At 46.5% G+C, this 416,861-nt stretch overlaps 5 protein-coding genes, 2 long non-coding RNA genes and 1 pseudogene across 41 annotated transcripts; 4 read left to right on the top strand and 4 right to left on the bottom strand.

Moving 5' to 3' along the window:
• Window positions 1–1,880: 1,880 nt before the first annotated feature.
• Window positions 1,881–295,629, bottom strand: LOC144308084 (uncharacterized). 22 transcript variants are annotated; one of them, XR_013374720.1, is made up of 7 exons: window positions 293,465–293,670; window positions 291,904–293,363; window positions 271,528–271,723; window positions 181,306–181,375; window positions 106,026–106,174; window positions 27,509–27,605; window positions 1,881–2,461 (listed from the first exon to the last, which is right to left on the bottom strand). It is a non-coding gene; the product is annotated as an uncharacterized LOC144308084 (long non-coding RNA). The 22 variants fall into 22 exon arrangements; XR_013374715.1 differs by lacking the exon at window positions 181,306–181,375 and adding an exon at window positions 220,259–220,447; XR_013374724.1 differs by lacking the exon at window positions 181,306–181,375 and having other exon boundaries at window positions 1,881–2,272.
• On the bottom strand, window positions 201,223–201,376 carry LOC144309326 (U2 spliceosomal RNA; annotated as a pseudogene).
• EOLA2 (endothelium and lymphocyte associated ASCH domain 2) lies at window positions 295,346–317,747 on the top strand. 4 transcript variants are annotated; one of them, XM_077888248.1, is made up of 4 exons: window positions 295,346–295,641; window positions 296,609–296,661; window positions 315,760–316,041; window positions 316,906–317,747. In XM_077888248.1, the coding sequence occupies exons 3-4, from the start codon at window positions 315,789–315,791 to the stop codon at window positions 317,127–317,129; spliced, it is 477 nt and encodes a 158-aa protein (XP_077744374.1). In that variant the 5' UTR covers window positions 295,346–295,641; window positions 296,609–296,661; window positions 315,760–315,788; the 3' UTR covers window positions 317,130–317,747. The 4 variants fall into 4 exon arrangements, with proteins under 4 accessions (XP_077744374.1, XP_077744372.1, XP_077744371.1 ...); XM_077888246.1 differs by lacking the exon at window positions 296,609–296,661 and having other exon boundaries at window positions 295,347–295,641; XM_077888245.1 differs by lacking the exon at window positions 296,609–296,661 and having other exon boundaries at window positions 295,350–295,483.
• Window positions 317,748–318,302: 555 nt separating this feature from the next.
• On the bottom strand, window positions 318,303–320,050 carry LOC144308081 (heat shock transcription factor, X-linked member 3-like). Its single transcript, XM_077888244.1, has 2 exons — window positions 319,463–320,050; window positions 318,303–319,011 (listed from the first exon to the last, which is right to left on the bottom strand). The coding sequence occupies exons 1-2, from the start codon at window positions 319,949–319,951 to the stop codon at window positions 318,421–318,423; spliced, it is 1,080 nt and encodes a 359-aa protein (XP_077744370.1). The 5' UTR covers window positions 319,952–320,050; the 3' UTR covers window positions 318,303–318,420.
• An 8,788-nt stretch (window positions 320,051–328,838) lies between these two features.
• LOC144308593 (melanoma-associated antigen 8-like) lies at window positions 328,839–339,216 on the top strand. Of its 11 annotated transcripts, none has more exons than XM_077889342.1 (4): window positions 328,839–329,019; window positions 334,840–335,116; window positions 336,641–336,851; window positions 337,657–339,216. In XM_077889342.1, the coding sequence occupies exon 4, from the start codon at window positions 337,669–337,671 to the stop codon at window positions 338,695–338,697; it is 1,029 nt and encodes a 342-aa protein (XP_077745468.1). In that variant the 5' UTR covers window positions 328,839–329,019; window positions 334,840–335,116; window positions 336,641–336,851; window positions 337,657–337,668; the 3' UTR covers window positions 338,698–339,216. The 11 variants fall into 11 exon arrangements, with proteins under 11 accessions (XP_077745468.1, XP_077745458.1, XP_077745459.1 ...); XM_077889332.1 differs by having other exon boundaries at window positions 328,841–329,019; window positions 337,609–339,216; XM_077889333.1 differs by having other exon boundaries at window positions 328,841–329,019; window positions 334,840–334,938; window positions 337,609–339,216.
• Window positions 339,217–362,083: 22,867 nt separating this feature from the next.
• On the bottom strand, window positions 362,084–364,481 carry LOC144308599 (uncharacterized). The gene is made up of 3 exons (XR_013375018.1): window positions 364,073–364,481; window positions 362,981–363,104; window positions 362,084–362,520 (listed from the first exon to the last, which is right to left on the bottom strand). It is a non-coding gene; the product is annotated as an uncharacterized LOC144308599 (long non-coding RNA).
• On the top strand, window positions 364,393–368,084 carry LOC144308595 (melanoma-associated antigen 8-like). Its single transcript, XM_077889343.1, has 2 exons — window positions 364,393–364,541; window positions 366,155–368,084. Exon 2 carries the CDS (start codon window positions 366,447–366,449, stop codon window positions 367,461–367,463), a length of 1,017 nt encoding a protein of 338 aa, XP_077745469.1. The 5' UTR covers window positions 364,393–364,541; window positions 366,155–366,446; the 3' UTR covers window positions 367,464–368,084.
• On the top strand, window positions 364,761–373,888 carry LOC144308596 (melanoma-associated antigen 8-like). Its single transcript, XM_077889344.1, has 3 exons — window positions 364,761–364,779; window positions 372,062–372,155; window positions 372,318–373,888. Exon 3 carries the CDS (start codon window positions 372,593–372,595, stop codon window positions 373,091–373,093), a length of 501 nt encoding a protein of 166 aa, XP_077745470.1. The 5' UTR covers window positions 364,761–364,779; window positions 372,062–372,155; window positions 372,318–372,592; the 3' UTR covers window positions 373,094–373,888.
• The last annotated feature ends 42,973 nt before the right edge of the window (window positions 373,889–416,861 follow it).

Here is a 416,861-nt window from a genome sequence, read left to right on the forward strand (position 1 = left end):
TCTTTGCTTCTGGCCTGCTGTGATCTGATCGGGTTCCCTTCCTGGAGGACAGGGTTGAGAACCCTCAGGGTCCCAGTGCCCCTGTGGAGTGCGTGGTGACACGTGGTGCTCAGTTGAGACAGCCTAATGAGCTGTTGTGACCAAGGCACCTGAGAGACCCAGCTTTGCTGCGATTAACAATAGAGGAAGCAGGGTGGTGTGGCCAGACTGGCCGGGTGTAACTGGGTTAGGGATGACCCTCCGTGGGGGGCAGGGCTCAGCCTTTAACCCATAAACAGTGGAAAGAAATGGAAGGGTTCTAGGTAGGGAAATAGCACAGGCAAATGTGGGGGTCAAGGCACCTTGCTCTCTGAATGCCAGTCTGGACCCAGGGGGACCAGAGAGGAGGCTAGAGTGGTGGGGCTGGCCTCAGGGGCTGTAGGGAAAATCCAGGCTCCAACCCCCACAAGAAACCCTGTGCCTATAAAGGCAAATGCCATCTCAAAGAAAGCAGTGATCATATTGCTTTATAACTGGTTTTCCCAGCTATTTACATACAACAGTCCCCCCACAAAACAGGTGTCAAAAATACAGCAAACTCTATTGTGCTGAAAAAAGTCATTTTGACAAGTCTAATTTACTGAGATTGAGTCATGAGAGCATAAACAAATCTCTCTTGTCAAAGTCCATATTGAAAGTGGGGAAAACGGATTGTAGACTTAAGTGCACTAATGCTTGGAAAGGTACTCTTATTTCCTTCGGAAATTTCTAGCACTGCTCACACATATGTTGTCTCTCAGCCTCCAAAGCTGTCCCCCAACAGAGCGCACAGTTTGGATGCTCAGAAATAAGAGTGGCCCCAGAGGTGGCCGCACTCTGGCTCCCAGCCATGAGGTTCCCACGTAAATCGGTTCCACAACCTCAACTAGTAACATGAGAAACCTGGGGGGACCTCGGGGACAACCAGCTAGAAGAGGACATGGATTCCCTAGACAGAATAAAGCTCTTGACTACGGTTGCTAGTTACTTACATTTTTTAAAGATCTTATTTATTTATTCATGAGAGACCCAGAGGGAGAGGCAGAGACATAGGCAGAGGGAGAAGCAGGCTCTCTGTGGGGAGCCCGATGTGGGATTTGATCCCAGAACCACAGGATCATTCCCTGAGCCCATGGCAGAAGCTCAACCACTGAGCCACCCCGGTGTCCCTCTCACATGTTTTAGAAATCTCTTTGGCAAGCTAAGCTAGAAGGAAAAAAGCAAAAGGCAATTCCAGTGTCCATGTCTCCTCTTGCCAAAAGAGGCTTGGCCACTCTGCTCCACCTTGGACTTCTGTAGCAGCCACTTCTCACCCCCTTCTGATGCCTGCAATGTGCTCCCACTCAAAGACGCTGGGTTGCTCCTCTTGGCTTTCCCCGTTGTGTCACAAGCCCACTTGTGGTTCTCCTCATTGTCCCTGGTGTCTGGGTATGTGTGGTGGGCCCCGAGTGTCCACCTCATGCCCCCATTTGGGTTGCTTTAGGTTCTACCCTAATGTCTCCACCTCTACTTGCCTGGGAATCTCACAGCACAAAGCACCCTAGGGGCTTCTAACTCTGCCTGGAAGCTGGTGGGCCCCCTCTTCCTCAGGAAAGGCTTGGTTGAGCTCTCACTTGGGTTAAAAGTTAGGAAAGCCCATGAGCCATCATCTTACCTCATCTCTCCATCCAGGCTTAGGTGAGAGGGGGTCCCCAAGGTAGCCACAGTCACCACTTATCTGTGGCAAATAAAGATCACCAAGTTGACATATAAAGCAACTTGAGGCCAAGCAGAAGAGGCAACAATTGCAGTCTTTTTTTTTAAGATTTTATTTATTTATTTATTTATTTATTTATTTATTTATTTATTTATTTATGAGAGACACAGAGAGAGGCAGAGACATAAGCAGGCTCCCTGTGGGGAGTCTGATGCGGGACTTGATCTCACGACCTGAGCTGAAGGCAGACGCTCAACCACTGAGCCACCCAGGCATCCCAACAGTTGCAGTCTTTTAAGTGATTTCCTTCCAAAGTGACTGAAAGTATTTGATATCTCATCAGTTCGTGAGGCTCCCGGCCTGGTCAGCTCGGTGTCCACGCCGCAGGGACATCAGGGGTGATGTGCACAGATGGGAGATGGGACAGGCACACTTTGAATTGTCACCAGGTACCACTGAACCACACACTGACCCAGCTGGGTCTTAGAGGGAACCACTTCTTTGCCGCAATCCCAGCTAAGGAAGCGGAAGATCCAGTCTCAGAAATCAATACGGCGTCTGTAAATGAACATTAGTCACTTTACCATCGGTTCCCATCCTGCGACTGATTAAAGTCAAGGGTGGCAAGGACGTGCTTTGCCCTGCTTGAGGAAATCTGCCTTGGTCCAGAGGCAGTGGAAGCCACCCAGGGCTGGCTGGATTCCTGCACCAACACACTCATCATGCCACAGTTGGAAGGATGAAGCCCTGTGGAAGTGCAAGTGCCGTGTGTCAGACACTTTTCAATTACAGCCCCTTGCTTAGTGACTTTGGACCACCAGCCACCCACTCCCCCACGGGCAGTGCAGGCCAGCAGGCCCCAGTACCCCAGATCCGTCATCTGGTGCCTCCTGCTCCCTGCTGAGAAATCAGATGTCAGCTTGCAGTCTCTTCACCCCCAATTCCACATCAGGTCGTGTCAAAGAAACATTCACAACACAAATCACATGAGCGGTGGGAAAGCCAGATTGCCCCAACAGCTGACAACGAGAGGAGAGGAGCACTTGATCCGAGGCAGGTCGTGCAGGGAGCACCGCGGACGCAGGCCTGAGAGAGGAAAGGAGGCTCCAGCCCTTAACCAAAGGCCTGGGTGCTGCTCAGGGTGGAAAGAGCATTTTCCCTCTACCCTTCCAGGCTTTTGGCTGAGACCCTCTGGCAATAAAAGGACAGATTAATAGGAGAAAACCCAACAGCAGCTTCAGAACCTGGATCCCTCCTGTAATCCGAGGGAGAGACCCAGGAAAACGGAGCCACTCTCTGAAGTGGCCCCGGCCACCACCTAGAATAGCATCTCCAGCTGAAGACAAAAGAAGGTGATGAGCACTGGGTGTTAGACTTTATGTTGGCAAATCGAACTTCAATAAAATATATTTTTAAATATATATAAAATATTATAAATATATAAAATATATATAAAATATATAATATATATTTTATTGAAGTTTGATTATATATATATATATATAATGGATGGGTGGGGGGAGCCAGTCCCAGGAGGTGATGGGGGAAAGCCTGGTAAACAAGGCGAAGGTTGTTATGCAGATAAACTGGAGGCCTTCTCCTCTCCATTCGTCGGAGTTTCTAGATATTAGAGCCTCCCCCACTTCCTCTGACGGGGAGGGACACCCTTACAAATGGAGATTTGCTTTATCCATGTAAATGTGTCTTGCAAAAGGGTGACTCTTGTCTTCGTTTTCCAAGCTTCTAGGACTATGTCTGCTGCTTCTTAAAAATAAGAGCTCAAAATAATCCCTCTGCCCAAGGGGCACAGCCTCTGCCCTACAACCCTACCTCCGAGACCCAAAGCCAGTTTGGCCTTCGCCACGGACCCGGGGGTGCCCACGGGTTTGGGCACGGTGGGTGGCTGCAAGTTTGTCGTGGGCAAGGGTGCCTGCGTGCGGGCTGGTGGGGAACACCCACCCTACTCTGCCCTCTTCTCTCTGGCATCATCACAAGCCGGATTGGCTTCGTTTCTTCTTATAGCACCAAGAACTTACCCAGAAGGAACTCAGCATTCTCCGGGAAGCAAAGGGCGACTGGGCTGGGTGGGACTAAGAAGATTCTGCGAGTCTGAAGCAGCTTGCTCAAGGGCCACCCCGCTGGGAGGAGGAGGACCCCGGATTTAGACCTGGGCTTTCTGCTTCCCAGAGATCCTGGCCTGCCCTGCCCTGCCCAGTGTGTGACCCCACATGACACGAGGCTCTCATCTGGATCTCACCCTGGACTTCCATGAATAAACTGCAGGTGGAGGGGGGTGGAGTGGAGGCAGGAGGCGGGGGTCACAGAGCCTCATTCTTCCCTGAGTCAGGAGAGGCCTGGCCGGGCTTGGTTTCTGGTCTCAGGGAGTGACTGTGAGGTTAATTGTATGGCCCGTCCCGCTGTGCTCCCCTCCTGGAGCCTTGCCAAGCTCTTTGCCCATTTGCAGGGCCCATCGGCACGTGTTCGAGTCCGGTTTGGGGTCTGCCTGGCCCCCTGTGCCATTTCCGTCAGGTCCTTTGTGTGCCCTCTGACTCAGGCACTGCTCTGGACTTGGCCAAGCAGGGCTCAAATCTCAGCCCCCCACTTCCCTGTTGGGGGGACGGCGGGCGGGGACCTGAGATGAGGGCTGGAAGCTCTCTGACCCTCCGTTCCCTCCTGTGGAAAGTGCCAGGGACACCTGCTGCCCAGCAGCGTGCGCGAGCAGCTGGTGGAGCCCTGCAGCTGGCCGGGGTGTCCTGAGCACTGGGGTATGTGGCTGGGGTGCCAGGCCCTTCAGCAGAACCAGCAAGAAGCACGGGGGGAGGTGAGAAGGCCAGAGAGCCGAGGCAGGCCGCAAATAGCACCTCCCCACCCCCCCACCCCCCCACCCCACCCCCGGAGTGCCCATGACCTTGTTGGAGTCTCACATCTTGATGTGGGAGGCCCACCCCTGTTGGCGATTTTGCCTGCTTTTGCCAGGTGTCGCCCAAGTGCCAGCTTGCCTTGCACCGGAGATCGGGTGAGAAGTGGACCAGACCTAGGCTCTTCCTTCAGGGCGCTTCCAAGCCAGGGGCTCCTGGGCTGGGGCAGCTGCATTACCTGGGAGCTCCCCACCTCAGATCTTTTTTTTTTTTTAATAAATTTATTTTTTATTGGTGTTCAATTTACCAAAATACAGAATAACACCCAGTGCTCATCCCGTCAAGTGTCCCCCTCAGTGCCCGTCACCCATTCACCCCCACCCCCCGCCCTCCTCCCTTTCCACCACCCCTAGTTCATTTCCCAGAGTTAGGAGTCTTTATGTTCTGTCTCCCTTTCTGATATTTCCCACACATTTATTCTCCCTTCCCTTGGATCTAATCTGTGTAGGACATCAAGCCCACGGCCCTCCTTTTTGGAAGGCAGATATCTGGGGACACTTAGCCATCAGCCACCGAACGCTGGCTCTTGCCAGCGTCGGGCTGGGCACCTGGCATGGGCTCCAGGATGCAAACCCTGGAAGGCACATGGGCTGTCCATCTCCAGGTGGCAAGCTCCTGGTGTGGAGGGAGGGTGCAGATACAAGGGAGGGCCCACCAGGGGTAGCCCCAGTGGAGTGCCAGCAAAGCAGGGGTAGGGTGGGGGGTAGGGAAGCACTGGGGGCTGCAGTAGGTGGGGGATCAAGGCATTCTGATCAAGGGTTACAGAGGTGGGAAGAGGTCACTGCCATAAGCCCCACTCAAATGCAAGCTGTTCCTTTCTGTTTTATGGACTCGGATTTTGAAACCAGTTTTTCCGTTTTCCACTACAGCCTGACCTTTCCCCCTCCCAGAATGCTTTGGGCTGCACTCCCTCCAGGGGCTTGGTAATGCCCACCACCTAGCTCACTGCCTTCTCTGGGGGCCTGGCCTGACTTAGCCCTGGGGTTCCCCTGAAACAGCCAGAGGAGGGCCTCAGGGAAGAGCCAGGTCAGCTCCCACAGCCTGGGGCTGCACCCTCAGATCACAGAGTACTTTCCGAGGCCCCAGGCTATACCCACAAGAAAGACTGAGACTCTTCTTTCCCTAAAGATCCCTGTGCTAGGAGAGAAGGAAAGGAGTGTCCACGAAAAGGTATCTCCTGCCCACACCTGTCCACACAGATGCCAGCAGGGAGGCCCTGGGCCCTGGCTTGCTTCCTGCCAGGCTGGTTGTGTGCTCTCTGAGCCGCATTCGGAGACCGGGTCAAGGGGGCAAGTGCCTGGGCCCTTCACACTCTCAGGCAAGAGGTCAGTGCAGAAAAAAAGCCACATTCCTCTCATTGTCATTTGCACCCCTCTGTCCCTACTGGGCCCCATCTCCTCTGTGACTTTGAAGTAATTTCCCTGGTCCAGTTAATGGCCTGCAGGTTTACAGCCCGGGGGCATTGGGCAGTCACAAGTAGTGAACGGGCTGGGGCGGGGTGGGGGGGGGTGGGGGGGTGGGGGGGGGTGGGGGGGGAGGCAGAGGAACACTGGGGCCCCTTGGGAGTGCCAGCAGGCAGTCGGTTCTAGCCCCCCCCCACAGCTCCTTTCTAAATGGGGTTTCTGAAGCTCCCAGACATCCAGCGACTTGCCCCACATCACCGAGATAGTAAGTTCTAACCAGAACTGTAACCTTAAAAGCCCCTGTTCCTGTGATAGAGCGTCTGCTTTCAGCTCAGGTCATGGTCCCAGGGGACCCAAGATTGAGTCCCACATCCCTGCAGGGAGCCTGCTTCTCCCTCTGCCTGTGTCTCTGCCTCTCTCTGTGTGTCTTTCATGAATAAAATAAAATCTTAAAAAAAAGGCACTGTTTGTTCCAATTTCTGTTGGATAACAAACCCTCTCATCAGACCCTTCCGCCCCCTCCTCTTCCTCCTCCTCCCCCTCTTCCTCATCCTTCATTCAGTTCAAGCCTTGCTTATTGAGGCCCCCTCCCACCCCCTGCCCCCTCTGGGCTGCACAGGCCAAGGGTGGGGGCTCAGCGTTAGACTAGAACCTGTTCCTTGCCACCTGCCTCTGCTAGAGCATCAGCCCCCTGATGACAGGGAGTTTTTCCAGTTTGAGCCATTTTCACTGCAGTAGCTAAAACTGTGCTGCTCAGCGGGGTAGCTACTTACTAGTCGTGTGTGGCCATTTAAATGTAAATTCATTAAAAAGAAATAAAGTTGAAAATTTAGCTCCTCTGTTGTACTAGCCACATGTCACATGCTCAAGAGCTGCATGATGGCTACTCTATGGGGCAGCTCAGACATCGGACATGTCCACCAACCACAGAAGTTTCTACTGGGCAGCACAGCTCAAGAATAGTGCCTGGTACATGGTGGGCACCTGTCTCTTCTGAATGTGGAATGAACAAAAGGACTTTGAAGGCTAGGACTCTGGTAAATAGTGAGGGGGTAAACAGCTTCCAAGAGCTACTGATTTCTGTTTGTGATCATGAACTAGAGTGATCAAGGAAAACTTGAAAAGGTATATGAAATGGTAAAGTTTTGGGTGAAGCTGAGTGAACACAGGCTGCAGAAAAGACTAAGAATGCTATCTTCTGGGAGCTTCAGAGTATATGTAGAATTGAAACGCGCTAGTACAAAGGCATACGTGTTGGAAGAAGGGAAGTAGAATTAAAGGATAAAGACGTTGCATTGCCCAGGAAGAGACTCAAGGTAAAAATTAACATTAGACTTTGCTAAGTCAAGGATGAGTGTTACTCTCTGGGGACCCCTGGAGTCTCCGAGAACCTTTCAGCCCATCTGAAGGAGGCAAACTATTTTCATAACACTAATATGAGAGTTAACTTTGCCACTCTCTTTTTCACACGTATACGGCAGAGGTTTCCAGAGGCTACGTGACATGTGACATCACAACTGATGGAATGCAGGGACAGATGTGAGAATCCAGCTGTCTTCTCTTAAGCTGGACATTAAAGAGGTTTAAGAAATTGTAAAACAGTCCCACGCTTCTTGTTACATTTTTTTGATTTAGAAGGATATAGTCATTTTTCATAAAACAAATGTGATTTGTGTTGACACGTAGTATGTATTAGGGTTCTCCAGACAAATAGAGCCAAGAACCAACAACACACACACACACACACACACACACACACACACACAGGTGTGTATGGAGGGAGGGAGGGAGAGTTATCACAAGGAATTGGCTCACATGATTATGAAGGCTGATCAAGCCCAAGATCTGTGGGATGAGTCGGCAAGCTGAAGGCATAGGTGTAGCTCCAGTCCGAGTCTGAAGGCTTGAGAAACAGAACATATAGTGGCAGCTCCAGTCCGAAGGCTAAAAAGCTCTACTCTTCAAGAGACACTGCAAGAAAACTAAAGACAAGTTACAAAATGGGAGAAAATATTGGCAAATCACTTATGTCTAAGACATATAAAGAAGTCTTACAAGTCCTTCTCTTTCTTCCTTCTCTTAGATTGTTTTTTATCACTCTATTCTCTCTCGCCTCCATCCTTGTCAATTGGTGGTTATAGTTATGTATTAGTACTAGTGGTTGCTGATGCTTTGGTACAAGTTTTAAGAAAGGAAAAAGCCTATCTTGTGATTGGAAGGCAATCTGGCAGGAAGAACTCTCTTACTTGGGGGAGGGTCAGACTTTTGGTCTAGTCAGGCCTTCAACTGTTTGGATGAGGCCCACCTACCTTAGGGTGGACAATCTGCTTGACTCAGTCTGTTGATTTAAATGTTCATCTCATCTGAGCACCTGGGTGGCTCAGTGGTTGAGAGTCTGCCTTTGGCTCAAGTCATGATTCCAGGGTCCTTGGATCGAGTCCCACATCAGGCTTCCTGGAGGGAGACTGCTTCTCCCTCTCCTGTGTCTTTGCTTCTTTCTGTGTGTCTCTCATGAATAAATAAATAGAATCTTTAAAAAATAAAGAAATACATGTTCATCTCATCCAAAATCATCATCCCAGAAACACCCAGAGTCATGTTTGACTAGATATCTGGGTATTCAAAGGCCTAGTCAAGTTGACACAGAAAATCAACCATCACAAATGGATTTATTATTTTGTCACATTTAAATGAACTGAATCATATTTTAGATTATTGTAGTTTTAACTTCTGACATACTGAATATCAATAGATATCATGTAAAGGGGATCCAGAGGTCAGAATATTTGAGAATCTCTGCTCTCGGATAATCACTATTACAGATGGTGGAGACCATGCCCCAACACTGACTTTTGGCTTCTTTCCTATCAATCTTACCTCTAGAGGCACAGCCTGATTCCCTGTGAGCCTGTGGCTCTGTCCTGTCACTTTTGATGGCAGGCAGGAGAAGTGTGGGGCAAAAAGCACGGACCCCTAGAAGCTACTCCCAAGGCACCCCAGCCCAAGAGAGCTCTCCTTGATGATGGATTCTATATCTATCTATCTATCTATCTATCTATCTATCTATCTATCTATCTATCTAATCTATCTCCACATACATATAAATACACACGTACAAAGAGAACCCAGAACCCACGGAGCATTCCAATCAGGCATATACACAGTCTGAAGGTTGATAAAACGTTTCCAAATGGAGATAGCGATGTAACCGTTTGCAGTGGTGCCATAGGGCCACAATTTTGCTAGCAACCTGGTAAATAACTGTTACTAAACATTCAAAGTGGCTGCTTCTCTCTGACCTTCTGGACAACATAAGGGGCTTTCAGAGTGTTGCTGGAGAAGGAAAGTGTGAGCCTTGCTGTAAACTTATAAATACTTGCTTATTTGGGCTTCGGCTTTCTTCTCCAGCACTGATATTTCCTTTAAAAACCCGAAAGAGTCCTTCTATGCTCCCAGGGCTGAGAGCTTTGCAAAGTGCTTCTCAAGCCCTTGTGGTCTGCCCTCTCAGCCCCCCGCCACCCCCCAACACCATGGAAGTTGGCTGGCCCTGTGGATGGGAAACAGGCCCCTGAGAAGGGCCTTGAACCCAGGGCTACTCTCTTTTCTTGGTCCCCACGGTACTTGTCCCCTAGCACTGAGCCTTAACGGACTTTGACTCACAGGTAAAGCCCACTTTAGAGAGACTGATGGTGGCTTTAACCACCCGGCCCCTGTCCACACTGAAGTGTCATCAACAGGCACGAGCTCAGCTTCCCCCTGCTTTTGCAGGGACCAGGGACCGCAGAGGAGACAAACCTGGGATCTGCAGCCGGTGGTAGGAAGCCCTGTGGAGGAAAGAGAGACAGATGCCCTAGCCTGGAGCCTCAAGAGCCAGGATTTTATGGGGGGTGCCGCAGGAGTCCCGGGGCTGCGGGATGGTCAAGCTCAGGGGCTGCGAGATGGTCATGCTCAGGAAATGGGGAGTCCCTATCCCCAGGAGACTCACAAAGCCCTTTGAGGGGAGGCTGGGGCTGGAGATCCGGGAAGCTTTGATCCCCACCCCCCCACCCTTCCCCAGTGCTTCCTAAAAAAAGGAAAGGTAGGAGGAAGTTGCAGGAATTTCCCCAAAGGCAGGCTCCAGGCCAAATCCAAAATCTCACTGATGCCAACTCATGGTGCTTCTTGTCTCTTTCCCTCTGTCTCTGTCTCTGTCTCTGTCTCTCTGTCTCTGTCAGTGTCTGTGTGTCTCTGAACTCTCACTGTCTGCACCCAGACCTGGGCTGACAGGCACGCCTCCCCAACCTGCTCCCTTCGCTGAGAAAGCAAGTGGTGCTGCCCCCGGCCGCATCTTGCCCAGACCCCAGGTAACCTCTACTCCCGATGAGCATGGACAGTTTAGCAGCCAGACTCTTTCTGGATTATGAGTGAGAAAACAAATAACAAATAAGCTACTAGCATGTGCCCGATTGAAATGTGTCCTTCGAAGGCTTAGCAACCACACGCCCGGCCGTCCGGACCCAGCAGGCCTTCCGCCCGCCGCAGCAGCCTGCGGAGAGACGGTTCTGGGGGAGACGGAGTGCCGGGGGCTTGGGACAGGTGGAGATGGATTAAGGGGGCTGAGGGGCAACACGGGAGGCCACCTGATACTTTGATGAGGGCTCAAAAGCCAAGCTTAGCTGGAGCTCAGGTAACAGCTCCCCAGCAAACCTTCCCTGACCACCTGCACCCCTCCTCGCACACAGACACTCGTTCGCAGTTCTGGATGGTTCTGTATGCCAGGATACGCACACGGACCCTTGGACCCGCACACACACTCGTGTGTACCCCAGCACCCCAATGACCTGGGCTTCCCTCTGCCAGTGTCCCTAGCCCACTGGCCCAGAAATCCCCAATCTTAGAGCACACCCCGTTCCCTCCTGAGAAGGCCGAGTCAGAGGTGATCCCGCTGCCTCTCTCTCATCCTTCCCTCCCTCCTGCAGGCCTGCCTGCCCAGAGCCCCTGCTCTCCCTCCACACCTCCTGCCCTGTGCTGACATGCCCGGTCCTCAGGGGAAGGGCAGTCCCAGACCATTGCTCCTAGGACCCGGGTCCCCTCTTCCACAGGCAGGCCTGGTTGGAGCAGGTGGCTTCCCACCCGCTGCTGCTGTCCTGCCCTTGGGTGCGCTCCAGGAGCTCTCTGCTGCAGTTGAGCCTTCATGGGTTATGGCTTGAATCGTGTATCCTCCACAAGATGTGGAAATCCGAGTCACCAGGACCTGTGAATGTGACCTGATTTGGACATAGGATCCTTATGGAGGTGATCAAGTTCAGATGATGTCATTAGCCTATGACTGGCGTCCCTATAAGGGGGGGACTTTGGACACAGAGATCCACAGAGAGAAAAGATTACATGAAGACGTGAGCAGAGCACCATCCACACACCAAGGGGTTCCTGGAGCTGCTCAAGGGCACGACAGAGGCCTGGCACCGAGACCCCCTCCCAGCACCCAAAAGGAACCAGCGCTGCTCACACCTTGATTTCGAACTTCTAGCTTGCAGAACTGGCAGGGCTGTTCCACCCCTGGTGAGCTGCCTTGAGGTGCTAGGCGAGCGCTGGCTCTGCAGTCTTGGGTCCTGTAGCCCTGTCCCTTGCTCAGGCTGGTGGGAAGTGTCCCTGAGGGCCCACCTGCCTCTCTGAGTCACCCATCTGGCCCCTCCCAGGAACCTTCTGATGTCCATAAATGCAATACAAGGCCTTCCACAGCCCATGCCATGGCTCCTCAGTCTCCAAATAAAGCACAACCCCTTCCATCTCCAAGGCCAGAGGGGCCTTCCCATCTCTACTGCCCCTACCCAATCCCCCACCCTAGGAAACTGGATGTTACCCTTCATACCCACCCTTCAGGCCCCATCCCACTGACGACTCAGCCAGCTCACTGCTTGTTGCTCTAAGTCCACTCTGGCCTAAGCTCCCCATTCCTGCCTGGATGACCATGCCAGCGTCCATCCTGGCCTCTTCACTTCCAGCTGGCATCCCCTCACCGTTCTCCATGGGGCCCCAGAGGGGTCCTTTACAAGCACACATCTGACTGCAGATTTCCTCTACTTGCCACATTTGGGTGGCATCTGATGGCTCTGAATCCCAAGGCCACAAGACCCTGTGTGACCAAAGCTGCTTCACCTTCTCCAGTGTTCTCTTCTGGCCTCCTGTCACTTGATGTCATTGATCCGGGAAAGCTCCCAGGCCCCCCTGGAATGGTGACATGGGTTCTGCGGGAGGAAGGGCTGCTGGTGTGATGAGTGGACTGGCAGCCCAAGGAAGCCCCTGGTCCCCCTGCTTTCTCAGAGGAGCAGTGAGAGGGCCCCCCTCAGCCAGCTGGCTGTGCCAGGGCATGAGCAAGGTTTCTAGGGATGAGGTAGGCAGGGAGCATGTATTATGCTAATTAGACTTGGCTTCTAGTTCACTCCTTCAGCCACAGATTTCTAGAAAGTGCAAGCACAGTGAGGGCTTGGCATTAACAGATGGCCCCAGGAAGCAAGAGTGTGAGTGTGTACATGTTCTCGAGCACATATGTGTTTGTTGTACGTGTGTGTGTCTAGATATGTGAGTGACTGCATATATGCACACACACCCTCCACACGCATACATGTGCTTGTTGTGTATGTGCATGTATATGTGTGGGTGCATGGGTGTATATGTATGTGCTTCTCTTTACCTGAGTGTATCAATATGTGTGTGTGAAGTGTGTATATATGCCACATGTGCATGTATATGTGTGTATGTATGTGTTCGTATCTGGGCATAGATGGACATTTACACATGGTGTGTATGCATGGCTACACATGTCCATGGGTGTGTGGATGTGTGTCTGAGTTGATCTGCACAGGTGTGTATGTATGTGTGTGTATGTGTTTAGGTGTATGTAGTATATGAATGTATGTGTGTGAGGGGTACAGATGTATACGGTTGTGTGGGTATGTGTCTATATTTGGGTGCATCTGCCTGGGTGTGAATGTGTGTGTGTGTGTGTGTGTGTGTGTAAGTTTATGTAAATGAATGCCTTGCAGGTATGTGGATGGGTATGGATGTGCAGATGTGTGTATTTGTACCTGGGTGTCATCTGCGTGATGTGTAGAGCAGGTGGCATCTGCATGTCTGAGTATGGATGTGTGTGTGATGTGGATGTGGATGGGTAGTTGATTGCGTGTCTGTATCAAATGTATCTTTTTTTTTTCAAATGTATCTTTATGGGTGTAGGTAGGGGATGCACAGTATGTATGTGTTCATCCATCTGCATGGGTGCTGAAGTTTGTATACACATGTGTGGGGGGCAGTGAACACATACAGGTCTGTAGATGTATGTCTGTGACTGAGCATATCTGTACAAGTATGAGTGTGGGGAGGGCGTCATGGGGTCAGGGGAGAATGGATATGCATGGGTGTATGGACACGTGTCCTATCCAGGTGGATGTGCACAGGTATGTGTATGTATGTTTGGGTGTGTGAAGGTGCATGCATTTCAGTGCATGTCTGTTGGGAGTGCAGTTGAGTGTGTGAATGTGTGTCCACATCGGGATTTATCTGCACAGGGGTGTGTGTGTGTGTTGGGAGTGCACATGGGTGTGTAGACATGCCTGTATCCAGGCATATCTGCAGAGGTGTAGAGATGAGGGCAGTCCATCTGTGTGTATGTGTGTGTTCGGGGGAGTGTCTGCCTGGGGGTGGGGTCTGGACAGTGTCTGCCTGGGCCCTTGCACCCACAGCCCTCTGGACAAGTCATTACTCATTCTTCTTCTCCCTCAGTTTTCCCAGCTGTAAAATGGGAACAGCAACAGCTCTTATCTCACAAGATGGCTCTGAGCATTGGCTTCCCCAACATCAGAGCTCTCCAGAGGGCCCCAAGTCAGCGGGTTCAAGGAGAGCCTCGTCTTTAGACTCAGATTAGTGACCACTTCAGTTTCTTCTAGCCTGCATGGAGCACTCTGTAGTCAAAGGCAGGGAGAGGCTGCAAGGCTGGACCCCCCCTTTACTGGGTAGCCAGGCCCCCTTTTGTTTCAGCCTGGTCTGCCGAGGACCCAGAGCTGGGTTCATCCCATCAGGACAGTGGCAGTTCCTCAGCCATCGACTTCTGTACTTAAGCATGTCATATGAGGCTGAGCAAAGAAACACCAAATTTAATAAAGCCCAGGAACTGGGAGAGCTCTCCAACCCAAATCAATCCTCGATGTGTTTTTAATTAAGTTATAGCCCTTTGTGATTAAAGAGTGTGAATTTCATTACTGTGACCATTTATCAAAGAGCGTACCTGCTGAACCTTTCCAATAGGCAGAGAAGAAGGCTTTTTATTTTCATCAACACCAAGTGCCCAGCTTGTATCTCGACTGACTCATCAGGGACAATTGTCTCCCCTCCCAAGCTAACACCCACTCAGTACCGACAAAACCATGCCTGCCCCCACCCTGCCCTCCACCATGTCGCCCACCAAAAGGCCAAGGCAGGTAAATAGATAACCTCTGATTTGGTTCAAGTATCTCTCCTAACACCCAGCCAGCCAAGCACTCCGACTGCCAGAGCTCAGCCCAGGCCTCAGGAGTCAGGGTGCATAGGGGAGGGAGCCCGAACAATCTCAACTGTTGACGCTGGCCTGCCTTGAACCATGGTGGGCTTCCAACATTGACCTGGACGCGGCTCATGGGGCTCCATGAATGAAGACTGAATGTTAACAGGCGAAAGGCCACTTTGGGGAACCTGTGCCTCTGCCAGTTGCTACACGTGTGTGCATATACATGTGCTCCTTATGTTTTCCAAGAGTGTTTTCTTTTTTTTAATAAATTTATTTTTTATTGGTGTTCAATTTGCCAACATATAGAATAACACCCAGTGCTCATCCCGTCAAGTGCCCACCTCAGTGCCTGCCACCCAGTCACCCCCACCTCCCGCCCACCTCCCCTTCCACCACCCCTAGTTCATTTCCCAGAGTTAGGAGTCTTCCATATTCTGTCTCCCTTTCTGATATTTCTCACTTATTTTTCCTCCTTTCTCCTTTATTCCCTTTCACTATTATCTATATTCCCCAAATGAATGAGACCATATAATGTTTGGAAGGTATTATGCTGAATGAAATAAGTCAATCGGAGAAGGCCAAGATTGTTTTCTTAAAGTACTATAAACAGAAAAGTGCCCATATCGTGTGTGTATTAAATACATTTTACAAGTAAGCACAGTTGTGGAACCAAGACCAGATTGCGAAGTGGAACACGGGTGCTCCTCCCAAGCCCCCGTGGTACCCCCTCATGATCACTAATCCCACTCCACCACCACCCCCCAGTGGTAACTGCTATGCGAATCCTACCAGCGTTTGCTTATTTTTGTACTTCACTTAAATGGAATCAGAAAGAACTTGCTTTTTTTGTGCCTGGTTTATTTGACTCAGCCTTATGTTTGTGAGATTTGTCCATGCATACCTCATGGATTACTTACCCATTCTGCACCTGATGAATATTTTGGTCATTCCCAGTTTGGGTGGTATGAACATTGTTTATGAACATTTGTGTCCATGTCTCCTGGTAAGCGCACATACGCATTACTGTTGGTGGAATTGGTGCACCGTGTATGTCCCCCTATAGCAGACATGGCTGTATCGCCATAGTGTTTTCCAAAGTGGTTCTATAATTTACATTTCCACCAGCAGAATATGAGTGGCCCGATTGGTCTACATATGTAGCCAGGATAACCCTTCAGAATTGTCCCAAATTGGGGCCAGGGGTGGAGTCTTGCAATTCATCACAACCAGTCATCTGATGCACACTTCTCCTGGGGAGATGAGGTGGCCTCAGGCCTGGTGGCTCTTTTCAGCTGAAAGCAATCACTGGGAGGGGGAACCTCATCTGAGCCGCCAACTGTCAACACTCTGATTGAGTGCTTCAGTCCTGAAGGGGAGTCTGGGAAGCACACTACAGAGTCTACTACTGGTATCCTACGGGAGCTGTAATTTGCATTTTCTGTTGGATCCAGAGGTTGCACATCCTTTGGTCATTTGGATTGGCTCTTTTGTGAAATGTTGATTCAGGTCCTTCGCCACATTTTCTATTGGGGTATCTGTGTTTTCTTATTACTTTGTAGGATCTCTTTATATATTTTAGAAAGTTGTTTGGATATATATTCTGGACATATAGCTCAGAGAACTCTCTAAAATGTATAATATAGGGGATCCCTGGGTGGATCAGTGGTTTAGCACCTGCCTTTGGGCTGGGGCGTGATCCTGGAGTCCCAAGATCGAGTCCCTCATCAGGCTCCCTGCATTGAGTCTGCTTCTCCCTCTGCCTGTGTCTCTGCCTCTCTCTCTCTCTCTCATTGATAAATAAAAAATGTATAATATATAAAGAATGCCTATAAATCAATATGAAAAAGATGGACACTTTTTTTAATTTTGCTTTATTTTTTAAAAAAGATTTTATTTATTTATTTAACAGAGAAGGAGAGAGAGCTAGAGAGCACAAGTGGCAGGGGGATGGGTGGGAGGGATGAACAGCAGAGGGAGTGGGAGAAGCATACTCCCCGCTAAGCAGGGAGCCTGACAATGCAGGGCTACTGATCCCAGCACCCTGGGATCAGGACCTGAGCCTAAGGCAGATGCCTAACCTACTGAGCCACCCAGGCACCCCAAGACAGACACTTAAATAGAAAAATTGGCAAAGAACCTAAATATATATATTGCAAATATCTTCTCACTGCTTTTCCACTCTAAATGTTTTGTTTTGAAACTCAAAGACAACCTACAGAATGGGAGAAGATATTTGCAAATGACATATCAGATAAAGGGCTAGTTTCCAAGATCTATAAAGAACTTATTAAACTCAACACCAAAGAAACAAACAATCCAATCATGAAATGGGCAAAAGACATGAAGAGAAATCTCACAGAGGAAGACATAGACATGGCCAACATGCATATGAGAAAATGCTCCGCATCACTTGCCATCAGGGAAATACAAATCAAAACCACAATGAGATACCACCTCACACCAGTGAGAATGGGGAAAATTAACAAGGCAGGAAACAACAAATGTTGGAGAGGATGCGGAGAAAAGGGAACCCTCATACACTGTTGGTGGGAATGTGAACTGGTGCAGCCACTCTGGAAAACTGTGTGGAGGTTCCTCAAACAGTTAAAAATAGACCTGCCCTACGACCCAGCAATTGCACTGTTGGGGATTTACCCCAAAGATACAAATGCAATGAAACGCCGGGACACCTGCACCCCGATGTTTATAGCAGCAATGGCCACGATAGCCAAACTGTGGAAGGAGCCTCGGTGTCCAACGAAAGATGAATGGATAAAGAAGATGTGGTTTATGTATACAATGGAATATTACTCAGCTATTAGAAATGACAAATACCCACCATTTGCTTCAACGTGGATGGAACTGGAGGGTATTATGCTGAGTGAAGTAAGTCAGTCAGAGAAGGAAAAACATTATATGTTCTCATTCATTTGGGGAATATAAATAATAGTGAAAGGGAATATAAGGGAAGGGAGAAGAAATGTGTGGGAAATATCAGAAAGGGAGACAGAACGTAAAGACTGCTAACTCTGGGAAACGAACTAGGGGTGGTAGAAGGGGAGGAGGGCGGGGGGTGGGAGTGAATGGGTGACGGGCACTGGGGGTTATTCTGTATGTTAGTAAATTGAACACCAATAAAAAATAAATTAAAAAAAATAAAAATAAATGTTTTGTTTTGATAAACAAAAGTTGATAATTTTAATGCAGTCTAATGTATTATATATTTAATATGGTTTGTGCATTCAGTGTCCCATGTGAGCTACTGTTTACACTTCACCTAGAATTGGTTTGGGTATGTAACATGAAGAACGAGTCACACTGTACTTTTTCCATATGACATTCAATTGGCCCATAATCATTTATTGAAGAGACGCTCTTCTTCGTAATCAACTAATGATCTATGTGTGGGTCTGTTTCTGGACTCCATTCTGTTCCATTTTCAAATTGACTTCTAACTGTCCTTGCATCAATGTCACATTGTCTTATTATTATAGAATTTTTGATGTCTAGCAATGTTAAAAAGAACTTTTAAGCGGGCTTGGATCTTTATTAGAATTGAGTCAAATCTATGAGGTAATGTGAGGAAAGTGTATATATTTACGATATTTGGTGTTCCAGCCCCTTACTAATAGCATATCCCTCCTTTTATTTAGATTTTCTTAATGTCTTTCAATGATGTTTTCTTATTTTCTGGGTAGAAGTTTCAGACATCTTTCATTTATTTCTAGGGTTTAGTCTTAGGTATTTGATGCTTTTTGATATTGTAAGTGGCATCTTTTCTCAATTTTTTAGAAGATTTTATTTATTTATTCATGAGAGACACAGAGAGAGAGAGGCAGAGACACAGGCAGAGGGAGAAGCAGGCTCCATGCGGGGAGCCCAACGTGGGACTCAATCCCAGGTCTCCATGATCAGGCCCTGGATTGAAGGCGGCGCTAAACTGCTGAGCCACCCAGGCTGCCTTCTTTTCTCATTTTATCTGCTATTTACTTGTTGCTGATATATGAAAATGTAACTGATTCCTATCAAGGAAAGTCCTATATATAGACTTTGTATCCTGCTATTTTACAAATTCTAATAGTTTATAGATTTTATTGGATTTATTATGTATGCAATCATGTAGCTTGTGAATAGATTTATTTATTTTCTATTAAACAAGATTGGACCCCTGGTACAATGTAGAATGGAAGTGAGGATAGTGGACAACCTTTTCTCATTCCCAATCTATGGGTAAAGATTCTAACATTTCACTGTTGATTATGATGGTTGCTATAGCATTTGTAGCTTCCTTTTATCTGACTAGAAAGTTCTCTTCTATTCCTCATTTGTGAAGAGATTTTTGTTTGTTCATTTGCTTGACCATGGACACCTGTGAATGTTGTCAAATGCTTTTTCTGGGTATATTTAAATAATTCTATGATTTTCTCCCTTTTTCCTGTTAATATGATTAATCAGATGGATTGATTTTCTAATATTAAGCCACCCTTGCATACCTAGAATAAAACTCAATTGGTTGTTGAATTAAAATATTTTTCGCTAGAAGCAGACACGGGGTTAAGTATTGGAGTACAAGGAGGTGATTCCTGAAAACATCATGAATATGAAGTGCTCCCTCTTTTCCTTTTTTTCTGTCTACACAAACACACACACATACACATACACACACACAAATGGGACAATAAATATATATGAATACGTATGCATGGACATATATATACACAAGTGTAATTTAAATGGGGATATATCTATATGTATATATTTATGTGTGTATATAAACACATATATAGATTCATATTATAGGTGTACATATATATATATTGGATTTGATGAGCTAACATTTTTTTCCTCTTCTTTTTTTTTTTCCTCTTCTTTTTTTTTAAGTAGGCCCCACGCCCAACATGGGGCTTGAAATCATGACCCTGAAACTAAGACTTACATGCTCTAGTGACTGAACCAGCCAGGTGCCTCTGGCTGGGTGCCACTGTAACCTTGGAGTCAAGGTCACAGTGATTTCATCAGGAAAGGGGGTGCTCCCCCTTTTCTATACTCTGCAAGAGCTTATGTAAAACTAGAGTTATTTCTTCCTTAAGTGCTTAGAAGGATACACAAGTGGGGGTTCTTTGCAGGATGGTTTTTAACTAATTTGCAACTTCATTGATAGATACTGGACTACTCAAATTTTCTGTTTCTTCTTCTGTCAGCTTTGGAAGTTGTCACTTTTTTGTTTTTTTGGGGGGGGTTTGAATATAAGCAAAAGAAACCTCTAAGCACAAGAGAGCACCTAACTTGAGACGTCATGTGAGACAAATGGCCCTTGAAGAGACACGGGCAGTTTCCCTGGCTGCTCCAGGGATGCAAAAGGTTAAATTCATTTATGAGAGGAATGAACTTGTCAAGCCAGAGCGTAAAATGATCTGGAGGCAAATGCTAATGCATTGACTCCGAAGCATTTCTATGTTATCAACAGCCCTCCGTGATTATGTAAATTGGAAATAAATGATTGGCATTCACAAATGTGCCTCAGAGCACATATGGATAATTAGCACAGCACCAAGGAAGCCAGTTGTAGAAGGCAATTGTGACAAATCCACAAAAATGATGGTTCTTGGTTAATAGTTAATGATACGTGTCGGGGAGAGGGTGAAGAGCAGAGTTGTGGGGCCCTCCTCCTCCAGAGCCTGCTCTCCTTCCTTCCTTGGCTAGCCCTCCCAGCAGTGCTGAGCCCTCTACCTGACCCACTGCCAGGACTGGGAAATTGGAGACTCCCCGAAAAGGATGCCGCAGAAGTCTATTGCAAAGCAAGATTCAACAGCTCCCTTCTCAGTTTGCAAATGGGTTGGAAGAGCACCAGCGAGCAATGTCAAGCTTGTTTGAAAGCCACTGTGTGTAACGAGTGCAGGGCTGGGGTTTCATTACTAACACCCGCCAACAGCACCCAAGTCACAGCCCCTCCCCTCTCACTTTCCAGTATCAATTCATAGAGAACGAATGTCAATTCCATAGCTCAGACAATCTGATGTCTGGAATAACACAAGGGCACCAGTGCTACTAAAATAAAAGAAATGGGGTTTGATTGAAGGGCCCATGGAGCATGAAGACAGCACTTTTTAATAGTCTGTGCACACGGGTTGCATCGCGGTGGCCTGGATGGTGATGAAAGAACAAGGGCGGTTAGGGGAACTACCTGGGTTTCAGGTACTCTGTGCAGGTGCAGGAGCAACTTGAAGATGGGAGGTAAGCTGGAACTGAAATCTCTTGTGGACAGGGTTGGGGAGCCGGCTGATGTCTGGGCACTCAACCTTTTCAAGAGTCTGCAAAGTTCAATGATGAGCCCTGACTAACTTTAATACTTTTTGTTGGCCTGGGGAGGCTCTCTTCTGCTTGGCCAGAGTCCCTGGTATAAGAGCAATTGAAGCCTCGATCCTGGTTCTACGAGGCCCCTGGCTCGTCGCATGGTCTAAGCGAGTTTCTCTCCTTACCTTAACTCTTCAAGGTGGTGTGTGAGGAGTAAAATCCTCTACCTTGTGGCTAGAGAGCTTAGACTCACTGGAGATTCAAATACCTGGAAACCTTGGTTTAGCTAGGCCTTTGCCGTCAAGCCAAGTTGCTGAAGCTTTTAAAAAAATGCCCTGGAAATCAAGGCTTGGGCACTCAAAAGACCTGGATTGAATCCTGTTTCTGTCAATAAGGCACCAGGAGGCCTTGGGTTATTTCCTGCTCCACATAGTGTCCCCGAATGTCCAATGAGAGTGTCACTTGATTTCAAGGAGAGCAGTTCTCAAACTTATTGGCCTCAGGGTCCCTTTACATTCCAACAATTATCAAGGACTTCACAGGACTCTTGGTTATGACGATTCTTTCTTTCTCTCTCTCGATATTTACAAATTTCAGAATTTAGACTGAGCAAACTTTAAATTATCTATTAACTCATTTTAAAACAACAATAATGTACCCATTGAATGTTAACATAAATATTATATTATCCAAAAAGGAAAATGACAACTGAGGAAAGTGACATCGTTTTACATTTTTGCAAATCTCTTCAATGTCATGCTCAACAGAAGACGGCTGCATTCTTGTATCTGCTCGTGCATCCAGGCTGCTGTGATATTCCCTGTGCTGCCTCTAGAAAAAGCTCACCGTGCAGTTGTTGAAGGCGAATAGAAAAGGCAGCTGCCCTTAGGGGTCCCTGCCCACAGTGTGTAAACTGCTGCTCTGGAATTAACTAAATCAGGTCCCAGACCAGGTGTCCTGGCATCCCTCAAGGTGTGTCTGGACACTGATGCTTAAACTTGCTTTGGGAGGGGGCTGCTTTCTCACCCCCAAATCCTGATGGAAGTGAGTCATTTTATTTCTAGCATCCTTACCTGCCTTGGGGGTCAGGCCACCAACATGAGACATGACTGTGTCTATCTACAGCTCAGGTTCCGTAACTGGTGCAGATGGGCCTTATATAGTTCACAAAGAAAAAACAAAGCAAAGACCAATGGAAACAGGCAAATAGGTACGCAAAATGTGCATTCGGATTCCTGTTAGAGAAACAGAGTGACCAATTCCTACATCAAGGTCATTTGGCATGGCACGTGGAGTGGGCTTTCTAAGCAGCGGGGCCGCCATGGAGTGCCTAAGGGTCTGCCGTGGAACTGTGTTCAGAAGGACACAGGAGAATAATCTAATAATGCCTGGCCAACATTGCTGTGTAGCCTCCTGCATTCAGAGAGAGGGTAGAGGTACCTCGAGTGCAGAGCCTGCAATCCCAAGATTTGAGTTTGGGCAAGGGGGCTTCTGCTGCCAGTTCCCCATATGTGTGTGTGTGTGTGTGTGTGTGTGAGAGAGAGAGAGAGAGAGAGAGAGAGAGAGAGAGAGACCTGGGTAAGTTAGTTCCCCCTGGCTCCATCCTCTCATCTATAAAATAGAAAGAGTGTCACCATCCTACCCTTCCTTGGGGCTTTCAGGCGTCCCAGCCACGCAGATGGCTGGAGAAGGCCCTGGGAAATCGTGGGATGCTCCTAAGACATCACAGCCCTTCGGGAAGAGGCTGCAGACTTGAACCAGGCAGGGCAGCACACCAAGTGGAAGCCACCTCCTTGGAAGCCAGGCTGCCTTGGGGAATAGCGGCCACATTCCCCCCACCGATCCTCCTCTTTGCCACCCACTCCCCAAGGGTCCCGTGTCCATGCTGGTACAATGAGCAGGTGGGAAGGCCAAGTTCAGAGTGGGTCTTTTTGTTCCCAGTTTTTCATAGGCTTAGCTGAAGCACCCAATCCCTCCCCACCACCACCACCAAGGTGGCGGTAGATATGACTTTCCTGGGTTTGGGTCAAGAGACAACTGTTTCCCTTGAAAAGCTTGCTGGTAATCTCCATGGCCTCCGCTAAGCTCTGGGAGCCAGCTGTGGCCACACACCCAGGGGTTTTTTACCAATGTCTCCATTCGGAGCCTTTGTCACCCCTCATCTACCTCCTATCAGCTGCAGGACAAACTGTGACCTTCCTCCACCCCCCCACCAGCAGCCTGGCCCCTGGGGCTGATGGTTGGGTCCCATCCACCAGAAACTGGCAGAGGCCCGGGATAGGACCAATGCCAAGGGGCACTTGTGCCTTGCTGCTGTGGCCGGGTCCCAAGGCAGCAAAGAGGGGACAAGCACGGACTGCTTTGAGTGCCACTCAGAGGACAAACAGGGCTTGGCACTCCTGATCCTATTTATATCCATGTGGATCTCCCTGGAACCACCCCACGGCACATTGGGAAGAGAAAGTTTGGACAACTGAGATGATCACTTGCCAGTGCCTGGGATCACAGCCAGAATGGTTGCCACCCACCCAAGGACCTTCCAGTCTGCACTGTCACTCGTTGGGACAGGGCAGAAGGAGTCAGTCGGCTGGGGGCCGAGTTCCACCTGGAGTGCACTCAAGGCAAACCTGGGGAGGCCGGGGATGGCCCAACTGAGTGGCCCTCAGCTTCATAGAAGAAGCAGCCCCCAGTTACAGGAGTCTTCACTAGAAGGTCTCTAAAGTGCCAACATCTGCCGTCTTCCCTGAACCAAGAGGTCCGCAAACAAGCCTGGGTCAGAGAGGCGAGCTGACTCAGTTGCCCAGAGACCCACACCTGGTGTGGCAGGCTGGCCTCCGCAAAGATCGGTGTCCTGGTCTCTGGAAGCCACGAATACTATACAGCAAAGGGGACCCTGTGGATATGACGAAGGATCCCGAGAAGGAGAGATCCCCCTGGACTCTCTGGGTGGGCCCTAAATGCCATCACAAGCATCCTCATGGGGAGGGGCAGAGAGGACAGGGAAAGAGCCTGTGATGCCAAAAGCGGAGACAGCGGGGACGCACATCCATGAAGCCACAAAGAGCGAGGAGACTGATTCTCTCCTGATGGGCTTCAGAGGCAAGCAGCCCAGCTGACACCTGGACTTTAGCCAAGTGGGACCAACTGTGGCCTTCCACCCTCCAGGACTGTCCGCGAGTAAATCTGCCTTGTGGGAAGCCACCAGGCAGGTGGTAATTTGTTACAGCAGCCGAGGGAAACCGATAGGGCTGCCTAGTGGCAAAGCTGGCAGAGGCCAGGGCTCCCCCCACAGATGGAGGCAGAGCCTCCCCAGGGCCTGCGTGGGTCAGGGGCGAAGGATGGTGGGACTTCAGGGGGAGACGATGGTGGTTCAGGAGCAGGAAGCTGCTGGAAGCCACCGGCTGGAAGTCCCTTGCTTGAGGCTCTGCGTGTGACTTGCCGATCCTTCAAGGAAGGGACTAGAAGCCTGGAGGCCGTGGCATGTCCTTTGGCCCGAGGGTTTGGGAGAGTCAGGCCCTTGCTGACCCAGACAGGACCAGTGACTTCTGGACTCCGGCACTGCCTTCTTCCCTGAACCCTGCCTGGGTGTCCCCACCAACCCAAGGCAGCTTCCGTCTGACTCCGGGCCCCGTGGCACTGAGGTGAGCACGGTCCAGGAGGGCAGCTAGGGACAGTGTTCTCACTCTGGTGGCCGTGGAAATGAGCCACTGCCCTCGGAGAGAGGAGACCTTTGGCAACTCTTGGAGGCTCTTCCTTCCTCTGTGGCCTAACAGAGGCACATCGGCAGATCGGGCTGGGAGGGAAGAGTCTTCCCTTCCACACTCTTCCCTAACTCACTCTTCCCTCCCTCCCTGAGGTCCTTCCCAGGAGCCACAGTAAGTGGCACGGGAAAGTGTCATGGGAGACACCCGGGTGGCACTTGGCGATGTGAAAATTAAAATCACCAGGAACTGACAGCATTCCTTCTCCACTCTCACCTCCCGGTCTCCCCTCCTCTGAGCTTCTTTCTCTGTTCTTGTTTTTCCTCCTTGGCCTTTTTTTCCTGGCCCATTTTTTAGCCCTCACATTCCTAGCTCCGACAACCCCCTGGTTGACACCTGGATTTCAGAACTTGCCAGAACAACTTTGACAGGTGTCTGCATCTTTAGAGTGTCTACGAACTGCTCAGTCTCAGCAATGGTGAGGGGGAGCAGGGACAAAGAAAGCACTGCTACCACCGCCACCCCCAGTAACCCCAGCATCTTTACTTTGTGAGTTCCAGAACCTGGGCAAGTTTGAAAAATCCATTTTTTTAGAGAGAGAGAGAGAGAGCGCACATGCACAAGCAGGGGGGTGTGGGCAGCGGTGGAAGGAGAGTCCTAAGCAGCGTCCTAAGCAGCCTCCATGTGCTGTGTGGAGCCCCCAGCGCGGGGCTCAGTCCCACGAACCTGACATCCTGACCTGAGCGGAAATCAAGAGCTGGAAGCTTCACCGACTGAGCCACCCAGGCGCCCCCCAAAATTAACTCTTATTCGAAAATTCTATTTCTAGTGGGCACTTCCAAGTCATTCTCTTAAGCCCCTACTACATTCTGATCTCCAGTCCATTCAAGCTCTGTGACACTCAAGCTTTGCATGTTGGGAATCTACTGTTTCCTGAATTTTACCCCGCAGGGCAAGGAGCTTTCTTCACAGAGCAGTGACTGGACTGGAAACATCTCGGAGCCCGCCAAGCTGATCGGTGAACCACCTCACCCACTGAGCTTTCAGACCGTCTTTTAGATTTCAGACCATCTGAGTGCTTAGATGGCGCGCAGGTAACTTTTAAGATGCCCTTTCTAGGAGGACACTGGCCACCACCCTCCCTCCATGTCTCCAGCGTCTGTAAACATCACAATTTCGAAACGACTTTCCAGATGCATTTCATGTTTCCCCGTCACTGTTAGTCTAGGCATGACCCAGGGCAATGTCCCTCTCCCACTTAGTAGGCCAAGGACATCCCCAGGGCCACCCCGCCAGCTCAGGGGTGGAGTTTCTGAAATGGAGAAGCTGCAAGTGCCCTCGTTCTACAGGGGTGGACACTAAGGCTTCAAAGAGGGAACATGCCCTGCCACTTGCAGGTGGCTCAGGGGCACAGAAATTCAGGTGTCCCATGCCCCACTCCTGCAGCCCCCCAGCCCCCTCCCTGCTCAGCCCCCTCCCCCCCACGCTTGGCCACTCTGTTCATCTGCTAAGCCAGGTGCCAGCCCGGGGAGGAACCACACTGTCTGTTTTGGAGAAACTGCCAGGGCCTGGCAAAGAAGGGGTGTGTGCATGCTGGCCAGTATGCTGGCCAGGGGGCTGGCGGGGCCCAGGCCGTGGGGCACATCTTGGACCCGGTAGGCTGGTCAGAAGTCATACAGAGGCGCGGGGTGGACACCACAGAGTGTGGAGCCAGCGGCCCAGTTGTGGGCAGAAACCCGGTACAGCAAATGGAATCTTCAAGCCCCCTGGGGCTCCGTCTACAGCAGCCCCTGGAGAACTCCTTTTCTGGAGCAAAGGGTCTCCTTGTAATGCAAATCACCAGCCCTTAATTGGTCTGCTTTGTAACTTGTGTGCCTTCAATTGCTTAAGGGGACCAGGTCCCTTTACCACTAATAGTACGTTTTTATGTTGTTTCCCACAAAGCTAGAAGGTGCCAACTTCAACTCGGACCTCGCTGCTGCTGCTGCTGCTGCTGCTGCTGCCACCGCTGCCTCCAGACCGGGAGGAGACCCGCTCGAGCCCCTGGGCAGACCCAGTCCCCGCCCGCCACCTCCCCTCCCCTGCCCAGGGCAGGTTTGTGCGGAGCACTTAATGGGGAAGCGGGGAGTGCAGGTGGCACTCGGTACCACCTGGAGCCGTCTCCGAGAGAGTGCCCGCATCCTCTGAGGCCTGCGAGGAATACCAATTGCATGGTTACCGGGCCCCCTCAGGAGCCCACAAGAGGAAATTAAAAGGCATACACACGCCTGGAATAAAGGGCCCTCTTCTTGCAGCTAATCACCGAAATTGGTCACTGGGTTGTCCCCTCCCCCCTCTGGTGAAAGACATGGTCTTTCTCATGTTCTGTTCCATCACTACTTCTCAGAAATGAGTTGAGGGGGCCAAGCTTCGCATGGGCTCCCCTCCCAGTGCCTTCCACCTCCAGCCCTCCCAGCAGGAGGGGCGGTGGTTAGCCCCATCCTAGGCCTGAGACAGATCAGTCCTGGCCCCTTGGCCACACAGGTGGGAGGAATGGCCCCGCATTTCAATGAATGCCTCCTGCAGGGCCCTTTGCAGGTCGCAAAACGCCTCCACATCCCGCTCTGTGCCGCTTCGCTTCGTACTGGCTCAGGCACACCTTGGCCCGCAGATCTCAGTAAAGTGGCCTGAAGTGACAGGGTAGTACTCCTCCGGGGTCTTTCGTCCTGGGGTCAGGGTGGGGACCCTCTGTGCTTTGGGGCCTGCTGCCTCTGGCTGGCATGTGCCTCTGGCCCCAATAGGACAATGAGAGAGTCCCCAAGGAGGAGTCTGGGCAGCCCCAAAGGCAGGAGCAGGAGCCCAAGACACCAGTGGCTCCCTGGAGGGGCCTTTCCTTCAGGGCCCCAGCAACACGCACTGGTACATGGCAGATGCCCTCTCAACACCTGCTGAAAACAGGGGAAGAGTCTCCCTCTCACCTGACTTCCAGGGCCGCTTTCCCGATGACTACTCGAGAGTCGAACAAGCTGTGGTCTTGCTTCCTGGCGTGGCTGTGGGCACTTGGCTCTGAGTGTCCTGTGGGGGACATGGCCTGTGACCTTGGGGTTGACAGGGAATCCTAATAGTCATACTATGGTGTGTAGAACGGTGGCCTCCAAAAGATACGCCTGCCTGGAACCTGTGAACATGAACTTATTTGAAAAAGGGTCTGTGTAGATGCAATGAAGTGAAGGATCTCCAGATGAGATGGTCTGGATTATCCAGGAGGCCCCTAAACCCAATGACAGGCGTTATAAGAGAGGGAAAGAAGGAGATTTAAAGCACACAGGGAAGAAGGGGCTGGAAAGCTGGGGGCAGAGATTGGGGGATGCAGCCACAAGCTAAGGGCCTTTGGGGGCCACCAGAAACCAAGAGGTGATGGGAAATTCTTCCTCGGAGCCTTCAGAGGGAGCAGGGCCCTGCAGACACCTTGATTTCTACTCCGGCCTCCAGAACTGGGAGAGAATCCATCCATGCATCCATCCACTCACTCATCCATCCATACATTTCTGCATAAATGAATACATTTCTGTTGTTTTGAGCCTCCAAGTTTGGGGTCATTTGTTAGGGCAGCCACAGGAAGCCAGTGTACGCTCCTCGGAGAGGCAGAGGGAAAGAGGAGGGAGAAGAAAGAACCGACCAGAAACCACCACCAGTCCCTAAGCTAACACTTCGGAGCATCAGCCGAGGGCAGAGGGGACCCTTCCATTGGCCCCGGGGTGCAGGGCCGGGGACCCTGGCGGGGGTGGGGGGGCCCAGGCTGTGGGACTGCACAGCCGCCTTAGGCCTGGAAGATCAGAGTGGCTCGGGGGCACTTGCTGGGCTGCTGATGGATTCAGGAAAGTGAAGAGGAATTTCCAACCCGGAGGAGATGGCCCAGAGGTGGCCCCGCGGAGATGCCCCCTGGCCAGCCCAGCCCAGCAACTCTGAGCCTCCGGGCTCCTCCCCAAACCCTGCGGAGCTGGCTCCCAGGAAAGCAGGCACCTCAGCACCCACTCCGTGCACTGGTGGATCCGGCCCTGCAGTTATCTTACCTGGCACCTTTTTTTCCCTCTCTCCTGGGGTGCATGTCTCAGCAATTGCCCGGAAACCTGGGCACTCCCAGATCTCTTTTCTCCCCACAGCCGGTCAACCACCAATCTTGTCAGCTCTCTGGCTAAATATTGTTCTTGCCCTGCCTGCTTCCCTGCCATGTGTCAGCTGCTCCAGCGGTCCAGGCCTCGGACCCCTCCCGGGGGTGGAGGATGAAACTGTTCCTGGCCCCGAGTCACCCCTGTGCACGTGAGCATGTCTCCTGTCATGACTCCCATGGGACGGAAAAGCCAAGCATGGCTAGGATGCAGAGTGGCATCACGCAGCTTGCGACCGGTTATGATAGCAGTTGGGAGGTGGAGGTGGGAGAGGGCGACAGTGTCTCCTGTGACTGGTAGATGAGGCCCTGGGCTAGCGGAGAGGCTGGTGGCACCTCAGGGCCCCGACCTTTGTGGGTGGGGGGTGCACCCCCAAGGGAATTTTCAGAGCCCGTGCCTTCTCACGCATAAATGCTGTGGCACTCGCCACTATCTGTGGCCACTTGGAATGTAGTTTTGCTGTCGCTTTATTTCTTCCTGAAAAACTCCAATCAGATTATTTGCATCTTAGCCGTCACAGCATCTTAAAATCCGGGACACAGACACACAATATTTTGGTGGTTCAGAGACTTGACTTTGGCTTTCTGTGCCGCGGGGGATGGGCTCTGCGATGTTCGTGTCTGTTCTGACCATTAGAACAGCCGATTATCTAAGCTTGCCATAGCCAAATACACCCACAGTTATTCTTCCAAAAAAAAAAATCCTTCTTATTGAAATCCTTGCAGGAAAAATGACTTTCTATTGCAACTGCAGAATTCTCTAGCCCCTAGCTCTTCACTGTGCTTCTATAATATCATGCTTGAGAGTGGGAAATTGGTAGCAGCTCTGCAGTCACATCAGAGCACAGTACGGGGGGGGGGGGGGGGGCCACATTATAGCCCCGGCCTCCTTTTATCATTATTATTTGCATGCCTCTTGCCTCACAAGACCAAGCTGTGAGTTTCTATTCTCGCCTCCCCCCTCGCACCCTGGATCCCTAGCCTGTAGTGTGCCTGGCACCCATAAAGGTTTTTGTATTGAGGGAGGGAATGAACGAGTTCATTGGGCACTGATGCTTAGAGCAGGGTAACGAGCAAGTAGAGGGCAGAGCCACGATGTGACCCCAGGGCTGATGTCGGAGTTCATGCTCTGTCCCCTCCCCACACTGTGGTGACAGTGAGATGGAGCCCTTGAGCTGATGCTCCCATGGGAGCAGGTGTGCAGAGGCTGGTGACAGGACCAGCAAGTCCCTGAGTGGGCGGGACACAAGGGGGCGGCTGATGACGGCTCCCTGGGGAGCTGTTCATCAGGAGAAGGAGGGCCTGTCAGGGGGGTTCTGGGCACAGAGTCTGGGGGTGCTGTTGAGTCAGGGTTTGGGTATGATGTCTAGCCAGGGCCTTGGAGTGGAGCTTACGTTCCAGCAGCCAGAGGAGCAGAGAGGAAGAGGATGGCTTTAGCTGAAACAAGGAGAAAGCAGGAGGGGAGCTTGGGGGAACTTCTGCACAGCCTTGGGCAGTCCGAGCAGTATCTACACTCGTCTCAGGTGTCAACAGATAGAACCCTAAGTCCCCGTGCCAAGACCACTTTGCCAAGACAAGGTGGGGGGTGCCTGAGAGATTCTGGACTGGGGGCATCCTGCAGAAAAGGGGCAGCAGGCGAGGCCAGGGCAGGAGTCAAGAGCTTTGGACTCCATCTGCTGTGCTTGATGACTCCGGACCCCTTCTATCCTACCTGGTTTTCCTACCTCTTCCCCTCCCTTGGAATTGGCTTACTTTCTTGCCGACTAAACAATGGAAGAAGCAACAAGATGCACCCATCCCCTTCAATTTTTTTCTGCAAAAATCCATTGCATATCTGACTGGGTGCGAGGTGTCAGGGACTGGAAGGCAAGGTCAGCCCCATCCCCCAGGGGTAGAGACTCCTAGTCAGGAGAACTGGCCACCCTGATATGGATCCTTGGACCCTTGGACCCTCAGGAAGGGACTAGGGCAGAGGGAATCCTTCTCAGCTCTGCAGGGCTAGGAAGGCTTCTAGAAAGTGCTGGGTTTGAGCTGAACCTGGACAGGTGGAACGAAAGCAAACAGGTGTGGAAAATATTTCAGGTGAGGAAGAAGTGAGCAGAGGTCTGGGGACAGAGGAGGCCGGGGTATGCTGGGGAAGAAGGGGACAGGTATGGGGTATGGATGTGCGTGAGGACGGGTGGGGGAGTGGGGAGAGGACAGCTAGAGAGGTAGGCTAGGTCCACCTGATGCTGAGGGCCAGACCGAGCAGCTCAGGAGTATCTCATGGGCACTAGGGAGCCATCAAAGGCTTATAAGGGCAAGAGGCAAGCTGGCCTTTGGGAAAACACCTGTGGTGGCTGAACGGAGGAATATATACATCCTTCATGAGACTCTTCTCTTCTCTTTTCTCTCTCTTTTGCTTTTCTTTATTTACTGACTTGACCAGGGAGGCTTTGTGGTTGGGAGAGAGAAATAAGCAACTCAGAGGAAATGCAGACTCCAATATCCACCACACTGGAATTCATGTGTCCCATGTGGCAGGAGGACCTGCTCAAGCGTGACAGCAGTAGCAGCCAGCTCTGGGGAGCACTGGCCTCCAAGATGCTGTGTGCTCCCAAGACCCCTATGTTCATACTGTTGCGAATTGAGCGGTGGCACCCAAAAGATATATCCACCTGGAACCTGTGAGTGTGATCCGAAAAAGGTCTTTGCAGATGTAATCAAGGTAAGGACTTCAAGTTGAGCTCATCCTGGATTATCTGAGTGGGTCCTAAATCCAATGACAAGTGTCCTAAGAAGAGGAGCAATGCAGAGAAGAAGGAGATGGCCTGTGAAGATGGGGGGGAGGGGGGTTTCTGGGGAGCAGAGGCTGGAGGGACACAGCCATGAACCAAGGCACCACCAGAAGCTTGAGAACGACGTGCAGAAGGATTCTCTCCTTAGCACCTTCGCAGGGAGCACGAACCTGCTGCCACCCGGATTCCAGCCCAGGGGTACTTTCTCAAAGATTGCGTATGGTTCTCATCTGCCTCCCCCGGTAGACTGTGCACTCACCGAGGGCAGGGGCCACGTCTCTCTTGTGGCTTGGGGCCTAGCATTGGACACAGCCTGGGCACATCCTGGGCACTCAGGAAACGTTGGCCGGGCAAATGAACGGGGGCATTACGGCCACGCGGTCACAGGGCCACGAGCACACGGAACACTGTCTGGCCAGGGCTGGACCCGCCTTGCATCTTTAGACGACGCCTGGCCCTTCTGTGTTCCTTGAGCGACAGATAATAAAAGCGTCGCTAGCTGTTACGTGGAGTCTGCAAAACGTTTTAATACTGGAGTTGAGGGAGGAATGGCAGACAAGGAAACGAGTCCCCGCCCTGGGATTCTTCCTTTCTACCCCAGCCTTTTCCAAGGCCACACTGGAAGACTCCCTTCAAGGCCAACGCGGCTTCTAAGCCACCTGGCTCCTGACCAGCCACGCGTGGTCCAAGGCAGAGCACCGGGCCGGCAGCAGTGACCCTGGCCGCCCCTCAGGAAATGTCCAAGGAGTCGCCAGTCCCTTGTGGCCGCTTCCTCAGCCTCAGCGCCCCAGTGACGAGGCTGGTGTAGCATCTGTTGGCTGCGAAGAGCCTGGGCACACAGCTGCTCCCGGGAGGCAGGCACCTTTGCACGCTGCTTGGCCATTGCTCCTTTGCAGGTAACTGGTTCCAGGAGGGATTCTGGAGACAGGCTTTCGAGGGCTGCTCTGAGCCTTACAGGGCCCCTGGGGCCAGCATGCAGGCTAAAGAGAAATGGTTTAGACAACTTGCTTTCAATAATCTGGCAAGTGACTCTCCTTTCTTTATTCATTAGGGATGTTTGCACCTAAATAGCCTCTTTGTTTCCTGGGGATTTGGGTCCCCAGCCAAAGCAGGCATGGGGAAGTGACAGGGCCAGGGCTCAGAAGGGAGGGGAGATGCTTCTGCAAAGCCCCAAGATGCGCAGATGCGCGGGGCTGGGCCCTAGAGCCTTCCTCTTCCGCCAGCGCCCTCTCTTACTTCCAAGGCACCTCCAAGAGCCTTAAGCTCTAGGCTGAGGTCCCAGAGGAGTTTCCTCGGGCCACCGAGGCCCAAAAGCAAGGATATGGAGTCGGGTGCTCTTAGATCACCTCCTGGCTTCTTGTCTGGCCAGCAGAGGGGCCTCAGAGATAGCCTGTCTGGACTCAGCAGCCTGCCAAGGAGGCCGGGATGCTCGGAAGAAAGGCAGCTCCCAGGGCAGGTGCAGGAGGCTCCGCGGGGGAGAAGGTGGGCCTCGGGCTTGCGGGAGCTGGTTCTGCTCCGCCCCGTGGCTTTTATGGCCTGTGGCCTGTGGCCTCTGACCCCCTCGCCTGGCCCCTGGGTCCTCACCCAACTTGTTGGGGCCCAAAGGACCTCTCTTCAGGCAAACACTCTGTGAAACGAAGGCCAAAAGAAAAAAAGTGCCTCTCCTGGGCGTCGTGTTAAGGGAACCCTCGTGGAACCTCACGTCTTTGGGGCCAGTAAAACTCCCTGACCGGACCTCTGCAGGGAATTTAGTTCATTTTCTTATTTCAGCCTAACTCTCTCACCACGGATTTGCCAACTTGTCTGATGAGACCACAAAAGAAAAAAAAAAAAGGGAGAAAAAGCTGCTCTACAGATTAGCTACATTTTCATTCAGTTTGTTTTATGAGCATGAAAGGTTGCAACATAAAGTATCTCGATTACCTGTATTAATGAGATGTTTTGGGTGGAAAGAAACACACCAGCAAATAAGCCACAGAGTATAATATAAAACTCAGCAGGCTTTGGTTTTCTGCCACCAAGCTATTCAAAAAAATAATAATAATTAAAACGCAAACAGTAAACTGATTCTATGCATAAATTAGAGCTATCACAGACAAATGTTTGCTTTTAGATTATGATGTATGTAGATTTTGCCTTAAACTCTGGGCTCCACGTGTTAATTGAGCTACTCAGGCGCGGTGGCTGGGCCCGGGTGGGGGCTTCCTCCCTTCCAGCGCCAGTGTACGCCCCGGGGTGGGCAGGACTCAGGGTGCCAGGAATGCAAGGTGCTTGGCAAACGAGACCATCAGAGCTGTCAGACCCCCCAGAAAACCACTCCCTGGGCCAGGAATTGAAATGCACATCGCTGGGTGCCATGAGCCAGACAAAAAGACCTCGTGGGAGGGGGCTGCCGGGTTTCAGGAGCTTCTCTCCTGTTAAGTTCTGAGATGCCCACGAACTAGTCTTGCTCTAGGAAGAACTCAGTTATGTCTACACACGTCCTTAAACTGTCTCCCGTTAGCAAGCCGCACAGACAGCAGCCAGTGCTCCCCAAACAACAAGTGGGTCACAGCAGATTGTTACAGTGCTTATGGATAAGCATCCCAAAACATCACCATTATAGCAGACCAAACACCGGGGCGTCTGAGACCCAAACAGCTCTGGGTGGAAAAGTCTTCGTATTACGCATTTTCTCAGCCTGCTTCAAAATCGAGGGTCCGAGGTGTGGCAGGGGCCCTGAGCCTGGGCTGTGCTGGAGGCAGGATTCTGACCCCTCAGTGGCCTCAGTGCCATCTGTCAGCCCCTCTGGGGAGGCAGTGGTAGGAGCAGGGCAGATTCAGCTGGCCCAGGGCACTTGGCACCTGCTCAGAGGCGGGGCGTGGGGCTGGCCGCAGACACTTGCAGGGATGGGGCGAGGGGAGAGGGGGCTTCGAGGCCTGGGAATGCCACCTTCTTACACGGAAGGAAGGAACCCTGGCCTTGACTTTGGCTCCAGCTTATTCTGCCCTTTGCTTATATCCATTGTCACTGTGAATGGCCAACCCCCTCCACCCCACCCCCCGCCAGCTGAGGGGGTGGGGGAGTGGTGCCACCCAGAGCCCCCAGCAGCTCCTCTCAGGGCACTCCACTCAGGGCCCCACTGTCCACAGCCTCCCACCCTGGCAGTCTTGGAGAGGTCTGTAACTACTGATTATTTCTTACTTTCAAGGCTGGACATATACCAACTCTTTGTATCCAGAGATTCATGGCTGTCCCTGGAGGGTTAAAATATAAATAGCAGTTTCCAAGCACACTAATAAATAGATGAAGCTGGTCAAACAATTTCTCAGATGGCCTCCCAGGCCCTCAGCAGACCCTCTGCCTGCCTCCATGGTTAATGTGCTCACCAGTTTCTCTGGGCACGCTCCCATTTTGCCGAGGCCAGAGAGAGCCCGGTGAAGTGGGCTAAAAATAATATGAACAAGAGGCAGAAAACAAGCAAAGGACACTGCCCAGGAACCGACCCTCAGCCCCAGGAGCCCATGCTGGGTGGGCTAGAGGAGCTCTGAACTAGCACTGCCCTGGGTGGGGAGAGGATGAGCTGGGGATGACACTCTATCAGCCCCACAGTGGGAGGGAGCGCTCTGTCCCGGGAGTGGTGACAGGCCTGGAGGGGTGGCTCAGGGGGACTGGCATGCCTGGAGCCTGGAGCCCTGAGCCTGCCGGTCCCTCAGAGCCCGGGGGAGGGATAGGCAGGGCCCTTCAGGTCAGCCAGGTCCCCTGGCCAAGCCGCTGACTGGTGGGGAGACCAGGCCCCCAGGGGGCAGGGGCTGTGGCCAAGGCGACAGGCAAGTCGGGGCCAGCCCGGGTCCCTGTGTCCTTGGCCAGGGCTCTCTACAGGGTCTCCCCAGGCACCTGTGGTCCTAGAGGACCCAGAAGCCCCATCCGAGACCCCCAGGAGCAACCGTCCAAGGCTGGGGCCGCTGGGAGATTCTCTCATCAGGGACTCGGTTGGCCTGGTCTGCTGACCCGGGGCACCTGCTGAAGATGGCATGTGTTGAGCACATGGCCCTCCAGAGCGCAGGACACGTCTCCGAAGTAGCTACCCCCATCCTGAGTTGGCCCTGGTGCTGGCTGAGGGGGCTTCTTCTAGTGGGTGCCCAGGAAAGCCGGGGTGCCCTCCCACCTCCCTTCTTTCCCTGCCCCTTGCCTCCCTCCCCCTTGCCCCTTTCCCTCCCAGGCTGTCGGGGGGGGGGTTTAGGGACAGGGCTTCAGCCCCCGGGCCCCATCCTTACCGAGCCCTCCCCTGGGCCTCCTCGGACGGCCAGCTGGTGCCACGGGGCAGAGGGCCGGCCCTGGAGAGTGAGACCTCCACAGGACAAGCCTGGGGATGAAGGCCCGGGGAAGGGGTGGGGGGCAGGGAGAGGCCAGCCCGGCACGGGGCCCTGGCCCTGGGTCCCACTTAGGGCAGGTAGCGAGGCCCCGCAGGACCCCAGCCCCAGGCCAGCGCGGGGGCCTGAAGGCCCAGATGGGGGCTGCGGGGCTCCACAGGGGTTTGCTTGAACCCCAAACCCCCTGAGGGACCTGGTGGCCGAGGCAACCAAGGAGGAGGTGGAGGGTGGGTGAGGGGTCTTCGCCCCTGGGCTCCCAGCAGGGCTCCCCACCCGCCTGTCCCTCAGCCCAGAGTTGCATGTCCAACAGTCTGCTGGACATGTCCACCTGGATATTCCTTAAACTTCTCCAACAGCCTATGACCAAACTTGAGCTTCCACACCTTTCCTCATACACATGCATGCACACACACACACACACACACACACACACAGATACGACTGAGGAAATGCCTGAAGGGAGTTCCTCGGTCTCTGGAGCCTTCCTAATTCCTCCCCTGGCCCGTCCTCCAGAACAACATATGGGCTCCTCGATCTTTGGTTCCATGGATAGATCTTACCCTGTTCCTTTGGGCCGGCCACACCTCTGCTTCCCATTAGGTGCCACAGGTAGCAGGTGCCAAGACTGAACTCCTCTCAGGGCTTGGCCTCCTCCATCCCCCATCCACGCACTCACCTCATATCCCCCTGTACTGATGGGAAGCCTTTACTTTCAACCTTAAACACATTGAGTGGCTTTGTTGGGCCTCCCCAGGATGGGTGTCTACCTTGGACCATGCAGTGCTCACATTTTTTAGGTACCGAACTTGAGTTAGACCACGGAAGTAAGCAACTAGAGCTTGTGTGAGGTGTGTACTGATTTTGTTTCTCATGACTAGTTCTGGAGATTTCCCAGTAAGTAGTTGTTTCACTGGTTGCAGCCCTTCTCTCTAAGCTGGTTTCTTTGTGCAGGCATAGCTTCCATGTCAGGAGTGACACATGTGCCTCTCACAGGCCCCAGCTGCACTGGCCCAGAGGGGACAGCCCAGCTGAGCCTTCTGGAATAGGGGCTTCCCTCTAAGCTGCCTGTGGGATCGACTTCCATGAGAACGGAGATGTCTTTATGACAACAGTGACCCTGTGTTCCACTGGACTACGGCTCTACCTTTCCTGTCTGATTTCTTGGAAGCTAGGTTTGGAAGGATCTGGATCTTTGATTTCCTCATGGCCTATGGGACCCATCCTCTTCATGATGTATAAAGAAATGATCAGAAACCAAACTGCAGCCCCTTGCCTGTGAAAAGGCTGCTGCTGTGCATTCCTAAAAGAGTTGCTGACATCTAGAAGCAAACAAGTCTTCTGAGAGACAATTAGGCTGATGCAGGCTCTCTGGATTTCCATTCCATTTCTTCTAACTGCCCCAGTGCCAGCTGAACTGCCAGCTCTGGAAGGTGAAATTGAACCCTAGGATTTCCCCAGATATCTGGAATGAAGTTTTCCCTTCTTTAATTAGAGTCCCAGAATGTCAAGCCTGCAGGGGCCCTTGGGGATCAGCTGGCCTGTCCCCATCACGGGCCTGACAGCCAGACTGGGAGGCCCAGCTTGGGGCCCACCCCTGCCTCCTCGCCTGCCAGGGCCCTTCCTATTATGGCTTCTGCTACTAGTTGTTTCTTCTGTGTTGGTCTTTGCTTGCACACACAGTAGGTGCTCGGTAGGTACTTGGGAGAGGGAATCAGAGCTCTTCTGCGGTCTCCCAGGCTGCAAGTCTTGGGCCCACTGGGCATGCAGCTTCTTCAGTAAGTGGATATCAACTTTCTTTCTCTAGACCCCAACACATGCAGGAGAGCACCCGGCACGTCCTCCTGCTGCTTCGGCCCCAGCCGTATTTGGCACCATTCTCCTGGTGTGCCACATTCCTTTCTCTGTGTAGGACCACTCTGTTCCCTGAGTATGGCAGGCCATTTCCAGCTCCTGGGCCATCGCTCCCGCTAACCCCTCAGGCCAAGGTGCCTGTCAGTTCTGCTTGTCTGCCAAGACCCTTTTCATTTTTCATGGCCCATCTCCGGGATTCCCTTTTCTGTGAAGCATTTCCAAAGAGACCTCCATCACATTTCTCCCTCCTTCCCCCACAATATACTCATTCATTCAACATAAATCTTAATGGGCACCCACCGAGTGGCAGGCAGTGGGCTATAGCAGTGAACAAGGCCAATAAAGGTCTCTTCTCTCATGGAGCTGACGCTCTAGTGGCCAAGAGAGGCAATAAAGGAAAGAAGAACATGAGGTAGATTTGTAGAGGTGGAATTAACTTCTCCTGAACACCCTGGCTCTTCTGACCTCCACATTGCCCTTATTTTCTTCTGCCCTGTGTTGTGGTTACTTTGTTTATTCTTCTGTCTCTCATTAGGAATCAGCTCTTTGACAGTAGTGGCCAAGGCCTGGTATGTTCTGCAGCCCTCTTGGCATCAGGCATACAGCAAGCACTCAAGAAACACTTGTGAAATGAGCAAGTAAATGAATGCGTGAGCAAGTGAATGGATGAGAGTATGTGTGTGTGTGTGTGTGTGTGTGAGTAAACGGATGAGTGAACAAGTAGATGAGTGAATGGATGAGTGAGTGAGAGGATGAATGAATGAATGTGTGAATGAATAGATGAGTGAGTGACTGGATGAATGAATGAATGAATGAATGGGTAAGTGAGTGGAGGAGTGAATGAGTGAATATGAATGAGTGAGAGGATGAATGAATGAGTGAATGTGTGAGTGAATATTAGTGAGTGATCAGATGAATGAATCAGTGAGTGAATGAATGGATAACTGTGTAGATGAGTGAGTGAGGGGATGAGTAAATATGTGTGTGGACGAATGGATGAGTGAGGGGACGAGTGAATGAATGACAGGGAGGGGTATCTAGGCTCAGGACACTTGCAGCTTTAGCTTTTCTGAAACAAGGCTTCTACCCTTGCAAGCTAGGTGGCTTGAGCGTAGGATTCCCAAGGCCCCGGAGAAGAGAATGCCTCTCAGGCCAGGGAAGAAAGGAGAAATTCAGGATAACAACTTCGTGTCCCGTGCCACGGTTTGGCTTCATTGGGCTGGGGACTCTGGCTGGCTTTCAGGGGAAGACATTTCCAGGGGCTTAGCCTTACTGATCCGGCCCCTCACACCAAAGACTTGCTCCCCCGGCACCTCTGATTTCACCACAAGTATCAGCAGTATTTAGGATGAGAGGCTTTTACATTGTCATATAGAAAAAGAAAAAGTAAACACCAATTCCTCCCATAACCCAATTCTTTGTTAAATATATGCTGGAATTAGTTGGTTCTTATATTGCCAAATCCCTTTTAATTACTTGCCAACGCTTTTCATATCATTGTTAACCAAGTGGCTTTTATCTTAAATCTTAATTTTATTTGATGTTTAGGGGATTAAGGGAATGGTTTTATGACCTAAAATGTGAATGGTCTCTTTCTAAAAATCTAATAGGTGGTGTAATTGAGTTGCAAACAGTATTTTAGTCTTCTTACAGTATATATAATCTGCTGTGGGACTTTATTTTCTCAAGAGACTTGATTTATCTGCTCTTTATACACATCCAGTCTCTGTAAATATGCTTTTGGCTTTTCAGTAACACTATGAGATCTGAAAGCATTGGCACATATCAGCAGGGGTAGGAGATGGCAAGGAAGGTTGCCATGCATTTAAACAGACTAGGCCAACAGAAAAAAAGAACATTTCAGGCATTTACCAAGTATTCAATATACCTTTTATTTTTTTTAAGATATTTTTTAATTTTTGACATTTTTAATTTAAATTCAATTTAATTAACAGGTAGTGTATTATTAGTTTCAGAGGTAGTTTAGTGATTCATCAGTTGCAGATAACACCCAGTGCTCATCACATCCCGTGCCTTCCTTAGTGCCCATCACTCAGTTACCCAGTTAGAGGTGGAATTAACTCCCACCCACCTCCCACCCACCTCCCCTCCAGCCACCCTCAGTTTGTTCCCTAGAGTTAAGAGTCTCTTATGGTTTGCCTCCCTCCTTGTAGGTAATCTCTACCCCCAACGTGGGACTGGAACTCAGAACCCCGAGATCTAGAGTCACAGGCTCTACCGACTGAGCCAGCCCAAGTGCCCCTCAATATTAGATATGTTTTGTAGTGTTCCATGAATTAGCCTAGGGCTAACTGAGTGGTTGTTGTCATTGTTGTTTAAATTAGTTTCTCCTTCGAACTAGGGGTGGTGGAAGGGGAGGAAGGCGGGGGGTGGGGGTGACTGGGTGACGGGCACTGAGGGGGGCACTTGACGGGGTGAGCACTGGGTGTTATTCTGTATGTTGGCAAATTGAACACCAATAAAAAATAAATTTATTATTAAAAAATTAGTTTCTCCTTTAGTTTTGGTCACTATTTTTATTGTTACTCTTCTTTTAACCTGGGTGACCTTTGCCATCGGGAAGGCAGTTGCTTACTTATCAAACGGTGTTTTAGGATGTCCTTATGTTCCAACTGAGTTCAGAATGCAAAGTGACTCGACCACCCAAGGGGGCCTGAATATGACTCAAAGTCTCCCTTCAACCTCCAAAGCCCAAAGCCACGAGTGACTGTGGTGAATTTGTCAGTGCTCAACAGTCTGGCTCAAGAGGTCTGTGCACAGTCAGGACCACTAGGGCTCTCTGGAAAACCAACTGAACTTTCAGGAGTGAAGAGCAGAAAACAACCCCCCACCCCCCGACTACCTTATGGGCCTCTTTCACAAACCAGAATCAGCTCTCAGTTTCTAGGCTAGAAAGCTTAGCATCATCTTCTCAATGCCTCTTGAACACATCCTTCCCTTTCTGTTTCCACTCCTCCATCTAGGCCCCTGTGATCTCAGTCTTGAACATTCCAATAACCCCCGTGTTCTTTTCTCAGTCTCATGCCCCCATGCTGAGACCTGACTTGACTCTCCATCCTCCTAAGAATCTCTTCTGCTCCCTGACGTGCTAAGGAACCCTTTGCCTCCTGTGCCAACTCCAGGCTTTTCCAATTGATTTTCTAGATCCTTACTAACGTGGCTACGCCCAACCTTTAGTCTTCGAATCCCTAATGAACGCAGCCTGGGTCCGTTGAGAAACATCTGTATTCTGTGGTTTTGGTACATAGACTGGTGGGATAGAAGAGTGAGCCAGAAGGCAGCCCCATGCACAGATAAAGTCTGATTTATGACAGAAGAGACAGTGCACAGGAGTGGGGAGGGAATTGTCTTCATGGTCAATTGTACAGAGACAACTGGGTGTCCATATGGATAAAAAATGAAATAGGGCCCCTACTTCCCATCACACACAAAAATCAAGACCAGGTGGATTGAGGACTTAAATGTGAAAGGCAAACCTGTAAAGCTTCCAGAAAATCATAAAGGAGAACATCTTCATGACCTAAGGGTAAGGAAAGATTTCTTAAACATGGTGTGAGAAACACGAAGCATAAGGGAATGGTGGACAAGCTAGACTACATGAAAATGAGAGGAGAAAAGTGAGAGTCATAGAAACAGAAATGGAGAGCACAAAAGTGGTTCCCAGGGGCTGGGGGTGGGGGAAAATGAAGAGAGGTTGGTAAAAGGGTACAAACTTCCAGTTTTAAGATGAATAAGGTCTGAGAATCTCATGTAAAACACGGTGACAGTAGTTGATAACACTGGATGGTATAACTGAATTTTGCCAGGTGAGGAGAAATCCAGTGTTTACATCCCCCCCCCCCAAAAAAATAGGTCAATATGTAAGGTGATGCATGTGTTACTTAACTCAGTTGTGGGAATCCTTTGACAACGTCTAAGTATGTCACATCAACACACTGTACACTTCAAATACATTACAACTTTATTTGTTAACTATACCTCAATAAAATTGGGAGGAAAAAGTATCCCCATTAGACTGGTCGTTCCATGGGCAGTGGAGCCAAGTGGAACTCTGGGTGCTAGCTTAGGGCACATCTCAGGGCAAAGACACCCAGGGGAATCATAGTTGATGAAATTAGGAAGACTCTCTCAAGAAGTGCTTCCCTTCATCTGCATGACAGGAGAGATCTGTTGACCCCAGAGCCACTGTGTCATCCAAAGCACAAGAGTTGTATCTGAAGGGGCAGCCATTCAAAGCTCAGGTTGGGGTGTGTGTAGTTCCCAAGACTTGGACACTACCTCTGGGAGCCCTGCCAGGAATATAGGTTGGCACTGGCTGGCCACAGGGCAGTTGCCCCCCACAATTCTGGTTACCTACCACTTTGGGCCTCCTGTGGGCATTTTTTGCTGGCCTTCATCTTTGTCGTCAACACCATTTACCACTCAATCCACTCTCCTTTTAGGGTGTTGTCTTCTAGCTTATTTTACTTTAAATTTTTTTCTACCTTTTAATTTTTTCTCCTTTTATTTTATTTATTTATTTTAAACTCTATGCAGGGCTTGAACTCATGACCCCAAGATCAAGAGTTGCATGCTCTACCAACTGAGCTAGCCAGGAACACCTCTGCCTTTATATTTTTAACTTGTTTTGACAAAGGGTAGGAAATGTTAGCATGAAGGAAGCAACTTTGAAGGGACTTTCTTGTCCAGGGAGGCAGGAGGCCCTTGGTGGAATGTCCATTTTGATGTCAGAGCACCCCTTGACCACTAAGTCATTCTGCTGGTCTGTATTTTGAGCTGCATACATTGGACAATTGTCTGCTAGTAGCCCAAGGAAATTGCTAGATAGTGCTAACACCTAATGACTACAGTCATCTAGCAAGGGTTTTATTAGGGGGCACATTAATGACATCTGGCCACAGCAATGAGGGGAAAGCAGTGAGTTAGAAGGCCAGCTCCAAAGGGGCTTCCTAGGCTTGCCCCTCACCTGAAACCTTGGGAGAGTGACCCCTGATAGGGTTATAGGAATCCTTGGACAGAAACCAGGCCCCAGGAACACCCTTCACTATGCAGTCATGACCTGTTCAGGCAAGGATTCCCCCAAGAACTCCCACCTCTTCTGAGGCCATGTAAGAAGCTGTCTGCAGCTGGTATTCTTCAGATAGTGGTGACAAGCACCTTAGGAGTCACTGTAAGTGCCTTACCTCCAACACACACACACACACACACACACACACACACACACAAGTGCTCCATGCAGTAGGAGCTGGCTGAGGAGAGGACCGCCTCCTACAGTCCCCCAGTTTCCTTACTCCATATGTCTGTCCAATTGCAACCTAGAAGGCTGACTTACTTACCTGGTATCCCACATGACCACACATCATGATCAGAAAGTAGAGAATGGAGACCTGAACTCAGATCCTATCTTTCGCGTAAGTGAGTGCCGCTGGCCTGTGCAACTACAGACATTCTGTTCTGGAACATATCTTGCTGTAATTTGAACTGAGGCCAAGTTTTAAAGAGATGAGCATGACAGCCGGTGGCAATGTGGAATGGGATGCAGAGGGCACAAGAGATGGGCTGTGCTAATAAGTATTGTTTCAGTAACATTGGTTTGTTATGGAAAGAAAGTTGCCATCATTTCTCTAGGAGACACTGTTTTAAGAAGGCCATTTTGTGAACTGCCTCACTCCCCTGTTGATGATCTCTTGTGAGGCCTCACTACCAGGGTCTGCAAGACACTCTTCTTATCAGGACAACCTTTATCTTCTGTAGCACAATATATGGAATGCTCATATTTGACCAATTAGTGGATACCACTCAACATAGTGTGCATCATTCTGGCAGGTTTTTCCCTTTCTAAATGAAGTTGTCAGAAGGTTATAAGAACAGCCAGGCCCATGGTTGGGGCATAAAGACTTAGAACTTTTATGTTCCCATCTGGAAAAGGATGAACAGTGTTGAGTGGGGGGATGTCCCTCCTGAGAACCTGGGATGGATTTCCATTCCAGTGGAGGGAAGGATGTGAGGAGGAAATCAGGACCACTTTCCTTGTGAGTGAGGGGCAGAGAGACATTCTTTCTATGGAGGGCTGAGATCAGGAAAGGGGATGAGTGGGTAGATTAACTCACAAAGCCCAAGACAGTTACCAAGAGGCTTAAAGTATTCAGAAATAGTCCCCAGATATGCAGAGGCAGAACATGGAGGCATTTCACAGGCCTGAGGCCTAGTGGGGTCACCAGGTGGTAGAAATAGGGTGGAGGAGTTAGCTGGCTGAGACTGTGAATCCCAGGAGCAAAGAGTTTGTCCAGAGCAGCATGAATTACAGCTCAGTAGAGAGACCTGTGGCCTCTGGGCCCAATGTACCTTGCATCTCGGAGCCAAGAGAACAAAATGTGCCCAAGATAGAGAGTCAGGGTTGTTCCACCTTTCCTGCTAGAACGCAAGTCTGCTGTGACATGAGGAGGTGTGAGCAGTTTGAGCAGCATCAGGATCAAACCCTTGGCATGGCCTCTGGCCGGGTACCAGTGTGGTTTCTCTACAGGACTCCCTGGGCAGCAGATATCAACAAATGGGAATGAATTCTGGAGAAAAAGAAGGTGGTGATAAGTAGACGTTTGTGAACACTTTAACAAAAGCTCTTTTGGGAATTTCCAGAAATACTCAAGGGTTGTATTAGTGAATTTAGGATACTGTAACAAATTTGCACAGACTAGGTGGCTTAAATAATAAATATTTCTCATAGTTCTAGAGATGGGAAATCCAAGATCAAGGTGTTGGCAGATTTGCTTCCTGTTGAGGGCCCTTTTCTTAGCTCGCAGATAGCTACCATCTTGCTGCGTCCTTACATGGTGAAGAGAGGGAAAGGGTTCTGGTCCCTCCCACTTCCTTTAAGGGTACTAGTTACATCACACAGCTCTACCCCCATGACCTCGTCTAAATCTAATTACTTCCCAACGGAGGCACCTCCAAATATCCTCATACTGGGAGGTAGGGCTTAAACATATGATTTTGGGGGACACAAATATTCAGTCCCTCACAGGGAGTGAGGCAGAAACCTAAGTGAACACGTAGGAGCAAGAACTGTGTGTCTGGCTTATTAACATTCTTGGGACCCTGTATCTATAGGCAGATGAGGCCCTGAACCCACAGATTACAAGGTGATGTGAAGTCCCTGAGGGGGGAAACATTAAGAGTGCAAGGCTGTCATTGCCCCCCCCCCCCCAAATCAGGCCCTGGAACAAACACACAGCCAGTCTCAGGATGTTGGAGTTTCCTAGATTTCTAGCTCCTGCTGTTTCTTGCACTACATAGTTAAAAACAATGGCTTTGTTTCATGCCAGTCAAATGGAACCAGTGCTTCAGTGCCCAGAACCCCTTCCTGGTACAGGTCTTGGTCAGTGGGGACCACATGTGAATCGAATGACTTTTGGAAAACATAAGTGAAGTAGAAGCCAGTGCTGTGGCAGCTTGCACACAGAGTCCTATCCGGTGGTTCCTCTTGTTGACAGGGGTGGGTCCTAATCCCATAGCTGTCTCAGCTCCTTCCAGCCTCCGTCCTATAGCAGGGTCAAGTGTGTGGCAGCTCTAGGTGAGGGGCACCAGTTTCCTTTGCCGGTCACCCATGGTACCCAGGCTGGATGTGGTCAGAGAGATAGAAGTACCTGTTTGCTCTTGTTTTTGCCCTTGCCCCATTTTCCCTCCTGATTTTGGCCTGGGTGACTCCAAACTCAATACCTGATGCTTAGAGCCCTCCACCAGCCCCCCTCCTGGGCAGCAGATCCCATCCTCTGGTAAACCAGTCATTCTATATCCCCTTGGCCATGCTGCTTTAACTCAATCAACCTTGACTGGTGTGGAGACATCCCAAAAGAAAGAGAGTTTAGAGGCCAGGAGAGTGGATGATGGGCAGGAAGAAACATACAAAAATACAGCATCCTCTAAACAGTAAAATTACTTTGCATTTGTGACTGCTACCCAAAAGTGAATATAGTCTTTTTGGTGACTTAAAAATTTTTTTTAAGTAATCCATACATCCAATGTGGGGCTTGAACTCAACCCTGAGATCAAGAGTTGCATGCTCCATTGAACCGAGCCAGTCAGGAGTGCTTGTTGACTTTTTTCTTCAGCTTTGTTGAGGTATAATTGGCAAATAATTGTTTATACTTAAGGTGCACAACTTGATGTTTTGATACATATATACATTGTAAAATGATTACTGATACTGTATTGTGTACTTGAAGGCACTCTAAAAAGTCCAACCCACAGTAAAAACAACTTTTGTTCCTCTAAGATGTGCTTAGGATTTTTTTTAGGATATCTTGAGCTTCCTTGGTAGCGTCAGATCTTAGAGTCCTAGGTGGCTATTGCCACACAGCCCAACAGCCAGCTTGGAACACATGGGCTCAGGTCAGGACACCATTTGTTGATTCTCATGCTTTTCTGTTCTTCTTCATTATAAGACCTTAACCATGTCATGTCCCAAATTTTGGGCCTCAATTTCCCCATGTGCACAATGGCTTATTTGGATACACTGATAACTTCAAACATTTTTACTTTAAAAATTTTTTTTTATCTTAAAGATTTCTTAAGTAATCTGTACACCATGTAAGGCTGGAATTCATGACCCTGAGATCAAGAGTTGCATGCTCTACCAACTGAGCCAGCCAGGCGCTCCTCAAGCATTTTTATAGTAAGAAATATATTTTGCATCAACACCCAATACAAATACACATACAAATCAGTATAAAGTGTAACAAAAGTTTCATGAATCAATACTTATCATTACTATTTAAGATTTATGTCCTTCTAAAATTCATATGTTGGGGGGCACCTGGGTGGCTCAGTCAGTTAAACATCTACCTTCAGCTTAGATCATGATCCCGAGTCCTGGGATTGAGCCCCACATCAGGCTCCCTGATTAGCGGGGAACCTGCTTCGCTCTCCACTCTGCCCTTCTCTCTGCTTGTGCTTGCTCTCTCTCTGCCCAATAAATAACTAAATCTTAAAAAAAATAAAATTCATACGTTGAAACCTAACTAACTCCCAAGGTGATCGTATCAAAAGGTGGGGCCTTTGGGAGGTGATTAGGTTATGAAGGTGGAGCCCTCATGAATGGGACTGGTGTCCTTATCAAAGAGACCCCTGGGAGTTCCCTGGCCTCTCTGTCATATGAGGACACAGCGAAAAGATGGCCGTCTATGAATCAGGAAGTGGACTCTACCAGACACCAAATCTGTTGGGGCTTTGATCTTAGACTTCACAGCCTCCAGAACTGGAAGGAGGAAATGTTTGTTGTTTAAGCCTCTCGGTCTACCATATTGTTTTTTTTTTCTACCATATTGTTACAGCAGTCCGAACAGATCAAGAAATTGGTGCTGAGAAGTGAGGTGCTGCTGTAACAAAGGTCTAAACATGTGAGAGCAGCTCTGGGTAGAGACTGGAGCCTCCATTGCTGTGAGTGGGCCTTTAAAGAGAGCTCAAAAAGGAAAGACGGGTGCTAGACAGAATGCCTCAGTCTTCTGGATGGAAAAGGTCACTCTGATGAGCTCTCACATGGAAATGAGGACATGTTATTGGCAATTAAAGGAGAGACAATCCTTGTGATACAGTGGCAAAGAACGTGGCTGAACTGTGTTCACGTTCTAGTGTTTTCTGGAACACCAAACTTGCAAGTAATGAAATCGGATATTAACTGAAGAGATTTCTAGCAATGTGTTGAAGGTGAGGCATGGCTCCTCCTGATGGTTTATAGTGGAATGTGAGAAGAGAGAAGTGACTTAAATATGTGATTGTTCAGCCAAAAGGAAGCAGAACCCAGAGTGGACTGAGAAAAATCTCAGTCTCCTTATACTGGGAAAAATGAGAACCCTAAGGGTATGGCCAAGCAACATTTTGGTATGGGGTTTAGCATGGATGTAATCAACAAAGGCCAGGCACAGAGGTGGGGTGACACCAGCAGAAACACTGCCAGCTGGGACTAAAGGGGACAGAGGAAGTGAGGTCAAAATGAAGGAAGAATGTTGGACTTCTTAGACCTCATAGGACTGGACCATAATACTATTCAGCTGCAAACACTCATTATTCTTCCCAAAGGCTCGAGGTGCCTGCACCAGGCCACAATTGCCACCCTCTAGGTCTCAAAGGACAGGGCGGCCACATGGAACCATGGGCTTGGGAGTCGGGAGAGCCTCAGAGCACCAACAGAGAGCCACCATTGGCTATCCCAAGGAGCTGGAGAGTACTGTCACCAGCCCAGTGGGCCTGAAAGAGCATCAAGCCAGAGGGGAACATTCTAGAGCCTTAAGATTTAATGTTGCCCTGTTGGTTTGACACTTACTGGGGACCCATTTACCCCTTCCTTCTTTCCTATTTCTTCCTTTCGGAAAGGGACCATCTATCCTATGCTTGTCCCACCACTGTAACTTGTTTGCTTTTGTGGGTTCACAGCTAGAGAGGAATCGGCCTCAGTATGAACCAGACCTTGAGTCTAGCTGATAGGTGATCTAGAGGAAGTGTAGATGAGCCTTTGGCCTCATACTTTGTAGCTGATGCCAGAACCAGTTAAAACTTCTGAGGGCTGTTGGGTGGGATGAGTGTATTTTGCATGTGAGAAGGACATGAATTTGGGGAGCCAGGGGCAGGATGCTTAGACTGAGTGTGCCCCCCATCCCCTGAATTCATATGTTGAAAAACTAACCCAGCCTTGGGGAGGCGATGAGGTCATGAGGGTAGAGCCCTCATGAACGGGATTGGTACCCTCATAAAAGACACCCAGAGAGCTGCCTCAACCTTTCTGCCATGTGAGGACACATCGAGAAGATGGCCATCTGCGAACCTTACCAGACACCAAATCCATGGGTGCCTTGATCTTAGAAGTCCCAGCTTCCAGAATTGTGAGACATAAATGTTTGTTGTTGAAGTCACCCAGTGTATAGTTCTTATCTGTTATAACAGCCCCAAAGGACAAAGACAACACACTTGAATCTTTTCTATTATTTTCTTTTCATTCTGTTTCATGTTTCCAAATATGCTGGTCGAGGCTTGCAAACTTGATTTTAAGACAACCACAGGTGGGTCACGAGTTGCAGCTTGAACAACGAACTCTAGAGGCTTCTAGTGCATTCAGCCAGCCCCCAAGCTCTAGGACACCTCGGTGGGTGGGGGTGGGGGGTGGTTTAGAGGCCCGTGCTGGTAACCTACCTCCAAGTGGCTTCCTCTGAGTGTAGATGCTTGGAGGGGGCTGTGTTTTCCCCTCCTCTGGAAAGGCAAAGATACTCACTCCCCGCTCCCCACCTCCACAGGAGGAAAGAGCCTGAGACCCTGAAGATAGGCCCCTGTGGCTGGTCCTATCTGCCACTGTACCTGGAGCTTCAGAGCCCAGGAAACCAAAACTACCCAGGGAGGGCACTGACAGTGCTCACTTTTGACCATTGCTCACAACTGCTGTGACAAGGCAGACACTGGCACCAATGGGGCATGAACTGGGCCAAGGGGCCCTGGGGACAGAGCATCACTCTGACCTAGTTAAAGGACCAGGCACTGGGTTGAGGGGTTCAAGGTACTTCTGGCTGAGAACCTGACTTGTGCCCTCCTGATTGGGGAGGCAGGCAGACAGTTACCGAGGATTCAAGTAATTAAATAAGCCAGTGAAGTCTGACCTCTCTATCAATGCAGCATGGGCAGCATGACAGCCAGTTGATGTGTCACCCTGGCCGGACCATGGTCCCCAGTTATTTCATCAAACGCCAATCTGAGTGTTGCTATGAAGGTATTTTGTAGTCGTGGGGAACATCTACAATCAGTTGACTTCAAGTAAAGAAGACTTCTAACCCTCGATAATGTGGGTGGGCCTCATACAATCCGTGAAAGGCCTTCTGAGGTTTCCAAAAGAAGAAATACTGCCTCCAGACCACATCATCAAGCCCTGACTGAGTTTCCAGCATGCTGGCCCACCCTATAGATTTAAGACTTGCCAGGTCTCACAATTTTGTGAACCAGCTTCTTAAAATCCATCCAACCATCCATCCACCCACTCACCTCTCCATCTATCTATGTGTATCTGTCTGTCTCATATCTTGGCTCTGCTTCTCTGGAAAACCTGACTGAGCACTGTGTGATGATTACTCTCTGGGCACTCTTGGAACACTGACCAACTACAGACTCACACAGCCTTATGGAGGTTTTGGCAACAACAGTTCTGATCAGAATTAGTGGTTAACATTTACCTGCACTGTTCCGATCATGCAGCCCTCTCTCCGGAAGCCCAGATGGAGCTGGAGAATGTGACAGATGAGGCTTGGGGACACAGTGAGGGGTTCTCCACCTGACGTCTCCCTGGCAGAAAAGGACCCTGAAATGGCAACAGGGGGCATCAGAAAGTTCAGGACTGGCCAGTGCCAACCAGCTCACCTACTTTTTCCAAACCTCAACCTCTCTGTGTGGAAAGCAGGGGAAAACCTGCCATCCTGGCCACCTGTAGGGTTGCTGGTAGGGATCGGATTTGGAAATTAGATGACCAGAGGGCAAGGTGCCTCCCTGCTGGGGCCCAGGGTTGCATGACATGTGCAGCCCCAGACACTCTCGCCTTTGCAGACCCCTTCTTCAATAATGGGATAAATAATAATTATAGTTTATGACTGTGTTGCTATAAAAAGGACTATGTCAATTCACATTACTGTATATTACCCCACATTAATCGTACATATTAAAATATTTCCTTCTAAAAGTTCATTGTCTCCCTTCTGATTTGAAAAGAAATTGAAATATTTTCATGAGTCTCTAAAGGCATCATGGCCCTAGCCCTTCCTATGCCTAATGGAGACGTATGCCCTGAGACCCCTGCCAGCCCCGGGAGGCACTTGGAGAGTGTCCAGGCCACGGAGGAGCAATCTTCTCTCCTGGAAGAGCTGAATCGGCACAAAGAATCGGGCAGACAGCTGCTTTTTGTCTTTGTCATTAAAAAAGTCTATTCAGTCCTGTGGAAAAAGATACAGTTCTACAATTTAGATGACCAGTTATATGGGAAAAAGCCAGGTCCCTAAGAAAAATCAGCAGTGCTTTTTTATGATTTAAAGTCATCATAATTGTCACTGACCCTATCAAGCACTTATTATAGGCTGCACATGGGGCTAAGTGTCAGACTTTCATCTTCACAAGAAACACATCTTAGGGACTGGAAGGTTGGGGCACCAGGCTGGTGGGGGGGGTCAGAGGCAGCAAAGAGTATAAAGCAGAAGGGACCAGTCGGGCCAAAGGGACTGGGAAGACACCCTTAGGGATTCTCATGTATTCTCATGATTTGCTCTTCTAGAATCACCTTCCATGACAGCTTAATAAACTTGGAACAATAGCACAGAACCCAGTGCAAAAGTTAATATTTTCATGAATACTTCAGGAAAAGAGTCTGTACTCGCCTCTGATTTTCCTCTCAGTGACTTCCGAGGCCAACAACAGAGGCCGTTAAATAATAACACGTTTTATATGTTTCCTGCTCTTGAACTGAAAAAGGACGATGCATCTGGGAGTTTGGGGGAAGTCTTCGCAAACGGGGTGAGCCAGGGCAGGACTTGGTTCCCTGAGAGAGAACAGCTTCCTGGCTCCAGGGTGGAGAGGCCCCAGAGGCTGGCCACTCAGTCTGGTGGGCCCAGGGTACGGAGAGAGCAGAAAAAAGGCAGGGCACGACACTATGTACAAGGACACTATGTACAAGGACACGGCAGCTCCAAGGGGCCAAGTCGAGATAAGGAGTCGGGCAGTGTGACTCCAGACTGTTCTGACTTGGTCACTTAGCTGGATGGCCATGAATGGGTTATTTCATCCCTCAGAGCTGCCTTTTCCTTGCACGGCACTGGTTGCACACCTACTGTGTACCAGAGGTCCCTACATACTCTTACTGAAACCCAGCAGCGAGGCAAAGCTTTGCCCCGGCCCCTGCATAGACGAGGAAGCAGGCTCTGAGAGCCTCCCAAGGGCCATTAGGTAGAGAGACGCAACATCCCAAGGGCTCAGAACTGGCAGGAAGCCTGCTGGTCCTCCAGTCCAGCCTTAGTCTGCTGCTCTGGACACTCCCCTTGCCCTCCCATCGATCCACCCCCACTTTTAGAAATTGCACTTAATTTGGGTGTGTGTGATGAAATCTGTCAATTAACATTTTTTTAAGATTTTATTTATTTATTCATGAGACACACACACACACAGAGAGAGATAGAGAGAGCAGAGATATAGGCAGAGGGAGAATCAGGCTCCTTGCAGGGAGCCAGATGTGGGACTCGATTCCAGGACTCCAGGATCATACCCTGAGCTGAAGGCAGATGCTGAACTACTGAGCCACCCAGGTGTCACTGTCAATTAACATTTTCAAGTGTACAATTCAGTAGCATTAATTGTATTAGGGACATTATGCAATGATCCCCAGTTATTCTGGAACATTTTCATCCCCCCACCCCCAAAAAACCCATATTGTCAACCAGTCACTCATTCTCACCCTTCCCCCAGCCACTGGCAACCAGTAATCTGTTTTCTGTCTATGGACTGGCTGATTCTGGACATTACAGGGGAATGGAATCATGCAGCATGTGGTTTGTGACTGGCTTCTTCAACTTAGCACCATGTTTTCACAGTTCATCCACGCAGCACTGTGGATCGGCACTTGATTCTCTTTTACGGCTGAGTAATATTCCATTATGGACGAACTGTGTTTTGTCTCTCCACTCACCAGGTGATGAACATTTGGGTTGTTTCCACTTTTTGGCAATTATGAATAATGCTATTGGGAGCATTCACTGCCCAAGCACCAGTTCTGGTGGGTACACGTACCCAGGAGTGGAAATGCCAGGTCACATGGTAAACTGCTGTTGCACTTTGTGAAGAACCACCCAAGTGTTTTCTGCAGAGGCTGCCCCATTTTCCATTCCCACCAGCAGGGCACAGGGCTTCCAACTTCTCCAAAGCCTCGCCCACACTTGTTCTTTTCTGGGTTTCTTTTGTTGGCTTTTAAATCTTAGCGCTGTGAGGTAGAATCTCATTGTGGTTTTGATTTGCATTTCTCCAATTGCTAGTGATGTTAAACATCCTTTCATATGTTTGTTGGCCCTTCCAATTTTTTTTAAATATATAATTATCCCATTTCCTAATAATCTTTTTTTCTAAGATTTTACTTATTTACTTGACAGAGAGAGAGAGAAAGCGAGCACAAGCAGAGGGAGGGGAAGAGGGAGAAGGAGAAGCATACCCCCACTGAGCAGAGGGCCTGATGTGGGACTTGATCCCCGGACCCTGGGATCATGACCTGAGCTGAAGGCAGATGCCCAGCCTATTGAGCCACCCCAGTGCCCCCTCATTGTTCTCAATACAGACTAAAACAAGCCTACCAGAGCCTCAATGGCCCTACCCCCTCCCCTCTCACAACCTCCCCATGGCCCAGTGTATGCCCCTCTGCTCACCCATTTTCACTCTGGGTGCCAGCCACACAGGCCTCTCTCTCCCACACGTGCCTTAGAGCCTATACACACGCGGTCCCCTCTGCCTGCAACTGCTCTCTTTCCCTGGTTCCTCATCCCCATGGGTTACCTCCTTACCCTCCATCTGCCCACCCTGCCCGCCAGCCTCGGCTGACCCCCGCCTGCATGCACAGAGCACTACTGTGCACTGCCCCTCACCACACCTCATCTGAGTGAAGAGGTCTCCTGCTCCTTGTATGGTTTCCTGGTGGCACATTTGCTGCTACGGCTCCAGCTCCTAGCCGAGGCCTGGACAAACACTACGTTTGGGTCCAAAGCAATGGACAGAAGGCTGAACTGAAGGATGGAAGGATGCATAGGTTTCCCGCCAAAGATGGGCACTCCTGCCCAAGGAGCACAGACAATTCCATCCTGGACTATTCGTGCCCTGAGCCCCCAGTACTAGGGCGGCAGCACCGTCGAGGCATCCCCAGTCATCTCCCATTGACATCTTTGGAGGTGCCCATCGTCAGCTGTGGTCTGTTATGACTCATGCCCTTGAGGCACATGTCTGTTGTCAGCAAGTGACTCATGGAAGTAGCTTTTTAGCCTTGGCAGCCGCTAGGCCTGATGACATCCGGGATAGAGTCCCACAGTGGGAGGCAAAAGCCAGAGTTCCAGTCCCAGTCTGTGATGACTCGCTGTGGGAGCTGGGGCCCTGGCCTCCCCAATCTGTAGCATACATCAGAACCACCTGTAGAGGCCTTTTACTTTATTTTTTTAAGATTTTATTTATTTATCCACGAGACACACACACACACACACACACACACACACACACACACAGAGGCAGAGACACAGGCAGAGGGAGAAGCAGGCTTCATGCAGGGAGCCCGACGGGGGACTCGATCCTGGGTCTCCAGGATCATGCCCTGGGTTGAAAGCAGGAGCTAAACTGCTGAGCCACCCAGGGATCCCCTAGAGCCCTATTCAAAAGGCAATTGGCTCTCCCCCCCTCCCTCCACCCAGAGATTCTGATTTAGTGGCTCTGGCAGAGGGCCCAGGAAATCTGCATTTTAATCAGCAGCCCGTGTCCCTGATGCTCCACCTGGCTTGGATACTCCACACGAGCTGCTTGAGGGCCCTCTCCACTGCCCCAGACTTCAGTTCTGGGATTCTAGACTGTGTTGCCCTCACAGCCTTTGCTGGGTGAGGTCCAAGAGCTTCCATAAAGGGAGGGCCAGCTCCCTTTCTATTTCCGGAACACCAACGCAGGGCCAGGCCCGGGCTAGTTGATTGCTGGCCTCCAGTCCATGACGTGATTAACATCACGTCTTCTAGGGTGGACGGATTTTGCCCCTCTAAGCCACAAACTCTCTGTGACAAGAGCTGGAATAGTGAGGTGCGAGCCAAGGGTGTTGGGCAGGCAGGGGGAAAGGTAAGCCCCCTCCTGACGGGCACCTCAGGAAAGCCAGAGGTAGGGGCAGGTACTGTCGGGCTTTGGGAAATACACTGGAAGCATACTGGGAAGGAGGTGGCAGCTTATGGCCACGTGTTGGGGAAGACAAGGACAGGAAGGACAGGGAAAACACCACGGAGGGAAAAGGAAGGTTCTAGATTATGAAGGGAGAGAAGTAGTCATGGCCATATCCTGGAGGACCTGAAATATCAGGGTGGTAGGGTGATAGGGGGTGGGGAGGGAGATAGTGGCAGGGGAGCTTAGGAGCCTGAGGATCCTGTTGTCCCTGGGGGGGTCATGACGGGCCCGGGAGCATAGGCTACTGGTAAAAGTCTCTTTGACAAATGGAGCTGGGGAAACTGGACAGCTACATGCCAAAGAATGAAATTGGCCCACTTTCTAACACCAGACACAAAAATAAACTGGAAATGGATTAAAGACCCAAATGTGAGATCTGAAACCATAAAAATCCTAAAAGAAAACATAAAGCATACGTAGTAATTTCTTGGACATTGGCCTTAATAACATTTTTCTGGAAATGTCTCCTAAGGCAAGAGAAACAAAAGCAAAAATAAACTCTTGGGACTATATCAAAATAAAACGCTTTTGCACAGTGAAGGAAATCATCAACAAAATGAAAAGGCAGAAGTTACTTGCAAATAATACATCCACTAAGAGGTTAATATTCAAAATATATAAAAGAACTTGTACTACTCATCATCGAAAAAACAAAAACCAAAAAACCAACAGATAATCTGATTAAAAAATGAGCAGAGGACCTGAAGAGACATTTTTCCAAAGAAGACATAATGGCCAACGAACACAAGAAAAGATGCTCAACATCACTTATCATCAGGGAAATGCCAATCAAAACCACAAGATACCACTTCACATTAGTCGAGGGTGGCTAGTATCAAAAAGCCAAGAAATACCAAGTATTGGCAAGGATGTAGAGAAAAGGGAACCCTTGTGCACTGTTGGTGGGAATGTAAATTAGTGCAGCCACTGTGGCAAATAGTATGGCGGTTCCTTAAAAAATTTAAGATAGATCTATGGTATGATCCAGTAATTTCACCACTGGGTATTTACACAAAGAAGAAAATGCCACTTCAAAATGATATCTATTTATTGACAATGGCCAAGATATGGCGGCGACCCAAGTGTCCACCCATAGATGAGTGGATAAGGAAGACATGGTATTTACATATAATGGAACATTACTCAGCCATAAAGAAGAATGAGATCTTGCCGTTGGCAACAACATGGATGGACCTAGAGGGTATAGTGCTAAGTGAAATAGAGAAAGATGAATTTCATATGATTTCACTTACATGTAGACAAAGCAAATCAGCAAATAAACAACAACAACAAAAAAACAGAAATAGACTCATAAATACAGAGAACAAACTGGTGGTCACCAGAGGGGTGGCAGTGGGGTTGGGGAATGGGCGAAATAGGTGAAGGGAATGAAGAGGCCAGCCTCCGGGTATAAGATAAAGAAGTCAGGGAGATGAAAAGCACAGTACAGGGCATATAGTCAACAATACTGTGATAACCTTGCCTGGTGACAGATGGGGACTACACTTATTGTGATGAGCACTGAGTAACGTATAGAATTGTTGAATCACTATGTTGTGCACTTGAACTAAAATAACATGTATGTCAGCTATACTTCAATAATAAGAATTTAAACTAAAAAATTAGCATCTATTTAAAAAAAACAGCTTTGGGAGCTCCAGACTGCAGCACTGAGGAGGGTCTGGGGATAGAAGCCGTCCCTGCCCTGAACTTGACTCTCTCCTTAGGTTGCCCCTCATTGACCGGTGTGCCCTAGAAGACATCCCCTCCCATTCAGGATGGTCTTAAGGACTTCAGGCCTGAGCTGGGGCTTCCAGCAAGCCTGCTTCCTGACCTGTTGGCTTTCTGTTTAGAGTAGGGAAGGGGCCTTTGCTAGGCTGTGTGCCCAGAAGAGGAACTAGCACAACCACAAGATGATTAGGAGTGGCAGGGCTCTGGATTCCCAGACCGTCTCTACCCCTTGCACTGCCTTGGGCAAGCCACCCACCCTCTCTAGTTCTCAGTCTGCTCCTCCATGAAATGAGAGTACAATTAGTACCCACCTTAGGATTTCACTGACTTGAAGCAAAAGGCTGCACAGAAAGCCTGGGCACTCTCCTGTTCTTCATGGCAGAAGAGAAACTCCCCTAGACCCACTAACTAACTAAGTCAGTGGCCAAAGCTGAAGCACTGAGCTTCAATCATGGCCCTGGGACAAAGAACTCCACCAAGATGAACCTCGAGGAAGGGCTGAAGAGAACACACCAGCAAGGCTGCCAGGGTGGTGGGAGGAGGAGAAGCAGCTTTCAGAGAGCCACTGTCAGCTGGTGCCAAAGGGCACCCAGAAGACCAGAAAGCACCAAAGAGAGCTTCATAATTTGAGACAGGAGACAGGTAAGAGACAGGAGAAGGGGACATGATGAAGCTGATAGTGGGGGGTGGGGAGTGGCATTTGCACAAATCTGGATTCCCTCTGATGAGTAACCTGCCCCTGCCTGGCCTTGGCCTGCTCTCAGGAGCCTTGAAGCTGCTAGACACTGCTCCTTCCTCTTGATGGAAGGTCAAACTGGGGGCTCAAACCCAAGGGTGTGGCCACTCTGGGTTAGAGGAAGTAGGGAAGGTAAAGAAGGGTATCCCCAGGGAGGAAGGCAGAGTTGGGCTAAATCCAACTCCAGGGATTTGGGGCCTCCAGGCCTGAGCTCCAACAGACATGTTGCCTCCACCTAGCTCACTTCATAGAGCGTGGATCTCTGGGAAGAGGCTGGAATGTCAGTCTAGGGGTAGCTGGGGGAGAGAGAGGGGTGGGGGAACAGCTGCCAGACTTGGGTCAAGGCTACCTCCCCTCCCCTCATAGGTAGACCACCACTCAGCAGCACATCCCGCCATTCTTGGTCTCTGATCTGTGACCCACGCTCAGGGCCACCAGCAGTTCCAGGCGTTCACCTGCAGGTCCACTGGACACTGCCCCCGCTCTGTGAATGCCTCCAAACTACATGTGAACCAAGTCACGTCCTATCAGGATCCTCCACTGCTGCCATGACCCTAGGAAGAATCTTGGTTCCAGCTTCCAAATCCAGCCTTGGGGCCCTTCCCCTACAGCAGGCCACTTCCCACAGGCCCTGTCTCCCAGACACAGGGGCCCCTGTTCTCCCTCCTATTCCTGCGGGGACACCCTCTTCTTGCTGAGTCCCAGAGTCTCCCTGGCTGTGCCCTCCAGCAGCTGTCCTTCTGCTCCTTCCCTGCTGTGTCACCCTCATCTCCTCTCCCAGGTCTGTCTTACAACCTGCTGGGCCCAAAGCCAACAGCTGCTTCCCTGGGCTGGTGCAGAGGAGCTGTGGATATGCCCGGTAATGTTTCGTGTCAAGCTGGCTAGGCCGTGGTGCCCCGTTGTTTGGTCAAATGCCAGTCTTGATGTTGCCGTGAAGGTGTTTTTCAGATGTGATTAACATTTAGATCAGTAGGCTCCGAGTAAAGCAGATGACCCTCCGTATGTGAGTGGACCTCATCCAATCAGTTGATGGCCTTGCGAGCAAAGACAGGTTCTCCAAAGAAAAGATGCTGAGCCCAGAGATCCTGCCTGAGAGTCCAGCCTTCAACTCAAGAGTGCGGGCCTGCCCTGCTGACTTGACACCTACCAGCCCCCATCATTGTGCAAGCTAACTTCCAAGAAATCAGTCTCCCACTGTGTGTGTGTGTGTGTGTGTGTGTGTGTCTCCCCTGACTCATACAGCAGACCAATGAGTGAAGTGTGTTGGCTGGGCAGGCATGTGGCAGCCACCACCATGCATGGGAAGTGTGAACACTCTGGGGGAACCCGCGCCTGTGTAGAATGGTCCCAGTCTGGCCCAGGGCCCTCCCCGCCTGACGTGGACTCAAACCTGTGGCTGGTGCAGGCCACATGTCCATGTTCTACAGAGGCCACTGGCCAGAGAGGAGGAGGGCTGGGTTCTAGCCCAGCTCACCCACCAGCTGGGTGACCTTGGGTAAGGTCCTTCCTCTCCCTAGGCCAAAGTGTCCCTATTCTCAGCAGCAGCAGTAGCGCCAGACAGCAGTAATTGTAAATGTTTTACAGTAGCAGATTGCTCTGTGCCAAAGAGAATCTTATACAGTAGATCGACTTTTAAAGCTGTCACGTAGGGCCTTTCTGGCTTCCGTGGAGGATAGGGAGCAGCAGAGAGCTCCTTCCACCTGCCCCTGAGTCCTGCCTGAAGCTTGGACCTTGACCCCCAGAGTGTTCATGCTCTGGCCTGCTCCAACATGTGTAGACTTTCCGGTGGAATCCATTTCCTTGGCCTGCTTCGCTCCATGTGCCTCTGGGCTGGTGGAGGAGAATCTCATTACCGCTCGTGACTCAAAAGTCTAAAAGCAGCAGACAATAGCTCCTTTCAGAGCTCCCTCTGAACCCCAGGGTCTCATTATGTGACGCTGATTTTTAGAGAATTGAGACAAGAGCAATCACATATAAGGCAGAAAAATGTGGCCTTGTGTCCCAAAGCAGTGGCAGCTGGAGCCCCTGTCCGAGTTTTCACACTCCAGCCCCGCTCTATGCTGAGTCCTCTGAGAAAGGTGGCCCTGGCTAAGGCAGGCCCATGCCACTGACGGGCCCAATCGAAAGGTCAGCAGCTTTATGAGACGCCTTCCTGCCCCCAGGACGGGTGTGGCCTGGAAGATTGGCCTTGTTCCTTTTACTAGCTGGCCTTTCAGCTCTCCTGGGGACTGGCACATAATAAGTCTCGAGTATCCCAAAAGGCCAAGGGCAGCTGACCTGGGAGTTCAGAAGGATGGCTGGCCTCCTTCTCCCTCCACCCCTGGGTAAAGGAAAGCACTTCCCAGAATGTGTCTGGACAATGGAACAGGAAAGGGGAAACAATCAAAGCAGGATTATTACCTGGGACTAGCTCAGGGTGGTACTATGCTGGGTATTATTCCTCTAACACAAGGAATAACCTCCCTCTATGTACTCTTGGGCCATTTCTGCCTCTACAGGAGCCTCTGAAGATTCAGGAATAAAAAGAAATTGAAGAGCTGCAAATAATGTAATCAGAATTTCAAAAGAGTGTGAAAAGAGGTGGTTAAGAGCCCACTTGGAAGGTCAAGGAAATCTTCTGTAGTTTTGCCTTCCCTGACCACCCTGGATACACCACCAAATGCCAGTGGTTTTTATTAGGGGTAGGCTCCAAAATGGAAGCCTGGGCACCCGTGTGATTGAACCAACAGGAATCGGAGGTGTGGTTTTCAAACCCCAGGGGGTACAAAGGCAGCCCGTCTCTTTGGCAGCTCTGGCTTGCCACCTGCTACGTGTTTCTTGACTCCCCCAGGCTCTCCTCCCCTCCACAGGAGACACCCAGGATATCGGCTGCCTATGGACACTATTGCTCCATTTGTGACTCTCATAGGCAGGGCCTGGTCCCACCTGCTGGGTACTTCCTGCCACACGCAGGGCAGCTGGTCTAGGGCAAAGAGGACACCAGTGGGAGCGGGCAAGTGTCCCTGGAGAGTATCTCTCTACTACCACTACCACTTAGGCTGGGACCATGGTAAAGCAAAACAGGAGAGTCAGGAGCTGGCAGGAGGTGTGAGCACTGGCTGCTGCCATCTATCACCAATGAGCTGGTGTGACACCTGGCCTGTCCCTTGTCTTACTGGGAACTGCCCTTGCCATTGCTAGTTTCCTGGGAGGTAGCCTGGGATCAGGGACTCTGCACCCTAATCAAACCTTCCTGGACTGCTGGAATTTCCTCTTGGACATTCACTTTGCTCTCAAAGGGCCAGGAGGGGCTCTTCCTTCTTTGGTCTCCTCCTCCTCAGCCCCTCTCTCTCCAGGTCAAGAGCACCACTCTGCCCAAAGTGTTCTGGCTTGTTGAGTGCTTACCCAGCATGCGCGATTGAACTCTGATCCTCACAACTGTCCTGGAGAAGGTGTATCATCCCATCAGAAGAGGAGGAAGCTGAGGCCAGAGAGAAGGACCAGAAGTGAAGACTGCACACAACCCCCCTTTGTCTGTGACAAAGCTTGTCACCCACCCCACCTCACCAGCCCAGGCCTGGCAGAGGATTTGAAGCCAAGCAGCCCCAGCTAGGACCAGTCCCAGGCCAGGCTGCTTTCCACTTCTGGGGACACTATATGGCTACATGGTGACTGCAATGCCTCCTTTTCAGACTTGCTGAGTCACCTCACAGCAACCACCAGGCCAGTGTCTTCATCTGCTTGGGCTGCCACGGTGTCTTAAACAACAGACGTTTATTTACCACAGTTTTGGGGACTGGAAGTCCAAGAGCAAGGTGCCAGAAGATTTGGTTCCTGGTGAGGGCCCACTTCCTGGTTTGTAATAGCCACCTTCTTGCCGGGCGCTCACATGGCCTTTCCTTGGTGCATGTGCAGGGGGAGAGTGGAAGCTGTGGGATCTCCTCTTATAAGGGCAGTAATCTCATCCTGGGGATCCCACCCTCGTGACTTCCAAATACCATCACATTGGGAGGTAGGGCTTCAAAGTATAAATGTGGGGGGACACAAATATCCAGGCCATATCAGCCAGGGAGAGTGGGGACAAAGGTAAGTTGCTACTCCTCTCCCCAGCACATTTCTGCTCCTCAGACAGGAATTACCCAAGGCCTCTGTCAGACAGAGGGAGATGGAGCAGCTCAGCCAGGAGGACCCTCTGAGAGCTCCACACCTGATGTGCCTTTCTGCGCCTGTTCTGGTGCTGGATAGGTTTGCTTCTATTAATCTAATTACTGTCGATTTACAGGCTTCCAATGCCGACCTCACCTTCCAAAGCGGTTAAGTACCAGCTGGGAGCTGGCAGTGAGAGGGCCTTACACAGGCTGGAGCCCGTCATGCTGCCTCAGCCTTGAGTGAAAGGCAAAGGGGCTCCACCCAAGCAAGGCACTGGTCAGCCAGTAGGAATTCCTTGGGTGCCAGCTGGCAGGGCCCGGACCCTTGGATGGTCCATAGGCTCAAGGTCTCAGGGGCAGCATGGCCCACTGTATGAGTTTCCCGGGGCTGCCGCAACAAGTTACCACAGACTGTGTGACTTCAAAGAACAGAAGTCTTGGCCTCACAGTTTTGCAGGCCAGAAGGCTGAAACCCAGGTGTTAGCATAGCTGTACTCTCTCCAAAGGCTCCAAAGGAGGGTCATGTGTCTCCGGTGTCTGGCAGTGGCCAGCTTCCTTGGTGTTCCTTGGTTTGTTGGCAGCATCACCCCAATCTCTCTTCACGTGGCCTTCTTTTCTGCTCTGTGTCTTCCTCTCCATCTGTCTTTTGTAAGGACACTTGTCATTGGATTTGGGCTCCACCAGGATAATCCAGGATGATCTCATCTTGAGAGCCTTAACTTGATTTTATCCAAAGACCCCCCCCCCTTTTTTTTTTCCAAATCAAGGTACATCCACAGGATCTGGAGGTTAGGGCTTGGACATATCTTTTCGGGGGCCACCATTCACCTCACTACATCCATCCTAAGCAATGGATCACAGGTCACCAACCTCTTAGAAGTCTGGCTATCAGAGCACAGATGCCATTGACAAGACCAAAAGCCACTTTCGCCTTTCAGAGTTGGAATAGCCTCACAGGAGGAAGCTGCCCTGCCTCACGGTCCCCCGGCAAATGAGGGACAGAGCAGGACTTGTCGCCCAGCCTCTAGGCTTTCCTGGCCTGGATATGCCTCCTGCACTCAGGGCTAGGTCAGGACCCCCAGCCCAGCTCATTTACACATCTGTAAGGGGAACAAGGCTTCAGGGTCCCTGAGCACACAGCATGAAAACGCTTTGGGGGCGGTGACTCTGTTCCTACATCTCAGCATGGCATTGGGAGGCCTTGCTTCCCACAGGCCTTAGGTTCCTCACCTGGAAAAGGAGAAGGCTAGAGTAAGGAACACAGGAGATTCTCCTGGCTCAGGTGCCCACAGCTGCCCAGGAAGCCATGGTGGCCCATTGCTCTCTGTACAGCTGTTGCCGGCCAGGAGAGGGGCAGTGCTGGAATGCAGGGTTGTCCTTGGCTGGCGTGCAGCTCGTGGGTCCCTAGGAATGGCACCCTTCCCAGTAAGCCAAGCCAGAGCAGAATGCCTCTGCAGGTCACAGCCTGGGGTAGAGACGGAACAAAGTTGCACTGCAGACACTGTGGAGGCCTGGGCCGGGCTGCCATTCCATGCTCTCCCCCCTCCTGAAACATTTCTGCTCTGTGGCTACCTAGTCCCTCTGGGTATGCCTTCACCAAAGGGAGCCTCAGCCTCAACCTCCCTCCATCCTAAAGCAGCCAATACCAGCATGACTCTGACTTCTTGAGGGGGTCTTCTTCCCTCTACTGCACCAGACCCTGCATATCAGCCTTTCTGTCACCCATCTCACTCCTCAAGGAACCTGCTAACCACAGCAGTAGATGCCCTCTCTCACACTGGGTACATGGTAGTTCTTCAGCCCCTTAGCCTTTCCTTCTTCAGATATACTCTAGTTTGACAGGGTCCTTCTGAGTGTGGGGCCCAGAACTAGCCAGAATGTCTGGTTGGTGTGTGGCCAAAGCAGAGCAGTGGGGAGGTGTACAGACCAGACACTGCCAAACACTTGGCATCTAGTATCTCAATGAATCCTCCTGCCAGCACTTTGAGGTAGTTTCTATTATTGTACTCACTGAAAAGATGAAACTAACCATCTGAGTTTCAGAGGTGTTAGGTAGCTTGCCCAAAGACACAGGGGTAAGTGGTAGTCAAAAGTCTAATCAGGCATTCTGGTTCCAGGGTCCATGCCTTATACACTAAACTGCAAAAGAGAGCAGCACACTCACCACCCTTGTTCTGAATACATTGCCTCTGTTGATGCAGCCCAAGGCCATCATTGCTTATCTGAGCCTGCCACGGTGGCACCAGTTGATACTGACCAGTTGACTATTCTCCTCACCCATCTCCATGTGTTGCCCTGTATGTTCTCTGGGCCCTGGTACAGGGTCCCTCAGTCTCCACTGCTCAGGTTGCTTCCTCCAACTGAGCCATGCTCCAGCCTGTGCAGGTGTCTCCTTCTCCTCTCCACGCCTCTGCCAGCCAATGTGATCAATGAGGAGAGAGAAGTGAGAGTACAAGAGGCAGGCCAAAGGCTGGTGCACAAAGCGGGAAGCTGGCAACTGGTAAATTGAGAGCAATTCCTGGAAATCAGGAAACAACTATTAAGGCCAAAGGCATCAAAATTAAATTGGCCTTTGAAAGAAAAAAGTGCATCTCCGCAGGCATCAACTGTGATTCTGCAAGGTTCTAAGATGAGCTCTAAATGAGATAACGTCTTCCAGTCCAGGTTGGGCTGGGCACATGGGGGCGGAATGTTGGGTGATCTTTGGGAGCCATTAGCACAATCTTGTTTGAATTGCAAGCCACTGAGGAAAGCTGGGAGGGGGCATCTGGGCCTGCAGTCTGACCTATGGCATAGCACAGGGCCACAGACTGTGTCATGTGAAAAACAGGAGGTAAGAGACATAGCACTTTTAGTAGAGCCTGGGGCCAAGGGGCTTTTTCCCTTTTGAGGATTCTTTCCGCTTTAGGAGCTGAGAATCCTGGGGTTGGAGTAGCCCAGAAGTAGGATGTATTCATGTAATAAGATCATTTTTTAAAAAAAGATTTATTGGGCAGCCCGGGTGGCTCAGTGGTTTAGCACTGCCTTCAGTCCAGGGCGTGATCTGGGAGACCCAGTCCCGTGTCGGGCTCCCTGCATGGAGCCTGCTTCTCCCTCTACCTGTGCCTCTGCCTTTCTCTCTCTCTCTGTGTGTATCTCATGAATAAATAAATAAATCTTTTAAAAAGAGAGAGAGAAAGAGAGAGAGCACAAGCAGTGAGAGGGGCAGAGGGAGAGGGAGAGAGAATCCTCAAGCAGACTCCTCACTGAGCACAGAGCCTGACTTGGGGTTGGATCCCAGGACCCTGAAGTCATGACCTGAGCTGAAATCAAGAGTTGGCTGCTTAACTGACTAAGCCACCCAGGCGCTCCTCCAACTCCAATAAGATCATCTTTAAGAAGCATGAACCAGTGGCAATACCAATGGTGACATTCCTTGGAGACTCACATCAGAATGTGCTCCATGAGCTTTGAGCATTCACAGCTACAGTCACATGGCATTTACATTCTTGGCACTGGAGTCCAGGTGAGCAAACATCCCCCACCCCAGTGATAAGCAAGGCTGTCCTGTGGGGAAATAGAGGAAAGACTCACTGCCTATCTTTGGGGAGCTCAGAAACAAGGATACACCTCTTTCTAATATAACATCCATCCTGAGAGTGGGATCAGGAAGTTCAGAGGAAAACATGATTGTTTTCACCTAAAAACCTTGGAAGGCGGGAACCTGGGTGGCTAAACAGTTTAGCGTCTGCTTTTGGCTCAGGGTGTGATCAAGTCCAACATTGGGCTCCCTGCATGGAGCCTGCTTCTCTCTCAGCCTGTGTCTCTGCCTCTGTGTGTGTGTGTATGTGTGTGTGTCATGAATAAGTAAATTAAATCTTTTAAAAAATGAAAAACAAAAAACAAAAAACCTTGGAAGGCTTCCCGGAAGAGGCAATAGTTGACCTGGACCTTGGAAGGTAAGTAGTATTTCAAGAGACAGAGACAGAGATGGTGATGAGGGTGTTTTTGGTGGAGGAGAAAGCATGGGTAAGGGCATGGAAGGACATGCTTGGAAAATGGTGAGGGGCTTATCTGGCTAAACCCTGTGTCCTGGGCTAACAGTGTAGACTGAGATCGGGCCTGATTCTGCAGATGATAGGAAGCCATCAAAAGTCCCGATTAAGAGAAGTAGCAGGAGCAGATGTATGCATAGCTTCAGGTAGCTGTTCTCAGAGTGAGATCGGTGGAGGATTGGAGAACCCTAAGACTCTTTAAAGGGATCTGCAAGGTCAAAACTATTTTCTTTTCTTTTTTTTTAAAGATTTTATTATTTATTTATTCATGAGAGACACACAGAGAGGAGCAGAGACACAGGCAGAGGGAGAAGCAGGCTCCATGCAGGGAACCCGATGTGAGATTCGATCCTGGGATTCCAGGATCATGCCTTGGGCCGAAGGCAGGCGCTAGACCGCTGAGCCACCCTGGTGTCCCAAATCTATTTTCATGATAACACTCAAACATTCTTTGACTTTTCCACTTAGTGGACATTGGCACTGGTAGCACAAAAGCAGTGGTGAATTATATTGTGATATATATATATATATATATATATATATATATATATATATATATATCTCCATTCATCTACTGATGGGCATCTATGAAGGTTGCTTCCATATCTTGGTTATAGTAAATAATGCTGCAATAAACATAGGGGTGCATATATCTTTTTGAATTAATGTTTTTGTTTTCTTTAGGTAAATACTCAGCAGTGAGATTACTGAGAACTTGCCACTTGTGACAAAGTGGATGGACCTAGAGGGTATTACGCCAAGTGAAGTAAGTCAGATAGGGAAAGACAAATACAGTATGATTTCACTTACACGTGGAAATCTAAAAAGCAAAACAAATGAACAAACAAATAAGAAAACACACCAAAAAACAGACTCTTAAATACAGAGAACAAACTGGTAGTTGCCAGAGGGCAGGTGGGTGGGGGTGGGTAAAATAGGTGAAGGGGATTAAGAGGTACAAACATCCAGTTATAAAATAGATATGACACGGACATGAAAGGTACAGCATAGGGCATATAATCAATAATACTGCAATTACTCTGTATGGTAACAGGTGGGGACTACATTTATTGTGATGAGCACTGAGTAATACATAGAATTGTTGAATCAATATGTTGTACACCTGAAACTCATATAACATTGCATGTTAATTATACTTAAAAAAACTGTGGTGGGTAAAACAGCAGATGCCTGAGCATGAATCAGGGCAGTGGCATCAAATTGTACTAGCTGTCATTGGACTCTTCACTGCCAAGTGCTTGTAGTTTAAAAAAAAAAAAATAAAAAGCCAGCTTCACTTAAGGATGTTGTCAGCTAAGCAGTAATAATTAGCTTAATTAAATTTTGACCCTTGAGTACCCATATTTTTAAAAATTCTGTGTGACAAAATGGGAAATGTGTTTAAAGCACTTCTGCTGGAAACCGAAGCACAACAGTTGACTCAAGGCAAAGCACTCATGTGATTTTTCTGAATTGTGAGCTGAATTGGCCGATTTTTTTTTTATAGAACATTATATTTACTTGAAAGAATGACTAACTGATGTTATTCAGATTTGGGTATTGGGCAGACATTTTCTTGTAAATGAACGGAGTGAGCTCCTCACTTCAAGGAAAACAACTGACAGTATTTTTTTTTTTTTGCCAATGACAAAATTTCAGCTTTAATGCCAAAACTAAAAATTTGAAATGCTTGTATCCAACACTGTGAGCTTGACAGTTTTCCAGGAGTTAAAGATTTTTTCCAGTGAAGTGGATGGTTATGGTAACAAATGTAAGTTTTTTTGGATGTTGGAGAGAAATGTGCCAACATATGGAAGTTCCGCATAAGTCCAGGACACCAATATTTTTCACGTGACCAAAGTCACTACCAAAGTAGGATGTCACCAACCCACAGCTGGATAAAAGATCCATTCAAAGTGTGAGAGACTCTTTTGGGGGCTCAATGGAGTCAAGTACAGGAATTTCATAATATGATTTCACATTCCACACTGTACTCAACCTATAAGAAACTACTGGTCGAGTTTTGGTGTCATATCAAAGATGAATGTCTGCAATCATATGAAAAGTCAGTTAAAATATTCTTCCCTTCTCTAGTTGCATATCTATGTGAGGCTGGATTTCCTTCACATACTTCAACCGTAAGAATATATCACAATGGAATTGAGTAGATGTGAGAATCTAGTTGTCTTCTCTCAAGCCAGATATTAGAGAAATTTGAAAAGAATGTAAAATAATGCAACTCTTTTCAATATGAGATTTTGTTTTGGAAAATACAGTTATTTTCACTAAAATATTTATAGTCACAGGAAATGAGTTTGTTATTTTAATAAATAAATAAATATTTTAATTATTTTGTTTCTAATACAGCTAGCACAAAGAGCTATAATCCACAAAAACAAAAGGTCCTCTACAAATTTTATTGTTGTTGTTGATTTACCTCATTGTATTCTGCTTTTCTTTTTTTATTTAAGTGAAATTCACATGACATAAAATTAACCATTTTATTTTTTTAACCATTTTAAATTTTACAATTCAGTGGCATTTAGTACATTCACAGTACTGTGCAACCATCATCCCTCTGTAGTTCCAGAACATTTTTTCACCCCAAAAGGAAACTCCATACCAACAGAGCAGTCACTCCCCTTTTCATTCTCCACCCAGCCCCTGGCAACCACTGATCTTGCATTCTATCTCTGTGGATTTATCCTCAATGAGTTTTAAGAGTACAAAAAGAGGGGTGCCTCAGTGGCTCAGTCAATTAAGTGTCCAACTCTAGGTTTTAGCTCAGGTGTTGATCTCCAGGTTGTGAGATCAAGCTCCGTGTTGGGCTCCATGCTGGGTGTGGAGCTTACTTAAAAAAAAAAAAAAAGAGTGCAAAAGGGAACCAAATTGTTTGAGAACCACTGACTCTGTAGTTCAAATCCCAGCTCTGCTTTTATTAGCTGTGACACCTTGTTGAAGCTGCTTAACTTACTGGAGTTGCATTTTCCCAAGGATGCCCAATAAATGGGAGTTCTTATCCATTTACTGTCTTTAGATATCTTGAGAAGAGGAGCCAGGTCCTGTTCACCTCATGGCCACTTGCTTACCAGCTGAGGGACCAGTGAATAACTTCACCTCTCTGAGCCTTGCTTTCTTTATCTGTAAAAAGGAGTTAACTGCAATATCCACTTCACAGGGTTGCTGTGAGAATCAGGGTAGGAGTGAACGCTCACCACATGCTTGGCACACAGGAGGCACTCAATGGCAGGCAGTCATTTGTGTCACAATGATAACAAGGACAAGGACAAGGATGCCGACACCTTACCTCTTAGCTCTCACGCCCTGTGTGTAGCTCAAAAGCCACCACAGCAGCTTGGCCCTTCCTCTGGGCTATTTGCATAGTGGGCCCATAATCCATGACAAAAGTCTGCCAAGTGCTTTAAAGGGTCTTCATCTTTGCTTAGCCACTCTCTGTGCCCAGGCTGCCTGGGCTTTAGATGAGCAAATAAGCTTACACTAAGCATTCCTGCTAGAGGCACAGTGTTGACTCCGACCCCAGAGAACACTTCAGTTCCCTAGTTCTGCACTCAGCTGGATTAAAGGCCACTTTGACAGCTGGCTGGTGAAAGTTTCCAAGGTACCTTGGAAAGGCCCTAGGGGCTCAAACTTGAGAGATGCTCTTATACCTACCTGGTAGTTCCCCATAGCCACTCTCCCAACCCATTCAGTTAATAAAGGAAAGAAGCCTGATCTGTTACTACAGTCCATTCTGATGTTACCAGGCTCCCTGAGGTCAATCTGTCTCCACTGCCAATGGGCATGTAGATCCAGGCCTGTCAGGCCTGCAGCTGTTGGCTCTGAGCCCCGCTGCTATAGGCTGACCCCCATGCAGTCAGAGATGCCACTGTTCAGCCACCCTTCACGCCCACATTGACATGGCTGTGAAATCGGAGTTCTTGTCAAAGTTATTTTGAGAGTGGTAAGTTGAGGAAGGCTGGCCCTCTCAGCCACGTGTACAAAAGGCAAGTAGAGTGGTGGAGTGGAGAGAGAACAGGACTGGAAATCAAGAGACTTGGATTCAATCCTGCTGAGGATTGGAGATCTGACCTCCCTGTGCCTCAGTCTCCCCATTTAAGGAATGAGAAGATTGCACAAACTATGGGTTCTTGGATTTTCGTCAGCAGTAGTCAGGGGAACAACAATATCTTTGAGGACATTCTACTTGATTCACTTTGCTCTTCTGGGCCAGGGATCTGAACAAAATAGGCAAGGGACAAGTCTACCCTAGGTGGGTGACATAAATCATCACATAACACAGAGAAAGCTGGCTGATGCCAAGGTTCACTCAAATGGGAAGAAAGTAACTTCATGCTCTGCACAGACAGAGCACCCATGGGGGCAGTGGGCTGAAGGCACATTGGTATGTGTGTGGATGGAGGATGGCAGTAAGTGAGGGTGAGGTAGGCAACCAGGAATACATCTGCCTTGGGCAGCTTACTGGGTGATCTTAGAGACCTCTGGAAACTCAGCCTGGGGATGATATGGATCATATCCCTGGCATAATGCATGCTCTGTGGGCAATGGGTCCTGAGTGTGTGTGATTTTCAGCACCCCAGTACTTCTGTTCTCCTCACTACCATTCTCCACAGATGTTGAAGCCATGTGCTATTAAGGGCACTGTGGTGATTTCTCAGTGAGTGCAGAGGCCAGGCCAGGACAAGGGAAGGATGCAGGTAGGGGTCAAGGTAGGAAGAAGAACATTAGGGGCACTGGGCTTGGAGTGGGGGAGGCAGCCCTTATATGCGCTCATGGGAGCATCAGGGCAAAACTCTAGAGAAATTTGGGACTGAGGTCCCAGATGTCCTATCTCAGTGGGGCAGAGGAATTCAAGACAGGACACAGTATGTGATTTTTCTTTCTACTTTCTCCTCGATACCACATTAACAATATGTTCATTCAGGACTCAGATTTATTCCAAAAAACCCAAACTGACTAATTTTCCCAAGGAATGTAGACTTTCCGTAATTTCCATCTACCACTCCCACCTCTCTGGGGAGGTAGAGAAAGATGGGAAAGAATATAGAAATTGTCTGAGATCTTGAAGTTGGCTACAAGAAAACCCTAGGCAACAAAGCAAACATGAGCAAAATCTCTCCCACAGTTGTCATATCAATATGAATTTATCTATTTTATATTCACTTATAAGGCTCAACATGGCAGTTCTCTCAGCTACCAGGCCCCAGGTGGCTAAGAGGTGGGGTGGTAAGTGAACACACGTATTTGAACACATGCCTGCCTTGATGTCTCCCTGGGACCTGATTCCTCCTACAGGGCCTGCTCAGATTTCGGGCCCATCCACTATGTGCCACCCTGGAGTACACAGTCCGATGGCCATCAGTGTTCATCCTGCACAAGCCATACTCTTGCAGGTAGGTAAAGGGCATGCATGCTTGGCCTCTTGCCCTGTGAGGAGGGCAACACATATATCAATATCCTCATTCAAAGAGTGAGGCCCAGAGAGGCTAAGTGATTGGTCACATCCAGCTGGCAGGAATAGAGCTAGGTCAAAATTCAGCTTTCTTAACTTTAAGCTCAGTCACCTTGCCATGCTGCCTGCTGCCTCCCAAGCTGGCAATGAATACTGTTTTAAGGGGTCATCCTAGAGTAAGGGCACAAGTTGGGGAATCTTTTTGCACAATTCCCTGTTTACTCAACATATGCAAACATGAATATGTGTTCAATGAATTCAAGTTAAGGTATCACTTTCAGAGGCAATTGAGAAAATGACTCTCAAAACTAGAGCAGAGGATGAGACCTCTAGGCTTATGAATTCAGGAGTCAAGGAGTCAGATCTTTAGGTCGAGTCCTGACAAAGTGTTAACTGTCCTCTGCTCCACAGTACCTTCCTTCAAGACCTTCTCCTTGCTCACATTGCTAGCTCAAGTAGAAATCAATCAAATAATTAATTTTATTTATTTCATTAATAAAAGGTAGATTAGTAGATGTAGAAAGAAGAGTTACAGCCACGAGAATACACTGCTTCACAACCTAAGTGGTAAGGAAAAGTAGTGTTATGGGCTGAAAAATGGTCCCCAATCTGGAACCTAAGTGTAACCTTATATGGAAAGAGCATCTTTGCAAATGTGATTAAGTTCAGGATCTTGAGATGGGAGATTATCCTAGATTATCTGGGTGGGACAAAATGCAATCACATGTATCGCTTTAAGAGGGAGGCAGAAAGAGAATGACACAGTCATACAGAGGAGAAGGCAATGTGACCATGGAGGCAGACACCTGTGTGAGGTAGCCCTAAGCCAAGGACTGCTGGAAGCTTTAGATTAGAAGCTGTGAGAGACAAAGAACAGATTCTCCCCTGGAGCCTCTGGAAGGACTGTAGCGCTGCTGACACCTTGATTTTGACCTGGAGATATGAATTTTGGACTTTTGGTCTCCAGAACTGTGATGGAATAAATCTGGGTTGTTTTAAACCACTCAGGTCATGACAATTTGTCACAGCAATTGTAGGAAATACAACTACAAAGCTCTACAAAGGGGCATTAAGGAAGACCTGGGTAAATGGAAAAACCTGCCTTGTTCCTAGATAGGAAAATCCAATATTGAAAATACACCAATTACCCATAAATTGATCTATAAATTCAATAAAATCTCAATAAAAATTCTAAAAGGATTTTCAGAACTGGATAAAACTATTCAAAAGGTCATCTAGAAGAATAAGCACATGGCAAGAATATTCAGAAAAAAGAGCCATGAGGACAAACTCTTCCTACCAGCTAGGGAAGCATATTATAAAGTTCCTGTACAGGGGAAAAACAGATCAATTGATTAGAGGAGAAAGTCCAAAAATACACCCACGTATATAAGCAAGTTTAGTATATGATATAGGTGCTATTTCAAATCAGTGTTGAAAGGATGGTGATAGCTATTTAGAAAAGTATAGAGTCACATGTCTACCTCACTCCTTACACTAAAATAAACTCCAGGTGTGTCAAAGACTTAAATGTTAAATATGAAGCCATAAAAGTACAAGAAGAACACATGGAGCTCTTCTCGTTATAGAAATTATCATCTTGGGTTAGGAAAGGTTTTTCTAAACATGACAGAAAACCTTGAAGTCATAGAGAAAAAGGTTATGAATTTGATTGTATATCAATGGAAACCTTCTACGTGGAATAGTGCCATAAACAAAATCATATATATATCAATGTGAGACAAATATTTGCAACAGATCTGACACAGGCTTTACAGCCCTCTCTACAATGAGCTCTTACAAATCCATAATGAAAAGAGCAAACATCCCAATAGAAAAATAGGCAAAGGCCCTGAGTAGACTGTTCCCCAACAGAATAAATATAGATGGCCAATAAATACGTGGAAAGATGCTATCAATCATAGTCAAAGCAATGCCAAGAAAGGATGTTGTTTTTCACCAAATTGCCAAAGATTTAAAAGATTGACTAAACTGGTGAAGGTCTTGCACTTCTGGTAAAGAGTGTAAAATAATATATTTTGTGAGCTGTTTGGCAATGTGTATTAACATGTACAATGTGCACAGCCTTTGACTCAGCAAGCCTGTTTTGAGGAGTTGACAAGTAGTGACATGGAAAGATATGCATGATGCAGAGTGGAGATAAAGTGCTTTATAGAATGGCTTATTTATGATGTGTAGACAGCAGCTTGGAGAATGTTCACCAAATGTTAACAATAGTTATCCTTGGGAAAAGAGATTTGGGTGTGATTTTAATTTTTCTTTGTACTTTCAGTATTGTTTGCAGTTTCAAAATGGGCATGTGTCATTTTTTTCTGCAAAAACACTACAGCTATTTTCAAAAAAAGAAATGCAGAAGATGAAACATTAACATAGATCCCTGTAACAAAAGCAGTCATTTGTTTACGAACCAACATGGAAGGAGAAGGTATAACACTGAGAATAGAAGCTTCTCTCACGTCCCCCACTTCCTCGCTGGGTTGTTTTGGCAACTGAAAGGATAGGGATGGAACATACCCTCTTAGAGTCCCTGCAAGAGTTAAAGGTGAAAATACATGGCAAATAGCAAGACTCAAGAGAAAATGGCCTTATCATCATCATTTACTCATGAAAACATAAGAACCCTTCTCACCGTGGCTGAACAATGGCCCCCCAATGCTGTCCATGTTCTAATCCTTAGAACCTGGAAAGATGTTACCTGACATGGCAAAAGGGACTTTGCAAATGTGATTGACTTGAGGATCTTGATATGGAGAAATCATCCTGGATTTTCTGGATTGGCCTTAAATGTAATCATGTGGTCCTCGTAAGAGGGATGCAGGAAGGTCGGCATCAGAGAAGGAGATATGATGAAAGAAGCAGAAGTGGAGTGATGTGGGGCCACGAGCCAAGGAATGTGGGCACCTCTAGGAGCTAGAAAAGGCAAAGAAATGGATTCTTCCCTAGAGCCTCCAGAAGGAACGCAATCCTGCCAAACCCTTTCTGCCTTCTGACCTCTAGAAATGTAAGATGATAAGTTTGTGTTGCTTTAAACCACTAAGTTTGTGGTCACTTGTTTCAGAAACTATAGGAAGCTAGTACACCGTTTAAAGTGAAAGAAGTCACTTTCCCTTGTCTCATGTACTTGTCTTAGGCTTCCTTCCACATGCCAAGCTCTTGAGGGAAGGGGCTGTTGGGTTCATCTTATACTCCCCAAAGCCCAGCAGAGAACCTGGTCCTGAGAGGAACTTTCCATCCATTCTCTTCATTCTGTGCTGGGGCCAATAACCCATACCAACTTTTCCCAGTTCTGTTCACACAGCCTCCTGATGGGCCTCCTGGACTCACTGCCTCCTTTTCAGCACCATCGTTCACACAGTCCCCAACGTGACTTAACATGCCAAGTCTGCCAAGGTCACCCTTCTGCTTTGAAATATCAATGACTCCCCATCACCTATAGGATGAAATCCAGAGCCATAATCTGTTCCATCCCCACCTACTTCGGTCCTCTGCAATTTGCTGCCACCTACTTTACTACCGTGGCCATCCCAAACTTTCTGCTCTTCCCCTCTGCTTGGTAAATTCTCACATCCTTTCTGTCTGGCATTCCCAGCCATCCTCCAAACGTCATCTCCTCTGGAAAAGCTTTCCCCAATCCCTTCCAGCAGAAACTGAGGGTCCCTACAACCCTCTCTTGGAGTATGTTTCCTGATTCTATCACAGGCAATGGTTCTGTGTCTTCCCCCATGTTACCATGAGCCACTGGTGGGAAAGGACCATGGTTGATCTCATTTCTGCATCCCCAGAACAGCAACTCGGCAAATGCCCTCTATTTGGCCAACTGCTAAATCAGTGTTGGTCAAGAGGGATTATTTAATTTTTTTATTTATTTATGAAAGTCACACACAGAGAGAGAGAGAGAGAGAGGCAGAGACATAGGCAGAGGGAGAAGCAGGCTCCATGCACCGGGAGCCCGATGTGGGATTCGATCCCGGGTCTCCAGGATTGCGCCCTGGGCCAAAGGCAGGCGCCAAACCGCTGTGCCACCCAGGGATCCCAAGAGGGATTATTTAGCACGTATGGATCCCTGACACATTTTAACTTCACTTGGCATCAGGAAACGTATCACATTCTTTTCCATTGCCTCTCCAGAACCAGGCTTTAGGGGCTCGTGGATTTATTTGACAGGATGCCCAGCTCCTGCATGATTCTGTTTATTGATCTTAGGCTACAATCATTACATCTGTTACCCAGCTTTGGACAAGTGCCTTTAATAGTCCTTCTCTTTCCTCTCAGATCTGTCAGCCACAGAAATGTTGTTCTTTCCTTCTCTTTGCTTAGTCCAGGCCATACTGATCATTTGCCCACTGCTTTGCAAGTCCCCAAATCTCCTATGTGATTCCATGGAGGGCTTCGGAAAAAGAGCTATAACACCAAGAAAGATGGCATGCCCAGCACCTAGCACAGTACCTGGCACACCGTGAGCACCTTTACACAAATGTCTATAGCAGCAATTCTCAAATGTAAGCATGCATCAGAATCATCCAAGGGTTTGTTACAACAGAAACTGCTGGGTGCCACCCCCAGAGATTCTGATTCAGTAAGTCTAGGGTTGGGGATGAGAATTTGCATTTCTAACAAGTTTCCAGGTAGATGGTCATGCTGCTGGTTTAGGTACCACATTTTGAGAACCACAGGTCTTTGGAAAGTGTGTAAATGAGTAAATGAAAGGGAACTTGTGAAATTAGTCACTATACCCTGGGGACTGTAGAACTCCTATTAGTGGGCAAGGAATGCACATGGATCCTTCAGGTGAGAGGTAGTTCACATGTTAGAGAATGGGATCTTGAGGAATGCACATGGGACAGGGAGCGTGGGGGGGATGCATAAAGAATGAAGGGCAGGCTAAGGGACAATATAAAGACACTGAGTGACTGTGTGTGAGTAAATTGGCATCCTATATCCAATGCATCTGGCGATGTTTCACCAACTCTTATAGATTAGCTACTTGGTTACCTGTTCCTTAATCAGCTCTAGCCACAAATTAAGGAGTCTGCAGAGCAAAAGAGGATCTAGGCAAGAAAAAGATAAATAAAGATAAATGCTAGTAAGAAGGTGACATACGGGGGCTGCTGGATTAGGTGAGCTAGATCTAGCATCTTAGAGATCTTTTAATGCAGGAAGAGCATAATAGATGCAGAAACTTGCATAATTTCTAATGGGTTCTTTTTCATATCTAGTCGTTCTTATTTCATTTATGCCTTGTTTGGTATATGGGGTTTTTTGTTTTTGTTGTTTTTTTTTAATGGGTGTTATTTCTTCATCTCTTTGAGCATCCTAAGCATATCTTTTATTGAGTCATTTTCAGGCTGTACTATTATTCTCATTTTGTCAGGAGCAAATTCATCTCCTGAGGGTTGGTTCATTTTTTATTTATTTTTTGTATATTATTTTATTAGAGTTCGATTTGCCAACATATAGTATAATACTCAGTGCTTATCCCGTCAAGTGCCCCCTCAGTGCCCGTCACCCAGTCACCCCAGCCCCCCACCCGCCTCTCCTTCGACTACCCCTTGTTCGTTTCCCAGAGTTAGGAGTCTCTCATTTTCTGTCACCATCTCTGATATTTCCCACTCATTTTTCTCTCCTTTCCCTTATAATCCCTTTCACTATTTTTTTTATATTCCCCGTATGAGTGAAACCATATAATGTTTGTCCTTCTCTGATTGACTTACTTCACTCAGCGTAATACCCTTCAGTTCCATCCACGTCAAAGCAAATGATGGGTATTCGTCATTTCTAATGGCTGAATAATGTTGTTTTTGTTTTTTTAGTTAACACTTATAGTATAGGTTTCCTCATGTGTTTTGAAATTTTGGCTTATCTCATGTAGTTGTGCATTTCCTTCTTTCTCTGTCCACATCGTTTCCTGCTTAGCAGTCTCGCTAATACCTCCATCTAGCACCCTAGGGCCCCAGTTGAGAATTGGGTCTTAAGTTTGTGGGTCAAGGCCTCCATGCTTCTGTGATTTGGGGAATGCCACCAGGTTTACATGCAGCTTGAACCAAGTCCTGTGTTTGTTTCATCCTACATCCTTAGGTTTGCAGCTGGATGTGAACCATAGCTCCAGTCAGAGGGTGGTTGTAACATTTATAAACCCTTCTATGAATGGGGAAGCACCACACCAAGATCTGATTTCAAGCAGTAAAACCCAGTCTCCTCATTACCCTGTAAGAGCAGAATATTTGATTGTCTCCATGTCTAGATCCAGACCTCAGCTGCCTGTGGCTTCATTCCCATCTAATAGATACGTTTATGTTCCATTTTTGGTCCATTGAGATATTTATTTTACTTTTTTAGTGCACCTGTGCCTTTTAAATTGTCTCTTTATAGTATATACTTGCCATGTTTTGGTGGAGGTGTCTCAAAGTTGTAAACTTAAAAGCCATCCTAACTAGTGGTCCAAATTGGTTTAACTCTCAGGAATCCTTTGCTAGTATTGTTTGGACTCAGCACTGATTTGCAAAAGGCTGTATTAGTTTCCTAGACACAATGTCACAAGCTGGGCAGCATAAAACAACAGAAATTTATTCTTTTACATTTCTGGAAACTAGAAATCTTAAATCAGGGCATCAGCAGGATCATGGTCTCTTTGAAGGCTGTAGAAGAGGATCATTCCTTGACTCTTCCTAGCTTTTGGTGGCTGCTGGCAATCCTATATCTGGGTGTCTGTTTTCTCTCTCTCTCTTTTTTAAAAAAGATTCTATTTATTTATTCATGAGAGAAAGAGAGAGAAAGAGGCAGAGACACAGGCAGAGGAAGAAACAGGCTCTCCACAGGAGCCCGATGTGGGACTCGATCCTGGATGCCGGGATCATGCCCTGAGTCAAAGGCAGATGCTCTACCGCTGAGCCACCTGGGTGTCCCTCTGTTTTCTCTTCTTAGAAGGGCACCAGTTATTGGAGTAGGGTCTACCCTAATCTAGTACGATCTCATCTTAACTGATTACATTTGCAAAGACCCTATTTCCAAATAAGACCACATTCACACATTTAGGCAGACATGAATTTTGAGAGGACACTATTGAATCCACTACATTAAGCTATTGGCCTAGTGGCCAGTCCTGCTCCTGACTGAGGCAAGAAGGTACTTAGTTTACCTCCCTATTCTCATATCTAGCTAAGGCAATTTTGACTTCCTCATTAAGTGCTATATTCAAATATTGGATTGAGGGACACCTGGGTGGCTCAGTGGTTGAGTGTCTTCCTTCGGCTCAGGTTGTGATACCAGGGTCTTGGGATCGAGTCCCGCAGCGGGCTCCCTGCAGGGAGCCTGCTTCTCCCTCTGCCTATGTCTCTGCCTCTCTCTGTGTGTCTCTCATGAATAAATAAATAAGATCTTTAAAAAAAACAAATATTGGATTGAATTAAGGAATGAGAAGTCATCACTCAACCTTGCTTCAGTCAGCATTGCAGTTCACTGTCCTCTTAACAGTGGATCAGTAGTAAATCCCCATGAAAGAAAGATGGCAAAGGATTTCTTCCCCTTGTACCCTAACACTCTCAAGTCTTGAGCAAAGTGCTCAGGTCCAAAAGGATAGGCCCAGCTCTTTCTAGAGGTAATCTGGAAATTCAGTTGGCAAAGGAAGTCCAGGAATATCTCATGTATCTAGCATCGTTATACTTTTCATTCCTGCAATAAACAATCCAAATGGCTAAACTTCTTGCATTTGAACCTGCTTTGCACTGTATTGCTGCTTCCATCCTCACTGTCAGTGGCCATTTCTAATGTCTGTCAGCCTCATCTCTAGTAGCTCTGGTCCTCTCTTTCTAATGTGCTGCTTCTATGTGCTATAGGCAGAAAGACTTGGCAGCAGAGCTTGTTAGACATGTGAGTGTAAGAGAGACAGACTGTGTGCAGAGCCTGCAGGGCTCTCTGGCAAAGAAAGGGCAGGAGACGTAGGATTATTTCAGCTCTTCAGAGGCCTTTCTGAGGTTGATAGCTTTGATTCTCTTAGGTGACCTTGGAATAACGGAAGTGTCACTGCATGATGTAGACCTTACTCTTTGCAATCTACAGGATTCACAGGTTTTAAGTTTGGACCTAGGCTCCTATTTGTGCCATTGGAGGTTTAGAAAGGGCAGAGTGGTGAGGCTGAGGTCAGCTCACAGCTTAGGCTCTTCCTACTTCCTGCCTTACCCAGTGGTTTCCTCTCAGTTACCTAGGGCAGAGCAAGGCTCCAGGTACTGGACCCCAAGCATCACAGCAAGAAAGTTCTAGGGGATACCACAGGCAGGACGGCAAGGGCCTTCGAACCAGTCAGACCTAGGTTCTAATCCCCACTCTGACCACTTATTAGCCTTATGACTTGGGAAAGTAACTTAATCTCTCTGGTCTTTTTTTTTTAAGATTTTATTTATTTATTCATGATAGACAGAGAGAGAGAGAGAGAGAGAGAGAGAGAGAGAGAGAAGCAGGCTCCATGCAGGGAATCTGACGTGGGACTTGATCCTGGGATTCCAGGATCACACCCTGGGCCAAAGGCAGGCGCTAAACCGCTGAGCCACCCAGGGATCCCCAATCTCTCTGGTCTTGATTTAAATATCTGCAAAATGAGAATAATAAATCTGTACCTTGCATGGATGCTTTTTGGATATAATTAAGACAAAGCGATAAAAGCATTTAGCATATTATAGACACTCAATGCTAGCCTAGTATTCATATTATTGGATGTCAGTCTTTTAAATAAAAACATTTTATTGTGATAAGAACACTTATAATGAGATCTATCTTCTCAACAAAGTTTTAAGTGTATAATGTATTATTGTTGACTACAGGTACAATGTTGTACAGTAGATTTCTAAAGCTTAATCGTCTTGCTTAACTGAAACTTTAAGCCCCTTGATCGGTAGCTCCCTATTTATTCCTCTCTTCAGTCCTGGCAATCACTATTCAATCCTTTGATTCTATGAATTTAACTATTTCAGATACTTCACATAATTGGAATCATGCAGTATTTTTTTTCTTTTTTTTTAAGATTTTATTTATTTATTCATGAGAGACACAGAGAAAGGCAGAGACATAGGCAAAGGGAGGAGAAGTAGGCTACATGCAGGGAGCCCGATGTGAGACTCGATCCCGCAACTCCGGGATCACACCTTGAGCAGAAGGCAGACGCTCAATCACTGAGCCACCCAGGCGTCCCAGTATTTGTTTTTTTTTTTTTTTTCTGTTACTGCTTTATTTCACTTTTAGCATAATGCCTTCAAGGTTCATCTATGTAGTTGCATATTGGAGAATTTCCTTCTTTTTAAAGGCTGAATAGTATTCTGCTGTATGCATATGCATTTTCATTATCCATTCGTCAGTGGACATTTAGGTTGTTCCCACCTCTTAGCGATTATGAATATTGCTGCAATGAACAAGGCAGTGCTAATATCTTCTTGAGATCTTGGTTTCAATTTTTTGGATAAATGCCCAGAAGTGGGATTGCTAAATCATATGATAGTTCTTTTTTAAATTTCTTGAGAAACCTATACTGTTTTCCATAGCAGCTGTACCATTTTGCATTCCCACCAACAGTGTGCAAGACTTCCAATTTCTCCACCTCCTTGCCAACATTCACTGTCTTTAGCTTTCTTGATAAAAGCCATCCTAACAGGTGCAAAGTGATATCTCATTGTGATTTTGATTTGCATTTTCATGATGATTAGTGATGTTGAGCATTTTTCATATACCTGTTGGCCATTTGTATGTCTTCCTTTGAAAAATGTCCTTTCAAGTCCTTAGCCCATTTTTAAATAGTTATTAGGGTGTTTGTTGTTGTCTGTTTTGTTTTATTTTGTTTTGCTATTGAGTTGTGGAGGTTTTTTACATATTTTGGAGACTAATCTCCTGTCAGAGGTACAGTTTGCAAATGCTTTCTTCTATTTTGTTGCTTGTCTTTTCACTCTGTTGATTGTTTCATCTGATGCACAGAAGCTTTCTTGTTTGATGTAGTCTCATTTGTTTATTTTTGGCATTGTTGCCTGTGCTTTTGGTGTCATATTCATGAAATCACTGTCAAGACCAATGAAGCTTTCCCCCTATGTTATCTTATAAAAGTTTTACAGTTTCAAGTTAAGTCTGTAACCCATTTTGAGTTGATTTTCGTGTATGTGTAATACCGGGGTCAGTTTCTTTTCTTTTTTTTTTTTAATTGGTGCTCAATTTGCCAACATATAGAATAACACCCAGTGTTCATCCCGTCAAGTGCCCACCTCAGTGCCCATCACCGAGTCACCCCCACCCCCTGCCCACCTCCCCTTCCACCACCCCTAGTTCATTTCCCAGAGTTAGGAGTCTTTCATGTTCTGTCTCCCTCTCTGATATTTCCCACTCATTTTTTCTCCTTTCCTCTTTATTCCATTTCACTAATTTTTATATTCCCCAAATGAATGAGACCATATAATGTTTGTCTTTCTCCGATTGACTCATTTCACTCAGCATAATACCCTCCAGTTCCATCCACGTTGAAGCAAATGGTGGGTATTTGTCGTTTCTAATGGCTGAGGAATATTTCATTGTATACATAAACCACATCTTCTTTATCCATTCATCTTTCGATGGACACCGAGGCTCCTTCCACAGTTTGGCTATTGTGGACATTGCTGCTAGAAACATCGGGGTGCAGGTGTCTTGGCGTTTCATTGCATCTGTATCTTTGGGGTAAATCCCCAGCAGTGCAATTGCTGGGTCATAGGGCAGGTCTATTTTTAACTCTTTAAGGAACCTGCACACAGTTTTCCAGAGTGGCTGCGCCAGTTCACATTCCCACCAACAGTGCAGGAGGGTTCCCCTTTCTCCAAATCCTCTCCAACATTTGTGGTTTCCTTCTTTGTTAATTTTCCCCATTCTCACTGGTGTGAGGTGGGATCTCATTGTGGTTTTGATTTGTCTTCCCTGATGGAAAGTGATGCGGGGCATTTTCTCATGTGCTTGTTGACCATGTCTATGCCTTCTTCTGTGATATTTCTGTTTATTTCTTTTTAAAAAAGTAATCTCAATGCCCAACAAGGGGTTTAAACTAACAACCCCAAGATTGAGTCACATGCTCTACCAACTGAGTCAGCCTGCTACCCCTAATTTTTTTCAATGCATTGTAGTTTTCAGTATACAAGTCTTTTACTTCCTTAGTTAAGTTTATTCCTAAGTATTTTATTATTTGTGATGCTATTGGAAATGGAATGTTTTACTAGTTTTCTTTTCAGATAGTTCAGTGTTGGTATATATAAATTCAACTAATTCTTGTATGTTGATTTTGTGTCCTGCAACTTTATTGAATTTGCTCATTAGTTTATAACAGTTTTTTTTATTTTATGGAGTCATCAGGGTTTTCTGTATATGAGATCAAACATCTGAGAATAAGGACACTTTTACTTCTTCCTTTCTATTTGGATGCCTTTTTGTTGTTGTTGCCTAATTAAATGGCTGGGACTTCCAGTACTACACTAAATAGAAATGGCAAGAGTGGACACCTTTGTCTTGTTCCTGGTCTTAGAGGAAATCTTTCCATTTTTCACCATTGAGTATGATGTTTTAGCTGTGGGTTTTTCATATATAGTCTTTATTATATTGAAGTACTTTTCTTCTATTCCAGTTTATTGAGAGCTTTTCTCATGAAAGGGGGTTGAATTTTCTCAAATGTTTTTCCTGCCTGTGTTGAGATGATCATGTGATTTTTATACTTTATTCTGCTACTGTGTTGTACTACAATATTTGATTTGCATATGTTGAACCATCCTTATATCCTAGGGATAAATCCCACTTGATCATGGTGTATGATCCTTTTAACGTGCTGCTGAATTTGAGTTGCTAGTATTTTGCTGAAGATTTTTGCATTTATATCCATCAGGCATATTGGCCTGTTATTTTCTTAAGATGTGTTTGTCTGGCTTTGGTATCATGATAATTATGCCTCATAAAATGGGTTTGGAAATGTTCTCACCTCTTCCATTTCTCAGAAGAGTTTAAGAAGAATTGGCATTAATTCTTCAAATATTTGGTAGAATCCACCAGTAAAACAATCTGCTCCTGACCTTGTCTTTGTTGGGAGGTTTTAAATTACCAGTTCAATCTCCATACTAGTTACAAATCTGTTCAGACTTTCTGTTTCTTCATGATAGAGTCTTGATAGGTTGTGTGTTTCTAGGAATTTATTCATTTCTTCCAGGTTATCCAGTTTGTTGACATTTAACTGTTCATAGTAGTTTCTTATGATCTTTTGTATTTCTGTGACATCAGTTGTAATATCTCTTCTTATATTTCTAATTGTTTTTATTTACTTCTTTCCTTTTTTCTTAGTCTGGCTAAGGGTTTGTTAATTTCATTTATCTTTTCAAAAAAACTCAACTCAGTTTTGTTGATGTTTGCTTTTTTTTCTATTTTCTATTTCATTGATTTCTGCTATAATCTGTATTATTTCATTCCTTACGCTAACTTTAGGCTTAGTTTGTTTTTCCTTTTATAGATCCTTGAGGTATAAAGTTGTTTACCTGATACCTTGCACTTTTTAAAATGTAAGCATTTATTGCTATGAACTTCTCTCTTAGTACTGCTTTTGTTGCATCCCATAAGTTTTGGTATATTGTGGTTCTGTTTTCATTTGCCTTGAGATATTTTCTAATTTACTTTTGACTTGTTTCTTTCACGCAATGCTTTTTCAGAAGCATACTGTTTAACTTCCACATATTTGTGAATTTTCCAGTTTTCTTTCTGCTATTGATTTCTAGTTTCATTCCATTGTGGTCAGAAGAGATATTTGGTATGACTTCACTCTTTTTAAATTTGTTAAGACTTGCTTTGTGATCTAACATGTGATCTATCCTAGAGAAAGGTCTGCATGTGTTTGAGAAAAATGTTTATTCTACTGCTTTTGGGTGAAATGTTCTGTATATATCTGTTAGGTCCATTTGATCTATAGCGTTGCTCAAAGTCTCTGTTAACTTATTTGTCTTCTATCTGGATGGTCTATTATTGAAGGTGAGGTACTGAAGTCTTTTACTATTATTGTATTGTTGTTTATTTCTCCCTTTAGTTATATCAATGTCTGCTATCCATATTTAGGTGCTTTGATGTGGGTACATATAATTTATAATTATATCTTCTTGGCAGTTAAATCCTTTTGTCACTATATAATATCCTTCTTTATCTCTTATAACAGATTTACTTTAAAGTCTATTTTGCCTTATGTAAGTATAGACACTCCTGCTCTCTTTTGGTTACCATTTGCATGGAATACCTTTTCCCATACCTTCACTTTCAGCCTATGTGTGTCTTTAAATATAAAGTGAGTTTCTCGTTGAATACATATAGTTGGGTCTTATTTTTCTTATCCATTTTAGCCACTCTATGTCTTTTTTTTCCACTCTGTCTTTTAATTGCAGTTTAATCCTCTTACATTTAATGTAATTATTGATAGGGAAGATTCATTGTTGCCATTCTGCTCATTGTTTTCTGTTAGTCTTGGAGTTCATCTATCCTTTCCTCTCTTGCTGTCTTCCTTTGTGCTTTATTGATTTTTTTGCATTGATAGGCTTTGATTCCTTTCTTTCTTTTTTTGTATAACATCTATAAGTATTTGTGTGTATGTGGTTACCTTGGAGCTTACATAAAATATCTTATAACAGTCTATTTTAAGTGATAACAAGTTCAATTCAATCATATACACTCTACACTTTAATTTCTCACAGTAACACTTTATGTTATTGTTGTCATAATTGAAATCTATTTATATTATGTATTTTAAACATATTTTAGTTATAACTATTTTTAATGCTTTTGTAGTAACCTTTATAATAAAATTAAAAGTGATTTATCTACCACTATTAGAATAATACAGTATTCTGTATCCATCTATATATTTAACGTTACCAATGAGTCTCATACATTCTTATGCTATTATGTTGTTGGTTAGCATCCTTTCATTTCAACTTGAAAAATTCTCTTTAGCATTTCTTGTAAGGCAGGTCTTGTGGTGATGAAGTTTCTCAGCTTTTGCTTATTTGAAAAAATCTTTATCTCTTTTTCATTTTTGAAAGACAGTTTTATGTGGGATAGTTTTGTGTTTCTTAGCAGCTTTTTCCTTCAGGGTTTTGCATAATCATTCCACTCTTTTTTGGGGGCTGCAAGGTTTCTGCTGAAAAATATGTTCATAGCCTAAGGAGTTTCCTTGTATATGACAAGTCACTTTTCTTTGCCTGCTTTCAAAATACTCTCTGTCTTTGCTTTTTGACAATTTGATTATAAAGTGTCTCAGTGTGGATGTTTTGGGGTTCATCTTATTTGTTGTCTTTTGGGCATTTTGTTTTTTTTTTTTAATTTTATTTATTTATGATAGTCACATAGAGAGAGAGAGAGAGAGAGAGAGGCAGAGACACAGGCAGAGGGAGAAGCAGGCTCCATGCACCGGGAGCCCGATGTGGGATTCGATCCCGGGTCTCCAGGATCGCGCCCTGGGCCAAAGGCAGGCGCCAAACCGCTGCGCCACCCAGGGATCCCTCTTTTGGGCATTTTGGATCTGGATGTCCATTTCCTTCTGCAGAACTTGGATATTTTCAGTTATCTTTAGAATGAACTTTCTCGTCCTTTTTCTCTTCTCTCTCTTCTTCTCTTCTCCTCTTCTTTCTCTTCTCTTCTCTTCTCTTCTCTTCTCTTCTCTTCTCTTCTCTTCTCTTCTCTTTCTCTTCTCTTTCCCTTCTGGAACTCCCATAATGTATATATTGCTCTTCTTTATGGTTTCTCATAAGTTCCTTAAGCTTTCATCGTTATTTTTCATTTTTAAAAATCTTATTGCTCCTCTGACTTAATTATTTTCAGTGACTTTTGCTTGAGTTTTCTGTTTCTTCTGCTTGATATAGTCTGCTGTTGAGCCCTGCTAGCAAAATTTTCAGTGCAGTTGTTTTGGGGCTCCATGATTTCATTTAGTACTTTTTTTTATATTTGTTGAAATTCTCACTCTGTTCATGTATTGTTTTCTTGACCTCAGTGCACAGCTTTATGATAATTATTTTGAATTCTTTAAGGTAAATCATATAACTCCATTAGGGTCAGCTTTATCATGTTCCTTTGTTTAAAACATCTTCGCTCAGGGCAGCCCAGGTGGCTCAGCGCTGCCTTTGGCCCAGGGCATGATCTGGAGACGTGGGATTGAGTCCCATGTGAGGCTCCCTGCATGGAGCCTGCTTCTCCCTCTGCCTGCGTCTCTGCCTCTCTCTCTCTTTCTCTCTCTCTCTCTCTCTGTCTCTCATGAGTAAATAATGAAAATCTTTTAAAAAAATAAAACATCTTTGCTCAATTCTTTATTTTCTTTCACTCTCTGTTGGTGTCTGCACAATAGACAAAGCAAGTACCTCTGCTAGTCTTCACAAACTGGCCTCATACAGAAGAAGACTCTCACCAATCAACCTGGCCAGAGATTCTGGGAACTTCTACTAACTTTTTCCTTCCCCAGGGAGAAGAAAACTATGTTTTTTAACACTCATTCTGCTGAGCCAGGGACTTTGGAACTATGGCATCTACCAGTCTAAACTATCTTCTCCATCTCCCCTAGATGGATAAACTGCACTGGACCTATCAGAGCTCCACATCTGGCAAGACAGAAGTAAGACTCCTAGAGAGTTTCTTTAGAAAATTTGGGGTACTGGATGCAGAAACCTACCTCCTCCTTCCCTTGGAAGAATCTGGATCTTAGGGAGTCTCTTCTTGATCACATGGCAACTGTGCTAGATGCAGGGACTTTGGTAAGAGGGTATCCCATGTCTTCCTACTGGCCTTAGTGAATGTGGTTTTATGTTCACCTAGGGATACAGGAGCTCTTCAGTTAGTTTTTGGATTTCTAACAAAAAAGAATTTATTCATAAATTGTGTTAAACTGGTGTGTTTGTGAGGAGAAGGAGAGCACAGGACTTCCTATTCCATCATCTTACTTACGATACTCTGGATGTTAGTCTTCTGTTCATCCATTTACTCAGCATCAGAAAATGCTTATAGTTTCCTGTCTTTCCCCATCTTTTTAGACACAGTAGCACAAGAGACAAACAGTCTTCTGTTCCTGCTGAGAGATTGCTAATAAGCACTAGTCCTCAGCTCCATGGGATGCAGAATGAGTCAGTCATACAGCTGCAAGCTTTAGGACAGTAGGCAGATGTGACCAGCTTTCCCTCACTTTGCCTCTGGACTCTTTTCTCCAAATACTAAGTTTCTTAGGGCTGTAGGCTAGCAATTCCAAATTGGCAGCTCATCCCTCCAGTGGGCCCAGGGAGCAAGAAACCTCCAAGTTCAACATCTCACAAGTACTGAGACGAAGTGGGCACAATTCTGTATTCTCCACCCTTTGAAAAACTTATTTAAGGTCTTCAGAAGCAGAAGGTAGGTCTTATTTGCTTTTCTTCCTTCTACCCACGTCTTCCTCCTACGTCTTTACCGCCTCAGTCAGGATCTGAGGAAACAGATGGATACGCAGCTACTGCTGCAGAAAGGCCAATGTGAGGGTTCCAATATTGGGTCCATATTGCTATTCAGAATCCAATAGCCATTTACAATAGCATTTTTGATGTTTTCAAAGTAATTTCCTGACTATTTTTTAAATCAAATACCCATTTTAGAGATGAGGAAACTAAGGCATAGAAAGAAGAGCATCCTCGAGTGAGTCAGCAGCTAAAGTGGGGCCAGGGCCCTTGTTTCTTGTCTCTTTGAGCTCTTTGCACACTATTTGGAATGAAAGAGTCAGAAGATGGGGACAAGTATTCCACCACCCCCTAAGTAGTCAACTTGATCTGCCTTGGAGACCCTAGGAACTTAGGACTTCATTCTAAGCAAAGGACTAGCCAGGATGCTGAAGGGGAAAGGCAATGTCTTCATCCTGGTTTTGTCACTCAAGCTCTAGACTCCTGGATAGCATATTTCCTGGGCCCAGCCCACTGCCATGTGTGAAAAGTGATCCTGGAGAGGAGGGTATCCAGGGGGTCAGGAGCAGAGCTAGGGTGAGAAACCAGACCCTTTCCTTCTCTGGGTCACTCACACGGCACTTATACCTTCTACCCTGCTTGGTTACCTTTCTGAGATTCACTTTCCCCATCTGTAAAGTAAATATAACACTTTCATCAATTGTCTTATAGAGACTGTTAGAAGGCTCAGAGGTGATAAGGATAAGTGAGTCATCTTTAATCTATGAAGCAGTATTTGCATCTGACTTTGCTACTCGATCCCATTCATGGAGCAGCTACTTACTGGGAGATAGGTGCCAAGTTAAGTACTGTATGTGAATCATCTCCAACTAGGCCTCAGATGACAAGTGACTTATCCAGTGACATTCAGCTCTTCAGTGGCAGAAATGAGATGAGAGCCTTTTCTCATCAGTCCCAGAGGCCTGAGACTGAGCTGGAGGTCATACTGCTGTGTACATAATGTTGTTAAATTTAACAAATAAAAAAAGGACTCCAGTTGAATTTGAATTTCAAATAAATCATAAACAAATTTTAATGTAAGTATATACATTGAGATATTTAGAACACAGTTATACCAAAAAATTATTTATCTAAAATTCAAATTTAACTGGGCATCGTATATTTTATTCAGCAACCATATGTGTATATGGAATTGGCATTGCAGGAGCAGCAGGTAGGCAGGCTGTCTGTATATTCATTTTGAAGCAAGGGAGTCAGTAGGCCATATGTCAGGGAGACAAGTGATCTTCCCACTAAAGCAAGTCTCTACTGCTGTTCTCAGCTTGGGGGCTACCATAAAACATATACAAACATGATACTTTGGCCTGATAAAAAACCCTCACCTAGAATTAGGGCCCTTCATTTTCCCTTCCTAATTGATGTTCCCAAGACCCTATTTTCCCTATTCATTAGGACACCTTTGGGGGGTATTTAAAAATATTTTATCGAGGATAAAAAGGATAATTTTAAAATAGGTAAAAGTTTAAATTTTAAGTTGGTAAATTGAACACCAATAAAAAATAAATTTAAAAAAAGTCCATCTAAAGATGAACTAGGAATTTTAAAAAGGGTTGTAACCTGTTTCTGGCCAAGATGAAGTAACAGGGATTGAATTTGCTCTCCTTCCTAAATAATCAACAGATAATATATTTTTGAAAAACCAGTATTTTTCAAGATGCTGGACATCAGGTAATGAAAGACAAAGATGGGAAACAAATGAAGTGAGTGCTACAATTGTCCCAGGTTATTGCCTAGAGAGAGAAATGCCTGGCTGTGGAGCAGGGAGGAAAAAATCCAGTAAAGAGCAGGGTGTTTTCTCGGAGGTGAGGAAACAGCTAGGAATCCAGGGAGGCCAATGAAGCTAAATTTCACCAGGAAGAATATTTGGTAGATCTCCAGAGATCTACCAAAGGTCTCCTTTGGGTATTCAGTAGAGTATTGATCAGTGCATGCATGTGAGGGGCTACCTGAGGCCTAGGAAAGAACCATCCAAAAAATTAGAATATACAGTGTCTGGCACTTACACAGCTCTGGGGATTATGCGTGCCTCCACCTGCCAATCTGGAAAATTCAATCACAGGGCATTGGGTAGAGAGCATACATGTGATTCTTTTATCAGTATTGGGAATTAGCCCTAGGCGATAACTGTTCCAGCCCTGCCTAACAAATTATAAAAGCAAATCAGAAAAGTTCAAACTATTTCCAAGTTACCTTAACTGTGTCCCAGATCAAAGTTCAAGAATATTTATAATAATACAAAAATATCCAGCACCTAATAAGGTAAAATTCATAATATTTGCCATCCAATAGAAAATTCCCTCGCTTACAAAAAAATTCAGGAAAATATGACTCATATTGAGGAGATAATTCAATCATTTAAAACCAATCCAGAATTGAAACAGATGTTAGAATGAGTAGACTAGAAATGTAAAACAATTACTATAACTGTATTCCATATGTCCAAAAAATTAAGTAAAGACATATGAGATATAAAAAAGGCCTATATTGAACTTCTAGAGATAAAAAGTACAATGTCTGAGATGAAAAATATACTAGATGAAAATAATGGAAGATTAGACATTGTAGGAAAAAAATTAGTGAACTTGAAGACATAGTAATAGAAACTGTCCAAGTGAAATACAAAGAGAAATAAGGATATAAATAAAGAACAGAGCATTACTGAGCTGTAGGACAACTTCAAAAGCTTAATATATGTGTAATTAGAGTCCCTGAAAAATAGTAAGGAGCAGAAAACATATTTGAAGAAATAAAGACGAAAAAAATGTCTAGATATAATGAATATTATAAACCCATAGATTCAAAAATTTCAGTGAACTCCAAACACAACAGACATGAAGAAACTATACCAAGGTATTTTATAATCAAATTGATCCAAACTAGTGGTAAAGACCAAAAAAATCTTAAAAGCAACAAGAGGAAAAAGTTACATTATGTATAGAGGAACAAAAATAAAGATTATAGCAGATATCTTGTGAGAAACAACACAAATAAGAAGGTGATGGATTAATATCTTTAAAGTACTGAATAAAACAAACAAAAAACTTGTTGACCTCACCTTTTGTACCCAGTGCAATTATATTTCAAAAATAAAAGTGAAGTAAATACTTTGTCAGACATACAAAAGCTACAAGAATTCATCAGCAGCAGACCTGCAATACAAGAAATATTAAAGGAAGTCCTTTGGACAGAAAAAAATGATACCAGATGGAAATATGGATCTACACAGAGGAATTAAGAGCACTGGAAATGGTAACTACATGGGTAAATATATTAGATTTTTCTTATTATTTAAATTTCTTTAAAAGATAATTAATAAAAATGATAACAATTGAGTGTGGAGTTTATAACATAAGTAAAAGTAAGTCATATGATAATAGCACAAAAGAGAAGAGAAATGGAGGTATACTGTTATGACATTTTTATAATATGTGAAGTGGTATAGTTTTACTTAATATTATTAATTAATAATATTATTTAAGGGAACATCATGATAAGTTAATAATGTACACTGAAAATATTGAATCAACCACTAAAATAATGAAACAAAGAGTGATCTCTTAAAAATGAACAAAGGAAATAAAATGGGATCTATGAAATGCTCCACTAATCCCAAAGAATTTTTTTTTTTAAAGAAAGTAAAGAGAAAACACAGAATATATGGCACAAATTAAAAGCAAATGACAAGAAAATAAACTTATATCTAATAATATCAATAACCATATGAAACATAAATAATCTAAAACCACAATAAAAAGGCAGAGATTATCATATTGGATTTAAAAACAAAACCCAACTGTATATTCCATATAAGAAATTCATTTTAAATATAAAGACAAACAGATTCAAAGTAAAAGGATGAAAAATACAATGCCAACACCAATAAAAAAATATCTGGAGTGGCCATGGCCATATTAGAATCAGACAAATTAAATTTCAGAATAAATTTTAGAAAAAAGAATGTTGGGGTGCCCAAATGGCTCAGTTGGTTAAGCGTCCAACTCTTTTTTTTAAAGGGTTTATTTATTTATTCATGAGAGACACACAGAGAGAGGCAGAGACATAGGTAGAGGGAGAAGCAGGCTCCCCTCAGGGAGCCCGATGCGAGACTCAATCCCCAGATCAGGGATCATGTCCTGAGCCAAAGGCAGATGCTCAACCAGTGAGCCACCGAGGTATCCCAAGCATCCAACTCTTGATTTCAGCACAGGTCTTGATTTCTGCATCATGAGTTCAAGCCCCACATTGGGCTCCATGTTGGGCATGGAGCCTACTTTTAAAAAAAATTAGAATAAAGGATGTCAACAAGGAATAAAGAAGTCATTCCATAATGATAAAAGGGTTAATTCACCAAGAATATATGAGCTTATGAACTTAACATGAGGCAAAAACTGACACAACACAAAGATTAGTAGAAATAACTAAAACAAGAGATTTCAATCCCCTCTCTCAATAATTGATAGAACAAGTATACATAAATTCATTAAAGATATAGAAGATCTAAAGAACATTATAAACAAACTCGATCTATTTGACACTTATAGAATAGTCCTCCCAACCACATTAGAGTATACATTCTTTTAAAATATGCAAGGAATATTTACCAAGATAGATAATATTTTGGGTCATAAAACAAGTTTCAGTAAAATTGAAAGAATTCAAGCTATACAAAGTCTGTTCTCTGATCATAATGAAATTAAGTTAGAAACCCATAACAGAAATATCTCTGAAAAATTCCCAGTTATTTGGAAAGTAAGTAAATAAGACAGTTCTAAATAATCTATACATAAAGGTGGAAATAAATAAATTAAGAAACATTTTTAACTGAATGAAAATGAAAACACATCTAAAAATTTGGTGAAAGTTGTTAAAATAGTACTTAAGGGAAATTTTATAATACTAAATGCTTACACTAGAAAAGAAAAAAATATCTCATATCATTCATCTCAGCTTCTACTTCAAGAAATTAGAAAAAGGAAGTGAATTAAATCCAAAGTAAGTGGAATAGTGGAAAAATAAAGATTAGAGTAGAAATCAATGAAATAGAAAACAAGAACAATAGAAAAAATCATTGTAAACAACACTGGTCCTTTCAAAAGATCAATAAAATTGATAAACCTCTAGCCATGGTGAACAGGGAAAAAAGAGATAAGGCACAAATTACTAATACTGGGAATTGAGAAGTGATGTCACTATGGATTCTACAGAGATTAAAAGGATAAGATAATATCATAACTTTATGACGATACATTTAGTGACTTGGATGAAATAGATCCATTCCTTGAAAGACACAAACTACCAAAGCTGACTCCTGAAGAAATACAATATCTCTATATCTATTAAAGAAATTGAATTTATAGTTAGAAACTTTCCTATACATAAAACTCCAGAAACAGATGGCTTCATGGGTGAATTCTATCAAATATGTAAGGATGAATTAAAAGAAAATATAAGGGGCATCCCGGGTGGCTCAGCCGTTTAGTGCTGCCTTTAGCCCAGGGTGTGATCCTGGAGACCCAGGATCGAGTCCCATGTCAGACTCCCTGCATGGAGCCTGCTTCTGCCTGTGTCTGTGCCTCTCTCTCCCTCTCCCTCTCTCTCTGTGTGTCTCCCATGAATAAATACATAAATCTTTAAAAAAATAAAAAGAAAAGAAGATATAAAAACCTCTCCTAGAGGATAGAAGAGAAGGAAATACTTTCCAACTCATTTTATGAGGCCAGCATTATTTTGATACCAAAGCCAGACAAAACATTGTAAGAAAATTACAGATCAATATTCATTATGAATATAAATGTAAAAATTCTGAGCAAAATTTTAGCAAATAAAATTCAACATTTATAAAATGGATAATACATTGCTGCCAAGTAGAATTTATCTCAGGAATTCAAGGTTGGTCTAATGTTTGAAAAACAATCCATTTAATTTGCCATATTAACAAATTAATAGAGAAAATCATATTATTGAAATGACGATCAAAAAGCATTTGATAATATCCAAGACCTACTGGTAATAATTCTCAACCAACTCTGAATAGATGGAACTTCCTCAATATGATGAAGGGCAACTATAAACAGTCTACAGCTAATATAAAACTTAATGGTAAAAATAAATAAATAAAAGCTTTCTTTCCAAAATTGGGAATACTGCAAGAATGTCCACTCTTGCCATTTCTATACAACATTATAGACATTATAGACATTACATTACATTACATTACATTACATTACATTACATTACATTACATTATTCTAGCTAGGGCAATAAAAAGGTGGGGGGAATGGAAAGAAGAAAGGAAGGAGGGGAAGAAGAGAGAAAGAAAGGAAGGAAAAAAGGAAGGTAGGAAGAAAAGGCAATTAAGAATGGAAAGGAAGAAGTAAAACTAGCTCTATTCACAACCAATGATTGTCTGTTCACAACTACTATAATTGTCTATGTGGCAAACCTGATGAAATGCACAAAAAATATCTAGTAAGTAAGTTTAGTAAGGTAACAGGATACAAGATTGATATACAAAAATCAGCTGTTTTCCTATTTACTACTGATGAACAATCAAAAATTAAAAATTCTTTTAAAAATAGCATCAAAGATATGAAATACTTAGGGATGAACCTGCGAAAAGGTGTGAGAGACCTGTACAGTAAAAACTATGAAACACTGCTAAAAGAAAATAAAAAAGACCTAAATAAACTGAGAGATTATACCATGTTCACAGGGCAGAAAATGAATTTCATATCGTTAAAATGTCAATGCTCCTCAAATTGATCTATGGATTCAATACAATACTAATCAAAATTCTAGGGAGTATTTGTGTAGAAATTAGCAAACTGATTCTAAAATTCATATGGAGGGATCCCTGGGTGGCGCAGCGGTTTGGCGCCTGCCTTTGGCCCAGGGCGCGATCCTGGAGACCCGGGATGGAATCCCACATCGGGCTCCCTGCATGGAGCCTGCTTCTCCCTCTGCCTATGTCTCTGCCTCTCTCTCTCTCTGTGTGACTATCATGAATAAATAAATAAAATCTTTAAAAAAATAATAAAATAAAATAAAATTCATATGGAAATGCAAAGAATCTAACAGAGTTAAAACAACTTGGAAAAAGAAGAACAGAGTTGGGGGCACCTGGGTGGCTCAATGGTGAGCATCTGCCTTTGGCTCAGGGCATAATCTTGAGGTCCTCGGATCTAGTCTCGCATCAGGCTCCTTGCAGGGAGCCTGCTTCTCCCTCTGTCTGTGTCTCTGCCTCTTTCTCTGTGTCTCTTATGAATAAATCAGTAAAGTCTTGAAGAAGAAGAAGAAGAAGAAGAAGAAGAAGAAGAAGAAGAAGAAGGAGAAGGAGAAGGAGAAGGAGAAGGAGAAGGAGAAGGAGAAGGAGAAGGAGAAGGAGAAGGAGAAGAAGAGGAGAGTTGGAGAACTTCCACTATTTGTTTTCAAGACTGATTATAAAGTTGCAGTATTCTAGACAGAGTGGTGTTGGTGTCAAGACAGACAAATACAAAAATGGAACAGAATAGAGAGTCTAGAAATAAGCCCACACATTTATGGAAAACTGATTTTTGACAAAGCTACAAAGGCAATTCAGTAGAAAAATGATAGTTCATATATATATATATATATATATATATACACATATATGTTCTGACTCTTCTTTCATTTTATTAAAATTACACATCAATATTTAAAAGCAAACTGATCACTTCAAAATCACTTCAAACAGCTGTGAGCTTCCAGGTGTGTTTCTGAGAACATCCATGTGTAAAAAAATAATAATAAAATAATAATAATAAATTCTGATCCATACTACATGATATATACATAAAAGTTAATTCAAAATGTATCACAAGCCTAAATGTAAAACCTAGAACTATAAAACTAGAAGAAAACATTGGAGAAGACCTTTGCAACCTTGGTTAGAAAAGATTTCCTGGATATCAAAAGCACAGTCTCAAAAAAAATTTGATAAATGAGACTTCATCAAATTTTAAAATGTCTGCTTTTTAAAAGGTACTGTTAGGAAAATGAAAAACAAGACCATGAGAAGACATTTGCAAATCATACCTCTTATAAAAGACTTGTAACTGGAATATATAAAGAAGTCATACAGCTCACTAATAAAAAGACAACACAAATTTTAAAAGGGCAACAGATTTGAATAGACACTTCTTCAAAGAGGGTATATGAAAAGATGCTCAACATCATTATCCATCAGGGAAATGCAAATCAAAGCCCCTCTAAGACACTAATTTATACACATTACAGTGGTTACAATCAAAATGATGGACAATAACAAGCCTTGGCAAGAATGTGGAGAAATCGGAACCCTCATACGTTGCTGATGGGAATGTAAAACGGTGCAGCCACTGTGGAACAGTCAGGCAGTTCCTCAAAAGGTTAAAATGGAGTTCCCATATGACCCAGTACTTCCTCTTCTAGATATAGACCCAAGAAAAATAAAAGCATGTTCACACAAAACTTGTGCATGAATGTTCGTAAGAGCCCAAAGATGGAAACAACCCAAAATTCCATCAACTGATGAATGAATAAACAAAATATGGTCTAGCCATGCATTGCAATATTATTCAGCCATCAAAATGAATGAAGTACTGGTAGGTCATACAACATGGATGAACCCTGAAAACATTACACTAGGTGGAAGAAGCCAGTCACAGAAGGCTATATATCGCATGAGTCCACTTAGATAAAATGTCCAGAATGGGCAAATCCACAGAAACAGAAAGTAGGTTAGTGGTTGCCAGGGGCTGGGAACATGGGGAATAGGAAGTGACTGCTTAATGAAAATATTGTAGAATTAGGGGCACCTGGGTGGCTCAGTCAGTTAAGTGGTTGACTCTCGCTCTCAGTTCAGGTCATGATCTCAGGATTGTGAGATCAAGCTCTGCATGGGGCTTTGGGCTCAGCATGGAGTAAGCTTGTCCCTCCCCTGGTGAACTCTCTCTCTCTCTCTCACTCTCTGTCTCTTAAATAAATAAATAAAATCATCAAAAAAAGAAAGAAAATATTGTGGAACTGGTGGTGACAGTTGCACAACTTTGTGAATACACTAAAATTGCTGAACTGTATACTTTTATTTATTTATTTTTTTTGAACTGTATACTTTTAAAGGGTGAATTTTACGGAATGTGAATTATATCTCACTAGAGCCATTATTTAAAAAAGAAAAAAAGTGAATCTGGGTTATCCTGGGTTATTTCCATTTTTGTTTAGCCTTTTGTTATCTTTGTTATTTTGTATTACATAGACTCTTTGGACAATAAGAGTGAGAGGGAAGAGGGACAGTGCCATCCCAATATTACTGTACAGAGTGACCTTGTGGAGCTGAAGTGCAGTGTTCTGTTATTTTTTAAAAATCTCTAAAAGAGACCTTTTATTAAAACAAGGAGCCTGAGGCAGACCTCATTGGAATGGGTTCAGAAAAGTCATGGTAAAATGTCTGAGCACTGTGGGAGATGCAAATGCATTGGCAATACATGGGTCCAGTTCCCACTACACCCACAGGACGGGGTTTTCAGCCATCTTCCCCCTGCTTTTGCTTAGCTTGACCATCATGCAGGGGAAATACCAGAGTCTATCAGAAAAGCTGAGAGCTTGTTAAGGACAGGGGTGGCCCACTTTTATAGTAGAGAGTGGGTATTGGACTTGGGTTAGAGTTCCAGTTCCGCCACTTTCTAGCTGGCTGACCTTGGGAAACTCACACAGCCTCACCAAGCCTCAGTTTTCTCTTCTGCAAAATAGGAGTAATAACATTAATAAGGCTGTCTGTGGATTGCCATAGAAGATGTATGTGATCTGTGAAAGTGCTTGACAATGCTTCTTTGGTTGCATTTGTATCTGTAGAGTCATTACTATGACGTCCCTCAAATAGCAAGTTGTAAAGCGTATAAACCACTCCTGTGCCTCCAAATCTCACACATGCCAGAACAGGATTTAAATACTGCCAGTTACTTCATTGACAACAGTAAGAACATGCGGAGCGCGCAGTGTATAACAGGGTCTTCTCACATTTTCTCACTTAATTCCTGCAACAACCCTATTAGGTAGGGCCTTTGGGCTTCCCATTTCATGGGTAAAGAAATTAAGAATCAAAGATACTTTTAATCTTTCATGCTTCAACATAGTGGCGAAAAGAGAAACTGGCAAGTGTTTGAATAAGAGGCAGAAGAGAGCAGTGATTAAGTGCACGGCCTGTCTGAATCTCAGCCCCACCACTCACAAAGCACTTGTCTTGGAGTCAGTTGTCTCATCTGTAAAAGGGGATGATTATAACACCTACCTCAGCTGGTGTCATAAGGATGAAATGAGTCAACATACATAAGACACAGAGGACAGTGTCCAGCACAGATGATTAGCTATGTAACTATTAGCACATAACTATTAGCTATGATTAGCTAATAGTTCATCACAAAATAATTTAATAATTCACAAAACATCAATTAAAATGTTAGGTTGATGATAATTGAGATAGCCTGTCTCATGGACTTCTGTGTTTGCAGTTGTATCACACTGGGATGTCTTTTGGATACTGGCATGTTTTATGACAACTTCCCAGGCCACCAAAGATGCCTTTGTCCTCCGAGTACAGGCCAGTCCCCCTTACCTAGGACAGACTGCCTTTATGCCCCCTCTCTGGAACCTGGGGCCCAGAGAGTGCAAAGAACCTGTATAATGTGACAGACCAAATGTATGACAAAGCTCAGACTGGAAACCAGGTCTCCATTCCTCTAAGTTCACTTAAAAGCCAGTGACCAGGTATAGGACTGGGAAGGACTTGAGGATTGTGAGAATACAGTGAGCAGCTTCTGAGAGCTGGTGAAGGCTGTCAAGACATTTTTCTAAGAGAGGTGTGTGATGTTCGCCTTGGTTCTTTGGCAATATGCTGACAGGGAAATCCCTGTGTGGTACTTCTGAGAACATTTTCAGACAGAGACAGAGGTACTAAATATCTAGTTGATAGAACAGAGGGGGCAAAAAAATGCCTTTCAGCACATGTTCATGGAGGTGTTAGGTGCTCAATCACTATTGCAATTGCCCAGGTGTGCCATGGCCTGCTAGGGTCCAGGGAACGTGAACAGAGTGCTGCTTGGGTCTGGGTAGTGGGAGTCCTAGGACCTACTTCCAAAAGGGCTGGGGCGCTGCCACTGCTCCTCAAGGGGTCTGGGCCAGGGAGGTGGGAAGCTGTTTGTTGGTTTCTCTCCCCAAGGAATTGTGCCTCAACACATAAGGCGCCCACCAGCCTGCATGCCTTCACTCCTTTCCCTCTTCGGGCCTTAGTTCCTCAGCTTGGACTTGGGTCCAATGTCCTGCGCCCTGCCTCCTCCTCAAGCTGGCTAGCTGGGCACCAGGGAGCCAGAAGGGAATGTTTTTGGGTCCTGAGCATAGGATGGGGATGATCACTGTAACTGGGAAGCTCCGAGCTCGCCATCTACTTGATCTGCCAGAAGGCTGGCATCTTTTTGGCATGACAGGGTGAGGATTCGCAGTGAGAGAATCACCAGTCCACACTGGTTAGGCTCCCTGGGCCTCTCTCCATATTCCCACACTCTGCCCTGCTCTAGGAAAGGACCAGGAGAAGAAAAGGGCCCAGTCTCAGAGCCAGAGCATTGGGGTTTCACGTCTAGTAGCACCAACTCACTGGGACCCTGAGCAAGTTTTAGCCTGCCCCTCCCAGGGGCTCAGAGGCCCATATACAGAGCAAGGGGGTGAATGAAGCGGCCTCAATGATCTAGAAAGTGAGACCAGGGAGGGATCTTTGCGGCCATGGAACCTGTCACTGACAGATGAGGAAACAGAGGCTCAGAGAGGTTGAGGGACCAACCAAAGTGACTCAGGGCACAGGAGTGGGACCTGGGCTCTGGGCTCTGTCTTGACTCCTATGGCAGGCTGCACTTTCCACTGGAAACCTCGTGTGCATGTGTGGCACTGCCTGTTATGATCTCTGTGAGGGTCCTGCCTTTGGAGTCAGTGGCCCCAGCTGGCCTGGAGAGAACCTCGGCTTAGATGGGGGCTACTCCTCAGGAACCACTCTCCAGGGTTGCCTTAAATCCATTCTGGAAGTAGGCAGGCTGGGCTCACCCACAGCCCTCCAGGCTTCATTCTCACCAGGGCTGGAGCCAATCAGGGAATCACAGAGGATTCTCTCCACCTCCTTTGTCATTGTATCAATACTCTTCAGCCAAGGCGCCCACTCACCACCTTCCCAGCTGGCTGGCTCTTCCTCTCAGCTCTCCCTCTCCCTCTCCCCTCTCTGGCTCCCGCTCACCCACTCTGGCTCCTCCTCAACTGCTTCTAGCCCCTCTTAGCAGCCCTGCTCCTCTCAGCTGCCCACCCGGCACTTTACCTCATTCTTGGCAAGCCTTCGAGTCTCTACAGATCCCAGCATCTCTGGCCTCGTCAGACAGAGCAGAGACATAGGCAGGCTGCGCTGGCGGCAGCCCAGACCTGAAGGGTGTGGAGGCCTTGGGACTTGGGACCCATTGTTGAGCTGAGCCCACAGCTGCCTCAGAAGATGTCACAGCAAAGAGAGCAGCCTGGCAGGGTGAGACCTAAGCTCCAGGGACCAGGCTACCTGAGGGACTTGGGGGGAAGCAGGCAGGCAGTAGATCAGAAACAGCCCAGATCCACAGGTGACCCCACCCCACAAGGCCATGTCTACACAGACTGAGCCTTTGTGCAGAGATGAAGGTTGCATGTACATAATAGGAGGCTCTGCTAGGAGATGCAGGCTGCATCCATGTGGAGCTGGGCCTTCTAAGGAGGTGTTAGTGGTGTCCATGCAGGAAGAGACCCCCCCCCCAAGAAAAGGAGCTTTATGTCCCCAGAGGACAAGACTCTGCAAAGAGTTGTAGACAGCATGTACATGGAGCCCAGCCCAGAAGGCATCTACACAGGGCTGAGATTTGCCCAAAGAGGCAGGCAGAATGAGCAGAAGTGCGTGCACCTTGGAGACACATACAGGCAGCGCCAACCCCGGGTACTTTGGCTCTTCCGGACAGTGCAAGCTGCCACTGCCTGGAGGCCGGCCCTGCAGAGAACTGATGGCTGGTCGTCGGGGCATGAGGCCGGTACCTGACAGTAGAGGCAGCATCACCTGCAAATGTGGCTCTGGGGTCCTCCCGGGGCTCTCCGTGGCACACAGCTTTGCATGGTGGTGCCTGGCTGGGTCACCACTCAGGGGAGCTGCACGCGGAGGTGCAGGCGTGTGCGTGCAAGGAGGCCCGGTGGGGAGGTTCACACAACACCCGCCCAAGATGAGCCTCAGCAGGCTGAGGCAGGCCAGGGCCAAGAGAAAGGTGGCTCAGTCACCAGGCACAAACTGTGTCTACAAGGGACTCGAGCTCCGTCTGCACAGGGCAAGACTCCACAAGAGGATGTCAGCCGTGTGGATGGCTGCTCTGCGAGTGGACAGACGTTGGGTCTACATAAACCAAAGTTCTGTGTGGGGAAGGGGTTAAGCGTGCACAGAACCCCAGGTGAGGCTGCATCCACCCAAGACAAGACTGTCTGCTTCGGATGATGTTGGATCTGTCCTAAATAGGGTGGTATCCACAGAGAATGAGTGGGGTTTCATCTGCAGAGAACCAGGCAGTGTCTACGCACAACCACCCAGCTTCCACCAAAAGAACGAGGGTTCTCAAGCAACTGCAACCTGTACCAGCACAGGCCAAGCCCCTGCCTGCATAAACACACCAAACTACCCTATGGCGATGCAGCCTTCATCAACAGTGTGCACGGTTCCGCTGCCCCCCGACCCGGATCAGCACTGAAAACCTCCGCGCAGTGAATTACAGCCAGTATACAGATGAGCCAGGGCTGCTGGTGGGCGTGCAGCCTGGGTCTACATGGAGCACGGCTCTAAGCCGGATCATGATGGAGCAACGCTTCGCTAGTACGCTCCAACCGTTCATTGAAAAAGTCAGGCTCTACCTGCCAGCGTCGCCTGCTGTCACGGCACCTGGATAAGCTCAGAAGTAGCCACTACAAGGGAAACCTGCTTGCATTGAACTCAACCAGGGGTCTGCGTGGAGACTCGCCCTATGTCCACACCAAGTAGAGCTCCTTGAGGAACTGCACCCCGGGGGAAGGAAGCAGAAAAAGCTGCTGCAAGGGGTCGCTGGCTGCATCCCCCTGCCCCAAGGAGTGCCCCTCTTCAGGGAAGCACAGCCCGGGTTGGCAGAGCAGAAGCTGCTGCGAGGGGGCTGCTGGCTGGTTCCACCCAAACCAGGGCTCCAGCTGGAGGCTTGGCCCATGTCTCTATGGAGCGCCCATCGACAAAAAGCTGAACGCGGGCTCACGGAGACCTCTTCCCAGGGGCACGGGCTGCATCTTAACAGAGCACAGGGTGCTGCTAAGAACCACAGCCTAGGTCAGTGCAGCCAACCAAGCCCCCGTGTGGGGCCACTGGCAGCGTCTCAGTAGAGCGGAGCTCCAAGTGCAAGCGCAGTAGCCGGGCCAACCTGTGGTCCCAGCCCCTTCTGTCCCTAACCACGAGCAGCTGGAAGTGCACTGCCCCCGTGCACAGCCTTGCACAGCGCTGGACCCAGCGCTCCCCGTCACTGGGTTTGCCGTGTTCCATTCTCCTCTTCCATTGCCTGTCCCCCTTGAGACCCCATTTTATTCCTGGCCCCTCTCTGAGTTTCATGCCTGTCCCCAAGGCCACTATGCAGTTCCTCTCTTCCGGGTTCCAGAAGCCTGGCACTCCCAGATTTGGACAGAGTACCATATATACACTAGGGTACAGAGCATACCCTCGGGCAAACCCTTCTGCAGGTCTTAATCTGTAAAAAGTCTTCCTAATCTGAAACACCACCAGCACCTGATTCTGTTTCTCTCTGGTTAGGAGATTCTGGATTCATAGCCAGATGAGAAGAGGCTGCGTGGGTCCAGAGACCCTGGGCAGCATTTGGACAAGAGTATTCCCAGCAGAGAGCCCCCCCATGGAGAAAGGCCCAGGGGTAGGAAAAGCATGGACTATTTTGAGGCAACAGCAAGCCACGTGTATTTTCTGGAATGTGCTTGGTTGCTGCTCCTGGGCTCCCTCGCGGTGCTGCCCAATAGAAATTTCTGCAGTGGTAGAAACGCTCCCTGTCTTCATTGTCCAATACAGTAGCCACGAATCACATGCAGCTGTCGAGCTACCGGAGGTACAGCTAGTGTGAGCGAGGACCTGAATTTTTAATTGTAATCAATCTCATTTCTTTTCTATTTTAAAGTTGTGGTAAAACACATGTGACATAAAATGTGCCATTTTAGCCATTTTTGCTGCACAATTCAACGATCTTAGCTGCATTCGCACTGTTGTGCACCTAGCAACCCATCTATGTCCAAAACTTTTTCATCGTCCCGCACAGAAACTCTGTGCTCAGCCTTTTTAAATTAAAATTAGTTAACATTTAAATGGCCACGTGTGGCTAGTAGCCACCACATTGGCCGAAACAAGTCTAGAAGCCAGTGACCACCAAATCAACATCCCCAGCCTAGACCTACCCTCTACCCTGAGCTCCAGTCCTGGACACCCAATCACCTAATGGGCACCCCCCTCTGAGTGCCTTACGAGCATCTCACAACTCTATGAACTTTCCACAGTCGAGCTCAGCATCTCCACCCCCACCGCCTAGTACGGTTCCCTCTGGGCTCCCTTTCTTACGAAACGGCACCCCCAACCACCCAACAGCCTGAGTCAGAAGCCCATGAGTCACCTCGGATATCTCCCATTTACTTTGCTTCCACAGCCAATTCTTTCTGAGCTCTGCAGATTCTGTTTCCTCAAAGTATCTCATCTGGGCTCCATCTTCTCCTCTCCGTTGCCATTTCTCAGGGCTGGCTCCCTCCTCCACACTGTCTGACCCTGACTCTGCTCCTCCCAGCCCTTCGCCGCCACACCCCTGCCCCACCCAGCTTCCCGAGCCCTGCTGCCAGAGGCTGGCTGGGCTCCCAGACCCTGCCTCCAGCACTAGAGGCTCCCCAGAGCAGCAGGGCCTCACTATTCAGAGGCTGCTGAGCACCACCCACCCCACCCCCTGTGTGCAGAGCCCAGAGGGATGCTCTCTGTGAAAACCAAGACTTTGGCAAGCTTGAGAAGATCAGGCTTCTGGGACAGACTCCTGGGCTAGCCGAGAGGTGGTGGGAGAAGGCTTTCACGGGGGACCCCCCCACACACAAATTGGGACTCAAAGCTTGGAGCTGGAGTTGCCACTGAATGGCTGTCTCGGTCTCTCATCCATAGGACCCAGATGATTATCTTCCATCCTTCACTGTGCTGTGAAGCTGAAATGCAGGGGAAGGGGTGTGCCATGTTGTCGCAGTGGAGGTGTGGGTCCCAGCTCACAGGAGTCACGAGTGGCGGGAAAGTGCTGCGGCTGCATCTTGGCAATTTTTTCTTTTTTTTTTTTTTGGCAATTTTTTCAAGAGGCTACAGACTTGTCAAGTGGAGTTCAGAAAGGGGCAAATGGCCTCCAGAAAAAAGGGCCAAATAAGGTCACCTACAGCTCCATTTCCAGAAATGCCTTGCCAAGTGTCAGGTGTTCCCTGGGGGATGTCGGCTTGGCTAATGGGCAAAGCCATCTACCCCTGCAGGGAGGGTTCTGTTTGTGGCCCTTTATCTCTCTGGATCCTGGAGAGTTGAAAGGGGAACTTTGTGCCTGCTGCCTGCGCACTGCCTGCTGGGCCCTAGGTGGTGGCGACTGAGGGGCTTCTTTCTCCCACAGTCTGGCTGGTGGTCCTAAAGTCATTAAAGTCATTTACTTAGAATGGAATAAAGAAATTCCACATTTGAGAAAGTGAGTCGTTAGCATTAAATGTCTAGCTGAACTTTCTGGTAGCAAAGACAGCTTTTTTCCTGTAGGTTCATTCTGCAGACAGCCAGCATAGAATTGCTTGTGCCACGTTTCATAAAAAACGCACATATTCCCCAAACCAGCTCCCCAGGGGGACTGCCCTCCGCTTTGGTGATTCTGCACAGGACATACAACAGGATTCCAGAGGGCGGTCGGGTCCTTCTTCCGAGAGATGGGGAAGTGGCCCAGGCTACAAGGACCTCTGTCTCAAAGATACTGTTTTCAACCCTGGGCTAAAGTGAGCAGTGGTCAAAAGCCATGCCTTTGGCTCAGGCTCCTGTTTTGCTCCTACTTCCCGAGACCACAGGCTGGGACTCTCCCCTAGAGAAGGCCTGGGGCCTGACAAAGTATTTCTGCACATGGACTTTTATGTGGCCGCACTGGGCCACTTCCACAGCAGGGGCAGGGGGCAGGGAACAGATGACTAATAAGTCCTAAATCTGAACTCCCACATTGGCTTGGCTGTAGGGCCTTAAACATCACTTGTCCTCCTTTCTGTCATGGCTGGGAAAACTGAGGCTTTAGCAGAAGCCATTTGCCGAGTGTCCCCGCACACTATGGTAGCCATCACATTTCGCACACTGAACAGGGCTCCTTTCCTTGAGAGCTGAAGAGTGCCGTCCCCAAGCCAGGATCTAATTCCCACACAAAAACCCACTTTCAACAGAACTTCATAATCTGTACAGTTTGAGCCTCTCTATTCTATAGGGGCAGTGATCCTGACCCCGCAGGGATGGGCATGCATGTGTGTACACACACACACACACACACACACACACACACATGCACACACACACACACATCTGTGCACACACTTTTAAGCAGAATGCCTAACCCTGAAATAAGCTCTGGGTCTTTCCACCCACCCACTCATTCCTTCTGAAGGGGTTATGAGGCCCACAGGGCTGTCCTGTGACTTTCCACAGAAATCTTCACAGACTTAAAACTAGACTGCTTGAGCATCTGGATGGAGAGTTCTCACTCTCCTTCTAAATGGAGGAAATCTGGGGTGCCTGGGTAGCTTAGCAGTTGAGTGTCTGCCTTTGGCTTGGCATGATCCTGGGGTCCTGGGATGGAGTCCCACGTCGGGCTCCCTGCTTCTCCCTCTGCCTGTGTCTCTGCCTCTCTCTGTGTGTCTCTCATGAATAAATAAATAAAATCTTTAAAAATAAATAAATAAATGGAGCCCCACGGTTGTGAAAAGAGGATGTGAGGGGACAGAAGGCCTGGCTCCTTTGTCAACAGTGACTCCGAGGCCTGGGCTCAGGGCTTGTGACCTGGCAGCTGGACTCTTTCTTACCTGACCAGTTAAAAGATCCTCCCGGGTGAGGGCATGGCCTAGGGAAACACAGCTGTAGTGACGGACCATCGGAGGTTTGGAGGCCACCAAACCCTGCCATCCCACTGCTCCTGTTCTACCAATGGGCCTACTGAGGCTGAGTCAGAGCAGTTTGACAGACATTTTCTGACTACCTCCAGAGGCTGACAGCCCTAACTGTGTGTTCCTTCTCCAATAGAAACATGAAATGGCCCCTTGCTGCCTTCCTGTCTAGTCAAGCCACAGCCCCTACCTGGAGCTTTCTGCTCCCCTCTAACTTAACTGCATGCATGCCTGAGTCCAAGCACGTGGGACTTGTTCCCAAGGTCACGTTGCTCTAGTTGCTCTGCCTTCATTGCACCCATGAAGCTGAGGGGAGTCAGCTCGCCAGATCCCAAGCTCATTTCAAAGACCAAAGGCCCTGCCTCACCCTTTGGAAAACAGGCACTTGGCACAGACTGGGAGTGCCACATCCAAAGGCCCCAGGAAACATCAGGTTGTTGGGCAAATGAGGCAGACTGTGTCCAGCCGGCAGAGGCCAGATTGTACCCCTCAGGACCACCAGCCTAGCAGGGATAAGAAAGTACTGGTGATATGATGCTCACCCTAAATGCACCTGCAGTCATGTTGCACGTTCTGGCGATCCACTTGCCTTGAGTGTTGGAAAAGATGGCGCTTGAGGCAGGGCTGGCAATTTCTTCTTCTTAATTGGCAGTTCTACTATAGTCAGTGGATTCTAATCACATATGTACATCTGGAAAGGTAAGGAAACATGAAGGAGAGAGGAGGCAAGAGAAAGAAACTCGTCATTCCCCTGGATGCCAGTCAAGGCAGAGCCTGTAACCTTGACTTCAAGGTATGACTGAAGAAGCCCCCAGTCACCTGCCTGACCGCCCACCTGTCCCAAGGCCCTGAGGCCTCCTCTGGATTGGCCCCTTCCCTGGTGGCCCCACTGCTTAGCTGGGGAAAAGTGTGCATGTTTGGCAGGGTGTGGAGGGGCAGAGAGTAGGCTTTGGATGGCCAAAGACCTTTCATGCAAAAGAAGAGGGAGTAGGTTTCCCCTGGGTGATGCTGAGGCCCCTTGCTGGGTGATGGATATTGGAACCAGAAAGGCCTGTTTCTCATCACACATCCAGAGAGGAGAATTTCTTTTCTTCTTTTTTATTTCAAAGATTTTATTTACTTATTTGAGAGAGAGAGACAGAGACAGAGATTGCGAGAGAGTGCATGAGCAGGGAGGAAAGGGAGAAGCAGACTTGCCGCTGAGTGGGAAGCCCAATTTGGGAACTTGATCCTGGAATCCCGGGATCATGACCTGAGCTGAAGGCAGATGCTTAACCAACTGAGCCCCCCAGGTGCCCCTAGCGAGGAGAATTTCTTGTCACGGGGGAGGGTTCAAGCAAAGCCTGGACCGCCATGTGTCAGGGAATGCCTGCCCCAGCTGGGAGGCTGAGAGCACGATGCTGCAGGACCACATTCCCTGGGATGCTGGGATCACTCAGCTCCCTGGGCCAGAGTCAGCCCTGTGGCCAATTGCCATCTTTTGGCTCTACAGCCCCCAGTATGAGGCTGGGTTTCCAGGGAGCTCTACAAGTCATCTTGCCCCGGGGCTTATCCTGAGGCCTACCAGGGCTCTCTGTGCAGGTATAGCTCTACCTGGTCCAGTCCAGGGACAGGGGTGGCAGGCTCTAGTCTAGGCCCCTAGGCAAGGTGGTCTGGGCCTACCTGCAACATGTAATAAGAACCAGGGCAGGCTCCAAAGGACTCCACAAGCTGGGGGAAGCCCTGGGGTTCCCAACAACGGTGGAAGCTCCGGACACCATGGCCTTGCAGGTGTCAGGCTGGTCCAGAGGGGATTTTCTAAACCTTGGCCCTCCACTCTTCTCTGTGTCTTGTCTTTCTAGCTGTGGCTCCCATCACTCTCTATACTGGGGGCTATTGACTGCATGGTGGGAACCTACTTCTTTTGCTTGCTTTCTCACCTTCTTTTCAGTTAACACATTTTGGCTTCAGTACTCTCTTCACAAAGAACTTCTGTCATTGGCAGCCACAAGACACATTGCTTCTTCTCTTGCCAGCCTGAACCATATATGAGATGCCTTGTTTCTCTGACATGTTCCTTCCTGGCCTTGACTTCATGTACAACTTGGGTAGGGCGGGTGATGCCTCTGCCCCCAAGATGTCAGAGACATTCCAGAAAAACCCCCAAAGACACACTTTCTTCATGGGTGACCCCATCAGAAACATTGAATGCATGAGAAGGAAAGGACACAATACTGCTCAAGATCCTTGCCAGGTTTGGGTGGTATGGAAATTATTTAGTGTCAGACACAGCCCATGTGAAGAGAGATGGGTGCTCATAGGGGTTAACCTTCTTCTGGGGGAGCCTCCCTGGGAGTCGTCTGCATTCAGCAGCCTCTCAGGCAGTTTGAGACTTGCTGACATAGCAATATCCATACAGTATCCATGGCCCCTGGATACCAGGGGCTCCCAAGCCTGCAGAATTGAGAGACCAGAGGGGTAAGGGAGTCTTTCCCACATGCGCCTTCACTGCTGTCATTATGCTGCCCTAGAGATACTCCTATGAGGGGAGCTCCAGGAGGTGGGCCCTGTCACCCCACCAAGCCTCAGCTCCAGACACACTAACCATGCTGTTCTCCACCCTCCCGGTCACATTTGACCCTCGCCAACCCCCACCACATCCTTCCCAAATGTAAGTACACAGGGCCTCTTCCTCTGGCAAAATCTCACTCCTTCCAGCCACTCTCCTAAGTCATCTTCCTCAAGCTGAGTGAGCCAGCCCTCCTTGGGGCCCCCTGTCCCGGGCACTCAGCATGATAGACCATCGATGGTGGGCTCCTCAAGGACAGAGCTCAAAGCCTTGGCCACCCCTTGCCCAGCTCCTGAGCCAGGGACTAAGGGACTGTTGAGGCCGGGCCACTGCAGAAGCCTAGTTCAGGAGCTCTCCTCAGGGCCACTTTCCTTCTTTAAAAATATATTTATATTTATAAATATTTATTTATTTATTTATTTATTTGTTTGTTTGTTTATTGTTCAATTTGCCAACATATAGCATAACACCCAGTGCTCATCCCGTCAAGTGCCCTCCCTCAGTGCCCGTCACCCAGTTACTCCAACCCCTGCCCGCCTCCCCTTCCACTACCCCTTGTTTGTTTCCTAGAGTTAGGAGCCTCTCATGGTTTGTCTCCCTCTCTAATTTTTCCCACTCAGTTATCCTCCTTTCCCTTATAATCCCTTTCACTATTTCTTATCTTCCATGTATGAGTGAGACCATATGATGATTGTCCTCCAATTGACTTACTTCACTCAGCATAATACCCTCCAGTTCCATCCACGTTGAAGCAAATGGTGGGTAGTTGTCCTTTCTGATGGCTGAGGAATATTCCATTGTATACACAGACCACAGCTTCTTTATCTTTCGATGGACACTGAGGCTCCTTCCACAGTTTGGCTATTGTGGACATTGCTGTGGACATTGCATTGGGGTTCAGGTGTCTCAGCATTTCACTGCATCTGTATCTTTGGGGTAAATCCCCAGCAGTGCAATTGCTGGGTCGTAGGGTAGCCCTATTTTTAACCCTTTGAGGAACCTCCACACTGTTTTTCAGAGTGGCTGTACCTTTTATGAGGCTAGCATTACTGATTCCAAAAGCAAAGACCCCACCAAAAAGGAGAATTATAGACCAATATCCTTGATGAACACGTATGCAAAAATTCTCAACAGGATACTAGGTAATGGGATCCAATAGTACTTTAAGAAGATTATTCACCTTGATCAAGTGGGATTTATACCCGGGATGCAAGGGTATTTTTTTAATGTTTAATCGAAGTTCAATTTGCCAACACAGGGCCACCTTCCGTTGGTTGCATTAATAGGTGAGGATACAGGAGTGAAATGAGACATATTTCTATGTATGGCATGACTAATTCAGGGGCTTTTTATTACTGATTACAAAAATAGCCAAAATGTGTGAAAGCCCCCTGGGGATGGATGACGTCATGGTGGCCTCTGTGGAGTCTGCTGAATTTGGGGGAGAAGTCACATTGTTACTAGCTATTTTGACTATGCAGAGCAGAGTCCTTGGTGAATGGGAGGCCTATATCTTTCTGCCCTTCCCAGGTCCCAGAGGCTTCAGGATCCACTGGCAAAGGGCGAGCACCCAGTTATCTGCCATCTACTCCAGTCCTGGGGCCTCTGAGAGCAGTAGGATGGCCTCTGCTTCCTAGGAGCCATGCCATGGCCATCGTCATCCTGACAGGGTTCCCCATCCATCTACTCTCAGGGCAGAAAGGAAGATGCTCTCCTCGGGGGCCCTGTGAGCAGCCTGGCACTCAAGCACCTTCCCATAATGCATCTCCTAGCCACCGTGGCTGCCACCGCAAAGGTGAAGCAGGTGAAGCCCATTTCAGAGAGCCTTGCCAAATGGCAGCTCCAGCTCCACCGCAGAATGGGTAGTCACATGGTGGGGTCCCTGCTCTAAAAGAAACTTGGTCATGATGGGGGGGGTGCGTGGGGCTGCTCTATCATCCTCCCTCAACAGAGGGCTTAAAATGCATGTGCTCTGCTACTTCCAGTAGACCTGGCCAGGTTGAACACATTCTCCCAGATAAATCAATCCCCGGCAGCCAGCCCCCAAGATGAAAGGAAGACACCAGACCAAACAATGTTTGTCTGTCACAAAGAGCAGCTCTTAACTGTCAGGCCCCGATACTCAAGGCTAATCTTTATTTTCTCTCAAATTCCTGTGCCAGCAAGTAATCTGAGTTCACCTTGACAAGCGACAGCACTTAAGAAACATTTTGGCAAAAAAGACAACAAAAGGACCCCATTGTGGTCCTCTTTTCCTTGAGGTGAATAGGTGCGGTCCCTTCAATGGCCTCTTGACTGAGTGTATCTCTGGTTCTCAGAGCTATGCGTAGTTTGCTTCACCCAACTTCTGTATAATCACTGCCATAAGCCAGCTCCTAAAAGAGCCTTCAAATAGTGCACCTAATTCTGTTAAGTGCTCCTCCGGTAAAGCTTTTTCCTTCCCAGTTCCACTGAAAGCTGAAAGTACACTCCAGGGTAAAACAAGAGAAGCAAGATAACCAGACCACTGGAGTGGGTGGCTGTGGGGTGCCGTCACTCACACACAGAAGCAGCACCTGAGAGAAAAGAGTAATGTGTGTGTGTGTGTGCATGTGTGTACGTGTGCATGTGCGCGCGCGCGCGCGCGCGTGTGTGTGTGTGTGTGTGTTGTGTGGCCTCATTCTCAGATTCAATCTCCTTGGACCCTTAGCTCCTTAGCTGGAATCAGTAGGACTTTGCCCAGTGTGGCTGGGGGCGCCTTGCTCATGACCTAGGAAAGGGGGAGTGTGCATGGGGTTGAGGGGAGTGGGGAGAAGATTGGGGGAGGCATTAGGCTCCCTGGAAACCCGGCCCTGGGTCCTGAGGAGGAGGCTGAGAACTCCAATTGCCTTGAGCTAAGCTGAATGGAGCAATGGGACAATATGGTCGCAGAAAAGTCCCCTGGATCTGTAGAACTGCAGCAGCTCCTGCTGGTGCCTTAGCTCACAGGATTTACTACACACTGCACACAGAAGGTGCGAGACGGCAGGAAGGCAAGGGAGGTTGACCAAGGCAGAGCCTGCATGCTTCTACCCCACGGCTTCCCAGAGCCTGGGCCTGCCCAGGCAGACCCCTAACTCCCACCAGGGTGTTCAAGCTCTGGCCTGGGCCCTGCAGAGCCTGGGCTAGGTGCTGGGGGAACATGTGAGGGTGGGAGGCCAGGAACGGGGGCGTCCAAGGACTCTGACCCAGCAGTGCGGGCAGGAAGGTGGGTATGGAGGGGGGACGGTGGTTCCAGAAGAAAGGTTGGAGGTGGACCTTAAGGAGTGGAAGAGGAACAGGTGAGAAGGAAGAGGGATTCGGGAGTCAGGTCTAAGCAAGGATTCCAGTCTGGTCATGTGTTAGTGGTGGGTGTGCAGATAACCTGTCTGTGCCTGGTACCTTATCCATAAAACAGACGTGTAACAACTACACCTATGTTGTCAGGCTGACATGGGCAACCAATTAAATGAAAAGTTATGTCAAAGGCACTTACTCCATACAAAGCAAAGCTCCATATAAGCATAAAAGAAGGGTTAGGCTGCCTCGGACCTGGGAAGAGAAGGGCAGGCCAGGCTAGGCCAGGGCAGAGAGAAGTAGAGGCTGCTGTTGGGCAGCATCTCAGGTAGGCCAGAGGGAGTAGCTTAGGGCCTGAGAAAAGAGGCCGGACACACAGGCTGCACACAGGCTGCACACAAGTCACAGAGGCCTCCGCAGGTGGCACCTGGCTTTGCACTGGGTCTCCAGGACACGGAGGGGCCAAACAGAGCTTTGCACAGGCAGCAACATGGTCTGAGCTGTGCTGGAGCAGTAGGGACAGTGGGAAATTGGGAAGAGGCTTGAATGGCTCAATCTGCCAGGCTGCTTAGGGAGAAGCCCTGGGAATCCATGGCCCTGCAAAACCCCCAGGGAAGCTGAGCCAAACGGAGCCCACTTTGGTGGCTGTGTGGTCAGCAGAGGGGGATGCTGGCACAGCCCAGCAGCTGCTGGCAGAGAAGTAACACCAGGGAGCTGCTGGCCCCCCTCTGCCCAGACCTCCTGTTCACGAAGCAAAGGACACCATGGCTCCCATTTCTACTGCAGGCCTTCCCTTGTGGAATTCAGGACACAGCAAAGTCTTTGCAAGCACCCCAAGCTGGAGGGGACTACAGGCATCTGGCTCTTGCACCGGCCCTGGGCCGCTCTACCAGGGACAAACTGAATGCCCTCCGTAGTGCTATCTCTCGCAGGGGCTCTTTAGGGAATCCCTCAAGGGAGGAGATAACTGCAAGGCAGGGATAAGTGGAGGCAGAGGCAGGGATCCCAGCAGACTGGGTTCCGGCACTGGAAAGAGGCACAGACGAACTGGCGGGAGCTCCATGTCAGGCCGTCAAGGGAACAAGAACTAAGTTCAAGGATTGGGTCCCAGACTTGGACTCTGGCTCCCTTCCTGCCCCATCTCCCATCAGAGGCCCTCTGCTACAGCTCAGCACCCAGACATCTGCCTGCTGTGTCCCACCTGCCCAGCTGCAGGCTGCTAGTCTGCCTCAGAGCTTCGTAACTGGGAGCTCCTGCTGACAACATGCCCAGGCCCATGTGCAAGTGACTCAAGGCTCCGAGAGCCCGGGCAGACCCGCAGGGAGCAGCCAGTAGGAGGGGCTGAAACGGCCTCAGTTTACATGGCCCAAAGGGCGGGGGGCCAGGACGCCTGGCAGTGCTGGAGACTCTAGAAGATACTGAGGATGAAACCAAAGGAACTTGAACTTCATCCGTTCCCTAAAAGGGGGCAACTTTTGAGAAACCAGCACTCCTCCCAGGCACACCCATTGGACGGCTAAAGACTGGTGCTTCTGGGTGAACTGTCTTCCTCTGCACACCCTGTGTCTGGGCGGAGGGTCTGCAGGCAAGCCTGCAGGAGCCGGGAGCCCCAGTAGGCTCGGCATGATGCCGAGATGGCACAAGCTCTGATTCTCCGGTAGTGACGCGTGCTTTTGTGGGTGGGGAAAGCCAAGACTTTTGGTAGGTCGCTGGGAAATGGGCCTCACACACATCTAGAACATTCTGGTTGGTGCCAGGCTATTTTGTGATTTTTGTCTCATAATCAAACCACGCAGCCAAAACCATAAGCAGCATGCCAACTTCTAACATGAGTATCACTTTACCCTGGTAATGAATATGATCACTTAAAAAGTACAATAAACAATACCTTTGTGTACCTGGGTTTTTTTTGTTTGTTTGTTTGTTTGCATATTCCACAAGACATACACAGACCAAGAGCTTGTCAGAGGGGGAGGAGACCTAAGGGAACTTAAGGCCAGCCTCTACACTTCCGGGATGGGGGAGCCAAGTCCTAGAATAAATGAAAATATAGGCACTTCCTCTGGATTTGGATCGTAGCTTATCATCTACAAAACCATCACACCATCTCTTGAGCTTTATTTGTGCTGTGCCAGGCAAGATATGCAGCGGATTAGAGCAGGTAATCAGGACTCAGACCCCATGAGTCAGAAACTTACTGTGTTTTTCATCTCTCTGGGCCTCAGTTACCTCTTCCGCTAAGTGGGAACAACAATAGAACCTCTCTTCAGGCGGTTGTGAGCATTCAATGAAATAATACAGAGAATGTGTTTAGCACAGTATCTGGCACACAATATGGACTTAAAAAGTGTTGGTGATTATTTTTTTGATCTTATCAGTACCCACAAGAGCCTCCTAAAGTAAGAAGAAAAAGATCATGAGCCCATTTGGCAGAGAATGTGTCAGGGGAGGACATAACTGCAAGGTCCCATGTCTCCGAGGCATAGGGATAGGTGGAGGCCCCCTCCTTCCAGAAAGTTGAGGCTTGGGGAGATACAGTGGTTTGCTTGATTTTACATAGCTTGTCAGTGGTAGAGCGGGGAATCAACCCCAGATCTTTACACTATACTCAGAGCCCTTTTTATCAGACTGGCCACATCCTGTGAAGACTCCTCCTACTAGCTCACCACCTTGTTTATAAATAAAGTCAAGGAGACACCTCTCTTTTTCCACTGCATTGCAGTAAGAAAAACAACATTAATATTTATACTTTTCTAAAGATCTGAAGTGGCTTCTAATGCAAACACAGATTAAAGAGAGTGCTGGAATCTAACTTTTGAGTGGCAAGTCAGCAGCATGCAGAGAAGGGAGAGGTCATTTCACTGAGCCCCTGGGTGAGACCACTGACACCAAAATCTGCTTGGCTCTGAGCTTCCTGGCAGCCACAGCACAGGAACGATGGGGCCAGATTCTGTTCAGCATTGTCAGTAGGAAAGTCTCTGGATCAAGAAGTGACCAGGGTGGTGCCTTGGTGGCTCAGTGGTTGAGCGGCTGCCTTCAGCTCAAGGCGTAATCCTGGGGTCCTGGGATCGAGTCCCATATTGGGCTCCCCACAGGGAGCCTGCTTCTCCCTCTGCCTGTGTCTCTGCCTCTCTTTGTGTGTCTCTCATGAATAAATAAATAAAATCTTAAAAAAATAAAAAAAGAAGTGAGCAGGGATGGCAGGGGGTGGCAAGACAGTGCTATGTCATTCCTAGGCCTGATCTACTGCTGGGTTGCACAAGCAGAGGAAGGGGAAGCCTGTACCTGCCCAAAGCTTCCGCCCTTGAGATGCCATGGTCATGCAGACCCAGGCCTGCCCTGGAGACACCCGTGCCGAGATCTCAGAGGCAGCTGGGTCACACCAGCTGTCCCCAGCTGAAATCCCTTTTAAGGGAGGCATGTGACAGGCCAGGCCCAGCAGGGCCGCAGAGGTCAAGGAGCTCCTTGGGAAGATGGTCAGGCCAGAGCAGCACAGAGAAGGGGGCTGTTGGCATCAGTGGGGAACAGAATGGAGTTAGTTCAAAGAGTAGCAGGAGCTTTGTCCCAGTCTGAGCAGGCAGGAGTGCAGGGTTCCATGGCTCGGCAGCTCTTCCTTCAGCTACCGGGTCCCTGGGGACCCAAGCATCATTTCACCCATGTCATCACTGCTGGGGGGGTGAGGGGACACATGGAAGAGCAGAGAGAGTGGAGGGGCCCCAATGGCTCAGAAAGCCGAGACTCAGGTGCCTTTCAAAGGCACTGCTTCATAGGGACACTCAGTGGTTGAGTAGGGAGCCTGCTTCTCCCTCTGCCTGTGTCTCTGCCTTTCTCTGTGTGTCTCTCGTGGATAAATAAATAAAATCTTTAAAATAAAATAAAATAAAATAAAATAAAATAAAATAAAATAAAATAAAATAAAATAAAATAAATAATAAAATAAAATAAAGCCACTGCTTCATTGAAACACACACATACTGTTCTGGGTTGACTCACGGCCCTCCCTAAACTCAGATGGTGACATTCTGGACTCTAGTACCTCTGAAGGTGACTGCATGTAGAAACAGGGTTGTTGCAGATATAATTAGCTAAGTTAAGATGAGGTCAGGCTGGAGTAAGGTGGACTTCCCATCCGATGTGATGTGTCCTTACATGAGGAGGAGAGAGACACACAGTGAGAATGTGGCGTGAACATGAAGGTAGAGACAGGGGTGGGGGTGGGGGTGGGGGTGGGGATGAAGTCAAGGAGCAGCAACGACTGCAAGGAAAGCACCAGAAGCTAGGAGAGAAGCAAGAAGCAGAATCTCCTGACAGCTCTCAGAGGTAGCCAGCCCTGCTGGCCCCAGATCTCAGACTCGGGCCTCGAGAAGCGGGAGACGGTACATCTCTGTGGTCGAAGCCCCTTAGTTCATGGTATTTTGTTACAGCAGGCCTAGAAAGCTAATACACACTTGCATGCACACACCCACGTGCACACACACATACACATGCACACACTCACACCCTCCCTATAGGTACAAATTCCCTTTTCCAGCCCTGCAACCCAACACGCCCCCCGAAGAAGCCAGGCACAGCAGGGGTTGAGCACGTGCAAAACATTAGCTGGGTTTAAATCAGCTTTCCATTAAAAAAAACAATCAACTTCCCAAAAACAGAGCTCCACCTCTCTACCAATGCTCTATAGTCTCAAAGGCGCCTTCACAATCACCATCCGCGGGTGGCGGGGACTGCTGTCTGCTTGCAGGGGAAGAGAGGACAACCCAGAGGAGAGGTGGGAGGCTGCACGACTGGGAAGCCAGGGGAGGAGGGCGCCTCCCCTCTGCCAGGCCCGCGCGTGAGGATTTCTGGGCTTGGGCTCGGGGGCCAGGCCTGGGCCAGGAGAGGGCAGGCCTCAGTGGGTAAAAAAAATCCACTTGACTTCTCAGCACTTCTCCCTGAGTGTCCTCTCAGCCAGCTTGATAGCATTCTGTCTACTTCAGTTCTGATGATCTTCACCACCTTGGCTAATTAGGACTCTGTCTTCCTTTCCATTGTTTTCGATTGTCTTCCTAATTCTATCCTGGGATAATCCTCTTTCTTACTGAGGCCACACTTGGCTGGAGTCAGAGCCCTTTAGTGTTCTTTCTCTCATTTTCCACTCGCCTAGCAAGCTCTGAGGAGGCAGGCAGGGCATGTGCTATTTCTCCATACCCCTGGGGCAAAGAAAGGGGAACGTGGTTTCCCATCAGAACTGGAGTAGTTTGGGCTCAAATTCCAGTCTTCATGTTCAGTATTGTTTTCATGACAATGAGTTTTGATTATTGAGCACCTACTGTGGGTCAGGCACTACCCTACCCGCCTGGTGGACATTCTCATTGATCCCTTCCATCTACCAGGTGAGGAGATAAGAGTGACATAAGAGAGGCCACCCAGGGTACCTGGTTGGTTCAGTGGTTGAGTGTCTGCCTTCGGCCCAGGGCATGATCCTGGGGTCCTGGGATCAAGTCCCACATCGGGCTCCCTACATGGAGCCTGCTTCTCCCTCTGCCTGTGTCTCTGCCTCTCTCTCTGTGTCTCTCATGAATGAATGAATGAATGAATGGGAGGCCACCCGCCCGAAGTCAGAAGGTGAGTACATGGCAAAGCCAGGATGCAACTGTAGGTTTGGCTCCTCTGTAGCCTGGCCGGACACAACCGCCTAATAATGCTATCTCCTCTGGGTCACCTCCAGAGATGAAGACTTGAACAAGTGGCCAGGTTGACAACTTGTTCCCAGCCCTACAGCAGATTCTTGTAAGGACTGGCCCCAAGTGCCCACTACCCAGCTGGGAGGCCAGTAATCCATGCGGGAAGTCCCCTGGCCCAGGGCCCAGCTCCTGAGGGTTACTTTCAGTCTCGGTCCCTCCTTGTTAACTCCTGGAACCCGATGGCCAGCTCTCTTGGGGCCTGGTGAGTGGCAAATACCTGGGAGTGCTCCAGTGACACCTTTCCTCTCGTCCACAGCTGGCCTGGGGCATAGCTGGCATAAACTATTTGCCCTGTGCAGGTGACAGGAACCCTCACAAGTGAGTCATCCTTAGAACTTTTCTGGGCTTGACCTGAAAGGGTCCAGAGAACCAGCAGTCATTCTGGCCTGGGACACCTCTCTCTGCTAAGAGGGGCTAACAGAGCTGGTAACTAGGGTTGGTTGGAGTGGGTGGGGGTTGCCCTCAGTGGCCCTACCTGCTAAAGTCGGTGGCATATCTCACCCACCTGTGATGTAAGAGCTCAGCCTTAGAGAATAGTCTAGGGGAAAGAGAGAAATCTTCCTAGAGAAAAAGAAACCATTTTCTCTAAGAATTGTAAGCTCTGGAGATTTGCAAGGGAACAGCACAGATGCTAAACTAACATGCTGGGGAAGAAGGCAGGTGCCAGGCTAAATAAAGAAATGTGAGTACATACACAGAGAACACGCTCCTTTATTTCCACAGGGAGGCACAAATGTATATTAATGAGGATTTTGAATGCCAAGAAATCAAATAACGACATAAACATCACAGTAAACACCAAAGCCCCAGAGTTGGCTGCCATCATTTACTATGCGAGGGGCAGAGGACTTCGACTGTCCCCTGCTCTGCACCCCACCCCTCCAAAGTTTCAACAAAGACAATTGCTCTGCTTGTGGGATTAGAACTTGAAGCTCCATAAGTAAGAGAAGCTCTTGATTTTGAGCCTTGATACTGTAGAGAAGCCCTAGGAAACCACTGCATGTGCTAAAAAGGCATAACAGCAAGGATGTGGGCTGGGATTCATGTTCTCGGCAAGGAGCTCTGTATTAAGTCTTGAGGCACATTGGCTTCCTACTCCCAAGGGGAGCACACACCTTTGGATGTGATAGGAAATGTGGCAGAGAAAAGGAACCTAGAAAGGCCAGCTTCCTCACATGATCCACACACACAAGAGAAGGGCTCCTTAGCACATGACTTGGGAGAGTGTGGGTGTGAGTGGCCAGATTGCCACAGATAGGTCAACTGCATCAATGCCATGCAATCCAATTTGGGCCTGTGGTGGATATCTATCTCCTTCTGGCTGCCCAGCATCCTAACTCCCTTTCCTGGGGACTTTGAGGAAGCTGAAAGTACCAGTTACTTTGCTAGCTTCCTTTTGAAGTGGGGGCACAATATATCAATTCGATATTTTTTAAGATTTTATTTATTTATTCATGGGAGACACACAAAGAGAGGCAGAGACACAGGCAGAGGGAGATGCAGGCTCCTGGCCGCAGGGAGCCTGATGCGGGACTCGATCACAGGACCCCAGGATCATGACCCGAGCCAAAGGCAGACACTCAACCACTGAGCCACCCAGGTGTCCCTATCAATTAGATTTTGAGTCAGTGTCAATGAAGACAAGCAGGGCCAGCAGAGAATCTGCCATGGCATCCCATTATCTGGAGCAACTATATCCGTGGTGCCATCATTGATGATGTTAGTGGACAAACTACAAAGTCTATCACTCAGTGTTGCCAATAGAGATGTTTTCACCAGGCTGGTTCTGTACCATGATTTTGTCTGTGGATTCGGCTATCTAGCCAACAAGCCTGACTCTCTAATCCTCCCAGCAATTCTGTGAGCTACCCAATATCCTTCCTATCAATTTCCTTATATAAAGGCCCCAAAGGTTGCATTCTTCTTTCTGATTCTGTGTCATTTCAGATCTTGCCCCCATAATCCTTATTATCTTATTAGACCTTTCATATTTTAGAAGAACTATTCTTTAATGTTTTAACTAGAAGTGTTAGCTCTCTTTAGTGGGAAGGCTCATCCCCTATTATCAAAAATGGAAGTCCCAACTTTTCAACTCTGATTTCTTCATCATGGACAGGCAGCCACGAGCCAGGGATTCACCTAGGCTCTAGTACAGCTCTTATCGATTTTTTTCATTGTCCATTTTATCATTGTAATGATAACTTTTTGAGTAAATGAACAGGGTCTAATTTATCTCTACACCTTCAGCACTGAGCACAGTGCCTGGCTCACAACAAATACTTAGGAAATACTGTGTGAATGAGTGGAATATTTAGGATGTGGTTCTTAGAAGACAGGAGATTTGTGGTGGACCCCAAAGGACGGTTGGGTTGTAGAGAAGATAAGGAAGGATATATTCCAGGTTCTCTACAAGGACTTATTGGTCCTTTATTATTCAGAGTTCTTAGTTGTAAGCAATAGAAACTAGCTCTAGATGATTTTCCGAAGAAAGAATTAGGTAACTGGAAAATAAGTTAGAAGAAAATAAAATATGCACAAAGAAGCAAATGAACAGAAAGGGACACAGAGGATGGAATGAGAAGATCTAACCTATGTGTAATTTGCATCCAGGGAGGAAACAGGAAAGGAAAGGGAAAATGGGAGCAGAAGAAATATTCAAAGAGCTAGTGGCTAAAGACATTCCAAAACTGATAAAAGGCATCAAACTGCAGATTCAAGAGGCTTACAAACCTCAACAAGGATAAATGCAGCCTGGGAAGAGGGAATGAAGTGCCACCTCTTTACTGCCATAAGGTACTTAAAAGTATCGGTTCCCTAGTCAATCTCTGTGCTTGTCATTGCTGGGCAGGGGTGGGAGTTCCAGCTCCCAACCAGGCTTCCACCAATCCCTACGTGGCTGGAAGGTGCTTTGTTACTGCTCTCCGTGTTTTCCACCAACACTACAGAGTAGGGTAGTGACCTTGTTACCACGGGGTGGTGATGAATGTCTTGAATCTCCACTAGACCTCCTGGGCCACAGCAGGCCCTTCGGGGGGCCTCATTACTTCCTCATGGGGCTGGAAGTTCAGGCTCCCCAGATGGTCTTCACTGACACTACAGTGGGATAAATTATGTTGCTACTGGCTAAAGTGAATGTAAATCCTAGCTCCCCACTCAGCCTTTTCTGAGCCTCATTAGAGACTGGAAAGGGTGGAAATCTAGGTTCCCCATTCAGTCTATGATGGTGTGGGTGTTGGTGGGGCCACAGCTTTTTCCTGTGATATTTGGCTAGAGTAGAATAGTCATGATCTAAAAGTTTTCTGTCTTGCTAGGCTGCCCCTAGGTTGGACTATTCTGAATTTTGCTTATGGGGTAGATACACCAATCTATATTTGTGTCAAAATTGATAGAACTATGTACAAAAATGTTAATTTATAAATAAAATGCTTAAAAATTAAGAGAAAAATTGAAGGACTTATGCCAACAGACTTAAAGGCTCACTATAAAGATGGAATAATTGTGTAAGTATGGTATTGTCGTAAGGGTAGCCAAACAGATCAATGGAAAAGCATAGAAAGTCCAGAAATAGCTTCAGACACATTGGACAATTGAGTTTCAACAAAGGAGCCAATGTAATTCAATAGGTGATGGCAGAGACTTTTTAAAAAATGGTGTGATTACAACTGAATATTCATATAGGGAAAAATGAACTTCAATCTTTATCATACACCATCTACAAAAATTTATATGAATGGACCATAAATCTAAATATAAAAGCAAAACTATAACAATTTTAAGGGAAAAACAGGAGAAATATTTGCAAGTTTGGAATAGGCTAACATTTTCTGTATAGGACACAAAAAGGATGAACCATATAAGAAAAAAATGATACACTGGGTTTCATCAAATTTTGCTCTGTAAGAGAATGAACAAGAAAATTAAATGATAAATTTGCAAACCATATATTTGAAAAAGGATTTATATCCAGAATCTATGAATTACACTTATAATTTAATAACAAGACAAGCAACCTAATTTAAAAGTGGGCAATTTAAATAGACACTGCACAAAAGAAGACATATGAATGCCAAACAAGCACATGAAAATATACTTTCCATCGTTTGTCATCAGGGAGATACAAATTAAAGCACAAAGAGATACCACTTCACACCTACTTGAATGGTAAAAATTGAAAATCTAGACAATAAAAATCATTAGCAAGGACGTAGAGTAACTGGATCTCTTAAACTTTCCATTGTGGGGATGCAAAATGGCATAATCACATGGAATACTCTGGCAGTTTCTTAAAAGTTTAAAATATACTAACCATATAGCCCAGCAACTCCATTACTAAGTATTAGCCAAGAGAAATGAAAATGTATGTTCACACAGATATTTGTACACAAACGTTCATAGCAGCTTCAATTCTAATAATTAAAAACTGGAAATAACCCAAATGTCATCAATAGTTCCAGGAAATAGAATACTACACAGCACTGGGGGGGGGGGGGGAAACCTTGTTGATTCATTGTTGATTCATGCAACAACATGAATGGGCTCAAAAAGTTGTAGTAAGCAAAAAAAAAAAAAGAAAGAATAAAGAAAGAAAGAAGAAAGAAAGAAAGAAAGAAAGAGAAAAAGAAAGAAAGAAAGAGAAAGAAAGAAAAGAAAGAAAGAAAGAAAGAGAAAGAAAGAAAGAAAGAAAGAAAGAAAGAAAGAAAGAAAGAAAGAAAGAAAGAAAGAAAGAAAGAAAGAAAGAAGAAAGAAAGAAAAGCAAGCGAGCTTGGGACAAAATACTCTAGGTAGAGTATTATTCCATTTATATGAAATTCTACAAAAGGCAAGACTTATTTATAGTGATGGAAAAGAGATCAGTACTTGCCTGGGGCTGGGGTGGAGGGGTTTGAGTGCAAAAGGGCATGAGGGAGCTTTTTGAGGTAATGGAAATGTACTATATCAATAACATGGATCAATCTTGCAAACAATAGAAGGAAGCCATATACAAAAGAATACATATTGCGTGATTTCATTTATATTTGTTTCAAAATAAAAGAAGCAAAGCTAAAGCACTGTGCTTAGGGGTCTGCATGTAAGTGGGGGTATGGTGCTTGGGAAGGACATGTGCGAGGTGTCTAGGGTGCCAGCAACATTATTGATCTGCATGGTGGTTACATGAGTGTTGGCTTTATGGCAATGCGTTCATCTGTAATGTTTTGGCTATGTACCTTTTTGTTTGTTTATTTATTTAAAGATTTTATTTATTTATTCATTAGAGACTCACAGAGACAGAGGCAGAGACACAGGCAGAGGGAGGAGCAGGCTCCATGCAGGAAGCTCGATGCGGGACTTGATCCCAGGACCCTGGGATCATGCTCTGAGCTGAAGGCATGCGCTAAGCCACTGAGCCACCCAGGTACTCCTGTTTATTTGTTATATTTACAACTAAAGACATTCAAATAAAAAGAAGAGCAAAAATAGTAACTGAAGGGCAAGCAGGGACTGGTATGAGGGAATGAGGCCAGAAGAGGTGAGAGCTGAACAGAGCAATGGCAAGGGCTGTGGGACTGGGCTTGTGAAGGATTTTTAGGGCAACACTTGAACTTGGTGAGGACAGGTGCATGCCAGGCTGGACAATGCATCTCCTTAAGCAGATGGACATACACTATACTTACCCAAGACTTGCAGATACACCAGTGGCATTAGGATATGTCATTACAACATGCCCACATCAGAACGTATTCTCCAGAGGCCACCTACTAAAAAGCATCAGCCTTGAAGGCAAGAGTACTGGGGTAAGGCACCAGCAATGTCACTTCTAGCTACATGTCCTTGGACAGGTCATTTCACCTCTCAGCATTAGTTTCCTTATACTGGCCCTGGCTGTGAGGAGCAATAAGAGACAGAATGGACCGATCTATCTGTCTATCTATCATCTATCTATCTATCTATCTATCTATCTATCTATCTATCTATCATCTATCTCCTTCTGCATCCCAACCCAGCCTTTAAAAAGGGCCAGTGCAGGGGATCTCTGGGTGGCTCAGCAGTTTAGCGCATGCCTTCGGCCCAGGTTGTGATCCTGGAGTCCCGGGATGGAGTCCCACATCGGGCTCCCTGCATGGAGCCTGCTTCTCCCTCTGCCTGTGTCTCTGCCTCTCTCTCTCTGTGTCTCTCATGAACAAATAAATAAAATCTTTAAAAAAAAAAAAAGGGTCAGGGGATCCCTGGGTGGCTCAGCGGTTTAGCGCCTGCCTTCGGACCAGGGCGCGATCCTGGAGTCCCGGGATCGGGTCCCGCACCGGGCTCCCTGCGTGGAGCCTGTTTCTCCCTCTGCCTGTGTCTCCGCCTCTCTCTCTCTCTGTACTCTCATGAATAAATAAAATCTTAAAAAAAAAAAAAGGGTCAGTGGACTGATGGTTTGAAATGGGAATACCAAAGGCCTCAACTTAAAGCAGCCGGTTGGTTTCTACCCCACCCCCCACCAATCTGCTCATCCCTGGGTTTACCTGCCCCTGGGTGTGAATTAGCATGGTGATGTGAGGGGCTACTGTCACCTCTTCCAAGCTGAATATCTGAAAAGGTGCCAATTATGAAGAGGGTAGCAGGGATGCGGGTGGTGGGGAGATATGAAAGCCAAATGCTTTGAACCTCTGCTAACTTCACTGCACACAGTTCACAGGTGTAATTACCCATGTGTCAGGCTTGGAGGTGGGACGAAGTGGCACAAGGGTGATATTTGCCAGGCCAAGCAAAACTTCCATACTAAGAGTGCTGCATGAGATGGGGGTCACCCCTGCTGCCTCTCCAAAATTGTTCTGTTCCAGATTCTGCTACCTCTGGACTAAAGGGGACCCTTCTGATGGCGGGGGTTGGGGAGCTCTCTGTCTATGGGAACCCTGACAATACCAAGGGGCATTTAAGCTTGGAACTTGGGACAAGCTTTTTTCTCCTGTTTGGGGAATTTTTGTTCATCTGAGAGAAAGGTTCTGGATTCATCCTTGTTCACTGATAGGCAGGAACCACTTGCAAATTAAAGACTTAAGATGATGGCTGGCTGGCAATATAGGAATGGCAACAATGGACCAGATGCCACAGCCTTATCCATTTCAAAGGTTCCTGAATAGGCAGCTGTATCATGGAAGGATCCAGGCTTCTTTTTAATAACATGTCATGGTCCTGCTCATGCATCAAGTGGCACCAGCACCTGTCTTCTTCTTGTCCCTGTTGCTCATATATATACAATTTTACTCTCAAGTAGATATAGAAATCCACTGCAAATAGAATTAGTTTTGGGAAGAAATTATGTGCTGATTCCTCTAACACACACACACACACACACACACACACACGCTATTCCATTTGGAAATGTGAAAACAATATAACAAAGATCAAGACATTTTTAAAATAGAAATCACCCAAATCCCATCGCTGTAACATGGCTCTTTATATTTGGGCATTTAAGCAGGAAGGTGTTTTAAGTTGCAAGATCGCAATGTAAATACACGGACACCTCTTCCTTTACAAAACCTTCTGTTCCATGTATTCCTCAGGCTGCTGCAGGTTTCAGAAAGAACATATTAAATGGCCTCATAATATGCAATGGAATGGATATGCCATAATTTAATTAACCACCCCTTATTGCTGGGCAATTCATTTGTTCTCAGTGTTATATTACTACAGCCAATCTCATAATGAACATCTCCATGCATGTATCTTCTCAATTCTTTTGAAATGCTTCCTGAGGAATAAAGTCTCAGGAGAGAGAATTATTGGGTTAAAGGGTAGGCATAACCCCAGGGCTCCTGCTTCAATTGACTGCGTTGTGCTGTCTCACTGTCTCCTGCAGGGGTGGGCTCCTGTCTGAAATGCGCATGCCCTCAGCACTAGCCAGCTTCTCCTTCAGCCCCCCAGAGCTGTCCCACGCACTCTTGGTGCCTTAGTTACTGCCTGTTGTGTGAGGATCAACTTCTATTTGCTCTCTGGGCGTCCTGCACCATGGTTTCAAAACAATGCAAACTTGTTTTGGGAAACAGCCCGAGCTGATGTGGAGTAGTCTCTGAGCTCCAACAGCTGAGAGTCCACAGTAATTATCTTTGGGAGATGCCACTCTTGGGAAGTAAGGAGCAGATGCACTTGTTTCTCTGAGGCTTCATGGCAGAGAACTTTCCCCCATACCCTTGACAAGTGAACCTAATGTTCTGACACACGCAGCCTTGTACTGACTACCAGGCTCCCCTCAGCACTCACTAGATGCCAGGTCCAGCGATGAACCAGACATGGTCCTTGCCTTCAAAGAGCCCACTACCTCTGGTAGAGTCAAATGGGTAAACAACTAACAGAGATGCTATGTGGTGTCATGGTCAAGAGCAGGCACTTTGCAAACCAGGCTGACTTGGGTCAAGTCCCAGCTTTGCTATCTCCCTGCTGCATGGCCTTGAGCAAGTTAACTTATAATATTTTTGCCTCGGTTTCACCATCTGCAAATTAGGGGTAATATTAATACTGACCCCTGTTGGATCATTATAAGGAGTTAATGAGCCAGTGCACGGAAAGCATGCAGCACCGTGACTGCCATGTAGTAGAGTGAGTGTTCAATACATCCCAACTCCTAGTAATGGCATTATAGAGTAGAAAGGTAGAAAGTGAAATATTTCCTAAAAGGGGCTCTGATAAAGTACATAAAACCCCAGTCTTCCTGCTTGGGGGATCAGGAATTGCTTTTTGCTTCCCTTTTCCCCTGATAGAGGCGCTGGAAGATGCCAGTAGGCAAGGGGATCCAGTCTCTCCCATCAGACCCAGGATAGGAAGAAGGTGTGTTGGTGAACTCCAGTGAGCAGCCTTGAGGGCCTGGGAAGGAGAGGGCATCAGTGAGTTGGTGCTCCCTAAAAAACCATTCACAGAAGCTTCCACTGTTTCTGCCTGTGTTATTTCTACCAGGAGGGGAAAGTAATGTGGCCCAGCTGACTAGTCTTTCCCAAGTGCTAAATTGATTTTCTTGATTAGAAAAACATAGCCCTGGGCCGAAGGCCTTGCCAGCAATCAGTACTAATGCAAGACCCAGCTGAGGAATATAGCAGGCCAGGCCTTACACCCAGTGCCACGAAGCCTTCTGCCTTGTCCAGGACATGGTCCAGAGATATAAAAGAACTTATTTAATGGCAGAACTACTTAGATCCAACATTTATAAGTGCCAGTGATGCCTTATATGCAATGAAAGGAACATGAGTGGGGCAGCTTCTCCTCCTGCCCCCCCTAGAGTCTAGAGTCCCTGAGGTAAACTTTCCCAAAGGAAAATCAATTGAGAATGGTCTTGAACTACCATGACCAGTAGCACAGACATATAGGTCACAGAAGTATCTATCACTACTGTGGTTAACATGCTCTCCCCATCAAAGCCTGGCACTCATTTCTTTCTGGGAAGAATCTGGATTCCTCTCATGGCTGGTAATTATTACCTGCATCTAAACTAGCTATATTTTCTATATAATTTACCCATTTCTTATTGAACCCCCTGTTTAATGCCCTTTGTCTGGGCACCTATCATGGCAGATGCAGACCTGAGACAAATGTCATCCTCTTCCCTCAGAAGTAACTTCAGCAAAATCACCATTTATTAGAGCAACGCAGTCCTTGGATAATCATCCACTTCAGTGTTACCCAAAGGATATTCCACAAATGTTGCTTCCAGAAGATTCTAATAATGCTCCAGCTCTAGAAGGGTGGTGTGGCGACAAAAGCTTGAGGAAAGCTGAGTAAAGGAAAGTTAGCAGGTTTTCTTGGTTGCCAGACTTCCCAGAGCCTGTGATATGCCAATGTGTATCATGGCTCTATAGGATGGGCTAGCAAATGCAACACTCCCCAAACACAGTGAACTGTAGACCCATGTGGAAAAAGCACTTCATGAGACTAGCAGTCTAGATACCTGTTGGGAAACACAGAACTATTTCAACCCCCTCATTTTTTTAGATGAAGAGACTGAGGCTCAGAGAAGGAAAGGGACTTTCCTGAGCTCACCTCTGGGAGTCTATGGCAGGGCCACACTAATTCAGCTTGTAGCACCTCCAAAAAGGCCATCTCTAAAGCCCTCAGTTTTTCAGCTTGGGGAGCCATTAGAGGGTTTTAAGCATGAGAGTGATGTGGCTGAATTAGCATTTTAGGTAAATCATTCCGGTTGATGTGTAGAGGAGGATCTAGGTGAGCCAGTGAAGGGACAATCAGAGTAATAGAGGTGGAAGACCTAAATTAGAGCAGTTATGGGAGTGGTTTTTTTTTGGGGGGGGAGATAGGTTCTAGAAATAATAAGGAGATAAACTGTCAGAATTTGGTGGCTGGTTAGGTGGGGAAAGGGAGACATTAAGGGTGACGCTGAGAAATGTGGCCTGGGTGACCAGGTAGATGTTGCTGCCACGTGCTGCAGAAAGAGCTAGTTGGATGGGGTTAGAGGGTGTTGAAGACTTCTATTCCAGTGGTTGTGAGATGTTCAGTGTAGATATCCAATAAGCATTTGGCTTCATGGGCAGAGGTGCAGGCTAGAGACCAAAATCAGGAAGATAACTGCATATAGATGGAAATTAAAGCACAAGAATGGAATAAATGGCCCAGAGATAACCTGTAGAGGGAATAAAAGTGATGGGCCAAGGAATCCAACTCTGGTATCCCAAGAGCTAACCACCTAAAACTTACCTTTCCTTTGAGGTTCCCCTCAAATAGCACCTACTTCAGTTAGACTCACCAATAAGAAAAAGAGAGAGAGGAATCAAAATAAATAAAATCAGAAATGAAAGAGAACTTGTAACTGATACAATAGAAATACAAAGGTTCATAATAAGAAACAACTACAAATATATGCCAACAAATTGGACAAATTAGGAAAAAAATGTGTGAATTTCAAGAAACACACAATCTTCTAAGACTAAATCATGATGAAATAGAAAATCTGAATAGGGGGTACTTGGGTGGCTCAGTTGGTTGAGTGTCCGACTCTTGATTTCAGCTCAGATCATGATCTCAGGGTTGTGGGATTGAGCCCTACATCAGGCTCCACACACAGCTGGGAGTCTGCTCAAGATTCTTTCTCTCCCACTCCCTCTGCTCTTCCCCACCACTCTCTCTCTCTCTCTCTCTCTCTCTCTCAAATAAATAAATACTTCTTTAAAAAAAAGGAAAGAAAATCTGAACAGACTGTTTCCTAGTAAGGAGGTTGAATCTGTAGTCAAAAACCTTCCAACAAACAAAAGCCCAGGACCAGATGGTTTCACTGGTGAATTCTACCAAACATTTAAATAAGATTTAATGCCTAACCTTTTCAAATTCTTCCAAAAAATTGAAGAGGAAGGAATGCTTCCAAACTCATTTATGAGGCCAGCATTACCCTGATACCAAAACCAGACAAGGACACTACAAAAAAAGAAAATTACAGGCAAATATCCTTGATGAACATAGATGCAAAAATCCTCAACAAAATCTTAGAAAACTGAATTCAACAATGCATTAAAAGGATCACACACTATAATTAAGTGGGATTTATTTCAGGGATACAAGGATGGTTCAACATCTGTGAATCAATTAACAGGACAAAGGACAAAGGAGCCAAGAACATACAATAATGAAAGGATTGTCTCTTCAATAAATGGTGCTGGGAAAGCTGGACAGCTACATGCAAAAAAATGAAACTAGACCACTATCTTACACCATACACAAAAATTAACTCAAAATGGGTTAAAGACTTGAATATAAGACCTGAAATTATAAAATTTCTAGAAGAAAACATAGGCAATAAGCTCCTTGACATTGGTCTTAGCAATATCTTTGTGGATCTGACTCCAAAGGCAAGGGAAACAAAAGCAAAAATAATCAAACAAGACTATAACAATCTAAAAAGCTTCTACACAGCAAAGGAAACCATCATCAAAATGAAAAAGCAACCTACAGAATGGAAGCAGATATTTGCAAATCATATCTGATAAGGGGCTAATATCCAAAATATATATAAAAAGCTCAGCTCATACAACTCCACAATAAAAAACAAAACAAAGAACCCAATTAAAAAATGGGTAGAAGATCTGGATAGACAACTTCCAAAGACATACAGATGGCCAAAATGCATATGAAAAGATGTTCAACATCACTTACCATCAGGAAATGCAAATCAAAACCTCACACCAGTCAAAATGGCTAAAATCAACAATACAAGAAACAATATAGGGACACCTCAGTGGCTCAGTGGTTAAGCGCATCTGCCTTCAGCTCAGGGTGCGGACCTGGAGTACTGGGATCAAGTCCTACATCGGGTTCCCTGCATGAAGCCTGGCTTTTCCCTCTGCCTATGTCTCCACCTCTCTCTTTCTGTGTCTCTCATGAATAAATAAATAAAATATTTTTTAAAAAAAGAAACAATAATGTGTTGGCAAGGATGTGGAGAAAAAGGAGTTCTGGTGCACTGTTGGTGAGAATGCAAACTGGTGCAGCCACTGTGGAAAGCAGTATGGAGGTTCCTCAAAAAGTTAAAAATAGAACTCTCATATGATCCAATCACAATACTGGGTATTTGCCCCAAAAATACAAAACACTAATTCAAAGGAATACATGCACCCTTTGTTTATAGCATTATTTACAATAGCCAAGATATGGAAGCAGCCCAAGTATCCATTGACTGATGAATAAAGAAGATGTGGTAAAATATTATTCAGCCATGAAAAAGAATGAAATCTTGCCATTTGTAGTGACATGGGTGGAACCAGAGAGTATAATAAGAAAAATAAGTCAGAGAAAGACAAATACTGTATTATTTCACTCATATGTGGAATTTAAGAAACAAGACAAATGAGCAAAGGGGAAAAGAGAGAAAGAAACCAAGAAACTGACTCTTAATTATAGAGAACAAACTGATAGTTATCAGAGGGGAGGGGGACAGGATGGGTTAAATAGGTGTTGGGATTAAGGAGAACACTTATCATGATAAGCACCAGGTGATATATGGAACTGTTGGAGCACTACACATCTGAAACTAATTTAACACTATGTAAACTAAATGGGATTTTTAAGAATGTAAAAAAGAAAAAAAGAAATAATTAGTGTTGGAGAGAATGTGGAGAAAAGGAAACCCTTGTATACTGTTGATGGAAAATGTAAATTGGTGCAGCCACTATGGGAAAAACAGTATGGAGAGTCCTCCAAAAACTAAGAATAGATCTATCATATGATCCAGCTCTTCCACTTCTGGATATTTACCCAAGGAATATGAAAACACTCATTTGAAGAGATATATGAACCCCTATGTTCACTGCTAAGATAAACAACCTAAGTGTCCATCAATGGATAAATGGATAAAGAGGATGTGGTGTGTGTGTGCTTTATTCTTTATGACTGAATACTAATATTATATATATATATATATATATATAATATATATATATATAATGGAATACTATTCAAAGTATATATATAAATACTAATATTATATATATATATATATTTATATATATTCAAAGAAGAAATCTTGCCATTTGTGCCAACATGGATGGACCTTGAGAGTATCATGTAAAGTAAAATAAGTCAGATGGAGAAAGACAAATACCATATGATTTCACTCCTACGTGGAATCTAAAATGAAACAAATGAACAAACCAAACAATACAAAAATAAATGCATAGATATGGAGAATGGACTGATGGTTACCAGAGGAGAAGGGAGTTGGGAGGTTGTCAAATGGGTAAAGGGGGTCAACTGTATGGTGATGGGTGGTAATTAGAGTTGTCATGGTGACCACTTTGTAGTGTATACAGATTTTGAATTATGCTGTACACTTGAAACTAACATAATGTTATATACCAATTTTACCTCAATACAAAAGTCTACATATAGAAAAAGAACCAGAAAAATGTGAGAAAAACTCATGAGAAAAGGCAATCAACTGAGCTGGCCCCAGATGTTGAGATTAGCAAAGGTTTTAAAGCAGCTATTATAGCTATGCTGAAGGTCATAAAAAGAAGTATGCTTATATTAAATGAGAAGACAGAAAATGTCAGAAGATAAATACTATAATGAAGAACAAAATGGAAATTTTAATTTTAGAACTGAAGCATATGATATCCAAAATAAAAATTTACAGTAGGTTTAACAACAGAATCGACATGACAGAAGAGTCAGAAAAAAATGAAGATAGATGAATAAAAGTTATGCATTCTGAAGAACAGAGAGAGAAAAAAATTTAAAGAAAAAAACAGAGCCAATGGGACATTGTGAAAGCATACAAAATATATATAGCTAGAGTCCTGGAAGGAAAGTAGAGGGGATGAACCAGAAAAAAAAAATTTATTTGAAAAAAAAAAGAATGGAAGTAAATTTCCCAAATTTTATGAAGGACATAAAATCACAGATTCAAGAATCCCAGTAAACCCCAAGCAAGATGAACACAAAGAAAATCATACCTACCACATTACAGCCAAACTGCTAAAAATCAAAGGTCAAGATAAATTCTGAAAGCAGCTAGAGGGAAATGACATTCAGAAGTACCACAACTCAATACACATAAAATATAATAAAGTCTTGGGATGCCTGGGTAGTGCAGTGGTTGAGCGTCTGCCTTTGGCTCAGGGCATGATCCCGGGGTCTGGGATCGAGTCCCACATCAGGCTCCTTGTGGGTAGCCTGCTTCTCCCTCTGCCTGTGTCTCTGTCAATCTCTCTCTCTCTCTCTCTCTCTCCCTCTCTCTCTCTCTGTCTCTCATGAATAAATAAATAAATAAATAAATAAATAAATAAATAAATAAATAAATAAAATCTCTTTTAAAAAATAAAGTCTCAAAGACAGGGAGCAAGATCTTCACAGCAATGAAAGAACACAACCAAGAATTCTATATGCAGCAAAAGTCAAGAATTAAGATGAAATAAAGGCTAAGGCTTTTATTTTAGATAAAAGATAACAAACAGAACTAATCACCAGCAAATCTGCATTACAAGAAATGCTGAAAGACATTCTTCAGGCTGAAGGGAAATTATACCAGATGACAACTGGATTAATAGAAGAAATGAAGAGCATTGGAAATCGTAAACGTAAAAAAATGATTTTCCCTCTTAATTTCTTTAAAACACATATGATTGTTTAAAGCAAGAATTGTAACATTGTATTATGGAGTGTATAATGTCAGTAAGAGGTAATATATATGACAATTATAAAAATTGCAAGAGGGTAGACATATACAGCAGCGAGTTTTCCATATTTGACATCATGTGGTACAATATTATCTAAGTACATTTTGAAAACTTATGAAGGTAAAGAGGTATAGCTAAAGTAAATAAATAAATAAAAGTCTATAATATATCCAAATAATCCAAGAGAAGGCAGAAAAGGAAGAACACGGCAGCAAACAGAAGGGGGGAAATAGAAAACAAATAGTAAAAAAAAAACCCTTAATCTAAACTTATTAATAATTCTGTTTAATGCTGTTATGAGCTCAGTTGGGTCCCAGCCACCTCCAGACTCATATGATGAAATCCTAACCCCTGTACCTCAAAAATGTGACTGTATTTGGTGAAAGGGCCTTTGAAGAGATCCTTAATTTAAAATGAGGGTGGGAAGGTAAGCTCTAATCCAATCTAACTGTTGACCTTTGAGGAGTGGAAATTTGGACACTCAGAAATACCAGGGACGTGTGCACAAAGAGGAAAGACCCTGTGAGGAGGCAGCAATATGATGACCATATATAAGCCAAGGAGAGAGTCCTCAGGAGAAACCAAAACTGCCAACATCTTGGTCTTGGACTTCCGGACTTCAGAACAGTGAAGAAATAAATTTCTGTTGTTTAAGCCACCCAATCTCTGATATTTTGTTATGACAGCCCAGGCACACTAGTAACAAGGGCTAACGGTCTAAACACTTGAATTAAAAGGCAGATATGTACAGTTGAATGTCAGAATGGATTAAAAGAGCAAGACACTACTTTATGCTTGCTGGGAAAGATGTATTTTAACTATAAAGATAGAGACAGACTGGAAGTAAATAGGTGGAAAAGGACATATACTCTGAAAACAGTAAGTTTAAGAAGGTTGCAATGGCTATATTAGTATCAAATAAAATAGCCTTCGAGTCATCAGAGATGAGGAGAGACATTTCATAATAAAGAGAGGATTAATTTATCAGGAAGACATGACATTCATAAATGTCTATGTGCCTAATAACAGAATTTCAAAATAAGCATGGTGAAAATTGGCAGAATTAAAGAGACAAACTATAGCTGGAAATTTTAACAAACTGTACTCAGCAGAAGATAAAATAGCTAAACAAAACTTAGTAAAGCCAAATAATGTTATCAACCACCTTAACATAAATAATATTTCCCCAAAAGAAGAATGCACATTTTTTTCAAGTATATATGGTACATTCAGCAAGATAGATTGTATGCTGAGCCATAAGCCATGTCTAAATAAATCTTACAGAAATGAAATCATACAGTGGATGGATTTTCTTAGACCACAATGTAATTAAATAAGAAGTCAATAACAATAAGATAGCCAAAGAACCACAAAATATTTGGAAATTAAGCAACACATAGCTAAATAACATAAGGGTCAAAGAAGAAATCATAAAGGAAATTAAAAGATATTTTGAAGTGCATGACAAAATAGAATATATTAAAATTTGTGGGAAGCAGGTAAAGCAGTATTTAAAGAAAAGGTATAATCGTAAATGTTTATACTAGAGAAGGAAAATGGTTGGGGTACTTGGATGGTTAAGTAGATTAAGCAAGCCTCTGACTCTTGGTTTCAGCTCAGTCATGATCTAGAGGTCCTGAGATCCAGCCCCACATCAGGTTCCATGCTCAGCACAGAGTCTGCTTCAGATTCTCTCTCCCACTCCCTCCCCCTCTGTCCCTCTCCCCACTCACTCATGTGCACATGTGTGTTCTCTCTCTCTCTCAAAATAAATAAATAAAATCTTTTTTAAAAAAGAAAAGAAAAATGGTTTAAAATTAATGACCAAGTTTCCACATTAAGAAGATAGAAAAAGGTGGGCAAAGTAAACCCCAAATAAGTATAAGTTAAAAAATAATAAAGAGAAGATAAGGGTCAATGAAAGAGAATAATAAAACAATGGAGAAAATTAGCAAAGCAAAAAGAACAACAAAAATTTAAAATGCCCTGGCTAGATTAATCATGAAAATAAAGACAGCACAAATTAGCAGTACCAAGAATAAAAGAGGGGATTATCACTACAGATCCTATAGCATTAAAAGGACAATAATGAAATACTATGGACATTTTTTGTATATTTTTTTATTGGTGTTCGATTTGCCAACATATAGTATAACGCCCAGTGCTCATCCTGTCAAATGACATTTTTATGCAATCAAAATTGACAACTTGGATAAAACAAACAAATATTTTGAAGATAACCTACTGAAATGCACACGAAGCAGAAATTACACATTTCATATCTATTAAAGAAATTGAATTTGTCATCAAACACATTCCCACGAAGAAAACTCCAGGGTCAAGTGGTTTCACTGGTGTATTCTAGCAGACATTTAGGAAAGAAATAACAATCTAACACAAATATTTTCAGAAAAGAGAGGAGGAGAGGACTTGTCTTGACTTGTTTGATGAGGCCAGCATAACCCTAATACCTATGTTTCCTTCTAAAAGCTTTGTGGTTTTAGCTTGTATGTTTAGTTCTGTGAAACATCTCAAATTAAATTTTTGTGTGTGATATAGGTATAAGTTGGGAATATCTTCATGACTTATAGGTAAGCAAAGATTTCTTAGCTCACAGAAGTAATAACCATACTATCTATTTTTTACATCAAAATTAAATACTTCTGCTCATCAAATGACATCATTAAGATCTGTACAGTTGAATTCCAAACAATGTATGTAGATACTCTAACCCAAAGGAGAGAGAAAATAACTCCGCACTTCTTAAGTGTGGGCTAATCATAGTGACTTCCTTCCAAAGAGGACAGTATGGAAACAGGGAAAGAAAGAACAACTTTATAGTGGAGAAACCTAGCAAACACTACCTGATCCAGGGATCAAGGTCAACATCGATAGTAATAAGTCATGTTGACAAAACAAAACAAAACGTGAGACAAATCCCAATAGGGGTCATCCTACAAAATACCTGACCAGTACTTCTTAAAACTATTGAGAATAAGAAAAGCAAGAAACTGTCATATCCAAGAGGAGTCTAAAGAGACAGGATAATTAAATGTCATATGATTCATAACAGAAAAAGGACATTAGGAAAAGGACAAAAGGAAATATTAATGAAGTATAGATTTTAGTTAATAATAATGTATCAATCTAGGTGTATTAATTGGCACAAATGTACCAACTAATGTAAGGTATTAATAGAGGAAACTGGGTAAGAGGATATAAGAATTCTCTACACTATCTTCTCAATTTTTCTATAAATCTAAAACTGTCTCTAAATAATAAAGTCTTTTTTTACAAAAAAAGACATCATTAAGAAAATGTAGAAATGAATCATTGATTAGGAGAAGTACTTGCAAAATATATAACTGACAAAAGACTGGTATCCAGGATATTTAAAAGAACAACTCCTAAAAGTCAGTAGTAAAAAGACAACTCAATAAAAATAGACACAATATTTATACAGATACTTCATTAAAGAAGTGACCAATAGGCCTGAGAAAAGATGTTCATCATCATTAGTCACTAGGGAAATGCAAATCTAAACCACAACAAGATATCATTACACCCACTTGAATGGCTATAATTAAAAAGAATAAAAACACCAAACGTGGCAAGGATATGGAGCAAGTAGAATTCTTAAACATTGTTGATGCGAATATTAAATAGTGCAACCATTTTGGAAAATGGTCTAGTCCACAGTTTCTTATAAACCTAAACATACATCTACCCTATGATCAGGCAATTACATGCGTAGGTATTCACCAAAGAGAAATGAAAATATATGACCACAAAAAGTTTTATGAGAGAATATTCACAAACAGCTTCATCCGCAAAAGCCAAGACCTATTAACAGCCCAGGTGTCCATCAGTAGGAGAATGGACAAATTGCAGTAAAGTCATACAATGGAAAAAAAAAACAACAACAACTCTGCAATAAAAAAATAAATAACTGACACAGCAACATGGCTGAATTTCAAAATCATGTTGAAGGAAAGAAGATATTTTAAGAAGTACATACTATATGAATCCATTTATATGAAATTCTAGGACAGGCCAATCTAATCTAGCCACTGATGGGAAAGAATCAGAGCATTGGTTGTCTATGGAAAGTGGGAGCAGGGATCAACTGGGAAAGAGCACGAGGGAACTTGCCAGAATGATGGTGATGTTCTAATTCTTGATAGAGGGTTGGTTACACGGTTGTATGTATTTTTCTAAACTTGTCAGATGAAACACTTCTGATTTATGCATTTCATTATATGCAAATTTCATCTCAGAATAGCAAAAAGAATTCTAAACACTTATTAATGGTATTCACACGGAATATGACTTTGAAATGCATCAACAATAAGATGGATTGATAGACTAATAGAATAAAATGTTTGTAGAATCTAGGAGGTATAGATGAGTGCTGACTGCAAAAGTCTTTCAGCTTTTCTGTATGTTGGTAAATTTTCATGACACATTTTTCAAAAATAAAAGCCAACCCACAGTTTGGAAGAACATATCGAAGGAATGAAGGAGTAGCATCCCAGAATATGTGAAGGCAATGAGAAAAAGATCAATGAGAAAAAGGCGAATGACTCACTATATATATATAAAAAAAAGGTAGCAAAGCAGTTTAACAGGAATATTACAATAGAGGATGCTCAAATGACCAATAAACACATGAAAGATGCTATGGTGGGTGCTGTGATGTCCCAGCAGACTTCATGAGTGACTCCCGCGACTCTGTGGGGGCTGCTAGCAGACAGGCCTCTGTTTTAAGTCCAGTATGGGGTTCTCAGCCCCATTCAAATGCTGCGAAGGGTTCCAGAGAAGTGCTTCAAAAACCACTCCCTCACCTCCCCACCAACCAAGCGCAGGTCCTTGGATAAGTCACTTAAACTCCCTACAGCTCTGCTTCCTCATCTGGAAAACAGCGAGTATCCTTCCTGCCTCCCTAAAGTGGTGGGAGGGTAAACACCACATTGAAAGCTCTATTTGCCCTGGAGAGTGCTATCTATACTGAAGTCAGGCTCAGTCAAGAACAGCAAATGGCAGAACAGGGACACCAGCCCAGGACCCTGCCATCCTCCCCAGCGCCGTTGTCTTCAGAGCAGAGCTCAGATGGAATGCCAGCTACTTAGAGAAGCTGTTGTGATGATCAAACCTAAAGTAGATCACTCTGCTTTCTTACTGATGGAGATTATATCATCAACAAAAACTGTCACCAGCTCCTCACAACCCCCGGTAATCACTGTGAGGGACAACAAGTGAAAAGTTGTAGCTAATGAGGGAACTATAACTCAGACAGTTTTATTGATGGGTGATTCTAGAATGGTTCAATATGCACATATGCAAGTGACTTGATATACACAAAGCTCCTGACCATATGAAGGCACCTCTATTACCCTACCAGTTAGGGTATGAGCTCCTCATATTGGGCAATTCTGTTGTGACCAGGGTTGGGAGAGTCCACTCCAGGAACAGCCCACTGTGCTTATGACACTCTTTAACCCTGAGAGTAACAACAATCAGCACAGCCGCATTGGTGCCATCTCTGAGTGTGGGACATGGTGCCATGATCACACTGACCCAACACTTCATCTCTGGCCTAGTCCAGGACTGTGCAGGGTTATGTACATGTACTGTGTAGGAAGCAATCCTCAAAAAATATCCCTGAGAGAAGGTCTTACCATTCTCACTCAATGAGCGAGGAAATGGAAGCTTGGGGAAGGTGAAGGGAGTTGTTCAAGGTCACAGAGTCAGCCAGTGGTAGAGCCAGGACTTGCATTTGCATGCCCTTCATGGTTCTTTCTCGAGAGTATGAGCCAGGGCTCCTTCTACCCTGTGCAGCATACATGAACACATTCTAGGGAAGGCCAAACAACACGAACTTGGTCTCAGAGCTTATGACGAAAAGGGCCCAACTCATCAACCCATCTCATCAACCCATCTTTAGGTAAACTCGATACACAGTGTTCTCCTGCTCTTTCCAGGGCCGCCAGCAGGAAGCATGGAAAAGAAGCCTGTCGAAGCCTTCCTTAGGACCATGCACATGTCTAGCAGTTTGATTAGCTATTTGTGGAGCCTGTTCTAGTCTGAACAGAGAGCAGCAGGAAGCATTTACTCATTAACAGGATCTCCACTCAGGAGTGATCGCCTAATGCCAGCCAGCCCAGTCCAAGGAAAGCTATTCTGAAGCCAGGAAGGCCACCTGCCTGGGACAATGGCCTGGGAGCTGGTGCCCCGACATGCTGGGTCTGAAGCAGAATATCAGATGAATCTTTCTTTTGTTACAAACCCCATTCCCACTCCACACAAGCTGAAGCCACAAAGACCCTCAAATTGATCAGAGCTTTTGAGAATGGCTAGTGCATGGCACAGACGAAAGGTCCAACAGAGGACTCTCCCAGCGAAGTAAAGGAGGGAGAGCCAGTGGGCAAAGTTTAACTCCTTTACCTTCTTCCTCTGCCTTCCTGATTCCCACTTCTCCCTGTTGCTCTCCAAGCTAGTGGAATCTTCTCCTGAGGGACCAGGCAACAGTCCGTACTGGGGATTGGCACACGCAGGGGAAGTCCATATTACCCAGAAGCCTGGCACCAGCTTCGAGGTGGGCAGAGGCCGATGGTTTTTGGAGGCAAGGGCTGACAATGACAAGCTTCTCATGGGGAACTGCCCTCAGGACAGTTAACTTCCATGGTGGCTCAAGAACGTTAGGATAGTCCCAGGTCCCTGACGGAGGCAGGGAGAGAGATCCTAGAATTAAAGATGTCACAACTAGGGAGAAGCCCCTGGAGATGGTCTAGTTTTTGGCTAGATAGAGGCCTGCAGCTCAGTCACAGAAAGAGATAGTCAAAAGTCACCCAACAGAGTTAGGAGTCTCTCATGGTTTGTCTCTCTAATTTTTCACCACTCAGTTGCCCTCCTTTCCCTAATAATCCCTCTCACTATTTTTTAAATGCCACATATGAGTGAAACCATATGATGATTGTCCTTCTCCGACTGATTTACTTCACTCAGCATAATACCCTCCAGTTCCATCCACATCAAAGCAAATGGTGGGTATTTGTCCTTACTGATGGCTGAGGAATATTCATTCCATTGTATACATAGACCACATCTTCTTTATCCATTCATCTGTTGATGGACACCAAGGCTCCTTCCACAGTTTGGCTATTGTGGACATTGCTGCTATGAACCTTGGGGTGCAGGTGTCCCAGTGTTTCACTACATCAGTATCTTTAGGGTAAAGGGTTGCAGAAGTGGAGAAGGGTGAGGGGATGGGGTGACTGGGTGATGGGTGCTAAGGAGGGCACTTGATGGGATGAGCACTGGGTGTTATACTATATGTTAGCAAACTGAATTTAAATAAACATTTTTTTTAAGTCACCCAAGAATCTAGGGACCGAGCCTGACTCAGACCTCACGCCTCTTGATCTTGGGTAATCCTACACCCTGTCCAGTCCTCTGACCTTCTTCAATCTGGCCAAGCTGACTCCAGCAATGCCAGAGCTGACAAGAGCCCCAATGAGCAGCACTGACACCCTCCCCTGGAAGCTGCGGGCTGGGTGTGGGGCTGGAAGACGAGCAGAGCTGTTTCCCAGCGAGGCCTCAGGTTCCACTCGGGCTTCAGACCCTCCCCCTGACCTTGCAGGCACCTCAGGAAATCCCATTCTGGCCACTATCTGCTTCCTCCCAGCATCCGGGCCCCTCAGCTCTGACAGGCTTTCCACCAGCCCATCCCCCAGTTGCTGTATTCTTGGGCCAAAGCTGGTTCTGGGTCCCCAGCGCCCTGGCTAGCAACCAGAGTTGCTTCCCAGATTCTTCCTGGGGTTCTGAGGAGAGAGCTGGGTCACTGCCATCCTGCTGTAGCCAATTCCTCTTCTGTAGGGCCCACGCCTACAGCTTCTCAGCTTGTGAGATAAGCACTGAGGAAAGCAAGAATTTTAGAGACTAGAGGGCCAGGATGCCAGTGCCCACCACCCCCTTACCCACTGTGTGACCTGCAAAAGGTCTGCTTCCTGTGGGGCTGAGACAACTCAATGAGACAATGCACATAAATGCCCTTGCACTATGACTGGTACCCACAAGGGACCTATAGATGCCAGTGTTCCTCCCATGGAGAGGGCTTCTTAACTAGGGGTCCCAGGTGGGCTTCAAAGTGCCAGGAAGCCTCCCAGATTGTCTACATCATGTGTACATGAATGTTGTTCTGGATTGAATCTCCTCTTTCAAAGAGGTTCCATGACCCACCAAAGGTTAAGAACCTCTGATTTAGAGGGTTCCCTCCCAACAGGGAAGTGTGTAGAACCTAGTCAAGAATCAGCAACTCCAGGGATCCCTGGGTGGTTCAGCAGTTTAGTGCCTGCCTTTGGTCCAGGGTGTGATCCTGGAGTCCCAGGATTGAGTCCCACATCGGGCTCCCTGCATGGAGCCTGCTTCTCCCTCTGCCTGTGTCTCTGCCTCTCTCTGTGTGTGTCTCTCATGAATAAATAAATACAATCTTTAAAAAAAAGAATCAGCAACTCCTTTCATGGGGTACCCTGCATTGAGCCAGCCCAATAGGACATGGGGCTCTGAGATATAAGAACCCAGCTATTCAGGGCGCTCCTGGGCTGGACCCCAGAGACCCGGACATGGCAACACCTGACACTGCAGTGCAGACTGACCCATAGGTCCACTGACTGTGGAGACTAGAGGAAGGAACAGTTGGGGTGGGGAGGGGGTGCAGCAAGGGCAAGAGAGGGTCGAGGCATAGCAGACTGTACCCTGAAAGAGAAGCTGGCTCCCCAAAGGTCAGAGCAGCAAGGGCAGAGGTGCAGAGGACATCGGCCAGAGCAGCATAGGATGTTTTGAGAGGTGGTCTAATACAATGGTTAAAGCCATGGGCTCTGAAGCTAACCGCCTACATTTGAATCCCGGCTCTGCTCACCACCAACTCAACAGTGGACTTGGTAAGGTACTGCATTGCTCCAAGCCTGCTTTCTTACTTCTGAAACAGAGGTAATTATGGTGCCTATCTAGAGGTTTGCTGTGAGGATTAAATAAGTGAATACAGGTTAAGGCCCTCAGAACAGGACCTGAGACTTGGCAAGTGCTCTGGAGGTGCTTGCTGCTAGTACTCCTACCCAGTCCAGCGAGGCTAGGGAGGAGCAGGGCTCGTGGGGGAATGCAGAGAGGGAGTGAAGCTGCACCAGCAAGCTGGGCCAGATCAGCCAGGCTGCATCTGGGGTCAAATCTGTTCATCCGAGGGTGCCACTGACTGTCTCTGAAGAGACAGTTGACGTGAGCTGATGGGTGTTGTATGAAGGTTATATGAATAAGATGGTTGGCGCAGGCCAGTCAGCCAGCCAGCGAGCCAGTCTTTCATTCACTACATTCTTACTCCGGCCCGGCCCATAATAACCTGAAAAGAAGAGTTTCGGGGAACTAGATGCCTCAAATACCACATGTGGGGTGGATTCTGTGCCCTGGAGCTACTTGCACTTTAACCACTTCCCCTAGTAATGCAGCACCCCTCTGTATTGGGAGGCTGGGGCCTGGGTAGGCACAGGTGCGTGGAACCCCACATGAATCCAGCCACGGTCAACAAAGCTCATCCTATGAACACCATGGTCTCATAGGCAGAAGGAGTCTGTGGGAGGCAGATAATAGCCACCAAAGATGTCCACATCAGCATCCCCAGAACCTGTGCAACTGTTACCTTATACAGAAAAAGGAACTTTGCAGATGTGATTAAGTTAAAGATTTGGGGTTGGGGAGATTATTCTGGATTATCTGGGTGAAGACAATATAATCACAAGGGTCCTAGTAAATGAAAGAGGGAGGCAGATGAGTGGTTCAGGTCATGATGGAAGCAGAGTCAGAGAGAGAGGAGTGGGGGCTTTGAAATTGAACAGTCTACATCACTGGCCTTGAGGATGGAGGAAGGGGCCATGAGCTGAGGAATGCAGGTGCTTCTAGAAGCTGGAGAAGGCAAGGAAGTACTCTCCCAGAGCTTTCTGAAGGAATGCAGCCCTGCCACACCTTGATTTTAGCCCAGCAAGACTCCTTTTGGACTTCTGGCCTCTGAAACTATCAGATCGTAAATGTGTGTTGTTTTAAGCCACTAAACTGGTGGTACTTTGTTATGGTAGCAGTAGGAAACAAATACAGAGTCTGAGGTTAAAAAAAAAAGGAAAAGGAAAGCCATGTATAAAAATGTATTTTAGAAGCAGCACCAAACCAGGTGAAAGAGAACCTTGGGGAAGTTAAAACTTATTTAGCAAGTGCTTTGGGGGAACCTGGATATGAACACAAAGGGAAATCCACCGAAATCTTTACCTCTCCTTGAATCATCCAATTTGTTCCAGATGGGTTACAGAATAAGATATTTGGGGAGAAACTAGATGGGAGAACAGGATGGTGAAGAGTCTTAAAATCATGCCATAAAAAGAATGAGTGGTAAGCCTGGGAAAAAGAAGATTGTACGTGGGGAGGTCCATGGCTGCTGCCTCCACCCACATCCAGAGCCGTCATGGGAAGAGCGCATGGAAGACAGGAAGGCCCAAGCTTGGTGAGTAGACATTTCAGAGAGAAATTCCAGCTCAGAGTAAGGAAAACATTACAAACAATTGGCATTGTCTGAGCCTGGAACAGGCTGCCTTAGGAAGCAGGGGGAAGCACGTTCTTAGAGGTGTTCCAGTAGAGACCTAATTCTGGAGTGGGGGCTCCCGCACCTGGGGAGAGGTTTAGAACTGAGAGGCCCCTTCCAGATTCTGGGTCGTGTCAGACACCTTTTGGGCTTTGTGAGGACTGAGTCCATCAGTGCTCACCTCTATCTGGACTTGACATAAAGAAAGAAAGTGGGACTGATTCCTGGTCTGGGGACCAATTCCTCTCAGCTTCCTGGTGCAGGCATCACCAGAGAACACTCAGAAGCCATGAAGCCTGAAGTAAGTCCATGGATCTCACCCCTCAAACAATTCCTCAGCACCCCTGGGAATTAAGAGTAAAGGTTCCCAGATGTGCCCAGATGGGCTGTGGCACCATGATAAATGGGTTAGTGTCTGCCCCCGCTGCTTATGAGGAAACTGAGGCGGGAGGTTCGAGAACATTCCAGAGTCAAGAGGAGGACATGAGGTTGCTCAGACTATGACTTACCCCAGCTTGCCAAACAGCCCACAAAATCATGCCACACGAGAGTAAAAAGGGCCTGGGGGGGGGGGAGCCACCCCTTCCCCTCTCTTTGTGTAGGAGGAGGCTAAGGCTCTCTCACTGGGCTCACAGCATGGCCTCTCTCCTGCTAGGCCTTCCTCCCCAACTTTCAACCCGCCCTGATTTATCTCCTCAAAAGAACCCCACCTTAAATACCAGACAAACCCTGGGTCCATTCTGAAAGATGCATGCATAACCTAATTGAGATCTGGAACTCATGGAAATCTGATTCCCCTTACCCATTGGCTGCATACCTTCCCACCCTTCTCTAGACGCCCTCCCCCCGCCCTCCTGGTTTCTTCTGGCCTGGAAATTGCTTCCAAACCCCATTACCCAGGAAGGCCAGTGGGGAAGAACACGGTAAGCCAGCTGCTTGGTTGATTTAAGGCCGTCTGACATTGAAGATCTGTGAGGTATAATTTTTCCCTTCTTCGAGCAAACACAATTTACAGTCCCAGCAATGACACCTTGCTGGCTGACAGTCCACATAGTTCATTGACAGTTTGTGGAGCATCCCTTCTTAGAAAAACCTTCCCTCCAGCCCCAGTGAGATTCAAGATCAAGTGAATAGCAGGCTGGAGGTGAGGCCTGGCTTCATTTCTGTTCTCCTAAATGGCCTGGAAGAGGCAGGAGCAAGTAAAGTGTTGGAGACCTGGCTTTTGTGGCCTTTTCTAGGTCAATGAGCCCTGGGAGGTCACCCAGGATGACCAATGGCAGGACGCTACTGCATCCAATTCACAGAAGGGGGCACTGAGGCTCAGAGACATTGAGTAATTTGCCTGGGATCTCTCAACTAGGAAATGTGGTAGTCTGGGGCCCAGCCTCCCAACAGCTTCTGCTCTTGAAGGACCAACTTGGCTGTTGCAAACTACTTTACCAAAGACTGTGGTGATGCAGGAAGCCCAGGTAAGAGTCCCAGGGCTGCCAGGCCCCAGATCCCAGATCCACTCTGGGCCCTGCTCACCTGGGAGTCAGCAGAGCTGGCCACACACACACACACACACACACACACACACACATATCCACGAGGCTGGCTAGGTAGCCATAGGGGGGGCTTATACCATTTCATAAATTTTGCTTTTTAAATATGGTAAAAGGATGCAGTAAGCACACAATACCAGAGCAAAGAAGAAAAAGAAGGTTGGGAGTTAATTTTATGGATTAGTATAAGAGGTTTGAAATGATAGAAAATGCCTTTCAAAGCACGCACAGTATCACAGCAACAAAAGATGAAGGAGAGCAAAACAGAAGGACAACAGTGGGTTATGGTTTCTCCTTTACATCTTTGGGGGCGAGCCATCGCTGAGAAGAGAGAACACATGATTTGTCATTTCTTCTCTGCTAACACTCGAAATGCCAACATAATTTAATATCGAAATGAGCCTATTCTAACTCACTCATAGTGTGTGCCTTAACAGAAAAGACTTTCTTTACTGTTACCATAAACATTTGCTTTCTTTTATTCATTCACCTATTCATAAGTCATCCAATAAACATGTGCCAAGCTCCTACTGCCCTCCAGGCCCTGGCTGGGCCCTGGAAGGAGGAGGGACAAATACCGATGTGCATCAGACTTAGGACCTGACCTTAAGCCTTGTGGTCTAGTGAAGGAGACAAGGCAGGGACCTAAATAATCGAGTGGATTGTGGTCATGATGCCCCCACAAACCATGGGGCAGTAGGCTGGAGGTTCTGAGGAGGGACAGAGGACTTGCAGCTAGAAAAGGAATTTAGGAGGCCTGCCCAGACCCTGGCTTCTCACGATGACCAGGAAAAGGATCTAAGCCTGCCTGGCAACACGGGCCGGAAAGAGTCCTGCTTGCCAGGCCCAGCTTGGCAGCCAGCAAAATGTGCAGCCTGGGGCAAGTCCCTGCTTCCCTCTGGGCCTGTTTTCTCAAGTGTGAGCTAAGAACTTTGGACCTCACAAACCCGACAGGCACTTTCAGAGTGAGGAGCCTGAGCTGAGGCCCAGACGTCTGCACTTCCAATCCCTCAGCCTCTCAGCCATCCTTTTATTTCCAACCGCACAGCAGCCCCCATTAGCTCAATCTCTGAGTGGGAGCTATGGAGGCTGGGAAAGGGTTGAAATTAGTAGGTGGCTGAACTATCTTCGGCTGCCCTCAAGTCTTGAGAACATCAATCGAAGACCCTCATTCCCCATATGTCCCCATGCAAGAGCGACACCAATGCCAGCAATGTCAAAAATGTCCATCAAACAAGCAAATATCCCTCTCTCCCGCCACTGCCCCATACCCTTTATCTAGTAGATACACAACAAAGTGCAGCAGAAGGGAAAAAATACAGCTAAGCGAACTGAGAGGTAGATTTACTGGAATGCACGAGCCCTCTTGAGCAGCTTAGCAGGCAGATGGTTGTGCCCCTCACGATGGCCTCTGAGCATGGGGCTAGAGGCCTCTGAGCGCAGAGGGCTGCGGGCCCAGAAAGAGCTGATTTCACCATCTACCACTCTCATGGACACTTCCGAAAGGTTGGTGGTATCGACACCCATCTCCACACTGAGCTCGACCCTCAAATGCCTCTGAGGAGCCCTGGTACATCAAGACTCCTGAAGGCTCACTCCCTGCATTCATTTCCTAGGGCTGCCCTACAAACTGCCACAAACTGGATGGCTTATGGCAACAGAAATGTAATTCTTCTCTCACATTGTGGATGCCAAAAGTTCAAAATCAAGGTGTCAGCAGGCCCCACTCCTTCCAAAGGCTCTGGGTTCGCTCCTAGTTTCTGGTGACTGTTGACAATCCATAGCGTTCCCTGGCTTGTAGGCACATTGCTCCAATTTTTGCTTCTGTTTTCACATGGCCTTCTCCTGTGTGTGTCTTCTCCTCTTCTGTCTCTCATGACACTTGCTATTGGATGTAGGGCCCATTCCAAATCCAGGATGATCTCACCTCGAGATCCTTAATGACACCTGCAACGACCCTTTTCCCAAATAAGATCACAGTCACAGGTTCTGAGTGGACATATCTCTGGGGGGCGGCTCACTCAGTGCACGATACCTCCTTCAAAGCCAGTTTGTTAGCCAGTTTGGCAGCACTCAGGCAAACAGAGATTCTGGCCTGGGCAGTCAGTGTTCTTATCTGTTGGACAAAAGCTTTCTGAAAGACTCAGCTCCCAAGACTTCTTCTAATTAAGCATGAATTCTGGAACCAGGTTCCCTGGGTTTGCATCCTGGCTCTGTCATTTCCTAGCTGCTGTATGACCATAGGCAAATCGCTTCAGCTCTCTGTGACTCAGTTTCCTCATCTGCAAAATAGGGATGACAGCAGCTCCTACCTCGCTCCTAATGCTCTGAAAGTGTTTGCTCTTGCTCTCAGTACCCTGTCATGATTGCGACTGAGGCAACCTCGTATCATCCAGAGGCAGTATCAGAACTAGAACACATCAGAGCTGGAAGCAACCCTAGAAGCTACTGATTCCCCAAAAGCCTCAGTCAACAGAAGAATGGAGGCTGCCAGGGTGCGTTAGGCATTTGCATGGATGCCTCTGATGCAGATGTCAAGAGAATGAGACTGCTTTCAGGCAAAGGAACCAGAATTTACACCATCAAGGAAATGTCTCCCTCAGTCATCCCCTCGAGAGGCTTTCCACGTTTTCTCATACTGTTGCTTAAACCTCGGGGGGGCTGTGGAGGCGGCCCTTAAGAGACGGTTTATGAATCACATCAGCCGTTGTAGCCAGATCCAGTCTTTCCTGGTTTAACCATCCACCATCTCTCCACATTCTCTAAGAAAGCCTTTCGGGTGGCTGACAGTCCAACTCACCCTCAAATGGGAAGGAGCTACTCCAGAGATGGCTGGCCAGCTCTGAAGGCTGACCCCCAAAGGCAAGGTCCACAAACACTACAGATACTGAGCGCTCACTTAAAACCCCACATGGGGGTGGGGGGCTGATGACAGTGAGCCTGCTGTCACTTCCCAGTACTGTCACATCTCTTACTTCATCGTGCCCTCCGTAACCCTGTGGCTAGATGCTCAACCGTCCCTCTGCTAATGAAGTAAACTGAGGATCAGAGAGGTTGACCAGCTTTCTCAGGGTCACACAACTAGTCCATGGCAAGGGGGAGAGGTGAACTTACACTTCTTGTCTCCAAATTCATCAATCTTTCTGCATCCCTGCATGAGCACAAATGAGTCCCGTTACCTTAGAGGCCTCCCTTACACATTTAAAATAATTTTCTGGTTGTCTACTTTGTCCTCATTCCCAGTCTGAACTGGGGGGAAATCGGGATCGGTCTGCTATGTGCTCCCGGCTGAGCCTGATGCTTTGCTTTGCACCCAGCAACTGTGCGTGCAAATACGAAGAGATGCCAGCCCAGTCTGGCACCACTGGCCTTTCAGGTTTCCTAGCTTTTATGGTCCTAGGCTTCCCTCTGCCCATCTGTAAAACGGGCGGATTGATAACAGAAGAGACAGGGTTGGCCTCAGAGGGATATTCTGAACCCTGGACTTTCCTAAGATTAGCAATCAGAGGGGTGCTCCAGTGGGGGTAACAGGGGCAGCTTTGAGCCGTCCGACCAGTAACGGCTGGGGCCCAGGAAGGAGGCGGCACTCAGTCCTGGCAACTCCGTGAACCGGGCTTGGATGGGTCACCAGCAGGAGATGCTAGAGAGCAGCCAGCCACAGAGCCAGGCAGGCCACGCGGTTCCCAAGGAGGAACCCAGGCTGCTCCTCGAGATGGCTTTTATGAAACTGGAGCGAAGTGAGAGAGGGAAGGAAACAAGGGGGAGGGGCACAAGTGCATCTCCTCATTCTATGCAGAAAAATAGAACATTTTAGGATGGAAAGAGGCCAGAGAGCCCACAGAGAGCTGCCTCCTCTTTTCCAAGCCCTGGGTTCTGGCACAGTATAATTTCCCTCCTAATACTTGTCGAAGCATTTTTCAAAGCAAGAACAACCATTCTCACTAGTGGCTTCTCTCATCGCCTTTGGTGAATTTGCCTGCGCGGTGACTATCGTCTCTGGGAGGAGGCAGCAGTGCCTTTCCTCGGGGCCGTAGGGGGGCGGGTGGTGTTGCTGAGCTGAGGATATGATTCCTCCACCGGGGCCTGAGCAGCAGGGCATTACTGTCCTTTCCTGAATCTCCTGGGGCCTGTGGTTCTCAATCCCCAGCAAGCCACACCTGCCATTCTCCATTCCATTTCAGAATGAAATCCTAGTCCCTGGATCATTAGGAGGGAAATCTTTTCTCCCAGGAGGACCTAGGGCCTTCACGTGTCCCTCTGCACAGGAAAACTCACCCCAGAGGGAAAAGGGTGTCTAGGCCTTCCTGGGAGTTTCATTTTCCCAGGGGGCTTTGCAGCCAACTTGGAGCCAACTTGGAGAAAATCCCTGGGCCCCAAGTGAAGTTGTCTATTCCTGCTGCCCACCGCCCCCTGCAAGGCTCCCATCCTGTGCTTAGTCCTTGGTCCCAGCTGCGAGAATGAAATTAAACTAGTCCTGGTGAGAAGCCTAGAATTTCCTATGCTTTGCCTTGACATGTCCTCCAGCCCCCAAAGAAAAGTTCTGTGTGTGAGAAGATGATGCTTCTCAAAGTAGGTAAAGAGAAGAAGTAGGCGTCGACTTTCCTAGGCATCAGGGCCAGAAGTGCTAGGGGGCTTCCCCTCCCTGCAGGAACAAGCCTCGGCCAAGCAAGGTGCCCTCCTCTGGGCTCCAGCACTGCCCTGCACAGACTGGATCACGGCCCTTGCTATGCTGGGCTCTACTGGAAAACTCCTTTCCCCTGGGCCTACACTGTGGGGCCACTGTCTTTCCCCACCCCAGCCACATTGGCCAAGACCACATAGATGGGCTCTGCTTCAGTGTCTCTGCTGAGCACTCCAGCTTCTTGCTGGACCTGGAGCCCTGCCCTAAGCCTCAGTGTGTTTGCACTGGGTCCCGTCTCCCTTCCCAGCTTTGGTCTGGCCCCTCCACCAGAGGCGACAGACAGTCCCCCTCTCCCCAGCAGCTGCTTGGCAGGCTTTTGCTGCAAACAGTTCAGCGTCTGGCAATGTACCACCAAGCCCCAGACTTCCAGTGTCCCCAAGCTCCCATTGCCATGGTGACCCACAAATGAGCCCCACCTCAGACACTCATACCTGCACAAACCACAACCACATTTGCTCACCACTTCTGACAATGCCTGGGCCTTCTCAGAAGCTTTCAAAGGGACCTATCTCTACAGCCTTGGAGGCCTCATTGTCTCCATCAGTCCAACTTGCTAAAGATGCAGCCCAACCCACAAACGAGCCCATCTAGGATACTGCCAAGGGACTGGAAACTAGTCCCCAAAACCCACAGATGCCAAAGCCCTAAGTGTTAAACAGAAGGGCTGCCAAGTTCATTCCTGTGTCAGATTTAATGGGGCACCTGTCACCATACCCTCCCCATTGCCTCCCACCACCACTCGAATCACACTGGCCTAAAAGCAGCTCTTTCTGGAAGATAGACACTCTTTCTTACACGCCAATGAGATCCAAATGGACAGCTTTCAGCAGAGTACTGAATGAGATCATTGCAGGCTGACCTCATCAACACATCCTCAGTAATAGCTACTGTTTTCCAGCAACTGGGGCCTCTGTGAACTACTCTCCTCAGGACCCATGTCTTGGAGTAGCCTCACAGGCAAGGCTCCATTGTGAAAAACTCCTTTGGCACTTCAGCAGATAAGCTCCCTTGAACGGGGCCCGAGAATAGCCCATGTGGGCTACAGCATCCTCTATGTCGGTAGAACAAATACCACTAGCCCAATAATGACTCTTTGCTGAGTACCACTAGTGCCCCCTGTGCCTGGCCCTTCCCCTTTCCTCCTCAGAAACACCTTACAGAAGGGGGAAGTAAGTCCCCCAAGGGCATACAGCTAGCAAGAGGGGAAGGTGGGGAGGCATTAAGATTCTGACCCCCAAATCTGAGCTCTTCTTGCCACACTGATCATCTCCATGTCCTTGGGCTAGCTCTAGCTGTCTGAATCAGAAGCTTCCAAGCAACACAGAGAGGTGGAGTCCTTGGTGACTCAAGATGTTGGAACATGGGGAGAGGGAACCCCTAATAGCTACTGGCTCCCCCAAACACAGCAACCTGTGCGCCTGTTGGTGGGTAAGCAAGCATGCGGCAGCTACTTAGGATCCAAACAGATATGCTGCTAGCAGTGGCCCCAATTTCTCTGGTTGCTCAACAGATTAATTTTCTTGAAGGTAGACACTGGGTGTGATTTACTTCAGGAGACACTGTAGCACTGAGTACAAGGCTTGAGACAGAGTAGTGGTTCTGGCAGGATCCATGGTGAGCACGAGGGAGGGTGGAAGGGCTACGGAGACTCAGGAGAAATGATCACATCAGGCCAGGGATTCAGATGGACACTCTTGGATCAGGTCTGATGGTAGACAAGTAACATAATGAGGAAAGATGTTCTAGGGAAAGGGATGAGCAGGAGCAAAGGTTTAGAGGTGGAGGGTAATGGCAAGACTATATCTGGCTGGAGCACAGGGTGTTTGGAGGAGGAGGAGGAGGAAATGAAAGGCTGGAGGGAAGGTGGAGTCAGACTGTGCAGATAGAATGGAGGTGTTCATAGCCACTGACAACTGAGCAGCCATGATGGGTCAAGCACTAGGCCAGATGTTCTGCATTTATTATCCTCTCTTCAACCCTCACAACAGCTCCATGAGGCATTATTATCTCCCTTTGACAGATGATAAAACAGGCTCGGAAAGAAAAGTCTAGTAATTGTCCAATGTCACATATGACATAGAGTCAGCATCTGAACTCAGATCTGCTTGGGTCTAAAACCAGCCATTTTCCCCACTGTTCCAAACTGAATGGATGAAGCAGGGAAGGCCTTGAATGTCTGGTGAAGGAGGGCCTGCTCCTGGGGGGGCAGGAGGGTCCAAGTACAAAACCTGAGAGCAGGATGGCCCCAGCTGCACATTCAAAATGTCTGCGACATGGGTTCTCTCAGGACCCGGGGGTGTGAGAGGCAGAAGCCTTCTAGGAAGCCAAACCCCAAAGCAAGGTTAAGAGGAATCCCAGGGTATAGTTTCTGCAAAACTGTTTCTAGCATGGTCTAGGAGCTGCCAAATGGAGGAAAAACACAAGCCCTTTGGATAGTATTCACAATGATCACCGATAAGTTTCCTGTGTCTTTAAACCAGGCCTGTCAGGAATATGCCAGCTGAACACCTTGGTTCTTCTGATTGGAAGGCTCTTTGGGAAACTGTCCCGAGTCCGTGACCTCATGTCTATTTTATCTCAGGGCGAGTTGGGCCTGGGAGATGGCTTCTAGAATTGTTCCAGGCACAGGTCTGATGTGATGGCACTTGTTTGTGCCTTTTGGGGTCAGGATGGCTGATCTCATGCTATTTGCCCACAACATTAGCCTGCTCTGTGGCAAATGCCAGGCCTGAACAATCAGAACTACAAATAAGCCCCCTGGTCAAAAGACTGAGCCGATCTAAACCCAAAGTTTCTGCCTGCAAAGGCCTAGTGAAATGTGAAGTCTCTAGAAAGTGTGATCAATGTGCAGCATAGAGCAGGCTGCCTTAGACTAGAAAGGGCTGGACAAAGGGTCTAGGCCAACCCCACACAGGAAAGAAGGGTAAAGGAGTGGATCCGGGGAGGCAGCAGGATCCCCCCAGGTCAGAGGATGTGAAGCTGCTCTCTGGCCTAAAGCTCAGGCCTCAAGTTCTTAAGCACAATTCTACATGTTCTAAATGACTTCCTTTGGATGAGGTTTCTTTTTTTTTAAGATTTTATCTATTCATGAGAGACACAGAGAGAGAGAGGCAGAGACACAGGCAGAGGGAGAAGCAGGCTCCTCGTGAGAAGCCTGATGAGGGACTCGATCCCAGGACCCCAGGATCATGCCCTGGGCCAAAGGCAGATGCTCAACCACAGAGCCACCCAGGTGCCCCTTTTTTTCTTTTCTTTTCTTTTCTTTTCTTTTCTTTTCTTTTCTTTTCTTTTCTTTTCTTTCTTTTCTTTTTCTTTTCTTTTCTTCTTTTCTTTTCTTTCTTTTTTCTTTCTTTTCTTTTCTTTTTTCTTTTTTCTTTTCTTTTCCTTTCTTTCTTTCTTTCTTTCTCTCTCTCTCTCTCTCTCTCTCTGTCTCTTTTTTGTCAGTTACTTTTTAGTCCAAATCACCTAAAAACAGAACTGTTACCTGGTCTTGCTCTGTAGACATTTTCTAGCTTCCTCACATTAACAATGACAACAATAACAGTAATAGATCATGTTCTGAAAACCAGTTGCCAACAGCATACACATGCAGGTTTCCCTGGGCTTTTCACAACATCCCTTTGGGGTCGGCAGAGCTGGGAGTTCTAAGCCCATTTTTGCCAAGGAGAAAACAGAGGTTCCAAGGAGCTAAGGAACTCACCCAAGGTCAAGTAGTAGAACTCAAAGTTGAACTGAGTGATTCTATCCCAGGCCCAGGGCTCTTTCTATTCCCCACAGTCTTCTCTGTGAGAGATACCAGTATTTGCATGCACCAGTATTTGCCTCACCTGGAGGCCTGGTACAACTGCTCTAAGTCCCAACTAATGCTGTACGCTATGCTAAGATCACTTTGGGACTTGAACTGGCTCTTCCACCCCACCCGCCGTGGATGAAAAGAGTCACATGCAAATAAGTGGGACATTTGTATTTGCATTTGGGGCAATGTAGCCAAATCAAATATGATGACCACATCAACTAAATACTATAGGCATTTCCTTTCCAGTTTTCCTGCCTGTCACCCACTCAATTTGGTGTAGAATGGCCATGCAAGAATGTGATAAATAGCTTTTCCTTCCTAAACTGGGATTTAGCATGAATAGAGAAGGATCAGAGAGAGAGAATTAACTGTTGAAATATCTGTGGGAAGGAGTTAGGTCATTCAGGACCGAGCTATCACTGGGGAGAAATCTAGGCGTGATGTAGATTTGTAAGGCAGGTTTAGTCCGAAATCCAGGGCCAAGACATATACTATCTCTGCTGTGCTTCAGGTTACACAGAAGCAGATGAGCCAAGAAGGTGGAAATTCTTTGTAAAGAAACAGGTTTGCACCTAGCCACTGCTTGGCTTCCTAAAAGCATGATAGTTTTCCCACCTGGCATTCGTCTTCAAGGACAATGAATGGGTGTCTTCTCTGGGTTCATACAGTGGTTGATCGGCAGTAGCCACAAGGCAGGCATGGACAGGACCCACATGAAACCCTCAGTGGGGTGGACAGGAGAATAATTTTTACCCTAACCAGGAGGCCTTTCCCGCTCCCTGGTCACAGATCTCAAATTATAGGCCTGGATGCAGGGAGGCTGGAACGAGAAGGGAGCTCAGAGAGGTCAGCTCCCTCAATCTGAAGCTAGAGGAGCCAAGACCCAGAGATGAACAAGGACCTCTGCCAAGTTGAGAGCCAGGAAAGGCAAAGCTGGGGCCAGAGCTCAGGTTTTCAGACACTGGGGTCATGTTGCTTCTCCCTGCTTCAGGCTGCCTCCTACCACTTGGCCACAGAGCCTCAGGTGGATGAGCTCCCTCCCTTATCTCTTATGGCTTGCCCTGAGGGGAGCCCCTTCTCAGGCCTTAGGAAGAAGAACCTGATGGCACTGATGACAATGGCCCCAGCAAAGAGGCACTAGGAGAGGATCTAGGACCGTTTTGCAATAACAATAAAAGAAGGACCACGCCATGAGAAGCCCTTTCCCACTGGACTGGCCTTTCCTTCTAGGGTATGCTGTGCTCAAAGCCCACCAACTCTGCACTTCACTCCTGGGGTCTGGCTCAACCAGGCCTTACTGTGGATCTGATGGGTCCACATTTCATTCCAAGTAGCAGCCTTCTAGAGGACGGGGTGAACAAGTGGCACTCGGAATGTGGTTTTTGAGTGACTGACAGACTGGGTCTATTCTCCTGGGTGTGTGTGAGAGATAGAGAGAGAGACAGACAGACACAGAGATAGAGACAGAGAAGGAGGGAGGGAGAATATGAACGAAGTGGAAGTAGCTGCTGCTAAGCCAAAGGGAGTTTTGAAGGGAGAACCTGATGGAATTTCTGAGAGGGCAGGTGTTCTTAGGATCTGCAGCATGAAGTCACTTAAAGTGAGGGTAGGACTCTGATAAAGTGAGGGGACACCTTAAGGTTGGCCCAGGTAACAGGTTGGACCCCAGGGCTGTGGATTAACTTAGGGAATGTACACTTTACAAAGCACTTCTTGACATGCCCCCTTGTTTAGCTTTCCCATTCCTAGTGATGCTGAATGGAGGTGTGTGTGTGTGTGTGTGTGTGTGTGTGTGTGTTGGGGTGGGAGGTGCATATTACTCCCACTTAACTGATGATGAAACCAAGGCTCAAAGAATTTAAGTAACTCCTCCCTAGTTGTACAGGCAGCATATGGCAGAGCCAGGAGTCAAACCCAGATCTTCATCATCCCTTATCCCATTCTCTTTTCATTACACAATATAGCATAGAGAGTAGGAGGCAGACTTTAGAATCAGAAAGGGAGAAAGAGACTTGGGTTCAAATCCTAGCTTCACTACTTCCTGGAATATTTACCTGATATGGTGTCTGTGACCATTAAATGAAACAGTATAGGATGACAGTATATACTTTTAAAAAATATATTATTTATTTATTCTTGAGAGACAGTGAGAGAGGCAAAGACACAGGCAGAGGGAGAAGCAGGTTCCCTGTGGGGAGCCCGATGCAGGACTCGATCCCAGGACCCCAGGATCACGGCCTGAGCCGAAGGCAGACGCTGAGCCACTCAGGTGCCTGACAGTATATACTTAACAGAAGACCCAAACACCCTTCCTGCCCTTCAGAAGGCAAGTCAGGGGGAAGCATGACTTCCAACATTACCTTCAGCCTCCAGCATTGGCACTCTGGCCACTCCACTCAAGGTGGGAGGGATGTGGAAAGGAGAGACAGCTCTTGTCTTTCTCCCTACATATCCATCCCTGCTGCTCACCTTTCCCCCACACAGTGCTCTGGACTTCAGGCTCTTGGCCCCATTCCTCTGTTCCCACACTTGCCAGCCCTGGCCCGGCACTCAGCTCTGCAGCCTGACCCTGCTTGGGGCACTCCACACGGACACTGATGAGAAGCAGGTCAATGATGTTTCCTGAGCCTCTACTTACCTTCCACACCTGACCTTTCACTTTCCTTTTCTGTACTTTTCATAAGGGAAGGAAATCGCTTTCCCCTCAGCCTGGGATGTGGAAGGAATTCCCAGACCCTCCCTCTGAACTCACAGGCACAGCTGACAGAAGGACTTGCCATAGAAGAACACTGCTTCTCTTGCTATTGATTCAGTCACTAGTGTGTCAATCAGTGGACCCTAACTGAGGGAGTGCAGGTCCAGACCAGTTTCCATGCCAGGCTCTTCCGGGACAGAGATCAAGACACTCCAGGCTTGGCTGGCTCCACAGCTTTCCCCTGGATATTCTCATTTTAGCTCCATAGTGATGCCTGCAAGAGTTTCCATCCCATATTATGAAATAAGGAACTAAGGCTCAAGGAGGGTGGTCCTTGTCTGCCCATAATCACAAAACCAGTAAGTAGCTCAGCTGGGGTTTGAATTCAGATCTCTCTGTGTCCTAAACCTACCTTCCTTTGGCTCATCAGACTGGACAGAGGAGAGAGACAGGAAAATGTTTATGGAGATCTCTCTCTCTTCCAAAGGGGATCTGGGCCAGACTGGAGGAAGCAAAGGGCATGGGCTTTTCAACTAGAAGATGCCATGGCTGAGCCAACAAAGAATCACATGGGACTACATGGCTGTGGGTTTAAATCTATGTTTGCCTCTTACTAGTGGCCCGTTCAATTAAAGGCAGGCCTTGGTCTCGCTAGTCCTGAGTGGCAATGTGCAGTGTGGTCAAGAGAGCATGGGCCAGAATGGGTACCTATGTCCTGTGTCCCAATAGTATCCTGTGCGAAATTTCCTTCCCCTTGAGGTCTTTACCCTAAACTGCCATTACCCATTGTTATGGGCTGAACTGTATACCCCCAAAATTCATATGTTGAAGTTCAGTGCCTCAGAATCTGGCTGTATTTGGAGACAGAGTCTTTAAAAAGGTAATTAAGTGAAGTCATTTGGACTGGTGTCATTTTAAGAAGAAAAGATTAAGACATAGACATGCACAGACAGAAGGCCATGTGAAGATGTGGGGAGCCACTGAGAGAGCACTGGAGCGGATCTTCCCTTCCACCCTTCAGAAGGAACCAACTTTGCCAACACCTTGATTTTGGACTTCCTTTTTGCCTCCAGAACTGGGAGGAATATATTTCTATTTTTTAAGCCACCTACCCTATGGTACTTTATTATAGGAAGCCTAGCAAATAAATATACCGATCTAGAGAGATCTATCTTCCCTGCTGGACTATGAACTCCTTGAGGGCAGAAGCCCAGCAACAGTTCAGTGTCTGGTGCCCAGTGAATGGTCAATCAAGAGTTGCTGAAGGTGACCTTGCCTGGGGTGAGCAGAGAGAGTATTAGCCTGGGAGGCTCACTGCTCCATTCCTCTCAGGACAGGTCTGGGGGACCTGCCTGCTGGCTCCCTCCCTAGATCTTCTGCCAACGTTCCTGAAGACTCTAGGTCATTCTAGAAAATACTCGATGGCAATTCTCTTCACCAAACAGCATGGAGTAAGGGCCTTGAGGATCAGGTTCTGGTCTCATTCTTCCCTGACCTGAGAAGAAATAAATTCTCTGGGGATTGAAGAAAACTTCTCAAAGTTGGTGATGTCAGAGCTGCAGCTTGAAGAATTCATAGGAAAGAACTGTAGAGAAGAGGAGAATTCCAGACAATAGGAATTGCATGAACAAGGTAAAGCAATGTGCAAGTATATGGGATTCTCAGGGAACAGAAGCAAGTCTGGGATGGCTGAAGCATGAAGACTGTGGAAAGAGGGTGGCCAAAATCTTGGAGGGTTGAGTGGGAAGTAGAATGTTGGGGCAGAGAGGGCCTGAATACCCTCTTCATCCTGAACCCAGTGGAGACCCAGGCTTTCTGAGTGGGTGGCATGAACTTGCAACGAGAAAGAAGTCTTTCACACTGGAGGCAGCATAGGGGATAGTCTGGAGCAATAGAGACGAGTGAGGGGGCTTCTACCAACATCCTTATGAGACATAAGTAGTCTGAATCCCAGAAGTCACATGGTGAGTGACAGCTGAAGGAGAATGGGTTGTTTCTAACTGGGCAGCTGGGGACATGGTGGGCCTCTTGGCCAAGACCTAAAGCTGTCTAGCCCTGCTTGCATGCTTCCCAAGGTCAGAAGAACTTCCATTCATTCTCTCCACAGAGATTACTACTAAGCTCAAGGGCCTAGCTGAGAGTGAAGAGTCTCTCAGAAAAAGTTTGTGGAGCAAATTCACATGTGGAAGAAGGAACAAATAAATGCTCAGCTTCTGTTTTAACACCATAGAAAAACCACTCTGCCCCACAAAAGACACAGGGGATGAAAAAAGTAGGAAGACTTCATTGTGAAAAGCAGCCAATATTTAAATCCAAAACCTCAGAAGCATTCATGGAAGTCAGTTCCTGATAGCAAGGGGGAGTTTAAACTTAGGAAATTCAATAGCTCATTGTGATTTACATAGTCACGCAGAAAGGGAGGAGAGTTCATCTAAAGTGAACCAGCTCCATCTAGCAACATTAATCATCAATGGCTTGGCATCTATTTTGGCCTAATAATACAGGAAGAAAAGGCCTTCTCAGGGCCAAGGAAAATTCTGCTTTCAAAAAAAGTCCTTTACTTCTCTCTTCAACAAGCCCCTAGGATGAGTGTGTCCCAGAAGCCCCTTTCTGTGAAATTCTACATAGCCCTGAGGGGCATGCATCACGAACCCCATATCCTGGAAAGACGTTAAGTCTCCGCAAGATGCCCATAAGACCAAGGGTGTGTATGAGTCCTTGGTCCTGTGCCCTAGTATATATGCTCTGGCATATAAATGACATCCTGTGCTACAGATGAGAGGGCTGATCAGTGAGAGAAACCTTGTAGTTCTTTAGGAATTTCTGTTCAGTGGAGTGGGTAAGGCCTTCAAAGGTGGGTCCACAGAGGCAAGGTTAGTAGTAGAGCTGCTGTGAATACAACCCAGAGCTCTGGACTCCTGGGCCCAAGCTCCTTCCACTGGACCATACTGCCTGTCTCTCAGGCTAGACCTACACCTCCAACCAGTTTGGCTATCCTGATAGAATAATTTGGCCAAGTCAGTGACCATTAATTTGGCTAACTTCTTTTCTCACCCAAATGATCAGTTGTTTGCATTGACCAGGAAATGAGTCTAAATGGACTGTCTGTTCAACTAGGTCCTTGACTATGGTTGTGCATAGAAGGCTTTGTGATTTAGAACTGGGGATTGTCTGTCATAGTTTAAATGGTCCATAAAGGAGCAATAGATTAAGAATAAGCCTAAATGGTATACCCAGCCAGTAGAGTACTATTCAGCAATAAAAAGAAATGAGCTATTAAGCTATGAAGACATGGACAAACCTTAAATGTATATTGCTAAGTGAAAGAAGTCAGTCTAAAAGGCTATATATTGTATGGTTCAATATATATGACATTCTGGAAAAGGCAAAACTCTGGAGATAATAAAAGGTCAATGATTGAAGGGAGAAAGGGAGTGATGACAGAGTGGAACACAAGGGATATTTAGGGCAGTGAAACTATTCTGTATGCTACTGTGATGGTGGACACATGAACTTATGCATTTGTCAAAAACCACAGAATTGTACAACACAAAGGGTGAGCCCTAATGTAAACTATGGATTTGAGTTAATGATAATGTATCAACATTGGTTCATCAATTGTAACAAATAGGGGCACCTGGATGGCTCAGTGGTTGAGCATCTGCCTTTGGCTCAGGGTGTGACCCCGGGGTCCTGGGATGTTGTCCCACATCAGGCTCCCTGCGGGGAGCCTGCTTCTCCCTCTGCCTATGTCTCTGCCTCTCTCTATGTGTCTTTCATGAATAAACAAAATATTTTTAAAAATTTGTAACAAATATACATCAATACGAGATATTAATATTAAGGGAAACTTGTACATGAATGATTATAACAGCATTACTCATGATAGCCAAAAAGTGGAAACAATTTACATAACCATCAATGGATGAATGGATAAATAAAATGTGGCATATCTATATAATGAATATTTAGCCATAAAAGTGAATACAATATTGATACACGCTGCAATACAGATGAACCTTGAAAACATTAATCTAAGTGAAAGAAATCAGTCACAAAAGACTACAAACTATGTGATTCCATTCACATGAAAGTTCAGAATAGTGAAATCTACAGAGACAAAAAATAGATCAGTGGTTGCTTAGGTCTGGGTGGGGTGGAAAGAGAGAAGAGTTGATAGCTAAAGCAAACAAAGTTTCTTCTTGAGGGGATGATGTTCTAAAATGTTCTAAACTTCACTGCAGTGATGGTTGCATGTACCTGTGAATATACTAACAGCTATCAAATTGTATACTTTGAATTATATGGTATGTGAATTATATCCCTAAAAAGCAGTTAAAAACCCATATATTACAAATTTTTCAGATGATTTCTTGTTTGATTGCTTGGCAGTCAGAGAATATCTTTTGTATGATTTTTTTTTTTAAATTTATTTATGATAGGCACACAGTGAGAGAGAGAGAGGCAGAGACACAGGCAGAGGGAGAAGCAGGCTCCATGCACCGGGAGCCCGATGTGGGATTCGATCCCGGGTCTCCAGGATCGCGCCCTGGGCCAAAGGCAGGCGCCAAACCGCTGCGCCACCCAGGGATCCCTCTTTTGTATGATTTAACTTCTCTTAAATTTATGAAGACTTTTTATGGCCCAGAATATGGTCTTTCTTTGTGAACATTCAGTGTGCACTTGAAAATGATGTACATTCTGCTCTCATTGGATAGAATGTTGTATAAAAGTCAATTAGGTCAATTTAGCTGATACCGTAATTCAAGTTTTCTATAACCTTACTAATATTCTTTCTATTTGTTCTATTAGTGACTGAGAGACGAATATTGAAATCCCCAACTATAATTGTAGACTTGACTATTTTCTCCTTACACTTCTTCCAGCTTTTACTTCACATATTTGAAGCTCCTCTATTGGATGCATGCATATCTTGGACTGTTATGCCTCTTGATGCATTGATATCTTTAGTATTATGAACTATTTCTCTTTATCCCTGGTAATATTCCTTTGCCTAATGTTAGTACAGCTACTCCAACTTTCTTTTCTTTTTTTTTTTTTATTGGTGTTCAATTTACTAACATACAGAATAACACCCAGTGCCCGTCACCCATTCACTCCCACCCCCCGCCCTCCTCCCCTTCTACCACCCCTAGTTCGTTTCCCAGAGTTAGCAGTCTTTACGTTCTGTCTCCCTTTCTGATATTTCCCACACATTTCTTCTCCCTTCCCTTATTTTCCCTTTCACTATTATTTATATTCCCCAAATGAATGAGAACATATAATGTTTGTCCTTCTCCGACTGACTTACTTCACTCAGCATAATACCCTCCAGTTCCATCCACGTTGAAGCAAATGGTGGGTATTTGTCATTTCTAATAGCTGAGTAATATTCCATTGTATACATAAACCACATCTTCTTTATCCATTCATCTTTCGTTGGACACCGAGGCTCCTTCCACAGTTTGGCTATCGTGGCCATTGCTGCTAGAAACATCGGGGTGCAGGTGTCCCGGCGTTTCATTGCATTTGTATCTTTGGGGTAAATCCCCAACAGTGCAATTGCTGGGTCGTAGGGCAGGTATATTTTTAACTGTTTGAGGAACCTCCACACAGTTTTCCAGAGTGGCTGCACCAGTTCACATTCCCACCAACAGTGTAAGAGGGTTCCCTTTTCTCCGCATCCTCTCCAACATTTGTTGTTTCCTGCTTTGTTAATTTTCCCCATTCTCACTGGTGTGCCAACTTTCTTTTCATTAGGGTTTGTTTGTTATATATTTTTCTTTCAAGCCATATGTGTCTTTATATTTAAAGTGGGATTCTTACAGACAGTATATAGTTAGGTTTTACTTTTTTTACCCAAATTGACAATTTTTGTCTTTAGATTAGAGTGTCTAGAACATTTATATTTAAGGAAGTTATTGATTTTGTAGGGTTTAAATCTACAACCTTGCTATCTAATTTTTATTTGTCTTATCTGGTCTTGTTCCATGTCTTCTTTTATTCTTGCCTTATTTTTGATTAATTATTTTTATGATTCCTTTTTATCTACAGTATTGGATTTACTGGCTAACTCTCTTTGTTTAGTTTTTAATTGATTATTGTAGGGTTTACAATATAATCTTTAACTGAACACAATCTACCTTCAAGCAATATTATACCACTTTACATTTACATCCCTTTTTCCCTTGTCCTTTGTGCTATTGTTGTCACTTAGTTTCTATTATAAACACAACACACTATTACTATTTTTCATTTAAACAGTTAATTTTCATTTAAGGAGAATATTAAAATGATTTTTAATATTGTTTATTAAACACATGTTTACATATTCCAGTGCTCTTCAAATTTTTGATCCAAATTTTCACTTGATATAATTTTCCTTTCATCTGAAAAACTACCTTTAACATTTGTTTTAAAATATTTATTTATTTATTTATTTGAGAGAGAGAAAAAGAGAGAGCAGGGGGAGGGGCATAGGGAGGGAGAGAAGCAGACTCCTTGCTGAGCACAGAACCCACCACCACAGGGCCCTATCCTATGAGCTAGAGGTCACTACCCGAGCCAAAATCAATAGTCAGACACTTAACTGACTGAGTCACCCAGGTGCCCCCTCTTCACCATTTCTTGTGGCACATGTCTGTTGGCTATCACTTCTCTCAGCTTTTGTCTGAAAAGTTTTTATCAGAAAATCACAAAAGAAGACAGAGGAAGAAAGAAACAAAGGAACTACAAAATAATTAGAAAACAAATAACAAATGGCAATAGTAAGTCCTTACCTGTCAATAATTACTTTAAATGGAAATGAATTAGGGATGCCTGGGTGGCTCAGTAGTTGAGCGTCTGCCTTCTGCTCAGGTCATGATCTTGGGGTCCTGGGATCAAGTCCCACACCAGGCTCCCTGTAGGGAGCTTGCTTCTCCCTTTGCCTAGGTCTCTGCCTCTCTCTCTGTCTCTCATGAATAAATAAATAATCTTTAAAAAATAAATGGAAATTAATTCAATTCTCTAGTCAAAAGACAGTGTGACTGAGTGTATTAAAAACAAGACACAACTATATACTGCCTCCAAGAGACTCACTTTATCTTTAGAGACACACAGGATGAAAGTGAAGAGATGGAAAAAGACATTCCATGCATATGGTAGCCAAAAGACAGAAGAAGTGGCTGTAGTTTATCTCAGAAAAAAAAACAGGTTTTAAGTAAAAAATTGTCACAAGAGACAAAGAAGGTCATTACATAATGACTAAGGAGTCAATTCATCAAAAGGACATAACAATTATAAATATACATGCACCCAACATTGGGTGGGTGTAACATTGGGGGACTTAATTATGTTAAGCAAATACTAACAGATATGAAGGGAGAAAAAGACAGAATAACAAGAATAGTCGGGGACTTCAATACTCCACTTTTAACAATTGGTAGATCAACCAGACAGAAAATCAATAAAGAGTGGACTTGATGAATACGAGAGACCAAATGAACTTAACAGACACATGCAGATTATTCTATCCAACAGTAGCAGAATAAACATTCTTCTCAAGCACATACAGAACATTTTCCAAGATAGATCGTGTTGGGCCACAAAACAAGTTGTAACAAATTTAAGAAGACTAAAATCATATCAAGTGTCTTTTCTGATGGCAATAGTATGAAATTAGACATAACAAGAGGAAAATTGGAAAATTCACCAATATGTAGAAATTAAGCAACACAATCCTAAACAGCCAGTGGGTCAAAGAAGAGATCAAAGGAGAAATAAAAAACATATTTTTGAGACAAAGGAAAATGGCAACAAAATATACCAAAACTTATAGAACACAGCAAAGGCAGCTCTAACAGGGAAGTTCATAGCAATAAGTGCCTACATTAAGAAAAAAGAATGATCTCAATAACCTAATTTTACATCTTAAGGAGCTAGAAAAAGAGCAAACTAAGCCCAAAATTATCAGAAGGGAGGAAATAATAGAGATAAAATAAATAATACAGATTAGAGCAGAAATAGATGAAATAGAAGACTAGAAAAAAACAATAGTTAAGTTCATCTTTATTCCCAAAAGATATTTATTTGCACCAGGTTTGGATATATAGGATTTTTTTTTCCTTCGGTACATTTAAGATGCCACTCCACTGTCTTCTAGCTTGCATGGTTTCTGACAAGAAGTCTGATGTAATTCCTATCTTTGTTTCTCATGGAATATGTCTCTTCTCCTTTGGTTGCTTTTAATATTTCTCTTTTTAAGTGTTTTTCAGCAATTTGATTTTGATGTGTAATGGTATAGTTTTCTTTACATTTATTTTGTTGGAGTTTGTGCATATTCCTTGATCACTGAATATTTAATTGTCATAAAGTTTAAAAATTATCCAGCCTCAAAAAAAAATTATCCAGCCTCATTTTTAAAAATATTTTTCTGCCCTCCTACTCTCCTGACACTCCAATTGTGCATATGTTTGATCACCTTACATTATCTACAGGTCACTGATGATACTATGTTCCTTTTTCGCCCCAATCTTTTCTTTCTGCACTTGTTTTGAATAGTTTCTTTAGCTATTACTTCAAGTTATCTAATTTACTGCAGCTTCTATTCTGTTAATTCCATCCAGTACATTTCTTATTTCATAAATTTTTCATCTTTACCAGTTTGATTTGAGCCTTTTCATATCTCCCATTTCTCTCTTATGTCCATGTTCCCTGCACCTTTATATTCATATAGAGTGTATTGATAATAACTATTTTAACATTTTTATGCTAATTCCTTTATCTCTGTCATTTCCTTTATCTCTGTCATTTCTTTTTTTAAAGATTTTATTTATTTATTCATGAAACACCGGGTGGGGGGAGGGCAGAGACATAGGCAGAGGGAGAAGCAGGCTCCATGCAGGAAGCCTGATGTGGGACTCGATCCATGCAGGATCACACCCTGAGCCAAAGGCAGACGTTCAACCACTGAGCCACCCAGGCGTCCCTATCTCTGTCATTTCTAAGAGTCTATATCTTTTGATTGGTATTTCTCCTGGCTATGAATCACATTTTCATGCTTCTCTGTATGGTTAATACTATTTGATTGGATACTCAACATTCTGTGTTTTACATTGTTGGGTGTTGGATTTTGTTATATTCCTTTAAATTTTCTTGGGTTTTATTGTGGAAAGCAGTCAAGTTACTTAAAATCAGTTTGGGGATCCCTGGGTGGCTCAGCGGTTTAGTGCCTGCCTTTGGCCTGGGGCATGATCCTGGAGTCCTGGGATCGAGTCCTACATCAGGCTACCTGCATGGAGCCTGCTTATCCCTCTGCCTGTGCCTCTGCCTCTCTCTCTCTCATGAATAAATAAAATCTTTTAAAAAATCAGTTTGGTTCTTTCAAGCCTTGCTTATAAGCTTTGTTAGAGCATGTTCATAGCAGCCTTTAGTCTAGGGATAATTTAGGCCTACTTCTAAGACAATATCTCTTTGAGGACTCTACTTGATATCTTGATTAAGTATGAAGGATCTTTCCACACTGGTTGGTGGGAACATGAACTATTCCTACCTAGCCTTATGTGAACGCTGATAATTGCTCAGTCTACTGCTTTCTGATGTCCTTTCATTGATCAAGGGTAGTTTTTTTTCCTCATGCATGTGCAGATCAGAATTCAGTCAAAGACTCAAGGAGACCTTCTTCATATCTCTGAAGCTCTTTATATATAGATTCTAGTTCTTTAGTATTGTTCCTTGCAATTTCCAGCCTTCTTGGCTTCCATCAACTCTTACGTTTATCTCTCCTACTGAGCAAGCTCTCTAGAATTGTTTTGGGTTTCTCCTTTCTCTGCTGAAGCCTAGCCAGGCAATAAGCTATGGCACTTGTGGGGCTCACCTTACTTATTTTCCCCCTGCTAGGAATCACCATTTTGCACTTCTGTATTGCCTGTTTTCCAAAGTCTGAAAGCCATTGTATCATGAATTCTGTTTGGTTTCCTAGCTAAGATGGAAAGTAATCGGTCCCTCTGTTTCCATCATGACTATAAGAGGAAATTGCACTTTATAATTTTTAGAAGCACAAAAATGTGTAATCATTTTTAAAAATATATTTTAATAAAACAATTCTTTTGTTCCTGACAGTATTGTGTGTGTGTGTGTCTGTCTGTGTCTGTGTGTGTGCCATACATCTGGCCATCAAGAAAATAATGATGTAGGGGCACTTGGTTGCCTCAGTTGGTAGAGCATGTAGCTATCACCTCAGGCTCAGGAGTTTGAGCCTCACGGTGGTCATGGATCCTACTTAAAAACAAAAAGTAAAGGAAAGAAAGAAGAAGGAATGAAAAAAGAAAGAAAGGAAAGAAAGAAAGAAAGAAAGAAAGAAAGAAGAAAGAAAGAAAGAAAGAAAGAAAGAAAGAAAGAAAGAAAGAAAGAAAGAAAAGGAAGAAAATAATGATCTCAACCAGTTTCTCAACCTCATACTGACATTTTGGACTGGAAAATTCTTGAACATGAGGAGCTGCACCATTCACTGTAGGATGTTTGGGAGTTATAACAATCAAAACGTCTCCAGTCATTGCTAAATGTTCCTAGGGGTAGGGGTGGGGGGAAGCAAAATTGCCCCCGATTGAGAACCAAACTTTCAATATCATAGTAACTCAGAGACCATCCATTTTTATATAAAAATTGGGAAGCCTAAAAATCTTAACAGGGGCATACTGAACATGTACAAAAGCCAACCCAAAAGAGTTCCCAATGTTCGAGGTTGAAAAAATCTGAGAAATGAGCAAAAAATAACCAAAACATAAAATAAAATCCCTGAATTTATACTGACACAAATAAAGGTAGGAGAAATTACACACTTCCTAATAGAAAAACTCCAATCAATAAACATAGAAAGAATGAGGGAAGTAGAAAATCACCATTAGAGCCCAAGAGTGATAAATCCTGCAGGAAGGATCTTCCAATGGTGCTATAACAAGTCTTATGGGCAAAAGTTTAAGCAGAAACAGTATGTCTGAGGTACTTGGGTGGCAGCCAGTTTAGTGTCCAACTCCTGGCTTTGACTCAGGTCATGGTCTCATGGTAGTGGGATTGAGCCCCACGTTGGGCTCCATGCTCAATGCAGAGTCGGCTTCAGATTCTCCTTCCCTCTCCCTCCACCTCTCCCCATTCTCTCTCTCTCTCATAAATAAACAAAATCTTTAAAAAAAACTAGTATGTCTGCATAATTTCAAAGTACTTCCCCTAAAATATTTAGTAATTACAGAGGCAGGGAAGGAAATGATAACTTTATGGTAGAGAATCCTGGCAGAAACCACTTTAGCCAGGGACCAAAATTACTAATACATATCCCCAGTAATCCCCAGTACTCTATATTGATACTATGAATCCCCTGATATTATGGACTGGTAAAAACATATCAACTCAGTGGTAGCCTTCTCCAAAAGGCACAATTTCAATCTAAGCATGAAAAAAATTCAGATGAAATTAAATCAAGGGGTATTCTACAAAATAATGATTTAATGATCTTGAAAGTGTCAAGGACATGAAAGACTGATGAACTGTCATAGATTGGAGGAGACTAAAGAGATATGATGACTAAATGCAATGTGGCAGCCATAATTGGATCCTGGAGCAGAAAAAAACATCAGTGGAAAAACTGGTAAGATCCAAATAAAGTTTGTAGTTTAAATAATAGTTTTGTACCAAGGTTAATTTCTTAGTTTTGAGGAGTGTATAATGGTTATAAACATGTTAACATGGAGGAAGCTGGTTGGAGGGTGTGCAGCAGTTCTCTGTGGCATTTTTGTAAATTTTTCATAAATCTAAAATTAACTCAAAATAAAAAGGTTTTAAAAATTGCAGTATCTGGTGGCCTCTGGGTGGCTCAGTGGTTGAGTATCTGCCTTTGGCTCAGGTCGTGATCCTAGGGTCCTGAGATCGAGTTCTGCATCAGGCGCCCCACAGGGAGCCTGCTTCTCTCTCTGCCTATGTCTCTGCCTTCCTCTCTGTGTCTCTAATGAATAAATAAATGCATAAATAAATAAATACTTAAAAATTGGCATATCGGGCGCCTGGGTGGCTCTGTTGGTTTAGCATCTGCCTTTGGCTCAGGTCATGATCTCCAGGTCCTAGGATCAAGCCCACATCAGGCTCCCTGCTCAGTGGGGAGTCTGCTTCTCCCTCTCCCTCTGCCTGCTGCTTCCCCTGCTTGTGCACACGTGCTCTCTCTCTCTATATCAAATAAATAAATAAATAAAATACTTAAAAATAATTGGGGTATCCTGTAGTCTCGAAGTATATATGCATCTGTGTATTGCAAAAGATCTTATTAAACTAAAGATTGGAACCACGGAATCTCAAAGTTGGAAAGGCCCCTGTACATCACCCGTTTGAATTCTTTCATTTTACCTTTGGGGCAAATTTGGGACAGGAAAGAAATGGGATCTGCCTAAACTGATTCAAATAGTGACAAAACAGGGACTAGAACCCCTTTTTCTGCTCCCAGGTAAGAGATTTTGGTATATTTTCCTCATAGTCGTTTGCTCTCACCTCTAAAATACATGCAGACATATCCCAAGATGTTTTGGATACATGTTATGGTGGACATCTGTTTTACAGAACAGGGGTTGGCAAACATTTTCTGAAGGGCTATACAGTAAATATTTCAGTTTTGGGGAGATATTCGGTCTGTGGCAACCACTCAGCTCTGGTCTATCATGAAAGCAGTTGTGGGCAATATGTAAACAAATGAGTGTGGCCGTGTGCCAAGAAAACTTTACAAAAGCGGAAGTGGACTGGATTTGACCTGTGGGCCATAGTTTGCAAACCCCTGCTCTAGATCTTTGCTGAAAGACCTTTGTTAGCTCAGGGACATGCACCTAAGATGCATCTCAAGTAGTATGGTGAGTGGAAGATATGTGCATGTCCCCCAGTGGGCAACAGTATTGTAGAGGAGGCCATGAAGGTGAGATCTTCTAAAATGATTAAAGAATGGCAATAAGGTCTCTTTTTCCTTTGATTTGGTTGGCCCAAGCAGAGGATGATCAAGTAGTATAAAGGATGACAAAGATAATAAGCCCATAAATGGAAAGATGAACAGCCATCCCTCTGACATTTCATTATGTGCTTCTGGCAAGGTGGGGGACTTTCTACAGAAACACCCAGAGCTGTGGAGCTTTCAGGTTTCAAAGATAATGAATTAAATCTAATTTCAAAATAGTTGGTCTTTAAGCTAAAACGTGCGTGTGCACACACAGATACACAGAGGAGCAAAGTATTGTGCTCTAAAGTGGCTAGAAAAAAATGACAGAGTAAAAAGAATAATTCTGTTAAGAAAGCAAGATTTATGACAAGTCTATTTGGTATCGACAGAAAGCAGGCATGAGTGAGCAGCCTGGAAATAGGATAAAGAGTATTTTTAAAATACAATGTTTAATGTTATTTCCAGAGAAAATGTTTCCTAAGTTGACTCTTCTTTCAAAAATGTTTTTTCTATTTCACAATAGTTATTACCTATTTTACAGAAGTCCAGTGATGAAAATAATCTTTTGAGATGAGGTAAAATCTCAGTGGGATCTTTCCTTCTCATTTTTTCCCTCATCTATCTGCAATCCTTAACCACAAAGTAAAACAAGCAAGAAAAATACTAAATATACAGAGCGTGTTGAAATAATTTCTACTCCTGACAATTACTTGACATTGGCATAACGCTTTCATGAGTCTGATTAGCTTGTTGCTTCTCAGGTTAAATATTTCATACCCAGATTTTGTTTCCTTCTCTATTGGACTACAGCCTTACATGGAGACACACCTTTTTGTTCCATTGTCAAACCCTGAAGTACTGTGGCTCAATTAGTTTGAACCATGCAGACTGCAGGTTCAGTCTGTCTATGGTTCAGCTAGCAGTCCAACCATACTGTACCAGGAGTCCCAGGGGTCACTCACAGTTTCTGGGAGGCCACTGGAGTAAATGACAAGAGGGCAGGAAGAGTCAGTGAGGACTCAAAACTATGTTAACCAAGAATACCAGATTTCCTGGGACAGACTCACTTCTAATAGTAGGTCTCATTGATCCAGCCCTAAATACATTTGTTGTTGTCAGATCATGGGTTTAAAATTTTAACTTCAGGCCTACAAGACTCCAGATCCACAAGAAGAAATAGAACAGGGATTAAATGAGACAAAAACTATGTGAGGCTTCCAAAACCTTGGTCACCTTTCCCATTTGGTATCCTTGCTTTCCCCTTTCTTCTTCCCTTTAGGGGCTGAATGGCAGTAAGTACCTAAAATAAAATAAGTGTTAGCCTGGAAGTGGGACCTGGGATAAAAAGCCAGGGCAAATCAGCGAAGACAAGTACCTGTGACATGTCACTGAGTCTCTCTGAACATTCAATCCTTCATCTATCAAATTTGTATCTAACACCCACGCTGCCATACTGGCTATGAAGATTCAATGTCAGAATTCATGGGAAGAGCCTCTAAAATCATTGGCACAAAGAAAGCCCTTATGTTTATAAGCAGTCCACCCCTGGGGCTTATGAGAAAAGGGATCCTGGGTAGCCAGCCCAAGACAAGACATAGTCCCAGAGCTTATCTCTCAGGAAACACAAGTGGGCTTTCCAGACACCTCAGCCAGCTGCCTCTCCCCACCAAGAGACAAAGAGCTTGGAGAATGAGACCTATGCATAGGTGGTCAAACAGCTTTCCCTACTCGAAAACTAGTACCTTCTGAGTGAATAGTACCACGTATTGACCTGCTCATTGGGTACTTTGGGGGAAGCAGCCACCAGGCAAAAGAATTCTCCAGCAAGCTCTCTCAAAATCTGAATCACCCTAGACTAGATTCTGAACTGACAACCAGTGCAGGATACTACTTAATTGATGAAGCTCTTCCTCACCACTCTTTCCACCTTTACTCACTATCTTTTAGTTAATTGTCAAAAGGTTGTGTGCTCTTTGCAGCCACTACTGCTCCCCTGGTAGCCAGGGCTGGAACGTTGAGACTGCCTGACAATTTCCTAATTCTGATCCTAAATAGAGGACAGCACCACAGCAACACATATCAGGGCAAAATATCTAGGATAAACACCTCATCCCAAGTTGACCTCTGTGGCTTGTTCAGTACATTTTGGACCTATTACCCTCTCTAGCTACTGTGACCTTGAGGAATGAAACACTGTTTTAATAGTAGTGTAAGTAAAGCTAATTTAAGAAGGGAAATCTGCTATATATATATCAGATAATGTCTTTCAAACTGAAATGAGTAACTTTGGAGTGACGCATGAACTTGGATTATCCTTTTGAATTATCCATGCTGAACTTGGATTATCCTTTTGAATTATCCATGCTTCTCTTCTTTCTTTAACACAAGTGAAAGCTGGCACCACCATCACACCTCAGTTCTGGGGAGTAGGGCAGAGATGGTGAGAAGGGATCTATTTATTAATATCTGTGAATGGGTACTCTGAAAAATAAAGGAAAAATGCTTTTTAAAAACAGTGTCATTGAGACTGTCTACTTTTACAGAGCTTAACATGTGTTGACATCAACATTTTTTAAAAGATTTTATTTATTTATTTATTTATTTATTTATTTATTTATTTATTTATTTATGAGAAATACAGAGAGAGGCAGAGATATAGGCAGAGGGAGAAGCCCCTGATGTGGGACTCGATCCCAGGACCCGGGATCATGCCCTGAGCTGAAGGCGGACACTCAACCACTGAGCCATCCAGGCATTCCTGGCATCAACTATTTGATGACCTCTATCCTCAAAGTCAGTTTGCAAGTATGTATTGAATATCTACCACATGTGAAAGAAAACATTCCATGCTGTAAACACAGAAGCTTAAGTAATCCTAGAGGATGTGATGTTGTCACCTGAATAAGGAGAGAACAAGAAATGGAGAAGGAACATGAATTTCTGAGTACCTACTACATGTTTGTGTGTGTGTTTATATATATAACTTTAACTCTCCTAAAAACTATGGAAGATAGATGCCATTAGTTTATTTTAAAAATGAAGAAACTTAAGCTGGTAGGTATTAAGTAGCTTGTCGTGGCCATACAGGCAGTATGAGGTAGGACCAGGATTCAATGCCAGTCCCTCTGTGTGCTCTTTTCACTATACTATGTTGACATCTATAAATATGGTTCTTTAGAGATGCCTGGTGGCTCAGTGATTGAGCATCTGCCTTTGGCTCAGGACGTGATTCCGGGGTCCTGGGATCAAGTCCCATATCCGGCTCCCCACAGGGAGCCTGCTTCTCTCTGTGCCTGTGTCTCTGCCTCTCTGTGTGTCTCTCATGAATAAATAAAAATCTTTTTAAAAATGTAAAAGTATATGGCTCTTCATATCTGGAGCATGAAATGTACATGATGATCCCAGACTATCTTACACCTAGCAAGAAAATTTTCAAAGACAGAGTCATGTAAAAAAGACTCAATGAACCAACTTAAAGAGTTCCCCAATGGCCAATGCAAGCCTCAATATGAATAACAATGTATTAAAACACATCAAATATGTCTAAGTCCATTAATTCATTATTATACTTTAAAAAATAATCACTCACTGACTTTATTAGTGGATGCTGGCAAACTAGCTCATTATTTCGAATCAGGCATTTATCTTGCCTTCTTAAGCAAACTGTACCCTGGATAACCAAGTAGTGTATGTACAGACATATTCTAGCTAATAAATAAAGGAATAATAAAAGAAACACATCACCATCTTGTAACCCTTGATGAATAAATGAATCTAGACTTCATCATCAATGGCCACTAACATAAAAGTAGAGAAAACCAGGGTGCCTGGGTGGTTCAGTTGGTTAAGCATCCAACTCTGGATTTCAACTCAGGTCATGATCTCAGGATCGAGCCCCATATCAGGCTCTGTGCTCAGGATGGAGTTTACTTGTCCCTCTCCCTCTGCTCATCCCCCCACTCTCTCTTTCACTCTCTCTCTCTCTCTCAAATAAATAAATAAAATATTTATTTTATTTTTTATTTAAAAAAGTAGAAAAAAGCAGATAGTATGTGTCACTTAATGGAGAGCACAAAACCATGTATGAAGTAGTCTCATCAAGAACAAAATGCTGGGATCCCTGGGTGGCACAGTGGTTTAGCTCCTGCCTTTGGCCCAGGGCGTGATCCTGGAGACCCAGGATCGAATCCCACGTCGGGCTCCCGGTGCATGGAGCCTGCTTCTCCCTCTGCCTATGTCTCTGCCTCTCTCTCTCTCTCTCTCTCTCTCTGTGTGACTATCATAAATAAATAAAAATTAAAAAAAAAGAACAAAATGCTAAAAAAACCTTAAACCTGAATCTAATTAAGCCTCCAAAATCAACTAGTAGTTTATAGAAAATACAGAAGTCTCAGGATACTTAGATTATATACATGTTTAAACTTAATGGGCAGCAATCAGCAAAATCCAGAGTGTGGGAAATGTTACAGGGAAAAATAACCCATTTTCTTCCAAAAATCAATTGCAAGAAGAAAAAAGATTGAAGAGTAACCTATAGATTAAAAGAAACTAAAAGGCTATTAACAATCAATTATAGTATCTAGCCCTTACTTTTAGTCAAACAAATAAGAACCCACTTATCCCAACTGTAAGATAATTGGAAACTAGAATATTGACTGGATATTTGTTGATTTTAGTGAAGTTAAGTTCATTTTGAGATATGATAATTGCATTGTGGATTTTTTTAAGAGTCCCAATCTTTTAGAAATACATACTGAACCATTTACAGACAAAATGTTATGATATCTGTGACTTGTATCAAGATATCACAAAAAGATTGAACTCCAACAAAAAAATTACAAATGAAAAAATCGTAACTAATCTAAAAAAAAGATTAGTAAAGGCTCTATTTGGAAGATAAATTAAAAAAAAACAAAAAAAGATATCACAAAAAGAGGAAAAGTGTGTGGTATAGATGACAGTGGCCATGGGCTGATCATTTTTGAGGCTGGGTGATGGGTACAGGAGTCTTTGTAGAATTATTTTTTAAAAATATTTACTAGCGAGAGAGAGAGAGAGCATACATGGGTGGGGGACAGAGGGAGAAGGAGAAAGAGAATCTCAAGCAGACTCCCAACTAAGCAGGGAGCCTGACTTGGGGCTCAATCTCACAACCCTGAGATGATGACCTGGGCTGAAATCAGGAGTTGGAAGCTTAACCGACCAAGCCACTCAGGTGCCTTTTGTTATAGAATTCTATCTGCTTTTGTATATGTTCAAATTTTTCATAATAAAAAGATGTATCTATATAAAACACACACATATATGATTTGAAAAAATATATATATATATCCAAATTCCACTTCTGGGAATTGATCTTATGGATACACAGCAGAAGCACAGCATATGCACACATGAGTTACACCAATTCAAACATAGGCATTCAGCATGCAGAGAAGGAGGGGAGAAAAGGGGAGACACAGAGACAGAGAGACAAGGACATAAATAGAAAATCAGAAGACAGAGTTGAGAGAGACAGAAGACAACTGAAATGGTGTAGCAGGTTCTATCCACCATTCTGCTCAAGGACTCTGCTATGCCTCAGAGACAATGTAAGGTGGAAGCTATCGTTCTGTCACTCCCTCATGAATCTTGGTCCTCACGTGCTTCTCATAAAGTGAGCATCTCACTGTGATTCTGGTGTTTAAAGATGCATATATGTCACTCAGTTTAGCTCATACCTACAAGCTCATCTCTTCATCAGGTGCTGCACCAGACTCAACAATCTACTTCAATACTGGAGGACAAACAGACACACAGGAATGATGAAGATATGGGATACCAGCCTCCCTAAGGAAATTTTAAGGATTGTTTTGAAACTATGGAATTTTCACCTACAATTAGACAATTTAATGAAAGGATGCAAAAGTCACCTATAGCCCATACATGTGTGCAAAGACATGTGTAAAAAGATGTTTAATGTATCATTTTAATATTTAAAAAACTGGAAAATCTTAAATGTCCACTAATAGAGGATTGGTTAGAGACAGCATATCTTCATAATAGAATACTTTATGGAGCCACTACAAAGAAGAAGGTAGATATTTTTTATGCACTGATAGAAAAAGATGTCTAAGACACAGTGTTACATGAAAAAAGCATGTGTCAGAATAATGTACACAGTGTGCTTCCATTTTTGTAAATAACAAAAAGGAATAGAGATATACCCATAGATACATATATACTACTGTATTTTTATTACAGGACATTTCTAGGAGAATAATGAGGTGTTACAAGAAACAGGCAATAGTTACTGACTATTGAAAGGGAATGGGAATTTAGAGTAGAAGAGTGACTTCATTTTCATTATATACTTTCCTATATAGTTTGAAATCTTATTATGTGCATGTGTTCACACCTAAACTTTTGCTGAAGTATAACACACATGTAGAAAAGTGCATAGCTCATACCTGTAGAGCTCAATAAATTAGCATAACATGAACACACTCTAGTAACCACTACCAGGGCACCAAAATAGCATATCACCAATCTCTAGAAGCCTCATCATGCCCCCATCATTTTCCTCTCCTCCTTCTTGAAAGTTAATTCTCATCCTGATTTGTATTTTTATTAAAAATTTTTTAAAAGATTTTATTTGTTTGACAGAGAAAGAGAGAGAGTGAGAAAGCACAAGCAAGGGGAGCGGCAGGCAGAGGGAGAGGGGGAAGCAGGTTCTCGCGGAGCAGAGAGCCCAACTCAGACCAATCCCAGATCCTGGGATCATGACCAGAGCCAAAGGCATGTGCTCAACCAACTGAGACACTCAGGCACCCCTTATCCTGGTTTTTAATATCACAGTTAGTTCTGTTTTTGAACTTTATAGAAATTGAATCAGACAGCGTGTATTATTTAGGGTCTGACTTATTTCAATAAATATAATGTTTATAAGAGTCTTCCAGGGGCACCTGAGTGGCTGAGTCAGTTAAGCATCTAGCTTCGGCCCAGGTCATGATCCCAGGGTCCTGGGATGGAGCCCCACATCAGGCTCCTTGCTCAGCGGGGAGTCTTCCTCTCCCTTTCCCTCTGCCCCTCCCCCCACTGCTTTTGTTCTCTCTCTCTCTGCTCTCTCTCTCAAACAAATAAATAAAATCTTTAAAAAAGAGTCTTCCATGTTCTTGCATGTAGCTCTAACTTGTTCATTTTCATTACTATAGAGTATTCCATTGTATAAATGCACCACAATTTATTCATATATTTACTATTGATGGATATATGAGTTGTTTCCATTATTTGACTGATACAAAATAATACTCTAATGGACATTCAGTGGACACATGTAGTGGAATTGCTGGGCCATTGGGTAGGCATTTGTTTAGCTTTAGTAGATGCTGCCAAACAGCTTCCCCAAGTGGTGGTCTGCTAGCAGTGTAGGAAACTTGAATTGATTTTTAAAATAAATAACAACAAAAACAAAATCCTACTTAATTAATATAAACAGTGATGATTTGATGGGTATTTCTGTGTTATATTCTGTGTTTAATTCGTAATAATTAAAGTTAAAAACATGAGTCACTGTTACCTAATGTGCTTATACAAGGTTCCTGTGACAAATCCCAATCTGAGTTTCATGTCAGGGAAAAGCTGATCTTTAAAGAGGAATATATCTGCTTTCTAGTTTTCTGTAAATATATACCAGTGTAACCCTTACATTTGACTGCCAAAAAATTCAGAGTCTTAGTCAGTGCTCAAGAACCATAGCATTCCACTCATCCAAGCTATCTGGTAATACCTACTCCTTCTTAAAATAGACAATTCTGTTCTATGTCTTACTTTGCATTATGTTTAAACTTGTAAGCTTCTTCAAATCCTTTTGGAATTAAAGAGGATAAATTGTAAATAAATAAACCAAAGATAGTTTTAGCTCCAGATGGTGAGTTTTAAAAGGAACTTTAAGAAATTGAGGTTAATGCAACCCAAACAACAAAAGTACAGGAAGCAGTATTCTATAATGTAAGATTGGCCAACCAGCCTGTCACATGGTTAGTGGCCAAGATAATGTCAGTCTTATATGAGTTCTAGATCCTCAAGATACAAAATGCCATGTTTTATCCTAATGGGGCAAGAGGGAAAAAGCAGTACCCTCCAAGGATTTGAGACCTTTTGGCTCAATACCTACTGAACAAGTCCTTTCTCCGAGAATCAAGTCCAATTTCTTCTCCTTGAAGTGGAATTAAATCCACCTTCGGAAGTGACACACAGTCTACACAGTCTATGACTATATCTCTCAGTCTTGTATTGCCACCCTGGAACATTCCTAGCTGTGCCTCCAGATGGATAGAATCCCACATGCTTCTTGGTCACTCTCAGAAAGAACCCTAACCAATCCAAAGGTCTCTCACCTTTGGATGCTGTTCTGATATTCAGTTAATGCTTGATGAATGTATCAATCAATTTCTTGGATCTCATGGTAGTTACCAGATGGACTCAACAAGATCTTTTCATTTGGTGAGCAGACTAAGTCTGCTCAGTTTCAAATGGATACCACAAAGAGTAGGAGCTCAAGTGATAGAGAGAGAGAGCCTGGGTTGGGGTTTCCAGTAGGGTTTCCAACGATCTGGAATTTAAGTGTAACTTTGAAGACTAGGTAAGGTATAAGGGCAATAATTAATATGATATTTGGGAAATCAAATATGCAGAGCAATGTATCCATAGACCAAAGTGGAGGGAATGAATATCAAGAAAGGATATTTGGCTCAGTTCATGGAGGCCCTTAAATGCCAAACTAGATAATTTGAATTTTATGCTACTATTGAAGATTTTTGAGTAGAGAGAGAAAAGATTATGATGAAAGCAATAGTTCAGGAAATGAAACTGGCCATGGTGTGCAGCACAGACTGTGTGAGGAGAAAAATAAGTAGGGATTCCACTGCTATTGCTATGATCCAGGTAAAGACAACTAGTGTCTAAAACTGGGTAGCAGCATAAGGGACAGAAAGGCAGAAACAGAGAAGAGTGCAAAGGTAAGAATCACCAGGGTTCAGGAGTGATTAGGTGTACAGAAGGAGGCAGAAGGAGAATTAAGAATGCCACTGAGGCTTGCAGTGAGGAGAATCATGAGACAATTACCTCCATTCCTTATGGTAGCATTCTTTGTAACTGAAAAAGACTAGAATCAATACAAATATCTGTCAACAGGGACTGACCAGTTGAACAAAGTACAGTTCCTCTTCAAGATCATATACCATACAGTCATAAAACAGCAGCAAGGAAGATCTCTAGACATAGAATGATCTCTAGAATATAATGTTAAGTGAAAAAAGGGAGCAGAAGAGTTCTTAAAGTACTTGCTACATTTGTGTGAGATATGGGGGTGAAATATAATTACTTATTCTCTTTTGTCTAATATTCAAATACATAATGGATGGATAAGCCAAAATGTAATTAACCATGGTTACTATAGAGGGAAGGAGAAAAAAGAATGGGGGCAGGATGGAAGCAAGACATTTAGAATATCTCCAGTTATATAGTTTTGACTTTGGAACTCTGTAAATGTTTTACATAAATTAAATGCAAAATTAAATTTCAAAAAAGAAAACAATCCATAAAACTGAGGGAAAAAAGAGGCAAGTGAATCAAACTGTGTATCAAGTTGGTAACATAACCACACAGAGAAAGAAATTACTTTTCAAGTGACTAAAACACAATAGTTTGACAATCTCCCTAGTAGGATTTACTCTTAGGGCAAAAGAAAAAGCAAATAAGTCTTGAACTGCATTCTGTGATCTCAGTAGTACCATTGGAATCACTCCTTTGAAATTGTTACAGATACAATATAGGGTAATGCAAGTAATTACATAATATCATTAAGAATCAAGAGTTTCAGAGTGAGAGCAATGAGGTACAGTTACAAAATCAAAAATGTTAAGGAAAGGGCCTATACTCTTAAATTCAGCTTTGAAATATCAGTAGGAATTTATCATGTTTCCTTTTGAAAAAAAAATAGGTAGTTTCCGGCTCTTTCACTAAAAAGACTTAATAGCCTAGTTACTGTGACAAAACCCAGCCCTCAGACTGGGCTCTCTAAATACCATTTCCTAGCAGAAGGAATGAGAACCCCTTGGCAAAATGGTTGACTCCAGGTCTGGATTTGGAATTGTACAAGATGAACCTGAAACCAAATCAAAAATCCTCGAACCAAAAAAATCAAGAAATCTATCACGAGAAAAGGAACAGAAGCCAACTTGAAAGGACCCCCACTGGCATAAGATGAAATCATTTTAGCAACAAATTGAATAATGACTACAATAGATTGAAACATACTAAATATATAAAAATCTATGAGTTCATAGAAATACTTGATGGGTCACCATTGGAGGTTGCTAGGATACCAACTCATTCTGAAAATTGATGTTTTTATAAGGGAAAGTATCAAGCATTTATCCTGCCTTTTTTCGGGGGTGGGGGCATACACTAATTCAAGGTAACTAAATGGTTGAAGAATAAAATTTTTCTTTATACAAAAATTCCAAGTAATAAATGCGGAAGGCATAACAGAATTAGAAAAATGCCATTTTGCAACTCTAAATGATATAATGGACCCAAACAGTAATCATCAATGGTTGTTAAAACCATCAGGTGAAGGGTTGACGGGGACCTTGATAATGGAGGGCTCTAGGTGATACCATTTAAACCCACTGATCAATCTGAGTAAAACTAAAAGTGGGGCAACCACATATGATTTGCCTTGTGAGGTGATGATAGAAAGTACACAGTACTGGCTGTGAAGTATTCTTGCCCAAAAACTTCTACCTGAATCTAATAAAAGCCTCTAGACATAACTACAGTTTACAGGAAATATAGGGGATAGAGAAACAAGTTCAATGACAACATGGGAAAACAAGTAAATTGAGAATGTGAGACATCCTTCAGGACAATTGACCTGGTTTCTCCAATGACTTAAAAGCAATAAAAGGCTGATGAGACAGAGCCGAATGCAAGGTGTGGGCCCTATTTGGATTCTAATTTTAAAAACCTAATTATAAAATGACATCTCTGAGAAAAAAATCAGGGAAATCTGAATATGGATTGGGTATGGAATGATATTAATAATGATTGTTAATTTTGTTAAACGTGATAATAGCATAGTAGTTAAAAAGTATATACTCATACCTATTCCTTAGGCACCAAAAGAAAAGATTGAAAGGCACCACTGCTGATTAGAGAAGAGAAGATGGGGAGAGAGGTCAGTTTGGGGGGAAAGGATGAGAATTTTTAGACATGATGTTCAGAAAGACCACCAAAGAACCAGGTATAGATGTGCAGCAGGAGCTTGCAAATCAGACTTGGAGCTCAGAAGAAATGTCAGAGCTGGAGAGAGATCTGGAAGTTGTTCATATAGATGACTCGCAAGAGCAAAACCTCGGGATCAGATTAATTTTTACTAGGAAAGGAGAGGACAGGACCAGGTTCAAAGCCTGGAGGTGTCAGGAGTGGAAGTGGAAGAGCCCCTAGTGAGGAAGCAGAGGAAGAAGGTACAACAACAAGGAAACAAAATAAGGAACAAGGCCCCGGGGCAGAAAGGCATGGCGAAACCTTATCCCACATTCCTACTGTATTTCCACATTAATTCCAAGCTGAGCATGACCTCAGTAATAGCGGCAGGCCTGTAAGAAAGCGTCTCAGTCTTGGTTGTCAGGCTCCCTCTGTCCCTCATTCCTCCCCTCCCTCCCTCACTCACTGGGCCTGCACCCCCCTCCCCAGTACCTACTGTAAGCCCCACCTACTACGTCCTGCCCGCCCTGCTCTGTTCTGCACAGACTGAGACAAAATCTCTGCCCTCCTGAAAAATCACAGCTTAACGAGGAAGACAGACCTAGAAAAAGAATGACCACACAGTGTTAACATCTCAGCAACAGCTTATGTATCATGGGCCCCACACTACGGGAGGCACTAGAAATGCAAACATAAACAAGTGGCTCCTGCCCACCAGAGCTCAGACTATAGCTTGGAAACCAGACGGAATCAGAATGTATCGAGAGATGAATTAACAATAAATGTACACATTGTATGAAAGCGCCGAGCAGGAAGCGAAGCTAGTAAGGAAGCCCTGTGAGATGGGGACTGTTCCTGTGCCCGTTTTACATACGAGGAAATGGAGTACAGGGAGGTGAGTTGACTGGCCCAAGGCCCTATGGCTGTGAGTGGCAGAGCTAGTTTAGTGGCCGGTATGTGAGACTCAGGAGTTCTGGTTTTATCCCCTCAGTCACATTACCTGAAGGCCTCTTCCAAGACTCCCTATTCTCATTCCACTGTGCCACCCCGGTTGAACCCCTAGAGGCCCAGCGCAGGGGCTCAGTGAGCACTTGCCAAATGAATAAATGAGCTATGCCACTTCAGAGGGCTGTTGGAAAGGTTCGCTGAGGGAAGTAAGTATTAGGTTCATTAAAAGTCACTGTGTATGTAGGGTGGCAGGTAGGGATCGCTGCTGTGTGAGCCACTATTACCCAAAAGAGAAGACACATCCAACAAGTGTGTTGGCTAGTGACTGGCATCAAGGAGCTCTGAAGTCAGGGGGCTGGGCCTCAGGCACCGGGGCTGGGAGGACAAGTGGCAAGAACCAGGCAAAGTCCCAACCCTACAGGGCTTGTGCTCTGAATACAGGGGTTCAGGGACTCAGATCTAGTCACTTAAACTGTTAGCACTGACAGCGGCCACGCCAATCAAGCTGCCAGCTTGAGGTTCTAGAAAGCTCTCTGAAGATGAAGGTGGAGGAAAAACAGGAGGAGAAAGCAGAGAGGGTGAGGAGGAGGGTTGGGGAGGAGAAGGAAGGCAGGAGGGGAAAGGAGAAGGGTGGCAGCTAACACTTACCAAGTGCTGCCTGTGGGCCAGGTGCTGGGCTGAGTGCATTCCAGGCAGTCAGGTACCCCTCACAACCATCCTGTGAGGCCGAGATGCTAATATGAGCTTCCTCACTTTGTAGAGGTTCCCCCGAGACAGTAAGTACCTTACTTGCCATCACAGAGCCGGGCTGTGAACTCAGGCAGCCTGGCCCCCCGACCCCCACCCCGGCATGGCTCTAATGCCCTATATACATCACTGGGGCCCAGGGTCTTACACTGACACAGGCTGAGCTTGCTAGGGACAGGGGGCTCTACACTCCTATTCCCGCATCTGCCCGGGCCCTGCCTGCAGGTAGCAGTGGCCCCAGCTGATGGCAGTACAGGAGACCAGTAAACACAGAGAGAACTAAGAATCTGTTCCAGATGACTCTCTTGGGGTTGCTGAAAGAAGGAGCTGGTGTGGGGAGGGGCGACAATTCTGTCTCCTCTTGTGAATCACTGAGTTTGCCTACCTCCCCCCGCCCCCGATCTGTAACAATGAAGATGTTACCAAGGCCTTACACAGCGCTCCTGCTGTACAGTTTACAAAGCCTTTTATATGCATTACTTGATTAATATGTCACTTTGGAAAAAACAATTTTTAAAAATCTGGTTCTTGATATTGGAGATTTTTCCCCAGAAGACTAAGTATTTCTCTCCACTTCAATCCACATATATTTCCCAGATGTCCTCTGGTCTTCCTGGAATTTCTACTAAGAATTTCAGCTATCCCAACAAGAATGTTCAGACATCACAGTTTCTACCAACATATGGAGCCCAGATCCCCTGGCTCCAAACTCATTTCCCTTTCAACCACAGCTAGGCCCAATACTTCCAGAGGCATGGTAGAAGGAAAACAGGCTCCCCTAGTTCAATTCCTCTACCCTACTCAGACCCCTACAGCTGGACCCACCCACTGATGCTTTCACCTAGAGGGTCAGGCCCAACTCAGTTCCCAGACCAACCCATCCATAGGCACAGGTTTCATGCTCAGCCTCAGCCCCAGGCTGGGGGATTAAGAACAGGTTGCCCTCCCAGACCTGGTACCCCCAGAACAGCTGCCTGAGAGGGTGTGGTGCTCCCAGACCAGAACTCTTCCCAAGCCCACCTCTCAGAATGACCCAGTCTTAACAGCTGACCTTCTGCCTTGATTCTCACCCCTAAGTCCTATGTGTTATCCCACCTACAACCTCAGCCTCCTTTCAAACTGAGCCCTGGCCCAAATGAGATACTATCTTACATGTGTCTTCCCCCAACATCTGGCACAGAAGATGGTCCTGACTGTTGGGTGGATGAGCCCCTCTGCCCTGCCTTGTTCTTATCCAACCTTCTCTCTGGAATGGCACTCTAGCCCAGTGACTGGGGTTTGGACACTATGGACAGGTCTTCTAGATGATGACTGCCAACTGGCTGACTATCCAAGCAGTAGCCACATACCTACTCCTTAGCTATGTTATCTTGAGCAGGTTGCTTAGCTCCTTCATCTCTTAATTTCCTCATATGTAAAGTGAGAAATAGCATTGTGACCTCGCAGGATTGCTGTGAAGATTAAAAGAGTGAATCTATTTTAAGGGCTTAGCACACTGTCCATGTAAGTATCTGCTCTTGCCATTGCTATTGAGCTATGGACTCAACACTGGACTCAGTGTTGGCTATTTCCCAGAATGTCATTGTGCACCAATCTCCTCACCCACTAGCCTGTCTCTGCCTGTAACAAGGCCATTAACCCAAGCATGTGTCCTGGTCAGTGGCCATATCTAGTACCAGGGCTCCATTTCTGCCCCCCCTCCAACCACACACCTGGCTGGCTCCTGCCATTGAGCCCATCATTTCCAGGTGTACAAGTGCCACGTTAGAAGGGACATCCACTTCTAACAAACAACCTAAGTTTGAGTAATCAGGCTGTTCTCTCTTGGGCTGGGCAGTCTCTGGAGGGAGCAGAGGTGAGAGAAAGAACCAGTATGGTTCAGGGAATCCGCAGACTTGGAGGGGAAAAGCAGAGGCAGAAAGAGCTGGGTCATGTCTCTGGGAACTAGGTGTGGTTAGCCAACCTTCCAAAGGCCGGAAAGACAACTTCCCCTGATGGTAGAGCCACCCTGGGAAGAGTTTGCAAAGAGAACAGGAAGGCAGCTGAGCTGTATGCTTCGTAGGGGGCAGGGGTTCTACCAAAGCAGCTCCTGACACAATCAAAACAAAATCCCAGCATCTGAGAGACTTGGGGGTACAGTATAAGAACACCACCCTAGCTAGCAAAAGCACTGTTTGCTGCTCAGATCCCCAGAGGAGCTGGTACTGCAGGCTGCTAACCCCAGGGGATATCTGACACAAGGGCACCCACAGAGCTCATTTAGCCCAATGCCCTTCTTCTATAGGTAAGCAAACTGAAGGCTTGTTCTGCCCTCTGCCTGGCTCTTTCAATGGAATTGGCCCATTTGCACCCCAGGGCATGAGCAGGACATCACAACTAGCCTCAAAGAATACCTGAACTCAGCAGCAGGCCCCAAGCATTTCTCTGGTCTGTCTCACAACTACACCCCCCACCTGCAGTTACCACCTGAATGCCTGCTGCGTTTAATCCCTCAGTTGGGGCAGTGCACTTGAACTTCTTGGTTTGTGCACTTGGGCTGCTCCTCAGGTCCTTTCACTGACTGTGCTGCCTCAGGCAGTGTCTGTAAAGAGAACCTTTCCTTCAGCCCCAGCCCAGCCAGCCTCCTCCCCTGCCTCCCCCACCAGGCACACAGCTTCCAGGTCATGGGATTTAGGCACTGCGGCCCAGAAAAGGAATAATAATAGTAACACAAGCTCCTTGGCAGAAGGTGAGATGTTTTTAACTTTCAAAATAAAGAACAGAACCCTGGTACAAATTTCAGTTTCAGCTCTGCCTAGCTACATGATCCTGAGGAAATGATTCAACCTCCATGAACTTCAGTTTCCTCATCCATAAAATGTAGACTAAATGGGATATTGTACCTCGGTGCCTGGTGATTAGGAAGAGCTCACTAAATTGTAGCTAATATTAGTAGTAGTAACGGATAATGTAATAACCTCTACATCTTTGCCATCTATCAAGCTGGTGCCCAGAGCACTTGCTCAGTAAGTGCTAAGTGAAAAAGATGTTTCTTTACTTGATCGGCACACCCACCAGTTGAAGCAGGTAGAGAAGATATCAGTCTCCCCAGAGGTGGAGATCTGAGGCTGGGGGGCTAAGTGACTTATCCCAAGTCACAGTGAGTAGCAGAGCCTGGACTGGAAACTTTTGTTTCCTGACTTCCTGTTTGGTATTTACCATTTTATGTCACCTGATAAAATTTAGGACCAGAAAGGAGTTTAGAGATTATCTAGCATCATCTCATCATTTCAAAAATTGAAACGTGAGGCTAGAGAGACCAAGGGCATTTCACAAAGCCAAAGAGTTAGTCAGCTGGGCAGTAGACTCCCAGCTTAGTGCTCTATCGATAACCCAAAAGCTTATCTCTTAACAATCATCCCACTGTTCCTGGTTCAGCAAACATGGTCATCCTAAGCTCAAAGCTACCACAGCTTTCCAGAAAAACATCCAAGTGGTAAGTACCAGATCCATTCCTTGTGGAGGGTGCACTTCCTATGTGATTTGGAAGAATGCATCGACGTGATGCCCAGTGACCATCCAGAGTGCACCAACAGTCCCAAATTTGGTGTGTGGAGTACCATCTTTGAAGTGGACCCTACAGTATTTCTGGAATGTCAAGCATGAGATCTGAGAAACACCCCACTTGGCAGTTCCTTCTAAAGCAACAGACAGTTAAATGAGGCCCAAGAAGCACAGGATATTGTTGTTTACATGCAGCCCTTTATCCCATGGCTATGGGAAATGGAGCCAAGTCTCACAACCTCTTTCCTCACCAGATACACTTTGCAAAACAGAGAAGGATAGCATTGCTGCTTGGTCTGCTGTTCTTTCTTGATGTCAGCTTCGTTTGAAAATGAAAAATGATGTCCTCAGACTTTAAGCTCCAACACTGAGGAGATGTATTAGGTTGTTGCACTTGCAGTTAATCTGAGGACGCAAAAGTTAAATGAGCATCGTGTTTGCCTCAAATGAAGAACATCACGGGGAGGGGACAGAGGTGAGTAACTCATTTGTCAATGTAACTAAAAAGGGATCTCCAATACTTCTAATTTAAAAGGTTTCGAAATTCGAAGGGTTTCTGATGAAACAGGAGGGGGATGTTTTCTATAGAAGAAAATCAACACCTTGGATTCTAATAGCACTCTTTTTTTCCCCTTGAAACTATCACCAAAACACATTTGTTATCCACCCCTGTGCTGTTGGGCAATGGTGGCTATAGAAGTATGTGATTGATGGAAGAGGCCTGTCTCCATGCCCACGGTGTGCCCTGGCCAAGCACACAAATCAGGAGTACCTTGCCCTACTCCCTCAAGCATAGGCAAGCTAATGCCAGGATCCACATGCTCAATAAATTCCATGCTTCTTGGTTCCCTCTGCTCTGGATATAAATAGCCACAGCAAGTCTTAGACAAGTGGTCTGTCTTAGTTAGCATGCTTGCTTGGGTCTTGGCAGTAAAGGAGGATGGCCTTTTTGAAAACACCATCTTTGTGGCTGATATCCAAAAATGATAACATCTCACAGTTGGTTTTACTCTTACAGAATTCACCTAACATTTACTACAGGCTAGGTTTGGAGCTCAGTGTTAGATGCAAAGAGAAGAATAAAGGAGGAAGCAATCAATTCTGTTTTGTGCAGGAGGCCTTGGGCTTGATATTATTTGAGCTGGTCCTAGAGGACATGAATGGTGCTTCAGCAGGCATGGGGGTGGGGATGAAGTACTAATGAGAGAGAAGATGTAAGAAGGAAAGAAGCTGGCTAATGGCTCATGCACTCATTTGCTTAAACAGTTGGAATCACTGGATTGTAAATGGTTGGGGCTGTTTTCTCAATGTGAATGAGTATATTCATGGAACACACACTTGTTATTAAAATGATAGGATGGTTGTTTGCAAAAGGCTGCATGGAGTAGAAAGCAATGGACTCCCATAACTATGTTAGCACTCATTTATAAGACTTCTGAAGCTTCTAATAAACAAGAATTTGGTCTGTGTCTAATTGGGTTTTAATAGCTCAGACAAAATTAAGAACTAGAGGAATTTGATATGGCTTTTTTTTTTCATTCAAACTTTATATCAGTCTAATATCCTTAGAAGCTATAAATTATAACTTATCCTCATAAGACTATATGCAAAGCTCATAAGCAAAGTAAAATAATCAGATATTGTTAGTTTTATTAGATAACAAATAACATATTGCAATCACGGCCCTACATCTGGTCAATAATGGCATAGGAAAAGTCTTCATTACTTTCCAGCCTATTGATGAGACATTTTATGAAAATAAGTTTTCTTCTGTACTGTTAGAATGTATGTTGGCAAAGGTGCATTTTATATCTATATCACAGATGGTGACTTCCTGTCTATGTTATTAACTGGGGAAGCACCCAAATCTGATAATCAATTATTCTTCATTGTTTGAAATTCTCAAAGGTCTTCTAGGGTTCAGGAGGAATCTCTTGTTGTTAAGTTCCAATGTCCTGAAATATATATACCTAGAATTTTTAGGTGTTTTTACTTTTTAATGAAATTAGTTACTTCAGTTCTTATTAAAACTGTGAAATTACAAACTGGCCCTCTCTCCAGAACCCAAACCTGGACATGTCACAGAATCCAGAGATAGATGGTTCTATCAAAATGGCATAAAAACAGTGAGGAAAGCTCTAAGAAAACAAAAGGTGGGTGGGTCATAACACTGAGTAAAATAGGAATTGGGGAAAGATAGCCCCAAAAAGAAGGATTCTAGAATAATGGACAGGGGTTAAGGTGGGAATTTTTTTCAAATGTGCTCCTTTTTCTCTCCTTATTATTGCCCTGAGACGACCATTTTCTGTCCCTTTGCCATTGGGAGACAGATAAGTGGTAGATTAGTGCCCACCAGGGGGGGCAGGGTAACTTTAGGGTGGAGCTCAGGGCTGGCTGGGCTAATGGGTGCTAGATAATAGGTGCATGTAGATTGGTGGGCCCCTTAGGGTCTTTTTCTGCTTGCATCCACACATCAGTACCCTGAAAGCTAGAGAACTACAATTGGGAGAGGCTTCTCTTGAATGAAAGCAATGCCAAGGCTGAGTTTCCATTTGTAACACTAGACTTCTTTCTGGAGGCATATCTTCCCCCATCAAAGTCATTGTGGATCACCAGCCAAGGCTCAAGGTTTAGTTTCTCTCCATAGTTACACATTACAATCGAAGGTACCCATTATAACACTAGCAGAATAGGCGCTCACAAGGAAACACAGCTAATGGGTATTCACTGGAAAGCATGGTGGAACAGTTGAGAATTCGCAGCTGAAACTAGGAGGGGCTGTACACTCTCCAATAGCGAGGGAGTGCAAGGGGGCTGTAGCAAGAAGGACTGAAGGCTGGTGGAATTTAGCCCCTGGGAACTCTCAAAGCTGACCTGCCAAGGCTCCCTTCTAGGACAAAATCCCATGTTAAGGACAAATTGGCAATAGCAAAATCAAAATTAAGCAGGATAGTTTCTTCTGCTTCTGATATGGCTGAGTAAATGCCTATTGATCTTGATCCTCTTGTAGACAGGGACTCTAAAGTCTGGGGAAAAAACTAAAAAACAGCAATATGAAGAGACCAGAGAGTGAAAAAAAGCAAGTATATTTTGAAGGGGAGTGGCACAAAGTGATTACCCATTTTTATAGCTTTTAGAGTGAAGGCAAACTAAAGCTGCCAAATAGCTAAGACCCCAAGAGTAAGACAGCAATAGTAAACTCACAATCTATCTGGTATAAAGAACTATAGGCACAGCTCAGGATAACCACAGCCACTGGAAACTAAGGCGGGATCCTGGAAAGGAGAGAGCTAGAGCCAGGGAGCCCCAATTTCTGTATATAGACTCTATCTCAATCTCAGCTGATTCCTGAATCACACATACATGGGACAGACTTTGGCTGAAAATCAAAGCCCTGAACTAAGATTTCAACTACCACCTAAGAGGCAAAGTTCAGAGTTTAAATCTAACCATGTTAGCTATCCACCAAAACAATGAAGTCAATATTTTCCAGAGGAATAAATCAGAATCTATAATCTCTATTCGAAATATCCAGGATATAATCCAAAGTTATTCAACTTATGATGAATCAGAAAACTTTGATCCAATTTGATTTTGAGCAAATCAACAGAGAACAAACCTGAGATGACCCAGAGGCTGGAATTAGCAAATGAGAATTTTAAAGTGATTGTTAATAACTTTACTCAAGAAAGTAAAAGAAGATATGCTTATAATGGATGAAAAGATAGAAAATCACAGCAGAGAAATAGGAACCATTAAAAAAAGAGCCAATTAAAAATTTCAGAATTGAAAAATAACCTGAAATTAAAAGAAAATCACTGGATAGGTTCAACAGTAGAATGGAAATGAAAGAAGAAAAGTTTCAGTAAACTCAAGATAGAACAATATAAATATCCAATGTGAAGAAGAACAGAGAAAAATATATTAGGAAACAAAAATATGAACAGAGCCTCAGGGACAGATGGGACAATATTCAAAGGTCTAACATACATGAAATTAAAGTTCTAGAGGGAGAGGTGGCAGAGAATGGGATAGAAAAAACACTGAATGTGCAATAGCTTAAACTCCCCCAAATTTGGAGAAAGACATGAATTTAAAGATGCAAGAAGCTTAGCAAACCCCAAAAGGACAGAAAACAAAACTCTGAAAATATCACAAACTGCTGAAAACCAAACATAATTAGAAGATCGAAAAAGCAGCTAGAGAAAAAAAAAACACTTTATATACAAAGGGGAAAAGAGTTTCAAATATGGCTGACATGAGAAACAATGGAAGCCAAAGATAAAAGACCAACATCGTTAAAGTGATGAAGAAAAAGCCAACCCAGAATTCTATACTCAGTAAATATATTCTTCAAGAATGAAGGCAGTTTAAAGAAAGGCATTTTCAAATAAATTGTAAGTAAAAAACGTAGTTGCCAGCAGACCTAAGCTAAAGGTGCTTTAGAGTACTTTAAAGACCAAGAAATGCTAAAGGTGTAGGAAAACAGCTCCACCACATAGTGCCCCAATGATATTTTTGTCACCACATGGACCACTTAGTCAGGACTTGACCACAATCTGACCTGTGCCTTCAGAGAACACCTTCAACTCTTCCCGGAGCAAGGGAAATAAGCTGGCTGGCAAGGGACTATCACAAAACTGTTCTCTCCATCTCCTAAAATGTCAGTTGATCAACTTGCCCCCCCTCCCTTAGGGTAAATAGCTGCATGCTATAAAAATGTCTGTTGTAGTTTAGACTTGACTCCTCAATGGCAGAGCAACCCATTGTGCCACCTATCATCTGGACTTTCTGGTTCAGTGTCATTCTGTGGGAATGTTAATGCTATGCTGATCTTACTGTTGCTGTCTAATCAACTGAATTGATTTGGGCTTGTCTCCTTACCAGCTGAATCTAAAAAAGTGTGAGAAGCCAGCCTAGCAGTTGCAGTAGTGATCCTATTGGCTTCATTAGCCATAGCACTACTGCCTAGATACTACTTGACCTCTTACCAAAAGAAAGATCTTCATCAGGCTGAAGGGAAATGAACCCAATGAGAATGAGATACTCATTTAAAAAATAAAGATCTTAAGGACAGCACAGGATGAGATGAGCACTGGATGTTATGCTATATGTTGGCAAATTGAATTTAAAAAAATTTAAATACATACACACATACATACATACATGCAGGCTTGAGGGGCACCTGGATAGATAGCTCAGTTGGTTGAGCAACCAACCGACTCTTGATCTCAACTCAGGTCTTGATCTCACAGTCATGAGTTCAAGCCCCACATTGGGCACCACACTGAGTGTGGAGCCTACTTAAAAAAAAGGCAAGATACTCAATAAAAAAATAAAGGTTGGCTTGGTCAGTAGAATATGCAACTCTTGATTTCAGAGTTGTGAATTTGAGCCATATGTTGGGTGTAGAGACTAAAAATAGAATTAAAAAAAATAAAAGCAAAAGTAATAAATATCTTGGTAAATATAAAAAATGAATTTTGTTCCTCTTAATTTCTTAAAATATGTGATACTTTTTAAAGCATAAATGATGTTGTCAGCTTGTAGGCTTTATATGTAGATGTAATACATATGACAAATTCTGAAAAATGGACAGAGAGGGGTTAAACTGACCTCTAATTTTGCAAGGTTTCTACTTTTCATATGAAGTGTTATAATATTATCTATACTTAGACTGTGAAAAGTTAGAAATACATGTAATAATCTGGAGAGCACATACTAAAGACTACTGTAAAGAGGTAACATCTAAGAAGCCAATAACTCATGTCATGCAGAAAATTTGGGAGTAAAATGCTTAAAAATAGAGTATGTTTGGTTGTCCTGAACTTGATGTAGGCAAACACTAAACTCCCTTGGCTTATCTTGGTTGATAAAAGCAATAAATGACAAAAAAAATTTTTTTTCAAAGGAAATAAATACATGAATATGAGAAGACAATGTTGTAAAGGTGTCAATGACCCCCAATCTAATGTGTAATTCAATGCCATTCCAATTAAAATTCTAGCATTGCGTTTTAAATTTTTTTCCTTTGAAATAATTATAGACTTACAGGAGGTTGCAAAATAGTTCATAGAGTCATTGACTGCTTCCCCCAGCAATCCCCCATAGTGACATCTTACTGATTATAGTAAAATACTGCTAAATAGACTACAGCTTATTCAGCTGATACCAGTTTTCATAATACTCACATGTGTGTGAGAGGGGTATATGCAATTTTATCATATGTAGAGAGACTCATGCAATCATAATCAAGATAAAACACTGTTGCATCACCACAAAGGCACTCCCAGATGCTTCTCATTTTTTTTTAAGATTTCACTTAATTATTCATGAGAGACAGAGAGAGAGAGGCAGAGACATAGGCAGAGGGAGAAGCAGGCTCCCTGCAGGGAGCCCGATGTGGTACTTGATCCTGGGATTCCAGGATCACGCCCTGAGCCAAAGGCAGATGCTCAACCACTGAGCCACCCAGGAGTCCCATTGCTTCTTTTTTATAGTCACACCCACCTGTCACTCCTGCCCCTGTCTACTGGCAGCCACTAATCTATCTTCCATCTGTATGTTTTGTCATTTCAAGAACCTTATGTAATTAGATCATACATTGTTTACCATTTGAGATTGGCTTTTCCACCCTAAGCATCAAGTCCTTAATATCCATCCATGATTTTATGCATACCGGAAATTCAATCTTTTTATGGTTGAGTAGTATTCCATGATATAGATATGCCAGAGTTTATTAGCCATTGAAAGACACTTGGGTTGTTTCCCGTTGGGGTTATTATGAATAAAGCTACTATGAACATCTGTCTACACATTTTTATATGACGTCAGTTTTCATTTATTTGGGATAAATGCCCATGAGTACAACAGCAAGGTCATATAATAATTGCATTTTGCATTTTATAAGAACTAATCATATTCTTTCCAGAATGACTATTCCATTTTACATTCTCATGAATGATGTATGCAAATTCGAGTTTCTCCATATCCTCACCAGCATTTGATGTTTTCAGTATATTGTTTTTATCCTACCATTCTAAAAGCTATGTAGTGATATCTTGTTGTGGTTTTAATTTGCATTTCCTGATACCTAATGATGTTGAATATATTTTCAACATCATTGTTTCAACCTCAGTGTTTATTTGCTATCTGTGGATCTTCTTCAATGAACTGTCTCTTCATATATTTTGCACATTTTCTAATTGGATTATTTGGTTTTTCCTGTTGAGTATTGAAAGCTCTTTATATATCATAGATACTGGTTCTTTGCTGGATATGTAGTTTGCAAATATTTTCTCCCAGTCTGTAGATTGTCTGTTATTCTCTTAGCATGATATTTCACAGAGCAGAAGTTTCAGATTTTTAATTTTTAAAAAAGTTTAAATTTGATGAGTTACAATTTATAAATATTTTCTTTTGTAGATGATGCCTTTAGTCTTGAGACTAAGAATTTTTCACAAAGCCCCAGATCTGGACATTTCTTTCCTATGCTTTCCTTTAAAAGTTTTGTATCTTACATTTTACAATTATATCTGTGAACCATTTTGATCAAGTTTGTTTTATAATATATTCTGAATAAAATGGTCAAAGGAGGGATCCCTGGGTGGCGCAGCGGTTTAGCGCCTGCCTTTGGCCCAGGGCGCGATCCTGGAGACCCGGGATCGAATCCCACGTCGGGCTCCCGGTGCATGGAGCCTGCTTCTCCCTCTGCCTATGTCTCTGCCTCTCTCTCTCTATGTGACTATCATAAATAAATAAAAATTTAAAAAAAAATGGTCAAAGGACAAAAATACACAATTTAATTCTTCACAGGAAAAAACACAACTACTAAACCAGTATGGAAAATTCAGTCTGACTAGTAATAAAGAATGCAAAATTGTAACAATAATGAAAGTTATATTTTTAACTATTAAATTAGTAAAAATTCAAGTAATTTGCCCTGTAAAATTTCCTACACTCTAGGTTTAGTCAATTGCATTGTTATGGTGTTTTAAAATGTAGGTTTTATTATTACTCAGGTATAGTGAGATCAGAAGACAACCACCATTGAAAATATATTTTGTTACAGTTTCCAAGAAGGGGACATACCATATCATGCAGGGCCACACAGGGAAGCACCAGAGTTAGTCAAGAGGCAAAAGGAGAGGAAAGCATGGGCAAAAGCCTTTATGGTGGTTTTCTGAGAGAAGGAACAGCAGAAACAGGGCAAACAAACAGCACAGCAGGTTTAGGAATATGTTTAGGACTGGATAGTTTGAATAATTTTGATAGGCTCTAGGCTGTAGGGTTGGCCCCTAGTTGTCTAGTACCTAGCCCTGGGGTGATTTAGGGCATAGGGATAGTGTCCTGGGCTGTAGAAGCCTGATAAAAAGAAAAAGAGTGGGGTATGGACTCAGGATTAGTTGGTTTGCATATCAAAGATGTGCTGCAGGTAAATTGTTTATCTCTAAAATTAGCTAATTCTAGGAAGGACAGTCCCTCCCTGGGTCCATAAGGGCCCCAAATGTCAAAGTGTCATAAATACAGAGAACAAAAAACATCATTAAATACATAGTGTTGTGGGAGTTTTGATATTGGAGTGATTAGTGTGTCTCTGTAGTTACTATATCCTGAGTTTTCCCAAAGGCAATAAATACAGAACTCAATCTCTCATAACGGTGGGATATTTCCTCTCTAGGCAGTCCATTTGCAGAATGTGCTGGTCCCAATGTACCCAAAGACAGTGTTTTTAAAGGAAAAGAAAACCAACTCACAACATTATTTGAGCAAACTACAGGAATGCAAGGTCAAGCATACCAAAAGTGAGCTTTCCTTATTCTTCCCAAAGTCTCCAAGGCACCATCTGCTTTTGGTCTATGATGCATAGCCCCATCTCCTGATTGGAAAGATTCTGGATTAAGTCCTGAACTTCATGGAATCGAGGTTCCCACCATTAGACTCTTAGATTTAGCAATACTATTCCTTCCCTTTATTCTGGTGTTCAAGTTCTTTTTTTTTTTTTTTTTAATTTATTTATGATAGTCACAGAGAGAGAGAGAGAGAGGCAGAGACATAGGCAGAGGGAGAAGCAGGCTCCATGCACCGGAAGCCTGATGTGGGATTCGATCCTGGGTCTCCAGGATCGCGCCCTAGGCCAAAGGCAGGCGCCAAACCGCTGCGCCACCCAGGGATCCCTCTGGTGTTCAAGTTCTTGCACAGTATGTGTCTTGTTGAAATTCCTAGTTGCAGGGAACTTGCTACATGCTGGGCAATGAGAGAAACTGGGTATAAACACCATTTTATTTAAAAGATATTGAGAACATATTATGAGCAACTGCATGCCAACAAATTAGGCAATCTACAAGAAATGGATGCATTCCTAGAAATGTAAAAACTACCAAAACTGAAACAGGAAGAAATAGAAAACATGAACAGACCCATAACCAGGAGGAAATTGAAGCATTAGTCAAAAATCCCCCAACAAATACGAATCCAGGGCCGGATAGCTTCCCAGGGGAATTCTATCAAACATTTAAAGAAGAATTAATACCCATTCCTCTGAAGCTATTTCAAAAAATAGAAATGGAAGGAAAACTTCCAAACTCTTTCTATGAGGCCAGCATTACCCTGATCCCACAACCAAAGACACTACCAAAAAGGAAAATTATAGACCAATATTCCTGATGAATATGGATGCCAAAATTTTCACCAAGATACTAGCCAATAGGATACAATAGTACACATAAAAGGATTATTCACTACAACAAAGCAGGATTTATTCCTGGGCTGCAAGGGTGGTTCAACACCTACAAATCAATGTGATACACTACATTAATAATAATAATGATAAAGGACAAGAACCATGTGATCCTCTCAGATGCAGAAAAAGCATTTGACAAAGTACAGCATCCTTTCTTGATTAAAACTCTTCATAGTAGGAATAGAGGGAACATACCTCAATATCATAAAGGCCATATATGAAAAGCCCACAGCAAATATCATTCTCAATGGGGAAAAACTAAGAGCTTTTCCCCCAAGGACAGGAACACACATAACAGGGATATCCATTCCCACCACCCACTATTGTTCAAAATAGTACTAAAAGTCCTAGCCTCAGCAATCAGACAACAACAACAACAAAAAATTAAAAGCATCCATATTGGTGAAGAAGTCAAACTCTCACTCTTTCCAGATGACATGATATTCTATATGGAAAATCCAAAAGACTCCACTCTGAAATTGCTAGAACTCATACAGGAGTCAAACTCCCACTCTTTGCAGGTGTCATGATACTCTATGTGGAAAATTCAAAAGACTCTCCCCCCAAATTGCTAGAACCCATACAGAAATTCAGCCAAGTGGCAGGATATAAAATCAATGCATGGAAATCAGCTGCATTTCTATAGACTAACAATGAAACAGAAGAAAGAGAAATTAAGGAGTCAATCCCATTTACATTGCACCCAAAACCATAAGATACCTAGGAATAAACCTTAAAGAGGCAAAGGATCTATACTCAGAAAACTATAGGACATTCATGAAAGAAACTGAGGAAGACAAAAAGAAATGGAAAAACATTCCATCCTCATGGATTGGAAGAACAAATATTGTTAAAATGTCTATGCTAGGGGATGCCTGGGTGGCTCAGTTAGTTAAGCATCTGCCTTCAGTTCAGGTCACAATCCCAGGGTCCTGGTATCAAGCCCCACATTGGGGCATCAGGCTCTCTGCTTGCTGGGAAGTCTGCTTTGGCCTCTTCCTTGGCCTCTTCCTTGGGTTGTGTGCTCTCTCTCTTTCTCAAATAAATAAATAAATAAATAAATAAATAAATAAATAAAATCTTTTTAAAAAGTCTATGCTACTTAGAGCAATCTATACATTCAATGCAATCCCTATTAAAATACCATCAACACTTTTCACAGAGCTGGAATGAATAATTCTAAAATTTGTACAGAACCAGAAATACCCCAAACAGCCAAAGAAATGTTGAAAAAGAAAACCAAAGCTGGTAGTATCACAATGCCTGACTTCAAGCTATATTACAAAGCTGCAATCATTAAGACAATATGGTATTGGCACAAAAACATAGATCAATGGAACTGAATTGATAACCCAGAAATGGACCCTCAACTCTATGGTCAACTAATCTTCATCAAAGTAAGAAAGAATATCCAATGGAAAAAAGTCTCTTCAATAAATGGTGTTGAGAAAATTGGACAGCCACATGCAGAAGAATGAAACTGGTCCATTTTCTCACACCATATACAAAAATAGACTCAAAATGGATGAAAGAGCTAAATGTGAGACAGGAATCCACCAAAATCCTAGAGAAGAACACAGGCAGCAACCTCTGTGACCTCAGTCACAGCAACTTCTTGCTAGACACATCTCTGAAGGCAAGGGGAATAAAGGCAAAAATGAACTATTGGGACTTCATCAAGATAAGCTTTTGCACAGCAAACAGTCAACAAAGCCAAAAGGCAACTGACAAAATGGGAGAAGAGATTTACAAATGCCTTATCAGAGATAAAGGTCTAGTATCCAAAACCTACAAAGAACTTATCAAACTCAACACCCAAAGAGCAAATAACTCAATCAAGAAATGAGCAGAAGACATGAACAGACATTTCTCCAAAGAAGACATACAAATGGCCAACAGACCCATGAAAAAAAGCTCAACATCACTCAGCATCAGGGAAATACAAATCAAATCCACAATGAGATACCACCTCACCCCAGTCAGAATGGCTAAAATAAACAAGTCAGGAAACAACAGATGTTGGTGAGGATGCAGAGACAGGGGTGGGAATGCAAGCTGGTATAGCCACTCTGGAAAACAGTATGGAGGTTCCTCAAAAAGTTGAAAATAGAGCTACCCTACAACCCAGCAATTTCCCTACTAGATATTTACCCCAAAGATACAAATTTAGTGATCCAAAGGGGTATCTGCACCCCAATGTTTATAGCAGCAATGTCCCCAATAGCCAAACTATGGAAAGAGCCCATTGACAGATGAATGGATAAAGGATAAACACACAGACACACGCACGCACACACACACACACAATGCAATATTGCTCAGCTATCAAAAATGAAGCCTTGCCATTTTCAACAATATGGATAAAACTAAAAGGTATTATGTTAAGTGAAATAAGTCAATCAGAGAAAGAATCATCATATGATATCACTCCTGTGAAATTTAAGAAACAAAATAGAGGTGTATAGGGGAAGGGAGGGAAAAATAAAATAAGATGAAATCAGAGAGGGAGACAAACCATAAGAGACTCTTAATCATAGGAAACAACCTGAGGTTTGCTGGAAGAGAGAGGGTGGGAGTATGGGGTAACTGGGTGATGGGCATTAAGGAAGGCACATGATGTGATGAGCACTGGGTGTTATATAACACTGATGAATCACTGAACTCTACCTCTGAAACTAATGAAACATACATTGTATGTTCATTAACTGAATTTAAATTAAATAAACAAATAATAAAAAACAAAGAATGATTCATTTTCTCATTGGTTTTCTACTCTCCCAAAAAAAAGCAAATAATCTCTGCATAAAAAACAACATGAAAATAGAGTAAAAGGACAATTGATAAACTGGGAGAAAATATTTGTAGCACAAATCACAAAACGCTAGTTTCCTAAAATATGAAGAACACTCAAATATTGAGGAACAAAGGACCAAAAACTGGTTAAAGGGGGGGGGGGGTAGAGGCATGAACAGATAGTTCACAAATTATCTACCCATCTACCTACATATCCCTTACCACATGAAAAGATGCTTCAGCTCACTCAAAATTAGAGAAATACAAATGAAAACAATGCCAAGGTACTATTTCTGACCTATCAGATTGATGAAAATGTAAAAGAATGAAAACACATTTTACTTGTGAGATTGCAGAGAAATAGGCACTCTCAAACATTACTGGTGGGAATGCACATTACTGGCACAATTTTCATGGAGGAGAATTTGTCATTGGCTAACAAAACTAACATGCACTTACCTTTGACCCAGCAATCCTACTTCTAAGAATTAACACAAAGATACACCTCTGACAACACAAAAATACATATGTACCAGGTTTTTTTTATTGCAGCATTGTTTGTTATTTCAAAATATTGAAAGAACCCTGATGTCCATACATAGGAGACTATTTGAATAAGCTATGATATATCCACACAATGGAGTTCTAAGGCATAAAAGAATAAGGAAGATCTCTACGAACTGACACGGAGTGATTTCCAAGATATACTTTTAAGTGAGAAAAAGCAAATTGTAAAAGAGTTTCTATAGTATTTTCTCCTTCATGTAGGAAAGAATGGCATATAAAAAATGTGCATGCATCTGCTCATTTGTGCAGAAAGAAATACAGGAATGATAAAGCAGAAATGAATGAGCTTGCTTACCTATAGGAGGTGGGCCGGAAGAGGGTGAAAAGAAGTGAAGGCACTATACATGAGGGTTGATCAAATATGTGAATATATTGTAGATAATGAGTGTCAGCTTTCTTACTGTTGGAGAGGAGTTAAAAATAAGTAAAGGAGAAAGGTCAGAGCGCGGCCTGTGCTGTTAGGTTGTAATTTGAGGTATCAGTATCAACTCACAGTGTTTAAGGTAGATGGAAAGATGCAGAAATTAGTGGGCAAAAGTATAATGATAAATAGAATGTTTACATAGTCTCAAGGTATCTCTCCAAAAGATTCCTTTTTTTTTTAAAGTAAACTATACACCCAACGTGGGGCTCTAACTCCCAACTCCGAGATCAAGAGTTGCATGCTCTACTGACAGGTCAGCCAGGTAACTTCAGGATGGAGACACCTAGCAGACACCCCCTTAACCAAATAATCAATGTTAATGTTACCAATAATGAGACACATAGATAGCATGAACCTTTAGATATGATGCACTGGGAGCAAACATTCTTCTGTGGTGCTCTTGCCAGAAAAGCATAAACTCAGCCTAGTGGTATGAAAACATCAGGTAAATCAAAATTGATGGACAATCTACAAAATAACTAAGGAGTACTTTTTAAAAAGTGTCAAGGGCACGAAAGACAAAGGAAGACTGGGGAATGGCCCCAGATGGAGTGGAATGGCGGATTAGATCCCCCAAAAGAAAAAGGACATTAGGACCACTGGCAAAATTTGAATAAGGTCTGTAAGTTAGTTAATCATATTGTATCAATTTTAATTTCCTTGTTTTGAAGTTTTACTATGATTATGTAAGGTGTTAACATTTGGTGAAGCTGGATGAAGTGAATTCTATGTACTATTTTTGCAACATTTTTACAAGTCTAAAATTATTTCAAAATAAAATCTTTTTTAAAGTTTCTGCCTGAACTAACACCAAATTCATTAAGGGATCCTCAGGTTATCTTTTATGGGGAAGGTCAAAAACTGGATTGCAGCTTAGAAGTTCCAAAGACCCTAAGATATGGCTCCTTCTGGATTCCATACCAAGGTTGGTGAAAGAGGGTAGCTAACTACCAAGTAAGGGCAAGGGGGCCTTCCAATTTCTGGATGAGACTGAAGGGGAAAATTATACCCACAAGCAACTAATGAATCCTCTTTTTAATTTTTTAATCCTATTTTTAAAAAGATTTTATTTATTTATTCATGAGACACACAGAAAGAGAGGCAGAGACATAGGCAGAGGGAGAAGCATGCTCCTCACGGGGATCCCAATGTGGGACTCAATCCCAGGATCTTGGGACCATGACCCAAGCCAAAGGCAGACACTCAACCACTGAGCCACCTGGTGCCCCTGATTCTTCTTTTTATGACTGAAGAGAAGCTACATAAAAGACCCAAACTAATGTAAAGAATTAGTCCAAAAGATAAAAGGGGCTTCAGCTATCCAAGATAACACAATGGGAATTGAAATTTAAGCCATACAATTTTCTAGTTAGACAAAGTTTAGATACTGACTTTCCCTTCCCAGAGGTAAGACCATGTGCAGTGGCAAGAAATTGGACAGAATCAAAAAGGACCCCCCCAAAGTGGAAATTCTACATAAGTTCTACATAAGAGCCCTAAGAAGAACAGAGAGGTCTCTCTCCTACTCAGCCCATTCTCCAACTAGGAAGGGACAGAAAAAATGAGGAAAGAAGAAAAGTTTTGAAAACTGTTCATTGGTTTCTAATCTGCTGATCCCTTATAGACCACTCATTTCTTGTTACAGGGAAATCCCTTTCCCTCTAACTTTACAATCTGCCACCTTAAGTTTAGGATCCTTCACTTACCATCTAAGGCTCTCCATAGCATGGTCCTACCTTTTTTTCCAGTCATGTATTTATTTTGAATGCACAGAGCTTAATGGTAAATTCATGGATGTTAACTAAACTCACTATGGTAATTATTTCACACTATATACACATATCAAATCACCATGTTGTGTACCTTAAACTAATACAGTGCTATATGTCAATTATATCTCAATAAAACTGGAGGAAGGAAGGAAGGAAGACAGGCAAGCAGGCTGGTTTTGGACCCCAACAGAGATGGTTCTCTCATCTCTGAGCAGGTGACCAAGTTACTTAATTGTTGTAAACCTTAGTCTCCTTACTTGTATAGTAGGGATGATACTGCCTATAACTAATGAGATTGCTGTGGGTGGCAATAAAACAAGAGAATGCATGCAAAGCACTTAACACTATGCATGGCACAGAATAATGACTCAACACATGGGGACTATTACTAGCCCTAAATAGATCCTATGATTTCTCACCTTGTTACATTTACTTCAGCTATCCTTTCCTCCTGAAATGCCTCTACCTATATAAATTCTATCATTTAAGGCCAGTCCCCAAGGCCACCTTCTCAAGAACTCTTCCCTTTTATTCCACCAGGATATATTCTATCCCTGCTTCAAAACTCCAGTTCATTTGAACTCCTCCCTTGGTACCTCCTTTACACTGATAAGCATACCTGAACAGTGCCCAGAGCTGAGCCTGCACTGAGCAGGTGCTTTGTGACTATTAACTGAGTTAAATCCACAGGGTGCCCAAATGTGACATGATTTCCTAGAATTTTTAGTAAGAACCCCAAGTACCTGAGCAACAACTCAATTAATTCCAGATGCCAGAGTTTCTGCTAACAACCTGAACTCAATGTTAAAAACACATGACCAAGAGCTGAATCAGGAGTGAGAAAGCATAGAGTAGTGGGGCATAACTCTGCTGGAAGTTGCTGCTGCTGATAGTGTTGGTCTCCAAGATGTGCATGGTGATACATGGGTTTTCAGGGCCTGCTACTGTCATTTTTCTGTTCTGTCCAGCAACTTTTCTTTGGAATTTTCAACAAAATAATTAATAAGGAAATTGTTCACAGGAAAGTATCTTAAACATACACACATGCTTTTTAGATGGGTGTAAATGATGACATTTGCCTACAAGAAGGGTATACTACACTTGGTCTTAGCCAAAAGGCCAAGAAGTGATGTAAGAAAGGGGTATAAATGAATAACTCTGATTCCCCTCTCAGCCCTGGTGCCTCTTGCTCTACCTCCAAACACCAATAAATAATGTCAAAGGAAAGAGAATTGTATAACACTACCTACCCACGCAACTCTTCCCTAAAAGGCAAACATGTCTTTAGACTCAAGACTAAAGTTTTAGGGTTTGGATGCCAACAGGTGTGCATAATTACCCATACTGTTTTAGTGGGCACTTGTTGCACAGTCACAGAAAAGCAAAAAGAACTGCCTCACTGAAGAGAGGTTTTCAACAGCTCTGTGGAGATGTATTGACAAATTCCAGACAAAATGTAACTCTTGGACGCCTGAGTGGCTCAGTGGTTGAGCATCTGCCTTTGGCTCAGGGTGTGATCCTGGAGTTCTGGGATCGATTCCCACATCGGGCTCCCTGCATGGAGCCTGCTTCTTCCTCTGCTTGTGTCTCTGCCTCTCTATGTCTCTCATGAATAAATAAAAAATCTTAAAAAAATGTAACTCTTGTGGATTATTTTCCCTTCTTATTCCTGACTTGGGAATGTTTACTGGCAGGCAAACATATAACTTTCCATCATTAATGACTCAGGGGGAGTTTGAGGGTCATGGAAAATCAAGTAAATGATCAAATGGAGTCAAAATAAGCAGGTTGCCTTTCATATTTTGGTAGTGAAATGAATAATGCTCAATGATCTTTGAGTCATCCAAAGTAGAACTTAACATGGGAAACATGGTCCACTGCAGTGCAAAATACTGACACACATTACAAGGTCCCCAAAACAGGAGAGAAAAGCTATTTTCTTGAATGGAAGAAATCATAGCTTCGTGTTCCAGCCTTAAAACCCTCCCTCTCTTTTTCTCTTCCTTCCCGGCACAGATATCTAATGAATACCTACCACATAAGGGGCCTTGTAATAAGTACTCCTGGGAATAGAGAAATAAATATTGTGTCTTCAGGTAGTTGGTAAGCTTAACAGAAAAGACAAGACTAACAAAACCAGAAACAAGTTTCTACAAAATAACATGCAGACTCCAGACACTGGCTTCCTTTCTGGAGAGGCCACCAAAGTAAGTGTGTGTTGATATATTTGATAAATTAAAGGAACATTTGTGAAAGGCCTCTGGGAAAGTCCACCCATTTATACTTACTGTATGTATTATTTCACTGGACTTGTTCAAGAAAGACTTTGTGTGATAAACTTTTTGAGGCCTTGAATGCCTGAGAATATTTCAAACTTATATTTAAAGGATATCTAGCTAGGTATAAAATTCTACGTTCCAAGTTTTGTTTCCGCTAAATACTTCGAAAATTAGCACTTCATTGTCTTCCTGTATTTTGAGTACTGGGACTTCAATAGGATTTTATTCCTTTGTAAATGATATGCTTTTTCTTGTTGAGAAGTCTTCTATTCATCTGATATTTTTAAATTTTAATACAACGTGTCTAGTAGGATTTTTCTTATATATCCTGTTGGGCAAATTCTGAATCCTTTTAAACTGAGGTCATCCATATTTTACTAAGACTGGGAAATTCTTGGTATTTATTTCTTCAAATACTTAGCTCTCTTCCACTTATTTTTTTTCTCTCTCCTTGGACTCTTATTATACTGACTTAACACTTCCCTTTCTATCCTTTGTATCTCTAAAACTAAAAAATATATTTTCCAACTATTTCTCCCTTCCTGATGTCTTCTGGGAAAGCTATTCAATCTGGTCATTCACTCATTAATTCATTTTTTTTATCTGTATTCATGTTGTTATTAACCTCACCCCCCAATCAAGTTATTTACTTCAACTAATATTTTTCATAGCTTATATTTCTGAATGCTTCTTAGTAACTATTTATGCCTGCTTCATGTTACCAATATGAACTCTTCAGTGATATTCTAGTTTATTTTCAATTATTTTTCTGACTAGTTCATTAATTCTGCTTTGTCTGGCAGGGTCTGTTGTCTTTCTTTTGGAATAGTTACATTCCTCATAAGGCATGTTATTTAAGAGGACCAATGCTCAGTAATTTCTAAGGTTACAATAGCAGTTTTTTGATTGAGCAGACCACCTGGGTTGTAACTTTCTCAGACTAATTATAGAAACTTGACTCTTACTCTATTTGGTTTAGGTTGTATATTCACTCTTCCAAAGGTTTATTCACCCATGAAAGAAAAAACTTGCAATTAAGATAAGGTATCACCAATTGGTAGCTACTGCCATGATTGTACAGCTTGAAGTATAAGTATCAGTTCTGTGTGTGGTTACTTTAAACAGACAACATAACAATGTATTGCCAGACATTGCTGCTTAAACTTGATAATACAATGTTTTAAAAAGTGCTAAACAGGGGATCCCTGGGTGGCTTGGTGGTTTGGCACCTGCCTTTGGCTCGAGTCCCGCGTTGGGCTCCCGGCATGGAGCCTGCTTCTCCCTCTGCCTGTGTCTCTGCCTCTCTCTCTCTCTCTATCATAAATAAATAAATCTTAAAAAAGTGCTAAACAGAGCAACATCATTATGTTTAGAGATGGCACACAGAGAAAACGATGTAATAAAATAAATGTCATCTTGGTATTTTTTCATTATGACTTTTTCACATCATGCTTAATATGTTAAGGATTCTCTAAGAATTCTGCAGAGGCAGTGTGGTTCATCCAAAGTGGTCTGCTTTTTACCTATGACAGCCACCAGTAATCACTAGTGGTAATATAGGGACAGAAATTTGGACTCTCTTTGGGCATGGCTCATCTAAGTAAAATAGATGTGGGGTGAAAACAGCACTTGCCTGAGAATTGGTAGACCTATGTTCCAACCACAACTCTGTCACATAATAGCTGTATGATCTTGGACACATGACCTAACTCTCTGGGCTTCAATTTCTTCATGTATAAAAGTAGGGTTGAACTACATCATCTCCAATGTCCCTTCAAGCTGTTCAGGTTTATCATTCAGTTTCATAAAGATATACCACTCCAAACAGACATCAGTATTTTATGCAGAGGAATCATAAACAAGTATACTTTAACATATAAACCATGCAATCTCATACAAAACAATCGAGAAAGAAGTCTTTATGCAAAGGGTCCAATTTGTAACTTATTCTGTAATAAAGCTCAGTCTAACCATTTCTTTTGTTAACTTTAGTCCTAACTATAGGCTGCCTCAGGGCATTTTCACAGCTTTTTACCAATCTGTCCTTGTTTAGCTTTAGCTGTTAAATCTATAGATTCCAAACGCTAAATACTAGATTAATAGGTCCCTACTAAAAGTTCCAATGTCTCAGCTAGTTCTTGTGCTTCCAGCTTAATCTTCTCTTGTCTTCCTCAGTAATCAGCTTTTGCATAGTTCCCAAGTCTCAGCCCCTTTCTCCAATTCCCATTATTTTTCTCTCCTTTTTGAATCTGAGTTTCTGAGCTGCCTTTTATGCTAGAGGCATATGATGTCATTGTGTCTACCCCCAGCTGTTCTTAATTTTCTCTCAGATCAGCTCTCTTGAAGGACTCTCAGCAGGCCCAAAGACACAGCCCTCCCTTCTAGGGTGCAGATGAAAAGCTGGGGTGGAGGGGAAAAAGGGCAGTTCACCAACCCATAATGAGTAATCCTAGCAAAATAAAGGGCAGGGCCCTCTTAATAAACACAGCACTCCAGGAAGAGGGTGGAGCCAACTGAATAAGCCTCAGGCTCTGATGAACTGAGTGTGCTCTTGGAAGCTGTCATAGCAACAGGAGTTTGCTCTCCAAGATGTTGACTATCTCTACCTAAGGCAGATCTCTAAGACTGGAGCATCACCCTCTGTGGCTGTCCTTGCTTTTCAAGGTCTTGAAGCACCTGGCTCTAACCACCTACCATGCAAACCTCCTGCCTCCAACCAAGGGCTGGCCTTCTCTGGTTTGATAGTTAAAATGGATTGTGAGGGGCTCTAGGCAAATTTAGCTTTCTCATCCACGGATGCCCATGGTTTTGTGGTGTTACAGAAAAAGCCCTGATGCATCAATTCACATGACTCATAATTCTTATTGAATTCATGTTCCAACATCCATAGTGCTACTTGAAAAATGACGATGTGATGATACTTTACACAAAGGACTGAACCTCCGTGGTGGAAATTCCTACTATATATGGACCAGGTTAGAGCAGATAGGATAGCGCCCATGCTAGTAACTTTGGAATGAATTTCCTACTAGGGTAGTGGTAGAAACATTTTTCTTGCCTCATCCTATTTAGGCCAGCAGCCAGTTGAGAATAAATACCTCCAGAACACAGCAATTTTGACGAGGAAAGGGAAGGACAGAGTAGGAGAACACAGTGGAAACTCATGAGGCAGGACCTAATGGACTAGTTAGCATCAGTACTCAGCTCTGGCTACACATTAGAATCTCCGGGGTGGGGAGGAGGTTACTTTTTAAGTTTATTTTTAAATAATTTTAAAGTTATATAAAAGTTGAAAAAACTGAAAAGATAGCTGTCACACATCCAGCAATGTCAAAATCTTACATAACCATGGTACAGTTATCAAAACTAAGAAATTAACCTTGGTACAACACCATTAATAAAACTATGGATTTTATGTGGACTTCACCAGTTTTCCACTAATGTCTGTTTTCTGTTCCAGGAACTGATCAGGATACTACATTGCATTTAGTCATCACATCCCTTCTCCAATCTAGGACAGCTGATCAGCCCATGTATTCATGATCTTGACACTTTGAAGAGCACTGATCAGTTATTTTTTATAATGTGCTTCACAAGTTTTCCCACTAATGTCCTTTTTTTGTTGTTCCAGGATTGAATCCAGAATACTATGTTGTACTTAGTCATCATAACTTCCTAGTTACCTCCAACCTATGGCAATTTCTCAGTATTTCCTTATTTTTCACGACCTTGACAATTTTAAAGATTACTTTGTAAAATGTCCCCCCCCCATTGGGCTTATCTGATATTTTCTCATGATTAAATTGGGATTATGTAATTTTGGGGAAGGATAGCACAGTGGTGAAGTGCTTTTCTCATCATATGGTATCAGGTGGTACATGATATCAACATGACATCCTGGTGATGTCAGCCTTGATCACTTGGTTAAAGAGAGATCTTTCCAGTCTCTCCACTGTAACCCTACTATTTTTTTAAAACCTATTTTGTTGATATAATTACAGATGCATATGAATTTGAAAATGTAATGCAGAGAGGTCTTGTGTATCCTTCACTCAGTTTCCCCCAATGGTACATGCGTATATTCTTGTAACTACCATCACAATCCAGAAACAGAACAATTCCACCACCACAATGGTCTTCCTCATGCTGCCTCTCTATAGTCACAACTCTCCTCCCAATATCTCTAAGTCCTGGGCACCATTAATCTGTTTTCTAGCTCTTTAATTTTATCATTTTTGAGATTATATAAATAGAATCAATCAGTATGTGACCTTTTGAGACAGGCTTTCTTCACTTGGCACAATGCCCATCATATCTATCTAAGTCGTGTGTATCTGTAGTTCATTCTTTTCATTGCTGAGGAGTATTCTATGGAATGGATATACCAGTTTGTTTAATCGTTTACCTATCATTCACCAAAAGAACATTTGAGCTCTTTCCAGCTTTTGATTATTGCAAATAGCTCTGTTATGAACATTCATGGTTTTTGTATGGATAGTTTTCGTTTCTACGGAATACATGCCCAGGTGTGTGATTTCTGAGTTGTATGGTAAATTTATGCTTAGTTTTTTTTTTTTTATGCTTAGTTTTATAAGAAACCATTAAACCTTTCTCCACAGTGGCTGTGCTATTTTACTTTCCCATCAGCAATGTATGAGAAATCCAGTTTTCCTGCATCCTTGCTAGCATTTGGTATTATCAATATTTTTACTTTAGCTATTTGAATAGATGTATATATGTATGGCTAGTGATATTGAATATCCTTTCATGTACCTACCGGTCATTTACATATCCTCTTCAGTGAAATGTATGTTGCTTTTGAGAGTTCTTTATTTTCAGAAATATTATTTACAAATAGTTTTCCCAGTTCATCACTTGTATTTTCATCTTCTTTAACAAGGTCTTTCATAGAGCAATTATTTTTACTTTTGATGAGTTCCAATTTATCAACGTTTTCCTTATATGGACCAAGTTAAAGAAACCTTTGCTTAGTCCTAGATCCAAAGGATTTTCTCCTATGTTTGTTTTCTGAAAGATTTACACTTTTACATTTTGCAAAGTTACATGATCCATTTCAGAATTATGCCAGCACAGAGTGTGAGATTTAGATCAGGTTTTTGTTTTGTTTTGTTTTGTTTTTCTTTTGTTTGTTTGAGTTTTCTGTTTTGTTTTGTTTTGGTTTTTTGCCTATGCATGTTCAATCACTCCTACATCATTTGTTGAAAAAATTATCCTTCATTGAATTGCTTTTGCAACTTGTTAAAAATCAGTTGGGCATATTTGTGTGGGTCTATTTCAGAGTTCTTTGTTCTGTTCCACTGATCTATGTGTCTACCCCTCTGTCATACTGTCTTGATTAATGCAGCCATATAATAAGTCTTGAATAATCAGTTGAGACTGATTCCTCCCACTTTATTCTTCTTTTTAAAAATTGTTTAGTTCTTCTAGGACTTAGACCTTTTCATATAAATTTTGAAGCAGTCTTCTGCTTTCCACTCTGATAAGACCTTGGAAGTCAACACTCCCATTCTTACATACAAGAAGAACCAGACAAACTGAAAATTCAGTGGCTTTTTTGGACCCATCAAAGTAATTGGGTTTCAGGGAAAACCACCATCCCAAATCTAGGGAATGAGGAACATCCAACTGCAATTTACTTACCTAGAAAAGAAGCTTTTGGAATCATAAACTAGTAGGAATACCAAAAATGGTCATTTTAAAAAACCACTGGAGGCTGACTGTGCACCACTGTGAGAATAAGAAACTTCTGAGGACTGCATACACAAGAGCATCCCCAAATTTCAGGTAATCCATCAAGTTCCCACAGTAAAGATCTGAATAAGATCCTCTTGTGACTCTGGGAAGGGGAGAGAAAGAGGAATCATTGTGAAACATGCTTAAAGCAGCTCCATAACTCTACAGGGAAATAGACTGCCAGCACCTTATCCCATCTGGGTGAGGGCACTGCTCTCACTCCACCCTTCTCTAGCCAACTGTAGAGACAAAGACAAAGAAAACATCTTTAAAGAAGACAGAGTAGGGAGGAATGCCTTTTAAAGGAACAAGCATAAGAATTGTACCAGGCTTCTTGTCAGAAACCACACAAAAAGGAGCAGAGTGAAATATTCAAAGCATCCAAAGAAAAAAAACATCAACCCAGATTCTATATCCAGCAAAATTACTCTTCAGAATTGAAAGAGAAACTCTTTCTCAGAAAAACAAAAACTGAGGGAAATAAAAACAGACTTGCCTTACCCAAAATATAAAAAGTTCTTCAGGGGGAAGGAAAATAATACAGGTCAGAAACTCAGACATACAGGGATCCCTGGGTGGCGCAGCGGTTTGGCGCCTGCCTTTGGCCCAGGGCACGATCCTGGAGACCCGGGATCGAATCCCACGTCGAGCTCCCTGCGTGGAGCCTGCTTCTCCCTCTGCCTGTGTCTCTGCCTCTCTGTCTCTCTCTGACTATCATGAATAAATAAATAAAATCTTTAAAAAAAAAAAAAAAAAGAAACTCAGACATACAAAAAAGGAAGAGTGTCAGAGAAGGGATAGAGGAAAGCAAATTAAAATCTTTTATTTTTCTAATTTTTAATTGATATAAAAGATAACTATTTAAGTAACAATAGTAATAATATATTGGTTGATTGTAGCATATAGATAAATGAAATAAATCACAAGGTCACAAGTGATAGGAGAGAAGATTTGATAGCACTCTGTTATAAGGCACCTATACTACAAGTAAAGTGTGTAGTGTTATTTGAAGATGGACTCTTAGTTAAAAATGTATACTGAAAAGTCTAGGACAACTACCAAAAACTTTAAAAGAAGTATAACTGACAATCTAAGAGAAAAGATAACTTGGAATTATATAAAATCTCAATTAAAACCAGAAAAGGCAGGACAGTGGAGGAATCATTTTTTCATTCTGAAGTCTACTTTAAATGATAATATAGCCATTACCACTTTTTAAAAATATTTGAATGGCATGTTTTTTCTTTTTTTACTTTCTTTTTTTCAGGATTTTAAAAAATTTATTTCAGAGAGAGAGAGAAAGAGCATGAGCAGGAGGAAAGGCAGAGGGAAAGGGAGAAGCAGACTCCCCACTAAGCAGAGAACCCAATGCAGGGCTCAATTCTGGGATCCTGGGATCATGACCTGGGCCCAAGGTAGATGCTTAACTGACTGAGCCACCCAGGCACCCCATATTTTTCTTTCAATTTACTTACATATTAACTAGAAAATATAAATAGTAAATGGTAAAACTATTATATTTCCCTTTCCATACTTTGTTAGAACTGAATTAGTAAGTCCAGCCCACATTCAATGGAGGGGAATTAATCTTCACCTCCAGAAGGGAGGAGAAACAAAAAATTTGTGGACACATGCTAAAACCACCATAGTAATTAATAAATATTTGGGGGGTAATACTTTGAAGCTATATCTTGCCCTCCAAGATTATTAGTAGACTTAGTTCTTTTTATTTGGGAATGGCATTTGGAAAACAAAATGTGATTCTAGGTGAGCTCAATTCTCCTTGAATGTTGCTGCTTCCAGGCCATGTCAGTGGACAGAGCTAGGAAACACATAAAGTAAAATAGTCCATATATATACACATATTGATGTTTATTTCTATATCTATCTTTATATGTATATATATTTATATATGTATAGATATGTTTATATGAATTTTTATATTGATATCTCTGACTTTAATCTAGTACCATAGGGTTTATTCTAGCTTTCCTTCCTTGCTTATTTGTAATTTGTTTCTATGGCAGATTCTTGGAGGTGTCTTTAAAAATACAGATAATTAAGAGCTCTCTACCCAAAATTAATTAAATTGGATGCACCCATATGCTTTAAATATTCACCCAGGCAAGACCAGATACATAACTTGTAGGGCCCAATGCAAAATGAATATGTGGAATGCCTTGTTCAAAAAGCAGGAAAAATGTGTTATTAAAGGTACTAAAACATAAAGATTTTTTCCCTTTTTCTGTGGTCTCTCATTCAGTTTATCCTGGTATTTTCTATTTGCAATTCAGTGTCATTCTAAGTCAAGAAAAACTAGAATTTTAAATTATTAACATATATTTTACTGTTCATCTTTTTTGTGCAATTTCAGTTTTAAGTAAAAATATCAGACCTAACTTGTATACAGAGTTAACAAAATTACACAATTTGTATTTCATTCCTTATCCCTGGAAGGTGCCTTGAGTTGGCCAGAAAAGTGGCATAAGTCAGATTTGTAAAGTTGGAATGAGGAAGAGACAGCTACCTGGATATGGAATAAGCCCAAAGGATACTTTCCAGGACACAGGGATTCTTATGGGGCAGGCATAGACCACTAAGGGCAACATGGAACTCCATCCCATGACTTGTGCATATACATGGCACAAGTCATGGGGTGGGGCTTAACAACTGTTGGGTCCCCCCTTCCATCACCTGCTGGACTGAAATGCTATGCTTTATCAGAGGGCAGGGAAATTGAGATAGGCATCTCCCTTTCTGTGAGCCTGCTACCCCAACCAAAAGTACATAGGCACCTCTTTTTTTTTAATTTTTTAAAATTTTTATTTATTTATGATAGTTACAGAGAGAGAGAGAGGCAGAGACACAGGCAGAGGGAGAAGCAGGCTCCATGCCCCGGGAGCCCGATGTGGGATTCGATCCCGGGTCTCCAGGATCGCGCCCTGGGCCAAAGGCAGGCGCCAAACTGCTGCACCACCCAGGGATCCCCTACATAGGCACCTCTTAAGGGTATTACAACCTCTCCACAAAGATGCACTAGGTACCTGGCTCAGGGATGGGTAAGAGGCCACCACTACTGAGTTGCTCACTGAATGTGCCTGGTATATGCAAGGATGGTTATTGTCATGCCCTACCCTGAAAGATGGCAGAAAATGTACACTTGGCTTTGATCCTCCCCACCTCTAGGCTCCTGCTGGGAATGGATGGACTTGGATGGGGAAAGATAAAAGGTGCTCAGAGTATTAGGAATCAAGGAACTGGCAATCAAGAACCCATCCTGAAGATATGCAGAGGTAGTGGGAGGTGGAACTGTATGTGAATCAAGGCTCCAAGCCCCCAGTGCATGTTCCATTGTCCCACTGGCCTTCACTTACAAAGTACAGATTCAAAGATAAAATTATCAAGAATTTCAAATGGCAATAATAGGGCATTAATATTCCAACATAGGGCCACTGCAGGACAAAAAACAAAAATAAAATGAGAACATATACATATTGGGAGATTTATCACAGGCCCTTTCTTTTTTTTTCTTAAGATTTTATTTGTTTGACAGAGCCAGAGTGGGCACAGGCAGAGGGAACAGCAGAGGGAGAGAGAGAGAAGCAAACTCCCTGCGGAGCAGGGTACCTGATGCAGGGCTCGCCAGGACCTGGGATCATGACCTGAGCCAAAGGCAGACAATTAACTGACTGAGCCACCCCAGTGCCCCATCACAGGCCCTTTTTGACAGTTTGGCCCTAAAAGTTAATCTCCTGGGGGAAAGATGGACAAGTTCAGTGTCAAGAACTGGAACTATGGAATTGGAATCCTAAACCTGCCTCTTACCAGGCTGCCATGTGACCTTGGACAAGTTACTGTACATCTTTGTCCTCTAGATACACTATCTTGCCTTCTTCACCAGGAAATTGTCTGGTATGAATTATATCAATAGGCTTTACTGGTCGCTGGCTTCTGATTGATTGGGTTTGGCCAAAAAGAACTCTTGAGAGTGATCAAAGATAAGAAGCATGCAGCTTCCTCTTGGCTTCCTCCCTATGGGGAGTTGGCTATTTACTTTGACCAAAGACCACTGCTCATTTCAGTGCTACCTGCTCTAGAGATCTCTCCTCCTAGATGTTCTCTTTCTAGACACTCCTTTCCTTCATCCTTTGGGCCTGGGTGGGGGGAGGGGGGTAACAGACCCATTGTACTAGCCCCAGGGTTTCATTAGCCCCTGTGGTTTCCCCACAACCTGCCTATACCTTGTAAATAGTCCCTTTACTAAACCTTCCTCAAACTACCCTACTTTGAGCATATCATATGTTTCCTGTTAGGACCCTAATACAGAACCTTACATCCCTCAACTTTAAAATGGAGATGGAAACACCTTTATCACAGGATAACTGTCAGAATTTAAATGAGTCAAGTTATATGAAAGCATCCAGCAGTGTCTGGCACAAAACAGATGCCAGATTAGCTCCCTTCTCACATTCCCTTCTTCTTCAAAAGCTATTTTAGGTTTTGGATTTGAGTTCCAGCATTACCACTTATGAGCTAAATAATTTTCAACAAGTTGTTTCACCACTCTGAACCTTAGTTTGCACATTTGAAAAGTGGAGTTTATTTAACAAATTCATCCTACTAATATTGACTTATTTTCTGCTATGTACTATGAACTGCTCTGAGCAGTGAGTTAAGACTACCTGTCTTGCCTACTTCATAGGGATATTGTAAAGAACAAAAGGCAATGAGTCCTTAAATATCACAAACTACCAAAACTCCTCCAAGATGAAATAGATGAACTGAACAGTCCTACAATCACAATCATTAAATAAATATGATTTTAGTTGAAACCTTCCGAAAAAGAAATATTCAGGCCTAGATTATTTTGCTAGCAAATTCTATACAAAATTTAAAGCAGAAATAATACCAGTTCTATACAATCTCTTCCAAAAAATAGAAAAGGAGATGTTTCCCAATTCATAGAAAATGGCAAACCTAACACTGATACCAAAATCAGACAAAACCAATTCCAAAAATGTAAACTATAGACAAATATCCCTCATGAGTATGGACACAGAAATCCTTAACAAATATTATATAAAATCCAGCAATATATAAAGAAATAATATAGTACAATCAAGTGGGGTTTATCATGGATTATTACAAGGTTGGCTCAATATTGGAGAGAATGTGGAGAAAGGGGAACCCTCTTGCACTGTTGGTGGAAATGTGAACTGGTGCAGTCACTCTGGAAAACTGCGTGAAGGTTCCTCAAAGAGTTAAAAATAGATCTGCCCTACGACCCAGCAATTGCACTGCTGGGGATTTACCCCAAAGATACAGATGCAGTGAAACGCTGGGACACCTGTACCCCAATGTTTCTAGCAGCAATGTCCACAATAGCCAAACTGTGGAAGGAGCCTCGGTGTCCATCGAAAGATGAATGGATAAAGAAGATGTGGTCTATGTATACAATGGAATATTACTCAGCCATTAGAAACGACAGATACCCAGCATTTGCTTCGACGTGGATGGAACTGGAGGGTATTATGCTGAGTGAAATAAGTCAATCGGAGAAGGACAAACATTATATGGTCTCATTCATTTGGTGAAAGGGAATAAAGGGGGAAGGAGAAAAATAAGTGGGAAATATCAGAAAGGGAGACAGAACATGAGAGATTCCTAACTCTGGGAAACTAACAAGGGGTGGTAGAAAGGGAGGGGGGCAAGGGGTGGGGGTGACTGGGTGACGGGCACTGAGGGGGGCACTTGATGGGATGAGCACTGGATGTTATGCTATATGTTGGCAAATTGAACTCCAATTTAAAAAGAATGTAAAAAAATCAATCAATGTAATCTACACTATTACCAGCCTACAAAAGAATAACTACATGATTATATTAATCGATGCAGAAAAAGCATTTGAGAAAAATCATAAATTGATAAAAATTCTCAGCAAGTAGGAATAAAAGGAAATTTCCTCAACCTGATAAAGAGTGTCTCCAAAAAAAACCTAAGATAACAACATACTTAATGGCAAAAGACTAAATGTTTTCTCCCTAAGACTGGGAACAATGCAAAACATCTTCTCTCACCACCAATTCAACATCATACTGGAGCGTTAGCAAATGCAATAAGGCGAGAAAGATAAACAAAAGGCCTAAATATTGGAAAGAAATAAAATTCTATTTGCAGGCAACATAACTTCCTACACATAAAATCCCAAGGAATCTACCAAAAAAACTTAAACAACATAACTGAGTTTACTAAAGTGGTAGGATACAAAGTCAACATAGAAAAATCAGTCATATTTCTGGGGTGCCTGGGTGGCTCAGTGGTTGAATGTCTGCCTTTGGCTCAGGTCATGATCTCAGGGTTCTGGGATCAAGTCCCGCATCAGGCTCCCTGCAGGGAGCCTGCTTCTCCCTCTGCCTCTCTCTGTGTGTCTCTCATGAATAAATAAATAAATAATTTTTAAAAAAGAAAAATTGGTCATATTTCTATGTACTCCCAACGTACCACTGGAAACTAAATACATATGCTTAACATATAAGTATATATTAAATGTATTTTTATGTATACATATACATATTTTTATATACATATACACATACAACATTATAGTAGCTCAGATAAAATGGAATACTAAGGTGTAAATCTAACAAAATATGTACAGATTTTGTATGATGAAAACCATAAAACAGTGATGAAAGAAAACAAAGATCCAAAAAGATCTAGGGGGCACCTGGTGGCTCAGTCAGTTATGCATCCAACTCTTGATCTCAAGGTTGTGAGTTTAAAAGCCCCATGCTGGGTTCCACATTGGGCATGGACCCTAGTTAAAAAAATAAATAAAGCATTTTTTGCCCAGAAAGCAGAGTAAAGGGGATCCCTGGGTGGCGCAGCGGTTTAGCGCCTGCCTTTGGCCCAGGGCGCGATCCTGGAGACCCGGGATCGAATCCCACGTCGGGCTCCCGGTGCATGGAGCCTGCTTCTCCCTCTGCCTGTGTCTCTGCCTCTCTCTCTCTCTCTCTCTCTCTCTCTCTCTCACTGTGTGCCTATCATAAAAAAAAAAGAAAGCAGAGTAAAAAAAAAAACATATTTTTGGGGCACCTGGGTGGCTCAGTCAGTTGAGCACCCAACTCTTGATTTCAGTTCAGGTCATGGTCTCAGGGTCATGAGATTGAGTCTCATGTCAGGCTCCATGCTCAGCACAGAGTCTGCTTAGGATGCTCTCTCTCCCTCTCCCTCTGCTCTTCCTCTTGCTCATGCTCTCTCTAAATAAATAAATAAAATCTTTTTCAAAATTTGAAAAAAATATGTAGATTTAAAAAAATAAAGGGAAAGATCTAAATATACAGAGATATAATGTGTTTATGGGTTGAAAGAAACAACATAGTACAAAGTTCAATTCTTCCCAAACTAATCCATAGATGTAATGCAAGTCCAATCAATATCCCAACAGAATTTCTTTTTAGTTTTCAGGGAAATGAATTGTAAAATTTATTTGAAAAGCAAAGGAACAAAAAGAGCTAAAACAATTTTTTTTAAAAAAAGAATACAGTTGGAGGAATAACACTACTGATTTTAAGATTTACTATAAATCTGAAATAAGCTATTGGGACTTTGTCAAAATAAAAAGCTTCTACACAGGGGCGCCTGGGTGGCTCAGTCAATAGAGCATCCAACTTTTGATCTCAGGTCTTGATCTCAGGGTTGTGAGTTCAAGCCTCATGTTGGGCATGGAGCCTACTTAAAAAAAAGCTTATGCACAACAAAGGAAACAATCAACAAAACTAAAAGGCAACATAAGGAATGGGAGATGATATTTGCAAATGACATACCTGGTAAAAGGTTAGTATCCAAAATCTATAAGAACTTAACAAACTCAATAGCCAAAAAAACAAATAATCCAATTAAAAAGTGGGAAGAACACATGAATTGACATTTTTCGAAAGAAGATATATAGTTGGCTAACACACTTGAAAAGATGCTCAACATCACTCATCATCAAAGAAATACAAATCAAAACCACAATGAAATACTACCCCACAACTGTCAGAATGACTAGAATCAACAATGCAAGAAACCACAGGTGTTGACAAGGATGTGGAAAAAGGGGAACCCTCTTACACTGTTGGTGGGAATGCAAACTGGTGCAGCCACCCTGGAAAACAGTATGGAGGCTCCTCAAAAAGTTAAAAATAGAACTATCTTACAATACAGCAATTGCACTACTAGGTATTTACCCAAAGGATACAAAAATACAGATTTGAAGGGACACATGCACCCCAATGATTATAGCGGTATTATCAATAATAGCCAAATAACAAAAAGAGCCTAAATGTCCATCGACTGTTAAGTGGATAAAGAAGATGTGATATATAGAAATACACAATGGAATATTACTCAGCTATCAAGAAGAATAAAATCTTGCCATTTGCAACAACATGAATGGAAATGGAGTGTATTATGCTAAGTGAAATAAGTTAGAGAAAGACAAATACCATATAATTTCCCTCGTATGTGGAATTTAGGAAACAAAACAAATTAGCAAAGGGGAAAAAAAAGAGAGAGAGAAGCAAACCAAGAAACAGACTCAACCATAGATAACAAACCAGTGGTTAAGAGGGGAGGTTGGGGGGGATCCCTGGGTGGCTCAGCGGTTTAGCACCTGCCTTCAGCCCAGGGCGTGATCCTGGAGACCCGGGATTGAGTCCCATGTTGGGCTCCCTGCATGGAGCCTGCTTCTGCCTCTCTGTGTGTGTGTGTGTGTGATGAATAAATAAATAAAATCTTTTTTAAAAAAGAGGGGAGGTTGGTGGGGAGGATGGGTAAAATAGATGATGGGGATTAAGGAGTATACTTATATTGATGAGCACGGGATGATGTATGGAAGTGCTGAATCACTATATTGTATACCTGAAACTAATATTACACTGCATATTAACTAACTAGAAGTTAAGTAAAAACTTAAGGACTTGCTAAAAAAAAAAAAAGACTTACTAAAAGTCTGTACTAATCAAGACAGTATGGTATTAGCAAAGGGAAGGAACCACAGATCAGTGAAATAGAACAGAGACCAGAAATAGACTCACATAAATATGTCAATTGATTTTTGAAAAAGGTACAAAAGCAATTCAATGGATAAAAGATAAAATTTTCAACAAATGGTACTAAAACAACTTTATACTCATATACAAACAATTTAACCTTGACCTAAATCTCACACCTAATACAAAAGTTAACACAAGGTGGATAACTGATCCACATGTAAACATAAAACTATAAAATTTTTAGGAAAAAAATATGAGAAAATCTTTAGGTGGAGTTCTTAGATATAATACCAAAAGCACGATCTATTTTTAAAAAGTTGACAAATTTGGATTTCATAAAACTTTAAGTTTTGCTCTGTGAAAGACATTTTGGAGAGAATAAAAAGACAAGCTACAGACCGGGAGAAAATATTTTCAAATCACAACTTTGACAAAGGACTTGTATCTAATATATATAAAGAACTCTTAAAAATCAACACTTTATCCCCCTAACCATGAAAATCAATCTGGTTCAACTTGCTTTCACTGAGAATGTGCTCTAGGCCACTAGCTGCTTCCACATCCAGTGTCTCACTGAATCCTTATACCAACTCTTAGAGGAGGTAGTGATTTTTTTTTTTTAAACAACTTTATTTTTTTTTTATTTTTTTTTATTTATTTATGATAGGCACACAGTGAGAGAGAGAGACAGAGACATAGGCAGAGGGAGAAGCAGGCTCCATGTACCGGGAGCCCGACGTGGGATTCGATCCCGGGTCTCCAGGATCCCGCCCTGGGTCAAAGGCAGGCGCTAAACCGCTGCGCCACCCAGGGACCCCGAGGTAGTGATTTTTTTTGAAGATTTTAATTATTTATTCATGAGAGACACGCAGAGAGAGGCATAGACAGAGGCAGAGGGAGAAGCAGGCTCCATGCAGGGAGCCTGATGTGGGATTCAGTCCCAGGATCCCAGGATCACAACCTTAGCTGAAGGCAGATGCTCAACCACTGAGCCACCCAGGTGCCCTGGAAGGTAGTGATTTTTATCCACATTTTAGGATGAGAAGACTGAGACATCAATAGTAAACAGAGAATAAATATTAAGTTAGATAAGAAACTGGATAGTAAGGCACTTCAATCTTAATCCAAGATTACACCATTTTGATTTCCCATTATGAGGCCATGTTATGATTCGTGGAGTTAGTAAGGGTTTTTAGAAAGAAAAAAAGTTTTTGCTGGAGTAAGTAGCACTGTAGGTATGGGAAACCTGGTAATTTGAATTGGGCCCAAATTAGGGGCATTTTCTCAAGCTCGAGGCTTCCATGCTTGCAAGATACAGCAGGAGAAACATCAGGTGATTAAAGAAGGAAAGACTTCCTGGCTGGTCAGGGGCATCCATGTTCCAATGTATGGATGGGGGAGCTCATGGAGTCTTTGAAGGAGAAGGGATATTCTTTTTTTTTAATTTTTATTTATTTATTCATGAGAGACACAAAGAGAGAGAGGCAGAGACACAGGCAGAGGGAGAAGCAGGCTCCATGCAGGGAGCCCGACATGGGACTCGATCCAGGGTTTCCAGGATCACACCCTGGGCCGAAGGCAGGCGCTAAACCGCTGAGCCACCAGGGCTGCCCAAGAAGGGATATTCTTAAGTTTCTTTCAGACTCAGAGTAAGAGAAAATAGGGAAAGTAAAATACAGAAGTGGAAGAAAGAAAAATATCCAAAATGCCATTTCTTCTGCCTTAGCAAGGTCAGTTGAACACATTAGCATATCTTTCCTCTTGCCTCCTTTCCGGTTTCATGCCATAGATGACAGATAAAGTATTTGACTTTATGACTTTCATTAAGACATGATCATTAGTGTGAATCACTGAGTGAAAAAGCCCAGGTACAAAAAAAAAAAAAAAAAACCCCAGGTACCTTTTGGGACATCCAACTTGACCAGGTTTTTTCTTCCTCGGCCTCATAGTAAAAAACAGTGATGTTGCAGTGGATAATTTGTCTATCCAGGATCATCAATCCCCTTGCAACTTTTAAATATCTATCAAAACTGGTGTTGATAAGAGGAAATACTATCTTTGATTTTAAATAGACCTTATGGCACAAATAATCCAGTATCAGACATCATTCTAGTAACCACGGACCAAGCCAAATGGGCTATACAAGGTAAAGGAGATCCCTGTATTAGGAAGAATCTGAACCACATCTCATTCAGTGCAAAGGTCAGTTTTCCTTCTGGCAGGAATAGATTTAACATAGTCCATTCAAAGCATGCTCTTCACAATTCACTGGAGCTTTAAGAAAGGTAGAGAACCTTAAACAGATGCACTTTATTCTAGAAACCTTTTGTTGGACACCTGTACACATACATAGATGACAATCAATAGCAAGAATAAAAGTTTTATCTCATTTCCACAGTACATTTTCCTTCATATGCCTCCAATCAGCAGTGTTCTACCTCTGGAATTCCAAGCTCAACTTGTACCTAAGCACTGTCAAATGAAAAGGAGATAATAAAATTACTAGTGTGTTGCAAGGTGATTAAATTTACATAATGACTCTGGATTTGATTAAATGCCAGATCCCCCTTCCAAAAAAATTACCTGTAGAGGCATTAAATCTTACAGCCACACACACTTCACTGCATTTACGCTTTATCCACAGAAGCTCCAGTTTATCTTAGCAGAGATTACTGCCATCCCTCCACAGGAACACAGCATGCAGGTAATGCCTGGAAGCTTATTCAGGAAAGTGGCAGGGGCTCATGCAGCTGATTTGCAGAATAAATATCAGAAAAAATGTGAGACAGTCATTGTGTTCATCTAGAGAAAAGATCGTACCACAGGCTCAGAGGCAGACTTTTCTACTCTACTGAAAATGAAAAGGCTTCTTAAAATGCCATCCAAATACTTTCTCCTGAAACCCAAGGCTTTCACCCACTAACAAAGTCTAAGGAGCTCACCATAGGCTTGCCCTTCCAGGAGTATACTGGCAAAGAGTGAGGCCATGGTGTTCCATATCTGGAATCCATTCCTGTCAGGTTGGTAGATAACTTAACCATGTGCTTTCATCCTATGTATTATCTCAGATCAGGATGACACAACAGGGTATCTTCTCCTTGTTCAGTTGCTGCAGGGCCCTGGATGACAGTCTTTGAAATAAAAACATTCACACAAACAAGTCACAAACTTATGCATTATAGTCATGACAGGCACTGAAGCTGATATATCTTTCAGATTATCCACCATACCTAATGAAAAGGACTGCACAACAAAAGTGTTTTTAAATATCATTTGCCTCTAAGCCAAGCCTCCAATGGGGCTCGTACTGCCTTCTGAAAGGAAAAGATGTCTTAAACACCATCCAATGGAACAGTAAGAAAAGAGACCATACTGTCAGCATGTTGTTCATTCCCTGGGTCCAAACTGATTCAGTCAAAGAAAACTGATTACTTCTCTGCCATGACTGATGTAAACTAGTCATTCCACATATCCCTGGTTTCAGCAGCAGGCAGAGTCTTGGCTGGGCAACTAGAGAAATCTACTACACCCCACGAAAGCTCTTGGTGTTGTTCCATGTTCTATATATCCATCCTCTTCAAGGCATCTGACTTTTTGCTCTCAAATGTGCATCAATCCCTTGCATCATTCACAAAGGTTAAGAGGTAGCTATAGCTATGGTCTACCTACAGCACAGCCTACATAAAGTGCACCTGCACTATATTCAGTGAAGGTAAGACTCAGGTCAGTGCATCATTGTTAAGTTGTAAATAGTTAACCACAATTGTGGCAAGCATGTTGCCTTAGCAACCTGAAACAGTACTTTAGCATATGTCCGACCAACAGTACTTACAAAATAACCTTTTAAAACGTGCCATTATTGGGCTATTTTTCAAGTGTGCAACAATTTGAATATAAAAAGACCAAATTTCCAGTTGCCAGCACAAAGTAAGGACTATAAACTAGTGGATTAACATTTTCTAGGCATCTGTTATAGTCCTTAAAAATATGTGTGAGTGCAATAAATAAATAATTTTAAAGGACACAGGATGTTTTACTATTTCAAAAAAATCGTATTATTTGTTAATTTTTATAATAATCATTTGGAGGGCTAAGACCAAAATTTGTTTCCCTGCAAAATGTTTTTCTTTATCACACTGGTTTATTATGTTAGAGTTGCTGTGAGTCATGAAACTGCCTTGTTCCATTTTTCTTTTAAAAAAAATCCCCAGGGAACTCAGGGAATTAAACTCATAAATTTAATTTCAATATCTGGTAAGCTGTGAGGACAATTATTAAGGCAGTCATTTATGAGTACCTAGGGGAAACCCAAGTGATAAACAGTAGTCAATATGGATTCTTCAAACACAAATCATGCCAAACGAAGCTAATTCCTGTTTGTGATAGGATGGAGAGCTGAACGGTAAAAGAGGATGAAGCAAAGTGAACATATCTTAGAGAGAGAAGCATCTGATATAATTTAATCTGACATTCTTATAGGAATACCATAGAAAGACAATAAATAGAGCTAGTAAAAGAAAAACCTGATGAAATAGCTAGAATTGGTTTGGTATACGCGCAAAGTGAGTGGAACCAATGACAGCAAAGGATAAATTTCAAACATAACACCACCCAGATCAAGAATAACCATTCTTGGGTTATGTCAACATGGATTGTAGTCTTAGTCAATATAATCAAAGTACATGTAGTTACATATACTACTGGGGAAAAATAAATTAAATGCATTATTGATATATTGGAGCTGTTTAAATCAATCCCATGTGGTGTGTTTTCTAAAGTCAACTATTTCTCATGTCAAGAATCTTCATCAAATACATATGACTGTAACTGGAAGGTATCTGCACAAAGAGACCCAGAGGCTGTGATAAGAGGGAAAAGATTCCTTTATGATTGAGGGAGGGGTAGTAACCCAAGACTTCTTTAGTTGACAGAACAAGTCCAAACCCTTGGCCTAGCATCAAGGCTCATCATAAACTGGGTCAGGCTCACCTTCCCAGTTTTTATTTCAGACTGCTCTCTAGCCTACCAGACCAATCGCCATTTCCTGGGCTACCACACCTGTGGGGAATATGGCTCCTCAGCCTAAACTATCTTTCACCTCAGTGTCTTCCTGTGATAGTCTCATCAATCCTTAAGACCAAGCTCAAAAGCTTCTTCTTCCAAACATAATCTTTCCAGATTCCCTCCTTAAACTTTCCATTCCTCCAGTACTCCCATAGCACCTTGTTTAAACTTCTCTATACACTTTTATTATTGTCTTCTGTATATGACAATTAACAGTGTACATGTTGACTTCCCTGTTAGATGGTGAAGTCCTGTAGGGCAAGAGTCACATCTTATCCATTCTTTATCTTTTTCACAGCAGGCAGTCAACAAATATTTGTGGAACTGAATTGGATGAGAACTGAAATAAACACGCCATCTAGACATTTATTATTGACAAAGTCCTACAATTCTAGGGCAATGGCTATTGGTTTGGTTTTTCCCTTTCTGGATTTTCAGGTTCATTTTCCCAGTGCTGGGAATAAAATAAAAATAAAAACCTGAAAATAGGTATAAATAAACACTCATCCTACCATTTAATTTCTACCAGATAGTGAAGAAATAAAAGGCATTTACCTGACATCTGGAACGGCCTTTCTTTTGGACTCCAAGGAATGTAGAAATGTTCAATTCAGTGCTTGGGTCATGACCACACTTGGATTCTAAATCCCCAAAGCATGAGAGGAAAACAGTTGGAGAACTGGGTTTGGAGACCACCACAAGGAGGAGTCCAGAACAGAAATCCTCTCCTAGCTGTCATGTACCTTCTCTTACATGCCTCATCCAGATAAATCTGAATTCAAAGAGGCAACACCGAAGGTGGGTAGCACTGATAGGCAAACTGGAGGACTCTGATCTGGAAAATAAAATAAAAGACTGCTTCTCTCTTGTATATTGGTCTTGGGGTCAAAGTAGAAACTGCAAGCCTATGCCTGTAACTGAAGTGGAGCTGGAATACACTAAGCAAAAATGCCCAACAGTGGCCGATTCAGCCTGAGGTCTTATAACAGTATCGCACAGGAGGACTGTGAGGGTTCATAACGTGGGAATCCCTTTTCAGTGTGCATTCTAAGCAGGAAGTGCTACTTCCCACCCGAGATCCTTCCAATGGTTTAGCTGGTAAGAAAGTGCTGCTCCAGTGAGAGAGAACTCCACACCACTCTCTTGCACAGAGCCCGATGCAGCATATACCTAGGGAGCAGCTGTCGTGGCTTGCCCTGAGAGAATTGCGGGCTTACAGAAAGGCTCAGGCTGTTCAGTATGATTGGCTAGCCAGGAAACACTTGCTGACTTAAGTGTTATAAAGTTATAGTTCAACCATGCATCTTAAAGGGAATCAGCAGGAAAGGAACATGCTGACATGGAAAGCATACCAAGGTGTACAAGGAAGTGGATTTACAAAACTGTTTTTAACAAGCTCCAATCAATGTTTCCTGAAAAAAGCATGAATGTGTACATATATATCTGTGCATATACATATGAACAAATGCATACACCATACATATACGCATAGAAAAGTTCTGAAAGGATAAATAAGAAATTATTGCTGATGATCATGCCAAAGGAGTGAGAGTAGGACCTTGAAGGCACTCTTCATTTCATTTTATACCCTTCTGTGGTGTTTGCATTTTTACTGTAAATATGTATTGCTTTTATAATTTAAAAAGGAACACCACCACCAGAAAAGAGTACCTTGAGAAACTCAGAACATTGCACAGTGTTTTGCACAAAGTAGGACTTAGTAAATGTTTGAATGAATGGATGAAAGTCACTCAATTGTCCCAACAGTTGGTCTATGAGAAGGGAGAGAAGGAGACTAAAAGAAGATAAAAGAGGGCAGCCCGAGTGGCTCAGCAGTTTAGCGCCGACTTCAGCTCAGGGCGTGATCCTGGAGTCCCAGGATAGAGTCCCATGTCGGGCTCCCTGCATGGAGCCTGCTTCTCCCTCTGCCTGTGTCTCTGCCTCTCTCTGTGTGTGTCTCTCATGAATAAATAAATAAAATCTTAAAAAAAAAGAAGAGAAAAGAAAGAAAAGGGGAGAATACAGAGATTACAGAAGCAATCTGGAGCAGGTTTCACTACATCAAAGGAGCAAATTAGAAGGAAAGCCACCAAAGGAAAGAACTGGTGAGTACATTCCCCACCCCTCTGGTTCCTTTTGGCCAAGATTCCAATGTGCTTCTTTTGCAGATACCGTCTGCAGATCTATGAGAGGGTGTAAACGAAAGGCTCTTGAAGGAGCTTATCAAAGCTGCATTGTACTCCAAACAGAGAAGGGGCAGAAGAGAGGTTAATATCCTCCTCCTAGCCATGAAAGAGGCTTTGCCATGAGGGTGCATTTCAGTAAGGAGCCCAGGGACTCCACAGAAAGTGCAGTAAAGCATCCTGTATTGGCAATAATAGATGCCATTAGAACACTGCTTTCCCACGTGTGCAAGCTCATTACGAAACGTATTTCTACAAAGAACAGTAGAAATTCAGGGTAGGAAACCCTATTAGGTCACCCACTCTCCTGGAAGGACTAATGCAGACTATATTCTGCCATATAAATCCTAACACTTTCAATGATGTATAAGAGGGATTTACACTAATAAATCCTAAATGGAAAACACAGGCACAAAGCAGTGACACAAGGCAAAGAAAAGACAGTCACCTGTACTGATTCATCCTGATGCGTTCCAAAGCGATTATGAATCACTGGCATGTTTTTTTCTTAACTGATGTGTTTTTTTTAAATTTTTTTTTAATTTATTTTTTATTGGTGTTCAATTTACTAACATACAGAATAACCCCCAGTGCCCGTCACCCATTCACTCCCACCCCCCACCCTCCTCCCCTTCCACCACCCCTAGTTCGTTTCCCAGAGTTAGCAGTCTTTACGTTCTGTCTCCCTTTCTGATATTTCCCACACATTTCTTCCCCCTTCCCTTATATTCCCTTTCACTATTATTTATATTCCCCAAATGAATGAGAACATATAATGTTTGTCCTTCTCTGACTGGCTTACTTCACTCAGCATAATACCCTCCAGTTCCATCCACGTTGAAGCAAATGGTGGGTATTTGTCATTTCTAATACCTGAGTAATATTCCATTGTATACATAAACCACATCTTCTTTATCCATGTTTTTTTAAAAGAATTACAACTTCATTGAAAGTTTAATGGATGAAGCCATCGGAGTCAAGTTAGAACAAATGAATACGTATGTCATTTTCATTGATCCATTAGATTTAGTATGTTCATGGAAGATAAACAAATTCCTGAGCAAATTTGGGGAGAAATAGGGAGCTCTGACCCTGTAGCAATCAAAGTATACCTTTATTTCAACAAGGGCAAACATTCTTTGGGCCAGTGTGGTAAGGTACTTGCACTGAGTGCAGTAGCTTTCTTTCCGTTAGATAAGCCCAGGGGAAAGCCAATTTGGTCTTCAATGAAACCCATTTATACTGATCATCTTCAATTTCGTGATTTAGCAGTGAGGGCCCTTATAAATATGTTTTCTGTTTTATTTCACTTTACTTTCCAGACTCTTCTATTTTCCTTTTTTCTATCCAGCTGTGAAAAATAGGTTGCTTCCTAACTTTGGGGCAATTACTCACCAAATGGCCCATAGAAAAAGCACAATGGGAATCCAGACTTCTTTTTATCAAATAGCCTTTCTCTTGCCTTCTTCTTTCTTCTCTTCCTTAGTTATTGTCTGGAGATCTAAATGCTAGGCTGGGCTGTGCCACCAACTTGCTGTGTGGCCTGGGGAAAAGGTTCCTCCTCTCTCAGGCTCACACTCCCCATCTGTACGGTGAGGAGCTAGACCAAATAAGTGCAAATTTTATACAGCATTATAAAGTCTATTAAGTCTGAATAAGAGGATCCTCGGAAGTCCCTTGTAATCCCATTATCAACCTAACAGAGCTGGAGGCTCTCTGTAGTCAGATCCCCTGGTGGAAGATGCCCAGACTTCAGTGTTCTCCTTGGGAAAATAAAACTTCTTTGACAAAAAAAAAGTGAGGGCCATCCACTCAGGTACTGTATTGACTTCTCAGGGACCTGAGTTGATAGACATTGTACCAGCCAACCTCTACGGCACAATAGATGCTCACTTAGTGAACATAATAGAGACTCTGTGTGATAGACAGACAACTTCAGGAAAAGAACTCATAATGACAACTCACTCAAAGCCCTCCATCATTCTCCAAGTATCTCTGCTCTAAGTGATGCTGCCATCTTCACAGTGTCTGTTTCAGTCAGGGTCCCCCAGAGAACCAGAACCAAAGGATGGCTATATATACAGATATAGATGCAGACATCAATATGTATATACACATACATATAGAATATGCACATATATGTATTTATAAACATATATACACATACTATATATATATATGTATATATATATATATATATATATATATATATATATATATATATGTATGTATATAAGAAAGAGATGGGAGGACAGAGATTTTAAGGAACTTGCTCATATAATTGTAGGAGGCTGATGGGCTAGATATTCAGGTAAGAACTGATGTTGTGGTCTTGAGTCCAAAATCTGTAGGGCAGGCAAGGCAGGATGGAAACTCAGGAAAGGTTTCTAAGTGATAGTTTTGAGGCCAAATTTCTTCTTTGGGAAACCCTAGTCTTTGATCTTAAGGTTTTCAACTGAGTAGATGAGGCCCATCCACATTATGGAAGGCAATTTGCTTCCTGCCTTGTTAATTTTCCCCATTCTCACTGGTGTGAGGTGGTATCTCATTGTGGTTTTGATTTGTATTTCCCTGATGGCAAGTGATGCAGAGCATTTTCTCATATGCATATTGGCCATGTCTATGTCTTCCTCTGTGAGATTTCTGTTCATGTCTTTTGCCCATTTCATGATTGGATTGTTTGTTTCTTTGGTGTTGAGTTTAATAAGTTCTTTATAGATCTTGGAAACTAGCCCGTTATCTGATATGTCATTTGCAAATATCTTCTCCCATTCTGTAGGTTGTCTTTGAGTTTTGTTGACTGTATCCTTTGCTGTGCAAAAGCTTCTTATCTTGATGAAGTCCCAATAGTTCATTTTTGCTTTTGTTTCTTTTGCCTTCGTGGATGTATCTTGCAAGAAGTTACTATGGCCGAGTTCAAAAAGGGTGTTGCCTGTGTTCTTCTCTAGGATTTTGATGGAATCTTGTCTCACATTTAGATCTTTCATCCATTTTGAGTTTACAAATGTTGGAGAGGATGCGGAGAAAAGGGAACCCTCTTACACTGTTGGTGGGAATGTGAACTGGTGCAGCCACTCTGGAAAACTATGTGGAGGTTCCTCAAACCGTTAAAAATATACCTGCCCTACGACCCAGCAATTGCACTGCTGGGGATTTACCCCAAAGATACAGATGCAATGAAACGCCGGGACACCTGCACCCCGATGTTTATAGCAGCAATGGCCACGATAGCCAAACTGTGGAAGGAGCCTCGGTGTCCAACGAAAGATGAGTGGATAAAGAAGATGTGGTTTATGTATACAATGGAATATTACTCAGCTATTAGAAATGACAAATACCCACCATTTGCTTCAACGTGGATGGAACTGGAGGGTATTATGCTGAGTGAAGTAAGTCAGTCGGTGAAGGACAAACATTATATGTTCTCATTCATTTGGGGAATATAAATAATAGTGAAAGGGAATATAAGGGAAGGGAGAAGAAATGTGTGGGAAATATCAGAAAGGGAGACAGAACGTAAAGACTGCTAACTCTGGGAAACGAACTAGGGGTGGTGGAAGGGGAGGAGGGTGGGGGGTGGGAGTGAATGGGTGACGGGCACGGGGGGTTATTCTGTATGTTAGTAAATTGAACACCAATAAAAAATAAATTAAAAAAAAAGAGTATGTTAACTAGAATCTCAATATTTGTTCCTCTGCCATTGTAAAACTTCTGAAATCTCCCTGGCCCCACAATAAAAAGCAAAAATAAGTAAAAAAAAAAAAAAAAGGAAGGCAATTTGCTTTACTCAAAGTCATCTGATTTGCACGTTAGTTGCATCTAAAACAATATGTTCAGGGCATCTGGGTGGCTCAGTGGTTGAGCAGTCTCTTCTGCCTTTGGCTCAGGTCATGATCCCAGGGTCCTGGGATCGAATCCCACATCGGGCTCCCCACGGGGGGCCTGCTTCTCTCTCTGCCTATGTCTCTGCCTCTCTCTGTGTGTCTCTCATGAATAAATAAAATCTTTAAAAATAAATACATAAATAAATAAATAAATAAATAAATAAATAAATAAATAAAACAATACCTTCATAGCAACATCTAGTGTTTGACCAAACAACTGGACACCATAGCCTAGCCAGGCTGACACATAAAATTCATCATCACGGTATCCAAACATGGCTTGCCTGCTCACCTATGCTATTGACTACTCTCCTTTAAACTGGGTTTACCTTGGGCTAGCTGATACTGACCTTGTACCATTTCTGCTGGCCCCTAAATCCTGCTAGTACTTATAAGAATAGTCAGTCCCTCACATCTGGTCTGCTCTTCCTCTACCCTATTAACTGCTTCCAAAATAGCTTAAGTCTAGGCTGTCAGAACAGCAACAGCAGGCACCAAACAAAAAGAAGTCAGTAGCCCCTGACTCTAGTTCAGGAAATTCCTCTCCACTCAGGAAATTCCTCTCCTTCAAACTTCCCCATGCATGGGCTCTGCTGGCTCCCCAAAGCACTTGGCTTTTTGTACTGTCTCCCTTGTCTCATCTGGTTCCATGTCAGGCTTTTTGCCTTATTCCTGATCTGCTATTCCTTCAGGGCACTGATTCCAATCTTTGCTGTCCACCAACACTAGGCAAGAGGTTCCATGTCTGTGGCCCCCACCCAACTTGGGAAAAAAGATCGGATAATCTGTATGATGCATGACAGTTCTTAAAACACTTTCACATCCACTATTCACTAACTGGTATTCTTGATCCCACCTTGAGAGCTTATAAATGAGCAGAGATACTATCTCCACAAAGCCTCATTTGGCAGATGATGAGCTTGAGGGTCAGAAAGAGTAAGTCCCTAGCACAAGAGCACACAGTTAACCAGTACACATGTACCTGTTATTGGGGCCAGGACTCTGGGTTATTTCATTAGGCTAGAAACACCCTTGCAAGGAACTGAATACTAGTAGGCTCTCTGCAACAATGTCACCTTAGATTCATATGCAACTCTACTTCCCAAAAGATCACATAGGCATTTTTCACCTTTCACCTGATGACCTCTTGCTGGCTCAAAAATCCCTAACAGTACCCTTTCTCCCTACTGTAGGTTGCAGAGATCCAGAGATTCTTGTCATTGTCCATCTCAGAATTTTAACTCAAATTTAGCCTACAAAGTCATTGACTTCAAAGTTTACAAGGCTGTTTATTAACTGGCACAGAGTGGGTGAGTCTGGACATGGTAGCTTCCATCCTGAGGAATGGAACTTGGCTTCATGCACTGAGGAATGGGCCCAGATAGGACAGCCTGGCCCAAGAAATGCCAATGTAGACTTTGTAGGCTATAACTGGAAACTGGCTAGAGTTGGAATAGTCCAGCCCAGGGAGATCCAGAACCCAGAGACCAGGCAGGCCTGGGAAGGCTCTGAGGGTGGTGTCTTCAATGAGATATGAGAAGTAGAGGCTTAGAGTCAGTGTCAGGGAGCCCCAGAAGTGAGTAACGTAGCAATGTCCCCACAAAGCAAATGGAACACATCTTAAGGGGATCTAGCTATTGCTAGTAGGCAGAGGTCCTGGCAAGGTGGCAGCAGCTTGAGGGAAGCATCCAGGGGCTGTGCTGGACAGTAGGCCAGGAGGCCTCATGGGCTCCCAGCACAAGTCATAGACAGAGACCTCTGCAGATCCAGAGAGTTCTGGCAGTAGCCAACCTCAGACCTGAAGAACATTTTGAAAAGACCAAAAGAATTCCAGGCTTCAAAGGACAGACACCAAGTATGAAGCCAAAGCAGGGACCCAGGCTCTCTGGCAAAACAGACTGAGTAACAGATAAGGAATAAGGCAAGGGGTTGGTCAGAGGAAAGTATCAAGAGAGTATTTATTAGGACCAAGGCACAGAATCTGACAAGAACACACTGCCACCCTGCCTCAGTGACCCTGGACCCTTTAAATCTCCCTTGACTACGGATAGGATAGGGTCCAGAGCCTTGCTAAATGGGGTAGAATGGGATGATGGCCTACATCTGGAGGCCACCTAGGCTCATCTGTTGGTAAAGGAGGGCGTGTGGAGTGGAGAGAGCACCTCCATAACCAGAGGAAAACCTGTAAGGAGACCCCAGTTGTACCTGTCACCACCTCTCTGAGCCATATTCTGGGATGTGGGTCTCCCTTTCTCATTCCACAAGATGTCAGTGGAATCTGAATCTTCAGAGCCAAAGCAGGGAGAAACATAACCCTAAATATTCCAGAATCCTAGAATGAGAGAGCTAGAAGAGTTCAGCGCCCAAACACTAAAAAAAGGGGGGTGGGGTGGGAACCTGAGACCCAGAGTCCCTTTAGAGAACTGCCCCAAATCACGTAATGGTTGAGTAACAGAGGCTGGGATTTAGGTGTCCTTACTCTCAACCCAAAGTTCTTTCCACTAAACCTCAAAGATGAATATTCCAACACCTATGCAAATCTGAAGACAGCTTTATGATAGCTCAATTTCCATCCATGTCTTGGACAATTCAGCTGGTTTATCTCATTTGGCTTCAAAACACACATTTATAGATGCAAATCAAGGGGGTAAGGAGACTTCAGCATCCATCATATATAATAAATTAACTTTGCTTCCAAAGCCTGACTGACTTTGTTATTCGAAAAATAAAGGAAATACCTGCAATATGCACCCCACCACAAAGTGTGCTATATTTAGTAAATTTCACTAGCATGTTAAACTCAAAATTCCAATATTTCCCCGTTGCTATAGTTATGGCATCTGGTTAAATCAGAGTTCAGCAGCTGTGAGCAAAGCTAACACTAACCCCAGCCAACTTTGTGCTTTGTTTCTTATGCAGGTCAAAAAAAAAAATAGGAGCAAAAACAGTCACTTTCTCTCCCATCCCCTCCCAAGAGTGAAGCCCCTTAGCTAGTCTGGTCTAAACAACAGATTGACTCTCCAACTAGCACCACGACAACTGTGGCCATGAGTCCCAACGCCTGGACTTGATGATCTAGGCTGTCCCAGGTCTATGAGAGTTACATAGTCAGGACATGTTTCATATGACAAAGCTGTCATCTGCTCACCCAGAATTTCAATGCCTAGGGTAGCTGGATGCTTGAGTGGCAATCCCTTCTACAAACATAGCATCGGAGGGTTCTTGGACAGGACAAAGTGAGGGCTTTCAAATGGAGTGATTACTTTAGGCTACATACCTTCCTCTTTTTGAAGTTGCATTTTGTTTTGTTTTGTTTTGTTTTGTTTTGAAGTTGCATTTTGAACTCCTATTATTTGAGGGCTTCTTTTGCTTGCTTTTCAAGAGAAGTTTCTTAGGCTGGTTTCTCAGGTCAACACATGGAGCCCATTACTGGGCTCTAACCCCTTTATTTCCTTTACTGTGAATAGTGACTTGGTCTCCAAATGTTATTTTGAACGTTTATGGACCATCATAAATATACATGACAGAGCATTTCCAAAGTTGTGACAATAAAATCAATGTCATATAAATTATGGCGTAGATTTGTAATGACAAGCTATCTTATAGGATTGGAATGTACGAGGCTCATTTTTTAAGGGAATTTAGTGGGTTTCCTATAATCCTTTTCAATGTTCATATTCTCTTCAAATTTGGTATGGTTTATGTGTACACATTTTCTGGAAAATCCGATATATATCTGAGTTTAAATGGGCTTTTCAAAAAATCATTCATACACACCTACTGAGATTGTTCCATTGATATCTAAGCAAATTGGTAATGGATACTTCCTAGTAAAGGAGTTCTGATAGCATGTTCTCAAAATGATTGCTCCTTTCTCTGACTGGGAGTGGGATGCACCCCTGAGTGACGAACATGTATTGGTTTCTGGTAAAATAGAGCTCACGCACTGTGCCACATTCATTTAGTCTGGGCTGGCAGACAATGATGATAAGTGATTCTGCCTTTAAGCTAGAAGACTTTCATCTGGCCACATTGCTAAGTCCTCACAAGGCTCTGGATGTCCTTCATGGAGAGAGAACCATGCCTGGGCCATCTTCACACAAGGCCAGTGACTCATTTCACTTGCTATAGTTTCTACCTGGAAGGTCTCAGCTAGAGAGGGATCTAGATTCATGGGAGGTTTGCTACTGTGACCTTTTGTGGGACAACATAAATGTGAAATCTAGAGATTGGCAGAGACTGGCATTCTTTTTTTTTTTTTACAAATAAAAAATATTTTGAATGCCTTCAGACTGTGTGCCATGTCTCCAATACCCCAGAATCCAGAATCTTAGCAACAGCTCCCATTTCCAACACTTGGGAAACTCGTGCACACTGCTAACAGGTGAGGAGGAGTTCTACCATTCTGAATTTCTATTTATACTGACTTTCCAATAATATGATTACATGGCATCAGTGTTTCATCACATAATAATATGCATTATTGGCTAGTGTTTCCATTTCTATTTCTAAATATCTTATCAACATCCCCATATCATTTAGACATTCAGTAGACAGATTCTTTGCAATACTGGAGACTTATCCTCACTGATGCTCATGTCCATTCAAAACTCCAAATAACATGAACTGCTAGGCCTTTGGTGAATGTGGCAAGGGTGCTTTGGGGAGCAATTCACGAATCTTAAATACTTTCTCATATAATTCCATACCATTTGAAATATATTTCAGAGTGAAATAGAATTTGTTGACAGTGGTCAGAGAGAAGGTGGACACAGGGTATCCTTTTCAAGCTGCTCTTGCTTATATCTCAAGTTAAGAAAACACAGGATGCAGGAGAAAAGCACTGGGAATCAGAAGACCTAGATTAGTTTTTGCTCTGCCACTTATTAGCTGTGTAGCATTGGCATGTCCCTTGCTTCTTTGAACCTCAATCTTCCCATCTTTAAAATGATGAACTTAGACCAGCTGATCTCTTAAAAGCCTCTCCTACCCCAGAGTGTATGGTTTCCTAACACTTTCATTCTGCAAATCATCTCCAGTTTCCTGACATCTATGTTAATGGTACCACTACCAGTCCTGATTCAAGGCTGAAGCTCCTGAAATTGTGTTATAAGAACGGACTTTATTATCTTATTCTCAAATACTTCCATATGATTCCTTTCCAAGTTGCTTTAAAAAGAGAAAGAGAGAGAGAGAGAGAGAGAACATGCACATACACACATGTGTGTGTATGCATGGTGGGGGGCGGCAGAGGGGCAGAGGGAGAGGGAGAGAGAGACTCCCAAGCAGGTTCCATCCCCAGAGCAGAGTGTGACCAGGGGCTTGGTCTCACAACCCTGAGATCATGACCTGAACTGAAATCAAGAGTCGCACGTTTAACCAATTGAGCCACCCAGGCACCTTGCAAGTTGCTTTTAATTTGAGGCTTCTTTCATCTACATCGATTTATTTAAACCAATGAAAAGTCACAAGAAAAGTAAGTGACACATTTGACTCCACAGGAAGCCTTTTGTGCCCTCACAGAGGACAGATGGATAGGAAACAATGTCATTTGATGACCAGCTGAAGGAACTTTAAATGTTTACTCTAAACAAGACATAGCAGCATATGAAATCTACTTTTCAAGTATGTGAAGAGCTTTCACATTGACAAAGGATTTGCCTGGACCTGTGTAGCCCCAAGGAGTTTAACTTAGGACCAAGAAGTAGGAGATACCAGTTGATAGATTTTTGTGCAGTCTAATGAAGCGTATCTTTCTAAGAGAGCAACCTAAAGATGACGTAGGTTGCCCTGAGATACAATGAGTACTTTGACACTGGAGGCACTCAAAGAACAGGCTAGAATACGACTTGTAGGGATGCATCCAAAGGTACTTAGCCTAGACTGGCTGATCTTTGAGGCCCCTTCCCACTCTGAAATTCTATGGCTCATTCCCACCTTCCTTCCCTCTCCTCCATCCTCCATTTTGTCCACTTGCCCTCCCCATCCACTCCAAATACTCATCAGTCAGACAGGTCATTTAAATGCACCCCTTTTTCTATCCTCACTGTCGTTGCCCTAGTTCAAGCCCCTATCCTTTCTCATTTGGGACTAACAAAACAGCTGGTAACTGGTATTCTAGCTTCTAGTTTCTCTCTCCAACCAATGTCCACACTGCTGACAGAATAACATAAAATAAACATTTGGTAATCTCACTTTCCTTACTTAGAACTCTCTAGTGCTTTCCTATTATTTTATAGGAAAAAATTGCCAAAATTTCTTAGCATGTAATATAACTCTTCCAAAGCCTGTCTTCCGTCTGTCTTCCCAGCCACACACTCCATGCCTTTGTCAAAATAGACTGCCTCCATTGTCAGAATATCCCAGGGACCTTATGCAATTCTGCACTCCTCTCAGATTCTTCCCACTAGAATGCCCTTCCCTACTCCTATCCAACCAAAAAGGTCCCATTCAGCCTTAAAAGTCCAGCCCAATGTTCCGTAGGTTTTTATCACCTCCCCAGATAGAATCAGGTGCTCCTTTATCTGTGTGGTGCTACTATTTTCTAAATACCTCAACATATCTTACTCTGTGGAGATGCATTTGGTGAACTATGTATGTGGTCACATCTGGAAACACAGAATGCAAATGTGCCCTAAATGAATTCCCCATCTACTGGATTTAATCTTCAATGTGGCATTGCTGAGTTTGTAAACTATTTAGCTCCTTTAATAATACTTCTCTATGCTTTGGTCTCAATTCAATTTTTAGATGCTTAGGATGGGAAGGTTTTATTATTATGACTTTTTCTGAGAATTTTAAAACATTAGTTGCCACAGCATCCTGAAGAGAAAGATGTTGTTGTGAAGAAAAATGCAAATGGCTTTCTCATGGAATACAGTGAGTCAGTAGCAGATGAACAGGCGTAATTTAATTTTGCAGGGTTAGACAATATAGAATGTAAATAGAAACTAGAAATGCTTTTGTCTTTCTAAATGATGAATTCTACTTCCTGTTCCAGATTAGGGTCTTAGCAGGTCAGGGCAGGAGGTGGAGAGCAGGTGAAAAGTAGAGAATGATGAAGTCACGACAGGGTATCAGAGAAGGCTGGTACCAGAGAAATGACCAGAACACAAAAGGACACACAGACTGGCAGGCAGAGCCAGATGAAAAGCCCTAAAATCACACAAGTAACTACATTTATACTTATGAGTGTACAGACTCACTCTGGAGGGAGCCACAAAAAAGGTAGTTGTAGCAGCTAGCTCTGGAGGAGGGAGCCAGGGGATACAGGATCATCTAGAAGAGGAGGGCTTACAGTTCACTGAATACACTTATTTCATTTGCATTTTTATTATGTGTATCTCATTTTATCCAAAAAAGTACATGGAAAAAGGAGAAAAGTCAGCAACTGTGAATAGTGAAAATACTGAAGGAATAGCACAAGATATTCAAGGGCCAGAAGACCAGCAAGGGTGTCCTGATCTAAACAAACAAGGCAAGGCCCTGGCCCTTGACCCTGACCCTGAAGGCAGTGCTGCCCAAATTGCAGGTACCTATATTTATTCCCTTCCTATCTTACTGGAAATTAATTATAAGCAAGCCTGATCTGAATGCCTATAGGTGTAACTGAAGACACCTGGCTGGGCAAAAGTTGAGGAAGGGAGCAAGCAAGGGTTTCTGGCAGTGTGACATTAATTTTATGTGTCAGACTGACTGGGCCATTGGATAACCAGATATCTGATTAAAAAAAAAAACAGATATCTGATTAAACATTATTTCTGGGTGTGTCTGTGAGGGTGTTTCCTGAAGAGATTAGCATTCAAATTGGTAGACTGAGTAAAGCAGATGGTCTTCCCCAATGCGGGTGGGCATCATCCAATCCACTGAGGGCCTGAATAGAACAAAAAGGCGGAGGAAGGTTGAATTTGTTCTCTGTATGACCAACTGAGCTGGGATATCAATCTTCTTCTGCTCTTGACACTCCTGGCTCTCAGGCCTCTAGACTGGAACTATAAGGATACCTGGGTGGTTCAGTGGTTGAGCGTCTGCCTTTGACTCAGGGTGTGACCCTGGAGGTCTGGGATCCAGTCCCTTATCAGGTGCCCTGCAGGGAGCCTGCTTCTCCCTCTGCATGTGTCTCTGCCTCTACGTTTCTCTCATGAATAAATAAATAAAAATCTTTTAAAAATACAGGGACTGGAATCTACACCACTGGCTTTCTAGTTCTGAGGCCTTCAAACTATACTACTGGCTTGCCTACGTCTCTGACTTGCAGGTGGCAGATTGTGGAATTTCTCCTATTGCTTCTGTTTCTCTGGAGAACCCTAATACAGACAGCTTTGATATTTAGGTTCCATACATTAAGCATGTTTTTGCAAAAGATCTGATAAATTTTTCTAAAAATCTATTGTAACAAGGGACCTTTAAGTGGTGATAGCCACTTATGTCCTACATGATGACTCAATCCCATCTTAGTGACAGATACAATCTGTCCAGATTGTGGCCCTGTGACCAGAGTCCAGAAGCTCTGGTAATGTTGTGGTCAAGGCTGGCCCTAGAAGCAAATTACCATCACCATCTAGGAAAATATCCTAAAGTAAATGACATACTGAAGGGAAAGGCATCAATAATGTCTGCTTTGAATGCAAAAGTCAATACACCATGATGGAACATGGGAGGGAACTACCATTTTCTCAGCAATTACATGGCAGACTACACTTAAAACAACTCTACCCCATTTTTACAGATGACAAAATTAGGCTCAGAGGGATAAAACTAGCAAGTAGAAGAGTCCCTTCAAAGGCAATTATGTCTGATTCCAAAAACTGCCTTTTTTTGTTCTGAGAACCTGGTTCTAAAAATCATAATCAGTGCAGGGAAAGCCAATTCTGGAAGGAAAGCCTCTCAGAAAGGATCGCCAGAGCTTCAGCTAGGTCCACCAGAAGGTGGTAGAGGGCAAGGTCTATCTATCCAGAATAGGTTTAGGTCATACGGTCCCCAGTCAGGGGCTGCCACAAATTATTCCAAAGGATAAGACATGTGCAAAAGGAAACTAAGGTTTATCTGTCAACAACGTTGTGATAGCTAAAGTCAAAGGTTAACAAGGGAGAAAACCAAACTTTGGTGTGAGGGGTACCACACTGCAGCCCCAGACATCAGACTAAGCCAGGGATGAGCAGAGGCAAGCATAATCTGGTTGGCAGGAAAGGGGCTGGACTAGGCCCAGAGGCTGGCTCTGTCCCCACTGTTCCTTAAAGAAAGGAATTGTGGCCCAGTCTGGTAAAATCTTCGAGGGACTCTAACAGTAAAAGAAATGACACACTGTTCACATAACTTTATCCACATATTCAACTATTGTACCAACACTCACTCATGTATTTAATAAATGTTTTCTCACTCATGTACTTAATAAAATAATAAATAAATGTACTAAATAAATATCTTATGTTAGGCATCGTGGCAACAACAGGGACAATGGTACAGTCCCTAACACTACTTGTCTGACTCAGAGTTGGGTGTTTTGGGGAACACTCAATGCATTTGTGGTTTTTAAAAATATTTTATTTAAATTCAATTTGCCAACATAGAGTATAATACCAAATGTTCATCCTATCAAGCACCCATCGCCCTGTTACCCCATGCCCCTACCTTCCTCCCTTTCTGCAACCCTTTGTTTGTTTCCCGCAGTTAGGAGTCTCTCATGGTTTGTCTTCCTCTAATTGTTCCCCACTCAGTTTCCCTCCTTTTCCCTATAGTACCTTTCACTATTTCTTATATTCCACAGACAACTCAATGCATTTGTATAGATTCTTTCAATATCTGCTTTCATCCAGAAGCTCCATGTACGTAGGGAGCGATCACATCAGTCTGAATCACTCTGGTATCTGTAGTTCCCTCAGAGAGGACCTGATATTTAGCCAACATTCTCATTCTAAACATGTCTGCTGCATTAACAATACATCTTTGTTGGGAGAGGCCATTGGAAAGTCAATAATCAAAGATCACAATAAAATATGGTAAATATAGTAATGATGAAGATCGGCTGGGGGTGGGGGTGGCTAAAGGAGTCCAAAGGAAGGCATCTGAGTCCAATTGGGATGATGAGGGTGAGGAAAAGTTTTCCAGGAAGAGGGGCTCCTCATAATTAATTCTAAAGAATAAGGGAAAATTAGCAAAAAAAAAAAGGGGGGGATGTCCTAGGAGATGGGACAACAGTGCCAATACTCTGGATGAGCCTAGTTAGTTAGTAATTACTTAGCAAACCCTCCGTTTAGTCAAATAATTGGGTATTTTAAACTTTTTCATCTTATTTAAATTTTTAAAGATTTTATTTATTTATTCATGAGAGATACAGAGAGAGAGAGAGAGGCAGAGACACAGGCAGAGGGAGAAGCAGGTAGAGGGAGAAGCAGGCTTCCACAAGGAGCCCAATGCAGGACTCGATCGCAGACCCCAGGATTGCGCCCTGAGCCAAAGGCAGATGCTCAACCGCTGAGCCACTCAGGCGTCCCATCATCTTATTTTATTTAAATTCAAGTTAGTTAACATATAGGGTATTAATAGTTTCAGGGGTAGAGTTTAGTGATTCATCAATTGCAGATAATACCCAGTGCTGATTCCATCACGTGTCCTCCTTAATGCCCATCACCCAGTTACCCCATCCCCCTTCCCATTTCCCCTCCAGCAGCCCTCAGTTTGTTCCCTAGAGTTAAGAGTGTCTTATGGTTAACCAATCAGAATGATGGAGACAGCTGTGTGTGGACACATGGTTGGGCTCTGTTCTCTATGAGTATGTGTTAGCTAATGGAGTTGGTCATTTGCTAGTGGGATATGGAATGCTGAGCAAGAGACTGTGGGTGTGGTCATAGGAAGCCCCCAGGAAAACACAAGGGAACAACTCCAGACCCTCCCCTGTTTAGTCATGAGAGGGTATTCACTCTACAACTCAACAGACTTTCTAGTTATTTCCTCAAGGCAGCCTAGGTCCCTGGATTATCTGTTGACCAGTATGCTTCCAGCTCTAAAAGTATATAAATCTCTCCAGGGAGAGCAGTTCTGTCTGTCTGTGATGGTAAAGATGGCTGCCAAGTCATTTCAATTTCCTTCACAAAGAGGTAGAATCTAACCACCTCGCTTTGAATCTGGGTTGAGCCTTACTATCTTGTTTGACCAATAGAATGCAAAGGAAGTGACATTCTGGGACATCAGGGGACATCTGGGTCATAGAAGGCTATGCATCTTTCACGTGAGTCACTAGAACACTAGCTCTTGGAGCCCTGAGCTGCCACTGAAGCACTCTAATCACCCTGAGATCACCCTGTTGGCAAGGCCACATGTAGGCACTCTAGTTGACAGGACCAGCTGGGCCTCACCCTCCAGCCGTCCCTGCCAAGGCAGCAAACATATGAGTAAAGCTGTGCTGGGCCCACCAGACCAGCTGAATACTGCTGAGTGATCACTATCGATGACAGGAATCCCCCAGCTGTGTCCTGCCCGAATTCCTGAATCATGGAATATGGTAAAATGGTTGTTGCATCAAGCCACTAAATCTTGAGGGTGGTTTATCGCTCAGCAATACACGAGAGGAACACTTTCTTAGTTACCATTTTACCCATGGGGCTTTGCACCATGTCTGGCACACAGTCCGCCTCTAGCACATATTCACTGACCAAAGGAATGAAACCAAGAAAGAGGATAGGAGAAGGGCCAGCAGAGAAAGATAAAGATGATTTACAAGTGACAGTGCTATACGTGGAGAGAACTTCCGATAAATGAGTCTACTTTTCTAAACAATACGGTACCTACTCTGGGAAGCTGCGCAGGGTAGACAAAATTTAAATTCTCTTGTGGGGTGGGGAGCAGGGATCAGAACGGAACAACTGAGTCTTTATCCCATGTTCCCCACCATAAAATCCAGCTGTCCACTGGCTTTCCCTTTATCCCAAGATCTCAGGTTTTCCCAGCTCTCATGATATGGACCCAGTCCAGTTACAGTTAATATGCTTTTCCTTCTCTTCACTGTAAGACCTCTGCATTTTTCTAGAAGTGATTAACTCCAAAATGACTGGCTAGAACTTTTTAAGCAAGAGGATAATTACCAAAACAAACGCACTTCCAAGTTTGGCTTCAGAACCAGACCCACCTTGCAAAGTATGCGCAAAGACTGTGCCTCCCAATGGAGAGATATGGGCTTTGATTATAAATGTAACCAGGTTTTCCTTCCCTCACCTTTAATTGCCTGGAGTTTAGACTGAAATCCAATCAGTAGACTATTGTTTTCTGCTTCCTGGGAAGCAAGTCACAGCTGAAAGGAGAGCTGGGGGAGAATTGGGTGGGGTTGGAAATCTGAATCTTGGCGTGACTCTTACGAATTTTCTTTTCCATTTTACTCACCTCCTTCTGGCTCTGATGGTATCAGTAATTTCCCGAGACAGAGAAAATCCAGATTTCCTTAAAGAGTTCAACTACCTGTCCCAGCAAAATCCCACATGGTGGAGGGGGGGGGGGACTAGCTGCTCCGTAGAAACTCCCCTCCCGCGTTTGTGTCCAAGGAAACGCACACAAAGGAAATGCACTGGCAAGCCTCTTTCATTTCTGCAGTCCTCTGGCTGGCTAAGAAGCAAAGCCTGTAGTGCTGCTGGGCAGCCCATGCAAAAGCCAGAATGGACAGGGCACTCCTGCAGCCAATGAACAGACAGCAAAGGAGAGAGAAATTCAAGCCACTTCTGATGGATTCAAAGGCATGAGCTAACCAGCATCAACAAAACAGATGATGAGCTGGGCAAAGGGCAGAGTAGAAAGCAGACTTACTTCAATTTTCTCATCAAGTCCAATGTTAGTTTCCAAATGGCACAAATGTTAAAAGACCAAACCTGGCTTTTTCTACTTAGCAGTGCACTCAGAGTCCAGAAACCTGGGCTCTTGTCCTGCCCATGCTGTTGACTGTCTGTGTCATCCCAGACCAGCCCCTTCCCCTCTCTGGGATTAGTGCCATCATCTGTAAACTAGAGAGCATGGATGGACAGTGTTTAAGGGCTCTAAATGACACAGTCCAACATTCATTATCCAAGCACAGATTCTCTTGAGTGTGGCTGCTTTGCCTTCAAACATACAAATAGCACCCCTTCCAATTAGTACCTTTTCTGCTTAATTAAGGCATCGCAGCCATTTCAGTGTCTTTTACTTTGTATTCAGAAACATCCTTTGAAATCCACACATTCAACTACCTACTGTGCTGTAAAGGAGGTCTTACAGAGCAGTGTTTATATCATTCTAAGAGAAGCAACAGACGAGGGGCCTCTGTCAAGGCTCCTTAAGTACAAAAGCACAGTTGCCAAATACTAGGGACCTGGTATTAAATGGCCACTATGTGCCGGGACCTTACGTGGGGTATTCTAATGCTCACAACAGCAACAGACGTACCAGCGACAGTTATTGGTGAGAGCCACATACTGTGCACGACACTCCAAAATACACGTACTCCAGCAGCAAATGCTGCACAGCCCCTGCCAGGCCCTGTTCTAGGTGCTTCATGCATATTAACCTCTTCCATCCTCACAGGTTCCGTGAGGAAGGAGAATTTTGACCTTGTGCTACGGATGAGGAAACCAAGGCACAGAAAGGATAAGTAACTTGACCAAAGTCATGTAGATTATACATAAGAGAGTCAGGAATCAGGTGCCTGGGTGGCTCAGGGGTTGAGCATCTGCCTTTGGCTCAGGTCGTGATCCTGGGGTCCTGGGATCGAGTCCCGCATTGGGCTCCCCATGGGGAGCCTGCTTCTCCCTCTGCCTGTGTCTCTGCCTCTCTCTCTCTCTCACTCTCTCTCTGTCTTCCATGAATAAATAAATACAATCTTTTTTTTTTTTTTAAAGAGAGCTAAGAATCAAACCCAGGGATGCTTTCGGCTGTACAGTAATGGACAAATTAACCTCAGATAGCCACTGGGTTAACTCGAACAATGGTTTACTTCTCACTCTTGCTCCATGTCTACGGCAAGATGAGGAGCATCTCAGCTCCTCCCAGTCACTGAGGGACCCTGGCTGATGGTGGCTCTGTTGTGAAGATTACCACTAGTGCCAGCAGGAACAAGAGAGACATGAGACTGCACTACTGGCTCTTCTAGGCTTCAGCTGCTAAGTGACACGGGTCATCTTGGCTCACAGCTCATCAGCTAGACTGCATCGCACAGCCCCACCTAACTGCAAGGGGATGTGGGAGTCAGCCTTTCAATGTTCTCAGAAGGACAGGAGCAGACATTAGCAAACACCAGCGATATCTACCACAAGCTGCAAGTATCAAACACCCAACTAAAAGCTCAGCTCCACACCTGATGGGAATTAGCGCCCCTTTAACAAATAAGGAAAAGGCGACTGGATAGGTAACCAACAATGTCTGTCACCTCCCCTCATCTTAAGATGAAGCTGACACTGAGACAGGATTAGCAATGTACTCAAGGCAACTTAGGATGAAAGGGACGGAGCCTGAATTTGAACCCAAGTCTGACTCTGAAGTCTATATTCTTTCACTGTAGCAAACTGCCTCCCAAAAGAAGAAAGCGATTCTTTTGTGATCATCCACCACTCAGGATTATCCACAGCAGCCCACAGAGCCGGAAGGAAAGAAGTGGAGCTAGAGCTGGCTGCTGGCCACTGCTGCGTCATACAGAAGTACAAATGCCAGAACCAGAAGAGGCTCTCAGACCAGAGACCAGACTATGCTTTCCCACCTCAGCACTTTTCAGATCCAGAAGAGTGTGGCCCATCAAATGGAGTACTTTGTCCAAAAGCACATAGATGGTGATGAGATGGCTCTACTGGAGCATCTGTATTGTCCAGGGCCCCGGTAGGAAACAGAGAGCACATTCAAAAAATGTAACTGGGGGATCCCTGGGTGGCGCAGCGGTTTGGCGCCTGCCTTTGGCCCAGGGCGCGATCCTGGAGACCCGGGATCGAATCCCACATCGGGCTCCCGGTGCATGGAGCCTGCTTCTCCCTCTGCCTGTGTCTCTGCGCCTCTCTCTCTCTCTCTCTGTGACTATCATAAATAAATAAAAAAAAAAATTAAAAAAAAAATAAAAAAAAAATTAAAAAAAATGTAACTGGGGGCGCCTGGGTGGCTCAGTGGGTTAAGTATCTGCCTTCGGCTCAGGTCATGATCCCAGGGGGCATCAAGCCCCATATCAGCCTCTCCACTCAGCAGGGAGCCTGCTTCTCCTTCTCCCCCCTGCTCCTGCTCTCTCTCCCTATCTTTGTCTCTCCCTCTCAAATAAGTAAATAAATTTTTTTTTTTTAAAAAGATGTAACTGAAGGTGTGGGCAGAGCAAAGATCACCAGTGAGAGACTGTGCTGCAGGCCCGTACCAGCAGCAAGCAGCTGTTATACCTTCCTTAGGCCCGAAGTGGGAAGGAAAGGAGGACCTGGTAAAAGCTGAGACTGTCAGAATGGGACAGAAGGTGTGACACAGGTAGAGGAACATAATCACTGCCAAACATGACCTGGCAGACAGGGAGCTTGACAAGTAAATGCCCAGACATCCTTGCTTCCCCATTCTCTGACCTTCCTCCCTCCCCCACTGGCCAAACCCACCATGAGCCAGAGGATAAGGGGGCCTGGGTGATGCAGTTCATCGAATCCAGTCTCCAGGGGCCTGGAGCAGGGTAAGGAAGGGTAAAGAGGGGATCTGAAGTATTAAACCGAGACTATCCAGTACAGTATCTTCCCTTTTCTTTTTTTTTCAACGATTCGTTCATTCATTCATTCATTCATTCACCATGCTCAGTGTGAGACGTTTTAATTTCCATCAACATCCACATTTTGTCTTTAAAATTCAGTAGTGAGAACATGTCACCTACCCAAATATAATGCTATTTTCATTTAGGAGATCAAGGGTATATTTTAAGGCCATGTTTAGTTCAGCATGAGGTAAAGAAAACCACATTTTAAAATTCTTCCACAGCTTGACTTCTGGTTAAATATGGTAGGTTGACCACATGTGATACTCATTCTCTCTCTTTCTCCCTCCCTCCCTCTCGGGTAGCCCCATTAAAACAACAATAAAGGAATTAAAACAAAACAAATAAAAACAATGAGAGAAGAGACAGGAGAGGAAGAGGCAAAGGCTTACAGAAACTAAGAGGAAAGGAGACCTTAGTGGATGAGAACCATCCATAGATTTTTTGAAAATGGAAAATAAATATAAAAGCATGTATATCAATTTGGAAAAGCAGCGAAAACTTTAACATAAGCGCCTGCAGAAGAAGATGCCAATCAGAAGTGAACCAATTAGCCCCCTGGGAAAGCTTAGGACTTAGAAATACCAGGTACCACAAAAATTAGGGTAAGATACAGGAAAATGGGCATTGGAAGTCTGTACATGGAAGAGTGGGCTCCCATATTTCCTTTGTCCCATGCAGCCCGCCAAGTGACTATTCCTTCTATTCCTTTTGTCCTCAGGGAACAAGAGATATATTCTCTGAAAACACTGGATCAGACTTACCCAGGGCACTAGGAACATAAGGTATAGTAGAGAGTGGTGTGAGGCACCTAACACTAAAATAGAGGGATCAAGTGAATGGCAAGAATAAATGGAATGGCAGAAACCCAGCCAGCCTACCTCCAATCTCCAAATACCTGCCAGCATGCTAAAGGATTCCACAGGTGAAGGTCACCAGCGGAAATTCCTCTATATACTGGCATTTGGATGTCCTCCAACAAAAAGTCAGCTCCTGCTAATCACTCTGCAGTGAAGCCCACCAGTTGACAAGCTCTGCCTTTCCATCCAAACACTTGCAATCAGCTTTTGAAGGCTCCACTCCTAAATACGAACAGACTGCTAAGTATCACAAGACATTTGAGGACAGCCTCTAACATGAGAGAGGCTTCAAATAAATTGGAGAAGGGAACCCAGAGAAAACACAAATGATGCAAGAATAGAAGGAAACCTCACATACATTTTATAATATGTAGCACATGCACACACACACACACACACACACATTCTTCAGAGATAAGAGAAAAAATTGCATCCATAAGCATGAACAGCACACTATGAAAAAGAGAGAGATGGAAAACAAGGAAATTGATGGCCATTGGAAATATGATCATCAAAATGTGAAAGGGGGGGAGGAGGAAGATTAAAATACCTGTCTTCCCAAAAGTAGAACAGAAAGACCAAAAGAGAAAAAAGATAAGAAAAATAGAGGAACAGGGACACCTGGGTGGCTCAGTGGTTGAGTGTCTGTCTTTGGCTTAGATCATGATCCTGGGATCCCAGGATCAAGTCCCGCATTGGGCTCCCCACAGGGAGCCTGCCTCTCCCTCTGTCTATGTCTCTGCCTCTCTCTCTCTGTCTCTTATGAATAAATAAATAAAATCTTTAAAAATAAAGGAAAAGAAAAGTTTCAGTTGGCTTAATGTCCAAGTAACTGAAACCAGAAAGAAAAGACGGGGGGGGGGGGGGGAAATGACTATAGTAATAAAAAAAAAATCCCCAGAAATTAAGGATATAAATTTCCACATTGAAAAGAACCAAGGGAAAAAAATTTAAAAAAAGAAAAGACCCAAGGAAGGACCAGTAAAAGGAACACACAAAGATCTACACAACTCACATCATCAAGATCCCAAATAGTTGGGATTAAAGAAAAATCATAAAAGCTTCCAGAGTAAAGGAAGAAAAGTCTCATACAGAAGAATAGGAGTCAGATCAGCATCAGACTGTCCAGTAACACTGAAAACTAGGAGATGATAGAGCAATGCCTTCAAAATTCTGGGGTGGCTGGGGGGACTAAGCTATAATTGAATGTGTGGCCACACTACTTCCTATCATGAATTGTACAATTTTGCCTTACGCTTCATGCTCACTAATATCAGGCTTGGACATAAGATTTGCTCCAGCCAATGAAAGGTGAACAAAAGTGATGCATGCCACTTCTAAGCAGAAGCCTTAAGAGTCACCACTGGTTCTGTCGGGGCTCTTTTTCCTCTGCCATAGAACTGCTTTTCCTAAAAAGGGGCTTCTTGTTCAGCCTGGGTCTCAGAATGAAAAAGACCTAGCTAGAGCTGTAGCTGATGCCTGAAGGAAACAGGACATGAGTAAGAAAGAAATCTTGCTGTATAAGCCAGTGAGATTTTAGAATATTTACAACCACAGCATAACTTACTAAAACAGCTGACTAGTACACTTCACATAAGCCTTTACTTAGGAATCTATTAAAGCATGTGCTCCAACAAAACAAGTGAGTAAACCAAAAAAGAGGGAGACATGAACCCCCAGAAAACTAGGACTCTGACACAGGAAACTGGCAACAGGAGTCCCCAGGGTGATACCTGTTCAGCAAGCCTGGAGAGCAACTCTCCCAAAGTGGAGCAGGAGGTTGGAAGATTGTAGGAAAAAACCCCAAATGTATACATTATCTGATAGTTTTTCATATTTAGAAAACAACACAGAGGTCTATTTGACAAATCTGATGAATGTTGTGGAGAAAATAAGGAATCAATGCAAATAGTAGGCAAAGAAAAAATTAGGCAATTGTTGACCCTGGGGAAATAAAATACTATTTTAAAATGACACATAAATGTAACATATTGTCTTGCCACTGGATGATATTGACCAACCTATAATGATCAAAACACAGAAGTTCCTTCTATAAAAAATATGTGATTTACTTATATGAGGGCAATAAGGGACATGGGAACATGGATGGGCCACGTGGCAGTCATTAGGGCTATTCATAAATACTCCAGGGCATCTCCTGGCACGCCCATGGTAGGATTGCACTTCCTGGCCTCCTTTCAGATCAAGTGTGGCCACATGATTTGTTTTGATCAGTAAAACATGAGGGAAACTGACCAATGCCATAATTGGGCAGAAGCTTTGAGAGCCAAGATGCAATCCCCCTATCATCTCCCCATTTGGCAGAGATCTTAGAATCGGGTGTTGTGATGGAGCCTCAACCGGCTTGAAGGACCGAAAGGAGCCAGAGGCTCCTTGCCCACTTAGGCTGAACATGTAGCATGAGCAAAAATAAACATTTGTTGTGTGAAGTCACTGGAAATCAGGAGTGTCAGCCAAGCCTGACTGATAAGACAGCCAGATTCTCATCTACCATCACAAGAGGTCAACAGACGATACCTAAAATAATGAACCAAGTAACAGCAATATGAACATATATAATAAAAAATACGAAGGTAAATACCAAAAGCATTAGCTAAAACAGTTAAAAAGTGGTTGCTCCAGTGTACCTGGGTGGCTCAGCGGTTGAACCTTTGGCTCAGGGTCCTGGGATCGAGTCCCACATCAGGTTTCCTGTGGAGAGCCTGCTTCTCCCTCTGCCTATATCTCGGCCTCTCTCTTTTTCTGTGTCTCTCATGAATAAATAAAATATTTTTTTAAGTGGTTGCTCCAGAGGAACAGGCTTGAGAGGGAGCAATGCTGGCCTGTTTTTGTTCTCTGTTGAAATAAGCCTGATTTTTAAAAATTATTTGTACTACCACATTGATAAAACTTACTTTAAACCATTATATACATATATATTTACATATATACATATATTATACACGTGTATATATATATATATATATATATATATATATATATATATTCATTCTAGTGGGTATCCAGTATAAGGAACAAGATATAGGGCAAGGCTGTAATCTGAAATTTCCTCGCAGTACTCAGGACTCCTAGTGAAAAAAACATTGTTTTTAATAGAGAAACTCAATTACCACATGACCCTTCAATCAGGTTCCTCTAGATTAAACCCTAACTCTAATCATTTTGTAGGACTTTCACCTCCAGAATCGTAATTTCAAAAGCACCAATGATAAAGCAAAAGAAATAGATGAATGAAGAGTTGGGGTTCTTGGTTGTTTTTGGGTTTTGGGGGTGTTTTTGAAGAGTTTTTATACTTAGTGATCAGGAATACTCAGAATTGGTCTGTTAGAAGGACTGAGAAATGGTATTCTAAAACCATCATGCTAAATTCCAAAAAGGGTTCATTTCTCTGAGGGCCAAGTAGAAAGAGGCTCCTCGGGGGCAGCTCGGTGACAATAGGATACCCGTCCAAATAGACCTTGGCACCTCCTTCCAGAGATTTTTCTTCCTTTGAGAGCTTCTCTGCTTATGTATGGAGGACTCTGTGCTGTGCTTCTTTAAATGAGCAATACCCTCCACCTTGATAATTATCAAGAGAGAGCAGCCCAGGAAGGGTCCATCCAACTCACAGCAAAGACAGAGATGAAGCCACATGAATCATGGCCAGCCACATCATCAACCAGAAGAGTACCGGAAGGGATCCCTGGGTGGTGCAGCGGTTTGGCGCTTGCCTTTGGCCTGGGGCGCGATCCTGGAGACCCGGGATCGAATCCCACGTCGGGCTCCCGGTGCATGGAGCCTGCTTCTCCCTCTACCTGTGTCTCTGCCTCTCTCTCTCTCTCTCTCTCTCTCTCTGTGTGTGTGTGACTATCATAAATAATTTTTTTTAAAAAAGAAGAGTACCGGGAGAGAGGACCTCCAGCGAACGCCGCATGTCCATGTGTGCCACCACATTGATCCAGCCCAGGCTCCCTGTTCTAGTGTGGCAACCATTTGGAAGATGGTGTGTTACCAATAAGAACAGTGCTTATGGCTTTAGCCCAGAGGATAATGCTACATATCCCTGGCTCAGGGTGTACCGTGAGCAACAGTCCGGACCATCATGCCCAATGCATTCTCAAACAGCTCCATCTCTGGCCGCTCTTGCAAGCCCACTCATTTAATCCTGACTGCTTGTGAAGCAGAATCACATACATGAGCCTAACTGCTCCTTTACATCTGAATTGGATGTGAGGCGTTCACACTTACTTTTAAATCCAGACCTCTGTATGTTCCGGGACATGACAATATTTCAAAGGGAGTAATGAAATCAAACTATAAATTTCTGATGGGGGAGTAGGTGCAAAACTATCCAGCTTTGCTATCCTTCCTTCTGAATCTTTTCTCCAGACCAAATCTTCTCTCCTTTCCCTAAGCCAAAGATGTATCACATACATTTCAGACTACTCAGGGCTCTAGCTCCAAGCCATACAGAGTGCTCTAACCTTTGACTCACAAGGTCCCTAGGACTTTCACTTTTAAAACTTTGTCTTGAAAAAAAACAAAACAAAACAAAATAAAACTTTGTCTTGGGCAGCCCTGGTGGCTCAGCAGTTTAGCACTGCCTACAGCCCAGGGCCTGATCCTGGAGACCCGGGATCAAATCCCATGTCAGGCTCCCTGCATGGAGCCTGCTTCTCCCTCTGCCTGTGTCTCTGCCTCTCTCTCTCTCTCTCTCTCCTCTCTGTGTATTCTCATGAATAAATAAATAAATAAAATCTTTTAAAAAATAAAAATAAAATAAAACTTTGTCTTCCAGGCAGCCCCGGTGGCTCAGCGGTTTAGTGCTGTCTTCAGCCCAGGGTGTGATCCTGGAGACCCGGGATCGAGTCCTGCATCGGGCTCCCTGCGTGGAGCCTGCTTCTCCCTCTGCCTATGTTTCTGCCTCTCTCTCTCTGTGTGCCTTAAAAAACACTTTGTCTTTCATCTCCTGCTACCCTAAACAAAAGTTCTAGGAATGTCGACAGAATTGTTACCACTGATCAACCATCTTGAATTCAAGGGACACCCAAATCATCTTCAGAAAGCTACAAATCTCCACTCTTAAAAATCTGACCCACACCTACCTTCCAATCTTTTCTCCAGTAGCTTCCTGCCAATATGCATGCCACACTCCACTCCACTACATTGCTTGTGATTCCCCAATCAAACTGTGTACCCTGCCCTTGACCTCTGCTCATGCCAGTGCCCTGACCTGGAATTTTATAGCAGCTCTTAGTGTTATGGTTATTTACTGATGTGTCTTCTTCTCTTCCCAGACTGTGAAACAATCCGAGAGCAGGGACTGTGCCTATCTCATCTGTGCATTCCCAGCACTTGCCAAAGGTCTTAGGCAACAAAAGGTACTCAGTGAATACATGCCAAAGAAATCTTAACAGGTACCCTGAACCATTTACTGAGTTCTTTTTTTTTAAGATTTTTTTAATTTATTTTTTATTGGTGTTCAATTTACCAACATACAGAATAACCCCCAGTACCCGTCACCCATTCACTCCCACCCCCCACCCTTCTCCCCTTCTACCACCCCTAGTTCGTTTCCCAGAGTTAGCAGTCTTTACGTTCTGTCTCCCTTTCTGATATTTCCCACACATTTCTTCTCCCTTCCCTTATATTCCCTTTCACTATTATTTATATTCCCCAAATGAATGAGAACATATAATGTTTGTCCTTCTCCGACTGACTTACTTCACTCAGCAAAATACCCTCCAGTTCCATACTTGTGAGAGACATGCAGTGAGACGCAAAGACATAGGCAGAGGGAGAAGCACACTCTGTCCAGGCAGCCTGATGCAGGATTCAATCTCAGGATCATGACTTAAGAAATACAGGATCATGAGCCGAAGGCAGATGCTCAACCACTGAGCCACCCAAGTGCTCCAATTTGCCCATTTCTTAAAGTGACAAATGTACCAACTGAAGCATACTAGTACACACGATGCTTCAAAAATGGTCAACATCAAGGCTTGTATACCCCATGTAGGAGCTAAATAGTATAAACAAACAGGGGTACCCCCAGATCCCCCCTCCTTTTTAAAAAAAGAAGAAAGAAAAAAAGAAAAACCTTCCTTCTCAAAATACTATATCAGTGTGGCTAGAAGGCATGAGGAGCTCCCAGAAGTCTTGCAACTCTAGAACAAAGGTACAATGTATGTTTCTGGGCCCTCTATGTGTAGTGAGCAGGAGCAAATGTCTACTCTAGATAGTATTTGTTTCTCACCTGGGCATTTAGAAATCGGAAATGTGGCAAGAGAACACAGCCATGGTTCTTAATGAATGGATCTGTGATGCTCATTGAGTTGAAACAAATGCCAAATAAGAGGAAACAAAGTATACTCTCCACCCCCCTCAACACAAAAGGGTGGCCAGGAGTCCAGGGGGTCCAGGACAGCACCGAAGGGTGGCCTGGGGGTGAAGTAAAAGACCAAGCACAAACACTGATTACACCCACAGGGATGAAATGCCACAGCAGTTCCTCCAAAGCCCCATTGATGGGTTGGAGGGCTTAAGCACTGCAGACTTCAGTAGGAACGTTTAAATTAGATATGCTGTGAATAATATACAAATGACAGAGTGCTATTTCCTGCATAGATTGAATGCCATTCTACTCTAGCCGTCATCGGTCTCCTGATATGTACCCTTAGACATAATTTTTACCCACAAGTCTGTTGTCCTAGAAGAAGAATGACACCTCCAAGCCTATACAGAAAGGAGTGGGAGGCAGGGGTAGAGAAAGAAGTGTGGGAGAGAGGGCCAGCAGGCTGACAGCAGTCAACAGTGATTTGTGTAATGGCACTTGTCTGGCTTTCCTAAGGACCTTGAAGTAAACCCAGCTGCCAGCTGCCAGAAGCAGGAGCAATTCAAGTCCATTTGCCAGAAGGGCAAGGACAAATTCTGTGGGTAAAGAAAGAAACATCACCTTTGGGTCCTAAAGAGGGACCAGGGCACAGTGGATATTAGCAAAACAAAACAGAGACAACTATTTTAAAAAGACACATGATGGTGCCTCTTTAATAATCACAGTATCCTGTGCTGAAGGCAGAAGGTATTTAGAAAACAATCAATAATCTGCCCTAACAGCTCTTGGGGAAAATGGTGGTAACCCTTCAGTCGCCTTCTCCTCAGCCATGTGCCAATGACACATGGCAGCTCTGAATATCTCCCAGTGACAATTTACTCTGGAGAGTCTATTCCACACTGGACCTCAGAGGAAAGAGAAAACTGCAAAAAAGCTAGAACAGCCAGATTTTGCTAATAAATCTGGACAGTTAGCTGTTTGTTACCACATAGCATCTTATTTCATAGGAGGCTGGCAAATCCTGGGTGGCCTCTTTGGCTAACGCTTCCTCAAGAGAGGAAGCAGGAACTGCAGGTGGGTTAAAACCCAAGTGAAATACAAGATGTCTGCACAGCTTTCCACAGAGGTGTCACTGGACTATGGGAGAAAGCAGACTATTTCCCACATTTTTACAGTAGAACTTGTATAGTGATAGCTAGGACTCCAAAGACTTAAATCCCAGGAGAGCAGGAGAAGGAGAATGAGCATGGATCAAACAGACTCCGAACATCGAGGACCACAGAGTCATCCCCAATAGGGCCTCCTGGCCAAGTTACAGTGATCTAAAAAAAAAAAAAAAAAAAAAAGGACAAACCAAAGCTAGCTATTTCAGAACACAATCTGATTAGGAGAGACCCTGCAGCAGTGGCAACACCAATCATTAAGCGGGTGATGGCACCATGTTTCCATGAGGTTTTATTTGGATTAGACCCTAGTTGGTAGCCAGCCAGCCAGAGCCCAGCACCCCCAGGAAAGGCCCAGCCAAGCCTAAGCTGGATGCCTTCACTGGGTTCCTGGAGCATACCCTAGCTTCACCCAAACATCTAGAATGTCAAGAGGAAGGCTACAGGATAACAAGCCCCCATGGGATTCAGGGGCTCTTCCCAGGGGCACTTAATACTTGAGGTATCAGATTAATTCCAGATGTCATCTACCCATTGGGAGGGTGGTTTCTACCCTGCCTACCCTTAGTTCTTAATGCTTCAAGCACTGGGAGTCGCCAAGTCTTCTGGGGCAACCACGATCTGACGACCTGGTGGCAGGACTGGAATGCAGGGTCTGGCTTACCACTGTGCTCTGCCAAGATGCTCACCAGTCCGTGCTGTGGGGTACCCAGTACCGCATGAGGGAATGGAATTCAGCCTGATTCAATGACCTGGAGCATTAGTTCACATTATATCAATATCTAAATGTGACCAATAGATGAAAAATCTAGCATTAACATTTCAGTGTCAGTGGCCTCAGAGAAATCTTCAACATATGTACCAGATGGATTCACTCTTTTAGATTTAGTTCCCTTCTCTCAGCAAACTCCTGCAACACCAAAGGAATAATTATTGCTCAGTGGAATACTGCAGAGCGCTAGCCAAAAAACTAAAGTCACATCAATTTAAACCAGCAAATGTGAATTTTTGGAAGAGAAAAGTATTCTCTTTCCAGAGGCAATTATTTGTCTCCTCAGAAATGTTTGCCAATATAAAATCCCCCTCCCCCACTGTGGAAGTCAAAAAAATGAGAATTGCAGCAGTGTATCAGCTTGGAAGGGGCTGGAAGGTGCCAGGCAGAGGGGCAGAGATGGCTTTGCATGGAGCCTCGTGTGTTGCTAGACGGTGGACAACCTAAATCTAAAACTCGTGTGCAGCTGAAGGCACACTCCCACTGGAAAGGCAGCAAATGGCAGGATGATTACCTTTTTTTTCCCATATGCCCTGCCTGAGGGTTACAAAGCACTTTTATGTTCACTCTCCAACCAGAGCCACCCAACGCCTCTGCAAGGTAGGTGGCACAAGGACTGTTAGGTCCATTTTACAGATGAAGAAACTGAGATGTGTGTTCCACTGGACTTCACTGCAGGCCTGATTCTGTCTCACAACCAGGCACCATCCAGTGGAGCGGATGCATTTCACTCCAACACCAGCCTCCTTACCTCAACCATACCACCCACTGCTCTCAATTCAGCGAGGAAAACAGTCTATATCTTAGATTTGGAGGCAGCTGTGTTCAAAGCCCTTCATATCCACATCCAACCACTTCCTGCTGCAGGCTGCCAGCTGGTCTCATTGAATTGTCATTAGGCACTACAGAAAGTACCCTCACTGTGGACCTTCCATAAGTAAGTCAATGAATGTGTCCCTTGCTACTAAAGAGTTTGCTTAAAATAGTTCCCTTTTATTCCCTTTTAAAGCAGTAATGGCCCCATTGCTACTATTTCCCCATACCCCAAAGAGCCACCAAGGAACTGACAGCCACCTATTACCTCTAAGAGCCGTGAATCACCCCCACCCCCACATGGACATTTAGAACATCTGTTCTAACAGTTTTACTGTTAGACTGGGGTAACCAGGTCCCTGCCCTAGGTGTCACACTTTCAAGGGCCTTCCTCTGGCCCTGCTCTAGCCACACCACTCCCCATAGAGCAAGGAGTCTATGGGGCCAAGGGACTTGCCTATTCAAACTCTATGCTTCCCTCTTCTATAGTAAACTCTCGTAATATGCAATACCTTGAACTCCCTATCCATACGTCCAAGCCTGTATTCATGGCCGGTGCCATCCTCTTCCCTAGCTATGTCTTCTTAAGGATGGGCACAACCCTAAGCCTAAAGGGTTGGGTGGCCATGGGACAGCTGCTGCCCTTCAACCTGGTAATACATTCAGGTACATTCCACCTTGCTCAGCACTGGTCACTATCAAAGACTAAGATACAGAATTCAAGCAAGCTGGAGAAGAGATACTAGATTCTTTTTTAAAAAAAGATTTTATTTATTTATGAGAGACACACACACACACACACAGAGAGAGAGAGAGAGAGAGAGAGAGAGAGAGAGAGAGGCAGAGACAAAGGCAGAGGGAAAAGCAGGCTCCATGCAGGAAGCCCAACGAAGCCCGATGTGGGACTCTATCCCAGGTTTCCAGGATCATGCCCTGGGCTGAAGGCGGCCCTAAACCGCTGAGCCACCTGGGCTTCCAGAGATACTAGATTCTTAATGACAACATACCGTCTACCAAGTAGTCCCACATACTTCCTGGCCTGAGAGGGAAGGCAGGCCACTAGGCAGGCAGACCTGACCCATCCACATATAACTGAGAGGCCATAAAGCCCCAGCCTCAGGCACTGGTCCACTCCCTAGTTTGGGACAACCAACATCCAAGTTACCACACCCACATGAGCAAACCTGGAGGAGTTTTTGTTTTGTTTTTGTTTTGTCTTTTATCATGGTAAAGAGAAGGGTAAAAATAAAAATAGACACAAACCCATGGAAATATTGTTTAATTGGAAGATTCAACTGGGGGCACAAACTACCAAGTGCATTCCTGAGGTAGTTTTCCAAACTTTTTCAACATGAACTCATTTAAGTCTAGTGGTAATGTGGGCTCATATAAAGCAAATGAAAACCAAACTTCCTATGGAGTATGAAATGGGGGTTGGCTGTGCAGAGCCCTGTTTCCTTGGGACCCACTGACTGATATACACAGGGGCCAGGGCAGCTCCAAGAAACCTCTAGTGCTCCAAAGTGCCCCCTTTGGAAATCACCAATGAACCACACACCACTTACAGAGGTCAGATTTTCTTCCTAATGTTCCTGGTTCAGCATTTAGATACAAGAGAAGCCAAAAAAAAAAAAAAAGGTCACGTGAAGGAAGGAAGTCATGGCACAGCAGTCTGAGGAGTGGGTCACAGATGTTGAAATGATACATGCAAGTGAAGCCTCACGATTGCTTGAGAATACAGAAAACGGAGTCTGAGTCCTAATTCTGCAGCTAACTCACTGTGTGACCCTAGAGAAGGTCCTTGCCTTTTCTGGGCCTCAGACAAAAGATCCAGATGGCCTCTGTCCAGCTTTGATGCTCCGAGATTTTATGATATTTCAGGATTCCACATTTAAGTGAAGATTCATGGTTGTATCATCCATCACAGATAGATGCTAGAGGAAAAATAAAGAAAGGAAACCTTTATGTTGTTCTGCTGGCACAGTTCTGTGCTTTCGTTCAGAAACTCAAAGCATTTTAATGGTTTATTCCGTTGGACACGTAGCAGAAAAACAAAGAGGAAATTAATCTTGAAGAAATCGTATGTCTGCAATCTTTGAATATCTCTTACTCAGTAAGGTTCCAGCTACTTCTGTGCATTGCCAGTCTTCATTGACATCTAGATAGAGAATAATGCTTGACTTTTGGTGGAGAGGGAGGTGGTCTTTAGGGTGTACGGCTGAGGAGGCAGAGAGACTGTCAGAAAGCATTTGCACTGGCCTACACCAGAGATGATGAGGACCTGAACCAAAGTCATGTCAGTGGAGGTGGAAAGGAGATGACAGATCTAAGCGGCATTCCAGAAGACACACTGACAGGGCCGGGTGCTGGAGTTGAGGAGGAGAAAGGGGAAAATGAAGGCAAAGTGTCTTGACTGGGTGATGACAGACAAGACAGTGCCATTATTCAAGCAATGACTGGGAAGGAAACAGAGATTTGAGAGGCAGGCTGATGAATTCAAGGTTGGAATGTTGACTCCGGAGTGCCTGTGGACCATCAGGTGGAAACGTCTAGCCCACAGGTGGGCATACTGGTCTCAAATCCCATAGGCCCAGGCAGGATCCAATACAATCATGATATTAATCTGGAAGTTTTCAGCACATGGGGATCCCGCCTCCTTGCATCTCTACCACATTGCCTCATTTATTCACTAAAATATTTAGAGCCTCTGCTTCCTCTGCTAGGCAAGGAACTATATAGATGAAGAACAGACACGGTCTCTGTCCTCATATAGCTTATCAGGGGGAGACAACAGAAACAAAGATACAGATATCATTTTAAATGGTAGCAAATATCATGAAGGAATCCAATGGGTATAGGATCAAGAATACCAGAGGGAGGAAGGGGGACCTCTTGAATAAGCCTTTAAACCAAGACTGGAAGGGCATTCCTGGACAAGAAACAGAAGATGCAAAGACCTAGAAGCAGGGAGAGTCTAGCTGCCAAGCTGGGAAACCTAGTAACAGGGGTTTGGTGGGATGCCTAGACTATCTGCCGTGGCTGTTACTGATATTTAAATGATAGTATTAAAATGCTCCAATAAGGCATGATTAGAAAATTATACCAAAGACAAAACACTTGATGCCTATGAAATGTTGTTTAACAATTTTTTTGTTGTCACTGATGGGACTGGATAGTGATGGTTACATGAGTCAGATGGAATATTAACTTGAACAGAGCTTAAATGAAATTGCCACAGAGCTCTGTCTTCCATTACTAATAGCTCTGATTGCCTCAAATCTTGCCAGCACACTCTAGTCACACTCTGGGCAAAGTCACCATTCTGTAGGATTTCAGTCAAACACTGTTACTCAGGAAGCAATACTTAAAATAACATTCCTTTTAATGATTAAATAGAGGGTTGGCACAAACTGCAAAACAGAAAAAAAAATTCTATGTAGCCATTGGGGAAAGGATAAGTAGGTTGTGTTTTGCAATTCCTTCCTGGTGGGTTTGCAATTATTCCACAGCATGACAGCTAAAATGCCTAAGAAATCACTTACCTGAATCTCAATAATAATTAGTTCTCTATCCTTTGTATGTTCACTATGAGTTCTGTTGACCTCGCCACATGCAAAGACTGAGTTTACCCATTTACAGTCCTGAGTCTTTATCCCTTGCAGGCAAACAAAAGTGTGCTGGGGGTTGAACAATCCCTGGCCAGCAGTGTGTATTTTAACTAGGATGTTTAAGATGCATCAGTTGAATAATTAATGTATAAATCTTAGCCGGCTGGGTAAGGAAAATGAAAACAAGCTTTATTTGTTATAGACAGAGATTTAGCTGTGTTAAAGTCTCTCTGCTTTTAAGATGAGCCTCTACGTCAAAAAAGGCAAAAGACAGACATACCAGTCTTTGTAGTGCGATTAAAGAGGAAATTAACAAATTGTGCTAATTTGTTGCACTGGTAATTTGTCTGAAAATTGTGGTGTTGCAGTATTACAATTTGGGTGTGGGACAGCATGCAAATGAAGAACTCACCAGCATTCACCAACTATTCGCTTATTCCCGTGTTTGTAAAACTACTCCGAAATGTGTAGCCTGCCTATGGTAAGCTATAATTAAGGCTATTTTTTATAATTAAGGACTATTTTTTTAAATTAACATTTTAAAATCCACTGGCAGCCCCCATATCCTTTGTCTCACCCCTGCAGGACTGACAGGGTGGGCCGTTCAGAAAGGGCAGCCCATCTCCCTATAGCCCTCAGCAAATGAGCCAGGTGTGATTTTGGCAAAGGACTAAAAGTTCTCCAGCTTGCCCGTGGTGTGTGCATCACTAGGGGGTCCTCAGCCCCATCAGAGTTCCTGGAGCACAGCGGGCCTCTGGTCTAATACTGGCAGGAAAGCTATTGCATCTGCAGAGGCCGAGGAGACAACTGTTCAACTCTATTCACTTTGCTTCCCTGCCATTTCCCCAAATGTTTAAATGGCCCAACAGAGCATAGACTGTCGTCAACACCCCCAGCTCTGGTGAGCCAGCAAGGGAGAGGATTTGACTACTTGTAGTTTGACTTTGACTTTGGGGCTTTCCACAGGTTCAGCTCAAATGTAGTGCTGAGAGTATATGTCTTTTCCTCAAGTCAAACATGGCAAATGCCAAAGGCCACAAAATTCTTATGTATGCTTTAGAACTTGCGACTGATAGATGAACCATATGTTTTTTACCATCTCAACCCTCATTTTTTACACAGGGAAACTGAGGCTCTGAAAGATTAGATGACTTGTCTAAGAGCACTGGCTAAAAACCAAGAGTTTGGGCCCCTGCCCCACCCTCTCCCTGGCAGGGCTCTTTCAAACACATCACCTCCTAAAGTTGGCCTGCTAGAAAATAAACGTCCAAGTAGCGAGTTGTATGGAGTAATTTAATGTTATAAAGAGACATCTATGAGGTTACAATAAGCATAAACTCCAAGGCTTCTATAGAACAGCCTGAGTATTGAGCTGCTCTGCTTCCCTGTGAGGTCAGATCAAAGCTTACCATCCTGCAGGGACACTGTGGCCCAAGCAGGATTTGGCTAGCTTAGACTTAGGGACTACGCCCCTGTTGTTCCTTTTATCTGTTAGCCTCGATTCTGACATATCCTCCTGTGATTTGCTCATGTCCTAACACTCCGTGGCTTTCTGCTTTGGCTTGGTCAGAGATCCTCTTTTCCCCTTCTTCCCAACTTCCATCCCAATCATCCTTCCTGCCCTAGAATCTTCCACCTATACCTGTCATCTCAGAATTTGAAGCCCAGGTCACCACAGGCCCACTTTCTTGATCCACCAGTTCCTATAGAAGAGGACCAGGGGCAGGGAGTGAGGTGGGGCAGGCAAAAGGATTGAAATACTAATTTTTCCAAAATATCTACTAGAAGGCTCACTCAACCATTGCTTGGCATCACTATATGCAATTAAAAGTGATCATCGTGGGATCCCTGGGTGGCGCAGTGGTTTGGCGCCTACCTTTGGCCCAGGGCGCGATCCTGGAGACCCGGGATCAAATCCCACGTCGGGCTCCCGGTGCATGGAGCCTGCTTCTCCCTCTGCCTGTGTCTCTGCCTCTCTCTCTCTCTGTGTGACTATCATAAATAATAAATAAAAATTTAAAAAAAGTGATCATCGTAAGCTAACCCAGGGCCTTGCAAGATCATGAAAGTTTTGCTGAATAAAAAGATGAAAGTAAGCCACTCCCACAATTAGGGCTGAGTCCATTTTCTTATATTCTTGGATTTTCTTTTTTTTTTAAGAACTTTTTTTTTAAGATTTTATTTATTTATTCAAGAGAGAGAGACAGAGAGAGGCAGAGACACAGGCAGAGGGAGAAGCAGGCTCCATGAGGGGAGCCTGACGTGCGACTTGATCCTGGGTCTCCAGGATCAGGCCCTGGGCAGAAGGCGGCGCTGAACCGCTGAGCCACCCGGGCTGCCCTATTCTTGGATTTTCAAAGTTGTTAATCTCTATATAGTTTATAGCAACCTTTTCCCAGCTAGAATATTTGATAGATATGAAATTATAGTTATTTGGGAGCAACTGTCTTGATGTTTTTAAAAGAGCCAGGAGGGGCACCTGGATGGCTCAGCTGTTGAGTGCCTTTGGCTCAGGTCCTGATCCCTGGGTCCTGGGATTGGGTCCCTGCAGGGAGCCTGCTCCTCCCTCTTCTATGTCTCTGTCTCTCTGTGTGTGTGTGTCTCCCATGAATAAATAAATAAAATCTTTGAAAATTTTATAAAAGAGCCAGGAAGTAGGGCGCCTGGCTGGCACAGACAGTAGAACATGCAACTCTTGATCTCAGGGTCATGAGTTCAAGCTCCACGTTGGGCCTAGACCTTACTCAAAAATAAACAAATAAAAATAAAAGAGCCAGGAAGTCACCTAAATTATCATAAAGATAATTTTTCATCAAACAGCATAGGTGAACATCTTCCATTTAGAGAAATAACCTCTGTGTAAAGAAAGTTAGCTAGTAAATTTGGCCTCCTTTTAGCAAATCTGTGCTACTAGTAATTGTCAATAAAATAAATACATAAAAATATAATTCAATTCCAACTATTGCTAAATTTGTGATAATTCAATCATGAGCTGGCATACTTTACCTTTCCTCTATTTAAAAAACAGCAACAACAGGTTTCTGAGTAAATTAAGAGTATAAACATGAGCTCTTAGGGGATGTTTAACCCAGTTCAGAGAACAACCTGTTTCCAAGCGCTCTGACAACATTCATTTGCATAGAAATAATTAGTGTGCTAATTTCAAATGATCTTTACCAACTCATTGTAGCGTACTCTAGCAAGACCTCTACTTGACAATATTGTTAGCTGTTTATAATAGTATTTCTACTTGCAAATAATAAAAATCAATCATTTTAAAGTAACCTGTAACTCAGAATTGTCGTGACATCAGAATGCCCACACTTCCCTCCCCCCAGCCCCACCCCCGCCTGCCCCCTCTGCTGTCAGCCTGTGTGAGAGAGGCCTTAACTGCACCACACAGACACTTTTCAGCATCCACTGAATCGTCATTAAAGAGCACTGGAGCACTTAGAATAAAAATGTCTATAAATGACCCACGCAGTAAGACCTGAAGCAGTCTGCCTAGTTATTAGGGGTATATAAAACAAGCCTCCACTTAGGAATCAAAATGCCTAGGGCTTTAAGAGATTTTAAAGAAAAGGAAATAATCATGTACCTGTATTGCTTTTACAATTTAAAAATATCTAAGTAATGTAAAAATTATCAGAAAAAGGGTAAAGAAGTATCCTCCAGAGCCTGGGTGGCTCAGTCAGTTAAATGTCCAACTCTTGGTTTGGGCTCATTGGGCTCTGCGTGCAGCCGGCTTCAGATTCTCTCTTCCTTTCCCTCTCCCTCTGCCCCTCCTGCTCATTGTCTCTCTCTCTAATAAATAAATGAATTTTTTTTTTAAAAAAAGAAGAGTCCTAGTAATTCAAACATTATGTAAGCCATGAAAGAGACCTCAGAGGTCATCTAGGGTGGCTCTACCCCTGGCAACAAAACTCTCAGCAGAAGTCCAGAAACCTAGCTTCTGCAGAAAGACCCCAAGTCTTAGACCTTCCCTTTGCCTAAAACTCTTCTTATTATTCAACAGCTCGAGACATTAGACAGTCTTTCCTTACACTAGGTCAAAATCTGCCTCCCTGTAATTCCCACACATTGGTCTAAGTTTCCTAGGGGAGGGAAACTAATGTTTTTATGGTTCTTTACATGGTATTTTTCACACACATGTTCTCACTGGATCTTCCCAGTAACTCTCTGAGGCAGATATTCCTAGTACCTTTGCTTTACAGATGAAGACCTGGAGGCTGAGAGGCTTGGTTATTACTCAGGATTAAGTCCACACTCACTGCAACAGGTTCTTATCAATCATCCCCTCTGATCCCAGCCAGATGATCATGCCCACCTCCAAGAAATCACAAGGTTTGAGCCTGTCAACTAAGAGAGAAAATAAAAGACATGAAATCTGTGTTGTAATATTATTTCATGCTCGATGTTATATACAGTTAGACTTCAGGGAGCACAATTCAGCCAATGGAACATCTTAATCATCCATTCAATAAATATTTACTGAGCACTTATTATATAGCTGAAAAAACAGCCACAATCTGTCCTTGGAGAGCTCACATCCTAGAAGGGGAGACAGACACATAAACAAAAGTGTTACAGTATAACACTGTGTGAAGTACAGAAGAATCCCAGAGCTGGATGTATCTCATTGTGCTAGAAAAAGTCTTTCCAGAGTAGGGGACACCCGGACAGGGTTTTGAGGAACAAAGGCAGACAACGTAGGCAAAGGAGTTGGAACAGAGGGAACATGTTCAATACCCAGAGTATTGCAGGAGCCTCACAAACGATGGGGGTAGGAGAGTAAGGAGAAAGTAAGGACAACAATAGGCCAGGCTAAGGCACCTGAACCATGTGCCCTTTAGGAAAATGAGGTACCACCAGGGAGACTGTAAATCTTTTCCTGTTCTTCTCTTGTCATTGTTCATTGTTGTCTTTGTTTTTGTATGTTATTTGCAGTGAAGTGGCATAGCTAAATTTTCAGTTTGGAAAATTTTGTGACACTTTGTGTCAGAGGTCAGAATGGAGGCGTGATGAGAAACTAGACACAGAAAGACCAGGCTGAAGATCACTGAAATAGTTTAAATGAGAGATGATAAAAGCTTGAGCAAAGAATCAGCATGTAGATAAAAGCAGATTATACTTGTGAATGTTTGGCTTTAGGGAGAAAGAGAGAGGAGAATGACGGCTGGATTCTGTCTTAAGAACCTCTGATGGTTGGTGCTGCAATCAACTGAAAATATGAGGAGGTGGAGCAAGTCTGGGGGCAGGTGAGACAGGAAAAGTTCAGTTTATTATTTTTTTTTAATTTTTATTTATTTATTTATGATAGTCTCACAGAGAGAGAGAGAGAGAGAGGCAGAGACACAGGCAGAGGGAGAAGCAGACTCCATGCACCGGGAGCCCGACGTGGGATTCGATCCAGGGTTTCCAGGATCGCGCCCTGGGCCAAAGGCAGACGCCAAACCGCTGCGCCACCCAGGGATCCCGAAAAGTTCAGTTTAGATGCTGATTTTGAAAAGTCTAAGAAGTAGCGATATCCTGCAGATAGGCAGATGAATGTGTCTGAAGTTCTCAAGATATTCCAGGACTGGAAATATATATATATATATATATATTTGGGAGTTATAAGTGGGTAAATGATAGTTTAAGTCTTGGACGACATAAAAATAACCAAGGCAGAAAGGATACACAGATTGAAAACGAGGATGGTCAAGAAAGGGGCAGGCCATTCAAAGGGAAAGTAAAAATAACCTAAGATCCAATGATCAGAGATAAGGGGAGAGTAAGAGATTGGGAAAGTCAAAAGAGGACAGAAATCGAAAGAGAAAACAGATGCAAAATGTTACAAAAGTAACAAAGAACTTGGCAATGAATCAACTCTTCCCTATCCCATTTCTCTTACATGCAGCTCTGATGTCAAGTTTCAAGTTTGGATCATTAGAGAAATAATGGTATAATGAACAGAATCAAGAACACAGGAAGAATGGGGATCCCTGGGTGGCGCAGCGGTTTAGCGCCTGCCTTTGGCCCAGGGCGTGATCCTGGAGACCCGGGATCGAATCCCACATCGGGCTCCCGGTGCATGGAGCCTGCTTCTCCCTCTGCCTGTCTCTCTCTCTCTCTCTCTCTCTCTCTGACTATCATAAATAAATAAATAAAAATTAAAAAAAAAAGAACACAGGAAGAATAAATAGCTTGGGAGGAAAGCTGATGAGTTTCGGTTGGGATATACTAATTTGGAGATGCAACCAGGACCTTAAGTGCCTAGTAAGGAGATGGAAATCTTGGACAATCTCAAGAGAACGGTCAGGGTTGGAAGTAAATATTTGGAAATTATCTGTATGAAGATATTAGTGGAATCCATTCATTCCCATGGAAGAGAATAAAGAAGAGGAAAAAAAAGATATGCGAATGGCTAATAAACATAGGAAAATATGTTCAATGTTGAGTCATTAGGGAAATGAAAACTAAACACCATGAGATACCACTCTACCCCCACTACAATGGCTGTACCCAAAAAGACTAACAATAACAAGTGGTGGTGAGGTGGTGAGGATATGGAGAAAATGGAACCTTCCTACATTGCTAGTGGGAATGTACAATGGTACAGCTGCTTTGAAAAAGTCAGGCAGTTTCTATGGAACACAGTTTGGCAGTTCCACAAAAAGTTAAAGATAGAACAGTCCTGTGACCCAGCAGTTCCACACCTAGGTATCCACCAAAGAGAAATGAAAGCATGTGTCCAAACAAAAACTTGTACACAAATGTTCACAGTAGCATTATTTATAATGACGAAAAGGAAACAACCCAAGTGTCCATCAGCTGATCAACAGATAAACAATGTAGAGTATATCCTTACAATGGAATATTATTTAGCCATGAAAGGGAATTGGATGCTATTAAAACAATTTTTTAAATTGTGGGACACCTGGCTGGCTCAGTAGATGGAGCATGCGACTCTTGATCTCAGGAGTTGAGTTCAAGCCCCATGGTGGGTGTAGAATTGCTTAAAAATAAAATCTTATTTTTTTAATTGTTCTTTGTGAAAGACATTGGTAAGTGAATGAAAAAAAAAGCCACAGTCTGGGAGAACTATTTGCAAAATACCTATCTGATAAAGGACTTGTATCTAAATTATAGAAAGTATCCTTAAAACTCACCAATAAGGAAAGAATCTAATTTAAAAATAGGCAAAGGATCTGAACAAAAACCTCACAAAGAAGACATACAGATGGCATGATGTTCCATATTATATGTCATCAGTGAATTGCATATTAAAACAACGAGATACAAGTATCCACCTATTGGAACAGCTAAAATCCAAATGACTGGTGACATTGCTAGCAAGGATGTTGAGCAACAGGGACTCTCACTCATTACTAGAGGGAATGCAAAATGGTACAGCCACTGTGGAACAATTTGGCAGTTTCCTACAAAAGAAGGCATATGGTTATCATATGATCTAACAACTGCGCTTCCCGGTATTTACCCAAAAGGGCTGAAAACTTAGGTCCACACAAAAACCTGCACCCAGATGTTTAGAGCAGCTTGATTCATAGTTGCTGAAACCTGGCAGCAAGCAAGATATCCTTCAGTACAGGAATGGATAAAATAAACTATGGTATGTACAGACAGTGGAATATCATTCATCCCTAAAAAGGAATGAGTCATCAAGTCATGAAAAGCCATGGGGGAACCTTAAACACATACGACCAAGTGCAACAAGTCAATCTGAAAAAGCTCCATACTGTAGGATTCCAGCTACGTGACATTCTAAAAAAGGCAAAACCATGGAGAAAGTGAAAAAAGGAGTGGTTGCTAGAGGCTCTGGCAAAGGAGGGAAGGACAGGGCTACAAGTCCCCTGTGCTACCTGTGGAACTACTCTATAGGTACTATTCTATACAACTACCATGGTGGTAGACACATATCACACTTTTGTCAAAACCCACAGAAGTGTACAACGCAAAAAGTGAACCCTAACATAAATTCTGAACTTACCACATTACTTTATTAATATGTCACTGATACAGTATGAGTTAATAATAACATAAAAATGTTGGCTTATTAATTATAACAAAGGTATCACATCAGTGCAAGATGCTAGCGGGGAAAACTATGGTCAGGGAAGTATATGCGAACCCTATACCATCTGCTCAATTTTCCATAAACCTAAAACTGCTCTAAAAAAAAAGGTCTATTACTTTAAAAACAAAACATAGAGAGAATGAAGTACTGGTACATGTCACAATTGGATGAACCTTGGAAATATGTTAAGTGAGAGAAGCCAGTCACAAAGGACCACATATTGTATGACTCCGTTTATACAAAAGGTCCAGGGTAGGCACATCCATAGAGAGAGAAAACAGATTAGTGGTTACCTAATCTGTGGCTGGGGGCAGGGGACTGTTAAGGGGAAATGGAGAGTGAGTGCTGCTCATGGCTATGGAGTTTCTTTAGTTTTTTTTTTTTTTTTAATGTCCTAAAATGTATTGTGGCAATTGTGGCAATGGTTGTAGACCTCTATAAATCTACTAGAAATGACTTTAAATGGATGAATTATAAGGCATGGGGATTATAACACAAAAAAAGCTTGAAAAATGCTGATAAATCTTAAAATCTCAGAATGTATGATTTCCTAAGAAAGCAAATTGGACTCACAAAGAGGTTAGAAAACACAGGGCAAAGCATGCTGTTCAAAGCCATTTTCTCTAAAGGTTATTATAGCGCTTAGTTTTATGAGCAGGTTCTTTCTAATTGACAAGGAGACAGTAAATTCCATGCTTTAAAAGTAGTTCCCAGTATACAGAAGAAGAAAAAATCAGCTCCATTCATTTAATAAAACTACAGTTAGCCTGTCCACAAAACTTAGTGAACACACACACAGACACACAGAGGAAAACTGAAGATTAACATTGGTTACAAACAGAGATGCAAAAACTCTAAGTAGAATACCAGCAAGGCAAACCCAGCAGGACAAGATGACTACACCGTAAGCATGAGGGGATTATTCCAGGACTGTAGTTTAGTATCAGGAAATCTAGACATATAGTTCATCGCAACAGCTAGCCAGAGGAGAAAACCTGCACGAATGACGAAGAATTAATATTTTAAATTCATTTTAAAAATTTCTTCAGTGAATAAGAAAAAAAAAATCTATACCAGAACAGAAAAACGGGCAAAAGTGTAAAGAAAAGAAAATAGCTCAGCTTCACTAGCAATCGAGTAAATACAAATTTTAAAATAAGGCACTAATTCTTTGCAATCAGGCTGGCAAAAAAAATTCCTCAGTGATAATCAAGAATTGAGACAAAAGGAGCAAATATCCATCCTCTGCCTCTAAGATGAGAAGACCCATCAAAAGCTTAAAAATGTGCATACATGTAGGAACCGACAACTGCACATCCAGGAATTCATTCAAAGGAAGCAATGAAAGATTTCTGCAGAGACATGGCCACAGAATACTCATCTCTGCATTTTCTGTAGAGTATGGGAAAACAGAAATGACCTAAATGCCCAACAGTAGCAAGGTGGTCAAATAAACTGCAGCATTTCTGCACAATGAAATGCTACACAACCACTGAAGGTGTAGAAGGATAATGAACCTAAAAGAAGGTTCAGAATATATTAAGTAAAAAAAAAGAAACTTATGGAAGAGCATGTAGAATACAGGGAAAAGACAACTGAATGGTTGTGATAAAAGGTTAATGGTGGTTACCCCTGAATGGTAAGAATATTCTTTTATATTATATTCTCCTTTTTGTGTTTCTGCATTTCTACATGGTCTATGATAAACATACTACTTTGCTAAAGAAGGATACAATGAAAGAGTGCCTTCTAATGTTCATAATCATTAACTCAGAAGTTCCACTTCTAGAAATTTATCCTGATGGCCACACATTCATGTAAAGATTTATGCGCAAGAACACACATTATTACAGTTGCAAGAAAAAAAAAGGAGACCAACTAAATGTCTAGCAATAGTAATTACCAAGTATGATATTGCTATAGGATGGAATACTGGGCAGCTACTAAAAATCATGAGGTAGAAGAATATATAAATACAGAAACAATTCAGGGAAAAGGCACATTATAAAATACTAAATACAATACGCAGCTAATGTTCTAAAAAACTATGTAGAAAAAAGGCTAGAAGGAAGCGTATCAAAGAGAACATCAACTACGATTCTCTCCAAGTGGTAGAACCACAGATGGTTTGTTTATTTTCGTCTTTCTGCATTTTACACACTTTCCACATTGTGATTTTAAACTCTGGGGGAAAAAATTTAAGTTTGCATTGGAGGAGCAAGGAAGGAGAAAGAAAGGTAGAACAACATAACAATTCTCTTTGCTGCCATTATGCTGAGAGGCACTTATGTCGGAGCACCTTGGCACCCCAAAACTGAATCCAAGAATTGGTCCTCTATGAATGGGAAGGACACAAATTACAACAAATGAGAATTAATATGTTGTCTGCATTAATATGTTGTCTGTTTATATATAAACACAGAAAATGTTGGAAATCAATATATGAAGATGTTAAGAATGATTAATTCTTGTTGGTAGGAACTTGACCAATGGCTACTCTTGGTGTGATTTTTCCATTTTTTTTTGTATTTTCCAGAAAAAAAAAAACCTAACAAGTAAAATCAACTGAGAGAGCCATAGATACTTGCACTCATTGGTTCTGGAGCAGTGGGAACACGTTTGATCATCTGTCTCCGAGACTGTGGGAGAGCGCAGGCTGTTCCTGGGATGGGAGGGAACGTTTGTGGCCACTGCTTTCTTCCCTTGGCCTCTGAGGCAGAACATGGGGCACTACCAGTGAAATAGTGCAACAGTGCTAGTCTCTCCCTCCCAGGGCATGCCAGGGAACCTCTCACCCTATGCCAACAGTCCCACACATCAGGGTCATGGGCCACTACGCCTGCGAGGCCTCTGGTCACCCAGAGCCTCCAGTGAAAAGCATTCTCTCCCCTGCTGTGGCCCTCTTCTAGCTCTTGTGCCACCTGCCCCCCTGCTACTATGCTCTGAGCTCCTGGAAGGTCCAGACAGTGGTTTAGCTCAAATCTTGTTTCGGTGCCTACCATAGTACCTTGCACAGAGTAGGTATTCATTAACATTTATAAGACTTTGAAAAAAATAAAATAAAAGACTTTGAAAGGCAGCAGGTTTGAAATAGCATCTTGGTGCTGACAGGAGTAGAGGGACAAGGCAACCCACATGCGTTTCATTCTCACAGGAAAGCCAAGCCCAGCCCAGCCCACCGCCTGGCAGCTTCTTCCAGTGTACAAGGCAGCAGTAGTCTCATGGGTAAGAATGCCACCTAGTGGAGCAGGACAGGCATGGGCAGCGATGAAAGCAGGTCAAAACCGAAATAAAATGGTTCAGATCTTCTTTGAAATAAAAATATACAGATGGTCACAGTAAGTGGAACAGTGGGGGCCAGATGAGCAGTCTATGTAAGGACATGGCAGCAACAAAGTCAATGTCGCATCAATATACCAACTTAACTGCATTGCAATAGGTTTCCTCTGTTTTAGAGTTGACACCTCTCACTGCCAAGGGCTTACATAAAACTCTACATGCCAAGGTTCCTGTGGATGCTATGGTACTCCCATAACTTCAAAATTATTCTACCATTTTTGGGCACCATTTCTCTTACTTAGTGGGAAGATGACAGATTTTGTTTATCATCAAAATATGTAAAGGGAGAAGTCTCCTTTGCTAAAAGTTCATATAGTGAAAGGTATGGAAAAATACCTTTTTTTTTCAATTAAAACAAAATTTCCTTTAAATATTTGCTGGGCATCCCAAGCCACTGACTAGAAAAACTCAGATCGAAACTACACAGCCCTTATATTTGCCCCTTGGAGCATAAGCCAAATAGTGGCTGTCACACTGAGTGCAGGGAAATTCCTCCATTTCCTCAAACATCGGAATAAAATGAGGCTCCACTGCTCAAGCTCACATGTGACAAGTCTGAAGGCATGTATGGGTTAAATACCTCAGACTTAGTCTATGTGATGTCCCCTCTTTTAACACAATAAACGGCAGATGGTCAGTCTGGACTTGGAGCTTCGTGGAACCACACAGACTTCATGATGCCAAGAATACTATACACAGCTTGAGAACCCCTTTCTGAACAGGTACCCTTGGAAGGCAAGGCAAAGGATACTTTTTTTTTTTTTCAGTTGAGCCAGGAGAAATCTTAGCCAGCATTAACAAATAGAAAGTCTGTGGAATTAAAGAGGTAACACTTCACCTGCTTTTAAATATCAGTGTAATAAGAGCTCACAATCAAGTTGCATACACCTTCATAACACCTTTCATCTGAGGCTGTTGAAAGTTTCTGCTTGATCTGTCTTATCTCAATTTGGGCCGAACCCACACATTCCAGCCTTGTTAATATCCTTAGAGTCTAACTCTGGCCATTCCATATTTCTCCTTCAACCCTTGTTTAAAAACCTTCAGGGCAGCCTGGGTGGCTCAGCGGTTTAGCGCTGCCTTCGGCCCAGGGTGTGATCCTGGAGACCCAGGATCGAGTCCCACGTCGGGTTCCCTGCATGAAGCCTGCTTTTCCCTCTACCTGTGTCTCTGCCTCTCTCTGTGTGTGTCTCTCATGAATGGATAGATAAAATCTTTAAAAAAAAAAACCTTCAATGCCTCCAAACTGCCTATCAAAGAGAATTTAAACACCTCAGTTAGTATTTAAGGCCCTCAAACATGTGGCCCCAACCTACCTTTCCAAACATGTTTGTATGATTCTCCCATCATAAGCCTGTGCTTCCAGGGGGCACCTGGGTGGCTCAGTGGTTGAGTATCTGCCTTCGGCTCAGGTCGTGATCCTGGGGTCCTGGGATCAAGTCCCACATCAGGCTCCCCGCAGAGAGCCTGCTTCTCCCTCTGCCTGTGTCTCTGCCTCTCTCTGTGTCTCTCATGAATAAATACATAAAATCTTTAAAAAAAAGTAAGCCTGTCCTCCAGCCAAACTAAATTGCTCACTGTTCAAGTATATCAATGTATATTTTTTCACCTTTCCAGCAGTGAAAAAAAAAATCAGGTCACTCCAAAAGGTCATTAGGATCATCCCCAAGTGTGGCAGAAAGCCTACCCAGAAGAAAAATATCTTCAGACATGCCATCACACAAGATATGTATTTAAATACAGATCCATGGAAGATGAGTCAAGAATTTATACCTCTCGGTACCTGACCTGGGTTATTTTAATGCCTGTTCTGGTATTTACGGACTGGTCCACTGCTTCCCAAATGTTTTTTTGAGATCTGCCATTTTACTTGTTTTAACCGGTTGGGATTGGGGGGAGGGTGTTGTTGTTTTCTTTTTGTAAAATGTACCCACCCCAACCCCATAATGCTGAACTTCAAAAAAAAGATTGAATTCAATTAAGATGAATTTGGCTTTGAGAATTTTAGAGCAATTTTGCGAGGCATTTTGAGATCCTATGAGACACCATGGAATGTCCCAAAAAATGGAGCTAAGAACCAGTGGCTTGCAAAAATGTCTGCCTCTCCATGTTTTACTGTTGCTACCTACAGAATAAGAACTAGCTCCTACTCCTGCCCAAGTCTCTCGGCCTGGGTATTGTGAGAACACTGGTGCTGTATATGAAGAACTTGGTTTCCCCTGGAATGAAGGAGCCATATATAACCCAGACAAAACAATGTAGCCATGATTCCAAAATCCCCATATGATAGTCAAATTTCTAAATGGCACCAGCAAAATATGAGACACTATCACATTTGATAACTCAAAGATAGAAAGTTCTTCCAGGCTACAAAAAGACATTTATGCTACTGAACTTACATTTGGAGACCACAATGCTTGGAATGGTGTGTATCCAACATCCAAACAGAACCACCATCGCAAGGAACTGGACTTCGGGCTAGCTTTAGCTGCTGTGAACAAAAGGATGCCTTCAGAAGTAGGAATGGGGAGTTCAGGACTTCGAGAAGATAGTTGGTCTCAATTTCCACAGGGTTCTCTGTTGAAATGTTTCCTTCTGTGGAGAGATTAGAAGTGAAGCACTGGGAGAGGCTGGAAAATAAACATAAGGCTCTCTTGTCAGGAGTACATTTTGTCCCCACAAAGCTATTTTGTTTGCAATCACAATTCAGCAAATTCTTTTTGATGGAATTCTTTCATTGAAACCGTCTCAGAAAAAAAAAAAAAAAAAAAGAAACCGTCTCAGAGACCTTGAACTTCTCCGAGCAGCAGTCTGTGGAGAGTCCCAATATTAGACTATTAGACTCCCAAATACGAGTCCTCCAAGTCACCAGAGAGCCTTAGACTGAAGGGAGGAGGACAGACCATGCAGGCCACTGCTCTCTCCAGGCTGTACAAGAAGTCTATCACAAGTAGACTGGAAAAGAGTCCAAGTCATTCCAGAAGAATTACAAGAAGGAATCCAAGAATTGTAGACCTATCTTAGAGACAGAAAAGACCTCCAGAGATCATTTGCTGTAGCCTTTTGACAAAGAACAAAGTTTATGCTAATTTTATTAGGGCTGATGTTAAGAAGGTATCACTTGGTAACCTTCAATGAAAGTAATTAATGTGAAACAAACAGTGCCTGTGTATGATCTCCAATAATGAAATTAAATAATCTCTTCAGAGTCTATGACTATTTCTTGCATACAATAAAGGTCAGCATAAATTAGTCCCTTAGATAACCTGAAGGCGCTAAACGGTCCCTCCCACTGCTAAAGTATTTCTTCTTCCCCAGGCTGTTGAGTAACAGCTTAGGTAAGTAGGTTACCTCCAGCCCTCAACAGAATCACAGGTTATTTTGAACTTTCAGAGGAAGAACCAACCCAAAGACCCAAAGAAAACCTTGAAGGAATGGACTAGCACTTGGTCTCCCCTAGGAATTTCCCTGTGTTTACAGAAGGTGATCTAGATTCAGCCAAACCCATTTTCAGAACTGATGAGACATCCCAAAAGGAGGCTACCACTTTCCCAAATCCAAAGCTAGACAAAACAAAACACCCAGCACAGCCCTGGGCTTCTGAAGTCTTCACTGTCCTCCCCTCCTCAACCATAGGAGATCAGAAGTTCCAGAACTTCTAAGACTCAGCATATGAGCTAGAAGACAAGCATGAGGGATCCCTGGGTGGCGCAGCGGTTTGACGCCTGCCTTTGGCCCAGAGCACGATCCTGGAGACCCGGGATCGAATCCCACGTCGGGTTCCCGGTGCATGGAGCCTGCTTCTCTCTCTGCCTCCCTCTCTCTCTCTCTGTGATTATCATAAATAAATAAAATTAAAAAAAAAAAAAAAAAAAAAAAAGAAGACAAGCATGAGGGAATCCTAGCCTATCTCTGAAAGAGCTCTGCAAACAGAAGCTAAAAGGCCATCTGTCTGGGACACGGAAAAGATTACTGCACTGGATGAAATGTGGGATTAGACCTCTTCCAGCCTTGGGACTCCAGGAGCACTAAAATGAGATAAAGCAACAGGAATCATACCAATCCCTAATTAGTATGCTACACCTTGATATTTACAAATAACTTTTGTCCCTTATGAAGCCAACGTGGTCAGGATGATTGCAGAGACAAGGAAATCTATGCACAGAGAGGCGAGTCAGTGGCCCAGAGTCATACAGCTGGTACACAGTAGAGCTAAGATCCAAACACTACTTTCATGGCAATACAGGTCCCATGAAAGGAAGACAGTTTCTATGGACCTACCAGCCTCTCTGGAGAGCCTCCAGCATAACCACCTTGCAGAAGATGTGATCTAATCTTTTCTTGATACATTCTGCACTGCTGTGAGACAGTTGGCCAGGGGAGTCTATGGCATTGTGGCAGAGAGCATGGTCTTTAGCAGAGTAAATTCTACTCTCGGGGGCATTCGTCTTCCCTGGCAGATTCCTCAGCATGGAGCTCCCTGTATCCAAAAAGGGACATTGCTACTACGATTTACTGTGAGCACCTATGCCTGAATACTTGAATAGCAGATGGAAGACTGCCTTTTACTAGAACAATTAACATATCAAGAGGAAATCATTTTGAGGAGCAGCTCTGCTGTGGGCCTTGTAATGACAGAAGGTGGTGGTGTCTCATTCACTCAGACCCTGAAAGTGCTTAAGTTTGGACAAATACCTATTGTTGCTGTGTTTACAAAAGAGTAGCTTTCTAACCTAATTAATTTAGTACTGATTTCAATAACACCTTACTTTTTCCACCCTAACACAGAGGTCAGGAATATGATGCAATCGTATCATAATTTCCAGTCTGGGTCGTTTTTATTCACCTTTGAGAGTCTTCCTTCTGGGAGAGCAGTGATGGACTAATCTGAAAAGGAGTCTCCTAAGATACTGCCCTTCAACAATTTCTACAGCTCATGAGGAAGAGATTTAGGGTGAAAATACTTAGTGTGTAGGTGGACTTCTGTGAATGCGATGGAATAGCTTGTAGCAGTCTGATACTCCCACTGAAAAGAACTAGAAAAGCCAGATAAAGATCTAAAACATCTATCAGGGAGGAGGGGCAAGATGGCGGAAGAGCAGGGTCTCCAAATCACCTGTCTCCACCAAATTACCTAGAAAACCTTCAAATTATCCTGAAAATCTACGAATTCGGCCTGAGAATTAAAGAGAGACCAGCTGGAATGCTACAGTGAGAAGAGTTCGCGCTTCTATCAAGGCAGGAAGACGGGGAAAAAAGAAATAAAGAAACAAAGGCCTCCAAGGGGGAGGGACCCGCGAGGAGCCAGGCTGAGGCCGGGGCGAGTGTCCCCAGGACAGGAGAGCCCCGTCCCAGAGAAGCAGGAGCTGCACCAACCTTCCCGGGCGGAAAGGGGCTCCCAGGGAGTTGGAGCAGAACCTAGGAGGGCGAGGATGCCCTCGGGTTCCCTGGGACAGTAACAAAGCAACTGCGCGCCCGGGAGAGTGCGCCGAGCTCCCTAAGGGCTGCAGCGCGCACGGTGGGACTCGGAGCAGCTCAGAGGGGCTTGGGCGGCGGCTCCACGGAGGGGGGTGCGCGGCCAGGAGCGCGAATCCAACAGCGCAGGCTCCGGAGCACAGGGCACCGGGACACAGCCCAGGATCCGGACTGCCCCGGGACAGGCAGAGGCCGGGAGGGCCCAGGACAGCAAGGACGCTCCTGCCCCGAGCTGAGCAGATCAGCGGCCCCGCCCCGGAGCCTCCAGGCCCTGCAGGCCGAGAGCTCCGGAGTTACTGCAGGAGCTGACTCCAGGGCTCCAGAGCTGGCCCTGCCACTGCGGTTGTTTCTCCTGGGGCCTCACGGGGTAAACAACCCCCACTGAGCCCTGCACCAGGCAGGGGGCAGAGCAGCTCCCCCAAGTGCTAACACCTGAAAATCAGCACAAAAGGACCCTCCCCCAGAAGACCAGCTAGACGGACAATTTCCAGGGGAAGCCAAGGGACTTAAAATATACAGAATCAGAAGATACTCCCCCGTGGTTTTTTGTTTTGTTTTGTTTTGTTTTGTTTTGTTTTGTTTTGCCTTATGATTTGTTTCTTTCCCACACACCCCCTTTTTTTTCCTTTCTTTCTTTTTATTTCTCTTTTTCTTCTTTTTTTTTCATTTTTTTTCCTTTTTTTTCCTCTTTCTCTTTTCTTTCCTTCTTTCTCTCCTCTCTTTTTCTCCTTTTCCCAAAACAACTTGCTTTTGGCCACTCTGCAATGAGCAAAATGACTAGAAGGAAAACCTCACCTCAAAAGAAAGAATCAGAAACAGTCCTCTCTCCCACAGAGTTACAAAATCTGGATTACAATTCAATGTCAGAAAGCCAATTCAGAAGCACTATTATACAGCTACTGGTGGCTCTAGAAGAAAGCATAAAGGACTCAAGAGACTTCATGACTGCAGAATTTAGAGCTAATCAGGCAGAAATTAAAAATCATTTGAATGAGATGCAATCCAAACTAGAAGTCCTAACGACGAGAGTTAACGAGGTGGAAGAACGAGTGAGTGACATAGAAGACAAGTTGATAGCAAAGAGGGAAACTGAGGAAAAAAGAGACAGACAATTAAAAGACCATGAAGATAGATTAAGGGAAATAAACGACAGCCTGAGGAAGAAAAACTTACGTTTAATTGGTGTTCCCGAGGGCACCGAAAGGGCCAGAGGGCCAGAATATGTATTTGAACAAATCCTAGCTGAAAACTTTCCTAATCTGGGAAGGGAAACAGGCATTCAGATCCAGGAAATAGAGAGATCCCCCCTTAAAATCAATAAAAACCGTTCAAAACCTCGACATTTAATAGTGAAGCTTGCAAATTGCAAAGATAAAGAAAAGATCCTTAAAGCAGCAAGAGACAAGAAATCCCTGACTTTTATGGGGAGGAGTATTAGGGTAACAGCAGACCTCTCCACAGAGACCTGGCAGGCCAGAAAGGGCTGGTAGGATATATTCAGGGTCCTAAATGAGAAGAACATGCAACCAAGAATACTTTATCCAGCAAGGCTCTCATTCAAAATGGAAGGAGAGATAAAGAGCTTCCAAGACAGGCAGGAACTGAAAGAATATGTGACCTCCAAACCAGCTCTGCAAGAAATTTTAAGGGGGACTCTTAAAATTCCCCTTTAAGAAGAAGTTCAGTGGAACAATCCACAAAAACAAGGACTGAATAGATATCATGATGACACTAAACTCATATCTCTCAATAGTAAATCTGAATGTGAACGAGCTTAATGACCCCATCAAAAGGCGCAGGGTTTCAGACTGGATAAAAAAGCAGGACCCATCTATTTGCTGTCTACAAGAGACTCATTTTAGACAGAAGGACTCCTACAGCCTGAAAATAAAAGGTTGGAGAACCATTTACCATTCGAATGGTCCTCAAAAGAAAGCAGGGGTAGCCATCCTTATATCAGATAAACTAAAATTTACCCCAAAGACTGTAGTGAGAGATGAAGAGGGACACTATATCATACTTAAAGGATCTATTCAACAAGAGGACTTAACAATCCTCAATATATATGCCCCGAATGTGGGAGCTGCCAAATATATAAATCAATTATTAACCAAAGTGAAGAAATACTTAGATAATAATACACTTATACTTGGTGACTTCAATCTACCTCTTTCTATACTCGATAGGTCTTCTAAGCACAACATCTCCAAAGAAACGAGAGCTTTAAATGATACACTGGACCAGATGGATTTCACAGATATCTACAGAACTTTACATCCAAACTCAACTGAATACACATTCTTCTCAAGTGCACATGGAACTTTCTCCAGAATAGACCACATATTGGGTCACAAATCGGGTCTGAACCGATACCAAAAGACTGGGATCCTCCCCTGCATATTCTCAGACCATAATGCCTTGAAATTAGAACTAAATCACAACAAGAAGTTTGGAAGGACCTCAAACATGTGGAGGTTAAGGACCATCCTGCTAAAAGATGAAAGGGTTAACCAGGAAATTAAGGAAGAATTAAAAAGATTCATGGAAACTAATGAGAATGAAGATACAACCGTTCAAAATCTTTGGGATGCAGCAAAAGCAGTCCTAAGGGGGAAATACATCGCAATACAAGCATCCATTCAAAAACTGGAAAGAACTCAAATACAAAAGCTAACCTTACACATAAAGGAGCTAGAGAAAAAACAGCAAATAGATCCTACACCCAGCAGAAGAAGGGAGTTAATAAAGATTCGAGCAGAACTCAACGAAATCGAGACAAGAAGAACTGTGGAACAGATCAACAGAACCAGGAGTTGGTTCTTTGAAAGAATTAATAAGATAGATAAACCATTAGTCAGCCTTATTAAAAAGAAGAGAGAGAAGACTCAAATTAATAAAATCATGAATGAGAAAAGAGAGATCACTACCAACACCAAGGAAATACAAACGATTTTAAAAACATATTATGAACAGCTATACACCAATAAATTAGGCAATCTAGAAGAAATGGACGCATTCCTGGAAAGCCACAAACTACCAAAACTGGAACAGGAAGAAATAGAAAACCTGAACAGGCCAATAACCAGGGAGGAAATTGAAGCAGTCATCAAAAACCTCCCAAGACACAAGAGTCCAGGGCCAGATGGCTTCCCAGGGGAATTCTATCAAACGTTTAAAAAAGAAACCATACCTATTCTCCTAAAGCTGTTTGGAAAGTTAGAAAGAGATGGAGTACTTCCAAATTCATTCTATGAGGCCAGCATCACCTTAATTCCAAAACCAGACAAAGACCCCACCAAAAAGGAGAATTACAGACCAATATCCCTGATGAACATGAATGCAAAAATTCTCAACAAGATACTGGCCAATAGGATCCAACAGTACATTAAGAAAATTATTCACCATGACCAAGTGGGATTTATCCCCGGGACACAAGGCTGGTTCAACACCCGTAAAACAATCAATGTGATTCATCATATCAGCAAGAGAAAAACCAAGAACCATAGGATCCTCTCATTAGATGCAGAGAAAGCATTTGACAAAATACAGCATCGATTTCTGATCAAAACTCCAGAGTGTAGGGATAGAGGGAACATTCCTCAACATCTTAAAAGCGATCTACGAAAACCCCACAGAAAATATCATTCTCAATGGGGAAGCACTGGGAGCCTTTCCCCTAAGATCAGGAACAAGACATGGATGTCCACTCTCACCACTGCTATTCAACATAGTACTGGAAGTCCTAGCCTCAGCAATCAGACAACAAAAAGACATTAAAGGCATTCAAATTGGCAAAGAAGAAGTCAAACTCTCCCTCTTCGCCGATGACATGATACGCTACATAGAAAACCCAAAAGTCTCCACCCCAAGATTGATAGAACTCATACAGCAATTCGGTAGCGTGGCAGGATACAAAATCAATGCCCAGAAATCAGTGGCATTTCTATACACTAACAATGAGACTGAAGAAAGAGAAATTAAGGAGTCAATCCCATTTACAATTGCACCCAAAAGCATAAGATACCTAGGAATAAACCTAACCAAGGAGGGAAAGGATCTATACCCTCAAAACTATAGAACACTTCTGAAAGAAATTGAGGAAGACACAAAGAGATGGAAAAATATTCCATGCTCATGGATTGGCAGAATTAATATTGTGAAAATGTCAATGTTACCCAGGGCAATATACACGTTTAATGCAATCCCTATCAAAATACCATGGACTTTCTTCAGAGAGTTAGAACAAATTATTTTAAGATGTGTGTGGAATCAGAAAAGACCTCGAATAGCCAGGGGAATTTTAAAAAAGAAAACCATAGCTGGGGGCATCACAATGCCAGATTTCAGGTTGTACTACAAAGCTGTGGTCATCAAGACAGTGTGGTACTGGCACAAAAACAGACACATAGATCAATGGAACAGAATAGAGAACCCAGAAGTAGACCCTGAACTTTATGGTCAACTAATATTCGATAAAGGAGGAAAGACTATCCATTGGAAGAAAGACAGTCTCTTCAATAAATGGTGCTGGGAAGATTGGACATCCACATGCAGAAGAATGAAACTAGACCACTCTCTTTCACCATACACAAAGATAAACTCAAAATGGATGAAAGATCTAAATGTGAGACAAGATTCCATCAAAATCCTAGAGAAGAACACAGGCAACACCCTTTTTGAACTCAGCCACAGTAACTTCTTGCAAGATACATCCACGAAGGCAAAAGAAACAAAAGCAAAAATGAACTATTGGGACTTCATCAAGATAAGAAGCTTTTGCACAGCAAAGGATACAGTCAACAAAACTAAAAGACAACTACAGAATGGGAGAAGATATTTGCAAATGACATATCAGATAAAGGGCTAGTTTCCAAGATCTATAAAGAACTTATTAAACTCAACACCAAAGAAACAAACAATCCAATCATGAAATGGGCAAAAGACATGAAGAGAAATCTCACAGAGGAAGACACAGACATGACCAACATGCATATGAGAAAATGCTCTGCATCACTTGCCATCAGGGAAATACAAATCAAAACTACAATGAGATACCACCTCACACCAGTGAGAATAGGGAAAATTAACAAGGCAGGAAACCACAAATGTTGTAGAGGATGTGGAGAAAAGGGAACCCTCTTACACTGTTGGTGGGAATGTGAACTGTTGCAGCCACTCTGGAAAACTGTGTGGAGGTTCCTCAAAGAGTTAAAAATAGACCTGCTCTATGACCCAGCAATTGCACTGCTGGGGATTTACCTCAAAGATACAGATGCAATGAAACGCCGGGACACCTGCACCCCGATGTTTATAGCAGCAATGTCCACAATAGCCAAACTGTGGAAGGAGCCTTGGTGTCCATCGAAAGATGAGTGGATAAAGAAGATGTGGTTTATGTATACAATGGAATATTACTCAGCTATTAGAAATGACAAGGGATCTCTGGGTGGCGCAGTGGTTTGGCGCCTGCCTTTGGTCCAGGGCGCGATCCTGGAGACCCAGGATCGAGTCCCACGTCGGGCTCCCGGTGCATGGAGCCTGCTTCTCCCTCTGCCTGTGTCTCTGCCTCTCTCTCTCTCTCTCTGTGACTATCATAAATAAATTTTAAAAATTTAAAAAAAAAAGAAATGACAAATACCCACCATTTGCTTCAACGTGGATGGAACTGGAGGGTATTATGCTGAGTGAAGTAAGTCAATCGGAGAAGGACAAACATTATATGGTCTCATTCATTTGGGGCATATAAATAATAGTGAAAGGCAATAGAAGGGAAGGGAGAAGAAATGTGTGGGAAATATCAGAAAGAGAGACAGAACGTAAAGACTGCTAACTCTGGGAAACGAACTAGGGGTGGTAGAAGTGGAGGAGGGCAGGGAGTGGGAGTGAATGGGTGACGGGCACTGGGGGTTATTCTGTATGTTAGTAAATTGAACACCAATAAAAAATAAATTAAAAAAAAACATCTATCAGAATGGCATTAAAGAAATGAGGAGGCAACTGGACTTTGGAAAAAGAAAAGTGTTGATACTCTGTGGCTACTTTTTTCCTTCAGGACGTTTGCTGATTCTGGGCATGAGGGCAAATGGGTAGGGACGGGAGAAAAGGCCTAGACTGAGGCCCTCTACTATGCAGAGAGAAACCAGCAGATCTCTGAGTAGTCTCTTTGGGGTGGAGAAAAAAAATGTTAGAGGCTTGAAGAGCCAGGATTCTCATGAGAAGAAGGGAGCAAAATGGTCCAACATTTTGTCAGGTCTCCCTGGATACTTACTGAATTTTGAAACTGCATTCACCAAAAGACTAAGGAACTGACTGTCAAACTAGAATTTTATACCTAGCAAAAATATCTTTCTAAAAATAAGGGCAAGATTTTAGGGAGAAAGTGGCAGCAGGGGCATCACAGTTTCTGCGTCTCCCTGAATCACTAACTGAAAACAGATGGAGTACTACAAGAGTAAAACAAAAACCCCTAAACATGGGCACCTCGCTGGCTCAGTCTGTGAAGCATCTGCCTTCAGCTTAGTTCGTGAACCCAGGGTCCTGGGATCGGGTACCAGGATCGGGTCCCATATCAGGCTCCCTGCTCAGCAAGAAATCTTTTTTTTTTTCAGCAGGAAATCTGCTTCTCCCTCTTCCTCTGCCTCTCCCCCCAGCTCATCCTCCTCTTGCACGTGCTCTCTCTCACAAATAAAGAAGTGCGTAAAATCTTTTTTTTTAAAAAAACTCATAAACAACATCTACAACAAAACTAGATGGAAAGATATCCCAATGAAAGCCAAAATATGACCAGGTAGTATTTGCTAGGGGGAAGCAGAAGGAATAAATGGGGCATCTGAAATGCCCCCAAATAGAAGTACCACAAAAGAGTCAACATGCACTTACTACAAATCACAGCAGAGCATCTTGAGAGCAACAGTCATAAGAAGAAAGTGTTCTGCACACTCCAATGTATGAATAACAACAAGGGGTCTGAGGGGCTGAGCAGCCCAGGCTCAAAGAAATCAGCTTCTACTCTGGGATGCAGTAAGCTGGAAGAAACATCATTCCCATAGTTAAGACAACAAAATAAGCCAGACTAATGTCAAATTCATAAAGTTTTTCAAACGCATTGGAGAGCTGAGGTTGCAGAGCAACAAACTTGCCCACAATCTGAGATACAGCCTCTGAGGGAGGAAAGATGTGAGCTCTTACTTATCTGGGGTAAGCTTACTGAAAACCAGGAAGAAGAGTTCAGTTCAAACCATTGATGAATTGGTGAAGGAAGAATATAAACTGGCAAGACAGAGTGAAGCCTCTGAAAGCCTTAGATACTGAGGTGGTTCCTACTCTAGGAACCTTACTGGGTACTTTCGCTTTCAGAAAAGATCAGGGGGCTCCTGGGTGGTTCAGTCAGTGAAGTGTCTGCCTTTGGCTCAGGTCATGATCCCAGAGTCCTGGGATCGAGTCCTTAGTCAGGCTCCCTGCTCAGCGGTTAATCAGCTTCTCCTTCTCCCTCTGCCCCTTCCCCCTGCTTGTATGTGCTCACTCTCGCTCTTTCTCTCCTTCTGTCAAATAAATAAGCCAAATCTTTAGAAAAGAAAAGATCAGAAGGAGCCCTAAGAAAGGGCCATTTAGATGCAGACCTTGAAGAGAAGAACATTAGCCAGGCAGGAGCGCTGAGATTTGCCATAGCTGCATTTCCCTCATCTTCTCTGGGAAGAAAATGCCTTTCTCTGTGGAGGCAAAGATCACAGACTCGGCCTGGCAGCAACCCACTACACCTACAAGAAGGAAAGAAGAAAACAACTGTTCCTGGGAGGATGGCAGGAATATGTGGTGTGCCCACAACTACCCAAAGGGAGAGGCAAGAGACCTGAGAGGGCCACACACACCCCAACCCAGGGACCTGGTACCGAAGACTGCAGCCCACACGGAAGAACAGAAACTGTCTCCTCCCTGTTATGCACACCACTAAGCAAACAAGCCTGAGTAACCAGCAACAGCAGAATGGTGCTGGGAAAGGGACAGAAGAGGGAGAAGAGGAGACTCTCTGAAGCAGTGTGAAGGGAAGACCTAAAGCTCCGTGTTGACAAAAGAGCCTTCTGGAAGGTCACCTCTCCCACCTAAGCAGAAGGACTTACTACAGGAATTTGAAACCTGTGGTGTGCTGAGGGTGGGCACAGTGAGAACCACCTTAAACCCAGTCCAATTCCTCACCAGGGGAACTCAAAACCCCATCTTAAGGACCAAGCAGAAGGAAATGTCTGTCTGTTTCCAGGCATACAAACTATTTACCTCAGTCTCTACTGTCCTTTACAAGATCTTTGGCTTCAAACAAACAAACAAACAAACAAACAAACAAACAAAAATGAAGATGCAGAGAAAGGTAAGGAAAAAAATCACCCTCCCAAGAAACAAAGCAATCATCAGAACCAGGACCTGATATGACACCAACACGGAGGCTATCAGATAAGAACTTTTAATTATGCTTAACATGTTAAAAGCTCTAATGGGAAAGGCAGATACCATGTGAGAGCAGAAGGTAACTGCAGAAGAGAAATACAAACTCTAAGAAAATATCAAACAGAAGTGCTAGAAATGAAGAATGTAGTAGTGAAGATAAATAATGTGCTCACCGCCAGCATCAACACAGCCAAGGAAGGGATCAGGGAACCTGAAGATCAGGCAACAGAAATTACTCACGTTGAAATACAAAGGGAAAATTAGAAATTAAAACAGAAAAGAACACCTACAAAAATAAAAAAAAGTCTAATATGAGTATAACTATAATCCCAGAAGAAAGGAATGGGAACTTACTCATTTTTAAAATGTTGATGAAGTCATAATAGGTGAGAAGTTCCCCAAATTAAATGACACTGAACCACAGATACAAGTTCAGAGCCCCCAACAGACCACCCTGTGGTATATCAGAGTCAAACTGCTGGGGGGGAAAAAAAGCTAAGAAAATCTTGAAAGCAGCCAGAGAAAAAAGAAACATTATGCACAGTAATAGAGAGAGAGAGAGAGACAGACAGACAGACAGACAGGCGCCTGGGTGGCTCAGTGGTTGAGCGTCTGCCTTCTGCTCAGGGCATGATCCCAGGGTTCCGGGATCCAGTCCCTCATTGGGTTCCTTATAGGAATCCTGCTTCTCCCTCTGTGTCTCTCGTGAATAAGTAAATAAAATCTTTAAAAAAAGAAAGAAATGAATGTAAAATAAACTTTTCTTATATTTAATTGACCTAAAAGGTAACTAGAAAGGAAAAATAGTAGCAAAATATTACAGAGTAGCTATAATAACATCAGACAAAATTTTCAGAAGAATATTATCAGAAATAAAGAGGAACATTAGACAATAAAAAGGTCAACTTTCCAATAAAATAAAAATACGTATGCACTTAACAGAGCTTAAAAATACACTAAAAATGAAAAAAAAATACACTAAAAATGATACTACTAAAAGGAAAAAAAGACAAATACACCATCATAGTTGGAGACTTCCACACTATTATCACAAATTGACAGAATATGCAGGCAGAAATTTAGTAAGACTTCAGATGACCTGGACAGCACTATCAAACAATCTGACCTAATTGATGTACAGAATTCTGCCCAGCACGTTCTTTTTTCTTTTTCATTTTTTTTAAGATTTTGTTTATTTATTTGAGAGAGAGAAAGAGAGAGTACAAGTGGGGGAGAGGGACAGAGGGAGAGGGAGTAACAGACTACCCAATGAGCAGGGAATCTGATGCAGGGTTAGATCCCAGGACCCCGAGATCATGACCTGAGCTGAAGGCAGATGCTTAACAGACTGAGCCTCCCATGCACCCTCAGCATTCTTTTAAGTTGCACATGGAACATTCATAAAAATAATTTTAAAAAACCTCAGTGAATTTTAAATAATAGCAATCATTAAAAATATAGTCTTAGGCCACGCTGGCAATCAGTTTTTAAAAATGTAAAAGAGAGGCACCTAGGTGGCTCAGTCAGTCAAGCATCAGGCTCTTGGTTTCAGCTCAGGTCATGGTCTCAGGATCCTAAGATCGAGCCCTGCATCAGGCTCTGTGCTCAACATGGAGTTTGCTTAAGACTCTGTCTCCCTCTCCCTCTGCCTCTTCCCCTTGTTCTCTCTTTAAAGTAAAAAAATGAATGAATCTTTTTTTTTTTAATTTTTTTTTCATTTATTTATGATAGTCACAGAGAGAGAGAGAGAGAGAGAGAGAGGCAGAGACACAGGCAGAGGAAGAAGCAGGCTCCATGCACCGGGAGCCCGACATGGGATTCGATCCCGGGTCTCCAGGATTGCGCCCTGGGCCAAAGGCAGGCGCCAAACCGCTGCGCCACCCAGGGATCCCCAATGAATCTTTTTTTTAAAGGTAAAGAAGAATGTTAAGAGAATGAAAAGACTAAACAGAAAGGGAGAAAATATTTGCAAATCACATATCTGAAGGACTTGTATCCAAAATATATAAAGAACTCTGCAAATTAAACAATAACAATAATAAAGTATGGTACTGAAAGAGATACGGACACAGATAGAAGACAATAGAAAACAAAGAAAGAGATCTACACAAGATGAAAACATGACACATAAAAGTAAAAGCTGATAAACTGCACCTTATCAAATCTATAGACTTTTGATCTGAAAGACCCTGCAGAGGAGATGAATAGACAAATTATAGACTGGAAGAAAATTCTGAAAATTCTATATCCCACAAAAGACTTTTTAAAAAAATTTTTATTATTTATTCATGAGGGACAGAGAGAGAGAGAGAGAGAGAGAGAGAGAGAGACATAGGCAGAGGGAGAAGCAGGCTCCATGCAGGGAGCCCGATGTGGGACTCGATCCCGGGACTCCAGGATCATGCCGAAGGCAGGCGCTAGACCACTGAGCCACCTAAGTGTCCCCCACAAAGGACTTCTATCTGGATTATGTAAAGAACTCTCAAAACTCAACATCAAAACCACAATCCCATTAGAAGATAGACAAAAGCCATGAAGAGACATTTAATGAAGAAGATACACAGAGGCAAATAAGAACATGAAAAGATATTCAACATCATTAGCCAACAAGTAAAAGCAAATTATAACCACATTGAGATACTGTTACAAGTCTATCTAAGTGAATAACATAGTAAGTTGTGACAGCACCAAATTACTAGTGAGGATGCCAGGAAAATGGATCACTATATACTGATAGCAGTTATTTAAATACTTAAAATGGATTTAGCAGATGACACAGCAATCACACTCTTGGGCATTTATTGCAGAGAAATGAAAACTTACGTTAGTGCAGAAACCTGTACGTGAAAGTTTATATAGCAGCTTTATTAACAGTAGCCCAAAACTGGAAACTACTGAAGTGTGTGAATGGCAAACTGTCATGCATCAGTACTATGAAATACTATCCAGCGATAAAAAGAAATGGACTGATACATGGCAGCAACTTGAATGAACCTTCAGGGAATCATGTTGAGTGAAAAACAAAAGCCATTATCGAAAGGTTATATACTGTATGGTGGGAGTCCATACATATAACACTCTTGGAATAACACAGGGATAGAGATGGAGAATATAATTGTGGTCGCTGTGGGTAAGTGATGTGGAGTTGGAAGTGGGTGAGGCTATCAAGGGGAATCATGAGGTGTGAGGATGATGGTGGTAGAATTTACAATGAAGTTACACATATGATGAAACCGCACAGAACTACAAATGCACATCCACATACATACACAGAGGAGTACAGGTATAACTGGTGAAATTTGAATTAATTCCATGGATTGTATCAATGTCAGCTTCCTGGTCTTAACATTGTACTCTAAGTTATGTAAGATGTTTGGGGGTGCACAGAACCCGACTGTAAATGTCTTTGCGACTTCCTCTGAATCTATAATTATCTCAAAATAAAAAAAAAATGCATAAGTAAACAAACCCCTCAATTTTTTAAATGGGTAAAAGATCTAAATAGAAAATTCACCAAAGAAGTTGTATGGATTGCAAATCAGCATATGGGAAGATGTTCAATGTCACTAATCATCAGATAAATACAAATTAAAGCCAGAATGAGATACTACTACATACCTCAGAATAGCTAAAAAAAAAATTTTCAAACCTAGCAATACCAAGTGCCAACAAGGATGCAGAATAATTAGAATTCTCACATACTGGTGGTGGGAATGCAAGATGGCACAAACACTCTGGAAAACTTTGGCAGGTGCTCACAAAGGCAAACATTCATTTATTATGTAACCCAACAATCCCCACCCCTGGATATTTACTCAAGAGAAATGAAAACTTATGGTCACGCAAAAACCTCTGTACAAATATTTAGAACAATGTTATTCACAACAGACAAAAAATGGATACGAACCAAATGTCCCTCGACTGGTGAACAGATAAACAAAATGAGGTGCATCCATACCACTGCCTGACAATAAAAAGGAGTGAACTACTGATGTGTGCCCACCACATGGAGGAAAATCAAACACATTTTGCTAAGTAAGAGAAGCTAGACCCAAAAAACTACGTATCACATTATTCCAGTTACTCGAATATCTGGAAGAGGTGAGACTATGGGGATGGAGATCAGACCGGTGGCTGCCAGGGTCTGAGAGTGGGAGAGGGGAGCAAATAAAGCAGCAGCACCAGGGCATTTGCAGGGGGCAGAGTGGGGGAACTCATCTGCATCTTGACAGTAGTAATGGATACATGGCCTGTGCTTCAGTCCAACCTCACAAAATTGTACACCCAAGAAGTTCACTCTATATAAACAAACAAACCAAAATAAGATCCACCTGCAACCCACCTAAGCGACAGTGTGCATAATCAAGGTCAGAGAAAAACTGGAACTCACACCCTGCTGGTGATAGAGGAAGTCGCTACAACCACGTTGGAAAGCTATTTGGCAATATCTGCTGAAGTTAAGCATGTACAAATCCTATAAATCACCAATTACACCTCTAGACATATATGCAACAGAAACATTTCCCAAAGAAAGTGAACACAAGGATATTTGTAGCAGCTTTATTTGTAACAGCAAAAACCTGGAAACCCTGCCAATGTCCACAAATATTGGAATTGATCAATCAGAGTATAGTCATGAAATGGAATACTGTATGGTGAGAATAAAGGAAATACCACTTATGGGACAACATGGATAAATCTCACAAACAATAGTGAGTATAAGAATCCAGACAATAATAAGAGCCCATAATGTAGAGTTTCATTTACATAAAATAATCAAAGATGTTACAAGTCAAAACAGTGGTTACCTTTGGGCAGAAGGAATGACTCAGAGGGGAGGGATCACAAGGGAGTTCTAACAACATTCAGTTTCTTAGTATAAATGCAGGTCACTGGTGTATGAACTTTGTGAATATCCAACCAGGAGAGGTATTTTATTTCTATTTTAGAGATGGAAAAGACCCAAGGACAAGAAGATAAATGGTTTCAACTCTGACTGTATGATTCCAGTATTTCTAGAATGACAAACTTAGAGATCAGAAAAGACAGAAAGACTTCAACTCTAAGGAGCATCTAGTCTAGTCTCTGTTTTATAAAAGCAAAAAATATGTCCCAGGAAGGGAAGGACTTATTCAAGATTACCCATCTACTGAAAGAAAGGATTAGAAGTTCAATCTTCCAAGTGCCATCCAGTCTATGTCCAATGCACCCTGACCACTGTTTACAGACAAATCATCAAAACACGTTACTGAATGGAGGAAAAAGAACATTACATTGGGAACTGGGAGACCTGGAGTCTGTCCCAGTTTTGCCAAGTAAGCTTGGCTTTCCCCTTTCCATTTTAATCTTCCCATCTGAGAAATATGGGGTGACAATAACCAAATCAACAAGAGGTCACAAGTCTTGAATCCACAACAGAGGCAGATCCAGGTTTTGCACAATCTGAATCTTCTAACACTTGGAGCCCTCTGAAAGGATATTGGTAAAAAAAAAAAAAAAAAAAAAAACACACATCAACGCAAAACTAGTAACAAAAGTGAGTACTTCCAATGAGAGAAGAAAGACAATAGGATACACAATTGGAAAAAGTCAACAAACGTTAGACACATCTTAAAATTCAGGGAAAAAAGTGGCATAACAAATAAAAGTATATTTTTGTTAAATAATGGCCCCACATACTTCTGCAACCTGTTATTCCTACTTTTCTTATCTATCACAGCAGCAGGCTCACAGTACTTAGCATACAGTTGTACTCACACCTAAAAGGTATTACACCAACGTAGTAAGGACACACAGGCAGATGGCAAGAGGAAAAGACACAGGGAGAACCTGGAGGAATCTGTGTGCAGATTCCTTAGCCTCTCACCCTCCCATGAGAGGCCACAAACAGTACGCCCTTCTTTCAGCAATGGACATGCAGTGACATGGGTGTGATATTTCTGTCCAGGGAGGCCCAAACTCAGTGCCCAGGGATTATATTCAAGGCCAGCCACATAGGAACACTCTGCCTAGCATGCACCAAAAGTTCAGACTCCCAGAAGGAAAGCAGGTGTTTAGCATAAACCACAGAGTTTGTATAAACAGTCTACACACAGTGAGCCCTCTCACCAGTTAACTGTTGCCTGGACACCCTCTGAGAGCCAAGTCCCCGGAAGCCAGACAAGGGGCAGCCTTGCAAGCCATCCTTTGGAAAGGACAGCAGTCTCAGGCTGGCTACATTAACTCTTCTTTGCATGCTACTCAGTGTTTGTGGTTCTGATACAGTCACTTGCCCCACAATCGCAGGAGTTCTGGAAAATGCCACTTCACATACCCCCTCCAAATGTTAATATAAATGCATGCTGTGCTTATAATTGCATACGCTGCTCACTGGGAATATCCTTGCCAGGACAGAACTTGTGTTGATCGATTTTCCATATCTGATTTGTGACTAGAATATTTTCCCACAGACTAGCTTCTGGCTCTGTACATTGTGAACCGTGATTCTCCTCCACTGCCAACACACGTCTAGGACCACATGCTACAAGGCATGACATCACAATGTCCTCTTCCTCCTCACACCTCTCATCCCAATGCTGGTGTGATGGTACAGAAAGCAGGCGTCTTCCTGGAAGCAATTTCAATACAGGGCAGCTAGCAAGAACTCAAACATATATGGAATCAGTTGTGAGCCCCTTCAACCCCACTCTAAATCCAAACTAAGTATATCCCAATTTAGTATCTCTTTAGCCAGATTCCCAACATGCCCCTGGCCACTGTATTGCTGCCCAACACAAGAGCAAGAGTAATCGAGACAGCAGACTGGTAAGAGAGGTGCCCTGAGCCAACTTCAGCTAAAATATTTCTTGTGGATTTTCCAAGCCGTAGGACCAGCAGAAACCCCAGTGCTAGGGCCTCTTCCAGGCCTGTGCAAGTGAGTGAACCTGAAGCTGAGTCCTAAATTTCACTCACTTCACTGTGCATCTGTGCCTAGGTCCAGAGAGTCACAGGAGAGAAATCGAATACAGAAAAGGCTTGGGCTCCAGCTAATGGGGCAGAAGGGAAGAGAGTACCTAAACAGAAGCAACGCTGAGGAAATCAGGATGAATTCCAGACAACCAGAGAGTCCAAGGACCTGGAAACGAGTGACAAGCAGGTGAGCTAGGAATGGAAAGGCAGCCTGAGCCGGGACCCAACACAAGTTGGGTCCCAACACAAGCAAACTACAGTGTCTTTCTACTCTGGCTGATGTGAGCAGTGCAGTGTCAGTGGGGGTAGGTGCCGGGAGCATTGGAGGAACTGGTTCAGAGTGGGGCTTCTCGAACCACAGCCAGTGAGCAGCTGTGCTGGGCAGGCACAGAACCAGATGGAGCAGGCTAGGAACCCAAGAGGCAGCCAAGAAAGACAACCTCCAGGATGGGTCAAAGCTGAATTCCCAGACTACCACTCATAGCGTCAGATGTTGCTCAAGCTCGAATTGGCCCCCTAGGTAGCATATCCCACCCCCACCCTCCGTGGGTATGGGAAGCAGGTCACCATGGTTAGACATCTTAAGGGTAAACTGATAGCACTACTCTGGGTTTAATTTGAGATGAATGCCAGTCATTTTACAAACAGGATGTGCTTCAGTAAGAAGTTCTGCTGGGATGGGAGAAGGAAGGAGGAGAGGACAGAGGCATCAGAATGTCCAAGAGGGCAGATTTGCTGAGACTACAGATGACACCAGCACTCTCTCGCCTCCACACCAATACTGCTCTACCCAGTAGGAAGATGTAGAAGGAAACAACTGACATTAAATTATATGGTTATACAGTTTCTAAAGTCACATGGCCCTGGACCACACACATCCCTAGAAGCAAGTGACAGACTTGTGACAGAAAGTCTGGTACCCTGGATCATCCTGGAGAATCATCAGTAAGACAGTCAAGTGTAAAAATAAATGCATAAGCCCGATTTGACACTTCTCAACTATAGTACTGGGGATGAAAATTTAAGGATGGTGCCTTTGGGCAGCTGTGTAACACAACAGACTCTTCATCTCCCTTTTGATTCAGCTTCTCCTTATACTCCAGAGAGCACCAGGCGCAGCGGAGTCAACAGAATTGACTCTTTGACAGCCATCATAAAGCATATCCTGTGAAATACATACTCTTTTGATTCCCTCCTGTAATCTGAAAGAAGCAGACCGTCTCACAGGCAAGCAACACAATTCAAAGTCCCCAAATCACGTTGCATTGGAGCTGGAAGGAGCTGACGCAGTGGAGGCTGAGCCATGGCCTTGCAAATGGGAAACATACTAGGCCCAGGGCCAGCCATACCCTTCAGAAGCATAACTCACAGCAGCAGGATGACAGCATTGGCACCAGGCTCAGAGTGCATTTCATGTGTTCCCAACCTGTATGATGGCCACACGGACTCTGGGTGGGCCCATCCTGAGTTTAAATTCCAACCCTGAGTTTAAATCACCCCCGGCCAAGTGAGAGATCTTAGCCAAGTCCCTTGGCCTCTGTGCTCTTGGTTTTCTCACCTGGCAAGCAGATCTAACAGCAGCTAGATCGCCAGGTTGATTCAAGGACTAAAGGAAGTAAGATGTCAGAAGCACCATTGCCTACTTCTATGCTTGGGCTAGTCTTCCTCGTCACCAATCTCCCGTCTTTCTAGGCACGAGCGGGCTTCTCAGGATGGGACCCTTGGATCACCAACTCCTTAAATCCTACCTATTCTTCAATACACAACTCAGACCCAGCCTGCCTCTCCAAACTTCCTGATCCCCCAGTGAGGTGCACGCTGGCCTCCCCTAAGGCCTCGTAGCACTTCACAGATAGTTCTTTTTGTGGATGATGTCTGGTCCTACCTTAAATGAGAGTTACTGACATACTTGCCTTTCTTATCCAACTAGCATGCACTGAGTCCAGGGCAGGGCCTATGCCACCCATCCGCCAAGTCCAGCATGGTCCAGTAGCTCGTCATGGTAGAGTCGATGAATCCTGGCTGACTTGAATTGGACAGTTTATCACCATCATCAGTCAACATCTAGTGAGTGTCTCCATTGGCAGAAGCAGGCTCTGAGGATAGGACAAAGGTGAAGTGCACAGAGTCCTTGTTTTCAGATGGAATCCAGTCTAGTTTTAGTAACTGGGCACACGTGTACACACACACACACACACAGAACAGAAACTGCCTGAGGTAACCTTGCACAAAAGCAGAACCACAGACAAGGTTCTGGAAAGTTGTCAGGAAGAAAAATCAGGTCTTGCGACTAGGCTCAGACAGTTAGCAGAAGCTTCATGAGGCCACAGGAAGTGAAGGAAGGTATCCGCCATGAGAAAACAGTGCAGAAGGCAGAGGCACTGAGTGCTGGGAACTGGAGGAGTGTCCAGGCAGCGAGACTGAAGGGGCACCTATGCCCAAGAAAACAGGAGGGCTGTCGTGAACAAGGTCGTGTTATGACTACAGCCTCAAGGAGCTTAGGATGATGGCTAAGCTGGGCCCATTCAGTGCTCATAGTAATCCCACAATCTGGGGACTGTTTTATTATCCTCATTTGACACATGGACAAACTGAGGCCAGAGAGGTTTAGGCACTTGAATGCTAAGCATAAGGAGCCAGGGCAAGTCCTGGGCAGAGTTGTGTTTTAGGAAGCACAGTTAAGCTAAGCCTGTTAAGTTAGTTAACTTAAATGTTAGTTAACTTACATTGGGGTCACACAGGGGCCAGAGAGGAGTTAGAAAAATTCCTGGGTCATATAGGCAATGTACCCAGCTAGGAGAGAAATCAGGAAACACCAGAGGCACCAGAGATTCTTCCAGAAATTGTAATTCCTTAAGGATTCTCTGTGTACTCCATTTCTTACTGCTCATTTTGTTCCATGGATAGAGATGGGGAACTGGGAGGGAGAGGGGTAGCTGAAAAAGAGGTTTTTGTGCTTTGTAAAAGGTGTCCATAAAAGGCTAAATTGCAGGCCACCCAGATGTACCAGGGGTGACCTGAATATTCTGGAAAAGTGACCCCAAAAAAGGAGAAAAGACGGAAATGTCCAGGCAGGTGGGGAGGTGCAGACCGCAGGTCTGAACTCAAGGAAGTAGCACTGGGGACAGCAAGAGGAGAATTTATTCTGATCAGGCATGTGAGAGGCAGGGACACAGGACTCGGTCACCAAGCAACTGCGGAAGGAGGGTGAGGGTAAGGGAACCCAAGGAGCAAAGCGCCACAACACTGAGTGTGTGGAGCCCCTGACTGGGAGGTAGAGGATAGGAAACAGCACCGACAGGGCCGTTGGCTTCATCTGGCACAGGTCAGGTTAGAGGCGCAGCAGGAAACACAGGAGAATTTCTCTTCTCACCTGCAAAAAAAGTTCAGATAAAGACCCCGCTGGCCGTCCCAGGGTGGCTTGGAAGGAGACTCGCCCGCCCCTGCCATCAGCTCCCAAGGGGCAGGCCTCACCCGACACGTCCCCGCCGCCCCTCCCGGCCTCCGTATTCTCGGGGTCCATTCTGAGAGTCACCCGAGGTCGCTGAGGTCGCTGGGGCAGCCGCGTTGTTCACACCGCTGCGGCGCCGACTGGACGCCTGTCGCACGGGGGTCAGACACTACCTGGCCTCGGCCACCAGGCCGCCCAGTCCCAGCCCCCGCGTCGCTCCCGGGGACCCACTCCCGCCCCGCCCACCCCTGACTGCGCCCACGAACCGCCCACCGCTCCTGCCAGCCCTCCCCGGCCACGCCCCGCCCCTCCGCCCACCATTCCCGAAGGCCCCTCCCCGGCAACACCCCCGCACCAGCACCCCACGGCTGCCCACCAATCCGGCCCTACCAACCCCGGCTAAACCCCGCTCCCCCCTCCCATCACTCCTGCCCGCCCCCCGGACCACGCCCCCCGACCGCCCACCATTCCGGCCTCCCCGTCCCCGGCCACGCCCCTCCTCCCCGCAGGCCCCTCCCGACCACGCCCCCCGGCCGCCCACCAATCCGGCCCTACCAACCCCAGCGAAACCCCGCCCCCCCGCCCATCACTCCTGCCCGCCCCCCCGGGCAACGCCCCCCCGGCCGCCCACCAATCCGGCCCGTCCTAGCCGGTCAAGCCCCGCCCCCCCGCCCATCACTCCTGCCCGCCCCCGGACCACGTCCCCCGACCGCCCACCACTCCGGCACGCCCTTCCCCGGCCACGCCCCGCCCATCTGCCCACTATCCCCGCAGGCCCCTCCCGGCCACGCCCCCCAATCCGGCCCCACCAACCCCGGCCAAGCCCCGCCTCCCCGTCCACCACTCCTACCCACCCCGTCCCAGCCACGACCCGTCCCTCCGCCCACCACTCCGGCCTGCCCCTCCCCGGCCACGCCTCCTGACTACCCCCCAACTACTCCTGCCCGCCCCGCACGGCCACGCCTCCCGACTGCCCCAACAGTCCCACCCAGCTCCTCCCCAGCCCCGCCTCCCAGCTACACTAAGAATCTCACCCAGCCGCCCACCCCCACCCGGAGCCGCGCCAGTTCCTCTGCAGCTCCTCCTCCCAGCTATTCCACCAGGCCCACCCCGCTCCTCCCCAGCTCCTCCCCACAGCTGTCCTCCGGCTCGCCCCACCTCCACCAGGTACCCAAACAGGCCCTCCATGTTCCGCCCTAGCCCCGCCCCAGCTCCTCCCCCCAGCCTTCCCTCAACTCGCCCTACCCCTCCCCAGCACCCTCCTGCTCCTCCCAGCCTCTGCTCCGCCTCAGTCCCGCCTGCACCTCCACAGCTCCTCCCCCGAGCCGTGCTCCAGCCCCAGACCCCGCTGGGAGCTACTTCTCCAACCCTTCCGCCAATCCGTCCCTGCCCCTTCCCAGCCCCGCCCCGCTCAGCCGCAGCTCTTCCTCCGAGCTTTCCACCAGGCACGCCCTACTCCAAGTTTGGCTTTCCAGGGTCTCCCACCCTGCCCTACAACTCCCCAGGTCCTCATCCCCAGGGGCCCACGGATAGTCCTGTGCTCTGCCCCAAGCTCCGCTTACCCAGCGTTCCCCAGAGCCCCGTGCACCTCCCCCGGCTACACCGCCAAGGCCCAACCTGCTCTTGGCAGAGCACCTCCTCCGCAACATTGCCGCCGGCTCCGTCCTGCTCCTTCCCGCTCACTGCCCTAGTTCCTCCCCAACTCTTTCTCACACCCGGAGCTGAATCCTCTGGCAGGTGCGCCCCAGCTACTCCCCCAGCCCCGTCTCACGGCTCCCGCTCCCACAGCTCCTTCCCACAGGCCCGCCCCGCATTCTCCTCCCCAGCCCCGCCCCTTGGCCCCGCCCAAAACCACGCCCCCAAGCTCGCCCCGCCCCGCCCCTTCTCACCGAACCCTCGCCCCACCCCGTTGTTTCTTCCTTCCGGTTCCGCTCAGGCCGCCGGCGTCTACCTCCCGGTCCAGCCTGATCCTCCCGCGCGAGTCGGGGCCGCGTGAGTCCAACGACGTCTAGCGGCCGGGGCCTGCGCGCCTATGTGCGTGTGTACGTAAGTGCGTGTGTACGGAACTGCTTGGCTGCGTGCCTACGGGCTTGCGCACGAGCCTTCTGCGTACCCCCGTGGGCGCGTAAGGACGTACGTGGGTTCGAGCCGGCGTACGCCACGCAAAGAAAGGACGCCGGCGTCTGAGCGAGCCTATCAGGTGAGGGGCCGGTGGCGCCTGTCGCCTGTCACCTGTCGGTGGTCCCCGGTGCTGGGCCGCAGCGATGGCGGGACAGTCCCGACGCGGGCAGGGCGCTCTGTCGTCTCTCCGCGGCCCGCCTCGTCTCCTCGCCTGAGCGTGGGGGGGGGGGGTGGTCCTCCGCGCCCTGGGACTGCCAGGTGGGCCTAGCGCACCCTTGGCTCGCTTGGCCGGTGGGACAGGTGCCCGGAGGCCCGCCCCCACCCTTTGCGAGGGGAGCCAGGAAGCCTTTGTGGCTCCCGCCTGCTTCACCTGGCGTGGGACAGTACCACTGGGCTGGGGTTTCCCGGACTCGGGGGGCGGGGCTGGGCGGGGGGGGGGGTCTGGGAGCATGCGCAGAGCGGCCCAGGCCACCATTCCCTGCCCCCTTCCCCCGCCCCAATCAAAAGGCCCCCCATGTTTCTAAGTGCATATACCAGAGAAGGATGTGTGCGCCAAGAAACGGAGCGTGCTGGTCCACGCGGACCACTCTGCCCTCACTGTGCCCCTCCTCGCCTCCCCCTGGGCCCCCAGGCTGTGACCTGCCTCACCGAGGACCCCGGCTGTGCGGCGTTGAGCTGCTTGCCCTTGGCACTCATCCCCGTGGGGCCTACTCAGGATTTTATTGAGGGGAACCGGATTGCAGGGCCCCCAAATCTTGTGACGGTGGAAGGGGGGTGGTGTCTTCTTTCTCCTGTTGGGTACGGGGTGGGCTAGGCTGTGAGAACATGATCTGCTTACGTGAAATGATTTTCTCTGCTCCTGGCTGGGGCATGATTAGCAGAACCAAACCGTGAGGGGTGATTCCCATCTGGTGGGCCCTCCTCAGTGCCGGTGGCCCCCCCATCCCTGCTGAGTAGAAAGCCTGTTCTGGCATGTTAGCCAACATTGTCGTCTTGTACGTAAAGAGTTTTTCTCCTCCACCCACCGACCCCCAATCCTTGTGCAGGTGAAGAAGCCCAGAGAAGTGGAATAGCGTTTCCTCCTCAGGCCACAAAGCAGGTACTCTGCATGCTGAGGCAGGAGGGCACCTGTTACAGATCCATCCCTCTAGGGGCTCCCCCAACACAGTTCAGTTGTCCTGGTGAGAAAAGGATTGGCCAAAACCCTGAATGGCAGACATGAGGCAAAACTGCAGTCCACTTACATGCCCCAGTACAAGAAAGAGAAAGGGCCAGGCCGCGCTGGGGGGAGGGGGAGGACATCCAGCCTCCCTCGTGAATAATCCTTCGCCAGTGACCAGGGCGACCCTTTGTCACCCATCGGGTTGGCAAGGGGTGAGCAGAGTAACCGTGCTCAGGGCCGACAGCCGAGTGAGGAAACGGAGCCCTTGCCCGTGGTGGGTGGAGCATACACAGGTGAGCCTTGGTGGAAGGCCGTGTGCAGGCATGTGTCAGCATCTCAGACACCCCTGCCGTGACCCTAGCCGCCTTCTAAACAAGTCCTATGCCAGTGAGTGTTTGTGAGGATGTCCTCTGTAGTGGCGGAAAGTGCAAAGCAGCCTGCGACTCTCCGTCAGTAAGGGAGTAGCCAGTAAGTTGTGGGACAGCCGACAACGGGATGCCACACAGGCAGTGAAACATAGGACAGATGGAGATGTCCAGACATGAAGGGATATTCTGGATGTGCCATCGATGGAGAAATCATCGTGCACCCTGTGGAGCTGTCCAGGACACAGCTTCCACCCTCTGTGTTAGCTTGCCAGGGTGGTTGTATTGAACTACCGCAGACTGGGTGGCTTAGACAACAGAAATGAATTGTCTCCCACTTCTGGGGGCTGGGAGTCCAAGCTCAAGGCGTCGGCTGAATATGCCTCCTCTGAGAGCTGGGAGACAATGTGTTCCACCCTGCCCCCCAGCGTCTGGTGATTTGCCGGCCACCTTTGGCATCCCATGGCTTCTAGATCTCGCCTGCGTCCTCACAAGCCTGTCTGTGATTGTATACGGACACCAGTCATACTGGGTGAGGGTCCATGCAACTGAGCTCATGGGCACTTCAGTACTTCTGTAAGGAGCACTTCCTTCTATATATGGGGCTACTTTTGGAGGACCCAGGGAGTGAGACTTCCAACACAAATTTGGCAGGGATGTAATGCAACCCGTAACAACCTAGAAAGGACCTGAGGGAGGGATGGACTTGGAATCTTCCAGAAATGGAAGGAAGGACGTTATGGCTGCAGGATGGTGAGTAGAGGGGAAAAGAGAGCAGATGACCTAGGGGATGGGGTGCTCATCATGGGGGGTCTTTGGGTCCTGGTGATAGGTGTGGATCTGTCCTGGAGAGGACAGGACTCCCCTAGAAGGCTTAGACAGGGAAGTCATGTGATAGAATCACTCCTGCCCCAGAATCACTCTGGCCACGGTGCAGACACTACACTGCTCTGGGCCAGCAGTGACGCAGCAGGTGAGCAGGACACCACTTGAGTGCTAAATGGGACCTTGAGAGCTTTAGACTTGGATTTTGCCCATGAAGAAGAAGGGGAGCAGACAGGCTCTGAGTAGGTTTGGGAGGAGATTAGGATTTGGACCATGGAGATGATGGACAGGGGTCAAGCTCTGAGTAGGATTTGGACCAGACTAGGCTTGTGGCCATGGATACGACGCAGAGGGGTCAGGCGATGAGTAGGGTTGGGGCCTACTGGGAGTGTGGCCATGTGGACCATTGAGACGGGTCAGGCTCTGAGTAGGTTTGTGGCCAGAATGGGTAGTGACCATGAAGAACATGAAGAGGGGACACACTGTGAGTAGGTTGGGGGCCAGACTGGGATTGTGGCCGTGGAAACGAGGGAGAGGGGTCGGGCACTGAATAGGTTGGGGCCCAGACTAGGATTTTGTACATGGAGACGATGAAGAGGGGTCAGCTCAGAGTAGGTTTGGGGCCTACCGGGATTGCCACCCTGAGGACCAAGGAGGGATCAGGCTCCGGGTAGGTTTGGCAAAAGACTAGGATTGTGACCATGGAGAAGATGGAGAGGGCTGAGGCTCTAAGTAGGTTTGGGGCAAGGCTAGGATTGTGAGCATGGACACAATGGAGAGGGGTCAGGTTCTGAGTTGGTTTGAGAGCAGACAAGGATTGTAGCCTGGAGAGCATGATGAGGCTTCAGGGTCTGAGTAGGTTTTCAGTCAGAGTAGGATTGTGGCCCTGGGGAACGTGGAGAGGAGTCATGCTCTGATTAGGTTACGGGGCCAGACTTGGATTGTGGCCATGGGGATCATGGAGAGGGGTCAAGCTCTGACTGGGTTTCGGGGAAGATGAGGATTCTGGCCATGGAGACATAGGAAAAGGGTCAGGCTATAAGTAGGTTTTGGGCTAGACTCTGGCTGTGGCCATGGAGACAATGAAGAGGGATTAGGCTCTCGGTGGATTTGGCGCCACACTGGGATTGCAGCCACGTGGACCACGGAGAGGGGTCAGGCATGTAGTAGGATGGGAACCTGACTGGGAGTGTGTCCATGGAGATGATTGCAAGGGGTTGGCCCTGAGTAGGTTTTGGTAAAGATTAGTATTAGGGCCATGGGGACCATGGAGAGGGGTCAGGCTCTGAGTAGGGTTGGGGGCAGATTTTGATTCTGGCCAAGGAGATGATGGACAGGGGTCAAGCTCTGAGTTGGTTTGGGACCAGACTAGGTTTGTGGCCATGGATACGATGCAGAGGGGTCAGACTCTGAGTAGGTTTGGGGCCTACTGAGAGTGTGGCCATGTGGACCATGGTGAGGGGTCAGGCTCTGAGTAGGGTTGGGGCCTACTGGGATTGTGGCCATGTAGACCATGGCAAGTGGACAGGCTCTGAGTCAGGTTGGGGCCTACAGGGATTGTGGCCATGTGTACCATGGAGATGGGACAGGCTCCGAATACAGTTGGGGCCTACTGGGATAAGGCCATGTGGACTATGGAGAGGGGTCAGGCTCTGAGTAGGGTTGGGGACAGATTAGGATTCTGGCCATGGAGACGATGAAGAGCGTTCAGGCTCTGAGTAGGTTTGTTGCCAGACAGAAACCGTGGATATGTGGACGAGGGAAAAGGATCATGCTCTGAATAGGGTTGGGTCCAGCCTGAGATTGTGGCCACGGGAACCATGAAGATAGCTCTGACTGAGTAGGTTTGGGAGCAGACTAGGATTTTGGCCTAGAAACAATGGAGAGGAGTCAGGCACTGAGTAGGATTGGGGCCAGACTGGGATTGTAGCCACGGGGACAATGGCGAGGGGTTAGGCTCTAGATTTGAGATCAAACTAGGATTGTGGCTATCGGTCCATGGAGGGGTCACACTCTGAGTAGGTTTGGGGCCAGACTGAGCTGGAAGCCATCCGGACCATGGAGAGGATGCAGGTTCTGAGTACATTTGGAGCCTGACTGGTATTGGGGTATGTGGACCGTAGAGAGGGGTCAGGCCTTGGGTAGGTTTGCGGCCAGACTAGTATTCTGGCCTTGGAAACCATGGAGACAGGTCGGGCTCTGAGTAGTTCTGGGGCCAGACTATGATTGTGGGCACGAAGACAATGCAGAGGTGACCGACCGTGAGTAGGCTTGGGGCCAGACTCTATTTGAATGCATGGGGACCATGGACAGAGGTCAGGCTCTGAGTAGGTTGAGGGAACTAGGTTTCTAACTGTGGTAACCGTTATAAGGGGTCAAGCTCTGAGTAGGTTTGTGGCCAGAATTGGTTGTCTCCATGAAGACCTTGAAGAGGAGACACGCTGTGAGAAGGTTGGGGGCTAGACTGGAATGTGGCCATGGAAATGAAGGAGAGGGGTTGGGCGCTGAATAGGTTGGGGCCCAGATTAGGATTTTGTCCATGGAGACAAGAAGAGGGGTCAGATCCGAGTAGTTTTGGGGCCTACTGGGATTGCCACCCTGGGGACAAAGGAGGGATCAGGCTGTGAGTAGGTTTGGCAAAAGACTAGGATTGTGACCATGGAGAAGATGGAGAGGGGTGAGGCTTTAAGTAGGTTTGGGGCAAGGCTAGGATTGTGACCACAGACACGATGGAGAGGGGCCTGGTTCTGAGTTGGTTTGAGAGCAGGCAAGGATTCTAGCCTGGAGAGCATGAGTCTTCAGGGTCTGAGTAGGTATGTAGTCAGAGTAGGATTGTTGCCTGGGGACTGTGGAGAGGAGTTTTGCTCTGATTCGGCTAGGGGCTAGACTTGGATTGTGGCCTTGGGGAACATGAAGAGGGGTCAAGCTCTGAATAGGTTTCAGGGCAGATGAGGATTCTGGCCATGGAGACATAGGAAAAGGGTCAGGCTATAAGTCGGTTTTGGGCTAGACTATGACTGTGGCCATGTGGACGATGAAGGGCGATCAGGCTCTCAGTAGATTTGGCGCCACACTGGGAATATAGCCATATGGACCAAGGAGAGGGGTCAGGCATCGAGTCAGATGTGAGCCTAGTGGGATTGTGGCCATGGATATGATTGCAAGGGGGTGGCCCTGAGTAGGTTTGGGTATAGATTAGCATTCTGGCCATGGGGACAATGGAGAGGGGTCAGGATCTGAGAAGGGTTGGGGCCTACTGGGAGTGTGGCCATGTGGACCATGCAAAGGGGTCAGGCTCTGAGTAGGGTTGGGGCCTACTGCGAGTGTGGCCATGTCCACCATGGAGAGAGGTCAGGCTCTGAGTACGGTTGGGGCCTACTGAGATTGTGGCCACGGGCACCATCAAGATCGGTCAGGCTCTGAGTATGGTTGTGGGCAGATTAAGATTCTGGCCACGGAGACAATGAAGACTGTTCACGCTCTTAGTAGGTTTGGTGCCAGGCAGACTGTGGATTGTGGAAGAGGGAGAAGGATCATGGTCTGAGTAGGGTTGGGTCCAGCCTGAGATTGTGGCCATGAAACCATGGTGAAAGTTCTGACTGTGAGTGGGTTTAAAAGCAGACTAGGATTTTGGTCATAGAGACAATGGGTAGGGGTCATGCGCTGAGTGGGATTGGGGCCACCCTGGGATTGTATCCTTGGGAACCATGGAGAGGGGGGCTCTAGATTTGAGGGCAAATTAGGATTGTGTCTATCGGTCCATGGAAGGGTCTCACTCTGAGTAGGTTTGGGGCCAGACGAGCTGGAAGCCATCCAGAACATGGAGTGGATGCAGTCTCTTAGTTCATTTGGAGTGTGACTGGTATTAGGATACGTGGACTGTAGAGAGGGGTCAGGCCCTGGGTAGGTTTGGGGGCAAACTAGCATTCTGGCCTGGGAAATCATGAAGAGGGGTCAGGCTCTGAGTAGTTTTGGAGCCAGACTGCGAATGTGCCAAAAGTACTATGGAGAGGTGACTGACCCTGAGTAGGTTTGGGGCCAGACTCTATTTGAATGCATGGGGACCATGGAGAGAGGTATGGCTCTGAGTACGTTGAGGGAACTATGTTTATAACCGTGGCAACATTGATGAGGGGTCAAGCTCTGAGTATGATTGTGGTCAGAATGGGTTGTGGCCATGAGCGCCTTGATGAGGGGACACCCTGTGAGTAGGTTGGGGCCCAGATTGGGATTGTGGCCATGGTAATGAGGAAGAGGGGTGGGGCACTGAATAGGTTTGGGCCCAGACTAGGATTTTGTCCATTGAGACAGTGAAGGGGAGGGAGCTCAGAGTAGGTTTGGGCCCTACTGGGATTGCCACCCTGGGGACCAAGAAAGGATCATCGGACTCTGAGTCGATTTTGTGAAAGACTAGGTTTGTTACCGGGGAGATGATGGAGACTGTTGAGGCTCTAAGTAGGTTTGGGGCCTATTGGGAGTGTGGCCATGTGGACCACAGAGAGGGGTCAGGCTCTGAGTAGGGTTGGGTCCTACTGGGATATTGGCCTTGTCGACCATGGAGAGGGTCAAGGCTCTGATTAAGTTTGGGACCAGACTAGGTTTGTGACCATGGATATGATACAGAGGGGGCAGGCTGTGAGTAGGTATGGGACCTACTGGGATTGTGACCATGTGGACCATGGAGAGGGGTCAGGCTCTGAGTTGGATTGGGGCCTACTGGGATTGTGGCTCTGTGAACCATGGAGAGTGGTCAAGCTCTGAGTAGGGTGTGGGGCAGTTTAGGGTTCTGGCCAGGGAGGTGATGGATAGGGGTCAAGCTCTCAGTTGGTTTGGACCAGACTAGGTGTGGCCATGGATATGATGCAGAGGGGTCAGGCTCTGAGTAGGTTTGGGGCCTACTGGGATTGTGGCCATGTGGACCATGGAGAGGGGTCAGGCTCTGAGTTGGGTAGGGGCCTACCGGGATTGTGGCCATATGGACCATGGAGAGGGGTCAGGCTTTAAGGAGGGTTGTGGGCAGATAGAAAATGTGGATATGTGGACAATGGAGAAGAATCATGCTCTTAGTAGGGTTGGATCCAGTCTGAGATTGTGTCCAGGGGAACCATGGAGACAGGTTTGACTGTGAGTAGGTTAGGGGGAGACTAGGATTTTGGCTATAGAGATATTGGAGAGGAGTCAGGCACTGAGTCGGATTGGGGCCAGCCTGGGTTTGTGGCCATGGAGATGATTGCAAGAGCTTGGCCCTGAGTTGGATTGAGTATAGATTCGTATTGTAGCCATGTAGACCATGGAGCGGGGTCATGCTCTGAGGAGGGTGGGGTCAGATTAGGATTCTGGCCAAGGAGATGATAGACGGGGATCACGCTCTGAGTCGGATTGTGAGCAGACTAGGATTGTGGCCACGGATATGATGCAGAGGGGTCAGGCTCTGAGTAGGGTTGGGGCCTCCTGGGATTTTGGCCATGGGGAACATGGAGTGGGGTCATGCTCTGAGGAGGGTGGGGGTGACATTAGGTTTCTGGCAATCGAGAAGGTGGGCCGGGTCAAGCTCTGAGTCAGGTTGTGAGCAGACTAAGATTGTAGCTATGGATACAATGCAGAGGAGTCAGGCTCTGGGTAGGTTGGGGCCTCCTGGGATTTTGGCCATGTGGACCATGGAGAGGGATCAGGCTGAGTAGGGTTGGGGGCAGACAGAGTGTGGATATGTAGACGAGGGAGAAGGATCATGGTCTGAGTAGGGTTGGGTCCAGCCGGAGATTGCAGCCACGGGAACCATGGAGAGAGGTCTGACTGTGGGTACGTTTAGGAGCAGACTAGGATTTTGGTCACAGAGACAATGGAGGGGGGTCAGGCCCTGATGAGTAGGATTGGGACCAGCCTGGCATTGTAGCCTTGGGAAACATGGAGAGGAGAGGGGTTAGGCTCTAGATTTGAGGGCAAACTATGATTGTGTCTGTCAGGAAATAGAGGGGTCACACTCTGAGTAGGTTTGGGGACAGACTCAGCTGGAAGCCATATGGACCATGGAGAGCATGCAGGCTCTTAGTTACTTTGGAACGTGATTGCTATTAGGATATGTGGACCATAGAGAGGGGTCAGGCATGGGTAGGTTTGGGAGGAGACTAGCCTTGGAAACCATGAAGAGAGTCAAGCACTGTGTAGGTTTGGCACCAGACTGCAAATGTGGCCACAAGTACTATGGAGAGGTGACTGACCCTGAGTAGGTTTGGGGCCAGTCTGTAATGGAATGCATGGGGACCATGGAGAGAGGTCAGGCTCTGAGTAGGTTGAGGGAACTGGGTTTGTAACCATGGCAGCCTTGATGTGAGGTCAAGGTCTGAGTAGGTATGTGGCCAGAATGGGTTGAAGCCATGATGGCCTTGCAGAGGGGAAACACTGTGAGTAGGTTGGGGGCCAAACTGGGATTGTGGCCATGGTAACGAGGGAGAGGGGTGGGACACTGAATAACTTGGTGCCCAGACTAGGATTTTGTCCATGGAGACAGTGAAGGGCAGTGATCTCAGAATAGGTTTGGGGCCTACTGGGATTGCCACCTTTGGGACCAAAAGAGATCATCAGGCTCTGAGTCGATGTCGTGAAAGACTACGTTTGTGACCTGGAAGATGATGGAGACGGTTGAGGCTCTAAGTAGGTTTGGGGCCTACTGGGATTGTGGCCATGTGAACCTTGGAGACGGGTGAGACTCTCAGTAGCATTGAGTCCTACTGAGATATTGGCCTTTGGACCATGGAAAGGGGTCAGGTTCTGAGTAGGGTTGGGTCCTACTGGGATATTGGCCTTGACCATGGGGAGGGGTCAGTCTCTGTAGGTTTGGGGTCAGACTGCAAATGTGGCCACAAGTACTATGGTGAGGTGACGGACCCTGAGGTGGTTTGGGGTCACTCTATTGGAATGCATGGGTCCATGGAGAGAGTTCAGGCTCTGAGTAGGTTGAGGGAACTAGGTTTGTAACCATGGCAACCTTGATGTGGGGTCAAGGTCTGAGTAGGTTTTTGGGCCAGAATGTGTTGTAGCCATGATGGCCTTGAAGAGGGGACACCCTGTTAGTAGGTTGGGGGGCCAGACTGGGATGGTGGCCATGGTAACAAGGGAGAGGGTTGGGACACTGAATAAGTTGGTGCCCAGACTAGGATTTTGTCCATGGAGACAATGAAGGGGAGGGAGCTCAGAGTAGGTTTGGGGCCTACTGGGATTGCCCCCCTGGGGACAACGGAAGGGGCAGTCTCTGAGTAGGTTTGGTGAAAGACTAGGATTGTGACCAGGGAGACAATGGAGAGGGTTGAGGCTCTGAGAAGGGTTGGGGCAACCCGGGGTATCAGCCTGTGGATCATAGAGAGGCGTCAGGCTCTGAGTAGGTTTGGGGTCTGATTAGGATTCTGGCCAAGGAAATGATGGACAGGGCTCAAGCTCTGAGTGGATTGTGACCAGAGTAGGTCTTTGGCCCTGGATACCACGCAGAGGAGTCCGGCTCTGAGTAGAGTAGGGGCCTCCTGGATTTTGACCATGCGGACAATGGAGAGGCGTCAGGCTCTGAGTAGTTTTTGGGGCAGACTACGAATGTGGCCACATGTACTAAAGAAAGGTGACTGACCCTGGATAGGTTTGGGGCCAGGCTCTATTTGAATAATGGGGACCATGGAGACAAGTATGACTCTGAGTAAGTTGAGGGAACTATGTTTGTAACCATGGCAACCTTGATGAGGGGTTAAGCTCTGAGTAGGTTTGTGGCCAGAATGGATTGTGGCCATGAGGTCCTTGAAGAAGTGACACCCTGTGCATAGGTTGGGGTCCAGACTTTGTCGCCATGGTAACAAGGAAGAGAGGTGGGGTACAGTATAGGTTTGGGCCCAGACTAGGATTTTGTCCATTGAGACAGTGAAGGGGAGGGAGCTCAGAGTAGGTTTGGGGCCTACTGAGATTGCCACCATGGGGACCAATAGGCATCCTCAGGCGCTGAGTCGATTTTGTGAAAGGCTAGGTTTGTGACGAGGGAGACAATGGAGAGGGTTGAGGCTCTAAGTACGTTTGTGGCCTACCTAGGTTGTGTCCAGGTGGACAATGCAGAGGGGGCATTCTCTTAGTCGATTGGGTCCTACTGGGATATTTGTCTAGTGGACCATGGAGAGGGGACAGGCTCTGAGATGGTTTGGGGCCAGACTTCGAATGTGGCGACAAGAGCTATGGAGAGGTGACTGACCCTGAGTAGGTTTGGGGCCAGTCTCTATTGGACTGCACAGGGACCATGTCTCGAGAGAAGTCAGGCTCTGAGTTGGTTGAGGGAACTAGCTTCGTTACCATGGCAACCCTGATGTGGTTGTCAAGGTCTGAGTAAGTTTGTGGCCAAAATAGGTTGTAGCCATGATGGCCTTGAAGAGGAGACACCCTGTGCGTAGGTTGGGTGCCAGACTGGGATTGTGGCCATGGAAACAGTGAAGGGGAGTAAGCTCAGAGTAGGTTTCGGCCTATTGGGAATGCCAGCTTTCGGACCAAAAGAGATCCTCAGGCTCAGAGTCGATTTGTGAAAGAGTACATTTGTGACCAGGGAGTCGATGGAGACTCTTGTGGCTCTAAGTAGGTTTGGGGCCTACTCGGATTGTGGCCCCGTGGACCTGGGAGAGGGGTCAGGCTCTGAGTATGGTTGAGTCCTCCTGGGATATTGGCGTTTTGGACCATGGAGAGGGGTCAGGCTCTGAGTAGGTATGGGGCGAGACTGCGAATGTGGCCGCAAGGTCTATGGAGAGGTGACTGACCCTGAGTAGGTTTGGGGCCAGTCTCTATTGAAATGCATGGAGACAGGTCAGGCTCTGGGTAGCTTGAGGCAACTTGGTTTGTAACCATGGCAACCTTGAGGTGGGGGTCAAGGGATGAGTAAGTTTGTGGCCAGAATGGGTTGTAGCCATGATGGCCTTGAAGAGGGGACACCCTGTGCGTAGGCTGGGGACTAGAGTGGGATTGTGGCCATGGAGTCCGTGAGGGGAGTGAGCTTAGAGTAGGTTTCGGGCCTACTGAGATTGCCACCTTTGGGACCAAAAGAGATCATCCGGCTCTGAGTCAATTTCGTGGAAGACTACGTTTGTGACCAGGGAGACGATGGAGACGGTTGAGGCTCTAAGTAAGTTTGGGGCCCACTCAGACTGTGTCCATGTGGACTTTGGAGAGGGGTCAGGCTCTGAGTAGGTTTCTGGCCAACTGCGAATGTGGCTACAAGTACTATGGAGAGGTGACTGACCCTGAGTCGGTTTGGGGCCAGTCTCTATTGGAATGCATGGGGACCAAGGAGAGAGGTCAGGCTCTGGGTAGTTTGAGGCAACTTGGTTTGTAACCATGGCAACCTTGATGTGGCTTCAAGCTCTTGAGTAGGTTTATAGCCAAAATGGGTGGATGCCATGATGGCATAGAAGAGGGGACACCCTGTGTGTAGATTGGGGACTAGAATTGGATTGTGGCCATGGTAAGGAGGGAGAGGGTTGGGGCACTGAATAGGTTGCGGCCCAGACTAGTATTTTCTCCATTGAGACAGTGAAGGGGAGGGAGCTCAGAGTAGGTTTCGGGCCCGCTGGGATTGCCACCGTGGGGACCAAAAGGCATCCTCAGGCTCTGAGTCAGTTTCGTGAAAGGCTAGGTGTGTGACGAGGAAGACGATGGAGAGGGTTGAGGCTCTAAGTGCGTTTGCAGCCTCCTCTGGTTGTGTCCAGGTGGATCATGCAAGGGGTCATTCTCTTAGTAGGTTTGGGTCCTACTGGGATATTAGTAGTGGTCCATGGAGAGGGGACAGGCTCTGAGAAGTTTTGGGGTCAGACTTCAAATGTGGCGACAAGAGCTATGGAGAGGTGACTGGCCCTGAGTAGGTTTGGGGCCAGTCTCTATTGGACTGCACAGGGACCATGTCTCAAGAGAGGTCAGGCTCTGAGTGGGTTGAGGGAACTAGATTCGTAACCATGGCAACCCTGATGTGGGGGTCAAGGTCTGAGTAAGTTTGTGGCCAGAATGGGTTGTAGCCATGATGGCCCTTGAAGGGACACCCTGTGCGTAGGTTGGGTGCCAGAATGGGATTGTGGCCATGGAAACAGTGAAGGGGAGTGAGCTCAGAGTAGGTTTCGGGCCTACTGGGATTGCCACCTTTGGGACCAAAAGAGATCGTCAGGCTCTGAGTCGATTTGTGAAAGAGTACATTTGTGACCAGGGAGTCGATGGAGACTCTTGTGGCTCTACGTAGGTTTGGGGCCTACTCGGATTGTGGCCCTGTGGACCTGGGAGAGGGGTCAGGCTCTGAGTACGGTTGAGTCCTCCTGGGATATTGGCCTTTTGAACCATGGAGAGGGGTCAGGCTCTGAGTAGGTATGGGGCGAGACTGCGAATGTGGCCCTAGATCTATGGAGTGGTGACTGACCTGAGTAAGTTTGGGGCCAGTCTCTATTGGAGTGCATAGAGACCATGGAGAGAGGTCAGGCTCTGGGTAGCTTGGGGCAACTTGGTTTGTAACCATGGCAACCTTGATGTGAGTTCAAGCTCTCAGTAGGTTTGTGAAAAAATGGGTGGAAGCCATGATGGCCTTGAAGAGGGGACACCCTGTGTGTAGGTTGGGTACTAGAGTGGGATTGTGGCCATAGTAAGGAGGGAAAAGGGTGGGGCACTGAGTAGGTTGTGGCCCAGACTAGTATTTTGTCCATTGAGACAGTGAAGGGGAGGGAGCTCAGAGTAGGTTTGGGGCCCGCTGGCATTGCCACCTTGGGGACCAAAAGGCATCCTCAGGCTCTGAGTCGATTTCTTGAAAGGCTAGGTTTGTGACGAGGGAGGCAATGGAGAGGGTTGAGGCTCTAAGTACGTTTGCGGCCTAATCTGCTTGTGTCCAGGTGGACCATGGAGAGGGGTCATTCTCTTAGTAGGTTTGGGTCCTACTGGGATATTTGTCTAGTGGACCATGGAGAGGGGACAGCCTCTGAGAAGGTTTGGGGCCAGACTTCAAATATGGCCACAAGAGCTATGGAGAGGTGACTGGCCCTGTGTATGTTTGGGGCCAGTCTCTATTGAACTGCACAGGGACCATGTCTCAAGAGAGGTCAGGCTCTGAGTGGGTTGACCGTACTAGGTTCGTAACCATGGCAACCCTGATGTGGGGGTCAAGGACTGAGTAAGTTTGTGGCCAGAATGGGTTGTAGCCATGATGGCCTTGAAGAGGGGACACCCTGTGCGTAGTTTGGGTGCCAGACTGGGAATGTGGCCATGGAAGCATTGAGGGAAGGAGCTCAGAGTAGGTTTCGGGCCTAATGTGATTGCCACCTTTGGGACCAAAAGAGATCATCAGGCTCTGAGTCGATTTGTGAAAGAGTACATTTGTGACCAGGGAGTCGATGGAGACTGTTGTGGCTCTACGTAGGTTGGGGCCTACTCGGATTGTGGCCCTGAGGACCTCGGAGAGGTGTCAGGCTCTGAGTACAGTTGAGTCCTCCTGGGATATTGGCGTTTTGGACCGTGGAGAGGGGTCAGGCTCTGAGTAGGTTTGTGGCCAACTGCGAATGTGGCTACAAGTACTATGGAGAGGTGTCTGACCCTGAGTCGGTTTGGGGCCAGTCTCTATTGGAATGCATGGGAACCATGGAGAGAGGTCAGGCTCTGGGTAGCTTGAGGCAACTTGGTTTGTAACCATGGCAACCTTGATGAGAGATCAAGCTCTGAGTAGGTTTGTGGACAAAATGGGTGGAAGCCATGATGGCCTTGAAGGGGGGACACCCTGTGTTTAGACTGGGGACTAGAGTGGTATTGTGGCCATGGTAAGGAGGGAGAGGGGTGGGGCACTGAATAGGTTGTGGCCTCGACTAGGATTTTGTCCATTGAGACAAGGATGGGAGGGAGCTCAGAGTTGTTTTGGGGCCTGCTGGGATTGCCACCTTGGGGACCAAAAGGCATCCTCAGGCTCTGAGTCGATTTCGTGAAAGGCTAGGTTTGTGACGAGGGAGACGATGGAGAGGGTTGAGGCTCTAAGTACATTTGCAGGCCTACTCAGCTTGTGTCCAGGGGGACCATCTAGAGGGGTTATTCTCTTAGCAGGTTTGGGTTATTGGGATATTTGCCTAGTGGACAATGGAGAGGGGTCAGGCTCTGAGAAGGTTTGGGGCCAGACTGCGAATGTGGCCGCAAGAGCTATGGAGAGGTGACTGGCCCTGAGTAGGTTTGGGGCCAGTCTCTATTGGACTGTACAGGGACCATGTCTCGAGAGAGGTCAGGCTCTGACTTGGTTGAGGGAACTAGCTTCGTTACCATGGCAACCCTGATGTGGTTGTCAAGTTCTGAGTAATTTTGCGGCCAGAATGGGTTGTATCCGTGATGGCCTTGGAGAGGGGGCGCCCTGTGCGTAAGTTGGGTGCCAGACTGGGATTGTGGCCATGGAAACGTGGTCCAGGATTGGGGCCCTGAATAGGCTGTGTCTCAGGCTAGGATTTTGTCCATGCAGAAAGTGAAGGGGAGGAAGCTCAGAGTTGGTTTGGTGCCTACTGTGATTGCCACCCTGGGGTCCTAGGATGGCGCAGGCTGTGAGTACGTTTGGCAAAATACTAGGATTTTGACCAGGGAGATGAAGGCGAGGGTTGATGCTCTGAGTAGAATTGGGGCTTTTTTTTTTTTTTTTTTTTTTTTTTTTTAGAATTGGGGCTTACTGGAATATTGGACTTGTGGACCATGGAAAGGTGTCAGGCTCTGAGTAGGGTTGGGATCAGATTAGGATTCTGGCCAAGGTGATGATGGACATAGGTGTAGCTCTGCGTAGGTTCGGGACCAGACTAGGTTTGTGGCCATGTGGACTATGAATAGTCTTCAGGCTCTGAATATGTTTGGGGCATACTTGGATTGTGGCCATGTGGACCATGAAGAGGTGTCTGCCTCTGAGTTGGTTTTGGGCCTCCCGGGTTTGTGGCCATGTAGACTATTTAGAGGGGTCAGTCTCTGAATAGGGTTGGGGTCTATTGATATTGTTGCTATGTGGATCGTGGAGGGGGGTCAGGCTCTTAGTTTGGTCCGGGGCAGATTAGTATTCTGGCCATGGTGACAAAGAAAAGGGTTTAGTCTGAGTAGATTTGGTGCCCGACAGAAATTGTGGATATTTGTAGGAGAGAGAAGGGTCATGCTATGAGTAGGTTTGGGTCCAGCCTGAGATTGTGGCTCCAGTCACCATGGTGACATGTCTGAGTGTGAATAGGTTAAGGGCAGGCTAGGATTTGGCCATTGAGACAATGGAGAGGGGTCAGGCACTGGGTAGTATTGGTGCCAGACTGGGATTGTAGCCATGGGGACCATGTAGAGGGGACCATACTATGAGTAGGTTTCGGACCAGACTATATTTACATCCATGGGGACCATGGAGAGGGTCAGGATCTGGGTAGGTTTGGTGTCATATTAGGAATTGGGTCCTGGAGAATATGGAGACATCCCATGCTCTGAGCAGGTTTGGGCTAGCTAGGATGAGGCCGTGAGGAGCATGGAGAGGAATCACGCTCTGAGGAGGTTTTGGGAAAGACTCAGATTGTGGCTATGGAGACAATGGAGAGGGCCAGGCACTGAGTAGCTTGGGGGCACTAGGATTGTCGCCATGGCCTCCATGATGCGGCATCAGGCTCTGCGTAGGATTGTGGCCAAACTATGATTGTGGCCATAGAGACAATGATGAGGGGTCATGCTCTGAGTAGGTTTGGTACCGGACTGGGTTGTGGCCTTGGAGATGATAGAGAGGGGTCAAGATCTGAGTAGCTTTGGCCAGATAAGATTGTCATCATGGGTCCATGCTATAGGGTCTGATTCTGAGTAGATTTGGGGCAAGACTGCAATTGTGGCCATCGAGATGATTGAGAGGGGTCAGACACTGAGTAGTTTGTGGCCTGGACTAGGATTCTGACCATGAGGAACATGAAGAGGTGACTGGCTCTTAGTAGGTTTGGGTCCAGACTAGAATTTTTATTTTCAGGATGATGTAATGGGGTCAGGCTGAGTAGGTTTCAGCCTGGACTGGGTTTGTAGCCAAAGGGACCATGGAGAGGGGTAAGGCTCTAATTAGATTGAAAGACAGGCTGGGATAGTGGTCATGGGGACCATGGAAAGGGATCGGGCTCTGAGTATGTCTGTGCCAGACTAGAATTGTGTAGAGGGGTGAAGCTCATAGCAGGTTATGGACCAGACTGGGATTGTATCCATAGGGACCATGAAGAGAGTTCAAGTTTTGACTAGATTTCATGAAGATTAGGATTCTGGCCATGGAAATAAAGGAAAGGGGTCATCCTATACGTAGGTTTCAGGCTAGACTCTGATTGTGATTATGGGAATGATGTAGAGGGGTCAGGTCTCAGTAGGTTTGGGTTCACACTGGATTTGTAGCCATGTGGACCATGGAGGGGGGTCAGGCACCGAGTAGGTCGGGATTGTGGATGGAGATGATTATGAGGGGTCAGGCTCTGAGTAGGTTTTGGGCCAGAGTGTGATTTTTGCCATGGAGATAATGGAGAGGTATCAGACTGAGTAGGTTTCAGGGCCAGACTAGGATTTTCACAATGGGGACCATGGAGAGAGTTCAGGCTCCAAATAGGTTTGCAGCCAGACTAGGATTATGGCCATGGGTCCATGGAGAGGGTTCAGGCTCTGAGTATGATTGGGGCCTACTAGGTTCATGGCCATGGCAACCATGGAGATGGGCCATGCTCTGAGTAGGTTTCTGGCCAGTTTCGGATTATGGCCTTAAGGACCATGGAATAGGGCCAACCTCTGAGTATCTTTGGGGACAGACTATGATTGTAGCCATGGAGCGGATGGAGAGGTGTCCATCTGTGAGTAGGCTTCAGTTCAGAATAGGATTCTGGCCATGGGGACCATGAGGACCAGTCAAGCTGTGTGTAGCTTTGCAGCCGGATTAGGATTGGCCATGGAGACGATGTGTAGTGGTCACACTCTGAGTAGGTTTGGGGCCATACTGGGATTGTAGCCAATGGTTGGTTCATGGAGAAGGGTCAGGCTCTGAGTAGGTTTGAGAACTCTGACTAGGTTTGTGGTCATGGAGACCATGTGAGGGGTCAGGCTTTGAGTAGGTTTGGGAGCAGACTTGGATTGTGTCCATGGAGACGATGAAGTGGTGTCAATCTCTGAGTAGGTTTGGCCCCTACTGGGATTGTCGCCATGGGACCAGAGGAGAGGGGTCAGGCTCTGAGTAGGTTTGGGGCCAGACTAGGATTGTGGCCATGGGCCATAAAATGGATTCATATTCTGCATAGGTTGGGGGATTTTGTCCCTGGAGTTGATGGAGAGGGTTCATGCTCTGAGTAGGTTTGGGGCCAGACTCTATTTGTGTCCATGGGGACCATGGAAAGGGGTCATGCTCTGTGTAGGCCTAAGGTCAGAGTAGGAATGTGACTATGGCGACCACGCAGTAGGGTCAGGCTAAGTTTGGGGCAACACTAGCATTGTGGCCATGAAGACAATAGATAGGGTTCAGGCTCAAAGTAGGTGTGGGACCATACTATATTTTTAGCCGTGAGACCATGGATGTGGGTCCAGCTCTGGGTGGTTTTAAGGCCAGACTCAGGTTATGGCCATGGGTCTGTGGTGAGGCGTCAGTATCTGAGTACGTTTGGGGCCAGACTAGTACTGTGGCCATGGCGACCATGGAGAGGCTTCAGGCTCTGAGTAGGTTTTGGGGCTAGATTTGGATTGTAGCCATGGGGACCGGTGCAGGGGGTTCAGACTCTGGGTAGGTTTGGGGCCATACTGGGATTGTGGCCATGGGGACCATGGAGAGTGTTCAGATGCTGAAGGGGTTTGGGGCCAAAGGGATTATGGCCATGGTGCCAATGGAGAGGACTCAGACTCTGGCTAGGCTTGGGGCCGGCCCCACTCACTCTGAGTCCCAGGTGCAGGTAAGGGAACAGGGTCAGCTGCTTCCTCAGGGACCGAACAACAGATTGGTGTTTAAATCCACTTGCAGCGGTATAAGAAGTGGATTTGGGGTGGTGGGGCTTGGGGACCTGAGAGTGTCCTGCCTGTGGACGGTGAGATGAAGTGGGCAGGGCCTGTGTGAAGGGAGGCAGAGCGAGCGAGCGTGCTATGGAGAAGCCTGAGAAGAAGGGACGTAGAGGTGGTCGCCACGTCAGGGCTGTCTGGCCGTGAGTTAGATGAGAACAGAACACCAGGAGGCAGGTCACTGGTGCGTGCGGTGACTACTGTGGAGAGTGGGGGGGGGGCAGTGCGTGGTGAAGCAGTAGAGGCTGCAAGGGTAGACCATGGGGACCACTGCTCTGCAGGGGTTTAGAGGAGGCGGCAGGCGCTGGAGGTGTGTGTGGGCTCGGGGGTGTGCTGGGGGGAGTCTGACCCTCGGTGAGGGACTTCCAGGTGTGGGTGTCTGTAAACAGGCCGTCTGCTCAGAGGGATGGGCTGAGGGTGCGTGAGCAGGCACAGACAGGGCCAGGACCTGGAGTGAGCGAGAGGGCCAGGGTCCCGGGCACAGCTGGGGTCACCCGACAGGGCTGCTCAGCTGGAGAGGTGGGGGCAGGCCGTGGCTCTGGGTGTGGGGACAGTGGGTTGGGAAGGGGGCCAGTGTGAGGCAGCTTTTGTGATCACGAGGCCTCGAGTCTGAGAGTGGGTGCGTTTTCTTAAGGGACTGTCGCTGAGGCCGGGCAGATGTAGTTCCGGAACTGGGAGCAGAGCTGGACTGGAGGAGGTGGTGCTCATGGGCCATGTACAGCCCCAGGCCCGATGATGGTGAGGGTGGCGGTGATGGGGAGCCACCCTTTGTAGCCGCCCCATGAGGTGCCGTGTACTGGACTAGGTTCCCTCGGTGACTTGTCAACGATCCTCACAGCCACCCGGGAGCCTGAGGCTCTGGGAGGTGCGGGGGCCCAGCAGGGAGGTTCAGGCCTGGGGCCCCGCACTGCCCACTGCACAGCTGTGTCCTCCCGGGAGGAGGAGGGAGGCGCCCACAATCCAGGTGCGAGGAAGGGGGTGCGTGCTCTCAGATCTTCTGTGATCACAGGCCATGTCTGTCCCTCGGCCCCTCCTTTGCACATATGGAGTGGGGCGATGGTGGTGCTGCCCTCCCGAGGTGTCAGAGGGTTGAGTCCTATGTGCGTGGGTTATGCCCACCCCTAGCACCCGGCATAGACGCAGTGCATGTGGCCCAGTACTGGCCGTCCTCGCTCTTGTGTTTCCTTTCTCTAGGTTCGGGTCGGGGTTGGGGGGGGGTGCCTTTTGATAGTGGAGAGCGGTGGGGCAGGAAGGGGTCACAGGAGGGTCCCACCCAAAGGGATGTGGAGGAGACACCTGCTGGGGCCAGCTGCGATCACAGCGCTGAGCTGAGATGTCAAGGATGTGGGCTCGGCAGCCCCGGGCTGGGCACCGGGAGATGAGTTCAGCAGTGCCTCGGTGGTGGCCACAGGCCCCAAGCGGGTTGGGGTGGGGGCCGTCAGGAGAAGAAGCCAAGCCCGGGACTGTGTGCTGGGAGGCGGCTGCGGCCAGCTGGCTGAGCTGTGAACCCGGGGGCCCTGCCGCTCTGGGTTCTCCTGCCTCAGTGTCCCCTGGGGTGAAACCGAGCCCATGCTCTCCTGGCCAGCTCTCCTCCAGCTGGCCCTGCCCTCCTGGGGGCTCCCAGAGGCTCGGCTGATGGCCAGGTCATCCCGACGCGCAGCCCCTTTCTTGGGGCCTGTCAGCCGACTGTAGGGCTCGAACGAAGGAGTCCGGGTCAGTGGGGTCTTGGGCCGCCCCGGGAACACTGCAGAGCGGTCTGGCCCGTGGTCGGGAGCTCGGAGCACCGAGCGTGGCGCTCGTGGCCATTGGCAGTTCCGTGTTTCCGCAGGCCCGGTGAGGCCCGGGAGCTGGAGGGCCATGCAGTTCGGCTGCCTCTCCTTCCGGCAGCCTTACGCGGGTTTCGTGCTGAATGGCGTGAAGACAGTGGAGACACGTTGGCGTCCAGTGCTGAGCGGCCACCGGAACCGGACCATCGCCATCCACATCGCTCACCGGGACTGGGACGGCGCCACGTGGAGGGAGCTGCTGCTGCAGAGGCTCGGCATGACCCCCACACAGATTCAGGCCCTGCTTCAGGAAGGGGAAAAGTACGGCCGCGGCGTGATAGCTGGCAAGTGCTGGGCAGCAGACGTGGCTCCCACACCCTGAGGGCTCCTCCCCAGGACCAGGCTCAGGAGCTTTCTGGCTTGCCTTCCTTTGAACTGCTAGGCATGTGGGTGGTGCTTTCTGGAAGACTCCCACCTTCCTGGGGGCAGGGGGGCCCTGGGCCGGGGGCGGGGACTTTGCTGAGGCCCCATGACCTCAGGGGAACCCTGCATCTGCTCTGGGCCTCAGGTCCCAGTTTTGATCTGAGAGGCAGGGCCAGGTTCCAGGTCTCCATGTGGGATTTGTCTGTGGGTGTGTACGTGTCCACCCATGTGTCCGCGGATGAGTGTGTGCGTGTGCACACGCGCATAGGTGCGGCAGAGACCATGGGAGGCACCCGGGACCGGCTGTGGGTCGGGGTAGCCTCCTCACTCAGGCTGTTGCTGGCTTCCGGTGCGATGCCCCGCCCCCACTGTCCTGGCGTCCTGGGTAAGTTCCCTAACCCTCGGTGGTGGGTAGGGCCCCACAGCAGCCTCTGCCACCTGCCGAAGTGCTTAGGGACCTGATGGCCCGTGTCTGCCCCTGCCTCCCACCCCACATCGTCTGCTGCCCTAAGCAGTCTGGCTGAGTCCAGCCCATGATCTGGGTGTGCTCATTGAGGACAAGCCCCTCCACTTCACTTCTCTCCCTCCCTCGGCTCCCCCAGCATTCCCTGAGCAGAGTTTGGCATGGCGGAAATGTTTGGTCACAGGGGCCCGGTATCCTCTGCATCCCCTTGGTGAGCCCCTCCTGGTCTCCAGGGCGGGTAACTGTCAGTAACCGTGTCCTCTGCCAGGCGGGCCTGGGTTCCCAGAGGGAAAAACCAGCGTGTGCTTGTCCTTGTGCGCAGGGCTCGTCGATGTTGGAGATACCTTGCTGTGCCCGGCGGACTTAGCTCCTGAGGAGCTGCTGGAACTGGAAACTCAAGCTGTACTGACTGGCCTGGAGCAGAAGTACCTCACCGCACTCTCAAACCCTAGATGGTTGCTGGAGCCCATCCCCGGGAAAGGTGGAAAGGATGTCTTCCAGGTAGACATCCCAGAGCACCTGATCCCCTCGGGGCAGGAGGCCTGAGGCCATTGCAAGGGTACGGAGCCAGCAGTGGGACGCGGACCATCACCACCCTTGGCGCTGCAGACACGGGAAGCGGTCAGGTCTGGCAGTGCCACCGTGCGCTGTTCATGGAAACAGGTGTGTCCACACACGCATGGGGGACAGGTCGGCAGACTTGCCTTGTGAGGTGCTTGCCTGGGTTCCTCGCCAGTCTCAAGGGCTTCGACCCTCAGGAGGAAGGGAGAGCTGCCCTGAAGGCTTTTGCGCTGCCGCTCATTTGGGCCCTGCTGATTTCTTCGTCGTACAAAGAATTACGTCTCAACAGACCCAGTTGGTGTGTCCCCCATCTTTGTTCTGGTCAAAGTCTGGGAATGTTGGAACAGCATCCGGGGGATGTTGTGGGAAGGCTGGGAGCGGGCACTCAAGGAAGGCCCGGGAGTGGCCAGCCACAGACGCCCCTGCTCACAAAGACGAGGATGTCAGACTGAGAAACGGCACCTGTCTTTCCTCGCAAGGGACTCTTGCTGTGTTGACAACACGTCCCATCCCATGGCCCCTGATGTATGCATGTTAGACTCATCGCGTGGCTACTTTGTATGCAAAGAAAGGATCCTCAATACAGCACTGATGGAAAAGTGATGGATTGCGTCATTGTGTGGTTTGTTGTTGTGGTTTTTGTGTGAGGTTTTGTGTGTTGTTGTGGTTGTTACCTGTGAGGACGCCGGGCCACCTGCACCCCCACCAGCCGTTGACTGGAATGGCCTGTCTCTTCTGCGCTGCACTCAAGTGGTCCTGCGTCCCTTGGCGGATGGGGTGGCCCTGCCTTTGAGTGGGCCTCTGTGGAAGGCACCTGGCTCTTTGGCCAGATGCACTCAGCTGCTGACCGGCAACTTCCCGGCATCATGGGGGGAGGGGGTCCCTGAGGAAACCCACCCTCCCCCATTTCAAGATAGGTCAGTGACATAAGGGGACTCTGCCGAGGTCTGGAGGGAGGCTATGCTCAGGTCCCCGCCCCCCCTGGGCTTGCCTCGCCCCTCCCTAGCCGGCTCCTCCGCTGGGTGTGCAAAGATGCTGCTGTTTCAAAGGAAAGAGGACTCTCGGGGGCCAAAACCTGTCCTGGGCCAGGACTCCCAGCCTCCTTGGGGGTATCCGATGAGGCACGGGTAGCATCGAAAGTGAGAAAACAACACAGACTCGCCTTGCTCAGTAGGTCATTTATTTACTGCCAGAGTTTTGCTTTTCTTTATTAAAGCCGAAAATAGATTTGCGGTTACAGAGTGGTGTTTTTATCTGTCACCATTGGCCTGTGAGCTTAGGGACCCGGATTTTCCTTGAAGTGTTCACAGAGTGCACACTTGTAATCCGAGGAGCCCTCGTGCTCCTCGTTCTCACTTGGGGCCTCGTTTGGGGACATGACCGAGAGGGCAGCCAAGAGGATGGAATAACAGGTGTTGTAGAGTGACATCACTGACCTGTAATCTGGGTAAACGGGGGGTGCGGGGGGCAGTTCCCCTGCGCCATCCCTCCCGGCCAGGGCCGGGGATGCGAACATCACATTTCTGGAGGTACCCTCCCCACTGGGACCAGCCAGCTCACTGGGGCCATGATTTTCGGTGGCGTACCCGGCTACACTGCTCAGAGACCAGATGCCAGAGAATGTGAACGACTGGGTGCCACTGGGTCCCTGAGCATTTGGGGCTTCCCTGGGGGCCTTCTTGTCCTCTTTGGTGGATTCCTGGTGATGGATTCGTGGAGAACGTCTTGTGGCTGCCGTGGGCTTCTTTCTCTTGGGAGTGGTTGCGCTGCTCCCTGAGCACGCAGTGGTGGTTTTCAGGTCACCTTTTCTCTGGACATTGTCAAGGAACAAGGGCCTGTCTCTCTGAAAGTTGGAATTTCGGTAGATCTGAAACAAGAGTCCTCATGTTAGTCACTGTGGGAGGGGAAGGTTCATGGCGGCCGCAGCCACCAAGGCAGCCACCCCCCACCCCCACTGTCACAATGGCCAGGTTCCATTGCGATGGCATCCCTTTAGGTTGCCCACCGGGGCTGTCCAACCCGAGAGGCCAAGCTCATGAACTACACATGATATGTGGGCTCAGGTGTCCACGTGCCTATTTGACATGACCTAGCCTGTGTCTGGGCCCAGCAGCACTCTCTCCCTGAGGGGCTTGTAGATTCGAGGGGAAGGCCTAGCCTTTCTCTCCCTTGTTAACAGGGTCACGGGAAAGAGATTGTCCTGGGAAAGGAAACCCTTCTGGGAGGGGAGTCATCTAAGTCCGCTGGGACTATGTGAGTGGGACAGACAGAGAACAGGGGAGACAGGGGAGGGGGCAGGCGAGGCCTTTGTACTTTACCATCATTTTCTTGTTCCCCAGAGAGTGACCTGAGGGGTTGCTGGCTCGGATTTTGCTGAACCCGTACAGGTTCATGAGGCGGATGAAGCTCTTTAAGCTGTCGGTCTCGAAGATCCTCTCTGCGCCTCTCCGGTGAAGAACCTCCCGCTGGAAGAGGTCTTCGTCGATGACCACGGCGTCTCCGTCCTCGTTCCAGCGCACCGACGTGAAGGCGTCGTCCTCCACGATCCTCCAAAGCTTCCTCGGGAAGGAGAGCCCGAGAATGTTTTCTTCCACGTTGGCGGCACCATGGTCTTGGGCCTGTGGCTGTGGGTTGTCTTGCGGTCCTGGATCTCGGTTCACAGCTTCATCCTCATTCTTCTCGAAAATCTCCCCAGAATCCACATTTGGATCCGGGGATAAATCAGACGGGATCCCTGTCGCTGGCTCTCCATCCCCAGGTGGGGCCAGCTTGACTTCATACATCTTGTCGGTACCCTGACTAGCCATGGAGCCAGTCTAGATCAGGAGCATCTTTGCCCCGAGACTGTCTCACTGGACGTTCGAGTCAGAAATGCCTTGGGCCAGTGCAGGGACGCCCAATAAATAGTGTTCACAGGATTCTAGAGCCCGGTCGTGGGGCAACCAGCTGCCTGAGTCCCCACCCTCTGTCACGTGATGTCACAAAGGTGGCTCAGAGCCAGTCTGCACAGGGAGCCCTGGCCAAGGCTGGGGGAGGGGCCACGCACAGGGCCCCCAGCTCCTCTCTTGTCTCAAAGTACACAAAAGTATGGTCCACCTTGCCCAGAAAGGCTCTCGTCTGTAGCCAGGCACATTGCTTCCTGGGGCCCGGCCCAGGGAGGGTAGGGAAACCCAGATCCCAGCTCCTTGCCCACCCCTAGAGACGGCGGGGGGGCACCCACTGAGGGCCTCCGATCAGCTCAAGGGCCAGGCCCTGCATGGTCCTGGCTTGGCTACCGCCCAGTCCGCCCCAGTCGGCGGGGCCCTCGGGGGGCAGTCCCTGGAGGTCCCGTTGGCCTAGTCTCACTCGGTAGCCCCCCTCTTCTTTGTGACCCCCCCCACTTCCTGCTATGGTCTCTCCCACCTGCTCCTGCTGGCAGTTGGTCCTGCTCAGCTGGGCCTGAGCATACAGTCCCCCGTTCCCATCCCTGGGTCAAGTTGTCCCCAGAGTAGGGCTGTGCTCAAGCACGGTGGGAGCATACCTCTTGTTCCTCGACCTCAGTGTCCCCCACAGCACCCCCTCCTCTGCTGTGCCATAGAGTCTCCTGTGAGCTCAGCTTGTCCCTGCTCTCGTCCCTCTCCACGTCACAGTGTGATTGCTTTTGGTTTCCACCTGTTCCCTCGAGAAATTACCCTCGCCACCCAAGATGGGCTCACCCTGGGGACACTTGAGTTGGCCCGTTGCGGCCCTCCCGCACACACCTGCCTCCAGCCTCCCCCAAGGCTGGCTGCCTCTGAAGCCCTGCTTCCTGGCCTGGTAGAGGGGTTTGGGCAGCCTGCCCAGATTTCCGGCCCCCCGCTTCCAAACTGGATCTCCTGGGAGCATTTCCCCTTTCAATGCCTTGATCGTGGGGTGCGGCATATGTTGTGTTGAAACAAATCACTTCACAGACCCGCTCCCAGGCCGGCCCCACCGCCCTCGCCCCGAGCCCACGCCCACCCCGACTCCCGTGTCGCCCTCCCGCCTCCACCTCACTGGCAGATGCATTGAGTACTGGTGTTGGCTCCGGGCTGATGTTTCAAAGGGCCTGCTTCCTACAGACTCACTTGCGAGCAAGATTCCTATTCGGTTAGTGGGATGGGACTAGCAGCCAACGTGGAGTACCTGAACCCAGGAGAGCCGGGGTGTGGGCCGGGACAACACCCGGGTCAAAGTCATCTTCACGTATGAGAGGGCGGGACGGCGGTGTGGGGGATACATGTTCTCTCCCCCCAGGGCCACTCTGTTCTCCATCCTCACTGGTGCCATGGCTAGGCCGCCCCCCCCCCCACCGCTCCCCGGGAGGCCCTAGCTCCTTGTGTCAGCTCCGCCACCCAGAAGGGCCAGTCGCCCTCTCTGAGGCTCAGTCCTCTGTGTCTAAACAGGGAGCACCATGCAGGTTTGAGAGAGAGCCTCCCGAGGGGACTTTGAGTCCAAAAGTTGGAACCCTCGATTAGCCCCCGGCTCGAGACGCGGGCCTGCTTCATGGTCTTCGTGCTTCTCCACACTTTCCCTGGTGTTCACTCTAGAGTCAGCAAGGGCTGGCGGGGCCTGCCGTGAGACCTGAGCAATTCAGTGGCAGCTTCAAGGAAAGCCACACTTTAAAAGCCATTGCTGGCTTCTCCGAAGGGGGCTCCTGGACTCTCCAGCTTCTGTCAGTTGCAGCCCTAAGACTTTCCCAGAGCTCGTTCGAGGATGAAGCGGGTACTTTGCCGAGGCCTCGGCGAGCTCCGAGCTCTGCTGGTGCCGTCAAGGGACGGGCCCGTTGGGTGGGAGGGAAATGGGAGAGGAATGGCTTGGGGATGCACAGTCTGGTGCTCCGCAGAGCACGCAGGCATTGGGTGGGGTCGGGCTGGCTTGAGGCCCTCTCAGGTCCTAGCTCTTCTGTGGGACCCTTGCCTGACGTTCTGTGTTTTGAGTCCCCAAATCTCGGCTGGGGCCGAGTCAAGGACAGCAAGTGCATCTTGTCCCCTGAGGAGGACAGAGCCACAGTGCCGTCTTGGTTGAGGGCACTGGCCTATGGGAAACTCGGCCTCCCGCGGCTAAGCCATCTGGGCCCTGGCATGTCAGCCCGGGCCCCGGGGCCGCCACGGAGACGGGCCTTCTTTGCTTCCTTGCTCAAGACCCCTTGGCAGAGAGGATTGCTCTGGCATGGCCCAGAGGCCCCAGAGCTGGCCAGAGCCCTGGGCCGGTGACTCCAGCAGGACACGGCCAGGTGGGCTAGGAGGACGGCCACCCCGAAGGGGACACTAGGTCCGTGTGAACTCGCCACAGCTTCTGCGTGGCCCTGGGGAAAGTGCTGAGCGCTGGGCCTGGGGCCCAAGGCCCTTGGGCCATCTGGGGCTCCCCGGGGCCCAGCAGCCACCCCTCCCCGGCCTCATCCCTGCAGGCGCCACCCTTGCCCTGTCATGGGTCCCTGCACACTTCAGGGGCCTCCTCAGCCCCATCAGGAGGAAGCCTGTGTGGCAGCCGTGGCCCCCGGGGCAACGTCCCAGGCTGCCTCCTCCTCCTCCCCGGGCCCAGAGGCCCGCCCCCCCACCCCGTGGCCTGCACTTGCGCTGTGGGGCACAGCACCCCGGGCCGGGCCCCCCGACACCGTGCTCCCCAACCTCGGGTCCTGTAGGGCCCCGCACCAGCCCCAGGCCCCACGGCGGTGGGTCTGATCACAGCAGCTGCGTCCCGGGGCACCCCGCTCACATCTTCCTGCACAGGTGCCACTGTTTCCCATGCAGCTCACAGTGGCAGACTGCCGGCCACGTGGAGCCCGCCTGCCTGCCATCCGACCCCACCCACCTCACCCTACCTCTGCTGGGAACACGAGCTGGAGCCCCACGGTTCTGAGACCCCAGGCCTGGCTCCCTCTCGAGCTGCCGACCTGAGTCCCCTCCCCGCGCGGTCTGTCGCTTGCCTTTGTCCAGGAGCCTGCTGGGCCCGGAACAGATCACCTCACAACCGGATGGCTTAGGAATAAGGAACAGTCATTTCTCCTGGTGCTGGAGGCTGGAATTGTGAGGTGCCAGCAAGGGGGAGCCAGAGTCCTGTCCTGGCTCCAGCTGACACCTCCTCCTGGGTCCTCTCATGTTGGAGGGACCTGGGGAACTCTCTGGAGCCTCTCTTAGAAGGTGGAGCCCCATCCAGGAGGGTTGCGCCCTCTGAAGCACCTCCCAGAGGGCCTGTCGCCAAACGCCATCGTGTCTGGCACTTGGGATTTCCACACATGTTGGGGGGGATGGGGCACGTTCCGACCATAGCGCTCCCATCCTGCCTGCTGCCCCCCTGGCCATAGGCCCCTGGGCGGAGTCCTGCTGGGAGGGGCTCCCCTGTGACTGGACCTGTGCCAGCGCCACCCAGGGGTGCTGCTGGCCTTGCAGCCTCTCCTGGTCTGGTCCTCTTCCTGGAGCAGCCCCAGATCCCTGGAGCCCCCCGCGATTGCTGATGGGCCCTTGGGAAGCGACAGGTCTGTCCCTCAGAGGCTGGTGTGGATCCAGGGTGAGGTACCAGGGTTCAGCAGTCAGTTGAGGGGCCCCTGAAGACGGCGAGGCCAGAAAGGCATCGGAAAGCTCCTGCCCGTCACGGGGACTCCTGCTGCTGTAGAGAAGCCACTGCCTTGGGAGAGGCCGACCCCACAAGCCTGGCCGGCTGGCTTGCACACCAAGCCCAGTGTGCACGTGTCCCCGGTGGCTGGGCCGCCTTGGCGTCCCCGGTGGCTGTGCTGGAGGGGAAGCAGGCAGCCCCACAGACAGACCCCGAGCTCTGGGACCGTGGCTTCCCCGGGGGGCCCCCACGCGGGGCCCACATCTCTGCAGATACCTTGGGGCCCATCCTGCAGGTGGATTCCTTACAGACACGCATGACACGGGGCTTGTCCTCTCCTGCTGCCCGTGCACACGGCATTGTGACCCAGACCCGAGAGGGGCTCCTAACTCAGGATGCCTGCCAAAGGGGCGAGGCCCGGGGAGGCCCTGAGAGGCTCCAGGAGTGGAGCGGGGTGCCCCAGGAGCTCAGTGCAGATCTGCTCAGACCCACTCGAGTGGACGGAGCTCTGCTGTCGCCTCCTCATGCAGGATGGCCCGGCTCCCTGCAGTCTGCCACGAGGACTGGTGGCCTATGTCCCCCTCCTTTCTCCTGCTGCACCTACCGGGTTGTGAGGGGCCTCATGCGCCACCCACCCCCACCCCGGGAAGGCCTTGCTCCTTCCTCGCCCCCTCCCGACCAGGATGAAGAGTGACTTACACCCATTCCACAAACTAGACAATTCAGGATGTCCTCCCCGACTGCCTCTGGACCGTGCCGGGTGTTTCTGGTTCCTTCTACGACAAAGGTGCTATGCGAACATGCTTTGACACCTACTGCCCAGGACGCCTCCAGGCCAGTGGGTCTGGGGGACAAGCCTGGGTAATGCGAATAATGTAGTTCGGTTACTGACCTGACACACTGATTTTGTAATCGCGGAGGAAAAGCAAATCCACCCCTGGGCACACGGGGGAACGGGGAGAGCTTTGGGATCTTGGGGTTCCGGAAGTGCTCCTGGAAGCTTTGCCCTCCTCCCCAGGAAAACCCCCATGCTGCCTGTGTGAAGGCCACGCAGCCAGCGGCCACAGTGACTACTGAGCCTTGTAGCACCGTGACACACATGGGGCGTGGACAGGCAGGGTGGCCAGGATCCCCCGCAGTTGTCCACTCTGCATACAGAGACAGCAGCACATTCCACACGGGAAGGGCTCAGCCCTACCAGGCTGCCCACGCCGACCCCGCCAGTCCCAAACCCTGGAACGTTACCTGTCCCTGTGACCAAAAGGCTCTAAGGCAGAGCATCCCCAGGCCCACCCTGGGGTCCATGAAGTGGCCGGAGCAGCTCACAGAACGCAGGCGCACAAGTCACTTCCTCCATCACTGGTGGATCGTGAAAGGATATAGCTCAATAGCAGCCAGACACAAGAGCTGCACAGACCAAGTGACGTGGGAAGGGGTGCAGAGCTGCTGCTCTGTCCACGCGGCCCCTCTCCCACACCTCCCAGTTCACCAGCCTGCCAGCTCTCTGGCCCTGTGCCTCTGGGGTGTAGGGGAGGCTCCATCACCCGATCCCCAGCCCCTCTGCCCTCCCTGGGGCTGGGGGTGGGGCTGAAGGTTCCATCCCTCCACTGGCCTGGGTGGTTCTCCTGGCCACCAGGCCCTATCCCAAGGGGCTTCCCGGAGCCACCTCAGGGACGTAACAGAAGACACCCTCCTTACCCCCCACACACTGGAATTACAAGGGTTAGGGGAGCTCTGAGGCAGGACCCTGGACCAAGCCCAGATACACAGGAGAAATGGGTCTCGGTCCCGGGACGACCCACTCCAAATCCTCCTCCTAGGTCACAAGATCACGCCTACATTGCAGCTGTCTGAAGACCGCTGCCCTGAAAACGGTGCCCGAAGAGGTTTAGAGACCAGCTTTCAATTCCTGGACTATACACTCAGAATAACCATGGCGGGGTCACACGGTAATTCCATCCGTAATTTTTCCAGGGCCCGCCATACTCTTTTTCCAGAGCAGCTGTGACCGGGTAACATTCTCACAAGAGCACACAAGGGATCCCATTTCTCCACAGACCCTACACTGGAGAGGATAAGGCAACAAAACTGTACTTCTTGGGCTCAACGTTTCTGATGCGGTTGGGAAGAAACCAAATAGCGTTCCTTCCTGTCACAGGACAGTGCTCGGTCTTTGCAGGATCCAACAAGGATGCTCAGAGCAATTATCCACTTCAGACTTTGCTCCCACCCCTAAAGCACCCCTTCTCTAAGTAGGGCCACTGTCCCCCGCCCGCTGCATGCTCCTCAGCTGCACACGAGGAGTCACGCTGCCCACAGAGCCCCCGGGGCCCTGGGGCCTTGGCCCCTGGAGAGCCTGTCCCGGGGGTCGCCGCCCCCTCGTCACCCTTCCACCCCTTGGGGCTGGCGCAGGTCTCAGGGCACCCCTCCCCACCTCCCTGCGGGACAGCGGCTGCTACACACAGTCCCCGAAGGCGCGTGGCCACGGGGCCCTCGTGTCCTCACTGTTCACTCATAGGCCCTTGCAGGGAGCAGAGCTCAGCCGCTCTGTGGCCGTGAGGGAGCCACCAGCAGGGCTCCCCTGGCCTCTCGCGGACCCTTTCTCGTCCATTCCGCCGGCCCCGACCCATGCCGGAGCACACTGGTCTGGGTTCCTTGGGCCCTTGCAGAATGAACGGGCCAGGAGGCACAGGAAGCCAGAACAAAAGACTTTTCCTTTTTCTTGGCTGCACGTCCCGACCCTGTCTCTTGAGCTTCTGTCCTTGACGCTTTCCAACCCATTTTTTCCCCAAAGCCCTGGGATTCTGTCTGGAGTCTAAAGTACGTGGCTTGGTCTCTCATCTTGAATACTACATATAGTGTAAGTTCATATATATATACACATGCTATACATATATATGTATTTAGGAAAAAATATTAAATATATGTGGTTTTTTGTTGTCTTTTATACTTATGCTTCTACTGTCTCCACTTGTACATATCCCCCCGCCACTGTTCACCTCTTCCACCAGTATGTCCGCTTTTACAAACCAATTGCTTGATGTGACGTGTAGGTGCAGAAAACCTCGTCCTGCCTTGTTGGGAATGCCACTGCTACAAGTCCTCTAAACATATTTATGCAGTTTTAGATATGTACATGTATTCTTACCATATTATCCACCAACCGTATGGGAATGTACCCAACAAAGTTAAAAACTTTTCCACATGTGATCGTACGCATTGATGTTTATTATTGTTTTTGTCATCTTTTTTTCAAATATAGAGGTACCCAGATGTGTTTTAGTAGGTTACCTGATAAGCTGTAGTAAAACCAGCTAATGGATTCTGGGTGCTCTCAAAAGAAATGAGCTATCCAGTCATGAGAATTTTGGAGAAATTGAAATGCATATTACTGAGTGACCGAGTCCATGTGGAAAAGCTCCATGTTGTATGATTCGCAATTAATGACACTGTATAAAGGGAAATTTCTGGAGACAACGACACTATCATTGGTGCACAGGGCTGTGTGGGGAGGAAGCAATAGGCAGAGAAGTGAAATCCTCTGTCTAATACTATCCTGATGGATACACATCATCATACATGAGTTTAAACCCATAAAAATAAATACCAGGTGTGAAGATTAACGGGTTCTATGGGCTCTGTGTGATGTGGATGAATCAAGGGCCTTCATCAGTGATGAGCAGCGTGTGGCTGTGGTGGGGTGTTGGTATGAGGGAAACTATGTAGGAGCGTGGAAGCGGCTAAGTGGGAAATCTGTGTATAGTGCTGTCTGTTTCCCTGGACCTAAGTGTGCTCTACAAAATGGCAAGTCTTTCAAAACACACATAATATGAACAGCAGTATCAGAACAACACAGAAGAAAGCCCCCCGGGGGGGGGGGGGCCCTTAAGAGTGTGGGTGGATTCTGGTATCTGGGGTGGGGATGTAGGGGCAGCAGGGATGTGGGGAGAGAATGTAGGCTGCAGAGATGCAGAGGAAAGCAGGGGGATTCGGAACGACTTTCACCTTCTGCCCCTACTTCCTGGCACAAACCTGATGCATGACCTGGCAGGACACATGCCAGTAGCCCTGGGCAAGTATCAGGACAGCAGAGAACACGGCATTGTTTGAGGCAGATGCTTCTGGATTCTGGCATTAGCTATCTAAAATCACCTTACAGGGATTCCCTGAGTGGCGCAGCGGTTTGGCGCCTGCCTTTGGCCCAGGGCGCGATCCTGGAGACCCGGGATCGAGTCCCACGTCGGGCTCCCGGTGCATGGAGCCTGCTCCTCCCTCTGCCTATGTCTCTGCCTGTGTCTCTGCCTCTCTCTCTCTGTGTGACTATCATAAATAAATAAATAAATAAAAATTTATAAAAAATAAAATAAAAAAAATTCACCTTACAATTGGAAGATGTCCTTTTCAAAACTTATTAGAAGAGGATATAAAGACTAGAGCGGGAATAGAATAGTGGGTATTGACAAGTAGTATGAGAAGTTAGTCTTTCCTAAAGGCAGTATATACACAGGCCACACAGATATAAATAGGCCTGTAAGCATGCCAGCACTCATACGCGTGCACAGGACACACGCTAGGTAGAGAGGGACGGTGTGTTTCTCCCGATGACGCAGCATGTCAGGGGAAAACTCCCTGCAGTGGGCCCCGCAATACGGGACACCCCTAGACACCCTTGCAGCTGCTCGGCCGCCCCCAGGAAAGTAAACCTTTCACACGATGTCCCTAAAGTCTGGCTGCTGGCCAAGGGACCCCGTGGGAAGGGGCGCTTCCTCCCGGCCCCTGCCCCTGCCCCTGCCCCGGGGCTATGGGCGCTGCGGCTGCACAGCAGGCCTGTGTCCTGATGAGGGCCTCCTGGGTGAGGACTGAGAGCCGACCTGTGCCAGGACGCTGGGGGCCGCCGAACCCTGCTGTGCCCCTGCCGGCAGCCCTGGGCCACCCCGGGACCTGCAGAGCCGGTGGGGCCCGAGCCGCAGCAACCATCCCTCGGGCGCTCAGGGACGACACGTCGGGGCCTGAGAGGCTCGGTGTAAGGGGCACCGACTGAGGTCTGCAGAGAGCCGAGGCTGCAGCCCGCCCGAGTCCGGGGAGGGAGGACCCGCGAGAGGACCCAGGGAGCCTCCCACAGGTGTCCTCCTACCCCCGCCACGCAGAGCCCATCTCCCGCGGGCGTGCAACCAGCCCTTAGGGACCCCTGGCACGGGGTCCGGATGTGACGTGGGCCGACTTCCGCCTCGGAGGTCTGAGGGAGCGGAGGGCCTCGTGTGGGGGGCGCATTGGGGTCCCCTGGAAGGAGGCCAGGCCCGGGCCGGCGGCAGCCGGGCAGCAGGTAGCCCCGGGAGGGGGCTCGGAGGGCGGGGGAGGGGCCCTGGAGGGCGGCGGGGGGTGGGGGGGCCCTTTCTGAACCCTGAGAGACCACGCGGGGGAAGGCGGGAACGCGACGTCGAGCTGAGGCCTCGATGCCGGGGCCTGGGGCAGTGGCCTGAGAGGGGCAGGAGCACAGGGAGTGCCGGTGGGGACGCGGTGACACGGCGGGGACCCAGGAGCCCAGGACAGAGGGGACCCGGCGGAGGTCAGGGCCCACGGTGAGCCCGGGAAGGCCACGAAGGAGCGGGATGAGGCCAGATGGTGGCGGCGGGTGCGGCAGGCCTGGCACATCCGGGTACCCGAGAGCCTGAGGCCTGGTGTGGCGGGAGCAGACGCTGAGGGCTGAGGGGAGGGTCCCGGGGCTAAGGGGAGGCGAGGGATGGACCCTAAGGCGGACAGAGGGGACCCGGCGGAGGGCAGGGCCCATGATCAGCCCGGGAAGGCCGCGGGGGAGCGGGACGGGGCCGGATGGTGGCGGCGGGTGCGGCAGGCCTGGCACATCCGGGAACCCGAGAGCCTGGGGCCTGGTGTGGCGGGAGCAGATGCTGAGGGCGGAGGGGAGGGTCCCGGGGCTAAGGGGAGGCGAGGGATGGACCCTGAGGGGGACAGAGGGGACCCGGCGGAGGGTAACAAGGGCTGTGAGGCCCCCTGGGATGGGGACTTGCCCTCACGTGGGAGTATTGGTGCTCAGACTTCCACATCCGGGCCTCCCGAGACAATGGGAGCCCCTGGCGTCAGGAGCAGGGCTTAGGACACGTGGGCAGAGGGGGGCCCCCGGTGCTGCTGGGAATCCCAGTGAGGATGCAGAAGAGGCCCGGGGGACCCCACACCCCAGCCCAGAGTTAGTCCGGGGAAGGTCGTGGGAGGGGGGATGGGAACACGTGGTGAGGCCCCACTTCCGCATCGGGGTCTCTGAGAGACTAGGTGTTAGGAGCAGCTCTTAGGTGGTCAGACGCGATGGCTGAGGAGCTACGGGAAGGCAAGATATGAATCCTGAGGGAGGACAGAGGGGACCCGGCGGAGGTCAGGGCCCACGGTGAGCCCGGGAAGGCCGCGGAGGAGCGGGATGGGGCCGGATGGTGGCGGCAGGTGCGGCTGGCCTGGCACATCCGGGTATGCGAGAGCCTGAGGCCTGGTGTGCCGGGAGCAGACGCTGAGGGGGGCGGAGGGAGGGTCCAGGGGCTAAGGGGAGGCGAGGGATGGACCATTGACAGGGACAAAGAGGACCCTGTCGGAGGGTCATAAGGGCCCCCTGGGATGGGGACTTGCCCTCACTCACATGGGAGTATGGGTGCTCAGACTTCCACATCCGGGCCTCCTGAGGCACTGGGGGCCCCTGGCGTCAGGAGCAGGGCCTAGGACACGTGGGCAGAGGGGAGGGCCCCGGGTGCTGCTGGGATTCCCAGTGAGGATGCGAAAAGAGGCCCGGGGGACCCCGCACCCCAGCCCAGAGTCGGTCCCGGGAAGGCCATGGAGGAGCGGGACGGGGCCGGATGGTGGCGGCGGGTGAGGCAGGCCTGGCCCATCCGGGAACCCGAGAGCCTGAGGCCTGGAGTGGCGGGAGCAGACGCTGAGCGGGGGGTGAGGGTCCAAGGGCTCTGGGGAGGCGAGGGATGGACCCTGAGGGGGACAGAGGGGACCCGGCGGAGGTCAGGGCCCTCGGTCAGCCCGGGAAGGCCGCGGGGGAGCGGACAGGGCCGGATGGTGGCGGCGGGTGCGGCAGGCCTGGCACATCCGGGTACCCGAGAGCCTGAGGCCTGGTGTGGCGGGAGCAGACGCTGAGGGCGGAGGGGAGGGCCCCGGGGCTAAGGGGAGGCGAGGGATGGACCCTAAGGCGGACAGAGGGGACCCGGCGGAGGGCAGGGCCCATGATCAGCCCGGGAAGGCCGCGGGGGAGCGGGACGGGGCCGGATGGTGGCGGCGGGTGCGGCAGGCCTGGCACATCCGGGAACCCGAGAGCCTGGGGCCTGGTGTGGCGGGAGCAGATGCTGAGGGCGGAGGGGAGGGCCCCGGCTGCTGGGATTCCCAGTGAGGATGCAGAAGAGGCCGAGGGTCCCCGCACCCCAGCCCAGAGTCAGTCCCGGGAAGGTCGTGGGGGCGGGGGGCGTGGGAACACGTGGTGAGGCCCCACTTCCGCATCCGGGTCTCTGAGACACAGGCCTAAGGCGCGTGCCTCCGTCAGGTGGGCAGAGAGGAGGCCCTGCAGTCACCGGGCAAAGGTTCGAACCCTCAGGGAGAAAAGAGGAGTGCTCTAGGTGGTGGGGTCCTAGTGTGAGTCCAGGAAGGCCCGTGGGGGGTGGGAGTGCGGGCCGAGTCCGGACGTCGGCATCTGGGTCTCGGGGAGTCAGGAGGCCTTGGCGTCGGAACAGGGCCTCCCTCAGGTGGGCAGGGGGAGTGCCCAGGTCCTGCTGGGATTCCCCATGAGGTTGCAGAGGGAGGACGGAGAAACACAGGACAGTCTGGGAAGGCCCCTCGCGGGCCGGGGAGGAGACGGGCATTTGGGGAGTCCAGACAGCCACATCCGGGTCTCAGAGCATGCAGAGGCCTGGTGTCAGGAGCAGGGCCTCAGGTGGGCAGAGGGGAGGGGCCAGGTCCTGCTGGGATGTTCAGTGAGGATGCAGAGGGAGGACCCAGGGACCCTGCACCCCAGCCCAGAGTCAGTCCCGGAAGGTACGTGAGGGGTGGGGGATGGGAACACGTGGTGAGGCCCAAATTCTGTATCTGGGTCTCAGAGCATCCAGAGGCCTGGTGTCAGGAGCAGGGCCTCAGATGGGCAGAGGGGAGGGCCCAGGCCCTTTGAGGAGACAGGGCCCATCCCATGACAGATAGAAGAACTCTGTCCCTGCTGCAGCCCTGGGGGCCCCTGGTTACAGAGGTGGTGTCCAGTGAAATATGTTTGAACCTTTGGAGAGATCTTGGGACCTGGGTCCGAGGGGAAAGGGCTCGGGTCGGCTCGGGGCCCCAGCACAGACTGTCTGGGGAGTCCGGATAGCAACCAAGGGAAGCCTGAGGGACCAGGCACCCCAGAACAGAGGCCTGCTTCCCCACAGATGTCAACCCCGAGCAGCAACCTAGGGAAGCTCCCCATCTTGGGCAGAGGGCACTTGGGCTGCCTTGACCTCCACATCTAGGGCTCAGAGAGACAGGGGTACTGGTGGAAAGAGCAGGGGAGGGCCAGGGTTCTCCTGGAGTCAAGAAGAGGACAAGAAGGAGGACTGAGGGACCCTGGACCCAGCAGGGAGTCAGTCCCAGGAGGCTCCTGGGTGGGAGCACGATGAGACGGGGCAGGTGCTGACTTCTGCTCCAGGTCGTGAGACAGAGAGCTTGTCGTAAGGAGGGCTCTCGGGCAGCAGAGCCGAAGGCACAGGCCATCCAGGGAGTCCAGATGGGGTACAGAGGGACCCCAAGGAACCCGTGTGAGCCTCTGCCATCAGCCCGGGGACTCCCCAGACTTGGTAGCCTGTTGTGACGTCCAGTCTTTGCCCGCGGTTCTCAGGGCAGTGAGGGCTTTGGTCTGAGGGAACAGGCCTGGAGATGGCAAAGAGAGGACCGGATGTGCTGCGGTCAAGTGGAGATCCCCGAGGGAGGACTCAGGGAGGCGCCCGGACTCCACAAGAGGGACAGCGCCCTGAAAGCTGGCCCTGCTGTCGGCCCCGGGAGGTCTGTGTGTGCCCTGTCCACAGGCAGCGTGTCAAGACTGCCTGACCAAGGCTCGGGCCCTGGTTTAAAAACTGAGGGTCAGGAGCGAGTGGGACTGGATGGAAGGCTCCAGAGGTACGACCTGGGAGACCCTGGATAGAGGGGCTGGTCCTGGGAGAGTCAGGCCCGGGGGGGCCCTGAGCAGAAGGAGGACAAGCAGAGTGTGCGGGCTTCCGCCTCCGGGACCCACAGAGGCTGGGGCTGGGGGTAAGAGGCAGGTCCTTGGGTTTGGCAGCAGGGAGGGCCCAGATCCTGCCAGAGTCAAGGTGAGGACCCTCGGAGAACTGAGGGGACTCTGGTCCCCAGGACAGAGTCATCAATGGGAGGCCCGGGGGACCAGAGTCATCAATGGGAGGCCCTTGAGCAGGCCACCTAAGGCGCACCCCGAATTTGGCCTTGGATCTCAGCAATGCATGGGGCAGTCAGAGGAAAACGGACTCAGGACAGCTGAGGGCAGGGCCCCCGGTCTGGTTGGCGTCCGGGAGGGATGCAGAGTGAGAGTTGAGGACCTTAGAGCCTAAAACAGACAGTGATTTGATTGCCCTTCGGCATCTTCTTGGCCATCCCCCTGGAAGAGGGGAGCAGCCGACCTGTTTCCTGACTTCTGCACCCAGGGTCCCAGGAGGTGCCAGCCTTGGTCCTATAGTGTGGCCTCAGGTCAGGAGAGGGTGGAGTCTCACGATCCTGAGGGAGGACTAAGCAGACCCCCACCCAGACGTAGGGGACCCAGCGAAAACCTGCCCCTGGGGTCAGCCCTGCAAGGCCAGGCCAGGGGTCAAGAAAAGTGAACACCCTGCTTTCTCCACTGGGTCCCAGGGTGTTCGGGGCCTTGGCCTGCGGGTGGGATGCACACTCAGGTGAGAAGGGATAGTTCCAGGTCCTGCCGAAAATACACATGAGCACCCTGAGGACAGAGTGGACTCCTAGCCCAGGACAGAGGGGCCAGCCAGCGCTCCCAGCTCTCTGTGAACTGGGTGGAATGTAGGTGGAGGGCAAGGACTGCTGCCACCTCCCCCTCCTCTCCCAGTTCTCAGGGAGATGAGGACCCCGCTGGGAGAGGTCCCAGTCAGGGCTTGGGAGCAAGCCCACCCGGGGGATAGATACCCAGGAGTCCTGGGGCCTGCCAAGAGTCAGTACGGGGACCCCCAACCCCCCGCCCCCACATTGAAGGGGTGAGTGGCCCCCAAGACAGCCCTCAGGCCCAGGAGGGGATGGCCCAGAAATATGGGTGCCCCTCCCTGGCAACCCTGGGAAGGGATGGGGTGGTGGGGCCTGTCCCATGGAGCCCTTCCTCCTCTCCAGATCCCTGGGCTCAGGGAGGGGAGGGCCTGGGCCTGAGGGTCTGGACTCAGATCAGCAGAGGAGGCGGGTGCCCTGCCCTGGCCCCGGTCCCAGCCCTGGCGGGGCTCGAGGTGAGAAATGAAGGGATGTCTTCCTCAGCAGGACCCCTGGGGACCAGGCCGCCCCGGCCGCTTGTGTGAGCCATGGGGAGAGGCGGGACGGGTGGGCCGACTGATTTCTCTGGACTTTGGCTGGTGGAGGGTCGTGGCAGGGGCCCTTGCAAGAAGGTGCAAGGAGGGTGGCCTCAGGGCCAGCCAGGGAGTCTTCCCAGGCCTTGTGTAGGGTCCAGGTGAAGAGCGAGAGGCGCCCTATCCCAGCCCAGATGGAAGCCAGAGCTGGGCCATCCCTCCCCAGATGCGTGATCCATGATCCATGATCCCTTATTTGTTGGCTCTGGACGAGCCCTGGAGACCTTTGGCAAGCCTGCCCAGAGCCGGTTCCCTGGCCTCCTCGTGTGGGGAGTCGGGGCAACCTGGTCTTGTGGGGACGCTTTGGCCTCAGGCTCGCCGATGGAGGCCTGGGGCACAGACCCTGCCAAGGGCCAAGGGCCAGGGGCCAGGGATGGGGCCTGGGTTGGGGCCAGGGCAGGGGCCAGAGCAGTCCCCTGAGAGGCCAAGGAGGGGACCACCCTGCCTGGCGTGCGGGACCTCCCAGGATGGGAGCCAGCCCTCCTGTCCACACTGGGGCCCAGGGCTGGGCTCACAGTCTACACCCTGAGGTGCCCCCTGCTTCCCTCCTGCAGGGCCTCCAAGAACTGGCAGCAGAGCCCTCGGTCTGAGGTGGGAGCGCTAAGGTCGCAGAGCACAGGAGCACAGCGTGTGGGCCGGTGCCACTGGTCCAGGTGAGGTGCATGCTCTCTCTGAGCCTGGCGCCAGGACCTTGCCTCACCAGGCCTGCCCAGCCGAGCCCAGCACACAGGGGAGCCCTGGCAGCTGAGCCCGACACTGCCCCCTCGCTGCCCTGGCCACTCGGGTCTCTCTAGGCCAGGCTGCTCCCGCACCAGCCCTTTCACCTCTGTGGTAAGGTCCTGAAGGACAGGCTTTGTGGGGTGCATGATCAGGGTGGGTAGAGATAGCTGCAGGCACTGCAGGGAATCGAAATGAACCTTGAAGGGGCGGAGGGGATTCCCCACCCACACAGAGTGGGCCCCGGTGTCCCGGCCTCGGCATCCTCAAACACCACTTTCCGGGGTGGCTGCAGGTGCTGGATGCACCCATCTTCTTGGGCTCCGGGAGGTGAGTCTCCGTTCAGAGGGGTGGCTTCAGGTCAATAGCAGAATGCACATGTGGTGGGCAGGGAAAAGAGGTCAAAGATTTGCCAGGCATCAAGCAAAGGACACTTTGGGAAGACTGAGGGTATGGAGGTTCCCCCACCTTCAAAAGAGAAGAGCCCTTAGAGAGTCCAGGTTCCCTGTTCTCAGCACAGGGAGGGCTGGACGGGGCCTGATCCCGAGCGAGGGCTGGGGGTGCTCAGGGATGTGGGGCCCATGGTCTGTAGGAGACCTCACGGCCGCAGATGGAGGATCGCAAGATTCCCCCAGGCAGCAATGTGAAGGCCCCGAGGGAGGACCGACTGGACCCCCAGAGTCCGGCCTGCCTGGTGGGCGGCGTGGGAAGCACCAGTCAGCGGTGGCCCCCAGCAGCGTGCTCGCTGGTCCCTCGGGCGGGTGGGCGGGCAGGAAGGTGGGTGGACCTGAGGAGGGTGAGGTCTTGGTGTGAGGGGCATGTGTCTCCTATTGGAGGTTGGGGGCCCAGAGGAAGGGCAGGCCCTGGCAGGATAATGCTGAGGACCCTCCTGGGAGCCTGAGGGCATCTGCGCCCCAGGACAGAGGCCCGGTCTCCAAGCCAACCCTTCCTGATCTTGCCTAGCGCGGGCCTGGACGAGGAATGAGGACATTCATTCTGGTACCAACAGCAACAGGGTGGGGGGTTCCCCACAACAGGGAATCTCTTAAACCCACCTGAGTTCAGGAAGTCCGTGCAGCCCTGACACTATCCAGAGATAGGCTCAGATTCCAAAGGCACAGGCTCGACCTACAAGGGTGTCCAAGCCTTCAGCGGCCACTTGGATTGTTTTGGGTGCTTGAGACCAAAGAGCTCTAAGGCAGAGTGTCCCCAGGCCCACCCTGGGGTCCATGAAGTGGCCGGAGCAGCTCACAGAACGCAGGCGCACAAGTCACTTCCTCCATCACTGGTGGATCACGAAAGGAAATAGCTCGGCAGCGGCCAGACACAAGAGCTGCACAGGCCAAGTGACGTGGGAAGGGGTGCAGAGCCACCGCTCCGTCTGCGCGGCCACTCTCCCACACCTCCCAGTTCACCAGCCTGCCAGCTCTCTGGCCCTGTGCCTCTGGGGTGTAGGGGAGGCTCCATCACCCGATCCCCAGCCCCTCTGCCCTCCCTGGGGCTGGGGGTGGGGCTGAAGGTTCCATCCCTCCACTGGCCTTGGGTGGTTCTCCTGGCCACCAGGCCCTATCCCAAGGGGCTTCCCGGAGCCACCTCAGGGACGTAACAGAAGACACCCTCCTTACTCCCCACCCTTAGGAAATTCCAGGAGTCTGAGAGCAGAGAGCCAGGAACTGTGCACCGAGGGCAAATCTCTATTGCTTATAAATCAGTATCCGAGGTGCCTTCTCAAGCTTGTTGGAGCTCTCGGGGAGGTGAGGACAAGCTCTGAGAGGACAGCAAGCAGGTTATCTGAGGAAGCCCATCAGTGCGGCAGACAAGAGTCTCAGGTGAGGACCCGGAGAGAAGAGTGAGTGGACCCTGATTGTCAGAAGAAGGAGGGGACCCCACAGACACCTGGCCTGCCCTTACTGTCAGCCCTGGGAACTGGGGACATGGCCGTTAGGGCTGAGCCCCTTCTTATTTTCACATCCCTGCTCTCAGGGAGGCCAGGGCCATGGTCTGAGGGTCTGGACTCAGGTCAGTGGAGGCAGGATCCCAGCCGCCCCTTCCCAGGAATCTGGGAGGCCCTGGGAACGCGTGGCCAGATGTGGACACCCTGTGTTCCTTCTGCTCAGTCTCGGGGCTTTATGGTCGTATTCTGAGACTTTTGCTTCAGGCCAGCATAGGGGTGGGGCCCAGGCCCTGCCAGGGCAAAGGTGAGTCCCCTGAGTGAGCAGGGAGGGGACTTACCCAGGCTGCAAGTGGGGACCTCCCAGAGCCCAAGCCAGCCCTCCCGTCCACACTGGAGGCCCAGAGCTGGGCTCCCAGTCTGCACCCTGAGGCATCCCCTGCTTCCCTCCTGCAGGGACTGCAGGAACTGGGAGGTGAAGGCCTAGGTCTGAGGCAGGAGACCTAAGTCACAGAGCAGAGGAGGCCCTTGATCTCCTCCTCCAGCTTCTTAGGGCAAAGGCTGCCCGGGGGTAGGGGTGGAGGGAGACGCCGGAGGGTACCCACATAGCAGAGACCCGGAGTCCCCTTCATCACAGCTGCCAAGGGTGCCTTCCTCAACCGAGGCCCCACCCTCCCCTCACTAGCCCTGATCCCACATCACCTCTCTCCCCCAGGCCCTTGGATCCCTTTGCCCCCACCTGCTCATAACCCTTCTGCTGCAGACACAAGTCATCATGACTCTGGGGGAGAGGAATGAGCTCCCGAAGCATGAGGAAGATCATCAAGACCCAAGAGAGGTCCAGCGCCCGGTAGATGCACAGCTGTCGGAGGCTGAGGAGGAGGAAGAGGGCCTGTCTCCCCCCTCCTCCACTTACTCCCCTTTGTTTTCGGGTTCCTCCCCCTCCTCCTCCTCTTCCTCTTCCTATTTCGCCCTGTACCCTGGCACCCCAGAGGAGGGGTCTGCTGCTGGGTCCCCAAGTCCCCCCCAGAGTCCTCTGAGGGCCTGCCCCTCCCCCAGTGCCCTGGCAGGCCCTCCCTGGAGCCAGTCTGAAGACAGCTTCAGCACTTCAGATGAGGAGCGGTGGGGCACCGGGGTGGAGCGGGAAGTCGCCCCTCCCGTGGCCCAGGAGGGGTTCCATGTGAAGGCGGTTGACCTGGTAGCGTTTCTGCTCCACAAGTATCGCGCCAAGCAGCCTACCAGCAAGGCAGAGATGCTGGAGGTCATCACCCCAGAATACCAGGACGACTTCCCAGTGATCTGGGGCCAAGCATCCGAGTGCATGCAGCTGGTCTTTGGCCTAGACTTGATTGAAGTGGATCCCATCGCACACTCCTACGTCCTGGTCACCGTCTTGGGCCTCAGCTATGATGGGATGCTGAGCGGTGAGCAGGGCCTGCCCAAGACCGGCCTCCTGGTGCTGCTCCTGGGGGTGATCCTCCTGGAGGGCGACTGTGTCCCAGAGGAGAAGGTGTGGGAGGCGGTGGGGGTCATAGGAGTGTTTGCCGGCAAGCAGCACCTCATCTATGGGGAGCCTGGGGACCTCCTCACCCACGTCTGGGTGCAGGAAGGCTATGTGGAGTACCGGCAGGTGGCGGGCAGCGACCCTACCCGCTACGAGTTCCTGTGGGGGCCCAGGGCCTACGAGGAAACCAGCAAGCTGCGGGTCATGGAGTATTTGCTGCACATCAATAGCAGGCAGCTGGCGTACTCCCCGGCCCAGTCTAAGGAGGAGAGGAGGAGTGATGAGGAAGAGGGGGCCTGAGCCCTAGGAGCGGCTAGGCCCTTCCAGCCTCGGGTGGGGTCGGTGGTTTGTCCCCTAGTCTGGGCCCAAAGGGAGGCATCCCTTCTGCCACTGCTGGTGCGTGTGTGTGTTGGATGAGACTCAGCTCTGGGCTTCCTAAGGAGGCGGGGAGGGTTGGAGGAAGGAAGCAGGGCAAAGAGCCCCTCTGGGGGCCTGTTCTCTACCGTGATCCCGAGATCCAGAGCTGGTTACCATGAGGAGGCTCTCACACATTGCTCAGATTCGAGGGTTTCGTAGGCTTCAGAGGTTATGTGTGCGAGGGACATCCCCCATGAAGCCTCTGTACTTCCCCAGTTCAACAGTTAAACAGTTTTGTCCTGTCCTGGAAACCAGCTGGCCGACCCCGCCTGCCTCCGTGTTTGGGCTCTGGACCCACATCCCAAGGCATCGGCAGAGGAATTGGTTGGAAATGCGAAAGCACGTCGTCAAGTGATGGGGTCAGGACATAGAGAAAAAAAGTAAAAGGTTGTTTGTTCTTCATTCTTGTCCCTCTGGTCTGTCATCCTGAAAATGCCAGAGGAACACGGACCGGTGTGCTCTGGCATGGGCCGGGGCCTGCGGAAAGGACGAGAAAAGGCCCGCGGGAGGCCAGGGGAGCCCTGCTGGCGGCTCCCTCAAGGCCACACAGCGGCTGAGCTCTGCTCCCTGCAAGGTCCTGTGTGTGAGCAGTGAGGACACAAGGGGCCCGGGGCCACGCCGCCTTCGGGGACTGTGTAGAGGCCGCCGTCCCGCAGGGAGGTGGGGAGGGGTGCCCTGAGACCTGTGCCAGCCCCAAGGGGTGGAAGGGTGAGGGGGGCAGTGGCCCCCGGGGCAGGCTCTGCAGAGGCCAAGGCCCCGGGGCCCGGGGAGCTCTGTGGGCACGCAACTCCTCGTGTGCAGCTGAGGAGCGAGCAGCAGGTGGGGGACCAGCAGGTGGGGGACAGAGGCCGGCCTCCACTCTGCCTCCAGGTCGGGAAGCAGGGACCTGAGGCTTGTGGGAGGGGGGATGCGTGCAGACTGCCTGGCATGGTGGGGGGCGCGGGCCCAGGCCGGCCAGAGTCCTGGGAGGAGCCCAGGGAGGTCGGGGCGGGCCTGACCTCCCAGCCTGAAGGAGGGCCCCGCCCACTTGCTCCCCCTGACCCCCCAACCCGGAGCCCATCTCCGCCAGACCCACCTGCTGGGAGCGCTGGGGTCCCGATGTGAGGTGGGCCGATGTGAGGTGGGCCGATGTCCACCTCGGAGGTCTGAGAGAGCAGAGGGCCTCTCGTGGGGGATCGGATTGGGGTCCCAGCCGAGCGAAGGTGGGCAGGCCTGGGGCCGGGGGCAGCCAGGCGAGCAGGTAGCCCCGGGAGGGGGCTCGGAGAGCTGAGGGAGAACTGCGGGGATCCCCCATCCCACCTTCATGCCTCCACTCTTCCCCGAGAGATGGAGGCACTGGGCCCCCACCTCGGGACTGGGGGGCGGCCCTGGGGAGGCCCGACACACGCGCTCAGGTTGTGGGGGTGGCGACCGGAGCCCAGGGAGCTCAGGAGCCCGGTCCAAAGGGAAGTTTGCCTGGTCTGAGGGGGGGAGGGGCACAGGGAGTGCCTGTGGGGGCGGGGACCCTGGAGCCCAGGACAGAGGGGACCCAGCGGAGGGCAGGGCCCATGGTGAGCCGGGAAGGCCGGGAAGGCCACAGAGGAGCGGAATGGGGCCAGATGGTGGTGGCGGGTGTGGCAGGTCTGGCACATCTGGGTATTAGTGAATTATTATCTATGTCCCTTTTTTTTAAATTGGAGTTCAATTTGCCACCATTTAGCATAACACCCAGTGCTCATCCCGCCAAGTGCCCCCCTCAGTGCCCCTCAACCAGTCACCCCAATCCCCCGCCCACCTCCCTTTCCACTACCCCTTGTTGGTTTCCCAGAGTTAGGTGTGTCTCATGTTTTTTCACCCTCACAGATATTTTCTTTTTTTTATATATATAATTGACATTTATTCCTTTATTCATCTTGTTGTTCTTTTTTTATAATAAATTTATTTTTTATTGGTGTTCGATTTACCAACATACAGAATAACACCCAGTGCTCATCCCGTCAAGTGCCCCCCTCAGTGCCCGTCACCCATTCACCCCCACCCCCCACCCTCCTCCCTTCCACTACCCCTTGTTCATTTCCCAGTTAAGAGTATCTCATGGTTTGTCACCATCTCTGATATGTCCCACTCATTGTCTCTCCTTTCCCCTTTAATCCCTTTCACTATATTTGTATTCCCCAAATGAATGAATCCATATAATGTTTGTCCTTCTTCGATTGACTTACTTCGCTCAGCAAAATACCCTCCTGTTTGGAGAGAGAAAATCTTAAGCAGACTCCCCACTGATCTCAGGGCCAGACATGGGGCTCAATCTCATGACCCCGAGATCATGACCTGGACCGAAATCAAGAATTGGATGCTCAACTGACTTAGCCACCCAGGGGCACCTGTATTGCTCAAATTTTTAACAAGTTGGCAGATCATTCTATTACTTATGCTATTAGAGTATTATCAATGTATATCTCAAAACTAGGAAGTGTAAAATTATTATAAGAAGACTGCAAAGATGGTAAGACTGTTATAATGTTATTTTGAGGAAGTTACAGGGTTCAGCAGTATTTCATTTTATTTTTGTTATTTTTTATGCTTATTTTTATTTTATTTTTTTAATAAATTTATTTTTTATTGGTGTTCAATTTACCAACATACAGAATAACACCCAGTGCTCATCCCGTCAAGTGCCCCCCTCAGTGCCCATCACCCATTCACCCTCACCCCCCGCCCTCCTCCCCTTCCACCACCCCTAGTTTCTTTCCCAGAGTTAGGAGTCTTTATTTTCTGTCTCCCTTTCTGATATTTCCCACACATTTCTTCTCCCTTCCCTTATATTCCCTTTTACTATTTTTGTTATTAATTATAGGAGAAATTTAAACATAATTAGCTGCTGGTGACAGAGTTGAGTTTAACCCAGGGATGCAAAGAAGTTTAACACTAGTAGATCAACCAATATAATTGGTCACATGTAATAGTCAGAATGGTTCAGGAAAATCAAAGCCACTGTAAATATTTAACATGGAAGAAATTTAATGCAAGGAATTGGTCATGCAAGTGATAGAGAAGCCAAGCAGAGGAGAATTGGGAAACCCAATAATTAGCATTACAAGGAAATCACTCCCACCTCTAGGCCTGAAGAACAAAGAGGGGAAAGAGTGTTACTAGTACCTGGGTTCAGGATTCAGCAGAATCTAGAGCCATGATGGGTCAATCTGATGTAGCTGGAGGCATGAAGAATATGTAGCCATTGAAGGAAATGCTAGTTGTTGTAGAGGAAGGAGGAGAAAAATCTCTGACTTCTCCACCCTTCTGGGTTCTAATCTCTTAATGGTGTGACAATTCGCTGAACCAGAATGGCAGCCAAATGTTGATGAGTTTGGGAATTAACTTACAGGGGTCAACCCCAGTATAATCTAGGGCGGAATGGGGAGGAATGAGGGTGGATCTGGGGGTGATTTAGGACCAGGATTGCCTTAAATTACATTAACAGATTGAATGAGAAAAATCAGATCTAATTTTATATAGAAAAGTATCTAATCAAAATTAACATCCATTTATAATAAAAAAGAGATGTTATCCCAAAGTATTAGACTGGGACTATGGGGTTTGGGGAGAAAGCCCAGAGAGATAAAGTGCCATCTTCATCACATCACATCAAGGGCACATACTATCAACATGATTTATCACCATTGATGTTGACCTTTATAACCCAGCTGTGGTAGTGTGCCTTGGATTTCTCCTTCTCTCGAGCTCAGGTGCAGAGGTAAGGAAGGGAGGGAAAGGAGGGATCAGCATTTGGCTAATTTCCTAAATTACCATCCCAGGTATCAGTGCTAACCATGGCCAACTTGTCACACAGGTAAGAACCCAACAAAAAAAATTCAGCCTCTACTTCCTGAAGTGTAATGGAAGTCTTCTAATGTGGACAAAAATGAACAGGATCATGGTGTATGTAGAGGTGATAAGGGAGTTTGGATACATCTTTAGACGGAGCCTGAATATCAGAGTACAGCACACGAACCTTACTTTGTGGGTGGCAGGGAATGAAGCAGCAGAGTGCCACGATCACAGCTGGCCCCCCATCCTTCCTTCTTCTTAGCAGTGGAGTTTGGAGCCATTTTCTCATATACTGCCTGTTTGCTCACCTTCCTCCCTGGGTGTTAGGAAGGTTTAAAAGCTTTTAGTAAGGCATGTACTTATCAGTACCTCAGAAGGGTGCCATTTAAACTCTCATATGAGAACAATATTTTGTTCATTTGGAGACCAAAATATTTCACAAGAACCACATTTGGTTTACGTGTGTTCCCTCTTGACTCTTTCAGATTAAGCTCTATCCAGTGGCAGATCTACATCATGGCCCCAAACTCAGGAAAGCAGGAAGTCTTGATGAGGAACTGAAAACACCAGCTGCATTTCCCTATTGGATGGCATGAATCCTCTAACCCACGGTCATGTACACAATTATGGTTTCCATCTGAATCTCAGTTGTAGGCTTATTTTTGCTTGGGTATCACCTTGACCAACTTGATTTCTCTGTCACTAGAATGGGAGAGTTGCTAACCAGACAAAAATTCTTAAATTTTGACTTAAGAAAGAAAGAAAAGAAAGATAGAAAGAAGAAAGAAAGAAAGAAAGAAAGAAAGAAAGAAAGAAAGAAAGAAAGAAAGAAGAAAGAAAGAAAGAGAAAGAAAGAAGAAAGAAAGAAAGAAAGAAAGAAAGAAAGAAAGAAAAGAAAAGAAAGAAAGAAAAAGAAAAAGACAAAACAATGGAAGACAAAGAAATAAAAGTGAAATCAGTCTTTTCTTTGACCTAGGGATGATTTTAGAGTATGCTGTTTAATTTCCAAGTGTTTTGAGGTTTTTCTTGTCCTTCCACTACTGTTTGATTTCTAGTTTGATTCCTTTATTATCAGAAGATATCCTATGGATCATTTAAATTTATTTTTTTTAAGATTTTATTTATTTATTCATGAGGGACACCAAGAGAGAGGCAGAGACATAGACAGAGGGAGAAGCAGGCTCCCTGTGGTGAGCTTGATGCAAAACTCCATCCCAGGACCCTGGTATCATGACCTGCGCTGAAGGGAGAGGCTCAACCACTGAGCCACCCAGGCGACCCTGGATCCTTTAAATTTAAAAAGCATTTTGAAGACACAGGATATAGTGGATCCTGGAGAATGCACCATATGTGCTTGAAATAAACGTGCATTTTGCTGTGATGGAGCAGTGATACTTGGATCCATAGTGTTTCTGACTAACCCAGGGCCCAGGCTGAGCCCTGGCTGATGTTTCGGTTCTCCAAGCTTTTGCCATCCTTGTGGTGAGATTCCAGCATGAGCAACTCAGGTAAAATCAAGACTTCCTAGGGAACTTTATCCCTTGCTTGTATTTGCCCCATTTTCCATTTCCCCCTCCCCTGGCTAACCAGGACATTCCTTTCCTGGTCCTCTAACTGGGAGGGGACCTATAGTCTCCCCACTCTGTTGGTTACTCCCTTGAATGGATTGGCCTTGGTGGCCAAGTGGTGGGATAATTGAGAGAAAAATAGCAAAGTAGTTACCTCCCAATTTTTGGTACCAAAGCTTTTCTTTGCAGAGACACACACGTTACCTTCCCTCCCCGTTTAAGCTATCTGCCCTGCTGTTGCTGAGGCTCCGCCACAGGGTTTCAGCTTTGGGCCAGGGCTTTCCTTTGCCCTACGTGATAAATCCCTGAGTACATTCATGCTAGTTCGCTCTGCACCAGTGGTCAACATATATTTCCCATAAAAGGCTAGACTATAAACATTTTTGGCTTTGTAGGCCATACCTTCTCTAAGATAGATAGGTTTTACATTTTATTTTCATATGATATGCATCTTCATATCGATTTTATGTTTCAGGTATATTTCTATTTAACATTTATCTTAATCCAATCCTTTAATTGTTTATTTATTTAATACTTATATTATTATTTTTTACATTTTTATATTTAGTTTTTACCTAATGTCCTTTTTCGGTTACAAGATCATGGCCAGTAAACCACATTCCATGTAACTGTTGTGATCCTTAAGATCCTCTTTGCAGTGACAGTTTCTCCGACTTTCCATTCCTTTCTGATGATGACAATTTTGAGTACTAGTTAGGTATACTGCAGAATATCCCTCTATTTGAATTTTTCTGATGTCTTTCTCATAAGTAGGCTATTGTTATGAGTTTGGGGGAGGAAGCCTAGAAAGGTCAAGTGCTCTTCTCATCACATCCTATCAAGGGTACATTCTATCAATATGACTCATCCCTGGGGATGGTGATCTTGATCATCTGGCTGAGATGGTGTTGTTTAGGCTTCTGCACCAAATGTTTTTTTCTCTCTCTCTCCGCCATTATCTGGAAGGAAGTGACTATGTGCAGGCCACAGTTAGAGAGTAAGGATTAGGTTTCATCTCCTTGAGTGGGAGACTATCTACATTAATAAGGATTTGGAATTCTTTGGCATAAAAAATTTGTCCTCATGGATATTTATTTTATGCTTTGGGTTATAATGCAGTACAGTTTTATTTATTTGCTCAAATTTTTTTCCAGATTTGGCCACTGGGAGCTCTTTTCATTGACTCCTGAAGCCCTTTGTCCTACGCTCATCATTGTTTTATTTGTTTGTTCGTTTTGAGCATTTCCTTATATTCTGGCATGACAAGATGTCCCAGGCTTATCTTGTCTATTTTCTGCATGAGCCTTAGAATCATTTATTTCTTTAAGGATCCCCGGTTTTCTTTATTGGGAAATAAGATTAGAAACTGATGCTGCAGGGGTCCATTGCCCCTGGTACATCCTTGGTTCTCGGCTCTCCCAGCTGACAGAGCAAGAAAATACATGCCTGTATATAATACTTATTTTTTATTGTTCTCAGGTGGCTGCTCCATATTTTTTTTCTCTAAGGTTTATAGTTGCTTTTGGTGGAATAGACAAGGAAGAGTACTCTTACTTGATCTTGACCCTAGATCATTTCCATTTAATGATTGAGAGGGTTGTTTTAAATGTACCACTTGTTTGTTGCTTTCTATTCATCCATCTTGTCTTTGACCCTTCTCCCTTTTTTGCAAACTTTTTTTCTGATAAATTGTCGATTTTTTATTATTCCATTTTATGCAATAAATTGGTTGATAATTGTATATCTTTTGGATTTTTGTAATGTGTTTTTGCAGTATCAAGTTTTACTTATTAGCGTGCCTTCAAATAATATTTTTCCAATTTAGGCATAATATAATATCCTTAAAACAATAAGGATATTCCATTTCCCCCATTTCATCCCTTAGACTATTGTCACAAATTTTACTTGTTCATTTTTTTGCAAAGGCTTCAATATATTGTGGCTATTCTTGCTTTATGCCTGAAGTCAGCACACTTTTCCCATAATAAGAAAGATAGTAAATATTGTAGGTTTTGCATATTGCAAAGTCCAATAAAGACACAAGCCTTTAAAACTATTCTGATTTCAAAGGCTGAATACAAACATGCCACAGTCTGGATTTGACCTAGAGGTAGCCATTGGCCAACCTTTGCTTTGGACAGTTAATTATCTATTAAAGTGTCTAAATATAAGAAGAAAATGTCTTTCATATTTACCCTCATTTTTAAATTTCTGGTGCTTGTCTTTCTTTGTACATTTACACATATTAGTATACTTCATCTGCGTGAAGAACTGTCTTTAACATTTCTTATAGTGTATTTCTGGCAATGAATTTTCTCAGCTTTTGTCTGTAAATTGTTTTTGAGGGACATGTCATAGGCAGAGGGAGAAGCAGGCTCCATGCAGGGAGCCCCAAGTGGGACTCGATCCCAGGACCCCCAGTATCACACCCTGGGCTGAAAGCAGGCTCTAAACTGCTGAGTCACCCAGGGATCCCCATGACAGTTCTTTATATATTCTGTATACTACACATTTATACATGATGAACAAGTATTTTTTCCCAATCTGCGGGTGGTATTTTTTTAAATGATGTTTTTTGAAGCAGAAGCATTTTTAATTTTTATGAAATTTAAGTTATCTATATTTTTGCCATTTGGGTATTGGTATCTGCTATGTACTGATCTGTGTCACTACCCCCACATTCATGTTAAAGCTCCCCATGCCATGGTATTTGGAGATAGGCCTTCAGGAGCTAGAATTAGATGAGTTTATGGGTGGTGGGATCCTCATGATGGGAGTAGTGTGCTTATACTATCCTTCTGTGTGTGAGCACAGACAAAAGGCCATATGAGGTTGCAGAAAGAAAGTGCCTATCTGCAAACCAAGAGAGGGATTCACTGGAAATTGAATCCTGCCAGACCTTGGTCTTGGACTTCCAGTCTCCAGAACCATGAGAAATAAATTACTGTTGGGTAAGCCACCCAGTCTATAGTGTTTTGTTATGGTAGCTCAAGCCAATTGAGACTGTCATATCTAAGAAACTATCGCCTAACATGACTTCATGAAGATTTACGGCAATGCTTTTCAGTAATTGTTATGCACAACCATCTAGCATACTTATATATACCTGAGACTAATTTTAGGTTCAGTAACACTAATGAAACTGGCCTTGGAAGAGACAGGCAGAAAGGGAAGAATGAAGCATTCCAAAGAGAGTGCCTCTCTGCCTAAGAGAAGAGAGCATTCATTCCATGAAGTTCTTCCTGAACCTAGCAGGAGATGGTAAGAAGAGTCTTCACATGTCTGTGGCTGGCTGGCTATGTGTGGGATGTGTCTGGTGGTTTGCGAGTGAAGCTGGCAACCAAAGCTGAAAAGGAACACAAGAATAGCTATTGCTTGTTTTTTGAAATAGAGGATGCTTCCATTGTTTCCAGAATCCAATCATATGTTCAAGCCCCCCACAATACACACATATCTACAGTGCCATAGAGTTTCAAACTCCAACTAGGCTGCAGTAGCCATGAGTCCTTTATCCATCGATACTTACACTTGTGTTCCGGACACTCAAGACATTCTTGACTCTCTACCCCAGGGTGTGTGTGTGTGTGTGTGTGTGTGTGTGTGTGTGTGTGTGTGTAAAAAGCTATTTGGGTACTAGGTTTTTTTCTCATGCTAAAAGACAATTCCCTGAATGCCTACAAGAAGGCAATGGGAGCTTAAGATTACAGACACTTTCTGTGGGCATTGGTGCGTTACTTATCACAACAGTTACTGCAAACTGTCTGTGGGAAACATGATCGTTCCCATTTTAGATAGTTTCTCAAGTTCTCAGAGAGGTGAGGCAGTGTCCTCAAGATCTCACCCTAGAGATCTTCATCTGGTTGAGAACTCCCAAAGTTATCAGTGGTTGGCAAAGGGTTTTGTGGAGGGAGAGTGGGAAGGACCCAGAGTCCAGCTGGTGAAGGGTGTGAGGATTAGGGTGGTCCTTTTCTTGGTTTCTGTTAACTTGGGCTTTGCTATTCATTAAGGGATGGCAATGGATTTCAAAAGAAGAAAAAGTCTGCCAATTTAAAGAATCCATCCTGAAGCATTTAAACAAACTGAGAAGGACCATAACCTGTAGACTACATTCCAGAGTAATATATGAGATGCTGTAGTGAAGACAGAAGGGACACAGTAACTCTTTAGGGATGTTTTAGGATTTTGCTCACAACTGTGTAGTCCTTCTTGCTGAGATCTGGGGGTGCCTTCTGGGTGAATGAAGCCAAAACCGCAGTTAGGTTTGCTAAACTAAAGGAGAAGCCTTGCTGGCAAGTAGGATGGAGTTCAAGCAAAAATGTAGTCTCGGATTACATGGCTCCAGGAGTGAAGAGGAAGTGAAGCTTGTGGGCAGCGGGTGGCTGTTGGAAAAGTGTCCTCTCTGAGGAAAGCAGTGGAGGGCTCGTGAGTACATTCTGTGTCTCTGTCCTCTCCACCCCCAGTCCCTGTCTCAGTCATGCTCTCAGCAGCTCACACCTGGACAGGTGATAGATTTTCTTTTTACTGATTGGTCTTGTCACCACCAGCCATTCTCTGCCACGTGCCCTGTAGCAGAGAGAGTGTCTTGGGATGTCCGGCTAGTCAAGACTCAGCCACACCTGAAAAATCTTCACTGGCCCCTAAGTAAGTTTCTACCACTAGCCTGCGCCCAGCGGTCCACCTTTCCTGTGCATATGGCCAGCAGCCTGAATTAGACCCTCTCACCTGTGTCCTCGGATCCCTTGCTCCTTAAATTCATCTATTACCCAGTTAACAGAAGGTCCAGGGTCAATGCCAATGTGCCTGTTATATGGAATCATCCAATCCTGTGTATATTTCTTGTAAGAACAGCCAGACTGCATTGAATGGCACACGAGTTCTGTACCCCAATTAGTATATCTGGGTTTCACAGGAGAGGACTTAGCAAACCTCTAATTGCTCATCTGTTTACTAGGTGGGAATGAATAGTGAATGTAGTTGAGATAATGAGGACCTGGTTGCTCAATGTCAGAGAAAACAGTTCCATGTACGGAAAGAGAAAGGCTACAGTGTGGTGGAAGGCAGAAGATGAGGCCAGATGCAGAGGCTCGGGCTAGACCTTTAACCCAGCGTGTTAGGCCACGGAGCGTGACCCTAGGTTGAGGGCAAAGGGCAATTGAGTGAAGGGGAAGGCACTCCTTGGTTTCCAGAGGATTCATGTTTTCTTGTTTCACAGCATTTATCAATATTTTTTTAAGGTAAATACACATAACACGAAATCATTCTACAGTGTCCAATTCAGTGCCATTTCATACATTTGCGGTGTTGTACGACTATAGCCTCTGTCTGATTCCAAAGCACTTGTATCACCCCAAAAGCAAACCTCGCATCAGTTAAGTGGTCACTGCCCATTCCCTCCTCCCTCAGATCCTGTCAACTTCTTCTCTGCTTTCTATATGAATATACCTGTTCTGTGTATTTCTTAATAATCAGAATTTGCAATATGATATCTTTGTTTCCGGCTTCTTGCACTCAGCAGTTTTCAGGATGCATCCATGCTAAAGCCTATATCGTGACTTCATTCTTTTTCGCAGCTGAATATTTCTTTATAGGCCTATACATCTTGCTTATTCATTCGCAAATTGATGGACATTAGGGTGGCTTCATCCTTTTGCTATTGTGAATTTTAGTAAACATTTCTACACAGGTAATTGTTTAAATACCTGTTTACCATTTTAATGAACATATACATAGGAGTGGAATTGTCATATAAATTAAATAACAGTAAAAAATATAAATATTAATTTAAAAAAGTTTAATTTTTTGACAAAGTGATAGACTTTTACCACTGGCAAACATCTCTTTCAACAGCTGCACCATTTTTCATTCCTACCATGTGCCAGACAGTAAATTTCCAATATATCCATTCATCTATTGATGGACATCTCGGTTCTTTACTACGAGGTATTTACGCAAAGAATACCAACAGAATTATCCAAGGGGCATCTGCACTCCATATACACTTTCTTTATTTCTTTATTTATTCATTAGATTTTATTTATTTATTCATGAGAGACAGAGAAAGAGAGAGGTAGAGACATAGGCAGAGGGAGAAGCAGACTCTCTTTTGGGACTCGATCCCAGGACCTTGAGATCACCACCTGAGCCAAAGGCCGATGCTCAACCCCTGAGCCACACAGGCGTCTCTTCATATGTACTTTGGAATCAGCTTTTCCATTTCTTCAAACAGGATTGTTAGGATTTCTTACTGGGATTGTATTGAATCTGTAAACTGCTTTAGTACAACTTCTATCTTAACAAAAGTAAGTCTTCAGCTCCATGAACACAAGATATCTTTCTATATCCTGAAATCTTCTTTAATTACTTTGAGCAATATTTTGTAGTTTTTAGTGTACAAGTCTTGTATTTCCTTAGATAAACTTATTTTTAAGCATTTGATTCTCCTTTTACTTTTTTTTTTACTTTTTTCCCCACTTTGTCTTTATTATTAGGATTATTTATTTATTATTTATTAAAAAGTATTTTTTTGCCTAATAACTCTGGCTAGCACTTCCAGTATAATAAAAATAAAGGTAGCAAAAGCAGGCATTCTCGGTTTTTAAAAGAATATTATTTATAATTTATTTTAGAGAAAGAGGGAGGGGGAGAGGGAGAGGAAGAGGGAGAGAGAGAGAATCTCAGGCAGAGACCCCTGAGCATGGAGCCCAATGCGGGGCCTGATCTCAAAATCCTGAGAAAATGACCTGAGTAGAAAACAAAAGCCAGCTGCTTAACCGACAGAGCCACCTAGGCGGCCCTTGGCTTCTTTCTTATTTCATGGCTTAATGGGAAAATTTCAGTCTTTGACCATTCAGTATGTTAGATGTGGATTTTTCCTGAATACCTTATAACATGTTAAAGTTTTCCTTTATTTCTAGTTTGTTGAATTTTTTTTTTTTAATCATGAAAGTGTGTCAGGTTTCTTTTTTTTTTATGTCTTTGTCAGGCTTTACTACCTAGGTACTGCTGACCACACAGAAAGAGATAGGAAGTATTCCCTCCTCTTCCATATTTTGGGAAGAAATTAAGGATTTCTTTCTTCTATCAAGTATTGGTAGAATACCTGAGTGAAGTCACCTGGTCTTGGGATGTTATTTCTTTGACATTTTTGATCACGGATTCATTCTCCTTACCTGTTAGATCTGTTTGAATTTTCTTTTCCTCTTGAGTTACTTTGGTTGTTTATGTTTTTTTTTTTAATTTTTATTTATTTATGATAGTCACAGAGAGAGAGAGAGAGAGAGAGGCAGAGACACAGGCAGAGGGAGAAGCAGGCTCCATGCACCGGGAGCCTGATGTGGGATTCGATCCCGGGTCTCCAGGATCGCGCCCTGGGCCAAAGGCAGGCGCCAAACCGCTGCACCACCCAGGGATCCCGGTTGTTTATGTTTTTAAAAATATACCCAGTTCAATTAGGTTATATAATTTCTTGGAGTATAATTGTTGAGAGTACTCTCTTACAATCCTGTTTGTTTCTTTAAGACCTATAATACTGGGGCGCCTGGGTGGCTCAGGGGTTGAGCATCTGCCTTTGGCTCAGGGCATGACCCAGAGGCCTGGTTTCCTGTCCCACATCAGCCTCCCAGCAGGGAGCCTGCTTCCCCTTTTGTGTATGTCTCTGCTTCTCTCATAAATAAATAAATAATATCTTCTTTAAAAAATAAAAAAAAATAAAAAAAGAACTGTAATACTACCCTGACTTTCATTTTTTATATTAGTAGTTGAGTCTTTTTTCTCTCTTACTAAATGTTTGTCAAAATTTTTTGGTCTTCTCAACGAACCAGCTTTTCTTAGCTGCCACATACTGATTTGATGGAAATTTCCTTCAATGTATTGAATCAGAATTGAGATGCCAATCTTTGCAGGTGTTCTTTTAGTTTGTGTTAGGCCATACCACACTACACCATATCACAGAAGGTGACCTAGTATACTGTCTTCATTTCCAGACATTTTGAGAGTTTTTGTGATTACAGCAATATCTTCAACATTAATCTAGTATTGTTATGGAAAACAGTCACACTTTCCACCATAGCAGAGTTTCAAATAGGCAATTTTATGGTATTTATTTAAGGAACAGCTTGAGAGAATTATTATTACTTGATTGATCATAATCAAAGTATCAACTCATGATTTCCCATGATGTATAACCTTTAATCTGAGAACTTGGGCACATTTCTCAATTTCTAATTAGGCTTTCCAACACTCACTGGAGAATGTATATCATATAAGTTGGTTTTAAGGATGAGTAACATATAGCAGGGTTGTCAGCTGTCGAATCTGAGGGGGGTCTGTTTTTCATCCAGCTATCCTGCCCTCCCTCTGGGTAGACTCTAATTGCCAGCCTTGAGGAGCTTCCAAGTGACTATTCAAATACAGAATAGAGAAAAAGCACTGAGGCATCAAAAGCTCATATAACATGCCCTGAGTCATAAAGCTAAATAAAGGTAAGGAAACAAATACTCATCTTGGGGTCTAGCTTACCCTGTAGCTCATGCTCTGGTAAGAAAGAAATACTTTCCAGACAGATAAGGAAGACCAAACTTAGTTACAGGTGATCTCAACCCCCAAAAGCATCAAAAGTCAAATTGTTCATCAGTTCAGACACTCAAATAACGGGTACTCTTGACCTTTCAAGAGCTCCATAGACAGGGGCCAGGTAGCCTTATCAGAGTCCAGAGGCTAGAGGGCAGGCATAACTTTGATGAGGTTCCATGGAGTTCTGGAGGAGAACTGTTTCATTGCACATCCACAAATTCTATTTCAGCAGCTCCATCAGAGGTAACCAAGCCTTGGGGCTACCCAGCAGAGAAAAAAGGACACTGACATATAAACAACTTCCAAATCTCAAGGTTTTTCACTGTAGAGGAGGGAGCTATAGTGATCTATGTGGTGGAGGATTAGAGCCAAAAACATCATTAAATACTTTTATGTAGCTTAATACACATATAGATGGTTACATCTAAAATTTGTATACATATGTGAATACACACAGGGTCGTGAACACTCATGTAATTTCTTCCTCTGTCAGCCAAGAAGCCCTAGGAGCAATGACCCCAGATGCAATGCGGGTACTTAGTGCACAGACCTAGGTTTCTCATACTATTCTATGGTAAATGGAACATGGGCTCCATTGAAAAATAGCTGATTCTAGAAATGGGACAGGGAAATATGCAAGATGAGCCGGAAGCACCTTGTAGTGCCTGAAAATAAAGAAAAGCTTAAAAAAAAACCAAATACATAAAAACAAACCAATGAAAACATTTCCAGGGGCGTGACGAAGGTATACACAGAGGGAGCTAACAGGAAGAGCGCCCAGTGGCCAAACCTGGAACAAGTTAAACAACACAAATATATAGGATGCTGTTGGATTTTAACACAAAGTGTAATAGAAGTGCCCATGTGTCTGTACTGATAAAAGAAGTTGACTTATTAAATACATAAATATGGGGAAATAGGCAGATCTCCAATGGAGAACAATTCTGGTTTACACATATACATTCACTTGAAGATAGTACAGCATAACTCCCTTGTGTTGAAGTGTGGGCCACATATGGTGACTTTCTTCCAAAGAGGACAGTATGGAAAGGGGGATGACACCAGTAAGTTTACAGTGGAGACACCTAAGAGGTATTAACTCAGTCAGGTGATCAAGGTAAACCTCATCAGTGATAAATGAAGCTACTGGAATGTAGTGTTGGTAGGATGTGATGACAGTAGCACTTCACCACTGTGGCCTTCTTTCCCAAAACACAGAATCCAGACTAATCATGAGTAAAACATCAGAAACATTGCGAGTGAGAGACAATGTACAAACTATCTAATCACTCCTCCCGAAAAGAGTCAAGCTCTTCAGAAACAAGAAACTGCCACAGCCAAGGAAACACTACAAATAACGTAAGGCGGTATGTTGACGGGGATCCTGGACAGAACACAGATTCTGGGTAAACACTGCCGAAGTCTGAGTAAAGTTTGGCTTCAGTTACTAATAAATGAAGTGTCAAAATTACCCCATTAATTGTAACAAATGTACCACATTGAAAGAAGCAACCTCTTCTGATTTTCCGTCATAATGGGAAACTGAGTGAGGGGTATATAAAAACTCTGTACTATCTTTGCAAATTTTTTACAAGTCGAAAACAAAATAGTTTAAAATTAATAATTTATTGAAGTTTTTAAAATAAAAAGGGCAAAGAGCTAAGAGCAACTGAACAAAAGGTAATGGATAAGTTTCAGAAAAAGAAAGAAAGATTCATAGGAAAATAAAACACAAGCACACAAAACGAGGCAGTGTGGAACACAACCTTCCTGAATCTTCTTCACTTCTTTCCCCTCTAACTTCCAAGCCAGCATTATACTCTAGTCTGCATTCTTCAATCGTATAGACATTTCTGGAATCCATTCCTTTATCGAGCCCTGCAACCCCTGCCCTAGCCCAGCCTCCCAGCTGTCTTCTCCGGATTTTAGCAGGAGGCTATCAATGATGCCAGATGGAGACCTGCACTTATTTGCCCTCGAAGGGCCTTAGGACACCTGCAGGGGTATCTGCCACAGGGCAGGTCTGGCAAGAGCCAGGCAGCACCTCAACTCCTCGCAAAGGAGACCAGAGTGTAGAGCAGGCCTTTTGCTCAGCCTGGGAAAAAGCAGAGGCTTCTCAGATCTGGAAGACAAGGACCGAGAGTGAGTCCTCAAGGCCGGTGAGCTCCTGTCTGACTTGCATTGCCCTGCTTACAACAGCTCAGGGCCTGGGTGGCATGTGTCACACAGGAGGCTGTGGCTAAAGAGATGCACCCCAGAATGGCTCCAACAAAGGGGGTAGAGGCCCGAGGGTGTCCTAGCTGCTACAGCCCAACAGTCCTTCTCAACTCTGAGTCGAGACCCACCAGTTCCCCACAGCAAGCAACATTAGCAGAGGTGTCCCCGCATCCAGCCACGACTGCCCTACAGGGCCTGCTCCTGGGACTTGTGCTAAGGCCAGCAGCCTCAGAATGGCAGGTGCTCCTCCTCCCACCTCTTGTGGGGTGGCCAACCTTCTGCACACTTGCCACCTGGGGACCCGAAGGCCCTCCTGCCCGGCTGCTTCCAAAATCCTCATGTGAGCCCGAGGGCCTGCGGGGTGTGGCAGAGCATCCCGGTGACCACCGCCGTCACACACTACACTTTCCTCTGCTCAAAGGGCCCGTTTCGGGACCCTAGGTTCCCAGGCGGCTGTTGGGATGGCTGACAGGTCCACACTCCCACTCTGGCTCAGCCTCAGAAAGCCAACCTCGCAGTGGCCTTCACGAGGGTCCCAGCTGCACAGAGCGGTGGCTATGACTCAGGAGTTCTCTGACAAGAACCACCGGGGACAGGCAGCTTCCTGTGGGGCAGCTCCTCTTTTGAACACCTCCACCCCAGCCTTGCACCTTAAGGTGCAGAATCCGGAGTCTTGCACCTAGGAAAACATGTGTGCCTGAATTATGTCCCCTAGTAAGAGAAGACAGTGGACTGTGCTCTGTGAGCTCACAGTGTGGTAACGAATCCCTTGGCTCCCGAGGCTTCTGTAGAAACAGCTTCATGCAGTTTCCTACACCCCCAGCTTCGTGCTGGCCATTCTCCAACTGTCAGGACCCAGCCCCTCAACCTTGTCCCTCAGTTTCTCTCACTGTGGGGGATAGGATGCTTGATCCTGCAAAGAGGAATGTGGGGGGAGGCATGCACTGTCCTCATGGGTGGTCTTGTCTCTCCAGCTCAGCCGCAGACTCCTGTGTATGTCCCAATTGGGCACCTGCAATTGTCCAGAGTGGTGGTACAGTCGGAGGGACCATAAAGTGGCCAAGGGGCCAAGAGCCCTGGGGTCAAAGGGGTAGAAATGTACTCTTTTTCTTTGCAACCCTGGATGGCACATTACATGCAGTCATTATGTCTGCTTCATGTCCTCCAATGTGAGATAGCTCCTTCGTATTTCCTGTTTTTTTTGAAACTTTATTACTTTCCCACAGCTGTTGTTGTTGTTTTTCTTTTTAAAGATTGATTGATTGTTTGATTGATTGAGAGAGAGAGAGAGAGAGAGAGAGAGAGAGAGAGGCAGAGGGAGAAGCAGGCTCCATGCAAGGAGCCCGACTTGGGATTCAATCCCAGGTCTCCAGGATCACACCCCGGGCACCAGATGGCACTAAACCGCTGTGCCACCGGGGCTGCCCTCCTATTGCTGTTGTAACAGATCACCACAAAGTTAGTGGTACAGCACAAATTCATTAATGGAACAACACAAATGTTGGAAGTCAGAAGCCCCAGAAGAGTCTCACTGGGCTAAAATCAAGCCATCAGCAGGGCTGTGATGCTTTGGGAAGTCTCCACGGAGAAATGTGTTTTCATGACTTTTCCAGCACCCAGAGGGTGACCACCATCTTTGGCTCAGAGACCCTTCCTCCATCTTCAACGCCAGCAATGGGCAGTTGAGTCTCTCACATGACCGTCTCCTTCCACATTTGGAGCATTGTATTTACATTGGGTCTACCTGGATTATCTTGAACAATCTCCCTATCTTCAGGTCAGGCAATTGGTAATTTCAATTCCATCTTCTGCGTTAATTCCACTTTGATGTGTAACTTAACATATTCCAGCTGTGAGCATTAGGATGCGGACATCTCTGGAAGGCCAGTGTTCTGCTTATATCTATGGCCTTGACATTTCTGAGGAGTACTGGTCCAGTTGTAGTAGAATGTCCCTCTGAGTGTGTCTGATGCCTTCTCACGAGAAGGCTGGCCTTTGGCATTATCAGGAAGGACAGCACCGACAGCAAGAGCCCTTCTCATTGCAAGTAAAGTATCTCCGATACCTCAAGATGCAGGAACAGTATGTGCAAAGGCAAGGAGCGCACCTGCATTCTGGAAATGGGGAGAAATCCTAGTGGTTGGAGTGTTTTGGGTTTGAAAGTAACCTTGCAAACCATCTTAGTTACCCTCCTTTCTACCTTCGCTAGGGAAGTCTTCTTATGGTCATATGTGAACATGGGTGTGCCCTCTGGAATCAATGGGCATGCGCTGTGTGAACTGGCTATCTGTAAAACCTTCTGTGGCCCAACCCAAACCCCAGGACACGTGAGTCCTTGACTGTAGCAACTTATAGATCGAAGCCAACAAGAAGGAAGAGCAGAGCATAAGGGTGAAGGCCATAGCTGCCTGCTGGCAGGAGAGAGTGTGCAGTCAGCCATAGTTGTTTGGAATCCTACTACGCTGACTTCTGCCAGAATACCAGGAGCACAAACCAGGGACTGGGGCTAGGGGTCTCCAGAGTCCCCGGTAAACTCAGTGGCTTACCTTGTCCATGAGCCAATAAGTAGAGCATGGACGGGAGCATTAAAACTTTGCCTGTTTGGATAGTTGTGGGGGTTAGAGATGCCAAGGGGGTTTAGGGACGAGAGGCTCCAAGGACCAAGACCTTGGAGCTGGCAGTTCTTTATTCATTCTCAACATGAGTAGTAAACATGTACCATGTGCCAGGTGCTGCTCAAAGCTCTAAGAATACAACATTGAACAGATTCGTTGCCTCTGTAGTGCTCATAGCCTAGCATGTGTAGCGGTGTACACTGAAGTGAATCATGAAATGAAGTGAAAGGTGAAGTGGGCTGAGTAGTTTTCAATGCTATGGAAACAAATCGAATCCACAGAGCTGAATACAGAGTGTTGGGGATGGGGTGGGAGGAGGGGTTGCAATTTAGGATTGGGTATTCATAGAAGGACTCATGGAAAAGGTGACATTGAGGGCGAGACCTGAGGATGTCCCAAGAGGACCACTAGCAGCGTGGCAAAAGCAAATGCCCAGGGAAGGACAACAGCATGCAGTAGCTCAGGGCTCTGCAACAGAGAGCAGGAGGCAGAGGTCTAGAGAGGCTAGTCTGGAGGGCCTGATCCTCCGAGCCTAGAGCAGCCTTGCACCAAGATCAGTGGCACGGGTACAGTGAACTGGCTTGTCAGATCCAGGATTTTATCCTAGCTTTCTGACTTGACCTAAGGGATAGGGAGCAAATGCAGATCTAAGCATCCAGGGGCCATTCTCCCAGGATAAAGGGAAAGGCAGGCACCATTGGCTTGGAATAGGCAAGGCTGCTGGGCAGTGTTGTGGCATCACTGTGGTAGGCAGGGAAATGGTGCCTTTCTTGAGCAGACTGGATGCAAAACAAAGCAAACACGTTCCTGCAGATGCCCAGAGCTCTCGCCACAGAGCAGACCCTGTGCCTTCTTCTCCTGAAGAGAGCTGTATTTCCTGTCACTATACGTTCACCCCAGTTGGAGGCCAGAAGCAAGTTCAACTTTCTCGGGAGAACATTACTCCTCGGTGGTACTGTGTGCTTCTTAGTGCTTTCTAACAGAAGGCATGCCACTTCTGGCTCTTCCAGTGTGTGTGTTTTTTTTTTAAAGATTTTATTCACTTATTTATGACATACAGAGAGAGAGACAGAGGCTGAGAAACAGGCAGAGGGAGAAGCAGGCTCCCCACAGAGATCCTGATACTGGACTCAATCCCAGGACCCCAGGATCATGACCTGGGCCGAAGGCAGACGCTTAACCACTGAGCAACTCAGGGGCCCCTACAGTCTTTGCTTTAAAATCTAGTCTGTCTGGGGGCACCTGGGTGGCTCAGTGGTTGAGCATCTGCCTTTGGCTCAGGTCTTGATCCCATTGTCCCGGGATCAAGCCCCACATCAGGCTCCCTGCAGGGAGCCTGCTTCTCCCTCTGCCTGTGTCTCTGCCTCTCTCTCTGTCTCTCCTTAATAAATAAATAAATAAATAAATAAATAATATCTTTTAAAAAATCTAGTCTGTCTGATATAAAGATTGCCAGCCCAGCTTTCATTTTATGTCCGTTAGCATGATAAATCTTTCTCCACCTCCTCACTTTAAATCTGGAGGTGTCTTTGGGCCTAAAATGAGTCTCTTGCAGGCAGCGTATCAATGGTCCTTACTTTTTTATCCAACCTGATACCCTATAACTTTTGATTGGGGCTTTTAAAAACGATTTTATTTATTTATTCATTAGACGCACATACAGAGAGAGAGAGGCAGAGACACAGGCAGACGGAGAAGCAGGCTCCATGCAGGGAGCCCCACATGGGACTCGATCCCGGGTTTTCCAGGATCACGCCCTGGGCTGAAGGCAGGCGCTAAACCGCTAGGCCACCCGGGCTGCCCTATGTCACTAATTCTATCTTCTGCCTCAATTATCCGAGCAGTCAGAGCCTCCATTTTTTTTTTTTTGCGCCTCCATTTTTTAATGCTTCTCATTGATAGCCTTTTTGAAATTTCAACTTGATTAGATTTTAGTTCTTTTATTTCTCCAGAAAGGCTTTGTCTAGTGTCTTTGATGCTTTATTCAAGCCCCGATAGTATCTTTATAATCATTATTCTGAACTTTAGTTCTACCATGTTACTTATGTCCATACTCATTAGGTTCCTGGCATTCAGTACTGCCTTTGGTTCTCTTTTATGAGATGAGGTTTTTTCCATCTGTGCAGAGAAGAATCGATGAATGAGAGAACAAAATACTGAAATGGCAACAATGTCCCCAGAGAAATATACACTACACAAATCACAAGAGACCCAGAACTGAAAAGAAAAATTAAAAAGAGAGAATATAATCAGACAGGTGAAGAGAATAGAGTAATACACTGGATCCTGTGTGTATTTTGGTCCGTTTGTTAGAAAACTAAATCCCAAAATTGTAACAAAAGGAAAACTTTTATAGGTACTAAACAAATTGAATAGAATACAAGGAAAGGATAGAATGCAATTGTAAAAATGAAAATTAGAAGAGAAAAAAAGAAGAAATATCAACAGACAGGTGAAGAAAACAGAGCAATACACTATATTCTGAGTGTATTTCCTTCGGTTAGAGGAAACTACATCTCAAAATTGTGAAGAAGGGCAGCCCCGGCAGCTCAGCGGTCTTCTCCCTCTGCCTGGGTCTCTGCCTCCCTCTCTCTGTGTCTGTCATGAATAAATAAACAACAAAATTAAAAAAAAAAAAAAGATGGCTTCAAAATTGTAAAGAAAAAAACCTTGCATATATATTATATATATTAAATACATTGACAGGATAGAATGTAACTGTAAAGATGAAAATTTAGAAAGACCTTATTTTTTTATTTTTTATAAATTTATTTTTTATTGGTGTTCAATTTGTCAACATATAGAATAACACCCAGTGCTCATCCCATCAAGTGCCCCCCTCAGTGCCCGTCACCCAGTCACCCCCACCCCCTGCCTACCTCCCCTTCCACCACCCCTAGTTCGTTTCCCAGAGTTAGGGGTCTTTGTCTCATTCATTTGGGGGATACAAAAAATAAGTGGGAAATATCAGAAAGGGAGACAGAACATAGAAAGAACTTAACAAGAAAGAAACAAAGAAGGAGAAAAAAAAAAGCGATTTTGATGAGACAGGTGAAGAAAACAGAATCATATACCGTACACTACGTGTATTTTGGTCTGGTGGAAGAAACTGCACCGCAAGGGTGTAAAGAAAAAAAAAAAAAAACTTACACAAATAAAATTAAAAACAATGGAAGGATAGCATGTAACTGTAAGAATGAAAACTAAAAAATATTTCCTAAAAGTTTGATAAAATAAGAAATTGGTTGCAAAAGGAAAGCGAAAAAAAAATAAATAAATAAAATGGAAAGACCAAAGAATCATGGGGGAAAACGCTATGAATTGTATATGTTATATTCCCCTAGCGCTGGAGTTTTGCGGTTCTCAGTGTTCGGTAAAGTTGGTCTGGGCCGCATGCTCTTGCTGACTTTCTGGGGGAGGGACCTGTTGCGCTGATTCTCAGGGGTCTTTGCCCCGAGTGGGCGTGCACCGCCCTTGCCAGGGGGCCAGGCTAAGTAATCTGGTCCGGATTGCTCTCTGTGGATTTTGTTCCGTGAAGGCCTTGCAGGCCTCTTTAGAGGCTGAGAGCGAAAGTGGTGGCCTCCTCATCCCCAGCCCCAGGGCCGAAAGCTCAGGGTCCCGCTCCTTAGCGCACCCCCAGTGAAAGGCAACCCATCACTCCTGTCTCCCTGGTACCGGACCGCACACTGTGCTCACCCAGCCTGTGACCAAGCATTTCCATCTCAGGCACGGACCCTGCTTCGCCTTCCAAACCCTGCGGATTCCTGCTGTGTGGGCATGTGCGCTGCTCCTCCCCAGGGGGAGCAAGGGGGGGCTTGCCGGTTCTGCCGCCTGCTGGGCTCCTGCTCGGAGAGCCTTCGCGCTGAGGGTGCTGGGACCCACTGACCCTGCTGGGTTCCAGGGCTACGGCCACCACTGGCCAAGAGCCCGCTGCAGCCGGCTTCCCTGCTCCGATGTCTGGGAGCTCTGCTGCACTCAGGCACTGTCAGTGTTCCTGTGACCCCGGGGGATCCTGAGACCACGCTGTCCCACCTAGGATTCTGCACCCGCTTCACTGTCTGAGCACCGGGCAGGCAGGGCCGTCCCTCACCGGAGCGGACTTCTAAAGGTCCGGATTCTGCGCTCTCTGCTGCTCCATCACTCTCTGGTGGAGGCTGCTGGAGCTCGCCCCCTTTTGGCTCCCCCGTATCTTCCCATGTATCGCCTCCCTTTTGCCCCCCCCCCCCCCCCCCCCCCGCCCATCTTCCCATGTATCGCTTCCATTTCACTTCTCCACACCTCCTGTCTTGCAGAAACTGGATGCTTTTCTCTTTGTAGAGTTGCAGCTATTCTTTTTGTAGATCTCCGGTTCAGTTCTCAGAGGTTCAGAATGATTTAGTAGCTGTCTCGCTGAATTCCGGGGACCAGAGGAACTTAGGTCTCTCAACTCCTCGGCCACTTTGGACTCCCACCTCCCCCCCCCCACCCCCACCCCACCGCCCTGTGGTCTCATTCGGCCAAATGGTTGGGGAGAAGTCATCATCTTAGCAAAACTCCTTCAAACTAAAGAAAAATATGGGCATTGTTTTCAATTAAATGTCCCACGCTAGTGCTCCTGGATGTAAATGCTAGAGGAGAAATCCACCTTGAAAGAACGCTTAAGCCAAAAGCACTCATATAGCAGCAAATATCCTGAATAAGTATATGCATATTCAAAATCGTAGTGAACGAAACGGACGAGAGGCGGTGCCCAGTGAACAGAAATCTGCCTTAACGTCAGAAAAATCTTTCAACTGTATTTGGGCAGCCCTGGTGGCGCAGCGGTTTGGCGCTGCCTGCAGTCTGGAGTGTGATCCTGGAGACCTGGGATCGGGTCCCACGTTGGGCTCCCAGCATGGAGCCTGCTTCTCCCTCTCCCTCTGCCTGTGTCTCTGCCTCTCTCTCTGTGTCTATGAGTAAATAAATAAAATCCTTAAAAAAAAAAAAAGAAAAATCTTTCAACTGTATTTATCTACATTGACAAAATAATGGAACTAAAAACATCTGATCACGACTGGGTATAGAAGACTCCTTTGTTTTTTTTGTTTTTGTTTTAATTTTTATTTATTTATTTATGATAGTCACAGAGAGAGAGAGAGGCAGAGACACAGGCAGAGGGAGAAGCAGGCTCCATGCACCGGGAGCCCGACGTGGGATTCGATCCCGGGTCTCCAGGATCACGCCCTGGGCCAAAGGCAGGCGCCATACCGCTGCACCACCCAGGGATCCCTAGAAGACTCCTTTGAAAGAAATTCAGCACTAGCTAATGGAAAAAGCTTCTATCAGAATACGATGAGGAAGGAATTTCCGTTTTCATTTCTGTGCAACTAAAACCTCACTTAAAAAAAAAAGGAAGTCTTGGGCAGATACTTGGTCCTGGAGAGCCTGGATCGAGTCCCGCATCGGGCTCCCTGCGTGGAGCCTGCTTCTCCTTCTGCCTGTGTTGCTGCCTCTCTGTCTCTCTCTGTGTGTCTCATGAGTAAAGAAATAAAACCTTAAAAAAAAAAAAAAGAAAAAAAAAAGAAAGAAATGAAAGTCTTGAAAAACACACACAGAATAAACAACGTCCGAACAATAAATGAGGAGAAAGCCTTGGGGGACCCTGAAGACTGCTGAGCTGGATATTGAGTCTGGGTTGGGGATGCAGGGAACATCAGGGATGTGGGGAGGGAATGCAGCCTGCATCAATGCAGATGACAGGATTGATAGGCGGAGCAATTTCCAACTTCTGCTTCTGCTTCCCAGCATAAATCTGAGGCAAGGCCTCAGAGTACACATGACATTAGCCCTGGGGTGCTAAGAGGACACGGGGAAAGACAGGATGATTGAGGCATTGGACTCTAGAGTCTATGCAAATAAACCCCTGAAATCATCTTAGTGGCAAGGAATGCCCCTTAAAAAAATCACTTAAGTAGAATATACAGAATCAACCTGAAATAGAGTAGGGAGTATCAAAGCAATTCACACAGTAAGAAAAGGTATTTTTGATAAAGTATATATATAGTCTACACCTATATAAATACATATACAAACGCATGTATAACGGGAACACACACGCACATACGTGTGTCGCTGTCCGTATTTAGGTGATATGTACGTACATTTGCATACCAGCACCTATAATCTGCACACCTTATACATACGCGTGCACAGGACACACGCTAGGTAGAGAGGGACGGTGTGTTTCTCCCGATGACGCAGCATGTCAGGGGAAAACTCCCTGCAGTGGGCCCCGCAATACGGGACACCCCTAGACACCCTTGCAGCTGCTCGGCCGCCCCCAGGAAAGTAAACCTTTCACACGATGTCCCTAAAGTCTGGCTGCTGGCCAAGGGACCCCGTGGGAAGGGGCGCTTCCTCCCGGCCCCTGCCCCTGCCCCTGCCCCGGGGCTATGGGCGCTGCGGCTGCACAGCAGGCCTGTGTCCTGATGAGGGCCTCCTGGGTGAGGACTGAGAGCCGACCTGTGCCAGGACGCTGGGGGCCGCCGAACCCTGCTGTGCCCCTGCCGGCAGCCCTGGGCCACCCCGGGACCTGCAGAGCCGGTGGGGCCCGAGCCGCAGCAACCATCCCTCGGGCGCTCAGGGACGACACGTCGGGGCCTGAGAGGCTCGGTGTAAGGGGCACCGACTGAGGTCTGCAGAGACCCGAGGCCGCAGCCCGCCCGAGTCCAGGGCAGGAGCCCGGGGAGGACAGGGGGCCCCCGCCTTGCCAGCCGGCGCGCTTCCCTCCTCCCACCCTAGCCTGGAACTCATCTCAACCCAACGTGCTGTTAGCTGTGGGGACCCCTGGCAACGGGGTCAGGACGTGATGTGACGTGGGCCGACCTCTGCGTCAGAATTGAGAGAGAGCAGAAGGCCTCCGGTGCGGGGGGTCGCACTGGGGTCCCCTGGAAGGAGGCCAGGCCCGGGCCGGCGGCAGCCAGGGGAGCAGGTAGCCCCGGGAGGGGGCTCGGAGGGCGGGGGAGGGGCCCCGGAGGGCGGCGGGGGGGGGGGGGGGGGGGGAGGGGGGAGGGGGGAGCGGGGAGGGGGCCTGCCGGGAACCCCGAGAGAGGACCATGACCGGGGGAAGGCGGGGCCGCGGCGTCGAGCTGAGGCCTGGATGCCGGGGCCTGGGGCAGTGGCCTCGGGTCCCCGGAGGCAGGACGGGCCCCGGCCCTCCCCGGAGCGGGGTGAGGACCTGAGGGAGAACTGCGGGGGTCCCCCGGGGTCCCCCACCCCACCATCATGCCTCAACCCACGGCCCGCCCTCCCCGAGAGAGAGAGAGGCACTGGGCCCCCGCCTCGGGGCTGGGGGGCCGCCCTGGGGAGGCCGGACACACGCGGCCACCGGGGAAATGCGCCTCGGGGGGTGGGGGTGGGGACCCGAGCCCAGGGAGCTCAGGAGCCCATCCGGAGGGAGGTTGGCCAGGGCCTGAGGGGGGGAGGGGCACAGGGAGTGCCTGTGGGGGCGGGGGCCCTGGAGCCCAGGACAGAGGGGACCTGGCAGGAGGTCGCCAGGGATGGGAGGCCTGGGAGGCCCCCTGGGCAGGCTGGGGACCTGCCTTCGGGCGGGCCGCCGGGCGGCCAGACTTCCACATCCGGGTCTCCCGAGAGACTGGGGGCCCTTGGCGTCAGGAGCACGGCCTCCCTGAGGGGGCAGACGGTGGACCCCCGCCCACCCTACATTGAAGGGGTGAGGGGCCCCCAAGGCAGCCCTCAGGCCCAGGAGGGGATGGCCCCGAAATCTGGGTGCCCCTCCCTGGCAGCCCTGGGAAGAGAACCCGGGGTGTGGCCTATCCCGCGGAGACCCTCCTCCTCTCCAGATCTCTGGGCTCAGGGAGGGGAGGGCCTGGGTCTGAGGGTCTGCACTCAGGTCAGCAGAGGAGGCAGGTGCCCTGCCCTGCCCTGCCCTGCCCTGCCCTGCCCTGCCCTGGTCCAGGCCCTGGCGGGGGTCGAGGTGAGAAATGAGGGGATGCCTTCCTCAGCAGGATCCCTGGGGACCAGGCCGCCCCGGCCGCTCGTGTGGGCCATGGGGAGAGGCGGGACGGGTGGGCCGACTGATTTCTCTGGACTTTGGCTGGTTGCGGGGTCGGGGTAGGGGCCCTTGCAAGGAAGGTGCAAGGAGGGTGGCCTCAGGGCCAGCCGGAGAGTCTTCCCACGCCTTGCGTGGGGTCCAGGTGAAGAGCGAGAGGCGCCCCATCCTGGCCCAGAGGGAAGCTTGAGTTGGGCCATTCCTCCCCTGGTGCGTGATCCATGATCCGTGATCCCTTATTTGACGGCACAGGATGAACCCCCAGAGACCTTTGGCAGGCCTGCCCAGAGCCGGTCCCCTGGCTTCCTCATGGGGAGGGTCGGGGCAGCCTGGTCTTGTGGGGACACTTTGGCCTCAGGACCGCAGACAGAGGCCTGGGTCCCAGGCCCTGCCAAGGGCACTGGCAGGCCAAGGAGGGGACTTGGACTGCTGGGGGCCTCCCAGAGTGCGAGCCAACCTTCCTGTGTGCACTGGGGGCCCAGGGCTGGGCTGGCAGTCTGCACCCTGAGGTGCCCCCTGCTTCCCTCCTGCAGGGGCTCCAAGAACTGGCAGCACAGCAGAGGCCTTGGTCGCCGGCAGGAGGCCCTCAGGTCACAGAGTGAAGGAGGCATAGCAGGTCTGTGTCGCTGGGCCTGGTGAGGTCCACGTTGTCTCCGAGCCTGGTGCCAGGGGCTCAACTCGCCCAGCCCAACACACAGGGGACTCCTTGTGTAGCCAATCCTGATGCGGCCCGCTCTCTGCCCTGGCACGGGGCCTCTCTTGGCCCAACTGCACCCCGACCAGCCATCCCACCGCTGTCTTCAGCTTTAGCTCCACGCCCACACCATGCCCCTGAGGCACACGAGTCAGCTCTGGAAGCTGGAAGAAGACCCGGGAGAAGCCCAGGGCCTGGTCAATGCCCAGCTGCCAGAGGCTGAGGATGAAGACGAAGTTTCATCTCCCCCCTACCTGTGTTCCTCTTCCTCCTCCTCCCCCTCCTCCTCCTCCTCCTCTTGCTCCTCCCCTTCCTTGTCCAGCTCTGGCCTGTTCTTTGTGCCCCCAGAGGAGGGGTCTGAGACTGCCTGGAGTCCTCCCCAGAGCCCTCAGAGTGCCGGGCCCTCCCCCAGTGGCAGGGCACCCAGTGGCTGGAGCCAGGTGGAGTTTGCTGGCCCCAGTGGCCCAGAGGAGGAGATCTGGAACCCCTGGGAGGTGCCCGAATATGCGCAGCCCTCTGCCCAAGGAGGAGACACAATGCTCATGAGTGGGGCTGACCTGGTGGGGTTCCTGCTCCGCAAGTATCTCAACAAGCAGCCCACCAGCCAGGCAGAGGTGCTGGAGGTCCTCAGCCCAGATATGCAGGATGCCTGGCCCGAGATCTGGGGTCAAGCCTGTGAGTGCATGCAGCTGGTCTTTGGCGTGGAAGTGAAGGAAGTGGACCCCATCGCACACTCCTACGTCCTGGTCACCGTCCTGGGCCTCAGCTACGATGGGATGCTGAGCGGTGAGCAGGGCCTGCCCACGACCGGCCTCCTGGTGCTGCTCCTGGGGGTGATCCTCCTGGAGGGCGACCGTGCCCCCGAGCAGGAGGTGTGGGAAGCCCTGGGGGTCATGGGGGTGTTTGCCGGCAGGCAGCACGTCATCTATGGGGAGCCCAGGGAGCTCCTCACCCACGTCTGGGTGCAGGAAGGCTACGTGGAGTACCGGCAGGTGGCGGGCAGCAACCCTGCCCGCTACGAGTTCCTGTGGGGGCCCAGGGCCCACGAGGAAACCAGCAAGCTACGGGTCATGGAGTATGTGCTATGGGTTAATAGCCGGTGGCCGGTTTCCTCCCTGGCCCCGTTTGATGAGGAAGAGTGGGCCTGAGCCCCAGAGGCGGCCAGGCCCTTTCCAGCCTTTGGTGGGGTCGGCAGCTTCTCCCGCGGGATGGGCACGAAGGGAGGCATCCCTTCGGCTGCTTCTTCCCCGTGGGCGCCTCTGGGTCTCCCTGTGTGTGTTTGTGTGTTTGTTTGTGTGTTTGTGTTGGAGAAGACAGACCACTGGGCTTTCTAGGAGTGCAGGGCCAGGGCGGCTTGGGGGCAGAAAGCAGGGTGAAAAGCCACTCTGGGGGCCTGTTCTCTGCCGCGACCCGGAGATCGAGAGCTTGGTTAACATGAGGAGGCTCTTGCACATCGCTGCTCGGATTCGGGGGATTCATCAGCTTGGGAGGCTACGTGTGTCACTGACATTCCCCCCGCCCGGACCGCCGCAGCCGCCCCCCCCATCCCGAACTTCTGTACATCCCCCAGTTCAACAGTTAAGAGTTTCATCCTGTCCTGAAAACCAGCTGGCCAAAGTCCACCTTCGTCCCTGTGTGGGTCCCACCCGGATCCTCATCCCAGGCAGGGCATTGGGACAGAAATGGGTTGGGAAGCAGCAAGGACGGAGGGGTCAAAGGACGGGGTCGGGTCGTGCAGCCAATAAAAAGGAAAAGTCTTTTGTTCTGGCTTCCTGTGCCTCCTGGCCCGTTCATTCTGCAAGGGCCCAAGGAACCCGGACCGGTGTGCTCCGGCATGGGCGGGGGCCGCGGAAAGGGCGAGAAAGGGCCCGCCGGAGGCCAGGGGAGCCCTGCTGGCGGCTCCCTCACGGCCACACAGCGGCTGAGCTCTGCTCCCTGCAAGGCCCTGTGTGTGAGCAGTGAGGACACGAGGGGCCCGGGGCCACGCCGCCTTCGGGGACTGTGTAGAGGCCGCCGTCCGGCAGGGAGGTGGGGAGGGGTGTCCTGAGGCCTGCGACAGCCCCAAGGGGCGAAAGGGTGATGGGGGCGGCGGCTCCCGGGGGCAGGCTCTGCAGGGTCCAAGGCCCCGGGGCCCGGGGGGGGCTCTGTGGGCAGCGCGACTCCTCGTGTGCAGCTGAGGAGCGAGCAGCGGGCGGGGGACGGAGGCCGGCCTCCACTCTGCCTCCAGGTCGGGAAGCGGGGACCTGAGGCTTGTGGGGGGGAGGGGGGGGACACGCGCAGATTGCCTGGCGTGGCGGGAGGGCGGGCCCAGGCCGGCCAGAGTCCCTGACCTCCCAGCCTGAAGGAGGGCCCCGCCCACCTGCTCCCCCCCCCCCCCCCGACCCCCCAGCCTGGAGCCCATCTCCGCCGGACCCACCTGCTGGGAGCGCTGGGGACCCCCGGCACGGGGTCCGGATGTGAGGTGGGCCGACGTCCGCCTCGGAGGTCTGAGAGAGCGGAGGGCCTCGCGTGGGGGGTCGGATTGGGGTCCCCGCCGAGCGAAGGCGGGCAGGCCCGGGCTGGCGGCAGCCAGGCGAGCAGGTAGCCCCGGAGCGGCCCGGAGGGCGGCTGGAGGGGGCCTGTCGGGAATCCCGAGAACCCACGCGGGGGAAGGCGGGGCCGCGGCGTGGAGCTGAGGGGTGCCCGGAGGCAGGACGGGCCCGGGCCCTCCCGGAGCAGGGGTGAGGAGCTGAGGGAGAACTGCGGGGGTCCCCCACCCCACCTTCATGCCTCCACTCCTCCCGGAGAGATGGAGGCACTGGGCCCCCTCCTTGGGACTGGGGGGCGGCCCTGGGGAGGCCGGACACACGCGGCCACCCGGGAAATGCGCACTTGGGTTGTGGGGGTGGGGACAGGACCCCACGGAGCTCAGCATCCCCGTCGGAAGGGAGGTTTGCCGGGGCCTCAGGGGGACAGGGGCACAGGGGTTGCCTGTGGGGGCGGGGTGGGAGGGCAGGGACACAGGTGCACAGGACAGAGGGGACCCGGCGGAGGTCAGGGCCCACGCTAGAGGGGCCCCCGGGAAGCCGCGGAGGAGTGGGATGGGGCCAGATGGTGGCCGGGGGTGCTGCAAGCCTGGCACAGCCAGGTACCCGAGAGCCTGAGGCCTGGTGTGGTGGGAGCAGACGCTGAGGGGGGAGGGGAGGGAGGGTCCCGGGGCTAAGGGGAGGCGAGGGATGGACCCTGAGGGGGACAGAGGGGACCCGGCGGAGGTCAGGGCCCACGGTGAGCCCGGGAAGGCCGCGGGGGAGCGGGATGGGGCCGGATGGTGGCGGCGGGTGCGGCAGGCCTGGCACATCTGGGTACCCGAGAGCCTGAGTCCTGGTGTGGCGGGAGCAGACGCTGAGGGCTGAGGGGAGGGTCCCGGGGCTAAGGGGAGGCGAGGGATGGACCATTGACAGGGACAAAGAGGACCCCAGTAGAGGGTCGCCAGGGCTGTGAGGCCCCCGTGGGGATGGGTACCTGCTCTCACGTGGGAGTATGGGTGCTCAGACTTCCACATCCGGGCCTCCTGAGGCACTGGGGGCCCCTGGCGTCAGGAGCAGGGCCTAGGACACGTGGGCAGAGGGGAGGGCCCTGGGTGGTGCTGGGAATCCCGGTGAGGATGCAGAAGAGGCCCGGGGGACCCCGCACCCCAGCCCAGAGTCGGCCCGGGAAGGTCGTGGGGGGGGGGGATGGGAACACGTGGTGAGGCCCCACTTCTGCATCGGGACTCTGAGAGACCAGGGGGCTGGTGTTCAGAGCAGGGCCTCCCTGAGGGGGCAGACGGTGGGCCCAGGTCCTGCTGGGTTCCTGGCGAGGATGTCCATGAAGGACGGAGGGACCCCGCACCCCAGTCCACAGTCAGTCCCGGGAGGCAGGCCGAGTGGAGCCAAGCAGAGGCCTAGGCGCCCAGGGAGCCCCGCCAGCAGGGGTGGGGAAGAAGGGCCCAGGGAGCCTGTCCCCCGCCCCCCAGCTCAGCCCCCTCTGTGAGCCCTGGGAAGCCCCCAGGCTGGGTCATGGTCCTGATGGAAAGATGGTCACTCCCTGTCCCCGGTGGGGTCTGGGAGGAGGGGAGGGCCTGGGTGTGAGCGCCCTGGCCTCCCTCCGGTAGTCTGCCCGAGGGGCCCAGGGTCAGCTAGGGCTGGAGGCAAGGATCCCCGAGGGACTGAGACCCCCGAGGGAGTGGGTTCCCAGGGAGCCCGGAGCACCACGGCCCTGCCCCTGCTTCAGCCTCGGGAGGCTGCCGGGGGTTGGACGAGTCCCGAGCTGCGTGGTCGCTTGCTTATGTGACAGGGCCTCCCACACCTGTGGCGGTTGGGCTGGAGCACTGCCTCCAGGGTGTGGGCTGCGGTGGGGTCAGGTGGAGTGGGAGGCAATGGCCCACGTGTGGCTGGTGGCCAAGGCCAGGACTACAGGGGAACTGCAGCCCTAGGAACGCAGCCTAGAGTGGGTCCTGGGAGCCCCCAGGGCCCGAGGACCTCCTGGGGCGTGCCCTGGCTTGCCAGCCAAGTCTCCTAGAGCCTGGGGAATTGGAGGAAGGAGCAGGGCTGCAGACTGCCCAGAGCCGACCCGGGGCCTGAGGGGATTGAAGGTGAGGACCAGAGGGAGGACTGACGGACCCTGGGCCCCAGCACGTGCAGTCCAGGGAAGAAGGAGGCCCCTGTGCAAGATGAGCCCATGCTACGGTCCTGATGTCCACCTCTGAGTGTTAGGGCCTGAGGGCTTGTGCTTCAAAGTAGCAGGACCTCGGGGTTGCTTGGTGAGGGTGTGTGTGGAGGGTGTATGGCCAGCGGGGAGTCAGGGTGAGGACCTTGGGGACGTCCTGGCTGGCCCCACCTGGCCCATGAGCCAAGAAGCCAGTGCAGTGGAGTGGGGCCCTGCCCTCTGGGCAGCCCACGGAGGATGGGAGAGATCTGGCCCTCAGTGGAATGCTCACTTGTCCCTGGGGCGGGTGGGGGCAGGAAGGTGGACTGACCTGGGGTTGGTACGGTCTTGGTGTGAGGGGCACGTCTCCTCTATGGGAGGTTGGGGGCCCGGAGGAAGAGCAGGCCCTGGCAGGATAATGTTTCAGGGAGCGGAGGGCCTGGGCCTGAGGGTCTGGACTCAGGTCAGCAGAGGAGGCGGGTGCCCTGCCCTAGCCCTGGACCAGGCACTGGCGACAGTCGACGTGACATATGAGGGGATGCCTCCCACAGCAGGATCCCTAGGGACCAGGCCGCCCCAGCCGTTTGTGTGGGCCATGGGGAGAGGCGGGACAGGTGGCCCAACTGATTTCTCTGGACTTTGGCTGGTGGGGGGTCGTGGCAGGGGCCCTTGCAAGGAAGGTGCAAGGAGGGTAGCCTCAGGGCCAGCCGGAGAGTCTTCCCAGGCCTTGCGTGGGGTCCAGGTGAAGACCCAGAGGTGCCCCATCCCAGCCCAGATGGAAGCCAGAGCTGGCCCATCCCTTATGCATGATCCAGGAAGAATCCTGGAGACTTTGGCAGGTGTGGCCAAGGCTGGGCCCCTGGCTTCCTCCTGTGGAGTGTTGGGGACCTGTGATCTTGCAGGGACAGTTTGGCCAGAGAAGGACAGGGCCGGGGCAGTCTTTTGAGAGGCTAAGGAGGGGACTCCCCACCTTGACTGCAGGAGACCTCCCAGAGAATGTGGCAGCCGTCCTGTCCACACTGGGCCCCAGGGCTGGGCTGGCAGTCTGCACCCTGAGGACCCTCCTCCTTCCCTCCTGCAGGGACTTCAAGAACTGGCAGCGGAGGCCTTGGTCTGAGGCGGGGGTCCCTCAGGACACAGAGGTGAGGAGGCGCGAGCCAGAGCCACTTGGCCAGGTGAAGTGCACGCTCTCTCTGAGCCTGATGTCAGGGGTTCTCCCAGCCCAACACAGGGGAGCCCTCTGCAGGGGAGCCGGGCACGGCCCCCTGTCAGACCTGGTACCTCGGGGTGTCTTGGCCGGGCTGCCCCCTGACAAGCTCTCCCAACTCTGTCTTCAGGTTCAGCCCGAATCTGACACCATGCCCCTGAGGAATAGCAGCGAGCTTTGGAAGCAGGGAGAAGACCTAGAGGAGGCCCAGGGCCTGGGGATGCCCAGCTGTCTGGGGCTGAGGAGGAGGAGGAAGGGGAGGAGGAGGCTCCACCTTCCCCCTCTACCCCATCTCCCCCATACCACCTATCTCATCTCTCTCTATCCTCCTCCTCCTCCCCCTCCTCCTTCCCCTCCTCCTCCCCCTCCTCCTTGTCGTCTTGCCCTTCATTGTCCTTCTCTGGCATGGTCTTTGGCCCCCCAGAGGAGGGGTCTGCTACTCCCGCGGCCCTGAGTGCTCCCCAGAGCTCTCAGAGTGCCGACCGCTCCCCCAATGGTGGGGCAGCTGGTGGCCTTGGCCAGCCCGAGCCTCCTGGCCCCAGCGGCCCAGGGGAGGCGGGAGATGAGGAGCCCTTGGTGGAGGGCAGTTTCCGCATGAAGACGGCTGCCCTGGTGGTATTCCTGCTCCTCAAGTATCGCAACAAGCAGCCCACCAGCAAGGCAGAGATGCTGGAGGTCTTCACCCCAGAATACCAGGACGACTTCCCCGCCATCTTGAGCCAAGCGTCCATCTGCTTGCGGCTGGTCTTTGGCCTAGACGTGATTGAAGTGGATCCCAGGGAGCACTCCTACGTCCTCAACCCCATCCTGGGCCTCACCTGGGATGGGATGCTGAGCGATCAGTGGGGTATCCCCAAGACCAGCCTCCTGGGGCTGGTCCTGGGGTTGATCCTCCTGCAGGACTGATGTGTCTCCGAGGAGGTGTGGGAGGCTCTGGGGTTCACGGGGATGAAAGATGGCCAAGAGCAAATCGTCTGTGGGGAGCCTGGGGACCACCTCACCGTCTGTGTGCAGGAAGGCTACCTGGAGCACCGGCAGGTGGCAGGCAGCGACCCTGCCCGCTTTGAGTTCCTGTGGGGGCCCAGGTCCTCCGAGGAAACCAACAACCTTCAGGTCATGGACTTTATGCTCCAGGTCGGTAGCAAAAACCTGGGGTCCTCCCTGGTCCTGTGAGAACAGATTCTGAGATAAGGAAGAGGGAGCTGCAGCTCCAAGGGCAGCCAGGCCCTTTCCAATCTTTTGTGGGGCCGGTATGAAGGGAGGCCTTAGGGTGCTTCCTCCCGGTGTTGTCCTGTTGGGTGTGTAAAGAGAAAAGCCTGGGCGTTCTCAGGGGTTAAGGGCCAGGGCAAGTAGGGGGAAAGCAGGGCCAAGAGCCTCCCTGGGGGCCTGGGCTCTGCAATGACCCTGGCATCCAGAGCTTGGTTTCTTTGAGGAAGCTCCCCATGTTTGTTCCTTGGGACAGAAGGGTTCCCCAGCCCAGTGTGTGAGTGACACGCACCCCTTTGAGATCATACTTGCCAAGCTCAAGTGTTAGAGTTTTGTCATGTCCTGCATACAATTTGGGAGACCTTCCCTCCTTGTTTGGGTTCTGGATGAAATCACAGGGCAATGGCGTTGGAATCTGTTGGAAAGGCCAAGAGTGCAGCAGGCAAGTGCTGGAGTATGGAAATAGGAAAATAAACCTTGTTCACTTTTCATTTCTACCCCTGCCGTGTGCCATTTTTCCAAAGCAACGTCGATGTGCGCTCCTGCATTCACTTGGTTTTTCAGGAACGGGAGAGAAGGGTCCTAACGCCAGGGGAGCCCTGCTGGCAGCTCCCTCATGGCCACACTTCGGCTGAGCTCTGCTCCCTGCAAGGCTCTGCGTGTGAGCAGTGAGGACAAGAGGGGACCAGGGTCACGCCACCTTCAGGGACTGTGTCTAGCGGCGGGAATCCCCACGGGAATGCGGGGAGGGTGCCCTGAGACCTGCGCCAGCTTGCCAGCCCCGAGCTTTTCCTGGAATTGTGGGAGCTCTGTGTTGCCCCCAGAGGGGCAAGAAGCCTACCCCGGCGTCACGGCCATTGAATCCTATGTGGTCTTGGAGGGTCGTGTGCAGACAGCTCATTCTGCTCAGTTTCTCTTCGGTTCCCCTTGCTCTCCCATCCTGGGATATGTCACAGGAACAGCAAATTCTTAAGACAGGGGGTGTGGTGGTGGACGTTACAATAAGGCTGGACCTTCTCCCAACCACTAACGGTCCTCATTTGTCAGTGGTCCCGTGTGCCGGTCTCTCCTGAAATGGGACAGTAGCAGAGAATGGCAAGTGGCAGTGCATCAGGGGAAAGAGCACATTGTCAGCCCATGGAGATTTCTGAGGTTCCTGCCACAGTAATTGCAGCAAGGTGCTAGGATTGAGGAGGGATTGCTGCCCCTGAACCACCACAGCCAGGTGAGTGTGCAAAGTAGTGACCATCAGATGTGATCCTGCCTTGGAAGCACCCGCCCCACAGCCGGTGGATGCGTAGGGACATTCTGTAGACGAGCCTCTGTGCCCCACAGAGAGGCCCTGGTGGGCAGTCCTTCCTGCCACCTGACCCTTGGATCCCCGAGTCACGGCCATCAAACCCCTCATGCCCCGCACCAGGTTCCTTCGGGAGTCCGGCAGCCCGCTGCCCAGTGGCCGGGGCAGGATCTGGGACGTCCTGCTTCTGGGGCCCAGTCGGCAGCCCCCACAGCCTCTGCTGCCCACCCTGCCCTGTCTCTCCTGACCGTGGCCTCAGCCTGCAGACCTTGGGGCTTGGTCCTGTCTCCCCACTGCCAACTGCTCTCTCCCCAGTGCTGCTGCTCACAGGCACTCATCTTGCTCTGGCCGTCCCTCTCTGCCTACTTGTGCTCCCGGGGGTGCTGACCAGGGTTCTCTGGCGGTCCATGTCCTAGGGGCTGGTAAATGACACTCCTAGCCTGGTGACCCTGGCGACTGTGCCAAGTGGGTATTGTCAGAGAACTCCTGGGTTATAGCCATCGTTCTGTGAAGCTGGTGTCCTCGTGAAGGCCACTGCGAGGTTGGTTCTATGAGGCTAAGGCAGAGACGGGGTGTGTACCTATCAGCCATCCCCAGAGCCGCCGGGACCCTAGGGTCCCGAAAAGGGTACTTTGAGCAGAGGAAAGTGTAGTGGGTGATGGCAGTGGTGACCGGGATGCTCCCCCACACCCCACAGGCCCCCTGGCTCACATGAGGATTCTGTAAGAGCCGGGCAGGAGGGCCTTTGGGTCCCCAGGAGGCAGGCAGTGCAGAAGGTCAGTTACCCCACGAGAGGGGGAAGGAGGAGCACCCACCATCCTGAGGCTTGTGGCCTTGGGACAAGTCCCAGGATCAGGCCCTGTGGGACAGCCCCGGCTGGATGCGGGGACCCTGCATGCTCTCCTGGGAGAGAATTGACTGCTGGGGCCCGGGGTTTGATCCAGGCCACCATGGACTGCTGGCACGGAGCACTCAGGATGCCCGAGTACCAGCATGTGGGTCCTTGGGGAGGCATCTCCGGGGTGCCAGGTCCTGTCCCGCAATGTCTGTATTCACACACAGCGGCCAGGTGTCTGGCAGTTGTCAGCAGGCCACGGCGGATTATGCACGAGGTCCCCTGTCCTCAGCAAGAAGTCCTGACATTCTCTAGATGCCCTGAGCTGGTGCCCTGACAGGCTGGCAAGAGGCGCCTCAGCTGCGGTTCTGCTCCTCAGGAGCCCCCGTGCCCAGTGATGGCCAAGCCTGCTTTGAATGCACCCCCTTGGCCGGGCTCTGACCTACTGTCTGGCCTCTACCTGCCTGCCCTGTGTGACAATACCACTGGCACCTGCCCTGGGCCATTCCTGGGCCCGACTTGGGCCTCCCTGCCTGTCCTCAGGGCCAGAGTTAGCCAAGCCAGGCTGTCCCCACCCCCAGAGAGAGCGGGAGTGCCAAGGATCCCCGGGACTGTCCCCTGTGGGGATGCAGTGCGGGTCCTTAGACCCCCTGGGTTGAGTATTCACCTGCTGACCTGATGGGTGGCTGACGTGCAGCTTGCCCAGGGCAATGAGCCTGCGGGATGACATGGGGCCCCATTCAGCTGGGCGACAAGGGGCCAGACTCGGCCGGGGCCACGCCTGAACCCCAGGGTGGCCCTCGAGGGAGCATAGCTCTTCCAGCCCCATGCGTGTGCGATCCTCTCCTTCCTCACACACTCGGTCCTGCCCCCACGTGTCCCTGGGGCCTGGCATCCAGGTAGAAAGGATCGTGACCCCGAGGCGCTACTAAGAGGTCGCGTGGGCAGGGGTCTGTGTCAGGCTGCTGGTGGCATCGGTGCCCAGCACTCCCACGGTCCCCCAATCATGGGACGTGGAGCGTCGGCAAGATGACCCCCCCCCCTCGGAGGACAGCTGGACCCCTGCTGGCGGCAGGGAGGACCCTGAGGTCCACACCTTCGGGCTTGGCCCCTGGAGGGCGCTCACCTGCTGGGGCGTTGTACGGCTCCCCCTGCCCCGATGGACGTTCCGCTAGCCTGATCGTGTGCACGGTCACACGGCTCATACAGTCACAAGGGTGACACGGGCATAGTCTCCCTGCAAGGTCAAGCATTGCTGTACTTTGGCAGGGTGCCACCCCGACGTACAAGGCCTGGTCCACATTGGCGTCCACAGACATCGCGGTCGTTAGCGTGTGTCTCGGGCCTGCTTTCTCCGGATGTGGAGATTGGGAACCAGGCAACGCTCATCTTCTGATCCCGGGCCCGTGAGGAGGGAAGTCGTTCTGTCACGCTGAGGATGTGTTACCCAGGCTCAAGCAATCAATAATCAATCGTGGCAACACGTGGATGCCTCCATGATATCCCAATATTAATGGGATGTGGGGGGCTTCCAGGAGGGTGAACACCTCCACATTCCAGGAGAGTCGTGCCACCCAAATCTTCGGGCACAGGTGGCCCTGTGTGCAGGATCCTCCCGGGCCTCCCCCACGGGTTGTCTTCCTATTGACTCCCAGGGTGTCCACTGGTCATTGTTAGGGACCAAATCGCCGTGCCTCCCAGATTCACATGTTGCCACCATACGCCAGCACCTCCGAATGTGTGTGTTGCTGGACTTTGGGCCTTCCAAGTGCTGACGGGGTTCAGACGGAGCCAGTGAACATGAACTCTAAAGCCATATGGCTGGTGTCCTCAGGAAGAGTCGGAGGGGACGTGGGGAAGGCGACAGCGCCTGGGGCGTGCACGCACGCGGGGGGGACCGTGTGCAGAGGCGGCAACAGTGTGGCCACTCGCAGAAGGAACAGAGAGGTCGTGAGCCTGCCGGCACCGTACCCTTCAACTCCCGGGCTTCAGATCTGGGAGGGAACCCATGACTTGTGTCCTGGCAGCCGGGACACGCGTGCTCGGGCATGTTGGAGTGGGCTGCGTGACTTCTAGCTTTTTGAAAACTCGCACGTGGGCTCCCAGGGTCGAAGACCGTGCTCCTTCCACCTCGTCCAGGGAACATCCACTGTGTGACGCTGGGGACAGATGGGCACAGCTGTCTTCCGGCCCCGGGGTCTCCTGGTGCCGGGCGAGGAGGCGTGGGTTCCCCTCCTGAGCTGCGGGCCGCTCGGGTTCTGCTCTGTGGGAAGCCGGCCGTGTCCCCGCAGCCCCTCATGTTCTCGCAGGTTTGGAGGCTCCAACTTCAAGAACCAGGGTTTAGACCATTTGGTTTCCGGGGTGGGCAAGCCTCTCTTCCCGGCTCAGAAAAGGCCTTCGTGTCACTGGGTCCCTCCCGCGGCCCCACCTCTGTGCGCAGGTGGGGCGGGGAGGCAGATGTCCACATGTCCTCCACTTCTCATGGGGACGCTAGTGCTGCCGGATTTGGGCCGATGACCTGCATGGCCTCGATCACCCTCCCGCCTCCCTAGGGTGCCTCTTGGCACAACCAGTGGTCCCGGGGCATAGGGCTGCACCAGAGCAATTTGGAAGAGGACTCAGCTTGGTCCCTCACACAGGGTGGGGATGCCTCCCGGTTCTATCCGGTTCTAATCGGGAGCCATCTGTCCTTCCCGATTTTGGTCTGTGCGGGTTCATTTTGGGGCTCTACTAGGTTTCCCGGGAGGTCCCCACCCCACTAGCTTTGGAACTGTGACCAGCAGGAGTGGGCAATGCCAACAGGACAGCCCCGGGGCTAGTTTAGCTCATCTGGTGGACATACCATCCTTGGTACCTGAGCTCAACCCACCCGCCAGCCGCTGGGCTCCGCCCCCGCTGTCATGCCAAATCCAAGAAAGTCACCGAATACCTCCCAGGGCCAGAGACCTAAAAGGGGGCTAAAAGGGGACCCTGTGCCCGTCCACAGGGGTTCCCAGGAGGCTGGGGCTGCCTCTGGCCTAGATTCGGGTCGAACCCCGTTAGGACCCTCCTGATGGAGGTCTGGGGCTCCCACTTCCCTGGCTGTACCTCCGTGCATCCCGGGTGGCGGAGGTCCCGGAGGAGCCTGGGGGCTCCCGAGGAGCAGCTTGGCTTTTTGCCAGGACCACCCTGGGGAGGAGGAGGTTCCTTTGCTTGGAGGCTGGAGGAGCACAGTGGGCCCAGCCCTCCAGGGACCTGGCGGCGACGTCCATCCCAGCAACATGGACCCCCGACCATTTCTGAGGGCCTGCGCTGGGCCAAACATGGTGGCCTGGGACGTGTCCCTGCACCTTGCACCACTCCACTGACTTGCTAGAGCCGGAGGTATGCACAAGACCCTGGCGGAGCCTCTGACATTAACCTGCCAGTCTACGGTGCACACTTCCCCGCAGAGGCTTTCCTCCTGAAGGTTCTCTCCAAACCCCGCGGCTGTCGCCCCCACCCCAGGGAGTGCCCAACACCCGAGCCCCTGCTGGCATCCCGGCCCACAGACCAAGCCCCTCTGGTGCTTCAGCCTGCCGGGGCTGCGGGCAAGCTCCATCTTCCATGTTGCTGAAGCGCCTGGAACGGACCAGGTGAGGAACCTCAGCACCTGGCCTTAGACTTCTCTGGGGCTCGAAGCCACCCCCGGCGGCCCGGGGCCGCGAGCTCGGCCACCAGGCCATGGAATGCAAGCTGCCCCTTAGCCAGAGACATGCCACTTTGCCAGAACGTTGGCCTCATGGTGGCCTCACACCCCTGAAGGCCCAGCAGGCCACCGGCTCACGGGAAGGCCAGCTGCCTTTCTGGAGGACCAAGAATAGGAGACCCGTGGCCCTGCAGTTCCCAGGGGCCCGGTGCTGAGCCCCAGTGGGGCAGGCAAATCCATGCTAATCAGGAAGTTTGGAGGAGGAGGCACTAGTGGGCAGAGTGGAGAACTGGGGACAGGGCGGGCTTTTGAGAGTGGCCTGGATCAGGAAGTGGTTTTCGTTTCAGGGAAGGACATGTAAGAATAATTCTTCCCCTGCCAGAGTGTAGAGGTGAGGCCCGAGATTGGATTGGTGGGTCCACCCCATGGACCTCTGTCCTCTGTGGGGAGGGAGCCTCTCGGGGGCAGCGCAGGCTCCTTCCCCATCTTGTGTCATAACCCACTCGTGGGATGGGGCGCTGAGGGCTGTCCCTAGCAGTGGGTTGTGACGGCCGCCATGGGGCTTGAGGGGGGAAGAGCCACAGAGCTCCTGCTCCTAAGCTCACTGCCACGCCATCCTGGCCTAGAGGATTTTCTGTCTTTGCTCCCTTGCACAACCCCAACTTGGGCCCCACGTTCCGCAGGATGCCAGCTGCACTAGCTGTGCGCGAATGACGGATCTCGTGCTTTCTAACTCTTTTGGTGTAATAGAGATATTCTGCTTCTGTGTCTTGTGTATGTTGATCAAAGGCCCTCGATCCTGCGCTGGGCTCTCAGGGACACGGGCAACCCCAGGGATAAGTCGGCAGCAGCTCCAGGTCTGCAGGGCAGGAATGCTTTGTGCTTTCTCAGCAGGGAGAACGAGTATGTGGAGTGCGTAGCCGACTCAACGACCTCGTTTCTGCCAATTAGAGCTGGCTTTTCTGCCGTAGTGTTCTCTTGAACCCCTCGACCTGCAGTGTTCCACGGGAGACGCCAGGTCTTAAGTCAGTTGCGCCATGATGTGACCTCCCCCCACTGGAGGATGGGAAATTGGTCTGAACAGGAAGAGCTGGAACAGGAGGCAGGGTTAGGAGAGGCCCCACCGGCAGACAGGTGCCGGGGGAGGCCGGGATGAGTTGAGGGTTGTCCAGACGTGTAACCCGGGATTCCTGATTCAGACTTCTAGGCCCGGGGCACGGGCCTCACTTTACATACCAGACCCATCCTTTGCTGGGTTGGGCCGGGCCAACCTCGCACAACAGGGCGTGTGTGTGTGCGTGTGTGCCCGTGTGTGTGCACGCGGGTGCGTGCACGTGTGTTTTAAACATGAGTTGGTGAGGATAGGTTACGGTTAGTAACCCTGGACCCAGGTCCAGCTGCCCGGGGATGGGAGTAGGAAGCAAAGGCTGATTGTCTTAACCTTAGCAATTCTGGGCTTTTCCTGGCTTCCAGAGAGACCATAAGGCACGGCCCCTTTGCGGCGCCCAGAGCCAGAGTCCTGTCCTGCTGCAGCAGTGATTAGGGTCGTGGTAGCAAAAGGATAAAAGGAGGTTTTCCTCAACGTGCGGCCAGATCGCCACAAACCTACTCACTGTGTTCAAACGGGACACATGCGCTGGAATACGTCGTGGGGTGCATGTCTGCCCCTCGGTCCCGGTCTCCCCTTCTGCAGCCCCTTCTTGTGACCGCATTTGTCTGGGTTTTATAGAGCTTCATGCATGGCTGACTGTGTGATTGTTAGGTGGCCTGGTTTGTGTCAATATAATGTGTTGCTCTTCTCCATGTTCTTTTGGGGCTTCCTTGTTGACAAACTTATTTTTGCATCGAGAAAACTAGCCAAAGCATCTTCCAGAAAAGAATCTGCACCAGAAAAAGAATCTGGAAACCCAGCTCGATGACCCCTCTTGAAGTGTGGCCAAAAGATTCCGACGACTCCACCCTCCCACCGGTCACCCTTTGGCACCTTCACTCAAGAAGGGACAGAGAGAAGGGCAGCCTGGGGCTGCTGCGGGTGGGAGGGGGTCCATCCATCCTACGGCCATGCCCCCATGGAAAAGCAGGTGATCCTCCTGATGCTTGTCCCCCCTGGGCCTATCCCTGTGGCCTGATATTTCAGCCAGGTTGCTCCTGCTGACGTTTATAGAAAAGTGGTTTTCCCAACAGGGTGTGATCCGGCTTGGGGGGCATGTGGAAGCCCCAGATCCAGAGGCCAACTCAATGTACCTCCGATGAGCTGAGGTCTTCCCGGGGTAAGGAATCTTAGGAAGGGGATAAGGACGTGGGTGTGAGTGTCAGTTCCTAAGGGAGCGGGCTGGGCCAGAGTGATTTGCCGTGGCCGGGGCAGCGCTACACTCGGGGGGATTTATGAGAGCTTGTTTGGAGGTTCTAGCAGGGGAGCGCAGCTACTCGTATACCCTTGACCGAAGAACGGTCCTCCTCTATCGGGGATGGTCGTCCTCTTCGACCGAGCGCGCAGCTTCGGGAGGGACGCACATGGAGCGGTGAGGGAGGAAGGGGACACCCGCCTAGCCAGCCAGATCAGCCGAATCAACCCTGGCGATCAATGGGGTGACAGATGTCGCAGCCAGATCGCCCTCACATCCTCGGGGGGATTTATGATTTATGAATCAAGCAGGACAAGGCATGTGTTCTGTTTGCTGACCATCAAACACATCCTGTGGTTACTTGAGACGTACCTCCCTTGACCGACATAGCAGGGATACCAGTCTCGGCTCGTGCCCGGGGTATGAGCTCCGAGATCCTTCTCTGGGCTGTGTGGCTGGGAGGATCAGTAAGAGGTGGCCAGGCAGAGAAGCCTCTCTAGCACATTCTCCCCCTCGTGCACGTTGCCAACTCCTCCCCAACTATATTCTGGCTTGGCACTCGATGACCACCGGAGATTTCTGTGTCTCCAGACTTGAGAGCATTTTGTCTAACAGCAAGTCCTAAATAGCTGTGGCCTCTGGCTTCCTGTAACGCACATCCCATCAGCAGCAGATGAAAACCCTGGGCTGAAACACCGCCTGAGTTAGCGCAGAGCCAGCCAGGGCAATCTAGCCAGAAATCACAGGGCATTTTATGGCAACGTAAGCGGTCCTCAGCCCCTGGTGTCACCAGGCGATGCCTCGGGACCACCAAAGTGCCCATTTCAGGGTGGACTGTCTCGAGCCTCGAGGATCCTCTCGGCAGGCTCCACAGCTGTAACAAGGTGCCTGCATGGTCCCCAGCCAGAGGTCAAGTCTCCAGGGTGTCCGGCTTTCCCTCTACACTCTGTCCGTTCAGGCTGTACCTGAGGACTCTTTTGAGATGTTTGGCCACCCATGCCCACCCGAGTCCGTGTGCACGCTGGCTGGGAGTTCCCGTGTCCTGAACCACGTCTAAAGTACGATGCACATGGTAGCGTGGAAAAGGAGGAATCGCTTTATTGAACAGCTGCAGGGAGCAAAACTTGTGCACTCTGCCACCTTTGTCACACACCAGGCAGGGAAGGCTTTGCCACTCCAGATGCTCCGCCTCTTCCCCGGAGACAACAGGCTGCCAGGACTTGGGGCCCGGGGGTACCGGGGGTATCAGGGGTGCTGGGTGTCAGTGGGGCCAGGCTGAGACACGTCTGCTGCCTCCCGTGTTAAAACCTCCCCTTCTCTCCTGGGTGAGTCCGTCGGTGCCCCTGTCCCTCCTGTAACAAATGCTGCTTGTCCTCAGGCAGGAGGCTCTCAGCCTGGAAGTTCTGCGTCCCTCTGTGCTCACTCGCGGCTCTCCCAGCAGCTCTCGGAGCTTGAGGTTTCTTTGGTGGATCGGAAGAGGCAGCTGTGGGAGGGAAGAGATGTTACAGCCTCCTGTGTCTATAGCACAAATGTAACTCCAAGCACATCCCCAAGTTCTGACTAAGTCCTGCAGTATAGGTAATGATGTTCCCTGCCCTACAGCCATGAAACCTGTCCACCTGGAGCCATAGTACCCTCCTGACCTTGCCTCCATCTCACCAACAAGTCAGAGGCAGACCACATTGAGGAACCTGCAGCTCCTTGCTCAGGGCTTCAGTGAAAACAGAGCCTACCAAATTTCCCCTTTGCTGACTAATGTCCTAGGGAGTACACACCTTCCCAAGTCCCTTCGGTGGAGGGTCCTGCCACCCAGCTGTGATCCAAGTCCTTGGTGTCTATTCAATCTTCCCATGTCCCCATTTTCCCCACCTTGAATTCATACCTTGAAACACTTGAGGTTGACTACCAAATTCCAGAATCCAAACTGTCAATTGACTGTCTTAGAGCAGAATGCTGCCTACCTACCAGGCCATCAGCCATCCCTAAAGGAGACATACGTTCATCTGTTGTTCCTTGCTCTGTCCTTGGAAGGTCTGTCTGGTTTCCCCAACCCAGTCATATCAAGACAGTTCATCTTGTGACAACGACCCTGTCACAAAACTTTTTTGAGCTAAGAATATAGTTCTGCTTATGAAAATATAGGTAAAGCCCCACCAGATCCTCAGCAGTACACTTACTGTCTGCTGTGAAAAGTTTGTTCCATGTCACAGAACAGTGTATGTCCATTCCTTGGAGCAGTGAGCTTTCAAGGTTATGTTCACTTCAATGCCTGAGAAATAATACACATTAAGATATTGGTAATGAATTCGTATTTCAAACTCAAACAGATTCTATGGAATGACTTATGAGACGAATCAGATCATTCACTGGAAATCATTGCAATCATTCTCCTAGGGAGAGTTACCAACGATGATTAGAGAGCTAAACAAATGCTGGGCTCCTGCTTGGAGAGCCTTTGCATTGAAGGAGGAAGTCTTGATGAGGAACTGGAAATACCAGCTGCATTTCCCTATTGGATGGCCTGAATCCTCTAACCTACACTCATGTACACAATTACAGTTTCCATCTGGATCTAAATTGTAGGCTTATTTATTTATTTATTTATTTTGACTAGCTTGATTTCTCTGTCACTAGAATGGTGGAGTTGCTAACCAGACACAAATTCTTAGGTTTTGACTTAGGCAAAAGTGAACTAACTTACTGCTTATTTGCCTCACAGTCCCAGTAACAGTGATTGGAAAGTGAAACCCAGAATTCAGGCTGTGCAGGCTCTTGTTTCTTGGTAATGGCATTGAATGTGTACACCGGCAGGAGAGGGGCCACAATGTTCCCCCAATTAGAAATAGAGTTAAAAGTCTCTGTCTCTTGGGCAGCTCAGATGGCTCACTGGTTTAGTGCCGCCTTTAGCCCAGGGCATGATCCTGGAAACCTGGGATCCGAGTCCCATGTCGGGCTCCCTGTATGGAGCCTGCTTCTCCTTCTGCCTGTGTCTCTGCCTCTCTCTCTCTCTCTCTTTCTCTCATAAATGAATATTTTTAAAAAGTTGCTGTCTCTTGAATGTACCAGTGGATATTTTAGGCAAAGGCTTGATTTTCTACTTCTGGAGCCCATTGGATTATTGTATCCACCCCTCCAAACCTAATTTGACTTCCTATTTGCCATTTCTTACTACATTAGTCATTTCTTCCTAAATGGTAGAGCGGTCCTTCCAACACTTGGAGGACATTGGCTCAGCTTGCTAACTCTACAAGGACTTCTTTCTTGCCATCATTTTGTTCTTTCACGGCATTGTACTGATTGTCTTTTCATTTTTTTAAGATCTTATTTATTTATTCATGAGACACACACACACACACACAGAGAGAGAGAGAGAGAGAGAGAGAGGCAGAGACATAGGCAGAGGGAGAAGCAGACTCCATGCAGGGAGCCCCATATGGGACTTGATCCCAGGACCCCCAGTATCACACCCTGGGCCAAAAGCAGGCTCTAAACTGCTGAGTCACCCAGAGATCCCCACGACAGTTCTTTATATATTCTGTATACTACACATTTATGCATGATGAACAAGTATTTTCTCCCAATCTGTGGGTGGTATGTTTTTAAATGATGTCTTTTGAAGCAGAAGCATTTTTAATTTTTATGAAATTTAAGTTATCTATATTTTTGTCATTTGGGTATTGGTATCTGCTATGGACTGATCTGTGTCCCTACCCCCACATTCATGTTAAAGCTCCCCATGCCATGGTATTTGGAGATAGGCCTTCGGGAGATAGAATTAGATGAGTTTACGGGTGGTGGGATCCTCATGATGGGATTAGTGTGCTTATACTATCCTTCTGTGTGTGAGCACGTACAAAAGGCCATATGAGGATGCAGAAAGAAAGTGCCTATCTGCAAACCAAGAGAGGGATTCACTGGAAATTGAATCCTGCCAGACCTTGGTCTTGGACTTCCAGTCTCCAGAACCATGAGAAATAAATTACTGTTGGGTAAGCCACCCAGTCTATAGTGTTTTGTTATGTTAGCTCAAGCAGATTGAGACAGTGTCATATCTAAGAAATTATCTCCTAACATGACTTCATAAAGATTTACGCCAATGCTTTTCAGTAATTGTTATGCACAACCATCTAGCATACTTACGTATACTTGAGACTAATTTTAGGTTCAGTAACACTAATGAAACTGGCCTTGGAAGAGACAGGCAGAAAGGGAAGAATGAAGCATTCCAAAGAGAGTGCCTCTCTGGGTAAGGGAAGAGAGCATTCATTCCATGAAGTTCTTCCTGAACCCAGCAGGAGGTGGTAAGAAGAGTCTTCACATGTCTGTGCCTGGCTGGCTGTGTGTGGGCTGTGTCTGGTGGTTTGCGAGTAAAGCTGGCAACCAAAGCTGAAAAGGAACACAAGAATAGCTATTGCTTATTTTTTGAAATAGAGGATGCTTCCATTGTTTCCAGAATCCAATCATATGTTCAAGCCCCCCACAATACACACATATCTACAGTGCCATAGAGTTTCAAACTCCAACTAGGCTGCAGTAGCCATGAGTCCTTTATCCATCGATATTTCACACTTGTGCTCCAGACGCTCAAGACATTCTTGACTCTCTACCCCAGGGTGTGTGTGTGTGTGTGTGTGTGTGTGTGTGTGTGTGTGTGTGTATAAAAACCTATTTGGGTACTAGGTCTTTTTCTCATGCTAAAAGACAATTCCCTGAATGCCTACAAGAAGGCAATGGGAACTTAAGATTACAGACACTCGATTCAGCACACCTTCTGTGGGCATTGGTGCTTTACTTATCACAACAGTTACTGCAGACTGTCTGTGGGAAACATGATCGTTCCCATTTTAGATAGTTTCTCAAGTTCTCAGAGAGGTGAGGCAGTGTCCTCAAGATCTCACCCTAGAGATCTTCATCTGGTTGAGAACTCCCAAAGTTATCAGTGGTTGGCAAAGGGCTTTGTGGAGGGAGAGTGGGAAGGACCCAGAGTCCAGCTGGTGAAGGGTGTGAGGATTAGGGTGGTCCTTTTCTTGGTTTCTGTTAACTTGGGCTTTGCTATTCATTAAGGGATGGCAATGGATTTCAAAAGAAGAAAACGTCTGCCAATTTAAAGAATCCATCCTGAAACATTTAAACAACCTGAGAAGGACCATAACCTGCAGACTACATTCCAGAGTATCATATGAGATGCTCTAGTGGAGATAGAAGGGACACAGTAACTCTTTAGGGATGTTTTAGGATTTTGCTCACAACTGTGTAGTCCTTCTTGCTGAGATCTGGGGGTGCCTTCTGGGTGAATGAAGCCAAAACCGCAGTTAGGTTTGCTAAACTAAAGGAGAAGCCTCGCTGGCAAGTAGGATGGAGTTCAAGCAAAAATGTAGTCTCGGATTACATGGCTCCAGGAGTGAAGAGGAAGTGAAGCTTGTGGGCAGCGGGTGGCTGTTGGAAAAGTGTCCTCTCTGAGGAAAGCAGTGGAGGGCTCGTGAGTACATTCTGTGTCTCTGTTCTCTCCACCCCCAGTCCCTGTCTCAGTCATGCTCTCAGCAGCTCACACCTGGACAGGTGATAGATTTTCTTTTTACTGATCGGTCTTGTCACCACCAGCCATTCTCTGCCACGTGCCCTGTAGCAGAGAGAGTGTCTTGGGATGTCCGGCTAGTCAAGACTCAGCCACACCTGAAAAATCTTCACTGGCCCCTATGTAAGTTTCTACCGCTAGCCTGCGCCCAGCGTTTCCTGTGCCCATGGCCAGCAGCCTGCATTAGACCCTCTCACCAGTGTCCTCGGAACCCTTTCCTCCTTAAATTCATCTATCACCCAGTTAACAGAAGGTCCAGGGTCAATGCCAATGTGCCTGTTATATGGACTCATCCAATCCTGTGTATATTTCTTGTAAGAACAGCCAGACCGCATTGAATGGCACACGAGTTCTGTACCCCAATTAGTATATCTGGGTTTCACAGGAGAGGACTTAGCAAACCTCTAATTGCTCATCTGTTTACTAGGTGGGAATGAATAGTGAATGTAGTTGAGATAATGAGGACCTGGTTGCTCAATGTCAGAGAAAACAGTTCCATGTACGGATAGAGAAAGGCTACAGTGTGGTGGAAGGCAGAAGACGAGGCCAGATGCAGAGGCTCGGGCTAGACCTTTAACCCAGCATGTTAGGCCACGGAGCGTGACCCTAGGTTGAGGGCAAAAGGAAATTGAGTGAAGGGGAAGGCACTCCTCGGTTTCCAGAGGATTCATGTTTTCTTGTTTCACAGCATTTATCAATATTTATTTAATTTAAGGTAAATACACATAACAGGAAATCATTCTACAGTGTCCAATTCAGTGACATTTCATACATTTGCAGTGTTGTACGCTATAGTGTAGCCTCTGTCTTATTCCAAAGCACTTGCATCACCCCAAAAGCAAACGTCACATCCGTTAAGTGGTCACTGCCCATTCCCTCCTCCCTCAGACCCTGTCAACCGCTACACTGTTTTCTCTATGAATATACCCGTTCTGTGTATTTCTTAATAATCGGAATTTGCAATATGATATCTTTGTGTCTGGCTTCTTGCACTCAGCACTTTTCAGGATGCATCCATGCTAAAGCCTATATCGGGACTTCATTCTTTTTCGTGGCTGAATATTTCTTTATAGGCCTATACATCTTGCTTATTCATTCGCAAATTGATGGACATTTGGGTGGCTTCATCCTTTTGCTATTGTGAATTTTGGTAAACATTTCTACACAGTTAGTTGTTTAAATACCTGTTTTCTATTTTAATGAGCATATACATAGGAGTGGAATTGATAGTCATATAAATTAAATAAAAGTAAAAAATATAAATTTAAGAAAGTTTAACTTTTTGAAAAACTGATAGACTTTTACCACTGGCAAACATCTTTTTCAACAGCTGCACCATTTTTCATTCCTACCACGTGCCAGACAGTAAATTTCCAATATATCCATTCATCTATTGATGGACATCTCGGTTCTTTACTACGAGGTATTTACGCAAAGGATATCAACATAATTATCCAAGGGGCATCTGCACTCCATATACGCTTTCTTTATTTATTTATTAGATTTTATTTATTTCTTCATGAAAGACAGAGAAAGAGAGAAGTAGAGACATAGGCAGAGGGAGAAGCAGACTCCCTTTTGGGACTTGATCCCAGGACCTTGGGATCACCACCTGAGCCAAAGGCCGATGCTCAACCCCTGAGCCACACAGGCGTCCCTTCATATGCACTTTGGAATCAGCTTTTCCATTTCTTCAAACAGGATTGTTGAGATTTCTTATTGGGATTGTATTGAATCTATAAACTGCTTTACTACAAGTCCTATCTTAACAAAAGTAAGTCTTCAGCTCCATGAACGCAAGATATCTTTCCATATCCTGAAATCTTCTTTAATTACTTTGAGCAATATTTTGTAGTATTTAGTGTATAAGTCTTGTATTTCCTTGGATAAACTTATTTTTAAGCACTTGATTCTGCTTTTACTTTTTTTTTTTTTTTACTTTTTTCCCCACTTTGTCTTTATTATTAGGATTATTTATTTATTATTTATTAAAAAGTATTTATTTGCCTAACCACCCTGGCTAGCACTTCCAGTATAATAAAAAATAAAGGTAGTAAAAGGAGGCATTCTCGGCTTTTAAAAGAATATTATTTATTATTTATTTTAGAGAGAGAGGGAGGAGAAGAAGGAGACAGAGAATCTCAGGCAGACGCCCCTGAGCATGGAGCCCAATGCAGGGCCTGATCTCAAAATCATGACCTGAGTAGAAATCTAGAGTCAGCTGCTTAACTGACAGAGCCACCTAGGTGGCCCTTAGCTTCTTTATTATTTCTTGGCTTAACGGGAAAATTTCAGTCTTTGACCATTCAGTATGTTAGATGTCGATCATCCGTGAATACCTTCTAAAATCTTAAAGTTTTCTTGTATTTCTAGTTTGTTGAAAGTTTTCTTTTTTTTGTATATTTATACTGAGTATTTTTTTCATTAGAATGGCTAAAATTATTTTTATTTTTATTTTTAAAATTTTTTAATAATAAATTTATTTTTTATTGGTGTTCAATTTGCCAACATACAGAATAACACCCAGTGATCATCCCATCAAGTGCCCACCTCAGTGGCCGCCACCCAGTCACCCCCACCCTCCACCCTCCTCCCCTTCCACCATCCCTAGTTCGTTTCTCAGAGTTAGGAGTCTTCCATGTTCTGTCTCCCTTTCTCCTATTTCCTACCCACTTCTACTCCCTTCCCCTCTATTCCGTTTCACTGTTATTTATATTCTCCAAATGAATGAGACCATATAATGTTTGTCCTTCTCCAATTGACTTATTTCACTCAGCATAATACCCACCAGTTCCATCCACGTCAAAGCAAATGGTGGGTATTTCTCATTTCTAAAGGCTGCGGAATATTCCATTGTATACATAAACCACATCTTCTTTATCCATTCATCTTTTGATGGACCCTGAGGCTCCTTCCACAGCTTGGCTATTGTGGACATTGCTGCTAGAAACATCGGGGTGCAGGTGTCCCGGGATTTCATTGCATCTGTATCTTTGGGGTAAATCCCCAGCAGTGCATTTGCTGGGTGGTAGGGCAGGTCTATTTTTAACTCTTTGAGGAACCTCCACACCGTTTTCCAGAGTGGCTGCACCAGTTTACATTCCCACCAACAGTGTAAGAGGGTTCCCTTTTCTCCGCATCCTCTCCAACATTTGTGGTTTCCTGTCTTGTTAATTTTCCCCATTCTCACTGGTGAGAGGTGGCATCTCATTGTGGTTTTGATTTGTATTTCCCTGATAGCCAGTGATGCGGAGCATTCTCTCATGTGCATGTTGGCCATGTCTATTTCTTCCTCTGTGAGGTTGCTGTTCATGTCTTTTGCCCATTTCATGATTGGATTGTTTGTTTCTTTGGTGTTGAGTTTAATATGTTCTTTATAGATCTTGGAAACTAGCCCTTTATCTGATGTGTCATTTGCAAATATCTTCTCCCATTCTGTAGGTTGTCTTTTAGTTTTGTTGACTGTATCCTTTGCTGTGCAGAAGCTTCTTATCTTGATGAAGTCCCAATAGTTCACTTTTGCTTTTGTTTCTTTTGCCTTCGTGGATGTATCTTGCAAGAAGTTACTGTGGCCGAGTTCAAAAAGGGTGTTGCCTGTGTTCTCCTCTAGGATTTTGATATAATCTTGTCTTACATTTAGATCTTTCATCCATTTTGAGTTTATCTTTGTATATGGTGAAAGAGAGTGGTCTAGTTTCATTCTTCTGCATGTGGCTGTCCAATTTTCCCAGCACCATTTATTGAAGAGACTGTCTTTTTTCCAGTGGATAGTCTTTCCTCCTTTGTCGAATATTAGTTGGCCTTAAAGTTGAGGGTCCACTTCTGGATTCTCTATTCTGTTCCATTGATCTATGTCTGTTTTTGTGCCAGTACCACACTGTATTGATGACCACAGCTTTGTAGTACAACCTGAAATCTGGCATTGTGATGCCCCCAGCTATGGTTTTCTTTTTCAAAATTCCCCTGGCTATTCGGGGTCTTTTCTGATTCCACACAAATCTTAAAATAATTTGTTCTAACTCTCTGAAGAAAATCCATGGCATTTTGATAGGGATTGCATTAAACGTGTAAATTGCACTGGGTAACATTGACATTTTCAGAATATTAATTCTGCCAATCCATGAGCATGGACTACTTTTCCATCTCTTTGTGTCTTCCTCAATTTATTTCAGAAGTGTTCTATAGTTTTTAGGGTATAGATCCTTTACCTCTTTGGTTAGGTGTATTCCTAGGTATCTTATGATTTTGGGTGCAATTGTAAATGGGATTGACTCCTTAATTTCTCTTTCTTCAGTCTCATTGTTAGTGTATAGAAATGCCACTGACTTCTGGGCATTGATTTTTTTTGGTAAGGGCATTGATTTTGAATTCTGCCACAGGCCAAATTGCTGTATGAGTTCCAGCAATCGTGGGGTGGAGTCTTTTGGGTTTTCTATGTAGAGTTTCTTGCCATTGGCGAAGAGGGAGAGTTTGACTTCTTCTTTGCCAATTTGAATGCCTTTAATGTCTTTTTGTTGCCTGATTGCTGAGGCTAGGCCTTCCAGTACTATGTTGAATAGCAGTGGTGAGAGTGGATATCCCTGTCTTGTTCTTGATTTTAGGGTAAATGCTCCCAGTGCTTCGCCTTTGAGAATTATATTTGCTGTGGGCTCTTCGTAGATGGCTTTTAAGATGTTGAGGAATGTTCCCACTATCCCTACACTCTGAAGAATTTTGATCAGGAATGGATGCTGAATCTTGTCAAATACTTTCTCTAAATCTATTGAAAGGATCATATCATTCTTGTTTTTTTCTCTTCCTGATATGATGAATCACATTGATTGTTTTATGAGTGTTGAACCAGCTTTGTGTCCCGGGAATAAATCCTACTTGGTCATGGTGAATAATTTTCTTAATGTATTGTTAGATCCTATTGGCTAGTATCTTGTTGAGAGTTTTTGCATCCATGTTCCTCAGGGATATTGGTCTATAATTTCCTTTTTGGTGGTGTCTTTGTCTGGTTTTGGAATTAAGGTGATGTGGGCCTCATAGAACGAATTTGGAAGTACTCCATCTCTTTCTATCTTTCCAAACAGCTTTGGGAGAAATAGGTATGGTTTCTTCTTTAAACGTTTGATAGAATTCCCCAGGGAAGCCATCTGGCCCTGGACATTTGTGTCTGGGGAGGTTTTTGATGACAGCTTCAATATCCTCCCTGGTTATTGGCCTGTTCAGGTTTTCTATTTCTTCCTGTTCCAGTTTTGGTAGTTTGTGGCTTTCCAGAAAAGTGTCCATTTCTTCTAGATTGCCTAATTTATTGGAGTATAGCTGCTCATAATATGTTTTTAAAATCGTTTGTATTTCCTTGCGGTTGGTATCGATCTCTCCTTTCTCATTCATGATTTTATTAACTTGAGTCTTCTCTCTCTTCTTCTTAATAAGGCTGGCTAATGTTTTATCTATCTTATTAATTCTTTCAAAGAACCAACTCCTGGTTTGTTGATCTGTTCCACAGTTCTGGTCTCGATTTCGTTGAGTTCTGCTCGAATATTTATTAACTGTCTTCTTCTGCTGGGTGTAGGATCTATTTGCTGTTTTTTCTCTAGCTCCTTTGGGTGTAAGCTTAGCTTTTTTATTTGAGTTCTTTCCAGTTTTTGGATGGATGCTTGTATTGCGATGTATTTCCCCCACAGGACTGCTTTTGCTGTATCCCAAAGATTTTGAATGGTTGTATCTTCATTCTAATTAGTTTACATGAAACTTTTTAATTCTTCCTTAATTTCCTGTTTGACCCTTTCATCTTTTAGCAGGATGGTCCTTAACCTCCACGTGTTTGAAGTCCTTCCAAACTTATTGTTGTGATTTAGTTCTAATTTCAAGGCATTGTGGTCTGAGAATACGCAGGAGACGATCCCAATCTTTTGATATCGGTTCAGATCTGATTTGTGACCCAGTATGTGGTTTATTCTGGAGAAAGTTCCATGTTTACTTGAGAAGAATGTGTATTCAGTTGAGTTTGGATGTAAAGTTCTGTAGATATCTGTGAAAACCATCTGGTCCAGTGTATCATTTAAAGCTCTCGTTTCTTTGGAGATGTTGTGTTTACAAGACCTATCGAGTGTAGAAAGCACTAGATTGAAGTCACCAAGTATAAGTATATTATTATCAAAGTATGTCTTAATTTTGGTTATTAATTGATTGATATATTTGGCAGCTCCCACATTCGGGGCATATATATTGATGATTGTTAAGTCCTCTTGTTGGATAGATCCTTTTAGTATGATATAGTGTCCCTCTTCATCTCTCACTACAGTCGTCGGGTAAATTTTAGTTTATCTGATATAAGTTTGGCTACCTTTGCTTTCTTTTGAGGACCATTTGAATGGTAAATGGTTCTCCAACCTTTGATTTTCAGGCTGTAGGTGTCCTTCTGTCTGAGATGAGTCTCTTGTAGACAGCAATAGATGGGTCATGCTTTTTTATCCAGTCTGACACCCTGCGCCTTTGATGGGGTCATTAAACCCATTCATGTTCAGAGTTACTATTGAGAGATAGGAGTTTAGTGTCATCATGATACCTATTCAGTCCCTGGTTTTGTGGATTCTTCCATTGGACTTCTTAAAGGGGAATTTTAAGAGTCCCCCTTAAAATTTCTTGCAGAGCTGGTTTGGAGGTCACATATTGTTTCAGTTCCTGCCTGTCTTGGAAGCTCTTTATCTTTCCTTCCATTTTGAGTGAGAGTCTTGCTGGATAAAGCATTCTTGGTTACATATTCTTCTCATTTAGGACCCTGAATATATCCTTCCAGCCCTTTCTGGCCTGCCAGGTCTCTGTGGAGAGGTCTGCTGTTACCCTAATACTCCTCCCCATAAAAGTCAGGGATTTCTTGTCTCTTGCTGCTTTAAGGATCTTCTCTTTATCTTTGGAATTTGCAAGCTTAACTATTAAATGTCGAGGTGTTGAAAGGTTTTTATTGATTTTAGCGGAGGATCTCTCTATTTCCTGGATCTGAATGCCTGTTTCCCTTCCCAGATTAGGAAAGTTTTCAGCTACAATTTGTTCAAATACATATTCTGGTCCTCTGTCCATTTCGGCGCCCCCGGGAACCCCAATTAAACGTAGGTTTTTCTTCCTCAGGCTGTCACTTATTTCCATTAATCTATCCTCATGATCTTTTAATTGTTTGTCTCTTTTTTCCTCAGTTTCCCTCTTTGCCATCAACTTGTCTTCTATGTCACTCACTGGTTCTTCCTCCTTGTTAACCCTTGTTAGGACTTCTGGTTTGGATTGCATCTCATTCAATTGATTTTTAATTTCTGCCTGATTAGATCTAAATGCTGCAGTCATGAAGTCTCTTGAGTCCTTTATGCTTTTTTCTAGAGCCACCAGTAGCTTTATAATAGTGCTTCTGTATTGGGTCTCTGACATTGAATTGTAATTCAAATTTTGTAACTCTGTGGGATAGAGGACTGTTTCTCATTCTTTCTTTCTTAGAGGTGAGGTTTTCCTTATAGTCATTTTGCTCAGTGCAGAGTGGCCAGAAACAAGTTGTATTGGGAGAAGGAGAAAAAGAGAGAAGAGAAAGAAGGAAAGAAAAAGAACAAAGGAAGAAAAAAGAGAAATAAAGAAATAAAAGGAGAAGAAAAAGAGGAAAAAAGGAAAAGAAAAAAAGGGGGGAGAAGCAAACAGAAATCAAAAAGCAAAAAAAAAAAAAAAAAGAAAGAAAGAAAAGCAAAAAAAAAAAAAAAAACAAAAAACCCAAAAACAAAAACAAAAACAAAAATACCAAGGTGGAGTAGGGAGTATTCTCTGATTCTATATACTATAAGTCCCTTGACTTCCCCAGGAACTTTCCAGTGCTACTTGGTCAGTAATTTGTTTTTCCCCTGTCCCTCTAGCTGGTCTGGGAGAGGGTCCTGCTGTGCTGATTTTCAGTTGTTAGCACTTAGGGGAGGTGCTCAGCCCCCTGCCTGATGCAGGGCTCAGTGAGTAATGTTTAAGCTGCGTATCTGGTGAGGCCACCCTGAGGCTTAGTGGGGGTTGTTTACCCTGTGAGCTGTGACGCCCCAGGAGGAAAAACTACAGTGGCGGCGGCCAGCTCTGGAGCCCTGGATTCAGCTCCCACAGTAACTACGGAGCTCTCGGTCTGCAGGGGCCGGGATGCTCTGGGGGCGGGGCCGCTGATCTGCTCAGCTCAGGCGGGAGCGTCCTTGCTGTCCTGTGCCCTCCCGGCCTCTGCCTGTCCCAGGGGGAGGCCTGATCCTGGGCTGTGTCCCGGCGCCCTGTGCTCCGGGGCCTGCGCTGTTGGATTCGCGCTCCCAGCCGAGCAGCCCCCTCTGTGTGGAGCCGCAACCTGAGCCCCGCCGAGCTGCTCCCTGGGCCGCGCAACCCCCTTCCCGTGGAGCCTCTGCTGGAGCCGCCTCGGAGCTGCTCCCAGGTCCAGCCGTGTGCGTGCTGCAGCCCTTCAGGGGGCTAGGCCTCGGAGTGTGGTGCGCTCTCCCCTGGGCGCAGGTGTCTGTTAGTGTCCCAGGGAGCCCAAGGGCATCCCCGCCCTCCTGGGTTCCTGCTCTAACTCCCTGCGAGGCCTTTCCGCCCGGGAAGGTCGGTGCAGCTCCTGCTTCTCCGGGACGGGGCTCTCCTGTCCTGGGGACACTCGCCCCAACCTCAGCCCGGCTCCTCGCGGGGCCCCTCCCACTTAGAGGCCTTTTGTTTCTTTATTTCTTTTTCCCCATCTTCCTACCATGATAGAAGCGCGAACTCTTCTCACTGTAGCATTCCAGCTGTTCTTTCTTTAAATATCAGGCCGAATTCATCGATTTTCAGGTTGATTTGAAGGTTATCTAGGTAACTTGGTGGGGACAGGTGACTTGGGGACCCTACTCTTCCGCCATTTTGCCCCTCCCTTCGAAAGTTATTTTTTTTATCATGAAAGTGTGTCAGGGTTTTTTGTTTGTTTGTTTGTTTGTTTTTTGATGTCTTTGTCAGACTTTACTACCTCGGTACTGCTGACCACACAGAACGAGATAGGAAGTATTCCCTCCTCTTCTATTTTTTGGGAAGAAATTGCGGATTTCTTTCTTCTATCAAGTATTGGTAGAATTCACCAGTGAAGTCACCTGGTCTTGGGATGTTATTTCTTTGACATTTTTGATCACAGATTCATTCTCCTTACCTGTTAGATCTGTTTGAATTTTCTTTTCCTCTTGAGTTACTTTGGTTGTTTATGTTTTTAAAAATATACCCAGTTCATTTAAGTTATATAATTTCTTGGAGTATAATTGTTCAGAGTACTCTCTTACTATCCTGTTTGTTTCTTTTTTTTAATTATTTATTTATTTATGATAGTCACAGAGAGAGAGAGAGAGAGAGGCAGAGACACAGGCAGAGGGAGAAGCAGGCTTCATGCACCGGGAGCCTGACGTGGGATTCGATCCCGGGTCTCCAGGATCGCGCCCTGGGCCAAAGGCAGGCGCTAAACTGCTGCGCCACCCAGGGATCCCTGTTTGTTTCTTTAAGACTTATAATACTGGGGTGCCTGGGTGGCTCAGGGGTTGAGCTTCTGCCTTTGGCTCAGGGCATGATCCCAGAGTCCTGGCTTCCTGTCCCACATCAGCCTCCCCGCAGGGAGCCTGCTTCTCCCTCTGCCTATGTCTCTGCCTCTCTCATAAGTAAATAAATAAAACCGTCTTTAAAAAAAATCTGTAATACTACCCCGACTTTTATTTTTTATATTAGTAGTTGAGTCTTCTTTTTTCTCTCTCTCTTACTAAATGTTTGTCAATATTTTTGGTCTTTTCAATGAACCAGCTTTTCTTAGCTGTCACATACTGATTTGATGGAAATTTCCTTCAATGTATTGAATCAGAATTGAAATGCCAATCTTTGCAGGCGTTCTTTTAGTTTGTGTTAGGCCATACCACACTACGCCACATCACAGAAGGTGACCTAGTATACTGTCTTCATTTCTAGTCAATTTGAGAGTTTTTGTGATTACAGCAATACTTTCAACATTCATCTAGTATTGTTATGGAAAACAGTCACACTTTCCACCATAGCAGAGTTTCAAATAGGCAATTTTATGGTATTTATTTAAGGAACAGCTTGAGAGAATCATTATTACTTGATTGAACATAATCAAAGTATCAACTCATGATTTCCCATGATGTATCACCTTTAATCTGAGAACTTGGGCACATTTCTCAATTTCTTTTTTTTTTTTAAATTTTTATTTATTTATGATAGTCACACAGAGAGAGAGAGGCAGAGACACAGGCAGAGGGAGAAGCAGGCTCCATGCACTGGGAGCCCGACGTGGGATTCGATCCCGGGTCTCCAGGATCACACCCTGGGCCAAAGGCAGGCGCTAAACCGCTGCACCACCCAGGGATCCCACATTTCTCAATTTCTAATTAGGCTTTCCAACACTCACTGGAGAATGTATATCATTATATAAGTTGGTTTTAAGGATGAGTAACATATAGCAGGGTTGTCAGCTGTCGAATCTGAGGGGGGCCTGTTTTTCATCCAGCTCTCCTGCCCTCCATCTGGGTAGAGTCTAATTGCCAGCCTCGAGGAGCTTCCCGGTGACTATTCAAATACAGAATAGAGAAAAAGCACTGAGGCACCAAAAGCTCATATAACATGCCCTGAGTCATAAAGCTAAATAAAGGTGAGGGAACAAAGACTCATCTTGGGGTCCAGCTTACCCTGTAGCTCATGCTCTGGTAGAAAGAAATACTTTCCAGACAGATAAGGAAGACCAAAGTTAGTTACAGGTGATCTCAACCCCCAAAAGCATCAAAAGTTGAATTGTTCACCAGTTCACACAGTCAAATAACGGGTACTCTTGACCTTTCAAGAGCTCCATAGACAGGGGCCAGATAGCCTTATCAGAGTTCAGAGGCTAGAGGGCAGGCATAACTTTGATGAGGTTCCAGGGTATTCTGGAGCTGAACTGATGCTTAGCCCATCCACAAATTCTATTTCAGCAGCTCCTTCAGAGATAACCATGATAACCCAGCAGAGACAACAGGACACTGACATATAAACAACTTCCAAATCTCAAGGTTTTTCACTGTAGAGGAGGAGGCTATAGTGATCTAGGTGGTGGAGGATTAGAGCCAAAAACATCAGTAAAAGCTCTTATGTAGCTTAATACTCATATAAATGATTACATGCAAAATTTGTATACATTTGTATACATATGGGTAGTTCACATAGGGTAGTGAACACACATGTAATTTCTTCCTCTGTCAGCCAAGGAGCCGTAGGAGCAATGACCACAGATGCAATGCGTGTATGTAGTGCACAGACCTAGGTTTCTCATACTATACGACGATAAATGGAACAAGGGCTACATGGAAAAATTGCATATTCTAGAAATGGGACAGGGAAATATGCAAGATGAGCCGGAAGCACCTTGTAGTGCCTGAAAATAAAGAAATGCTTAAAAAAACCAAATACATAAAAACAAACCAATGAAAACATTGCCAGGGGCGTGATGAAGGTATACACAGAGGGAGCTAACAGGAAGAGCGCCCAGTGGCCAAACCTGGAACAAGTTAAACAACACAAATATATAGAATGGTGTTGGATTTTAACCCAAAGTGTAATAGAAGTGCCCATGTGTCTGTACTGAGAAAAGAATTTGACTTATTAAACACATAAATATGGGAAAATAGGTAGATCTCCAAAGGAGAACAATTCTGGATTACACAGATACACTCACTTCAAAATAGTAGAGCATAACTCCCTAGAAACTGAAGTGTGGGCCACATACGGTGACTTTCTTCCAAAGAGGACAGTATGGAAAGGGGGATGACACCAGTAAGTTTACAGTGGAGACACCTACAAGGCATTAACTCGGTCAGGTGATCAAGGTAAACCTCATCAGTGAGAAATCAAGCTACTGGTATGTAGTGTTGGTAGGATGTTATGACAGTAGCACTTCACAGCTGTGATCTTCCGTTCCAAAACACAGAACTCCAGACTAATCATGAGTAAAACATCAGAAACATCGAGACAGAGGGCCAATGTACAAAATATGTAATCACTCCTCCCCAAAAGAGTCAAGCTCCTCAGAAACAAAGAAACTGCCACAGCCAAAGAAACACTAGAAATAATGTAAGGCGGTATGTTGGCAGGGATCCTGGAACAGAAAATAGATCTGGGTAAACACTGCTGAAGTCTGAGTAAAGTATGGCTTCAGTTACTAATAAATGAAGTGTCAAAATTACCCCATTAATTGTAACAAATGTACCACATTGACGGAAGCAACCTCTTCTGCTTTCTGTCATAATGGGAAACTGAGTGAGGGGCATATAAAAACTGTACTATCTTTGCAAATTTTTTACAAGTCGAAAAGAAAATAGTTTAAAATTAATAGTTTATTGAAGTTTTTAAAAGAAAAAGGACAAAGAGCAACTGAACAAAAGGTAATGGCTAAGTTTCAGAAAAATAAAGAAAGATTCAAAGGAAAAGCAAACACAAGCACACAAAACCAGGCAGTGTGAAACACAACCTTCCTGAATCTTCTTCACTTCTTTCCCCTCCTTTAGCTTCCAATCCAGCATCATAGACTAGTCTGCATTTTTCCATCTCATAGACATTTCTGGAATCCATTCCTTCTTTGAGCCCTGCAACCCCTGCCCTAGCCCTGCCTCCCAGCTGTCTTCCCCGGATTTTAGCAGGAGGCTCTCAGTGATGCCAGATGGAGACCTGCAAACACTTATTTGCCCACGAAGGGCCTTAGGACACCTGCAGGGGTATCTGCCACAGGGCAGGTCTGGCAAGAGCCAGGCAGCAGCTCAACTCCTCGCAAAGGAGACCAGAGTGTAGAGCAGGCCTTTTGCTCAGCCTGGGAAAAAGCAGACGCTTCTCAGATCGGGAAGACAAGGACCAAGAGTGAGTCTTCAAGGCCTGTGAGCTCGTGTCTGACTTGCTTTGCCCTGCTTACAACAGCTCAGGGCCTGGGTGTCATGTGTCACACAGGAGGCTGTGGCTAAAGAGATGCACCCAGAACGACTCCAACAAGGGGGTAGGAGGCCCAGGGGTGTCTGAGCTCCTACAGCTCACCAGTCCTTCTCAACTCTGGACCCACCAGTTGCCCACAGCAAGCAACATTAGCAGAGGTGTCCCCGCATCCAGCCACGACTGCCTCACAGGGTCTGCTCCTGGGACTTGTGCCAAGGCCACCAGCCTCAGGATAGTGGGTGCTCCTCCTCACCCCTCTCGTGGGGTGGCCGACCTTCTGCACAGCCTGCCGCCTGGGGACCCGAGGGCCCTCCTGCCCAGCTGCTTACAAAATCCTCATGTGAGCCTGGGAGCCTGCGGGGTGTGGGGGAGTATCCCAGGGACCACTGCCCTCACCCACTACACTTTCCTCTGATCAAACTGCTCCTTTCGGGACCCCTGGGGCCCAGGCGGCTCTGGGGATGGCAGAGAGGTCCATGCCCCCTCCCTGGCCTCAGAAATCCAATCTCGCAGTGGCCTTCACAAGAACATCAGCTTCAGAGAGCAGTGGCTATTATCCATGATTCTCTGACAAGAACCACCCAGGATAGGCAGCTTCCTGTGGGGCAGCTCCTCTTTTGAACACCTCCACCCCAGCCTTGCACCTTAAAGGTGCAGAATCTGGAGTCTTGCACCTAAGGAAACGTGTGTGCCTGACTTAAGTCCCGTAGTAAAAGAAGACAGTGGACTGTGCTCTGTGAGCTCACAGTGTGGTAACGAATCCCTTGACTCCCGAAGCTTCTGTAGAATCAGCCTCATGCAATTTCCTACACTCCCAATCGTGCTGGCCATTCCCCAACTGTCAGGACCCAGTCCCTCAACCTTGTCCCTCATTTTCTCTCAATGGGGGGATCAGATCCTTGATCCTGCAAGGAGGAATGCAAGGAGAGGAGGCATGCACCATCCTCATGGGTGGTCTTGTCTCTGCACCTCAGCCACAGACTTCTGTGTATTTTCCAATTGGCCACCTACAATTGTCCAGAGTGGTGGTACAGTCGGAGGGACCATACAGTGGCCAAGGGGCCAAGAGCCCTGGGGGCAAAGGGGTAGAAATGTGCCCTTTTTCTTTGCAGCCCAGGAAGGCACCATTACATGCAGTCATTATGTCCCCTCCATGTCCTCCAAAATATGATAGCTCCCTTCCTATTTCCAGTTTCTTTGAATGCCATTGATTTCTGGGCATTGCCTACAGAATGGGAGAAGATATTTGCAAATGACGGGGCTAGTTTCCAAGATCTATAAGAACTTATTAAACTCAACAACAAAGAAACAAACAACACAATCACGAAATGGGCAAAAGACATGAAGACAAATCTCACAGAGGAAGATATAGACATGGCCAACATGCACATGAGAAAATGCTCTGTATCACTTGCCATCAGGGAAATACAAATGAAAACTACAATGAGATACCACCTCACACCAGTGAGAATGGGCAAAAGTAACAAGACAGAAAGCCACAAGTTTTGGAGAGGATGCGGAGAAAAGGGAACCCTCTTACACTGTTGGTGGCAATGTTAACTGCTGCATCCACTCTGGAAAACTGTGTGCAGGTTCCTCAAAGAGTTAAAAATAGACCTTCCCTATGACCCAGCAATTGCACTGCTGGGGATTTACCACAAAGATTCAGTTGCAGTGAAACGCCGAGACACCTGCACCCCGATGTTTCTAGCAGCAATGTCCACAATAGCCAAACTGTGGAAGGAGCCTCGGTGTCCATCGAAAGATGAATGGATAAAGAAGATGTGGTTTATGTATACAATGGAATATTACTCAGCCATTAGAAACGACAAATACACACCATTTGCTTCAACGTGGATGGAACTGGAGGGTATTATGCTGAGTGAAGTGAGTCAATCGGAGAAGGACAAACCTTGTATGTTCTCATTCATTTGGGGAATATAAATAATAGTGAAAGGCAATATAAGGGAAGGGAGAAGAAATGTGTGGGAAATATCAGAAAGGGAGACGGAACAGAAAGACTCCTAACTCTGGGAAACGAACTAGTGGTGGTAGAAGGGGAGGAGGGCGGGGGGGTGAGGGTGAATGGGTGACGAGCACTGAGGGGTGCACTTGACGGGATAGCACTGGGTGTTATTCTGTATGTTGGTAAATTGAACACCAATAAAAATAAATTTATTATAAAAAGAAAGAAAGAAAGAAGAAAGAAGAAAGAAAGAGAAAGAAAGAAAGAAAGAAAGAAAGAAAGAAAGAAAGAAAGAAAGAAAGAGAGACAGAAAAAAAAAAGAATTTGTGAATGTGTAAAGCCGCACTTCAGGTCCAGAACTCCCTGGAACCTCATCAAAATTATGCCTGCCCTCTAGCCTCTGGACTCTGATAAGCCTACCTGGCCCCTGATGGATGTCTCTAAAGGTCAAGAGTACCCGTTATTTGAGTGTCTGAACTGATGAACAATTCAACTTTTGATGCTTTTGCGGGTTGAGATCACCTGTAACTAAGTATGGTCTTCTTTATCTGTCTGGAAAGTATTTCTTTCTACCAGAGCATGAGCTACAGGGTAAGCTGGACCCCAAGATGAGTCTTTGTTTCCTCACCTTTATTTAGCTTTATGACTCAGGGCATGTTATAGGAGCTTTTGGTGCCTCAGTGCTTTTTGTCTATTCTGCATTTGAATAGTCACTGGGAAGCTCCACAAAGCTGGGAATTAGATTCTTTCCAGAGGGAGGACAGGATAGCTGGATGACAAATAGTGTTCCTCAGTTTCAACAGCTGACAAACCTGTTATATGTTACTCATCCATAAAACCAACTTATATAATAATATACATTCTCCAGCGAGTGTTAGAAAGCCTAAATAGAAATTGAGAAATGTGCCCACGTTCTCAGATTAAAGGTGATACATCATGGGAAATCAGGAGTTGATACTTTGATTGATTATGGTCAATCAAGCAATAATGATACTCTCAAGTTATTCCTTAAATAAATACCATAAAATTGCCTATTTGAAACTTTGCTATTGTGTAAAGAGTGACATATTAATATTGTGTAAATTTTTATTATTATATTATAATAATAATATCTAATTTATTTATATAACAATATAAATAATATAATTATAATCTGAAGTAATTATAATAATCATAATTATAATATAAATTATATATAATATAATATATATAAATATGCTATTGTAATAAAAATAATATAATTTATATTATAATAATAATGAGATTATTATTATTATTCCATAAGGTTTTCCATATTGTGTAAACTTTTCCAGATTAATACTAGAAGAATGTTGAAGGTATTGCTGTAATCACAAAAACTGTCAAATTGTCTGGAAATGAAGACAGTATACTAGGCCACCTTCTGTGATATGGTGTAGTGTGGTATGGCCTAACACAAATTAAAGGAACACCCACAAAGACTGGGATTTTAATTTGATTCCATACATTGAAGAAAATTTCCACCAAATCACAAGGTGACAACTAGGCAAAGCTGGTTCTTTGAAAAGACGAAAAATATTGACAAGCATTTAGTAAGAGAGAAAAAAGGAAGACTCAACTACTAAAATAAAAAATAGAAGTCAGGGTAGTATTACCTGTCTTTTTTTTTAAGAAGATTTTATTTATTTATTTATTTATTTATTTATTTATTTATTTATTTATGAGAGAGGCAGAGACATAGGCAGGGGAGAAGTAGGCTCCTTATGGGGAGCCTGATGTGGGACAGGACTCTTGGACCCCAAGATCACACCCTGAGCCAAAGGAAGATGCTCAACCCCTGAGCCACCCAGGCGCCCCAGTATTACAGGTCTTAAGGAAGCAAAAAGGATTGTAAGAGAGTACTCTGAACAACTATACTCCAAGAAATTATATAACCTAAATGAACTGGGTATATTTTAAAAAACATAAGCAACCAAGATTAACTCAAGAAAAAATGAAAATTCAAACAGATCTAACAGATAAGGAGAATGAATCAGTAATCAAAAATCTCACAAGAAAGAACATCCCAAGACCAGGTGACTTCACTCGTGAATTCTACCAATACTTGAAAGAACTTATACAAATCCTCGATTTCTTCCTAAACTATGGAAGAGGAGGGAATACTTCCTATCTCTTTATGTGAGGTCAGCAGTACTGAGGTAGTAAAGCCTGACAAAGACATAAAAAAAAAAGTTAACTGGCACTCTCTAATTATAAATAAAAAACTTTCAACAAACTAGAAATAAAAGAAGACTTTAACATGATAAAAGGCATTCACAAAAAATCCACATCTAACATACTGAATGGTTAAAGACTGAAATTTTCCAATTAAGCCAGGAAATAAGAAATAAGAAATAAGCCAAGGGGCGCCTAGGTGGCTCAGTCGGTTAAGCAGTTGGCTCTTGATTTCTACTCAGGTCATGATCTCAGGATTGTGAGATCAGGCCCTGCATTGGGCTCCATGTTCAGGGGCGTCTGCCTGAGATTCTCTCTTTTCCTCTTCCTCTCCCTCTCCTCTTCCCTCTCTCTAAAATAAGTAATAAATAAATATTCTTTTAAAAGCCCGGAATGCCTTCTTTAGCTACTTTTATTTTATTATACTGGAAGTGCTAACCAGAGTGATTAGGCAAAAAAATATGTTTAATAAATAATAAATATATAATCATAATAATAAAGACAAAGTGGGGAAAAAAGTAAAAAAAAAAGTAAAAGCAGAAGAAAATATTTAAAAATAAGTTTCTCCAAGAAAATATAAGACATGTACACTACAACTTACAACATATTGCTCGAAGTATTTAAAAGAAGATTTCATTATTTGGAAAGATATCTTGCGTTCATGGAGCTAAAGATTTAATTTTCTTAAAATAGCAGTTGTACTAAAGCAATTTACAGATTCAATACAATTACTATAAGAAATCCCATCAATCCTTTTTCTTTAATAATGAATTTGAGGTTGCCAGCTTCACTCGCAAACCACCAGACACATCCACACACAGAGATTGGTAATTTTAACACCGATGTAAGCAATATGACAACCAAATGGAAATGCTAGAACTGGAAAACAATATTTGCTGAAAGGATTATAAACAGACTGAACATGGAAGCGGAAAGACAGAATCAACTTGAGAGAAGTAAATTAGAAACTGAGGCGAGGCAAGATGCTGGAATAGTCGGGGCTCCAAGTCACCTGTCCACACCAAATTACCTAGATAACTTTCTTTTTTTAATTTATTTTTTATTGGTTTTCAATTTGCCAACATATAGAATAACACCCAGTGCTCATCCCATAAAGTGCCCCCCTCAGTGCCCGTCACCCAGTCACCCCCACCCCCTACCCACTTCCTTTCCTACCACCCCTTGTTCGTTTCACAGAGTCAGGAGTCTCTCATGTTCTGTCTCCCTTTCTGATGTTTCCCACTCATTTTTCTCCTTTCCCCTTTATTCCCTTTCACTATTTTTTATATTCTCCAAATGAAAGAGACCATATAATGTTTGTCCTTCTTTGATTGACTTATTTCACTTAGCATAATATCCTCCAGTTCCATCCACGTTGAAGCAAATGGTGGGTATTTGTCGTTTCTAATGGCTAAGTAATATTCCATTGTATACATTGACCACATCTTCTTTATCCATTCATCTTTTGATGCACACCGAGGCTCCTTCGACAGTTTGGCTATTGTGGACATGGCTGCTATAAACTTCAGGGTGCAGGTGTCCCTTCGGCCTGAGATTTAAAGAGACAACTGCTGGGATGCTACAGTGAGAAAAGTTCGTGCTTCTATCAAGGTAGGAAGACAGAAAAAAAAAGAAATAAAACAGGATCCAAGGGGGAGGGGCCCCTCCAGGAGCCGGGAGAGAGCCCCCAGGACAGGAAAGCCCCGTCCTGGAGAAGCAGGAGCTTTGCCAATCTCCCTGGACAGGTGGCGCTCACAGGGAAGATGGGCAGGATCCCAGGAGGGGCGGGGATGCCCTCAGGCTCCCGGGGGCACTAACAGAGGATTTGTATCCAGGGGAGAGCGCGCCACACACCTTGGGCTGAGCTTTGTATAGGCCTGGAGCAAGTGCCCGGTGGTGCCGCAGGAGCAGCTCAGTCAGCGCAGGTCCCGGAGCCCAGGGCACCGGGGGACACAGCCCAGGATCCGGTGCTACCCCTGGGGACAGGTGGAGGCCGGGAAAACACAGGTCAGCAAGGACACTCCTGCCCTGGGCAGCCCTGAGCTGTGCAGGTCCACGCCCGCCAACCCCCAAGGCATCCAGACCGCTACAGCCTGGGAGACTGCAATAGTTACTGCAGGAGCTGACTCTAGAGATGGAGAGCTGGCCGCTGCCACTGTCGTTGTTCCCCCTGGTGTCGCCTTGTGCTTGGGTTGACCACGGGCCTCACAGTATAAACACCTCCCACTGAGCCGTGCACCTGGCAGGGGACAGGGCAGCTCCCCCAGATGCACACAACTGACAATGGGCACCGAAGGCCCTTCCCCCAGAAGACCAGCTGGAAGGACAGGGGAAGAGCAAGTCCTTCACCAAGCAGTCCTGGAAAGTTCCAGGGGAAGGCGAGAGATTTGCACTATATAGAACCAGAGGATACCCCTCCTTGATTATGGTTTTCTGTTTCCCCCACACCCTCTGTTTTCTCTCTTTTTCTCCTCTTTCCAGTACAACTTGTTTTTGGCCACTCTTCACTGAGCAAAATGACTAGAAGGAAAAGCTCACCACAAAAGAGGAATCAGAAACAGTCCTCTCTCCCACAGAGTTACAAAATTTGGATTACAATTCAATGTCAGAAAGCCAATTCAGAAGCACAATTATAAAGCTACTTGTGGCTCTGGAAAAAAGCATAAAGGATTCAAGAGACTTCATGACCACAGAATTTAGATCTAATTAGGCCAAAATTAAAAATCAATTAAATGGGATGCAAGCCAAACTGGAGGTCCTAACGACGAGGGTTTACGAGGTAGAAGAATGAGTGAGTGACATAGAAGACAAGTGGATGGCAAGGAAGGAAACTGAGGAAAAAAGAGAAAAGCAATTAAAAGATCATGAGGATAAGTTAAGGGAAATAAATGACAGCCTCAGAAGGAAAAAATCTATGTTTAATTGGGGTGCCAGAGGGCGCCAAAAGGGATAGAGGACCAGAGAGTGTATCTGAACACAAATCATAGCTGAGAACTTCCCTAACTTGGGGAGGGAAGCAGGCATTCACATCCAGGAGATAGAGACATCCCCCCCTAAAATCAATAAGAACAGTTCAACACCTCGACAATTAATTAGCGAAACTTGCAAATTCCAAAGATAAAGAGAAGATCCTTAAAGCAGTAAGAGACAAGAGATCCCTAACCTTTATGGGGAGAAGTATTAGGTTAAGAGCACACCTCTACAGAGAGACCTGGCAGGCCAGAAAGGGCTGGCAGGATATATTCAGAGTCCTAAATGAGAAGAACCTGCAGCCAAGAATACTTTATCCAGCAAGGCTCTCATTCAGAATAGAAGGAGAGATAAAGAGCTTCCAAGATAGACAGAAACTGATAGAATATGTGACCACCAAACCAGCTCTGCAAGAAATACTACGGGGGACTCTGTAAAAGAAAAAGGAAGTCCAAGGAAACAATCCACAAAAATGGGGACTTAATAGGTATTATGATGACACTACATTCATATCTTTCAATAGTAACTCTGAACCTGAATGGACTTAATGATCCCATCAAAAGGTGCAGGGCTTCAGACTGGATAAAAAAGCAAGACTCATCTATTTGCTGTCTACAAGAGACTCTTTTATTTTATTTATTTTATTTTATTTTATTTTATTTTATTTTATTTTATTTATTGGTATTCAATTTGCCACCATATAGAATAACACTCAGTGCTCATCTCATCAAGTGCCCCCCTCAGTGCCTGTCACCCAGTCACCCCCACCCCCCGCCCACCTCCCCTTCCACCACCCCCCCAGTTCGTTTCCCAGAGTTAGGAGCCTCTCATGTTCTGAAGAGACTCATTTTAGACCTAAGGACACCTACAGCCTGAAAATGAAAGTTTGGAGAACCATTTACCATTCGAATGGTCCTCAAGCCTTTGTGCCCCCTGGACGCCGCCAAGTAGGCATCGTTAAAGTCTCCCCTCCCACTGCCGTCATATCTAAGTCAAAGTCTCCCAAAGAGCTTGAGCAGCTGCAGAAGCTCTTCATCAGAGTTTTGAGCTTTGAAACAACCGATGAGTGTCTGAGGAGCCATTTTGAGCAATGGGGGATGCTTATGGACTGTGTGGTAATGATGACCCCAACACCAAGTGCTCCAGAGGCTTTGGGTTGGTCACTCATGCCACCGTGAGGAGGTGGACGCAGCCATGAATGCTCGGCGGCACAAGGTAGGTGGGAGAGTCGTGGAACTAAAGATGGCTGTCTCCCGAGAAGATTCTCAAAGACCTGGTGCCAACTTAACTGTGAAAAAGATTTTTGTTGGTGGCATTAAAGAAGACACTGAAGAACATCATCCAAGAGATTATTTTGTACAGTATGGGAAAATTGAAGTGATTGAGATCATGACTGACCGAGGCAGTGACAAAAAGAGAGGTTTTGCTTTTGTGACTTTTGACGACCATGACTCTGTAGAGAAGATTGTCATTCAAAAATACCATACTGGGGATCCCTGGGTGGCGCAGCGGTTTGGCGCCTGCCTTTGGCCCGGGGCGCGATCCTGGAGACCCGGGATCGAATCCCACGTCGGGCTCCCGGTGCATGGAGCCTGCTTCTCTCTCTGCCTGTGTCTCTGCCTCTCTGTCTCTCTCTGTGTGACTATCATGAATAAATAAATAAAATCTTTAAAAAAAAAAAACAAAAAACAAAAATACCATACTGTGAATGGCCACAACTATGAAGTAAGGAAAGCCCTATCGAAGCAAGAGATGGCTAGTGCTTCGTCCAGCCAAAGAGTCCGAAGTGGTTCTGGAAACTTTGGTGGTGGTCGTGGAGGTGGTTTTGGTGGGAATGACAACTTTGGTTGTGGAGGGAACTTCAGTGGTCGAGGTGACTTCGGTGGCAGTCGAGGTGGCGGTGGATATGGTGGATGGCCGTAAGGATGGCTATAATGGATTTGGTAATGATGGTAATGATGGAAGCAACTTTGGAGGTGGCAGAAGCTATAACGATTTTGGCAATTACAACAATCAATCCTCAAATTTTGGACCCATGAAAGGAGGAAATATTGGAGGCAGAAGCTCTGGCCCCTATGGTGGTGGAGGCCACTACTTTGCCAAACCACGAAACCAAGGTGGCTATGGCGGTTCCAGTACCAGCAGCAGCTAAGGCAGTGGCAGAAAGTTTTAATTACTGCCAGGAAACAAAGCTTAGCAGTAGAGGAGAGCCAGAGAGGTGACAGGGATGCTACAGGTTACAACAGATTTGTGAACTCAGCCAAGCACAGTGGTGGCAAGGCCTAGCTGCTACAAAGAAGACATGTTTTAGACAATACTCATGTGTAGGGGCAAAAAAACTCAAGGACTGTATTTGTAACTAACTGTACAACAGGTTATTTTAGTTTCTGTTCTATGGAAAGTGTAAAGCATTCCAACAAAGGGTTTTAATGTAGATTTTTTTTGCACCCATGCTGTTGATTGTTAAATGTAATAATCTGATCATGACGCTGAATAAATGTGTCTTTAAAAAAAAAAGAAAGCAGGGGTAGCCATCCTTATATCAGATAAATTAAAGTTTATCCCAAAGACTGTAGTAAGAGATGAAGAGGGACACTATATCATACTTAGGGGATCTATTCCACAAGAGGACCTAATAACCATGAATATTGATATCCCGAATGTGGGAGCTGCCAAGTATAGCAATAAATTAAAAACCAAAGTTAAGACATACTTAGATAATAATACACTTATACTTGGAGACTTGAACACAGCGCTTTCTACAATCCAGAGATCTTCTAAGCACAACATTTCCAAAGAAACAAGAGCTTTAAATGATACACTGGACCAGATGGATTTCACAGATATTTCCGGAACTTTACATCCAAATGCAACTGAATACACATTCTTCTCAAGGGCACATGGAAGTTTCTCCAGAATAGACCACATACTGGGTCACAAATTAGGTCTTAAATGATACCAAAATATTGAGATTATACTCTGCATATTTTCAGACCAAAATGCTTTGAAACTAGAACTAAACCACAAGAAGAAGTTGGAAGGATTTCAAACACGTGGAGGTTGAGGACCATCCTGCTAAAAGATGAAAGGGTCAACCAGGAAATTAGAGAAGAATTAAAAACATCCATGGAAACTAATGAGAATGAAGACAGAACAATTCCAAATCTTTGAGATACAGCAAAAGCAGTCCTGAGGGGGAAATACATCACGATACAAGCATCCACCAAAAACTGGAAAGAACTCAAAATACAAAAGCTAACCAATCCAATCATGAAATGGCAAAAGACATGAACAGAAATTTCACAGAGGAAGACATAGACATGGCCACCAAGAACATGACACAATGCTCTGCATCACTGGGCATCAGGGAAAAACAAATAAAAACCACAATGAGATACCACCTCACAAGAGCGAGAATGGTGAAAATTAACAAGACATGAAACAACAGATGTCGTAGAGGATGTGGAGACAGGGGAACCCTCTTGCCCTGTTGGTGGGAATGTGAACTGATGCAGCCACTCTGGAAAACTGTGTGGAGGTTCCTCAAAGAGTTATAAATAGATCTGCCCTACAACCCAGCAATTGCATTGTTGGGGATTTACCCCAAAGATACTGATACAGTGAAACACTGGGACACCAGCATCCCGATGTTTATAGCAGCAAAGTCCACAATAGCCAAACTTTGGAAGGAGCCATGGTGTCCATCGAAAGATGAATGGATAAAGGAGATGTGGTCTATATATACCATGGAATACTACACAGCCATCAGAAAGGACAAATAACCACCATTTGCTTCAACGTGGATGGAACCAGAGGTTATTGTGCCGAGTGAAATAAGTCAATCAGAGAAGGACAAACATTATATGGTCTCATTCATTTGGGGAATATAAAAATTAGTGAAAGGGAATAAAGGGAAAGGAGAGAAATGAGTGAAAATATCAGTGAGGGTGTCAAAACATGAGAGACTCCTAACTCTGAAAACCAAACAAGGGGTGGTGGAAAGGGAGGTGGGTGGCGAGGTTGGGTGACTCAGTGACGGGCATTGAGGGGGGCACTTGATAGGATGAGCACTGGGTGTTATGCTATACCTTGGCAAATTGAACTCCAATAAAAAAAAATGTTGTTTTCCATGTGCTGTAGCACTTCTGGAAGCAGAGAGAAATTACGTTATGTGCCCATTCCACCTTATCAGAGGGTGAGCCACGCAAGGCAGGAGTCATGTATCATGACTCATCATACTCCTGGCACCCATCATGGGCTTTGTCACCCAATAGGAGATCAGGAAATGTGGGTTAAACAACATCTTATTCAAAACCCGCACAATCATGTTGGATCAACTTTGTCTGGCCTCCAGTACACATAACGTGTCAACACAAACATAAGAACAAGCAGGATAAGTACACAAATGGCATATCTTAAAACATCATAGGAGGGCAGTGTCCTGGGCTCCGTGGTTTAGCACTGCTTTCAGCCCAGGGTGTGATCCTGGAGACCTGGGATCGAGTCCCCCATCCTGCTCCCTGCATGGAGTCTGCTACTTCTCCCTCTGCCTGTGTCTCGCCTGTCTCTCTCTCTCTCTCTCTCTCTCTGTGTGTGTGTCTCTCTCATGAATAAGTAAATAAAATTAAAAAAAAAAACATCTATAGGAGAGATGCCTAATGATTACAACAAACTCAACAGCAGATGGAACCACTCCAGTCTATGTGTAACTTTAAGAGTCCCGTTTCTCATGGAAATCAGTAAAATGCTGTGAAAGAACAAAATGGTGGCAGGAGAGAGTTCCTCATATGGTGATTGAGCTGAACCTGTATCCTCCAAGGGCTGGAGGGACAGCTCTACCATTTAGGATGAAATGGCCAACCAAGCACAATAGGAAGGCAAATTAAGCTCTCAGGGAGGGGGGCCAGAGACAGAGTGGGCTGCAGTTTCCTGATGACTCCAGAAACGTGAAACCAAGGCCTTTCCTAAAATATCCTCAAACACACTCAAATTTTTACACATCTAGTTGCTTTAAATGTATTCCAAATAGGCTGACTTTTAGCCTTTTATGGCCTGCCTGCTTTGCATACCCTAGAAAACTGTGCCCAACATCTGCTGGGCATAGATAAGGTAATTCTAGGGGTTTCAGACCTCCAAGGCACTGTGGCCTTTCTCAGTTCTCTGGCCTAGAGAATTTACATCGTGCTGATGGGTGAGAGCACGCTGATTTCCCTATCCTCTGGGAGTTCCCTTGTCTCCTTCCCCTTCTGGTTGGCGAGCTTTTGCCATTCTCTATACAAGTATCTGTGTATTTGCCAGCTAAAGCAAATTCTAGTTGATGCAATAGGCAAAACCCGAACTTTTTTTTTAAATAATAAATTTATTTTTTTTATTGGTGTTCAATTTGCCAACATACAGAATAACACCCAGTGCTCATCCCATCAAGTGACCCCCTCAGTGCCCATCACCCATTCACCCCCACCCCCCGCCCTCCTCCCCATCCACCACCCCTAGTTCGTTTCCCAGAGTTAGGAGTCTTTATTTTCTGTCTCCCTTTCTGATATTTCCTACCCATTTCTTCTCCCTTCCCTTCTATTCCCTTTCACGATTATTTATATTCCCCAAATGAATGACTTTGAATGGCTTAATGCAGCAGAGGTTTGGTTTTTTTTGTACATCTAAATTTTGATGCTGTTTGGCAGGGTCTCACCACTCTCAGGGAACCCAAGTTTCCAGGCTGTTTTGAAGTGCCCCCATCTCAGCATAAGATTGTCATGTTTGAGGGCACCTGGGAAGAACATTTGGATTAGCATCGGACAATCTCAACTGTATTTGATTCTCAGTGTCACCTGCCTTCCTTAGCCCGGGTCCAAGTACCTTCACCACAGCATCCTTCCTTTTGTCACCTGGGAGACAGCACGCTGTCCTCACTCTTGATGTAGGTGTCAGAAGCCTGGCCACAGGATGGGCAGGATGGGAACATGGTGGAATGGACATGACTTCGCACCAGGGTTCCAGTCTCTGCCTTGTCACTCACCGGCCATGTGATCCTGGGAAAAGGACCAACCCTGAGAGCCTCGGGGTTGTCATTGGTGAAGTACGTGGGTTTGAGCCACGCCGTAGGACGGCAGGGATGTGTGCCAGGGATGGAAAGCACCTTGCACGCCGCCTGGCATATATTGGAACCTGGATGAACGGCAGGTATGTTGAATGCTGTCCTGACCCCAAGCCTCATGCTCTCTCCTCTGGGATTTTGTTGTTGTTCTTCAGTTCAGCACAGTCTTCCGTCTACCCCAGAGGTTTATCATGTTTTGCTGTTAAGTTTTTGTTGTTCATATTGTGCCTTTTATTAGTTTTCCCTTCTCTAGTTTTCCTGGTTTGATTTTTGGAAGCAGAAGACATTAGCCTGCACTTCACCATCACCTTGCCAGCTACAGTTAAGGCACAATCTGTAAAAAAAAAAAAGAAAAAAAAGAAAAAACAAATTTTAAGCATAATTGACATCTCTACAATATTTTGTTCCTCATCAATAAATAGGGTTTAGTGCTCCTTTTATTCAGGGCTTTTTTCCCACCTCAATCTATCAGTAAATTTGTATAGTAACCTCCATAAAGATCTTAGACCTCTTCTGTTGTGAATGGGATATGTTCTAGGACATCTTCAATATAGTTATTACTTTTGTGTGTGTTGCAGGCTCTTGATTGTGCTATAGTGATGTACCATACACAATTTTTTGAAGTCTCTTTCTAATTCAGATATCCCATGTACCTATTTCTCTGAATTGTCTATATAGATGATCATATTGTCATGCAGCATTACCTTCCTTTTTGATAGTCATTTATTTTGATATGCATATTATAGTTCTGGCTCTGTTCTAGTGTACTTTTGAATGGTACGGGTAAAAGCATACATCTGTGTCTTATCAGTGTCTTCAATGAGAATACACCTCGCATTTCACATTTAAGTATGTGTGGAGTAGCTATTAGGAAATTTGCTAAAAGCTTTTATCTTGTACTCATGGTGAATTTGTTTCAAAGGCTTTTATCATACCCATTGGCATGATATAATGTTTCCCTTTAATTTGTCAGCGTGGGGAATTATAATTCAAAGAATTTTCTACTTTATTTTTTAAAGATTTTATTCATTTATTCATAGAGACACACACACAGAGAAAGAGAAAGAGAGAGAGAGAGAGAGAGGCAGAGACACAGGCAGAGGGAGAAGCAGGCTCCATGCAGAGAACCCGACGTGGGACTTGATCCCGGGTCTCCAGGATCACACCCCGGGCCGCAGGCGGCGGTAAACCGCTGTCACCGGGGCTGCCCAGTATTTTCTACTTTAAATCATATTTTCACTTCTTAGCCACAGACTGCTTGTTCACCCAATTCACTGCTATACTGAATATGGCATTAATTTACTTAGGATATTTGCTTCTGTAAGAGTGACCTTGGTTCAAGTGTATTCTGTGTGGAAATGGGGTGCTCATCACCCCATGAGCATGCTCATCCAGTTTGAGAGTTATAGAGAGCTACACTGGAAACATGAGTTAAATAACTCCCCATATTTTGGTATGCTTCTGGAGACTTAAGATGAAGATAAGTTTTTCCTGGTCACTTGTAGAACTGGCCACCCAAACTGCCTGTCCAGGAACAGGAGAGTTTGGGTGTTTACTATGCTTTCAGTTTGTATTGTTTAATTAAATTTTCCCTTTCTCTATGAACTGATTTTGTCCTCTATCTTTGTAAAAATATTGTCCATTTCACCCAGGATTTCTAATGTAATTGCATGATATTTATAATAAAACCTTTATTACAGAAAGTCTAAAACACATACAATAGTAGAGAATAGTATAACAAACCCAATATACATGATGGCCAGCAGTAATCATCTTTAGTTCATGGCCAGTCTGGTTCCAATACACCCTCACCTTCCCCACATCTCTGCCATTGGGATAATGTGAGGATCATCTGAGACATTGTGCTTTGTCATCTCATCTCATCAGTATTTCAAAATGCATTTGCAAACAAAGGATCTTTGGTAAAACATCAATGCAATACAATTATCATTCCCACAAATTTAAAGTAGTTATTAGTATTAAATATCCAGTTACTTTTCACATTTAACTTATCTGGAAAATTTTTTTAAGTTTCTTGAATCACAAAGATGGCCTATATTCTGTGATTTTTTTTTTTCGGTTATATCCCTTAAGTCTTTTTTCATCAATAGATTTCCCCCCACATCACCCTTTTCTCCCCTTGCAGTTATTGTTCTTGAGGGCAAAAAGCAGGTCAAATTTTGTGACATTCCCATAATCTGAATTATGTTGAAAAAAACATTTTGGTGTCCTTAAGCATGTATTTTGACCTCCTAGTTCTTTAAATTGATAGTCTCAAATAGACACTTGATCAATTTAAGTTTGCATGCTTGTTTTTCAACTGTATTTAAAAAAAAAACAACAAGATTGCTACATAGATAATGCTACATACTTCCATTATGAGGAACATAATATCCATTGTCCTCTGTGCCGAAGTTGGCACTCATTGATGATCATCACTTTTATTTGTGTGTTGGGGGTTGCAGACTGGTAATTTTCTAGTTCTCTCATTTGTTCTTAGCATATTAGTTGAAAAGCTTTTATATGTATAAAAATTTCCTCATCCATCATTTGGTTATCCTGAGAGGATCATGTATTTATTCTGTGTCTTTACATCATTTAAATATATTCTGCATCTATATTTTGTACAGTTTTAACCAACAGTGTTTACTTGTGATTTTTCTCTTTAGTACCTGGTCATATTTGCAAAAATATGTCAGTTTTATGAGTATTTTCAAAGAATTGGCATTTGTTAGTTGGTCTTACTGCTTTCTAAAATGTTATTTCTACACTTATCTTCATTATTTCCAACCTTTTACTCCTTTGGGTTCAATACAATGTTCATGCCCTAGCTTCTTGAATTTCTTGGGTACTTTACTTCTTTTCTCTGATGCATCTATTTAAGACTATATATTTATTTTTGATTTCCATTTGGGGTATACCGCACATGTCATGCTATAAGCTTCATGCGTACTGTTTGAATTTTTTAAAAGATTTATTTTTTTGGAGGGGATGCAGAGGGAGAGAGAAAATCTTTTTTTTTCTATATTTTTTATTGGAGTTCGATTTGCCAACATATAGAATAACACTCAGTGCTCATCCCATCAAGTGCCCCCCTCAGTGCCCGTCACCCAGTCACCCCTTCCCCCTGCCCACCTCCCTTTCCACTACCCCTTGTTCATTTCCATTTCCCCTAGTTAGGAGTCTCTTATGGTTTGTCACTCTCTCCGATATTTCCCACTCATTTTCTCTCCTTTCCCTTTTAATCCCTTTCATTATTTTTTATATTCTCCAAATCAATGAAAACATATAATATCTGTCTTTCTCCAATTGACTTACTTCACTCAGCATAATACCCTCTAGTTCAGAGAGAGAAAACCTTAAGGAGACTCCCCACTGGTCACAGGGCCCATCTTCTCCATCTTCGGCATTTTTCAAAGCTTCTGATGCATCACTGCTCCTCAGTCCATTGCATTTAATATTTTCGGCATTTGTATATAATATATGTGAATTACCTGAAGAGAATAGATAATTGGAAACTATTGGAAAGGAATTAAGATATCATGAGCTTTGAATACTCATCACCTTTGTGTCCA

Source organism: Canis aureus, chromosome X (genome assembly GCF_053574225.1).
Source record: "Canis aureus isolate CA01 chromosome X, VMU_Caureus_v.1.0, whole genome shotgun sequence".
Classification (NCBI taxonomy): Eukaryota; Metazoa; Chordata; class Mammalia; order Carnivora; family Canidae; genus Canis; species Canis aureus.

Coding starts and splice junctions, on each gene's coding strand:
- LOC144308081 (XM_077888244.1), bottom strand. CDS start 319,951: ATGGCTAGTCAGGGTACCGACAAGATGTATGAAGTCAAGCTGGCCCCA. Junction 319,012..319,462: donor TGGGGAACAAGAAAATGATG/GTAAAGTACAAA, acceptor CTCTTGTTTCAG/ATCTACCGAAATTCCAACTT.
- EOLA2 (XM_077888245.1), top strand. Junction 316,042..316,905: donor CGGCCGCGGCGTGATAGCTG/GCAAGTGCTGGG, acceptor CCTTGTGCGCAG/GGCTCGTCGATGTTGGAGAT.
- LOC144308595 (XM_077889343.1), top strand. CDS start 366,447: ATGCCCCTGAGGCACACGAGTCAGCTCTGGAAGCTGGAAGAAGACCCG.
- LOC144308593 (XM_077889342.1), top strand. CDS start 337,669: ATGACTCTGGGGGAGAGGAATGAGCTCCCGAAGCATGAGGAAGATCAT.
- LOC144308596 (XM_077889344.1), top strand. CDS start 372,593: ATGGTCTTTGGCCCCCCAGAGGAGGGGTCTGCTACTCCCGCGGCCCTG.